At 40.8% G+C, this 576,716-nt stretch overlaps 2 protein-coding genes across 9 annotated transcripts; one reads left to right on the forward strand and one right to left on the reverse strand.

Annotated features, from left to right (window-relative positions):
* The first annotated feature begins 38,352 nt into the window (after window positions 1–38,352).
* VAV3 (vav guanine nucleotide exchange factor 3) lies at window positions 38,353–287,160 on the forward strand. Its single transcript, XM_074961222.1, has 27 exons — window positions 38,353–38,717; window positions 91,092–91,208; window positions 129,248–129,306; window positions 132,796–132,861; window positions 134,448–134,556; window positions 138,797–138,889; window positions 139,001–139,069; window positions 142,803–142,906; window positions 152,544–152,643; window positions 154,259–154,354; window positions 157,642–157,710; window positions 159,569–159,655; window positions 160,340–160,425; window positions 160,841–160,973; window positions 161,359–161,468; window positions 190,072–190,173; window positions 192,488–192,588; window positions 203,009–203,031; window positions 206,879–206,924; window positions 235,995–236,131; window positions 255,563–255,628; window positions 263,576–263,610; window positions 265,840–265,956; window positions 266,645–266,732; window positions 270,535–270,664; window positions 281,439–281,590; window positions 284,178–287,160. The coding sequence occupies exons 1-27, from the start codon at window positions 38,514–38,516 to the stop codon at window positions 284,217–284,219; spliced, it is 2,541 nt and encodes an 846-aa protein (XP_074817323.1). The 5' UTR covers window positions 38,353–38,513; the 3' UTR covers window positions 284,220–287,160.
* Window positions 287,161–335,955: 48,795 nt separating this feature from the next.
* Window positions 335,956–536,197, reverse strand: NTNG1 (netrin G1). Of its 8 annotated transcripts, XM_074961231.1 has the most exons (10): window positions 535,194–536,197; window positions 527,728–528,442; window positions 451,612–452,252; window positions 411,718–411,890; window positions 397,865–397,891; window positions 387,512–387,577; window positions 385,379–385,438; window positions 380,120–380,287; window positions 374,370–374,507; window positions 335,956–337,181 (listed from the first exon to the last, which is right to left on the reverse strand). In XM_074961231.1, exons 2-10 carry the CDS (start codon window positions 527,971–527,973, stop codon window positions 336,955–336,957), a joined length of 1,746 nt encoding a protein of 581 aa, XP_074817332.1. In that variant the 5' UTR covers window positions 527,974–528,442; window positions 535,194–536,197; the 3' UTR covers window positions 335,956–336,954. The 8 variants fall into 8 exon arrangements, with proteins under 8 accessions (XP_074817332.1, XP_074817324.1, XP_074817325.1 ...); XM_074961223.1 differs by lacking the exon at window positions 374,370–374,507; XM_074961224.1 differs by lacking the exon at window positions 380,120–380,287 and having other exon boundaries at window positions 535,194–536,196.
* Window positions 536,198–576,716: the final 40,519 nt, after the last annotated feature.

The following is a 576,716-nucleotide window of genomic DNA, read 5'->3' on the forward strand; positions in this document are numbered from 1 at the left end:
GCCTGCCGTGGTTGGCCTGTGGGGGAAACATGTTTCTTTCCTCTCCCCACTATCCATACCCTACAGAAAAGTTAATCAGCCTGAGGTATTTGGAATCTACATGCACTAAGGCGAGAAATTCTTACCTCTCCCATTCCTGACACAGAAGAGATTCACAGGGAACCCCTCTAAGGGGTTCCTCACAGAGACTCTATTCCTTTAAGAGTCAGTTATTTCCACAGAACTGGGCAATTCAAATTGAAAAGGGCAGGGGGCGGGGGTGGAAGGGGCTCCAAACTTGTCATTTGTTTAAAAACTAAAACCTCAAACAGGTTTTGAATTTGGTTAATTTTGAATTTTGCTTTGATATTTTAGGCCAATTCTCACTTAATCTGAACCAGTTTGCCCACCAGTTTGCTGGTGGCCAAAAAAAGAGCCAGAGAATACAGCATATTCCTTATGTGTAGTTTTCATTTAGAGATGCTTTGAGATCTCATTTAGAGATCTGAGTGTCTACTAAATAGGGTGTATGCCAACAATCCTGCACGAAAACATTGCTGATGACCTTATACCTATTAAATAATACAAATGCTCTTCCTGTTTGCCAAACAACATGACAATGGGGATCACTGCTGCGCACTGGGGAGGCATGAACTATAAATGGCTTTATCCTTTTTTAATTAGGCCATGTCTAATTAAAAAGGTGGAGTGCAATTACTAGCATTCATAAAATGTTTTCCAAGTCAGTATGACTCATGGGTGTGGATGGAGAAAAAGGGCACTTTAATCTACTACATGTATATATGCTTTTGCTGTGCATTTATTCTTTGTAATTTTGTAATTAAGGTTTGTTTGAATTATTTATTGTGTATATGCGTTTTTTTGTTGTTTACTGCCCAACACAGCAGCTAGGCTGGTGTCATTTTACAAATAGCGTCGGTTAATAATGTTTGGATGGTCAATATATGGGAAATCTGATTTTGGGGTCAAATTTAGATTCCCAAGAGGCAAATGAATTTGAGAGAGGGAGCAGGATTGAGAATGGACGGGGAATTTAACAGTTCAAAACGATAGGATAATTAAAGAACTGATGTCTGAATTATTAAAGTCAATAGGAGTTTTTCCATTCAGTTAAAGAGGAACAGCAACAGGCCCCAGAACCTCAAGGATCCCACTCAAATCAGCCCACCAATGACTGAGTCACTACTTTGGAGACATGTGCAAGCCCTTCTTCCAGAGATATTACTGCATATGAAACACGGATATGATGCTATTGTTGTCTGCCTTCTAGCCAGTGAGGTCGTATGTAGAATCATAGTAGGACTGGAAAGGTCCTCAACAGGGCTGGATTTCCAATTAGGCACAGTAGGCACATGCCTAGGGGTGCCAGTGTTCTAGGGGCACCTTAAAGTTAAAAGTGGATTAAAAGTTTCATTTTTTACAGAAAACACAAAGGTCAGCTGTTGGGGGGGGGGCGGAAGGAGTGGTGGGGGCACTGATGAGGCTGTGCCTAGGTGCACGTAAGGTGTAAATCCAGCCCTCGTCCTCCATACGTCTCTAGTCTAGTCTCCTGCACTGAGGCAGGACTAAATATTATCTAGACGAGGGGTGGGCAAACTTTTTGGCCTGAGGGCCACATCAGGGTTCTGAAACTGTATGGAGGGCCGGGTAGGGAAGGCTGTGCCTCCCCAAAGAGCCTGGCCCCTGCTCCCTCCCCCTCTCACTTCCCACCCCCCTCAGAACCACCCATCCATCCCCATGCTCCTTGTCCCCTAACCTCCCCCCACCAGGACCCCACCCTCTAACTGCCCCCCCTGGAACCCCATCCCCTATCTACTCCCCCCCACCCCCGCTCCCTGTCCCAAACCCTATCCACACCCCTGCCTCCTGACAGGCCTCCCAGGACTCCCACACCTATCCAACCCACCCTGTTCCCTGAACTTCTGTACTAAAGGGACCTCTGTACTAAGTGTTAAGCCTTTGGAGCATACAATCTAAATGAACAAAACTAAGTGTGGGGAAAGGAAATATTTTTATCCTCATTTTATAGATGAGGAACTGAGGCTCAGAGAAGTCAAGTGATTCACCCAGAGTCATAGAGGAAATCTGTGGCTGAGCTAGGAACTGACACCATGCTGTGGACTCTTCAGTTGAGTCTTCCCCACAATCCCACTCTCTCTAGCTCTCTTTTGGAAACGCTTATTCTGGATATTAATACATACACATCATCCTCATATAAAACACACAATGAAATGATGTGTCAAAGTAATTTAAAAAAACTTGCTGTGATGTGGAGAGTTGCTAAAAACTTGGAAAGCGAACTTTCGCCTGAGGTTTCACCCTTCCCAACCACCTCCCACCATGGGCTAAAGTACAAGGATCATGTGCATATTCCACACATGATCCTTACATCATGCAAGAATGTCCTTTACTAGGTGTACTCCTTGCATGTTAATTGCATTAAACTTGAGTGACACATCCATGCATCATCCATGTATGATCTTTGCACTATTTTTGTTGGCATAGGACCAAAATATAAGGAAAAAATAAATAAAGCTCCACTCTCCCCATCCTACATGTAATATAGTGTAGTGATTACTATGAACACAGCAACAGGGTACGTAACTGACTTTTGTCAATATTCCTTGTGCTCCTTTCATGTCTCTTTACCTACTTGGTAGGGAAAGCAGAAGCTGAGCATGGAGTGTGGCGGGCAGCTATCAGGGCTGAGCTTTGGAATCATATTTTCCTGCAGTGGAAAACAACACTAGGTAAAGATCTAGTAATTAGATGACGTTTGTGAATGCTTCATTGGCTGGCTTTGCCGTTTTCTTCTCTGAATGGCTAAGTGCCAGCTCTGAAATATTTCTGGGCCTTTGCCATGATGAAGCAGCTGATGAGCTGTCTGGGTTATGATTTCCTCCCATGTCCCAATTTCCTTTTGATTTAACTTTAGTTTTCAGGAACGTGCTCATTGTATCTATAGAACGTGAGAACAGAATCTTGTGTAAACTCTGAATTTGGCAGCCAGTGTTATCCAGTGGCAACAGAAGAAGATTGAGGCCTTGTTTACACAGGGACAGTCAGGGCTTGTCTACACTTGAAACACTACAGCAGCACAGCTGCATCTCTGCAGTTACACTGTTGTAGCGCTTCAGTGTCGACACTGCTATGCCAATGGGAGGGGTTCTCCTATCAGCATAGGTAATCTGTCTCCCTGAGAGGTGGTAGTTAGGTTGATGGAAGAATTCTTCTGTCAACCTAGTGATGTTTTTTCACGTTTATTCAGTGATTTAGGTCCACTTAAGTATGTTGCTCAGGGGTGTGGGTTTTTCACACCCCTGAGTAGTGTAGCTGGATCAAACTAATTTTCAAATGTAGACAAATCTCTGGAAAATTAATCCAAATGAACTATTAAAGTAGATTAGTTAAACCGCATTAGATCCCTGTCTGAACACTCTTATTCAGAATTAAAGTGGCCTTACTTCAGTTTAACTTCATTCACTTTGCAAGTGAAGGAAACTAAACTAAATTAAGGCTACTTAAATTCTGAAGGAAAGTGTTCACATAAGGATTTAATGCAGTTCAATCAATCCACTTAAAATTCACATCTTTAGTTAATCCAGATTAATTTTCCTGGATGACCCTGTGTAAACAAGCTTTAGGAGTCAGGATACCTAGGTTCCATTTCCAACTGCCCCTCACTCCTTATGTGATATTGCATTTATCATTTGTATCTCTCTGGGCTTCAGTTTCCCCATTTATAAAATGGAGATAGCAATACCCACCCTTCATCGTATAGCACTTCGATAGTCTTAGATAAAAATTAATATATTTGTGCAAATTGTTGTAATAGTGATGTCAAGTTTAAAATGGTAAAACCAGATGAATGCCAACATTCTACATTTTCAAATATATTGATTTCAATTACAACACAGAATACATGTACAGCATTCAGCTCTCAACATAGTTAATAGATCCTTAAGTACAGCAATGCAACATCTGCATGAGGCTCACTTTAGTTTACTGTACTTCTAATCTTGTTTTACCTCTTCTAAAATTCTATCAATTGGTGATACAGTAATACAAACATATGCTCTAAATTCATCCCAATATTTAGAAAACAAAGTATACAGTAAATCCCAGTTTTACTTAAATCACTTTAACCACGAGTCCCTGTTATTCAAAATAAGTTATTGTTTTTGTACAGTTCTCACTTTATATTATTTTTTATTACAAATATTTGCACTGTAAAAAAATAAAACAAATAGTATTTTTCAATTCACCTCATACAAGTACTGTAGTGCAATCTCTTTATCGTGAAAGTGCAATTTACAAATGTCAAATTATTATAATTATTTTTTTTTACATAACTTCACTCAAAAACAAAACAATGTAAAACTTTAGAGCCTACAAGTTGAAGTGTGAATGGGCACTTGAATGTTTGCTTTCCTAGCACATAAGTACCTTGCATCCCTGGCTACAACAGTGCCATGCAAACGCGGACTTGTGATTAAAGTGATTTAAGTAAAACTAACATATTTCTGAAGAAGTGAGGTTTTTAGCCACAAAAGCTTATGCTCAAATATATCTGTTAGTCTTTAAGGTGCCACAGGACTCCTTGTTGTTTTTGTGGATACAGACTAACATGGCTACCCCCTGATACTTAAGTAAAACTGAGATTTACTGTATATATTCTTTGTTTTCTAAATATTGGGATGAATTTAGAGCATATGTTTGTATTACTGTATCACCAATTGATAGAATTTTGGACGAGGTAAAACAGGATTAGAAGTACAGTAAACTAAAGTGAGCCTCATGCAGATGTTGCATTGCTGTACTTAAGGATCTATCAACTATGCTGAGAGCTGAATGCTGTACATGTTAAATTGTGCATAACCAAGCAAATGTTTAGAGCAAAAAATTATATTTCCACAAGTGGTCATACTACTGATAAGTTACAGTTGACTAGTTTTCTGTTTTGTTACCACTCTTCATGCAAGGGCAGAGCTCGCACTAACATTACATCTAGGTGGCAAAATTTTCCATGTGTGAAAAGTGCACATTTGACATTTGTAATGCAAAGAGATGACACATCTGTTACCACGCTGGAAAGAGTTTCTGTACTAGCATCGACAATGGAATTTAGACTTCAGAAATATAACAACATATAAATAGCATAAAACTTGCTATATTAAATTCTGAACATTAATATGTTAATTAAAAATAATTCATTTAAACTCTTGCTTCCCTCCATATACTGTCTGTGCTGAGTTGTTTGGGGATTTACATTGAGAAAGTGCACCAATTTCTTATTGATATTTTAAATATTAAGTCTATTATTTTTCTGGGAAATAAAAGGAACTTTTTATAAGGGCGGTCCAGTCACAGAAATGATGTGAGTCCATGTGACAAGTCAGTGTATGCAGCAGCTGGTTAGATGGGGAAAGAAACTGAAAACTTAATTGTAAGTTTTAAACATGTGAGTAGTTCCACTGAAGTCACTTGGTTCCAATGGGAATTTAGTCACGTTTAAAGCTAAGTGCATATGTAAGTGTTTGCGGCGTTTGTCAGCTTCTTGAAGCAAGCACCTGTCTTGTACTTGTTCTGTTAGCATCATGTACTCTTCAGGCATTGTGTAAATAATCGTAGAGTCCCCAGTCTTTAGGGGAATCAAGAGCTTCATGGCAATTATTTTTAAGCCAGCAGGAGTTTCAGTGTGGGAGAGAGAAAAGGTGATAACTATGGGGTCTGAGATTGTCAGCTGGAAAAAAAAACACCCAAACCCTAAAGGTATTAAACCTTTTGTGTTTGGCAAATACCAAACAACTCAGCATTCAGTGCAAGGATAGACTAATCTCCTTAAAGTTATTAATATTACTAGTTGTAATAGTATTAGTAATGTTTGATAGACTATGTCAGTGTGTATAATTCCTAATTAAAAGTCTGCTCTGAATAATTAAAAAGTCTGCTAGTAAACATAATCAACATAGGGCTACTTTACTATTTGCTCATGACTCCAAGATATTTTAAATGGATAATGTCTGTCTGTAAAAATGACTCATTACCTCTAAATCAGTTAGTGTCAGAGAAACATTGGAGTATCAAAAGCCTTTGGAAAACAACATGTTTTTATGCCCTCTGTATCACAATATACAGTGTCTTTAACAAACTAGCTGGTGAAGGGGTCACTGTAGCTTCTGAAGTCACATCATGCTCCTCTCTCCAGTTCGTTGCAAGCTATAAAGCTCTTTGGTTATTTCTATGTGGAAAATATATAAATGTATATCTATTTCCTTTGTAGTCATCTTTCTTCCTCCTGCACTTAAACATTTTCCGATGGTAATTTAGATGAAGTAAACACTGACGTCCCAGAGGCTGCACTTCCTCTATGTTCATCAGTCGATCTATTCAAATACCAAGCCATTCAAGCTATGTTAGGCAGATTCAAGGCAGATATACGCTATGTCTTTGTGACAGGGTGCTAAGCAGAAAACTGCTTAGCCAACCCTCTGTCACTCCAGCTCCAATTAAGGGAGGTGAATTGGAGCTGGGTAGATCACCTGGCCCTGACTGGGGAAGCTGGAACAGCTGCTGCCTCATCAGGCTGGGGCTGGATAAAAGCCGCAGGGGGAGGAGCTGGAAAGAGGGAAGCTACAGTAGGGAAAAGGCAGTGAGGGGAAGCAGAGAGCGATAGCTTGCCCCCTCTCTTCTGCTGGTGGACTGTAAGGAGGGGACTATGTGTATGGTGGAAAGGTGGTGGGAGCACAGCCTGTAAATAAAAGCACCGGGTGAGCACTGCACCAAGGTCTCTGTGGGACTTTCTCAGCCCAGCGGGGGCAGGAGCCAGGAGGGCCCTGCGGGAACGCCATTACACTCCTTAATGTTTTGACTGTGCTGTTCTCAAGGAGCCTGATTTTCTTCTCGTTTGCACTTTGTGTAGCTATCTGTGCCTGTAAAAAGGGAGTATAAAGTGCTATCATTTGGATGTGGTAGTGTTTGAGACCCACTGTGCACAACCCAAGGTGCCATGTACTGGGGATCAAGCTTGAGTCTATTTTATATATTTGTAAGGGACAGGAATTGAACTCTTTCAAGCAGTTACACTATCTCCATTTTGAAGTAATTTATAATAACTTGTAAGTTTCAGGATGGACAAAATCTCCACTAGTTTGTTCATATGGCACACTAAAAAATACTTACAGTGGTTGGTGAAAGATGAGTGACCTGTAACTGTTTTTAATATATCTCAGAAAAATCTTTGGCACTGCAACTGAAATGTTCACATACACCAGGGGTGGACAAACTTTTTGGCCCGAGGGCCACATCTGGGTATGGAAATTGTATGGCGGGCCATGAATGCTCATGAAATTGGGGGTTGGGATGCGGGAGGGACTGAGGGCTCTGGCTGGGGGTGCAGGCTGTGGGGTGGGGCCAGAAATGAGGAGTTCAGGGTGCAGGAGAGGGCTCTGGGATGGGGTAGGGAGTTGGAGTGCAGAGGGGGGTGAGGGCTCTGGCTGGGGGTACAGGCTCTGGGGTGGGGCTGGGGATGAGGGGTTGGGGGTGCAGGAGGGTTCTCCGGGCTGGGACCAAGGGGTGTGGAGGGTGGGAGGGGGATTGGGGTAGGGGGTTGGGGTGCAGGCTCCAGACGGTGCTCACCTCAAGCAGCTCCTGGAAGCAACGGCATGTCCCTGCTCCGGCTCCTATGCGGAGGCGCAGCCAGGCTGCTCTGCACACTGCCCCATCCGCAGGCGCTGCCCGCAGCTCCCATTGGCCATGGTTCCTGGCCAATGGGAGCTGCGGAGCCCCTTGGCCGACCCTATGCATAGGAGCCAGAGGGGGGATATGCTGCTGCTTCTGGGAGCTGCGTGGAGCGGGGCAAGCTCCCGGCTGGAGTCCTGGAGAAGGGCAAGCCCTGGACCCCGCTCCCTGGCAGGAGCTCGAAGGCTGGATTAAAATGTCTGAAGGGCCGGATGTAGTTTGCCCACCTCTGACATACACTGTAACCAAGCTGCTGTGCAGGAGCTGGTATCAGCTGAGTGTACAATCATTAGGCTCGGAAGGATTTGATTTTTATCCGTAAATGTCGATTTCACCATACACACACACACACAAGCTGATGAAAAAAATATTTCCATCGATGATAATCAAAATATATGGATAGGCAAAGTTTAAAAAAAAAATAAGTTAGAGTCCCACCTTAATGTGTATAAAATGTACTGTATATAATTATTGATACTTAAAGCATGTATTTACAACTATGCTAAAATAGTCAGCTCAGGCATTAACCAAGCTGGTACTGAAGATAATTATGTGGCATTCATAAAGCTTTAACTTTTTGAATCTGAATGTTTACAGTAATTAGAAATTTGTCTGACCCCTCCCTCCCACAATTTTCTGAAAATGTAAATGGATAAAAATCTAAAAAAACTACTTTAAATAAATAAAGAATTCTACCAAGTTTAATAAAAGAATTCTACCAAACTTAATAATCATTTACTTTCATTGTTCCTATTGTTGCTAGTAGAACTGAAGACCTCTTCAGGACAAAACAGAAATAGTGGAGTGTTTCACCCCAAAGTGACTCTAATTGTCAGGTATGCACAGTATCAGTAGCACAATGCAACACACTGTGTTGGCAACAGATGGAAGGAGCCCTGGGGTGGCTGTCACTCAGAGCCTGAATGGCCCATGCGTCAATGATGTAGTCAACTTGGCATATTGTAGGATAAAAAAAAATCCATATAATCCATGCACAGGGGGTGGGACATGGGGAGAGATGGGATGGGAAGAGGAAAAGCAGAACCTCTGTATGTATGATCCAATAACTATCTTGTTGGTGCAGGGTACAATGGCTCAGTATAGATGATTGGACACATTTTGCTGCTGTATTAAAAAGGTGTAGTGTGTGCTCCCAGCCTACCATAGAACAATACCGTTTTCAGCATATCAACCAGCTGACAGCTTGATTATACCCTACTGCTTCTAGTCCCTTATCCTTCCACTGGTCTTCCTTGCTTACCAGTCCTTGCAGCAGATCCCAGTTCTCTCTGGTAATGGGCTTCTCATAATGATCCAAACTTTGTGGATCTATGGACTTCTCTCCTGGCCTGGATCTATAGTTCTTTACTTAGGCCATTCCTGCTGTTCCATAGCTAGCAGGCTGTATCCTTTTGGGATTGGACTGTGCCAACAAAAGCAATAGGCAGATTCTTCCTAATCCTCTCTTGTGCTCTAGTATGAATCCAACTTTGCTGCAGTGGGGATGGTTGTGTTGTAGCAGAAATTAGCTTCCTGTGATCTCTCCTTCACTCCACTCATCCACACAGCACAAAGCATAATTCAACCCTTAGTTTTTTGCATATTCATGTTTCTTCAGTACTTCCTATAGATAAAAACACAACGTCATTTCGTGAAGCATCTTCCACACAAAATATGGGCCTGATCCTGCTAACCCAAACCTGACGTAATTGGAGCTATGAGTACACAGTGTGAAAACTTTGGGCCTCCATTTCAAATGGCTTAGGAAATTTAAGCAATATAATTACATTGTTAATTAATAAATAACAGCAGATGGAGATACTGAGGAAATATGAAGTCGGAAGAAAGACATATTGTAGGTTAGATTTGTAAAGTAGAGAGTCAATGAGACCTTCTCAAGGACTCTCAAAATCTTCCTGCATATAAAATAGTCTATTTGATGGCCTGGTCAATTCTTCTAATACAAGCAAATCACGGTCTTTTAAATGGTGCTTCAGTCGACCCTAGATCTCATGCCATATGCTCCTTGCTGACCTGCAGTATCTTGTACCAGTACATACTGCGTGGGGTTTAAATAGCATAAAAATTCCTTACTGCTGACTTCACTCCCATACTTTACAGGATTATTATGTTTTGATAATTCTATTGGCCATTTACCTGAATTCAACATACTCATATATGTAGAACTGTAGAAGTCTCTTCAGAGCTGTCCCATCCCCACCTTTCATACATATTCCAGATGTAATATTTTTATATTTATTTTGAGGGGTCTTTGGTCTGTCTTCACCACTTCATTATTAAATAGGCAGCTAGTCACTTTCAGTCACTGACTTTATTAGGACCCAGTCTTGCTCCCAATGAAGTCTGATGCAAAACTCTAATTTACTTAAGGGTTAGGCCCTTAAACAGCACATACTTTATAGTTGTTGCTTATTTAGTCTGCATCGTAAAGGCTTCTTGAACACTTAGGCTGAGATTTGCAAAGTCACCTAAGAAGTTTGGCCACCAGTTCCCACTGAAACAACTAGGAATGAGGCATCCAAATCCCGGGATGTCTTAAAAATCGCAGTCATAATTTTTCACTTGTCTGTGTTCAAATTCCACTTTCTTACTTGTTCTTTCTATTATTGGGTTTCATTAGAATGAAATGTTTGTTTGACTGAAGAGGGTGTGGGTGGGCACTTCCTCTTTACCTGGAAGTGGTCAACAGAGGAGAGTAAAAAAAGGTTTTAAAAGGCACATATTTTAAAAACAGTCCTATGTCTTATTTTGGCCTATCTGTCCTCCAGTTCCATAGAAGTGTGTATAACTGAGTAAAAAAGGGAGACTGGAAAGAACAGCAGCAATCAGCACCTAAGAGGGGAAAATGTTATTTAGGTTACCAGCTCAAGTCTACAGTGGTTGGTTTGTCCCTTCTTGGAAAAACAAAGCAAAACATAAAAGACCCAGCTGCAGATTCTAAAAGTAGTTCTTAGCACCTAAAGGCATTCACGCTTATAAATAATTTAATGCAAAATACTCAAGCAGTTATTTATTTGTTTTAAGGAGGAACCATTTTCTGAAAAAGCCTCAGCAGTTACTGGAGTTGAAAGGAGTTGAAGGTTCACATAACAAGGATTGACATAACTGTAGGTTCACACCCAAAATAAACAGAGGGCCAAATTCATCTCTGGAATAATTCCATTAATAATGACATATTCACTAGGGATAAATGTAGCCCAGAGTCTCTTACTCTCTATACATCTTCGTCATAAACAGCAACCCTCTTGATCCAATATCCAGATTGGTTTGTTTCTTCCTGGAACCAAGTACCCTGCCTTCCTCCGTTTACAGACCTGCTTCCCTGAAGAAGACCAGCTGCCAGTCTTCCTTCCAGGAATAGTAACTTCCTGTGGGTGGAGCAGGTATTATACTTTCCTTCCCTCCAGAAATAACTCTTTCCTGCCTTTGCTGAGGATGAGGTACATACTTCCTGTGACAGTATCCCCACACATAGAAAATGCTATCTTTAAATAACTTTAAACAAATGGATGTTTAATTAAAAAAAGAAGTAAGCACATTTTAAAGTAAAAGTAATAATCCCCCTCAAGCAGTTTATATCAAATGCTTTTGCTTCTCTCGTAGCTGAATGCACTCACACTGTAACAAATAGTCAGATATGGAGAGATTCAGTGATAAGTGTTTTGTGCTTGTGCTGCTCACAATTACCTGTGAACACCATTTGGGGCAGCTTTGGGATTGTTCTGGACAAAACATATTGTTCATCTGTAGAGTGCCAAGAAATTTCTTGCACCACAGGAAAGATGAGAGAATCTGGCAAACATGGAGGAACATGATCAAATCACTGACAAGTAAAGACAAGTGTGAATTAACCTGGAGTCTGCATTTTCTTCTGCAAACTCATTTATGTGATCCACAGCATTAAAACATGCTGTGACTATTTTTTATAGTACAGACAACCACAGTTTCTGCAGTGTGAGGGGCTCCATTGTGTCTTATTAGCATGAATAAGACAGGCATGAATGTGGGTGGTGTGGAGCAGTAACATGCCCGAGTAATAGGAAATAGTCTGTCTGTGGCATACCCTGGCAGGCATTGAGAGTGTGCTGCCGCCATCCACCTTTTTAAGAGTGGCCACCAAGACAGTTCTTTGAACATATACATGGAGTTACACGAGGGATGTACTTGGCCCACTGTGTCTAGTTAAATAATACATGGGTTGATCTTTCAAGGCATTCAACAAGTGCTGAGCACGCTCAACTGCCCATGAAGTTAATGGGCTCTCAGCACCTCCTAGCAGAAGATCAGTAGGTCCTGAACCCAGGCGTGCTGGCTTTCAGGCTGCTGCTGCATCCAGAACACCATTGTGGCTCTACTAGTGACTGGAGAATTGGGAGTCCTAAAGCTTTACACTCCACTAAAGCTACTGCCCCCAGAGACATGACTGGAAGATCTACAGAGTCTCTGATTGGGCCAGGTGTGCTATTTAAGCCAGAAAGAGACACAGGAAGTTGTCTATTCAGCAAGGTGGATTCTGGCTTGATGGTGCTAAGGACTGTGCCAGCTGCTGCCTGACTCCCAGCCTTGTCCACAGTTCCTGACTTTGATCCTGCCCTATTCCTGGCTTCTGCCCTCAGTCTTGTTCTGGTCCCTGAGCCCTGTCACTCTAGTTTCTGACAACTCTGGCTCAGACCCTAGATTATGGCTTTTTGGCCTCTGACTCAGCGCTGACCATTAGCTTTGACTCCTGTTTCCTGTCTGACCCCAGGTCTGACTTTCAGCAGTGACATCTGACTCTGGACCTGCCCATGGACCTCTGGTTCCTGAATATTGTACTGACCACCAGTCCAGACTGCCTAGGGTCACTGGCACCTATCTTCCACAGACCCTCACAGTCAGCTCTTTGCAGCATCAGGCACCCAGCAGTTAACAGGGAAGATTGTTAATGTGGTGTGGTTGAAATAATGGTCTCCAGGGCTTCCAAAGCCAGGAAAAGCATAGCCTGCATCACTTTTTTTTCCCCAGAATCTGGGAATGGGCAAGAGAGGATGGATCACTTGATGATTACCTGTTTGATCTGTTCATTCTCTGGGACAGCTGGCATTGGCCACTGTTGGAAGACAGGATAGTGGGCTAGATGGACCTTTGGTCTGACCCAGTATGGCCGTTCTTATGTTTTATTTTTTCAGGATGGCCATGTTTGAGCAGAACTGAAAATTATTATTACATATTTATGAAGCTTGATGAACATTCCTCTAAGGTGGAATAACTTCTCAAGTGATGACATCTAAAGTAAATGTCCAAGGAAACATGGAGGCTTTGTCTGAGCAGCAAAGATGTTTGCTACTCTAGCTCATTCTAGGACTGTGGTCTGCACAGCGCTTGCTGGTGATCCAGAGAGCGGGTTGGCCACATGGTGCTGCCTCTTAGCATTAATCCCAGAATCTGATGCTGCACTTGCTTTATGTCCAGCAGCAAAGTGGAAAGAAGTTAAGTGGAAAGACTTGACAATCCTCTCCACCTTCATATTGCCGGCAACACTGTCAATAATACACTCCATAAGAGTTTTACTGCCATCTCCCACAGATATCCAAAAGCAACATTTACCCCATCTTCATCAAACTTGTGCTCTAATGGAAAACCTTAAGTGACCTCAGCAGGGTTAAGGCAGAATAACTTCCCAAATGCATAGAATGTGTGATGGTCAGATATACTGACTCAGGACCTATGCTGAGATAAAGTTCTTAGATACCATTAATGACTTCTTCTTGGAGCAGCTAGTTCTGGAATCCACAGGGGAGAGGCAATTCCTGATTTAGTGCTAAATAGACCACAGGATCTGGTCCAAGAGGTGAATATGGTTGAATCGCCTGGTAATAACAACCATAATCTAATTAAATTTAATATCCTTGTGGGACAGGAGATACCAAAGAAGGCCACCACAGTAGCATTTAACTTCACAAAGGGGAGCTATACAAAAAAAATGAGGAAACTAGTTAAATGGAAATTAAAAGGTACAGTCACAAGAGTGAAATGCCTGCGAGCTGCATGGAAACTTTTTAAAACCACCATAATAGAGGCTCAAATTAAATGTATACCCAAATTAAAAAAACATAGTAAGAGGATCAAAAAAGTGCCACCATGGCTAAACAACAGAGTAAAAGAAGCAGTTAGAGGCAAAAAGGCATCCTTTAAAAACTGGAAGTCGTATCCTACTGAGGAAAATACAAAGGAACATAAACTGTGGCAAGTCAAGTGTAACAGTATATTTGTCAGGCCAAAAAGGAATTTGAAGAGCAACTAGCAAAAGACACACAAACTAGCAGCAAAAAATGTTTTAAGTATATCAGAAGCAGGAAGGCTGCCAAACAATCAGTGGGGGCCACTGGATGATAAAAGTGCTAAAGGAGCACTCAAGGAAGACAAGGCCATTGCGGAGAAGCTAAATGCATTATTTGCATCGGTCTTCACTGCAGAGAATGTGAGGGAGATTCCCATACATGAGGTATTTTTCAATGACAAATCTGAGGAACTGTCATGGATTGAGGTGTCACTAGAGGAGGGGTTTGGAAACAGTTGATAAACTGTACAGTAACAACTCACGAGGACCAGATGGTATTCACCCAAGAGTTCTGAAGGAACTCAAATAAAAAATTGCAAAACTACTAAGTGTAGTATGTAACCTATCACTTAAATCAACTTCAATACCTGGTGACTGGAGGATAGTTACTGTGACATCAAGCTTTTAAAAAAGGTTTCAGAGGTGATTCTGGCAAGTAGAGGCCAGTAAGCCGAACTTAAATACCGCACAAATTGGTTGAAACTATTCAAAAGAACAGAATTACCAGACACATAAATGAACATGATTTGTTGGGGAAGAGCCAACATGGCTTTTGTAAAGGGAAATCATGCCTAACTAATCTATTAGAATTCTTTGGGGGTGGGTCAACAAATGTGTGGACAAGGCTGATCCAATGTAGATAGTGTACTTGCACTTTCAGAAAGCCTTTGACAAGGTCCCTCATCAAAAGCTCTTAAGCAAAGTAAGCAGTCATGGGGATAAGGGAAGGTCCTCTCATGGATCAATAACTGGTTAAAAGACAGGAAACAAAGGGTAGGAATAAATGGTCAGTTTTCAGAATGGAGAGATGTAAATAGCGGTGTCCCCCCAGGGATCTATACTGGGACCAGTGTTGTTCAACTTATTCATAAATGATCTGGAAAAAGGGGTAAATAATGAGTTAGCAAAATTTACAGATGATACAAAATTATTCAAGATTGTAATCTGCTTTGGACTTAACTAAGGGATTTCACAAAACTGGGTGACTGGTCAACAAAATGGCAGGTGAAACTCAGTGTTGATAAATGCAAAGTAATGCACATTGGAAAACATAATTCCAACTATACATGCAGAATGATGGGGTCTAAATTAGTTGTTAGCACTCAAGAAAGAGATCTTGGAGTCATTGTGGAGTTCCCTGAAAACATTTGCTCAATGTACAGTTGCAGTCAAAAAAGCTAACGATGTTTGGAACCATTAGGAAAGGGATAGATAATAAGACAGAAAATATCATTATATCACTGTGTAAAACCATGGTACGCTCACCTGGAATACTGTGTGCAGTTCTGGTTGCTCCATTTCAAAAATGATATATTAGAATTGGAAAAGTACAGAGAAGGGTAACAAAAATGATTAGGGGTATGGAACAACTTTCATATGAGGAGAGATTAAAAAGACTGGGACTGCTCATTTTAGAAAAGAGATGACTAAGGGAGGATATGATAGAGATGTATAAAATCATGAATGGTGTGGAGAAAGTGAATAGGGAAGGAATAGTTACACCTTCAGATAACACAAGAACCAGGGGTCACCCAATGAAATTAATAGGCAGCAGGTTTAAAACAAACAAAAACAAACTTGTTGCTAGAGGATATTGTGCAGACCAAAAGTTCAGTGGGTTCAAAAAAGAATTAGACAAGTTGGAGAAGGATAGGTCCATCAATGGCTATTAGCCAAGATGATCAGGGATGTTCTGGGTGTCCTAAGCCTCTAACTAACAGAAGCGGATGACAAGGGAGTGGATGACGGGGAAGGACCATTGGTCTGACCTAGTATGGTCATTCTTATGTTCGTATCTCTTGATACAATTGACATAAATCCCTTGAGGCAGCTGCGAGGGTTCTGCTGCTGTAAGTACATATGGAAAAATCAATGCAGTCCAAATCTGTATTAACTTTTCTATGGCCTCCTCTAAGTACTGGGTAAACTCTCATGAGGGATTCTGGGCCTGGTTGAAAAGGATGTCAAGACTCCAAATATAATATTTTTAAATTCTCATGATTTTTAAGATGATCTTAGGGCTTTGGGGGCCTGACTCATGATTTAAAAAATTTTTTTTGGTGGGGTTGGCAATACTGAAAATGCTAAGGGCCAGCATGGTGTTCTAATGCAGGGGTTCTTGCAACAAATCTTGCTTGTGGCCACGCTGACACTTTTTTCTAAAATTATTTATTTTTGTTAAATTAATAAAGTACTATGCACATATATACATCCAAATCATTGTAATTTATTTATGTAAAAGTTTGGGTTTTTTTTTTTGCAGACTCAATAATAGAAATAATGCATAGTTATCTCTATTCTTTACTGGACCTAACAGACTAGAAACACAAATAAGGTGCTTTGAATGTTCTTGTCTTTTTTATTATTGTTTCTTTTGCTTTTTTGGTAAAAGTGGTTGTACAACAATTCTGACAATTAAAAACGCTTTGACATAATAGAGGTCCAAATAATTACATATCTGGGCGGCTTGGGTGTGGGGAGGGGAGCCCAGGGCTCCTCCAGGCAAATGGCAGGGCTCAGGGCCTCGGCTGGTCCTGAGCTCCTCTGGCTGAGGGGTGGGTGGGCGCTCCGGGCTTCAGCCAATCTGGGGCTCCTCTGGGCGCGCGCGTGCGTGCGTGTGTGTGTGTGTGTCACTCGGGGCTTCAGCCAGCCAGGGCTCCTCCAGCTGTGGTGGAGAGGGAGGGACACACACGCTTGGGGCTTCTCCGGGTGGGGGGCTTGTGGCTCCAGTTGCGGGGGGGGAGGGCAGAGGGGTCTCGGGGCTCCGGCTGCTGGGGGTGGGGGTGGGTGGAAGGGTGGAGTCAGGGGCTAGCCTCCCCAAAGGGGGGCTCCACCTGCTGCCCATGTGCCCACCGCTTGCCTCCTGCATCCGTCCTCGGTCCCCCATCCACCGCTCGCCTCCTCACCCCCCTGCCCACTGCGAGAACTGCTCACTGGTGGCTCACTGCTCACCTCCTTACTGCTCACCACCCGCTTGCAGCCGGACGTCCCCTGCCTGCCTCCTCACCCTCCTGCTGGCTTGCCTCCTTACTCACCGCCAGGCCCCCCGCCACTCGCCTTGCACCTTGCCTCCTCACCCCCTCCGTCGCATGCCCCCCCCCGTTCGCAGCTGGCCCCCCCCACCTGCCTCCTCACCCTGCTGCTGGCTCGCCACTCGTCTCCTTACTCCCCGCCAGGCCCCCCCACCACTCACCTTGCCGCTTGCCTCCTCCCGCTCCTGCCCCCCACTGCTCGCCTCCTCATCACCTTAATATTGGTGCATGTAACAAAATTCATATGGTGGGAGTGGGGCCGAGGGGTATGGAGTGTGGCAGGGGGCTCAGGGCTGGGGCAGCGGGCTGAGGTGCAAGGGTGTGAGAGCTCCGGCTGGGGGCGTGGGCTTTGAGGTGGGGCCAGGGATGAGGGGTTTGGGGCAGGGGCAGAGGATTGGGGTGCAGAGGTGTGAGGGCTCCAGATGGGGATTTGGAGTGTGGCAGGGGGCTCAGGGCTGGGGCAGCGGGCTGAGGTGCAGGGGTGTGAGGGCTCCAGATGGGGGTGTGGGCTCTGGGGTGGGGCCAGGGATGAGGGGTTTGGGGTGCAGGAGGGTTGTCCGGGGCTATGACGGGGAGAGAGGACTCCCCCCAGCTCTCTCTCCCCGCAGCAGTACCTGGGCTGGGGTGGAGAGGTGCCTCTCCCCGCTGCGGCAACTCCGGGGCTGGGGCTGCAGGATAGGTGCTCCTTTGCCCCAACAGGTTTGGGCTGGGAGAGGGGCGCCCAGGTCAGGCCTAGGCCCGCGCTGCCATGACTGTGGTTGGGTCTGGGCCAAAGCAATGTTGGGGCTGGTGGAGGGGCGTCCTGGCCATGGCAGGTTGGGGGCTGGGCTAGGTTGGGGCTGGGGGGAGAGGTGCCCCTCCCCCGGCCTGTCCCCGGGCGGGTTCCCTGAGCACCTGCATGGTGCTAAATAGGCTGCTGCGCAGCCCTGCAGCTTACAGGGAACTTGGAGGGGCTGTTGCTTTCCCCTCCCCTGCCCAGGAAACTGCCTTGGCCACAGGGAAACCCCCTGGTGGCCACATACAGCCATGGTGGCTGCATTTGAGAAACAGTGTTCTAGTGTCAACCAATGCCTGGTGGAGTTCAGGCCCAAATATGTATCCCTCATTCCTCGGGTTTGCAGAGGTTGAGTGCGCTATGGAGATAGCAGGCCAGTCCATATTGGGTAATATTATGTTTAAAAGTGTAGTCTAAGCAGAGCCATATTAGACCTTTGTACTGAACCACAATGATCCTTTCAATTTATGCTCTGTTTTCCTGTGTGTTCCAGTGTTCTGCTTACTCTTATCACTGCAGCCAGATATTGACCTGGTGGTTTAAAGTTTCTACCCACTGTCAGCCAAGCACATTATCCTGATAAGTGTGTTTCACTTGTGACCAATTAGGGTGCATCCCCTTGTTCTATTCTCCTGCCTGATTATCATTATTTTACATAACCTCTTTTTACCCCACAGCCTCGTTTGTCCAGCTTCTTTTAAGTCCAATGTTGTCCTCCCTCTATATAAAAGAGATGGAGAGTTATTGATCCATTGCAGTTACTACTATAAGGAAATGTAAATGTTAAGATAAAATAATCTCCTTAAAATATCAGCTGCTAACAGGACTTTTGTTTCTCAAGTTCAATATTATTTTAAATCTTTCTAAAATAATTCATCCGGATAACTAAATATGGGTTACATCTTAAAGCCCTTGCCAGGCAAACTCCCATATGAGTCAGTATAAAAATGGATAAGGATGTAGGCAAATAAGCAGGAAAAACACAAAGGGTGAAATCCTGGCCCCATTGAAGTCAATGGCAAAACTCCCATTAACTTTAATGGAGCCAGGATTTCACACATAAAGACCAAATGCTGCATTCCTAAATCAAGCTAACTTGAAGTGAGTTCAGTGGAACTTGATTAAGGACCATAGAATTTGTTTTGTGGGAAGGGCTGGAAAGGAAAGCAATAGTAATAAACTCTGTACAGCACTCAGTACATCACACACAACAGAAAACGTAACTAATGATAACAGGTGAGTTTTAGTAGATATGCACAGCAGCAATATTATTAAACACAGATTATTAGAACAGTTGTGCAGTTAGAATGGCTATCATGGGGGAGGGAGAGAGTAGGGTGTTTTCATTAATTATTCATTAGTTGGAAGATCTATATTCTGCCTCAGACTGACTGACATTTTCACCATCTGCTAGAAACCTCACTTTCATGTGAACAAATCGTAAAACACTTTCCCAGATGATAAAGGCTCATATTTTTGTAATGCTTTGCCCTTTCAGAGTAATTGCTATTCAGTTCTTCCGGGCTGTAAATAAGGTTGATTTGTTTTCTTTAAGGTTTCCAGTGTAAATATACAGGAAAGTGTTACAAAGACCAGATCACTGTAATTCCTACATATTTGGATGTGCTTGACTGGCATCCTGTTAGGGATACAGTACACTTGTTTTTCTAAATTGTAATAGGGGTCATTCTGAGGTCTTGATCCTGCACACGCTTATACATTTATTTAGAAGTATTCCTCTGAGTAAATCCCAAATGTGGGACTGGGACCCTCATTTTAAAAGGACACAGTGGTCAGATTCATTCCTAGTGTAACTCTAGTGAAATAAAGTCTTCACTGGGGATTAATTTGTCTCAAGAGTGTTTAATTATCTGTGAAAGACACTTATTAAATACAGGTGCACTGCTGCAAATGAGTATAATGCAATTACATGGTTGAGAAAATGGCCATGCACTTGCCCTTTCTTTGAGGGTGCCATTTAAATACATAAAAAATGCTGTGTTGGCCACTGGGGGAGTTGATGAGGACTGTGGGGAAATGCCATGGGCCAAGGCACACTGATAGGGATTGTGGGAAAACTTACACTGCCGCTGCCCTTGCTCAGCCTATTCTGAGAAGACTTCAGGTTCGAGGGCTGGGTCAGCACCTTTCAGAGGCATTGAAATTTCTACACATGCTTTAAAGAATAGTCCCTATATCACAATCAAATCACAACAGATGGACAAATTCTGCCAGCCTTTTTTACCCCTGCTATTTTTTGAATGTTGGCTGGTGAAAAATATGGCATCCAAAAGGGCAATAGGGCTTAGCAGTAGGCTAATCCTACATCACTCTGCATATCATTCCACAGCTTGCAGCAAAGACAGGGGAGGGAGACCATCTTCAAAGTGCAATCCTGTTCATGGAAAAGCACAATCTGGGGCTGACATCGGCCAGGCTCACTGCCTAAATTATCATGATGGCTGGCTCATATTCAAGAACTGCCTGAGGAACAGTTTGGAAGTACACATTACTCCGCTTTGCACAGAGGATTACATCCAGCTTTCAGGAAATCTAGCACTGAGTGTTGTGGTTGCCAGTAACATAATAGGCAAGATCCTGTAGTCTTTATTCTGTTAAAATTTTCACTGGCTGTAATGGGAATTTTCCTGAGAAAAGAGTGCAGGCTTGGTCCCACCATTTAACACTGTTTCTACTCTGAAGTGAAACTTGTTTACATAGGTCTGTATTTTTACAGTACATTTGGAATGTTGTAATTTTGGAGAAGATGTAACCAAACTGATCATGGAAACATAAACTCCCCTCTTGCTTTTTCACTGCACAGGAAAGATGAAAATTGAATAATAAATAATGTGCAGCTTGACTCTGTAAAAAGGGCATTATGGGAGTCCACTTTTAAATTTGTCTCTTTTTATGATTTCCAGGATGAACTAGCTGAATTTACAAGAAAGATAATGTTTGCATCTAATTTGAAAAGTGAGGCTGAGTTCTGAAATTCAGCCTGTGTTTTTTCTGGCTCATGTACCATTACCAACGATCAAGATTCTGCAGGCCACATTCTGCTATCCTTTACACCTATTGCAAATCCACTGGGCCTGGGTTTCCACTACTGCGAACCTACAAAAGGCATTTACATCAGTGCAAAGTGCAGGTAAAATGCTCCAAAATCACAATCATCTTGAATTTTAATGTTAATAAATAACCTTTTCCCTAGAGTTTTTCAGTGGTAATGACAGCAAGATCATCCATGCAATTTACAAGATCCATCCATGTCTTTTCCTTTCACCATTCACACACTCCAAAAATACCCTGCATCAGGTACTTTTTGGGAACATGATTAGTAATATAAACAATGCACACTAACATAAGAATTTATTTATCTAGCTCCTGCCTTTTCAAAATATTCCTTTTATAATTCACATTTCTGGGCAATATTCAGTATTTAGGATTAGAATAAATACAGAAATGGCTTTTGTGCTGGATTCTGTTTTTTCATAACAAGTTGGCAATTGGATGAACTTGTCAGGGTGAGTCAAATTGAGACAATACATTCAGTTTAATTCCCCTAGCCCACAGCAGAACCTCTAACCTAGGTCATACATTACATGAAGCTTTAAACATGCCCTGCTACTACAGCAAACTCCATCGACTCTGTGAGTGTTAACTTACATGCTTCAGCAATTTTATTGTCTTTCAAATGAAAAGCATCTTCAAATGAACCTCTAGGGAACTTTTTAGAGCAATATGGATCCTTGGCTTTACTAACTTCTCACAAAATCCTTTAATAGCAACGCACAACAGATGGACAGCTACCAACGTTCATAACTGTATTTGGCATTTTATGACCTATACAATAATGCCAAATGTAAATCTCAATATAATAATAAATATATTAAAGTGGCATGTTTCTGTCACTACTTTTAGTGCCATGAAAATAGCAGATCTCAGTTTTGGTATTTGAGTTTATATGGTAGTTCTGAACCCAACTATTTTTTTTACTTCCTGTTTTTTCAATTCCTGATTTTGCATGAATGGTGAAGCCAGTTTTACCACTATATCGACCATCTTCAGAGATGAAGGAAGAACTTTGGATACTGGCACATTAGGGTGGTCCTAGGGCTAGGAGATAAAAAATTATGCCTGTCTTTATCACTGATTTCCTGTATGATTGGAGGTAAGTCACTGATAGCCAACTTTTCAAAAGTGGCCTCCAATTTGGGGTGCCTCAATTTTTGGGTGCCCAACTTTAGAGCGCTAGAGTCTGGTTTTCACAGGTGATGAGCACCCACAGCTGCAGTTTACTTCAACTGGACTTGTGGGTGCTCAGCAACAAAATCAGACCTCAGGGTAGATCATGACCCTGCTGAAATGAATGGAAATTTTGCCATTGACTTCAGTGGAGCCAGGAGTTCACCCTGGAGTCTAAAATTGGGTGCCCAGAAATAAAGGCAACCAAAATTAAGAGACCAGTTTTGAAAATTTGTGTCTTAATCTTTCTGTGTCTCAGTTTCATTATCTGTAAAATAGGAATAATAATACATATGTCCCAGGGGTATTATTGTTAGTTATTACAATCTTGGCACACTGAGTGAAAACTAGTCCCCTCCTGCTAGCTAAAACCATGACAAACCATCTTTGTTAGAACACCCTCCCCCTCTCTCTGAGGGTGTTTTACTCTCCAAGGCAGCAGTTCCCAAACTTTTTACCTGCATGATCCCATTTTCAGACATACTGCTTCCCACAATCACAAATAGCATGGAGGACGCCACTTTGTAGAGAAAAATGGTGTTCTTTGCACAGAAGATTGCAACCCCATCCGCAGATGGTGCGATTCTACTTGGGGCACCGCTGCTCGGTGAGTACATTGCCATGCTTCCTTCAGTCCTTGCAGATGCTGCATGTGGTTATCTCACAAAAGTATCTTAAGACTCTTGAGATTGATAGCATTGATAGAGAAGGAAAAATCATGAAGCAGGTCCTCAAGGAAACCCTTTTGAAGCACTTGGAGGAGAGGAAGGTGGTCAGGAACAGCTAACATGGATTCACCAAGCGCAAGTCATGCCTGACCAACCTGATTGCTTTCTATGATGAGATAACTGGCTCTGTGGATATGGGAAAAGCAGTGGACGTGATATATCCTGACTTTAGCAAAGCTTTTGATAAGGTCTCCCACAGTATTCTTGCCAGCAAGTAAAAAAAGTATGGATTGGATGAATGGACTGTAAGGTGGGTAGAAAGCTGGCTAGATTGTCAGGCTCAACAGGTAGTGATCAATGGCTCAATGTCTAGTTGGCAGCCGGTATCAAGGGGTCGGTCCAGGGGCCAGTTTTGTTCAACGTCTTTATTAATGATCTGGAAGATGGGATAGATTGCACCCTCAGCAAGTTTGTGGATGACACTAAGATGGGGGGAGAGGTAGATATGCTGGAGGGTAGAGATAGGGTTCAGAGTGACCTAGACAAATTGGAGGATTGGGCCAAAAGAAATCTGATGAGGTCCTGCACTTAGGATGGAAGAATTCCATGTACTGCTATAGGCTTGGGACTAACTGGCTAAGTGGCAGTTCTGCAGAAAAGGACCTGGGGATTACAGTGGACGAGAAGCTGGATATGAGTCAACAGTGTGCCCTTGTTGCCAAGAAGGCTAACGGCATATTGGGCTGCATTAGCAGGAGCATTCCCAGCAGATTGAGGGAAGTGATTATTCCCCTCTATTTGGCACTGGTGAAGCCACATCTGGAGTACTGCATCCAATTTTGGGCTCCCCACTATGGAAAGGAGGTGGACAAATTGGAAAGAGTCCAGCGGAGGGCAACAAAAATGATCAGGGGGCTGGGGCACATGACTTATGAGGAGAGGCTGAGGGAACTGGGCTTGTTTAGTCTGCAGAAGAGAAGAGTGAGCAGGGATATGATAGCTGCTTTCAGCTACCTGAAGGGGGGTTCCAAAGAGGATGGAGCTCGGCTGTTCTCAGTGGTGGCAGATGACAGAACAAGAAGCAATGGTCTCAAGTTGCAGTGGGGGAGGTCTAGGTTGAATATTAGGAAACACTATTTCACTCTGAGGGTGGTGAAGCACTGGAATGCTACTTCCAACCCTACTCTTCTATGATTCTAAGGCGAGAACGTTAGGAAGAAACAGGGAGAAAAGTCAGTTGCCTAAAGGCAGGGGTGGGTTGGAATTTCCCCTCACCAACATCAAATCTTACAAATGCCTGCAGTTACGTATTATAATGTGCTATATTAGAGATGGGCCTGATCCATCTCCCACTGAAGTCAGTGAGAGTTGATTTGGACCTGATAGGCATAGGTGATGTCAGGACATTGTTTGCTGTTTCACATCACTTGGATTCTTAGCACGTAACTGTAAAAACAAAACATCCCTGATCCCTAATACAAAGCACCAGCCCATTTTGATGGTGTTCTGGTAAAGATGCAGGTTTTCTAAAATGCTAAATCTTGAAATATTCTCTTCTCCATTCTGCCCTCAGGTGTCCTTCCCAATTTGTAGTTGCCATGTCTGCATATTTACAGCAAAAATCAAGGTGAGCTTAATTATTGTAAATTATGATTCTTCCTTGTGTTAACCTCAACCAAACACCTCACCCCATATCACCATACATCCTCCTTTGGTTTGCCAGATCTTGGAATAGTTAAACTGCTGGAATACTACAAAGCTGATCTCTTTTTCTCGACAGCTAAGAATACAGGGTGAAATCCTGCCCACTGAAGTCCATGACAAAATTCCCACTGACTTCAATGGGATCAGGATGTCTTTCATGGTGAATGGAGAGTTCGTCTGATTGTTTTGTGTTTATTATATGGTGGACAATTATTTGAGTTTTGGATAGTCCATTTTATTTTACTGGTAACTGGTTTACTGACATATTTCAATGAAGTGTAGATAAACTACAGTATTTTCCCAGTTTGCTATTTTAAATGTCCCATATGGTGAAGCTTCCACCACTTTCTTTACAGAGAGTATTCCACAGCTTATTACATCTGATTGTCAAGAAGTAGTTCCATATATTTAGCCTATACTATGCTAAATTTCATTCCATTACTATTTGGGTCCGTTTGCATCATTTATCTGCCCTCCACAGCATCTGCAACTCCTCTGAATTTAGAATCACCTGGACATTTAATTAGCATGCTATCTTCCAGGTCATTATTGAAGAGAGGACCCAATATTGATCCGTATAACACACAACTGTACATGTCTTCCCAGCTTGATACGTTGCTGTTTATTCTTGTCCTTTTGTTTATAGACATTGTTAGCTTTCAGGCCATGTGATTGCGCTCCTCTCCAAGCCTACTTGAATTAATGTTTCATGTAAGTTTTCATGAGCTATACTTTCAAATGCTTTACTAAAATACAAATAGGTTACCCCCAGGCATTCCTTTTGTCAACGCTTATCGTAACCCTATATTTTAAAAAATGCTATCTAGTTTGTATGGCAAACCATATTCTCCATAATCTCGTTAACATTTATTAATAACTAAGGTTAAGATTCTATTATGGGTTATTTTTAGTCAAAGTCAGGGACATGTTGCGGGTAATAAACAAAAATTAATGGAACCCCACAACCTGTCCCTGACTTTGTCTAAAAATACCCTGGGGGGAACGACAAACAGAGTGCTGCTGGGTACTTGCAGCTCCTCCAGCTCCACTGCTGCTCCGGTGGCAGGGGCTGACCGCTGCTGCTCCAGCCACAGAGGCACTGACCCAATCCCGGCCACTGCTCTGGCGGCCCCAGGGCTGACCACTGGCCAGCTGTTCTAGCAGCCCAGAGGCTGCTCCTCCTCCTCTGGCGGCACCAGGGTTGACTGCTGGCCGCTGCTTCAGCCACGCTGCTGCTCCTGTAGCAGGGTCTGACCACTGCTGCTCCAGCCCCAGGGGTGCTGACCCAAACCCAGCTGCTGCTTCAGCACTGGGGCTGCTGCTCCAGCGGCCCCAGGTCTGACAGCTGCTCCAGCCTGCCCCAGAAGAAGTCACGGAGGTCCTGGAAAGTCACAGAATCTGTGACTTCTGTGACAGAATCATATTCTTATTAATAACAAATGTAAGGTATACATTCTAAGTGGATATTAAGGATCATCAAATCTAACTGAGAAACACTGGCCAACAACTTGGATATAGCCAGACCTATCTGAGAGGCACTAACCCTTGATCACATTCATTTTCAGTGGTAGAGAGAGGGCAGACTGGAAAATTCTAGTCAATGGTCTCTTAATCTCATTTATTTTCACTGGGATGTAAGCAGGCTGCTTAAGAAAAGTTGGACAGGGGCCACATGCCTACTATTCCCATTCAACTGAAAAGAGGTAGAGTCAATGAGAAAGTCTGGCCAGCAGCCACATTTTCCCAATGGACTTTCAAATGGGAGACAGATAAAAATGAATGATGATAGGCACTGAAAGCATACTCTCATTCACTTTCACACTCGGTGTAGATGAATTCCCTATCACTGTAATCAAGTGGACCTGAGACATGCTGAGCAGTAGCTCAGTAGCTGCTTCAGTCTAGGCACAGGCCTTTATTACCTATAAATAATGATGTCAGGCCTTCACCTCTAGCATGCAGCAGCTTCTCACCTATGTTAATCAAAAACACACTCAAGAAACTGCCAAACTCAGAAAGCAGACAAGCCTTTAAGCTTCAAAACAATTGACAAGTTTGTCAGCCAACAGGGCCTCTCTTCCGCTTCAGAATGATGGGAATTTACTGCTGCAGGGAAGGATTAAAATGATCTGTGTTTGTTTATTAATATAGCAACCAAAAGTGTGTCAGGTGTTTCCTATAGACATATAGGATGACAAGTCCCTGTCTGGAAAAATACATGGTGGATAGGCTGAGCTGCAAACACAAGGGTAGTGCTTGCTACTGTCCCAATCACTTCAGTAGGACTGCTTACTGTAGTAAGTGCTATGCTAGGTAGTACAGTCCTCATCCTACAAGAAGCTCTGTGTAGGTGGAGCACTATTGATTTCAGGGAGCTCTGGCTAAGTGCTGGGGCTCTTCTGTGCAGAGCTCATTGCGGAAGTAGTGCCTAGATAGATGACAACATAAAGACAGGAAAAGGAAGTGGGGAGAGGTGCTTTTTGGGAAAGGAACCATCATGTTGCTCTGTGTTTGTACAACACCTAAGACAGTAGGGTCCTGGTCCAGGATTGGGGCTCAGGTACTAGTGCAATACAAATAATTAATGCACCATGAGTCTTTTTAAAAAAATTGGAGTATAACTAAGGTGTTAATTTTAAATTTGATGAGAGGGAAACATCCAAGAAAATTTCCAAAATCACTTGTACAAAAACGTGGTTTAACAGAAAAGCCAACGAAAAAATAAAGGAACTCGGAGGTTGCCATCGTGGTAGAAAGTAGCACAGGGTAGAACTAACGAAATTTCACTGAAAACTCCAGTGAATAAGAGAAGCAGGAGACTATTTGAAGGCTATTTTCAGTGACATTTCAATGTGTAATTCTTTCTTAAATGTAACATTCTTCTTTCTTTTCTTTTGCAGCTGCTGTCCAGGTTTTTTAAAGCAAGACTGTAATGTAGGGGTATTAATGGTTTTGTTACAGGAATCTGAAGCTAAAAATACCATAGGTGAATAGGTTAATTAAGTGTTAATAAGAAATATGTGAAATATTCACACTGAACCTTAAAACCCATTCAAATTGAGCTTCCTGCTACAGTGAAGCTTTGAACCAAGGACTGAAAGACCCATCCCAGCTGTGGATGTACCCCAGAGACTTGATTTGAACCTGCAGGTTATTCCATCACTGCTACAAGCCTGAACCAAGAACTTTGCCATTACTGTATGTAATTGATTCCATTTAACCAATCCTAGCTCTCATCTATATCTTTTTTCTTTTATGAATAAACCTTTGGCAACAGCGTGATTTGTGGGTAAGATCTGATTTGTATATTGACCTGGGACTGGGGATTGAAAGAACCTTTTTTCTTTTACTGGAGTATTGGTTTTCATAACCATTTGTTCCCATAACGAGTGGCACTGGTGGTGATACTGGGCAATGGGAGTGTCTAAGGGAATTGCTTGTGTGACTTGTGGTTAGCCAGTGGGGTAAAACCAAAGTCCTCTCTGGCTGGCTGGTTTGGTTTGCCTTGGTGTGCATAGAAACCCCAGCCTTGGGCTGTAACTGCCCTGCTTTAAGCAATTTGTCCTGAACTGGCACTTTCAGTTGGGTCCCACCAGAACCAGCATCATTACAGTGGTGTGTTTCAGGTATGTGAACCTTAATCTGTGCTTGTGAAAGAGTGGAGGATGTGGACTGAGAAGATTTGAAAGTGGCCTGCCTTGCTCCTCAGATTATCTGAGACCTCCCTCCATAAAGACATCTTTGGTGAGAGAAGGGATTTCTGGGGCATGGGAGAGGGAGAGGATGGTGGATGTTCCATTGAAGGATAGAGTTAGCCAGACTCAATCTCCAAACAAGTCTTCAGCAATTGGCTCACTTGAGAACCAAATTACAGACTTCAGTTTTTGAGTCCTTTACTTAAAAATGTGTTGCTTAACAAGAAAAATAAAATATTTTGAACAGTTAGGACATAATGAAGATATTCTCACATAGCTCTTGATATAGAGCAGATTTGGGAATATTGGAAAATTTGAACACCTACAAATGAGCTGTTGTGGACAATTTGCAAAGTCAGGGAGAATTGGAAAAGTATTGGAAAATAGGAGAAAAGTAAATGTTGTGCAAATCTGCACAAAAGAAAAGAAGAGTGATCCTGACAGTCTCTGTAACCTTTATCTAGTAAAATAAAGGAACATATAATGAGGTGGGGAAAAAGCACCAACAGCCATTCTTATTTTCATTACATTGGTGTAAATCTGAGTAGTTCCACTGAAGTAAATGGATTTACACTGGTGTAACTGGAAACTCTAAATTTGTAAGACCAAATTTTGTTTCCATTTATACTCTGCAACCTCAACATTAGTGAGGTTGCAGGGCATAACTGAGACAAAATGAGGGGAATGGAACTATGAACAGCAAATAACATAGGCTTATAAAAAAAAATAAGGCCAATTAACAATGCCCAGTCTTGCCCAATTATGGTGTTTTTTGATAAATTACAAAGTGATACTTATCAGAGGGGTAGCTGTGTTACTCTGGATCTGTAAAAAGCGGCAAAGAGTCCTGTGGCACCTTATAGACTAACAGACGTATTGGAGCATAAGCTTTCGTGGCTGAATACCCACTTCGTCAGATGCATGATACTTAGCAGTCACAGCCCCACTTCTGCCCGTTGTCCCCGCCCTCCCCGTCCCCCGAGGGGATGTGCAGGGGTAACTGCCTCCAATTCCAGATCAGGCTGCTTGGACAGAGATTGGGGCATGGATCCTATTCCCCTAGGTGCCCATGTAGTTCCTTCTTCAAAGCTAATTTGCTCAGGATCTGTTTAGGTATGTGTATTTGTGTAAAATGTTATTTGAGAGGCAGGAAGTGATACAGTATAGGAATAAAGAAAACACATTTTGGACAACATGGGAGTCTTCATGGAGTAAAGTCAGAACCTTTAACCTTGTAAAACATTCTGAATTTGCAACAGGGATTTCTAAGATATTTGGGATTTAGGTATCATTTAAAGAAAATACTTGTTTACTAGTGCAAGGCTTGATTAAACAGCACTGGAATGTTCCTTCGCATAAAAGGATTTGATCCATTCCAGTAATTAGCTTGCAGCTTTTTTAGCTATGCCATTTAGAAATCAGAATATCAGATGACACACACTCATTCACATATATTGTTTGTAAATGCAACCCAACATTTATACTGCAATTATATGTGATGTCTCATTGATTCCGACTGGCTGCAGGTGACATGGGGATGTGTGACTCCTTTCATTTTTTTGGCATCACTGGTACAATTCTTGTCAATTCATTAACAGGAAATAGCTTGTGGGTATAGTTGGAAACTCATTCTCTTATACCATTTTATATTAACTTAACGATAGCAGATAAAAACATCTAAATATAAAACCATGTTTTTTCTGTATTCCTGATCAAACCATTTTCACCCATTCTGATCGGTGATGACATCCAAGTGATCAAAGTGCAGTTTGGTAATTTCATCTCCTTTCCATTTTAAATGGAGGAATTAAGTTTCCTATAATTTTACATAGTTGCAAGCATTCAGATTCTGTGCTAGCACATTATATTACTAGCTCATAGCTCTTCCAATTGTTCAGAAAATAAAATAATTCATACATTGCACTGAATAAATAACTTTACAGTACAGTTATTTACTCTCAGACCCATTGGCCCAATCCTGAAATGCTAACTAAGGGTCTGAGTCTATGCTGAGAAGTACTTAACTATGCAAATACCCCATTGTGTAATAAGGTACTACTCAATACAAGGATAGCAGAATTGGAACTGCAAGCAGGACTCCCACTGAAGTTACACCTTCCCCACCAATTATTATTTTGAAAAAACATAATAGCACAGTCACACTGTCACAAATCCTTAAAAAAGTATGTTCTGTATTTTTTCAAACAAAAATACTTACTGCTAATTGAAACTTACAAATTGTAAAATTGTATTTCTACTCTGACAAGCTGCTCTGTGAGAATGGCTTCATAAGATTCCACACTCACCAAATCCACATCAAATGTTACATTTACAAGTTGGAAATGTGTCTTTTCTTTCTGCTAGCTCCTGCTTACGCAACCAGGGATCTCAAAGTCAAGCTGGGTTCTTTCTGGGTCACGCATTATTAGACTTTAGTACCTTCTGTAGCACTGACACACTGGGAAGTCCAGTTCCCCTGAATATGGTTGCTCACTAGTTGTGGTACTTCTTCCCATGTGATACTAGCACTTTCAATATCCTCTGCCACTGTCTTCTTCCAGCTCTTCCTCACTTTCTTTTTCCTCCCAGGGGTACCCAATTCCATATGTGTACATGTCACAACCACATGAGCCTTCTTACTTTGATATTTTCTAACATGTCTTGCTTTCATCTCCCTTACTCTTGCATTTGTTATTTTGTTTTCCATGAAATGTGTAATATCTTCCTCAGCTGTCTGTAATGGCCAGCCTCCAGTTCCTTTTTGTTAGCCACTGTGATTGGCCATGTCTCTGCTCCGTACAGCAGTGTGCTCAGAACAATCGCATGGTATAATCTGACTTTTAGTTCAATGTGAAGAAGACCTGTTTGACCAGATGTTGTTCATCCTTCTAAAAGTAATGTTTTTCCTAATCTCATATGAGTATCTTTATCACAGCCACCTTCAACGGTCATCATGCTCCCCAGACACCAGAACTCTTCTGCCTTATTTCTTTTCTATCCACATACACTATTGCATCTGTTCCTACCTTCCCAGTCTTGGTTTTCTCTGCATTTACTTTCTATCAAATGTTTGCTGCTTCCTATTCTACCTCTGATTTAAGGGCAATCATTTAATTCCACATCATATATAGTAAAGCAATATCATCAGCAAAGTCAAGGTCATGTAACTCTTTTCCACTAACCTTTTGTTGCCTGCTTCATTACACAGCCTATTGCTAATGCATAGAGGATGGTGATAACACACAGTCTTGTCTTCCTCCAGTTGCAATACTGAACAACTCGCTCAGGGCTATATCCAGTCTTACCATGGATCTCCTTCCATCATATAAGCTCCTTATTATGTCTTAAAGTCAATAAAGTTGATTAAGATAAGTTTTTGCCAAGCAGTAGCTTTTCTAATGATCTATTGAAGAGTGAATATCTGTTCACAACATGATCTACTTGGATAGAACTCAGCCTGTTCTTCTCGTAATATTCCATACCACTGCCTTCTTCATTCTATTCAGTGTAAAGGTTGCCAATACTTTGCCTGGGAGTGACAGTGGTACAATCTCTCTACAGCTCATGCAGTAACATCACCTTTTCTTGGCAATTCCCTGATTATACCATTTTTCCAGCTTTGTGGCCTTGTTCTTTCATTCAGAGTTCGTTACACAGTTTTGTTAACTGCTGAATTAGAATTTCACTTCCCACCTTTAGTGCTTGAATTCTGTCAACCCCAGGAGCTTTCCTCTGTTTGAGGCTTTTGATGGCTGCTTTAGTTTCATCAGATGATATTGCTTTCTCTTCTCTTTCCTACTTAGCATTTGCATTTCTGGTCAGCTTAATAGGGAATGGAATTTTTTTTTCATTGTCTGGCTTGATCTTCATCTGTTTTCAACATCTATGCATGACAGTCCCTGATGGGCATCACCTATGATGGTCTGGTTCTTCTTGAGAGGACTTTCACTATTCAGTAGAGCTGCTTGAAGTCTCCCCTTTGTGCTGCTTCTTCTGCCTCTACAGACTTCTCCTGAACCCAGGCATTTCTATCTTCCCTGTATCTCTTCTTTATTTCTTTTGTCTTATTATCTGAATCTTACATCTGTCTCTTGCACTGTTCCTTTTTTGCCTTCAGAGCTTTCTGCTCATCAATCATAGCCCATGTTCCAGATGTAACCCATGGATCTTTCTTCTATCCTCTTTGGAGACCCACTATTTCCTTTGCTTTCTCAACTACCATCTTCTTCCAGTTTGATGATCTATCTTCTAGATGTTCATGAGCCTGGTCCCATAAAACAATGGAATGGTTGCTGAGTACAATCTGGAATCTGATATACGTTTCTTTGTTCTTGAACTTGTCTATAGCTATAACACTCTTTTTGTCTGTCTTCATGATCATTTTGAGTTTACATTGAAACTTGGCCACTAAAAGATAGTGATGTGAGCCAACATTGCTCCTCTTCTGACTCTGACATCACTGAAAGATGATGCTCATCTACACATCTACATCTCTCTGGTTGACAGTCAAATTGTCTGGTGATCTCCTTGTAAGCTTGTGAATCCTCTTGTGCTAAAAGAGACCGCCTCCTATATTTGAGATGTTTGCGCTACAGAAATTTAAAATCCATTCACCATCATCAGTTCAGATGCCATCCACTGCTGTTCCTATGATTCTTCCCAACCAATAGAGTTGTTGCTGGTTTCTGCATTGAAGTGACCTATCATCAACTTGATGTCATGGTTAGGCAGGTCATCCAATACTTGCTGCACCTGCACATAGAAAGTGTCCTTTTCACTGTTACCTGCTGCATTTGTTGGTGCATATACTTGGATTACTGTACACTAGACATATTTTGTTTGGGCCTGGCTACTATTATTCTGATGTTCACTGGCTTCCAAGACAGCAAGGTCTTTGCTATAATATTATCTAGCATAATTCCTACACCTCTTTCATGCATTCATCCTTGTAACTATAAGATTGTAGCACCATCTGACACCATCTTGCCACTCCCTGCTCATCTTGTCTCACTGACATCAAGTATGTTCAGATGGTATTTTTAAAAAATTTTTCTTGTAACCTGTGCCAGCTTTCCCCTATTATACAAAGTATGTGCATTCCATGTGCCTACTCTTGTTACAGATTTAATCATCAAGATTTGATATCTCGAAATCTCAGTCTCCTTTTTTCTTTCACTGAGATCTGTCATACTTGGGTTTTGAGCTCCATCTGTATCTACTGTCCTCGAGTTTTGGTTTAACTGAACTATTTCTGTTGCAATAAGATTGTACCTGAGTGGGTTGCAAATCCAGCTGCAGAATCCTCCTTTTATCCGGCCTTGGGAAATAGTGGTAGAGTTAATAAATCATTACCAGTAATAATGACTGAGAGTCAAATGCTGCTGTCAAGTGCACCTGAGCGCCCCACTCTCATCAAATATGTTCTTAATTACACCTGTGCAATCCCACTATCTTCAATGTGATTGCAAAGTTAGCGTTTGACCCTACTTGCTCTTGGGGCTTTGAGTCATTCAGGGACATTCACGTTTGTTTTTGGTAGGAGATACAGCCCCACTCAGTTATGCAAAATGGTGAGGTAGCTACAGGCCAGACCCCATCTGATAAACCTGCACTTATTCGTGTAACTCCTATGATGCCAGTGTAACTCCTTGCATAAGTAACCACCACTCCCAAAAGCACTGTATATTTATATAAATGTGAAAAGAATTTTATGATTAGCAAAATAAAGAAGTCTCTTGTTAAGTTACAGCTTTTAAAAACTGTATTGTCAGGAAAAAAACCTATTTTAACTGATCTATAAGTTATTAAAAAGGTTGGGTGAAGTATTCTGACCTCAAGAAGCAACCAGATTTTGCCAGAAAGGACATTTGAAAATTGCAGGTGGCAATGGGTTATCTCATATAATCCTGCTGGTGTTTATAACCAAATTAAGATGCTGGAAGAATTTCTGATCCCCTAGATATTGAAGGAAAAAGATAGAGTTTTTTTTTCATTTTATACTAGTGCTTCTTAAAAAGTTTTGTAGTTACAAAACAAGCATATCATTTTAATTAACAGAAACATACTGTTTGCGTCATCTAGATTGTTGCTTTTGTGAGGAAATAAAAGGTACCTTCTCAGAAATCCAGAGGAAATGATGGCTTTTAAGAAGTAGACCTAGAGGGTACTGTGAACTCTGATGGATATTAGTACTGTTTCCCATCAAAACTTAGTCATAATTCTTGTTTGTTTTATAGTTAAATAAGAATATTTTGGTTGACTGTAACAGTTTAATTTGAATGTTTTATATTCAGATTACCCGTATGTTGGTTGGGAGGTATTACATTAATGTTCATTTTTTCAACAGCATTTAAATTGATCTAATCTGGTTTAGTTGCTGTGTATGATTGACAGCTATGGATGGCCTTCCAGAATAAACTGGTAATTTATATTAAAGTTGAGGATAACATATTTTCTTAGTGTAGAGTAAGAATAATACGTGGCTATCAATTTATATCATTTCTGTTTCTTCTTTGAATTTTTATACTGCAGTCTCTAATCTTAAAAACCCTCAATTTTTTAAAATGAGCAATACTTAAAACTAAGCATATTCAAACACCCTATGTGGCTTTAGTAGTGAAAGTTACAATATGCTATGGGATTTATTAAAGCTTTCTATAGAATTTTTCACATGGCCAATGCATTTCATGAGTGACTCAGATATAAGAAACATATGGCCAAATTATGCCCGGAGTTACATCTGTGCAACTCCAATGACGCCAGTGGGGTTGAACAGGTGTAACGAAGGCTGAATTCAGCCTACAATGTTTAATGGTGACATGCAAAGGAAAAAATTGAGTTTGTATCCCTTTCAGATTCTTTTTGATGTATAAAAGGAGGCCTGAAATATTTCTCCCACTAGCGTCTCTCTTAATACTAAAGTATTTTTTCTGCTTGTATTTTTAAAATGGAAGTACCAGGATTAGCAACTTTGGTTCAGATCCTCAACGACATTAAGGTACCTAACTCTCATTGATTTCTGTGGACATAAGGAGTCTGTTTTTCATGATGGACTCATCAATTCAGAACCCTGAAAGGCCTTAATTAGAGGGGAGAGTGTTTGAATAATTAAAAATAATTAAAAAAGGAGAGCTTTCCCCCCCCAAAACAAAAGTTTTAAATATTTTGTATAAAAAAATTACTTCCCTTCTCAGTTTAATTAGATATTATTCCCTTTGTTTCTGTGTCCTTTTAATCTTACTAGTTCTTCAATCAGCAACAGAGACTTCCAGCGTAGAGAACACCTGAATTTCTAATGTCAGGGAAGCAGGGGGGAAAAAAGCAAGCCTCAATAAACAAACTTCTAGCATTCTTCATTCATTATATAGAAGCAAAAGGCAGAAACCTCACTTCATTTTCCTTGTAGGTCACCTTTAAGCTTTTGGGGCTAAATTCTGTTCTCAAACTACACTGGTTTCAATCGCATTACAGAAATGAAAACAATAGTTATTCTGACTTAACGCTGGCATAACTGACAGCAGAACTGAGTCCCGTCAGTGAGCTCATAGGTGCTGGAACTAGGAGTGCTGTGCTTAAGGTTGCCAACTTTCTAATCGCACAAAAACGAACACCCCTGCCCCCCCCTTCTCCGAGGCCCTGCTCACTCCAACCCCCCTCCCTTTGTCGCTCTCCCCCACCCTCACTCACTTTCACAGGGCTGGGGCAAGGAATTGGTGTGGGGGGGGGGGTATGGGCTTTGGGCTAGGGGTGTGGGCTCTGGGTGGAGCCAGAAATGAGGGGTTCAGGGTATGAGAGTGCGCTCCAAGCTGGGGCAGGGGTTGGGATGCAGGGGGGTGAGGACTCTGGGGTGGGGCCATGGATGAGGGGTTTGGGGTACAGGAGGGGGCTCTGGGCTGGGGGCAAGGGGTTTGGAGTGCAGGAGGCGGTGCTGGCTCCGGACTCTGAGGTGGGGCTGGAGATGAGGGCTGCGGGCTCCGGGCTGGGGGTTGGGGTGCAGGAGAGGGTTTAGGGTGCGGGGTCCCGGCAGCACTTACCATGGCTCCCAGGAAGTGGCCGCCAGGTCCCTGCAGCCCCTAGATGCATGGCTGGCCAGGAAGGCTCTGCACGCTGCCCTCGTGCCTGCAGGTGCCACCCCTACAACTCCCATTGATCATGGTTCCCGGCCAATGGAAGCTGCAGAGCCAGGCCTCTGGGTGGGGGCAGCACATGAAGCCTCCCTTGCTGCCCATGCTTCTTGGGCAGAGGTGGGCAAACTACAAGCCACATCCAGCCCGTGGGACTGTCCTGCCTGGCCCCTGAGCTCCTGGCCCGGGAGGCTCGCCCCCGACCCCTCCCCCGCTTTTTCCCCTCCTCCGCAGTGACGCTGCCGCGCGGGCAGCAGAGCTGCAAGCTCCTGACACTCTGAGCGGCTTGGTAAGGGAGCGGCGGTGGTGTGTGGGGCAGTGGGAGGATTGGGTAGGAGGTCCTGGGGCACAGACAAGCAGCAGGGGGCGATTGGATGGGGTGGAGGTTCTGGGGCCGTCTGGGGTCAGGGATCGGGGGGTTGGATAGGGCGTGGGAGTCCCGGGGGGGCCTGTCAGAGGGTGGGGGTGTGGATAGGTCAGGGGAGTCAGGGGACGGGGAGCAGGGGGGTTGGATAGGGGGTGGGATCCCAGGGGGGGCAGTTTGGGGCAGGCGGTCTCAGGAGGGGGCAGTCAGGGGACAAGGAGCAGGGGGAGTTGGATGACTCAGGGGTTCTGAGGGGTACAGTCAGGGGGCAGGAAGTGGAAGGGGGCAAATAGGGGGCGGGGGACAGGCTGTTTGGGGGGGCAGAGCCTTCCCTAGCTGGCCCTCCCTACAGTTTTGCACCCCAATGTGGCCCTTGGGCCAAAAAGTTTGCCCACCCCTGGTGTAGGGGCTGCAGGGCATCTACTTCCAGAAGTCACACAGAGATATGGCAGGCAGGGAGCCTGCCTTAGCCCTGGGCCCCTGCTGTGCCACTGACTGGACTATTAACAGCATGGTCGCATAGGCGCCGACTCCGTGGGTGCTCTGGGGCTGGAGCAGCCATGCGGAAAAATTAGTGGTTGCTCTGCACCCACCAGCAGCCAAGCTCCCCTCCCTGTCCCACCTCATCTAACCTCCTCCCCTGAGCATGCTGTGTCCCCGCTCCTCCGCCTACCTCCCAGTGCTTGCTGCTGCCAAACAGCTGTTTGGCTGCATAGCAAGCTCTGGGAGGGAGCAGGGAGGAGCAGGAATGTGGCCTGCTCAGGGGAGGAGGCGGGGGTGGGGATTTGGGGAAGGAGTCGGAATGAGAGGGAGTGGAGTTGGGTGGAGACTTTGGGTTGGAATGGGGGCAGGGCAGGGGCGGAGTCGGGGCTAGAGGCAGGGGTCGAGCACCCACCCGCGTGAGTGTAAGTCGGCGCCTATGCATGGTTGGCAGTACTGACCGGAGCCACGAGGGTCCCTTTTCCACTGGGCGTTCCGGTCGAAAACCGGATGCCTGGCAACCCTAGCTGTGCAGCAGCACTCTCTGGCTTGAAGTGATTTCCATCATATACAGGATTTACAGTTTGGTTCAGTGGCTCTCAGCACCCCCACTATTAAAATGGTTCCAGCACCCCTGTGAGAGAGAGAGACTGCTGATCTTAATCAGGACTGCAGGAGCAGGGCCCGATTCAGTACATTTCTGTGGAGTTAAAAGGTGCATGGTAATTGTGAGGACCAACCCTCCATTACTGGTGTACCGCCACACAGGGCCTGAGCCTACATTCCTGGTGCTGCCCCCCCTCAGCCAACGCTCAGGGAAGAAGGCTGCTGGGTCCCTGCTGTCCACTAGTTCAAGCTGCTCAATGTGCAGGCTTGTAGAAGTTACAGGAAAGTGGGTACATCAGCCCAACCTGATCATAACGAGCTCCCCGCTCTGAAACGGGGCTGGAGGAGCGTTTGTCCTTTTGCCTGGCAGGGGCGTCTAGCTGCAGGAGAAGGCCCTGCCTGGGAAGGAGAGGCCCCGGGGCCACCAGCCCTGCAGGCAGCGCCACAGCCCCGGCCCCTCCGCAGAGCGTGCACCACTGGCCCAGGGACAATGCGCGCGCACCTGTCCCGAGCCCATCCTCTAGTCTGCGCAGAGGGGGAGGGGAAGCTCGCACGCAGCCTCTCCAGCCGCCGCCGCCCGGCAGCTGCTGCCGCTCGCGCTCTGCAAAGGGCAGGGGCGCTCGGAAGAGCCGGGGCGGAGCACTGCGGCGGCGCGGAGCCCCGAGGGCTTCCCTGCCTCTCTGGGTTTGGGGACCGGGCGCTTGCAGCCCGCAGCATCCTCCCCGCCTGGTGCCCGGCATGGAGCCCTGGAAGCAGTGCGCCCAGTGGCTGATCCACTGCAAGGTGCTGCCGCACAACCACCGAGTGACCTGGCCCACGGCTCAGGTGTTCGACCTGGCGCAGACCCTCCGCGATGGGGTCCTGCTCTGCCAGCTGCTCAACAACCTGCGCAGCCACTCCATCAACCTGAAGGAAATCAACCTCAGGCCCCAGATGTCCCAGGTAAGGGCGCCTCGCTCCGCAAGGGCTGCTGCTGCCCCCGCCTCGCATCCCCCATTAATCAGCTGCTTAATTTCTTTGTGCAAATGCGGAGATGCGCTAAGTAGCCTGCTCGTGTTTTGCTTTCACTTACGCGGTAGCATTTAACTCTGCAAAGTATTGGCGGAGAGGATGCACGCGAGGTGAAAGATGCTGTAGGGAGTTAAACCCTATTGTATGGAGGGGCACGTGCCCACCCTCCGTGTCCCCTACCGTAGTCACTGCACGCTTTATGAGAAGTACTCAAGCTACTCTGTGTTTACAATCGTTATTGTGAAGTAAGGAGGTATTGAAATGCCTTCTGGTTTTTTTTTTTAAAGCAAAAAGTAACCCTCTTAAAACCATACAAGACACAACCCCTCCCCAACATATTTCGGTTTTGTTTTGTTGTCAAATTCTGTCCCGATGAATAGGTCAGCAATTTTAAAAAGAACGGTGTCATGTAGAATGAGGAATCTAGGAAGCTGAATTATCATTCTCTATAATTACAATAGCTGGGGGAAAAAGATCCCAAGAAGACTAACTTGACATAAATCTGCTTCAGCCCTCTGAAGGTTTCTGGGCATGTGGTCTAATCACATGCTGGTGTTGTTTGTGTTTCCCCAACCATTCAGGCAAAAGACAGGCAAAAAATATAACAAAACCTGTGTGTGAGATTGTTAGGTGTGTGATCTTCATGGAGATCAAAGCTAAAGCTCAGGGTCCCTCTCAGTCAATCCTGTGTGCTTAGGTCTTGGATTACATATTTATTGGGGATCTCAGAACAGAGGGGCTCCTTCTGGACCTCAGAAGCTGTGATACCCATGCACAAAGTTGTGATGCCCTAAGCACATGATTTCAGTTTTGACACTAAATTTCATGCTTTTTGTCAGATAAAATTGTACCTAATGTTACTTCTTTTCACCCCCCTGCCCACTGGTGTTTGTGAATTTCCTTTTCGTTTATTTTTGAGAGGCCCCCAGCCTATATGGCACATGATGCAGATGGGGAGCTCCTTTGAAGTCACTGGGGTTTTGCAAAGGTGTCTTTTCTCATGGAATAATTTACAAAGATCAGGGGTCCAGTCACTGATCCTGCAAAAAAGCACGTGCTTAAATTTAACCATGTGAGTAGTCACATTGAGTTAAATATGCAGAAGGTTAAATAGGTGGATAAGTTTTTGCAGGATCAAGGCCTTGTTTTGTATACCTTTTTGAGTTGTATAAATTATAGTGTTAATCCTTATTTATGGAGCGGTAATAACCATAGTTAAGCTACCTTCCCAATATAAGCCTGATTTTTAGTACACTTTGCTTTTCCCTCTAATCTTCCTGAATCTTTACATCCTGCACCTCAACTCTGGTAGATTTTATCTGAGAAATTGTTTTTTTAATTTTTAAAAAATTAAAAACTGAGCAGTTATAAAGTTTAGGTGTTCTGAACTGCAAACACCTGTCCTTCAGATTTGAAAAGTTTCCTAATGATTTTTTGTGTCTTGTCTCAAAAGAACTTAGAATCTCTGAAATTGGGCCTGAACCTGCAAATGAATCTGCTTGGGTGGACTCTGTGTTCCTGTGGAGACTCATGCAGAACTGGGGTTGCATTTTATTGGCTTTGCTGAAGACAAGTTCCTCTTAGTCTTATAGGGGGCGATAAAGAGCACTGTTAAAACTAATAATATGAAAAATGTATTTACTATAAACAATTTATAATTAACTGACTTTTTGTTTCTGGTTTTGCTGGATTGACCTGGACAAATGGGTACATGGGGAGCACGGATTAGAAGTGGGAGCATGGCCGGGGGGGGGGGGAATTGTGGTGAGTTAGAAGTCTGGGAAGAGATATAGAGAGCATGAAGAATAGACAGAGGATGATAGTAGGTCTGAGGACTGAGAGGTACCTGGTGAGGTAGCATGTTGCCATGCTTCCTGTTTTTTGAATGGAAGGGGTAGTGGTGAGAATGCAAGTGCATGGAGTGGTAGGCAGGAGAGAGTAGGGCTCCTCAAGGGCATGGAAGTTGCAAAGGACAGGGGAAGCACAGTGGGACGTGTGCAGGGGACTGGAGGAGGCATGAGAGGGTTAAAGGGACGGGGAGGGTGGGTGCGTGTAATTGTAACTTGTTGTTTTGGCCGTTACATATATTTTTGAAAATTTTAAGGTGGCAAGTTAAGGTTGGTTGATAAAGAGTGATGAAGGATTATATGTCTGTGGCGAATTGGTTGGGTCTCTTCACTGTTCATTTCCAGACATTCTTGTGTTTTTGTTTTTTTTAAAGAGAGGTCAGATTTTTCGTATGAATATATATGTTAGGCCATACTTGAATCACGAGATGATTGTCAAATAATTGCAGCTGAGTTGCGGACAAGACATGGAAAATTGTGGAAAAGTAATAATGGACCTTTATTAATTGTGTTAATTTGGAAAAGCCCGAGAAGACCTATTTGTTTAAGAAAAATTTGCTGGAATGATATAAACACTCAAGTATTATATTATGCCTGCTAATTTTTTTTGATAACCAGACATTTTGCTGCAACTATATTACAGTCAGTAATGTCCAGGACTCTGGCTGTCAGCTGCCTGGGCTGACAGTGGGAGCCCCGCCATGTGTGGGGCTGACAGCAGGACCCTGGGCTCCCACTATCAGCCCCAGAAGGCTGATGGCCAGAACTCCCGTTGTCAGCCCCACGCTCTCAGCACCGCCTGGCTGACAAAATTGCTGTGGAAGCTTAATATTGCGGGATCCGCAATTGCTGCAGTATTGTGAATTAATTAGGGACTTATATACATAATATATACACAAACAGACACTAGGAGTTAATTGGACTCCAGTGAAACATGGTTTCAATTTTCCACTCTTTTTAAACAAAGATTTTGTTGAGGATTATATGTAAATGGATATCTCTTCATTGCCCCAGAATGCCAGTCTTTAATATGGCGATGTAAAATGTTAACATTATATTAAAATATTATGAGAAGAGATTCTGAGTACAAGTGGCCTGCTTCTAATCCCACTTGATATGCACCAGTAACTTCACTGACGTATACGGAAGTTAAGTAGATGTCTGCTGAAGCAAGAATAGACTTTAACATTTGCTAACATTTTGCGACACTTTCAGAATACCAGGACCTAATAATTTGTAACATTTTACTTTTTTAATTGAAGCTATTTTAGACTAATAGGAAGGCAATATTAGTACCCAGGCTTAGGAACCTCCTCTTATTTCATGTGTTTTTAAAAATAGATGCTTGTACAATTAATGTAAATTGGACTATATTTGCTTGATATATTTAGTCCACAATCACTGGTTGGTGTCAGTTATATTCTTTCTTTTTATGACACCATTCTCATCTTGGCAAATGCATTTACTGCAAAATATTCTGTAAAAGCCAATAATGCATTATAAAAAAACATATCAAGAATAAATTGCAACCAGTCAAAATAAAAACTACACCAGCAGCATACTAGATGCAAATGTTATGACAGACATTCTAAAATACTTAAATCTTCAAAATCTGAGTAGTATACATGACACTGTATAGAAGAGGTGGTATTCTGTAACTTTTGTTAAATGACGTAGAGATCGTAGAGGACATGAATTTTAAGTGGAGCAAATTCAGATGAAATTATAGCACACATTTAGTAACTGCATAAGCTAAGTAGGCCTTGCTAGATTGGAACAGAGCACTAGTTCATCTACTCTGGCATTCAGCTTCTGGCAGTGACCGTCTTGGAGGGAAGAATTCTTCTTCCTCCAAATCCCGGTTCTCCAACTCATATATTTAGCCATTTATGCATCCCTGTATGTAGAATGAGTGTGGATGATTCCTTGCTGATCCTTGTAGGCAATCTGTTTTGTGTTCTAATGCATACGGTCTGTTGCTATTATTTCCACAGCTTGCAAAACTATAAATAATTTCAAGATCAACTGTTGGATATAGCTTCATATAATACTCACATTTGATTATGAATAAAAATATGTAAATATATTCTACTGGGTTAATGAACTAGAAAGGTTTCTTCATAATAACACAATATTTTCTTTCAGAGTGGTAGCCGTGTTAGTCTGAATCAGCAAAAAGAACGAGGAGTACTTGTGGCACCTTAGAGACTAACAAATTTATTTTGGGCATAAGCTTTCGTGGGCTAAAACCCACTTCATGGGATGCATGCAGTGAAAAATACAGTAGGAAGTAGGAAAAGTAGGAAAAATACAGTAGGAATATATACACAGAGAACATGAAAAAATGACTGTCTGGTTTGGCCAATGTACATGGCAGAGGGGCATTGCTGGCACATGATGGCACATATCACATTGGTAGATGTGCAGGTGAATGAGCCTCTGATGGTGTGGCTGATGTGATTAGGTCCTATGATAGTGTCCCTTGAATAGATATGTGGACAGAGTTGGCAATGGCTTTGTTGCAAGGATAGGTTCCTGGGTTGGTGTTTTTGTGGTGTGGTGTGTGGTTAAGAACATAAAGAATATAAGAATGGCCATACTGGGTCAGCCCAAAGGTCCATCCAGCCCAATATCCTGTCTACCGACGGTGGCCAATGCCAGGTGCCCCAGAGGGAGTGAACTGAACAAGTAATGATCCAGTGATCTCTCTCCTGCCATCCATCTCCACCCTCTGACAAACAGAGGCTAGGGACACCATTCCTTACCCATCCTGTCTAATAGCCATTAATGGACTTAACCTCCATGAATTTATCCAGTTCTCTTTTAAACCCTGTTATATTCCTAGCCTTCACAACCTCCTCAGGCAAGGAGTTCCACAGGTTGACTGTGTGCTGAGTGAAGAAGAACTTCCTTTTATTTGTTTTAAACCTGCTACCATTGCTGGTGAGTATTTGCTTCAGGTTGGGGGGCTGTCTATAAGCGAGGACTGGCCTGTCTCCCAAGATCTGTGAGACTGAGGGATTGTCCTTCAGGATAGGTTGTAGATTCTTGATGATGCGCGGTCTGGCAAGCTGCTTTGTGCAGATGGACACTTGCAACTGCTTCAAGCTTCACTGACTTGAACTTGACTCTTTCAGGTACAGGGGTTTGTTTATGTGGATCAAAACCTATAAGGGCCAAATTGTGATCTCAGTAAAGATCTTGCTAATTTATGTTAGGTGCTAAGTGCCTTTGCAAAGTGAAGAGAATCTTCTTCTCCCATTGATTTCCATGAGAGCAGTCAATTAGACCTTTGCAGGGGGCACTCTTCACATTAGAGAATCATCCCCGGAAAATTTCAGAAATTATTATAACCTTGGATACATTTAAAAATGTATTTAGGTCGGCAGTGCATAAATAGAAAATTAAGGGCTTAATCCTGTGAGTTGCCAAGCATTCTAAAAAGGTACTGAGCATCAACTTCCATTGTAGCTGAAGTGAACTGAAGGTGCTTGGGGAGATACTGAAAATCTTTCATGATTGGGCTGTACATTTGCAATGTTTTCAGAAATAGTTACACTTGTCAGTAGTCTAATAAATTCTCTGCATTATGTTATGTCTGCATCGTAGGATCTCACAGTGCTTTGTAAACACTAGTTTATTCTCCTATTCCTGTGATGTAGCAAGTAGTATGTTATTCCCACAGGCACAGAGAAGGAAAGTGCCAGTGGTAGACTTGGAATTAGAATTTGGGAGGTCCTGGCTCCCGGATGCATTCACAGTCCACTAGTGCTTTATTGCTTTGTAAGCCAAGATGCCTGTGGTAATATTTTGCCCGTATTGTTTGACCCTCATGTGGCTCTTTATGGTTATGCATGTGTCTTTTGTAGAGTCAAACTGGTATTTTCCTGTTCAGTTTTGTCAACTCTCATGGATTTGGTCCCTGCTACAAGCAGAGTTGTGATGACATGAAGAATTCTGGTTGTCACACAATTTTTGGGAAACGAAAGACATAGAGCAAGACACTGGCCACCTCGCACTGTTCCTCAGACCTTCTTGTCAACTGCTGGAAATGGTCCACCTTGATTATCACTACAAAAGGTCCCCCCCCCCCCCCCCCGCTCTCCTGCTGGTAATAGCTCACCTTAAGTGATCACTCTCGTTACAGTGTGTATGGTAACACCCATTGTTTCATGTTCTCTGTGTATATAAATCTCCCCACTGTATTTTCCACTGAATGCATCCGATGACGTGAGCTGTAGCTCACGAAAGCTTATGCTCAAATAAATTTGTTAGTCTCTTAGGTGCCACAAGTCCTCCTTTTCTTTTTGCGAATACAGACTAACACGGCTGCTACTCTGAAACCTGTCATAAAATGTCCTGTAGTCTAGTGAAAGGTGCATTAAACTGCAAGCCCAGACAGCACGAGTTCTACTCCCAGCTTTTCCTCTGACTGCTGTTGACATTTCTGTGTCCTTCACATCACTTGTTGTGAACCAAGGTTTCATGCCTTGGGGGGTAGCTATCATTAACCAGTTTCAGAGAGCAGATAAGTGATAGCTTGCATTGCAGGTAGAGCTGGGAATAGACCTCAGGCCTCTAATGTTACAGAGTCCGAGTCCCCCACTTTGCCACATAATGCTTTCAGAAGGAGCACAGCAAATTAGATCTTTCTGTATCCCACATTAATACAGTGTGGCTCTATGCCACCTTTTAGCTGCTAGACCACATAGAGATTTATTGCTCTGTTCCCATGGTAAGAGAACTAGTTCTTTAGATAAAATGGTAGAGACTCTGGTTTTTACATCCAGAGCTCTTGGGTTCAGTCCCCACAGATGACTCAAGTAGGAGTGTTGTTACGTTTGGCTATGATGTCTGTAACCACTAGACCATAATCCGCTGTCAGTGCTAGGAATAGGAACCAAGCATCCTGCTGCCCAAGCATTCCACTGTTGAGTCACAAACACATGTGTGGCCCGCTGGCAAGATGTGTGTGGTCTCTCCCTGTATGGGCTGGGCTACATAGAAGATAACAGCATGTTGTTCTCTCCCACCCACCCCCTTACTCAAGTTACTCCTATAACTAAAGTGGAAGTGGTTTGTGCTGTGGATCTGAAGGTTATGGATTCAAATCCTGCTGATGACATATGTGGAGGTAAAAAACCACACACACGTGTACAAGTCAGTGTAACTTGACCCTGCAAAGCATTGTATTTAGAAGCAAATTTGGTTATTGTGCAAATGTTTGTTTTAGTGTTGCATTTTTATTATTTGTATTTGGTTACAGGCAGTTGTCCCTTTTAAGAATAGTGTTTGGCTGACTGACAGCAATGTGCGGGAGATTTTGTGTGTGTCATGAGAGTGGAAGACCCAGTGTGTTCAAGCTCTAAGAAGGCCAGAACTTGATTTCGTAAACTTACCTTTCCAGAAAGTCAGCCTCATTTTTGAAGGACTAACGTTAGTGCTTGTGAGGGACTGCTAATGAGCTATACTGCCTTTTGCCTGTAGGTCACCAGTGTGAATTGTGCCCAGCTCAGCAGGGATTAAAAGTTGTTCCCATCAATGGATATTTAATAGCTCACGTGAGAGGAGTCTGACAGGTCCCCGTTCCAGTTCCCATGTCACAAATTCACTACTATGCTTTGCACTAGAGTAGAACCTCTTTGGGGCAGGGACTGTCCCTGCTATGTGTTTGCACAAAGATTGACAATGGGACCCGTGTCCGGTGAGGATCCTGTAGCACGGGCCAAAATCACATTACTTTGTAAGTTTGCAAGAACTGGCAACATCAGTGTCATGCGTGTATTGGGAGAGGGAGTTCAGAAGACGACAAAAAACACGTTTAAGCTTTAAAAAGATCCTTTTTTTTTTTTGCCCTTATGTGTTTTTGGATTTGACTTATGCGTTTTGAACTTTGATATTGGTAATAGTGCATACTTTGTCTGGTGTTGCACAGAACAAACAAAGCTGCCCCGTTACAAGCGTGGTCCTCACTGTAAAGCAGTGTTGAGCCTTCCTAGCAGCCAGAAAGGGGGATAAGAGAGGACTGTGTTAGTTTAATTACAGAGACCATTGTATGGTGCCTTAACATTTTGTTGGAAAAGTTTTTGTGAGATGTCGCATCAATACACGATGACCTTGAGTCATGAGGATTGCACAACACAAGGTAATGTTGGAGTGTTGCATTGTAACTGTGGTAATTCCATTTCATGACAAACTGCTTCCCCAGGGCGGGATTACACTGGTGTAAATAATAAAAATAGAAATGACCCATAACTGAAAGTTCTAATCATAATGTTTAATCTTAATTGTAACACATACTGGATAAATTGTCATTAGAAACAAATTAGCTGGGCTGACCTGCATTACACTGTCTTTTTTCAACTTCTATATCTGTGGTACTTCGTAAATTTCGTTTTGAAATAGTTTTTGCAATGAGTTCTGTTAACTTGTGAGAAATTGCTAAACAGGAAAGCAGGAAGTGATGTGCTGCCAGCACTGGAGTTCACTAAAGGGGATATTTATATAAATTATTTATTTAAAATAACCGTTTCCTGCAATCGTTCTTAAAATAATAAAATAAATCACGGTTTACTTTGTCTAAATTTTTACCCCTTATTTTGAAGGGAGTTTGTTTTTTTCAAATGATCACCTAAAAATATGGAAGTACGTTATTGCCATTCTGGCTCTGAGTTATCTTTAGGTATAGAAATTAAGATTTAATGAGAAACTACTTCATGCTTGGGTGGCAATATATCTGCCAAACTCCCTGTGCAAAGAGATGTGACTACATCCCTTAAATCTTAGGAGGGGACCAAAGGATCTGAATTTTGAAAAAATATAAAATAATTTATAGTAGTCCTTGGTAATGTCCCCAGGAGCCATGATTGTCTCATCATTTTTATTATAATCTCTTTTAAAATTTGATTTCTCAAGGATTTTGAGCTGTGACAGAGAGTCTTACAAGATTGGAACATGGCATACTAGTTATCAGCTCAGGAAAAGTATTTTCTTTTTTAACAGGAGAAATCCTATTTGATGAACTAATTGGGGATTTAGGAATTTATAAAATCAAAAAGTTCATAAAATTTAACATATCAGAATTACAATATTTATAGTGCATAAAATAATTTATTAATCATCCGGTGACAATGCACATAAGTAATGGTAACTAATGTATACAGTGATGTTTCTTTGTTTGATAGAATTGCTTCTCTTCCCTGCTGCCAAATGGATCAGTCTTTTCAAACCTTAACAGCTACTTGAATATTGGCTGAAGGATTGAAGTCACATTCAGTGGCAGAAAGATGACTTTGGCAGCCGAAAAATGATTTAGATAACTGGCTGTTCATAAGATAGATGCTCATAAAATCGGGGTTCTATTGCTTTTTGCACTTGGGTTATTGAGTTATGAGAATGCTAAAAGGGTTATGTTTAGGTGTTAAAGACGCTTTTTCTCTAACTATAAAAACATTTGGTTTAGCTAAAGTTGGGAAATGATTTAATCTTTGGTATGGGATGGGGGGAATAACATGAGGGAGAAACAACAACATGAATTAATTAATTAGTAATGTCTGTTGTTGAGCATAAGCAACAATATTTGAGAGATAAAGTGTTTGTAATTCAAATAGCAGGCAGTCTCATCAGACATGCCCAATTAAACAAGTGAATATTTTGATTTGTTTTAGCCCTGATCCTGCAAATATTTATGCACTTGTTTAACTTTATTTACATGCTTAGTCTCATTGAGGCCAAGTAAAATATGTGCATAAGTATTTGCAGAATTGGGGCCTTCATGAAATAAATAACGTAGATTAAAAAAAAAAAGAGATTTAGTTGTAAAGAAAATGTAGCTGTAACCTGATCAATTTTGCTCAAAAAAAAAAAAAAAATTACACAGGAAGAGTAATAACTTGGCTCTTGGTATGAAACTTTTTGACAAAGTTACCAACTGCACTTATTCTAAGAAAGGGAAGGAAATAAAAATGGTCATCAGATCAGTTTCCAGATATTCTTTACTTGATTCCCTTGGAGAGAAAAAGGAACATGCACTCGAAATATTTTTTAGGATTATATTTACATGTTAACCACTTAATTAGTACTTAATGTAGCAGCGGCATGTTGCAAAGCTCATCTCAGGTACTGCCCCATGCACCATATTTAAAATGCTGCATGTTCTATGGCCTATCAGCACTAAATATGCTGCCACTGGTCTCTCACAGAAGCTATAGTGGGTATCAGTGGCAAAGAGTTAAATTAAACATCCAGATAGGCTTGAGGAAACATTCAGTTGGGGTAGCCTATGATGTTTTCTGCTAGGTATGCAGGAGAAACTGAGTTATCCCCTATTCTTGAGCTGACGGGGTGGGAGTGCTGTGGTGGCGGCAGGCTGAGCAAATCCTTGTGAAAGGGAATGAGTGAAAAGAGATGGTGGACGACAGAGAAGAGAGGTAGCAAAAGTGGGAGGCAAGCAATCAGAAGAGAAGAATGTGAACTAGAGAGAGAATAGGCAGGAAAAGAAGGGAGACAGATTAGAAGGGGCATCAGAGAACAAGTGAGAGATTGGAAAGAAAAAAGGAAAATCATTTAAGATTCATGCTAAGAAAAATCCACAGAGCCAGGTCTTGGATGTCCTGTGTTACTCTTAATGCAGTAATGGTGGCACGCCACTGAATGCCGATTATAACCTGCTGACTGTATTCTAGGAGGTTAATTACCAGGCAGTAGTATTTGACAATCTACAGCTATATTGTCTGTGGATTTAAACATCAGGAGGATAAAGGATCTCGGGTTTCTGGCTCCAACCTTTTCCGTTGCCCGTTTTTTAATTTGACCTTCAGTAAAAGAGGAAATTACGGGAGTAAAGAAGCAAATGGGAAGGTAAAGACAGTAAGGTGACTGGTAGATGAGAAGGAAATATGTGGGTATTGGAAGGGGAAAGAAGGAGAAAAAGAGGGCTGTTTATGGAATATGGAACATTGTCAGGTGATGTCAGCACCAGGTTGACGGTAGGGTGAGAGTGAGTGGCAATGTTGGGAGATGATTAGGGGACCTGGTAATTATAAATTAAATTCCTGGCAACTGAAAGAGCTTCATAGCTGATAGTAGGCTTGACTGGCAAGGGAATGAGGAGGGGAGGAATTAGCTAGGGAGTGACAGATTTTGTGTGTGTGTGAGAGAGAAAGATAATGATGTTATCTGCCAGTATCATTTTTGTGTTGAAGTTTTTGTGGACCACCAAGGAATTCAGGGCAGCCAGGTATCTTATACTGTGGAAAAGGCCACCTAGAACACTTTCTGATCTGTTCTGCTGTGATGTGCCAGGAAATGGGGAGGCAGCTTGAGATTGGGGTGGGGGTGGTGGTGGTGGAGTGCTGCAGCCCTTTGAAAGAGAAGGGAAGTTTTTCTTTTGTTCCATGTTGTTTAGATGACTCTGAATACTGAGATAGTTATTTTATTAGACCACTAGCACTTGTCTCTTATTAAGATCTTTGGCTCACTGTGAGGATAAAAAATAGCAACCGGTCAATTCACTTTGAAGTCCTACCTTTATTTCCAGTGTTAAAATTGCATAACAGATTCTGTAAGGAATTACCTTAAACGTACACAACTTACTTGTGTCTGTTCTATGGAACCTAATTACAGTGCTTGTTTCTGTAGCACTCCTATTCACATTCATTTCAATTCATTACCAGACTTGGTGACCTAAAGAAAACATGACTTATATCTGCATACTTTGGTTTTTCTTTTGGTGGCAAATTGGCTCTATTTTCTACACATCCTGGTTGTGCTAGGTATCGTCTGCAGTTGACTGTTTTGCCCATTTTTTGCTTCAGTTTGATAGGACAAGTGCCAAAACTTAGAGTTGTGAAATACTATTTTGTTTACCTCCTGTGATTTCTTAGAAATATGTATAATAGTTTCTAAACTGTTAACTTAATAGCACGGATATGTCTTTTTATTTTAAGGAAAAAGATATTCTCTCCTATGTAACTGAACACTGTTGAGCCTGACTCAACTTGTAGTTTGGTGGGAATATATATTTTAGAAAAGCATTCAGTCAAATACCACATTTATTAAGAACAATAATAACAATCTTGGTAACCTTGCATAGTCAAAAGAATAGTCACAGAATAATTGATTGTTTGTTTGCATATTCAAAAGTTGGAGTCTTAGACCCCGATCCTGCAAAGGGGTCCATCTATGAGGAGTCCTACTGAAATACCCTGTGTGAGCATAAGGGTATGTGCTAGCATACAATTTGAAACAATACACAGGATATTAATACAAAGATTTTAAATTCTTAAGCCATAGATTTTTCTGCACCTGTGAATTGTTCTGCATTATGACTTAAACTTGGTTTCTTCCTCTTGTGATTTTATCTGCAAACATTACTTTTATTTGATCATAGCTTTTCTATTTCTCTCTGCAGCTAAATACTAATCTTGATTTCACATCTGGATATTTCAGTGCCTCTGTTCTTGTCATCAGATTGGTGTTTTTGCTATTACAGTTTATTAATGACAATGGAATTCACTGATGATCCTTATTTAAATATAGCATGCTGCTACCTATTGGTCCACAGTAGCACCACTGAGAATAGCATTCCAGTATTATCTTACTCTTATTATAATGTCCTAATGACAGCTTCCTCACACCCGGTGCTGTAGGAGAAAAAACTTGCATCCCTTTCTGATTCCTTGCCTTCTCTCCCATGATAATGATTATGATTTTTATTTATAAAATATATCCTAATACTTTAAGTAGTATTTGGGGACAGATTATTAGCTGATGTAAATTTGGGTTGCTCTGTTGAAGTTAGAGGAACCATAATGATTTACATAAACTGAAGTTCTGGACTAGCCTTTCTCTGAATTTCTTTTAAGTATGTGGTATATTTCTGTAGAGTTTTTGAAAGTGGCAGACTGATCAAATTGTCTAGACTGCTTAGGCAGATGTTTTGAAAGCTGCTTCATGCTACTCTCTGACATACCATAGCTCTGACTTGTGGTAACCATGCTTTGCAAGTCTTGAGTTGCTGAGCAGCAGCGGTTTTGCTAAATCATGCCAAATTATGTTAGGGTTTAGAGAATAAATTTTCACTTGATACTTGAAACAGGTTTGAACTTTGGTCTTCAAAGATGTGAAGTTAATGCAGTAACCTACACTTCAATCCTATATCCTGTCTGATTCAGTAATGACACATCTTTAAGTAAAAAGCTAAAATTCTTACCAAGCTTCCCTCTCTTAATAGTTAAAAAGTTAACACTCTTTTGGACTACAACTTGGTTTTGTGGGGTCCTGAGTAAAATAATGGCTGATGAGCTTTGGGCCAGTTCCTATCATCCACAGAGCACATTGGCAACTGGGCTGTGTCAGGTCAAGATTGCATGCCATTAAGAAGATACTAGAGCATTTTAGCAAGTGGGGGAAGCAGGTCAGTGCACATGTCCTTAATCATAGAATCACAGAATATCAGGATTGGAAGGGACCTCAGGAGGTCATCTAGTGCAACCCCCTGCTCAAAGCAGGACCAATCCCCAACTAAATCATCCCAGCCAGGGCTTTGTCAAGCCTGACCTTAAAAATATCTGAGGAAGGAGATTCCACCACCTCCCTGGGTAACGCATTCCAGTGTTTCACCACCCTCCTAGTGAAAAAGTTTTTCCTAATATCCAACCTAAACCTCCCCCACTGCAACTTGAGACCATTACTCCTTGTTCTGTCATCAGCTACCACTGAGAACAGTCTAGATCCATCCTCTTTGGAACCCCCTTTCAGGTAGTTGAAAGCAGCTATCAAATCCCCCCTCATTCTTCTCTTCTGCAGACTAAACAATCCCAGGTCCCTCAGCCTCTCCTCATAAGTCATGTGTTCCAGTCCCCTAATCATTTTTGTTGCCCTTCGCTGGACTCTTTCCAATTTTTCCACATCCTTCTTGTAGTGTGGGCCCCAAAACTGGACACAGTACTCCAGATGAGGCCTCACCAATGTCGAACAGAGGGGAACGATCACCTCCCTCGATCTGCTGGCAATGCCCCTATGTATACATCCCAAAATGCTATTGGCCTTCTTGGCAACAAGGGCACACTGTTGACTCATATCCAGCTTCTCGTCCACTGTAACCCGTAGGTCCTTTTCTGCAGAACTGCTGCCGAGCCATTTGTCCCTAGTCTGTAATGGTGCATGGGATTCTTCCTTCCTAAGTGCAGGACTCTGCACTTGTCCTTGTTGAACCTCATCAGATTTCTTTTGGCCCAATCGTCTAATTTGTCTGGGGCCCTCTGTGTCCTATCCCTTCCGTCCAGCGTATCTATCTCTCCTCCCAGTTTAGTGTTGTTTAATGTGGGAGGGGAAAGAGGTAAACAAGGATTTTATCAACTAACAGTGGGTGTTAGGCTTGTTGCAGTTAGGAGGGGTTTGGCCCCCTGAAATTCATTTCTCAGGAAGGTGTTTGTGTATTCAGGTTGTGGGAGGGCCATTAGGAAAGAGAAATTCTAACAAGTAGTGAGCCATGCCTAGGGCTTGTCCTCATTGCTGCTTCTAGAGAGCTATTTTGTTTGGAATTCCTACCACACCCCCTTCCAAGTTCCTGTTCCTTTGCAAAAGGTGAAAAATCTTCTGTCTTATCCATAGAACAGTAGTTCATGAGCAGCATGAGTTTATCCACATGCTGTTCCACCAGTGTGCCTCAGCCTGCCCTTGAGGGGCTACCTCCAGTAATCATGAGGTAGCTCAGGGTCTGTGTTTGTTCTGTCTTTGAGCTGGCATGGTGGATGCGATAAATCTGGTGGTTTTCTCTGATGTGGGCTCCTGTCCACTAAGAGCTTGCACTGATGCCACTGACGTACTTCACAGAAGACCAAACTGAACAGACGGTGATCTTTGTTAAGAAAGTTGATGTTTTAACCCCTCACTTCTGGCTTGTTCTCAGACAAAACATAAAAGCAGCGTTGCTGAGGAGACCGTTGGTTAGAGGATTGTGCCTTAGAGAATTTTAGTAACTAATGGTGCTGTGCAGTTACAGGCTCTATGAAGCATTAAGCAGATGAATTCAGTAATCCTGTTGGAGTATCCCTATATTTGAGGCAGGGTCCTACAGCTTTCCCTTTTTACAGAAGACTCTGGAAAATTGATTAGCTGCGATGAAAGCCTTTGCTGCCTGGAACAGTGTGATTTGCATCAAAATGTAGTCTTGGTGACGAGAGAGGATCACATATGTAAGGACAGATGAGTGGTGTTGGGAACAGAATGCCTGCTGTTAATACTGTGTGTGCAGCTCTTAAGGAGCAAACTGGAACACAATTCAAGTTTGTTGTCTGTTCTAAGCCAAAATTGTCCGGATTCATGGATCCCTTCGGAGTCTACTTCATTTATGTGATACACATCCTGCGCTCTAAGACTTTAAATGGTCTGTTGTCTTTGGGGGGGTTCTCGGTTGCAATAACCAAATGTTGTTTTATAGTTTTTATAGGAAATTTAGGTATATATATCATTTGCCCAGCTAACACAAGAAGAGTAGGAACGTGTCTGTGAAATTAAAACACAGTTCCTCATTATTTGGTTATCTCCTGATATAGGCAGGGGTGGTTTTGGCACACATTGCCAAGAATAAGTATAATGGGTGATTCTGCTTCCATCAGTAATACAGTAACAGCTGTGAATGTATGAGGCTCATGATTAACACTGTCGTGCTGTGGGCCAAGTCCGGCCTTATGGCTGAGTTGTGAGTTTTTCACTGATCCTGTGCTCCATGTAATCCTATAAACAATTTAGGGTCAGCATGTAAATTTTTTTTTTTTTTTAAAAGAGGATGGATCTGTCTTGATCCTAGAATGCTCCACGGGACAGATGGGACTGCAGTTTTGTGGAGTATTTCTCCAAATCTAAAAGGGTATTTTGAAAATGCATTGCACTGTGTAGTGTTCTGCATGTTGGACTATTCTATTTTATGATGTGTGTTTATATTTTAAAACTTCCTTTTATGTTTGGAGATGTGCAATAACCCTGATGGTCACAGCCCCGTTCTGCTCCCTTGAAGAACTATTATAACATTTAGAGTTGGTTGAAAATTTTTCGATGGAACAGTTTTTGGTTGGAAAATGCTGTTTTGTTGAAATGTTTCCTGGGAATTAGAGCTGTCGATTAATCGCAGTTAACTCACGCAATTAACTAAAAAAAAATTAATTGCGATTAATCGCTGTTTTAATCACACTGTTAAACAATAGAATACCAGTTGAAATTTACAAAATATTTTGAAAGTTTTTCTACATTTTCATATATATTGTATTCTGTGTTGTAATTGAAATTAAAGTGTATATTATTTTTTATTACAAATATTTTCACTATAAAAACGAGAATCAAAAGAGTTTTCCAATTCATCTCATACAAGTAATGTAGTGCAATCTCTTTATCATGAAAGTGCAATTTACAAATGTATATTTTTTTTGTTACATTACTGCACTCAAAAACAAGACAATGTAAAACTTCCGAGTCTACAATTCTGCTCAGTGCTACTTCTTGTTCAGCCAATCGCGAAGACAAACAAGTTTGGTTCAATTTCCAGGAGATAATGCTGCCCTCTTCTTATTTACAATGTTACCAGAAAGTGAGAACAGCCATTTGCACGGCATTTTTGTAGCTGGAATTGCAAGATATTTACATGCCAGATATGCTAAACATTCATATGTTCCTTCATGCTTTGGCCACTGTTCCAGAGGACATGCTTCCATTCTGATGATGCTCGTTAAAAAAATAATGCGTTAATTAAATTAGTGACACAATTCTCCCCCAAGGAGTTCAATGTTCCCTGCTCTGTTTTACATACATTCTGCCATATATTTCATGGTCTAGCAGTTTCAGATGATGACCCAGCATGTTGTTCATTTTAAGAACACTTTTACTGCAGATTTGACAAAACGCAAAGAAGGTACCAATTTGAGATTTCTAAAGATAGCTTCGGCACTCGACCCAAGGTTTAAGAATCTGAAGTGCCTTCCAAAATCTGAGAGGGATGAGGTGTGGAGCATGCTTTCAGAAGTGTTAAAAGAGCAACATTCCAATGTGGAAACTACAGAATCCGAATCACCAAAAAAGAAAATCAACCTTCTGCTGGTGGCATCTGACTCAGATAATGAAAATGAACATGCATTGGTCCTCACTGCTTTGGATTGTTATGGAGCAGAACCCGTCATCAACATGGACCCATGTCCCCTGGAATGGTGATTGAAGCATGAAGGGACATATGAATCTTTAGTGCATCTGGCACATAAATATCTTGCGATGCTGGCTACAACAGTGCCATGAGAATGCCTGTTCTCACTTTCAGGTGACATTGTGAACAAGAAGCAGGGAGTGGTATCTCCTGTGAATGTAAACAAACTTGTTTGTTTGAGTGACTGGCTGAACAAGAAGTAGGACTGAGTGGACTTTCAGGCTCTAAAATTTTACATTGTTTTATTTTTGAATGCAGTTTTTTTTGTAAGTTCTTACAAAATATAGTAAGTCTATATTTGTAAGTTCAACTTTCATGATAAAGAGATTGCACTACAGTACTTGTATTAAATTAATTGAAAAATACTATTTCTTGTTTTTTTACAGTGCAAATACTTGTAATAAAAATAAATATAAAGTGAGCACTGTACAGTATGTATTTTGTGTTGTAATTGAAATAAATGTAGAAGACATCCCAAAATATTTAAATAAATGGTATTTTATTATTGTTTAACAGTGCGATTAATCACATGAGTAATTGCGATTAATTTTTTTCATCATTTGACTATTGGGACTGCTTCTATTTCAATGACATCTTTGAGAGAAAATTTTGAATTGATTTGAAACTGAAATACAGGATTTGATTTTGACTTTCATGTTAAATTTTGGCTTCCATTATATTCATGTTTTGCGTTTATCAAAATGCAGAATTTTGATAAGTTAGTTTTGATGTTTCTGAACTGAAATTGTTTTGAATTTCTGTCATATGCAAAATTTTAAAATTTAGACTTTTTGCCCTAATTCAGGATGAAAACAAATTTCAAAATGTTATTTTCTTGCAGGATGAAATTCCATTTTCTGACCACTCTAGTAACATAGAAGCATGGCTGCTTCTTAACCTTTCCTCTTCCTGTTATTTTAAAATAGTTTACATTTTTTTGATAAGATCAGGTGATTTTATCTTATTAGATGTGTCTAGAAGCCCAGATGGGCTTTTCTGATAGCAGCATCTGTGGTCTGTGACTAATTGGAGGTGCTGCTCTGACAAGGTTTGGTTTTTTGGTTGATGTTTTCTTATCTCTACCTCTCCATTCTTGGTTTTGACTCATCTCTGTGTTAGCTGTATGTCCTGCTATCTGTCTCTTCCTCCTACTTTATTTTTACTGTCTCTAAACCCCTCTCTACCAGGTATTCACCCCCCTCCCCCGCTTCGATACACCTATTTCCTCTTTTCTACATTCCCTTTCTTCCCTGATGCTATTCCTTTGTTTTCAGCTATTTTCCCTTCCCTGTTGTCTCCCTCTTTACAGTTCCTGTTGGCCTCAATAGGGAATGTGTCTCTGCAAATCCTCTAAAAGCTGTTTTTCTGTATTGGTGAGAATGTTAGAAAGGAAGGACCTACTAGGTGATCTGTATATAGAAACACTGAACAATGAGATTTAAAGGGACAATGCAGAGCGTGAGCAGAACTTGTATGACAGCTTCTCTTCCTTTTTAGTGAGGTTCCTTTACATGCCCCATCAGCCATGAGTGGTGCTTATAGACATGAAAGTCCTGCACTCCTGTTGTGGGAGGTGAGATCAGACTTGGTATCTTCCATCAGACTATGGGGTAGAAACTCAGGGTTCCAAGGAATAGCTTGCTTTACTTGTGTTTAAGGTGCTCTTAAATAGCTATCAGGTCCCCCCCAGAAGTAGCCACATTTCAGTGAATGAAGTGATTCTTGTGTAAATAGTTTTGTGAAGCACTTTGAAATCCTTAAGAATGAAAAGAACTATCTAAATCTATGTTTATTATAATTAGTAGGATATGATGTAGAAGCATCACTGCTATGTGTTTGGCTCCTGTCTTCACAGAGAACCTTAAAAAAATCGCACTGTGTTGGGGACCCAAACAATAATACCACTGGGAAGGGGATGAAAGAGGTAGAGAGAACAGTAAATAATAGAACGTGCTTAGTTTGTGTGGAATTGTATTTGGTAGTTTCTGCTGGCTGTTGATCCACTTATCTATCACAGTTAGTTAGACTGGTAGCAGAAAGATACTTAGAAATAAAACTTTGCCCTGAAGTTTGGCTTCTCTCACCCTCATTTGAAAATGTATTTGGGGATAAGGAAAGGAAGAACAGAGTAGAATTTCCCTTCCTTCCCACATCGGAAAATGAAGTTAGCCCTGCCTGTGGTAAGATTACACACACAGTTTTCAGTCTGGATACAGACTAGAACCACAACAAAATAACTCCAGTGCCAGAAAACAGCCTTGGAACTGGCGCAGTGGTAGTATTTTCTAATGACAAATGTAAATCAAAGAGAGGAAAAAATCAGATAGCATTAGGAAAGCTAATAGAAATTCTCCTTTGTTTCAGAATCTTTAGAGACCATTTCTACCACCATTCAAGTAGCTATTGGCTACCTTCTGCCTAAAGGTATCAGCCTCCACGGCAGCAAGACAACAATATGCTGGACTTGAGAAATGAAAAATAAATCCACTGTTGCAATATAAAAAGGAACCTTCCCTGCCTTCTTTCACCCTTAAAAATGTTCTTCTTTTTCATTCTTGCTGGAGCCATAGCTTCCTGTGGCAGTGGAGAGTGGTACTGTGACTGTATGTGGGTGAAGTAGCGTTCCTGGGCCTTCAAAACCACAGTCATAAGAACACATACCATAAAATTCTAAAGTCTCAAAGTGAGAATATTAGGCATAGTGTCTCTAAATTTCTCTAAACTGTTACTGTTGCTAGAGCAGAACCTTGCTAATTCCCACTCAAAACTGGGACAGTGTCCTTTTTTTTTTAACCTCCTCAGTCCACATGCCTTATCTGGGTCAAAACTCACCCCCTTTCCAGAGTTTTGACTGTTTTAAGCAACAATAGGACAATGTAAAGACCAGTCCAAGTTTTCTCGCTAGGCTTGGCTGCACCTCTGGTTCCTCGTCAAGAGCTGGTCAGCCACCCATTAGTACCATGGAGACAAACTCTCTCAGTTTGCACAGCAGCTCTCTGAAGCCTGTTTCCTCCAGCTGGAGGGCTCTCTCTGTGGGTTTGCTATTGCTGGCAGGTGTTTCAAGGAGGGCTCAGAAGGCAACTTCAGCCCATGTGTTGAGGACAGACCATTTACAACTACTTGGTTTGCAAGTGGTTAAAGTTAAACAACAATTTACAGTGAATCCTGGAAGCTGTCTCCATATGTGGAAATCCCACTGATCAACTCCATTACCTCCTGACCTCACACATCACTTCTCTTATCCACTCCTTCAATTTCCTCCTTAAACTCTCACTCTACTTAGGCTTCTTCCTCTCACAGTGCAAAGATGTTGTGGTCTCTCATCCTTAAAAAGTTCACCCTTGACTCCTTCTACCTTATAACTACCACTTTCACCTCTAAACTCATTTAAAAGTATCCTCTACTACTATTGCCTTGAGTTCCAACCCTCCAAATCTATCCTGGATTCCCTCTAATCTGGCCTTCCCTCTTCTCCCCTCCCCTCAAGCTGCTGTCACCAAGATCTCTTCTGACTCCACTGTGGCTGGATCTCCGGGCCTCTCTTCCAACTCCACTGTTTTTGGCCTTTTGGCTGCTGACAAAAATAAGGCTAACACCTCATGATGTGCTAAGACCAGAGTGTGAGGGTTGTCTTTCAGCTTTAATCCTTTAATCCTTACATTAATATTTACAAAAGTTTTAGTCAGATCCTTAATATTAGCTGTCGTCATTTTAAATTAATTTAACGGGTGATGGAATGGATCACTTGTTGATTACCTGTTCATTCCCTCTGGGGTACCTGGCATTGGCCACTGTTGGAAGACAGGATACTGGGCTAGATGACCTTTGGTCTGACCCAGTATGGCCGTTCTTATGTAATTATTATTTATATATATATTTTACCCCAAGTAAATACAGGTCAAGAATGGCCATGCTATTTTTACTCAATTTTTATAGATTAATGCTGTGATACATATGCCCTGAGACTGCTGCACTCATTTTCCAACATATCATGTAGCCTTAGGCTAGCTTACTATTGCTTTCCTATTCTGTAGATATTCTATTTACAAATGGGCTAGGTTTTGGGTATGCCATTGTGAAAATGTTTTTGCTCACTGAGGTGTGCAATTGCACTGTGGAAGTATAACATTGTATAAGTATAACGTTGTATAAGGGGACATGCTGGATACATTGTATATGAGAGGGCATGCCAAAACATGTTACAAAATATCTGAGGGCGCACACGTAGGGACAGTTAGCTTTTGAATGGAGAAGCAATTAAGATAGAGACAGCACGTCTAAGAAGCAGGCATCAGAATGGAAGGTGTGAAGGGCAATTAGTTAAGTTAACTGGAAGCTGTTAAAGGAGATTGTTAAGGGTGGCAGGTAATTGAAGATACGTGACTGGTCTCAGGGATCTCGAAGGGTGGTGACTAAAATCTTTTTCTTCTTTTGTCTGTAACTTCTCTGTAACTTGTTCTCCAAAAAAACTGTATAAATTAAGAGACACAAGCCCCACTCGGGGGGCTCACTTCTAAATGTATTAGCAGAGCACCTTTGCTAATAAAACAGAGTGGTCTGATAAATTGTGAGTCTGAGTCAAACTTTGACAGCACCTTACTTCACACTTAAAATGTTCTTTGAAAATACTGATTTGAGTGAAAGTTCCTTAATATTACAAGACAAAACAGCCCTGGAAGTGCTGGGGAAGGATTAATACACCTGCAATGGCCAAATACTTGTTTTTCAAACTAAGAAAAAAAATATTTGGTTTATGTCTGACTATATGGTATTAACACTAAGACACCACAGTCTAATGTGCATTAGAATAACTTAAGGCCTTATTTGGAGAGAGGGTGAGACCCTTCAAGAATGAAAAGGAGTGGAGAGATTGTGGTTGGTACCTTCACCTTTCTCAGGCTGACTTCAGGAATGGCCATGGCCAATCATCCATCAAACTTCAAGTATTCAAGTTATCACTGGTTGATTAAAGGAAGAGACATCTGTTCCTTATGATAGCCAGGAAAGTGCATGTCTTTGCATTAGGAGATCAGTGGACTTCCTATGCAGGGTCAGTAATATTTCCTATCCTCTTCAGGTTGGGCAGAATCTCAGACTTGTTGTTCAGGGGTAGAATGAAATATTTATATTAGTGCTGCCTGCACCGCTGTCAAAGAATCAGAAATGTCCTCCAATTACGGGGCTTAATTGTCTTACGCAGAGGGAATTTCTTCTTGAATTGGGTTCTAGAGCTTCATTAGAAGCAGAATATCTAGAAGGGACTTTTCTGATGCCAAACCAGGATTCATTACAGTAGCAGAACTACTTGAGATAAAAGTATTAAGTTATTTGACTCATTACACATTAACTCAGTACTAGTGTTGTTGTAAACTCCTCAGGAGTGAGCACATGTTACCCCAACATAAATATGATTTGATTGTACTCTAGAGAGTTATAAGCTTTACAAATCTGGCAGGAGGTTAAAAATATTTCCAGCTGACCACACTTAGTGACTAATGGAAGGAAGTAAAGTCATCCATCATTACAGATACCATCCAGTGCTTATCCAAGCTGATGTTATCCGATAACATCCAAGTATTGTTTTTCTTAAAGTAAGTTATGTGTGGTTATACTGATGAGTGCTGGTTGCTGCAGTGAGAGGATGGTGGTGGTGGGGAAGCAGTGGGTAGTGATAGGGAGTACAAAAGGTGGAGATTGCCCATTCTGCTGTGCACTCTACTCCCCTGTCCCTGTGGAACTCCTTCCACAGGTACTCTGTAGGGATTGGCTTCTGCAAATCCTGATTTGCATAATTTATTGCTGGCAGTATGAATTTAACATACACAGGTTCCCCCCCACCTGAAGGAGTTGTTTCCTTCTCCAAGGGGAGGTTTGAGGGCACTGGCAGGTGGGGAGGCATTGGCAGCATGCATGGCTGCTGGAAGAGCTTGCCAAGGAAACATGTAAAGGTGTGTAGGGGTTCCCATGAAAAGATCAGCATAGATATTGGGCGATCAAGAGGTCACATTTACAGGATCCATCAGTTTAGTGTGTTGGGAAAGGATTAATACACCTGCAATGTGAGAGAGAGACACCCTTCTGTACCCTCTCTATCAGGGAATAATGAATCAGAAATGCTAATGTTAGAATTAGTGAATGTTAAGGGGATAGTATTAGTGAATTTCTTAAATTAATTAAGTAGCATATTAAAGCCACTAATAGAAAACTACTTGCTTCTAAAAACAAATTTTATGGCCTGACCAAACGTTTCCTGAACCACAACCATGTAGCTACAACACAGTTTGAAAAAAAATTAGGGCTGTCAGTTAATCGCAGTTAACTCATGCGATTAATTACAATTTTTTAACTGCGATTAAAAATATTAATCGCGATTAATCACACTGTTAAACAATAGAATACCAATTGAAATAGATTGAGTATTTTTGGATGTTTTTCTGCATTTTCAAATATATTGATTTCTATTACGACACAGAATACAAAGTATACAGTATTCACTTTATATTAGTTTTTATTACAAATATTTGCACTGTAAAAATGATAAAAGAAATGGTAGTTTTCAGTTCACCTCATACCAAGTACTGCAGTACAATCTCTACTGTGAAAGTGTAACTTACAAATGTAGATTTTTTTTGTTACATAACTGCACTCAAAAACAAAACAATGTAAAACTTTAGAGCCCACAAGCCCTCTCAGTCCTACTTCTTGTTCAGCCAATCACTAAGATAAACAAGTTTGTTTACATTTACAGGAGATACTGCTGTCTGTTTCTTATTTACAATTTCACCTGAAAGTGAGAACAGGCATTCACATGGCACTTTTGTAGCCAGCACTGCAAGGTATTTACATGCCAGATATGCTAAACATTCCTATGCCCCTTCATGCTTCTGCCACCATTCCGGAGGACATGCTTCCATGCTGAAGATGTTGGTTTTAAAATATAGTGAGTTAAATTTGTGACTGACCTCCTTGGGGGAGAATTGTATGTCTTCTGTTTTATACCTGCATTCTGCCATATATTTCATGTTATAGCACTCTTTGAGAATGACCCAGCACGTGTTGTTTGTTTTATGAACACTGTCACCGCAGATTTGACAAAATGCAAAGAAGGTACTAACATAGCTTCAGCACTCGCCCCAAGGTTTAAGAATCTGAAGTGCCTTCCAAAATCTGAGAGGGACAAGGTGTGGAGCATGTTTCAGAAGTCTTAAAAGAGCAACATTTCGATGCGGAAACTACAGAACCCAAACCACCAAAAAAAGAAAATCAACCTTCTACTGGTGGCATCTGACTCAGATGATGAAAATGAACATGTATCGGTCTGCTCTGCTTTGGATTGTTATCGAGCAGAACCTGTCATCAGCATGGATGCATGTCCTCTGGAATGGTGGTTGAAGCATGAAGGGACATACGAATCTTTAGTGCATCTGGCATGTAAATACCTTGCAATGCCGGCTACAACAGTGCCTGTTCTCACTTTCAGATGACATTGTGAACAAGAAGCGGGCAGCGTTATCTCCTTCCAATGTAAACAAACTTGTTTGTCTGAGCGTTTGACTGAAGTAGGACTGAGTGGACTTGTAGGCTCTAAAGTTTTACATTGTTTTATTTTTGAATGCAGGCTTTTTTTGTACGTAATTCTTTATTTGTAAGTTCAACTTTCAAGATAAAGAGATTGTACTACAGTACTTCTGTTAGGTGAATTGAAATATATTATTTTGTTTGTTTTTTACACTGCAAATATTTGTAATAAAAATAAATATAAAATAAGCACTGTACACTTTGTATTCTGTGTTGTACATTTTGAAATACATTGATTTCAATTACAAGACATACAAAATATTAAATAAATGGTATTTTATTATTGTTTAACAGTGTGATTAATCGCGATTAATTTTTTTAATCGCTTGACAGTCCTAAAAATATATATTCTAATCACTTTGCACTTTGCCTGTTGTAATCTCCTCTCTTCCCTTGATTCTAGCAACCTCGTCCCCCCTCAAATCCATTCAAAATCTTGCTGCGAAAATCATCTTCTTGTCTCGTTGCTCTGACTACAGCATCTCCCACTTTAAGTCCCTCTACTGGCTCCCTTTCTTCCAGTGCATTCTTCCTCTCATTTTTGTGTACAGAACCTCAATAATTTAGTCCTGTCTATCTGACCCGTTAACTTGTTGCAAGGTTGATTCATGCCTTTGTGCTGCCAATGATGCCAGTCTCAGTTATCCACTTCTCCAACAGGCATATTCATGCTTTTTTCCATGCTGCCCTTTATGAGTGGGGGAAAAGCTATGAGGCAAAATCTGCAAAGCCACAAGCTTGTCCTTCTTTACATCACTCCTCAAAACTCGACTCTTCCTTAATCTATACAGGAAACTAAAACCTGATAATGGATAGGCAGGGGAAAAGCTGTGATTGCTACTACTCACTGGTTAAGAGTTGCACACATCTTATTTTTGTTACCCTGTTTCCCCCACCCCAACTGGCTTACTTGTCTCATCCACCTGTTCTGTCTTGTCTTTTGTAGATTGCAAGCTTTTTGGGGAGGGACTATCAAGTACTATGTTTGTATAGCACCTAGTGTAATGTTAAATAATAATCAATGGATGCAGTGTTGTTATAGCTATGTTGGTCTCAGGATATTAGAGAGAAAAGGAGGGTGAAGTAATATCTGTTATGAATTTTATTATGAAGTTGGTCCAATAAAAGATATTACCACACCCCCTTTTTTCTCTAATAATAATCAGTGTCAGAATGGCAAAGGCGATTTAAGACATTTTTATAGCTTAGCTTCAAATTTAGCACACAATACATTTTACAAAGGTCCTAAGAGATCATTTGTATTAGAATTTTAATATTATGTAGCTTATAATTTTAATATACTGGGAGTTTTTCAATTATTCAAGTGATGTTGAAAGTTGATTAGTATGTTGATAGTATGATCAACTAAGTTTCATTTATGAAAGGGACACTGTTGACTTGAATTTTGGTTTTTGATAGAGCACCCTTGAAATTGTTTAGAAATTTTAAGTGTTACTAGTAACAATAGGAGATAACAAAATTTCAGATAGCTGGTAGGGCTCTGAAGCGATTAAAAAAAATTAATCGCAATTAATCACGCTGTTAATAATAGAATGCCATTTATTTAAATATTTTTCAATGTTTTCTACATTTTCAAATATAGTGATTTCAATTACAACACAGAATACAAAGTGTACAGTGCTCACTTTATATTTATTTTTTGTTGCAAATATTTGCACTGTAAAAACAAAAGAAATAGTATTTTTCAATTAATCTAATACAAGTACTGTAGTGCAATCTCTATAACATGAAAATTGAACTTACAAATAAAGAATTATGTACAAAAAACCCCCTGCATTCAAAAATAAAACAATGTAAAACTTTAGAGCCCACAAGTCCACTCAGTCCTACTTCTTGTTCAGCCAGTCACTCAGACAAACAAGTTTGCTTACATTTGCAGAAGATAATGGTGCCCGCTTCTTGTTTACAATGTCACCTGAAAGTGAGAACAGGTGTTTGCACGGCACTGTTGTAGCCAGCATCACAAGATATGTACGTGCCAGATGCGCTAAAGATTCATATATCCCTTCATGCTTCAACCGCCATTCCAGAGGACATGTGTCCACACTGATGACGGGTTCTGCTCGAAAACTGTCCAACTGTGCAGTCCAACACATGTTCATTGTCATCATCTGAGTCAGATGCCACCAGCAGAAGGTTAATTTTATTTTTTGGTGGTTTGGGTTCTGTGGTTTCCACATCAGAGTGTTGCTCTTTTAAGTCTTCTGAAAGCATGCTCCACACCTCATCCTTTCAGATTTTGAAAGGCACTTCAGATTCTTAAATCTTGGGTCGAGTGCTGTAGCTATCTTCAGAAATTTCACATTGGTATCTTCTTTGCATTGTGTCAAATTTGCAGTAAAAGTGTTCTTAAAACGAACAACATGCTGGGTCATCATTCAAGGCTGCTATAACAGGAAATATATGGCAGAATGTGGATAACACAGAGTAGGAGACATACAATTCTCCCCCAAGAGTTCAGTCACAAATTTAATTAATGCAGTATTTTTTTAACGAGCGCCATCAGCATGGAAGCATGTCCCCTGGAACAATGGCCGAAGCGTGAAGAGGCATGTGAATCTTTAGTGCATGTCGCATGTAAATATCTTGTGACACCAGCTACAACAGTGCCATGCAAAAGCCTGTTCTTGCTTTCGGTGCACTGTAATTAAGAAGTGGGCAGCATTATCTCCCAAAAATGGAACCAAATTTGTTTCTCTTAGTGATTGGCTGAACAAGAAGTGGGACTGAGTGGACTTGTAGACTGTAAAGTTTTACATTGTTTTGTTTTTGAGTGAAGTTACCTAACCAAAAAAAACTACATTTGTAAGTTGCACTTTCACGAGAAAGAGATTGCACTGCAGTACTTGTATGAGGTGAATTGAAAAATACTATTTCTTTTGTTTACAAATATTTGCACTGTAAAAATGATAATCAAAAGTAATACAAAGTGACACTATACACTTTGTATTCTGTGTTGTAACTGAAATCGATTATATTTGACAATGTAGAAAAACATCCACAAATATTTAATACATTTCAAATTGGTATTCTATTGTTTTAACAGTGTGATTAATTTTTTTTGAGTTACTCGCATGAGTTAACTGCGATTAATTGACAGCCCTAATAGCAGGGTAATTTTTTTCCCCATGTTAATAGTTTTCCTTTAAAAGTGGTTCTTTTATAGGCGATATAAGCAATATAAATTATAGGCACTATTTGTGCGGGTTTTGTGTGTGTGTATGTATGTGTGTATATATATACTATGTAAAAACCTGGCTTATTGTGCTTTGTCTTTGACTTGCAGGCAGGCTTGTGCTTTTACTTACTTCCACATTGGGCTGGTGCAATTTCCTTTATGTATGTTTTGCAGCCAAAAATATTAATAGATTACTAGTCATGCAGAAAAACTACTGAGCTGCTTATCTAGATCAAGCATGATCAGAGACTCTTTAGGAAATTTTACACTGATGGTCAATATATGAGACCAATTTTTAATATTTTTGTTTAAAAACTTGAATTTTATGTAACCACGGGAGTTTAAAGGTATATGTATGTAAAAACAATTTGAATGATATACCATACACTATTGCTTAAAACATGAAAAACCAGATTCTGCTTGCCTTACTCACACGAACAAGTTTAGTAGGATTACTTGTGTGAGTAAAGTAAGTAGGCTTTAGCCCTCATTTGATAGGATCAGAAGAGTATATTATAGTCGGGGATTTGCTGCATTGTATTCAATTGAGAATAGTAGCTACAGTAGGGGTGGCCAACCTGTGGCTCCAGAGCCGCATGTGGCTCTTCAGAAGTTAATATCTGGCTCCTTGCATAGGCACCAACTCTGGGGCTGGAGCTACAGGCGCCAACTTTTCAAAGTGCCGGGGGAGGGGAGTGGTGCTCACTGCTCAGCCCCTGACTCTGTCACAGGCCCTACTTCACCCCTTCCCCCAAGGCCCCTCTCTTTCCTGCCCCCTTCCCTGAGCCTGCCATGCCCTCGCTCCTCCCCCTCCCCCCAGAGCCGCCTGCATGCCTCAGGAGGCATGGGGAAGGACGGGGAGGTGCTGATCAGCAGGGCTGTTGGCAGGCGGGGGTGGGGGGGAGCTGATGGGAGGCTGCTGACGTATTACTGTGGCTCTTTGGCAATGTACATAGGTAAATTCTGGCTCCTTCTCAGGCGCAGGTTGGCCACCCATGAGCTACGGGATGGCAGTTGCCTGCTGCACTATGCATTGAAGGATTTCATTTTCACAGGATTTTGGAACAGTTTATCTAAAGCAAAATTGAAAAATAATTCTTCCTTCCATCTTTTGGGCCCCATATTGCACTCATATAAGCAGCCAATCCAAATTTAGCACTTAATATTGAAGGCTGTCTAGGCAAAAATCTCCCATTGACTTCACCTACAGAGGATTTGAAGGGCTGGATCTTTTAAATTGTAATGTTTTGTACTATAAATGTGTCATCATCATGGTAATTATACTGAAATGTTTTAAGTAATGCAATACATGTGAAAGTGTCTTAAGAGTTATCGACCGTTTTTCTTCCTGAGATTGGAATGGAGAATAAATGGACTATCACTGTGCGGTTGGTAAATGCTGATTTTTTTTTTTAATAACTGGGGCTTCTGTGCTATATTTTCACCTATGGGCCTCCAGAACATTGTTCAACAGGCTCTGAGTCCAGATAATTTGAAAACATTCAATAGAAGACTTTGTGTTCTCAGGTTTATTTAACATTCATTAATCATTTTAGATTTTCCAGTGTAGTCTGCTATACACCATGGGATTTTGGCTTTAAACATTTTTCTATTTCATAAATATCCTTCCTTCTGATAAGACACCTGCGCATCCTGAGTTTTTTTTTTTTTTTTTTAAAGTTAATGATAGTTACTGAATTGATAGCCCTTGAGAGGGAAGTCCTCTTTTCGTCCATGGGTCAGACAGTGGTATATTGCAGGCAGGACAAGCTAGAAGTGCTCCCTCTGTGCTAACATGGCTCAGCCTTGATCTGGAAAGGGCCACCTGTAGAGGTGACAATAATTTAGTCTCCGGGACCATTTAATCATTTGCCTCTGCAGAGTCTGCCACAGGTATCAGTTCATGCCAACTGAAATATGTGATTCTAGCACATCCCCACTTAGACCTCGTCTACACTTGTGTCAGCATATAGGGTACGTGTAGCTACATGCCGCATTGAAAAGCTTTGTCCACACTGCGGAATATAGCTGTACGCAGAACTGAAAGGGTCTGGCAGGGGAGAGGCAGTGGGGAAAGGCTCTGGTAGCTCCTTATTGCCGGAGCCCTTCCTCACTGCCGGACTCTTTCACTGCAGTGGGGATAGGCTCTAGTAGTGGGAAGGTACTGGAGCCTTTTCCCCACAGCCTCTCCTCTGCTGGAGCCTATCCCTATGGCAGGGAAAAGCTCTGGCAGTGGGGAGGCAGCGGGACACTACACTGCTAAAAATAGCAACATAGATTTGAGAGGCACTGCTTAGATATATAGAGAGCTGTGTAGGGTATATACCCTAGTGTCCCAGCATGTCTTTACTCTACTCGACCTAGCAGTGCTTCACCATCTAAATGGCTATTTGTATCTGTTGGTAGGGGGGCATGCAGTGTATGTTACTCTATATGATGCCATAAGTGTAGACATAGCTTAAGACCTGGATTGGCTTCACTGACATATTTCATGTTGACAAAGACAAAACTGTGAGAGAATAACAACTTTTGATCACTCCTGATCTGTGCCAGTACTACCTGGTGTATTACCCCTGGGGAATCCCTGGGAGAGTGTTTTGGTATACACCTGGCCAGCCCCTGCTGACAATCTGTTTTCCCCATATTGTCTCAGCAGGGTTGTAGAAGCAAAGTGGGAAGTGCTGAATTCCCCGTGTTTATCATCATTCTCAAGATGTGCAATCTACTGCTGTGTATAGGTTTAATAAAAAAGAAAAAAAAAAGGAAAATTTTAAAATACAATTTGATGACATAAACTGGAATTCAAACTAAGAACTTATAAATTCTTGTCTTACAAATTATATAGATACTCCATTCTGACTTAATTATTTAATTAGGGAGATTATATGTCACTGAAGAAATAGGCGGCTCTGAGAATTGCATAGTAATTCCTGCACTGGATGGGATTCAGCTGGGTACAGAATTACTGTACAAGTAGAATTGTAGCAGGTGCAAGGAGACATGGGTGTTTAAATGTTTATATATATAAAACTTTGCCCTCAGGGAATGTTTCCTGTTACCCTCAATAGTAAGAATTTGCTTTATGCCCCAAAGCTTGAGGGTTTATATCCTTTACAAAGCTCCTGTTTGTTTTTGAAAGTATTTGTTATTCTAACTCTGAATGTTCTTTTTATCCATGTAAATGTCTAATCTTTTTTTTTTTTTTTACTTCTTCCAAGAAGTTGGTGGTAGAAGTCTGCCACTAATGACAAACCAGACCTTAGAGTCATAATGCCATACAATGCCTTTTACTTTGTCATTTAAATATTGTGTAGACTTTTAGCTTATAATCAACAATATGGACATGCAGCCCTGAAAATGTACCCCTGTCTGTTAGTATCTGTGCACATTTTTTTGAAGGCTGCCATCCAGCTGTCAAATCTTCTGAAATGGGGTAGATTGCACAATTAGAATGAGTTTGTGAAACTCCTAATGGAAGTAGTAAATATGCAGTGAAGCCTGCACCAAAGACCTGTGACTAACCCCCTTCTTAAGTGACCACTTTCGTATGCCCCCAAGGTTATCAGGATAGTTTTGTTTGGCCCTTATTTAAAGGTTACCTCTAATAGACAGCTATCTTTGCTAGATCCTTGGGTAGTTGCTTAAGACAGGGTTCGCTGTCCTAATAATAACAAATGATGCACTTTTAGAGCTTTTCATCTTCAAAGCACTTAGGCCCCCTCCCCCTGCCCCCATGTTCATTAAACATCCCTGGGGAAATGGAGGCATAAAAAGATTGTGACATGTCCAAGGCCAGAAGAGAATGTGTCAGCTGGAACTGGCATTCAGGAGTTCCTTGTTCCTCCTCTGGTGCTTACATCAGGAGGCTACACCACCTGTATATGCAGTTACTGATATTGTAAAAAGAAAGTTAAGCTTAAAGAACAAACAAACTCGAAGCAGGTGTGAAGGAAGATAAAAATGTTTCCTTTTCCTCTCCCAGGGACTCAGGGAAGTGACACTTACTTCCAGCAGTCTGACTTTCCCATCCCTCCAACTAAAGTAATTAATCATCAGTGCTGAAGTCTATGGTAAACTTTGAAATTTCTCCATCCAGATGCCCAGTTCTTATGTGGTTCTGTAGTTTTATTTATATTATACACTCTTCAGTACATAATGTATGTGTTCAGGAGGGAGAACAAGAACAAAGGAATAAACCAAGTGGTGTGAGAGAGATGCTGAGAATTGCAGAGATTGTGTAGAACTACCCTTGTGGATATGACAGTTACTGGTATAAAACACTGATAATCCACGCCAACATGTAGAACTTCATAATATGTCAGAAAAGCGTTAGGGCTGTGCATTAGTGAAGAGGGAGATAGCATGAAAGGGAAGAGAGAGGAAGTATTAGTGATACTTGTAAGTAGATCAGGATGTTCACATTTATAGGTAGGAAAAGGAATAGTAAAATACAGAAAGAGAGAGCACACGCTACAGAAAAGGGCAGAACTAGTCTTTTGGAGAGAAGTAGTAGAGTGTTGGTGATTAAGAACAAAGGTGATAGTCAAAGGTGGAGGGTAGCCTGGAGACAGGCAAAGAGGTGTTGATAAGAATAGAAAGGAAGGCCTTGAAAATAGAGCATTTAAATTGTAATCCAAAATAGAGGGCAGGGAATGAGATAGATACAGAAATAGAAGCCTTAAGGTGGAATAATTGCAGAAGAAAAGAATTAGGGTGGAGTGGTGTCTATTATACAGATAGAAAAGGAGGACTTGTGGCACCTTAGAGACTAACCAATTTATTTGAGCATGAGCTTTCGTGAGCTACAGCTCACACAAGTCCTCCTTTTCTTTTTGCGAATACAGACTAACACGGCTGTTACTCTGAAACCTATACAGCTAGAGAGGGAAGAATACAAAAAATGAGATAGAATAGAATAGAGAAAATAAATATATGACAAAGGCATAACCAGTTACAGGGAGAACCTGGAGATGGACAGAATCTGTTGAGCACCTTTCTGTATTCTCAAACATTAGAGTGGTTCAGGGCATGTGGGTTTGTTGGACAATTTGCAACTTCAGGTTTTTTTCTCTGGTATTTGCATGGTTGCTTTTAAATAAGGCATCTAACCCTATGGAACACACTTAACATTGCAAGTGTTTTTAACTCTACTCTGAGACAATTCTGTACAATAGACCTTTTGATCTGTCATATGCAAAGTAGGAGTTTTAAAAATGGCCCAAATACATCTTTCCTCTGAAAGAGCTACTATAGGATATAGTATAAGTGATGGGCATTTTAGAAAACTGTAATAATTTACATGATAGAACATATTTTGTTTTTCTGGTTGTAAGTTGAAATGGTTTTTTTTGGTTTATTTACTTTTTATTTGAAACGTTTATATATCTGCAGTTAGTGAGGATGCTGAAACTCCTGTGGTGACACCATCTGCTCACTCAGAGAATGTGTACTGAGAAGCGAGGCATGTGGTGATTATACATTATAGCGATCTGCATGATGAGTTCTGCATTTAAATTATTTTTTGTGTGTTAAGAAATTGAGTTTTCTGTGGCTCAGGGCTTGTTTTCACTGCCGTGCTACATCAGCGCCATTGGTACCACTGCATCAATGCAATGTCGCACATCTGTTGAAGACACACTACGTCGACCTGAGAGCGCTCTCCCGTCAACGTAATTACTCCACCTTAACAAGAGGCGGAAGTTATGTTGGCGGGAGAGCACCTCCTGCCGACTTAGTGCAGACAAGCCGTCAGTTAGATTTTTAGTGCTGTTTTACTAGGGTTGTCTCATCTCACCGCATGAAATGATTCTAGCTTTTTATCACCTTGGACTTCTCACTTTCCTGATATGATCAGTAAAATCTTATGAGGCTTGTATTAATCCTAGCAGAAGGGTGCTCAGCGGTATTTTGCTTGAGGCTCCAGGAACAGACGTTCCACCATAATAGGAAATTAGTGGTCCTGCAATCTCATTTATAGAGTCAATGATTTCTGAAGATGTGGGTGGTGGGTATTTGGAATTGTCTTTTTTATCCTGGAGCTTGCTATTTTTGGTTTGTTACACAAATACAAACTGTTGCCATTTGTGAGACATAACTGGCGGATTTTAGTTTTATACGGTTTATTTTTATTTATTCTGTGTAATGTTCAGTGGGTGCATATTATACACATTTTGACTGGCTCAGGAGGAAATACTAGTACAATATTTCTAGGGTGGGTAATTACTAAGACAATGGTATATTGCACTAAGCCAAAGGTCTGTATGTGGTCACGATTAGGGATAGATGAGGTTGCTCTTTCTGAGAGATTCCAGAGGGTTATATTGAGGAATTGCTCACCTGTGGTGGTTCTACGGGGTTCCCTTCTGTGGCCCCCTCCTGTTCAATGTGTCTGTAGAGCTGTTAGGAGGATTGCTGAGTAAATGTGGGCTGTGTTGTCTGTGGTATCCTTATAAAGCCAAGCTTTCTATATCTTCCTCATCTAACTTAGTCAGTGCAGTTGAATGAGTTACCCAGTGCCTATTGGAGATTGAGGTTTGATTGAGTGTAATTTGGTTAAGGCTCATTCCAGACAAGAATGATGTACTGCTTGTAGGCTGTAGCATGTGCCAAGAGCATGTGGACAGATGCATTTCAGAAATTAAATCAAGTGAATACATGCACAATTTGCAAGAACTAATGGCATCTGGGACCAAGAACTTTTTTTCTATAGTCCCCTTAAAATATTTCTTCTTTGAGCTTTATAAACTTTTGGTATGTTTTTCTTAATAGTATCCCTGGGTTCCCTGCCCTTAGGAGAGTAGGGGAAGACTTCTGGGCTTTCCCTCCCCTAACCTAAAGCAGTGAGGCAGAGGAGCAGTCATAAGGGAATGGGGGCCAAAACCTAATTTCAAATTAGTTATACATATTGCCTTTTAATAACATTCTAGTATAGCATTGAAGGGGTCAGATAGCTCCTTGCTGCCTTTTTACCGCTTCAGTTTTTTGCTGTTGCAGTATTTGAGATTACTTTTCAATTTGTGCCGAGAACTGGTAAATACCTTTTTAGGTGTGTTTAATTCATACTCCTACTCTGAGAAGAGAGAGCTAACTTACAAGTTCCCCATGTTAGCCTTTGTCTGGATGATCTTTAGCATGCATTCACTGAGTATGAATGCTATCTGGTTTCTTAACAAATGGAAAAAGAAAGCTGAATGTATTTTTTGAATATGATGATTGGCACTATTGCATATAGCTTGGAAACATTAAGATGAAACTCAGTGTTTTGCTTTTATTTTAATTGTGCAGCATTGATGGTAATCACTCATACAGTGCTATTGAAATGGAGGCCATTAAAGTACCCAGATTTCACAATGTGATAAGAAAAGGGTAGGTCTGTCTAGACTCATAGACTTTAAGATCAGAAGGGACCATCATGGTCATCTACTCTGATCTCCTGCACACTGCAGGCCAAAGAACCTAACTCACCCAGTCCTGTAATAGACCCCTAACCTCTGGCTGAGTTACTGAAGTCCTCAAATCATGGTTTAAAGACTTCAAGTTACAGAGAATCCACCATTTACACTAGTTTATACCTGCAAGTGACCCGTGCCCCATGTTGCAGAGGAAGGCAAAAAACTCACAGGGTCTCTGCCAATCTGACCCCAGGGAAAATTCCTTCCTGGTCCCAGAGATGGTGACCAGTTAGGGATACAGGTATAGGTTTAAGCAATTAAGATAAAAGCAATTTTATTAGGGTTTCATCAGCTTCCTCTGATAGAAGAAACAAGTCAGTTGTACTTGTATTACCACATTCAGTTCCAGAAAGATTGGCAGCTGGTGCAAGGGCAGGGACAAGGATCAAGGGCTATGAAATAGTTGGCTAAACCCCAGAAAATGTTGTGAGACGTAGAAAATGTAGGTACTGTATACAGTGCATGTCCAGTGCCAGTGGGTTTTAACTTACAACTGTGCTGCAAGTCTTCTAATGGTATTTGTTTTTCAGACATGGGAATTCCCTTTGGGTTATAGTACAGATTAGGTTTTTATAAAATAACTATTGAAAATACCAAAAATCTTCACTTTTGTTAGTTTGTGGAAAGTTGTGTTGGGTCCTACAGATCTTCTGTGATTGCTGGGAGCTCATCCCATGAATACAGGTCTTGGGCAAAGACCAATTCTTGATATGATGCAAAAAAATAACATTTTACAACTTTGATTTAAGAAGCTACCTTCACTCCTAACCGTAATCATCTTTAACCCCCAGCCCCCAGTCAAAAATGAGATCCCTACCCCGCCTTCCCCATTGCCCCCAAAACCGGAAACCATCTACGTGAATGTAGATGTCTACAATATGCAGTTCAGGTACATAAAAACATAGAAGATATTTGGTTTAGCTTCATGTCTGATATCTACTGGTTTGTACCAATGAGCAGCCTGGATATTTAAAAGTGAAATATCAACAGGTAATGTTGCCTGTTATGTGGGGATTTAGAAAATGTTCCCAACATTTCAGTAAAACAACATGTGGGCCTTGTAAAACAAAATGGAGTTATGAATAAAATCCAACTAAATATCATATAAGCAGAAATCTAGCATGCCCAGGTGTGATGCCTACCCCATGCTGATGATGAAAGGGTTAATGTGGGTTGATGAGGGTGGGCCAGGTGTAACTAATGATCTGACCCAGCTGGGGACTGACTGAATGTTATTAACAGAAGAAGTTTAGCACAGAAGGAAGCTGCAGGGAGAAACTCTGCAGTCACTCTCCTGATAGTAGGGAATGAAGAGACCTGTAGGGAACAGAAGGGCTCTGGCAGGGTGAGGAGAAAGCCCAGGGAAATGCTTGGTAGGAAGAAGTCCAGAGAGGTGGCAGAAAGGAGTCTGGTGGAATGAACTTTGCCTGTGTGTTCTAGTGTCCCTGGAATGGAACCCAGTGAGAAGGGCAGGGCAGGCCTGGATTCCCCTACCAGCCATCAGGGAAGGTGATGTGAAGCCTCTGACGTAAGCTGATAAGGACTTCTGAGATCCCTGAGAAACAGGTGTATAGACCACTGGGCCCAGAATTGAGGGTGGGAGACCAGATGGAGGGATCAGATATTTGTTTTTGCTATACCTTCTGTTAATTTGGAAGGAGTGGGACTAAATGTGACTCGTTGGAGGGCTGAGTCACGAGATGAGGCAGACCACTGAAGGGCCGGAGCAGCTGTTGGCCAGGGGGGCACTAGATGAAGAGAGCATGCTACACCACGCCAAGCTGTGAGGGGGTGCTCCAGCAGTAAGTGCACTCTTGTACCCCAGGAAACAGTCACAACAACTGAAATAAATGTGGCAGTGCCCTTAAGTGGCATGTCTTACCAACAGACTTAGAGGTGTTTCATACTGTAGCTGTTGTCTTTTTTTACTTTCCTTTGGTCATCAGAGCATCTTGAATGCTAATTTATTAAAGATATTCCAGTCATTGACAGTCTGATTAAATCAGGTGAATTAAGGGGTACTTTGAAAGTAAGCAATATTCAGGCTAGTGCTAATGTCCATCATCTGAAATGAAACGTGAGTGATTAGAAACCCTGTATTGGAATCAATAAAAATATATCCTAGCAGAAAATCAATGCATATTATAGATATGCCTTTTAAAAAAGCATTCCGCACATCATAGCTGTAAATACACAAGATCAGTGGACAGTAATCAATAAGTTGGTTTAAAGTGCTGTTTCATAAATGCTTTTACCTGGAAGTATCTTAATGCCAAAGAAATGTGGCCTTTTTTTCCCCTCTTCCTGTTGAGTTTTTCTTCGTAATCTTCCTAACATTGAGTCAGTGGTTCAGGCCTCTCCTATTCCTGCTGCTACTTTCCATTGCATCTATTTTTAATTTCTTCTGTAGACCATTGTTCCTGACATGATTCTCATTGTCTATCTTCCCTTTCCTTTCCGATTCTTTCACTTCTGATTCTTCTTTGTTTTCCTTTTATCTTTCTCCTTCCTCCCCTGTCTTCCAGCTGCTTCCATTCTTTCCTTTTCTTGTTTTCTTCCTTCCCTTTGTCTTCCTCCCCCTTTCTTGGCTGTTTGTAAACCACTTTGGGATCCTCAGAGGAAAGGTGCTTTAGAAGTGCAAATACAGGATGAAGCTGTAGATAGATTATTAATTATCAGAAAAGGTAACTAAATACAGTATGTGAAACCTACTGGCTGTTGGGTCAGCTCCAGTGAGATATTGCAGTTTAATAATGCTCTTGTATAATGTGAGGTAGCACAGTTCAGTGATATTCTTCCAACATTTTAACAAAGGGCTCTCTCAAAAATTCTCCTTTGTCCTAGGATACACTCCAGAACCTCAGCGCCACCCAGTTCCCTTCATGCCCATTACTTCCTTAATACAACAAATTCTCATGAGGGAGACTATGGTCTGGACCTCCCTATCCACTTAGTGACTGCTCACCCTCCCCCAGGCTGCCTCTCCTGTTCCTCCAGTTGCAGTGAGTTCTCTGGAAAAGAAGGTTCCCTACTGCTTCAAGGGTGCCTATGACTCCATGACTGAAAGGATGAAGGGATGTGTGTGTGTGATGATGCTTTTCATCAAATGTTTCTGTGACTGATGATACACTGGTTCCTCTGGCCATGCTTGAGGCTAAAGCAGCGGTTCTCAAACTTCATTGCATCGTGACCCCCTTCTGACAACAAAAACTACTATACAACCTTGGGGGGGTGGGGCAGGGGAAACTGTAGTCAAGAGTCCACCTGAGTCCTGTCCTCCTGGGTGGTGTGGCCAAAACCAAAGCCTGAATCCCACCGTCCTGGGTGGAGGGCCAAACCCCAAACCCAAACTCCACTGCCCCGGGGGGGCAGGGTGAAGGGGGAGGGCCGGCAAAGTCGAAGCCCAAGGGCTTCAGCCCTGGGCAGGGGAGTCTGTAACCTGAGCCCCGACACCCAGGGCTGAAGCCCTGGGCCCCAGCAAGTCTAACTCTAGCCCTGGCGACCCCATTAAAATGGGGTCCCGACCCACAGTTTGAGAACCACTGGGCTATAGGAACAAAGATGACAGAGAGACTTTCAAATCCCCCTTTGCTTTTCCAGCATCCTGGCATCAGTGCAGTGAAGGAGAGAGCCTCCTGCAGAAGTGGAAAGGGAGTTGTTAGCTTTCTCTGACCCATGTTGCTCTGTGTTCTCCCATCAATGCTGTCAACAGCTCTGTACCCTACTAATGTGCCTCTTGTCTATCTGCAAGAAGTATGACAGATGATCAGTTCTCATCTTCTTGGTGCTGGAACAGAGCAGTGAGAACAACAAAGGCATTTAAACAAGAATCTCCCCGAAGCTCTGTTCATAGTGTCCCAGACACAATTGACTGTTAGCTTATTATGAATCATCTGGAGGTCTTTGCCTGGGGTGTTTAATTCCTACATACCCTGAGAGTGTGAGACTTCAGGAATATTTATTATTAGTAGTACTAGTAACAATATTTTCATGGATTTTAAAATAAAATAATGTTTTACAAACATCAGCTGTACATATGTGCTCACAACTGGTAAGTTGTTAATACAATACAGAACTCCCAAGTTATTACCTCTGCTGGACTTCCCAGCCTATAACATCCTCTCTGGATTTGCCTCTTGGATTGCATGTTCTGTGGGGCAGGGACTACTTGTTTTTGTGTGTTTTACGGCACTGGCACTTTATTATTAGTACTTTAGTAGTAGTACATTTTATTGTTTGAAAATGAAATGATTCACTTTCACATCATGAGTCTTCAGCTATGGAAGGTGTAAAAAAAATACTGTCTTCAACCATCTGATTAGCTGCTAATGATTCTAATCCTTCCAGCCCTCATTATGGGGGGAGGGATAGCTCAGTGGTTTGAGCATTGGCCTGCTAAACCCAGGGTTGTGAGTTCAATCCTTGAGGGGGCCATTTAGGGAGCTGGGGCAAAAATTGGGGACTGGTCCTGCTTTGAGCAGGGGGTTGGACTAGATGACCTCCTGAGGTCCCTTCCAACCTTGATATTCTATGATTAACCAACTGTGCATATATCTATAACAAGACCGATACGCCAACAGGGAAACATTCAAAACATCCCCCTGCGGGGGTGGGTGTGTTTAATTTTTTGTCCAGTAGAAACTGCAAGCTTAAGGATTCTGTGTGAGCTGTATAACTTGTCAATGAGGCTGAGGATGCTGCTTCCACAGCATTTCTAGCCCTAGCATCTCACAGAACAAGGAAGCAAATTTGGAATGCAGTGTTGGATCTGCAGGATGGTGCATGCAAAGTGCTTTTACTAGATTACCAAGCCAGCATGTTCCCAGGTCCTTTTAAGGGCATTAACAATAAATTATGTTTGAAGTTGGAAAACAAGTAATGATCATAGGTTAAGTTGCATTGTGGCGCCTTGTGATCCAGAAATAACATATTTGGAAATGGTCATACGTGCTCACTCCCCTCACCAAAAACGCACTCACACCCTCCTGAAAACTATTTGTTCTCTTTTAATTTCCCCCTGGCTCTCTCCTTGTCCCCGCCCCCCAATAAAAACCTAGATTTTGCGATCCTCATTTGGTGACAGAATTGCTAAAATCTCATTTTTGACACTTCAGTGTTGCAATTTTTCCTTTTGCTGGCTCAGGAAAAGGCATTAATAGATTCTGAATTAAGACTTCATCAGAAGTCCCTGTTTGGTTCATTTAGAATGCTTACAGCTATCTTTATTGAATGTAGTGACAATTACAGCTGTTGGCAGAGCAGAACTAATTTAATCTGTTTTGGCTGCTGAAATTTGTGAAGGAGCCAAGAATGATTTCTGGGAAAAATTGTTAACCCTGAACATACAATCCTGTAAGTTTCGGAGTGTGTTGTCATCCCCTTATTGCTAAATAGCAAATATCCTGATGCTAATGAATATGCAGATTTTTTAAAAAGAACATATCCAGTAGTGGGAGTGCAACATACTGTATTTTGGGAACTCTGGGTTTGAATGACGATTATGCGTGTTAGGGAACAAACCATTATAATTTTAGAGAAGATGAGCACTGCATGTGTGGGAAGCTACATCTAGGGGGGATTCTCTCTTTGAATCTTGTAAGGATCTGACTTTCTTCCTTTTTGGCAGGGGTGAGGGTGTGGGTGGAAAATGTTAACTCATGATAGACAGACCCAAGCATTCACTGATTGTTGTATAAGGTATGTGTAGATGGTACATACCCAGAGGTGAAAGTAAGCCGGTACCCCTGGTACGGCGTACCGGTACGCCCCAGTGCACCGTACCGGGACTGGCTTTCCCAGATGGCAATTTAAAGCCCTGGGGTAGCAGCGACGGGGCTGCGGTGGGGATTTAAAGGGCCCTGGAGCTCCAGCCGCCGCTACTGCCCCGGCCCTTTAAATCCCCTCCGGAGCCCCGCTGCCGCTACCCCAGGGCTCGGGCAGCAGGGCTCCAGAGGGGATTTAAAGGGCCGGGGCAGTAGCGGCGGCTGGAGCTCCGGGGCCCTTTAAATCCCTGACGGAGCCTGGCCGCCGCTACCCCAGGGCTCGGGCAGCAGGGCTCAGGTGGGGATTTAAAGGGCTTGGGGCTCCGGCAGCCGCTACCACAGCGGAGCCCCAGGCCCTTTAAAGCTCTGCCAGAGCCCAGCGCCCCAGGGTAGCGGTGGCAGCCGGGAGCCCCTCAGGGCTCCTCAGTGATTTAAAGGGCCCGGGGCTCCGCTGCTGTAGCAGCAGCTGGAGCCCTGGGCCCTTTAAATTGCCCCCGAGCCCCAGTGTTCCCAGCTGTCTCTGCAGCTGGTAGCTCGGGGGTGATTTAAAGGGCCCCGGGCTCCCAGTTGCCACTACCACAGCTGGAGCCCTGGCCCTTTAAATCAAGATTTAAAGGCCCCGGGGATTTAAGGCCCCTCCTCTTCTGGTTAAGGCCACGCCTCTTCCAGTTGAGGCCACCCCCCCTGCTCAGGACTCTGGCGTACCAGTAAGTCCTCTAACTTACTTTCACCCCTATACATATCTTTTATTTTTCCTTACAGAGTCACATTATAACTTTCCTAACCTTGTCATGGAACAGCTTCACTTAAAAAACTGGGACTTTCTTTGTGTGCAGGTCATCACAGAATATTCATTACATTTGTATAAGAGGTGACAGCTTTGTTGCCACAGAACGAAATGTGAGGCTTACAGGCCCTAGTCTAAGATTTAGATTTAGCAGGATTAAAAAAAGGATTAGACATTTATATACATAGCAACAATCTTCAGAGTTGGACTTGTTATAACAAATATTAAAAGAAACAAGCAAGAGGAGAGAGAGAAACCTTCAAGCCTCAGGGAATAAACCAGATTCTTAGGAGAAGACTTTCCCTCGAATCAGGGAAAAGAAAACCTGTTGCAGGGTTTCTTTCTCTGAAGCAGCACAGACTGGCCAGACATGATGACAGGATACAGAACTATATGTGGCACTGGCCTGATCCAGTATGGCAATTTCTGTGTTCCTGCTCTTCCCTAAGACATACAATTGCACACCTGCTCCTTTCCTTCTTCCTTCTTGGTCCCGCAGAGTGGGAGTAAAAATTATGTCTTTCTACCTAATCTCTTTGGGAGCACGCCGGAAATGGACTTTTCCTACTTAGGGAGGATCAAGCAGCTTGCCAAGTTCTGCAGCAAGAGTTGAGAACTTGGAAAGTAGAAAGACGTCTTATCCATGATCAGTTCCTCTCTAGTGTGCCTCTCTCCTCTTTTGGCTTAATTCTACTTTCCCAAGAATTATAAAAAGGTGCAGTTAGGAGAATCACTTTCTCCTCCAACTGCCACTTCACTGGTCTTGCTTATCTGAGTAGTGGTTCTCATCATATGTACATGACATCACTTTTTTAAAAACAAATTACCAGACTTTCTAAGACGCATTGACAACGGCCAGTTTTTTTTTTATCCAATCACTTTGTCATATGTACGGTTTGTTTGAATCTCTTGCCTTTGGTCTACAATTTTTCTCATCTAAAATGCTGATTCTTACATCAGAACCCACAGTTGTGTGGGTACACTTGTAGACTTTTTAAACCACAGCTAAAAAGCTTGTAGGCAAGGGTAAGTGTAGATATCTAGAAAGTCATTAAGGGATGGTATGCTGAACTCTTCGTTAGTTGATGAGGCCCCATTTCTTCAAAGAAAAAAAACCATGGATCTAGAGGGCACAGAGTTAAATAATGTAATTTCTTTATTTGTACTGCAGTAATCTCTCCTTATGGGTTCTGACATCCTCCCTTTTGGATACTAGTCCCTATGAATCACCTGCCTGAGTTCTAATGTTGTGATACATTTGGAATCTGTTAACTTCTTCATGTGATAGTTTGAAACCGACAAAATACTTTTTAAAGTGCAGTAAGTGATGGGGAAATATGAGAAAACAAATAAAAATCATCTCAGTGAGCTGCATGACATTAGGGAGATAATATATATTATGTTAGTTTTTTTTTTTTTTTTAGACTGCTCTAAATTCTGATACTGAAGGAGAACAAATTATAGTCAATTTCCTATCTTTTTTCAGTAGGGTGACACAGTAATCTAACAGTACAAGCATTGCTTCTTGCTTATATTTACTCTCATTTGCATCTGCTTCTTTAATCCTCTATTGAGGGCTAAGATCGCCCTCAAACAATCACAGACTTCATTGAGAGCTGTGTATCAATATTTAAGGGCAGAATCTGTTCTAAATGCTGAGTGAATATTCAGTGAACCAGAAGCAAATGTAAGGAAGTATAAGCAAGAAGCAAAGCTGTCTGACTGTCTCATCGTAATAAAAAGAGAGTAGGAAAAAACTTGCATTCCACTTTCCAACAACAAAATTTAGAAAATGAACTCTTAAAAGATCCATTTGGTACCTAATTCCTCACATCAGTCATTTCTGTGGACATTTAGTCTCCTCTTGCCATTGACTTCAATAGGTGTTGAACATGAATATCTAAGGCAGAGTTTGGCCCCTAAAATTGGTTATGCTGGTGTCTCATTCCTCTTTAAAATTTTTCTTCCAATATAAAATATTTCAGATACAGAATATTGTCTATAAACAATAGACGTGACTCTTACTAAAGTACTTTGATCTTCAGCATTAAAGGATATTTCCTGAGAAATATCATTTAACCTTATATAAATGGAGGAAATGGGAAGTTGTTCTTTCTTTTACATTTTCATTTATCATTTTATCAGAGATGTGGCACAGAGAAATCCTTTCTCCGTGCCGGCCGTCACAGATTCCTGCCTATGCTTTTTGTGCCCAATTAGCTGTTTCTGTTCTGTACTTACTGTAAAATAATTCTTTACATTTCCTTATCACTGGACATGAGCTTATGCCATGTTGAATAAGCCTTAAAGAAATGCTCTTTTTGTGGCAGGTAACAAACATTGTAGGTGGAAAAAGACATACTCTTCCTGTGGAGATGGACATCATAAGCCATACTGATCACTCTTCCAGTCTGTAGCATTTAGTTCTTTGATGCTGTGTTGCTCATCACTTAACAATTACACCAATTACATCTGCTTTCCTAGTGGAGAAGCAATTGTGCAAACTGATTTTTTTCTTTCAAATAGATAGCTTTTAAGACCTCTTAAAATCAAGTTTCTCACAGAGTAGACAGAGGCCTGTAACACCCTGGTGACCCTTTTCAGTAGGGGTTTACCACAGTGTCCTAGCCAGTAGTCCAATCTCCTTCCTTGACAGTACTGTACAGTGTGCTTTGTTTGTCTGCATATCAGTACTGGTGTACGTACGTAATTTGGGCATAGGTGCTGCGGTTGCTGCCACACCCCCCTGACTTGAAGTGGTTTCCATTATATATGGGGTTTACAGTTTGGTTCAATGGCTTTCAGCACCCCCACTGTAAAGATTGTTCCAGCGCCCCTGAATTTGGGAACCCCAGAGAGGAAAAGGTGCTCTAGAAATGTCAGATATGATTATATTAAAACCTACAGCTTTTAAGACTGAAAACAACTGAGAATTCAACACAATTAACTTATATGTAAAAACAAATATAATTTTTTCCCATTATACTTGCCTTTTGGTCATGAACTTATTCAATATGTATGGTAATAGAACTTGTATGGAATACTTCAGTTGACAAAGCTTCTATTACTATTAGACTGAGATCAGCTTTGACATCCTACTGAGCTCAAGTAATTTAGACTTGATAAGATAAATGTCATTGGAACTGTAAGAATTGTGTGAGACCTCTCCATTGCTAGGTCTTTAGGAGTCAGTACAATGTAAATGCAGTTGAATGAGATGCTTATATTATCAAGTTTTTGCAGACCGTTTGTATCTGCAATGCTATCAATGGAACAGTAAGTAATGTACTGGAACAGAATTTCATTGTGGGTAATTTGTTGATTAAAAATGTTTTGTTGAATAACCTTTCCTTCTGCTTCAAGATACTAGTCCACACAAAGGCCTGAATGGTCTGTAATACTTAGGGATCAATTATGCCTTGTAGGCACAGTCCGTTGCAAGGGCTGGTGTGAAGCCACACTGCTGCAGAGGAAACAATGGGAGGCATTCTGCCGGTTACTGTCCTCCATATAGCTGGTACATAGGGTGGGGTGGGGACAATGGCAGAGCCATGGTCCTGTCTTCTCCTAACCCTTTTAGGGCACTGAGTATCCCCCCAGGATTAGAGAGTACTGGTTGTGTGCCTCATGATGCTCTTTTGCCCTTCCCCCACTGAGCAACTGTCTAGTAGGCAAGTGGAATTGGCCTTTAACTTCTTAAAATTAGGCCATTTTAGTTGGCGTATGAGGCAGGGCTTAAATTCAGCTGGAGCTGTCCAGAGCAAAGGTCTGGTAAATATTTTAACCCCCTTGGAGTTTTTATAGCATGTGTGGGGGGCTCCGGGAAATACTCTATAAAAATTTAAGCAATGCAGTGTTGGAGACAAACCTGTATTTTTTTTACTAACGTTAAAAATAACACACTAGAGCATTCCAGTCTAATGGTAAAAACTTCACTCCACTCACCACTACATTGACCAGGAGGCTTAGTATAGTGATCTGGAACATGATGTCCAAACACTGTAGTGTATTTGTAAAGGGTAACAACTTTTATTAAGCGTTTTTAAATTATGTAACATTGTGAAAGAAGAGAAACCCAGCTTTGGGCTGGAATTCTGTATTTATTGTAGAGGAGACTTTCAGAGATACAAAGGGTGGTAGGTGCTGCACTGTCAGTGAAATTCTGTGAGAGTTAGGTACCTTTGTGACAGGTGTCCCCATAGTGTACCAAGGTATAATGTGTTTTTGGAAGAAATACAGTAACATCATAAGGCCCCTAATATCTAGAGGGCTAAACCTACTAGTCAGAGGTTGACACCCAGGATGAGGAGGCACCAGCAAGCAATGTCCAGTATTATCTACAGAAGCCTCTGGATTGTAGGTGTGTGACAGACTTCAAGTCCCAGTTAAGAGAAACCTAAGAAATACGAACAATTGATCCTTGCTGTAACTACCATGGTGATGGCCATCTTTGTTTATAATGTATTTTTCATAGAGAAAAATGTCCATTGAAAATTATTTATATATTTGTTTTGGAAAAGTTTATCTTAAATCTTTCTCTGAAGGAAATATCCTGTCTTGTGTGGATTTTCCAGAATGTGATCTTTACTGCAAATGCAGCATTTTAAGTTTTTGATTTGTAAAGGATTTTCCCACATAATTTTAAATAACTTTTACTGAAACAAAAGTGAAAATAATATGCATATCTTTTTGGTTTTAGTAACCTTCAAATTATATCCAGGAAGCTATTATGGTTAGTTTAACTGTTCAGCGATGATAAACCTTTTAATCCATTTGAGTGATAGAATTGATAGTTATCGAACCGTTAAGTCTAAAACCAAACTTGCTAAGTATGCTCTCAGCTAACAGGGTGATTTCATCATATTGTCAGGGGGCCTGTTATTTTAAAGAAATTATGTTGTGTGTAACTAATGATGTGGTCCCGGAGGCAGGCTCATGCAAAAGAGATAATAGAAGTGTTGTGTTGCCACACAATATCTACTGAATGTTAGATAATAGAGGTAAGAATTATGGCAAACTCAGGGCCCATTACTTACCCCTTACCAATCTACTTACATGTTCTTGTAATTTTCATGTATTTAAAAAATCGTTTTATCTTGTTAATCATTCATTTAGAATAGTCTTAGGAATTTTATTTAATTTCCACTAATATTGGTACTCATTTATCTTAACACAATTTCCTTCAAAATATAAAGCCAAGTGGATATGATTGTTTAATACTGTTTTATTTGCTTTTATGACTTATTATATATAATGCATAACATGCAGATATCACAGGGTATCTCCAGATTTGACATAACTGATGGTTCTTTATCATGGAATATAATTCTGAAGTCCTTTATTTTTAGTTTTAATAGGAATTGTTTTAGTTTAGTAGGAATATTTTCATGATGAGGAACCTTATTGAATGGTAGCAGGGGTCCTGATGTATATGTGATATATATGTAATGTATTGATGGATAAAATAGATATTTTATCTCCATGAACGAGCTCAGATGTATTTTCATAGAAATGCCTTTGAAAGTGGGACTACAGAAGACCAGTGACTTCACAACTAGTGTATGTAGAGGGGTTGTCTCAGTGTTTACCATCATGTTTCTTGCTCTGTACCCTATGGTGGGGCCAAGTCTTGCAGTCCTTACTCATGCAAAATTCCCAGTGAAGTAAAAAACTTGTTTTGCTTTCAAATATCTAATTTCCCTTTTTTGTTCCATTCCTTGTTTGTTCTAATATATTCTCCCACTGCAAGTACATTTATTGACACAAAAATTGACTGCTTAGTTTCATGGGGGACTCTGCTGCCCTTATTCAATTGATTTTTAAAGATGTCTTGTTTTATTGTAACACCAGTATTTTTGCTTTTGAGCTTCTGGTTTGAATGAGCAGGAACACCCAGGGAAAAATATGGCAAACAGTGCTAAATTTTGCATGTTTTCAAGGAAAAATTGTTAAACCCTCCATCATTTTCTCTAGCTTGGGTGGGGAGAAGATCTCTAGAAACCCTTTTATTTCTTGAGGGACCAGAAGAGGACTTAGGCCAAGACTCTGTTTCCCCTCCTCCAAGACTTCCTGTCTACCAGTGGGCCACACGCTTCCTGCTGACCTTGGGGGTATGATACAGCATGGCCAGAAGGCAGCAGGAGAGTGATTAGGAGAGATATGTAAGTCCCAGGATGAGGAGAAGCCTTATTCCCTGTGGAGGGAAGAAAGGTTTCTATAGATTAATTAAAAGCACCTGAAGCCAATTAGAGCACCTGAAGCTAGTCACCTGTTAAAACCCCCCTGCTTCAATCAGCCAGGGGAAGGAGTTGGAGCAGAGAGCAGTTTGAAGGAGTTGAAGTCGAGGAGAGTTTGGAGAAGTGCTGTGGCTGGCTAGAAGACCAAGACCCTAGGTAAAGAGACCCTCCGGCTTGTGCAGAGAGAGAGAGAGAGAGGGCAGGAAGCCCCACAAGCTGAAGAGCAGGAGAGGGAAGTAGCCCAGGGGAAGGAAGCACTAGTTCAAGTGGTTTACTATTATCCCTAGGGCCCCTGGGCTGGGACCTGGAGTAGAGGGCGGGCTCGGGTCCCTCCCTCTCCACTACCCTTCTCTGGGTTGCTAGTGGGACAGTAAATACCCTAGTTCGGGGGCAGGAAACTGCGCCCTGAACACCCCACCCCCCCCCCCGAAGAGGAAGTGCGGGACCCATCATAATCGTACTGGCAATTTGCCACAGGGGTTAGAGGATGTATCTTATTGACCTTTCTTAAACTCCATCCCCCTCAGTGTCAAGGTTGTGTGATGGCTGGTTCCCTCCTTCCATCTTAGATTCTTCTAGGGTGGCTATCTGGCTCATCTTCATAGGGGCTGGCAAGATAGACCCCTCCTCCCCACCCCTATCTACAGAAAGATCTTGTGACAAGGGATGTGGGAGGAAGTGGGTGGCATCAGTCTTGGCTGAAACTTGTTTCTTCTTTACTAAAATGTTCTCAAACCTTTTCGCAAATCTGGAGAAAGTTTTAGGCTCATTACAACTCCTGTTCCTTCAGGTAGGCCATTTGCTGCTGAGCTTCCAGTTCCTTAAAGGCGATTTATTTCACAAGGTTTTAATTTTTCTTTACACTGGCAGATTTTGTCTTTGATTAATGTACAAAGTGCTCCTCCCCGCTGATCTTTCCAGCATGGAGAGCATCAGACAGTGATTACAAGTGTGCTGTATATATTTCATTGTGAGGACACCATTAAATGCAATGTGGGCTCTGTAATATAAACTCTGTAGAACAAACCTGGTGGCTGTAACTTTTAAAAAGTAGCAAGCCCTTCCCCGCCCCCGATTAATTTCTGTGGGTTATTTTGTGACTCAATTTTTGGAAGTTACAGACTCCACCACACCACTTTCCTCCAGACACACTGTAGTGGTACGGTGGGGGCAGGAGTAAATGAGCTTGGCCTCCTCAGTGAGCAGGATAAAGTGGCATGTATTCCACTCCTCTTTTCAGTATTGGCTTGAAAACCATAAATAAGGTTCCTGAAACTAGGGAAGAAGTTTGTAATGCAGATCCAATGAAATGTCTTGTCTTCTTCTGTAAGTCTGACACACATTTGTGTCTGATTCAAAACTTCTTATTCTGTTCCTTATTCTATAAATTGTACATCTGACACAGAACTACTGGAAACCTTTAATTTATGGTTTGACTGCTGTGGTTTGGTTTATGGTGCACTATATTGAAATTTGTCAGCTATTGTCTTTATCTGACATTCCATGACTATCCCAGATATCTTCTAATACCTAAGGTTGCTAATGTTGAATGAGTGCTTTTACAACATGAGTACAGACTTGTTAGAATCTGTTTTTGTCCGCTCCCCTCCCCAGGCTATAAATGTTTCTCATAAACCATTGTTATGTGATAGCCCTTTGGTATTTCTTACCCAAACTTCCACACTTGTTGTTATTACAAAATGTTGAGGGACTATATACCTTGTACCCACACATATACATACGCTTCCCTCTAATTCATGGTGAGTTCTTGGTCTTCTTTGCAATGTGTGCAATTCAAACTGTGTGTGTGTATGTCTCTTGAGCTTCTTTCAGGTAGAGCAGGTAGGCAGTTCCTCCCTTGTCCTAAATCCTTTGCATCTCTTCAGCACCAACATTTTCAAACTCTCGCAACTAATGGTAATTTCCTGTCTCTTTTGCTGGCTCCCAGTGAGATAGTGAGTACACCATCTAGATCCAAATAGATTACCACAGATTGGAGACCTAGACCTTGTAGTGGACGCATCTTATCCCTCTTTGGTTCAGCTGCTGAGTTCTGTTAGGCTGTCTCCAAACTCTCACTGAGCTACAGTTGGCTTAGCCTTCAGATGGTGACTATGGTATGTCATGCCAGGTGGTCTACCCACAAGGAAAGTTTCCTGTATAGCTTCAAAAGAACTACTGAGCATGTTTAGTGCCACACCCCAGATGGTGGATGTTTTTGCTTCTCTGGTAGTGTCATTTCGCCCAACTCTGGCAAGTCTGTAGACACACAGTAAAACGAATAAAAGTAAACCAATAAACTATGTCTCCACCTCACTATTTCTTCCCTTATTTACACAAGTAAATGCTGAAATGCATGCATGCCGATAAACCATTTGGCTGTTTTTCTGCATATGAGAATGTTGGCATGAGTGCCACAATTTCTCTTTATGAAGAAATAAGTGTATCATTTTAGTTATATATAAACAAAAGTTATTTAAAACATGGGCTCAGTCCTGTAATCCTTACTCTCATGGATCAGGCATTGAGAGAATTGGGTTTTAATCCTGGTTTGCTGTGTGACTAAGAACATTTGAAAGAAAATTTCAAGCAGATTGCTGTGTTCATTGAAATAATACTGTTGCCTATAAACATTCAATTTTTTTTGTACTGTTATGTATTGGATTGTAAGATTTAATAAAAATAGACTTTGTAGAGTTTTATCGTCTCATAAAAAGAACCGGTACATCTTGCACTATTTTATTTTTAGATGTCTTTCTCAAGTTGCTTCAAAATTGACAATGGTTGTCACTTTCACTACTGTTTCAAAAGATAACATGTCTGGGCTATGGTGAAAACAAATTACAGTCCCTTATCTAGAAGAAAACAACTTCCAGTGCTGCTGTACACAGAAGTGGGGCTATGCAGCTACTGAGGCTTTTCCTACAAGTGGTTATTTCTCCCTCACTAGTGTAGGGTTTTTTTTAATTGCTTGTGACTGCTCTCCCTTCTCCAGTTAGGAGTCCTAGCCTATGGCTAAATCAATTGCTATTTGTGCTAAATGTGCATATGCCCTGAGTATTCTACAGAGGGAGTGTGGAAGGGGAAAATTATTCCCAAATTAATATCCAAGGAATAATTTAAAAGAGGAGGCCTGTCATCCTGAAAACAGAACTCCTGGGGTGACAGCTGTGTTTTGTTGCTAAACTGTGGACAATAATAGTTCATTGGACTACAAAATCCCCCAATTGCCTTTTCATTTTCTGTTTTGTGCATGTGTGTGTATTAGTGGGGGTTATTAATGAGAAGTGGTTATTGGGGTTGCTAAAAGGAAGTGTCCTCTCCCACACCTGGAAGTCTAGTCTGAAGCTGAGTTGAGGCTATGTGGAGTTGGGCCTGAAGAGGAGACAGTCCAGGATGTATATAGGGAGTAGTGGAGTCGGAAGCAGAATGCTCACTTGATAAAGCTTTCTCCAGTCCCAGGCATTAGTGCAATTCCTCAACAGAGTATGATTCAGAAGTGCAAATCATTGGTAGCCATAGCTGTGTTCAGGCAAATCGAATCTCCGATTCCATCCGAAAAGTCAGGATTGTTCTATCAAGCTAATTTGCCACTTGATAAATTGGGAACTAGTTCTTAATTGTGCAAAAATTACTATAAAATCATAATTGTATAATCCCCCAGTGTGTAATTATGGTCCATTTTGACAATATTGTTTGTGGTGTCTCAAATCTGTAAACACAGTGCATGTATTTACAGTAAATCTCTGCAGCTAGACTTCCAATTAATTCTTTTTAATGAAAATACTTGGTATATCTCAAATTGATTGCTTTTTCTAAGTTCAGTGCTGTGGTAATTTTTCTTTCAGCACCTAAAGAGTTTGGTCCACTCTTATACACTAATAGCTTACGAATTTTAATTTTTAAAACTGAAACCATTTTAAAGTTAACTTAAACCTGGTAACTTCTTAGCTTTTCTGTTTGCCAACATAAAATTAGCTTAAACAAATTATGCTGAACAAAATTCCTCTCTTTAGGCCTTGGATAACACTATTCCAGTCTAAAGAGAATTTTAATGGCTGAATTACAAACCATCTGAAAATTATGGTTTAATAGAGGTGCTAGCTAACCCTTAGAAATGGTAATATTGCAGTGGGTTTTGCTAAACATATATAATGGCAAAAATAATCATGAGCTTCCAAAATATACCACAAAGCATTTGGTAATTACACGCCTGTACACTAACAATATTATTTGTGTTTTTTTTCTCTAGTTTCTCTGCTTGAAGAATACAAGAACATTCCTTTCAGCATGTTGTGAGATATTTGGGATGAAGAAAAGTGAACTTTTTGAAGCATTTGATTTGTTTGATGTGCGAGATTTTGGAAAGGTAATTTAAAATTTCCTGTTTACTCATATCTTCTTTTCTGGCTGGATAAAGTGGTTATTGGGTAATGCTTGCCATTGGTTTTATATAGCAACTACCTTGATGCAAAAGAGAGGTTTGGTCTAGTTTTGTTCTTTTCACACTTGTGTTGCATTTTTCTTTTCTTTAAGTTATAGCTGACAGAGGCCACCTGCCTTTGTGTTTTAACCATTGTGTCCTTTAGATCTACTCAGGGCAGACAACCCAGTGGCTAGAATTGCAGTGGCCAATGTACACTAGCACTTCCCATCATTAGTGCTACTGGTGATGCCCTAGTGCTAGCACTGGAGGAAGACTTCAGGGGAAAAGTGTAGGAGAGGCCAAAGAGGTCAAACACCTAATGTTCTACTGATGGATTTACCTCTTGATTCCTCCCTTGGCTTGGCTTGCTCACAAGGGCTGTTCTGTTGGGAGCAAGTTACAGGCACAAAAGGAACAATGTTATGGGGCTGAGAAGGACCATACAGTGGATCGGTGTCATAAGGAAAAATGTGCACGGCTGGAGGAGCAGGGAGTAGCAGTGGTGGGTGATGAGAAGAGGAGGCTGGGCTGACTGTAAAGTCAAGTAAATCAAGCAGTCACTTGGCGCGCCATATCTTTTGCGGGGAGCCTCCTATACCATGCACGCTCTCAAGCCCTTGGAGTAACCCTATTTTCCTCTCCAGCAGTGGGACTTAGGAGGGGGGAAACAGTAACTCTCAGCCCTTCATCCCCATCCTCTTATGGCGAAGGGAGAGGAGTGGTAGGCAACTCAAGACTTGAATTCTGTGCGCCCCCCCGCCTTGTAGTTGCTTGAAGCAGCTGTGTTGCCTGTGGGCCTTCAAATTGTAAGGCTTGGCACTTAGAGGAGTAATGGGAAGAAGGAAAGGATGATAAGAGTGGCTAAGCATGGGGAAGGAGAGAAAAGTGAGGGTTTTGTATGAACAACAGGTGGTAACAGTAGTCAGATGAAGTGACAGTGGAAGTGGGATGTCCCTAACCCGCAGCATCACCATCTTTGCACCTATAATTTTTTTCATTGTCTAGGCTGGCAGAAATGGATGTAGGTTTAATACAGACACTCTATCTCTTTTCTCCAATATTTTCAAACCAGACTATCAGACAGCAGGAACATGCTGTGGCAGGCAAATATCCTGGTGTCTATGACTACGGTCTGTGGGAACAAATCTCTTACGTACAGTTAGTGTGTCATAATGGATATCCCAATTGCATGACAAGACAGGCAATCTCTGAAGTCTGGGGAAAGGATGTAATTGCCAACTGTGTCCATGAAGAGCAGGTTCATTTTAATAAGAAATACAGACATTAAGATTGTGTATGGTGAAATTGTTTGAGCAAATCCCTCTTTTGATGATCACATCTGTATGAACGCTAAATGCAGGTCATTGCCAATGTTCTAATAGGCAATTTAATGCCAAGACAGGTCAGTTTGGTTATAATTAGCACTCCCACAAGCTATTACGTTCTCTACCTGTGCCACTCACAAAGGTGCAATTTGTGTTCTGCCTTTTAAAAACCAAGTAAACACTTTTCGGTCTGGTCCTTACAACCGAATGCTCATTGTTCAGTATAAACGAGGAGCAATTTATCACCATATATGGGACCTGGCTTTTGGCAAGTATGGTTTGATTCATGTAGCCAAATGATCACGGCAAATAGTAATCTACCTAACATAGTTCCACTGTGTTGGCTTTTCATGTACCTCTGGATTTCTTATGTTTTCTCTACATTTTTCACCCTAAAGCAAACCTTACAAGAAGTCTTCTTTTTGCTTGCTTTCTAGATAATAGCACATTTACCTTGCTATTTGGGGATGGAAGGACTTCTGTGCACAGGCAAAGTAGATATGACCAAAGGGATATGTATTGAGTATAGGAGGAGGGTGGGGAAGAGAGAAAGGGAGGGTGAATGGGAGACAGAGAATAGAGGGTCAATGAAGTAAAAGAAGGGGCATGAGAGAGGGGGGGAAAAAGGGTTGGAACTGTGAAAAGGAAAGCTTGACTTGAGAAGGAAGAGGATAGATGAGGGAAGGTAATGGGTAAGAAGGATGTGAGGGATATGGGGTTATGAAGGAGTTAGGCTGATTGAGCAGAATGGAGGGAAGTGCTCCAAGTGTTGATAAAATAGTGGTGGGGTGCCACAAGCCATGGGCCCTTCTAGACTGGAACTGCTTGACAACTTTGGAATCTTTTTCTTTCAAACAGTTTTAAGATTTAACCCCCTCACCCTCCTTGTTTGTATAATAAGTGCCAAGCTCCAAAGTACCATTTTTACTGCTGTGAGACTGAGACACAATGATGATTAGTTACTGTGGGCTACTCTGAATTATAAAGAGCTATGTATGTAAACCTGTGATTAGTTTTTCTGTGTGCAAAAGCTGGCTTTCTCTAGTGTATTGTTTGTAACCTCCTACATACTTATCTGCTCTCTGCAGTTGCCAGCATGTATTCAGCACAGATTTCTACTTCTGAGTCAGTGGATCACTCCCCTAGTTTAACAGAAGAGCCTATAATTATCTAAAGACCATGCCATATTAAAAATATTCCAAATCAGAACAAATATCACAGACATAATTTCCCCTTTTTAACATCTGAAAATACAATATTTCCGTTACTTTTTATAGATTGTACTTTATAATAGACATGAGGCCTGATTCTTATTTACAGTAAGGCCCCTTTATGCTGCCTTAGTGTAAATAAGAATCAAGCCTATGGTGTTGCTCTCTGGTACTGGTGATTGAAGTGACTCACTGAGCATATCTAAATACTTTTGTTTGATCATTTGTGCAATATAAAGAGACTGGCAAACCAAGAAATTCCAACTGTCCTTTTATGCTACTGTACGTTTTTTTTGCCATGCTAGGCATAGTTAAGATATAGCATTGTACTTCTAGTCTTTTTCTTTTCAAACTTGTTATATTGCCTATTCAAAAATGCCAAAGATTTTTTTCTTGGTTCTGTGAACAGCAGAGGAATTAAAACAAAAAGTCTACTTAACAGCTACTGCTCTACCAGGTATCCAGTTGCTTGCTATAATGTTAGGGTCCTTATCTAGACGTTTGTGTCAAGCCTTTGCTACTTGTTTAAATAGGCTAAAAAGTGCTTTATGATAGAGTAGCATTACTTACTATTGGTTTCTAGTTAGTTGTTGAGAGAGATCCTGGTTTACATAGTTACTCTAATATGACCATAAAGGGCCTGATTTTTAAGACAGCCACTAGTCTTGAAGGAAAATTTTTGCAGATTCAGTTAGTTACTGGTGCAAAATTGTACCTGTGAAATAACATGCTGGATTGAGGCCTGTCTCAGAAATGTAGCCCACAATGTATCGATGGCTATTTGACACGTGGCTTTTTGGGTTTGTGCTTTGTAAAGTTGTATTCCAAAATAAACTTTTATCTTGTGTAAACTGAAGTAGAATAATGTAAGCTGGTATTTGCAGAGATACTATCTCTTTCATGAAAGATTTTAACTATTGCACTTTTCTTCTCCCGACACAAAATTAGCCTTAATAGTACATTATTTCTTTTATGTATACATTTGTAGTGAACAACATGTGCTAGGTGCTGTACAACATATAGGAAGGAAGGGACAATTCCTGTCTTTACAATATTTGACAATTTCATTGTCTGTGCTGCTCAGTGTCAGGGGCCTAACAATGTCTGAAAAGTCAGCAATTCCTGCTGTGCATGCATGCAAACATGCTTCCATAGTCTTGGTGAGACTACTGACAAAGGCACAAGGGGTTATTTAATGAGACTTGCCTCCCGTGAATAATAACAGCTGTTTGAGCAAAAGTGGTGCTGCTAAACCGAACAGCGAAGACAGCGCAATACTTGCAGTGGCTGTGTGTGTCAGGCATCTTTTCAGCTTCACCATTACTCTGTTTGCAGTTCATCTGTTTTCACTGCACGCAGGAATGAAAGCTTGTCACACGTGACTGGAGGTTGCTGTGTGCTCTCTCTAGTGGTAGATAAATTGACTTGTGTTTAACTAGGCTCTTTAAATGCTTGGGGACATAGTCAACTTTCTAGAGCAGATAGTGAATTTGAAACCATTAAAAAGGAGTGGAGCACTGGAAAAATATCACGTATAGTGTAGTCTCAGGGTTGTAAAATGTGTAGGAGAGTATAACATAGTGTGAGAGTTGAGCTAACAAGACTACAAAATAAGATGTATTGGTCTGGAAATGTCTCCATTTACTAGAAGCAGTGGTGATGAGAAGGAAGGTTTCCTCTGATTATTTTGATTTTTCTGTGGTCAAACAAATTTTCTTTAATTATTTCTCTATATGGAAAAAAAATGTTTGTATACATTCCCAACCCTACAGTCTTTACTCCCACAAAACCCTTTGTGAATTCAGCAGGAGTTAGGCACGTGCAAAGGGCGACAAGATGAGCACCACTGGATTTTCCTGTTAGTCATTAACTAAAAAAATGCCATTATGTTCTCTTCATTATAAGAACCATTTTCTGAATCCTTCTCCCTGCACATGTACATAGTTAATAGGAGTTTTGTGCACAGAGAGAAGGCTGGTAGTGTGGTGTGATCACTCTAGTTTCAAGAAGATTTCTAGTTTAAAGAGGACCTTTTGGACCACAGGCATTTTCCAGACTGCTGGCCAAATGAGGATTAGGTGGATGTGTATATATTTCCACAACTTCCAGGGTATTCTAATGCACTAAAATCTTAAAGTAGATTGAAGAAACTGTAGTGCAATGCTGACCAATGCTTAACGCTTTTAAGGGGCCAAATTCAGACGTGTAAGTGAGGGCAACTCCACAAGCCCACGTGTCTTGATTTTCATGAGCTCCTTTTATTTAAGGAACCACCTCTGAAACCACATACAATCACAGATGTGTTGAATTTTTGTAGCTTGTACTGCAATTATATTTTTATAATTGTTGAATTTTTAAACTTATTGTAATAGAAAATATGTAGTCAGTTTTATACTATAGGTTTCCATGTTACCCATTTAAGCAAACAAACAAATTAGGAAGAACATGTCAGATGCAAATGAATAACTGATTTTAAAGAAAAGAAAGGGATAAGAAGAGGAGAAACAAAAAGGAGACCTGGCGATTATCATTTGAAATATTCCAGAGTTGTGCAGTTATTTTATTAAGATCTTATTTTTTAAAATAAGCGATGGGATATGACTTGTATGTCTAGTATTGCCTTTTTGTCCTCCCATGGAAAAAATGGTTTTATAGTTTTGATCTTTTCCCTCTTGTATGTTTCAAATCTTTTCCTTTGTTTAGACAGTGGCAGTCACAGATGGTAGGTGCTAGCTGTAGCTGGATACTTCCTCCATGTTTTCTTCCCCGTGTAGCTATAAACTCCAGTAGCAGAAGTGCTATCAGGGGCAGACTGCATCCAATCCTTTAGTATGCCAGGCTGTAACTACAGTACTTTTAAAAACTATTTGGTGCTTTTTAACTATGGTGAACAGTTGTTACAAACTGTTAGGTATAACAGTAAAACTAACACAGGTAGGAGCAAGTGAACTGGTTTTTCCAGTTTGAACCCACTATGACATAATGGGATTGGAAATTAGACTTGAACCGTAATGTTATTGAATTTATGTTCTGCTTTGCAACGACTGTGTGTGTGTGTGAAAAAGAGAGAGCGCGAGAGAGAGAGTGTGTGAGTGGTGATGGGAATGGAGATTAAAGTTCCTAAGGAAAAAGTTAAGTGAGGATGAAGCAGAGAGTGAACAGAGTGAAAAACAAAGACCCAGGCTTTAATACTGGGATCAAGGTGAGGGGAGTAGGAAAGCGTTCTTCTATTCCGAATACATAGCACTGATTTCCCTTTATCGTTTTGTTAAACTGAGTCTGCCTTGGGGGGGGGGGGGGGAGGGTTTTAAATTGCAGGAAAAAAAGAAGGTTCTTGAACTAGTTCAACAAAATCAGAAAAAAAATAAGTTTAGACAGTTGCCAAGCCTCAAACTCCACGAGATTCATCCACTTCTAGTCACAACTGCCTATTCTTCTAGTAGATTTCAGTGCTGTGTTTAGTTTGCTGTTGTAGCATGAAAACCTCCACCCCCACACACGCTGATGCCAGGCAGTGTTTTCATTAAAAATTCCATCTCACTTTTCACCAACCCAGGACTGTTGGGTTCTTCCTCTCTATACCTGTGTGCCAGAATCAACAAATAATTTTGATACTTGTGCCTTCAATTCTGCCAGAATTACGTAGTCCTCTAGCATTCCCGGTCTTTGGTGTGTCTTGTGTCTCGGCAATTGCAGCTGTTATAGCTTCTCAAAGGTGATTTCAACCTGCTATAGGACTCATTTGATAAAGAATAGCTCTGTGATGGAAATGGGCATCTAAAGGCCTGCTGAAGTCAACAGGACTCCTATTGACTGGAGCTATCTTTACTCTGGTCTTAGGAAGTATAAGGAATAGAGTGCTGATCACAGATGTACTCCTTGCTTCAAGCTTAGCTCAGTTTTCTTACCTTGTTTAAATCATATCTGTAAAGTTAATACGTTTGAACTTATTTGATAACATGCTATTATACAAGATTTGTGAATGACATCAGAGAGCAAAAGGGCATTAGATTCACTAAGCAAAAGTGGTGTAAACAAGTATTTGATCATTCAAAATACTATATAAGAGCTAGGTTTTATTAAAAAGCATATAGTGCAGCTTCCAGCACGGCTACATCCTCCATCCCACTCAAAAGGCTCACTTGCACAAAGTACACAGCAAAGTGCTCTGAAAATACTGAATGTGTAAGCAAGAGTCTTGTACTAGATGGTCATTTTAGCTACTCTGTCACTGTTAAGGAAATCCTGACACTGATTCAGCGGAACATCATGAACCAGCTGAAGTATCACGTTCCAAGTGTGCTGGAATTCCACCAACTATGTGTTCAAAAGATTCCAGGAAGAGCAGACAGATGTGAAAAGAAAAGGAGTACTTGTGGCACCTTAGAGACTAACAAATTTATTTGAGCATAAGCTTTCGTGAGCTACATGCTCAAATAAATCTGTTAGTCTCTAAGGTGCCACAAGTACTCCTTTTCTTTTTGCGGATACAGACTAACACGGCTGCTACTCTGAAACCAGACAGATATGAGTATTCACATGCCAAAATCTACATGGCAGCTTGATGGTTCTAAAAACAATGAAGTTCACAGACAAGAACTAAATCTCAATACATAGAAATCAAGTGCAGTTCAACAGTACAATGATGTGATGTGACAGGTCCACCACTGTCTTGGTCTCAGGAGGCACATGTCAAATATTTGGACAGCATCACAAACTGTGCTGAAGGGTGCTTGAAAGATGTGGACACTTGTGTAGAAGCAGCTACTGTCATGTTTCAGGCCCTTCAGTGGCCTGTGTGAGGACACTGTGACATCAGGCTTGCTACAAAGCTCCAGATCTATAGAACCATGGTTATACCACTGTACTGAATGGAAGTGAAACGAGGGGGCTGAGGAAATCTGAAGAACACAGGACTGATGTTCTCAATTCTCATCATCTTGGTCAAGCGGCAGGAAAAGAACAAAAATGAGGACATTCTAAACCGAACCCAGCAACCACCTCCCTGAACACTTGTTCAGTTTAGGCAGCTTTGTTGGTACGGACGTATTAGAATGGAAGACAAATGAATTTTGAAGTGTGTGTGTACCCAGGAATGCTGCTACACAGCTGACGATCACGTGGGCACCAAAAGCTTTGTTAGCATGACAAGAGTGCCAATGATGAACACGAACTAAATATACAGCCAGAATATACAGCCAGACCACCGTAAGTACCTTGCCAGAGATCAAGCTGAGTAGTGCTCGATCTGCAAGGAAGTTACATCCCTTTAGGATTTGCTATGATGACAGTCTTATATGTAGCTCTATATTTTTATTTAATGGTTTATGTATAAATTGTGTGTGTGAGAGAGAGAGTAGGGTGGGGAATGTGGCAGTGCATCAGAGAGAATGGGGTGGAGCACAGAAGTTTGACAGAACTGTAAAAGAAGCTTGGTGGGATGTGGTCCTTCTGTGTAAACTTAAACACAATGAAAATACACTTCCCTGTTAGTAATGCCTTGTGAATGTTCAGATAATACAGTTAATAATACCTAATTATGCTAGTTGGTAAGTCCTGGTCTACACACTGATTTTGTATCAGTATGAAAAAAATCATCCCCCTCACTGAAATAGTTATTGATACAGTTATACCCAGTGGTGAGCTGGAGCCGGTTCGCACCGGTTTGCTAGAACCGGTTGTTAAATTTAGAAGCCCTTTTAGAACTGGTTGTTCCACAAGGGACAACCAGTTCTAAAAGGGCTTCTGAATTTAACCGGCCAAAAGTGGCACCGTAGGGGGAAAATTCGGTGGGTGCACAGCGCCCACTGGCAGCTCCCCAGCTCACCTCCGCTCCGCCTCCTCCCCTGAACACGCCGCTTGGCCCTGCTTCTCCGCCCCCTCCCCTGGCTTCCCGCGAATCAGCTGTTCGCGCTGGAAGCTGGGGCAGGCTGAGAAGCAGGCCGCAGCTTCCTGCTCAGGCCCAGGGAGGCGGAGGTGAGCTGGGGCAGGGGGGTGCGAGGAGGGCTGCCTGCGCCGCAGCAGGTAACCTGGGGGGGGGGGCGCAGGGGAACCGCTCCCCGCCCCAGCTCACCTCCGCCACCCTCGGCTTGAGTGGGAAGCCGCCACCTGCTTCTCAGCCCTCCCAGGCTTCCGACCTAACAGCTGATTCGCGGAAAGCCGGGGGAGGGGCGGAGAAGCAGAGCGGGGCAGCGCGTTCAGCGGAGGAGGCGGAGTGGAGGTGAGGTGATCTGGGGCCAGGTGCGGGGTGGGGAGCTGCTGGTGGGTGCTCTGCACCCACCAAATTTTCCCCGTGGGTGCTCCAGCCCCGGAGCCTAAGGCGCCACCTTTGATGTGATCAGTGGGAGAGTGGCCGCTCCCCCTGCTCCCCCCCCCCCCAGCTACGCTCCCCTCCCCTGCCCCTAGGAGCGAGAGGGACCTGCCGGATGCTTCCTGGGAGCTGCCCCAGGTAAGCACCTCTGGGACTCCCCTCGCTCCCCGGCAGGTGCCTCTGGCTCTTAGGGGTGGGCACCCACTACAGTGGCCCACGAGACCCTCCTGCCCAGTTCTGGGGGCAGTCAGGGGAGGGGGGGTGGATGGGGCAGGGGTCCGGGGGGGGGGTTGGATGGGGCAGGGGTTCTGGGGGGCAGGGGTGAGCAACGACCCCCTCGTGGGGTGAGGAGGGAACCCGTTGTTAAGATTTTGGCAGCTCATCACTGGTTATACCTGTAGAAGCCCTAGTGTGGGTGCCGCTATACAAGAAATAAAGGTACCTTATATGGGTATAACTTATTCCCCTTCCTCAGGGGTGAAAATAAAATTGAACTCTTACCATTATGGGGTTGGCTCTGCCTCCCGCCTGGAAGGGGCAGGGCCTCAGTAGCAGCAGCGGCGGCTGGAGCCCCGGGCCTTTTTAAATCACCGGGCCCAGGGAAGCGGCTCCTTTTGCCCTCCCTCCTGTTGGCAGCCGGGGGCGGGGGGAGTGGGGGCATGTAAAAGGGGCAACTACATTAACGTCATTGCCATGGCAATGACGTTAAAGTGCTGCAGTGGCAGCGCTTTAAGTAGGGTCCTTTAAAGTGCTGCCACGGCAAAGTCAGCTGTACGGGCCGATGCCGACCCGTAGCGCCTTACTTTCACCCCTGCCTTTCCTGTATGGGAATAGCTATACTAGTATAACGGCATCCACATTAGGTTTTTTGGGTTTTTTTTGCCACTTTTACTATGCTGGCGTAGTTAAAACTGCAAAACTTTTAGGAGTAGACAATGCCTATCTGACGTTGCTGAAGACATAATTCTACTGTTTAGAATTTTGCTCCTTTGGAGACTGATCCCACTAGGTGCTGAGTGTCCTAAATTCCCATTGAAGGTAATAGAAGTTCACTGAAGGCATTTCTTAGGCGATGCCCAGCACCTCACAGGTTTAGGTTGTTAAGAAGTGGAAGGAGAACGATGCACATAGGGCATTGACCTCTGAAGTTAAGGAAACACAGCTATGTGGAGTGCCCAGGACTGGAGTTGTGAGGCAGAAGAGAAGAGCAAAGGGAGTGGAGAAAACTGCATGAACCTGCATCTAGTCTTTCGCCACTCCAGTGCAATACACATTTGCAGCTGTGGGTAAAGACACGCCTGCCATTGTCCCCAGACAGCTTAGAATAAAACCAACATTTCAGGAAAGATGTGGACAAATTGGAGAAAGTCCAGAGAAGAACAAAAATGGTGAAAGATCTAGAAAACATGACCCATGATTGAAGATTGAAAACATTGGGTTTGTTTAGTCTGGAAAAGAGAAGACTGAGAGGGGACATAACAGTTTTCAAGTACATAAAAGGTTGTTACAAGGAGGAGGGAGAAAAATTGTTCTCCTTAACCTCTGAGGGTAGACAAGAAGCAATGGGCTTAAATTGCAGCAAGGGCTTTTTAGGTTGAACATTAGGAAAAACTTCCTAACTGTCAAGGTGGTTAAACACTGGAATAAATTGCTTAGGGAGGTTGTGGAATCTCCATCACTGGAGATTTTTAAGAGCAGGTTAGACAAACACCTGTCAGGGATGGTTTAGATAATATGTAGTCCTGCTGTGAGAGAGAGGGACTGGACTACATGACCTCTTGAGATCCCTTCCAGTCCTGCAATTGTATGATTCTATGATTTTAAAGGCTTCTCATGTATTTTAGGGCAGGTTTACACAAGAAGCACTACATTTGTGCAGCTGCACCACTGTAGAGTCTGGTGAAGATGTTGTGTGCTGACAGGAGAGCACGCTCCCATCACATAATTACTCCACCTCTGTGAGAGGCAGAAGCTATGTTGGTGGGAGAGCTGGTTGCTGTAATTTGTGTTGCTCAGGGGCGTGTCTTTTTCACACCTCGGAGCTACATAAGTTAGATCGACTTAAGTGGGAGCGTCGTCCTTCCCTCAATCTTTACATTTTCTGCCCTTTTCCCTCCCAATGTGTATAGCAGAGGTATTGTGTTTCTTACTGGGTTAAAAATTTCATCTGTGAATAAAAGTTGTCACTGGAGTTCAAAATACTAAAGGATATTCTTTGTATTATGTATTTGTAGAAGGAAGATGCAAACATAGAGTATTTGACTGTAGTATGAACTTGTTTCATGGGGCTGTCAGTCAAGATGCTGGTTGGTGGCTATCTTCGTGTAAGAGTAAAAGAGGAGACTCTATATATGAAATCCTAATGAAAGTTATGAGAGTTTGAGATTTGTGTAATATTTTTTTTTAAAAGCCAAAGTTATGGCATCTTAATGATGTTGTATTGTAGATATAACCCCTGCCCCCAATGACTTTTATTGAGTCTCAGATACTGAAATGCAGCACTTTTGGGAGCCATTAATTTAAAATGTTCAAGTATTACTTTTTATTATGGTGAAAGTGCTGAAATGTGGGGAAATAGTTTGGAGAGAGTGAATTTACAAAGATAATGGAGTCATTCAAAATATATATTCTGTATCTCCACTAAAAACAAGATCCCAGTTATTTTAGAAGTGGATCTAGAAAAGTGGCTTGGTGGTTTGCTTCAGAAATCAGTTTTTTACAGTTCATCTTTTTTTGGTCAAATGCCTAAATATTTAGGCTTCTCAAATGTAGTTATGGCTCAGAATTTTATTTTGATAGTTTATCAGTGAGATGTGCTGATTTGTCTTGCCACATCACAAAATCATTAGGCAATCTACAGGTGTTTGAGGTCTAATGAAGAGTTCTTATCCAGGCAGTGAAATGTTCTTGTCAGTATCGGAGCCCTTTAGGACTTCCATAATGTGGACTTTTGTTCAGTTAGGTTCTTCTCAGTAAACATGACCTGCTGTCTGTGGAGCCTGGATTAATGGAAAAATTGAGCTTCCAAGCTCTCGTTTCCTGCCCATGTGTCTCCGTTGCTATAGTGATCTTACCAAAATGTTACTCAGCTATGACTCAGGTATCCTACGGGATAGGGTAGCATTATGGAATTCTGTTTGGGGTGAGGGAAATATTGAAAAATAGGTCTTTGTTTTTGTCTTGAATAGATTTAAAATGGTTAAAGGGGATACTTGTTAAAGTCTGTCATAAAATGTTGTTAAAACAAACTTTATAAAACCTATTGAAATATTTAAAAAAATAAAAAGTAAATTTTGTTTTTCCTGTAGTATTGAAACCTAAGCACTGCAGCACTAAGATATTGAAAGTGAAACTGATTGTAAACAAACATGAAACAGAAAAGAGATAAATAAAAGGTATTTGTGGTTGACAAGCATGCTGGATTTTCAAAATTATTTCGTTTTTAACAATTTAAGGTTGAGTAGCTACTTCAAAGGGAAAATACCAAATTAATATCACATGTAAAGGATAGTCAAGAAATGTTTGTTTACAATATGTGACATGCGAGTAAATCTTTTTCTTTGTTTTAGCGACTTGTTATGAGGAATGGGAAGCCTCATTTTTATGTAATGGGGGAACACAAATATGTATGTAAACTTTTGTTTCATACTAATTCATATTACAGGTTTTGGATTTTTGTTGAACTAGTAACTGTTCAGAGACCTGTTTTTTCACATCAACCCAGCAAGTTAGGGATGCTGAGCCTAGGATGATGAGATTTCCAAGATGAAAAACGATGACAATTTCATGGCGGTGGAGCTGAGCAGGCAGAAGCAGGGACTGATAACAAACTTTTTTCCCCACCCAGTATTTTGGTTACAGTAACAGTTGATGTAAAAACAAACTAACCAGTTCCCCCTTTCCTCTGCCTTTGAATCTCCTTGCATCTGCTGCCCTGGCTCCCTAGCTCCTTCTCTTTCCTCCCATATGTTCTGAGGTTGCAATGAAACTGGCAGAAACTTCTGGTTTCACTAGAACCTAATAAGTAGGGCCCTACCAAATTCAAGGCCATGAAAAAACGCATCACGGACCGCGTGAAATCTGTATAGTATAGGGTAAAAGCACACAAAAGACCAGATTTCACGGGGGATACCAGTATTTCTCAAATTAGGAGTCCTGACCCAAAAGGAGGTTGTATGGGGGTGGCAAAATTTAGGGTTGCAGGATTGCCACCTTTACTTCTGTGCTACCTTCAAAGTTGGGGTGCTGGAGAGTGGTGGCTGTTAGCCGGATGCCCAGCTCTGAAGGTGGTGCCCCGCCAGCAGCAGCATGGAAGTAAGGGTGGCAGTATCATACCATGCCACCCTTCTGCGCTGCTGCCTTCAGAACCTGGTGCCCGGAGGCTGCTGACTGAGGGCCCAGCTCTGCAGGCAGCAGTGCAGAAGGATGGCAATACCAAACCATGCCACCTTTGCTTCTGCACTGCTGCTGGTAGAGGCTCTGCCTGCAGAATGGGGCTCCTGGCCAGCAGCCGCAGCTCTTCAGCTGCTCAGCTCTGAAGGCAGTGCCCTCTGCCAGCAGCAGCACAGAAGTAAGGGTAGCAGGACCACAATAACTTTGCAACCACCCCTCAACTCCTTTTTGGGTCAGGACCCCTACAATCACAACACCATGGAGTTTCAGATTTAAACAGCTGAAATCATGAAATTTACTATTTTTAAAATCCTATGACCAAAATGGACTGTGAATTTGGTAGGGCCCTACTAATAGGGTATCATGGGACTAGCTCAGTAAGGGGGGACCTCTCATCACCATAGTTGATCTAGTAACCTCACAAATACCTGTGACATTAGCCCATAAAGCAAAAGTTGCTGAGCTAGTGACCTCGTAGCAACCTGTGCCTTGATATCAGACCAGAAAGCTATATAGTTGAGAGGGTGGAAGCTATATAGTTCCAGAGAGTGGAAGTAGGTGAAGCTTGTTGCCTTCAGTTTGCCCCTATTTCAGTGGAGAAAGGGACACCTTTTTACTCTTCCCGATCCAGGGAAACAGAACAGCCTGGTCAGTTCCATCTCCACTCCTCTCCATATTGGATTGTGGTTGTGGGAGCAGTGTTGCCCCTCTATATAGCTCCATGCTCTTTGTGTGTGACTGGCCGTAGGGGGTACTGTCTCCCTTCTGATATGCTTGTTCTGTGTCATGTCCTATAGCACAAAGATGCTAGAATGTCACTTTGCTGCAAGATCTCATCATCCATGATGAGGTATAGCCACTAAAACTAGTGGCGCCCCCCCCGCCCCCCCCCCCAGTTGCTTGTGACCCAAGCAGAGCATACATTGTACAGTGAGGAAGATTACCATGCTTTAGGGCTCCATAACGTTCCTATACATAAGCAAGTGTATTATCCGCATTTCACAGAGGAACAAATGGGAAAACTGAGGCAGAGAGAAATTGTGACTTGCTCCCACAGAAGTTGGGAATTAAGAGCGCAGTTTTATGTAAATGCTGAAGCTTAATTTGTGATAGAGAAATGGTGAATTAATAAGCCAATTTTGAAAAAAAAACTTCTCTAAACAAGCCTTAGTGACATTAGGTGTAAGGTATTATGATACTCATTCCAAGAGTAAAAGCCAATAGAGTATTAAATTTGGTGCCCTCTTTAGAATGGGCACCAGTTTTGCTACAATGTGTTGGGTGTGCCAGGCAGAGTAGTTTAATCAGTGACGAGCTGCCAAAACCTTAACAACTGGTTCTGTCCTTACCCCACGAGGGGGTCGTTGCCCACCCCCGCCCTCTGGGACTCCTGCCCCATCCAACCCCCCCGCGTTCCTTGATGCCCACCCCTCCAGGACCTCTGTCCCATCCACTCCCCTCCCCTGACTGCCCCCAGAACCGGGCAGGAGGGTCTCGTGGGCCACCATAGTGGGTGCCCACCCCTAAGAGCCAGAGGTACTTGCCGGGGGGCGAGGTGGGGCTGTCCCAGAGGTGCTTACCTGGGGCAGCTCCCAGGAAGCATCCGGCAGGTCCCTCTCACTCCTAGGGGCAGGGGAGCGTAGCTGGGAGGGGGGGAGTGGCTGCTCCCCCACTGATCACATCAAAAGTAGTGCTTTAGGTGCCGACTCCCTAGGTGCTCCGGGGCTGGAGCACCCATGTGGAAAATTTGGTGGGTGCAGAGCACCCACCAGCAGCTCCCCACCCCGCGCCTGGCCCCAGATCACCTCACCTCACCTCACCTCCGGGGCTGGAGCACCGACGGGGGAAAATTTGGTGGGTCCAGAGCACCCACCGGCAGCTCCCCACGCCCGGCCCCAGATCGCCTCACCTCCGCTCCGCCTCCTCCGCTGAACGCGCTGCCCTGCTCTGCTTCTCTGCCCCCTCCCCCAGCTTCCTGCAAATCAGCTGTTCGGTGCGAAGCCTGGGACGGCTGAGAAGCAGGTGGCAGCTTCCTGCTCAGGCCGAGGGTAGCGGAGGTGAACTGGGGCGAGGAACGGTTCCCCAGCGCGGCGCCCCCCCCCCCCCCCCGGGTTACCTGCTGCTGCGTGGGCGGCCCTCCTCGTGCCCCCCTGCCCCAGCTCACCTCCGCCTCCCTGGGCCTGAGCGGGAAGCCGCGGCCTGTTTCTCAGCCTGCCCCAGCTTCCTGTGCGAACAGCTGATTCGCAGGAACCCTCGGGGGGCGGAGAAGCAGGGCCAAGCGGCGTGTTCAGGGGAGGAGGTGGAGGCGGAGCGGAGGTGAGCTGGGGCCAGGGGGTGGGGCGGGGAGTTGCCGGTGGGTGCTCTGCACCCACCAGATTTTCCCCTGCCCTGGAGCACCCATGGAGTCGGTGCCTAAGCTGCCACTTTTGGCCAGTTAAATTTAGAAGCCCTTTTAGAACCGGTTGTCTCTTGCAGAACAACCGGTTCTAAAAGGGCTTCTAAATTTAACAATTGGTTCTAGCGAACCGGCTCCAGTTTACGACTGAGTTTAATCCTAATACAGTATGCAATTGCACATGACCAGGCAGTCTTGAATGCAACACTTACTTACTGAAGTACTGTATAGGGAGTTGTTAGCTCTTGCTTAGCTGTGTCTCATCTGATGTGGAATGCCTTTCCTCTATGAGTAATCTACTTCATGAGTAACATATGCTCTGACAGACGTCACTCCATGAAGTGGCTGTCTCTTAAAAAGGGGAATAAAACATACAAAAACATTTCTCATTTTAACTAACACTGCCTAGACATAAATCAAAGATTAAGATTTTCTTTTTGCAAAAAGTAAAAGCTAAAAGCCAGGCAATATCTAGAGCTAGGCAACCTAGAGACCATTATTTAGGAGAACTGAGTCTAAGTATTTCCTACCAAAATGCTTTTTTCTGCCGCTGTTAAAGTGTAGAATTTAATTAATCTGACATGGGTGATCTGCAAAGCGTTTTAAAAATAAGTTGGCTTGTGCTCTTTTTGCTCTTTTTAATGTATTAAGGGGGCCAGGATGACTTTTTAAACTTAGAAATTTCAAGTCTTGTCTTCTCTGATTCTCTGAGGACGTCCTGGGGGCTAAATCTTGCATGTTGTGAACTTTCGCATCTTAATTGAAAGGGGTTGTGTGTGTTGAATCTCTAACGGACATCCAGGGCCAGATTCCTAGCTATGCCTGAGAAGTACAAAGTGCGTATTGAGAGAGGGGGTGCAAAGGCTGCTAAACTTACAGAGCATGCAGGACCAGGACTCGCTGCTTTGAGTTACAGCAATTCTCTCCTCCTTCCCACCTCACTGCTCTAACACCATTTGCTAATGGCACCAAGGGGCCAAAACCAGAGTTGGGTATTTGTACGTTGTAGGGGGTGTTGGCGCCGTTGGACCTTTGATCTGGCCATAGCTTTTTCCTTGCTACACTGGCAGCAGGAAGGAAGAACAGAAGATTCTTGTGGATGATTCTTCTTGCACTGGGGCTGGATAACCCCCCCCCCCCCAAAAAAAAAAAAAGAAAAGGCCAAAGCTCTGTTGCTATCTTAATAAGTTCTCAGACATTTGCCTTTATGAATTACACCTGTGCAGTGCACAGCTATAGTAAGGCATTTATCTATGCCATGCCAAGAGTCCTAGATTGTCATCAGAGATAACCAATCACCACCCTTACTCTGCAGCTAATTTGCATGCAACAATATCATTGGTTGTACGAGGGAGACTGCATAGATGGTGGAGTACTTGGCCTACTGCCACAGCTGTGGGACAGCGTGGGCTCAGTTACTAGTAAGCAGCATAAATTTTTTGCATAGAATGACAACAGCTGGGTAGTGAACTTGTTTAAATTTCAGCACAGTTGGAGAGGATTCAAACTTTAGGTTAATGTAATATTCAGTCTTTCCAAGAATGATAATTCTATCATGCCACATTAGTATTTTATTTTTGGAAACAAACTGCAAAAATATGATGAGAAAACTTAGACAAGTCTCAGGACACAAACACACAGTTTCCTTGAAATGTGTAGTATGCGATGCACTTAGAGCTGAATTTATTTCTTGGAGCACAATATTTTTACATTTCTAGAAAGTGTTTCTAGAAGCACATGGGATCTTTTTCAGGGAAAAAGGCAACACACCGCATTTACTGAGAATACAGCAGTTAGCATATGCTTTTCAGTCTCTCTCTCTCTCGCACACACCATGCACACAGTCCTGCCAGTCGATGTTTATAGTTACCAGTCCAGAGTCTGGATCAATCTAGTGGCCAGCCAGATTGGTCGCATAGGGGAGCCAGGCTATGTTGGTCGCAATCCGATGCTCCTGGAGTTGTGGCAAGATGAACCCAAAGTCCCATGGCAAAGCACCCTGTTATTATAGTCTTTTTTTCCTCTGTTGAAGTCTGTGGATTTTGCTGTGTCAGTTTGTGACCTGTTACTCCTTAGTTGGTGTTACCTTTTGATGTTAACATGCCAAAACACCTCCAAGAGGGTCCTCCTGTCCTGGTTTCAATTTAATCAATTGTCTTGTCTTTAGAGGTGCCAGCCTCCACCTCAGGGTTGTCAGTCTGCCGTTCCTCACTTATGGATGTGCGTTGATGTTTCTCTGGTATCCTTAAGTTTCTTCACTCCTCCTTCCTTGACCATCTGACTTTAACAGTGGCCTTCACACCTTATCTTTTCCTGATGCATACATTCCTCATTCGCACAAACAGTCTTTTACAGAGACCTTCAGACAGGATAACATTTTGGAAAGGATTATATGGTTACTAAAGGAATTACAAAAGAACCTTACACAACTTAGTTTGCAATGCATACAAGAAGCAAGACCTCATAGCAAATACTGTAATGAAATCTTATCCTAAAACAAAAGGGTGACCATAATCAGTCATAAGGATTGTTCTGGTCTGTCCCTGCCTTAACATCAGTACAAACACTGGCAGTCTGTCAAATGTGTTTCTACCAATGTCCCAGAGGGTCATTCCTTTGTGCTATTCAAAAAGGGTGGCTGGCAGGATGATCAAATCACACATTAATTCTTATAGTACAAATATAAAATCCTGCTCCTACAAAGGTGCTATGCATTACACATTTTAAAAAATAGGGTTAAATAAGGTTTTATTCATGGACATGGGTATACCTTAAGTTGAATATGCGTAGCAGAAAACATTTTCTACTGTACATCTACTTAAGTGACATTTGACAGAATTGTTTAGGAAAACAGTTGAGAGCTAATCCTCTTGCATATATAATGAATCCTCCAAAAGTCTACTTCATGGGTTATTTAAAACCTTAAAAGGTTTAAAGTGTTTCTAATATATAACTGACTTGAGCAAAAGTACATTAGCAGCGTTGTATGAGTGAATGATGTGTGCTACCTACAGTAGCAAACTGATGTTAGCAAAGACATTCTGTGCACGATGTTATCCAGCTTTCACCAAACTGTATAAATGAGTTTAGGGAATATTGGTTGACAGTGCTCATATGGGAGAGAGGAGTAAAAGTATAATGTAGGTCACAGTGAAACAAGGATGTAGAAAGTTTACTTCCAATATTTGCTTCAGAAAAATCCACTATTCCGTTTCTTGTGTTGGTAGTTTGTTCAGAATTTCAGAACAGGCCCAAAGCTTATGGACAAACATATTCATTATAGATAATGTTTACTAAGCAATTAGGGGAGGTTTATTTTCTAGCACTAGGTAAAACCAGGAGAACAGATTTTTAATTCTGCTACTTATTGGTTTGCGAGCAATGGGGCAGGCCCTTGGGGAAAGAGGATTGGCAGGGGCGGCCTCAGGGGTCCTGTTACCAGCAATTAGAAAGGTGACAACCCTATACTGAATTCTGCTGTCAGTTACACAGATTTGTGGCAAATTCTGTTGAAATGAATGGGAGTTGCATCCATATAATTGACGGCAGGAGAGGATCCTATGAATCTGATTCTGATCTAATTTAAAATGAGTTTATTCCATTGTAACTACATTGGTTTCAAAGAAGTTAGTCTTGATTCATAATTTTACATGAGATCAGAATCAGGCCCTAAATGCTTTAGATTTAAGTAAGGAATATGAAAGTACTAGACAGCTTTGTTCAATAATGATGAGAGACAACGTACAGGTTTCAGAGTAACAGCCATGTTAGTCTGTATTCGCAAAAAGAAAAGGAGTACTTGTGGCACCTTAGAGACTAACCAATTTACTTGAGCATAAGCTTTCGTGAGCTGCAGCTCACTTCATTGGATGCACAACGTACAGTAATTTTGCACCGTGAGAGTGAATAATGTGGAGAATCAGTTGCAGTACACACTTGAGAATTTGGGGTGTTGAGCTGGCATTCAGGCAATACAGCTTCTGGTGTTAAGGATTTACTGGCAGCTATTTTTTTAGTTGAAATTTGATCCTTCTTTACAAACAGAAAAAGCTTAATCAATACTAGTGAAGATGCAGTTAGGTTAGACATCCCAGTTTGTGTAGCTTCTGAGAAATTCTTTTGTATTTTTGATCGAGAGCTCATAGTTGCACCCAAGAAAATGTAAGGGGACTGTTGCTCACTTACTAACAGTCAGTGGGGGTCTTTTGGTTGGCTAGCTCCCAGTACTAAAAGGGGAAGGGTCTATGGGAAATAAGGACTCTGAGACTGATAGTTCCCAGGAACAATGGGGAGAGGCCAATGCGCCAGGTCAGCCTGAATGACAGGGCGGGCAGGCTAATCAGGGAGTCAGGAGGCCAGGGAGGTCCCGTCCTCTGTGTGAGCTGGAATTGCTTGGGTCAGACAGAGTGGGGCCGAGTTAAGGAGACAGCAGGGGCCCAAGCTGAGCTGGGGAGCAGAGCTGTGCCAGATACAGAGAGAGCAGACCCTGTCCTGGGAGCAGAGCTGCAGCCCCAAAGCTAGAGGCACAGCCCAGAGAGAGCAGACTTGCAGCTTTCTTCCCAAGGGCAGCAACCAGAGCCAGAGGGTCCAGAAAAGCAGCCCAGGAAGCAGGTCATTGCTGGGAGCAGAGTCACAGAAGCAGCCTGCAGAGCAGACCTGTCCTGGGAGCAGAGCTGTAGCAACCAGAGGCAGAGGGGCCAAAGAAGCAGCCCAGGGAGCTGGAGGCAGAGCAGCAGCAGCCGTGCTGAGACAGAGTGGTGGAGCTGGGGCTGGAGCAGTCCGGAGCTGGGTGTGGTGAGCAGCTGGAGAGAGTGAGGGGGACCCTGGGCAGTGGGCCCAGCACAGGGAGACGCCTCAGCCAAGAGGCTCTGCAGGCCAGGCTTGGATCGTAACCCTGACAGGGCGGGGGTGACACTGGGAAGAAGAGTCCTACCTCTCAGAGCCTGAGAGCATGTGGCCACCACCAGAGCAAGTGTCCAACCCACAGCATCCCTACAGCACAGCCAGGGCCTGAGAAGAAGGCCTGGGACTTACAAGGAACAGACTGTGAACTGCCCTGACATTCCAGAGACACTGTTTGTGATGTTCCCTGCCGCAGAGCGGGATGATGTGTTTCCTTTAACCTTTCCCATTTTTCCTTATTCTTTTTAAAATTAATTGTTGATTAAATAACTTGCATTTGCTTTAACTTGTATGTAATGGTCAGTGGGTCACAGAAGTGCCCAGTGCAGAGAGAGTACCCTGGAGTGGTCACACCCTAGCCCCTATCCTAGGTGACCACAGCAGGGTTGGGGGTTGAGCCCCCCCAGGAATCCCGGGCGCAGCCTTGTTGGGGTTACGAGGACTCTGCCAGACAGGAGCGTGGAAGGGGAGTCCTCAAGGGCAGGGAGGCCACTGGGTAAAGGAAGTGGGAGCGAGGACTCAGATCCTTTCGTTAGTCCACTTCACCGGGGTAGTGCAGAAGCCAGGAAAGTTCCCACAATAGTGGGACTATTCCCCCGCTTACATAATGTTAAAGCAAGATTTTTATTTGAAGAATAAGGTTGATATTTTCAGATCTATCTTCTCAAATGCAGATTTGCAGGCAGAAAATAAATATAGTAAAATCTGATTTCTTCTTGTTGGAATGCAGCTAAATTATCTTTGGTTTTCTTGGATGCTATTTTGTCTTCTGGGGATTATTATAAGATTTTCATTTTATTTTATTTTATTCAACCTGAATATTTTAAATTAATTGTAACCAAAGGTATGTTACAAAGAAGAGTTCAGTTACATACGTGTGTGATGGGTTTGACTCACCAATGCATAAGCTTGCAGGATATCTGCACCAGTGAGACAATTGCCCTGGGGAGGTGGCAGATGATAGTGTTGTCACTTTCCTGTTTTGGAAGGTTTGCTATGGGAGGGAGGGTTGAAGTTCTGGATGGGGATCCCATAAAAGCACTTAATCGGTGCGTCTATAGAGTGCGTGCTGTGGCAACCTTATGCTGCTGTGCCCTCCCGCTAGGCTAATATTCCATCCTTTGGGGGCTCCATAGCCTGGTTATGCCAACAGCTGCCAAGGAATTAATTTGGCCCAACATATGTCTATAACAGGGGTCTCAAACACGTGACCTGCGGGGTTATTTTCTGCGGCCCGCCAGCTCCCAGCGCAACCCCCTACCCCCCAGCATTTACCTAGAGTGGCTCCGGTCCGGCACGCACCGGGGGCAGGGCAGGCTCCCTGCCTGCCTGCCCTGCCCCCGTGCCACTCTGGGAAGTGGCCAGGACCTGGAGGAGGGGGGGCAAAGGGGTCTGTGTGTTGCCCTGTGTTAGTCTGTATTTGCAAAAAGAAAAGGAGTACTTGTGGCACCTTAGAGACTAACAAATTTATTTGAGCATAAGCTTTTGTGAGCTACAGCTCACTTCATCGGATGCATTCAGTGGAAAATACAGTGGGGAAATTTATATACATAGAGAACATGAAACAATGGGTGTTACCATACACACTGTAAGGAGAGTGATCAGGTAAGGTGAGCTATTACCAGCAGGAGAGCGGGGTGGGGGGGACCTTTTGTAGTGATAACCAAGGTAGGCCATTTCCAGCAGTTGACAAGAACGTCTGAGGAACGGGGTGGGAGGGGCGGGAATAAACATGGGGAAATAGTTTTACTTTGTGTAATGACCCATTCACTCCCAGTCTCTATTCAAGCCTAAGTTAATTGTATCCAGTTTGCACATTAATTCCATTCAGCAGTCTCTCCTTGGAGTCTGTTTTTGAAGTTTTTTTGCTGAAGAATTTCTGACAGTTTGTTGATGTTTGGCCTCAGTGACTGAGCAGTTGAAACCTTCAGGATTGCAGCAAGGTGTGCATCAGATAGTTGTTTGGTATTTTGACTTGTTTATATTCATTGTGGAGAAAAGTGATGCTGCCTCCATGGCTGACTCTGCCCAGCAACTAGTGATGCTGCCTCCATGGCTGACTCCACCTGGCGACTCGTGATGGAATCTCTGTCCCTCTCTCCCAGCCAGTCGGAGCTGTGGGGGGCGGCGGGCCACAGTGGGGAGGTTCTCAGGCCGCAGATGGCCCGTGGGATGGGACTTTGAGACCCCTGATGTAGAGGGCTCTCATGGGAGAGAGTTGCTGTGCTATGTTCATGTGGAGTACTGTAGCAAGTGCTTTCGGAGAGCTAAAGGCGCATTCTGGCCACCCATGGTAATTATTACTATATCCTTGCACAGCTCAATTTGTTGCAGTCATACAACTTGCAACTCCCCAAGGGCTCCGTTTGTCTTTGGACTTTACGGTTCAGTCTCAAGATATCAGTGACTGGTTTAATTCCGTTTACCCTAAACATACATACTTTCGACCTTTCACTCTTTTTGGTTCCATTATCAAGTGTCTTTCCCTAATTTCGCACCCTGACTACAAAAATTTCTTGATAATAAAGTGATAAATAAAATTTGCTGTGTAAGAGGTCTATTAAAATGCAGCAATGGTGTTTTCTGCTTCCTGAAAAAATTTAAGAGGTATTCAGCAAACGTTAGATAATTTAATCACAAGTTTGTAAGGGAGTTACATAGGACATAAGCATGGAAAAGAGCTGGAATACTAGACGCTTGATAGTAAAATGTCCCTTGGTTATGTGGATTGTATGGAGCAGTTGACATCTTTATTTCCTGTTTCTTTATGGAGATCTATGCTAATCCCACCTTCCACACATACGTAAGTATTAATGTAATTCAGGAATGGCAAAAGCCACAACCAGAGAACGTTCCGACATAAAAGTAACAGTTTTCGCATCTACTTCAAAGGGGTTAGATTAACTGCATATTCAATTTTGAAGCCTAGAGTTAACGCAGAAATTTAGGGCAAACACCTTTTTAGTGGACAACGCACCTCCTGCAAAAGGCTGGGCACAAAATTGAATGGGAGCTGAGGGTATCCAGCACTTTGCAGAAGGTCCTTCATTTGAGGTTAGCAGGTGTCTAGATCTTCTCATTGTTCTGGTCTTTGTGGGAACGCTTCATTTCTCCTGAGTCACAATATTCCACCTGTGCCTCGCACAGTTCCCTGAATCTAGGTAGTTAGTTTACCAGTGTTGACAGTACCAAATTAACAATATCCTAGTAATAAGAGTGAGTTCAAAAGGGTGGGAGTGGAATATAAACTGTTCTCTCCCTTTCTAGGTTGCAGCTTTGCTAGTGGTTCCCTAGTGGTTCTGAAGATTAACAACCTATTAGTCTGTATGAAATGAAAATGAAGGAAAGAGGAGAAATTAAGAAGATAGCAAGACACAGAAAGGAAAAGTATGAGGAGAAAAAGGAAGAATGGGAGCAGAGGGGGGAATCCATTATTATTTATTATTATTTATTAACAATAACTATTTGTATTATTGTAGTGCCTAGGAGCCCTAGTAATGGACCAGGAGCCCATTGTGCTAGGCACTGTACAAACACAATAAAAAGGCCTGTGCAGTGGGGATCTACAATAAATTGTGATGATAAAGGCATAGGAGATGTTTTGATCAGTTAAGACTCATGTAAGCTAGGAAATCATTGTTATTGATGATAGTTTTCCAAATGATTCCTTCTGAACTGGAACGGAAAATGATTCTGGTGGTTGTGAAAACCAGACAAATCCATTTCCGATACCATTTCAGAAAGACTTGCTGCCTTAACGTGTCTTAATTATGTGTTCTTAAATGATTTTGGCTACATTAGCACTTGAACTGTTTTCTGTGGTGGTTCAAGTGGAACAGTTGTTGAAAACTATTTTAAGCTATGTTTCAATTTCCTAATAGACAGAACTTCAATTAATATTGGGTGTTAGATGGCATATGAGGCTGCCTCACCACTTGAACATAATTAATATTGGACCTGATTCTGCAATCCTTATTCATGTTGAATATGATTTAGTCACGAGTCACCCCACTGAACTCAATGGAACTGTTCACAAAACCAAATTATGCTTATTGTAAGAGTTGTATTGGGCCTATTATATTTTTATTTTATATTTTGTTTCTACTCCTTCATGTCTCCACTCTTCAAACTGTGTAGCAAATACGTCAGGGGAATCTCTTGACTTGATCATTAATGGTTATTTTTGAATGAACTATGAATTTTTGGTTCATATATATTTCTAATTAGAAATGAGGAAAAAGCTAAATCCTGGTGTAAATCTATTTTGTAATGTTAAGTAATATGTTGAAAGCAAGGTTGGCATTTTCAAAAGTGCTATGAACTGTGTCCAATTTCATGAAGCCTGTCTTGCCTTTGTGCAAAAGAATCAATTTGACAGAATGACACAAACCATCTGATGGCTTTACATTGATTGGTGTGAGTTCATCACACATTGGGCAGACAAATCCTCAGGGCAAAATCCTCTTCTGTGTGAAGCGTCTCATGGCCTGAGGATCCCTGTGCACTAGCAACCCAGCGAATCTCATTTGGAATCCTTTTTCTTGCCTGCTTTTCTACTACTGTTAATAGGCTGTGGGAGGTTTTTGTAGATCCATGCTCAACCTGTTCATGGTGTTCATGTCAGTAGGCCCATGTGATATACATCACCAAGTGTATTGTTCTAATAGCCGTGCAGGAGGATGACTGAGGTAATTTTAATGGGCAAAGACCAAAAAATCATAGTGCACCATGCATACAAAATCTCAGCTCTTTGTATTATGTTTATTCAAGAAAGCACTGGGCTGAGGACTGAGCCTTGATCTCAATGTAAATCGGGAACAGATCTAGAACAGCATAGTTACGTAGTAATAATGTAGTACCCAGTGAAATACAAACTGAATCAAAAGAGTTCTGTTTCTGCCTTTTCAGTTTTCTTTCTCTTTTCCCCTTCATCCTCCTCATTTGCTTTTGTTTCTTTTTCTCTCCCTTTTATCTAGGGTTGCCAATTTTGGTTGGAGGTATTCCTGGAGATTTCATCACACGATATAATCTTTAATTAAAGATTAATCTTTAATTCCTGGAGACTCCCCGTCAATCCTGGTCAATCAATCTTCTTCTCTCCCTTGTTTCCTCTCTCTTCCTCCCTTGCACTTGGCTCCCTCCACTTCACCCCAGTAAGAAGGACCAGAATATTTCTTCCTGTGTCTAATAGGCTTTTATATAATTCAGCATTGGGGTGACTTAGTGCCTTAGTCAGGTTTTGGCATCAGTCCATTCCTGAAGTGAATATTGTTGGATGTGTGCAATACAAGAGATTTCTATTCTGATGGAAACAGAAGTGGGGGAAAAAAATCAATATTTGTTAAAATAAAAAGGGAAAATCTGTTAACTAAAGGATTTTTTGGTCAAGCTTGTAAAAGCATATTACAAACAGTGTAGAGTAAACACATACATACCAGTTGTTGACAGTGTCTTTGAAGTCTTGGCACAGGACCGTTTCAATGATATTATTTGGCATTCATTGATTCGTAGACCTGCTTTATTCTTTAACACATCTATTGTTTTTTATGTTTGAAATTAAATATGCAGCAATGAGTAGCATGAATCTGGGAAGTTTTAATTGCTTATAAAATGCTCCCCTCCCCCCCCCAAAACAGTTATGAATATAAAAATAATCTAATCTCCCCAAGCTGTTTCCACACTTCCTGACCACATGTTAAGAGTATAATTGAATGACTGACACACATTTAGGTATTGCTCCCTAGTTAAATAAGACCATTATCATCTTCATAAATAATTCTTATTAGCACAGTTTATAGAAATAGAAAATGTTCTCTTTTGCAAACTATGTTTAATACATTGTACCCCAAAGGGTTTCACATACAGTTGATATTTCGTTTGAGCGAATGATGTATTTAGCAGTTTGATAGCAGTATATTTTCCCAGTGCTACCTCGAAGATAAATGTTTGTGTAAATTGACTCCTGGGGAAAGATGATGTGGCCTGAAATCCATGCAGCGTGAAGTCCTCTGTTCATCCACAGACCATGTATAGGACAGAGAGCAGCAGTCCAATCTTTTCTACACCACCCTATCAATGAACCTCAACTCAAAGCCCTGGAGTCAAGTTTTCATGTCAATTCAGTGTTAGGCCTCTCTGCTGAGACAGCCAACAGCGAGGCCAATTAATACTGATTGTGGTGGATTTATTTCTTATTTGGACGCAGTGTACTGGACTGAGACCCAGCTGCATTTCACTGAACTACTAGTAATGACTTTCAATCACTGGTAACATGAGCCAGGGCCAGCAACCTTAGATGAAGATTCTGTGTCCAACCTCCTGAGACAGTCAATCCTCTCCCTCATGTCTTGCATTTCACAGAAACAGAAAATTATTGCACTTACCCATAAAATTTATATTATACTAAGAAATGGTCTTCTACAAAATGTCACTATGTATAACGTGTTTCAGAGTAGCAGCCGTGTTAGTCTGTATTTGCAAAAAGAAAGGGAGTACTAGTGGCACCTTAGAGACTAACCAATCTATTTGAGCATAAGCTTTCGTGAGCTACAGCTCACTTCATCGGATGCATCCGATGAAGTGAGTTGTAGCTCACAAAAGCTTATGCTCAAATAAATTGGTTAATGTATAACGTACGTGTGTGTGTGTGTGTGTGTGTGTGTAATTTTGATTTGCTTATATTGTATTTACCACAGTATGACTATTTAAATATACATTTACATTAGGCATTCAAAATATCCATTTACACTTGAAATGAAAACCCAACTGGAATAGTCTCCTATCTGAAGCACATTTTGTAAAGGATGGGGTAGCAATATTAGAATTCTATCTTACTTTACTTTTCCATGTTCAGAAATTGGCTTTGTAAGTTTGATCTGCCCTAACTCTCACCTGCTGTTGCAGTTCTTAAAATAACAGCAGACACACCAGTTGCCAGGAATTATCACCATGGACTATTTGCACACTGTTGCAATAAAAGACCCTTCTTGTTTGTCATCAAAACTAACATCCCACGTAAGTTTGTGTTTTATTTTTTTTTTTACTTCTGGGGGAATAAAGCCAGGAATTTTGTTGCCGCTGTGTAGAGTGGTGGAAGAATTGTGCTAGAATGGATGTGAAGAATGTTTCTGGAAAAAAAAAAAATCTAAAACCCACCAATGATGATAACCAAAATCCATAATCAAATAAATGGAGTGCGGGAGTGAGAGGGGGAGGAATTCAGAGAGGATGACATCTATGTATCAAGTCACAAGGTAGTGTGCTTGTGCTTGTGTTCTTCCGCTAATTTCACTACATGAGTCACACTAGAAAGAGCTAGAGATGTCACATGATCAATTTCTAGTATATTTTGTTTTAAAATATGATGTGCACAAATTCCAGTGTTTAAGTTCAAAATGGTATCAAAATGAGAGAAGGATTTTCTTTTGCGCCTGTATGGCTTTTGCTTGTATTAAAACACTTTCATGTTTCAATATTACTAGGAATGAGTTTGGTCCAGTGGTCTTACAGAACCAAATAGTGGTGTATAGAACAGATGTGAGTTAAAAACAGCAATAATTCAAAATCTACTACTCTGCATTTCCTGGTCTCTCCTGCTTTTTTGTTGTTGTTGTTGTTGTCGTCACTGGACTGTACACTCTTCTGGGAATTGTCTGTCTTTAATTTTCATGTCATATGCAGCATGTCTCCGTGTAAAACAAAATACTGATGCTGAAATACTGATCAGCACAGCCATTGTCTTTTGTATATAAGAAATTACTCTTTATTTGTCTATCTTCAGCTTCCAGCCATATGCTCATGGACAGTACAGCGCTCTGTTTTTATTACAACAGTGCTTAAAGTAAGATTGCCATTTTTTAAACAATATCTAAACAACCTTAGGGCATTGTAAAGATTCAGAAGATCTGCATAAGTGTTAAAACCACAAAAGCAGACAGGAAACTGCTGTAAAAACTCCCCTTCCCCAATGCTTTCTTTTTTTAAACGTCTCAACCTTTTGAACAGAAAAAGAACTCTAGAGATCAGCAAGGGTATACTGCTTCATGCAGTTTGGATTATCTGAGTCTCATACAAGTATCTAGGGAAGTTTTTGTACTTTAAAACTTGCAATTTTAATCTTGTCACTTGAAAATGGAAATAGATGTTAAGCACAACTTTGTTAATGAGTAAAAAAATATATATTTCACAACTGGATACTGATTTATTAATGGTTTACTCATAGTGTGTTTAATTTAGTCCTGTTCTGTTAAAATTGTAGCAGAATACTGTGTTGTGCATTTTTCAGCTTTTTCGTAATTCTACTGGTGAGTGTAGCCTTCCCAAGATAGCTTGAATCCAGGTAGTGCAGGTAACAATAACAGTAAAGACACTGCAGTGCAAGGCTTCAGCATGGATGGTATAAGCCCAAAATGCACCCTGGGTATGTATGTGGCTCACTAGTTCATTCTGCATTTCATACTGTGTTGTCTTCACTACCAGCTTGGGGTGGGCTTATGCTGTGTAGACATATCCCTAGAGTGGATGTTAAGTTCCAGGGTGAAAAGTTTAAGTTTGGAGAAAAATGCTGCTTCTCTATGCAAGATGTCATTGAAGAGATTGTTGGAGAAAACAGATGCCAGACGAGACTTCTACAAGTCAATGCATATGTTGTCCAGGCTGAATAAGAGATGTCATAAATCATAGAGTCCTTTTTATTTTCTTTTACATCCTTTCCGGCCCAATGTTAGAATACAGGGTGAAAACCAGTCTCTTCCATTCCTCTCTGTCATTTGCTGTATGGTGTTTGTTGGGATTGACTATTCAGCTATCTCTGTTAGGGCGGTTCTTAAGGCTGCTCTTGGCCTCCCTCATTTCCTCATACTAGTTGGTTTCCACTTGACAGCTTCGTCTGATTGTGGTGGAAACGAGCTGCTGGTCAGTGATTTCTCGGATCTCTTCATTGTTAATGAAGTCTTTCTAACCAATACCCAGAATCTTTTGTAGGCCTTTATTTTCAAGGGTGTCTAGTTTTTTGTTTTGATGTTTTAGTCGCTGTCCAGCTCTCGCAGTCATATGTTGGCACTGAGATTGTGTTTGAATTGAAAATTTTCACTTTTTTGTTTTGGGGTTGTGTGTCTTTGATTTCCCTACATTGCTGAGTTTAGTAAACGCTGAGGGTGCCTTTCCTATTCTTGATGTCACTTTCTTTTTGAGATCTCTGTTAGGTTAATATGGTGCTGCCCAGGTAGATGAACTGTTCTACGTTGAGATTTTTGCCTTCTAACGTGATGTTACTGCTTGACATCTGGGTTTCAGAGATGTTTGTTTTAGCATAACTAATTTTGAGCCCTACTTAGCCTGCTATTTTTGCCAGGTTGTCTGTCTTTGTTTGTAACTTTTCGGGGGTGTTGCTCAATAGTGCAGTATCATCAATAAAGTCTACATCTTCTAAGCATTTGCCATCTACTCATGCTGTCTCTGGTGTTTGTGCTGCTAATACACTTCTTTGTTATCCAGCCTATGGCAGAGCTAAATAGTGGAGATAAAATGCAGCCCTAATTCATTCCAGTGTTCGCATTGAATCACTCTATTGTCTGATTGTCCACACTTTTATATAGCACTTTCCATATCTGTACGTGGCTGTGGTTATGTTGATAACTTTATCTGGGATCTGTAGGACTGAAGAATATTTCAGAACGTACATCTATGGAGGCTGTCAAATGCCTTTTGAAAATCAGTTAAATTGATGAAAAGGGGAGCGTGCCATTCTATACATTTTTCTATGGTGGAATCCTTCTATCATAATGTAATCCATTATCAGGCGGGGAAAAAAAAAGGTGATCTCACTGATTGTAATGAACTGGAGGGGAGTACCCTTTGTAGGGAAAGCCTTCTGAGGGGAAAGTGGTGATACTACACAGGATGAAAGAGGCAGTGGAAGAAGCTTAGAGAAGAACAGGTTGGATTCAGGTCCAAGAGATCCTGTGTAGATCAGATATACACATTAAGGACCATGTTAGAAGAATGAAGAACTTTCCCTGTATTAATTCTGAAATATTGCTTAGTTTGAGCAATCCTCTATCTCAATGGATGTGTCAGTTCCTCTGAAGGATCCTTGCAGATAAAAGCTGGAGTCAGATTTTTTGAAAGAACCACAAGCATCTTGTTCAGTCATAGCTCTGCCATCGCCATTTGTGTCAAGGCATTAGACGTCTGGCTTGTATCTAATATCATGGGCAGGTCTTTCTCAGTCACAGAAGCCAGGACTCAGTGTTCAGTCAATGATTTTTTCTGCCATGCCCCTGTGGGCTGGCCACCCTATTTTCTTTCCTTACCAGAAGTCTTATGCATAGAGAAGTTGGCTGCCCATTGTTCTCCAGGTACGTCTCAGGCAGAAGACAGTAAAGCGAGGGAGAATGGATATAGTTGAGTGGAGATCTGAGGCTGGATGTGAAGGAGCAGAGGCTTCAAAACCATACTAAATGAGGCAGAGCTATATGTCCCTGATGAAATGGCTAGCAACCCACTACAAATTGGTGGTCATTTATGGAGAAAGTGTACGAATTTAAGACTAAAATCCTCCTCTATTTTGTTGCTATCAGAGCTCAACACCTGGTGCTCATGTATTGTTTTTATTTGAATGAGTTAAAACATACCATGAATCTGTAAACAGTTTTAATTACAACTTTTTTCTTTAATAGTTTGTTCAAAAGTGATTGGAATTTCTTTAAAGGAAGCAGTTAATAAAGAAGGGAATGTGCATAATCCACTTACGTTCCATTAGTCTTTTTAACTAAAGAGTAAATAGGAACAAAACAAAACTAGAGAAATCAAAAAGAGATTGTAAGGTGCGGGGCAAATGAAGTGATATGAAGGAAGTACAGACAGTATTCGAAACTGTTTTATGTTTGAAACAATGCTAAAAAAATGTTCATGTACCACATGAGGCAATATTTCTAGTAGTTAAGAGCTGGAGCCTGAGAATCAGGACTGCTGGAGTCTATTCCTAAATTTGCCAGTAACTTATTGTCTGGGGTTCCTGATTTAATCTCTGTACATCTCCGTATACCCATGTAGAATTCAAGTGCCATTAATCATGTTATTTGACACTATTAGTTTTGCATGGTTGGTCTTCCACAGTTTGCATTTATTTATGTATTTAAGAGCTGCCCTTGCACCAAAGTGAGGATCTGGTATCATGCTTGCTATTTTTTTCTTTTTAAAAAGATTTTTACTCAGATCCACATCTTCTGTGTTTGTTTTTCAAAGAGCCCTTGTCCCTTTCCTCTTCCCTAAAGAGTTGTGGTTGGATTGAAAGTAGGTTGAATTGGCACAGTATGCGAAGTCTTACGTTATCAGGGAAGACAGATGGAGAGAAGTTTTCTGCATATGTTAACAGCCGCCTTTGCTGAAATAATGTGCTCTTCACATCAGCAGCTGGGTAATCATTATGGAGTTATTTGGCTACATGTCATTTTTCACATCTGTCAGCTGAATTAGAGATTCAAATGTAAAAGTAACACTTCCTGGAGAGAACTATGGGTCCAAAAGTCAACAAATGGAGTACAATAAGACATGCATATATTTTTTCCCCTTCTGTGTCAGATAAAATGTTGACCCAGTATTGTTCATGATTTGTAAAAGGAAAATCCAGCCTTCTTCCTCAGAGCAGCAGTCATAAAGTTGAAAAGATAACAATTGTTTCTCAGCATGAATCAACTGAGAATGTATACGTAGCGCAATTTGGCATTATCTTTTAAAGCTGCATGCTCCTTAGATGTGCAAAATGGGAACATTTCTCTTACTTGTTTCCCCAACACCTTACATGAGTGAACACGACAGAATGGAGATGTGAGATTGAGTGGCAGCTTTGGCTGTGAGATTGAGTGGTCGCTTGCATGTTATCTTCATAAAGTGCATAGGAGGTCCTCAGACACTAGGGGGGATGAGAGTTGGGTAAGTAGCTCGATCTATAGCATGTAAACATCTTTGTTTCCTCACAGACGTTTTATTTTAGTTATTCCAGTGTATCAGGCTTCTGACTAAAGCTCTAAACATAAAAGTATACATCCAAATAATCTCCTCTCATCAAACACTTATTTTGCTCAAACCACTGAACATCCCTAAGAACCTCCCTCCCACCATATAAAAGCAACAAACTCTACCTTTAGCCCACTTGCTCCCTTTCAAACTCCCCCGCCCCCAGGAAAAGCCTAGGAAAACAGAATGTAATGTGTGCCCTAAAAATTAACACATCTGGGCTGAAGGAGAAGAAAAATTTCCAGAGTTGAAGGCTGTTCAGTGAAACCATTTTGCTGGTTTAAACCAGAAAGCTGTTTTCTGAAGTACTTCATCTGATTGCAATTACATGAAGAGAAAGGTGGTCGTTTTGGTAATCAGGACCTAAATCATTTAGAACCACGGTTATGTTTTTTACCTATAAAGTGTTGATTGTAGAGAAAGCAGAAGTATAATACGTTCCTTATCTAAAACATTGATTGCATATTAAACAGGTGGGTTTGCTACCTGAAGTTTGAATGGTCTTAGTGCATAGTCCCATGAGGAATCCATGCATGAGGTGACTAAGGCATGGGTAATTGTTGTGAGGTTTGTAAGTAAAGAACGCTACACCCTTGCCAAGCACTGACGGGGAAAATTTGCTCCTGGCTGGGTAACAGAGAACAGGTATGCTTGCTCAGTTGAAGGAGCACATAGCATCTGTGCCATTTTTTTCTGGTGCAGGCATCATTCATTACCTTGGTTTTAGTTGTCTGACGGCCAACCTGATGACTCTCACCCATGCGCTGATCTTGGCCTGACACTGGATAAGTCGTTCAACTGCATTGATTGGATCTGATGGAACTGAGATGTAGATCTGTGTTTTAACTACATAGTGGAGTCATTGCTATACCCTGTGACATCTTCAAATACAGGATAAATGGTGTGGGCAGGGTGACAGACTAGAGGTCTGTGTGAGAGTGTTACCCAGGGCAGACAGTTACCTAGTACTAACCTCTGGAAACGAAACAAAACAAAACAAAAACCCATCCAAAAACACAGGGCACTACAAGAGGAAGTATCAAAATGAGATGAATGTATCAGAGGCTGGCATCACTGTTCCAATCACAGACAGGAATTGAGGCAGTGGATGGGGTGTGTTGCACACCTACTGCCTGTCTGAAGATTGTGGCAAGTAGGAGTGTCTTTCCAGTGCCCTTGGAGTTCACTGCACAAATCCCGAGTTATTCAAGTTTTATGTGTGATGGAAGCGGTGAAATTACTTATAAAATAGGGGAACATGCATATTTACCTTTTTATCTTCTCCTGAATCCAATGGCTAAAGAGGTTTTTCTCAAAAATTTAAAAAATTAAAAGCCAAACAAACCTAACCCAAAAATTTGGGCAAAGACTATGATGTTTCAGAAAGAGTAAAAATATGTTTGTAATGGAAATGTTTTGCAATGTTAACCATAGCAGTTGCTACTGAAATGGCCTGTCTGTCTGTCTATCCTCCCTCCCTCCCTCTGCTGATTAAATTAATTTTAGGGAAAGAATTAAGGGTCAGGGCTTCAAAAAGTTCAGCATGTAATCTGGCCATAAATTACATAATGGTTGTTGTAGGGTGCTGGGCGTTTGTGAAAATCTCATGCTTATTTAAGTGCCTAAATAGGAGCCACGCTACTTTGATAATCTGACCCAGACTGTTCGTTCCAACTTGTTACAGAATAACTGTACTTTTAGTCAAAGCTATTAAGCTGTCAATGCATTAGACAATTTGCAGTTTATGAAATTACCACAAACATTTAATTTATTATATAGCTAAAATACAGTATTTATTACAAACATGGGTCCAATCCTGAAAACAACCCTGAGTCCGTAGTGCTTATTATCATGTCTAGTTATATTGACCTCTGTGGGCCTAATCAGCATAGTAAACACAGATCTGTAGTGTTTGCTGGATTGGGCCCAAAGATTAGTCAACAAAAGCATTTAATTGCTGAGATGCTGTAAATAGTAAATGAACACAGATTAATTGTTATATACTCTTCATGTGTGGCCAGGTGCTTCAGTGTATTTAAACTGTTGCCTGTTTAAAGGATGAATGTAGATTCAGTATTACATTGCAATATGATTTATCTTTATAGTTGTCTTCTCAAATATCAATGGGAAAGGCTTTTAAGAAGACACTCTAATTCCGTATTTGAAGTGCAGGACTTGTAGGTTGACTATGTTGTTAAAAATACACCACCATCAACACAAGAACACCCACATTTGCTGTATCATAGCACAGTTAAACTAGGAGAAATCTCCATGGCTGGAGAGAGATGAAAAAAGAGTCACCCTACAGTACTGTTGCTATAACTACACATAGGAATAGCCAATGTGACTTACTGAGGAATATTGCTGCAGGAAGTTACAAAATAAACATTTCAACAGAGGATACAGATGTGCATACACAAACGGCTAACAAATGAATGGCTTCTTAACCCTTAATGCACAACTGTTTAGCACGTGTATCCAAGTTGTTGCAGTTTTTGGTGTGAATCAGGTGAAGCAATAATAAATACTAACTCCCAAAAAACCTATTGTTAGAGAACTTCATGAAGTAAAAGTTAATGCTTCGTTCAAACCCATTCACTCGGCCAACTATGCTTGAAATATATGAATCAGGAAGACATTGCCCACGGGGGAGCAGTCCAGGATATACTTCCTTTTGGAGTGTCCTGTGTTTGAATTTCATGCCCTATTTTGCATAAACTCATGCACTGAAAAACAGTCTTGGGTGTTATGCTCTAGAAATGAGAGTTTGGCTTTGATGTGACAATGTGCTTCTGAAGAGGTACATAACCTCATTCTCAAACATTCAGAGTTGCTGTAAAGGAAATGTAGAAATAGCATACCAGCAGAACTTCCTCTTCATTTGTTTGACTGTCTCTCTCCCTGAAGGCTCCCATGTTCTGCTAGAAAAGTGTCAGAGGGGGGTTTTTCTCTTGTGTAGTGAGCTGTAGTAAACTGAGCCTAATTAAATCTTTTCACCCAATAACCTCATACACAAATATTGAAGTGTTTAAAAAAATCAGATCTAGATTGTGCATTTGTGAATCAACCCTGAATAAGGGGCAGTTTGTAGCTGCACTGTCCCCAGAGGGGTCCCATGAGTCATTGTGCTTCCCCAGTTACACTGGATGAATAATTTGTTACAGCCTTTTTAAGGTATAACTTACTTCTTCCCCGCACCTCCCGCAGTCAACCAGCGCAGAGTTATGACTCTGCTTTCTCCTGGCCTACTCTCCATGCACCTGTCTCTGAGGGGAGCAAAGTCCCATGCACTCCTGTTGTTGATTAGTGTTGTGGTAGTGCTGGTAGCCCCAGTCCTAGATCAGAGCCCCGTTGTGTTGAGCATTGTGCCCACACAGAACAAAAAGATGGTCCCTGCCCTGAAGAGCTTACCGTCTAAGTTAGCACCTAAAGCTAAAATCCAGCTAAATCCAGTTGTGCAATGTAGCCTATTGTGAGTATGATTTGCTGGGAGGAAGTATTACAATCCCCTTCTGGAGAAGAAGGCTGGGAATCCAAAAAGATTCCTTCATTCCAATAAAAACAGAATATTCAGTTCCTCTGAAAAATAAGAATGAAGGACGGAGATAACATGAAAAGTGTGAAATACAATGTAATGGGCATTAAAGAGAGGGCACATTATAATCCATGAATACAGAGCCTCTTCTAAGATGTATTGCAGCTTCCCGCACAACACATTGAATAACCTACTGTCATATGAAATATTGTAAAATCAGAAAATGGTGTGTGTGTATAGCAAGTACTTCTAACGAGCTAGTTGGAGACGTTCTGATGAAAAAATTCTCACTGGAATTTGCAGATTTGTCTAAAGTGAAATCTTTCACAGAGGTGGTATGATTTCAGCAAAGCTCTGATAGGAGCTACATCCCAGGCAAGTGCCCTGAGCTATAGAGTTAAGTGTTTTGTCTCTCTCTCGCTGCCTCATGTTGGAGCTCTTCTACTTCGTTGGGTCTGAGAGAGAGAGAGACTGACTCTTTAGCCTGATTTTCACAGCTCTACCTGCTTCGGAGCAGGAATTGGAACCTGGGTCTCCCACATCTCGGGTGAGTGCCCTAACCACTGACAGTTGGCTATTCTCGAGTGGGTGTCTCCCTTTGACCTGAGAAACCTTCTTGACTGAAGCTTAATTGAAGCCAATGTTTCCATGAAAAGCTTTGGCGTCAATGAATCATCATTTTCTGATGAAAGAAGTTTTGTTGAACATTTCCCAACGAGCCATTCTCACTAGCTATGGAGTTTTTTTATCTGCAGTGTGTGCAGTGGGTTGATAACTACTGTGTGTTTTTAGCGCATTGTTTTCCTCTCTAAATATCGCATTGTTGTTCTGTTCAGGGTGATAAGGTCTTAATTTGCAGTTTTATCAGCAGGCTGCTATACTAATTATTTGTGGAGGATTATTTCCAACCAACGCCACATTTATAGAATGTGGCATTCCTAGAAATATGTTAAATATATTTCCTCTGATATGCAAGGCTTAGCTTAATATGGACTAGACAATCAGCCAAATTCAGTCCTGGTGTAACTGGGTGCTGCTCTTATGGCTTCAGTGGAGTTGCAGGCATTTACATTGGGTCTCATTTGATGCAATTTTTCTGGACAACAATAATTGCTAGCCTTACAGTCAACAGTCAGTGCTCAAAGTGGGACAACTTATGAGTGACACAGAACAAATCTTAACTGGTGGGCAGACCACAAGGTGGCCTTGTATTGCAGATGACTGCAGAATAATTCCACACATACTATCAAATTAACTCTCCCTCTTTCCCCTGTATTCTTCTCTTTCTTGATGTATGTATTCTTGAGCACCCTCCTTAAAATGAAACTCTAAGAATTTTTTCATTTTCTAGAGATGAGCTGGGACTTGCTTCCTGTAGGCTGCCAACTTCTTCAGCAGAAACACGTTAAGAATGATTTGTCTTATGGGTCCCTCTTCTGGTCAGTTGGTGGAATAGCTGGAATGGATATTCTTTTCTTTCTTGGTAGCTAAAAAACACCCTTCTCATGGCGGTTTCCAGGATAACATCCAGTAAACATTTCATTCATGTCTAAATGCACATTGAACCTGCTTGTTGTGGATTTAAAAATATTATTTTATTTACACTCTGAAATCTATTTAAATTGTTTAAACTTAACTCTTTATCAAGAGCCCATCTCTCCCCTCTCCCTCAATCCCCCAAAAGCGCTAAAGACCTAATCTTGGGAGCTGCTGTGACCTTGGGAGTTGAGGGCAATGCAGCACTTTGCAGGGCCAGATCCGGAGTGCCTACTATTTGTAGTGTATGATGCAAATTAAGCAGGATCTCATTACAGAATTGAAAAATAGAGTACAAAGTATGATATAGTTTCTGTTCCACAACTAAACAAATATTTTCTGTTCCCTTTTTCTGTAGGTCATAGAAACACTATCAAAACTTTCTCGCACTTCTATTGCGTTAGCAACAGGAATAAGGTATGACATTAGTGCTAGTAAACTTCCATTTTATCATTTATAAAACAAGTAAGATGATATACAATTAAAAGAAATATGATCTCAGCTGCATTTTTTTAGCCTTATTTTTTCTGCACTTCTAATTGTATATAGAGGTCCGTTCTTGTCTAGAGTAGCGCTACCAGTAGTTCTGACTTTAAAACTCTAGGAAATCCATATCACACAGCCCACAAAGCAGAACTCCTTCATGCTGAATCTCCAGCGTGCTAATTCACGCTAGTGTGCAGTGAGATTTTACATTTTCCAGAACTGAGAGCTGAAGGTGCCTCCTTCCCTTCCCCTGTCACCACTGGAAATTTGCTTTCACCTCTTCTGTGGGGTTGTCTGCATTCTCTATATTTAGAAGTAAACAGCTATGCTAAGGAACAGCCATTTGTGCTGTTGTTGTATCTGAAGACCAATGCCTATTTTTGGGTAAAACACCTGCTTTTGAGAGTTTATAATTTGTCTGTTCAAATTCATTTTGGAATGGAAATAGCAGTGAAAGCCTCACTCTCAGCTTTGTTTTTAAACCATATTTGAAATATATATTTGGCTCTTTATAAATAGTTGTAGATAAAACACAATAAGTTATTAAAATTTATTTCTTTTGCATGTAAACAACTTAAAATTTGAAATTGATCGAATGGGTTGTCTATAATAGTCCAATTGTTCTTAATATTTTGACAAAAGTATATATTTTTTTAAACAATCTAACTTGTAACAAATAACTTTTTCTAAGAAATTGTATTGGGTTTCTATTGATAACCTGCTGTATGTGTGTCTTCAGTTATACAGCATAAAGGAATTGTTGTGTATGTTTTAAGTATGTTATAATGAGACCGCCTCACAAGGTATTTACATATGTTGTGAACTAATTCTCCTGCGTAGGGCTCAAAAACAGCACTCACCAGTGGCTCCTGAGAGGCTTTCTCTTACAGTGTTTGTGTCCTACCTCATTAGTTTAAGAAATATTAAAGCTCTCTTTCAAATAATAATAAACATATTTACAAGAATTATGGCTGTGAAGATAACCTTCCAAATGTCAGCTTGAATGTAAACCAAATTCAGATGTTTTCCTGAGACAGTAGGCAGGTCTCAGTGCCTCTGGTGCAGCTGACAGATTTCTCAAGCAGCAGTAGAGCAAAATTTTCAAGGTTCTGCTCAATTTTCATTGCTGCTCTTTGGAACCCTATGGGCAGTAGTTAAAATATCAAGAACATCAATTTCATGCTACTGCTTGGGAAAGCTGTAAATGGCAACAAAGGCAAGTCTAGAGTTTTTAATGGCTGGGGAGGATCAGAAAAAGGTGAGCCTGGGGAAGAGACCTTCCCCCCTCCACCCTCGCAATAGTTGGGGAGTAATGAATGGGGAAAAGAGACAGAAATCTCTATATCCTGTCCAGCATCTTAGGGCGGTGAGAAAGAGGGTATGGAGTTTTATGTTCATTTGATACCTGTGAGTCAGAACTTGATACAAAGGATGGAGCCCTCAAACACATGACATTCTGGTAGGAATCCTTCTTCCTAGCATTAGGCACAACACGGCTCTGATTCTCACCAGCTCATTCCCATCTCAGTGCCACTTTCCGGTGGGGCCCTCACCTCACATCCTTTTTTTTCATACTCTAACTATAAACTTTCTAACTGCAGGATAGTTAAGCTCTGGAATAGGCTTCTAAGGGAGGCTGTGGATTCCCCATCTTTGTATGTTTTTAAGAACAAATGGGACAAACACTTGGTCCTGCCTCAGTGCAGGGGGCTGGGCTTGATGACCTCTCAAGGTCCCTTCTGTGATTCTGTGTCTGGTTAGTAGGCCGGCAAATAGGTGACTGGTGAATTTTCAACATTTATCTGCTCCTGGTATTCAACACACTGGGACAGTTTGCCTTCTCCCAATGTGCATTCCCCTACCCACCTCACCTGTAAGACTGAAAGAGTGTAGAGAAAGAGAAGGGAAAGCAAGAAATACAGGGGATCCTCTAAGGCAAAAGAAATTCCCTCCATTAACTCAGACATTATTGGGCACCTCATTGATTATGACTTGGGTTCCCTCGTTGGACAAGTAACCAAGGCTCTCTGAACCTTAAACTCTCTGTGGAGCCCACTAGGGCATTTTCTTTCTCTCCTTTTGGTACATTCGATGAGGAGCCCTAGGCCTTCCACATAGTGCTGAGGCAGAAGATGAACTGGTGAATGGCCAAAATGACAGAAACACAGTTTACAGTGGGGAAATAATTATATAGCAAGGGTCAAAAACTGCCTTATAATGCACAGAGATGGCTCCCACAGATGTCAGTGATATGAACCTCCTGTGTGCATTTCATTAAAACCATTTAAAACCATTAGCCCAGTGCCTATTATTTCAGCCCTGTAGCAACAGTGCAGGAAACAGACAGGTGAGAGCCACTGCTGCTGTCCTGCCTCATTCTCTGCAAAGGCAGCAGGAGCAGAAGTGTTGTGCAGATTCCTCTTAACACTCTGTGTAAGTGTTTGAGGTGGAGGCAGGGGGATCTCACTGGCCCATGCACTGCAGAACACTCTCCAACCAGAGGATTTTTTTCTCCCTTTTTCTTCAGCGCTTCACTTTTATTTCTTCAAACCAAAATTGTTGAACTTGTGTTATACAATCAACCATGTCCTTTCCATGGGGTCTTCTACAAAGGCCTATCTACGCCCTGTCGGATTGCACTTCACAGGCCATCTGCTTAGAGTCTGGGTGGGCCTCCTGACTCCCTTCTCCATCTTAGCCTGCTCCCTACAGATTTATGCTCTGCAGGCTGTCTTCCTCAGAGTCATACGTATCAAACTGGGTTCTTTCCCTTGATTCAGGGACTCCTGCAGTTCTCAGCTGAACCACTTGCTGGCTTTTACAAGGACCAGGTGATCTTCCAAGTTATCACCTGAACCCTGACCTTACAGCCTCAGCTGGAAGGCAGCTGATTAATCACAGGTGAGGCTGGGCCCAACTCCCCTAAAGGGCCAGCCACCCTGTGTCTGAGCGTAAGATACTCCCACTTTGACAAACTAGGAGCCATAATTATACCTTCTCTCACCTTCCCGCGCAGACCACACTTTGACTTGGTCACTTTCAAGCTTTTCAGATTGAATTCTTGATCATCACATTCACCCACCCAAAATATCAGAAGTGAAGGCTTTAAAACATAAATGAAGAAAAAATCCTTTGAAAATCACGGAATTTCAACTTAATTGTAAATACATAGTAGTTAACACTTGCTTTTAAAATCTCTGATTTATATTCATGATTACATGCAACAGTTCCATCGTGCATGTGTGGCAATTTTTTTTTAAATTGTTCACTCATATAAACCCCAATATCAAAGAGAGAGACACACACAAATAGATTGACAGACATATTAATATAAATTGAAATTTTGGCAGCATACCACCCAAACTGAACACCCACTCTGGTACAGTCTTTGATTAATACTGTTGTCTTTTGTCTCTCTAGGCCATTCCCTACAGAAGAAAGTGTTGATGATGAAGATATCTACAAAGGCCTTCCTGATTTACTAGAGTATGTCGTAAATCTTTTAAGCAGAATGAAAGCTTTTAATTTTCTGTTATGTAGCTATTATTTAAATGACGTGATGAAATAGTGTTCTAAAATAAGTTATTTTATCTGATTGACCAAGGATTGGTTAGAAAGGAAGAATTAATTGTCCAGAAAAAAGCACCTTAGCTTAATGATTGATTTTCATACACATGAAAATAAGATGATATTTCATGATGGGGTCTGGTGATGAATTGAAGTATCAGTGCGCTCTCTAGAATTATTTGTTTGTATCATCAGAATGCTTACGTAAAATGACAGACTCAAGGAATGCTTTTCCCTGATTCTGCAGACAATTATGTGTATATGTATTTTTATTCATGTAAGTAGTCCCACATAATCCAGTGGAACTCGTCACGTGAGTTAATTTCCACATGTAGTTAAGGGTTGCAGGATGCTTGCTGTTCTGGGCAGAATACATTGCTGTACAAGGGAAAGTCAAAAGAAAAAGGGTTCATATTTTAGCCATCCTCCTTCTGTTTGAGTAGCAGAGCAGGCTATAACAGACCTTGACATTCTCTCACTTTACAATGACTAAAGTCTTGTGAAAAATCCTAATGTTTCAGTTGTGACACTTATAAATTTAGCAGTTCAAATCCCCGCATCTAACAGTTTACAATACAGAAAATCATACAGCTCTGCCAAAATTTTTATTTATAGCAATATTATTAAACACAAAATCCTAACACAAAGGGATAGAAATGTGATTTTAACAAGAACAAGAAGTTTGGTATTACATACAAAAGTTACCATTTAAGATTTATAGTCTTTTTGCAATATGTGCATCAGCATTAAAAACATGGTTCCTACATATGCTTCTAAAATAGAAATCTGTTACAATATTAGGTGCAATAGCCTCTATTTTGATGCACTGTTATAGGATTCACATGTAAAAATTTACAATGGATTTATTTCGGATTGGTTATTATGCCAGGTAGCATGTACCATACACTGGAATGTAATAGTTAGATGCTCTCTAAAATATAGATAGGAAACAACTGGAAGAAGTATGTATTTCTTAAGAAATATAAATAGTTCAAGAGAGCTGGGGTTTCCCCCTAACCAGGGAAGTTTATTTTACAAGAATAATTCCACCTTAATGATCTCTCTCTGGGTCCAAATGGTGTCGGAGGAACTCACAGTCCCATTTAGTACATGGGGAGTCACTCGTTTTAGGATAGATTTTAATTTGCCCGGATGCTGAGGCCCATCTGTAACTTAGGTAGCAAGAACTCAGTGCCCCATTTTCTCCTTAGAAACCTTATTTCAATTCCTGTCATGGTTCGAAACTTAATTCTGTTTCTTCAAACTTGTGTTAATTTTATAAAGTCAGATGTTAAATGTGTTGAGGTAAAAAAAAACAAAAAACCGTATTGATTGTATAGTCCCTTTGTGGTTTAGTTCAGTTAGAGAGTTCTTTTTCATTCATCTGTTTTAGATTTACTGTAAAAACCCAGACACTTGGTAAATTCTGTTTCCTAGTGTTGACTCTGTAATCCCTGTTCAATACACTGACCCTTTATGTTGTTACTTTTCCTTTTTTCTTTTAGTGAAAGTGGCGGCGATGAGGATGAAGAGTTATATGATTGTGTCTATGGAGAAGATGAAGGTGGGGAAGTATATGAAGACTTAATGAAAGATGAAGCAGCACATCAACCTGTATGATTTCTATTTTTTGAGTGACTACAGACATATTCATAAAGAAATAGTGGTAGTGTGAAAGTTAAATTTTACTAACATTCATTAAATAACTGTTAGCTCTTTTCACTAACACTGTACGTATTTTTTTAAATTTAGATATTTCAGATCTGCTGTGTTGTTATGGTTGAGTTCACATTTGTGTACAGTGACCATGTAACATATGCAGTGGATCATAACATTATCATCCTGCTGTGAAATCCAACATTCTCTTACGGAGAAAGGGTCAAAGATTTACTCTGGTAATTCTTTCTGTGAAAGAAATACCAACATTATTTCAACAGTAAAAAGAGAACATGAAAATAAATCATTATTTAGTTAAGATCCAGTTAGGTATGGATATTAAGGTTTATTAGCTACTTGAGTTAAGACCATTTGAAAAAATAAATGCTACTGTTTACTCAAAAGTATGCTACTTAAAAAAAAAAAAAAAGTGTTCCCCATATTATTTTGGCCACTATGCAACATTAGTCATGAACTAGTTAAATAGAGAGAGCTAGCATGTATATTGTACGTGTGTCAGTTTTACAAAAGTGCCATGAAATTTACATGCCCATGCACAAAATTTACTCACTAGCCATTTTTAATGGACTGGTAATTGGAAGCGAGGTGATGTCAAAACCCGTTCTAATAACTTATTGTCCATCTCTTTACAAGCATTCATTTGGCTTACCTGCAAATCTTTAGTGTGCTATTGTGATGATGCACACTTTTTCAAGGAAGTTGCCTGTTTTAAGGTGGGAGCTCACCATCTACATTTCCAGATTGAATTCCAGTGATATAGTGACATGTAGAAGTGAGAAAATGAAAAGGTCTGAAGGTTGTTTTCCTGTGTTCTCCTGCTATAAAAGCAGCAAGTTGTAGGTATCTCGTGCAGTTCATACAATGTGTTTTTGTTGTGATCCTGAGAATTTACCATTATGTCGTGAGAAGACTATTTCCTTGGAAAGATTTTTGACTTGTGTCAATATGATTCATGTAAGTCTAGACTCTGCCAATTACTATGCATCTTAATGACAGTTTAGGAGCATCATCACTTTTTCCAAGACATTTTTATACTAAGGACATTTTACTTTCAGCAACCTGCATCACAGTACCTTAAAGTAAAATAAGTGATGTGTAAAATATTGTGAAACTTGGGAGTTTCAGTTTGTAGTGGTTTATGTTTTGTTTGGATTTGATAAATTTTTGAGTTTTGGGGTAACCTTTACCAAAACTCAGTTAAAAGTACAAATTTTGCATGATTTCTATATATAACCATAAATCAGATCAAGTTCACTTGCAACTGGGCCCAGTTGTTTGCTTAAAATGGGTGTGAACTATAGTGGATCTTTCGATAATCCTAGTCTGAGTGTTCTGTTTGCAATGAAACTCAAAACCATGTGAAATTCAGGTATCATTATGGATATTTCTCCCAGTGCTAGCAGTTGACGAACCTTGACATATTTTCCACTTTGCAAACTCTGTTTCTTTCTTGCCTGTTACAAATGAAATACTGTAAGGTATGTAGCTTCAATGGACATAACAGGGTGAGTTTAGGAGGGAATGGCAGCCGTACTCTGAATTTGCTTGTGGGAAGAAAAAATAATACTAAAGATCTAAAAATGTTTAATATTAATTTCCTAATTAAAAAGAACAGTAGATTAAAACATGGTTCATTATGTCCACATATTTTTATACCTGATATGGTAAGAATGGATGTATTATGTTTGTTTCATTGGCATTGTATATCTTTGTTGGATTTGATGGCTGTCTTTAGTATACAATAATTTACTATTAGATTTGCAAATGTGATGCACAGTAATATTGCACATTGCCACAATTCTTTCATTTGAGTCCTTTGAATGAAATGCACTAGCATAGGGGGCTTAGAGGTGACTTGCAATTGCAAATCAATTTTAGAAGAATGAAAATGCTTTAGAAATCTGTGTTTGGTGTTTTACGCAGCTAGAGAAGAATACGTGTATCAGTTTAAAACTACACCTTTCTTTGTTGTTTGATGTGGCTGCCTCACAACGTAAACTAAGGTACCGAAGTTTCCTGTGCCAGCAGACTGCTGCCACAGAACAATTTTCGTAGTGTACTGAGCAGACTTTTTTTTTTTTTTTCACTCTTTTCAGCCCCTTTGACCATTGTCATTACTTCCTGTATTCAAATTCCAAGATGATGTAGCATCTGCTATAGATGGCAGATTGATGTGTTAAATAATAACACTCACAAAAAGGGCCCGCTTATGCAACCCTAATTTGTGTTGTGTGAGCACTAACGGACAAGATCAGTCCTGTTGACTTGGGCTCTTCTTGGGGGCTGCTCTCATGAATTAGTGCTCAGCAACATAAGTAAGGGTTGCACAGTTGGGCCCAAGCTATACAAACCACTTTTGGAAATGTAATACACGCACATTTTATTTACAAAATGGCTCACAAAGGGAGATTAAAAATAGACTCCAATCAAAATAATAATTTGAAACCCAAAAACTTGTTTAAAAGGAACAGACATGGGTAAAGTGTGACACTCCCTCCAATACAAATCTTTGATAGCCAGGAAATACCACATTTTGGGACAGCTCTTAATCATAACTTAATGTCCACACACCAGGTTTCCACTGACTGTGACATACTCTGCATCCTCAGAGAGAACTTCATTCTGCCTCAAACTGATAAGGAAATGCACTGCACACAGCATCTTCCCCACACTATCTAAATCTTCCTCACTAGGCTGAAAGAAATAGGTTTGACGGAGGGATCTGCAGGAAGAGAATGACGTGGTTTAGCGTGTGGAAGGGAGGAGGCAGATGTAGGGAACTACTTGAAAGAAGGTGTGGAGTGATAGGCAGGGGGAAAAAGACAAAGATGACATGAAGGGGTTGGGGAATAGTAGTGTGACTTTTTGTGTCTGAGTGAGTGACATTGCTCTTTAGTAACTAGACTATGGAGTGGATGTAGACTTTCTACTATGATCAACAGCTTCTGGAGTCTTCCTTTAGCTCAAGGGTTAGAGGCCAGGGTGTTTTTTGGAACTAAAGTCTCAGGGTTCTGGTTCTGACGTCCTCTGTGTGAAACAAATGTATCTAGTAATTGTCTTTATCTGCTGCACATGGATTCGTTACAGTAGGCAGTGAGCTGAGATACAGACAGGGCTACAGTCATGAAGATCCTTGGAAATGTGAATGAGGAGCTTGGATAGAATTTGGAAGGAAACAGGGAACAGGTGGAAAGAATTTAGGGGAGACAAGTTGTTTTATTATTTGCTGAGGTTTTTTTGGGTGTGGAGAATCCAATTGTGACAATGACATGAACGATAAATGTCCATGCAGGAGTAATCCAGGAATTGTGTCCAATCCCCAAGCTAGCCAACACCTGCCCAAATGTTTCTTTAAGAATCTTTTTATACACATTCTTTCATATTTGTCTGTATCCTGGAAAAAGAACTCTGATACCTTGGAATTCTGAACTCCAGTGCAGGAATTTTGTGCTCAGCTTTAATAAGCCCGATGTGGCAGTGGGCCCATGATGTTCAAATCTAACATCAGCTTCTGCTCTGTGATATGCCCCAACATGCACTATATTGCTGATCTCACATCTGCAGGAAACTGAAGCAGGCCTGTTAGGGTGAGGCAATCCCAGAGTCCTGTAAAGAACAAACAAACATACAAAGATTGCAGGATAGAGCCCTAAGATCCAGCTACTGTCCTTGACTCGGAACAGAATAGGACTATGGACCTAAATGCAAGTTCCTTTCAGGGAAAAGGTAAAAGGAAAAATTATAAACACAAAGAGTTAGATGCGAGCCCATTACTCACAGCATGAGAGTCTCATTGATTTTAACTATGATGAGTAGCTGCTCACTGTTGTAAATAAAGGCCCAAATTAAATAAATATGGATCTATATTTCATCTTAATCTCATTATATTATTTTAAAAATTATATAAGAAGGATTAAGTTATTGTTTATCTTAAAATATAACATACTGAATGACAAATTTTATCAAAATTCAACCCTACTAAAATTCTAGAAGTTGCCAGCTATTTGCGCTTTTAAAAACTATTCCCTCGGTAGCTGTTCCAATCTTTTGAAGCTGCAATACTAAGAATTTTCCAACAAGCAATGTGTCTTAATAGCTAAGCAGTAAACAAATAAAAGAGTTTGTTGTACAAAAGGTGTCCACAAATTAATTAAACTTAACTTGCTTCTAATTGCAGAAATGTACTGAAAATGACATAAGAAGCTGTTGCCTTACTGAAATAAAACAGACTGAAGAGAAATACACTGAGACCTTGGAGTCAATAGAGAAAGTAAGCCACTGAACTTTATGCTTGTAGAATAATTATTTATATAGTAATAATGTAATTGTATAATGGAATAGAGAATATATTAATCCAGTCAATGTTCACTTTTCTTAACAGTTTTTCATGGTGCCATTGAAAAGGTTTCTGTCAGCATCAGAGTTTGACATAGTGTTCATCAACATTCCTGTAAGTAATTGTACACTTAAAGAAAAAGGCAGAGAATTTGTGTCTGGTTATCATTTTGTGCGGTCACGTGCTATTGAACAAAGTGATGACTTGAAATGTGATGTGCAAATTGCCCTCAAAGCTTTTTTGAATATTCAGTAGGTTACTGTACATCTTAGTGAAAATGATTTTAGACCGTATTTTTTTATAGTTACTATGAGGAAAAAAATGTTGCATACAGCCACAGCAGTTTGTCAGCAATAGTATGGACCAGATATTCTGCTGGTATACATTGGAGTGTAATTTCTTGATTTATACCAGCTGAGGATTTGACACTATAACACAGTAACTCTTAAAAGATCTGTTATATGCAAGTATTTTATTGATTTAATTTAAGTTAGACATTAACCATGTATGAGTTTCCTCACATCCTTCTATGCGTAATAGAGAAACATGGATCATATTTTGTGTAGATAAGATGGAAAACATCTCTTCAGAAATTTACAAAGCACGTGACCATCATCAGCCTATTACACTTGAGTGTTGCATCAGTGTAGAGAATGTTTACACAGTATTTTGAGTTATAGGAATGCTTCTGAAAAGACTTTATAACAAGCTTGCAGATTTTTATTGGTATCTGCCCTCGATGTGTTGTCACTGAAGACATTTAAAAATCAATATAGCTTACAGCCTTATACTCAGAATTTGACAGTGAAAGTTGTAAAGAAAAAAAAATTCTGTAGTCTCTAAGAAACTTCCTATTGAGTTGATATGGGTTGAGGTTACCTGTGTGACCAGCCACAGAAATGTGGACATCTACAAGCAGATTGCATGAGGGATGCAGACAAAGGGGTACGACAGGAACCAGCAGCAATGCTGCATGAAATTTAAGGAATTTTGCCAGGGTGGCCACAAAGCCAGGGAGGCCAACAGTAGATGTGATGCTGTGCCACAGACCTGCCGCTTCTACCAGGAACTGCATGTCATAGATTTTCTGTGCTGTATTCCCCCCAGTCAGTCAAGTTCAGTTTTTGGAGAATGAAATTATCTGTCTTAGTTCACAACAAATATTGCAGAATGCATAGAGATACTCAAAGCAAACTGTAATTGTAAATGCACATCTAACATCACAATGTTCATAATTTCAGGAAAATACCTAGACGTGTTTATAAATGTACAGCAAGTGCTACACAATTCTTAGCAGTACTAAAGCTCCAGGCCTAGAGAACACTGCTGTGGCTGACTGTTAAAATGCTCTTTCAAAACCTCCCTCACTCATATAGCTCTGTGTTGGGCTTTTGTAATAATCCTTGTAGACACAAGGTTCAAAGTCAGCAGGCAGATGCTCCACTTCTGCCCTCTACCCTGGTGGCAGCTTTGCCTCACAAATATTATGCAGGACACAGCAAGCAGCTATAACCATTGGGATATTTTTCTTACTGAGATCCAGTCTAATGAGTAAAACACTGCCAGTGCCCCTTCAATCTAGCAAAAGCACGTTCAACTGTCATTTTGCATCTGCTGAGCCAATAGTTAATCTTTCCTGGTGGTATTGAGGTGGACAGTGTGTGACTTCATGAACCAGAGGTGCAAAGAGTTGGCTGAGTCCCCCAGAACCATTTTCAGCATTTCAGTTTCGGCAATGGTAATGTGCCAGCAGGGAAAGAATGTCCCTACATGCAGCTCTCTGAACAGTCCTGTGTTCTTAAAGATGCGAGCATCGTGCACCTTCCTTGGCCAGCCCACATTGATATGGGTGAAGTGCCACTGGTGATCCACCAATGCTTGCATAACCAGAGAAAAATAGCGCTTTCTGTTGATGTATTCTGTAGCAAGGTGAGCTCATGCCAAAATAGGGATAAGCATGCAGTCTCTTGCCCCAAAGCAGTTCGGGAACCCCACTGCTGAAAATTCATCCAGTATTTCCTACAGGTAGCTGAGAGTCACAGTCCTGCATAGCAGATGATTAATGGTCCTACAGACTTGTATGACAGCCCCTCACTGTGGATGTGTGTTACCTAGGGAGGTGGTTGAATCTCCTTCCTTGGAAGTTTTTAAGGTCAGGCTTGACAAAGCCTTGGCTGGGATGATTTGATTGGGGATTGGTCCTGCTCTGAGCAGGGGGTTGGACTAGATGACCTCCTGAGGTCCCTTCCAGCCCTGATATTCTATGATTCTATGATTCTCCAATTCCAAAATGATTTCTTCACTGACTGATAGCAGTCCGGCATTACAAGCTTCCAGATTGTGATCACAACTCAATTCTCCACTGAGGGGCGAGCTCAGCACACAGATCCAGTGATGTGGACTTTTGCATCCACTGTTCCTCATCCTAAACCTGCTTTATGATGTGATCCCACCAGTCAGTGCTTGTTTCTTGGGCCCAGAGGTGGCACTTTACCATCTGCAGCTGTTCCATGAATACCACCAACAACCTTGAATTGTTTTTCATTATTCCCCTCAGTGAACTGCCCTTGAAGAAATCGTCATGTCGCCCCATTGTTGTGGTACTTCCTGCAGGTCTGCAAAGACAGGAGAATTATGCATCCTGTATTTGCAGTGTTCATGAGAATAGTGCAGAGCCCTGCGGGCTATGTCAGAGAGGGCAGACATTGAAAAGTACTGCACAGGTTTGGGGGATTTTTTTAAAAGGCACAAAAATTTTGGGGTATTGCTGAATGGAGAGAGTTGCATCATGAGAACTTGACTTCCCCAGGGATCTCTGGAGCTAGAGGTCATTTCCTTCCCACAACATATTGGGAATGTTTCCCAAAAGGCATTGTGCCGGACGGTGGCACGCTGGGATACCTACCTGTGGTGCACCTCACTTTACATCGACACAAGCACTCCTAGTGAGTACGTACAGCACTTATGTGAGCAGCCAAGTATGCACGTGAGTGATGTACTAATTTCAGGTTTCAGAGTAGCAGCTGTGTAAGTCTGGATCTGCAAAAAGAAAAGGAGTACTTGTGGCACCTTAGAGACTAACAAATTTGGAAGCATAAGCTACAGCTCACTTCATGCCTCCAGCTTTCATCCAGACCACACCACACGATCCACTGTCTACAGCCAAGCTCTACGATACAACCACATTTGCTCCAACCCCTCAGACAGACAAACACCTACAAGATCTCTATCAAGTGTTCTTATAGCTACAATACCCACCTGCTGAAGTGAAGAAATAGATTGACAGAGCCAGAAGAGTACCCAGAAGTTACCTACCTGGTCTTGAATTGAGAATCTTAAAATTTCTGCTGCAATATAGCTTGGCTCAAATATTTCTGCAGCATCCTTGTCTTTTTCCTGTGCCATTAGTGGACCGTTGTATCAAGAAACTTATTGTAATTGCAGTTAACTTAGCACCAGGATGCCACTAATTGACCCATGTAACGTACAAAACTGGTTTTTCACAGCTCAGGGAAACGAATCATTACTTTTGTCTTGTCACTAAAACATTGACTTGACTTGCTTAATTTTAAAATTATCATTATAAAATGAAGCTGAACTAACAGGGCACATTTCAAGTTGGAATAAATTAGCCTTTAATAGGTCTCTGAGTTTAGTTTCCCTTGTCACATTGTATGGAGGATCCGGCATTTCAAAGCAAACATTGAAAGTAGCAGCTACTCATAAGTGATCTGTGTCTTAGTTTGTTGGAATTAACAGATATGCATGGAGACACTAATCTTCATTCTGGAAGCTTTAGGGGTTCTATTTGCATTTTAATTTTTTTTCTTCCATTACTGTTTTTAAGGAATTGGTGAAAACCCACAGAAGTCTAATGCAGGACATTTATGACTCCATTGTAAACAAAAATGACCAGAACCTGTATCAAATTTTTATTAACTACAAGGAAAGGTAATATTTATTCAACAACTTTTATATACTTTAGTGATAACCTATACTCAGTCCATTGAAGTATTTCTCAATGATTAAGTACTCGATAAGCATTTATATAATTGAACTGAATATCTATGGGTAACAGCATCAGTATATATAATGGGCTTTGAATGTGGAAAGTACCAAGGAAGTGCTATTATTATTTTATAGAATGGATTGTTCATTTTTCCCCAACTGTTTTTTGTCATTGCTTTTTCATTTAAAAATAGCATCCATATTTTATATGAAATCATATAATTTATTTTGCACAGCTTCTGGCATGAAAACTATCTTCGAATGCTTTATAGAGATAAACAATACAGGTACAGAGATAAAATAATCAGAGATGGGGAAGCAAATAAAATAAGGCAGAAAGATATAGACGAGGCATTCCAGATGGCAGAAAGGAGGACAGAAAGAAGGGTGAAACAGGCTGAGGAGAAGAGAGGAGAGTCTGAGGGGTTCCATGGAAGGTGTACATGAAGTCACTTCTGAACTGGAAATTGAAGTAATTGGGGAGCCAACTGAGTTGTTTGAGAAGAGATTAATGCAGTCACACTATGCTTGTGAGAAGGCAGGTATAAGCAAACAGAAAATGTCTGAAACTGGAAAGCTGGATTTTAGGGAGATGATGGGAAAGAAAGTTGCCATAGTCACATTGAAGTGATATATGAAGGTTTCAGATGAAGCCATATATGAAGATTTCAGCAGAGGAGCAGCTTATGGCAGTGGTATGTGTGCTTGGGTAGATGCTGACAGACTGAGGGAAAGGGTGATTATTGGAAGGTGTGACAAAGTTCCTCCTCTACCTTGGTGGGTCTTGCGCTTATTGGCAGATTTGCTCGCCTTAGAGCTTCACGGCAGGCCTCAGCTTGGCCGTTTTCGTGAACCCACAGTCCAGGTCAACTCCTCCTGTGTCTGACCAGGAGTTGGGAGGTTTGGGGGGAACCCAGGCCTGCCCTCTACTCCGGGTTCCAGCCCAGGGGCCTGTGGAATGCAGCTGTCTAGAGTGCCTCCTGGAACAGCTGTGCGACAGCTACAACTCCCTGGGCTACTTCCCCATGGCCTCCTTCCCCTCCTTTATCCTCACCATAGGACCTTCCTCCTAGTGTCTGATAATGCTTGTACTCCTCAGTCCTCCAACAGTCCATGTTCTCACTCTCAGCTCCTAGTGCCTCTTGCTCCCAGCTCCTTACACACACACCACAAAGTGAAGTGAGCTCCTTTTTAAACTCCTTTTTAAATTAGCCTGCCTTAATTGATTCTAGCAGCTTCTTGATTGGCTGCAGGTGTTCTAATCAGCCTGTCTGTCTTAATTGCCTCCAGAAGGTTCCTGATTGTTCTGGAACCTTCTCTGTTACCTTACCCAGGGAAAAGGGACCTCCTTTGCTTGCTGCTCATCTATCTGCTTTCTATTCTCTCCTAAAGCCCCCTGGCCTGGGTTTTTCTTACTTTTTGACCCTGCTTCAGCCCCCCCCCCCCCCCGACCGGGCCAGACGCTTTTTCTTCGTTTTGTTTTTTTTTTTGCTGTTTTTTTGCTGCCGTTCGAGTGTTGGTCGGCTGCCAGCTAGCTGCCAACCCCCCCATGCCTGCCCTTGGACGCTGCTACTGCTCCAGCTGAAACCCCCGGAGGAGGCGGGGAGGATGGCCGATCCGCTCCCCGGAGGAGGGGAGTGGAAGCCCCCAGACCCAACCGTTTTGCTGTTTGTTTATGGTCCCGTACCGAGCCAAGAAGAATCTTCTTACCTCTGCGACATTCTGGGCCTGCTGAAAGCCCCGCTGTCCAAAGCTACAAAACCCAGAAGAGAAGGCAGCCGACAGAAAAACCACCCAGGGAAGCTACGAACCATCGTGGAGGGGGCCATAAAAGACTGAGTAACTTTTGAACTGTACTCTCGTGTGGGGGGAGTTTGACTGTGTCTTAACTGCGTTTGTAGGGAAATGGGGGTGTGGCACGGAGCTGCCCCCCCAATCCATCGGTGCCCCCCCAACACTACTACAACCGTCACGGCCCCCCCGCCGTCTGTCCCTGCTGGCAACTTGCCATCTGCCTCTGGATTCAGCTGCTTTCCCTGATTCCACTGTCCGGACCGGAAACGACAGCGGACCAAACGAGATGCTTTGGACAAACGTGCGTGGGTCCACGTCCCCGTCCCCCCACCCCCACCCCCGGACCGTTCACCCCACAGTTTGCCCCTATTACCTGACCCCAACTCCTGTTTCCTCCCCCGTCCAGTCCGACCCATTTGGCCCCCCCACCCGCCGCCTGCAGCCCAGCAGGGAGAAGTGGTTAATCTGCTTCCCCCTCCCCCCTCCTCCTTCTGGTGTCTCCCCGTCTCTCCCTGCTCACGATGGCGGGGAATGAGAGGGGTGAGGCCCCTCTAACAACCTCAGCTGCCCCTCACCCACCTACCCCCCTGCCCAAGCCCTCCCCCCCCCCCTCCACTGCTGCCAAAACACCTGCCACCGCCCCCACTGGGGCATCAGCAGCAGGAGGCACCGGGGCGACTGCTGCTGCTATGCCCACAGCCCCACCAGATTCTAGGAGAGCCCCCCCAGTTGTCCAGAAAGGCCAGGGTGTGAAGAAGAGAAAGGGCCCCACTACAACCACCAGGCCCTCCATGGCAGGGGCTGCCCCCACTGCTGTGTCCTCGTCATCGACCATGGTGTCCCTCTGTTCCCTCCACCAGCTCTGCGAGCATCCCTCCCCCGGCCCCCAGGGCGTATGCCCGGGCGGTAGCAGCCCCCCCTGCTTGCCATCTCGTCATCTTGCCCACCCACCACCTCCGCTACCATCAATAGCGGCCGGGGCCCCTTTCCCACCATGACCAGGAAGCACGGCGTTCGTTGCCTCCTGGTGCCCGCCTCGCCCCACGTGGAGACATATGTGCAGGCGTTGGCGAGGGTGGCAGGACCCACGGCTATTGTGGTGGCCTCCAAAATGTACGGGAAGGTCGTCTTTTTCTTAGCATCGGAGGCTGCTGCCCAGGAGGTGATGGAGAAGGGCCTGGCGGTGGGGGGTGTGTTTGTTCCCCTGGAACCGCTAGAGGACCTGGGTGTCGACCTAGTCCTGACCTCCGTCCCTCCTTTTCTACCCAATGCCGCCCTGTTACCCCCTCTCTCCACCATGGGGAAACCCATCTCTGTCATCAGCCCTCTCCCGTTGGGCTGCAAGGACCCCACCCTCTGTCACGTCCTTTCGTTCCGCCGGCAAGTACAGCTTCTACCGCCACCAGCAGCGCGTGACGGAGAGGCGCTTGAGGGGTCCTTCCTGATCCCCTACCAGGGAGCCCGCTATTGGGTCTGCTATTCCACAGGAGAGGCCCGGTGATACCTCTGCTGATCAGCAGGGCATGTCCGAAGAGACTGCCCCTTGGCCCGGCGGGGAGGAGCACCCGAGACCCCCGAGACCCGGCAGGACATCGGCTCCGTTGTTGCCGACGCCCCTGGCTGCCCGGGACCTGAAACCACCTCTCCTCCTGCTCGATCCACCGCTGCTCCCGCCCGGGCCCAAGAGACACCTCCCCTACAACGCCCAGACGAGCGAGGGAGCCCCTCCCTTGCTGTTAACAATCCAGCAGAGCCTATGGAGGAGGGTGCAGCAAAGATATTACCGGGCATAGGAGAGGGTCTGCCCCAAGGAGACTTTCCCCCCATGTTGCCTCACCGTTACCCCCCCCCCCCCCGAGCCCCTGAACCATCGCCTCTGCCCCCCGACATGACCCCTGCTAACTAGCCCTCAGATGATGCTATGGAGGACTGGACCCTAGTTCAGGGAAAGCGAGGCAAGTGGAAGGCTCGAGCTCCGCTGCACCCATCCGATGCGGAGGCCCCCCGGAAGGCCAGGAAGGGAGGCACTGACACTGAGCCTTCCGCTATGCCCACGGGTGAGATCCATCTGCCAGTGTCGGGAGGGGAAGACAAAATAGCACTGGAAGGTAGGATCTCCCCTCCACGGGAGACCCTCCCCTCCGAGACCCCTGAGGAAGCCCCTTCTGCCCGAATATCACCCGAACCCCCCGCGAACCCCGAAGCGACCGTCGTAGCAGGCGCCAGAGGGGAGACCCCCGGGGTGCCAGAAGACGACCTCTCCTCCATGTATGAGGAGATCGAGGCCCTAGGTTTGACCCCGGTCACCCAGGGAGAGGATGACCTACTGCTGGCTGGCTTCGATCTGGGCAACCTCACCCCAGTCCTCCTTTCCCCATGCTCCCTCCCCCTAACCGCCTTCCCAGGCGGGCACCCTACAGAGGGTAGTCCACCACCTGATGCAGTGGCTGCCAAATCCACCACAGAACCTGTGCCTAGCATGACTGGGAGCCCCCTCCCCACCTCCTTAACCCTCGAATCTGTTCGGGAGGCGCCACCTCTTAGCTGCTTGCCTCCCGAAGACCAGAGCCTCGCCTCTGCCCCTGCCCCCACCCCGTCCCTGCCCAATCCACCTCCTCCTGCAATGCTATTGCCGCCCCTGGGGTTATTTCTTTCCCTTTTTTTGCGGATCCCCCCCAAGGATTGCATTTTCCTGCCGCGACCTGTTAGGAGCTGCAGTTTTCCCTCCGCCGTCCCCTTCTACCCCAAGGCTTGAGATGGACCTAATAACTTTAGCCTGTCAGAATCCCCGTCGGTGGTCCGCACCCTGCCTGCCCGCCTCAGCGGACCACGAGGCTGCACCAAGAGCCCCACCAGGGGATAACCGGGAAATCGCAACCCCACCCCCCCATGAGCTGCGAAAAGCGTTGCGGGAGTTTTTAGAAGACATCCGTGGCTCCCGCAACAGGGTACAGCTTGGTCTCCAGCGATGGGGGGACTTTGATCAAATCCTCCAGGCCACAAGGGCCCTTATAAAGGAGGGTAGAGGGAAAGGAAGGCACGGTGCCATGGCCTACAGGCGGGCCCGCAGCTTCCGTGATGATTTACTCACTGATGGGATGGGTCACGGATTGTTGTGCGACCCGCCGGGGGCCGTGAACACCCCCGCCAACAAGGGACCCCCAGCCCTCCGCATGACGCCTCTCATTATTGCAACTTTGAACACCAGGGGCTGTAGGATGGCTCTCCGCAGGTCCCAGGTGCTCTCTTACCTTCGGGAAGGGGGGTACTCTGTGGTTTTCCTGCAGGAGACCCATACGGATCCGACCGCCGAGGACAGCTGGCGGCTGGAATGGGGGGATGGGGGTCTACTTTAGCCACTTCACGATTCGACAAGCTGGAGTGGCGACCCTCTTCTCCCCCAACCTACGGCCCGAGATGCTAGGGGTCACTGAGGCCGTGCCGGGCCACCTGCTGCATCTCTGAGTCCATATGGAGGGGCTCGTGGTCAACCTCGTTAACATCTATGCCCCGACAACGAGCCCGAAGCAGCCGCAATTCTATCAGCGGGTGTCCACCAATAAATCTCCGGGCATGGACGGGCTGACCGTGGAGCTCTACCGCGCATTCTGGGACATCCTTGGCCCAGACCTAGCCACTGTCTGGGCTGAGTCTTTGCAGGGCGGGGTCCTCCCTCTTTCGTGCAGGCGAGCGGTGCTCGTCTTGTTGCCGAAGAAAGGGGACCTCTGCGATTTACGAAACTGGTGTCCCGTCTCGCTCCTTAGCACGGACTACAAAACTGTAGCGAAAGCAATCTCGCTGCAGCTAGGGTCCGTGATGGCGGACGTGATCCACCCAGACCAGACCTACACTGTCCTGGGCCGCAGCATTTTTGATAACCTATTTCTAGTCTGAGACCTTTTGGAACTCAGGCATAGAGACGGTCTGTCGTTCACCCTCCTGTCTCTTGATCAGGAGAAGGCGTTTGATAGAGTGGACCATGGGTACCTCCTGGGCACTCCGCAGGCGTTTTGGATTCGGACCTCAGTTTGTGAGTTTTCTCCAGGTGCTGTACGCTTCCGCGGAGTGCCTGGTTAGGCTCAACTGGACCCTGACCGAACCGGTCAACTTCGGTTGAGGAGTACGGCAGGGGTGCCCCTTCTCAGGCCAGCTGTACGCTCTGGCGATCGAGCCCTTCCTCTGTCTCCTCTGAGGGAGGTTGACAGGGTTGGTGCTGCGGGAGCCAGAGCTGCGGCTGGTCCTGTCGGCGTACGCCGATGACGTGCTCCTCGTGGTCCAGGACCCGGGCGACTTGGCTCGGGTGGAGGCTTGCCAGGCCATCTATTCGGCAGCCTCCTCCGCCCGAGTCAACTGGGTCAAGAGCTCTGGCTTGGCCGTGGGGGACTGGCGGCAGGTGAGCTCCCTCCCACCCGCGCTTCAGACCATCCGGTGGAGCGCGGGTCCACTGCTCTACCTAGGCGTTTACCTTTCTGCCACGCACCCTTCTCCGCCGGAGAACTGGCAAAATTTAGAAGGCGGGGTGATAGAGCGGGTCCGGAAATGGACAAGGCTGCTCCGATGTCTCTCCCTCCGAGGGAGAGCACTGGTGCTTAACCAACTAGTCCTGTCCACGCTCTGGTACCGGCTCAACACCCTGGTCCCAGCCCCGGGTTTCCTGACCAACCTCCGGACAGCGATTCTAGAGTTCTTTTCGTCAGGAATGCACTGGGCCCCTGTTGGGGTTCTCCATCTACCCCTGAAGGAAGGAGGGCAGGGCCTGAAGTGTCTGCACACTCAGTCTGTCTCTTCCGCTTCCAGGCCCTGCAGAGGCTCCTTTATAATGCAGGTAGTTCGACGTGGAGCATACTGGCGCACGCCTTCCTGCGCTGCTTCCAAGGGCTCCGATACGACTGGCAGCTCTTTTATCTTTGTCTGAGAGGTTTTCTGGAAGACCTCTCCGGGCTGCCAGTCTTCTACCAGGACCTCCTCCGGACCTGGAAACTGTTTTCAACAACCAGGTCCGTGGCGGCCACCGTGGGAGCAGATCTCCTCGCGGAGCCCCTGCTACACAACCCCCAGCTCCGTGTGCAGGTGGCGGAGTCCCGCTCGGTGCGCCAGAGTTTGGTCCTGGCGGAAGTCACGAGAGTCAGAGACGACCTGGACTACGACCGGGGAGACTGGCTGGATCCCCTGACGCTCGCTCGGCGCATGGGGCTCTCCAGACCTCGTACCCCCCGGCGCGTACTTCAGGAGGTGAAGGCCGCCTTGATGCCCGCTGCTCGGGCTTATCTCAATCGAGCCTTGCGCGAGGGTGCACCCCGCCCACCCTCTACCCCAGGCCCGCCGGACCTTTCAATTGGGTCCCTTCCCCATAGATCCTAACAAACCCCTCACCCTTTCACTGCGAGCCGGCTGCATGAACTGCAGCCGGTCAGCTTCCAAATCGCGCCACGGAAACATCTATATACACTCACGCTTCACACCCTTCACTCCCACACCCTGGTGTCCCGCCCCGATAGAAAGTGGCGGGACCTCTTGCCACCTTTGGAGGGTGAGCAACCCCGATGGGCCAGCCTGTATTCCACCTTGGTCCCGAGGCCCGTTGGGGACATTAGTTGGTGGCTCCTTTATGGAGCTGTGAGCATGGGCGTGTTTTTGACACGGTTCACCCCCATCCCGGATACTTGCCCTTTTTGCAACGTGAGGGAAACCCTGGCGCATGTATATTTAGAGTGTGCCAGGCTGCAGCCCCTTTTCCGGCTCCTCACGAATATTTTATTATGCTTTTGGCTTCACTTTTCCCCTCACCTTTTTATCCAATGAAGTGAGCTGTAGCTCACGAAAGCTTATGCTCAAATTAATTGGTTAGTCTCTAAGGTGCCACAAGTACTCCTTTTCTTTTTGCAGATCCAGACTAACACGGCTGTTACTCTGAAACACTCCCCATCCGTGGCCCCACAAAATCGCAGGATCTCCTGGTTAACCTCCTCCTAGCACCTAGCTAAAACAGCCATCTATAAAACCAGAAAGGGGAGGTTGGCCAAGGAAGCGTCCTGCGACTGTAGGGCCGTTTTCCGATCCTCAGTACATTCACGTATCCGGGTGGAGTTCTTCTGGGCGGCGTCCACCGACTCCCTTGATGCCTTCGAGGAGCGGTGGGCGCTGTCCGAGGTTCTCTGCTCGGTGACCCCGTCCGGTTCCCTCCGTCTGACCCTTTGATTGAGGGGAAGAGCGAGAGACCCCAACCCCAGCCGTTGCCGCTGTGGATACCATCATCACTGTCACCTAGGAGGGGCCCTATCACACATGGGTGTAAGTCCCCCCCCTACCCCCAAACCACCCACTCCGTAGCCGTGCCCATCTTGTCGAGCACTCTCAGGAGAGGAATAATCGGTGACACTGGGCGTGGCACTAGGTAACTCGAGGGGGTGGACGACCATGAGTGTCGAGGAAGCCCCCCCCGCTCTAGGCCACCAGGTAACTCAGGAGGGTGGAAGACCACGAGTGTCGAGGAAGCCCCCCAGCTCTGGGCCCAGGTTAGCCTGAACACTTCTCCCTCCTGAAGGCTGCTGTGTTATACCTTGTGTTTGCTTTTGTTTTGTTGCATAGTTTTGCTTTATCCTTTTTGGTGATTCTTTGTAAGTGTTACACAAATAAAATTCTTTTCTGCTTCAAAAAAAAAAATTACTCTCCTGTAGCCATCCGGCCCGACCCTGTCACAAAGGATACAGGCAGTGAAGGCAAATGGCAGGTCTGAGTGTAGAGGGGAGCTACAGGAGCAGGAGTTGTGTCTCAGGATGCTCCTTTTCTCCAAAAGAAGCAATGTAACTTAAGGAAGCTGAGAGGAAACTACAAGTTTATTTTGTCAAGGGAGGACAGATACTGTGTCTAGCTCTATTTGTACTGCAGTATAGGTTTAAAATAATAATTAAAGGTGAAAGATGTGAAGTTAGTATAATCACTTTTGAAGTGGAAGCTAAGGCTAAACAGAAGATGATCAAGAAGGAGAAAAAGATTAAAAATAGAAGGCAAGAACTGAGGCTTATAGATCCCCAAAGATGGAGCTTGCAGATTAAAAAGGAGTCACCTCTAAAAATTTAGAACAGTTTGAAAAGAGTGGAATGAATTGTTACTGAAGGGAACAGGAAGTTCCCGGTACAAACCTGGATTCTTTCCAGTAGCTTTACAAAAAATCAGCCAGTGGGTACCATGCTGGTCTCTGACTGCTGTTAAGAATTTCTTGCGTTTACATATGTTAGCTATTATCTTGACCCAAAGCCTCATGGAATGTAAACTCAATAGATACTGTCAAATCAGTTTGCAAAACCTACTGTTGCTGTAAAAAGAGTGGATGTAATTAATCCTGGGCTAATCCTATGTAACAGATTTCAAAGGATGCAATGAATAAATTCTATCTCTTTACACTGTAAATACTAATGACTCTGGTGCTGTTAAGCAGCAGTTACATTGTCTTGCAGCCTGAAACAAGTGCTTTATTGTGTCAGTGTATGCATGTCAGTGTTAAAGTGAATTGAAATGATTTTACAGCATTTTGATTATGATCTTTAGTATTTTTCAAACATGCACCTGATTATATTCTTGGGGAAGCTTTGTAATACACATTTAGGGCCAAGTTATTATGCCTTGGTATGTAGGTACCGCTCCCAGTTGAAGGGAAGATTGTGACCCATATATTTGTTTGTGAAATGTGAACAAAGGACTGTTTCTTTAAGAAAACAAAACAAAAACAAACAAAAAAACAAACCCCACACCATCCCGCTTGTTTTTTTCTCTTGCTTTGTTTTAGAATGGTTATTTACGGGCAGTACTGCAGTCAAGTGGAGACAGCCATATCCTGCTTAGACAACATCTCTAAGACAAAAGAAGATGTTAAATTGAAGCTAGAGGTACTGATATTTATTTTTTATATACAAATATATATCCACCATCCCCCCCAAAAAAGAAAACTGTCCATTCTGACATGTGGGTCTATGAGTTTCGTTTCTTTTTCCTTTTTACCTGGACTAACTGATCAAATTAACTTGTCAGGTAGAGACAGAAGAGGTCGAGTCCTGGTCCCACTGAAGTCAGAAGAAGTCTTGCTATTGACTTCAGTGGGGTCAGGATTTTACCCAAGAAGTGGTTTTGTCAATAAAACACTTTTTTCTCATAGTGTTTTAGGTGAGAGTGAAGGTAGCTGAGAGTAAAATATGGTTATAATTAGAATAACATTTAAAGACTAAACTCTGCCTATAGGCACATCTCTGCACAAGGGATTGTGTGTAAGATGCACCACCCGAGATGTTCAGACAACCTTGGAAGCACACAAAGAACACAAGTACTTGTGGCGCCTTAGAGACAGCCATAAAAATGTAAGCATACTGTGGGGCCATGCGGGTACCCATAGTAGTGCCACTGACTTGAAGGTATACATTGTCCCCAAATGTGAAATAGTTGTGGATGAGGACAAAGTCACAAAAGGTCAGCCACCAGGTTTGCCGTGACTTTATCGGGGATACTGTTCCTGACGGGTTGTAGTCCATCTTTGTGTGGAATGTTGGTGTAGAGGGCTTCTACATCCATAGTGGCCAGGAGGGTGTTTTCTGGAAGATCACCGATGGATTGTAGTTTCCTCAGGAAGTCAGTGGTGTCTCGAAGATAGCTGGGAGTGCTGGTAGCATAGGGCCTGAGGAGAGAGTCCACACAGCCACACAATCCTGCTGTCAGGGTACCAATGCCTGAGATGATGGGGCGTCCAGGATTCCCAGTTTATGGATCTTGGGAAGCAGATAGAATACCACTGGTCAGGGTTCTAGGCATGTGTCTGCACAGATCTGTTCCTGTGCTTTTTCAGGGGAAGCACAGTTCCTCTTTGGTCTGGAGGATAATCAGCTACAGCCCTTTATAGGACACAGCATACTGCCCATCAGCTTTGCTGGGGAAGTGAATGTGCAGGGTGGGAGTTTGATGATCCCACCTGTGATAAACAGGATTTCTAATTTTTTGGTTTACTAGTCACCTTCAGTCCACACAGTTGTCATGCCTGTTGTGCTATTTATGCCTACATCTAATAAGACAAAGAGTCTGCTGTTTACCTGCAGTGTTGCACTTGAACTACCTGCTGGGCACTAGCCAGAGTGATTCCAACTGCTATCTCTGTTTCTCTTATAGACACTCACAGCTTCAAATCAACAAAACTCTGTGTGGTTTCTTATCTCTAATTAGTGTTTATACCACAGTCATCACTCTGCTGTCTGAACACCTGAAGAATAGGATCTGAATCTGGATCCAGATCTTGAATACCCCCAAATTCAGTGGTGTTCTGAGCCAGGGTTTTGGTTCAGCTTATCACTACGGAGATGATTTTTTCCTCATTATGGTGGTATTTATCCAGTATCCTAATATCTGGGTGATCTGGCAAACTTATATGTCTACTTAAAAAAAAATTAGGAGTGTACTTTGTATTTTTTTTTATTTTTCAGGAATCCCAGCTCAATCTTGTATTTTATTTTTAAAAACTAGGAATGTTCCAAGAGGGCCAATAATGGGAAATTTACTTTGCGGGATCTTCTAGTGGTTCCTATGCAGCGAGTTCTGAAATATCATCTGCTGCTGCAGGTACTTTTTTTTGAAGTTTAAAGTGATTAAGCGCAAAGCTGTGATGGTTTATCATCAGAGGATTGTTATAATGAGGGTTCAGTACCTTTATTAAAGGACAGTGATTAACATTTTTATAGAGTTGAATTGTGAATTATCTGTGTGGAATCCAGTACAGTTCAGCCTTCTCTGTGGTGAGCATTCCACACAGCTGAAGCATATCTGAGAATAACAATCACTTCCCAGGTATTTGAGCCTCTTCATTTAATGACTTCTTTAAAAGTTAGTGGTGGCAAACTATGAGAATAGTGGTTTTGTAATGTAGACCACTACCCCCAAAGACTAAGCTGAACGAGATGATACCATTCTTTAAGATACTTCCCTGCTATACTAAATTCTAATAAAACCATATTTATTTTGAAATGCTTCTTGTTATAACCCACAAAGCTCTTGGCTTCCACCGTTAGTCCTATAATGAGGGTGGAGAGTCTTATAAATTTAATTTGATAGCTGTTCCAGGAGACTCATTAGTTCAGCAGCAAAGAAATATATTACTGTATTAGATTGTCAACCCTGCTGATGTTTGTAAAATGTCATTTTAAAAAGAGCTACTATCTTTATGTGAAGCATAATTTTGACTCTGCGGTGCTTTGTGTAATTCAAACTTATTACTTTTCTTGAAATATATCTATATAAATGCAAGTCATCAATATTCTGATCAACAGAAAATCATGAAAAAAACCAAACCAAAACTGATGACAGAACCACTTTCTTAAAACATTTGAGACGTGAACTAAGGCAATATAATCAAATTGTATATTATGAAAAAATGATATGAAAGATTATGTCACTCATAGTGTTTTAAAGTGTGAGGCATCATAAAACTACAATCAGGTATGTAACAGGGTGTCCAAATATATTAGTCTTTTCAGAAGCAAAATATCCACAAAAATTGCTAGAAAAACTGCACTTTTAAGTAGTAGCATCTATTCCCACCATTTTCCAGTATTTTAGCAAGATATTATTTTTGGTTACAACATATAGTCCTCTTCTTAAAATGCATTCAATTTCTCTCTGGATTTTCTTTTTTGCTTTTAACTAACCCATTAATTTTTCTAGATTCTAGATGGGCTATGTATCTTTTAAAATATAGCAAATAGCTTAACATTCTTGAAATATTTTCATATACTGTCAAGATATGTCATCCACATTCATGTCTATAAAATATTATATAAATGCAGCTAATCTTGTACTGGAGTAGTGACTATCTCATTGTGGTTAGTCACATATTTTAGTTAAAGATTTTGTCAGCATATATTCCTACTTCATCTTTGCAAACAAACTCTTATTTTGGGGTTTTGACTATTCATGTTGTTGCTAGTAACATGAAAATTATCTAATATTGTTTGCCTGGGCTTTCAGCACAGACTACTTCTCAGGGAATTCTGCACCAAAAAAATTAAAATTCTGTGCCAATTTTTAAAAAAAGTATGCGCATAATATTTTAAAATTCTGCAAAATTCAGCAAATTTTATTTGTCAATAAATAAATGTGGCTCCAGCATGGCAGTGGGGAGCACAGGCCACTGGCTGCACTGAGGTGAGAGATCACCCTGAAGCCCCCACCTCCCCCAGTCCAGGGCCTTGGTAGTGAAGCTGCACTTGATCCTGACACAGTGCAAAGGCTGGACCTGCCTCAGAAACACCCTGGGACCCTTCCCCTCTGTGCCAGGTGCACCAGGTGTGGGTGGACTGGTTCAGCCCAGCAGGATCCAAGTGTGAAGGGGCTTAGTGTGGGGGGAACCAGGTGTGGGGTGAGAGGTTTCTGTGCAGGGCAATCTAGGTACGGGCAGCTCAGTGGGAGATCTGGATGCACAGAGACTTGCTGGGGAGTTCTGGGTGCAGAGGCAATGGGATTCTGCAGTGGATCCAGGTGAAGATGGTTGGGACTCAGCAAGGAGGCTCTGGGTGTGGGAGATGGGGCTTTGTGGGGGGGTCTGGGTGTGGGAGCTCAGTGTGGGGGTCCTGGTGCTGGGGAAGTAGGGCTTGATGGGGTGAGGGTCCAGGTGCAGCTGGTTAGGGATCAGTGGGGTGGGGGTCTGAGTGTGGGGGGCTCATTGGAGGAGTGCAGGTGTACGGGGTAGGGCTTGTCAGGGTGAGGGTTTAATGGTCCTGCTTAATGGGGGAGCCCCCGCTGCTGCCGATGCGATGCTGCATGCTGGGCTCCTGCTTCCCCCTACGATTCCCCTATCCCCTTTTCTTCTCCACCCCTCTCCCCTCACTCCCACATTCCCCTCCCCCTGCCCTATTCCACCCCGCTCCCTTTCCCACCGCTTCTTCCCCCAGATCCCCTCTTCCCTCATTTCCCCATCTCCCCCTTTTCCAGCCCCACCACTGGCACTCACTGTTGCACAGAAAACAGAGAGGCTGCCAGCACGCAGAAGGGGAGAACGACTGGCACTAGGACCCAGGGGGCAGTGTTCAGTTGTAGAGTCAGCAGAGCCCAGACATAGCTTCCTTCAGCTGGGCAGCTCTGCGCTTGCAGAGATGGGGGGATAGGGAGCAGTGGCAAGTTACCCTGTGTGCCTCCCCAGGCCTCACCTCTGTTTGTGGGGAGCAATCCCCCACCAAAACCTGTGTCCATGGTCATACCCTCCGCCCCGCAATGTGGCTTCCCTTTGCTTCTCTGCTATTTTTTGCATGGAAGCACAGGAATTCTGCGGGAGGGCTGTTTTCTGTGGGTGTGCAGTCACACATAATCCCCCCAGAAGTAACAGACATGTACAGTAAGGATCTGACTGGTAAATTTTAATTGTTACCAGAATAGAATTAGCTTTTATTGACTGTTCATTGTCAAATATTATTAGTATTGAGAAATAACAGTGCTCACACTTAACGCTTAACTATTTGTGGTAATCCCTAGTTGTGCACCATGAGATGTATCATAGAATATCAGGGTTGGAAGAGACCTCAGGAGGTCATCTAGTCCAACCCCCTGCTCAAAGCAGGACCAATCCCCAATTTTTGCCCCAGATCCCAAATGGCCCCCTCAAGGATTGAACTCACAACCCTGGGTTTAGCAGGCCAATGCTCAAACCACTGAGCTATCCCTCCCCCGCAATGTATAGGGAATCATAGAGGAAAAAAATAAATTCGAGGGCTGTTATCTATTTAAGGCAAAATTGGCCAGTTTTTAAGAGTGACCAGTGCACAGTAGTCATTTTATTTCAGTGATAAATGTGTAAACTGATTGGCAGCTGGCTGAGTGAAAAGTTGTTATAAGAAATATCCCTGCATTTTGCCAAATAGGAACTGGTGAAGCACACCACTGACCCAACTGAGAAGGAAAATCTGAAGTTGGCACTCGATGCAATGAAGGTGAGTGTGCCATGGCAGGGAGATGTTTACATCTTCACTGCCAGTTAAAATGGTTGGGGCCTTTTTCAGAACACACGGGCATGCAGAAGTGAAGTTTACAGTATATTTGCTGCTGAAGGAGGTCCTGCAATTCACAATAGATCTAGCAAATATTTGTTAACTAGCCACAAACTCTCGTGGAAGGAGGCTAGATCAAGGATATTGCTACAGGCTTTTTTAGTAACTTAGCCAATAGGTTTTATATGGTATGGAATAGAGATGACTGGCTTCTATTTATCTGTAATATCCTAATTTTTACATTCTGTCCCGTAGTTCTCAGCCTCCTAACCATTTGGAAAAAAATTTGCCTTTCTCAGTTTTACTAGTCCTTTACAAAATGGGTAAAACTTCCATTACTGCAGATCACCTCAAATTTTGGTTAACAGTTTCCCAATAAGGTAAACACAGTTCTCTTTCCTCACAACTTGTGTCCTAGTAATGTCTTTGTTGCCTTAGGCTAGAAGGCATTAATATCTCTCCTAGTGACCATTACTCCACATGCTACTGCAAATGGCACAAGCAAGTGCTTTTTAAAATAGCAGTATCTCATTACATGTTTGGTGCTGTATCCCTCGGCAGTCTGCAATTCCCTCTGCAACTAGCAGTACTCTCTTAGTTTCCTTTTTTCCTGATGCTGTGCACGGAGTTCAGTTATTGTTTTCGTTATATTTTCCCACTCTATCCTTTTCCTGGTTAATATGTTAGAAAATTGTTCCATTTAGCACATATTTCCTAAAAAATGTTTGCTCCTAGATATTACAGATTATATACCACTGAGGACATACAAATGAGGATAAACACCTTATTTGAATAGAGAAAGATAAGTGGCAAATTTACCAGCACATTCAATGCACAAATATAGAAGATATACTGGTCCACGGCTTAAGATCATACCTAAACTTTTTCCAGATCCCAACACTATATGTGGAAAAGATTCATTTTCTAGAGTCAGTCATGCCCATTATTGTGCATGGGACTTAAGAATTACGCTGGCTGTTGGCATGCTATTATATACCTTCTATTTTGCTATTCAGACGTTACTGCCCTCTCACTGTATGCCTGGGTCTTGAAGTTGTAGATATTTGGGCATCCTACTAAACCTATCCAGGATTACTGCATATAGGAGCAATTAGAGCCTCGACTTGGTTACATCTTTTACGCAGGCCTTGTTGTCTCAGATCTCTGAAATCATGTGCAAATATCAAGACTGAAGGAGGTATCCCATTCCCTGACTGAAAGAAGCACTCCACCAGGCTGGAGCAAACCACCTTTAACTTAAACGCTGGTTCCTGTAGGTGGAGATGACATTCCTTATTTCACTATTAATTTTTTTTTAGCCCAGCTGATACCAGTGCTTCTTTGTGCCTGGCTGATTTGGGGTAGGTCGCTCTCAGTCTCTCCTATTGGAGCTCTTCCACTTTGGATAAATAATTCAATATTTACTGGAGCAAAGCCATGAACCTGAGTCTCCCATAACCTAGGTGGTTTCCCAAACCATTGGGCTGTTGGCCATTCTGGGAGTCTTTTTTTTCTTTTGCCATCTAGATTTCCTCTACGCAGAATGTGAATATTTTTTGAATTCTCAAAATTTTGACAGGATGAGAATATCATTTTCTGCCGAGCTTTAATAGAGACAGTTTTTTAAAAGCTTGCATACTTAGTTATGTATATCAGCAACTTCTGAACACTTAAAATAACTTTTAAAAGGTCTTATTGTGCAGATTAGGCAAAATAAGGAAGATAAATACAGTTGCTTAAAATAATGTATTGGAATTTTTCTGACTGAAATATTCCCCCCTCCTTTTTTTTTATGCTTTAGGACTTGGCTCAATATGTAAATGAAGTGAAGAGAGATAATGAATCCCTCCGTGAAATTAAACAGTTTCAGTTATCAATAGAGAATTTGGTATGTGATAGGCTATATTTACACCCTTGTTTATTCCAGCTTTTCACCATTGTTCTACTTTACTGATATCTACTGCTCCCTATCATCTTATATAATGCTAGAAGCCTGGGTAAAATTCAGGTATGTGTACGTGGTGTTCTTTTGGCTGGCCTGGAATGATATCTGTATACAGTGACTTCCTCTCCATTTCCTTAGACCAGTGGTTCCCAAACTTGTTCCGCCGCTTGTGCAGGGAAAGCCCTTGGCGGGCCGCGCTGGTTTGTTTACCTACTGCGTCCGCAGGTTCATCCGATCGCGGCTCCCAGTGGCCGCAGTTCGCTGCTCCAGGCCAATGGGAGCTGCTGGAAGCAGTGGCCAGTATGTCCCTTGACCCACGCCGCTTCCAGCAGCTCCCTTTCCCTGCACAAGCAGCGGAACAAGTTTGGGAACCACTGCCTTAGATGCATGCAGCTAAATCAGTTTTGTTGCACGATGCCCCAGGTCCCTTGGTGGGTGGAATAAAAGGAGTTTATTTATGCCTTATCATCCTTAGTAGGACCAAAAGGTGCCAAGTTCTTTTTGACTCTTGGAGAATCTGGCTTTGTAGTATAATGACCAACTGACACTTGAATGTCAGATAGTATCTTAACTCTTCTGCTGGCATATATGTTAAATAATGAATTTATTTCCTTTTTTTGTTTTTAGAACCATTCTCTCTTAATGTATGGAAGACCACAAGGTGATGGTGAAATAAGGATAACTACATTAGACAAACGTGCAAGGCAAGACAGGTGAGAATATAGATACAGTACTTGGGTTGCGAAAGTCAGAATTGGTATTAGATAAATGCTTGTAAAATACAGCATGGCATCTGCCTGTGAAATTTGGTGTCAGCTCAGGAATTCTTGTGCATACATCCTCCTTTCATTGTACACACATAGCTCCTATTAATATTAATGTCAAGGAAGTAAATTTTCAAAGTGGTTCAAGAGAAGTTAGTCATTACATTAATATCTAAATCCCTATGCACCTCTTGCAAAAGTACTTTAAGTGGTTCATGTTTTGTTACCCAATAGTTTAATTGCTAAGTTTCAAAATCATAAGTGCTCCGTGCAACGTTTTTATATGATAGTGTATTATTTTAAAAGGATTAGTGAATTGGCATACAGACAAGTTTTTAACCCTTTATATATTATGTTTTCATAGGCATATCTTCTTATTTGATTTAGCTGTAATTGTGTGCAAACGGCGAGGTGATAATTATGAAATGAAGGAAATAATAGATCTTCAAAAGTACAAAATCACAAATAATCCCACCACTGATAAAGAAACTAAAAAGGTAAATGTTTATACTACTACTACATACAAAATATATGCCACTATTAAATATTTGAAATCCATAGACCTTGAGTATATGAAATATTCTGCAACCACACTTCAGCAATTTGTGTATTTTTTTAAATGTCAAAGCCATATAGTATCAAAAACACACTGGACATTGTGGTTTAAAGTAGATGACTATTAAAGGGCTTCAACTATGTTAATTTCTGATGTAATGAAGAGATATGAATGAGCCATTATTAAACTGAACAGAGATGCAAAATGGTATGACCTCCATTTTTCCGGACTCAGGGTTGGTGTTATACGATGAATATAAAAATATTGACTTCTTTCTGTCTGAATATTAAATTGTTAATTAGTGAATTGCCATACCTTTCACACAGTGGTCTTATGGCTTCTACCTCATCCACATACAAGGACAAAATGGTTTGGAATTTTATTGCAAAACTAAAGATTTGAAGAAAAAGTGGCTTGAGCAGTTTGAAATGGCACTGTAAGTATATATTTTTCTGTTATGTAAACATTTCCTTAAACAATGCTTTAATATGCATTTTAAATTGTAACAATAATTCTGCACACACCAGGATACTCTTTTATCTGCATTTTTGAAAACAGAACTCATAGCTGACATCTACAGTGTAAGAGTATTCCTCTGAAACACTTCTAGGAAAAGATAGAGGGCACTCTAAGCTATGTGTTGCTTTCCAGCATAGCTGGTAAGATTGTTTTACTAATACAGTCTGAAACACCTAGGGAAAATATTAATTGTTTTAGCAATAAATATTTAACATAATGGTGACTGATTTTTCCATCTTTATTTCTTGGTACATTGAAATACATTTTAAGAGATATGGGGATGTTGGCTTTTTTCCTAGTGGCTTTAAACTAATTTATTATGTAGCATTTAGATCAGGTTGCTTGGTTTATTAAGTTTGATTTCCATTGCTTGATATCGTGTGTGTGTGTGTGTGTGTTTTTCTAATGTAAAAAAATAGCATGAATGTGTTAGACTTCTCAAAAAGTAATATGTCAGAATATAGCACTGCAGATTACATTATAGTTATGTGCTTTCAGCTTTATTTTTATTTCCGATTCTGTTGGAAAAACAAACATGGGTATTGATACTGAAAGTATTCTGATTAAATTTAAAACACAGGAACAAATAAATCAGGTGGAAAAGAGACAGTCACTGCGTTGTTATTATTTTTTTAAAAGAGGAGGGTGCAGAGGGATATTCTCATCTAAGAGTGGTGAAATTAACAAAGACAGGTTATCACTTATATGAATTTTTGGTTGAATGAAATGGATGTCGTTAGCTGCACTCCATTGAAACACACTTACAACCTTAATTCCTGTTAATTACATTTTTTGTTTAATTTTTTCCCTTTTTTCTTTTAATGAGAGCCAAGAGTTTAAATTGGGGTCGCATAGAAGGTATGCAGGAAGAGAGCCTTACTCTGCCATATGTTCTGAGTCCCACCAAATATGGTTTCCCTTCCTGCTGACATTATCAAATCCGTAGGAGTGTATCTGCTAGTGGGAGTTGTTCCTGGGTGTGATAGGTGGGGAGTGGAGAGGCTTTTAATCGGCCAACTACATTGAAAACTAAGCTCTGGGGCCATGTCTCTCTGGTTCCCTGCATATACCTCCTATGCTGTCATTGTTGATACTTTTATTGTTATCTAAATATAAAGAAATATCCCTATTAAAAGCCCCCAACATCCTAATTAATTAGACTTATAATTGAAAATAATGCCCACCCTGCCATAATTATACAAATAATGGTTAGCTCAGCCAGCTAATAAATCAAAGCACTAAAACAGCCTCCCCCACACACACCCATCCTGAGGAACATACCTATAGCCTTGTCCCAGAACTTTTTCTGGTTCCCTGCATGCCTTTTTCATGTCCCCTCTCCCTGTTCCCTTTCTCTGTGCTATTGGGATTCCCTGCACCCTTTTCATCCTATTCCTACCAGTGTCCTCCCCCAAAACCATATGTCACTCCTTTTGCCTGCCACAGAGGCACCCTGCTGTGGGTACCCGCATGGCCCCACAGTATGCCAACATTTTTATGGCTGATTTAGGGGATGAGACCCGAGGAAGCGTTGTTCTAACGCCCCCTACTCTACTTGTGCTACATTGATGACATCTTCATCATCTGGACCCATGGAAAGGAGGCCCTTGAGGAATTCCACCAGGATTTCAACAATTTCCACTCCACCATCAATCTCAGTCCACACAAGAGATCCACTTCCTAGACACTACAGTGCAAATAAGCGATGGTCATATAAACACCACCCTATACCGGAAACCCACTGACTGCTATACTTACCCACATGCCTCCAGCTTTCATCCAGACCACATCACATGATGCATTGTCTACAGCCAAGCTCTAAGATACAACCGCATTTGTTCCAATCCCTCAGACAGAGACAAACACCTATAGGATCTCTATCAAGCGTTCTTAAAACTACAATACCCACCTGCTGAAGTGAAGAAACAGATTGACAGAGCCAGAAGGGTACCCAGAAGTCATCTACTACAGGACAGGCCCAACTAAGAAAGTAACAGAACGCCACTAGCCATCAACTACAGCCCCCAACTAAAACCACTCCAGCGCATCTTCAAGGATCTACAAACTATCCTGAAGGACGATTCCTCACTCTCACAGACCTTGGGAGACAGGCCAGTCCTTGCTTACAGACAGCCCCCCAACCTGAAGCAAATACTCACCAGCAACCACACACCACACAACAAAAACACTAACACAGGAACCAAACCCTACAACAAACCATGGTGCCAACTCTGTCCGCATATCTATTCAAGGGACACCATCATAGGACCTAACCACATCAGCCACACCATCAGGGGCTCGTTCATCTGCACATCTACCAGTGTGATATATGCCATCATGTGCCAGAAATGCCCCTCTGCCATGTACATTGGCCAGAATGGACAGTCTCTACACAAAAGAATAAATGGACACAAATCTAACATCAAGAATTTATAACATTCAAAAACCAGTAGGAGAACACTTCAGTCTCCCTGGACACTCAATAACAGACTTAAAAGTGGCAATTCTTCAACGAAAAAACTTCAAAAACAGACTCCAGCGAGAAACTGCAGAACTGGAATTAATTTGAAAACTGGACATCATCAAATTAGGCCTGAATAAAGACTGGGAATGGATGGGTCACTACAAAAACTAATTTTTCCCCCTGCTGATACTCGCACCCTCTTGTCAACTGTTTGAAATGGACCAGCTTGGTTACATTGAACTCATTAGCACTACAAAAGTGATTTTTTCCTCCCTTCTTGTCAACTGTTGAGATTAGCCCACTTCCACCTTAATTGAATTGGCTCGTTAGCACTGACCCCCCACTTGGTAAGGCAACTCCAGTCTTTTCATATGCTGTGTATTTATACCTCTCTACTGTATTTTCCACTCCATGCATCTGATGAAGTGGGTTTTAGCCCACTTAAGCTTATGCCCAAATAAATTTTGTTAGTCTGTAAGGTGCCACAAGGACTCCCCGTTGTTTTTCCTGCTGATACTAGGAAACATGGTTCCATGCCGCATTTTCCTGTGACCCTCCCTCCCATCCCATCCCCAGACCTTCATCCTCAATCTGTGTTTTTTATGCTCCCTTTCCCTCCCTTACCTCTTCCCAAATTTCTTTGCAGCCATGTTAAACCTGATCTCCAGCACCCTCATATTGTGATTCAACTAAAGATAACAATGACTGCACTTTAAATGCCAGTGTATTTGATGCTGTCCATGGACTTCTTTAATTTTGGCCAGTGTTCGCATGAAAGTTTTGGTGTTTTCATATCTTCAAATTATCCTGTTTCTCTGTGTGTGTGTGTGTGTGTGATTGCATTAGCTCATCATACACACTTACCATACTTATAAAAATGGTAGGTGTCAGCTAAGGCACAGCGCTACTCATAATAGTGCTTTGGGAAAGGTAATTTATTGTTCCTGATTATCATAAATGATCAGAACACAGGGCTTGGAAGTTCAATAAGTTAATACAATAACCTTTCACCTGGGTTCCCTTCTGGCCTAGGTCACCAGTGAAAATGAGATTTGGTGGTCTCAGCCTTGTCCCTTATGGATATTTGTCCACCTCATAAACCCACAACACAATTTAACATGATTGGCAGTCGTAATCTAGAGCAACACAGGGCTGGAATAGTAGGGTTACTGCAGGTCAGGGCTGAGTTGTATTAGCAGAACTGAATTGTAACCTTGCATAGTGACATTCTTTGCTCTAGCCAGTATTATTGCTTCCTTATTTGTATAACCACTAAAACTCAGTAGATTTAAAAGAACTTGCAGCATTTAATCAATTTTGAAATCTCATACCTTTTTATTTTTTCATTATTTGTGGGTTTTGGCTTTATAGAATATCTCCCAAAAGTGGCACTCCCTTGATTTCCCGCTCCCATGAGTTACCTCAGCATGTAGTGTGCTAATGAGATTATAAATGCTGAAGCATGGAGTCTGCCTTTGGGAATAAACCAGGGGTTCTCAAACTGGGGATTGTGATCCCTCAAGGGGTCATGAGGTTATTACATGGGGGGGTCGCAAGTTGTCAGCCTCCACCCCAAGCCTCACTTCACCTCCAGCATTTATAATGGTGTTAAATATATAAAAACGCATTTTTAATTTATAAGGGGGTCGCACTCTGAGGCTTTCTGTGTGAAAGGGTCACAAGTACAAAAGTTTGAGAACCCCTGAAATAAACTAACCCCATTGTTTTTCCATACTGTATGGTGAGTCTGTTTTTTCAGTTGTATTTCCTACTCTATAAGGTGTCTATTAAAGTATAATTCTGTTCTGAAAAATTACTGTAGTAAAATGACAGTTTCTTCAGCACATTCAGAATTGTAATTGCTGACTTAACAGGCAAAACATAACTAAGTATTTAGCACTTTTGTTAGGACTGCAAAATCAACACAGCTGAAAAGGAATGAGCTGGATTCTTTCCTGTGCATCAGAAATAGGATTTTACTATGTTTCACTCAGTTATATCTATGCAAACCCACTGCTGTCTGAGAAGCTTCCTGAATGAAGCTAGGGCTGCCCAGGTGTTAGTAAAGAACCTAATTTGTGAGCAAATTCAGATCTCATTTACATCAGTTTAAATTAAGAATAGGGCCCAGTCTACGCTAGAAAAGTTTTACTGATATAACTGTCCATTCAGGGTGTGGTTTAAAAAAAAAAAACTAAAATATTTATTTTTAGCGTAGAGGCAGAGGTACTAACACAAAGGTCCCTTATATTGGTATACCTTATTTTGCTTCCCAAGTCAGAATAACCTATATTGGAATAAGCACATTCATAAACTTTCTATTGACAAGCCCTAAGTATACTGAAGTGTCAGTAGAATTAATCCTGATCTATACTGGTGTAACTGAGATCAGAATTTGGCCCTTGATGTGCAGAGCCTGACATTACTCATGAAATATGTAATGGAAAGAACCCAACTTGTCTCTCAGAAACCTAGGCTGAGTTTGCAAGACTGGAAGAAAATGAGCAGATGATCTGGAAAACATTGAGGAAAAAATAAACATGGAACCCCGCATTGTCACTTTTCAGATTAGAACAGCTCTTTACGTAGAAAATTGGGAATACTTTTTATCCCCATGAGGATAGTCCAAACTCTAGGCCTGATCTACGGTAATATGACAGGTCATCTTGTGGTGGGGGAAGCTTGAGAGCAATGGGTACTGCTACAAGAAGATAGAAAATACATGAAGATATTTTTAACTATTTCCATTTATGTGGCAGTTCTCCTGTCACTGTGTCTGTATTTGCTGTTAATCTGAGACTATTATTTTGTTTAGAAAAATGGCTAAAATCTATGCACCTCAACTTTTATTACCACTAAGAATTTCCTAAGGATTTTTCATAAGAGAGCTAGTACATATGCTGTACATCCTCAGTGACATGATAAACTGCAACACCTCAGCACTAAATTTGATGCTGTTGACCTATTCACACTAATCTCCAAAATTGAGGCTGACTCAGTTGGCCTTGAATCTAATGTATTGTGTACAACCTTTCAAAATTGTCAGTTAGTTCAGGGTGCTGGATCTTCTTGGCAGCATTAGAAGGAAGTGGGCGACTGGGGCAGCACACTAAAAATCACAATTGGCCTCCTAAAGCTGGAACTTTTGTTAGACTAACATGCATGATGAGTTTGTGAGAGTGTTCCACGTGTATAAATGTAACTGGCAAAGAATAGTCCAATGTTGTCAAGGTTCCTTCCCCACTCTGAACTCTAAGGTACAGATCTGAGGACCTGCATGAAAGACCCCCTAAGCTTATTCTTACCAGCTTAGGTTAAAAACTTCCTCAAGGTACAAACTTTGCCTTGTCCTTGAACCCTATGCTGCCACCACCAAGCGTGTTAAAGAACAGGGAAAGAGCCCACTTGGAGATGTCTTCCCCACAAAATATCCCCCCAAGCCCTACGCCCCCTTTCCTGGGGAAGGCTTGATTAAAAATCCTCACCAGTTTGTCCAGGTGAACACAGACCCAAACCCTTGGATCTTAAGAACAATGAAAAAGCAATCAGGTTCTTAAAAGAAGAATTTGAATTAAAGAAAAAGTAAAAGAATCACCTCTGTAAAAATCAGGATGGTAAATACAGGGTAATCAGATTCAAAACATAGAGAATCCCTCTAGGCAAAACCTGAAGTTACAAAAAGACACAAAAACAGGAATATACATTCCATTCAGCACAGCTATTTTATCAGCCATTAAACAAAAGAAATCTAACACATTTCTAGCTAGATTACTTCCGATGAAGTGAGCTGTAGCTCATGAAAGCTTATGTCAAATAAATTTGTTAGTCTCTAAGGTGCCACAAGTACTCCTTTTCTTTTAACTTTTTACAGGAGTTCTGAGCTGCATTCCTGATCTGTTCCTGGCAAAAGCATCACACAGACAGACAGACCCTCCCCCCCCCTCCCAGCTTTGAAAGTATCTTGTCTCCTCGTTGGTCATTTTGGTCAGGTGCCAGTGAGGTTATCTTAGGTTCTTAACCCTTTACAGGTGAAAGGGTTTTGCCTCTGGCCAGGAGGAATTTTACAGCACTGTGGACAGAAAGGTGGTTACCCTTGCCTTTATATTTATGACAGATGTGCTTTTAACAGTAGCTTGTCCATTTTGAGGGGATATGGGTTCTCTCTATATATCTGCTTAACTCTCATTGATATTAATGGGAATTGTGCATGCATAAGGGGAGAACAAAACCATATGTTGTGTGATGAGTTCTCCCCCGGGGTGCCGCCTGGAATTGAGGTACCACTGAGCCCTCTGACCCACGAGCTTGGGCTCCCTCTCTCACTGTGCTGCTGTGACAAGCTGCAGACATGCTCTCGGCCTTACACTTCCTCCAACATTACCACAGGTAAGGACACACCCAGCTGCAGTTACATGCAGGCTCTTTGACTAGCCGCTGCATGAACCAACAATAGAAAGGCTAAAGCCCAGGTAAGTGTCAGCTCCCCAGGCACCTCCCCCCGCCCCGGAGCATAAACCCAAAATTATGCCATCTTGTGGTGCACAGGGAACAGTACAGCGTAAACTCAAAAAGTCTTCCCTCCACCCCGCCCCATGTGCAGAGGAATGTGCAACAGCCTCTCTGAGCTAAGATTCCCACACACTTCACTCCAAACTCACTGGTTTAGATTAAAACATAAAATAAATGTATTCACTACAAAAGATAGATTTTAAGTGATTATAACAGATAGCAGATTACCTAGCAAATAAAGAAAAATGCAAACTAAGCTTAATATACTACATAGATTGGATATGAATTAGCAGATTCTCACCCTAACTGATGGTACAGGCAGATTTGTAGATTCTTAAGGCACAAGCTGCATTATCTTTACAGCTTGGGTTTCTCAGGTCTTCATACATAGGTCTTCATGAAAAAATCCCTTTAGCCTGTATCCAGCACTTCCCAGAGTTCAGTCTTTTTTCCTCAGGTGTTTCCAGGCGTTGTCATGTGTGGGGAGTGAAAAAAAACAGATCATGTCAGTTCCTGCCTTATATAGTTTTAGAATATGGTGGGACCCCTTTGTTTCAAAACTTGGTTCCCAGACCAGTTTGTAGAAAAATACTGATGTCCCAAGATGGAGTCCAGAGTCATGTGGTCTGGTCCCATGCCCTTGCAGTGTTATAGCAGCCATTGTTTACAGGGTGACCAAAATGCCCACAGGAAGGTTAAACTATTCCATAGTCCATTGTCTTTGCTGATGGGCTATCAGCCCCGTCTGGCTTCTTCATTGTTGTACCTGAAAGGCTGGCTGTGGGTGTTTTCCAGAGTAAGCCCATTTGAAATACAGATCCCTAATCAATATTCATAACTTCAGATACAAAAATGATACAGACATACAAATAGGATAATCATATTCAGAAAATTATAATTTTCCCAGTGACACCTCACATAACTTATCTTGTACAAAATTATCATAATTATGCCATAATCATATTTTAATATTACTATGACGAGTATGGGGTGCAGTGTCAATGTTGTTTCAACAAAGTTGTGTTCCTTAAAAGCAGTTGTAATAAATCTGGTCAGTTGGTGTTTTGTTTTTGAAGCTGTATTAGTAATTTTGGTTTAGATTATAGCTATGTAGTTTAATGTATACTGTTGTTTTTAAAAGAAAAAGTGCTATGAAAAGTGTTTAGTATACAGGAAGTGGTAGGCTATATGCAATATTCAGCATGCCTAATAATGTAGATGTTAATGGAAAGGCATTACATATCTGAGAAACTGCTGATACTGTGTTCAGCCAAATTATTACACTCCTCCACCTTAAGTTAATGACCTACAATGTAAGTATAGTAAAAGTAATAATCGTGAGCTTTGACCTAAGAGATCAAGTCCACTGTTTCTTGTTATGCTTATAAAGCTATTTTAAAAAAACTAATTGTAGAAGTGTGAAGGCATTATTTTTCTAGAACACACCGATTTCCCATCTAGTTCATTATCCTTCCTCCAATAGTGACTAGTGCTAGTTGATTCAGTGGAAATGTTAAATTCCCCATGATGCACATAATAATTATGCAAAAGAATACAACATTCAGAGTTAAGATTCCTTCTTGTTATCAATCAGTATGAAGTTTGTGCTACAAAGCAGGAGAGTTGATGGCTCTTTCAGCTTTATTCTAGCTAATTCTACTGCAGATGCCTTTCTTATTCTTACAAGCTAATTTCTTCACAAAATCCTGTGGCAATGAATTCCAAACGTTAACTGTGCTTCACTTAAAATGTTTTCCCCTTTTTATCAGACTTAAAAGTGCTTTTCTTTATAATTTTATCAAGTTATCCTCTTGTATTCATAGGCTGAATCATGTAGGGTGGGAAGGGGCCTCGAGAGGTCATCTAGTCCATCTCCTACACTGAGGTGAGATTAAATAAACCTAACCCATCCCTGACAGGTGTTTGTCTAACCTGTCCTCCAAGGGCTGGTATTCTGCAACCTCTGTTGGTAGTCTATTCCAATTATAGCCCAGACCCCGTTAATTGACTGGACTGGACTCACCTGATATGATCCAGGGGTGATGGGCCTACTCCACCCACAGGGATCAGCTACACAGTGATAGCAAGGCAGGGATGTGCAATATTGATTTATATTGGCATTACATTTTCTGTGCTATTCAGTGTTCCCTTCTTAATGCAAAACATATTTTCATTCTTTGCTCCCACTGTGCACTAAGCAGATGTCTTTATTGAAGTGTTCACAGTGACATCTAGATATTTTCCTTGAAAGACTACAGCTGCATACTAGATTTACACATTGAGTTAGTAACTCAGAACCCATCAGTGTAACTACAACATGCAAAATCTTGCACTCTCGTCTGTGCTGAATTTCATCTGTCATCATGATGTCTAGTTTGCTAATTTCATTAGGTCTTTTTGTAGTTTCTCATTGCCTTTCTCGCTACCTAATCTACTGTAAATTTTGCCATCAGCAAACTTCAGCTTCACTATTCAAACCTTCTTTCAAGTCATTAAGAAATATGCTGTATAAAACAGTGCTGCCCAGGTTCCAAGATGTATAGAGCCAAAGAATATTGCAGTACTTCATGTAACATTGTTATCTTTAACATTCTCCAAATCCATGGAATCCTATATGCTAAGATCATCAAATGCTCTTTGTGGTGAGGAACTTTAGGTGTTGAATTATAAGTGCTGTATTGAACATTTGTAGTGATTAGGGTATATGATGGGCCAGTCTTCCCCATGTGTAGCATTAATATGAGTCCAAAATAAATGTATGTTTATGTTTTTATTCAGGACCCACTTAGTATATTAACAGTTTCACAAGGCTATGGAATCTTGTTCCAAATAAGCCTAAAACTGGATGTTAAACTGTTTCTTTGTCCTAGGAAGAATCAAATATTTCACTGAGCTATCTTAAATCTCTCATTTTGGGCTGCATTCTTAAATATTTGAAAGCTCTGTCTCTCATGAAAGAGAGTTGCTGAATGTTGTGCTTTTAATTTTAACAGTGCTGTATCCAGTTTTTGGGGTGTTAATAGGTTCTTTAGTAGTTTGTGCTGCAGTAGAGGTATGATCTAGTTTGCTGGTTTTGAAAACTCATTCTTTAATTTGGACACCAGCTGTTGTTCTCTAACACAAGAAAGCCAGAACAGTCCATCTGAATAGAAGAAAACAATCCGGAGATTCATTGACACACAAACATGATAAATATGTGCATCACATCTTGCATAAGCACACACCTACATTTTAAACTAAGAAAGCTCCATAATGCATGGATATAGTCCATTGGTTACGTAGAGTGGTTTTTTTTATGGTTAGTTTTTTAAACTAGTTCTAGAGACAGGGTAAATGAAAATGGTTCTCTTATCTATTATTATATCTCCATTTCCCAAATTTGCTTTATGCTCTGTGACTAATGACTTATTGGTCAAAGCCAACTCGGATAGATCTGCTCCCTCAGATACTGCATTAATAATGCATATGCATTAAAACTCCTTCTGAGAGACTATTTGAGCTGTGACATATTGAACACTGACATACTAAATTAAAGCTGTTGCTATCAATGCGTTTTAAAAGCTTTAAGTACACACTGCATTTTCCAAACAGTCTGGAGAAGTATTTCACTTTTAACAATCTGGATCTAAGTTCACTTAGTTTACCAAAGCAAAACACACACATGCCTGTCTGGATTTCCTTGATATCCTGCCTGTTTCCTGAAGTGGTATGAAAAGGAAGAAGGAATTGTGTTATTTACCTCTGTAGGTAGGAATGTTATTAATCTGGGTCATGCATTACAGCTAATGTACCACAAATGGTACTTTATTTGAAAAAACAGGACTCAATGGGGGTAGAGGAGGGGCCACAGAAAGACAGTCTTCCCAGTGGCAGAATAGAGGGATTAAAGTGGCCCAAGCTGCAGCTACCTGCTATGGAAAAAGGGAGGAGCTCATGTTGGCTTCACTGCCTGCTATCCAGTCCTGAACAGTACTTCCCTCCTGTGCCCCATAGCACCATCTGCTTGCCTGGTATTTCCAGGTTTGTCAGTTTTGTGGATTCATGGCCTCCTGGAATTTTTGGGGCAAGGTAATAGGTGTTGTAAATGGACATAGTGCGCCTTCCTTCCCCACACCCTAAGTTTTCTTAAGGATGATGATTCTTGGAAGGATCTGCATTCTCTTGTCTTCAGGAAGTTCCTGGTGTACCTAGTGTTTCTGCTGGTCCCACACCAATAATGTAAAAAGGGGTAGGGTTATTTCTTCAAAATGAAAAATTCAGGAGATGGCCCTAAATTACCTGAACTCAAGCTACATGTAAGTTTTACTCACTAAAACTGTGGGGAAGAAAGAGGTGTTTTAAGTTGTTGAGTTGCATGTAATTTTATCCCCAAAATTACTGAAAATGTAGTCTAGAGCTGTGGTTCTCAACTGGGGGTCAGTGGCCTCCGGGGGACCCTGAGAAGATTTCAGGGAGTCTGCCAAAATAAACCAGACAGAATAGAAAAAATAAAAACTGTTTCACCTTGCACTATTTGGACACTTTTTTTTTTTTAAGAACCAGAGAGCATGTTAATTTTCCTGCATGATATGCTGAAACCTATTGGCTTCAGCAGGGCTGGTGTAGTTATGGGGTAGCAAGCAGGACAATTGCCTGCTGCCCTATGCCACAGGGGGATCCGGGTGGCAGGGCTTGGGCTTTGGCTTTGGCTTTGGCTTCAGTCCTGGGCGGCGGGGCTCAGACATATTAATATTTGACCATAATATTTAGTTCTTTTATATTGTACCTATATTATCCTTTTCTTTTTTATATTATATAGGTGTGTGGGTTTAACTGTATAACTATCAATTTAATACAGCTTTTAATCTACTAGATATGCAGGAAAACAATTGTGGTACAGGTGGGCCGTGGATAGCATGTGGGGGTGGTGGGGGGGAGGTGGGTGGGGGGAGGGGAGATTTAGAAGGAAAAAGGTTGAGAACCCCTGGTCTAGAGAAACAAGAAATGGGAGGCCAGATCTTAATAATTGTCTCTCTTGAAGCAATCTGGGAATTTGACTCTCACTATTTTAGTCACATGGGGTTCTTTCCATGCCTAAGTGGACACCAGGGTTAAAGACCAGCAAATTAATCACAATTACTATTTGATTATTAAAGAAAGGGGTAGGGGAGTAAAAATAAGTACAATTAAAAACAGATGCAAATAATAAACAATGGTTACTTCAATTACAATCTATTCTGTCTGTCTGTGGAGAGCTTTCAGCAGGAATCCTACCTTTGTGAGTGTGTCTCTGCTGGTGGGGATGCTCTTCTCTAGGTAAACTAAAATGAAAGTATGTTATTCCCAGAATCCATAGTGAGTCTTGTCTCAGTGTAACATAGATAGCTAAGATAGTTTATAGATGGGCAGTGGAATTTTGTTTAAGGGTTGGTGGATCCTGTTTGGTTTAATATGGATTACTTAAACAGTTAATAAGTGGGCAGTGGTTAGTAATCTTAACTAAGTCCTATGAAAGCAAATAAAGTTTTACCTCAGTTATTTAAAAGAAGCCCTTCAAGGAGAAGTCTTGAGCAAATTAATTAATATTAAGAATCTTACACTATTTCTTTGTGTTTAACAAGATTAAATGTTGTCTCCTCTTCAGCAGTAATCTAAACCATCTGGAGAATCTGTAAATATCTTAAATTGCAATAGTATTTCAATATTCCAGTACAATGATAAAAAGAAAAAATTAAATCTATTCTGTTGGCAAACACCGTCTAACCAGTGATGAAGTCTCAGTGATGATATAATGTTGTAGAAACCACGCTGGGCTGGAAGGTTGCTTCTTTTAATGCTGTATTGTAGCTTCTTTTATTCTTCTGAGGTGTCTTGTTGCTGATGCTGTTTGCTTGCTTGCTTGCTTGTAGAAATGTCTGCTTGAACAGGCAGAGCTGTGTTGAGTGAGCTATGTGCTGATGGCTCCATTCAGAGAGATTTATGCCCTTCTCTCTCTGTAGTCTTACTAAAGGTGGAAGGTGCGCTTCTTTCAGCAGCTTGGTTAGATTCAGATATCAGCCACTGTCACCTGTGATTGCCTCAACACTTTATGGACTGGTCTTGGTAGGATCTTCAGTGCATGAATATGCAGCAGGGTTTTAATGGCTTTTGTCTTTGTGGAGGGAAATTCTCAGAACATCTTTATTGTTAGTTTTAACTTTTTCCTTAATCTAGACAATTTTCTAAGAGATCTTTTTACTTAGGTGCCAAAGTATGATTGAGGTACCTAACATAAGGCAGTCATTTCTGAAAATCTTGGCTCTTGGGAAACACCTAGTGCAGATCTAGATAAATTGCCTTGTTTCTTGCAGTGATACCTAGTATTAAGATAATAAGTAAGATCAAACGGAATGGAAAGTTTTGTTGTCTTTGGATATCAGGTTGTATGATCTTTATATGCTACTAAAATTTATAGATATAATAATATCCAACTTCAAATATCAAACACACGTTTGAGCTTGAGCAGCTTATGCTCAGTGTGCCAACTCAGTATTCATCATTCACACCAATAACATTCACAGTGCTTTAAATTTTCATAAGCAAAACACTAACTGCAGAACAATAACAGAGCTCTTAATTGAGAAGGTCTGACACAAGGTTGAGGGGTAGAGGAGAGTTCAAGGCAATGAGTTCTTCTTAACTCTCTGTAGCATTTCTTCTTCAATACATGAAACAGTTTTAATTCACCACAGACTACTTACTTGATACTTCATATAAATACTTATTTGATCTGCCACTAGGGCTCACTGATTGGCATGTATTAAATATGATTCTCCTCAGTCAAGATTTAATCAAGTGAAGTGGCATAACAGTTTAAAACAACATGTAATATTTTTTGACAATGATTTTATTGATATGCAAATATCTATTAACTTCTTGAAATCCAATCCCAAGTTTCAGAGTATTTTCTGCTGAAACAATTAGCTGGATTTACTGGAGGAGCTGATGTGGAATATGTGTTTTTCAAAACAAAAACAAACAAAGCTAAATCATACCCTCCTTTGTAAATCTGACTAGGAAAAAAAGTCGACACAACCTCAGAAAATCCCACCACACCATCTCCTTCTAGGAGAGAGCTTTGCAGGCAAGTATGGGGGGCAGGAGCCTAGCCCTCCAATTACACAGATGCCACCAAAGATCTATTGGGAACCCAATCCCCAGCCGTAGGTCATCCATATATGAGGGCTTGCTGCAGCTTCTGTGGTCTTTCTATCCATACAGTAGCATGGTTCCCTGAGTCTCCCATGAGTGCAGGCTACCCATTGAGGTAGACAACTTTGAGTGGTCCCAACTGCATGTTATCCATATAGAAAGGAAGGGGCTTGGATGATGTCTCTGAGGTTCATCATCTTTCTCCCATGTGGGTAGTGGCTAGATTAGGCCAGTGTTTACACTGCTTTCATTCTCTCGGTACCACTTAGCAGAAGGGATGACTTGCTCCACAATTTCTAGGTCAGTGGTTGTTTTTGTTGATATCCTATTTCCATTTGTGGCTACTTAGAATGCATGCTGGGTCATTCTGGGTTGCCTCTGCATTTATTTAATTTTAATTGTGAAGTATTTGTGTTTAGTTTTGTCACCTAGATTTATTGTGATCTCTGCAGTACGACGTGATTGCTCCCTTCATGGGAATCTGATACACAGAAATGTCCAAAGGACATACCCTCTTTCTCCATTTTGTTCTGCAATAAATTTTTCCTTGTGTTATGAAGAAAATAAATTAGATTGAAGTTATTTGGAATCTTGGAGGGAAAAGTTGAGTTGTTAATGAAGTGCCCCAGAAAAGCAATTTTTCAAGATTAATTGAAATGTTTGTATTGGTTTTAAGCAAAACCTCCACAGTGGCCTTGACTGAGAGAGGTGAGAATCTGTACAGGTTTTAATTGCAGAAAAATAGCTAATATTGAAAAACTGCCAGAGAAGCAATTAAAAGAAATGGCCCTTAAATATGTGTGAGAGGTAGAGAAGCAGTCAGTGAGTAGCAGTTCTTTGAACTAAAATACTAACTGGTACCATTAATGGTAATGGTAAATAAGTTTTTAAACCCCAAGTAAAATAAGAGATAATACTTTCTTCATGCCCATTCAGTACCTGGTCTTGCTCCTTTGCCCTCCTGCAGAGGTATGAATTGTGATGTGGACATTTATCCACCACAGACTGGACTGAGGACCACAATTAATTTCTCATAAACTGTGAGAGTTGTTGGATGAGAGTAACTTTTGGTCGTTAATAACCTGTCAGACCTATAACAAGAGTTCAAAGGCTTCTTTCCTCCAGTGCTTTCTATTCTAAGACATTCACTTCTTTCTTTCACTATTATATCATGTTATTGTCACTTCTGTCATTCCCTTTTTGAAATTTTGTTTCATACATCTGTAAGAATTTAGCAAGATTAATTAGGGACAGATGTCGTTGCTTTACATACTTCTTACCATATTTCTTTTTATGGCAGATATGTAGGCAGCTGATATTCTTTGTTTGTAATGAGGGCTTTAGTGTCTAGTCCTTAAAGAAGCAAGTTTTCTTTATAACTTTGTTTGCATTATTTTTTGTAAATAATTATTTTAATAGCCTCATCCAGAAAAATCTCACACATGTAGCAAACAAAATATCTTTAAGTCTGTAATGCTAATATTGAAATCTGTAGACTGAAATTCCTTCTCAGCAGTCTCTACTAGAAATATAACATGATTGGAGACGTTTTCAGTATTTCAGAACTTTTGCAATAGGGATATGAGCATTTATATTTTTAGATACATGACCTTTTGAAGCAATGAAGACAGAGATTTTGATGCCCTTATTTTCACATTGTGGGGGAAGCCAGAATACTATATGCTTCAGACTTTTCCTTATCTAGCGTGTTGGGTCATGCTATCAATAAGAATTACATATTTAGGGTAGTGCATCCTGGAGATATATAAGATGGAGTGTTAAGGCTGCAAGTTTAGTAGTATTCTTGGTGCAATTTATTTATAAGATTTAGTGCAGAGGAAGTTTAAATTGATGGTAAGGAAAAGCATGTTTGTGCCTAACATACTAGAGAAATTATTCAATAACAATTCATCTGTTTAGTGTGACCTCGCATTGTGAAAGGTACTTGATATTTTTTTCTTGTTGAAAATAAACATAAACCTAAAATTGACAATAAAAACTTAAATTGCCACTACGGAAGCCAAATGCTACTGTACTCCATCACTATTAGAACACTGTTCTCATCTTATGTTCATGGTATCTCAGATTATGGCCTTATTTAAGCCATGAAATGTCATAACATGGCTGATATGATATAGCTCTTGCACCACCTTCATTGTGGCATACATTTTGGAAAAGTTGTTGGACCTGAAATTTTCAAACTTGGGTTCCTAAAGCTAGGTACCTAAATACGTGGCTGGATTTTTCTGGGCTCCTGAACATCAACAGCTCATATTGACTTGAGTATCAATGTTTTCATTTAGGCATGCATTTTTAAAGAAATTGCTTGGAGTGTCAGAGTACATACTCCCAGGTTATTAGAATATTCTCAGTGTTTGACCCACTCTCCCACTTTGCCATGCCATTGGGAAAAGAATACATCATACTCACATTTGCATTTGTATTTCAAGCAGCTATATTTTATATATACATACATATCTATAATCCTGAGGTCTTTGTTGCATGAAAAACTGAAACAAAGGATTATGAACTGGAATAGCTGAAAAGAACAAACACATTATATTAGGCATTGAATGTTAAGTGTTAGCGTGTTTTCCTGTCTCACTCAGTTTTCTTTCATAACCATGTTTATCAATCAATTTGGTGTAATTTCTCTTTCAGCGATGGCTGGATATTTTGAAGTGGGTATTGAGGTTGATGATTTATTCCATACTGTGTAGGCATGTGAAAAATTAGAGTGTGTCCCTCTGACAGAGTAGTGCTGAGCTGCTTAAATAACCTATGGCATTACCTCCAGTCTCTCTCACCCTTAATCTAGGGCAAAGTGATGGCCGGGAGAAACTCAGGTTGCAGAAGCTTGAGGGGGCTGATGCTATGTAACACTTTCTAACATGGTTTGGAAAGTGACTGAGTTTTATGTGGGTGGTTAAGGACAGTATGGGCTATTCGTTTGATTTCTCTCCTGACAGGTAAGGCTCAAGGAGCACAGGTAGTACTCAGTATCTGGAATTACAATTATTCTAGAGTGGCAGTATTTCACAATACGATGTTGGCAAAAAGACTTAACACATGAAAGCTCTGGTGGTATGAGGGTTTTGTCATGTGCGATATCTGAGAAGCTGATAGTACAGAACTCTGAGAAATGGATTTGTTCAGAGACTAAGGCTTTGGAGGAGATAATGGAGATTCTGATCCTAGAATAGTTATTTGTATGGTTGATGGAGAGGAGATTATCTGAACGACAAGGGAGGATAACAAGACAAGTATGTGACGGTCCCCTGGGTTGATCAGGTAGCAGTGAATTAGTCCCAGTGAGACTAATGTTCAGTAAGTCACTAGGAAAGAAAAGGCTTTACCAAGAAGGCTGAGGGGCAGCCCAAGGCCATTAAAGCAAAGACTGGTGGAAGAGTAAAGTTGGGAAGCAGAATGCAGCGATGTGCTGAAGAGAGCTCTCGGGCACTCATAGTTGTCCTTTGGAAGGTTTCTGCTGCTGATTGAAATGAGAATTGGGATGATTTCTCTGTTTATGGTTTCGTCCCCTTTCTGTATGTTGCTAATTCATCCCAGCAGGAGAAGACATCCCTGGGACTCTTAGAAGACTAAAAACGAGTAATATTTTTCCTTTAGAGTGCACCAAATTGCCAGTTACATTTTTAAATATATTCTGAAGGTGGATTATCTTCAAACCAATCTACAAGGGTGTGTGTGTGAGAGAGAGAGGGGGAGAGAGAGTATCACTCTGTTGTATACTATATACTCGGTACATTCTTCAGGAACAAAATATTCCGAGAGGCTGCAGTTTAATATGTTTATCAGTTGATATTGCTTCTTTCTTTTGTTGTGGCTATTAGAGGGCATGCTTGTCTAAATGAGTACATTAGAAACATGGCTCATTACTTCTCTTTGTCAGAACATGCACTATTACTACATAGAGCTCACAGAGTAAGGGAGAAATGTGAGAGCCCCTTTTAAAAACACTGACCTCATGTCACTGGTAAAATGTTGTGTAATCATATGACATACTATATAGGACGTAGAGCAGGGGGACTTACTGTTGGACACCTCACAGTGGAGATGCTCTAACACCCTATTAAACAGTTTCATACTAAGTCTTCCTGAAGTCAGGGGAGATGGCCTACCTTAGCATAACATTGAGGTTATCCTGGAGGAACTTTCCACCTGTGTTAGTCTGGACTCTCCCCTAATAGAGGGAATTGTAAAGGAATTGACTAGTTACTTTGCTGTTGGTGGAGGGGGCATATGTAATAAATCCCAGATTCTATCTCCCACTCCTCCTCCACCCCCTTCATAGAGCTATGCATACAAATAATTGTTTTCACCATTAGTCTGAATTTTTGAGGGGTATTCTTTCATGTGCTATGATTCCTGCTCTTCTGTTTTTATCAATACATCATCCTTCTAAGAAACTGAGTTTGACATTCACACTTGCCCATGTTCTGGGATATCATTGCTACTACCACACACCATAGCCATCAGCTTATTCTAGACTGGGAAGTAGAAGGGAAAAAGAAAAATCCTTTCAAACACCAAAAAGCTACAGCATCAACATTGATGTCTGTTCTCAAACCATTAAAGTAGTTCCTGAGCGCTGCCCGTTGATAGAGATTTTTACTTGGTGAAAAATACTTGTAAAGCATACATTATGTTATGACCACTGCTTCTCTGTATAATAAGTAAAAAATAAGAATTTCCCAATCTATGTCACTGAAATTCCAAATCCACTACACTCAACACTTTGTATTTTTATCAACCATCTTATTGAAGATGTATCAGAAGAATTAGAGATGGTTCTACTCTGTCCTAGAGCATTGGGATATTTGGGCCAATCTCAGCTAAAAATATACTCCATAACAAATACAACTCAAACTAAGGTTCTCAACCTTGGCACATTCATTTGTAGTCTGAGCAGAATTTGTGCTTACTGCTCACGTCTCAAACCACAGAGAAAATCTGTTTAGAAAGAAGGATATCTGGGCTGAAGAAAGGGCTCAAATCCTGAGCTAAAAAGGATACCTGAGGTAAAATAGGCTCAATCCTAGAAACACAATGATGAACAACTTTACTCGTGAATAGTCCCATTATATAAGTACATGTTTGCAGGCTTGGGCCAAAGTGTGTAGTAGGCATATAGCCTCGACAGTTTCACAGCACCAGAATGCACAATACTAATTATTTGCTTTAAAGGTGAAAGCTCCTCTAAGGGTTTTGCCCCCCCTTCCTGCTGCTTAGGGTTGATGGAGACTCCTTGGAAACGGAAGGATATGGAAATTTGGATTTATGATGCCAAAAGGTTAAGATCCTTACATAGGCGGTGAGTTATATGGGCCCATGGTGCCCATGCTCCATCAATATTTAGGAAAGTGGCCCCAGCTCCACCAATGTTTGGGCTTTCCGTGCTTTGGGGGGCCCCACGCTTCAGGGGCAACGTGGGGTCCATGGCAGCCTGAGTGGATAGCAGGGGGCCTGGCAGCAGTGAGCAACCTGGCCCCAGCCTGCCCCGCTCTGCCCTGCTGGCTCCCAGCATCGCTCGGGGGAGGGGGCAGAAGCCAGAAAGAAGTGGGGCGGCGGCTTGGGGGAAGGGGTGGAATGTGGGCGGAGAAGGGGCGGGCTGGGGCTGGATCGCTTGCTGCTGCCAGTGCCAGGCCCCCTGCTAATCCCCCAGGTCGCCCTGGACCATGCGTCCCCTGAAGTGCGGCGCCCCGCAAAGTGCAGGGCCCGGGGCGGTTGACCCGGTCTGTCCTATGGACGGGACGGCTCTGCTTGGACCGTTCTGGGCACCACCAATAATTATACAAACCTGGCACCCATGGGTCCTTATTGTTATAGCAGGGAATAGAAAGAAGTACAGTTTTAAGAATAGTCGGCAAAAATGAAAGAGGAAAAAAAATGTTGCAGAATTAGAATACTTAGGGTCTATACTATGTATCATGATCACTAGCTAACCTCTAAACTAGTGGTGGGCCACCTGCGGCCCAGGGGCCGCATGCAGCCCGTCAGGGTAATCCACTGGCAGGCCACTAGACAGTTTGTTTACATTTGCATGGCCACCCACACCTCCCAGTGGCAGCGAACAGTGAACTGTGGCCACTGGGAGCTGTGGGCAGCTGTGCAAATGTAAACAAATTGTCTGGCGGCCCGCCAGCGGATTACCTTCATGGGCTGCGTGTGGCCCGTGTCCTGCAGGTTGCCCACAGGTGCTTTAAGCTATTATAGTATGTGTCAAATGCCAAATGTCTGAAAAACTACACAATACATATTTTGAAAATCATTAGCAAAGAGCTACATTGAAGTCAAGAAACAGAATTCAACAAATTTCAGTTTAGAAAAGGAGAGTTTTGGAAATTTGTGACTTGACATATGCTGTTGTAGTACCTCATATCACATTATCTCAGTCTCATCTGATGTGGCATGTGACTACATAATTCACTGTAATATAATGATATGTGGAAAAGAGTTTTCAAACCCACAGCTAGTGATGAACTGTATTTTGTTTAGATAAGGATGTTTTGGGGTTTTTTCCTTGTTAAATCAGAAAACACAATGGATAATATATATATCAGGTTTTTATAACTTTTATTTAGCCACAGTTTTTGCCTGATTTGTTACTGTATCTTTAGTGAGCTTTTCATACTGTGATCACTTTACCTCCTTATGTCATCAGGGTATGAATGACGTTATTTTTACCATTACATTGTTAATTGTCTAATATTGCATCTGATAAAGCATCAGTAACTAAACTAGAAATTTTGTTACATGATAATTTCCTTTCTGGAAATGACCTCTTGTCCAATCTGAGACAGTTGGGCTGTGTCTTTCTTCCTACAAATATTGGAGGCAGTATTTGACCATGACGCTTCAGGGCATGGCCATACCCCTTCTGCCATCACACCAGATAAGTCCTTCCAATGCTGTATGGAAATAGTAAATTTTTGTAGTGGATAATTTAACTGTATATAAATCTTGAAGAGACTATCAATCCTGTAGCTGCTTGGGGTGAAATCCTGGCCCCTTTGAAACTTAAATGGGGTCATGATTTCACCATTTGAGAACTTATTTCAGGTGGGTAAACTGGAGGAAATGTCAGTCCCAGGAAGGAAATTACCAAATAACAAATTCCAGCTCTAGAACCTGTCCCATTCCTACTGAGACACAAATAGGGTGCCGTGAACAGTAAGGAAAAATTTAGTAGTGAGGGAGAGATAAAACGGAAGAAAAATTATCCCGCTTTTCAAAAATATATTGGTATTCATCTATTTTGGAACTACTGCTTGGAAGTATCTTCCTTCATGGGATGTTTCTGCAGAGGAGTGAAGGTCAAGCCTGGAGAAAGTATTAATGGATGACCAGGTTCCAGCTTTACAGTATTCCTCTCTTTTCATTTATGCCTTTTTCCACACAGGAGGCCTCTGTGCAATGTGCTGAGTGGCCTATGATCCCTTCTAGAATCACTTAATCTGTGGCTGGATATACTTCAGTGACACGTGATACATCATGGCCAGAGGGCAGCAGGAGGGTGATAGAGGGGAGATATGTAAGCCCCAGGATGATGAGAGCCTTATTCCCTGTAGAGGGAAGAGAGGTTGCTATGGATTAATTAGAGAACCTGAAGCCAATTAGACCACCTGAAGCCAGTCAACTGATAAAAACCCCCCTGCTTCAATCAGACAGTTGGAGGAGTTGAAGCAGAGTGGTTTGGTTTTGGAGCAGAGAGCAGTTTGAAGGAGTACAGTTTGGAGGGAAGCAGAGGAGAGTTTGGAGAAGTGCTGTGGTGGACCAGAAGACCAGGACCCTAGGTAAAGGGAAACCTGGCTTGTGCAGAGCAGAGGGACTCCACAGACACAAGGGGTTGGGAGAAACCTAGCCCAAGCAGAGAGAGGGCAGGAAGCCCCACAAGCTGAAGGGACGGAGAGGGAAGTAGCCCAGGGGAAGGAATTGCTAGTTCAAGTGGTTTGCCGCTATCCCTAGGACCCCTGGGCTGGGACCCGAAGTAGAGGACGGGCCTGGGTCCCTCCCTCTCCACTACCCTTCTCTGGGATACTAGTGGGACAGTTAATACCCCAGATCAGGGGCAAGAAACGGCACCCTGAACCCCCCCACAAGAAGAGAGAGTGCGGGACCCATCATAGTAGTGCCCACAATTTGCCGCATACAGCACTTTGTCTTTCAAGAACCAAGATTTCAGAGACTCCTCTTGCCAAAGTTGTTGCAACCCAGAGATAAACTTTTATGTAAAGGAAATACTGTGAGAGCTTGTATTGCTGTGGGCAGATCTGATGTAGAGAAGATGGGCCTAATTCTTGATTTAGACAGAAGTGTTGATCTAAAGAACCTCTAATCTAGACCATTATGTGAGTTAAAAACAAACCTTGAAGAACTCACTTTCATGAAGTTGTTTAAAGCTGAGACGTGATATGCAATGGAAGGAGCATCTTCGCAAGCAGGCTGGCTAACCTAGTGAGGAGGGCTTTAAACTAGGTTCACTGGGGGAAGGAGACCAAAGCCCTGAGGTAAGTGGGGACGTGGGATACCAGGAGGAAGCACGAGCAGGAGAGCTCGAGAGGGGAGGGCTCCTGCCTCATATTGAGAAAGAGGGACGATCAGTGAGTTATCTCAAGTGCCCATACACAAATGCAAGAAGCCTGGGAAACGAGCAGGGAGAACTGGAAGTCCTGACACAGTCAAGGAATTATGTTGTGCTTGGAATAACAGAGACTTGGTGGGATAACTCACATGACTGGAGTACTGTCATGGATGGATATAAACTGTTCAGGAAGGACAGGCAGGGCAGAAAAGGTGGGGGAGTTGCATTGTATGTAAGGGAGCAGTATGACTGCTTAGAGCTCAGGTATGAAACTGCAGAAAAACCTGAGAGTCTCTGGATTAAGTTTAGAAGTGTGAGCAACAAGGGTGATGTCGTGGTGGGAGTCTGCTATAGACCACCGGACCAGGGGGATGAGGTGGACGAGGCTTTCTTCCGGCAACTCACGGAAGTTACTAGATCGCAGGCCCCGGTTCTCATGGGAGACTTCAATCACCCTGATATCTGCTGGGAGAGCAATACAGCAGTGCACAGACAATCCAGGAAGTTTTTGGAAAGTGTAGGGGACAATTTCCTGGTGCAAGTGCTGGAGGAACCAACTAGGGGCAGAGCTCTTCTTGACCTGCTGCTCACAAACCAGGAAGAATTACTAGGGGAAGCAAAAGTGGATGGGAACCTGGGAGGCAGTGACCATGAGATGGTTGAGTTCAGGATCCTGACACAAGGAAGAAAGGAGAGCAGCAGAATACAGACCCTGGACTTCAGAAAAGCAGACTTTGACTCCCTCAGGGAACTGATGGGCAGGATCCCCTGGGAGAATAACATGAGGGGGAAAGGAGTCCAGGAGAGCTGGCTGTATTTTAAAGAATCCTTATTGAGGTTACAGGGACAAACCATCCCAATGTGTAGAAAGAATAGTAAATATGGCAGGCAACCAGCTTGGCTTAACAGTGAAATCCTTGCTGATCTTAAACACAAAAAAGAAGCTTACAAGAAGTGGAAGACTGGACAAATGACCAGGGAAGAGTATAAAAATATTGCTCGGGCTTGCAGGAGTGAAATCAGGAAGGCCAAATCACACTTGGAATTGCAGCTAGCAAGAGATGTTAAGAGTAACAAGAAGGGTTTCTTCAGGTATGTTATCAACAAGAAGAAAGTCAAGGAAAGTGTGGGCCCCTTACTGAATGAGGGAGGCAACCTAGTGACAGAGGATGTGGAAAAAGCTAATATACTCAATGCTTTTTTTGCCTCTGTCTTCACAGACAAGATAAGCTCCCAGACTACTGCACTGGGCAGCACAGCATGGAGAGGAGGTGACCAGCCCTCTGTAGAGAAAGAAGTGGTTCGGGACTATTTAGAAAAGCTGGACGAGCACAAGTCCATGGGGCCGGATGTGCTGCATCCAAGAGTGCTAAAGGAGTTGGCGGATGTGATTGCAGAGCCATTGGCCATTATCTTTGAAAACTCATGGCGATCGGGGCAGGTCCCGGATGACTGGAAAAAGGCTAATGTAGTGCCCATCTTTAAAAAAGGGAAGAAGAAGGATCCTGGGAACTACAGGCCAGTCAGCCTCACCTCAGTCCCTGGAAAAATCATGGAGCAGGTCCTCAAGGAATCAATTCTGAAGCACTTGTAGGAGGGGAAAGTGATCAGGAACAGTCAGCATGGATTCACCAAGGGCAAGTCATGCCTGACTAATCTAGTTGCCTTCTATGATGAGATAACTGGCTCTGTGGATGGGGGGAGAGCAGTGGATGTGTTATTCCTTGACTTTAGCAAAGCTTTTGACACAGTGTCCCACAGTATAGTTGCCAGCAAGTTAAAGAAGTATGGGCTGGATGAATGGACTGTAAGGTGGATAGAAAGCTGGCTAGATCATCAGGCTCAACGGGTAATGATCAATGGCTCAATGTCTAGTTGGCAGCCAGTATCAAGTGGAGTGCCCCAGGGGTTGGTCCTGGGGCCCGATTTGTTCAATATCTTCATTAATGACCTGGAGGATGGCGTGGACTGCACCCTCAGCAAGTTTGCAGATGACATTAAACTGGGAGGAGCGGTAGATATGCTGGAGGGTAGGGATAGGATACAGAGGGTCTTAGACAAATTAGAGGATTGTGCCAAAAGAAATCTGATGAGGTTCAACAAGGATAAGTGCAGAGTCCTGCATTTAGGACAGAAGAATCCCATGCACCGCTACAGACTAGGGACAGAATGGCTAGGTAACAGTTCTGCAGAAAAGGACCTAGGGGTTACAGTGGACGAGAAGCTGGATATGAGTCAACAGTGTGCCCTTGTTGCCAAGAAGGCCAATGGCATTTTGGGATGTATAAGTAGGGGCATTGCCAGCAGATCGAGGGACATGATCGTTCCCCTCTATTCGACATTGGTGAGGCCTCATCTTGAGTACTGTGTCCAGTTTTGGGGCCCACACTACAAGAAGGATGTGGAAAAATTGGAAAGAGTCCATCGGAGGGCAACAAAAATTATTAGGGGACTGGAACACATGACTTATGAGGAGAGGCTGAGGGAACTGGGATTGCTTAGTTTGCGGAAAAGAAGAATGAGGGGGGATTTGATAGCTGCTTTCAACTACCTGAAAGAGGGTTCCAAAGAGGATGGATCTAGACTGTTCTCAGTGGTAGCAGATGACAGAACGAGGAGTAATGGTTTCAAGTTGCGGTAGGGGAGGTTTAGGTTGGATATTAGGAAAAACTTTTTCACTAGGAGGGTGGTGAAGCACTGGAATGCGTTACCTAGGGAGGTGGTGGAATCTCCTTCCTTTGAAGTTTTTAAGGTCAGGCTTGACAAAGCCCTGGCTGGGATGATTTAGTTGAGGATTGGTCCTGCTTTGAGCAGGGGGTTGGATTAGATGACCTCCTGAGGTCCCTTCCAACCCTGATATTCTGTGATTCTATGATTTCTATGGCCCAAGTCTAGTCCATCCTGTAAGAAATTCAAACAAAATACTTGGTTTTCTGGGGCTGATCTTTCTTCCTTGGTACAAGTATTTGGGTTTTAAACTTGAGCTTCTGGTGTATGAAGCTAATATGCTAATAATACATTTAATTTGTAAAATTCTTGACTTTTACACATTAGATTTTTGCATTTTCTACTAACATGATAGTAGAGGCAACATTTTTTGTCTTGCTGAGGACTGTAAAATAGGTAAAAAGAACGAGGAGTACGTGTGGCACCTTAGAGACTAACAAATTTACTTGAGCATAAGCTTTCATGGGCTATATCCCACTTCATCAAATGCGTGCAGTGGAAAATACAGTAGGAAGATATATATATATATAGATATATAGATATATATACAGAGAACATGAAAAAATGGGGGTTGCCATACCAACTCTAAAGAGACTGATTGATTAAGGTGGGCTATTATCAGCAGTAGAAAAAAAACTTTTGTAGTGATAATCAGGATGACCCATTTCAAACAGTTGACAAGAAGGTGTGAGGAACAGTAGGGGAAAAATTAGCATGGGGAAATAGTTTTTAGTTTGTGTAATGACGCATCCACTCCCAGTCTTTATTCAAGCCTAATTTAATGGTGTCCAGTTTGCAAATTAATTCCAGTTCTGCAGTTTCTCGTACGTCAAGAATTATAACATTCAAAAACCAGTCGGAGAACACTTCAACCTCTCTGGACACTCAGTTACAGACCTAAAAGTTGCAATTATTCACCAAAAATCTTCAAAAACAGACTCCAAAGAGAAACTGCAGAACTGGAGTAGCGTAACTTAGGTCGACTTACCCCGGTAGTGTAGACAAGGCCTGAGCGTGTGAGGCTGATACTCTTGAAATACCTTCACAAACTGTATCCTTCTCTGAATCGACATGTTAAAGAAAGAAGTAGCTTTTGTTAGGCGCTTAGTGTGTACTGTAAGTTATTCTTGAGAGTTTTTAATTCTTACATTATTATTTGCATGGCGTAAAAGGCCCCTGTCAGAACTGTGCCTCATTGTGTTAGACCTTATACATACGCACGTTAAGACACAGTCCTTTCCCATGAAGAGTTTACAATCTAAAAACACATTGCTCCACGGTGATTTTGATAGGATAATGATAATCTCCAAAATGAAATAATATAATATCTATATCTTCCTCCTTTAGGAGGATAGTATACATGACAATTGCATCACTGGATCTTGTACACATAGACAACAAGAGATATTAGTCGGATGGTGGAAAACAATGCTAAAAGTAAGGTCATTAACAAGCACAAAAGCAGAGAAGTCTCATTTGCCTTTAAAATTCAGTGTCATTTTCAGCACACTCATATTCAGGAGATGCATTAAAAGACTGACCTTTCTGACACCACTGTATCAATACTTACTACTCAAGAGCTGCTTTGAATATTTTTCATAGGTGTTCACTCAGTAGTAAAGATACTGATGTTTTGATCTTTGCCTGTGTTACACATCACTGCAGTTCATCGCTATCAAATATCTTATTCTGGGAATTGCTTATAATATAGAAAAAGTGAAATTTCATCTTATCAGTATCTCCAGCTTTACCAGCCAGTTGTATGTCTCTGATAACACCTTGGGTACTACTTCCTTAGGTGTTTCAAATTCTTAAATTTTCTCCCCTTCCTTTACTCGATTTCCCACCCCCCCCTTCTAATTCTTGTGTTAGTTTAGCAAACAAAGCACCAGAGGCATACATAATCCTAAAGACCTCAGTGTGATAAGTAATTTGTTTTGTTAATAAAACATTTTAGTAAGGGTTAATTTTATTTTCCCTTATCCACTGGTACAGATTTACACAAAGTTATCTAGAAACAAAGTATGTTCTTAGCATATCAATGATCTTGTTCTTTTAGCATTGTAGTAATCTAAATGTAATTTTTTTAAATGGTTGTGAGCTTTATATAGAACATAAAAATGAACAAGAATACTAATGCGCAGCAACAAAAACAAAACAAAAACTACAAAACCCTGTAGTGGAGAACAATACACAGTCCAAACAAACTCCTTGAAATGGAAAGAGTTACAGAAGAAGAAAAACTGAATGAAATGCTAAATAGTGTTTTTACAAAACCTCAACAAGGTAACAATGCAACAAAATGATTAATGGAATTTCCCTAAGCTAGTATGCTTAAAGAGAAACAATGGGGAAGATGAACTAGTATATCATCATAACAAATAGTCCACATGTGTTATAGATGTATTAGTTCTGTAGGTACATGTTTCCCACAAGCAAGCTGATATTTTAGTAGCATAACTAGAAGTCTGCCATTTTATTGGCTAAATTAATGTACAGAGACATCTGTAGGCGTTAGGAAACTCATTCAAGGAACACTAGCTAAAAGAACAGTAAATATTCTATAATTACTTTTGAAATGGCTTTAGTTACCTAATTTGTTGCTGGATAACTGTGACTCAACTCTGTCCAGCATATGCTGCTCGCATTTTCAAATGCGATGGTTCTCAGTCTGTGCTATATGGTCTTTGCTGATGATCCACAGAACGAAACATTTTGAGACTCAAGCAGTGAAGAATTGGAAGGAGAGGCAGGTCCGTGAGATGATTCTTGTCATATGAAGTGGTCCTCAGAATAGAAAGGAATAACTTCCCTGATGTGTGCAGCTATTTTCCCAGTTACTATGGTCTCTAAGAAATGGCTTATACTGTACATCTTTTGGGAACAGGCGTGGATAATAAAATATTTTGTTTCATGGTGTGTGGCACAGACTGTCTCTCTTAGAGAAATATCAATGCAAAAATAAGGCTCACAGATTTGGTGCACCATATTCCCAAATTTTTTTAATTAAAAGTGTATTATCAAATAATGTAATTTACTTTTCTCTAGATCCAACATAAGACCGGACAATGCAAATACAAATTTTCATGAGTTCAAAATGCACACCTTCACTCGTGTCACATCCTGCAAAGTCTGTCAAATGCTTCTGAGGTAAGTCTTATAGTGTAAAGTATTGACTTTAATTTAATTCAAGTACCTTGCTGGGAAAAAAGAGTATGGAAATGATATGCAGGGTGAGAGAACTGTTCAAGATAGACTATCTGTAAAACAAACCTAACCTATGTGTTTTTGTTTTGGTGCTGAAAATTTTTACCAGACCTCAAAATGAGAGCAGAAAGCCTATTTAAAATCTCATGCCCGCAACGTTGTGACTCATCACTACCAAGCGTCCTAGCACCACTCTCTCTCCTTCTATTTCCTGCTTCCAGCTGTTCAGTTTTATATAGGTTGTAAATAGGGCTGTCAAATGATTAAAAAATTAATCACAATATATTGCAAGATTAAAAAAAATAGTCACAATTAATCACAGCTTTAATCGCACTGTTCAACAATAATAGAATGCCATGTCTTTCAGTATTTTTTGGATGTTTTCTACACTTTCAAATATATTTTAATTACAACACAGAATACAAAGTTTACAGTGCTCACTTTATATTCTTATTTTTTATTACAAATATAGACACTGTAAAAAGATAATAGAAATAAAACAATATAAAATGAGATTTTACATGCTGATGACTGGTTCTGCTCGATAACGATCCAAAGCAGTGGGACGGACACACATTCATTTTCATCAACTGAGTTAGATGCCACCAACAGAAGGTTGATTTTCTCTTTTGGTGGTTTGGGTTCTGTAGTTTATGCATCAGAGTGTTGCTCTTTTACGACTTGTGACAGCATGTTCCACACCTTGTCCATCTCAGATTTTGGAAGGCACTTCAGATTCTTAAACCTTAGGTTGAGTGCTTTAGCTGTTAGCTATCTTTAGAAATTTCATATTGGTACCTTCTTTCTGTTTTGTTAAATCTGCAGTGAAAGTGTTCTTAAATTGAACAACATATCGTGGGTCATCATCCAACACTGCTATAACACAAAATATATGGCAGAATGCAGGTAAAACACAGAGCAGGAGACAAACAATTCTCCCCCCAAGGACTTCAGTCACAAATTGATTTAATACATTATTTTTTTAACGAGCATCATCAGCATGGAAGTATGTCCTCCTGGAATGATGGTCGAAACATGTACCAATGAACTCCTTACTTCCCTAGTGGGTCAGACTTGGAATAAAAGCCATGGGTAGGCTTGAATCTAAACCCCACTTGAAATTCAAAGGGGTTCAAAGTTGAGCTTATAATTTATGAGAGCTAGGGTATGTAAAAGTCTGGTCGAAAAGGGGACCTGGCTGTGTCCGTCAAGTGTACTGATTGGACACCAAAAGTCCAGTTACTGTGGGGTGGGGGGAAGCACCGGGTTTTTCCTCCTGCCTGCATACAACCTCCTTGTCAGGTTGCAGCAGCTCCCATCCCAGCCCTGGAGCAGAGTGAGCCCCGGGGGGGGGGGGGGGGGAAGGAATTAATGATGGGGGCAGGGCCTTGGGGAAAGAGGTGAGGCAGGGACCGTGCCTCGGGGGTCTGGTTACCAGCAATTAGAAAGGTGGCAACTCTCTCTGTACTGCAGTTAAAAACCCATGGTTGGCCCTGTGCCAGGTGACATGGGCTTGTGGGGCTTGGGCTAAGGGTCTGTTTAATTGTGGTGTAAACGTTTAGGCTCGGGCTGGAGCCTAGGCTCTATGACCCTGCAAGGTGGGAGGCTTCCAGAGCAATTAAACACCCTCTTTGCCCAATCCCTCTGAGCCCAAGTCAGCTGGCACAGGCCAGCTGCAGGTGCCTAAAATCAGTGTAGTCATACCATTCCTCCAGGGGAGAGTGCATGGCTCTGTGACGTGTGCTCAGTAGCTCTTAAAATTAATCAGCGTATTTCCTTATACTTTTTAATGGAAGCAGTTTGTAGTCAATAATATAGGGAATAAAATCTTCTCTCCTGAAAAAAAAAAATCCTCCAAAATGAATCCTGTCCTATTATGCATGTTCATTATACATTCCTATTGAAATCAAATGGAGTGTGGCTCAATGATAGTATAGGGACACTGTGGTATTTATACTTGGTGTACATGCCAAACCCCATTTTGTGTCCAATTGAAATGAAGTATGTTATTCTACCAGTAATCCAGGAGAACTATCTGGCTCTAAATGGCTTGAAGTTATGAAAAGGAGACTGGAGTTGCATGTTACCCATGATCTGTTGCCACTCTTCCTCAAGCTTTTAGGTACAATCATTTTACAGCACAGCAAATGACTTCTAATGCCATCTACAGTATTTTTAAAATTTTTCTTTATGCTAATTATTTCATATATGCAGATTTTTATCACTTAATATATCACTATCTAATTTTACTTTACAGAGGAACATTTTATCAAGGCTATTTATGTTCTAAGTGTGGCGCTGGAGCGCACAAAGAATGTTTAGGGAGATTAGACAATTGTGGCAGAGCTAATTCAGGTGGTAAGTCATTTTTATTGTTGGAATACTGTTTTTAATTAGAACATAAAACTTGCTAGATATAATTAAGGTTTAATTTACCTCTAATTTGTGTTTATTGTAACATGCATGCTTTTGAAACTACCATTTATAAGCACAATTAGAATTGCGTTTAAAATTCATAGTGACGTTTATTCTTGCTAAACTGAAATGTAAGAGAGGAAGGGAATGAGAACTGCTGTAGGACATAGCAGATTCCTTAGCCTGTGTTCCTGTACAGCAACAGATTGTTCTGGTTTTAATCATGAACTGCTCATAAGTAACATCTGTTATAAAGAAAACCATCATTTGACACGCCCCTCCCCCAAGTGTCTCCATCTCAGTCTTCCTCTTTTGCTCTCAGCATCTTGAGCTATTTGTTTGTGCTGCCTCATCTTCCTCTCCCTGTTAATTCTCTCTTCGATCTCTTTGGTTTCCATGGTTCCCACACACTCCACTCAAAATGTTCTCACAAATGTAATTGATGGCTTACTACTGTCCACATCTAAGAACCTCACTTCTGTTCTCATCCCACCTGGTGACTCCTTCCCCATTGGTTTTCTCCCCACTCTAGGCTTTTCTGAATCTCTTTCTACCTCTCTAATCATTCTTTCAGTGTATCTGTCTGAGGCTCTCCCTTCTTCCTCTCTCTGTTCAGATCCTGCAGAGCTTTGTCCTCCCCTTTCCACTTTCATCTTATCCCTGGTACCTCATCCACTCTTGTGACTTAAGCTACTGCCTCTCTCCTACAACTCCCAAGCTCTCCCTTCCTTTGACCTCTTGTCTCTCTCTTTAGTATTGCATCTCTGTCTGTCTGTCTGATATCTCCTCCTGGATGGCCTACTGCTAACTAAAACAATCAAACGTAACTAATAACTGAAATAAACAATGTATATAATCAGTTTGCCATAAGAGATCTATACTCCCTAGGAACAGCTTCCTCTATTTCCACTTTCTTCCCCACTCCCACCTTCACCTGTTATCATTTTGCTCATATTTTTATCTTAATTAGATTACAAGCACCTTAAGGGGAGGGACGTCATGTTTCAATTTGTTTGGAAAGTATTATATATATACATGGTGCAATCTAAAGCAACAATAATAGTCATAAATGTTTAGTTAACTCAGGTTCTCAGATTTCTCCTCAATTCTCCTGAATATACACTGAAGTAATGCTGTTCAGTTGCTGGAGGCAAAATAGTCACACACATGCTACTTCATGAATTAATGAACTGAATAAATTTTCATTTTACAACACCCAAAGATACAGTATGTTCTTTTGGATTTTATTTAAAATGTTTTACCCTGAGTTTTTAAAAATAGAAGTACCATATGACTCTGGCATGAATCAGTAGTTGCTCAACACACTTCAGTGCAATTGGATGATGTAATTATTGCATATTACTTTATTTATTTTGGTTTATTCTGATTGTTTAATTTTTTTCTGTGCATGTACACTTTTCTTTTTCACCATTTGTCCTTTCCTTGCCTATATGAAGGCTCCCATGTTTCTGTACTTGCTGTAGAATCTACAAACTTGTTAAAACAAAAGTGTCCCGTCCCCCCCACTAATCAGAAAATTTGTTTTAAAACTGATCACTAAGGAGCAGGCTGTGACTTCTTTTCAGTCTTTTATTTCTGCTATATCCTTTTTGGGATGGGGTGACACGAATTCAAAACAATAGTCCAGGTGAGCATGTGTCATTAATTTATGTACTGGCATTCTAATATTTCAGTATTTTCTCTCTCCTTTTTAATATAGTTTAACATTTTGTTTTCCTTTTAGACCACTGAGCAGATGTTTTCACTGAGCTGTCTGAAATGATGCCTAGAACTTTACCTCAGTGGTTTAGGGCCTTTTGTAGTGCATTCTAAGCCTGTTACTGAAAATTCAAAACACAGACTTCTAGAGACAGATGAAACCTTAAGAATGACAAATTTAATAAGTGTCAGATTTAGGTGATACACTGATAAGGGAGATGTGACTAAATCTAAAAATAAATTACTACTTTGTCAAGCAATGACTTATAGACAGACATATGCCAGTTCTTTAGATGTCTTGTTTCAAAGGAGGCCAATTCAATAGATTATAGAAGTTGCAATGATAAAAGTTCTCTGGTAATCAGTTAAATTGCTGAATGGTATAAAATGTCCAAATTCAGCCCTGGCTTTTCTTATTTTTGTTCTTGCCCCTACTTCACTGAGCATCTCTTGTAGAAGTCCTGTGGCTGTGTTCACTTCCTCCGCTATCAGCTTATCCTTTCTTCCTTCAGTGCTGCTTTGTTCATGCCCAAGCAATCCTTCATTTCTTCTGTCATTCACTTCCAATCCCCACCAGCTCTTCTCTACTCTTAAAACTCTGATCAAATCCTCATCCCTGCCTCCCCTTTCGGCTCATATTCTGACAGACTCCTTCAGTGGGGTTGAACAGTTGTAACAAAGCACAGATTTTAACAAATATGTATATATTTTCATTACAGGAGAATTTTATAAGGGCATACTGGTTCCCAATTGAATGGCTTTTGTGAAGATGCACCCAACTTTGTCCAAATCAAAAACTTAGGTTTCTCAAAATATATTATCCACACTGCTTGTGCTCACTAGCCTGAACTCTCCACCACTATATCACAGGCTGGTATTTCTTCCCCCTCTACCTTCTTCCCCTCCTTTACTGTCCTTCTTTTCACCAGCATCTAAAGTTAAGCTCTCCAAACATCTTTCCACTTCCAGTCCCTGAGCCTGTCCCTGTCACGCATGCAGTGCTGCTCAGAACAGGGGATAGAAGGGCCATTTCACCTTGATTTCCTGCCTGGTAATGTGGGCTCTTCCTATCACCTGAGGAAGGTGATGCTATATGGATGGAGTGAAGAGCGGGATCTAGGGCAGCAGCACTCCTTGGGGCCAGGGAGCAGGAGAGCAGGGAGGGATTCTCCCTGTGCTTTTTGAAGAGATGGGGAAAAGCTGTGCCACCTCATGTTCCCCCTTTCATTGTGCACACGTAATAGGAGTCAGCTCTGTGGGCCTTACAGTTTCTTGATCCCAGTGTTCTTCTCAGGACTACCCTAGAATGCCAATAACTGAGTTGGATTCCATTTTAATAATCTAAATCAGGGGAAATACCAATCTACTTTATTACATTATCATACTTCAACCAGACCACCCCTTTTGCTATATCATTCCCATTAAAATAGGATTGAGTGTCTCAGACAATTGTTTCCTGGTTGCATAGACAATATAATCTTTCAATGAGATAAATCCCTGAGCATAGGCAAAAGTATTAGAAATATTTAATAAATAAAGTAAAATCCATGACAACCTCTTGTTTATAGCTGTCTCCAGGTTCTCCAGAGAATGGATGTTAGAATCATCTTATATTCAGACATAGATAAATAGGAAAAATCTTAACTGGCATTTTTACACTGTGCTGTAGCTAGGCAGATCTGAGTACCCCAAATTTGCTACTCGAACAACTGGAACATTTCACACGGTCATCTTTCAGCAAGCAAATGGTGTCAGGAGAATTCCTCTTCCACGTGAGCTCTGCTTAAAACCCAGTTTTAACGTATGTTACTTGATAAAAGTCTATTGTCATTTGCTCCCCACCAGACCAAACAAAACCACAAAACAAGATAGCCTCTGCTTGATTCCTTTTTCATTTAAATTCCACTATTTCAGATAGTTCTGCCTGAGAAAGAGCCAAATGGACTGAGATGAAAAGGATATATAGCTTTCATATGCATGGATAGTATGTGATTACTTGTTTAAAAAATGTTACAGAAGTGTATGAACTGTAAATGAAAGAAGCTACGTTTTTATTATAACATATTTGTTGAAAAGTACACGTGCTCCTTGTGTAGATTTTTGTATGTTGCAGCACATAATTTTTACCTAATATGAGACTATTCATAATCAAGATGTGTTTTTGATGTGATATAAAACCAACAGCTTTCCCTATTTACCTTTCCCTGGCTTGTTCAGTAGCTACAGATTTGCTGGCTGTCCTCCAAAGCCACCATAGCATTGACCAACAAATGTTCAAGTCCCAGAATGCTCATTGGAGAGTTGCTGTTTCTTATTTAACTTAAATAATATTGTTCAGCCTTTGTTGAACTAATCATCCTTACTGAGCTTGAATAACAATCACTGTGGGATCAGGGTGCTTTGGGGCAAAGTCCTGTCCTGGGCAACTGCTTGTGATACTCTCATAACACCTCACTATATACAATGTAAGGTCATAGAGTCCATATGCCCTCACTGTGAGCCTTAAGGAACAGATAGCCTCATTTTCAAGTGGTCTACTTTACATTTTCTACATTTAATAAATAAAAGTTAAAATATTTTTAAAAGACAGGTATTCCCCTATTGTATCCCCATATTTCACTGTTCATTTAGTTAGCACGTAAGCCCCAGTTGCTCTGCTATATAACTGAAGATTAAGCTATTCCCACTAGACTCTTAGACGTTAAGAGGGACCATTGTGATCATCTAGTCTGACCTCCTGCACATCGCAGGCCACAGAATCTCACCCACCCACTCCTGTAATAGATCCGTAATCTCGGGCAGAGTTACTGAAATCCTCAAATCATGATTTAAGGACTCCAAGTTACAGAGAATCCACCATTTACTCTAATTTAAACCAACAAGTGTCCCATTTCCCATGTTGCAGAGGAAAGTGGAAACCTCCCAAGGTCTCCGCCAAGCTGACCTGAGGGGAATTACTTCTCAACCCCAAATATGGCAGCCAGTCAGCCGTTGAGCATGTTGGCGAAAACCATCAGCCAAACACCCAGGAAAGAGTTCACGGTAATAACTCAGAGCCCTCCTCATCTAGTGTCCCATCTCTGGCAATTGGAGATATTTGCTACTAGCAGTCACAAATGGGCTACATACCATTCTAGACAATCTCATCATACCATTCCCTCCATAAAATGATCAAGCTCAGTCTTTGAAACAAATGAAGTTTTTTGCCCCTACTACTTCCCTTGGCAGGCTATTCCAGAACTTCACTACACTGATGGTTGGAAACCTTCATCTAATTTCAAGCCTAAACTTGTTGATGGCCAGTTTATATCCATGTATTCTTGTGCCAACATTGGCGCTTAACCTAAATAACTCCTCTCCCTCCTTGGCGTTTATCCTTCTAATGTATTAGAGAGAGCAGTCGTATCTCCAGTTTTCATTTGTTTAGGGTAAACAAATCCAAGCTTCTTAAGTCTCCTCTTCTAGGATAGGTTCTCTAATTTCCTAGTAGTCCTTCTCTGCACCTGTTCAGTTGGAATTAATCTTTCTTAAACACAGGAGACCAGAATTTCACACAGTATTCCAGATGAGATCTCACCAGTGCTTTGTATGATGGTAATAACACTTTTCCTATCTCTATTGGAAACACTTGGCTTGATGCATCCTAGGATTGCATTAGCCTTTTTCATGGCCACATCACATTGGCAGCTCCTAGTCATCCTGTGATCAACCAATACACCCAAGCCTTTCTCCTTCTCTGTCACTTCCAACTGATTATGTCCCCAACTTATAGCAAAACTTCTTATTTGCACTATGAAATTTCATCCCATTTCTATTGTCCAGTTTTTCAGAATCTTGTATGAAATTCCAGTCCACCTTCATATTGGTAATACCTCCCAACTTTGTATCATCAGCAAGTTTTATTAGTACACTCTCACTTTTTGTGCTAGGATCATAAATGAAAATGTTAATTAATTAAGACTGGTCCCAAGACCAATACCTGAAGTAGTCTACTAGTAACCTCCCTCCAGCCTGATAGTTCACATTTCGGTATGACCGGTTGTAGTCTCCTCTTTAACCAGTTCCTTACCAACCTTTCAATTCTCACATTAACCCTCGTCTTCTCCAATTTAACTAACTTGTTTATCTGTTCAGTCGCGCACTTGTCTGGACTAGATGCTGTTCCTGTTACTGTTGTTGTAATCGGGAGAATGTGGCCAAATGGTCTCATGACTTCAGTCTATAAACAAAACCTAAAAATTGTGCTGAACTGATCCATTAAAAGCAGTTTGCTGTCAAAACTGAAATCCCTCAGGATCTCAAAAACAACAACAATAAAAAAACCCCATACCCCAGGGCAGTAGATCTCAGAGCCCAGGTCGACTGGCTTGGGCTCACGTAATGGGGCTAAAAATAACAGTGTAGATGTTCCTGCTTGGGCTCAAGCCTGGGCTCTGAAACCCAGCCAGGGGGAGGTTCTGAGAGGGCTCTCAGCCTGAGCGGGAATGTTTATACTGCTATTTTTAGCTTTGTAGCACATGTTCCATGTGGCTTTTTTTTTGCAGTGTGGACATACCCTCAATGGCTACACTGTCTTGTTTGTAACCAGTCCATATTTAAATTAAAATTTTCTTTTGTAAAAATTCTGCTGGTGGACATTGTGACCCTATTTTATATAGCAGCAGTGTAGGAATTAGTTTGTCTTGCTTTGATGCCAGTTTGGATGCTTTACAAAAATAGTGATATATAGAGATTATGAAAATGCAGTGCTAAAAAGATGAGTCTTCAAAGATGTTTTAGAAGTTGAATAATAAGTCAGAGAATCAAATTTGTTAGGAAGAATAAAATCCAAATCTCTCTCAAATCAAATGGTACAGTCCTTACTCGAGAAATTCTCCAAAGGCCTTCTGAACAAGAGTGGAGGTTATGGGTCCCATAATATGGACTGATACTTTTTCCTGGTATGAAGAATCATGCTTGTTAGGAGTTCTGCTACTGTGTAGGTTGCAAAATATTTTAAAGTTAGCCTGCTGCTTCACTGAAGGCAGGTATAGTTTTCTCAGCACTAGACTAATACGTCTAGTGATCATTGTTCCTTTGTGGAGTCTAGAGGCACAATTTTGTGCAAACTGTGAGTGCATAAGGAAAGTAGAGAAAGATCCACAAATTATGAACTGCAATTATCCAGGAGAAATGTGATAAAAAGAATGTGGAAGCGTGTCAAGATCTTGGTCAAAAGATATCGGTTATAGCCTGGACATTTTCCCTGAAACTGTAATATGGGTTCATAGTCTGATTACTGTGAACTTCCAAAATAAAGCTGAAAGACAACCATGAGTTTAAGATAACAAACTATGGAAATACTAAGAATAGAAATGAAAATGTTAGAGGCAGAAAAAAGAGAGCTTCTGCCTAATAGGTACGGCATTTTAGGACACAAGTATGAATAATTCTGTGCAGATGAAGCAAGGAATCTGCTCTTGAACTCCTAATCAGAAACTCCTGGGGAAGTGATTCAGATAAGGATCTGATGCAAAGTTTCATGGATATATGGAGACTGAAATTGAATAGATGTAAGCATTAGATTAAAGTAGTAATGATTTCACTTTGTTGGAGACTATACATTTTGCTTTAGCAGTTTTCTTCTCACCATAATGCAGTGGTTCTCAAACTTTTGTACTGGTGACCCCTTTCATATAAGCACGCCTTATAAATTAAAAACACTTTTTATATATTTAACACCATTATAAATGCTGGAGGCAAAGCGGGGTTTGGGGTGGAGGCTGACAGCTCGCAACCCCCCATGTAAAAACCTTATGACCCCCTAAGGGGTCCCGACCCCCAGTTTGAGAACCCCTGCCATAATGAATGAAATTTGTGTATATATGCTGAAGATAAACAAGGCTTTTTTGGCAATATTGATATCAGATGGTTAGTTTCACTGTGGTCTTTAGGCATGCTGAAGGGGCTTCCTGAGTAAATGTCACTTTGGCAAAGTTTTAAGGTCTAATTCAGACATGGAGTAAATAGATGAAATACTGTCAGCTTCAGTGGAGTTGCATTTGCTTATGCCAAGTTTGAATTTGGCCTTCAGTCTTTAACAACAGAATCTCTGCTGGCTTGGGGTAATGGAGTAGTATAGTATTTACTTTGAACACTAAATATCATTAATGTGAACTATTACCATAAATACTTCTCTCAGTAAAACTCATATGTAGCTATCAGGGATATTTATAGCCTTTCTATGTTACTGATTTTTTGCATCTCTCTGAGCCCCAAATATTAGAAGTTAATCATTCAGCTTCTCTTTCTACATCAAATCACAACATTGGGATACTGAACTCACTTTATCCTAGTGAACTTTGAAACTCACTCCAAGATTAGTGTTTATGATATTCATAAAAAAGCAGCAATAAGCCACGTCAGCTATTAAGACAAGGTGCTTTCTTCACTCAAAAGCCCGAGTCTCCTCCGATAAACTCTCCCACACCAGGACAGAAAGGCACCCAGTGCACTCTAATATTTGAGACATATGGGGACTGAAGATAAAACACTAACAGAACTTATGATTGGGAATGAACTTTTATAATTATTCCATTTTCATGGTACTCATACGGTACTTAGTTCAGTTTTGAAATAATTTATAATGCCAAGGTAGTGATGCTATATAGGAGTAAAGGCCAAAAAGGTAATTTCATTCTTACCTTCATGCCCTTACCTTAGGTTGTCATTTTCAAAGGAGTCCAAGAGAGTTAAGTGCCTAAATCCTATTGAATTTCAAGACAGATTTGAACACTTAACTGCCTTGGGCTCCTTTGAAAATCTCAGCCTTAATAATCTCCTCAGAACTATTCCTTTGCTTCCCCCTCTCCCCCTGCTCTTTTAGTACACAAAGGTGAATGAATATTTTTGGTAAAGCTGAAAAAAAAAACTTTATAACCCTTTTTAAAAAAAAAATTCCCTGAGTGTGCCAAAATTTTCCCCTGCCATTCCATCCATGAGGGGAAAATTATACTGCTCATACTTGCTAGCATTCTGTCCTTCCAGTCTCCTGCTGAGATTTCTTGGTTCATATTCTTATTGTCAACAAGTCTGTTTATATTTAAATAAAATGTTAATAACCAAGAGGTTTGTTCCGTATAGTAAGAACCATTTTGGATGCATTTTTTAGCTTTAGCAAATCAAAATGTTTGGTTTTAGAGCTTCATATTTGGCTCATTCAGTATATTGTCCTTGGTAAGAAATGCATGTTTTGCCCTAACTGAGGGACAACTAGAATGTCTTTTTGTTCCCCTTCTGTTTCCCAAAGTCCAGTGTCTTTGCCTCAAAAGCCAGAAGGCTTCGTGGGGTTGTTGACTCTGTTCCCCCTCTGTTGCTAGTTAGTTTGATTGTTTTGTTTACCCTATATGTAAATGTACTTTCATAATCCTCTGCCTGTAATCAAGCCAGCCGGACAGATAAATCCACATTTGTCTGTCTAGGGCAGGCTCGGTTTATGCACTGTTTCTAAAATACATTTTAAGAACACATTGCCAGGACACATACATAATTCTTTATACACAACCCATACATACATCATGCAGTAATATCTGCGACCAACATATCACCAGTTTTTTATGACATCTTACTCAGTACACTTTTATAGTACAATAATATTGTATACAATCAGTTGATTCAATTGCTTATTCTTTGAGGCTCTGGACCCTGGATATCTGGACCCTGATTTTCACACCCAAGTTTGAAAAAATTTGGAAATTTTCTGTGGTTGTAAACTACACTCTGGACATGTGCAGTACATAATTTTCCTTTCCAGATATCAGGAGTGGGCCCGGAGAATGCCACATAGAAATAAACACAGCTGTGTGATAAGGCAGTAAAATAAAATCCAGGTGCAGTGATGTGTTTATTAGAAAGTATGTTGATCAGATCACACACTCCAAAATCCACCCCGTTCCCCAGACTCTTGCTGGGTTCATAGAAATATGTGGTGCTCTGTATGCACACAGCTTTAATACACTGATGCAGCCATTCTGATAACCCACAAGAGTACCTTTCTTTATCCTTTTCTCATGCTGCTTTTCTTTTTTCACTAAAAGAAAACAAGGAAACTCATTGCAAAAAAACCTACAGTATGTTAGTGCAGTGCTACTTGAGAATTTAAGTACATGAATCTCAGGAAACATCAAAGCTAAGGTTCCCACCACAACCAGTAGGCAAAACATTGAACTGATTATACAGCAATATAGAATATTATATAGATGCAAAGGGATTAGAGGAAGGTTAAATTACAGTTGCAATAGGAATCTTAACTATAGAATTTCCCAAAGTGTATGCGGTTACATAGTGTTTTGAAACTCAGTATAACCATTTCTAAAGATTTAAATTATTTGATTGTTTGGCGTACAACTGTTAGAAAGTTCAGCAGAACTCAGAAACAGGCCATTTATAGCGTTGGTTCAGTGTTACCTGACAAGAGCCAATCAGGTCTAAGAACAGAGTTTGCAAAACAATAATTAGCTCAGCTCCAGGGCTGTCGGACCATGTTACAGGTATCAGTTAGCAAAACAAAGCAGGAGTGTGTTCTCAGGCAGCGCAGTACAGAGATTACTATATAAAAGAACAAATTGACAGGCACTGATAATGCCCATTTTTACTTTTGTTTCAGAACATGGGATCCTGAAACATGAGGTAAGGATTTATTTTCAATTTTTATGCGATATTTATTTTGTTGATGGCTTACAAATTGTTCATTTACTTCGTACGGCTGTGCCAGTGCTACAGATAATGTATTTTTTCTGCAGCTAACTTACATTTATTTAGAGTTATGCAGACTCTAGCAGTAGAAGTGACTTCATGTACATACACTAACAATTAGCTATATCTGTATTAAATTGCAGGGGATTAACTTAATTTTCATTGAGATTTTTCAGTGTTTAGGATACTGGGAAGAATGTAGGTTTTCTTAAATTATAGGGGGAAAGTAAAACAATGTTAATTTAACTCAGAATATCAGTGATCAGAGGTCTCCAACTGTTCTAGGCCAAATTTGGCAACAGAGATAAAACTATCCTCAGGTAAATTTCAGCAAATTCTGCAATAATACTATATTACTACGGACTAATAAATCTGCAATTCTTCAGCCTCAGTAAGCTGCAAAATTTGCAGTGGAATGCTGACTTTTTACATAACCGTATTCTTTCTTAGTGTCACTCGGCAAGCATGGAATTTGTTTAATTCTGACAGGACAGCAAAATGAACTACTAATGTCCAGAGAAGTTAGTCGGTACGCGTGATATGTCATGACAAAGCTCTAAGAATACTGCAAGTAACAGTGAGGTATCTCACTGCATATTGCTGATGTCTTTCCATTATGATACAGAAAGAAGTAAAAGTCCTACTTCCCACTAACTTTGTCAAAATACAGACTATATTTTAAACCCAGGACACTATGTTGCGTTTCCAGCATCCATTTTAGATCAGTGGATGTAAATTCATTCTGTAAACTGGCATTATGGTTATGAGCACCATATACATTTGTAGGATGATAATTTTACCTATTCAGGTTTGTGATTGTCTCTACTTGCAAGCTGTCCTGCCATGACTCAGGTTGGCAATGCAAATCAAAAGAAAAGTATTACTGTTATAATAATATAATGGCAGATTAATGCTGACTGCTAATAAATGTTACTTAACTAAGACTGTATTCTCAGCCTGCTCCTAGGATAGTGTACATTTTTAGCTAGCTTCTGCTGTCTAATTGCTATTTGGAAGTTCTTATGTTAATAGACCTGTTTAAATTTCCTTAAAACCTATTGGAGGAATTAATAGAACCCCACTGACAACTGGTTTTGTTTTACACCACTTACCCGAACAGAAGTGTTATATACAGGCCTGTCATCTTTAGTAATGTTAATGTTTGATCTAGTGGCTAAATGAATTGTAAAAGGAAATCTAGGACTGAAAATATAAGCCCTCTATACTGGGCAGATAACAGGTTTTTTTACCCCCTTGACTTGTGGAGAATTTAATGGAGGATATACATTTCTGTCACTTATAGCTTAGAAAACCTAGTGCTTTGGATAATTAAAGTGTAATGTTATGGGCCCTGGATGGTTGTGGTGACTGTTAAATAGATATGGAATCTCACCTGTGTGACCCCCATTAAATGTTGAGATCTGGCACAGGTCATTATGGACCATGAACTATAACCTTTTGATAACTGTTCAGTGGCCTATGTGTGGTGAGATGTTGAGTTCAGTTCAGCTCAGCCCCTATTGGGCAGATGTCCATATCATAAAATAATTCTTATAGTTGACATTAGTTTGCCCTATTTTGATAGGTTTATGGGAGTGGGCAGGATTTAATGGGTATAGAACTATTCGGTTTTCCTTGAGGGGATCACACATTATAAGGATAAAAAAAACATTGACAGAACTCTGAGGGGAAGAGGGAGGAGTGGTTGGCATGTGTTTAGACATGTTTTATGATTATGTAGAAGACCTCAGTTGCCAGTGCTATAAACTCACTTTAAAATGTCTGTTGCATGTGCTCATTTTAATAGACTCCTCACCACCAGCAGTTTGCTACCTTACCTTCTGCCATGTGCTGTTTGTTTGTTTTATATTTTTAATCTCTCTCTAAACTGTGAAACATGAACATTCTTAAATACCAAAACTACAGCTTGGTTTGTTTGCTTAAAAGTCTGTTGATCATTACACATGGCATACAGTATTGAAGAAGCTATAAACAGATTGCTTATGGTATGTTATGGACAAGGTTGCCAGAAGTGAGTAAAACTACCAATGAGGAACATATGTGACTGGATGAGATAATATTTATCCTAATTCTATTTTATTCCTCCTCTTTCCATGCCTTTTCCTCCAACTTGATTCTTGAGATTTTTGTAAGAAAAAATTCCTTCTCCCGATGAGGTTTCTGTACCTTGATTTTATGTAGAATGTAAAATTGGAGCCTTATTCTCATTTGTGCCATGGCCCCTTTACATGGTTCTGGTAGTATGAAGCGGTCTTAAATGTATTTAATATGTCTTTAAGGTTCCTTTATGCTGCCAGAGTGGTGTAAAGGGGACATAGTGTAAACGAAGATCAGGTTTTTAAGAAAAAATGGATTTATGTTGCAGAAAATGTGAAGATCTGCTGATGATAACAACATAAGATGAAGCATTCAGTACATTTTCACACACTCCCAACATTTACTTCCTTGGGTATTTTGTATGCCCTCTTCTTTCCTTTAGTGTATGTAATTTTATTGTACATTGATAAGTTATCACATTTTTTTTTCCAGTTAAGCCATGGAAACAGTTTGCAACCAACCACAATAACTTCCCCCCAGCTTTCCCCTCACCCCAAGCTTATGGCTCCTCTCCTCTCTGTGTCAGTGTGAATAAACAATACAGTCTCAATTTTTAAAAAACCTGATTGCACCCTTTGTTTTTGCTCTGCTTGGCTTGAGTAAAACATTGTAATTTGCATGAGCCCTCATGCAAGCTACTAATTAAAACAAGTAGCAGGAGGAGATGACTAACATACAAATATACCTTATTATGCACTGGAGTTCCTCAGGGCCTATTTAAATGCAGAGATCTGTGCAACTGGTACAAATCAGCACTTGCCAAATAATAAACCATCATGTTTGTATAGTGTACCTGGGATTTCATATGGCTCCAGTTTGCCTAAACTAAACTTAAACAAATAGAGTAAAAGTTTATTACGTCATGTTTTAAAAAAAAAATTAAATGCTCATTTGAGAGATGGGACAGGCATTGTTAACTATAAGGAGCTTTAGTACAAAGCAAGAACAGTGTAAAGGTCCCATCCTATTGGAACTGCAGCTTCATTCACATTCATTCTTGCTGCTGTTCTAGTTCCGGACCTTCCCCGAGTCAGACAATGCCAAACTGTGTTGTGTATTTTTCCACTATAAAATAGGCTGAGTTATTACAATCATTTTCACATGTGATCTCAGTGGAGTTTGAACCCAGATGTCAAGAGGTGACAGACTAACACATGAACCTTTTGTGTCACTTGCACCCCAACAATAAAATATTAACGCATGATATTTCTGCATTAACCCCATTGTAGGATGGAAGAGAACTTTTTAAAAATTGGCTTTGCCTAGTAGACTACAAACACTAGTTTAGTTGAGAGTTACAAACACCTTGGGAATGGAAGTTGTTCGTAACTCTGAACAAAATATTATGGTGGTTCTTTCAGAAGTTTACAACTGAACATTTACTTAATGCAACTTTGAAACTGTACTATGCAGAAGAAAAATGTGCTTTCCCTTTATTTTTTTTAGTAGTTACATTTAACACAGTACTGTATTGAATCCCCCCCCCACTTTTTTTTTTTTTTTTTGCCGCTGCTGCTGCCTGTTTGTGTATTTCTGGTTCCAAATGAGGTGTGAGGTTGACTGATCAGTTTGTAACTCTGATGTTTTTAACTCTGAGGTTCTACTATACTTAGAAATGAAAACCGGTTTATACATGTTTTTGACTTGTATTTTTGCTATGCAGAAACGAACTAATGGAATTCGAAGAAACTCCAGGCACATGGACTCAGGTTTGTTTTATACCTTTTATTAATTACCCTTTTGAATTAAAAAGGCAAAAGAAAGCTTCAAGCTATAACATCATGGTGTATCATGATCAGCATTACACTGCACGCTGTGTTGAGAACACATTGAACATTTTTCTGTTGGGAACCTAAAGTCTTGCACGTCTAAATCAATGGCTTGGCTGTGTTTTCAAAGATATAGTCATATGACTGACTGAACTCCAGGCTTTTTTACATGCATGTTTATAAGTAGTGCTTGTTTAGCTTTGTTTGCACATTGAAAAGCTTCTGGGCTTTTGGTTAGCAGTTTCTCCACTCTTGTGTACTTTGCTGTTGAAAACAGGCAGCTACTGTATAAACCTTAGTTTCTGATCCTACAAAGTTCTCGGTGCTTTCAACCTGTCTTGGGATTTATCCGTGCTTTGCTGGACTGGACTTTAGCTGCTCTCCAAAAAAGGCATAAATAGTCTGTAATTTTACATACACCTTCGTAAAGGCTGTATTTTTCACTAGAATTTGTTTGATGTTGTTATAGAATCACGAACACTGGCTCTTAAGAAAATTAAGGGTTTAATTACAAACTATGTACTAACTGCGTGAGCATCTCCTCTGGAGACCAATTATTTTTCTGAATAGACTATTCAATAGTTCTTCTGTTTAACACTGAATTTTTTTACAGTAATTATGCTTTTGTCGTTTGTATGTTTCTTTTCACAGTTTAATTACTGGAGATTTGTTATGCGTATGGTAATAGTTATTCTGAATAAAACTAAGTTATTGTTAAATGTTTCTCAATGTAGATACCTGAGTACAGTTTGAGTAGAACACTAAATGGGCTAGCAGCCTTGCACCATCTCAAAACCTGGTAAAAGCTGTGTGTTTGCTGAGGAGTAAGTGTGGTGGTTAGGCTGCCATCGTTCCCAGTGTTCAGCTGCACAGGTTCTAAATGTTGTAACTACTTGAAACAATCCACACCCTTCTTACTCATGTCAGATTATGAGATGTTTTAGAAGGTTTACAGTTGCTTTGTTGCCTCTAGCCAAAACTTGCTTCACTCTGCACTTAGGTCAGTCTGTATGCCTTTCTACTCGAGGAAACTGAAGCCATTTAAAAATAAGTTTAACTTTTAATATGTACTGCTATCAGAAGGGGCAGCATGAAGAGTAACAAGCCATTGGCCTAGTGGGGCTATTGTCTATTTACTCATTCAGTTATACAAACTGATGTATTAGGCATATTGTCCATGTGTGTGTGAGCTCTCATTTAGGCTCGAATTTTTAAACTTTGCTGTCTACTGTTAGGCTCTCAAGTCCCTGCGTAGGCACTTAAATATAAGTAACTTGAGTATTTTCAGCTCCCACTGAAGTCCAGTAATTATTGAGGTCCCTTATTCAGGAAGGTGGCTTAAGCCGGTGTTTAAATGCCACTGAAGTCAGTGGGACTTAAGCACATGCTTAAGTGCTTTCCTGAATCGTAAGTTATTAAGGCCGAGATTCTCTGAATACCTTATTCTGCAGGTAGTTCTGTTGAAGTCCAGTCAATGTTAGTATTGATGGCAGACTCTGGTCCTCAATTGTTTTTTGGAAGCCAGTGGAAGTTCAGGACCTCTGAAAATCATTCTACTATTTTTAGGTACCTAAATTTATGTCTCCTGGTTGAAAATATTGGTGTCAAATCTTCATACTTCTGCAAAATTGATTCTGCTATTACATATATTTGAAATAAGAGCTAACAAAACATAGCTGAAAACTACATATTGATCACATTCTTCTGTATAAGCAATGTGGCAATTTTCAAATTAAGTCATAATAGCAAGGCAATCCCTATCTTATTTGTATCCTTCTAAATGTACTGTTGACTGGTGGTGTTTCCATCAGATAACAGCTTCTCTCTCTCAAGGCAATGTGCAATCAAGAGAACAACACTTGTAAGAGACAGATCAATTATTTGAGACATACATTACTACAGTGGTGCTAGTATCTTTTCAAGAACACAGGATCATAAATCTCTGAAAATCCTAGCACTACTGTGATATTTCTGTTGAAAGTGATAGTCAAGGTTAAAGTTACCAATTAAACTTTAATACACAGGCTTTAAAAATTGCCTAGTCTAGTACGTGTTCGAGAGGTCTGATGTGTTTTGCTCCCCACAGTGTTGTGATACTGAAACATGGGCCATATTTTTAACAAAGATGATATTTGCTGTTTTTCAGTAGCATGTCCTTGCAATGTCCAAATATTAGTTGATATCAGCAATAGGTACTCTATGTAATCATCGCTCTTTTTAGGCAAATCCTCTGCCGTAGCCTGCTTCTGTTCTGTGTTTGGCTATTTTAAAAATAACAGATGTCTATGGTAGGTCCCAACCTAATAAAAACTGAGTTGTCTTTGGAGTGTAAGGACCAAATTCTGTTCCGGGTTACACTATGCAATCCCCGGTGACAGGGATTTAAATCAATTAAAAGGTTGGAGGGGAGACTCTGGGCAGTATATGGCCCCCAGGAAGTAGCAACAAGTGTGAAGGCATTGGAATTTTCACCTGGCTTAAAGTAATTCTGCTTCTTTTTCTGGCAAAGCTCTTACTTTGGTGAAGATCCCTATCCCCAGCTGTCCTACCCTATAAACAATAAATGGATAGTGTCTGTTTTTCTCTTCAGAGATTATGTGGTTGCATTTGGCAGATTTCTTTTAGAGTTAAAGATATTCACTTGTCACTCTTTCTGCTGCATAAGAGGAAAGGATAAGAGACAGGGGGCCAGAGGGGCAACAGATAAGAAAGAGGAGAAGCTGGTAGTGGCTAGAAGAGCCAGCAGAAAGGGAGTGTACCTAGACCTGTGCAAAAGAAAAGCAAACTGAAAAGCAAAAACATATGGTCTACTATTTGATTCTTTCCCCATGCTCTGTGGCTTCCCCATCTGGGTCCAGTTGAGGATGGCCTTCACAGTGGTCTATGCACTGGTTTTTATGGGTGCCAGGCTTGGGACAACCATTCTCTCCATTACACTGCAGTTAACAAAATGGGTGTGCTTGTGTGTATGTGTTGCTGTCATATTTATGCATATCTATAAAGCAAGCAAGAATTTGGGTCCAGTGTTTGAATTTTCTTTATAATACAAAAGATTAAATGAAAGTTTGTAGGAAAGGGGATTTAAGATGTGATTTAGGTTTGAAGGAAACTTTGCCTGGAATGGGAAATCTGAAATAACTCTAATTTTTTGCATTCTGAAGAGGGATCCTGCAAACCCTTATGCACATGTTTTACTTTAAGCATGTGCATTAGCTGACTTAATGGACAGTAGGACTATTGACATGCTTCAAGTTGAGCATGTGGATGAGGATTTGTATGGCTCAGGGCTTGTTTTGATAAAAACATGCACTGTGCTGAACATCTATAATGTGTTTTTGTTAATAAGGAAAAATTGTCATAAATAGCTTGCCCTCCCAATATTTGTAAAAACACAGTTATTCTCTTTGATATAGCACTGGTATATTGCAAGTTTGTTGGCTGTCCCTTTTTATTTCCTGGTATAAATAGAGCTAAAAGGTAATGGATTCACTGTTGAGTGTTTTTAAACTAGGTTCACCCTAAACCTTTATGCTAATAAAAATATTGGGACTTTAATTTCAAAACCTGTAAAAAACATATTTCATGTCAGTAGGATAAACTTGGCAAAAATGGGAACACTAGAAGCCTGTACTTCAGATTTGTTTCAGAGAAACTTGAAATCTGATCTGTGAAAGAATGCTATGGGAAACATGTTCTGACTTTTAAAATAGCTGATTTTCTTGTAAGCATGGATTAAATCTTGGAAAACAACCTTAGTTTTGGATTGGGGGCAAAATGAAGATACGTATCTCACGTTAATGGCAAGAAAACCTAAAGAATTCACTGTAACATTTCATCTGATTTCCAAATATTTTACAAAATTGTGTATGTGTGTATGTATCTGGTCAATGTCTGGTCTATACATGCTTTGCAAAATTAGTCTTTAATACTGATTATACACCATTAATAAAGGAAAGGAACTGAAGGAAAGTGTGAGGTTATTGCTTGAAGAACATACATTTTGGACTGTGCAATGGGAAATAAAGTAGCAAAGATATGGTTTTTTAAATAATAAGATATAGCGGGAGGTTGGTTAGGGCATGCTTCATGGTATTTATGCACATTAGACTGTGAAATCTCATAACCCAGGTCTGGTATTGTAATTCCCTATGTTAGTTAAATATAAGCATTGAAAAGAAATATTCATCTATTTTTATATATTATAGTGAATGTATATTTTTCATATTAGAAAAGTAGGAAATATTGCAATATATTTTGAATGATGTTTTCCTTTCCCAAGTATATGTCATAAGCATACTACAGTGTTTGGTACCATGTTTCAACATAATGGGACATATTTTGCCCTGTGATATATATGTCTGACTTTGATTCATTTCATTGGGGGCCTCACCCAGCATGGTATATCTAAGAGTAAAATCTGTCTTATTCAAATGTTTAGATGTCCTGACTTAACTGTAACCTCTTGCTAAGCATTGACACAATTGTTACATGCATTGAATTGCAGCTACAGCTGCATTCTATTTAACTATCACTTTTCATTACAAATACTAAATTTCTGCATATCTGATACTCTCGTCTGCGGGACCTATCTAGGCAAAAATGTGCAAGCCCTTGAAGGCTCTGGATGATTGCTGAATACAGACTTTTGCCATTTACCCACAAACACAACACATCCCATTACAAGAAATTAGCTTATTTCAAACAGAATATCATTTGCAATCAAGAGGTCTCATAGGACAGTGGTTCTGAACCAGGGGTATGCAGAGGTCTTCCAGGGGGGTACATCAACTCATCTAGATATTTGCCTAGTTTTACAACACACTACCAAAAAACCCACTTGCGAAGTCAGTACAAACTAAAATTCCATACAGACTGAGTTGTTTATACTGGTCTATATACTATACACTGAAATGTAAGTACAATATTTATATTCCAATTGATTTGTTTTATAATTATATGGTAAAAATGAGAAAGCAATTTTTCAGAATAGTGTGCTGTGACATTTTTGTATTTTTAGGTCCAATTTTGTAAGCAAGTAGTTTTTAAGTGAGGTGAAACTTGGGGGTACATAAAACAAATCAGACTCCTGAAAGGGGTACAGTAGTCTGGAAAGGTTGAGAGCCACTGTCACAGGACACCAAGCACAGGATCTTAGCAAACAGCATCCAATAGCAAATAGCCATAACTGAAGACAAACACCCACTTCAGTCTGTGGTGGCAAGAAGATTATGATCCAGCCTGTCAGACTCAGATTTATCCATAGTGATCTACACATTTATGACCTCTGGGTTTGATTGTTGCAACTCATTACAGATAGAAATGAAGCCATATACCCTGGAAAAGCTTTAACTGGTACAAAACCTGTCTGGTTATTAACCTGGGTCATTGTGAACATGTTACCATCATGCTCCCCACAGAATATAGAATCCAGTTCAAGGTCTCCGTACTGATATTCAAAGCCCTGCAAAGCCACAATGGGGACTAAAACCATCTATCTTACTCCCCTATGCACTCGGCACTCCCCATGCCCAGAACAAATGGGTGGGGAAGGGCAGGGATCTGGTGGAACTTTAGCTTGCTCCATCTTCCCAACACTGGCCAGGTTAGCTGTTGTGGTAGGGTTGTGATTTGCTGCTGCAATAAACCAGCAATAAATTACAAGTCTCTCTTCCCCTAAGCAAAGGGAAAGCAGCAAGGAAATTGTATGTTAGAGGGTGGCTATATATTATGCCTCAGACGGCCTTGGGTGTGCCCCCCAAAAACTGAAGTAGTCACACAAGACGCAGATAGGTGCTTGTTTTATCTTGTTTTATTATTTAAACCTCAAGAAAGCCTAAGGGCCAGATTCCAATCTCTGTTGCGCTGATATAACTATACAGTAACATAACTAAAGCCTTCTATATGCCATTATACCAGTGATCAGAGACTGGCCATAAGAGTAATAGCTGGGCTTAGCATCCTTACTGAAGACTGATGGATTCTTCACCACGATGAATTTCTGTGGATCGCAGTGTGAGAATAATTGCTGTAGAAATCTGAGGCATTTTTTTTAATGTTTTAAATTGTCTCAACAAATTAGATTGGGTCATGAATATGGATACTACTTTTTAAATGTATAGACCTTTTAATAATGAATTTTATGTTCTTAATGTTGTTGAAATGCTGTATTAGATAATTTGGACTTTCAAAGCACCATACCAGAAGTATAATATTAAAAGACTATGCTACTAATTAGACGTGCTGCTAAAACAAATTGCTGAATGAGACTAGTAGTTCAAACATACTGTGTAGGTCTGATAATAAACAAAACCTTACTGCCAAAATATTACCAATCCAAACAGGGGAGACTAGAATAACAGGCATCTTAAAAACAACCATTTTACTTTATTTATAGCATGGTAAACACAGAATAAAGTTAGGGTTACATGTTGCGGCAAAATGTACCACAAGGGTGTGTTCTGTAAAATGCTCTAACTGCCCCGTGTAGACCCTGCTGTCAAAAACAGTGATACTCAGACTGAGGCTTGCGAGCCGCAGTGGCCCTACAATGTGTCTCCTGCAGCTCTTTGCAGTAACCAATCAGGATGCTTTTACTATGTTATTAACCAGTTGAAGTTGATAAAATAATACTTGGTTAGGCATTTTGCTGTGAGAATATATATTTACTGTTTAAATAAGAATATATTGTACCATAGTAAAAGAAACAATGAATTCATACTACTGTGCCTGTTTTGGGTAATGTTGATCGCTAATTTGGCTCCTGAACCACTGAGGTCTTAGTATCACTGTTCTAAAAGCTACCTAGTTCCCTTTAATGTAGTCCCAAACTCGGACTACGTTAATGCAAATGAGGTACCTTTTAGAGCTGAGCAGTTAGACTGCCACATGTTAGAGCACACCTTTAGTGCACTGTGCCAGCACTGTGAAGACAAGACCTTAGAAAGTGCTGAAAGTATTCTCAAGGCCATTGTAGAGACTTGAAGGTATTCTTAAACTTCTACTATTTTTGGAAGAGTAGGCTGCCTAATAATTAGCAGCTATGATAAAAACAGAACACATACATTTGCATATTTTACAAATATTATTTGTAGATATTATTTGTAGATATTTGGAGATTTTTTCACACTACGTAGCTTTAGACTTGCTAAGTCTTCACTAAAATGTTTCATTGTAATAGATTAAACTATTAAAACTGAAAAGGGCTTTGATGACACGCATTTAAGAAATTTGTTTAACTTTTATGCTTTATCCTATATACAACATTATTCAACTTCACTGTAATATTTCTATTGACAAATCTAACAATACATTTTGTATGCATGGGTAGAACATCACAAGTAGGTTGCAATTATACATAAGGAAATACTGAATGCTTTTGTATTCCATAGGTAATATGGAACATAATTATATTGTTGGTTTAATTTTCTAGGCAGTGATTTTCCTGAAAAGCTGTCTGGAAGTAACACAGGAAAAAGTTTGCAGAATATCTAATTTTATTGAGGGGGAAAAAATCAATCCCAGTGTTAGTCAATTGTTGTTCCTTATTTTGCTCTAGGGCATTAAACTCTCTGCTCTGGTGCTCCTAGATCTGGCCATTCAGGTGTAACTTTACCAGAACATAGTAAGGTCAGCTGTCTTCTGACACATTTGTGTGTAATGTGGGTGGGGTAAAATGGCTCTACAACTGTTTTAGTGAATTGTTACAGCCCCATTTCATTGAATGCTGTAGCATAAATAGATTCCCCAAAACGATTCTGTAAGAGTGGTGTCTCTCACACACTGCAAACAAAGGAGGAGTTAGGATGTGTACCACCCCTAAGCATGCTGAACTCATCTGGTAAAAAAGTATATGCTGTCCTACCCAATTAAATATTGAGCTAGATGGCTGTTAACCTATATTGTGGTTTCTCACCTCAGGGTTTAATACCACTGCTACTTTTGCTGTAGCACTAATGCTAAGTGTAGATATTTCCTCTTCCCAGAATAATGTATCATGATGGCACAAGAACCAACTTGCCGAATGCCAAGATATTTTCCAGTAACTCATATCCAAAGGCAAAAACAAGTTTTTTCTCCATGTGAAGTGTTTCAGTCTGGGTTTCTTGTCCTTTATTTGGGTTAATGTGTTTTTAATAAAAATTGTTTTGAAATTCGTGGTAGGGTGGGATGTCATTTACCTGAGCACAGTGGATACATTTTATTTCATATATTTGCATAGCTCCCATTTACATTTATGTATCTGTCATAGGCATTTTCAATGTGCCTGTTGCTTTAGTATCTAAGCAGCGATCTAGCATTAAGAGCAGAACATAGCGGCTAGGGTTCATCCTTTTCTTTTAATTAAACGTCAGAAGACCCAGATGCCAAAAGATGAAACATATTTATTTAGTCAAACTCTTTCATTTTTCTCTGGTTAGATTGCAAGATTAGGCTGCAGGTGGGTAATTAATTTTCTCTAACTTTTTAGATGTACTCCTTGGAGCTGTTACTTTGCTTTGGTTGACTAACAGATTTTAGTTTCCTCCCACTGAATACGGTGTTTACTCCATGTTCAGCATTTTTAATGTACGCCAAGGTCAAAGTTTTGCTAAACCCTTCTTTTAGGTCCATAAGCACACTATATTAACATAGATTATTCAGTGCAAAATGTGATATCTGAAAGGGAGTTGGCACACAGAAGGGAGTGGGGGGAAGAGATTAAAGTGTAACAGGCACAAATGGACATACAAGTCTAATCTATGAAAACCATAGGATACTGCTTTTCAAAGAACAATACACACACATAAAAATGCAAGTGTACAAATTAAAGATGTCCCAGAGTTGCTTTTATTCAGTATTAGAGAGACAAGGTGGGTGAGGTAATATCTTTTACTGGATCGACTTCTGTTGGTGAAAGAGACAAGCTTTCCAGCTTACACAGAGCTCTTCTTCACCGTTGAGAAATGTACTGGGAGTGTTACAGCTAAATACAAGCAAAAGTCATTAACACATATTTCAAGGGACCAATCAAGGTGAAGTTGCCTATTAACACCTCTCCAGTCACTGGAGTCAGGGGAGCTTGGGAGGGTTTTTAAGTGGGTTATAGATGGTTGTAATAAGCATAAATCCAGTGTCTCTATTCAGTCCTTGATTTTTAGTAGCTAGCCATGTCATGAATTTAAGATATGAATTTAATTAGTGTTGTCAGCTGGCAAGTAGAAGAGAATGGCATGTCAGCAAAACTGTTATTTACAGGGACTTGTAAATCTCCCATTAATTTGCAAGGGCAGAATTGCCCTTACCTGTATATTTCCATGTTTGTTTTTAATTGTCAAAGTTCTATCATTCTCAGAAAGCAAAACAGAGATAATAAGGGAATGAATTATAATAATCATAAAAAGTCACTGAATTTTAATATTACTCAAAAGGGTATGGATTTTTTGTGATTCATTCATTTAATTTGATCACTACTGAGAGTAATGCTTACACAAAGAATTTAGGAAACGTAAAAATTTCTAAGGGCTAAATGTTCCCCTTCTGTGTGAGAAGAAATACTGCTAAAACTCATTGAGGAGAATTTTGCAGAATTGCTGCTGCACCCTGCCCTCATCAGGGGAAGGTTTTGTGGCCATGTCTCAGGGAAAGGAAATGGCCTTCAAACCTGGGAACCTGCTGAGAAATTGAGATGATTCTCAATAGAGAGCTTGATCTATACATCTTTTTGGGCTTCCTGCTACCCATGCTTGTTGCACTAATACTCCTGCACTGAGTCTACCTTTGAAGCTACTAGGTTTTGAAGGAAGCATGCCATACAAGATAGTTACCCCCTATGTCAAGCATGGCAAAGATCCCACAAATCCATGGATTCCTAGCTGACTGGTGTTTGCCCAAAAAGGCTTTTGTAGGTAATAGGGGGCATGTTGTAGAAACACCAGTTGCCTTTCTGGTAAATTTGGAGTTTTTCTGTCTTTACAACATCATTTTGTTTCTAGAGAAGTTACCAGTTCTGCCAGTATTCCTTATTTTAGTTATAGGGAATTGCTCTAAAACTGGAAATAACTTGGTAAGGCACCTAATATACCTACCTCTCAGAGTGGGGAGACTGATTTGTTAAAATGAATAGTGTAGTGTAACTGATAATTGTTATGTAGTGTTTTTACTTTTCACATTCTTAATCAAATTTACTTATTTTAAAAAATATTTGGGATTCATTACCTTTATATTAGGACACATTACATTTACATGGCTATTCCTTCTGGTAGATGAACCCATAATGCTGTTAAGTGAGGCCTAATTTCCGTTGCATGATAGAAATATGGTAGACTGTGTAACAGCATTATTGGTAACTAATTTCCCCTTCCAAGGCACATTATCTGTTACCAAAAGAAAGAAACTAATTTCTGTACAGGTGCTAAATATGTAAACTGAAAACAACTATCAGAGGGTATTAACTTTGTGGTCTGTGTAAAAGGAACTTGGTGCTTTCAGTTCAGATCATGGTGGATAAATATCCATGTCACAAGAAGTACCATCATAATAGTCAAGGCCTGAAAAATGTACCTGATGCTTATTAGCTCGTGTCTTTCTCTTCCTTCCTTGGACCTCCTTTCCTTTCCTTTCCTTTCCTGGCTGCACTCCATATTTTCTGTCCTGTTTTGCTATAGTATATTAGGATGCATCATTTTCTGGCTTAGTTTCTGTCTCTCTCCCTTCACTCCCTTATGTCCATTCCATTCCATTCCTTTCCTTACGTTCTTTTATTCCTCCCCTATCTTTTTGTTTCTCCTTTTTTCTTTCTTTTCTCCCCCATAATTTGTGTAAAACTGATTCTTTCTTAGTACCATACGTCTCAATTTCTATATAGACCCATCATACACACTCTCAAACACCTCCACTTATGTACTACTTAGTTGGAAAGTGTACAAGATACCCCTAACAGCTAGAAGACTGTTAGCCAGAGGTTGATATGGAAAGTAGTGGGTGCTCTAATGTTCAGGGGCAATGCCCAGGTTAGAAATCTGTAATCTTCTGACATCCACTCTTCTGGCTGCTGGGATTCCTACTAGGATGCTATCAATGGGCCTTTTTAAGGGGATCCATCTTTCAGACTAGCTATTGAGTAGTAGCTGTCTCAGTATTGCCAAGCACAAGCATTCAAAAGTTACAAGTCAGCCCTCTTCCCTCCCCCACCCCCAAAATGCTATTGAAATAAAAATGAGATTTTAAAAATTATGCATTTGGTTTTTTTATTTGCCTTTTGGTTTTTGAGCTTTTGGGGTTCACATATTCAAGCTTGTCTCTTTAACTGTAAGGGCTAGTTCCTTAGTACTTAGAATTATTTCTCCCTCTTTTTTTCTTAAAGCTGGAGCTTTAAGAAAAACACTAAATACAGACTTTCATAATAAAAGCATGAGAGCTGGCAATACTGCAGGGTTGGATAAGTGTGAAGACCTGTGAGGAGCCTCATGGCTGTTGCAAAGGATGTCCATATTTCACCTGCTCTCTTCAGATACGTTTCTGAAATCGTGGGAGTGCATTCACTTCTCCACTCCTTTCCCGGCCTCAGGTTTTGATGACTTCTCCCCGGTGAATAGCCTCAATGTCTACCCCTACTGCTGCTCCAGAGCTTTCCCAAGCAGGAGTAGAGCGAAATCGACCTGTTTCTTCTTTCAGTAGAGTCACTGATTTGAATGTACGTGAGGATGGATTAATGAACCCTTTTATCCCTTCAGGATGGTACCTTCAGGTTAATGCTGGGGCACATTTGCAGGGAGGTGTGGGGAAACTAGTACAGCTGTAGCCAGACTTTGCTCTCCAGCTCTGTCATAAGTGTTTAACTTTTTCTTAATCTTTAACACACAGCGCTGAATTAAATAGTAACTTCATTATCATTGAGAACACCGCCCTGTTTTCACTAATCTTTTGGGTTATTCTTTAACCAGCCCATGTGGGGGAGGGAAGCATTTGGAATTGCCATTCTGTTAGTTCAGGTGGTAAACCTGAAAGTCTAAAGCTGTTTTTGAATTGCTTCCCCAGTTGAATTTGATGGCAGCAAATTGTATGAAGTATGATATATCAACAAAGCCTTCATAGGTAGATGACAGCATTCCTTCCAGAATGACATGTGACCTCGGCCAGTGACGGTTTGCTTGAAAATTTACTGATCATTACAGTATGATTTATGATTACAGCACAGCAATTGCCTTGGATTCACACCATACGGTCTCCGTTCCACAGCTTTAACGCTTGTCCACTGTAGGACTCTGGGCTTTTGCTTTAGCAGAACATTGAGTTAAATGAAGAGAAGGTAGAAAGACTGAAAAGGAAAAAGATCCCATAATCTAAAGATTTAAATCCAGCACTGATTCTGTGCACCTATGTTGCATATGCTACTGTCTACTTCCAGTGGTGTTGATTTTAATACATAAAGCCCTACATGGTCTAGATCAAGAAAAGTAAGAGACATCCAATGATCAGCTGAGGTATTCTTGCTGATAAATTCCTTGATTTGAACTCAGGGCCACTTGAGGGGAGGAGTGTTCTTGATGGAAAGACCTCTGGAGATAACTGCCCTTGTTGGACTGCTGGAGTCAGTATGTTGTCCTTCAAGGCATGGTTAATGTTCCCTCTGATTTACCTAATGTTTGCTTGAAAGAGGGTAAACTGTAGTTTCTATTTTATTCTCCATAGGGTTTGAGTGGTTGATGGTGACTTTATCTTGTAAATTTCCATCTGTACAGTTCAAGGGTATGCCTTTATACTGCTTATTGTTGATTTGTTATGTATTTTTATCTTAATTTTCTGTTCTTCGAATGGCTCTGCATATACCCATTTATGAGTACTGGACCACATTGTGACGCTTTATGGTAGAACTTCTAGCAGTGTCCCTTCAGCATCATGATACACTGAAGGCGAGGGTATGAAGCGGGCAGAGCTCCCTCACCACCTCAGTTTCTTCCATGGTTGGATGGATGTGACTGCTCTTTGGAGTTGGAGTTTCTTTCTGCTTGGAAATAGTTAGTGTTAGCCCATTTATTATAGTTAGTGAATTAATAGTTAACAGTTCCAGATTACGGTGGAACTGAAGAAACAGAGGAAGCCAGGATTCAAGAAATGCACTTCCTGTCTGGCTGTCTTCCTGGCATCTGATGACTTAGTGTGGTGCCTCAAGTGCCTGGGAGAAGGACAGTTGCTTTCTGGGTGTTCAATCTGCCAGACCTTTACTCCCAGACCCTGTAAGGACAGGGAGACTTGTTTGCAGATTTTTCTGCTAAAGGAAGCCTTTGAGACTAGACCCTCTGGACCGATCAGTCCTCAGATCCTAGGTCTAAGACGTCAGTCTCTGCCCCAGTGACTACCAGAGCCAACGAACTGCAGGGTCCCCAGAAGTCGTAATCCCTGTCAAGGTTGGATTCCGTTCCCACAGCTCCCTCAGTCAAGCCCCTGAGGTTACAGATGCCTGAACTGAGGGCCATCTGCTTTGGTTCTGGAAGAGAAGTCAAGGGACAGTTTCGCTACCCTTACCAGTGCCCCCAGTAATCCAACTCTGTCAGAACCCCTGCTGCTGCAGGACCAGGGCTGGTCCCGACTTCCACTTGCAGATTGAGGAAGATGGAATTGATCACTGTGTCAGAATCTGCGCTTTAGTTGGGGATTGGTCCTGCTTTGAGCAGGGGGTTGGACTAGATGACCTCCTGAGGTCCCTTCCAACCCTGATATTCTATGATTCTAGCACCTTCGATTCTGCCTGTTGAGCTGCCAAAGAAGAAGAAGGTATAGAGAAAAAACGGCCACTCTTAGCAATGCCAGTTCCTGTGCATCAGAGCTGTTGCATCTGCATTATTTGGAGAGGACTGCTGTGGTTCTGAAGTGGAGATCTGTTCCACTCATCTATAGTAGCAAGGGAGATGGATTCGTGTTTAATGTTGGATCTGAGGTTGTCCATGTTGTCAGATCCTTTGTTGATTACTGGATCGGTTCCAATTACATCCACAGTTGCAGAGAGCTCTGAAACCGTAATAGCCCAGGTTCACCTTTCAGCTCTGATTGAGTTGTCAGTTCTCAATGGGAAGCATAGGGTTTCCAAAAGAAGGCATGTTTCCCCAGTTTCAAGATCTTCTTCCTCGTTCCCCGTTAGGAAGAAGAGACTAGAAGACGCTGCTGGACTTACTCCGGAGTATCCTGTTTCCTCCTTCTAGGACCCCTACAGAGTCTCCAAGATCTGGTTCTTCCTGCAAGGATGTTCCACAGTTCCACAGTTAGGTGGATTGTATAGAGTCCTCTTTAAATCTTCCGGCAGTGCCTGTAGAAGAGTCTTCTCACCCAGTATTTGATATCCTTGGTGCTGCTTCGAGAAGTAGAATATCCCTATCCAAAGTTTATGGGTTTGGTGTATCCATCATGATGTTTATCTTGTGGCCCCTATATCTAGTAGGGGAAAACGAGGAAGTCATGGATCATCTGAGCCAAGAGAGCTCCCAAATGCATGCATGATCCGTAAAAGATCAGTTGGTTCAAACTATCTCTAGCTAGGATTGACCATATGTAGACTTGTTCACAACAAGGTTCAGCAAAAAGTGTCACTTTTCTATTGCAGAGTAAGCAGGGACAGTCAATTCCTTTCAGTTGCCTCCTTTCTGTACTGAGGGAAAAGCTTGATGTATGCTTTCCCTCCTTTTCCCTTGATCCAGAAGGTAGTGAGAAAGATATGTCATGATAGGGCAAGAATGATTCTCATTTCCCTGGCTTGGCTACATCAACCGTTGTTTACTGATCTCCTTCAAATGTCTGGTGGAGTCTTTGTGTCCTTTTTGGTCCCCAGATCTACCCCATCAGAAGGTCAGGATCATTCATCAGGACCCACAGTCTCATCATCTGATGTTATGGGCAATTGGACTTTGACTCTGTCTGCTCTTGAGCAGTCTAGCAAACAGTTCACTAGAAGCGGATACAGTTTAAAGTAGACCATATTTCAGACTTGGATGAAGGGAAGATCTGATTTCCCAGTGTTTGCTTCCATTCCTTGTGTTCTAGAATATCTAATGTACATTACTTTGTTGGTGTATTGTGTGCAATATTCAGTTACAGTTGCTGCCATGTACATAAGGCAAAATCCATCTAGATCAGAATGGGTCCCATTGTGTGTAAGATAACAGCTATCAGGTATGTGGTGAAGGGCATGTATATCAAAGTCAGGGTGGAGGCCACAGTAAAAGGTTGTTGAAGAGGCAGATGATAATATAATTCATAAATGAAGCGTTCAGAAACATTACTGAAAAGTCCAGTGTACAAATAAAACCAGTTCTGTCATTTAGAATGTCTTAGATTTTATAAATATTTGCTCGAATCCTGTCCACTTTGTCAGGGTTCTCCCACCTTTTTTCCGTCCTATGTTACGGCTATAACCCTTTCTCAATGGAGCTTGCTGGACACACAGAATATATTACTTATGAGACTGTGTTTACATCAACTGCCCATTAAATCTTTTATTGGAAAGGTAGATGCTATTGTTAAGCACTGAGTGCAAAAGAGAAGAACTTAAACTCCTTCCACTACTTAGCTTTGTAATTTGTTCTCTATAAACCATCAGTGGATATATCTTCTGTAATATATATGTGTGTGTGCATTTGTGTAAATGTTATAAATTGTAATTAAAAGCAAAACTAGTCAGAGAGCCCAAATACCATAAAACTGCATTTTTAAAGATTTCATTGTGCACAGTTAGTTAGCCCACCCCTCCATGAGTACTATTTAAATATATGCGCAGTGCTGTCCACATTATGATTAACCACCTGTTTTGCTGAACTGACATATTGGAAAGCACGGCCTTCTCCCATTGTCATGCTTTTAATATATTTTGAGTCACACTGCACATGAGCCCTGCCTGTCATATTCTTGTTGTTACACATTTTGGAAGCCACTCCTTATTATCATTATGCTTGTCTCAAAGCAAATAATCAACTTCCATCCAAAAGCATCCATTGCCTGAGTGTACCAGGACATTACGCTCAACAATGTATACAAGTTTAGGCTATATACAAGACCTGCAGCCTTGTACAGCTCATGGTATTCAATGTCTTGTTTTCCACAGTGAAGTCTTCCATTCATGTTCTCAAGATCCTGTCTGCCAAAGCGAAGCTTCTTTCCCCTTTCATTATATACCATACTTTTCTTTAAAATGTACGTGTAAGTGAACAGCCCACAGAATATACTACCCAAAATATAGGCAGGTGCTCTGGAATATCTGCTTAGTAACTCATCCACGCTTCATTCCCACTTCTGTTGCCAAGTCTTGCGTTACTGATCATCCACAACTCTGTCTGCTCTTGCCCTCATGACTCATCCTTTAATTGTTTGAATTTTGTCTGTCCAGTTTAAGCTGTGAGCTCCTCAGGGCAGGTACCTGCTTAAACAAAAGCGTTTGTAAAGTTCTGCACCCCATGCCAGTATATTAGAAGGAATAACAGTCAATATAACACCTTCTGTTCGGCATCTAATAAATGCCATTTTGTGCTTTTATATGCTATAGCATCTCAATAAACCATATTTGTTAGTTCACATACCAAATAAGTCTCCTTGTTTCTTAGCAAAGATTTAATAGCAGAAGTTTTTAGTGAAGGCTTATATTTCTAATACATCATTATTTGTAAAACTATACTATAGTACATTTACCAGTACAATATAAATAATTTAAGTTTCTTTGCAGTTGTCAAAGTAAATAAACAAAGTGCATGTTTTGTGGTATTGTTCTCTTTTTCATTTGTGTGTTCTTGTTAACTCCCAACAGTTAGTAATTTCCACTGTTAGTTTAAAGTACTGAGATTCTTCAACATTTAGACATGACCCTGAAAACCCTTACTTAAGACTCATTCAAGTCACTTGAAGTAAGAAATAGTTGTTTGAATGCGCGTTTGAAATGAAATATGTACAATGAAATTATTCTTAATGCCTATTGAAAGAGGAAATTCCATGAAAGCGAAGTCCTAGCCAATCAGAGAAGAAAATCTATGTACTGTCTAATGTCTCCACCTTTCATACCATGCTCATCATTGTAATATTTGAATGCCTAGGAGCATTATCATTACCACAGCACGAAGGCGTGCATGTTACCTAGTTTTTCTCCTCTTTCTCTTGAAGCCAACCAGTATTGTATTAGGATTAACTGGGAAGTCAAAATATAGAAGAGGAATATTAAGATTCCAAGTACACAAATGTTGAGTATAGACTGTCCACCTAAGTTGCAATTTTGCATGGGTTTTCTATTGCTTTAACTTCTCTTTCTTCCTCTACACTCCACATTTATCCATATGAGCCATCTGTGTCATCAGTGATTAGGCTGTCCAACCTAGATTCTCAAAAGTAAGTGCGCTAATGTTAGATTCCTATTGGCCAGATCTACAGAAGTTTTCAGCAAATGCAATAGGGGTTGCTTCATTTCCCCCCACCCTCTTAAAAATAAATAAATAAAAAACTCCAAAAAATCTTTACCTGTGCTGAGACTTTTTTAATCTAGGAAATTTCACCTTGGAAGGGACTTATCTTGATGTTTTATAAATCCTAAAGTAATGTGTTGATGCAAACTAAAAGCTAAAATCAATGCTTGAAATCCCCAGAGTTTCTATGTGTATTCTAACTTTGGCTAAAAAATAGGGTGTATTCTTATGACAAGATATGCTCATCAGGATAAGGGTATGCACTGTACTCAGTTCTGTAAACCGAAGATACAATCTCTGCAAACTTGTTTGTACATGCAAGATAGCAAAAGGGCTTCTTGAGGTTGTAAAGTTTTCCATTTCTGATAAAGACATGAATGCTAATCAACCTGTGTTAGTAGAGAATTTTTCCCCTCACAGCTTGAGCTTTAGTTGCTTGCTGATGTATTTTTTCAGAAGTTGCTACCCAAAGTATAGCTGATGCAGTAAATGGTAACAAGTAGAAAATCAGTCATTACGAAAGTCCCAAGTTCCACAATTAGGGAGGATAAACTAGGAAGAGATTGACGGGGGACCTAGAGTGCTGCTTCAGGGAGGAATTTAAAGCACTACTGTACTAGGAAGTGTTGAAGGAGAACTGGAGTGAGTAAATTAAAGTTGAATCAGAATGTCACTGGGAATAGATTTAGGATTGCAAAGAATTTGAATTTCCGTAGTAGATTTATCTGTCCTGGGGGATGGAACTTTAAAAGCTTTTATCTGTGTGGAAGTGGAGGGAAGAGAAATGTAAATATTTTTCAATTAGGTTTTGGAGCTATGTTGTAAATTTGTCAGCTGAGGTGGGGGAATGGGATGGTGCAGCTCCCCCGCCCCCATATCCCACTAGAGTATTCTGTGCTCAGTCAAGAGAGCAATGCGGTGGTACAAGGAGAACCTTGCCAGGGAATCTTCTGTCTAAATGCCTCCATGAGTGGAACTTTAAACAGTTAATGGAGGAGAGCAGGAGCTGAATGTTAAATATGCAAGAAGCCAGATTTAGCAAATTTGTAGATTGAAAGGAACCATAATGAATGTAGGGCCAAGTGAAGAAGAACATGTAGTAAATGATACAGTGGAAGGATAATTAATCAGAAGCAGAACAAAAAGAGGTAGATTCAAAACTGATTCTTTAGGAATTGTCAGTATTTCTGTTGAAAAGGCATCTTGCCTGGACATAGTGTGAGGTTATGAAAAGTGTCTTACACATTTTTAAACTCTTCAAGATATGCAGAAACAGTGACATTTGGAATCGAGAGAACCAAACATCCATTTAATGCATTGTCTTTCTGATGCAGGAACAACCATGTCATCAGTAGTTTTATCCAACTTTAATTATATTCCTTAAATCCCCATTCTGTTCTGAAAAGTACCCTTAAAAGATGGTGTTAGGATGTTCCATCTGTATTGGCTCAGCATCATTAATCAGTACAGTGTAAACAGAAGTAACATGTAGTAAGAACATATTTTTGTCACAGAAGTCAGCAGCCATGACTCTGAAGAGTCATCATCAGATCTGTGGAGTACAATAAGTACTGTTTTTGCATAGTCACCTTTCAGAATAGAATTGGCCATTAAATATCCTTTTCAAATTGGATTACTGCACTTTAATAATAGTGACTGGGTAGTTGGCCTTAGAGAGATTATTGACTTTTTTTGTTTTTTTAAGTGTCTCAGAGCCATCAAATTGAGAACATAGCTGTTTGCTGTATTCCCATGCTTCTCTTGTTACCCTCATCATCCCATCTGCTTTCCCTCCATTGTTGTTGTTATGCTCACTTGTTGCTTTTTAAAAATCTTAAATTAGATTGAGAGCCCTATAGGGCAGGGGCCATGATTTTGTGTGTGCTTGTACAGTCCCCACCACAACTGGGTCTTTGGGAGCTCCTATAATTCAAGTGGTGGTGCTGATTTGAAAATCAAAAGCTTAAACTCACAGATTTAGCTAAATTCTGGCGCTTGGTTCCCAGTATATCATTATGTTGGATCTTCTACATGATGAGTAAAAGAAAAGGAGTACTTGTGGCACCTTAGAGACTAACAAATTTATTTGAGCATAAGCTTTCGTGAGCTACAGCTCACTTCATCGGTTGCATTTTACATGATGAGTGATATTCTGAGTCACATTTCTGACACTTAACCTGAATAGTTACATACTTACAAAATATTGGAATGGGCTTCTCTCCCTAATTAGTTGGTTTGTAGGTGGATGTGGTTTGAGAGAGTTACCCACCTGGGGGACTAGGATTGAAACAAAGTGGTCTGGTGGGAGGCAAAGCAGCCTGTCTTCAGCTCCAGGGGAGGCAGGTGCTGCTGAGCTAGGGCTCTGGCTGAGTTATTTATTTTATTTTTTTTAAAGAATGTGGTCTTACCTCATTCTTTCAGATACACTTGATGGTATAATATTAAGCACTTGATCCAAAGTGCATTGAAGTCTACAGAATTCATTCTATTTCTTAAATGGCCTTTGGATCAAACCCCAAATATTTGGATGATTCCAGAAAATTCATGAAACAGTCTCCAACCATAAAGAAGGGATCATGAGACAATCACTGTCAACCCAATCCTCTTTCTGATCCTCAAGATTCAAATTAACTTGCACTGAATTTTTTCAGTGCAAACAGAGCTCACTCAATGAGCCCTGAAAGTAAAACACCAGTGTAACCATAAATTCACCAGTATGCCCCATTCTCCTATATTTTTGTTCCATCATTCTCTATGATTAAATGATCTGTGACTAAAGCCTAAACCAAACTTTTGATTATTCAGGAATAACAGATGCTGAGGTCTGCTCTGACAGGGTTATCACTGGCATGAATGACTCCTGTTGTACGCAAGAATAATATTTACATATCTTATTCCTCCTCGGGAATCTTTGTATCAGACTCTGATGGCCTTCAGTGCTGTTCATAGATACAGAGATGCTTTAATGCATATATGTAGCTTATTCCTAATGTAATGGATATTCTCTGTTAATACTCATTTTAAAACTAAAACTGTAAGGAATACAGTTCCTTGTCCTGTAATTACCAGAGAACATATTCAAATGTGTAATACAAGTTTAAATAAAGGTAAAGTCTGCACTGTAGCCAGATTGGTACTTTATAAAACATGGCTACGACAGACCTGCGTTTGTCCCTTGATTTCTCATGAACTGTGATTCAGCTCAGTCTTTTGTGTGATCCGGTCTTGGCTGCTAAGGTGCGTTCACCTGGAGGTTCTCAGGGTTTAGTCTGGCAGCCAGAGGGGACATGATTTCAGCCATTTGATGGGTTATGAAGGCCGATATTGCAGCTGTTTCTTTTTAAAGATCAGACGTTGGCACACTGATTTTGTTTGTTCATATTGGGAAGTTTACTGGTGTAGACTTGTAAGCACTAAGGTAAAATCTTGGCCCTACTGAGGTGAATGGCAAAACTCCAATTGATTTCAGTAGGCCATGATTTCAGCCTGTTGCTTTTCTTTTGTTGCAGTAGTTCTATGTGCATTTAAATACATTCACAAGCACCTATCTTTGCACCAGATATATACCTCCCAAACTGTTTTCTGTGAATCTGTCAGATCTCTTTGGTACTGCAGCTGTAATACTTCACAGTGGTAATGTCTCTAGAACTATATTTTACATAATCAATTTTAGTTGTTAGTCTCTGTTTCTACTGAAGATGCTTTGTACTTTCGTAGTCCTCTCAGAATATGTTGCTGAAAATAATGGGGGTTACCAACATTTAATTTGAGTATATAGAAATTTGCCTCTGTACTACCGTGAAACTCAACTGAATTGTTTATACCTGCTAATCTACACTTTTTTAAAATTAGTGATAGGGTTGTATAGATAACTTTAGAAAATAAAATTCAGTTGTTGGTGGAAACAGCCTCCCTTCCAGATGTTCTGTATGTCTCCTTGTGTCATTGGCATTCAAATGCCATTTACTTGGCACTCTCCCTGAGATTCCTAAGGAGAAATATAGATTCCCCGTTGTGGGGCGATTGTTGAGAATTTTTGAATGTTCTATAATCAAATGTCACTGAGAACAAGCTGCTTTTAAAAACATTTGCTTTGGTGGTAGAATTTATAGATGTTTAAAACACATACTTTTTTCTTGCATTATAATATATTCTGCCACAGTATAATTCTAAATCACAAATTTCCCACCCATACACATTATTTACTCTTGTTGATTAGCTATTTTTTTTAAATGAAAAGCTTCTTGAAGTTTGTGTTTAAAAACAAAAAATTGCTCTTGTACTTTCCAGATAAACCTATCCTTTCTAATAATGTATTTTTAATCAAGTTTAAGAAGTTATTAAATAGTTTAGGACTCCTTTGGAAGGATACCAATTTTTAGATTTCCATTAGTGATATTAAAAATATTGCAATCCATGTTCAGTTGTTTATGAATGTGGAGCTTTGGGTCCTGTCAACTCAATGCTATAATGTGAAGCTTGTCTCAACCCCTTGTTTGTTATCTCAAAACCCACAAGTGTTCTTGTGATAGCTGTCATCTTGGCTGATACACCAAGACCTCCAGAGCCTAATGTCCAAGCAGCTACTACAGCTTGAGCTAAAAAGCCCAGGCTTTCTAGCAAGGCATATACCTGACTCTCATTTTCTGTGGGCACAGAAAGGGATCTGTATCACACCACTGGGTTATATTTTCCTTTTGGACTTTCCTTAGCAGGGTTTGATATATACTTTCTTCTCTGTATGAACTCTTGTTTGTGAAGTTTTTACTCCTGTAGTGTGTCCTTTGAAAGAATGCTGATTTTTAATTATTTCAAAGACAATGGGGGAGGAGGGGAGAGAAAGGACAGAATGGGGAAACAGCTAGATTCCAGATATGAAATACAGCTGTAAACACCATTTCAGTATTAGCCAGCTAGAAGTGCTTCTAAGTTACTATACCAAATCAGCATTATTTGACACACAGAAAGCTAAGCACAGTTTTCTGCACACTCCATTCATTTGCCACCATTCATAGATTCATAGATATTTAGGTCAGAAGGGACCATTATGATCATCTAGTCTGACCTCCTGCACAACGCAGGCCACAGAATTTCACCCACCACTCCTGCAAAAAACCTCACACCTATATCTGTGCTATTGAAGTCCTCAAATCGTAGTTTAAAGATAATCCTCCAGCAAGTGACCCGTGCCCCATGCTACAGAGGAAGGCGAAAAACCTCCAGGACCTCTTCCAATCTGCCCTGGAGGAAAATTCCTTCCCGACCCCAAATATGGCGATCAGCTAAACCCTGAGCATATGGGCAAGATTCATCAGCCAGATACTACAGAAAGTTCTTTCCTGGGTAACTTTGGATCCCACCCCCTCTAATATCCCATCACAGGCCATTGGGCCTATTTACCATGAATATTTAATTACCAAAACCATGTTATCCCATCATACCACCTCCTCCATAAACTTATTGAGTTTAATCTTAAAGCCAGATAGATCTTTTGCCCCCACTGCTTCCCTTGGAAGGCTATTCCAAAACTTCCCTCCTCTGATGGTTAGAAACCTTTGTCTAATTTCTAGTCTAAATTTCCTGGTGGCCAGTTTATATCCATTTGTTCTTGTGGCCACATTGGTACTGAGCTTAAATAATTCCTCTCCCTCTCCAGTATTTATCTCTGATATATTTATAGAGAGCAATCATATCTCCCCTCAACCTTCTTTTAGTTAGGCTAAACAAGCCAAGCTCCTTGAGTCTCCTTTCATAAGACAAGTTTTCCATTCCTTGGATCATCCTAGTAGCCCTTCTCTGTACCTGTTCCAGTTTGAATTCATCCTTCTTAAACATGGGAGACCAGAACTGCACACAGTATTCCAGGTGAGGTCTCACCAGTGCTTTGTATAACGGTACTAAAACCTCCTTATCCCTACTGGAAATACCTCTCCTGATGCATCCCAAGACCGCATTAGCTTTTTTCACGGCCATATCACATTGGCAGCTCATAGTCATCCTATGATCAACCAATACTCCAAGGTCCTTTTCCTCCTCCGTTACTTCTAATTGATGTGTCCCTAGCTTATAACTAAAATTCTTGTTGTTAATCCCTAAATGCGTGACCTTACACTTCTCACTATTAAATTTCATCCTATTACTATTACTCCAGTTTACAAGGTCATCCAGATCCTCCTGTAGGATATCCCTGTCCTTCTCTAAATTGGCAGTACCTCCCAGCTTTGTATCATCCGCAAACTTTATTAGCACACTCCCACTTTTTGTGCCAAGGTCAGTAATAAAAAGATTAAATAAGATTGGTCCCAAAACCGATCCCTGAGGAACTCCACTGGTAACCTCCCTCCAGCCTGACAGTTCACCTTTCAGTAGGACCTGTTGTAGTCTCCCCTTTAACCAATTCCTTATCCACCTTTCAATTTTCCTATTGATCCCCATCTTATCCAATTTAACTAATAATTCCCCATGTGGCACGGTATCAAATGCCTTACTAAAATCTAGGTAAATTAGATCCACTGCGTTTCCTTTGTCTAAAAAAATCTGTTACTTTCTCAAAGAAGGAAATCAGGTTGGTTTGGCATGATCTACCTTTTGTAAAACCATGTTGTATTTTGTCCCATTTACCATTGACTTCAATGTCCTTAACTACTTTCTCCTTCCTTAACTACCTTCTCTCATTCATTGCTATATGCTTCCATGCACCCCAATCATTCTCTCCATGCCTAATTGAGATACAGCTGAGGTTCTGTGGTATGAGCTTTTATAGAAGGAAGAAAGCATATGCACATTTTGGAGTAATTTCCATGATTCGTGTTAGTCTTCATTCTCTGGAAAAGTATAATCTTTTTTCTATATATTAAAATTATGGTGCAGATATAGCTCCTTCCACTGAAACTTTTCAGATCATGAATGATGCATACATCCTACAGATTCACTGCTTTTACATGTGTAATCAATACAAGTTATCTGTGCCATGTCTGGATTTGCTGGGATAACCAGAGAACATAATCTCTGTGACTCAGACAGTCCCATTATTGGAGGAGGGTTAACACAGGAGAGACTTTGACCTGCTTTTGAAGTTCTTTATTAGCTTGTTATGGTAGGTCTGCCTCTTGAATATGAAAATCAGTTTATAGACCTTGTGAACGCATCTCTTTGTGGAGTAGATATTTTTACATTCTCCATCCTGTTGTGATTCCGGGTATGCAATGTGCCAGGTAAAATAACTTTTAATAGTTGGTCATTGTATTTTCAGTTTGCCGAATTGTAAATTTATGTCTCCTCTGTGCCTGTCTTGTGTTAAATACATTACATGTTCAAAAATTACAGCAACAGGTAAAAGCACATTAGTTTATACTGAACCTTCAATTTCAGCCTACTGTAAGGAAAATGTTTCTTTTTTAATTTATATTTTGTTTTAAAATGCCAATAATCATAGACCTGAAAATTTTCTTTTAAATCCTTCTACTTTAGCTGCAAAGCAAATTTCAGAAGTTAAATTAACATGAGGTGTTTAAGTAACAACAAAAAATATTCATTATTTATATAAGCAAATATGACAGGTAGGCTCGTGGTAGTCAGGTGATATGCTGAGTTCCCATAGCTGCCACTGAAGTTTTCAAGTGGGCAATGAGAGTGCTCAGTGCCTGTGTCACTTGGGATGATTAATCCATGGTCCAGCGCGTTAGCCAGTTCTTTTAGGAAACTTCAGTTTTGGCACCAAAAATTTATGAGACTGAAAATATCACACACAGTTTTGTTTCAATAATAATTAAATGAAATCACATGACTCAAGAATAAGAACCTGAGACAAAGCCCATGAAAGCCAATCGTATTCTTTCTGGTGACTGCAATGGGTTTTAGATCAGCCTCTTGGAGGCCAAGTGCTGCAGTCTCATGTTAACAACTCCCTTTTGCCATTGTAATTACTGTAGCATTTGGTCTTAACAGAATTAAGCATGTTTAAACTTTATGCAAGGCACACAGGCATGATATATTTTAATGTTGATAATATTGTGATATCTTTTGATGATGTTAATCCTGTGCTATCTTTTTTACAATTCTGCTGTTTGAGACAGCATGGAATTTCTTTAACACTGTTGGCCTGCTGAGCATTCCACAACTCCCACTTCCGTAAATAAAAGTTAAAAATCAGGCTGCACCTGTTAATTCTGCGTGCCATATTTGTTCTGACCATTCTAATGGTTGAAATTCTTATTTTTAATAAAGTAGGATTCCCAGTGAAACACATAGTCAAGTGCTCCTTAATGCCTTTCTAATGAGATTGTCACAAGGAGGTAGTGAAGTGCTGTATACGCAGCCTGTAAACATTTGATTGAAAAAAAGCTAAAATCACTTGATTTGACATTTTGTAAAACATAATTTTTAATGTAAGTTTCTTAGGCTTGAAATTAGGTCTCAAAAGTGAGAGGCCAGGACATGCTGACAGCTCATTGACCAAGTATGCAGTGCTATCTTCTAAGATATTGCCACAGGGAAACTTTATTGTATTAGGACAAAGTTATCAGCCTTGTGAATAGGTACTAATCTATACTGCTGCAAACATTCTCTCACTCATATGCAACACCATACACAGAAGGCAAAAATGGTTGATGCTGAATCAGTTGTGTAGTGCATTGATCAGTATGTATTTTGCAGAGTGGCAACCTGATTAAACTGTTAAATGAAGCAAGAATTGGTATTTCATCTAGCTGGGATGAAGGCAGTACATTTTTTTTAAATTTAGGTGTCTAATTTTAGATGTATTAGATAATATAATCAATTTGATGGAATAGTTATTCTTTTACTTCAGTCCAAGTTACATCATATAGAGTTGGTATTATTTTGCCTAATATTTTGCCTAATATTTTGTTGGCTTGAAATTTAGTCTTACTCATTGAAAATACTGTTAGATTATTTACTGCTCCATAAAGTACATGTTCAATATATATACAGTAAAACCTTAGAGTTACGAACACCAGAGTTATGAACTGACCGGTCAACCACACATATCTTTTGAAACCGGAAGTACGCAATCAGAAAGCAGCAGAGACCAAAAAAAAAAAGGGGGGGGGGCAGAAAATACGGTACAGTACTGTGTTAAATGTAAACTACTAAAAGATTAAAGAGAAGGTTTAAAAATATTTGACAAGGTAAGGAAATTGTTTCTGTGCTTGTTTCATTTAAATAAAGATGGTTAAAAGCAGCATTTTTCTTTTGCACAGTAAAGTTTCAAAGCTGTATTAAGTCAGTGTTCAGCTGTAAACTTTTGAAAGAACAACCATAACGTTTTGTTCAGAGTTATGAACATTTCAGAGTTACGAACAACCTCCATTCCTGAGGTGTTAGTAACTCTGAGGTTCTACTATATAATATAATTCATGTGTATGTGTATTTATCTGTGTATAGAAATATAATGACGAACTTTCTAAACAAAAAAATGGAAAGCCAAATTCTAGGCCTGTCTCAAAAGCGGGTTTATCTCATATTTCTCAGCAGCAAAACAGTTGATATCTATCAGTCCAGACAAGTGAACTGTGTTCTTCCACATTTGCTTAGTTCTTAAAAGCATTTGACCTAAAATGGTTCATATGATTACAGCAGCATGGATATATCCAATTAATTATAGGAACCTGTAAATCCCATGTGTAGTGATAAACAACCAAATTAGATTAAAGTATGTATCAAAGACAGATGGAAGAACTGATCTTGTCTCATGCTTGACTTATGTATGTCTTTTTTGTCTGTATACCACATGACATTGTGATTAAAAAAACTAGAATGATATAAAATGAACATAGCACACGTTACATGGATTAATTGATGGGTCTCAAGATATAATTGTAAATGGGGAATAATCATCGAGTGGGTGTGTTTCTAGGGGGGTCCTGCAGGGATCTGTTCTTGGCCCTACCATTCAACATTTTTATCAATGGCATGGAAGAAAACATAAAATCATCATTGTGAACTTTGGGAAAAGGTAAATAATGAGGAGGACAGGTCATTAATACAGAGCAATGTGGACCGCTTGGTAAACTGTGTGCAAACAAATAATATATGTTAGGGGTAGTCCATAGGCGGACTGTGGGCCAAATCTGGACAGCCGGATGCTTTTAAATGGACCCTGACAACTTTTTATTTACTTATTATCGTTATTGAGGTTTTCTTAATTATTTTCTCTAGAGTCTGGACCTTTTCTATACCTTGAGCAAGAAATTTGGACCTTGACAAAAAATAAACTACTCCTGATATATGTTTTAATACAGCTAAATGTAAATTATACATCTAGGAACAAAGACTGTAGGCCATATTTATACAGTGAGAGACTCTACCCTAGGAAGCAGTGATTCTGAAAATGATTTGGGGGTGATGGTGGATAATCAGCTAACCGTGACCTCTCAGTGCAGCACTGTTACTAAAAGAGCTAATTTGATCCTTTGGTGCATAAACAGGGGGACTCTCCAGTTGGAGAAGTGTGTTTATATTATCCCTGTTTTGGCACTACTGCAATGACTGCTGGAATACTGTGTCCAGTTTTGGTGTCCACACTTCAAGAAGGATGTTGGAAAAATTGGAGACTGCTCAGAGAAGAGTGATGAGAAAGATTAAAGGATTGGAAAATCTCCCTTATAGTGATAGATCCAAGGAGCTCAATCTGTGTAGCTTAACAATGAGAAGGTTAAGGGCTGAATTGGTTACAGTCTATAAGTACTACATTGTAAAGAAATATTTAATAATGAGCTCTTCAATCTAACAGAGAAAGGTGTAACACGATCCGATGCCTGAAAGTTGAAGCTAGACAAATTTAAGTGGCTTATGTCTCAGGAGATGGCATTCTCACCTTTGAAAAAGATCCCAATTCAGATGCAGCCAATATTGGTGCAATAAGGCCAGAATGCTACCATGAGTTCTGCTTTTTAAAATGAAGTATTGAACTGTATATCCAATAACACTTAAGAAAAATGAGGTTTTTTAAAAAAAACAAAACAGATTGCATCAGAAGCATGGAACGTTTGTCACTCTGATTTTCATAGACATGTTCCTTTTAATGGCACCATTTTTGGAACATTGATTCAAGCCTGGAGAGTTTCTCCATTTCAATGTCTTAAATATTACTTCATCACATCCATCACATTTTTGTTTTGGATTACAAAGATAACCTTAAGATACGAACCTTATAAAAGGCCAGTGTTATATATACACAGAAAAGGATGAGTTTCCTTAGTGATGAAATCAACTAATGCCCCAAGAGGAAAGTAGGAGGAGGGAGGGATGGAGTTGATGGGGAAAAATGATTCTTTTCCATTAAACTGTATGTGTTGTGCTTTTTCTGAAGTAAGCAGTAGCCTAAAGAGAAATATTTTTCTTGAACTAAAAAAATATAGTGAGGAGCTGAGAGAAATTTCTCATTTCATTACTTGTTCAAATATAGTAGCTGGTGAATGTGCTTTTACTTCCTTCCCCGACTGCTCCTAGTTAAGTTCCTAACATTGATATGTTATCTTTATTATTATTTATTATATTTATTTTATTATTTTATGCACATTGGAATGTCTTAGATTGCCATGTCATTGACCAAAAACCTGTATTCAATTTTTGGCAGGATTACCAAAAATGCAAGTCGTTAGAAACTACAATGGGGTACCACAGCCAACTCCACATGATGGCCCACCGTTACACATCCAGACTGGGGACACTATTGAACTCATCAAAGGAGATGCACATAGCAGGTTTTGGCAGGTATGGGACTAGCAATGGCTACAATTCCATTGCTTGAGAGAGAAAACTGTTATTGGCTAATTTTTATGTTCATCATCCTGTTTTTATGTTCATCAACAACAACAACAACAACAACAAAATCTTTAGTTTTTGTGCATTTTACCCAAAATACATGTCTAATGTAAGAATTTCACCTTTTGGATGCCAGCAGTGCTTACACACTGCTTTTTATATCTAAGGGATTGATCTTACAACTCTATGCATTTAAGTGAGTAAGTTTGCAAGATGGGGCCCTTGGTGTGACCCATTTACTTAAATGATTTAAGATGAAGAAAGTGCATGGCACATAAGCAGCAAGAGTACCCTGTGTGCTTTGAATTCCCAAGTCCTCTCAGACAATAGAACTAAGGAGCATGTTAACCAGATAAAATATTTGACTTGGATGAGAAGAACGGATAAAATAGTTATCGGAGATTGAGACAGAATTGTTTTAATTTGTTCGGGGGCAGCCTAAGTCAAATAATGACTGTTTTGTGTTTATAGGAAAACTATAATATATTGATTGGATAAAAGAATTGCTTCCATGGCAACTCAATATCACATGATTCTAGTTGCTAATTCTGTTACAGAGATTGTTTTCTTTATTGAACATTCATACCAAATAGAGATTCAAACTGTGGCAGCTTTCACATTTTGCTCTAAAGACAGGCATAAGAATTTTAATTTTTTCTCATTATATTTTCTTGTTTGTTTTTAATTTGTCACAATGGAGGGAGGTGTGTGTGTGTGTGTGTGTGTGTGTGTGTGTGCGCGCACAAAATGGAGAATTTGCAAATTAATAACATTTGGGGAAAGCTGATGGTAAAGAAAAAGGTAATATGCAAGGGCATCTGAAAGGTGTCTGGTATAGCTGTTCCTGTGTTTTGTTATTGAGACTTTTCTTTGAGAATGCAATAACCTAATTAATAATATGTTGAGAATACTGTGCCATCCCCATTAGCATCTTTGGGTGATTTTTTTCTCGGTTATGTTGTCACAGACGTACTCTGATGTCTTGGTCACTTTGTAATGCATATTAAGAAGTCACCGCAAAACATAAGGTTTTCGTAAAATCTTGACGTTTACTCAGGGGACATTTTGGAATAGTTTATTTCTGACCTGAAAGACCACTGTGGATACGATAGACTCATAAACTGACCAGAAGCTCAGATGTTAGTAATAAATAAATGTTTGTATGCACAGTTATGTGCAATTTTTCTGTTCTTTACAGAAAAAAACCTAGAAAAAAACAAAAACTCTGGTTTCCTCTTCTCTAATAACTTAAACCCAACTAAATACATTTTGATAAATGTTAAGAAAATCTTCCCAAGTGAAATATTTGTATGCTTGGTCTCAGTCCTTCGCAAACTTTTATCATCATGTTCTGTAGCTCAATCAAGACTGTATACATCCTGGGTTCCTTCTCTTTACTCCCTCTCACAAGCAGGATAAACATGAATTGTCCTAGAGGATGGCAAAATTCTGGATTGTTTATAGGTCATCGTTTGGCCTGTCTCAGTGGGTAAGAAGGAGGGACCCAGCACCTGTACTCTCTCAACTGAACCATCGAAAGCAAATTCCCATGTAACCAGGGAATACAAATTGCCTTACTATGAAACCTTGAAAATGAGGGATGTGGGCGTGAGGGGGGGTTGATGCCACAGTGGTTAGTCCACTACCTCCAGCTGAAGATCTCGGTTCAGTCACAAATGAAAATGAGTGAGGTGGTCTCATGATAGTATCCAGACACACCAGTTAGCATGACTGGCTTTCTTTGCTCAAGGTCTAGGAGTGGAATAGCCACAGTGCTTACCTGTGTGTGGCTTGCACTGGTACTACTGATGCTTCGCTTTTACACATAGTAAAGTTACTCACAAAGTTAATTAAATAAGAAAGGGAGGGGAAAAGAGAGAAAATTTGGTGTTTTAAATGGAAATTTCAGACTCTTATCTGGAACACTGCCTGTTTGTGCAACTGTAATAGTGCAAAGTCTGATTTTTATTATTGATGTGTTTTTTTTCTCTTCTTTTGAGTTTGTTCAGAGCAAAGTACTTATTTAACCTGAGGGTAAGCTTTCAGGGATTACAGGATGTGTATATATATATATAAGGTGTGATGTAATGCTGGTTTTACAGGTTTCCATTGCAATTATACACTGTCCTCGGGGCAATCATGTTTTCCATGTATGCCAAAAGCATACAATGTACACTGTACTAGTTTCTTCCACTGTGAAAAACAACACTTCTTTGATACAGACTTAAACCTGTAGCAATTCATTGCTATAACCGAAGCTAATGCCACTATTGTTGATGGTCCCTCTACATTTTCAATGTAACTGTGCTGTGAACATTTGTTCTTGGATGAAAAATTAAATCTTTACCTTTTGGGGGGAAATTTTCTATGTTTCAATAGTAGATAGAACTCACTGGAGACTAAAGTACTGCAAGAAGAATGGAGAATAGATAGAGACTTGCTGGCTTGAAATCTATAGTAACAAAACAGTCTACGTCAAATCTATAGTAACAAAATATCAAGCATAACAACATTGTTCGCCTGGAAAAAATCTTCCAGTATTGGGGAATTATATATGAAAATACATATACTATACTTAACAGGGGGAAATCTGCATGTGGGGGTCTCCGGGGACTAGTTACCTGTTTACTATGATTGGCTATTCAGTAAGTTTCCCCATAAATGACCTGCATTTGGAAGAAAGTAACTGGGGATCCTATGCACGGTCTCATTAAATGTTTCTATTTTGTCTTGAAATTGAATTGAAATAAATTTTGTAGAGAACCTGAGCCCAAAGTAGGTCTGCAAACTGCTTTTGTCCTAGTATGAGTTTGGTTGCAATCTGTTTGATATATATTCCTAGGGCTGATTCAAGATATATCTGAGGACATCTGTTGTGGTGTCAATGAGGGGATGTGTCAGTGATTTTTCCCAAGCTCTGGCCCCATTTGTTGCCAGAAGTTATGAGACTCTGTAAATTCCTGTAAGTTATAGTAATAGTGCAGTCCTCTTTGGTGCTTGCTGAAGAGTGGATGGGTAAACACTTTAAGGTGCAACTTTGCAGGATGTTCATAAGTGTGGAACAAATCATGTTAGTCTTTTTTGAAAATGCATTAGGTTGGCAGAGCTGTTAGGCTGAGATTTTCAAATCTATCTAGGCGATCTGGACAGCTAAATCCCATTAAAATTATCCAAATCCTGTAGGCGGTTATGAAAATCTCAGTCTTAATGTTTAAAAAGAAGCTTAATTTTCATTCAGTTGAAATCTGTACTCTATGAAATTTATTATCCTTTTTGTATGTTGCTTATACATCACATATTGCATGTTACATGTTCTACACCATGTTACCTCTGAAGGCCATTTGGAAACATCAGCACAGAATGTGGGCATGACCTCATAGGTGGGATGGATGTATACTGCATGAACAATGTATAGTACATGAATATATACCATCTGTCCTGTACTCTGCACTAGCTCTTAGTACACCTCTAGATGAAATTCCAGGTACTAATCAGTGTTATCTGCATATCTCTGAATGGAACTGGATCAGATTGTCTCAGTATTTATTTGTTACCATATGCTCCTTTGTTGCATTCAAGATGAACATTTTTGCTCTTTGTGCAAAATCAAACTCCAGGGAGTGGAAGGAGCCTTGGTTCCTCCTCCTATTGGAGTGCCATTTAGGTGACTTTTAGGATATGGTGCAGACGTGTTCAGTTTGGGTCTTTCCTTAATTTGGTCCCATCACCAGAGGGGGGGAAAGGGGAGAGAGAGAGATAGGATGTGATTTTTGCTGAATGTGAACAGCATTTGTTCCTTTTAATTTTGGTAACGTGTCTACTTATAACTGTGCCAGGCATGATACAAATAAACTAGATCTGAACATAGTCCAAAATTTTATGAACAATTTTTTTGTAAAAACAAAACCTGCCCTTTTCACAAAAAATGAATTTTTTATATTTTCATTTTTTTACTAACCTGAAAAAAATAAAAAGTAACTTTTTCTTTCAGCTCATCATTTTTCCATTTCTTACTCACTCACCCCCCGCCCCCAACCTTTTCAGTGGGAAAATGAGAAGGGGGGGCAAGAGGGAATGAGAAATTAGATAAATAATGACTACAGTTTTCAGTTTCATTTAAATGTGAAAAAAACAAAAAAGGGGAAAATGAAGAGAAAAAAGCTGTGGTGGGAATGTAGAAAAGCAGAAGGTGAAGGAAACCCGTACACTAAATAGGCCTTTTCAATAAAAATGTTGAAAATTATTCCTCTTCTAAATTTGCAGAATTGAAAATTGCTTGGAAATGTTCAGATTACAAGAAATGTTTTCCATTTTTTGACCAGCTTTAGTTATAAAACCTGGTTTCTTTTCACTGTTGTTGCCTAAATCTGTGGCGAGATTAGCAATTTCTCAATCAAAGGATTGAGATAAAAATAAGATGGAAATTGGATACTATACAACCTAGAGTTAACTTTTCAGCTAAAAGAAAAGGAGGACTTGTGGCACCTTAGAGACTAACCAATTTATTTGAGCATGAGCTTTCGTGAGCTACAGCTCACTTCATCGGATGCATACTGTGGAAATTGCAGAAGACATTATATACACAGACACCATGAAACAATACCTCCTCCCACCCCACTCTCCTGCTGGTAATAGCTTATCTAAAGTGATCATCAAGTTGGGCCATTTCCAGCACAAATCCAGGTTTTCTCACCCTCCGCCCCCCCACAGACAAACTCACTCTCTTGCTGGTAATAGCCCATCAAAAGTGACCACTGTCTTCACAATGTGTATGATAATCAAGGTGGGCCATTTCCTGCAGAAATCCAGGTTCTCTCACCCCCTCACCCCCCTCCAAAAACCACACACACAAACTCTGAAACCTGTCATTATGCAAGGCACTGCATTTAGCCGTATGGAGTGGAAATCTATCAACTACATGAAGAAACTTGCACAGATACAGACAGACATTATCTTCCTTTCCAAATGCAAACAGATGGACATCGTACCAAAAGGACTGAAGGTAAAAAATCCATTACAATCTACATACCACACAGACTATGCTGACAGCTTGTGCCACATGCTGTCAAAGAAACTGCGGAATCACCTGATCAACATCCTCTACAGCAAACAGGGAAAGATTAAGAATGAGTTCTGAAAACTGGATACTCTCATAAAAAACCAACCTTCCACACAAACTTCCTCGTGGCTGGATTTTACTAAAACTAGACAAGCCATTTACAACACACACTTTGCTTCTCTACAAAAGAAAAAGGACACTAAACTTTCTAAACTACTACATGCTACAAGGGGCCACAGCAATGGTTCCCTCAACCCACCCAGCAATATTGTTAACCTATCCAACTATACTCTCAGCCCAGCAGAAGCAGCTGTCCTATCTCGGGGCCTCTCCTTCTGCCCCTCCACCCCCACGAACATGATACAGTTCTGTGGTGACCTAGAATCCTATTTTCGACGTCTCCGACTCAAGGAATATTTCCAAAATACCTCTGAACAACATACTAATCCACAGAGGCCTCCCGACCAACATTACAAAAAGAAGGATTCTAGGTGGACTCCTCCTGAAGGTCGAAACAGCAGACTGGACTTCTACATAGAGTGCTTCCGCCGACGTGCACGGGCTGAAATTGTGGAAAAGCAGCATCACTTGCCCCATAACCTCAGCCGTGCGGAACACAATGCCATCCACAGCCTCAGAAACAACTCTGACATCATAATCAAAAAGGCTGACAAAGGAGGTGCTGTTGTCATCATGAATAGGTCGGAATATGAACAAGAGGCTGCTCGGCAGCTCTCCAACACCACTTTCTACAAGCCATTACCCTCTGATCCCACTGAGAGTTACCAAAAGAAACTACAGCATTTGCTCAAGAAACTCCCTGAAAAAGCACAAGATCAAATCCGCACAGACACACCCCTGGAACCCCGACCTGGGATATTCTATCTACTACCCAAGATCCATAAACCTGGAAATCCTGGGCGCCCCATCATCTCAGGCATTGGCACCCTGACAGCAGGATTGTCTGGCTATGTAGACTCCCTCCTCAGGCCCTACGCTACCAGCACTCCCAGCTACCTTCGAGATACCACTGACTTCCTGAGGAAACTACAATCCATCGGTGATCTTCCTGATAACACCATCCTGGCCACTATGGATGTAGAAGCCCTCTACACCAACATTCCACACAAAGATGGACTACAAGCCGTCAAGAACACTATCCCTGAAAATGTCACGGCTAACCTGGTGGCTGAACTTTGTGACTTTGTCCTTACCCATAACTATTTTACATTTGGGGACAATGTATACCTTCAGATCAGCGGCACTGCTATGGGTACCCGCATGGCCCCACAGTATGCCAACATTTTTATGGCTGATTTAGAACAACGCTTCCTCAGCTCTCGTCCCCTAACGCCCCTACTCTACTTGCGCTATATTGATGACATCTTCATCATCTGGACCATGGAAAAGAAGCCCTTGAGGAATTCCACCATGATTTCAACAATTTCCATCCCACCATCAACCTCAGCCTGGTCCAGTCCACACAAGAGATCCACTTCCTGGACACTACAGTGCTAATAAACGATGGTCACATAAACACCACCCTATACCGGAAACCTACTGACCGCTATTCCTACCTACATGCCTCCAGCTTTCACCCTGACCACACCACACGATCCATTGTCTACAGCCAAGCTCTGCGATACAACCACATTTGCTCCAACCCCTCAGACAGAGACAAACACCTACAAGATCTCTATCAAGCATTCTTACAACTACAATACCCACCTGCGGAAGTGAAGAAACAGATTGATAGAGCCAGAAGAGTTCCCAGAAGTCACCTACTACAGGACAGGCCTAACAAAGAAAATAACAGAACGCCACTAGCCGTCACCTTCAGCCCCCAACTAAAACCCCTCCAACGCATTATTAAGGATCTACAACCTATCCTGAAGGATGACCCAACACTCTCACAAATCTTGGGAGAAAGGCCAGTCCTTGCCTACAGACAGCCCCCCAACCTGAAGCGAATACTCACCAACAACCACATACCACACAACAGAACCACTAACCCAGGAACCTATCCTTGCAACAAAGCCCGTTGCCAACTGTGCCCACATATCTATTCAGGGGACACCATCACAGGGCCTAATAACATCAGCCACGCTATCAGAGGCTCGTTCACCTGCACATCCACCAATGTGATATATGCCATCATGTGCCAGCAATGCCCCTCTGCCATGTACATTGGTCAAACTGGACAGTCTCTACGTAAAAGAATAAATGGACACAAATCAGATGTCAAGAATTATAACATTCATAAACCAGTCGGAGAACACTTCAATCTCTCTGGTCACGCAATCAGAGACATGAAGGTCGCTATCTTACAACAAAAAAACTTCAAATCCAGAGTCCAGCGAGAAACTGCTGAATTGGAATTCATTTGCAAATTGGATACTATTAATTTAGGCTTAAATAGAGACTGGGAGTGGCTAAGTCATTATGCAAGGTAGCCTATTTCCCCTTGTTTTTTCCTCCCCCCCCCCCCCCCAGACGTTCTGGTTAAACTTGGATTTATGCTGGAAGTGGCCCACCTTGATTGTCATGCACAGTGTGGGGAGAGTGGTCAGTTTGGATGAGCTATTGCCAGCAGGAGAGTGAGTTTGTGTGTGTGTGTGTGTGGTGGTGGTGGTGGGGGGGGTGTGAGAGAACCTAGATTTGTGCTGGAAATGGCCCACCTTGATTATCATGCACATTGTAGGGGGAGTGGTCACTTCGGATGAGCTATTACCAGCAGGAGAGTGAGTTTGTGTGTGTATGGGGGTGGGGGAGTGAGAAAACCTGGATTTGTGCTGGAAATGGCCCACTTTGATTTTCATGCAGGTTGTAAGGAGAGTGGTCACTTTGGATAGGCTATTACCAGCAGGAGAGTGAGTTTGTATGTGTGGTTTTTGGAGGGGGGTGAGGGGGTGAGAGAACCTGGATTTCTGCAGGAAATGGCCCACCTTGATTATCATACACATTGTGAAGACAGTGGTCACTTTTGATGGGCTATTACCAGCAAGAGAGTGAGTTTGTCTGTGGGGGGGCGGAGGGTGAGAAAACCTGGATTTGTGCTGGAAATGGCCCAACTTGATGATCACTTTAGATAAGCTATTACCAGCAGGAGAGTGGGGTGGGAGGAGGTATTGTTTCATGGTGTCTGTGTATATAATGTCTTCTGCAATTTCCACAGTATGCATCCGATGAAGTGAGCTGTAGCTCACGAAAGCTCATGCTCAAATAAATTGGTTAGTCTCTAAGGTGCCACAAGTCCTCCTTTTTTTTTTTTTGCGAATACAGACTAACACGGCTGTTACTCTGAAACTTTTCAGCTGTGCACAGTCCTAGCTCTGCATGAGTCCATTGAAGTTAATGGGAGTTGCATATCTAAACCTCAGGTAGCACTCTGGAAATTTAGGGTTACTGTGCAAAATGGTTCCAGGAAACCTCCCCATTAAAACAGATTCAAGAATAATGAATCATCCTCTAGTCTCACTGACAAGTGTCATTTAAAGTAGCAGTTTGAAGGAGTTCATTGCTACTTTATATGCTGCAAGCACTCTGTAATATAATTTCTTTAGCAAGTCAGCCCAGACATTTACTAGTGCATTTGGGATGGCCTTTAAGGCTTTTGTTAGAAGGAAATTGACTACTTACTCATCACGTGAGAAACAGTTAACAAGGAAGAGACGTGCAGTTGAAAGAAATCATTAGCAAATTTGAGGTGCAGTGGTGCGACAAATCCACTGGTAGTTGCGATGGGTAGTGCATATGCGCTCAGTACAGAAATCCGCAGTCATATACCTGACAGCATGCATCACAGGTTTTTATACAAGGGGCCTTGAGGGATTTAGCAGGCTATCTAAAAGTAAACAATCATCTTGTATTTTAAACATAATTAGGAATGAACATAAAATTATTCATATCAATCCTATAATTAGCAAAGAATTTTAAAAACAAAAAGCTCCTTTCAGCCTACTGTAAATTTTGTACGCTACATTTTTGAGGATTTTAAAACTCCCACAATTATATGAAACAGGCAAAGCTTTTTATTTACAAGTGCAGATATTCCTAGAGGCAGTGCAGTGCTATGATCACGTTAATTTCCCGACATGTAAGACAGCTACCTTGTGTTGGCTAACTTTGTTGATAGCTGATTTGAAAAAGTAATCAGAGTGATAGCCTCCTCACATGCATGGATGACCTAGTGGGAAGATGACTGCTTCTCCACAGCCCATGAAATACCATGCAGCTGCACTAAGGTGGCCACTGGTGCATCCCCGGAATACAGGAGATCCCTGCTCCCACCTGCATGGGCCTGCCCCTGCCTGTGCCACTCGTCACGGGATGCTGCTCCCATGTCAGCTGGTGTCCTCCTGCATTCACATAGATTTCTATAGTTCACTAAGCCATTGATCATCTCCCCCAGGCCAGGAAAATGATCGCTCTGTGTTGCTGGAGAGAGAACTGCCATGCTGCAGTGCTCTATACTGCAAAGGGAACATGGAGTACTTCTCTAGGCAACCTAGGGTTGCCAGGCGTCCGATTTTCGACCGGAACGCCCAGTCGAAAAGGGATCCTGGCTCCAGTCAGTGCCGCTGACCGGGCCGTTAAAAGTCCAGTTGGCAGTGCAGCGGGGCTAAGGCAGGCTTCCTGTCTGCCCTGGCTCTGCAAGGCTCCTGGAAGTGGCCGGCATTTCCCTCCAGCTCGTAGGTGGAGGTGTAGCCCCGCGGGGGTTCTGCCCACTGCACCCGCCTCGAGCGCTGGCTCTACGGCCAGAAGACGGTGCCTGCGGACAAGGGCAGCATGTAGAGCTGGTTGGCACGCCTCCTCCTAGGAGCCGGAGGGAAATACCTGCTGCTTCCGAGAGCCACCTGAGGTAAGCGCCACCCGGAGCCCGCACCCGGAACCCTCTCCTGCACCACAAACCCCTGCCCCAGCCCTGAGCCCCCTTCTGCACCCAAACTCTCTCCCAGAGCCCGCACCCGCCCCCCACTCCAAACAGCTCAGTCCCAGCCCAGAGCCTACATCCCCAGCCCCACCCCAGATCCCACACCCCCAGCTGGAGCCCTTATCCTCCCTCACCCCCCAGTTCCCTGCCCAAGCCCAGAGGCCCCCCCCCCCACTCTGAAACACTCATTCCTGGCCCCAGCCCAGAGCTCGTACTCCCAGCCAGAGACCTCACCCCCTCCCGTACCCCAGCCCAGTGAAAATAAGCAAGTGAGTGAGGGTGGGGAAGAGCAAGCATTGGAAGGAGGGGGGATGAAGTAAGTGTGGGGTCGGGGCCTCAGAGAAGGGTCAGGGTAGGGTGGGGCGGAGTAGAGGGCTGGGCAAGGGTGTTCAGTTTTCTGCATTCAGAAAGTTGGCAACCTTAGGGCACCGCCTTCACTCATCTCACTTACAGCAAAGCTACCATTGTGCCTTCTGAATTTTGAGCCAGATGTCAATTAGCCAGTGATGCAGAATTTTCCCCAAAGTGTTTAAATGAGTTTTAGAAGTACTATAGGAAATAGCAATATTAGAGCTTTGTACTTATCTAACATCTTCCAAGGAAGGATTTGATAGAGCTTAGCAAATGCTAATGACTCTCTTTGAGTTAAATATGTGTAATCTCCATTTTACAGATAAGGAAACTGAGGCACAGAGAAGTTAAATATTGTCTTCAGAGTCATGAAACAGTTCAGAACTTTTGACTTCCAATGTTATGCTTTCACCATTAGGCAGTGCCACCAGTACCTGAAGTCACATCATGTGCCCCCTTGTTAGAAGTATGGTGTTTGGCATTAAAGATTCAGTATTTACTAACAGCTGCCACATAGGATTATGTTTTGAGAAGTGGATGGCTCTTACTAGTGACCTCACAGGGCTGCTCTGGCACTTGTGGATGCATCCCACAGCAATTTGAATTTGGTGGGAAGACTTCTTGTATACTAATTCACATGCAAGGATGTCCACTGACAATGTGATCTCTTGTTACATTTCATAGGAATGTATGAGTGTCATAGGTGTGCACAGCACATTTCATTCGGGTGTGCATCCAGGGAATTTTTTTTTTTAAAAGCGAACATTTATTGAATACTCAATCATAAAGGACATTATTTTTATTCATCAAACAAATTAAAGAAACTAAAACTTAACTAAACTTATTTTTTTAAAATTAACAACTAAACTTTACTTAAAAAATACAAACTTAAAAAATGACACAAAATACCAATTTTTTCCTGTAGTGATAACCAGGCGTATACAAAGATACAGTCAATTTTTATGATCTTTAACCAGTTAATGCGCTAACCCAAATTGACCAAAGCAGATTAAGGTTTCTTCATCTTTCTGTACTAGAGAATGAGACGTCACTCACCAGGTGTTAGGGACTTAAATTCCTCAATCACATCATTGTAATTAACTGATGAAGCAAATTCTTGTTCAATGTACAAAATCATGAATAAGTCGAGGTGCTGTTGGGACATTGTACTTCTTAGTTTATTTTTTACATGTGCTAGTTTTGAAAAGACTCTTTCACATGAACAGCTTGTAACAGATAAGACTGCAAAGCATTGCATAGATTTATAAAAGGCCTGGAACATGGAAGACTGATCCAATTCCTTTAGCCAATCAAGCCACTCTCTGGTGGTGTTCGTAGTGCTACCTTTCGGAACAGATCCATCATAACCCCGAAGCAATCCGAGTTCAACTTCCAGCTCATCCAAGGACACTTTAAATTTGTTGGCAATGATTCTCATATCGTCCCTGCCAATGTCTAAGCTCAGCAGTTTTCCCATTGCAGTCAGAATTTTACAAGTCTCCTGTTCGAATTGCTGGTCAATGCCTGTAATCATTGAGTCTAGGAGTAGGTAAAATGAAGTTATTCTCTCCTGCGTCTCTTTTGTATCAAAGCAATGCTGGGACTCAAACGCGTCATCAAAACGAGTGAACGTTTTTCTCTTCTTAACTGCGGGAATCGATATATCATTCTCTACACACATTTTCACACTGTCATTGAAAATAGACTGAAAATATTCTGGGCCACTTCTCATCGCAGCCAAAGAGTTACACAAGCTTTTCACCCCTGTCATTGCAGTAAGTAAGTTGAGAGCTGGAGTTTGAAGAGCCTTACTCACTTTTACCACCATCTGGAGAATAGGGTGCATCATGTGAAGGACAAAGATGAACCTGAATGAATTTAGTTCATGGATAAGTCCCCTGGCTTTTATTTTAGCATCAGCAAGGCGAGTTGTTTCGATAATCTCTTGTAAAGCTTGTAAAATGATGGAGTAGTTTTGTTTTACAGCAGCCACTGCTTCTGCTCTGTATGCCCATTTTGTGTTTGATAGTGACTTCAAAGTCTTCAACTGGGATCCTACTACTTGTGAAATCTTTTCCATTACTGCATGTCACACAGGACTCCCCTCCATAAAGGCATAAAGAGTCTGAATAACACCAAAAAAATCAGACAGTTTCTGTCTATTTGGAATAGGTGACAATTGCTGTGATCATTACCTGGGTGTGATAAATTGCATAGCAATCTTCCCAGGAAGATAATGTTCCTGTTGAATATGCTTAGGGCACTTCAACTCAAGAAAACTTCCAATTTTTCAAGAATACTCATTAATTCGGCTCCTTTTTACATCCAGCTCCACCCTTGTTTTCAATTTATGAATGATGGTTTATGATGGTGCATTAATTTCAATGGGAGTTAGGCACCCAGGCACTTTCAAAAATCCCACTAGGCACCTATCTGCATCTTAAATTGCCTAAATACCTTTAACAATCTGGACTTCAGTGCCTAAATATGCATTTAAGAGCCTAACTTTAGGCACCCATGTTTGAGAATGCTGGGCCTAGTCCAGTTCTGAAAAGGGCTGCCAGATCTGGTCACAGATGTGCAGTTTATGGATCTCAAAAGGCATTTTTTTCTAGCTTCCCTACCTCCAGAAGGCAATCAATCCATTGGTAGATGATGGATGTGACCTTCTAGATGCCAAAGTATGGTGCTTTAATGAACAGTTTACACTTGGTTATGAAGAATTGCCCAAGAAAGTGAGTGGAAATGTGAGGGGTTATGTAAGAGTTGAAATCCAAGGCGATTCTTTCACTTATCCCCAAAATATGTAGTTATAGCTGTACACACCAAGTGCATGTGTGTTTAGGGATTTGTGACTCTTGGACCACTTCCAGTATGTGGCTCAGGAGACACATACTTATGAAAGTTAGGTAAAGCCCAATATAAAAAGCGATCTTGATTCGTTGCTAACTTGTGGTGATACATGATGGGGAGGGTAGGTGGTAATGATAATTGCAGTTGGGTTGTATAGGAGTCCCACCAGCTGATGCTGTGCTGAGTCAATACAGTTTTTCAGTTGCCCTACCAATACCTGTTCCCTCGCCAGCATTTTCCCACATTTGGCCTTGCTTCAGTATAACTCCATCCAAGCAGACTTTCCAGAAGACTGTGAACCCAGGGCTCAGTTTAGGTGGATTATCTTAAATTGAATTCAGCTGGTGAATTGACCTGTCCTGAGTGTTATTAAAAATTCATTGCCAGTGTGCATGAGATGTGGTCCCATTTGAATGTTTGTTCTAAACCATCTTTGGTCTATTAAAAGCTTATAGATGTTAGGGGCACATGAGGGATCTTGCCCGTTTAATATAAATCCGGTCAGGATATTTTGAAAAGAAGCTTTGGTTTTGGATTACTGCATCAATGCGGCTTTTAAACTGACTGACTGTATTTATCCATCTGATCATCCGGCAAATTGAAATCATGCTGACTTCAGAAATGGTTTATTTTCCCAAACAAATGTGCATGCTCTTCCATCAAGACATTGTGAGGGTTGTGATGGATTTGAGAGGAAATGTCAATTATCTTTAGTGAGGATTTCCTGCATAAATCTACCAGATCTCTATCAGGAAGACACTCTGTGAAGCTATGGCAAGGGTGACAGCTTCAGGCCCTTCTCCCATTGACCATAGGGCACATCAGGACCTCCTCAGGTGGATTGCCCACCACATGGGGTTGCAAGTGGAGGAGGTGGTCAAGGCCGAGGACCCCACGGTGAATATTCTCACTCCCAAAGATCCATCACGAGTAGCTCTGCCTTTGATCAAAACTGTTCAAAACGACATAAAGACCCTGTGGCAGACCCCAGCCTCGATTCTGCCAATTGCCAGGGGTGTGGAGTGCAAATACTTTGTCCCTTCCAAGGGCAATGAATACTTATGCTCACACCTGAAGCCATGCTCTCTGGTCATGTCGGCAGCTAATGAGAGAGAGCATCAGGGTCAGCGAAGACCAGCCCCCAAATCTAAGGAGGCAAAAAGGATGGACCTATTTGCTAGAAAGGTCTATACCACTGGGGTCGTCCAGCTGAGGCTAGCTAACCAGCAAGCTATCCTCAGTAGGTATAACTTCAATTCATGGTCCTCCACGTTGAAGTTCAAAGAGCTGATTCCTGCGGACTCTAGGCTGAATACTCTGTCATTATAGCAGAAGGGAAGGCAGTTGTGTGGACCTCTCTGCAGGCGTCCCTAGACTTGGCGGATTCGGCTGCCCATACCCTCTCCTCAGGCATACCCATGAGGAGAACATCATGGCTTCAAGCATCCAGGCTATCCCTGGAAGTGCAGTAAACTCTTCCCTTTGAGGGCGAGGGGCTCTTTTCAGAGCAGACAGACTCCAAACTGCACAGCTTGAAAGACTCCAGGGCGACCATGAAGTCATTGGAAATGCATACGCCGGCAACCCTATGCAAGCACTTTAAGCTCCAACCACAACAACAACACTCATATCCTGCTCGGCCGAGGCAGGATTTTTATAGATGAAGGGGCAGGAACGGAAGGTGGAAATCTTCCAACCCCTCTTTGGGGCAAGGTCATGGCCAATCTAAGCCTTCATCAGGCTCTAAACAGGTCTTTTAAAGATGCACCCAAGGACAGCGTTCCCACTACACCACCGGATCCTTACCCATGTTTTCTGAATGGTCTATCCCACTTCTACCATGCTTGGTCCCAAATAACATTGGACTGCTGGGTTCTTCGCATGGTAGAAGTGGAATATTCTCTCCAATTTCTGTTTCTCCCCACCTTCCTCCCCTCCTTCCTTGTCCCTCTTCAGGGACCCTTCTCACAAGCAACTCGTTATCCAAGAATGCAGGAGGTTCCTCAGGAGCTAAGGGGCAAGGGTTTCTACTCCCATTATTTCCTAATCCCCAAGGCAAAGGGGGGGGTCTCAGACCCATTTTAGACCTGTGAGGACTCAACCAGTGCATGGTCTCCCTGAGCACTATTATCCCTTCCCTGGATCCGGGAGACTGGTATGCTGCCCTCAACATGAAAGACGTGTACTTTCACATAGCCATTCAACCTGTGCACAGGTGTTTTCTCCAGTTTGTGCTCAACCACAAACACTGTCAGTTCAAAGTCCTCCCATTCGGTCTGTCGACAGCCCCCTGAGTATTCTTCAAGTGCATGTCGGTTGTAGCAGCCTTCCTCCAGAGGAAACAGGTGCAGGTATACCCATACCTAGATGACTGGCTGCTCAGGGAGCAGGTATAGTCTCATGTACAATTGGTCAGGTCCACTTTCCAGAGATTGGGACTCCTCCTCAACGTGAGCAAGTCAACCTTATCACCGACCCAAAGAATAGAATTCATCGGAGCGGTGCTGGACTCGGTACAGGCAAGGGCATTCCTGCCAGAAATCTGTTTCCAGGCCATGACAGACACTATTCAAAGCCTCAGGTGGTACCTGACCACTACTGCAAGGGGATGCCTGTGTCTCCTGGGGCATGTGGTGGCCTGCACGTACATAGTCAGGCATGCCAGAATGAGGCTCAGACCCCTTCAAGCGTGGTTCACCCAGATATACCAACCAGGTTGTGACAGGCTAGACTCAGTAGTGATGGTGCCAGATCACATACTCAAGTCCCTACAGTACAAACCTCAAATGGTATGCGAAGGTGTCTCCTTCAACAGCACACCACCCTCCTTGTCCCTAGTAACGGACGCATCAGGTCTGGGTTTGGGGGGCACACCTGAAAGATCTCCAAACACAGGGCCTTTGGTCGTGGGATGACCTCTCCCTTCATATCAATATCAGGGAGCTCAGAGCAGTCGGACTGGCATGCCAAACTTTCCAGTCCCGGCTACAAGGCCAAAGCATGGCAGTGATGACAGACAACCCACTGCTATATTCTATGTCAACAAACAGGGTAGAGCCCGTTCTTCCACCCATGTCAAGAAGCCCTCAAACTATGGGAGTTCTGCATAGCCCACTCCATTCACCTGGAGGCATCCTGTCTCCCAGGAGCGAAGAACGAGCTAGCAGATCACCTCAGCAGATCATTCTGCAACCATGAATGGTCTGTCCATCCAGATGTTCTCCATCCCATCGTCCAACAGTGGGATTTCCCCAGGTCAACCTATTCACCACCCGGAGCAACAAGAAGTGCCCAATGTTCTGCTCCTTCCAGAAACGCAGCCCGGGTTCAATCACGGATGCGTTTCTGCTACCTTGGGGAGACCGCCTCATGTGTGCCTTCCCATTGGTTCCACTTGTACACAAGGTGCTGCTCAAGATCCACAGGGACAAAACGGAGGTAATTCTGCTGGCCCCCACATGGCCCTGCCAACATTGGTACACCACGCTTCTGGAGCTGTCAGTGAACACTCCAGCCGTGCCACCACTCTGCCCCGATCTGATCACTGACTACCACGGTCACCTCCATCACCCAGTCCTCCAGTCCCTCCACCTCACGGCCTGCAAGCTTTGTGGTTAAACCCCATGGAGTGCCAATGTTCGGAGCTGGTAAGGGAAGTTCTACTTGGCACCAGGAAACCTTCCACGAGGGCTTCTTATCTAGCCAAGAGGAAGAGATTCACTTGCTGGTGTGCCCAGCAACACACACTTCCACTCCAGGTGTCTATACCACTCATCTTGGAGTACCTTCTGCATCTCAAAGAGCAGGGCCTAGCTGCAGCATCCATCAAGATACACCTTTCTGCTATCTCAGTCTTCCACCCGGGAATGTCTGGATGCTCCGTATTAGCTAACCCGATGGTAGGACGTTTCCTCAAGGACTTGGAACGCCTATATCCACAGATTAGGGGACTGGTTCTTGCATGGAACCTTAATCTGGTCCTCACCAGGCTCATGGGGCCCCCCTTTTGAACTGCTGGCGACTTGCTCCCTGCTCTGTTTGTCGTGGAAGGTGTCCTTCCTGGTAGCCATCACATCAGCCAGGCGGGTGTATGAATTAAAGGCTCTGACCTCCAGCCCACCCAACACGGTCTTTCACAAGGACAAGGTGCAGCTCAGGCCTCACCCAGCCTTCCTCTACAAAGTAGTGTCACAATTCCACACTGGTCAAGAGATTTTTCTACCCGTCTTCTATCCTAAGCCTCACACCAGTAGCCAAGAGCAGAGGCTGCACTCACTGGATGTTCAGAGAGCGCTAACATTCTACATTGAGCGCATGAAACCGTTGAGGAAGTCGAACCAACTGTTTGTGGCGGTAGCATATCAGATAAAAGGACTCCCAGTCTCATCTCGGAGAATATCTTCCTGGATTACATCCTGCATCCGCACATGTTACAAGTTAGCCAAGGTCCCAGTCCCAACTCTTATGACCTTCCAGAAGAGCAGAAGCCCCGTCAGCTGCGTTCCTGGCCCAAGTCCTGATACAAGAGATCTGCAGGGCAGCAACTTAGTCATCGGTGCGTATGTTTACCTCTGACTATGCTATCACCCAACATGCCAGAGATGATGCAGCATTAAGCAGGGTGATGCTCCAATCAACAATTCCTTAACTCCGACCCCACCTCCGGGATAGAGCTTGGGAGTCACCTGATTGGAATCCACGTGAACAAGCACTCGAAGAAGAAAAGATGGTTACTCACCTTCTTGTAACCAGAAAAGGAGTACTTATGGCACTTTAGAGACTAACAAATTTATTTGAGCATAAGCTTTCGTGAGCTACAGCTCACTTCATCGGATGCATAACTTGTAACTGTTGTTCTTCGAGATGTGTTGTTCGCATCCATTCCAATATCCACCCTCCTTCCCCTCTGTCGGAGTAGCCAGCAAGAAGAAACTGAAGGGGAGTCGGGTTGGCAGGGTCATATATTGAGCCCCATGAAGGCGCCACTCCAGGGGTCTCCACAGCCAACCCAACGGGAGCTGCTAGGGGAAAACTTTCCGATGACCGTGCACGCGGCGTGCACACACCTGATTGGAATGGACGTGAACAACACATCTCAAAGAACAACAATTACAAGAAGGTGAGTAATTGTCTTTTTGCAGTACATAGCACTTACATACTGCAGTGCTTTGTCATTCAAGGGTCACAAAGTGCTAGGTGGGTCAGTATTGTTATCCCCATTCAGTGGTGGGGGAACTGTCACACAGCAGAGATGATATGACTTATCCAAGGTCACATTTTTTTCGCTGCAGTGTTTACTCAAGTGTTGCCCCACACAACTCTTCACTCGAGTGTGGTGGTACTTTTAAATGAAGTTGGCTGAGGGTACAGGCTGCTTCTTGAATTAACACAACTCATCAACTGCTAAGGACTTGTCTGCATGGGAAGTTAGTGCCCAGCAAGCTACAATGTGAATTTAGAGCACTAGCAACTCTGCATTTATCTGCCTGTGGACAATCTTACCATGCATCAGAAGTGCCTCTGTGTGCTTTAGGTTAATATGCTTTAAAGTGTGCTAAGCTAACCATCTTAGCTTGCTGCTCACTAACTTCCCTTGTAGAAAGAAACGGAGTACTTGTGGCACCTTAGAGACTAACCAATTTATTTGAGCATAAGCTTTCGTGAGCTACAGCTGTAGCTCACGAAAGCTTATGCTCAAATAAATTGGTTAGTCTCTAAGGTGCCACAAGTACTCCATTTCTTTTTGCGAATACAGACTAACACTGCTGCTACTCTGAAACCTTCCCTTGTAGACAGGCCCTAATACAATCACACTGTGCAGCTCAAGAGTTACTTCGCAGCATGGTTGCTCACACTTCAGAGTAGTTAACTCGAATGTAGGTAACTCGAGTTAGCTCTGCAATGAAGATTTAACCACGAGTCAGTGGCAGAATTGGGAATAAAACCCAGATCTCCTGAGTCCAATCCTCTCATCTATCTACCAGACCACTCAGATTTAACCATTTGTAATTATTACTTAGTTACAGAAGACAAGAAATTATTACTTTACAAAATTTGAGTAAGACTGGCATTGAATTTTAGAACTTTTACTGTGTGTTTATTTAAATGAATCCCTGTGCATACAGGATTGCTTCCAATCTACACAGTCATTTGCTCATAATGGGAACTTTTTGTCTATTTCTAGGGTAGAAATCTAATCACAGGGGAGCTTGGCTACTTTCCAAGTGATGTCGTAAAGCCTTGCCCATGCGTAAGTACAAATGTTTAATTGTGTTTGTCAGTATAATAGTTTCCTGAGGAACATTCATAGGAAAAGTTGCCTGGTTCGTACCAGGGTTTCATTAATCCTGCCTTGTGGGAAACATTATTTTAGTTTCCTTGTGTTTGTATGCTACATTCAATGTTTAAAAATATAACATTCTAATGCGTTTGGTTATTGGATTTAAACTATAAATGTTAAGGAAACATGCTCAAGAGACAGATTTTAACTTTTGGGAGTTTAATAAATTAAATTGTCTAAAGAGTTTTCAGATAAATACAATCAGACTCCAGAACAAATATATTGTGCAGTAAAGCTGTTGGTTTTTTTACAATGAGATGAAAATGCTGTGGTTTTAATCTGTTTCCCAGTCACTCTGGGTTACAGAGAGAGATTACACCATAAATAGTGAGTTTTAAAAAAACCCTGTAAAAGTAAAAATAGAATAAAGAACAAACAAATGAATAAATAAACCCTCCAACCGGATCTTTCAACATACTTCTGCGTCCCTATATGCTTTGACCTGCCTGTGTTTTGTGTTAAGAGGACAAATACTCTCAAAATACTAAGAACTACAACAGGATAATAAGAAAAATTAATTTACAGTACGTACTCATAATTTTGTATGAGCATGTTAATATATTGTGCACTCCTTCATTGTGTCTTTCCATAATACTTTGGATCATGTTACTCCAGATTTAATATAGCATTGAAATCATTGAAATCAGTGGAGTTACATTGGTATTAAACCAAAATAATACAATGGTTAACAAGTCTTCCTTGTTTTGCTGTAAACGTGCTTTAACTTGGTTCACAACTAAATTCAACTCTATTAATAAATCTACTTTGATTACAACATTCAAGATGTCATCATGATGGTATTGTTATTAGGTAGTCACCTTTTAATGGATACAACTGTTTTGACACATTATGATAGGCCTTTAAGGTTTAGATCAAACCTTAGCTCCAAAATAAATCTCTACATTAGTAATACATCATAATATTGTTTAACAGCAGATCAACATATCTTTTACCATTTATAGTTAGGGCTGTTGATTAATCGCAGTTCACTCCCGCAATTAACTAAAAAAAAAAAACTGTGATTAAAAAAATTAATCGTGATTAATCACGCTGTTAAACAATACAATATCAATTGATTAAATATTTTTGGATGTTTTTCTACATTTTCACATATATTGATTTGTATTACAGCACAGAATGCAAAGTGCACAGTGCTCACTTTATATTATTATTTTTTATTACAAATATTTGCACTGTAAAAATGATAAAGAAACCGTATTTTTCAATTCACCTCATACAAGTACTGTAGTGCAATCTATTTATTGTAAAGGTGTAACTTACACATGTAGATTTTTTTTTTGTTATATAACTGCACTCAAAAACAAAACAATGTAAAACTTTAGAGCCTACAAGTCCACTCAGTCCTCCTGTTCAGCCAATTGCTAAGATAAACAAGTTTGTTTACATTTACGGGAGATACTGCTAACTGCTTCTTATTTACAATGTCACCTGAAAGTGAGAAGCGTCATTCACATGGCACTTTTGTAGCGGGTGTTGCAAGGTATTTACATGCCAGATATGCTAAACATTCATATGCCCCTTCATCCTTCGGCCACCATTCCAGAGGACATGCTTTCATGCTGCTGATGCTTGTTAAAAAAATAATGCATTAATTAAATTTGTGACTGAACACCTTGGGGGAGAATTGTATATCTCCTGTTCTGTTTTACCTGAATTCTGCCATATATTTAATGTTATAGCAGTCTCAGATGATGACCCAGCACATGTTCATTTTAAAAACATTTTCACAGCAGATTTGACAAAATGCACAGAAGGTACCAATGTGGGATTTCTAAGGATAGATACAGCACTCATCCCAGAGTTTAAGACTCTGAAGTGCCTTCCAAAATCTGAGAGGGAGAAGGTGTGGAGCATGCTTTCAGATGTCTTAAAAGAGCAACACTCTGATGCGGAAACGAGAGAACCCGAACCACCAAAAAAGGAAATGAACCTTCTGCTGATGGCATCTGACTCAGATGATGAAAATGAACATGCGTCGGTCCACACTGCTTTGGATTGTTATTGAGCAGAACCCATGTCAGGGTTCCTTCCCCACTCAGAACTCTGGGGTACAGATGTGGGGAGCCGCATGCAAGACCCCCTAAGCTTATTTTTACTAGCTTAGGTTAAAAACTTTCCCAAGGCACAAATTCCACCTTGTCCTTGAACAGTATGCTGCTGCCACCAAGTGATTTAGACAAAGAATCAGGGAAAGGACCGCTTGGAGTTCCTGTTCTCCCAGAATATCCCCCAAAGCCCTTACACCCCCTTTCCTGGGGAGGCTTGAGATTAATATCCTAACCAATTGGTTACAAAGTGAACACAGACCCAAATCTCTGGATCTTTGGACGCTGAAAAAAAAATCAATCAGTTCTTAAAAGAAGAATTTTATTTAAAAAAGAAAAGAAAAGGTAAAAATCCCCTGTGTAAAATCAGGTTGGAAGATAACTTTATAGGGTAACAAAAGATGCACAAAACACAGAGGAACCCCCTCTAGCCTTAGTTTCAAAGTTACAACAAAATAGGGATAAACCTCCCTCCAGCAAAGGGAAAATTCACAAGTTGAGAAAACAAAGATAAACTAATACGCCTTGTCTGGCTGTACTTACAATTTCTGTAATATGAGAGACTGGTTCAGAATGGTTCGGAGGACATGGATTAGTGTCCGGTCCCTCTTAGTCCCAAGAGCGAACGAACACAGAAACAAAGAACCCAAAACAAAGCCTCTCCCTCACCCCAGATTTGAAAGTATGTTTTGTCCCCATTGGTTCCTTTGGTCAAGTTATTTGAGCTTCTTAACCCCTTACAGGTAAGGAGGAATTTTAGGATACACTTATGGTTATGACTACCCGTCATCAGCATGCATGTCCCCTGGTATGGTGGTTGAAGCATGAAGAGGCATATGAATCTTTAGCACATCTGGCATGTAAAATATCTTGCGACGCCGGCTACAACAGTGCCATGCGAACGCCTGTTCTCACTTTCAGGTGACATTGTAGACAAGACATGGGCAGCAGCCTCGCCTGCAAATTGTAACCAAACTTGTTTGTCTGAGCAATTGGCTGAAGTAGCACTGTGTGGACTTGAGGTTCTAAAGTTTTACATTGTTTTATTTTTGAATGCAGTTATTTTTTGTACATAATTCTACATTTGTAAGTTCAACTTCCATTATAAAGAGATTGCGCTGCAGTACTTGTATTAGGTGAATTGAAATATATTATTTCTTTTGTTTTTTACAGTGCAAATATTTGTAATAAAAAATAAAACGAGCACTGTACACTTTGTATTCTGTGTTGTAATTGAAATCAATATATTTGAAAATGTAGAAAACACCCAAAAATATTTAAATAAATAGTATTCCATGATTGTTTAACAGTGCGATGAATCGCGCGATTCATTTTTTAAAATTTTTTTAAATTTTTTGACAGCCCTAATTATCATCTCACAATCCTATTCACAGAGATACTTATCACTCCGTTGTTACTTTAAATTTAAGGCTATGTCTACACTATGCAGCTCTTAGCGACACAGCTGTGCTGCTAAAAGGCGCGCAGTGTAGCCAGTAAAAGAAAAGGAGGACTTGTGGCACCTTAGAGACTAACAAGTGCCACAAGTCCTCCTTTTCTTTTTGCGGATACAGACTAACACGGTTGCTACTCTGAAAAGTGTAGCCACTGTTTATTAGGTTTTGTCGTTCAGATGCCAGTGTAGACATAGCCTTAGTTCTGTTAAACAGAATGACAAAGCAGATGCCTGTTAAAGAGAATATACTGCTCATAAAAATGTCATGTAATAAAGCTTAACGTTTTTGTAACCCTATTACCATATTTTATTAAGCATAAAGGTTGTGGCGGTTTAGTGTCACACAGTCACGCTGGATGTTGTTGGGCACAGTCAGCACATGCCTTTAGCAAGTGTCAATCACTGAAGCTGCCCTGTGGATTTGGAAACACCACTCTAGGGCAGTACAAGATAAATACAGGGGTCTACTGTAAATACTGTAAAAAGAAAAGGAGTACTTGTGGCACCTTAGAGACCATATTTATTTATCGGGAAAAATCAGCTCATTTTGAAAGAGTACTACTGTAGTTTAAAGTGGGAAACTCACATAGTTAAGGAAAAACTCTTCTGTTAAAGCTACCAAGGCAACATGAAGATTACTTAGTGTCTAGTGACATAGCTTTCTGCTAAATTTAGAAATATACTATTAAGCGGAGGATTGAATGAAAATAGCATGATTTTACAGTATGAATAAATATTATTCATGACATCTTAGCAACCAGAGGCATAAACTGACGAAAAAGATGAATTGATTCTCCACCACTGCTAAACTGGAAGGGCAAAATATAAACATCTTATTCTGACAAATGATGCAGTTTAAAGATACCGAAACATCTATCAGATTTTTAACGTATTATAACTTGTACTATTATTATTAAGTGTAACCGTCCTTACAACTGGCCAATATGAAAATGCCCAGAAACAGCATAAAATACATATACCAAAAGGCTTTAGGAATGAATATTGCATGAAAAACTGCTGAGTTCGAGAATATGAAATTCCAGTCCCTTCTAAGCTATAACTATAAATGCTTTATTCTTCTTGTAATATGCAGTATTTGTCTGCAGACATTTTTATATCATAAAAACAACAAGGAGTCTGGTGGCATCTTGAAGACTAACAGATTTATTTGGGCATAAGCTTTCGTGGGTAAAATACCACTTCTTCAGATGCATGGAGTGAAAATTACAGACGTCTTTTGTTCAGTTTTCTCATTGCGGTTGCTTGGATTTGGATGTATAATACAGTGCAAGCCAACAGCTTCTAGTACAAAGTTTGATCGTTTTCTTTTTTCTCTGCAATGGGCAATCTTTATTTTACAACTATACACACTCAGGGCTGAAAAGGATTAATGATTGCTGATGTTCTAGCTGTCTGCAACCAAAATGACCTGCTCTGATAGATGAGCCAAACCAATTTAGAATTTCAGATTCCATCTGTCAAGGTTCCTCCCCCACTCTGAACTCTAGGGTACAGATGTGGGGACCTGCATGAAAAACCTCCTAAGCTTATCTTTACCAGCTTAGGTCAAAACTTCCCCAAGGTACAAAATATTCCACCCTTTTGTCCTTGGATTGGCCGCTACCACCACCAAACAAATACTGGTTACTGGGGAAGAGCTGTTTGGACACGTCTTTCCCCCCAAAATACTTCCCAAAAACCTTGCACCCTACTTCCTGGACAAGGTTTGGTAAAAAGCCTCACCAATTTGCCTAGGTGACTACAGACCCAGACCCTTGGATCTTAAGAACAATGAACAATCCTCCCAACACTTGCACCCTCCCTTTCCTGGGAAATGTTGGATAAAAAGCCTCACCAATTTGCATAGGTGACCACAGACCCAAACCCCTGGATCTGAGAACAATGAAAAAGCATTCAGTTTTCTTACAAGAAGACTTTTAATAAAAATAGAATTAGAAATAAGAAATCCCCCCTGTAAAATCAGGATGGTAATACCTTACAGGGTAATTAGATTCAAAACATAGAGAACCCCTCTAGGCAAAAACCTTAAGTTACAAAAAAGATACACAGACAGAAATAGTTATTCTATTCAGCACAATTCTTTTCTCAGCCATTTAAAGAAATCATAATCTAACACAGACCTAGCTAGATTACTTACTAAAAGTTCTAAGGCTTCATTCCTGGTCTATCCCCGGCAAAGACAAAATGTAGACAGACACACAAACCCTTTGTTTCTCTCCCTCCTACCAGCTTTTGAAAGTATCTTGTCTCCTCATTGGTCATTTTGGTCAGGTGCCAGCGAGGTTACCTTTAGCTTCTTAACCCTTTACAGGTGAGAGGAGATTTCCTCTGGCCAGGAGGGATTTTAAAGGGGTTTACCCTTCCCTTTCTGTTTATGATACCATCCAATATAGGACTGTATGCCAATATACAGGGAGGGTAGTGGTCTTCCTAATTGCCACTACTGTCCTGCCACTGGTATACTCACATCAAGTAATCTGAACTACTTTCCAAACTTTATTCTAACAATACAAAACATTCAAAATGTAAAATTCTGTAGGCTAACATAATTACAGAAGTATCTTACATATAAAGACTGGCTTTATATACAGTGGGTTTTTATCCTTACATTTTTTGAGTGGAGCAGCTTCACTAATGATAGGAAAGTAGGAGTGCTAGCTGTCAGCATTTTTAACGTTTAGACCGTCTCTCAGCCAGGTGGGAATGATGCCTGAGCTCTATCAACAAGCCGTTGGTAGCAACGGCCTAGCTGGTTTCGTTCTGATATAATGCTGCTTTATTTTCCTAATGCTTGTCAGATGTTCGTGTAGGGATATGAGAAAATGTGTCACCAACTAAATCCCAGCCCAGGTCTGTTGTATCTAAGCTTTGATGCTACAGTGTTACAAATGGACAGTATACTTTTTGAATTTGTTTAGGCTGTCGTGGCTTTGGAATCCATTATAGATTCACAGCCACTCTCCTCCTTGTTCTCTTACAACATATACTGACATTTGGCTAGCAATAATTCCATTCCTGATCTCTTTGCATTTTACAGAAGCCTTCCATTGTTCTGGTTAACTCTTTCCCTCTCTCCCCCAATCTCTCTGTCTAGTCTGATTGCTTCCTGATTGGGAGATTTATTATCATGCAAATAAATAGGTCACACTATTCTTAGAGCAGAACTCTTTAACATATTGACAACAAATTCACACTAGTGGCTCCTTTGTGCTTTGGGGAAAATACACTTTTTGGTGATAATGTAATAGAGATTGTCAGCATTAAAATCATAGATTCAGATGCATTCAAATAAGAGTACTAGGCTGGTTATCCAAAATACCTTTTACAAAAACACTTAGGAGGAAAAATTGCAATCACACAATATGCAAAGGGCAGTAAGCCGGGCTCTGTGAACTCTGCAAAGGTCAGCTCAGAACCTGAACATTACAATTTGGATCACAAGGGTTGGAAGCAAATCAATACTATGCAGGTTGGTAAGTTCAAGCTAGCCAAACTTGTGCCCTCCAAGAAGGTCTCAGGGATTTTAGTAACTGTTGGTGGGGAGCATGGAAGTCAGCTGTGGAAATATTCATTCAATTCCCATATTATATATGCATATATATACTATCCTTTTTTGTATGTTTAGTTTTAGTTTATTTTAAACTATTTGAAAATTAAATAAAGCAGTTGTCCTTTCAAAATGTGTTCCTATTTAAATCCAAGTATAAGAGTAAAACTTGTTTCATGCAAATGTATTAATAAATTCATACAGTACCTCAGAAATGTATGGATTATTCAGTTAACCATCTCAAGAGATTATATAACATGCCACCTAAGCTTTTACTTCAACTAAGAATAGTGCCTTTTCAAGGCAATCTAATTCAAAAAGCACTTAGTGAATTTAGTGTGCATCATTGTACATTCAGTTGCACACTTTAATGATGCATTGCAACAATATACCCTATTAGATGAACATTTTATGGATGAAATGAGAGTGGAGGTACTGCCAAAATCCATTTCAGATAGATTAAAATATATATGGGATTTGTAGCACTTATCTGTCCAAAATTAAAAAAAAACTCTCCCAACAACAATAATAAAATACATAAGCTTAATATTCTGTCCTGTTTTCAGACCTATACAGGGTATTCACGCTTTATTAATTTATTCTGAATAAAGTAGACTAATAGATGAAGAAATGTGATCAATATGATTCTTATCTCCCCAGTGCGATGTAGGGTATTTGGTCATTAGATCAGTGCTACCTAATTTGCGAGTCAATTCGAAAAATATTCTTTAAATAATTATATTCTATGATGTCTTTTTACACCCTAGGTGCCTAAACCAGTAGACTACTCTTGCCAACCATGGTGAGTCCTGGACTAGTCCTATAAAAATCATGTTGAAATAGACAGGCATAGAGAGAGAACTGTGTTTATCACAATCTAATTTAAATTGCTTTAACCTTTCTTGGCTTCTGAAGAAGGTATTGTGTAGCAGTTTTGGAAAACAAAACTGAATATGCACTGCCTAAAAGCATTTTTCATATAATAATGTGCTTAATGATTTTGACATTTTGTTTACAAGTCTATATATATACACAGTCTGTATCCCAGAGGTCTCTAAAGTGGTATAACAAAAAGTCAGTACAACATGAATCATGCAAGAAGATCCTACATTTTAAGTGGCTAAACAAAATGAAGAAAGTGACATTTTGTTTTGTGAATAATTCTGCTGAAATTTTGTTTGACAGAAAAGCAATCTATTAAGTGATGTAAATGGATAATGTATCGACTCCACAACCACTGTCAAAGTGAATCATAGCGTAGTGTGAACCCTCTGCTCTGGAGTGAGTTTGACTTAAAAAGATTATAAATGCACAGTGACTGATTCTGTTTTCACACTGGTTTTACAAATTTATTCCTGATTTCTACTGGTTTGCAGTAAGTGAGATCAGAATCAGATCCACTGACCCAAACAAACACTTAGCTTTCATAGCCAGTGAATAAAATCCCAAAGGGGAAAAGTTGCTGTTTTTAATTTGATTCAAGCTTCAATTTTGCTCCTTATAGTTTTGACAGAAGAGAGGACAAAAATAGCATTGTGTTCACAATACTAAAGTTGAGATTCTTTGTGCCTTTTCAGGATAAAACTTAATTTTCTAAGCATTTGTAACTTGAACGTGGGAAATTGCCTTAGGCTGAAACTTGCCTTAAAAAGTCTCAGCGTGGGAGCTCATATTTTGTGATAATTCGAAGAAAATCCTCTCTGATACTTTCTTTAAAAACTAAAAGCTGCCCCAAAGTAGAAGTTTGAAGTTTTTTGTGATATTTAAAGTTTTGTTTAATGATAGATTAAGTAGTATAACTATATACACAACTGGATTAAGAAACTTACTGTATTACAGTTATATGAATGGATTTATAGCTAACGTAAAATGTATCCATTTTAAAAAATTGTGCACAGTACTGGTTCCTAATATTGACTGAAATTATTCTGGTTTTAAAAAGTAAAAATAAGCAATTATTTCATTTTAATAAATGCACATTTTTTTCCACAGTTAAAAACTTAGGCCCCAATTCTGCAAGCAGATCTCTGCAGGCAGACCCTTCTGGAATCTTTTGTCTCAGTCGTTTCAGACCTGGCCATAGTTTAGAGCTGAAGTAGATTTTGAATCTAATCTGTTAGGGTTTAGTCTGCACATTTAAATTTTAACCTTTAGAGTAAAATGAATAAATATGAATCAAATGAAATTATTTTTGTTTGTTTAAAAACAGAATTAGTGCATCAGCTGGCTGATTCTCCAGTCTGTTATACCAACTTCACCTGAAGTCAGTGAAGTTTCACTAGTACGAGACTGGTATAATATAGTGTTGTATCAGGCCCAAGCTTTTAAGTTTGTGATACAAAATATTTCAAATAAGTAAATTCCACCACCTGGTCCAGGCCACCCTTTAATTACATTTTCAGTATAGGCCCCAGTTCAGCAAAGTACTTCAGTATGTGCTTAAGTGCTTTCGAAGTCAGTGGGATGTTTAAGGTTTTGTCTACAGTACACTACCACTTTTGACAGTAAAACACACCCCTGACCGACATTGCTGGTGCCAAAATTGCTGGTGCCAACATAGCTAATGCCGCTCATTGGGGGTGGTTTAATTATGCCAGCAGGAGAGCTCTCTCCTGCTGGCAAAGAGCGGCTACATGGGAGACCTTAAAGTGGCACACCTGCAGGGGTACAGCTGTGCTGCTATAAGGTCCATAGTGTAGACCTAGCCTAAAAGTTAACACATGCATAAGTGCTTTCCTAAACAGGGATGAACTTAATCTTGTGCTTCAGTGCTTTTCTGAATAGAAGCCATAGTCCTTTGTGCCCAAAAGTGGGAGAGTGTACTGCACATTTTACCATTAATTGTAAATTTCTGTGCTTTTCATTATTTTCCAGCACAACCTTGAAATCCGGTTCATTTACTAGGAGCTTTTGATGTATCTTTCATTCACCATCTCATGTAAAATATTGGAACATTAAACTGCATGTTGGAAAGACCTACTGCACAGTTTCAAAGATGAGCATGGCTAGTATTTATTTGCTTTCCTTATAGGTTTGCAGGAGCAATGGAGAGGCTGCAAGCTGAAAGTGAACTTATTAACAGGGTAAATAGAACTTACCTGGTGCGACACAGGACCAAAGAGTCAGGAGAATACGCAATTAGCATTAAGTAAGTGGGACAAGCACTTTAACAGAAATAGATTTCCTGTTTTCTTTATTGCATAGGCAGATGTTTGTAATCAATAAATACAGAAAATCATGAATCTCATTGCATCTTAAATAATCATATAATATCCTGTCACTTAGTACATAAAAATATCAGTTGCTAGAAAAGTATTTCAGGCATATAGGACAAAAAGTGTAAATCCGCATAGCTCCACTGAAGTTAATGGAAAGATACCAGTTTACAGTGGCCTGTCGGATACTAACGGGCAATTGTTTACTTCTGATTCAGCTCCTGTTGATGTTAAGGGGAGTCTGTTCAAGTCTTTAGCTTCTCGACATTGCAGTAAAGAGTGAGTTAGCAAATACATTTCAGTAGAATGTGTTCTATCAGCATAAATTACTAAAGAGAGTCTTGTTTGTTTCCACATTGATCCTCAATATGAACTTGAAAGCAAGCAATAGATGGGATCCCCTAATTAGAAGTAACTTTTTTTTCTGAATACAGGCTACATCTTCATTCATCCACTAATAAATATATTTGGTTAATTAAATGTCAACTGTGTATTGGCCTGGATATACATTTTGTCTTAAGAATTTATTCATGTAGTGTTTTGGGGGTATACCCTCAGGTAATTATTGATTGCCACTGTTTAAAAACACATTTATATTCATAAGTTATTAATTGCCCACAGGTATAATAACGAAGTGAAACACATCAAGATTTTAACAAGAGATGGCTTTTTTCACATTGCAGAAAATAAGAAATTTAAAAGTTTAATGGTAAGTATTGATTAGGTTTTTTCAGTGTGCAATTCCCATGTAACTATTGCTGTTAAAGTAAATGCTGGTTTTCTAGATCTGCAGAAATGTGGTATGCAGAAGTACTTTCAGGTTAGAATCATGTCCATTATTGCTTTATATATTTGTGATGTTCAGTCGTAGATGTCAATGAAGATGGTGTTGGTGTATTCTTAAAAATATTTATATGTAAAATTAGAGCCAGCTTGGGGCCCCTGCAGTGACGTGCTTGAGAGAGGAAGAAACCTGTACCTGGTCAGCAACTAGTGAAGTCTCTGCATTCTCCTGAGAGCAGAGATTACTCCCTGGTAGTATTCCTCTTCATGCTAACCACCCCAAAAAGGATAGGGCATAGGCTGGACAATGACCCCCGCACATCTAAGAAGCCTTAGCTGTCAGGGGACATTGTCCAGCCTGTTTCCTGGGCTGCGCTAACAGGGACTATGCTACCCTGGTAGAGAAATTTTGTTTTTCTGTCACCCATCCGTGAAGGCTAGTGCCTGTTAAGCACAGTCTGGTGCTCAGGTTGTCTCTACCCAAAGAGGTTTTTCTTATTGTTGCTACCACTGGTTCTACTCTTGCCATGTAAGTAATAGTGTTGATAAGGCTCTAGGTCAGGGGTCGGCAACCTTTGAGAAGTGGTGTGCCAAGTCTTCATTTATTTACTGTAATTTAATTTAAGGTTTCGCGTGCCAGTAATACATTTTACATTTACAGGGGCTGGCAGACGGAACCCCAGACCGGCAGCCGCTGAGCCGCTCAGCCTGCTGCTGGTCTGGGGTTCCATCCGCCGGCTCCTGCCAGCCGCGGTCCCAGCTGCCAGCCCTGCCCAGCCCGCTGCCGGCCTGGGGTTCCGTCGATCCAAGCCGGCAGCGGGCTGAGTGGGGCTGGCGGCTGGGACTCTGGCTGGCAAGGGGCCGGCGGCCGGAACCCCAGACCGGCAGCGGGCTGGGGTTCCATCTGCCGGCTCCTGCCAGCCCGGGTCCCAGCTGCCAGCCGCGCTCAGCCTACTGCCGGCCTGGGGTTCCTTTCATCCAGGCAGGCAGTGGGCTGAGCAGGGCCGGCGGCTGGGACCCCAGCTGGCAGCAGAGTGCCACTAAAAATCAGCTCGTGTGCCACCTTTGGCACGCGTGCCGCAGGTTGCCGACCCCTGCTCTAAGTGGTTTCTGGCATTGTCAGTTTTGTATTGGCTAACCCTGTTGGGACGAGCTCTGTCTAACCCTGTTCATAATGTCTGGTGTATATAGAATAAATGCTGTGTCTTATCTATCATGGCACTCTCAACACTGTATAAACAGTGTTGTGTGTCTCTATAGCAGGGATGGCCAAACTTACTGACCCCTCCACCCCCTCTGCTAAGAAGTTCAAGAGCCAAGGCACATCTGCCGGGGCTTGGGGCTTCGGCCCAGCAGGAGGCACCTGCCAGGGCTCGGGGCTTCAGCCCCACTCTGGCTGAAGTGCCAAAACCCAGCAGGTATGCCCCACAGTGCTGAAACCCCAAGGCCCCTCTCCCCATTGGGTAGAAGCCCCTACCCCACCACCCCATTGCAAGGCAGAGGTCCCAAGCTCTTCCCTTCCCCCTCCAACCAAGTCTGACAGGTGGAGAATGGAGGAGGTTGTGCACTTTAACTGTAAAAGAGCCGCATGCAGCTCGTGAGCCACAGTTTGGTCACCCCTTGTCTGTAGCAAAGGGGGCATATCCAGAGAATGGACATACTGGAGTGCTGACATACTAAAGAAATTCTTAGCTGGAGTGATGGCCAGCTGTGTTAATGTAAGATAACAGAAGCCCAAATATTTCTTTTTGTTCCTAGCTTTTCTGTTTACGTGTAGTGCCTGGAGGTCTGTGATTGTGAATTACTAAAAGCAGGTGTGGATTTTACTTTTGGTTTAGACTCTACCTTTGAGCTAGCTACTGAGACATACAACACTGTACAACATGGGACTGAAGAGCTCCAAAATTCAGTTCAGAAGTTTACCATTAAGACTGTTTTCATGAACTTACATTTAGTGCACTAGATCTTGGTTGAATAATTTTAAGGGTCATTTTGTTCATTGGAATTAATTTATAGCATGGACCACTTTAGATTTTTGTAGGAGAGCATAGGCTGGTTTAATAGGGGGCTTGTTTGTAAATCAGAATGAAATTATTGCTTTTTCCTTATTTGGACTGAAGCTTGGCCTGGTTGATTTAGTTTTTGGAAACTTAAACATGGCAGAACAAAATGGGATTATTGAATGAATTGGTGATGGGAGTTAAATGTTTACAATAAATGAATTACTGTATTTGATTTTGAAAAACGAAATGCCATGCTTGAAGGAACAGAATAATTAACTAAAGTGTGTTTGCTTTGATTTTCCTACTCAACATTTACCCTCATTCCTTACTCTGTAGAGAAACTCTGTGCTGAACTTATTCACATAAATCTGTCGACCCAATCCATAGACTGATCTAAGGACTTGTCTACGCAGTAATGTGCACCGCAGGGGTATGATTTCTAAATCACACTAACATGTCACTCATTTATTGGTCTCCATAGACCCTGCTGGTGTGCATTAAATGTTCCCTAGTGCACTTTCACAAACATACATTAAAGTGCAGTAGGGAACATCTTATGCATACCAATAGGGTCTACATGGACTACTTAATGCACAGTATGTTAGTGCGCATTGTCCCACCACGTAGACAAGCCTTAAGAGTTGCACACTCGAGTTGAATACTGCATAGAAATATCATGAATTCTTAATGTTTGGAGGTGTTCCTTTATATTTACAATGAGAACTGAAGGCACTGGCCTCCATGTATTGTACCTCCTTTGCTTTCATATTCTATTTTGGCAAATCATTTATGAAATATATGGAAAATTCTCAGATTGGATCCATGGAGAATGTGAAAAGCTGTGTACTCTTGAGTTTATTCCTGATGCCATCTGATACAATGCACGTTATCTTATGAAATCACCTTGAAACCTTTACATGGTCCATATACCTGAGAAGAAATCACCTGTTGATTATAAGGCTCGCACTGTTATCTGGTGTCTGTGTTTTCAGAAAAAGATTTGTGGGTGATCATTATTTATCACTGTAGTAAAAAGCTGAAAAAGTAAAGATAGGTACAGTGAGTAGTTAGCAAGCAGCTGACCTCCCCTTCTACCTTTGTTCCATAGGGCAAATATTAATTAATCAACCTAATTGAAAGGAGCAAATACTCCTTTCAAATAGAGAAGTAAGATTTTTTTGTCCTATAAAGCGTTACTAACTCAAGTACAACTTACTAAATAGAAGGTAGTGATACAGATAAGGTGCTGAGCTCATCTATGCAGGGAGTAGGTATTTTAGGTAACATGGCTTTATGTATATTTACTGGGCAGTTATCCATTATAAATAGAGCTGGGTGAAAGTTTTTCAGCAACTAATAAACTCACCAAAACTGCATTTTTCAGGGCACCGAAACTGTTCATGAATCTAGGTAAAATTCAGCAAAAAGTTTCACCTGCAAAAAAGATTTTTAAAATGTCAAAACAACATTTTGAAAACAAAATGCCAGTTTGACCTAAGTGAAATATTTTTGGTTTTCCATTTCTTGGATGAAACCAAATACATTTATTTTCAGGGTGTTTTTTGTTTTGTTTTTGTGTTTGGCCCTGAACTGAAAAATCAATTATTTGCTCAGGTCTAATGATAAGATCACCTATCTAAGCAAACTATCATTAACTATATATCTTACTGTTGAAAAGGATGCAAATTAAATTTCCAATAACTTTTTATTCTCTCTTCCTCAAAGGAACTTGTAGAGTACTACAAGCACCACTCTCTCAAAGAAGGTTTCCGAAGTTTGGATACTACTCTTCAGGTTCCATACAAGGCATCTGAAAATTCAGATGGACAAAGGAGTAATAAAGCAAGCAGTAACTGTGAGTATTATCATTTTACATATTATTTGCTGTCATTTTAATACTAAAAGCGTAATGATATTTAAAACATCTTCATTTTGCATTTTTGACATGTAACCAATTAATATGGTAACGCGTTCAACTAGGATTTTTCTACAGCTAAGCATAATCAGATCTGCCAACAGGTTTATGAACATGTCTAGTGAGACTTCCTTGTTGCCAAACTTAAAATCAGGTTGGTGTTCAAAAATCTATTAGAAATGCAAGTGAGAGATTTAATCTGGAGTCTGCCTAGTTTTTGCAGGTGTTTACGTAGGCGGCACTGTTTTCAGTTACATGCATAAATAAGTAACCATTTCTAATGTTGGATTGAGATTTAAATAGATCAGTCATCTAATATAACTGCATTTTTGTAAATTAGGGTTTCAGCAAAGAGACACACAGTTTTTCAAGTAATATGTCATTTGTTGAATCATCTCATTTGTTTTTTTACACCTCTCTTTTAAGGCTATAATTTGCAAGCCTGTAAAACACTTCTAAAAGAATTTTCAAAATACATACCATATAAATACCTGTTAAAAGACTATATGTATTTTTGGAGTAAATAGCTACAATATGTGTAATATTGTTCTTACGAACATGTAACGTTCCATTTTAAGGGAAAGTCTATAAACGTGTTGTTGTCTTTTTAGAAGTTCAGTGCTATTTAAAACAACTGTTATGTGGTCTGTTGAAAATATTTAATTTTTTCCCTGCAAGAATATTAGACTTCACAGCGTTTCAGGCAATGGCCTTATCTTTGCACTGCACCAGATAAGAAGAAGAAAATAAAAATTAATGATGACTTCAACAATATGAAGACTGCTGTGAATGAAGATACAGTCAAGCCCAGTGTCTTGTGGAAATAATTTTGACTATTTCATCATTTTCACTTACTAGTTTTCTTCTTGGATTTTCACTTGTTTATCTATACTCCATGGACATGCATATATAATTTCCAAGAGAATTTCTTATTTTTATTTGGTAAAACAGGAACATTAGGTGAATTTTAGAACACATTATTTTCAGATTATTTTTCATCCATTTTCCTTGTTTTTTCTTTGTGTTTCTTTCTATCATCCTGTTTCCTCTTTTCTTTCTTCTCTTGTTTTTTCATTGTTTCCCCTGGGTGTATACAATGCAATTAAACACCCATGGTTGGCCTGGGTCAGCTGACTTGGGCTCAGGCTATGGGGCTGTAAAATTTCAGTGTAGACGTTCAGGCTTGGGCTGCAACCTGAGTTCTGGGACCCTCCCAATTTCCCAAGCCCAAACATCTACAGTGCAATTTTATAGCCCCGTGAGCCTGAGTCAGCTGATATGGGCCAGCCACTGGTGTTTAAATGTAGTGTAGACAAACCCTATGAGTTTTTTGAGTTTTCTCCCTCCTGTTGTATCCCATGTTTTCTCGGGACTTCACGTCTATTCCTAGTTATTTGAAAAGAGATGAACAGAGAATGATCTTTTTCCCCCATTATCCTATCTCCCTTCCTTTCATCATCCCTCTCAATCTCTGTCCTCTTTTCTCCTCACCCCTACCTGGCATGGAGTGCCAGGGCATTGACTGGCATGAGAAGTGTACCCTGCCTGCCTTACCTTTGTGTTTATTTTAGTTATTCTCCGAGAGGAGCAGAAAGAAAGCACTGCCTCTTCTTACTTAGACCAGCTGATAGGAGGAAGGCACGGAAGCAGGCATCTGTATCACATGGAAGAGTATTAACGTACAGGAGAAATAGCACAACTGTTGCAAATTCCTGCAGGATACAAGATTTTATATAGTGCATATTCCACTTCCTTCACTCCACTCCAGAAATAAAAATCTCCATTACAGGAGTTCAAAAGTGATTATATGGAAGAACAAAAGAAATGAATGTGGGGCATTTTCCACTTAGGTGGTTTGGCAGGCTTGGCTTTCTGCTATGTTGAAATTCGAACATTTTCCCACTATATTTGCTGGTGGAAACTGGAAAATTTCCCCCTGAGGCCAAATTGATGAAAACTCTCTCAATTTTCAGATTCCCCATGTAAAACCTAATATTTTGCCACAACTCTGAGAACAAAATGCAGATTGTTTGATCCTGGATGACACTTTGGTTAATGGATTTGAAGGTTTTTATAAATCTGAATGAGCTTTTCCTTCTGGACACTCCAGACTTTAGTACTGGACTCAAATCGTGAGTCTGGTGTTCTCTTCAGGCTCAGCAGAATTTAGGTATTGTCTCTGACTTTGGGCCTCTAGGCACACACACCAGGTACAGACACCACGTCTGATACCCATCTTGGCAGGCCCTGAAAATAGCTCCAGCTGTCCCAAGCCTCGCCAGTGGCTGTTGCATGCTCTGAGTTCCACTGAAGCTGATTTACTGTTTCCCTTTTTGGGGACTTTGTGACAGTGTAAGCAAGTAACACATAGACTCTGCAAAGGAATTTCTAAATGAACATACCTTATTCTTAGACAGCACAACTGGTACAGTTGATGGAAAAACAACAAAACCTGCACACAAAACCCCATCTTACTTTCCTCACCACTCCCACAGTCCTTTGGGATTTGGTCAGTGACTTTTCAGGGGTCCAGTATTTTCCTCACCCTGTTCTCCCCTGCACAGCCTTGTCTGTCGCTCTCTCCCTTTCTACTGAATCGAGCCCTTTTTATGAAGTTGCAGTCCCCTTTATTAGGTGATCACTAGGAGCTGCTTCAAGTCCCTTTCTCGGGTGATCCGCTGCTTGATTACAAGGCCACCAGAGGAAAAGAGTTTCTCTGCTCCTCTCAGATATTGTTGGCAGATCATCTGCAACTGATGCTTTTTAGTTTTACAGCTGCCCTGTTAGTTTTCACCAAGTTGGCATTAGAATATCCTCATAGTTAGGGTATCTGAACCCTGCAATGTTTGATCTGCAAAGCAGTTAGAGAATTTTTATCTTGGAATTTTGTTAGCAAGGGTTACAACTTGGAAGCAAACCAGCCGCTGCAGATTTGTTGGACATTTGAGTTGAATTCACTTCATTCCCCAAGGGGAATCTTCACTCAGCCAGTTCCTCTCTGACCACCTCCTGTTCTGCTTTGAAGGCATCTCGTATAAGAAGGGATAGCTGTTGAGAGGGACCCTGAATGACAAACCGAAGGGAAGGAGGTTTGCCAGTTTTCCAGCTGGGTGCATTAACTGAGCCCATGGTCACCAGATTTTCACAAGTACAGGCTGCGGCAATTAAATATGTCAAGCTTCCAACTTCAATCTGAGATTGAGTGGAGGTTTGAGATGGACATTTTTCACTGCTCTGCTTATATGAATACCTGTTTGGATTTTTTTTTTTTTTTTGGTAATAAATACATCTTCCCTAATGATGCAATTCTCATTTTTTTTTGTCCTTTCATACCTTCATAGTATTTGGTATACATTGGGAAAAACTTCACAACATAAGCAGAGAGAAGTATTTCTGTCTTGGAGCATTTTTTAGAAATTTAGGAAGCTCTACTGCGGACATTGCAAAAGTCCATCAAGTACTAATGCCAAGTGTTTTGAGCTAATATGAAATCCAAAGGCAGCTTCAAATCACCTAATTGTCTAGGATGATAGGAAAAATGGTTTTAATGGTTTTATTTATTTCCCCTTTGAATATTAAATGGCTGTTAGGTTTTCCTGTAATTTTTTTATATGACTTGCAATACAATTTCCATATTATTTCTTAGAATGTCAGGCAAAGGGTGATTTGAAAGCTGGCCTGCTTGTGTCACAGTTCTCTCAATACTTACTTGTTAGACCTGAATTATCATTTTGTACCTAAAATTAAGTTGACTTTTCGCTTACTTCAGAAAATTGTCCAGTTGTTCTTTTTAATCTCCCAGCATCCCAGGACTTGTGTCCTCTTTTTAGATGTTCATTGCACACTTTCAGTAGGCATGAGGATACCTCATCAGCTATCAAATATGTCAAGACATCTAGATGTAATTTACTTTTTTCTTAAGAGGAATGTAAACAAAGATGGGTTTTGGTGCCACAGCATGTTCTTTGGTCCCAATTTTCATTTCAGACTGCTTCTGCATGCATAATGATTGCACCCACAAAAATGGGCACATACTCTTTTGCGGGTAGAAAACATACTATCACCCAAAGGAGAGCAATTGGGTGACCAGCAACCTGATTACTATAAATATATTGGAGATTTAATTAGTGTGTTTTTAACCCTTCGTTTACCTGAGGATACATTACATTTATCCATCAAAGAGGGGGCTAGCATACTGGCTGCACAAGTTTAAGTACCTGAGCCAAATTCCGCATTTTGTGTGTGCTCAGAACTTCCATTGAACTGAATGTGTGTAGTATATATGGATCCAAAACATCATTTAGTCCTTAGAGGATATGAAACGTGCACGTAATTCCCGTTGATGTTAACAGTTATCAGAGTAGAATGCTGTGATCCCTACATGCATGGTGTGAGGTCCAGTTTAACAAGGTACAGTCACTCCTCGCTTAACATTGTAGTTATGTTCCTGAAAAATGCGACTTTAAGCGAAATGTTGTTAAGCGAATCCAATTTCCCCATAAGAATTAATGTAAATTGGAGGGTTAGGTTCCAGAGAAATTTTTTTCACCAGATAAAAGACTAATATATATATAAAAAATATACACACATACACACAGTATAAGTTTTAAACAAACAAGTTAATACTTACACATCAATGATGATTGTGAAGCTTGGTTGAGGGGGTGGAGTTAGAGGGTGGAAGAGAGTGGGATATTTCCCAGGGAATGCCTTACTGCTAAATGATGAACTAGCACTCGGCTGAGCCCTCAAGGGTTAACACGTTGTTAATGTAGCCTCACACTCTACAAGGCAGCACAAATGGAAGGAGGGGAGACAGCATGGCAGAGAGACACACACCCTGTGTGTGAGAGAGAGAGAGATGCGCATTGACACTTTAATTACGGTGACCCCACTCTAAGTACATTTCCTTTTTAAGTAGATCAGCAAGTTGAGACAGCCGCTGCTGCCAGCAAGCTCCTCCGTCCTGAGCCTTGTCGTGTCCCCCCCCCCCCCCCCGCTCTATTGAGATGGGGTAAGCGGGGGACAGGAGCAGGGGGAAGGGGACACCCTGACATTAGCCCCCTTCTTTTCCTTTCCCCCTCTCCTCCCCCCCCCCCCCCCGCACAGCAAGCAGGAGGCTCCCAGGAAGCAGCTCCAAGGCAGAGGGCAGGAGCAGCACATGGCAGTGGGGGGAGGGACAGCTGAACTGCCTGCAATTGATGGGCAGCTGCCACACAGTGAGCTGCATGGAGCTGATAAGGGGGCTGCTGGTCCACCCTGGTTCCAAGCCCCCACCAGCTAGCTGCACGGGCTGCTCTTCCTGCAAGCAGTGGACAGAGCAGGCGGCTGCCAAACAATGTTATAAGGGAGCATTGCGCAACTTTAAAGGAGCGTGTTCTCTAATTGATTAGCAGCGTAACAACGTTAACTGGGATGACTTTAAGTGAGGAGTTACTGTACTTAAGAACAGGCCTAAGTTAAGCATGGGACTAGTCCTGTGGATACCAATGGCACTACTTATGTACTTGAACTTAGACACATGTTTAAGAATTTGGTTGAGTCAGGGCCAAAAGGATTTTAAAATGTATTAAGAAAAGAAACAGCTTTATTTGTAAGAAAAAACAATTTAAAATTCTTTTCTGCCAAACCCAAAATGGATTTTTTTTAAATTTTTTGTTTTTGAAAAATGTAATTTGAGAAAAATTAAATCATAGATCTACATTTTCCACTTCTCACAGTCAATTTCCTTCCAGACTTCCTCAGTGAGGAACCGTAGTTTCCTTATTACCAATGACTTACATAATAGAAATACTAATATTTAAATATTTTGCTGATATTTCAACATTCTTTTGCTTCTCTCTTTTTCTCTTTCTTTCTCTAAGCCCCCTCTTTGTTCTGTGGGTTTTCTTTTGTAACTCCTCCAGACTACAGCTTTGTTCCCCCTTCCTCCACTCCTTTCTGGTCAGGTACTGCTTACCGCTTTTATATTTCTTCTAAATTTGCTTCTGTTTGCAAATTCTTTCTATGTGCAGCCAACTAGGGAAGGGACGAATCTACTTTTTCATTTCTTGACTAAACGCAGAATAGCAGCTAATGCTATATACTGAAGACTGACTCCAAATCTCAGTAACTGGTTAACATGATAAGCTATAAAGACAAGGTAATCAGAGGGTAGAAAATTTTTATTCTTGCAGTCCAATAAAATCAAACTCTTGCAAAATCAACTTTTAAAAGTATACATTCCTATAAGCAGAATTTGAATAGCCGCAGCAGATCTCAAATGGCCACTAGTTCACCATTCAATAGTAGAATCCTATAGCAAGTATTATATTTTTAATTGATGTATTCATACAAATATGCATACCTGAAAATTGCACTGTTCATGAATGAATCAAGTATTCGTCCCATCTCTATAGCAAACCATATTGTGGCAGCATCGTAAAATGCCGTTGCTAGAGAGTTCTGTTGTAGCAAATGTTAGATTTTGCACTACCATTGTTTCAGTTAATTTCACTCATCTGCTTTTCAAATGTAATCACGTTTTCTTTATTCTCTTTTAACCTTCTCTTGCTTTGAAAATATAAAAAGATTTTGAAGTAACAGACTGTATAAAAAGATTGAAATGTACAGCCATGCTAATTTCAATTCCAATCACATTATGGCAAACTTGCACTCCATTAATAAACACCAGTAAGTAAGGATGCTGTTGTGACTTTTAAGCCACAGTTATGGTGGGGCTGCACCACTTTGGCAGTAGCCCCAGTAATTTTGCCTGTGGCAGGCAAAAAGTCTCTGAGAACCCTGAAGGCGCATACACAACAACTGCTACACCCTCTAAAAGAGTGCAGCATTTGTTCTCCTTATGCTGGTTCACTTCCACTTATAGAGGGTGGATTGTCTGGCCTAGCTAGCACAAGGTTTTGGAATTGAGGTTGGCCCCTGGCACCCTCTTCTACCCTTGTGCATAGCACTAGTCCCAACAGAGCCCTTTATGTTGGTAATTAGTAAGAATTAACTGCACTCTGTCTCCTCCACAAAAAGAAATCCTGACGATATCTGATGTAAAGCATGTCTTTGTAACAATTACACAACAGTAAAGGGGAGTCAGGTAGTGATAGGTAATTTAATCATGTCTGCTTGGATGGCATTTCATATTCTGGCAGATACTGTGTGTGACTTTTTGCGTTCTTTATAAAATCATCTCTTTTTAAGACACCAAAAGAGTCTTCATTAAATTCACAACTAAATGATAATATAAATGGAAAATATGATCACTAAATATTATAGGTGGGGTTTCCAAAAGCACCTTCAATGTTGGCTTATCTCTGCTCCCACTGGAAGTCAGTGGTAAAATTTTCATTGATGCCAGTGGGAGAAGAATTAAGCCAGCAATTTGTGAGCACTTTTTTGAAATTCCTCTCCATGCTTGCAAACTGGCAAGAACTGATGTACAGTTTTGTAAAATTAAGCAAACGCACATTGCTTCAAGACACACAGAACCCACTAGCCAAAAATGACTCTTGTGGGGATAAAGCCACAAGTTAAGAGAAATACATAGTGTGAGATCAAACTGGTTACAGGTTACATTAATGAGAAATTGACCCGAATAGAAGCAAGGCAGAAATCTGACACAGACCAAAGTGTCCTAGTTCTCTGGGACTACAAGCATTAGTGAGTCCTCTCAGGGGATGTCTATAGTGCAACTAAATACCCGTGGCTGACTTGTGTCAGCTGACTAGAGCTTGCGAGGCTGTAAAATTGTACTGTAGACATTCAAGCTCAGGCTGGAGTGCAGGCTCTGGGAGCCTCCTAACTTGCAGGGTCCTAGAGCTCGGGCTCCAGCCTGAGCCCAACGTCTACACTGCAACTAAACAGCTCCTTAGCCCGAACCCAGCGAGTCTGAGTCAGCTGGTATGGGACAGCTGCAAGTTTTTAATTGCACTGTAGACATAGCCTCCTCCTTCTTTAAAATCTCCCCTGCTGCTTGTTTCAATTCTTTCTTTTCTTGTTTCTCTGATCCTCTCTCCCCTATCTCCAGATTCTTTCCTTCTCCTCTTACTTCTTTCTCACTTTCCCCGTGCTCCTCACTTTGAAAGGGGTTTGAAATATTCCCCTCCTTTCCTCCGATTCTGCCCCCTTTCCCTCCCATTTCCCCCAGTATTTTACTGCCCATTATTCCCTGCATTTCTCCTCTCCTTAGTTCTTTTCCTCGCTCAGTTCCCCTTGTTTTCTTCTTTCTTACCTACTTCCTTTTGTTCCTCCCCCACATCTCCCCCTATGTACCTTGTTCCCTTGACCTCTTATCCTCTTTCTAGAGTCCAGAGTGGCTCTCTGCTTCCCCTTCCCCTCCCCACAACCATTTACTGGTCCTTATAACCTCCAAATCAATTATCCCCTTCCCCCAATAGTTACTGCTATTGTCACCCACCAAGATACTGACCCCCAAATCAATAAGTGCTGCTAGTGCCCTCTTCCCCCCCAAAATGTCAATTACTGCCTCTGCTGCACCCCTTCTCCTGCAAAATCAGTTCCCAACCCCTTCTCCCCAAAATCAGTTCCTGCCCCATCACCACTGATTCTTGCTGCCCAGTACGGTATTTGGCATTGTATTGATGTAAATTGGCAAATAGTCATGGTATTTGACTTGCTAGAGTGTAAGTAGTGTATTTTTTATGATAATATACTGTGCATGATTGTCTATATTCTTCAGCATCTTCATATTGTGCACATGAACAATATATAAATCTGCTGATTCTCTTCTATAGAACGTATTTATATCCTATAGGCATATGCTAAATACTAACGCTGAGTGTAAAGTTGTAGTGCACTATGGTGATGTGGAAAAATATGGTCATAATTCATTTTCAGACATACGATTTAACTTTAGGTATTTCAGTTTTAATCATTGATGCGTGCCCAGTTTTAATTATTTGAATGCACGGTATCTATTATGCAAAAGCTGCTGTTCATATGAGGTCACAATAAATATCAAATAAAAGTATATGCAGCAAGGCTATCACTTAAGTGGTTGATTTTGTCCTGGCTGTTTAGATTTTCTAGTTTATATGCCATGTTTCGTATTTCCCTGATTTTAAATCAAAGAAGGCAGCTTGCTCTGATTCTTTACTGTTAAATTTCGATTACATTTTCAAAACTAGAATGTTAGTAGCAATTCCTAAAACTCTTTGGGAAACTCTAGTAACAGTGTGCTTGCTCTCTTGTTCTCTGAATTATGACAAAGAGAATGGTTTTGATGATTCCTCCAACTCACTGTTGTTGGCCATGCTCCAAATACACCCAGGATTTTTTCAATAGGGATTTTAGTGTGTCCATCTCCCTAGCTCCCTATGTAAGGTGCTAGTCAGAACTAATGGTAGTCCATTTCTGTCTACAGCAGCTGTTTACTCATGGAACCAGTTGCAAAGGGAGATTGCCTCTATTGAAAAACACTGTTTGGATGCCTTTTTGCATACCGTAGGCTTCCACCTTTGCCAGTTGCTGGTCTAACCTCTGAAGCTAATGTATTAGCTAGTGTATATTTTTTCTATTATACCCAATTATAGGTCTCACCCTGCAAGGTGCTGAGAACTTTTACCTCCCAATGAGAAATGACAGTCCACAGCAGCTTACATGATTGGATTCTATAAGACTTCATAAAAAGATTATTAGTTTGCTACAATTAAAGCCATTTTTGAATTGTACATATTAGAGACATGCAGCTTTTGCACTTGTATCATTCAGAAATGTTTGAAGTCATTTTTATATCTGTTTAAAAGATTTAGGCCCCAGTTCAGCAAGGTATTTTAAGTCGGTGCATCACTGTAAACCTTTAAGAGTTGATTTTGTTGGGACCTCTCACATGCTTAGATTTATGCTAATACTTAAGTTCTTTGCTGGATCAGGGCATTTTCGCTTTGTGGTGAAATTTTGTGAGCCAGGTTAAACTGATCATTTTTGATGTTTGATTTTCAGTGTACTCCCCAGAAAAATGGTGGTTTACATGATCCAGTGGCCATACAACAGATAACCCAAACTGTAGAAATGTGTTTCTTTTTTGCTGTTAGTTGGAAGGAGTTGGTCTACAGCAGCGGTTCTCAAACTGTGGATCAGGACTCCAAAGTGGGTCACGACCCCATTTTAGTGGAGTCACCAGGGCTGGCTTAGACTTGCCCAAACTGTAGAAATGCATTTCCTTTTTGCTGTTAGTTGGAAGGAGTTAGTCTACAGACTTATATGGATAGTATTTAACGTGGATTGCTTCTCTGAAGGAATAGCACCATAATCTATGTATTTTGCCTCATTAGGGGGTTTAAAGTTAAATCAACAATAAATGCTAATAATCTGTTTGGAAACAAACTAGTGACCTGAAAAATATGTTGATGTAAGTACTTTGCAGCAAGTTTTATTATAAACTACAAAAGTGTAATAAATTTTACAGTATTTTTGAATCCTTGAGAAAAATTTTGCCTTAGTGGCATTTACATTCAAGCTCATGTAATGTTTTTTCTATTTCCCTCCCTCCTCCGCACATAAAATCCTCCAACCTTGTGTTGAATTAACCTTTAAAGAAGGCTTCTTGATCTCTTTGGGTGGTTACTTTCACATTTACATAAAATTGTTGCCAATTTATTTTGTAATGGAATCATTGCTATACATTTTACAGTATTGACTTAATTGATTAGTCTGTGACTAACAGATCATAACAACATTGATTTCTTGTGTTCAATTTCAGTGCTAAGTCCAAAAGCAATAGGCATAGCCATTGCCCGGTATGACTTCTGTGCAAGAGACATGAGAGAACTGTCCTTACTGAAAGGTGATGTGGTGAAAATTTACACAAAGATGAGTGCCAATGGCTGGTGGAGAGGTGAAGTAAATGGAAGGGTAGGTTTTTCTTTTATTTGGTATCATTTTGTACTTATCTCGCTGATAAGGCTTTTAAATGGAGTCTTCAGACATCATAAACCTGTTTCACATATTTTCTCTCACAGCATATCTGACACATCATCAGCTCTGTTTCAGGTGATCCAGACAGTATGCTTGATCAACTTTCCCAGAGTCTAAATGAACTAGGGTCATGGATGAGCACTAACTGGCTGATGTCCAGCGGGGATAAGACTGTTTGGTGGGGGAAATAGCAGAGGTTATAACCCTTAGCAGCAAAACATCAGGGTCTTGTTGGATCCCTGGTTGCTTCTTGGTGTCCAGCTAGCAGCAAAGGCCAGGAGTGCATTTTATGATCTTTCCTTTTGGATGTGCATTTCATTACTGCCTTCTATACCTTTGTCAGCATAAGACTGGATTGCTGCAACAGGATTTATATGAGGCTACACCTGAAGAGCACTCAGAAACTTCAGCTAGTACAAAATGTGGCAAGAGGCTTATGTAGCAGTGATTGTTACAGGGAGCATGTTACATCTGTGCTCGGAGATTTGTGCAGGTTGCTGGTAGTTCCCAGGTACAATTCAAAGTGCTAGTTTTGTCATAGAAGCCCTAAATGGTTTCCATTGCTACGTTAAGTGCTACCACTCTGCTCATGTAATACCTCTGCAGTGGAGATAAATTGAGGCACTGAAAGTTCTGGTTTAAATGGGAAGAGATTAGTGGCAGCGCCAGGGCCTGCTGTAAAGGGCCTGTTTCTCCAGCTTTGGGTAAGGGAGGGTGGATGTGGGTTGGGATGGTGGGTGTGAGTGAAAGTCCTGTGCAATAGGATGGGGAGAAGTCTGGATTTTGTGTTTTACATTATTTGAAGGGGTTTTTATTTTGTACATGTGCCTAGAGCATGAGAGAGTCACATTTTAAAAAAGAAATAATCATATAGACTGGAAGCAATATAGAAACCTAAACTATTTTTGATGGCCCTGTGTGAAATAAATTGATGCTCTCGTTCCAGTGTTAATGGACAGACAGGCGCATACTAAAGAAAAACATTAGGAATGGGCATTCTGTTTGACAGTCTCAGCAAGATGGGCTTTGGGACTTAAGTTCTCTTCTTTCTCTAGAGATAGTTCATCCAGAACAGGGTACATTGGCAGGGCAGCATGAAGTGTTGCACTCTGTTATAGATATAGGACTTCACTCTCCAAAGTTAATATGAGGCTACACCTGAAGAGCACTCAGAAACTTCAGCTAGTACAAAATGTGGCAAGAGGCTTATGTAGCAGTGATTGTTACAGGGAGCATGTTACATCTGTGCTCGGAGATTTGTGCAGGTTGCTGGTAGGTCCCAGGTACAATTCAAAGTGCTAGTTTTGTCATAGAAGCCCTAAATGGTTTCCATTGCTACGTTAAGTGCTACCACTCTGCTCATGTAATACCTCTGCAGTGGAGATAAATTGAGGCACTGAAAGTTCTGGTTTAAATGGGAAGAGATTAGTGGCAGCGCCAGGGCCTGCTGTAAAGGGCCTGTTTCTCCAGCTTTGGGTAAGGGAGGGTGGATGTGGGTTGGGATGGTGGGTGTGAGTGAAAGTCCTGTGCAATAGGATGGGGAGAAGTCTGGATTTTGTGTTTTACATTATTTGAAGGGGTTTTTATTTTGTACATGTGCCTAGAGCATGAGAGAGTCACATTTTAAAAAAGAAATAATCATATAGACTGGAAGCAATATAGAAACCTAAACTATTTTTGATGGCCCTGTGTGAAATAAATTGATGCTCTCGTTCCAGTGTTAATGGACAGACAGGCGCATACTAAAGAAAAACATTAGGAATGGGCATTCTGTTTGACAGTCTCAGCAAGATGGGCTTTGGGACTTAAGTTCTCTTCTTTCTCTAGAGATAGTTCATCCAGAACAGGGTACATTGGCAGGGCAGCATGAAGTGTTGCACTCTGTTATAGATATAGGACTTCACTCTCCAAAGTTAATGGTGTGGTTTCTTTCAAGAGCAATACAATAACTTGTAACAATGCAGTATAAATGAAAAATTTCGGGCTCTGCCCTGCAATTCTTTCTCATTTAAAACGACTCCTGACTACATTGAGACTTGAGTGCATGTAAGCACAACAAAATCAGTTCCTATTTAATTTATGTGAATAATGGTAATGGGGACTTGCGAGCCTGATGGTAGCTTTGAAGAATACTTAGATGTCCGTCACCTCCAAAATGGGGAAATAGCAGCTGCCTGGCTCTAGTAAAACTCCTTGTTTCTGCTCTTACTCTTCTTCTTCCATGTTTTAGTGCTTTGGGGCACAGTCACAGCTAGTGGTTTAGTTCTGATCTTCCAAAAAAAGGTTTTAAAGTCCAGTGCTGCAATCTCCAAATCATGGGGTCAATAATTTGCATCACTTGGTTGAGAGGCGTTACTCTAACTAAGTGCTGTGGTGGCACAATCAAGTTTATCTTTATAATTTTGTGTCCCCTTGTTTACTAAACAGAACCATTACAGTTTTTGCCTAGGCAGGCCTGTAAAAGAATTGTCCTGTGTCATTAGCATCTTATGTATTATTTTTATTCTGCTTTTGCCTTCTTTAGGTGGGCTGGTTTCCATCAACCTATGTTGAAGAAGATGAATGAATTGAACACTTACTTTGCACTGTTGACCAGAAATTTCAGGGACTGTGGAATACAACAATCTGCAAAGCATTATTAGTCTTGTTAAGTATTTCAAAAGCAGCGTTTTCTGTCTGTCCAAACCCTCCAGTCTTATTGCTGGAATTTCTACAGAAGTTTGTGCTGACAGATTAATGGTTTGCCCAGAGCTATGCAAGAAACAACCTGCCAGTTTGCCATCATCAGGGACCAGTATAAAGCCCAACCCTCAGCTTTCCAGAAGATCCTTGCAAAACAGATTTCTTTATGCTGCTTTTCATTTCACCCTGTGGTACACAGCGAATGCTACTACCTATTGGTAAATGTTTAATAAATCTTTTTTTCTAGTAGCTAACATCTGTGATGTAGAAGGAGGCGATGAAGGCTTATTAATCCTTATCACTGCATACAGAAAAAGGAAAGTTCAGTCATGCCAGTCAATATTAGCTGTCTTGAAACATCAAGCAATGTTATTTATCACATAACAAACAGTTGTGCACTCATCAAACCATTCTGAGAAAAATAGAAATGTAGTAAATATTTATAGCCTTCTCTTCCAAGGTACATGTGTGGGATGATTACAACTGACTTGAAGTCCTGCCTAAATTTTCAAACAACTTGTTTGACAGCAGTTTTAAAAAGGGTAGTGTTACTTCGTGTGGTTCTGCTAGAAAAAACGACTACAAATGGGATTGTGGTGTTCTCTTTTTGTTTTGTTATGCGCTTCAAAGTGAATTTTACTCAGTTTACAAATAAGCAGCTAACTATGTAAACACACCCAGGAATCTTAAAGACAAAATGTGTTCTTTATAGCTCATGTATCATCAGTAGTTTAAACATTTTGTAGGTCATATTCTGCCTATAATATGGCAGATTTGGCTTTGCAGTAGGAATTTAGTTAACAGTTCCTTTCCTGAGTGAGCACAAAAAGGAATCCCACTCTCTGTCCCATAAGTGTATTGACTCTGCAGGGCTGAAAGAATTAAATAGTAATAAAAATGTATTTTTGGAGCAAAGCAAGGAGATTTCACCCTAAATACACACAGGAACAGATCTGCTGGGAAAGAAGGTATCATTTTTAAGGGTAGTACTGCACTTTGTATCTTAAACTACTGGCACTTTTGTATTTTGCCTTTAGAAGCTTTCTACATCAGGTCTCCATGAAGGGCTTTTTCTCTTTCCCACGCTAGCAAATGGGAGCACGTATCATCCAGTGTATACCTTCTTGGTCATCGGGGCATGGTAAACGAACATCTTACAGATTTTTTTTTTTTCCTGTTGCCTGCCTTTCTGTTTTTCTGGAATCTAACCCTGATTGTTACTTCTCTCCCAGAGTGGCAGTGAAATTATGGCAATGCAGTGGTGTGGACTGTTCCTTCCACAATGTAATGCATAAGTGTCGATTATCCTAAGAAAAAGAGCCCCCAAGTTTGCATGAAAGCCTGTAACCTTGGTGTCAGGTATGAGCAAGATCCAGAATTTTAATAAAGTTTGAAAGTTCTGGTTCATAGAAGAAAAAGTTGAAACAAGTGTTAGTGGTGATGTTGTACAGGTGTGAATATACAATTGTTAATATTTAGCTAATCTCTTACCTGTAAAATTTGGGCTAAACAAAATGTTCCTACATACATAAAATTCTGAACTGTATTTTTCCTGTGTGTGACACTCTCCTCCTTCCAGTACAAAACACACAGGAGGATCCATTCCACAATGTGCACACAGACCAGCAATACAGCCCCTTTGCAACTGCTATCCATCCTATAGACTGAATGATATCCAATGATCCTCCACAGAATGAGCACATACCCCAACTCCCTCCCTTGGGCTGCTCTCCCCCGCCCCCGTGATCCCCACTTTTATGCTGGCCTATTTGTGGCCAGCACAGACATCCCATTCACATTGTGGGGGGTTGCAGAGACACACACATACCTGTGCAGCCATTCCTCACACACACACACTGCATCCTGCAGGCAGCCCCTTTGCAGGGCCAAGTGGTGCAGCGAGCCTCTCGGAAATTCTCTGCATATGGGTGAATTTTAAGCTTAGGGTTAGGGATGAATCTCTGCCAAAGTAGCATAGTTTCAGGGAGTTTACCTCAAAATTATGTAACTGTGATTGAGTTGAATACATTTATTTGATGGAACTGATTTAGAGCATTTGTAAATGATTCCTAAAAGATATTTTATAAAGTGATCTGTACAGCAGTTTAGACCTTGGTATGTTGTCTGGTTATATTTTGCCATGCAATAGTATTATGTGTTGTGGGCCTGATCCTGTTGTCCTTAAATGGACCACACTGGTTCTTTGGCAGCTTTGCCTGCTTTAGGGGTAAAGGAATAGGCTCTAGCTCTGTGAAATGTTTTGTGCTTAGCTATTAGCATATAGTTCTTGTATGAGGAGAAGCAGTTTAATTCAATACAAATTAAGAAACACATCTGTTATGTTCAGTAACCTAGGGTTTTTTAAACATTATTTTGATAAGTCACCTTGTTACCCTAAATTGGTTGTGTGCTTTTTAGCAACTCAGGGGTCCAGCAATTTACCTTGGAGAAGAATTAAAGTAATATCTTAACACTTTTTCATAGTATTCATACTGTACATCTTGGTTGTCTCTGTTTAATGCCCTGTACTGAATGAGTTAAACGCTGCATCTTAAACTATATTTCTAATACCAAAGACTTATGTAACAATTCCAGAGCCACTGCTTCTCAATGTGCTTTCTTTTGCCTGTATGGAGACCTTGCTGTCATGCAGTGACTTAGTACAGTACTTTAATTTGTAATATTTTGTACATATGTGAATATAATAAACTGGTTAATTTCTTGTTTAAATTCATGTGTCAGAATTCATACTTGGTAGTGTAAAGGCATGGTCTGGCTCCTGTGTGGCTTTTTAAATAATTTGCTGTTACTAGCAGGAATTGTTAATGGTCTGTTTATCAAACCCATACTTGTATAAACCTTGTTTATATGTAAGATTGTGTTGTCATTGTATATAGGTCAGTATATCCTTCCTTCCTTTGAGGATTTCTTCTTAGACTAATGTCCCTTGTGCTATATCCGGAATAGCTTTGTATATGTATGGATGGATACTCAGAATCAGCTATATATATTGTTGTTAATTGTTTATTTGTATGTTTTCCTCTATCAAAACCTGCACTTATAATTTCTTGCCTGACATATCCTTTTAAGAGAGATTCCTCTTGTCCATCTTGTTGTATAGATGTGCCCATCCCCATCTCTTCGTTCTGCATTCCCTCAGTGCTTAGGCACACATGCACACATTCATTCAAGTTGACTTGAGATCAAGTCTGAAAATATGCTGTGTGCATAATTTCTTGGGCTGCTAAATTATCTTTTTATAATGTACCCTGTTCACATAAAGTTTTGAAAATATAGCCCTTTATTTACAAACAGAATAATTTCTGTGCCGATTTATTAATTTAGCCAGTTCAGTGGTAACACAATTCAAACATGGCTTTACCGTGTCACTGCTGCTTTTCAGTAACAAAGCGTTTCTTTGTGGAGCCACTTTTATGATAATCATTAAACTTAATGAGGCATTTACACATCTCTACACATGGAAGGCATAATTTTCCTGTCATACCTAACTTGAAAGACACAGAATGCATTTCAATTAAATTCTGTTCTTAACATCTCTTTCTCTCTCTCTCTCACACACACAGACAAATATGTATATAAATGCACGTCCCTTTCACTTATATGAGAGAGAAGAAAGTTATGCCCTCTGTTGAGTGAGAAATTAAGAGAAACTGTTGTAATTGATCTGTAGGGGCTGTTCATGGTGGGGTTCTGAATGCCACAGTTTGCTTTGTAGGAATTAAAACTGAACCAGCCACTGAAGGTTGATTTGGAGGTTTGAGTTCGACCAATTCCTTCCTCAACATGGAAAATCACCCCCACTAAGACCACTCCTTCCTATACCCCAAAGCAAGCTCTAATTCTCCTCCAAAGGTAAGGTGAGGTGGGGTTCCCAGGGCTTGTTCAGGATATGGGGGTGGGAGAGAGGCATGCCACCTGGAGGGGAGGTTGCTGGCTTAACATTGTGGGCTTTTTTTTGTGCAAACATTCTCTGCCTATGTTTGTGGAACACATGCAACCTCAGACCCAGGCTTGGTTTAAATTCAGTGCAAATGTTTTGCATGTCTCTGGTTTCCACTGATATTGTCACCAATGGATTTTGCAGTCAAGTTGCAATTGCAGTTTTAATCACTGCACTAACCCAGGGCTCTTTCACACTTAGTTTCATGTGTTACATGAATACTGCAGTACATTCATGGTTGTGGCTTTGCTGCACACTATGCCTACTCAGAGATTCACATTGATGTTGAAAAGGGAAGAAAGGAGAGCAGCAGAATCCGGACCCTGGACTTCAGAAAAGCAGACTTTGACTCCCTCAGGGAACTGATGGGCAGGATCCCCTGGGAGAATAACATGAGGGGGAAAGGAGCCAGGAGAGCTGGCTGTATTTTAAAGAATCCTTATTGAGGTTACAGGGACAAACCATCCCGATGTGTAGAAAGAATAGTAAATATGGCAGGCGACCAGCTTGGCTTAACAGTGAAATCCTTGCTGATCTTAAACACAAAAAAGAAGCTTACAAGAAGTGGAAGGCTGGACAAATGACCAGGGAAGAGTATAAAAATATTGCTCGGGGATGCAGGAGTGAAATCAGGAAGGCCAAATCACACCTGGAGTTGCAGCTAGCAAGAGATGTTAAGAGTAACAAGAAGGGTTTCTTCAGGTATGTTATCAACAAGAAGAAAGTCAAGGAAAGTGTGGGCCCCTTACTGAATGAGGGAGGCAACCTCGTGACAGAGGATGTGGAAAAAGCTAATGTACTCAATGCTTTTTTTGCCTCTGTCTTCACGAACAAGGTCAGCTCCCAGACTACTGCACTGGGCAGCACAGCATGGGGAGGAGGTGACCAGCCCTCTGTGGAGAAAGAAGTGGTTCGGGACTATTTAGAAAAGCTGGATGAGCACAAGTCCATGGGGCCGGATGCGCTGTATCCGAGAGTGCTAAAGGAGCTGGCGGATGTGATTGCAGAGCCATTGGCCATTATCTTTGAAAACTCATGGTGATCCGGGGAAGTCCCGGATGACTGGAAAAAGGCTAATGTAGTGCCCATCTTTAAAAAAGGGAAGGAGGAGGATCCTGGGAACTACAGGCCAGTCAGCCTCACCTCAGTCCCTGGAAAAATCATGGAGCAGGTCCTCAAGGAATCAATTCTGAAGCACTTAGAGGAGAGAAGTGATCAGGAACAGTCAGCATGGATTCACCAAGGGCAAGTCATGCCTGACTAATCTAATTGCCTTCTATGACAAGATAACTGCTCTGTGGATGATGGGAAAGCGGTGGACGTGTTGTTCCTTGACTATAGCAAAGCTTTTGACACGGTCTCCCACAGTATTCTTGCCAGCAAGTTAAAGAAGTATGGGCTGGATGAATGGACTATAAGGTGGATAGAAAGCTAACTAGATTGTCGGGCTCAACAGGTAGTGATCAATGGCTCCAGGTCTAGTTGGCAGCCGGTATCAAGTGGAGTGCCCGAAGGGTTGGTCCTCGGGCCGGTTTTGTTCAATATCTTCATAAATGATCTGGTGTGGATTGCACCCTCAGCAAGTTTTCAGATGACACTAAACTGTGAGGAGAGGTAGATACGCTGGAGGGTAGGGATAGGATACAGAGGGACCTAGACAAATTAGAGGATTGGGCCCAAAGAAATCTGATGAGGTTCAACAAGGACAAGTGCAGAGTCCTGCACTTAGGACGGAAGAACGCCATGCACCGCTAGGGACTAGACTAGGGACCAACTGGCTCGGCAGCAGTTCTGCAGAAAAGAACCTAGGGGTTACAGTGGACAAGAAGCTGGATATGAGTCAACAGTGTGCCCTTGTTGCCAAGAAGGCCAATAGCATTTTGGGCTGTATAAGTAGGGGCATTGCCAGCAGATCGAGGGACGTGATCGTTCCCCTCTATTCGACATTGGTGAGGCCTCATCTGGAGTACTGTGTCCAGTTTTGGGCCCCACACTACAAGAACGATCTGGAAAAATTGGAAAATGTCCAGCGGAGGGCAACAAAAATGATTAGGGGTCTGGAACACATGATTTATGAGGAGAGGCTGAGGGAACTGGGATTGTTTAGTCTGCGGAAGAGAAGAATGAGGGGGGATCTGATAGCTGTTTTCAACTACCTGAAAGGGGGTTCCAAAGAAGATGGATCTAGACTGTTCTCAGTGGTAGCTGATGACAGAACAAGGAGTAATGGTCTCAAGTTGCAGTGGGGGAGGTTTAGGTTGGATATTAGGAAAAACTTTTTCACTAGGAGGGTGGTGAAACACTGGAATGCGTTACCTAGGGAGGTGGTGGAATCTCCTTCCTTAGATATTTTTAAGGTCAGGCTTGACAAAGCCCTGGTTGGGATGATTTAGTTGGAGATTGGTCCTGCTTTGAGCAGGGGGTTGGACTAGATGACCTCCTGAGGTCCCTTCCAACCCTGATATTCTATGATTCTATAGAATTCAAATTCTCCTGCCCTGAAAGCACTGGCTCCTCCCACTTGAGCTAAAGATGAGTCACAGCAGGCTAGGGCTTTTGACACACAGCTAAGTAGTTCTAATTCTATCTTTTAGAAGGCAGTGATCCGTATCATATGTGTACATGCACACATATTTGTTTTTAGCTAGTTTATTCTGATCCTGTTGAAGGATACTTACTAATAGAAAACAGTATTTTTGGTGATCATTGGAAAGATGCTATCTGCACATCGTGTGCAAATAACTTTAGCATGAGGGGTGGATTAGATGACTTCTTGAGGTACCTCTAACCCTACATTTCTGTGATTCTTTGATTGTATCCCAACAGTGTTTTAAAAAACAATGGTAGTGCAAACTGGGTAAGCAAATGCACCAGTGCTTCATCTGCGTACAGCATCAAAACTTAGAATCTGTTTTATTATAAGAACAAATGTTAATGTGTCCTCTAGTACTCCTTGAAAAGGGCCACAGAATTTTTAACATTTATCTGAATTTCCACTAGTGATCGGTGGCTGGTGGGTCACTTTAAAATCACAGCCAAAAGCTTTATGAAGCTAATGATAAATAATATATATTTTTCACAATATGTTGAAATTTGTAATTCAACAACAGAATATACAAAGAATTAAGCATCAAAATTCCAAATGCAGAAGACTGATTCATTGCATATCTCATCAACTTTCTTTTCAAGAGCTAAGAGCGATTTGTTTTTATAGCAAATTAGATTTGGGTTTTTAATTTAGTATTATAATTCCTGATCCACTGTACAGTATGCCACCCATTCATTATAAGGATCTCTGCTGCTTACTCTGAATATAATATTAGATTTTATTTAGTAAAAGAACCCTCCTGAAATGTTTGAGACATCTGTTTCCTTTGCTTGCTTTGACTACAGTTTTAATCTTGTGCTTTTGGAAGCTAGATATGTAGTTACTTTAAAATGTTGCAGTTTAACCTTCAGTAAACTCGTATTTAGAACAAATGACAGGTTAGGAGGTGGCTATTTGCTAAAAGGGTTGTTTGCTTCTTTCAGAAATTAGGTTTTGCTAAAATTGCTATGGCAAAATGTAGCTCTAGAGAGGACTGAAATTGTCTGAAAAGAAAAAGGGGACCAGGAAACAAGAAGACCAAAATTGATAGCAGGCCATGTGTGCTGTAATCCTACAGTCTTACGTGTAAAGTTTCACGTTAATACCATTTCTTACCCTGGATAACCTTTTTTAAACTATTGCCCAATATATCAGATGCCTAGTGCTAGCTTTGGCTTTGAACCAGATATCCTGGAATGCTTCAGCACTCTGATACCTTCACTAATGCAGATACTATAATTGACTGGCTTTGGGGAATACTGGGCCTAATCCTAGATGCTTTTGTTTGCTTGTAATCTTTAAGCTGAACCCCCAAGGAACCTATTTTGGGTGCTTAATTTTTGGAATTGCTCTTTTAAAATCTAGCAAAAGCCTAAGTTCCAGATGTATTTTCTATCTTTCTTGTTTTCAATAAAATTTACCTTTTTTAAGGACGGGATTGGATTTTTCGTGTCCTAAGGGTATGTCTACACTACGAAATTAGGTCGAATTTATAGAAGTCGGTTTTTTAGAAATCTGTTTTATATATTCGAGTGTGTGTGTCCCCACAGAAAATGCTCTAAGTGCATTAACTTGGCGGAGTGTTTCCACAGTACCGAGGCAAGTGTCGACTTCCGGAGTGTTGCACTGTGGGTAGCTATCCCACAGTTCCCGCAGTCTCCGCTGCCCATTGGAATTCTGGGTTGAGATCCCAATGTCTGATGGGGCTAAAACATTGTCGCGGGTGGTTCTGGGTACATGTCGTCAGGCCCCCGTTCCCTCCCTCCCTCCGTGAAAGAAAGGGCAGACAATCGTTTTGCGCCTTTTTTCCTGGGTTACCCATGCAGACGCCATACCACGGCAAGCATGGAGCCCGCTCAGCTCACCGTCACCGTATGTCTCCTGGGTGTTGGCAGACGTGGTACTGCATTGCTACACAGCAGCAGCAACCCATTGCCTTATGGCAGCAGACGGTGCAGTAGGACTGGTAGCTGTCATTGTCATGTCCGAGGTACTCCTAGTCGCCTCTGTGAGGTCAATCAGGAGCGTCTGGGCAGACATGGGCGCAGGGACTAAATTTGGAGTGACTTGATCAGGTCATTCTGTTTAGTCCTGCAGTCAGTCCTATTGAACCATCTTATGGTGAGCAGGCAGGCGATACGGATTGCTAGCAGTCCTCTTGTACCATCTTCTGCCGGGCAGGCAAGAGATGAGGATGGCTAGCAGTCCTATTGTACCATCTTCTGCTGAGCAGCCATGAGATGTGGATGGCATGCAGTCCTTCTGCACCATCTGCTGCCAGCCAAAGATGTAAAAGATAGATGGAGTGTATCAAAACAAGAAATAGACCAGATTTGTTTTGTACTCATTTGCAAACCCCCCCACCCCCGCCCTCCGTCTAGGGGACTCATTCCTCTAGGTCACATTGCAGTCACTCACAGAGAAGGTGCAGTGAGGTAAATCTAGCCATGTATCAATCAGAGGCCAGACCAACCTGCTTGTTCCAATAAGAACAATAACTTAGGTGCACCATTTCTTATTGGAACCCTCCGTGAAGTCCTGCCTGAAATACTCCTTGATGTAAAGCCACCCCCTTTGTTGATTTTAACTCCCTGTAAGCCAACCCTGTAAGCCGTGTCGTCAGTCGCCCCTCCCTGCGTCAGAGCAACGGCAGACAATCGTGCATCTGAGCTGAGAATGCTGTCCAGAGCAGTCACAATGGAGCACTCTGAGATAGCTCCCGGAGGCCAATACCATTGAATTGTGTCCACAGTACCCCAAATTCGACCCGGCAGGCCAATTTAAGCGCTAATCCACTTGTCAGGGGTGGAGTAAGAGCCCTTTAAGTCGAAATAAAGGGCTTCATCATGTGGATGGGTGCAGGTTTACATCGATTTAACCCTGCTAAATTCGACCTAAAGTCCTAGTGTAGACCAGGGCTAAGAGATTTTTGCGTATGTTGTTTAATTAGCTGGGGGCAACAGCTAATTTCTTTTGTTTTCTTTCTCAGCTCTTCCCTGAAGGAGGGGGGTAGGGCTTCAGGATACCCCACAGGAAGGAATTCCCAAGTGCACCTTCCTGGGTTTCAAAAAAGGGGTTTTGCATTTGGGTGATGGCAGCGTTTACCAAGCCAAGGTCAGAGAGACGCTGTAACCTTTGGAGTTTAATACAAGCCTGGAGTGGCAAGTATTAATTTTTAAAATCCTTGCAGGCCCCATCTTCTGCACTCGAAGTGCCAGAGTGGGGAATCAGCCTTGACAATATTCTTGAACATTTTACTGCGATTGGCCTGTAGCCCGTCATTATTATTGTATTGCGCTAGTGTCTAGAGCCCTAGCCCCATTGTGCCAGGTCCTGTATAAAAACAACTCTTTCCTCCTCCTACCTGCTTTCACAGACTTTTTCTGTCTTCCACCTTCTACCTCCCTGGCTATATGTGTGAATCTTCCCCTTTTGCCTCTCTAGCCCATTTCCCCTTTCCTCCATTAGTCGTATGTAACATTTATATTGCAGAGACCCCAGTCATGAGCTGGGTACCACACAAACAGTTGGAGCTTATCTAAATGGAGAGTTAGTGCACAGCAAGCTAGGCTGTCAATCTATAACACACTAGCCTGCCACGCACTGACTGGCTCTGGCGACCCTGCCTACTGCGCACTAAGTTCTCTCGTGCATTTTGATCTACTCCTGTCAAGGAGCAGAAGGGAACTTTTAGTGCATCGTAGCTGGTCTACATGGCCAGTAAATGCATGGCAGGCTACTCACAAAAGGCTTATCTATTCAAAGAGTTAGTGTGCAGCAAGATGGCATGTAAATCTTACAAGGCAGCCTTATAGATTTACACTCCAGCTTGCTGCACACTAACTCTTTGTATAGATAAGCCCTTTATAAAAGAGAGTTCTTGCCAACGGAGCTTACATCCTGCTTCCCTGTTTCTCTCTCCTTTCTTTCTCCTACCTCCCTTGCTCTGTTCCTCCCCATTACTTAAGATAAACTGTAGGGCCAGAGGGAAAGATTTCTCCTAAGAAGGAAATGTTGAACTATTGTTAAATGTAAGAGAAGGATAAATACATTTTTAAGTGAATCTTTAGCTCTCCGAGAGCCTGGCATGAGATCTACAGTATCTGGTATTGCAGGTCAAGCAGTGACCATCAACTCTAACAAGGGTAACACATAAGGCTAGATCGTGTGTCAAGGGCACCCAGCTCACAGTAACAAGCAGAATGTAACTGAGCTATCCCAGGAGCAGTGCAGAGAAGAAACTGTGACCCAGGAAGCCATGATCCTTTCCCACCATCACTTTGCTCTAGGCAGGTAGTAATGTGCCACTCATCTATCTAATGGGAACTGGGGGTGGAAGGCCAGAGACGACGCTCTACCTATTCCTTAGCCGCCTTCTTCAGGAGGTGGGAGTGTAAGTGGGTGTGCATCTCCTTTTGTCTCCTAAGTTCCAGGTAGTAAGCACAAGAGAGTTAAGGGTTTTTTACTCCCCTGTGCAGGCATGCAGTCTGTTTCAGAATTTCACTCATGGATTTCTGAATGCCTTACATAATTGCTTTCCGTAATTAAGCTGTAGCTTCACTAGACCAGGAAAGGCTCTCAAGTTAAAGGATTAAACTTTTTGAAATTGTATGGTTTTTGTAGTGTTCCATTCACTGACTATCTCTTGGGTTCAATTCAAGTTAGATAAAACTGAAGTGTTCTGTGTGAGGGAATGCTAAGTGTACTGTATTCAGGAGAGGAGTGGTAATACCTCTCAGGGTGAAGGTAATAAAACCCAGCTGAGTAGGCCCAACTCCGAAATTGTATTGGCTCAGCCAGGTTGGCTCTGGAAAAAGGGCACATAGATTGTAAGAGGCAATTGCACTTCAATCCTTTACTAGTAACGTTCATACTTATTGTTGGGGAGAACCTTTGTTATAACCCAGCACACCAAGTAGACGTCCAAGGACAATTCTAGGAAGATGATGGAATTTTCATCTTTGTTGTTTGCAATGTAACACAACTTTAAGTATTACTAAAATTAAATTAAATCTGAAGTATAGTGAGACTAGGTGAAGAAAGGAATGATAAGATAAAAAGAGAATCACTGACAAATGTTACCCATATGAACCTATTGGGTCAGATTCTAATCTCACACTGGTGTTAATCTGGAGTAAATCCATGTACTCACGAGTTTATCCATGGCATATCTGAGATCAGAATCTGGCCTATATTGAGTATCATCATAAAATACTTTACCATAAATATTTAAACAAGTAAAAAGCTATGGTTAATTCTGTATGAGATATGAAAGTAGATCTTCCTATTATCTGACTATCCCTAGAATTATTAACTTAAATTAATATTCAAGCTTGTGGGATCGTCTTTTTTGCATTCTGAATGTGTATACATAACTACAATGGTTTATCTAGCAGACACAGATGAATTTTTTCTTGATTTTGGACTTGTCATGAATATATTGTAGTTATCAGTGAAATGAATCAATAAGTACAGAAAACAGCTGTACTACAAATAACATGCATCCAGTCAGTCTGACACTAATAAAACTAGATATTTTCTCTTTCTGCCTCTTCATCAGGGTTACACTGTGAACATCAAGAAGGTTTATTTGAATGTCACTAGAAGAACAGTTTTAATTACCAGTAGAATTCATCAAAACATTTAGTGGAGAAGTGACATTAAGTAATAATTAATAGACTGTGTGATGTGGCTGCTGCGTAAAATGACAATGATTAACCTGTGACATAACAGAATGTGACTGTTTCCCATTCAAGCACCAGTTATTCTACAATATAGCTATGTCTAGGCTGCCCTGTGCCACTAGACCTCTGCCTATCTCTCTACAAAAGGAAATTGGGTTCAAAAACCAGAATTTGTTATCTTGACTGGCAATCTGGAATTTTGGGTCAATTACTTGTCACCTTAAACTGTGATGCATGGGCTTATTTGTAATTGCTGTGCTTATTACTACTCTGGTTGCTTATTGCAGAGTAGGTGCTGATGCTAGTATATATATATTTTTCTCCCCATTGGGTAACTGTTTCTTGCTGTGTATATGCTTGAGAACATAGCTTGGCCGAAGTCTTAGATCTCTGATTGCCCAGATAAAATCATTGTGCAGAAGAAGAATAAACTCTGGATTGATCTGAAGTGAACTGATCTCCAGTGCACAGGTAGGTGAGTATTAGCAGCCTTATTTTACAAATAGGGAAATTGAGGTAGAGGTTAAATGCCCAAACCAACAGCTTGCTGAGTGCCTCCAACTCCCACTGACTTCAATGGGAGCTGAGGGTGCTCCCCACTTTCCAGGACTGAGCTCTAATTGACTTGTCTACAATATTTTCTGCTAAGATCCTGTCCAAATGACAAGTGAATTGTTCAATATATTGGCTGTTATGTAGATTGACCCCAGTTGCTTTGACGAGTGTTTTCTTTCCTGGTCATAGTCAAGCACATTGTAGAAGGGCAGACTACTTTCTCTATGCGAAACTGCTTGTGATCAGAGAGTGCTGTAGATGGCTGGTTAGTAAGTGTTGACATAAGTCTGAGGGAGAGAGCTGTAGTTCCTTGGGGCATCAATGATTGTATAGTCTCAAAATACTATAGCTTCCATTTTTTGTATCATGTACTTTATGGTATGCTGGTTAAAACTATATTACAGCATGACAGGGTGTGCCTGGCCTTGGCAGCTCCCTACTGGAGGCCACATGGTTATACTACACCTCTCCCCTAGAAAGGAGCAGTGAAGGTGGGTCTTCCCAGCCTGTCATGGGCCTTAGCAGGTCACTTCCAGGCTGGAAACCAGAAGTGTACTCTCTGGCCAAAGGAGCTCAACAACCAGTCAGAGGATATCGCTGGTTGAATTTACATAATTGGGATTGCTGAAAGAGAAGAGCCTGAGGACATTGGCCCTAAGATAGGGCTGGAGCTAAAAGGGCCGGCAGAAAGAGGCTGAGGGAAAGTGCAGTGAAGGACTGAGGTAAGCAGTATGTGGCTACTCTGTATAGGGTCCCTGGGTTGGAACTTGGAGTAGTGGACAGGCCCAGGTTCTCCTACCAGCAACAAGTAAATGGGGCATGAACTCCACGAAGGAGAAAGGATTGAGCTGGGAGCCCCCAAAAAGGACTGTATTTAAAGGGACTCAGAGCCAGGTTTGAAGGCCCTAGTAAGGGCAAATAGATAGTTTAGTTATTTGGACTTGTCACTCAGTCCCACTAAGACCCATTAAGGTCATCTGGCAGCCTGCAGGGGGTGCCAGGGATGAGAAAAGGACTGTAGTAACACACTCAGCCACTAGGAGGCCCTCAAGAGTGAATGCTCCTATCACATAGGGGCCGTCCAAAGCCATAGCATTCTAATAAGATTATAGAAGTCCTGTTCTTCTGCTTACATTTCTCACAAATAATTTCATGTTTGATTTCTATATTTTACTTAGCTGGATAAGTGTTACATTTTAACATTTTGGTGTTGAAATCAAAATTATTCTTTGTCAGAACCCAGCCATTCTTCTTGTCAAAAAGACATATGATGCATTAGCTTAAGGGCGATTGCTAATAACTACGTAAGTGACATTTGGCTACATAGAATGGGCAAGGCTACATATATCTTTGTCAAGCTATCAAGATTTGCATACACTGCAGTTCGTGCTGTTTAAGAGAGCTGCTGAACTAATGCAAAACCAAAACAAAACAAATTCAGGTTTGGCCTTTCCACCATTTCATTGCAATTAACATCTGCTCTTTCCCAGATTCACAGGAGATACCTGGTTTTGTGTTTGTGTTTATAATTGTAACCAAAATGAGCTTGCTGCAGTTGGGGTGAAGAAAGCCATTTGATTGCCATGTATTCTAAGTAGGCATTGGTGATGAGGAAGGTTTCCGTTTGTTTGGGGGGTTTTCTCATTGAGAGAAGTGGAGCAAAGTGGGTTTTTTTTGTGGGGGGGGGGGATTTGCATTGGATTGGGTAGTATAAGATTTCCTATATGCTACATTTTACTGCATCCTCCTAGTGTGTTTGATGTAATACTCACTTCCACTTATCACCTCTCAAAGACATAAAATAACAAAGATGGTTTATGGCTGTTCAACACCACAAGACATCTTGTGTCTTGTTTCATCACTAGTGGATGAAAGGCCACATTTCTAAAGGTATTTAGATGCTCCTAAAAAAATCCCACTTGGTGCCTATCTGCATTTTTAGATGTCTAAATACCTTTAAAATTCTGACCCTAGGAGTATAAGCAAAACAGGACAAATCCTTCTCTCATTCACAGTGACTCCAGTGGGAGCTTGTAGCGGTGTAACAGAAGAATTTGGCCCCAAAACTGTATGATGTAAGCAGAGCAAAAACATGGTAAAATATTTTTTCCCATGAATACAAACAGTTTCACAGCATAGTTAAAGGTTAAAAACCTAGACCCAGATCCTCATAGAGTGTAAATTGGCATAGCTCCATTTATTTACACCAGGTTAGAATCTAGCTCAGTACACTTAGGGTGAAATTCTGGCCGCACTGAAGTCAGTTGCAAAACTCCAGTTGCCTTTAGTAAGACCAGAATTTTGTACTTAATAGGCATGCACATTTGGAGTTTAATTTACATTTAATTATTGAAAGTGAATGAATGTTATCCTGTCACTTACCTGTTATCTTTTGCACCGTTTGCCCTCTTTCGCTTCATTGAACCTAGACAAAGAAAACAACAGGTCAGTTTTCTTATTCTTTCTGGTCTGTTTCACTGTCGCTCTGGCTCTCATGCACCTGTACAGTGCTACATTGCTTGGGCTGCAAACACCCCAGGAGAATGTTTAACCTCTAAAATTTAATGACATAAACACGCCCATGAAAGCATTTCTGTTAAATGGCACCACTGTTGTACCAGATTGCTTGGGCAGATCCTGAGAACAACTTCCCCTTCCTCAGGAGAGTCTCACGTAGTGCTCACCAACTAATAGCACCGCCCTCCTTGTAAACAAAGCCACCATTCACCAGATGGAGTGCCTCTCTCGAGTGATGGGATTGACTTGGTGGTGGCTGAACAATGATAAGAAGCAGTAGTAAACAGAAGCAGCCTCCCATGTCACTCCTTTCCAGCCTCAGGTGTGCACGTAAGCATCCTAGCACTGAGTCTCCCTGCATGCTATGCACAGCAACAGCTCCACCTGTGTCACCAGTGCGGTGGCGCTGGAACAGTTTTTAGAATGGAGGTGCTGAGCTGTGTCCCCCTTACCCCGTCCGTGTCCCAGAGCTGGGGCCAGGGCGTCAAGACTGGTGCCACAGATGGGGGAGTGTGGAGCCCCGGGGCATGGGGCCAGCGACCAGGACCCCAGGCATGGGGTCAGCAGCTGGGACCTGGGGCCGGAGGCAGAGCTCCTGAGTGTGGGAGTGGTAGCCTAGACCCTGGGTGGGGGGCTAGCGGCCAGGACCCCACGCAAAACCTGGGGGTGCTGCAGCACCCCCCGCACCCTTAGTTCCTGCGCCTATTCACCAGTGGGGTTCCCTCGCTGGCCACTGGCAGTATGCTCAGATGCAAACCATGCTCTCCCTGCTCCCTTTACCCCACTTGTGCTGCTCTTCTCTATCCTCCCCGCCCCTTAGTATGGCAAGTTAGCCATGATACTGGGACTAGGTAGGCCAGCCTCTCTCTCACACAACCCCCTCAGCCCTTACCACAGTACTAGTGGCACTGTCCAGTAAGACCGACTACCTTTCTCTAGGCTAGGGGGCTTCCCTTCAGCTATTCTCCCTGGTGACCCACTCCACCAGCTGCCAAACCCACATTGTTTCTGTAATTTTGTTGCTCTATCACCTTACCCATCCCACCAAAACCACTCTACTATTGTTATTGCTGGTTGGTGATGGGAATCATGCCCCTCGTTTGTCTGTCAAACCTTATGTAATAATATAGCTAAGGTGGCCCCTGGGCATTTAAACTTTGCCCTTCACTGTGGTTACTACTGACTAGCAGCCTAGGCCATCTCTCCTGCTTGTGTTTGATGGGGTTTTTTGTTTGTTTGTTTGTTTTTTGGCAGACCCCCTGAGAGGGCAGCAAGAGCTCTGGCTGAGTATTGCTGTCTGTAACAGGGTGGTCTGCCCCTTTAAGGGCCAGAGGGCTGAGGCAGCCAGCCAGCCCTGTTTACTAATCAGATGTAGCTGAGAAGAAAACAGGTGTTCCTTATAATGAGCTGCAGGAGGGGTCTCAGTAAATTGGGGGGGAGGGTGTGGCCTGCTAGAGTGCCCTGGTGACGGAAGCAGTGGAAACCTGCTGGGGAAAAGAGCTCTGGGAGCAGCAAAGCTCAGGAGCAGAGTATTGGGGAAGAATCCAGGAGGGAGTAGGAGGATAAGCCCAGGGGAGTGGACACTGGTTGCATGGGACTTTAATATTACCCCAGGACAGGTGGGAACTGTTTGTCTGACTCCTTTGTTTGGGGCCTTAAGTACTACTAAGGGTCACTGGGGGAAACCCAGGGGCCCTCCACTCTGAAGGATGAGTGGGCTAGAAGAAGAGCTTGGATTGGCAAAAAATGACAGAACCAAGTAAGAACTTTTGAGTTATGATATTGGACTTTATTTTAGGTTATTTTGACGCCTCTGTGTTAACAAATAAGCCTGCAAGAAAGGGTAGTTTTAGCCTATAGAGTATTGGTCTGACAGAGGGGTTCTCAACCTTTCTTTCTGAGCCTCCTCCTACAATATGCTATAAAAACTCTGTGGCCCAGCAGTGCCACAACAACTGTTTTTCTGTAGATCCAATAGAATAAAAACCAGGGCCTGTGTTAGGGGGTAGCAAGCAGGGCAATTGCCCCGGGCCCCATGCGACATGGGGTCCTACAAAGCAAAGTTGCTCAGGCTTTGGCTTCAGCCCCAGGCAGTGGGGCTCAGGCTTCAGCCTTCTGTCCTGGGCCCTAGCAAGTCTGACACTGGCCCTGCTCTCTGGTTTATTTTGGCAGACTCCCTGAAAACTGTTCTGGGGCTCCCAGGCCCCTGGTTGAGAACCATTGGTCTGAGGGACTTTTGACAAAGGGGAGCTGAGGCTGGGGACCTGTGGGGCATGTTCCTGTGATGGAGGGGGCATCTCAGGTAACACTGTCCAATCTGAGTTCTTTCCAGCTCTACCTGTTATGCTTCTATACACAAAAACACACTAGCCTATAAATAGTTTTGTTTTTGGATAAAGGAAAACAAGAAAGAACTAAAGTAAATTCTTCATGAAAAAGACATGTAATAGGTTGCAACAACTCTGAGAATTAAATGGCTGTTGTTTCTACACAAATGCATAGCTCCTACAAATATAGAGGTGCATAACAGTTACATATCCCTTCTTCCCAGAACTACAAGGAGAGATCAGGGGGCCATCGGTAGGGACAAATCTTCCCTTCAGCCACTCTTGGGCCTTGTAGTCTCTGTCATCAGCAGCTGGCCACTGAACACTTAAATCCAAGCAAAACATACATTTAAAAAATGCTTTTAGTACAAATACAAAGTCATGATAACACTTTTATGAAGACTTTTTATCTTAATTTTAAAATGATGAACTAGAGCTAACTTGGAGAATTAAATTAGTTGGCATTGTCCCTTTAAAGGCCAAGGGCCTGATTCTCAGTTGGTGTACACACTGGTGTAGTTTCACAGAAGTCAAAAACGGAGATTTTCCAGTTTATGCTAGCTCAGGCTCAGGCCCCAAGTATTGTGTCTAGTCAGTAATATTTCTGGTTATTCAGGATACTAATGAGATGCAGCTTTGTAGTTGCCATTTCTTGAACTTTATGTTCATTACTACTGTAACACTAATAAACCCACCTGTGGTTCTAATTGGAATGTTGCAGTTATTTTAAAAAAATCTTTTCCATGTGGGCCTAATTTAAAAAAAAAATGAAAAGGGGAGCTGGCCAGTTGATGAGTTGCAAAGCCTTATGGTGACAGCTGGAATGCCAAGGTAATGCAAGTAAACCTCAAATCATGGGCTGGGGCTTGGTGGAAGAACAGGTGCATTAGCTAAATGATGCCCTTGCTTTCCAGCAATCTTATCCTGCTCTCTCTAAAGACAGCGTTTTGCTGTTAACTTCAATGGGAACAGGAGCAGGCCCCGGGGAGAAGCGTAGTTGGATCTGTCATGTAGCAATCTCTAGCTAGCAGATCCATTAACCAGCTTTGGTGTTGACTTCAGAAGTAACAGCTGCTCACTCTCTTGGCTGGAAAAAAAGACTTGGGGAGATCTGAATAAATGTGGGAACATCTGGTATGGAAAGAAATCAAACCGCATAAATTATTTTTAGTGTGTTATTGCTTAATTGTTCTTTGCTATGCCAAAAAGGAGAGGTCACAGTCAGTATCAAACCTCTTCAGGCAGAGCTCCAAATCTTCCCAGTCTGAGCCCCTCTCTGCCCTGCACCCCCCACAAGATTAAATGTATTTTTCTTTAAATTGAATCAATAGCCCTGTCTTTGGGAAAAGCAACACAAGCTACTCATCACTGGGTTCCCCCTACCCCCAACTGTTCCTACGTTTGTAGTCAAGAAAACTATTTTTTATTAGCCATTTATCATCCTGTCTGAGAGGGATTTTTTTTTTAACTGCACTGCACTAAAGCACTGCATGGTCTATTCCTGTTGCAGAGAGCAGTTCAGTCCCTATGGCAAAAATCAAGGCAATATTAAAAGCCACAACTTCAGAGGGAAACTTTCAGATGCCTTGGCCATTTACATCTCACATTAGATAAATAATAGTTCTGAATGTATGTGATCAATTTTTAGGATTTCCAAATATTACTTGAAATATTTGAGAGACAAGGAGAATGGGATAATATCAGAGACAAGCTTTCTCACCAATAAAAGATCCAATCCCTCATCCATCTTCTCTCTCTTATAACCTTGGACTGACGTAGCTACAACAACACTGCATACCAAAATAGTTTAGTTAACCGGGACTCTAGATTATTTGTAACTGCATTCTGTCTTTAAAATTATGTATCAATTTGTCCCATTAACACGTAACATGAGACCCACTCCACATCTAATTAGATGAAATAATTGCACCTTGCATTGCTCCAGAGCTGTTTTGTTTTTGTGTAAATTATAATGCAGTAATTAGCATGCTTCTGTGCATCAATGTACAGATGTTTGGTTTGCAGAATGTTATGTTTTGTGGCCACAAGATGTCAGGCTAATCTGAGTGTGGGAGAGTGTTTTACCTATAGAATTTAGGAATGTTTATTAAATTGTGAGAATTGAATAACTAGACCTGGGATTTTCAAATAAACCAAAGGAGTTAGGTTCCCAACTCCCATGAAGTTCAATAGGATTTGGGCACCTAACTCAGTTAAGATGCTTTGAAAATCCTACTTCTTATGGCCGTTGAAACTATTATGCAGAAAAACCCTGTGTAGCAGGGTTAAAAGTAAAGTATAAAGCTAAGTTACATGTACTAGCCATAGGCAGAGACAGGCTGGGATTTTCAAATGGTCACATTGGGGGCAGAATTAGACCAGAAGTGAGTGATTTTTTGCAAATCTCACCCATACATGCTAGATGTTGCCCAGAAGATATTTTAAACTGTAAACAACACTATTACACATACCTGTTCACAACTTTACTGAAGTCATTCTACATTGCTCTGATTATATGTTACCTTCATCAACCAGAAATGCTGTTTTACGTTATACTTATGTTAGGGTGACCAGACATCCAATATTAGGGGATTTGTCTTGTATAGACAACTATACCCCCCACCCCCGCCGGAAAAAAAGAAATGCCCTAATTTTTCACACTTGCTGATCTGGTTACCCTAACTTCTGAGAGCTGCTCCAGAGTTCTGTAAGCAGGAAGATTTATTAACATATCAGCTACCTTAGCTGATCTAAGAAGCCGTGATGTGCTGCTAAATTTTAACAAGGGGCTCCTCCGAAATTTTTCCACATCACTCAGTGATACTTGTGACATTTTCAGGGTAAAACACACTCATCAATTCCATGTTCTTCTCTTATCCAGATTCACTGATCCTTCCACCTACTCCTGTCCCAGCATCTGTTGATTCGCCATGCATTTCCCTCCTGAGCAGGCATGTAGATGGGTGAGTTGTCCTGTGCCTTCTGGCTGCAGTGGTTGGAAGCAAGTTGTCCTGCAGACTCCTGTTGTTGGGCGATTAGACAGGTGTGGAGTCAGCCCGTTCTAGTGGCTGAGTGGCTAAGCTATATAGCACAAGCTGTGCTCCTCTGTCTGAGTTACAGAGGTAGGGTGCGGAGTACTGTCCAGTATTCCTTAGTACAGCATCACTTTTGTGTTTACTACACCTGAGTCCTGTCTCTATTTCATTGCAAGAGAGACTGCAGATAAAAGGCTGATTCTGTTAACAAAGGGCTCTTGGAAGACCTCCTGGTGCTCCATGGTAAGGAGCAGTTGTTGGGGTGAAAAAGTTCTTTAGACAAGAAAAGTGCACAAAAGAGAAGGTTGGTTAGGTTAAAAAGCGATGTGCTAGCAAAAATACCTTGCAAATGAGTGGACGGAGAGAGATTCAGTTATTCTCTGTGTTTGTGTAATACATATAAATACTACTTCATGGAGGTGTGAATTTTTGTAAGTCACTTCAAGATCTTCAGATGGCAGACATAGCAGTCCAATGTGTTGGTGGGTGTATAAACATGCACACATAATATATATTATTTATGAAGGTCTTTACTCTGTCCTCATTTTATTCTTCTTAAAAGGCCATTTCTGCCCTGCTGTCAATAGTGAATCTAATTAACTGGTATTAAAATATTGTTGTTCACTATGCCTCTTACCATAACTTTTGTCCACTTGCCTCTTTGTCCTGAGTCTGTGTGCTGAAACCACTCCTTCCTATATGTTTAGAAAATTCCTAGCACATTGCGAGCACTTTCATACACGCCATAATAACTAATAATTATTAAGCACAAATGTTGAGCTCAGAGCTGTATGAGATGGACTGAAGAGATTCCCTACCCACAGGAGATTATAGTTTCAGACAAAGATCTGACAAACACACAGTGGGAGACCCATAGGAAGGTAACACATTAAGTTGTTTTTTTTTATATGTTCACACTAGCATAGACCCTGAATAGGAGTGGATTGGTAATGGGATCCAGAGCATTTGATAGGTCACCAAATCAAATCCAGTGCAAGGTAGTAGTGACTGAAACTTGGTGCTGTCTGGTGGCATGCATGAAATTAATTTAGTGCTCAGAGTCCATTTCCCAGTGGCAAGTGTTCATGTCAAAAAGCACCAACATTTGGTACTAATTGACTTGGTGACAGTCTGTTTGGGGTGTTTGTCTCCTAGATCCTGACATTTCTATAATCTTCCTGTATGTCTCTTTCCTCTAGTTCTGTGAGAGTACAGCCAGTCCATTCTGGGTAGCCATAAACTGGCCAGGCAGTCACCACCACCTTGTAATGCTGTGCCTGTTGTTACCTCATCATGGATCTGCTGTGAGCCAGACTTCCTGTTGACGTGGAAATTGGCTCCCATGTTTGTAGTGTCAGCAGAGATATTAAGAACTTGAATGGAAATGCAGAGAGAACTATCAGTTCTGTACAGTGGCTTTCCTTTCACCGCTCTGGGCTTAAACACCTTGGTAAAGCAGTGGTGGTGCTCGGGGTAGGGAGGAGTTTGCTTTGCTAAAACATGAGTTACTCATTCTAGGGACATATAGGAAAAGTTCATCTCCAAGGCTGTTTATGGGACCTTCCACAAGCAATATATCACTTAGAAAAGGTAAAACAGGAAATAAATTCCAGCCTCCGACTGGGTGACATGGTACGCGATCATGTGAATCCAGAGTTTGATTTATTCTCAATTTGTGTACATCTTAACCATGAAGAGCTGCAAAGTGTATAGGCTGCAGAAGGACTTAAGTGCTTTAGTATGTAAAACACTTACTAAAAAAAAGACTGTTTGGTGATCTTTTAGTTCCTTGGCAAGTGTGGCTTTCACAGAGGAAAGAAAACTGGCCATCTATACAGTGCAGTGCACATATGAGCCTGTGTTTGGATTCAGTCTCTACATTTGGTTAGATGTTTTCCTTTAGAGACAGATATCTACTTCACAGTATGCTACTGGGACTTAGGGAGTCCAGATATGTCCATTCGACTCCTAGGCATCCAGTCATTGATGGATGTTGCTGAGACTGAGACCAGGCAGAAAGAACGATGTTAATAGTACTGTCCCCACTGTAAAACAGTCCCTGATTGGATGAAGGGAATGACCATGAGGTGGAGTTCATGAACACCAGGCAGATCAGGTGAGATGAAATGAGTGAGGCTTTCCAGCAGAAACCATTCAAATGAAATTGAAAACCATGACAAATTTAAAGAAAAATCTCTCCCCCCCCCCCCACCTTCACACAAATGCAGTCTTAAGTATGTGGCTAAGTTAAACAAATTGGACTTCAGTGTCTCATACTTTCAGCTATACATTTGATTCATATTATGAAATAAATGTTTAGTTCATTTAGCTGTTGAGACATGACGAATTGGGCCTGAAAAGGAGAAAGTTGACTAATGCGTTAGCTAAAAAGCCTGAAATGACATTGTTTTTCCTGTTGTTCTGAACACTTACTACTTCTCTGGCTGCCCCTGCTCCCTGTCCCCACTGAAGTCCAAAGATACACCATGAAGCCTTTTACTAAGTTTTATATATTTCTGTAAGAAGACTGAATTAGGTTTAAAAGCATGTGCTGGCACATGCAGGAAAGCAAATGCGTTTCCCTCTTGGCTGTTTAGTTGTCTGTAACAATAATGTCATAAATAATGTTTCTGTACAGAAAAGAAGGGGATGTTTATCAGATAAAATACATGCCAGTTAGGATAACTGAACAAAATGTTAACACAGATTAAACAGAAAAACATGCTGCTGGCAAACAAACAGTAGGTGAAAACAGCTTCAGCTAGGGAGTTCCTTTTGTCAGCTACATAGAAATGGTGCCTGCCGCATAGGTGTGATTTTAAAATGAAGATGTTTGTCACCAATAGTGCTGTGGCTGTGAAAACATTCAGATGAAGACAATTTCCATGTTGGAGTAGGATAATGCACAATAAATGGACCTGTACAAATGTTGTGAATAAAATAGCATAAGTGGGATAATGATTCTGTGGTGGCGGTTTTATCTATTCTTGAAGTTGTTGTTCAAGTTAATTTAAGGCCTGATTCAAAACCCGTTGTAGTCAATGGAAGGCTTTCTATTGGGTTCAATGGACTTTGGATCAGATCATTGGCGAATGCAGATTAGCCAACCTTTGGAGAATGAAGGGTCTGTTTTTCCACAGAATTGAAACAGCAGGGACAGTGGGATTAAATTTCCCAACATTGATGGAGCAATGTGCTTCATCTGTGCTTAGGAGGGACGAGTGCTAAGGAAGGAGAGATCAGCATGTGCGTGCGCTCTTTCGCGCTCTCTCCATTTCTGATGTGGACATGTCCCTCCATAACTGGACTGAGATTGGTGGCTGTTTTGAGGCTTACCTGCAATGAGTTGGCAGTCAGGAATTTCTGTCATCATAGATCTGGGCTATGTCATGTCCTTTTGAAATATTTCTTAATATAATGGTGAACAGGATGGGCACTTGAAGATGTGTAGCTTTACAACTGATGTTTCATCAGGACAGGAATTACTGCTTCTTAAACTGTTAACATCCCACTTGCAACAATAAATGAAGTTTTTTAATAGATTTAGAAAGAAAACAAAACCTAATTCAAACAAAAATTGACTTCAGTGGGATATGAGCATGTGCTTAAGTGCCCTTCCTGAATAGGGGTACCTGTAGCTTTCGTATCTCCTTTCACCTGCTTACCGAGAGATGCTTTTGCTAGAGAGCTGAAGATGGAAAACTATGGGAGTTTTCAAAATGCTCATTCTATTATTCTTACTATTGATTATTGCTTAATGGTTTCACATCAGGATACCACAGAATACAGAGAATACTTGGAGCATGTTTAATAATGATGATTTAAAATTGCTTGGAGTGGTGCATGTATTAGGATAAAGAATGAAATGGAAGGGGAAAAAATAGGAATAAAATTTTAGGAAGTAGAATGAGAAAATGCGGAGGCACTACTAAATGCTTACTGACCGGCTAAATAGCTACAGAAAAGTTAATAGTCTGGTAAGAAGTATGCACTAGAGATAAGTAAGTCTGAAGAATGCAGTTATATTCAACCATTTTTGCTGGCTTTTGGATAATCTGCACCATACTGGGACATATTGATTTATGAACTAATTAGCTGTATACAACAAAAATATTTATAGAAAATGTTTCTCTCAACCAGCCCCCAAACCACCCAAACAAGGAAAATGGTCTTTGTGTGTTAGAAAATTAAATTCAATATATATTTATGAGGCCATTCAAAATGTAGAGTCCTTCACTACCAAGTTTCCAGTAAGCAGAAATATCCATGCATCAAAACCTAATTGTGTCAGAAACCAAGGCATTTGGGAATAAATTTAATTCTACAGCTGCAAAAGACATTGTATATTAATTTAGAGGCTTCTTATAGAAATGATTATATGAGCACTAATAAATCCAACAAAAAAAATCAAAGTGGCAAATAATATATAGCCATTTTCTTTCTTTTGCAAAAATTTGGCTCATTTACTATTATTTTTCTAAAGTACAAAAACAATCTGCATTACTTTGGCTCTTTCCCCATTTCTGAGTGGATGCTGTAACTGTGGATTACCCCCAGCCTTAGATTCAGGAGTAGGATGGGAAGCAGCAAAAGAAGAATAGAATCACTTGTATGATGTACTCAGAGCTTCTTGTGATATGTATCATGAGACTCCAAGCATTACAGGCAAAGATGACGTTATGGAAAGTGTAATGTAAAATGGATTTGGAGTAAGCTTATTTGAAGAAGTTTTTGGTTGGAAAATGCTTGTAGATGTTTGATTTTGGACTTACAAGAATTTGGTGAAGCAGGAAGCCCAGTAGTTAGGGGAAGGGATTGGGTGTCAAGACTCGTATGTTCTACTGCTGATTCCCTCCCTGACTCACTAAGTGGGTAAGTCACTTAACCTCTCATTGCTTCACTTTCCCCATCTGTAAACTGACGACAATCAGTAATGTTTGTGAGGTGTTCAGACGACGATTAACCCTGTGGAAAATTATTCACCAGTAAATTTTCCTGGTTTAGTCACCACTTTATCATACCCTACCCAACAATTGCAGAGAGTGTTATGGCTCTGCCTACCAGAAGCAGGGAGGCAAAGAAGATCTCTGTCAAGGCGAGTACATAAACACAGATCCACCCACTTCTTTTCCAGTTGAAGACTTCTAGAGCAAAATAATAAAATAAGGAGGGCATAGAAAATATTCAGAGGGAGGCAAGAGGGATATAGGATGGGATTAGAGAGGACAAGAACAAATATAATTACCCATGCATATTTTCTGTTGTACATCCCTCTTCTCCCATCCTACTAAGCAACAGCAATCAGAGACAGCAGATGTTTCAAGAAATGAAACAAAGGAGTCAAGCTAACCATTCAGCGGTGCTTGGTGCAGCTACTGGCCAATAAATGGCAGCAGACAAAGACCGGTCTAATTGGTATTGCCAAATGTGAGGGTGCAAATAACTGACCAGGTAGCTATCTCACAAGTTCTGCACTATGAATCCACGTGGAAATCTCTGCCTTGAAATCTTTCCTGCAGTTTAGAGCATTGAGCCAATCTGTGAAGAGCCCTGGCTCAAACAACTGAAACAGGCTAGAGGTGCTGGGTCAGTCACATCACAGAGTCTGTCTTCACATCTGACCAGCAAACTACAGGTGCTGAGCAGGGTCAAGGTCAGGGTAACATGTTGGCAGCACAGTTCCTACTCCTTTGCTAAAAGAGTGTGAGTTTCCCTCCTCTCCTTTCCCTAGGCTTGAAGGTCTCTCCTATCCCAGAGCTCATCCTGCTTTTACCTCTTTTCACTGGCTTCCATTGACTTCAATAGGGCCAGGATGTCACCCTGGGCGTGGCTTACAAACACATGAACTGACAGTAGTTACTGGTATTTGTGAATATAAATGTTATGCTGTGCAGCCCTATGTATATTTCCGGCTGCTGCTGCTCTGATCTTGTATTTTTATGCCTGTTTTAATGTTTTTATGCTTTCTTCCTTGCTTATTTTAAAAGCTGCTCATGAAATAAACCTGGATCTATACCAGCCTAATGTAATCCTGACTCATCTAATTAGAACAATCGTTTAGGATGATCTTTCTATTTCTACTCAGTTGTCAGTTAAGAAGGTATTTTTGTTTTTCTGCAGAATCTCAAAGAACTTGCCCACCCCAATTTTGTTTTGAGTTTAAAAACAAAACAAAAAACACACCTTCAAATTGTTAACTGGTTCATATTTGCTAAACTGTAGTTATGAAGAAGACAACCACAGAACCAGGTGTCAGGAGATCTAAATTCTATAAATAGTTCTGCCTCGGACTTTGGGTAACTTAGCCTCTCTGTACCACAGTTTTTGCAAACTATAAAATGGGGATTAATAATCGTTACCTTTATATAGTGCCACACATTGGTGTTGGGCAATTTTAGTCGTCAATGTTTGAAGATTTTGAGAGGTTCCAAGTACTTTCTAGCCCCCGATGAACAAACCTCAAATTAGGACATTTTATGTTTACTTTTTTGCTTCTGTATCTTATTTTACTTTCTTGTTATGAACACTATCTCTTGGGATAAGAGCTTGCTGATTGCAACTGTATTTTTAATTTATCCTTGGATGGAAGATGCTATAGATGTGCAAAACATTTTTTTTAGCTCTTTTTGGATCCTTAGAAATGTAGTGCTAAATCAAGTCTATATGTTTCTGTGAAATGTACAGACAAACTCCAGTTTTTGACATGTGCACATAAATCTCTTAAAACTCAAATTATGTAATGGGAACATTAGGTGCCATGCAGTGGTTTATCTGAAATTCCAGAGCGCACTCATTCTGTTTCATACATCTCACTTTTCATTAAAAAATTGAGCACTAATGCATGGATCTCTCATTATACCATAGCCGCTTCAGTATTTTACCATGCTAGAATTTGGTGCCCATCAAGGAAAGCTTGTCAGCCATGTGAGAGGAGGTAACTTTAAAACAATTACAGAATGGTAAAAAAGTGCAGGGGAATATTTATATTTCTCTCTTCAGAACACCAAGTTTCCAAAACTAAGTGCATGAACGAAACCTGTCTGTAGACCAATTTGTTCTATTGTAGATCTAGCTATGGCTCATGACACTTGCATTACCTAATATAATTCCCATTAAAACAATTTAATTCAAATTATCCTAGAAAATATCTAACAGGTAAGAGATAGAGGGATATTTACCTATTAGTGATACGATGAACTACTTTACCTACAGTCACTTGACAATCCATGAAAGTCAAATAAAGGAGATTCGTGAATGATCCCAATGGAGGAATGATATTCATAAAAATGGTTCCTAGCTGCTCTTCTAGACACCGTTAATGTAGTGCAGAGGGATACATCTGGAGGACAATAATGCTAATAATGGAAACATTATTGCAAATCTTTTAAGGGAGAAAATGGACATTTAGTAAATAATCCTAATTTCTCCCATTTCAAATTCTGCACAAGAATATGAACATACTTTTTTGGATTTTGTTGGGAACTGCCTGGTTGGGGAGTTCTTTTCTTTCCTTTACTCCTTGTCTAGAGAGCAGGATTCACCCCACTTCTGATACCATGTAGTGTGGGGATGCAAACGCAGAGAGCCATGCTTTAAGCAGTAATTATAGGAACTTCCTGGTTATGGAGTTCTCTATTTGTTAAACTCCCTGCTGCAACACATCCTGGTCTTCTCTGGTAACTGTGGAGGATCAGAATCTCTTTATTCACTCCACACACATGATACTAGAATACATTCAGGGTGAGATCCCTGCCCCCCTGAAGTCAGTGGAAAAACTGCCATTGACTTTAATGAACAAGGATTTCACTGTCAGTTTCCAAGCATCCCACAACAGCTACAGAGTCAAATGAGGCTTTGCCATCATTGTGGGTATCCCTGAACAGCAGTTAGAGAATCATAGAGTATCAGGGTTGGAAGGGACCTCAGGAGGTCATCTAGTCCAACCCCCTGCTCAAAGCAGGACCAATCCACAACTAAATCATCCCAGCCAGGGCTTTGTCAAGCCTGACCTTAAAAATAGCTAAGGAAGGAGATTCCACCACCTCCCTAGGTAACGCGTTCCAGTGTTTCACCGCCCTCCTAGTGAAAAAGTTTTTCCTAATATCCAACCTAAACCTCCCCACTGCAACTTGAGACCATTACTCCTTGTTCTGTCATCAGCTACCACTGAGAACAGTCTAGATCCATCTTCTTTGGAACCCCCTTTCAGGTAGTTGAAAACAGCTATCAAATCCCCCCTCATTCTTCTCTTCTGCAGACTAAACAATCCCAGTTCCCTCAGCCTCTCCTCATAAGTCATGTGTTCCAGTCCCCTAATCATTTTTGTTGCCCTCCGCTGGACGTTTTCCAATTTTTCCAGATCCTTCTTGTAGTGTGGGGCCCAAAACTGGACACAGTACTCCAGATGAGGCCTCACCAATGTCAAATAGAGGGGAACGATCACGTCCCTCGATCTGCTGGCAATGCCCCTACGTATACGTCCCAAAATGCTATTGGCCTTCTTGGCAACAAGGGCACACTGTTGACTCATATCCAGCTTCTCGTCCACTGTAACCCCTAGGTCCTTTTCTGCAGAACTGCTGCTGAGCCATTCGGTCCCTAGTCTGTAGCGGTGCATGAGGTTCTTCCGTCCTAAGTGCAGGACTCTGCACTTGTCCTTGTTGAACCTCATCAGATTTCTTTGGGCCCAATCCTCTAATTTGTCTAGGTCCCTCTGTATCCTATCCCTACCCTCCAGCGTATCTACCTCTCCTCCCAGTTTAGTGTCATCTGAAAACTTGCTGAGGGTGCAGTCCATGCCATCCTCCAGATCATTTATGAAGATATTGAACAAAACCGGCCCGAGGACCAACCCTTCGGGCACTCCACTTGATACCGGCTGCCAACTAGACCTGGAGCCATTGATCACTACCCGTTGAGCCCAACAATCTAGCCAACTTTCTATCCACCTTATAGTCCATTCATCCAGCCCATACTTCTTTAACTTGCTGGCAAGAATACTATGGGAGACCGTGTCAAAAGCTTTGCTAAAGTCAAGGAACAATACGTCCACCGCTTTCCCGTCATCCACAGAGCCAGTTATCTCGTCATAGAAGGCAATTAGATTAGTCAGGCACGACTTGCCCTTGGTGAATCCATGCTGACTGTTCCTGATCACTTTCCTCTCCTCTAAGTGCTTGAATATAGGCTGTGATGCTGAAACCTTAAAAATTGCTGCAAAAATTCTTTGTCACTAATAACGACATGTTTCCGTTACAATTTATACTATATTGGTTATAGCTATGATATGATATGAAACCCTAACCATGCCTAACATGCACCGTCATTCACACCCACATCTTTCACACAAGCCAGCATGAGGTTCCAAGAGAAATATGCCGCCTTTACTAAGACAACAGCAGGACATAAAAATGAATGTGTCCGTAAGATTTCCTCTGCCCCACCCTACAAAGAGGCTGTGTGGATTTACAGATCTGGGTTATACCCTGGGCTGTCACACTCTAGCACTCCTTATTTCACACAATGGCTCACAACAGGAGTCCAACCAAGATCAGACTCCTGAGACAGGCTTTTCCTTTTTAAGGAGCAATGCAGACAGTGAGTATCTGCAGTGATGCAAGGCAGCCTTTTCAAAACAAGGTCGCTTTTCTTATTGACCTGGAATACAGCATTGGAGAGTCCTTAGGTTAGAATGGGAAAGGTAAACTTAAGACAGAGTCTATATTGGTGGAGGCCCTGGCACAAGATCTGTGGTGTTCTCAGATCCCAGTTGGCTTTCCTAATCCCTCTGTCCTTGCTCTGTCTGCACCACCAATCTTAACACTCAGTCACATGATGCCTTTTTTCTCCAGCTAGTGCTCTGCTTCCCTGCAGAGAGGTCAGGGGGGAAGTAACTTGTTCTGGGAGTGAATGTGTGCTTATTGAGGCTTCCATTGACTCTGTAATATCTTCCATTCAAATGTGTTGATTCCAGCCCAGACAGACCTAGTAGGTATATGTCTCAAATGCTAGCCCTGACCTCTAAATCTCCCAGGGAGAAAATTAATTATCCCCCCCAGTGGGTATTAATGCAAAGTGAATAGATAGTTCATAAAAATACTACAGAAAATCCCCACATTTGTCACATCCGTATTGATCAATTTTCATCCCACTGGTGGTGATAACAGAAGTCACAGGAGTACAGTGATCAATTTTCCTCGATTAACTATTGACATTCATTATGCTTAAGATATATGCATGTATTTGAAATGTTAACAGCATAGAGAATTATAGAGCAGAGTTAGGAATCATATTTATAAATTTCAGCATAAGCTTTAATGGATTTCCTGAGCACAATAAGATAGTGTGTTTGATGCTAGGAATATATCATGAGTTTATGACTGTGACAGTATATTTAGACCTCTCCAGTTAAAATGAATTTAGTTGCTTATTTACCATTTGCTAGTACAATTGAGCTTAAGAATAGTGATTCTATTAAATTCTCCCTAGAATCTGCAAAGAAGGACTCAAATAGTCAGTTAAAACTAGATTTACAAAGTCAAGAAAATGTAACCCAAAAGTTGGTGCAAATCATAAAGCCCCCAAAGCAAAGTTTGCAGGACGATAGTAATAAGATCAGAGAACTGGAATGAGTTCACAAGAAATGGGAATCAGACACAGAAATTGTTAAAACAACTCTTGGACTTCAGGGAGGAGGAATTTAGAAGGTCAAATGTAGAAATGCAAATTGAAATCCAGGCTTCTGAAGCTGATCTTACTGAGAAGGAAACTGAAGGCCAATAAAAGAAAATAAACCCCCAGAATAATAATCAGCTTCCATCTACAGGTTAAAGATCAAAAACTGGCCCAGGTCCAATCAGGAGTCCAACATTTAAAGGCTTTAATTGAATCCAAAGGGAAAGAATTCAAGCAGCCGGAAGCACAGATAAGAAAACTAGACTATTGTAGGGAACTCCAAGACTCAGATATTGGAAAGAAAAAAGGAGAGGGGAAAAAAAAAGGGCTCCTCTTCTGTGAAGTGTGTGCTAGGAAAAAGGAACCATCAATACAGAATGGTCTAAAGGGTCCAAGGAATTACCAGTTTCAGTGCTTGTGGTGCTAGGTTTATCATGTAGTGAAGAGACATCATGTTATCTTGTCTTCCTCATGTCATGTCCAATCACACAATAGGGACAAGGGAATAAATGTATCTGAAAAGAGTACATGTCCCCAAGCATGTCCACAGCCAGTCCAAATACATACATGTTCATGTGCATATGTGATAAATGAAGGGGGATTGGGGTGGTAGCTCCCTTTTATGGACACCCAGCCAGCCAGTAGCTATAAAATCCCTCTTAGTAGCTGTTCTCTAATTGCTCTACCTATAAAGGGTTTAAAAAGTCACTGCGATGCCTAGGTAAAAGGAAGTGAGTGGGCACCTAGCCAAAAGAGCCAGTGGGAAGCCTAGAACTTTTTAAAATTGAAACAAGACTCCCCTTTTGTCTGTCTGTCTGTTCTCCAGGGAGAGGCAGACAGGGCTGCAACTATGCAACTGAATCCAAGTAAGAAGCTTGGATTCAGGTATGAAAAATCATCGGTATCATACCTAAAAACTCCTCATTTGAAACCCTAGATATGTAAGTAGATCAGGGAATGTCTAGGAAGACGCGATTTGGTTTATCTATTTTTATTTCTTTATGGCTTGTGGACTCTGTGCTAGCCCCAGGTGCTTTTGTTTTGCTTGTGACCTTTAAACTGGACCTCAAGAAACTATTCTTGATGCTTAACCATTGTAGTTGCTCTTTTTAAATCTAGCAATAGCCTAAGTTCCCAGAAGTATTTTCTTCCTTTTGTATTTTTAATAAAATTTACCTTTTCTTAAGAACAGAATTGAATGTTGGGTCCAAGAGGTTTGTGCACATGTTGTTTAATTAGCTGGTGGCAACAGCTGATTTCCTTTTTTTTTCTTTCTCAGCTCTTCCCTGGGTGTGCGGGGGGGGGGGGAGGGGAGAGGGGAGAAGAGGACTTGAGGGTACCCCAAAGGAGGGAATTCCCAAGTGCGCCTTCCTGGGTTCTCAAAGGAGTTTTGCTCTTGGGTGGTGGCAGCATCTACCAATACAAGGTCAGAGAGAAGCTGTAACCTTGGGAGTTTAATACAAGCCTGGAGTGGCAAGTATTTTTAGAGTCCTTGCGGGCCCCACCTCTGCACTCGAAGCACCAGAGTGGGGAAACAGCCTTGACGGCATATATTCATGCAGCATTTGTAGCTATTTAGGGACAGCCCTTGTGTTTCCAACAATTCTCACTATGGGGTGTGAGGAGACTGACTGAACAGTTTCCCCCAGAATCAGGCTAGGGAAATAAAAACTGGGGCAGGGTCTCCCTTTTTCCCTGCCTGGAGGGAGAGCCTAGAAGCAGCAGGCTCTCTTTTTCCCTCTGTCCCCTTGGAGGGGAGGGAGAATTTGAACGGAAAGAGCTCTTGCAGTATAAAAATCTAGAGGACGATACAGCCAAAGGCAGAATTTTTTCTTTCTTTTTCCAGTGTCAGCATTCTCCTCCCTCCCGCCCCCAACACACACAATTCATAGCTCACTAATTAAAGAATACTAAAAGTGACATTCAAGGAAAATTCTGGGACTTGGGTAACAAAATGAATGTTATTTTTTACTTCCAAGTCTCTCTAAGTTTCTTCAGCAGGTCTGGTGAATCTTTAGTATTAGCATAATTAGGTATCGCAAAATAATGGCCTATTTCGCCAGCAATTATTGAAAGCTAATAAAATTATCTCCTAATCTTAAATGTTGCCCCTCGTTCAATTTACCATTCTATTACAACTGGTTTTTAGGTGATGGGAAAAAGCAAAGAGGGAATTAATGTATTAATTATATACTGGACTATTTATGTCTAAATCATGCCCAAAGAAATGGAGGAAGTCTTCCTTCTTTTCCCACTGAGGTACCTACTTTTTAAAATGTAGCCCAGAGTCATTTTTATGCCATGTTAGAATGGAAACAATTATATTAAATTATTTAAAAGAGGGTCTTCACTAATAGTAAAGCAGCTACAATTCTTTCAAATAGTAGTCTGGTATATGCATCCCACAATACAGAAACACTTCATCTATGGAGTTAATCTTGCATTCCTTTCATGCCCAAAACTCCTAGTTGCCTTCAGTGAGTTTTAAATGCATTGGGTATGCAGGATCAGGCTGTGGGTGTGCAAAGTGCTTAAGCACATGCTTAAATTTAAGCATGTGAATAGTCCCATTGATTTGCTGAATTGGGGCTTTAATATGCAATCCAAATTCTCTTTCATGTTTATATGATTTATTAGTATTTATTAGAAACTCACCTTGTAGTAGTGCCTGGAGACCTCCAGGGGGCCCTGTACAGACATACAGTAAATGACATTTCCTGCCCCTCATAACATCCTATTGTATGTTAATGTGACTTTTATCCTGTGCATACACCTCCCTATAATTAGGAATGATATAGCATTTTTGTAACTAATAGGGTTGTGTGGCTCTTGGGTTAAGACTCCTCAGAGTATGACAGCCAGACTCATTGTGGCTTTTGTTGCACTTTATAAATTATACTAGGACTTTATTCTGATTTGGGTACCAAAATAATGCAAGTTGCAGATATATCTTTTGGCACACAAAAGTCAATGTTTTCAAAGCTGGGTGCCTAAAGAAAGGTACCTAAATCCATATTTAGTAGAGCTGGTAGAAAAATTTTTGGACCCATGTGGGAAATTCAGATATTTCAAAATTTTTCTTCCTGAATCAGGACAAAACAAAATATTGAAAATTTATCAAGGAATGGAGAGTCCTGAAAAATTTTGATTGAAAGGTTTTGTTTTGGCTTGTTTCAACATTAATCTGTGTCCCCTGAGCTGTCATGGTGACTCGTGTTCCCATTCTCCAGTATAGGCTGAGTTCTTTGGCCAGATTTCCCATAATGTGGGAAGATTTCCCATAATGTGCTGTGGTCATGTGACTCCCAATATGCATTACTGCATTCACCCAGAGGGGAGACTGCAGTGTACCATGGGAGGTGTAGTCTAATCAGGAAGCCTTGCCCATAGGGGAGAATGGGGGGCATGAGTTACCTGAACAGCAGCTCCCATGAGGCACCATGGCAGCTCAGGTGGACTCAGATTAATGTCAGGTTTCAGAGTAACAGCCGTGTTAGTCTGTATTCTCAAAAAGAAAAGGAGTACTTGTGGCACCTTAGAGACTAACCAATTTATTTGAGCATAAGCTTTCGTGAGCTACAGCTCACTTCATCGGATGCATACTGTGGAAAATACAGAAGACGTTTATATACATACAAACCATGAAAAAATGGGTGTTTACCACTACAAAAGGTTTTCTCTCCCGGTACCCCACTCTCCTGCTGGTAATAGCTTATCTAAAGTGATCACTCTCCTTACAATGTGTATGATGATCAAGGTGGGCCATTTCCAGCACAAATCCAGGTTTTCTTCCCCCCCCCCCATCCTTGCAACAAAGCCCGTTGCCAACGGTGCCCACATATCTATTCAGGGGACACCATCACAGGGCCTAATAACATCAGCCACACTATCAGAGGCTCGTTCACCTGCACATCTACCAATGTGATATATGCCATCATGTGCCAGCAATGCCCCTCTGCCATGTACATTGTTCAAACTGGACAGTCTCTACGTAAAAGAATAAATGGACACAAATCGGATGTCAAGAATTATAACATTCATAAACCAGTCGGAGAACACTTCAATCTCTCTGGTCATGCGATTACAGACATGAAAGTTGCGATATTACAACAGAAAAACTTCAAAACCAGACTCCAGCGAGAGACTGTTGAACTGGAATTCATTTGCAAATTGGATACAATTAACTTAGGCTTGACTAGAGACTGGGAGTGGCTAAGTCATTATGCAAGGTAACCTATTTCCCCTTGTTTTTTCCTCCCCCCCTCCCCGTTCCTCAGACGTTCTTGTTAAACCCTGGATTTGTGCTGGAAATGGCCCACCTTGATTATCATACACATTGTAAGGAGAGTGATCACTTTAGATAAGCTATTACCAGCAGGAGAGTGGGGTACGGGGAGAGAAAACCTTCTGTAGTGGTAAACACCCATTTTTTCATAGTTTGTATGTATATAAACATCTTCTGTATTTTTCACAGTATGCATCCGATGAAGTGAGTTGTAGCTCACGAAAGCTCATGCTCAAATAAATTGGTTAGTCTCTAAGGTGCCACAAGTACTCCTCTTCTTTTTCAGATTAATGTCAAACTCAGATGTTCTGATGTGAGTTAACCTGACCCAAAGCAGACTATTTCATTTCAATTTTCCCAACAGGACATCAAAAAAATTCTGAAAAATCAAAATTTTTCTTTGGAAATTTTTGATTTTGTGGAAACTGCTTTTTCTGTCAAACATTTTGTCAGAAAATTTCTGCCCAACTCTAATATATAGGCATCTAAATCAATGACCTGATTTTCAGAAGTGTTGAGTATCCACAAGCTGTCTTTGAAGCCACTGGGAGTTGTCGGTGCTGGGCATTTCAGAAAATCCGCCTACTTTTTATTTAGGTGCCTCAGTAGGGATTTAGGTATTTGTCTTTCGGCATCCAGGTTTGGAAGGTTTTGGTCTTAGTATGAGTATATTTTTTCCAATGTAGTACATCTCTGTAAGGGGATTCCAATATCCCCTTTTTCCATATTATGCCTCTACCAAATATGGATTATACAATCTACAGATGAAAAATATATTAGCTCATCTAGCTCACTTCTCTGTTAATGAAGGATTCTTTATACCTACAGGCCAGATTCTGATACTTTTATTCATAGTGAATAGCAGTTTGGTTTCAGTGGGATTTCTTTTTGAGTAAGGTGCTACAGGAGTACTTGAATTTGTCTGTAAATATTCCACCCACCCCATTGCCCTTATAGGCATCTTTACTTGCAAATATTTTTCCTGATCTGATTGTTCAGGGTTGTATAATCCAGAATGAATTTCCTAATCATTTCTTTACTAGACATCATAAAGGTCTGTGCAGGGCGTGAGAATTACATTAAATGAGAAATTTCAGAGTAACAGCCGTGTTAGTCTGTATTCGTAAAAAGAAAAAAGAAAAGGAGTACTTGTGGCACCTTAGAGACTAACCAGTTTATTTGAGCATGAGCTTTCGTGAGCTACAGCTCACTTCATCGGATGCATAGCATATTGTGGAAACTGCAATGCATCCGATGAAGTGAGTTGTAGCTCACGAAAGCTCATGCTCAAATAAACTGGTTAGTCTCTAAGGTGCCACAAGTACTCCTTTTCTTTTTTCTTTTTATTAAATGAGAAATAAAAATATATTTGAGTGAAACTGTAGAGTCTAAACTGATCATTCAACAAATATATGAAAAGAACCTACAATTCAGAATCATTGCCTCCATTCCATAGTTACTGCTCACTTTAATTACAAATGGCATGTTTCCACTGCTGATAACATACTTTATCAATATATTGCAAACATTTGCTGATGGAGCATTTTGGAACAATGTAGTAAATATTTTAGTTAATCTAATCCGCCTAGCACTTTTGTTCTGACCAAGACACACAATTAAGCACTCACTTCACGTCCAACTCTGTGCCTTCTTCCATATGGCCTTCCATGACGTGGAGCACAATGCATGTTTTTGAGTCCTTTCTTCAAATGCATTTCTTCCTTGAGGGGCCTGTATCCTAGTTTTTTCAAAGCATGTATTAGGTAAGCAGAAAACAAATGCAGAGGCACCTACAAGGCACAATGCTAACTGTTAGGAAGCTTATTCCTTCACCCACTTACTTCCCTGGTCCTTCTCGCATGAACAGAGAGCAACAATACCCGAAGTCCAAAGGTGCAAACAATTCGATGTTTATTGGGGTGAACTTCCAGCAAGCATGATTCCAGTTTTCTTCCTTAGTGTCCCCCTTCCCAGCTCTGACACCACAGCGCCTTACACCTGTGTCCCTGTTCCCATTCCTGCCCTTAGCCAAACATGATTCCAATTTCCCCACCCCCATTCCCTGTTCCCATTTCCCCCACCCACCCACTCAGTCACTTCCTTCCTGATTGACTGCAGACTAGTAAAACTTGAGTTCTGCTTAGCTATACCTTAACCAATCATTTTACTGAAATTTAACTAACCAATCCTAACATAGTGTAACACGATTATGTAACCAATTATATCCCACCACCTTAATTAGTTTACACCCAGCAAAATTAATTATACAGCAGACAGGAACAATCCCAGAACCAGACAGAGATTAGACAGACAAACAATAGCAAAGTGGGAACTATAATGACAAAACAATACAGAAGTGAGGATTTCACATCCCAGCTATTGATAAGTGAGTTCTTACCAGACAGGATGCTATCAAACTAAGTTTCCTTTTACATCTTCTACGCACTTCCCTTTCTCTGGAGGCGATAGGCATTATCAGGACAGGACTGTATTCCTAACAGCCCAATAGCACCTTATTTCAGTGTGACTAGTTTGGAATGTGAGGATGTGACCGGTTGCTTCCCAGCTTATGGCTGCCTCTGTTGCTTAGCCAAAGGCCTTAACCTAAGAACAGGGAGGGCCTCAGACTGTCACAGTAAGAGAAGGCCCTTACACCGGCAGACAGTGATTTTGATTCTTTCTTTTATACCTCTAGAACTAGCTAAGTGATAAGAATACACCTAAATTCTTAGAGTATAGGCCTTTACAGACAGGCCTGAATATCTATATCCTAACACTAACCCTTGCTTGTTTCTATTTATTGCATCATATCAGTCTTCTATATTGTTCCTTTAGATTGTAAAGCTTTTGAATCAGTGACCTTGTCAGATTTATCTTAAGAGCCTAATGCACATTTGGTTCTATATACATAATAAACAGCAATCCCAATAATAGTGAAGTGATAGGTTTAACACAAGTTGGGTTTTTGTCTCTAGCACACCATAACACAAGCAGTGGGCCTTCCATTTCATTCAGGGAGATGCCACTGCTACAAAATGCTGCGGTACTTGCTCATGTTTTGCACAGTAATTTCCATTCTTTTGTGCTTTCTAGTACGTAGCATTGTGAAAGAGAGAGAGAAACTGATTTATATTTCTAATAGGGCTGTCAAGCGATTTAAAAAATTGCATGATTAAAAAAAATAGAATACCATTTACTTAAATATTTTTGGATGTTTTCTACATTTTCAAATATATTGATTTCAATTACAACACAGAATACAAAGTGCACAGTGCTTACTTTATATTTTTTATTACAAATGTTAGCACTGTAAAAAACAAAAGAAATAGTATTTTCAATTCACCTGGTACGAGTATTGTAGTGCAATCTCTTTATCATGAAAGTTGAACTTACAAATATAGAATTATGTACAAAAAACCCCTGCATTCAAAAACAAAACAATGTAAAACTTTAGAGCCTACAAGTCCAAACAGTCCTACTTCTTGTTCAGCCAATCACTAGGACAAACAAGTTTGTTTACATTTGCAGAAGATAATGCTCCTGCTTCTTGTTCACAATGTCATCTGAAAGTGAGAACAGGCATTCATATGGCACTGTTGTAGCCGGCATCGCAAGATATTTACGTGGCAGATGCACTAAAAATTCATATGCCCCTTCATGCTTCAACCACAATTCCAAAGGATATGCGTCCATGCTGATGATGGGTTCTGCTTGATAACGATCCAAAGCAGTGCGGACTGATGCATGTTCATTTTCATCATCCGATGCCACCAGCAGAAGGTTGGTTTTCTTTTTTGTTGGTTTGGGTTCTGTAGTTTTTGCATCGGAGTGTTGCTCTTTTAAGACTTCTGAAAGCATGCTCCACACCTCATCACTTTCAGATTTTGGAAGGCACTTCGATTCTTAAATTTTGGGTTGAGTACTGTAGCTATCTTTAGAAATATCACTTTGTGTCATCTTTGCATTTTGTCAAATTTGCAGTGAAAGTGTCCTTAAAACTAACATGTGCTGGGTCATTATCTGAGACTGCTATAACATGAAATATATGGCAGAATGGAGGTAAAACAGAGTGGGAGACATACAATTCTCCCCCAAGGAGTTCAGTCACAAATTTAATGCATTAGTTTTTTAATGAGAGTCATCAGCATGGAAGCATGTCCTCTGGAACAATGGTAAAGCATGAAGAAGCATATGAATCTTTAGCGCATCTGGCACGTAAATATCTTGCGACACCAGCTTAAAACAGTGCCATGCGAAAGTCTGTTCTCATTTTCAGGTGACGTAATTAAGAAGTGGGCAGCATTCTCTCCCGTAAATGTAAACAAACTTGTTTCTCTTAGCAATTGGCTGCACAAGAAGTAGGACTGAGTGGACTTGCAGGTTCTAAAGTTTTACATTGTTTTGTTTTTGTAAGTTATAAGTCTACATTTGTAAATTGCACTTTCATGATAAAAGAGATTGCACTACAGTACTTGTAGGAGGAGAATTGAAAAATACTATTTTATCACTTTTACAGTGCAAATATTTGTAATAAAAATAATATAAAGTGAGCACTGTACACTTTGTATTCTGTTGTAATTGAAATCAATATATTTGAAAATGTAGAAAAGCATCCAAAAATATTTAATAAACTGCAAATGGTATTCTATTGTTTAACAGTGCTATTAATCGTCATTAATGTTTTTTATCGCAATTAATTTTTTTAGTTAATCAAGTGAGTTAACTGTGATTGACAGCCCTAATTTCTAATCTATATTTAGAATCTAGATAATAAGACAGATTTTAATCACTAGACTGTGTTGTGATGCCTTTTGTCATTCATAAATAATTGCACTCATAATTGTGCACCTAAAATAAACTGCTTACCAAATATTAGTAGTTAGATCTCTGACTACCTGTTTGCAAGAGAAAACACAAAGCCTGGGCTGAAAGTCTAGTCTCAATTATTTCCTGAAAAATATGACTCAGATTATCTCTCACAGGTGAATAAACTCTAGGCACTGATGAGTCTTGTTAATTCAGTGTTTAATAAACCTACAATCCCAAAGAGGCTATAACAAATCCGTGTGGCTTATTCCTGGGGGAATTCTGTGCAGAATTCATGTCCCCCACAGCTTTCTTTGCTTCCCTGCAGAAAAATGACTTTCTGACAGGGAAGCGAAGGGAATCTGTAAGAGCAGTCATGCACCACTCCCTAGCAGTGCAGGTACATCGTTTCAGGCACCTGGAGTAGCCAGCGGAGAGGTAAATCACTGCAGAGCTGGGGACACCTCAGTTGGGATCAGCTGTAAGTCTTGTCTGGGCTAGAGGCAGGAGAGGACGGGACTTCCTCTTCCCTTGCAAGGAGTGACTGGGGCTTTGTCAGACCCACCCCCAGAAACCTCCCCCAGCTCCACGAAGTCAGCATCTTCCCCTGCTTCCTTCCCCCATCGCTCTTCAGCTGTTGGGGGAGGGGTCACTGTACAGGGAGCTGCTCACCAATCCCCATGCATCCGGACCTCCCATACTCCAACACCCCTGCTGAGCCTTGCCCAGTACATCCACAACTCCCCTAGCCCTCCATAGGTGAACCGCACTCCCTCCCCCCCGAGCTTCAACCCCTGTAGCTAGAACCCCCCTGCACCCAGACTCCTTGCTTCCAGACCACCACCCCTTCATGCTGACCACTTCCCCTTGAGCTCCCTGCACTCAACCCCCCCCCCCCGATGCCCCACTCCCTACACCACCCTCAGTCCCCACATCCAGACCCCCAGGCTAGCTGTACCCAGACCTCCACCATGTGAAACCCTACTTCTCCAGCACCCAGACCCCCTGCACCCCCACCCCTCCCCTAAGCCCCAACTGCCTTCACCTGGAAGCCCCCCCCCCCGAGTCCAATTTCCCCTGAACCTGGAACCCCACAACAAGCCTCTGTGCATCCAGATCCCCCCCACACCTAAACTCCCCACTGAGCTGCCTGCACCCAGATAGTCCCACACAGAATCCTCTCACCCCTTACCTGGATCCCCACACTGAGCCCCTCCACACTTGGATCCTGTCTGGTTGAGCCTGCCTGCCCCACATGTGGTGCAGAGGGGCAGGGCCCCAGTGTGTTTCTTACACAGCGCAAGGCCTGGACCTGCCCCAGAATGCAGAGGCTCCAGCATGGCAGTGGGGAGCACTGGCTGTACAAAGGTGGGAGATCACCCTGCAGCGCTCCCATCCCCACCCCACCCCCAGGACACAGACTCAGTGGTGAAGCCTAAGCGACCAGAGGAGCGACTAACAAGGGAGTTTTGCAAAGGAGTTTACAGGGGGTGTCTGGGGGAGAGGAGGGGGATGACTACATACACTTAACATTCTTTAAACTTAAGCTAAAAAAATCCCCTGATTAAAAACAAAACAACAAAGGAACCAGCTGCAGAAGTAAAAAGAGAATGCAGGCAGAAGTCCAGCAACAGAGTGGGGGCTACCCAGTTTATTGCACCCAATGCAGCATGTATGATTACCTGCCCTATGGGCAGGTGGCATAAGTGTGCATTTGGTGGAAGGAGCTCCTGGCCCTCAGAGACTGTGTACAGGCTTTGGAGACCAGGGCGCAGAGCTGCGGGGGCTAAGGGAGACAGAGAGGAACATAGATGAGACATTCCAGGACACAGTAGAATGGTCCCACCCCTGGTCTGACAACCTCTGTGTGTGGTTGAGGAGGATGAAAGCCTCGGGGAAGGAGAACATCTAACTGGAGCCAGAGGAAAATGATCCCATAGTTGGGGCCCTCCTTCCAGATGGTGATGTGGTATCCTCTCGCACGGAGGATACCTCTCTGGTGGAGGGAACTCCAGATATTATTAAGACACAGGTATTAGTTATGGGGGATTTGATCATTAGAAACATAGATAGCTGGGTTTGTGATGACCAGGAGAACCACATGATCGCCTGCCTGCCTGGTGTGAAGGTTGAAGATCTCTTGAGACATCTAGATAGACTTATGCGTAGTGCTGGGAAGGAGCTAGTGGTCGTGGTACACGTAGGTACCAATGAGATAGGGAAGGATAGGCGAGAGGTCCTGGAGGCCAAATTTAGGCTGCTAGACAAGAGATTGAAGTCCAAAACGTCCATGGTAGCATTCTCTGAAATGCTTCCAGTTCCATGCGCAGGGCCAGTTATACAGGCAGTACTATAGGGTTTCAATGCGTGGATGAGACGATGGTATAGGGAGGAGAGGGTTAGATTTATTAGGAACTGGAGAAACTTTTGGGAAAGGGGGAGCCTATACAGGAAGGATGGGTTCCATGTAAACCACAAGGGAACCAGATTGCTGGCGCTTAAAATTAAAAAGGTTGTAGAGCAGTTTTTAAACTAAGGGCTGGGGGAAAGCCAACAGGTGCAGAGGAGCACGTGGTTCAGATGGAGACACCCCTTGGGGGAGGACCTATTAATGCAGATTCCCTATGTCCTAATAAGGAGGAGATGATGGAAGATGATAAAATACAGGTAGGATTTGATGAGAAACAGTCAAAAGAAAAAAGTCCCATTCAAGTACATCATGTAATGGCAGACAGCTAAAAAGTGACAAGTTTTTAAAGTGCTTATATACCAGTGATAGAAGTCTAAATAATAAGATGGGTGAACTAGAGTGCCTTGTATTAAATGAGGATATTGATACAATAGGCATCACAAAAATGTGGTGGAATGAGGATAATCAATGGGACACAGTCATACCAGTGTACAGAATATATTGAAAGGACAAAACGGGTCATGCTGGTGGGGGAGTGGCACTATATGTGAAAGAAAGAGTAGAATCAAATGAAGTAAAAATCTTAAATGAACCAAACTGTACCATGGAATCTTTATGGCTAGTAATTCCATGTTTGAATAATAAGAATACAGCAGTGGGGATATACTACTGACCACCCGACCAGGATGGTGATAGTGACTGTGAAATGCTCAGGGAGATTAAAATAATGGGGGATTTCAACTATCCCCATATTGACTGAGTACATATCTCTGCATCCCTTCCTGAGGAGATAAGTTTCGTGACCTCTTAAATGACTGCTGCTTGGAGCAGCTCATCCTGGAACCCACAAGAGGCGAGGCAATTCTTGACTTAGTTATAAATGGAGCACGTCCAAGAGGTGAATATAGCTGGACCCCTTGGTAATAGTGACCATAATATTAAATTTAACATCCCTGTGGCAGGGAAAACACCACAGCAGCCCAACACTGTATCATTTAATTTCAGAAAGGGGAACTACATGAAAATGAGGAGGTTAGTTAAACAGAAATTAAAAGGTACAGCACCAAAAGTAAAATCCCTCCAAGCTGCATGGAAACTTTATAAAGACATAATAATAAAGGCTCAACTTAAATGTATACCCCAAATTAAAAAACGTAGTAAGAGAATCAAAAAAGAGCCACCATGGCTAAACAAGCAGTAAAAGAAGCAGTGAGAGGCAAAAAGGCATCCTTTAAAATGTGGAAATTAAATCCTAATGAGGAAAATAGAAAGGAGCATAAACTCTGGCAAATGCAGTGTAAAAATATAATTAGGACGGCCAAAAAAGAATTTGAAGAACAGCTAGCCAAAGACTCAAAAAGTAATAGCAAACCCCTTTTAAAATTACATCATAAGCAGGAAGCCTGCTAAACAACCAGTGGGGCCACTGCACAATCAAGATGATAAAGGAGCACTCAAGGACAATAAGGCCATTGCAGAGAAACTAAATGAATTCTTTGCATCAGTCTTCACAGCTGAGAGTATGAGGGAGATTCCCAAACCTGAGCCATTCTTTTTAGGTGACAAATCTGTGGAACTGTCCCAGATTGAGGTGTCATTAGAGGAGGTTTTGGAACAAATTGACAAACTAAACAGTAATAAGTCACCAGGACCAGATGGTATTCACCCAAGAGTTCTGAAGGAACTCAATTGTGAAATTGCAGGACTACTAACTGCAGTCTGTAACCTATCATTTAAATCAGCTTCTGTACCAAATGACTGGAGGATAGCTAATGTGACGCCAATTTTTAAAAAGGGCTCCAGGGATTATCCTGGGATTAACTACAGCCGGTAAACCTGATTTCAGTACCGGGCAAACTGGTTGAAACTATTGTAAAGAACAAAATTGTCATACACATAGATGAACATAATTTGTTGGGGAAGAGTCAAGCATGGTTTTTGTAAAGGAAAATCATGCCTCACTGATATACTAGAATTCTTTGAGGGGGTCAGTAAGCATGTGGATATAGTGTACTTAAGATTTTCAGAAAGTCTTTGACAAGGTCCCTCACCAAAGGCTCTTAAGCACAGTAAGCAGTCATGTGATAAGAGGGAAGGTTCTCTCATGGATTGGTAACTGGTTGGTTAAAAGATAGGAAACAAAGAGTAGGAATAAACGGTCAGTTTTCAGAATGGAGAGAGGTAAATAATGGTGTCCCCCAGGGGTTTGTATTGTGCCCAGTCCTATTCAACATATTCGTAAATGATCTGGAGAAAGGGGTAAACAGTGAGGTGGCAAAATTTGCAGATGATACAAAACTACTCAAGATAGCTAAGTCCCAGGCAGATGGCAAAGAGCTACAAAACCCATAACAAGGTTGAGATAACTGGTGTGTGAAGGCTTTAGTTTGCGTAGGTCAAACTGACCTTTTTTTGCTTTTTACAGCACGGAGATATGTTAGACATACATATCTTTCTTGATGCACCTTTAGGTAAATGGTAGTTTTGAGCTGAAACTGTTGTCAGCCTCTCAGATGTATAAGTTGTTCATTATTTTTATTATTATTTCCTGCCTGTCTCTGAGTCTGAGATCAGAACTGAGCCCATAGTTAGTAGAAGGGAAACCTGGAAATTGTTCAGAAATAACTAAGTTTGGATTGTTTTGCCAAATAACATACCTGTGCATTAATTTTGGATTTAGAGTCACATTACCTCAAACTGTAATCATACAAGCTAAGCAAGGCCAAGCCTGGTCAGCACTTGGATGGGAAAACTTCAGGGAATGCCTATCAGATTCAGAAAATTATAGTGCCTGCTGCTGAATTACCATTATTCTCTCTGATCTAGTGTACAACCATGGCCTCAGTATGGTGGTATTCTAAGTTCTTTCTAAGCTGTGTGGTCGCGCAGCAGCCTATTAAGCACCGTGCAGGTGCTCAGGGCTGCGGTGGGGGGGAGATGAATTCTCCCCCAGCCCTGGACCTGCTGTGGCACCCCTCCCCAGGCACTGACCCAGCCTGGCCCAGTGGTCACAGCACTGGCTCCTCTCCGGACCCTTCCCCATGCGCTTCTTAGCCAGCTGGCTGAGGCCTCCTCTCTTTGCCTCCGTGACCGTCAGGCAGCAGCCGCTGGCCAGTTGCGCACAGGGCAGAGGGAGGGGGCAGAAAGGAGCCCACATCTGCTGTTGCTACTCTGGGCTGCCAGTGAGGGACGGTCTGCCGCTTTGAGCTCCCCCGGGGTCCGGAGCCTGAAGGGGTGGACCATCACTGGCGGCCTGGACTGCAGACGGACTTGCTGCGGCCTGGGGAGAGGCACCCCTCCCCTGGCCCCAGCCCAGTCCCCCCAGACCTGACGTGGACAGGGGAGAGGCACCCGAGCCCAGCCCCTCTGGACCTGCCAAGGACGGGGAAGAGGTGCCCCAACCCAGCCCCCCCCGGACCAGACGCAGCCCAAGGAGAGGCGCCTATCTGGTGGCCACAGCCCCGGGGCTGCTGCGGCAGGGAGAGGTACCTCTCCCCCCACCAGACCAGGGGAAATCTTGGATCCGACTTCCGGGAAGAAGGCCGGAGAGAAGCTGACAGAGGCAGCAACCACATTCTGTCCAGCCCTAATGCTTCACTGCCACAGATGGTCCAGGTGACTGCAGACCAGGATGAAATGTGAAAGGTGCTGCTGCAGCGGGAGAGAGCTGGGGGGAGTCCTCTCTTCCCACCATAGCCCCTGGGCAGCCTGCACCCTAAATCCCGCACTCCCAGCCAGAGCCCTCACCCCCTCCTGCAACCCAACCCTCTGCCCCAGCTCTGAGCCCCTTCTCACACTCCTAACGCCCCAGCGCCACCCCCGCCTCATGAACTTTGTTATGTGCACCAATATGGAGGTGATATGTCACACATCACCTCCATATTGGTGCACAAAACACAAATTTTTCTGCACCCGTGTGGGAAAAAGTAGAGGGAAAACTGGTGGTGGTATTATTACAATTTAGGTAGCACTAAAGAGGTTTCATTTTTAGTAAAAAGAAGGGGTGCAAGGTTCCTGTGCCAGGAAACTGGAAGGTGTGCTTTTTCAGATAAGATATAAAACAGCGGTCATGACAGTTCTGGACAACTGCGCCTGTATTTCCCCTCTGTGGTCCCTTAGGGCACCAACTCTCGGCTTGTGGCTCCTCAGCCATCACCTGTCTTGGATTGAGACCTGTGTGTCTCTCCCTCCCGACCAGCGTTTTTCCAGGCTGCTCAGTTCCCTGCTTACACTGTGACATTCCCAGCAAGCCAGATTGCCTAAACAGGACAGCATCTGTGCTTTGCTTTCTCTTCCAGGGCTTATGAACAATATAATTGCCAGCAGTTCTAAGTTACCACATAGCCCTTTATAAGCAAGCACATTTATTTTTAAGGTGAAAGCAGTCAAGAAGTTTGCCAATGTATATATTAGGTGTAGTATACACCATGTTAATAGGTGTTATGTGCATGATATTAATAAGTGTTGTGAAGTTAATCTAACTGAATGTATTATTCTCTTCTCACCATTCTGTTCACTCATGTCAAGTATCCCACAACACTCTGCAAAACTGAAGTCAGCTTTGGAATTAGAAAATAAGAAACTTGTAAAAGCAAAGATGCATGAATACTTTGTACCAAGTATAGTTAAGGAGTACTTTTATGGCTCATCAACGCTTTGACTGTAGTATTCAAAATAAGAGCTGGAAATTTTAGGGAGGTACCTTCGCAGACCAGTACCTGGAATGCTTGTTTCCAAAATAAAGATAAGAAAGGTACAGAACAAGAAGTTAAGGAATTAGTGCAAACTGGTGGGTTGGATTTTAGTGACATATAAGAGTGTTGTAACTTGTAAAATCATGCTATAAATACTACTAGCTGAAACTCATTTCTTTGAAGCACACCTATGTAAGGTGAACACACAGTGAGAACTTGCTTCCCAGAGGGAGGGTATGTATGCCTCCTTTTTTTATTGTATTGCTTTGTCTTTAGGCAATAAATGTGGCTAAATTCAGTTATTTGGTTTCTTGAACATTTGTAAGAACAAGCCGTGAGTGTAATCAAACAATTGACTACAGCTTTTAGACAATACCGAGAGAACATATTAAAAAATAAAAGTTCCTATATGCATGCTAAAAGCTTATCAGAGGTAACCTTCAGTGTTATGGGACTCAATAGATCAAAGTCCTTCCAACCCTTCCCAGGAAGAATTGGGGCCTCCTTTGGACAGAAGGTCCTGTCTGTTTCCTGGATGAGAAAGAAGGCCCTGAGTCAGAATAGACTCAGATTCTTTATTCAAAAGTCCTTTTTGTCTGTTGGTCTCTGGAGAATCCAGTTTGAAATCGTATATGTGAGTCTGTCCAGATGGTGGTACTTCTCTGGAGGTGTACCTGAGTACATTTGCCTAATCAGCCCCTACTGTTCTTAGTTCCTGGAGGAGCTGTGGTCAACCTCTCACATGGAATTATGTAGAATCCCTGGCACACAATGATACATAAACTTCATACAATAGGTTTTCCCAGATATATTGCAGGAGATTGCCACATCTTCCCCTTAAAGAACTGGATGACCGACATCCTAGGGAAACCCATTGACTTATTTTCTGGACAGGTTTATTTCTGTGGATGGTGTTTCTGCCATTACCTTTCATAATTTCACATTTCATCCTGGTCTGCAGGCACCTGGACCATCTGTGGCAGTGATGCATTAGGGCTGGACAGAATGTGGTTGCTGCCTCTGTCAGCTTCTCTCCAGCCTTCTTCCCGGGAGTCGGATCCAAGATTTCCCCTGGTGGGCTGGATGTGTCCTGCAAACCATCATCTCCCGCCCCCCGGTCATCAGCATGCTGCAAGTTCACGAGCTGTACTGTTGTCTGATCCTTACTGCTGAGCTGCCTTTCTTTGCACAGCTCAAGCATCTTCAACTGTTCATAATTCATTCTCCCTGTCTCCCTCTTTTCTCTCTTTCTTTCCCTAAAAGACTGAGACTTTTCTCTGTGCTTTTCCCTTCCATGGTACTTGCTTTCACTGCTGTTGGGACTTATGGTAATTCACCCAGTCATAGATCCCACACATGCTGAAACCCTCTATGTCACAGTTCAGGGCAGTGGCACCTATATTCTCCCCTTTATGGTTCCTCGAGGGTGCCAACTCTAGGCTCCTTAGCCATCACCTCTTTTGGGTAGAGACCTGCATCCAGGGTTTTTCCAGGCTGCATAGTTCCCTGTGATATTCCCACCAACCGAGACTGGCTAAACAGTCCAACATTTGTGCTTTGCTTTCTCTGCGAAGTCTTACAATAATGTAATTGCTCAAGTTATGAGTTACCACACAGCCCTTTATAAGCAAGCACATTTATTCTGATGGTGAAAGCATTACAGAGAAAACATAGAAAATAATTAAAGTTCTTATACACATGCTAAAAGCTTATTTGATGTCACCCATTAGTCTTATGTGGCCTTAGTGATTGGGGTCTCCTTTGGTCCAATTGCTAGATCAGAAAGAAGGCCTGAGTCAGTGTAAACTCAGAGTCTTTACCCAAAAGTCCTTTCTTTGTTTGTTGGTTTCTGGAGGATCCACTCTGAACTAGTATAGGTGAGCCTCGCCAGGTGGCAGTAATTCTCTGGCGATGTTACAACCTGAGTGAATTTGCACAATCATCCTTTCCCCTCTCCCTCCCCCCACACTGTTGTTAGTTTATGGAGGAGCTGTGGTCCCCCTACCCCATGGAATTATGCAGAATCCCTCGCCCACAATGATATTTCTTAATAGAGCAAGATCTCCCAAAGATATTGCAGGAAGTTGCCATCTGTGTCACAGTGACTACTTGTGGTCATTGAAAGATCCCATAGCAATTTCAACAAGATGAGTCTGTTGTTCTGACCAATTTTCAATATGGGAAATACACTCTGGCTCCCTAAATTCCTCATTGACTTCAATGGAAACTGAGTTACACCAATACAGAGCAGTGTGGAAATCTCATTGTGTGTATGTGCATGATATAATTATTAATATACTCTGAATATTATAGCAGAACTCACGTTCAAAAATCTTCAGGTACTGCAGTTCCTTTACAGTGTGTACAATGGCAAAAATAATGAGGTTTGATGAAAATGGTGATTGAAAAGAAAATTCACTTTCTATTGGATATGTACCTAAAATTGGCGTTTTATTAAAAGCAGGCTGACCTATGTGGTGAAATGCAGAAAATGCTTTATAAATATATGGAAAGCTGTGTATTCCACATAGTTTTAGATGATCGTACCTACATGAAATTGAAATGCAGATGAGCTGATTAAGATCTGATATTCATTATACTTTAGTATTGTCTGGCAGAGTTCTGTATAATCAGACATGCACAACATGCTTCCTGAGCACTTTCACAAAGCCTTGACTGTATAATGACAGTTAAAGTGCATCTTTTCCAATAATTACATGGTCTGCATTCGGTCTGGGCTAATAAACTTCAGGACAACTTACATTCCACATTTTAATATTAGAAATCCATTTAATTATAAGTAATCTTCAGATCTGTATGTCACCTATATTTGCATTTATATTCCTCAGTGTCTCTGCAATATAATTTTCTGTTTATTGTCTTGAGTATGCACCTAATATAAATCTACAATTTCACGTAGGCCGTGCTGGCACACAGCCAAGCCTTTAATTTATCTCACCCTTGTTTTGTAAACTAAAAGAGACTGCTGGTGTGATTAGCAAACATTCCATAAGCAGGGCTGAGGTGGTAGCTTGAACAAATGACAATACAGGTAAACAGGTAGTAATCTCCAGATGGGTTTTTCTAGAAACAAAAACTGTTAAGATATGCTGTTCCCTCATGTAATATTCCTACGAGGTATCTGCCAGCAGTGGGCTTTTTCCCCCCTGGAGGTGGAGAGGCTATCAAAGAAGGTAATTCCCAAATTCACAGTCTATTCACCACAGGGGAGTAAGTAGCCAAGTAGAATCTATTGCCCTTAGGATTTTTGCCTGTGCTGATTAATTGTTTTCCATTCTAGACTATCATATTGGTAAAATATTTACATTATGTATGATGAAAATCTGCTAGGAAATGAATCCACACAGTGTTGCTGTCTTTTGATTTTCCTTGTCTCTGAAACATTGCCATGGTTTTGGTTTACTCTTACTTTTCTCTCTATCCCTTTCTGTCACACTCTGTAATTGGGCTAATAAAAGGTAGAAACAAGGATTTATTATACCTTGAGCAATACTTAAAACAAACTTTTATTTGCTGGAACAGCGCTTTTTATCTATTTGCTGCTGTATATTTTGACACTCCCTCTAAATACTAAATCTGACTTTATTAAAAGTTGAATCACTGCACTTCTTTTTTCTGTGTGTACGGGGTTGTCATTGCTTTTTTTGAGGCAGACTAATATTTCTATATAAATAAACATTTCATTTTAATGAAGCTTTAGGAGACGCATTTAAGCAGGGGATATATCGACTTCATTACTGTCAATCCACAAAAGTTGCATGATTTAAAGAAAATATTCTGTAATACTTTTGTAAATTAGCCTTGGAATAATTCTGGCAATGACTAGAGTGAATACAGATTTAGGGTTTTTATAACCTTTTCCTCTAACAAAAGGTATCTTTTTATTCAGAGTGGTTTGATACATGTTAGAAAACATGTTAGTTAGTCAGACTTCATTGTGAACTAAATTCTGACGTTGAATTTGTATTTCATCCATATAGCAGACCGTAAAATGATCAAGGAAATAATTTTTAAAAATTGTCTTAAGAAATTGCAATACAAATTCCTGAAATTGTTTATGCAGGAATTTTTATTTATTTTTTTTATCTTCCAGTGTTAAAGCAACAAGAAAACATTTAGAATGTCCTTTGGTGGAATCTTATTACACTTGTTATATATGTAAACTGATATTCTTTGATGCCAGCACGTTGCCCATACAGAGAAATCTCTGCACAATTAAATGAAAGGAGAAAAGAAAAAAAAAAAGAAAGATTAAATAAAAAGTAGTAATTTTCTTATCCGATTACAATTAAATACATTAATAAATTGTCTGGTAACACAAATTGTCAATAATACAAAAAATCTACATTGTACATTATTTCAAGAAAAATAACTTCATTTGAATACAAAAGGATAAATACACTTTTTGTTCTATAGCCACTCTTGTACAGTAGATGAACACAGCATCTTACTGATGCAGTGCTGCTAAAATATACAAGGATATGACTGTCTTTGAGTTTTATTGAGGGGGGCTGTTACACATGTGCATCACTAACATCAGACAAAGAAACCTTTCAACCAACAAGGGTTACAGAGCAATGTTCACTAAAGCACAGGTTGGAAGGGATTTAGGGACTGAAGCAGGCCAATATGGCAGCTTTAACAGATTTCCTTATACCCACAATGCACTGACAGCAAAGAATGCCTCTATTTGGTTGGTCCACACACTGGGCAGAGGTACAGTAGCGCACCATATCAAAGTGGCAAATGTTTTTTATTTTCCATTTTGGGGACTTGTCAAAGCCTTTTCAATCCTTTGTACTCTTCGCAGCTGGCGTTGTTTATAGTAATAGACTTGGCAGCTGCCAACTTGTCTTGAGTCAGAAATTAACAGTCTTTTGACTCAGAGTGCAGTCCACAATTGATTAATATGGCTTAGTTCAGTTGGGCCTTCTTAGTTTATACGTGGTTTTATTCTTTTTCTTTTTAAAATTTTAGTAGCAAATGCTTGGGTTTTGTTTTGCTTTTTTGTGGCACATTCCTTCTGAAGCAGTCTGAACGCGATGCCATCAACCAGACGGAGCCTAGAATATGAAAAGCCCAGTTACTCCTAGTAGAGCAGTCAGCGGTAATAGAGGGCCATGTGATACTGCCACATTGCCGGAGTTTTGGCTGCAGCCTCCTGGATCCCTTTCACACTTCAGCTTCTCACACAAAATGCCAGTGTAGGCTGGAGGGCACTGGCATCGCATGTTTTTGAGGCATGTTCCTCCATTCTGGCATTGCAGTAGTTCTTTGTCACATACATTTGCTGCAGGACAAGGGGAAAAATAGAAGAGCAGAATAAGCTTAAGTTCATTCGTTACAGAAAGCTTTGAACTTAATTTTTTTTCTCGCCTTAGAGATGTAAATAGATATGTGATTCCAGTTTCCAAACAATTGCAGTTTACTATTTTTTCTCATTTAGCTATTTTCCCATAATTTTTTTTGCTGTAATCTGAGAGAATATTATCTTCCATTTCAGACAACTGAATACGAAGTTACTTAGTACCAGCTGTTTGTCAGTGCCTTTATTATTATTTATTGAACTGGAATGCTTGGTGAAGTGCCATATTTGAAAGGCCAATGTGTATGTTAACATCCCAGAGCTCTTGAAAAACATTAATGGCAATTAAAAATGCAACACGATGAGGTGAAATGAATAGAACTGTATGAGAAACAGAACTGCCCCTGATACTGAGTGACTTTTATGTATTAATGTTCTGGAAGCTCAACAAAAAGCAGTAGGGGATATGGCATGGGAAAGTCAGCATGCTCTATGGGTGTTAAATGATGTTAGTTTAAATTCACACACCATGTCAATGTGAGAAGAGAGAGAAAGGGCACCATTTTCATTACAGACCTACATATTTCTTCTTAATTGTGTATGGTGCTTAGGTACCAGGGTGATAGACACTTTAGAAATACCTAAGATATCTACTGAAGATAGCGAGGAAGGGTCACTAGGCTTTTTCTTTCCATTAATTAAATAAAACTGGATTGAAACATTCCCCTATAAGGGTGCGTACAGGCATACCGTGCTATTGTCTCACTGTAAATTCTAGATTATATTATAGAGTAGAATATGCTATAGATTATATTCCCATTTTAATAGAATATTTTCAGATTCAAAAGCCAGAAAGGACCATTGTGATCACTGAGTCTGACCTCCTATATAATACAGACCATAGAGCTTCCTCCAAATAATTCCTAGAGCAGATATTGGTTTATTTTAGTTTTTCTTTAAAGAGGACAAAGGGACTGATCCTGCACTTCTAATTTGGGCAGAATTCCCATGCAATCATTAGGAATTTGCCCTGAGTAAAGGAAAGCATGATTGGATCTAGTGTAAGGCCTCCAGGATTTGGAACAATGTTATATATTGCTTAAGCATGTAACATCCAGGGAACACACTAAAGGAGGCAAGGTAGAAAAACAAATTATTCTCAGTCTTTCCGCTGTGAGATATGCTAATTGTTCTTTACATTCATAGATTTATAAATGCTTCACTTTTTTAAATGTAAAAATACCATGATAGCTGAAATCCAACAGGTGGCCCAGATTCTCAAATGTTATTTGGTAAAGCTCTCTGTCATAGGTTTACCAAGGCTATGTGGTGATTTACATCAGCTTTACATAGGTCTGGCCCAAAGCGTTTCTAAAAATGACTTTGATTTGTCAAAAAACAAGTTATTTTTTATCTACTCCCCTCTTAACACCATCCCCTTGAACCAAAACAACAACAAAAAAGTCCAACCATCCCAAACACCAAGAGTTGTTTTCATCCTTAAATGTCCTTTCTCACATATAATCACTTTCTAATTCGGTGCATACAAAGGAGTCAAATGCTGATGTTGGTGCGCTTCCTCTCCAGCATGTAATAATATGAAAATAACCAAAAGGCAACATCTACCCAAGTGTTTCTCACTTGACACCTTTCTCAATTATTCTTTCTTTTCAACCAATTGATATAACATTGAAAAGCATCTGCAATTTCTGTTCAGTAAGTATCTCAACTGATTATGAAAGTTCAACTAATGCAGATTATTCAGGATATCATGAAGAGGAAGATCGTATGTCTGCATTTCAGTGTTCTTTAGTATAGTACATTGGGCTATTTTTACATGATGAATATAAACTAAAAGGAATAATAAACAACAAAATAAATACTGCATACAATGGTACCAAATCCAGAATGGTAAACTAAATTTTTCAACATTCAAAGTAAAATTGAATATTTGGTTATGTCTATTATAATGAAAACCAAAAATGTTTATATATAATCATACAATTTATGTAGTGTTAACAATCATAGCAATAGCAAAGGTCAAATAAAAAGTACTGTCTTATTTAAAGATAAAGCTGCTGGCCTTTGCTTATTCTAATGTAACAAGCCTCTAACATTTCCTTTGATTGGGCAACAGTGGTGGGGAAATATCTATTCCATCAATATTAATCATTGTTGGCCTTAGAATAATTGAGTAGAAATCAATAGTTAATTAAATATCCTTTTTACATAGAAGATGAGATCTTTTTTCTTAATGTTTGGTTTTGAATCCAAATTAGATATATACCAACACCTTTGCCTTTTCCAAGTAGCCAATTAAACAAGTTTATTTGCCTACATTTTCTGTTAAAAAAAAATTTTTTTTGACAGACACTCTGATTTTTTGCCCCTAGTTTTCTGGGTGTGAATTATTGTGGTAGCATTCCACAGTACATTCACTGCTAACTCTATCTGATCTACAGACACAATGAAGCACTTAGAAATCTAACTCCTATAAAATATCCCCACAATAATTTGCACTTACAAAATTGCGGATGCAACATCACATAGGATGCTTTTCAAAATTAGGCCCAATATCTCTCATTATATCTAATGTTGCCTTAAGTCATCAAACGGAGTGCTGCATAAAAAGTTTCAATGTCAATGCTTTTTTGTGTACTCACAAAGACCACATAAAAAGGTTAATGAAGGTAGACAAAGGCATAGGCTAATGACCTGAGCAAAGTACTAGGAGTTAGTAATTCTGAGTTTCTAATTCTTGTAATGTCAGTGACTTCTCTTATGAACTTGGCAAGTCATTTCATTTTTCTTAATTTTCTCATCTGTAATACATAGATAATAATTAGGGTTGCTTTGGAGGATGGGGGCAAACAGTTGTGAAAGTTTTCATGCTGGTTTCTGTTAATTTTATATTGTTTTAATTTTCCAGTCAGCTCTAATACCCTAACTTACATCACAGCGGTGTTGGAAGGAAAGATGCATTGTTTGCAAATGGCTTTGAAAATGACAAGCCGCATCTACATTCAAATGACTGTTATTTATGTTGCTACTATTTTATTGACTTAGGACCTGCATTAACTTCTGATAATGTTTCCAGCACATAAGTTGCACAAAGCTATGGATCTGTACTTGAATTGTGACCAAAGTTACTCATTTAACTAAGCCTAGTCAGCATGATGCAAAAACCAAGAGAAGGGCAGATACGTTAGTTATAGTTAGGAAAAAAATTAAGAGATTTTCCAGTCTACTATATTTTAAATGTTAAATGCAATATTTTGCCAGGAGAGTTTACCCTGACACTTGTATTATTATGTACTTGCTCTCTATCAAACAAACCCAATGATAAACAATAATAAAAATTTAACATCCCCCTCCCAACATTGTGAAATGAACAAGGCTCTATTTGTTCTTGTTTCTATTAAAGAAATGTCAAGGTGGAAACAATTGTATGTATTAGGCTAGGAATAAGATCCACAAAGTACCCATCCAGCTACTTTAAATTGGTGGTGGTTATTTTCAGAGTTTGTGGTACCATCTTTTGCTTCTATTTATTGACATCATTCAGATAAGCCACGCCTTAGTAAGAGGTCTGCAGTCACTCCTATGGTGAGAAAAGGACTATATGGAATGTCTTGAATATAACTACGTATGGCTTTCAGAGTGCAGAGTCAAAGCTTTGCCTGAGCAATGGATTTTACATTTTATTTTTTCTTCCAAGTATCAAAACAAATGTACCTCAGTAATAACCTGGCAGATATCTGCTGGGCTGCCGATTCTGTCAAACTGTGGTGGATTTTTTGCTAATGCTCACACATAGGACAAAGATGATCCCACCAAGCTTATATCCTTACCCAGAACTGTAAATCAGGGAACAAATTCACTGCTGGAGTAATCAGACACAACTCCATTGACCTTAAAAGATTAGCTATTTGCTTTTAGTGTTGCCGGCATGGTGCAGTGTGTAAAAAAAACATTAAAATGACTCCTTTTAGGCAGCTTCGATACAGTAGAAACTCAGAGTTACGGACACCTGGGGAATGGAGGTTGTTCGTAACTCTGAAATGTTTGGACCTCTGAGCATGCTTTATGGGACTGGGCGGACTACTCAGAGCAGGGTTCACAGCTCTGCATTGGCTGCCTGGCGAGTGGAGGTGGGGACAGGCAGCTCGTTCTAGCCCCCTGGCTGCAAGGATGGTGAGTGAGGCACCCTGGGGGCACTGCAGTGTCAGTGGCTGCGTGGTGCAGGCTGTGGCCCTTTAAAACTGAGCTGCTTCTCCAGAGCGCAGTGTGCAGGCAGGAGCACAGGCTCCAGCAGGTTGGGCTCCAGCAGCTTACACTCCAGGCCAGGTTTCAGCAGCAGCTCAGGAAATTTATTTCCCAGCTTGTCCCCCTCGCAGCTGGGGGGAGGGAGAGGGGAAAACAGCATTCACTACCTCCTACCTGTGACTGCCCCCTGCTGTGGCGAGTAGAGGTGGGTGTGGGAACAGGCAGTCCAGTTGTGCCTATCTTTAAGATGCAGTACAGGCACAGTACAGTACAGTGTTTGGGTTTTTTTTGTCTCCGCTGCTGTCTGGTCACTTTCTTCCAGTTCCCCATGGTGTCCGGTTGACAGTCAGTCTGTATCTCTGGTGTTCATATCTCTGAGGTTCTACTGTATACACTAAGCATTCACAGATGACTTTTCAAAATGTGATTTATGCTTGACATCTAAAGCTCAAATCTTGATGATCCTGAAACATCTCAATATAACTTCTAAAACTTGCAAATGTTGTTTGGTTTCTAAAGAACTCAGTGAGCCAAGAGATTTTCATGTGGAACTCATGATTAATCACATACAGAAAACAACCTCTAAAAGGCAAAAAGGTTTGTTTTTTCTCTGTCTCCCTACATCTCCCTCCTCCCTCCCCCCCAAAAAGCAAGCTTGTTTCCCACCACAGAGCAAATGCTCTCAAGATGTAAGAGAAGAAAAAGGACTTTTTTCTCTGCAGGACTATTTATGGGATCATATACTGCTAGTATATCCATCCTAAGGCACAAGTGTCTAGTCTAATATGTAACAAGGAATGAGATGGGCTGAGCAGCATGGATTCTACGGGGAGGGGTACTGGATATGTGGTGTGCTTTTGCTCATCTTACATGGGATTTTTTGCCCAGTGAATCCACACAATACAGAAGTACACTATCCCATCCTGAATTGGGGAGGAAGGGAAGTTTTGTGGTTAAAACCCTGGGATGACCCTTTGGAGATATGGGTATAATTTCTGACTCTACTTCAGATGCCCTGTATGATCTTGGACAAGTCACTCAATATCTATGCATATTAGTTCCTCATCTATACAATGGGGATAATACTCTTTTTTTTTCTTTTTCTTTTTTTTGGTCTGCTTTGTCTATTTACATGGTAAATTCTTCAGGTCAGGGATTCTTACCTTATGTGTATATATAGCACCTAGCAAAATGAGGCACCAATTGAGATTGTACTACCACTACTGTAATACAAATAAATAATAACCCTTCACATTGGCGCTGTGAAGATCTATGCAGGAGATCTCTGCAGCATTCAGGGGTATTGATTATTCCCTCTCAGCAGGGTCTCCATGGTTTCTGCCTTCTGAGGAAATGACCTGCATATTTAAAGCTGCTTTTGATGACTCAGAAATTAGTATTTTGCTGTGGTGTTGTAGCCGTGTTGGTCCCAAGATATTAGAGAGACAAAGTGGGTGAGATGTGAAGAAAAGCTCTGTGGAGCTCAAAAAGCTTTTCTCTTTCACCAACAGCAATTGGCCCAATACATTCACCCATCTGGTCTCAGCGATTAGTATGTAGACTACAGTCTTCTGATTATGCTATTCTCAGATCACTGCACTAGATGGATGAAGGCCACCTGCAAAATTGGACAAAGTTTTCAAGATTTGCCTACCTAGGGAAAAGACACTGCAGTTAACTCAGTGAATTATTCTCTGAGTTAAAACTAGGCAACTTTTCCAAAGTGATCATTAATAAAATATTGAAAACTTTTGTAGGTTATGACCTCCATAAATACTGAAAAGATGCTTTGCTGCAAGTTGCAAAATGTTCACAAGAAATCATTTGTTTTGTAATTCCGGTGTAATTAAAATTGCATTTTTTTTTTTAAAGCCAGCCCTGTTCTTCCAACCAGGTCAGGCAGTTCAAATGGCAGATGGTACAATAATGTTTCATACAATTTAGTTGGACACCTAATCAAACATATTGATTTTGCATTATTGTTAATTATCAGGAGAGGATAATTGACAAGTTTTATTGAATTCATACTGTATTCTTAAATATTCACGTATGAATAATGCATGGAGGAATTTCTCAGTTTGTTTAAAGCTTAACTTTCAGGCATTTGCAATTTTAAAAAAACAAATAGATTTGATCAGGACTGCTGTTAGTTATGAAGCAACTATATAGATGATGTGACTACAACTTAGAGGAAAATTATATACAAAATTATTGTTTCTTTCAAATGGGGACCGCAGGATCCAATTATGAGCTCTTTGTACCCTTACATTCTGTTTGAAGGTCAGTTCAGGGAAGTAAATGGGTTCCCCTCCTTTTTCTGGGACACTTTCTTCTACTTTTGCTATATACAGCTTACTTAAAATAGCATCGTAATGCCAAAAAGGATAGGCGGGTGGGTCAGAAACGTAGATATGAGAGAGAACTGTCAGTTTTTCAGAAGGAAAATGAAAGTGATAACAAGGTTTGAGTCCGGAAAAGGGGGAGTTGCCTCTCCTCATCCAAAATTAGGACAATCTTCACATTTTTTGTGTGTGTGCACTAGAAACATTAAAAGGACCATTAAATGACAAAGTGAAAAGGTTATTGAAAGCAAACTTTTGATAACATAGAGCTAGTTATATGTCTCATTTTTTTCTTTTTCTCTTCCCTTTGTTCCTTCTATATCCTGATTCATCTTTAGGTCTCTGCAGTTTTTCCTTATTTTTTTAGATTTTTTCATCTTTTTGAAATTTTTCAGTTCACATTTTCTCTTCAGTCCCCTCTCTTTCTTACAAGATATTTTTCTTTTCTGAGCTGTCTCTTGCGTATTTGTATTTTTTTCAGTATCTTCTCTCACTCTGTCCCCTCTCTATTACAGCATTCCTTCCACAATCCCTTCCTACTTCTACCTCCCTAAATTATTTCTCCACGTTCAGGTTAGTCCTCTCTTTTCCATGCTCCCCTGACAGTTTTCTTGGGAGCTGGAGTACAGGTATTGTTAATCCTTTAAATCAGCGTTTCCCAAACTTGGGATGCCGCTTGTTCAGGGAAAGCCCCTGGTGGGCCGGGCCGGTTTGTTTACCTGCCACGTCCGGAGGTTCGGCTGATCGCAGCTCCCACTGGCTGCGGTTCTCTGTGCCCGGCCAGTGAGGACTGCGGGAAGCGGCAGCTGATACGTCCCTCGGCCCACGCCGCTTCCCACAGCCCCCATTGGCCTGGAGCAGCGAACCGTGGCCAGTAGGAGCCATGATCGGCCGAACTTGCAGACGCAGCAGGTAAACAAACCGGCCCGGCCCACCGGGGGCTTTCCCTGAACAAGCGGTGTCCCAAGTTTGGGAAACACTGCTCTAAATGCATGTGATGAGTGAGTTGTAGAGGGTAAAAGCATGGCAGAGTAAATATATGAGTATCACCTTCCAAGAGTGGATGGATTGACAGCCCTGACTACACTGTAGGACATATCTTAGTCAGTTTTAATGGTTTTTACTTCAATAGGCTATGGATCAGGCCCTATGTATGGTGAGTTAGCTACACCATTCCCCAACAGTCCAAGGGTGAAATCCTGGATCCACTGGAAGGTTGCAACTGACTTCAGTTGGCCTAGGATTTCATGCCTGGTGCATACTTTGACAGCATGCATGTCCACTGGGCTGGGAAATATGAGTCCCACTTGCAAGGTTGTTCACATTTGTTCCATGTTCATTGGTTGAGAATGATATTTAACATCATCTTTGCAGAAATTTAAATAGTTTAGTTTAAGATATGTTTTCAGTATGCTGATACATCCAGACTGATTGTTCTGTTAAACCATACCAAGTAGAAGAGGAAGTGGAACCCAGATTTAAGTAAAGGTGTTCACAGACAGCTTCAGAATGTGTGTGTGTGTGTGTGTGTGTGTTTGTCCACATATAGAAAGAGCGATTGGCTCTTGTGTGGAACTGCAAATAGCACATTTACATGCAGTGAAAAAATTAGGGACATTTATTTCCCTTTGGCATAACAATGTCACTGTATCAAAGCTCAATATAAGAGGTTTAACTTTACTGCCAAATGCAGATCAGTGAGAAATCTAGAGTTACTGTAAAGACTCTGTTACAAGATTCTTCTATAAAAATGTGTTCACTTAAGTCAATAAATTAGTGGTTTGGGAACATGGAGAAAGGAGAAATCCACCAAAAAGAAACTCTGTGTCTCTATATTATAAACACTCTCTCTCTCTCTCTCATCTTCCAAGTGAGCCTCTGCAGGCATGGGGCAGAAGCAGAATTTTGAATGATACTAGTTTAAGAGGGCCATGAGAAATACCTATGCAGATTTAACTAAAAGGTTTTAATTTTTTCCCAGCAAATCACATATTAAGACCTACAGTTAAAAACTTACCAAATTATTGTATATAACTTAGTGTGATTACCTTGGTATCTGTAATATTTCCTAGGTGTTCTGTATAACAAGTATAGACCCAGTCCTACAATGTGTTGTGTGTGGTTTGACCCCTCTGCCTATGCAGAGTGCCACTGATTTAAACAAGACTCTGCCTGAATGGAGTCAATTGCAGGATTCAGGCCATAGGAAAGTACAGGGAATCCTTTGAAAACCCGGGCCATCATAACTAGGATAAACTTGCCTAGTTTTTGAGAGTGACCATTGTTGTGTTTATCACTTCCGAAGTTACCATGATAGTCCTTCGTCACGACTCCGCAATTAATGTTGCTTTAGCTACAGCTAATTTGATAAACTTGGATTTTGAGGGTTTAACATCTGACCTATCTGAAATTATTTAAGGCAGAAAACTGATTTAGGGTTCTTGACTTTAAGGATTTTTACAAAATAGGAAAAAACCAAAGATGTAACTTGGATCTAGTTTTGGATTAAGTGGTTTTTTATGTTTTAATTTTTCTGATGCCATATATATATATTGAGCATAGTAATTGTAAATGTTGATTAGGCTTTCTTAGGGGGTTTAAGCAGAGATAAAATACGAAAAATAGCTACTGCTCTTGCACAACAGTAACTATTCATAATTATATATATTTTTAGTGACACTAATTCACCGTTTGCTGCAGTGTCCATAATATCACTAAAAGTCCCTTATGACCATGTCAAATCAAGTCAAGGTAGGTGATTTGATAACATGAAAACAAAACCATTTCTGTGCAAATCTATCGAGGCAACATTCCAAAGTCAAGACAGAAATAATCAGTGTTCATAAGTGGAAGCCTATGGAGACAATCGTACAACATCAAGATAATGGCCATAAGATGACAAACTGTAGAAGATGGTCTCTGGTGCAAATATGAAACAATATTCTGACTAATTACATTGCATTAGAAACAAATCTAAGAAAATGAATTCTAAGTAGATGAGAGTGGCATGTGAAAACTGATAGCACCTGTCTTAGATATTCCTGCTGGACGCTCCATTGAGTTGAAGCTGTCTTATTTACCGATTTAAGAACATTGCCAGGGTACATGAAAGTGTGGCCTGCAGCGTAGGCTGTTTTTATTGTTTGTTTATTGCTGTTCTATTGTAGCTCCACTGATCTCTGGCAATCGGTTTATAGATTATTCCCTAGCACAACTTTTGATGTCACTGGACCCTATTCACTCCCTAGTCACACCAGCTTTGACCAGGCTTCAGGCAAACTCTTGGCTGCAAGTTAGACAGAAGAAGGGAGGCAGCATTACAGAGAGGAGGGGACTGGAGCCAGCCAGCACAGTTTCAAAAACAGGCACGTACAGCTAGCATTCATAGCTTCTTAGCCTAGCCAGTGGAGCACCTGTACACCCACAGCTACTTTTCAAAGTTACCCTTTCTCCCCTGGTCCCAGGATGATGGTGCACTGGGGTGATTACCTACCTGCCCCTCAGCACAGGTGTAAATTGCACTCCCTGGCATCCATGTGGGTAAATTTGACCCATTATGTCCCATTCCTGTAAGAACAAAATCCTTTGGAGAGAAAAGGTGGATTTTTTTTTCCAATTGTGGTGTAGGGTCAGCAAAGATGATGGCTTAATTCTTTTCCATGAGTACTGTCTGTGTCTCCATTTTCTCTAAAACCCCTGGTTGGACAATTAGGAAAGATCCATACAATCTATCAAAACTACAGTGCAAGGATTTTCAGGACTTCCTCTTCACTGAGTGGAACAGTTAACTGAAATTCTGGAATCTACAGTTCCACATGACAGAGATGTTGTAACAGGCCTGGTAGGAAATAACAAGAGATTGCTTTCTAAAATGGATGACATTGAAAATAAATCCAAGATTACTCATCCAAGAATTACTGTTGTTCAGGGGAGGACAGAGCCCTCCTATCTCTTTTGGTTTAAGGAAATGGGTAACGGAGCTGTATGATTCTCTGAGTTGGCTCTGATCAAGTATTTTCAGCTAGAAGGTTCCCAAGGGGAGGAAAAACCCTCAACTGCATCCATGCTATTTATTGTTTTGATTATATGTGGATCCCTGTCATTTTGTAATAAAGTTCTTAAAGCTGCTATAATAACCTGTGTATTACTCTTTCAGAGCTCTAAAACAGACACATTTACCTGCCTCATTGAAAGGAATAAATATTTTGCTTTGGTCAATACGTTATTTTGAAAAATAAGAATCAAAGCCATAGTTGTATCTGTCTGGATTTATGTGGAGGTCGATGACCATTCCTACAGCTGTAAGTCTGTGGAAGAGGTAGATAGCTTTGCTTCAACAAAAATCCAATTATGCATTTGGATTCACCATTCAATGAGTCCAATATGAGTGCAACACAGGTGGAAGAACCACAAACAGCCAATGTGGCCCATAGTGTAATTTAAAGCATCTTCAGGACTGCTCTAAACAATGCTGCAGCTCAAACGGGACAAATGGATAACCAGGACATACCAGAGTGCAGTATTGTGGTCATGCCCCTTCTTTCTCCTATCTCACCCATGATGATGAAGACTGGGAAAGGAGTGGGTGTGCCAGCTTTAAGCCACTCAGAGATTCCCTCTAAACTGGGAATCCCATATGGCTGTTTATCTGGAGCACAAAAGGGCTGTAGCAGTTCTTAGGTATAAGTCTGTGAAGTCTGAGTGACACCAGCTATTGTTTTGACCCTATCATGAAAACGAAGTTGTTTCAATCTTTGTTTTGCCCCATGCATGCAATTAATATATTTTGAATGTGCAAAGCTTGTTAATTTTTGTTAGATGTTATATCTTCTATGTACTTTTTATTCTCTTTGGTCTGTCACAAGTCTCCAGTCTCCAAACAGTCTCTGGAAAATAAGTTTAGTTTGTATTACAAATTCTTCAGATTCTGTTTCTTCATTATTAGTTGCTAACACTTCCAAAAATACTACTTTACTGGGGGTTTAGGTCATTGATAGACACATGGAAGGGCTCATTTGGGCTCTGATTTAGCAAAGTACTGAAGCCCGTGCCTAACTTCAAGCACATGAATAGTTCCTCTGGGAATCAGTGGGGCTCCTTATATGCTTAAAGTTAGGTATGTGCTTAAATACCTTACTGAAATGGTCACGCTTGTACTGCTCCTGGTTACTTATGATACATATATGTATGAAGAATAGTATTACTTAGCTTTAATAGCCATGGCTTATAGTGTCTTTCTGTACCACCTTTTGTAAGAAGGAATCTCTTATTTCCCCGAAGATTACAAGGTGTAAATAGTTTATATCAGTTTATAAATGTTTAATATCACCTTTCTGGTTTTTTGAGTGGAATTTTCAAAAGCACCGAGTGACTTAGGGCATAAGTCTTACTGAAAGTCAGTGAAACTTGTGCTTATGAGTCAATTAAGTGCTCTTGAAAAACCCACCCTTAAATAATATCTAAATACAGCAGTGCTTAATTTGTGCAAGGGCTGAGCCTCAGCACCTCTAGGTTTGGCAGTTTATAGCCCTGGCACCTCTGGGCTTGTCACATAAGTTATGAACATAAGGAAGTTGCTTAAGCCCCGGCAACACTTTATTACAAATAAAGCATGGGAATACAGTTAAAAGATATTCAGCTCCTAGAAACACTGTAATGTTGCTAGGCCAGGATTCTGTGGTGTTTTCCTCTTTTTAACGGCAACTTAGCAATTACAGTTGTATGTGGTAGCAGTGTCATTATTTCCATCTTCTTGGAGGAGAAAGATTTGTATTATGTAGAAAGCATGAAAGTTAGAGGGTAAGAAGAGCCTCCCCTAAAGCAGAGTTTCTCAACCCGTGGTTGGGACTCAAAATTGAGTCAGCAAAATGTTTCAAAGGGTTGCGTGGCAGCTCCTGTTGCACACGGCTGCCTGGGCTCACCTCCTTGGTCCAGGGGTCCCAGCACCACTGAGATTAGGCCCAGCCATCATGATGATGGGAGTTCATTAGGCCAAATCTGAGTGAGTGGCATTGCAACCCCATGAGCCAGATCATGACTCCACTCACACAAATTTGGTCCAGTCATGGGGTGGGGCAAATCTGAGTGGTGCTGCAGTCCTGGAGGTTGCAACACCCAGAGCCGAGAGCCAAGCCCAGCCAGCCCCACAGCACAGGAGCTGCTACTGTGGGGTAAGTGCTGGGCAGGACCCAACCCCCCTGGGTGGCAGGCCTCAACCAAAACCACCCAATGGCCTCCATCCTTAGACTATTTACTGGGTCATGACAGGCCATACCCATTTACAAATGGGTCCTGAGCCCAAAAAGGTTGAGAATCACTGCCCTAAAGGATCTGTTGTTTCCTTCCTTGACAAAGAATGAAACAATTAACTCTGCAGTTTTTAGTCATGCTGCCATTGGTAAAATCAGAAGGAACTATCAGCAGTGGCAGCTAGTATGTAGGGCAACTGAACACAGACATAGAAGATGAAACAAACACCAAAAGGCCTAGCTGCACAGGTGCAGTACACTCGTGTGGATATGGGCCGAGCACTAGCAGCATGGCTGGGTCGCATTCTCAGTTTCTTACATACAGCTATATCTTTGACAGGTGAGGATGGAGGAGGGCATGAGACAGGAGACTGACTGAAGAGTAGGGAAAGGTGAGACTCTCTTCCACTGCCACGAGCACTCTTAAAACAGACATAGTTGTGGTTTGGGCAAGGGAGTAAAAAGACTGAAAGGTTGAATTGACTTTAAGACTATAGTCTCAAGACCTGGGTTCTTCACCTTGCTTTGCTACTGACTTTGGGAAAGTAATTTAACTTTTTTCTCTCTACCTCACCTTCCTCACTGCGTTTGTGTCAGTGCCAGGATTAGAATGTTCTTCAGAATCTCCTTGATGTCATTCCTGAGCTTAGCCTGCTAGACTACCCATGCTATTGAACTGCCTTGTGGCTGGAGGCATAGGTGCTGACTTCCTCTCTACCTGGGGGTGTGCTCGACCCTCCCCCTCTGCCCCAGGACTGCTACCACTCCACCCCTTCCTCCAAGCCCCCACCCTGCCCTGCCTCTTCCTGCCCCTGCTCTGCCCCGCTCCCACTTCACCCCTTCCCCCAAGGCCACACCCACACCTTGCCTCTTCCCGTACCTGCCCTACCTCTTCCCACCCCCTCCCCCAAGCACGTCCTATCCCTGCTTCTCCCCCTCCCTCCCAGCGGCTCCTGCATGCTGTGCAGGAGGCACTGGGAGGGAAGGGGAGGAGTTGACCAGCAGGGCCGCCAGTGAGCAGGAGGATCTGGGGGGTAGGGGAGAGCTCTTCTCTGTGTATGCCTAAGGACGGCCCTGGTCCAGAATGCATTTGCCAATAAAAAGTTACGAAATGTCAGTTTGAAGGTAGAATCTGGGCCCTGCTTTTGCATGCCTTGGCATTCTTCTAGTTTACTTTAAAACATTCATGGGCCTCAACCTACAGTGCTTTGTAGATAAAACTTCAACTAAGGGCATGTCTAAATTGCCATTTATGTCGGCAAAACTAATGTTGCTCACAGGGGTGAAAAAAGCACCCCCCTGAGCAACATACGTTTCACCAGCGTGAGTGGTAGTGTACTCAGTGCTATGTTGGCGGGAGAGCTTCTCCCGCTGACATAATTACTACCGCTCGTTAGGAGTGATTTAATTATGTTGACGGGAGAGCTCTCTCCGATCAGCATAGAGTGGCTACATGGGAGATTTTATAGCGGTTCAGTTGCATCGGTACAGCTGTGCTACTATAAGGTCTCTAGTATAGACTAGAGATAACTTCAATGAGATTTGTGCAGAGAGAAGTGTAGGATCAGGTCCACCTCTTAATGCTATTTAACAGCAGTGGGCTTTTTCTGCCCCCTTCTGGTTTGAGACACACGTATTCAGGTAGTTTTAAACATGCTTATTATGTATTTAATAAACATGAAGAATGTCTATCAAACTAATACACATTTTAAACCTGTATTGTTGCCTGAGAGGCTAGAATAGTTCTGGCTTAACTATGTATGCATTTTTTGTTAAGAAAAAGACACATTTTAATAAGTGCTTAGAATGCCTCCAAAGGAAAAAGTCAGGTCTGTTACATAAATTTTTGTTGAGGACACATGCTGTGCATAGCAAAAATGCTTATGAAATTTCTTTGAAAATAATGATTGCACATTTCACTAGCCAGTTTTTAAAGCCAAAATCCCTTGGATTTATATTTTTATTCTGGGATTTTTCATGCCCATCTAAAATTTTAATCATTGGCATTCTTTAGTTATACTTGAGCAAAAAATCATCTGTTGTTGGCAAACCTTCACTTTTTAATGTTTCTTTAGCTTAAAAGCAACTGAACTAATTGTTTTGAAAATTAGTAGCAAAAAAATTCTGAGCTGGAAATGAGTCTTTATGGTCAAATTATAAATCACATATAATAAGGGTGTATAATGGAAACATCCATTGATCTTTAGCTACAGGCTCGTGAACAGCTAAGCTGTTATAATGGGAAAGGGCCGTATAACCTAATGAAAGGAAACAGGTTTTCAATTATTTTAAACATTTATCACTATATTTTACAGGGGTGAATCATAATCTACTACATTATAATGACCAGATACATGGCTAATGACATGTTTTGGTTGATTGCCTGTCTGTGTCAGAAGTGTGAAGATAATGTTCTAGTACAGAAGACCAAAATCCCATTGCCAGATCATTAATAGTTACACGTTTTACATTAGTAATTACATTGTATTTGTTCCCTGTAAAACAGGAATATGCTGAAATGGAAGGAAGAGCAATCTCTTGGTTAGAGCAAAGATACCAGGACTCAGACATTCTATTCGTGGTTCTATCACTGATTCATGGTGTGATCTTGGATAAGACTGCTTCCGTTTAACCACTGGTAGAACAGGGATGATAATACTTCTCCAGCAGGTCTGAAAATCCTTTTCAAAGGTGGATACGAATTATTATCCTCACTTAACCAGTGGGGAAGCTGAGACAGAGGAAAGTTACATTACTTTCCTAACGTCAGTAGGAAAACAAGGTAAAGAACCCAGTCTTGAGACTTGCAGTCTGTTGTCTTCTTCACTGGATCACACTGCCTAACAGACAGGCATGTTGGAAGGGTTAATTAATCTTTGCAAAGTAATTTTGAGATTCTCAGATGACAAATGCCACATAAGTGTAAAGTACAATGTGAAAAGAGGAGTATCCAAATCTTGCCCATTTAAAGCATTTGCAAATGGTTACAGGTTTTTGACTAAAGAGTTAACTACAGGATCTAGCATGCAATGTTTTTGCTTGACATGGGCAATCAGAGCTTCAACCTCTCCATATTTAACATAACAAGGACACTATAAAACTTCCACTGTCTGTTTTTGACCTTGGGCTGCATTTTAGCCTTCTCTGTGTTAAAATATTACCTAACCTTTCTTTTTGTAATATTACAGTGAAACAGAGCATTAAGAATGAGAATTAATTATACTGTAGTCTCTCCCTCAAAATAAAGGAAACCACTTTCTTTGCTAAATCTATTGGGCAAGCTCATGAGCTGGTACATGAGTGATGTACACTGATCTAAATTAGTTGAGGATCTAGCCCATTAAATTTACCTATAAACAGATTTTTAAGGAAAAGGAAAGTTGAAGGGTGGTTTTTAGTTTAATTGTACCACTTCTGCTGTGAACAACTTTTTCTGGATGCTGACACAATATACTGTAAATGGAGTCTAATTTGGGTGGATGTATTATTCCATACTGTCTTTTACCAGAATAGTGACAGGATATCTTAACCATCTGTAGTTTAACATTCAGTGAAAAAAATGAGAAATAATAAAGTAATGCATCAAATAATTAAAGCTATTAGCCACTTTGGGATAACTTTTATCAGCAGCATTTGTTGTTACATGCAAGATTGCTCTAGGGAGCTTTGTGTGCTTAGCCTCACTAGGAGAAGTCACTAGAGGCAAAAGATATGTTGGATGCATTCCAACATGATCCTCTATGGTCATACTAACCTCTCTTTTCCAGTTGGTGTGAAGATGTCCCAAATGAGATCATGGTAGTCAATGTCTTAGCCCAATATTTTCTACTTTCTCATAATCTGAGTATTATTCAGCATAAATATGTAAAAGAAGTCTATATCAAAGCACAGACCTTGTATAACAACTTTATTAACTTATATCTAGTCTACTTTATCCCTTTCTTCAAAAATACTATTTATTTGTATTTTCAAAGCAATTTACAGATGGGATCACAGTTAAATTTATAAGGTTGCTGCATACATACAAAAAGGTAGATATATAAGCGAAGCGTATTTTGATACAATATCGTTATGTAGGATGCTATACACAAGCTGCTAATACAGCAGAAGGGCTATGTTGACCTGGTTCTTGTCAGTTTCACTAGTGCTCTTAGTTTACAGATTTGCTGACAGAACACTGACAGCTCAGTTTTTGCTGTGCTGCAATTTGGGAAAGCTTTGAGGAGCTCCATTTAAAATATTACCAATTATTGGTGCTTTTGATAGATTTCAAAGCCAGAAAGGACTACTGTGATCTGCCCTCTTGTAAAAGAACAGACCATAGAACTTCCCCAAAATAATTCCTAGAGCATATCTTTTAGAAAATCATCTAGTCTTGATTTTAAAATGGTCAGTTATGGAAAATCCACCATGACCCTTGGTAAATTGTTCCAATGGTTAATTATCCTCACTGTTAGAAATGTACATTTTATTTTCATTTTTTTTCCTAGCCTGGCAGTTCCTAATTTTAGACGATTGTCATTGGGTGTCAAAGAGTTGGAGAACAGTGAGACAATTATATCATCCCCATTAATCTAGTTAACAGACAAAAATAAGAATATTTTCAACTGCTATTAGATACATGTTGAAGGAAAAAAGATGGATGATTTAATGTTTAAAACACTGCACCAATACCCTAGATGTTATGATGAAAATGACTAATTGTTGTATTGGAAATGTCTCCCACTCCCACCTTCTAAATGTGTGATATTGAGGATTTTTTCTTATACCTCCAACTAAAGAGCTTTAAATGAGAACTAAAATACTCATAATATTTTCTCCCTAAACTACTCGTAATACCATAGATACAACATTAATGCCTTGTCTTCTTTCCATATTGTGGCAAAGTATTAGGTTAATAGCTTCCTAACATTTCAGGAGGGATACACGTAGTAACACTACAAACTCCTATGTCTACTTTATCTTAACTTAGGTAAGGAAGATTCACATCTGAGCATTGCTACAAGAATGTTGTACTTGTCCCAAAAATACTCTCTCTGAAAAATAAATAAAAATAAATGGATACATCTTTTTAGCTTCCTCTCTCTCTCTCACATACAAAAGTTGGAAGTAAAATTGTTAATATTTGGATCATGCTTCCTCCTCAGCCAGCCAGCCAGCCTATCCACTCCACCCAGTGATATTCCTTTTCCACTCGTACAGCCAGCCTCCCTGTTTACCCTCTCTCAAGGAAGTAGCACCACCACCTGCTCCAGTGTGTGACCTCCCTCCAGTGAGTTCAATAGCAATGCCCATGCTGAGCCTCAAAGTCTGTTCCTTATCAAAATCATACCCCAAGATCCAATGTGGGAATGTGTTAGATTTGACTGGGATGGTGGCTTTCTGAAGAACATACAGCCTAGCAGCAGCCTGTTGGAGAGAGAGAGAGAGGAAGGGGGGATAGATCTGAAATTGGAATGAAGGAATTTAGACCGGAGCCGGAGGGGCAGGGGGAAAATGGGGAGGTATCACATATCTTGGCTGGCACATTGGGATAACATACATACCGTTCAGTGGTAAAGTTTCGTATCTACAACACAATCATGATCCTCCAGTGCTGTAGAGTTGACAATGGGTCCTTACACTACTGAGTCTCCATGGGTGTCTCTATGCTGGAGCTGAAAGGTGTGATTCCCAGCACAGGTAGACAGACTCGCACTAGCTCTGCTCAAGCCAGTGTGCTAAAAATAGCAGTGTGTGAGTAGGGGCAGCAGTTCAGTGTGAACTTGCACTCTGAGGGGCTTGGGCAGGCTTGGATTTATGTGGCCAGATTGAGCCACCACCAGCTGCAACATTCACACTGTTTTCTAGCACGCTATCTTGAGCAGAGCTAGTGTGAGTTTGTCTACCCAGGCTGGGAATTGCACCTCCCAGCTGCATTGTAGGCATACCCCATGCTGCCAGACAGGGGAACAGGGGGCATGGAGAGAATGAGGTGCCCTAACTTATCCTTAGCTGTGTTTTCACCCCAGTGCAGTCTTGCATGAGTAAGAGTGACCCTAAGGCTGTTCTGATCCAGTACATGGTAACCAGTCTGCACACAATATGTGGCCCTATTTCTGTGATATTTCTGCAAATATCGGGCCATATTTTCCAAACTTTGCACATACACAAATTCTGCTGCACACATGCTGCCCTTGTTTTCCATATGCATATAGGGATGCAGAAAGAGGTTGTGCACCCAATGGGAGTTTGTGCACGTGTAACTTGGGCAGATGCATTTTGAAATATCTGAGCCATTATGTACAGCAACTGTATGTGGTGCAGCATTACAATCTATTGGTAAAGAAGCTCTCAGGGATGGAATGTGTTTCTGTGAACTGAAGCCTGATGGCACAGAACTGCAGTGTGTTGCATAGCACTGATGCAGTGGGACTGATTTTTAGTGCTTTAAGAATTTCCTTGCACTAGTGACTCCGGCTGACATTCTATTGTGAGCACAATCCTATTCTCCTTGAAATCAGTAGGAGGTTAGCCAGTGGAAGCAGTTTGAGACCCTGTGATATGAACCTGTCCTCACTGTAGTATTCAATGTCTATTGCCTCATTATCCAAATTCAGTGTTAGTTCTTGAAAGAAAGAGCTACATGTGATGAAGCTCTTTTCATCCCTCGGAAATAAAACTAAACTTTTCAAAGTAAGAGTCTCATTTCAAGGATCTTTTGGGTTAAAAGGGAAATTCATATTCTTCTTAAAATATGTATAATATTCAGAGAACACTATGAGGCAGCGTCTTGTTAACAGTACACCCTGCTGTGGACACTTTTTTGTTTTCTTTTAATGAGGATGCTGTTTATATTTGTTGTTGCCTGTCAATGCAAATGAAACTGAAAATGGTAAGCATATGTCAGGGAGTCTGGTAGCTCTTTAGATTATAGGTCTAGTGCTTCCCTTAGGGCTGCTCAGCACTGCTTTCCAAAGCTGCCCTAAAGCCAGCATAACTAGTCAGTGAAGGATCCACCCATAAAGGGAGGTGTGGTTGGGAGAGTCTCCCTTATAGCCTGGCAATTCCCTACTGCTAGAATGACTCTGTGGGTCCATTAAAGAAGTCTTAAAGTTGCTCTAATTTAAGCAGGGACCAGACCAAGAACAGGATGGCCAACTAATGGAAAGTAAATGTGGCTTAAAACCACCTTTGTGTCCCCTGTACTGAAGTTCAGCTTAGCTGCAGCTTCAGGGTATATGTTCAGTAGCTTTGAAACACCAGCTCAACGTTTGCAGTTTACATCCAAGCACCCCAGAACAGATCAATATTTTAGTTTATTCACTCATAAATGAGTATTAAGATGTGGCTTTCACACTTCTGTTCTTTGGCGACCAGGAAAATCTGTTGGGTTTTATATTTGTCTGAAAAGTGGGAAAGAACTGGTATTGTCAAAATGACCCAATGGATGATCATTAAAATAATAGAAATATAAATCTAAACACTTTTTCCAGGTTCAGTGGGTAGGCATTTGTGTGAATGTTAACATGCTGCTCTGAAATACCATCTGCAGTTTGGTCCACCAAGAGAGCACAGATAATCATTGGAAAGAAAGAATAGCATATATAAACATGTACCTGTCCAATGTGTAATCAAACAGCAAGAAATGGCTTTGGACACAATGTTTTAAACACTGCAGACCCTTTACTGGGCTCCAGACACTTAAAATGCTGCATTGACACAGCCTCTGTAGCACTTTAGTGAAGATGATCCGATGCCGAGGGGAGAGCTTCTCCTACCATTGTAGTTAATCCACCTCTGTGAGAGGTGGTAGATATGTTGATGGGAGAAACTTTCCCACCGAAGTAGCACTGTCTACACTGGGGTGTAACTATATTGCTCAGGGGTGTGGATTTTTCACATCCCTGAGTGATGTAGTTATACCAAAATAAGTCAGTAGTGTAGACGTGTCCTTAGTGATCTTCAGAAAGTAGCAATTTCCAGTAACTGATAGATTGATTGATATGAACCTATCTCCTTCCCTTTCTCTGTAGAGATCCTGTAACTTCTGGCACTATCTCATCTTCCCCTTCTCACTCATGATCATAGGTTAAGGTTTTATTTTTGATTTAGTTATTTTCTTTATAAGAGAAGATAATGGTAATGAACGTGGATCTGGCTTCCAGTGAAGTCTCTTCTAGTTATTCTGCCACTAACTTTGGTCCAATGTAAGAAAACAGTAACTGGTAATCAACAGATGTGTATCTTGAAATCATATTGATGAAAGAAAATGAAAAGAGGTAATACTATTAATATCTTGCAGAACATTTTAACACCTGTATGTGCTGTATGGATGCCTGCAAATCTTTATTCATGTGAGTAGTCCTTACTTAGATGAGGAATTCCACTGAAATCATGGGAGGAATGATAGTCATCCTGTGATCAACCAATAAAAGACTATGAGCTGTTAATGTGATGCGGCTATGAAAAAGGCTAATGCAGTCTTAGGATGCACCAGACGAGGTATTTCCAGAAGAGATAGGGAAGTGTTAGTACCATTATACAAGGTACTGGTGCGACCTCATATGGAATACTGTGTGCAGTTCTGGTCTCCCATGATTAAGAAAGATGAATTCAAACTAGAACAGGTGCAAAGAAGGGCTATGATGATGATCAGAGGAATGGAAAACCTACCTTATGAGAGGAGACTCAAAGAGCTTGGCTTGTTTAGCCTAACCAAAAGAAGGCTGAGGGGAGATATGATTGCTCTCTATAAATACATCAGAAGGATAAATACCAGGGAGAGAGGAAAGTCCCTTCTGACCTTAAAATCTATAAATCTATGAGACTTTTGGTGAAGACGCTGGACTGGCACTCAAGAGATATGCCTTTGGTTCCCAGCTCTGTGGTTGAATTTCTGTGTGACTTTGCCAAGTCACTTGGGCCTTGATCCCGAAAACATTCACATGCTTAACTTTCAGCAAAGCTTGAAGATAATGAGACTACTAATGTGCCTAATTCAGCACAGTGTTGTGACGATGCATTAATTAAAGGTGCTACAGGTATTGGGGGCCAAATGAGTTTGAAGATAGACAGACTTCTTGTATGAGTAAAAGTTTTCAGAATCAGGTCTTTAAAGTAGTTTGGGTTAGATAGATAGGGATTCTGGGGAAATATATTGAGGTGGGAATCAGATAAGGATATGTGAAAGTTAAACTCTTGTATTCCATAAAAGAAGAAAATAATGACAGGCCTTCATTTATTTTCAGGAGATCATTTATATATAAGGTAGTTAATCTACCGACACCAAGCAATAAATCCTTTAGCTCAGATTTAATAAAATAGGTATTCAGTTTGAGAAGATTTTTGGTATTCATAACAAATATTGTACATGGGTGAAAAAGTTAGAAGTCTCTCAGAAAATGCCCAAAATGGAAGTAATATGGTTCATCAACTGTTCAGGTACTGCAGTATTGGGACCAGTATAAATCTATAGAGAATTGGCCTGGGGAAGGAATTACTGGATACTTAAGGCCAACATCCTTTTAGTATGTTCAATTCCAGGTCAGTAGTCAATGCACCGGAAATTAGTTATGCCTCCTGAAGTTAAAAGAACTTAAACAGCCAATTGCAAACCATTCAATTTTCAGGTGAACTAGTTCAGATAATGTCTTTTGGAGGCTGCAGGAATGTAAAAAGTATAATGTTAATAAGCAGTGTAAAAACACTGGCTTCAGCAAGAATTGAAGGGAGCTCAGTTCATCTTAGGAAGCCCTCAGCACCTTCTATGCTCAAACACTTACGTGTAAGAGAAATATCATATATGAGAATACAGACCTTGTACAAACTTTAATTATTTCTATTTTAAATGGATTATTTTGATAAGCTTTAAAGTAACTTGCTGCTCTACAGTGGGAATTCCAGACACAAGCTGTGTAACGTTTGACACAGTTTTACAAGATGATAATTGCCAAATTGTCTTGTTTGCAAGAGAAGATGGTGATATCTGTCATGAGATGTCCATATTAATTTTTAGTATTGCTGATGGATGCATGTTGAGTGGTTGGTGTTTCTCTGAGGGTCTTCTGCAACTCATTATTTTTATAGGATATTTAGGGCTCTTTCCCCTACAAGTTTCCCCCTGGGGGCAGATGTTAGTGTCACCCTAAAAGGAGTGGGGGCTATGGCAACTACCTCAAAACCAGGCTTGTGCCTTTTTTTATGTTGGGGGTCACAAGCCCACAGTGCATATGGTGTGTAACAATGAGTATTTTTTAAAAATGCTTCCTTAAGTGGGACTTGAGGGAGACCGATGCTTCTGATTCCTGAGGCCAGCCTCATGAGGGGAAAGGGAAGGCAACAATGAACAAGTTATGCCAGTCTCTGACAAGTCTCCCACCATCTGAAAGGCCCCACTAACATGAAGCACTGTTAGAGCACCACCACCATATGGTTTCTTGATCGTCACTCCAGATCCAGCTCCTACACCATGTGAATCAATAGCTGAAGAGAGAACCCTTATTATCTTAAGTATATTATTTATCCTTTTTGCTATTTTTGTCCTTCATTTTATTAATGGAGACACATCCCAACCTTTTATTAATTTAGGACTTGGAAAGGTGGTTGTCTGCATGCATATGTGTGTGAGCACTAGTAAAGTCCACACAGGAAAGGCACCATTAAGAAAGTTTCCCAGGTATAAACAGACCTCATAAAAATACTTGCTACGAGTGTTCTTCAGTCTGTGCAAGCATCCAAAAAAAAACCTTTTAAATTGTCAGTTGTAAACTGTTAAATAAGATTTGTTAAACTTCTGTTCATCAAAGGGTCCTATTAAGGCTTCCATTGTCAGTATTGGAGGGAATGAAAAGGGTTAGCTATCACATTGCAGTAAAATCCACTTAAGCTTTCACTGGCTGTGAGGTTGTGACTTAAGACATTCAATTACAATTTGGTTTTAATATTAAACATAAAACCAGTTAAATTTTGATAGTAGTGCCATGGGGAAAGTTCTCTAATTTGGTTTTGGGACTTATAAGGATTGATTATCTGCTGTATTAATTTGATGATTTGACTAAATTGATGATTTAATTCTAATCCAATCTTACTCTAATCCAATCTAATCCGATTTTCCCTTAATTGTGACTTGATGACTGTATTGATTAATTCTAAGTTTAGGAGTGTTAACAGTTTACTTATAGTGATATTTTAAATTTTATTTATTAACATTCATAAAATGTCATATTTCCCCTTTAAGAAATATGTCCCAGAAGCTTTCAGAATCAGCTGGGGGTCAGCCTGTCCATCTAGGAACCTAATCAGCTCCCTTTAAATTAACCTTTGGTTCTCACATAAGTGTTATCATGAACAGGAAAATCTGATGGAAATATTTGTGCATGTTAATGTGTACCTGTATCAGTATTGCATCAATAACATGGATGGCAAGGACATGTGAAGTACCTTTTGATTAACTCACGTCAATAATCTTTTTTTGTCTCTAATTAAACATGATGATTGCTTTATTTCAAGCTAAATTGTCCCCTTTAGACCCATGTGATCAAAACCTCAGTACTGGTTGAATGGATCTTTTCTTTTTGTTCTCATGAAATGGTAGCAAGCAAATTACACAAAGGTTAAGGCCACTGAGTAGGTTTAAAAGAGAAGCATGACAGCTTTTCGCAATAAGAGTAATCCTGCTCATCACAGTTGAAATGATCAATTAATAATTCATAACAATTAACTGAGTTATATGCTTCCTCTTCAATATGTTTCCAAACATGAATAAATTAAATGGTAATTGCTTTATGTTCTATTTCATGTGCCTAATAAAAGTTTATCTTTTGGAGCTTAATTTGTATCTCCTTTTGATCTACTCCTGAATGCAATATACTATATTAAAATATTTATTATTAATCTATCAAATATTAACCGTTTTAAAATTATACCGACTAAAGAAAACAAATAGGATACTTTAACTTTTTTATGAATTTCTTAATATTTAGATGTACAGAAAACTTCCATAATACACTGCCAACAAAAACTGATGAACCAAAAAATTGTATGCACACTCTTTAAAGAGTGCTGCTTTGAAATGCATTGCTATTATATCCCTCAGCATTATTTATTTTGGCTCTTTACAGATACAGTAGAAACTCAGTTACGAACACTCTGGGAATGGAGGTTGTTCGTAACTCTGAAATGTTCATAATTCTGAACAAAACGTTATGGTTGTTCTTTCAAAAGTTTACAACTGAACACGGACTTAATACAGCTTTTACTATGCAGAACAAAAATGCTGCTTTCCCTTTATTTTTTAGTAGTTTATGTTTAACATAATACTGTACTGTATTTGCCTTTTTTTTTTGTCTGCTGCTGCGGCTGCCTAATTGTGTACTTCCAGTTCCAAATGAGGAGTGTGGGTGACTGCTCAGTTTGTAACTCTGGTGTTTGTAACTCTGAAGTTCTACTGCAATACTTGGTATGTATTCGATAAAAGGCTAATAACTTCCCATCTGTACAATATATTTCCTGCAGCACTGCCTATTTTTATTAAATTAGTATTTTATCTTTTTTCAGTGGTTAGGTCTTTGTGAGCCTCCCTATTTTTCGCATTTTGCTTCTCTACCACTTAAAATAGATTGAGTTAGTTTGCTCAAAATTCCAATAGCTAGCTTGACAGCTGACAATATTGATAACCATATGGTGGAATCTGGAAAAAATAGTTGCTATCCTAAAAAGGCTGAAAGGCCTGAAAGTGGACACCTTTGTGAAGGCAATTGCAGTAGAAAAAAACATAATACCTTGATGGTAGGGGAGCTCCTTTCCTTTCTTAAATGGCCAGATTGGTGCTGTGGTTTTATAAATGCTGTTCATGTATAATATGCTCTGATTTTGGGGGAAAACACACCAGGTGATCACACTAGCCCTTTTAAAAGGAGAGGTTTCAGAGTAACAGCTGTGTTAGTCTGTATTCGCAAAAAGAAAAGGAGTACTTGTGGCACCTTAGAGACTAACCAATTTATTTGAGCATAAGCTTTCGTGAGCTACAGCTCACTTCATCGGATGCATACTGTGGAAAGTATAGAGATCTTTTTATACACACAAAGCATGAAAAAATGGGGTGGTGGGAGAGAAAACCTTTTGTAGTGGTAAACACCCATTTTTTCATGCTTTGTGTGTATAAAAAGATCTTCTATACTTTCCACAGTATGCATCCGATGAAGTGAGCTGTAGCTCACGAAAGCTTATGCTCAAATAAATTGGTTAGTCTCTAAGGTGCCACAAGTACTCCCTTTTTTTTAAAAGGAGAGTTATTGCCCACTAGAACCCAGTGGCCTAGTAGTGTGATGCTAACTCTTTACTCTATTCCCTCTCCAGTTGTTTGTGGGCTGTCATCTTCCTGGGACTTTCTTTGAAATGCCCGTAGATGTCACTAGCTGTTGACCATTGCGTTTACAACCAATGTCTTGGTCATGCGCTGTTATGGAAACCTTTCCTCCATGGAGAGGCGCAGACACAATTCCCCCCAGTGCCCATCAATGCCACTTTCTCTGTAGGTCAGAGAAGATTGCTAACAAACTCACTGTAGAGTGGAAAATGCTGTTTCGGCATCACTCCTTAGCCTATGCCAGCACTACTAATGCTATCAATATCTATCCATTGATTTCATTACATTCTATGCTGCAATCTCAACATTTGGAGCATCCTCTCACCTTCTTCATGCTAAGCACACTCCCTTTCCCTCGTCAAATCAAATCCCACACTAAAACCCACTTTTGTCATGAAACCATGCTTTGACCTGAGTGTTTTTGTCTCTTATACTTTGTTGCAACTGTATGGTTATCCCACATATCATATTTGCCTGAACCAATGTACTCATCAAGGTATGGATCTTGTCTTTTCTGTCCTTAAAGATCCACAATGATAGGAGGCTATATGGAACGATGAGGCATATTTTCTGCTGGTAAATTGATATACCTCCACTGAAGTCAGTAGAACTACATTGATTTATACCAGATGAGAATCTGACCCAATAACTCTGGGGGGATTTATAATTTTGTTTGTTCTTGGATTGCACATCCTTACATGTTTCAATAACAGTATTCCTATTGCCCTCTATAGGACATCAGTGTGATTCTGGATTGATTTCAGTCAAGTTACTCTGAATTTACACTGGTGCAATTTGGTCTGGCATATTCAAAGCACTACCTAATTAACCACCACAACAGCCTTGTGAGGTAGGTTAGTAAATATTATCTCCATCAGAATAGATGGAGAAACTGAAGTAGGGAGGGTGGGTAAGTGACTTGCCCAAGGTACACAGCAAGACCATGCCAGAACTGCATTAGAAATCAAGGCTTCCTGATTCTGAATTCTGTGTTGCTTCCTCTTGAGTATACTTCCTCATATGTATAAGATTCATGTGTATGTATTTAGGGTGATGTACAATGTGCATCTTCCTACACAGATATATCTATCTATCTATGTTAAGTATCCCTGCAGGCAAGATTTCTACAGGACAACTGCATTTATTTATTTTAACTATTTAGAAAGAACAGAAGGCTGTAATATGTCTTTTAAGACTGACACTTTTGGAATTTCTCAGTAGCAAAAGATTTTTTGTTGAATTGCAAATGTTAACTTCCTACAAGCAATGTTTATATAATTCATTGGCTCATGATTTCATGTTTGATTTTCTCTGGAAATTCATCCTGCATGATGATTTTCATAAAATGCTTTAGCTGCTAACATTTGTAACTCATGGGAAAATTCAGACAATAAAAGAAGCTTATTTACATTTAAATAATCAGGTAATATATAGAAGGCATACTGACAGAATAACCTAGCATTCTATGGAATGATATAAGTTCAATCCACAAAACAGATGCAAGCAGTTTGAAAAGTTCAGAGATGAAAATTTAATTATAATCCTCTGCCTGCTTTAATGAAAATTATTAAAGAATGGAAAAGGGGGAAAAATCAAAGAATATATGAAATGGCTACTTACTGTAATTGTGGTTCTTCAAGGTGTGATGCAGATATGTATTCCAGTTAGGTATGTGTGTGTCCCGCACACCAGAGCCCGAGACTTTTGCCTAGCAGTATCCGTAGATGGGTAGCATTCACATCTTGTGTGTATCGCCTCTTCCTTGACTATATGAGGCAGCACTGCCTTCCTCCCCCCCCCAACCACCCCCTCAGTTCCTTCACATTGAACATCCAGGGGAAGACTCCGATGCAGAGGGGTGGAGGGCAGGTCATGCATCACATTTCAAAGAACCACAGTTACAGTGAGTAACTGTTTCTTCTTCTTCAAGTAGATGCAGATGTGTATTCCAGGTAGGTGACTCACTAGCAGTACCCTCTGTTGGAGTGGGACTCGGAGTCTATGTGAGTAGGGATCGCAGGACCACTTCTCTAACATTAGTGTCTGTTCTGGAAGAAGCAATGATTGCGTAAACCTATCTATGGACAACCATGTGGTAGCCCTGCAAATGTCCAATATGGAAATGTCATTGAGGAATGTTACCAATGTAGCCTGTGCTCTCATTGAAATGAGCTAGTATCTTCTGAGGAGGCATAGCTGACACTATCTCATACACCGTCTTGATTTAAGACGTTATTCATCTAGAGATAGTCTGCGCAGAAACTGTTTGTCCTTTCATGTAGTCCGCATGTGATTCGTGCTTTGCCTTGCCTGTTTGCAACTGTTCAGTCCTGTTCAGATAAAAGGCTAGGAAGCATCGAACGTTGCTTCTTTGGAGAGGAATGCAGCTTAGGGAAATACACCGCTTGGCTCAAATGAAACTGAGAGACCATCTTGGATAAGAACTTGGGCTGTTACTGGAATGTTACCTTGTCTTTGGAGAGCGTGTAAGGAGGGCCTTCCTTCAAGCGCCTGCAACTCACCCACCCTCCTAGCAGAGGCAATGCCTATGAAGATTGTAGTTTTTTGAGACAGGAGGGCCAGTGGACAGGATACAAGGGGCTCGAATGGAGGCCCCATTAGAGCTGCGAAAACCGTGTTCAGGTCTCACAAAAGGACTGGCTCTTGGACCAGAGGATGCAAGCAAAGAAGTCCTTTCAGAAATCTTGTCACTGTGGCATTGAAAAAAACTGATTTCTTTGGATAGGGGGATGAAATGCTGATACTGCTGCCAACCCCGATTTCTGAAGGTATAGCAGGTACTCCAAGATGTCCTGGATTGAAGTTCCAGCCAGATAGGCCCCGTGGGCCAAGGACCACACTGAGAACCTCTTCCACTTAGTCAAGTAGGCCATCCTATTGGAAGCCTTCCTACTGTTAAGTAGGAACAGTTGGTCTGCCTCCAAGCAATGCCCTTCTTCATTCAGCCATGCAGCACCCACTCCATAAAGTGCAGGGAGCTGATCACCAGATTCAGGGTGTGGCTGTAATCCTGTGTGAGGAGGTCAGGAAGAAGAGGAAGCAGTATGGAAGGATGAATTGACAGGGCAAGGAGGCCCCAGAACCAGCTATCATGCCACATCGGGGCGATCCACCTTGAACTTGGTGATGACCTGGAGAGTGATTGGGATAGGAGGGGAGGTGTACAGCAGTGTCGACTGCCAGCTGCAGTGGAAAGCCTTTGGAGATGGAGCCCAGACTGAGCATCCCCATTAAAGCAGAATAGGCAACACTTCTTGTTTTCCCTGGTCGCAAATACCCCAGTTGTGGGAATGTCCCATGCTGCAAAAACAATCCTCCTTCAGGAGCCATTCTGAGGGCGATCTGTGGCCTCAGTACCAAGGCAGGCCACGTGGCCTGTTCAAGCAGATGCTGCTTGAGGCGAAGGTCCCGCGCCCCCTGAGACCTCTTTTTGAATGATAGACAGATCAAACAACACTCTTTAAGGTAGGCTTTACCAAGGCAGAGCAAGCATCTTGTGTAGGAGTTGGGAATTGCCACTCCACAGGAAGGGCAATGCTTGGACCCTGGTGAGGGCATCACTCCTGCTAACACTACTCTCTCTCTCTCTCTCTCTCTTTTTAAACTAACACTAATTACTATTAACTATGTACAATGAACTAGGCTAAGAAGGATGAATGAGAGGTTGTGAGAGAACAACCACACTGAGCTCTGATTCCAGCTGATGGGTGCTGAGAAGGAACTGAGAGGGGTCAGGGCAGCCCTGCCTCATATAGTCAGGGGAAGGGCTATAGACACAAGGCACCCCTCTACAGGTACTGCTAGGCAAAATCTCCGGATCCAGAGGCACACACACTAACCCGGAATACACGTCTGTATTCTACTCGAATACATCTACTCGAAGAAGAATTAGAGTTTAACATTAGATATCTGACTGAAAACCCACACTTCTGAAAGGAATGTTATGCTTGCTAATTGTTTAAGATTTGTACTGTTAAATCAACAGATGATAAAACAGAGCTGATCCAATACTTCACAACAGTAATGTGTTCAACAAACATAGGTTCTCAGTCTGTAATCAGATCTACAGAGGGGGACCTCTACACCTCCCCAAAACTCCACTTGGGCTCAGTGATGAGTCAAGGATCTGCTTGCCAGGATCTCATTGCAGTAGCTGCTTTACCTGCTTACAGAATATCTGCGAGCAGATTGCTGGGTTTTTTTTAAACTGTATCCATTGTTTGATTTTTATCTGACTTTTTCAAACTCTTTTTTTGTAACTCCACGAGTTGATCAAACTGTGTTAATAAGTTGTCCCTGGTGGAAAGAATCACTACCAAAGTATTCTTTCTGTTACCTGATTGCAAACATTTCCAGCATAACTCCTTGCATTAGGGAAATTAAAAACTGGTTTCTGTAAATATTCCTGCATATATCAAGTCTCTTGAAATGTTATGGTAATGGAACACAAAAGAGGTGAGAATATGGCAAAAGAAATATATGTAGAAATTTAATGTGGAAAATACTCTTTATTAGTCACTCAGCTTTAATTTTAAAACTGACATTGCCTTTGTCTAGATGTAGATGGGTCCCCACTCTGATTCAGGCTCCTCTTATCACATGTCATTAAGAACCCACTCTGGACTGGTCCCTAATGTGCAAAGATGTGGTTGGTCTTCTTGCTTTTTATTTATTTATGTATTCATTTATTTATTTAATTCCTAAAATTGCAAAATAAAAAAAAGGATCTCTGATAATCTGGGTCACTTTCTCAAACTCTAAACAAGCTTAAGGGCTAGATTGTTTTTCATCCATTTCCTAGACTTTGGGGGAGAAGAGTGAGAGAAAGAGGGGAGGTTGTGCGTTTGTGTGTGTGTGCGCATGCCTGAGATAGAAATGGGTGATTGGCACACAGCGGTCACATCAGCTGCACCCTGTTTATTCAGTACAGTAAGCATTCTCCCTGCACCAGCACACCTCAGTTAGATGTTATGTCTGTGTGGTGGAAGCCCTGAACTCTGAGGTTACTGCTGCTAATGTTAGTACTTATGATCTGGAAGGCAAGGACCAAGATTTTACCTGGCCCCTGTATTAACAGGGATGCAAGGGGTGAGCTACATGTCTTTCTGCCTTCTTCTGACTTGTGTCCATGCAGTACTAAGAACAATTTGGGCCTTAATATATAAAAAATATTGCAGCACCTTGGTCCATAAAACAGAATAGGTCTTTGTATATAATATTTTAAAGTAGTGGATTAACAACTCTGGAACATTATCCACTTGGAATGTATAATAATGTTTTTTAATACTTAAAATCTATCTGTGTAATTGAAATCTATACTATGAACTGACATGACATAGAATATGGATTTGTGTGATAGCAGGTCAAATTTCTGGTTCCAGTGGGTCAAAACTACACACTGGGAAAGCTCCCTAAACATAAATATGCCTAATTTTGTAAATAAGCCATATTTTTTAAAAAAAGGAAAAAGTCCCATTATATATTTCTGTAGCATCATGGCTCGGAGAAAGCTGTTACAGGGAATTAGATAAACACCACCTTTGGTGTGCTCAGGCAAATAATCCCTCCAGACTCTTGATAATGCAGTGCAGTGATTTTGGTTTTCATGTAATTTTCTAGAAGAAAATAGTAAACAAAATCTTCCAGACAGAAATTAATTGGAAAAAAATGGGCCAATTGCAAAAGCAACTAGATCATGGACTCCTCTGCTGCACATTGAAATATCAGACAGCGGATTTTAATCCAGCCTATAACCCTGACAACTGCACTCAGAAACAAGTTTTTTCTGATTTTTGAATAGATGAGCAGTGCTATTTGTTTCCTTTGTGTCAAGTAAAGAAACTTATTAAATATCCCTTGCTGTGTTTTAACTTTCTGAATATATCAGTCTTCTAGTGTTTTAACTAGATATCCTACAAAATATTTGCAAGAACTTTGATTCAATAAAATGTAGTTTAACTACATATTACACACAAAAACCACTATGAAGAAGTCTATTCTGACCAAGGCCATGAGACAGTGAACAAAGCATGAATTGACAGCAGTGTTCACAGTACATATAAATGTGTAACTAGTAGATAAGGGAACAGTAGAGTAGTGATTAATGTGTAACGGATGGCAGATGTGTGGCACGTGATCAGTTCATGATTTGTATGGAGTATGGTGCCCAGAAATTAATGAACCAATCACAGAGTGCATGACATGATGTAAAGTAAAATGGGCATACGGCATTCTCTTTTGGGAATGTGTATATAATTAGATTAATGATTATGTACTTTGGATTTGTGGCAACCCCTGTGCTAGTAGAGTCTGATCAACTAAGTGTAGTTTTACTATATGACAGTAAAGAAACCTAAATGACTGGTTCAGAGTCGAGCTGAGTTGCTGGAGGTTAAGGTATTGGCAGAAATGCCAACACTATGTTAAAAGAAAATTGAGGTTGCAAACTCAGGCACTCAGAGGGTAGGAAATGCCAGAATTAAGGTTGCCTGTTTAATCCTAATGCTGCCTCTTGGGCATGTGCATTATGATACTTCTTTAATTACATGATCACATAATGTTTTTTTCCACAGGACGGGCAGTGCTCATTTAGTGCTCAAGTACACTTGAAATGCTACAGCAGCAGTTGCATTGCTATAGCACTTCACTGTAGACACTACCTTTACCGAAGGGAGGGGCTCTGTAGTTAATCCAGCTGCCCAAGAGGCAGTAGTACTGTCTATATCGAGGGTTAGGTCAGAATACCTACGTCTCTCAGAGGTGTAAAAAGAAAAGGAGTACTTGTGGCACCTTAGAGACTAACCAATTTATTTGAGCATGAGCTTTCGTGAGCTACAGCTCACTTCATCGGATGCATACTGTGGAAACTGCAGAAGACATTATATACACGGAGACCATGAAACAATACCTCCTCCCACCCCACTCTCCTGCTGGTAATAGCTTATCTAAAGTGATCACTCTCCTTACAATGTGTATGATAATCAAGTCGGGCCATTTCCAGCACAAATCCAGGTTTTCTCACCCTCCGCCCCCCCCCAAACTCACTCTCCTGCTGGTAATAGCCCATCCAAAGTGACCACTCTCTTTACAATGTGTATGATAATCAAGGTGGGCCATTTCCAGCACAAATCCAGGTTTTCTCAAACCCCCCCCCCCAAAACACACACACACAAACTCACTCTCCTGCTGGTAATAGCCCATCCAAAGTGACCACTCTCCCTACAATGTGCATGATAATCAAGGTGGGCCATTTCCAGCACAGATCCAGGTTTTCTCAAACCCCCCGCCCCCAAACACACACACTATTACCAGCAGGAGAGTGGGGTGGGAGGAGGTATTGTTTCATGGTCTCTGTGTATATAATGTCTTCTGCAGTTTCCACAGTATGCATCCGATGAAGTGAGCTGTAGCTCACGAAAGCTTATGCTCAAATAAATTGGTTAGTCTCTAAGGTGCCACAAGTACTCCTTTTCTTTTTGCGAATACAGACTAACACGGCTGTTACTCTGAAATCGCTCAGAGGTGTGGATTTTTCACATCCCTGAGAGAGACAGCTATGCCAATGTAAGTTTTCTGTGTAGAACAGGTTTCAGACTAGCAGCTGTGTTAGTCTGTATCTGCAAAAAGAAAAGGCGTACTTGTGGCACCTTAGAGACTAACAAATTTATTTGAGCATAAGCTTTCGTGAGCTACAGCTCACTTCATCGGATGCATGATGAAGTGAGCTGTAGCTCATGAAAGCTTATGCTCAAATAAATTTGTTAGTCTCTAAGGTGCCACAAGTACGCCTTTTCTTTTAGTGTAGAACATCAGTTCAATAGTTTTGTTTTCTCCTTATTGTTCAGCATTTGGCCTCATGCTTTATTTGCTGCATTAACTATTCCAATCCTGTTCTGAACACAGAACATAATAAAGGCCTTACTGGGTGAAACCAATGGTCCATCTAGCCCAGTATCCTGTCTTCCAATAGTGGCCAATGCCAGGTGCTTCAAAGGGAATGAACAGAATGGGGCAATTATCAAGTGATCCATCCACTCCCAGCATCCGGCAGTCAGAGGCTCAGGGACACCCAGAGCATGGGGTTGCATCCCTGACCATCTTAGCAAATAGCCATTGATGCGCCTGTCCACAATGACCTTATCTAATTTTTTTTTTGAACCCAGTAATAGTTTTGGCCTTCACAGCATCCCCTACAAATGAGTTCCACAGGTTGACTTGTGTGAAGAAGTACTTCCTTTTGTTTATTGTAGACCAATTTCATTGGGTGACCCCTGATTTCTTGTGTTATTTAAAGCAGTAAATAACACTTCCCTATTTACTTTCTCCACACCATTCATGATTTTATCGACCTCTGTCCTGTCCTCTCTTCCATGCTGAACAGTCCCAGTCTTTTGAAGTCTCTCTTCAAAGCTTCACAAATATTATTGAATTTATTTTCATGGCAGCCCTGTGAGATAACGGAATTGTATTATCCCTGTTTTACAGATGTGAAACAGAGTCACAGAAAGACTAAGGTCAGAAGTATCCGCTAATTTTGGGTGCCCAATTTGAGATGCCTAGAACCTTCTTTTTCATTATATAGCTCTTTATGTGTTCAAAGCACAACTCCCCACTGACTTCAGCTGTAGCTGTGAGTGCTCACACTTCTGCAAATCAGGCCCCCGGGTCTCAGGACAAGCACTCAGGAAATAAGGTATACACAATTACGGACCATCTGAGAAAAGTTTGATATGAATGACTTGACTAAAATCACATAAGCACTCTGGCAGAGGCAGGGAGATAATTCATTTCACCAGGGCAGCTGTCAACTGCTTTAATCATGAGATCATTCTTTCTCTTATTGTAGTCCCCCCGGCTCATTCACTATACACCTTCTAATGTCTGCAACAAATTAAGCATGGGTTGAACAGCCTCCTTTCCTTCCCTCCTGTATCATTTCTGGAGCAAGTCCATCCTCTGCACTGAGTAAGGCAGGGATCCTGTGGAAAAATAGTATGTGATCATATAATTAAAGTCTGTATGATAATGTGTATGCAGAATTAAGTTTTTGAGGGGGGCAAATTAAGTTTTTGAGTGCTTGACTGTGCAGCCTCAGTTTTCCTTTAATGTAGTTTATTGGGCCTAATTTCCTAGGTTTTCAAAAAAAGCAAACTGAGAAAACAGAAATTCCATCATGTGGCACAATATTGACACTCAGATGATTCATCAAGCAGGTTTGTACCTTTCGATTCACTGCGCAGACCTCTGGCACTTGAGCTAAAGGAGTAATTGAAAGCAGTAGGAGGTTGTCATAATCTGTGTGAACCAGCACTAGAGGGATGAGGCAATTGAGCTCTTACATAGTTCATAGCCTGATAGTTAGGGAACTGGGTGAGGATGCAGGAGACGCAGGTTCAAGTCCCTACTCTGATTGATTCACTGCAGGTATTTTTTCCCTCACGGACCACTCTGAATCAGGCAGAGCAGGGACTTGAACCAGAGCATGGGGACACACACTGCTTCCCAAATCAAAAACCTCAGGTTTCAGTCTCAAAATGGACAATTCAACACAATTCTGATTTCCTTAAAAGCATTTGAAAAATTTTGTTTTAGTTCCAGTGAGGAAGGAAACCAAATTTCAAAACTTTGAAAGTTTCTGTCAAATATGTTTGCATAAACCAGTTATTGAATAATAAACATGTTAAAATCAAATCTGTGTGTGTATAATTCACAAATGTAGAAACAGGACAAATTCATTGAATAAAATGTTTACTGTGAATAGGTCATTCATCTCTAGAGACTGCCTGTGGCAAACCTTCAGTAGCTGAAACGTTCTATTTCAGGAATTGTAGTCTTCCTACCTGCAATTCCTGATAGTTTTTCAAGTTCCTCGCTTTGGAACTGTTGTCTGCTTATTTGAAGGCCAAGGTCTCTCTCCCTCTGCTCAGCGCTTCCCTCCCCCGGTAGTTGTATTTTAGGAGGCAGTGAAGTAATCTTAGGATATATCATTTGTATTTGGTTTTAGAGTATTTTAGAATCTGTAGCTAAAACACTATGCCAGTAATTCTTCTTCTTTTCATCTTTCACGAGTTTCTAGATCTTACTAACCAGGAGCAAGTGTTTCTTGCAGAAACTGTCTCTTGTATGTGTGTGTGATTAGGACACAAGTGCTGAGAATCAGGGAGAGAAGGTGAAAGAAACAAATAAAAGGATGTTCAAGGGTTTGTAGAATTAAATCCTCAAAAGTAGTAGTTATAGAGATTAGAATATTAAGGATCTGATACAAAGAATCCAGCAGCAGCACGCTAGCCCAATATGTAATGGTGTGGCATTTGCCTGTGTTATCTAGAAAAGAAACTTGGTGTACAGCTAAATATTGATCATCATCTGCTACTAAAAGTTAATATTAAATGCTGTTTTTGTCCCATTTTAAATGAAATTAAAATCTTTAGATTTATTAACTCTGGTTTAGACTGTATTTTTCGTTTACTAAGTAATGAGTTAGTACGCTGTTCTATATATATTATATGGATGTAATTTAATTTATGAACTCACATTTTTAAGTTACTCAAAAAGGTTGAAGTTCAGTCATAGAAATATGTTAATACACTTAGATATCACCTTTTGTCTTTCAGTCAGAATTTTTAAGTTTGGAAAGTTGCACTTGTGGTTTAGCTCACACAAATTAATTGATAGCGGTCAAGACACACAGATCTGCATATTTCAGTACAAGCTCCTCCAGGCATTAGCAGAGAAAAGGGGAGAGGGCACTAAAAGCATAATGAAATAAATGGACTGCACAGTCAATTTACTGCCCTCATTTGGGAGTATCCATAAAGGTTCAGGGAGTGAGGCATTTTTAAAGCTTGTAAAAGTTTTGCTCTTTTTCAACTCTAAGTAACTGCACATGCTGGGATACAGAAGCACAGGCAGCAAAGGTGCAGGAAAAGGGCAGCTCTCAGTTACTTACGTTGACAGCCTAGGCTGTGCCAGATATATCCCAGCAGACACTTATCACATTTACGCCCTGATGTTCCCTCCTTACACTCACAGAATCCTGTGTCATTACAGCGGTCACGGACAGAGCCAAAAGGGTTACAATTACAGTCTGCAGAAACAAGACAACACACATACGCTGGCCATAATTCAAACAATAGCAATAAAGGAAGCAATTCTAGTGTTTAAAAGTAAAGGAAGACTGTCTATTAGTGACATTTGGAGGAGAGAGAATAATTACCACAGGTCCACTTTTCATTTGTTTGGTCGCTTTAAGAGCAGACCTCTGTCTGATTATGTGAGGGGAAAAAATAAACAGAAAAGATGTAGAGTAAAAAGATAACTGATCGTAATGGAGATTCCATTTTAGTAAGGAGGTTTTGGATAGTTGAATGAACATAAGGAAAGATTTGTATAACAAGGATAAATCAATATGCCATCAAGATGAAATCTGTTTTAAATTATTAAAATAGGTGTAGCTGTATCACTCAATACTTTGAGTTCTGCTGAACATTTTTAAAGTGCTACATAATGCACTTTACTTATTTCCAAGATAGTCTTCCCTTTATATTTAGGAGTACTATGTTAATTATGTAGGTACTTGCCATTGTAGAGATGAGAATTTACAATGCACCTTTCACATATTCCAAAACAACCTTGAGGTGGGGAGCAAAATACTCCAAGACTTGATCAGTACTGACTTTAAGCTGTCCTTTTCATTCCACCTCTTTTCTTCCACTCCCATGGGGAGGTGGATGTGAGGATGGAAGATCCCGATGCACTCCAGCACCCAAGTGCCTGACCCTGACCAAAGACTATAGTAAATGGTGGTGGTTTGGGTTGACCCCTTTATCTTCCACAACCTTTAGTCTAGGGAAGTATGTCTTCTTCTCTTGAACCACAAATCTCTCTCTTTAACACCATCACAAATTCAGTGCTCAGCTCTGGGCTCCAGGGCAGGTGAGATCCCTTCAAAGAAGGAAGATCGTTGACAGCAGTGTTGAGTTTTCTGGTACTGCTATGGATCAGCTGTCTATTTTCTCTAAGCCTAAGGGCCAAATTCTGATCCTGTTTGCACTAACATAAATCTACAGTAACCTCACTGTTGTAACTGAGGCCACACCCTACCTCTAAAAATAATTTTGTCCACACACCTGATTTGTGCTGCTATCAAAGTCAAGAGATAGAAATCCATTGGCAACCTTGCTGGTTGCATTGTTTATTTTTTTTCTTTTAATCAAGCTACCTTGTTGTTACTGTTTGCTAGGATTACATTAAATTGCAGCACTATTACAAATGACAGAAGAGGAAAAAGCAACAGAATATTTCAAAATCCAATGGAATTTTTTTTATGGGGAAATTAATACTACCAGAAACAAATTTGTCACCTGTTGCCTTACTGCTTATTAACTTTAAATGAGAGAGGACGTTTCAAACATTTGGCATGCTGGAGAAGAATAGTTACCTCTGCAAACACAGTTCCACAATAATAATCCAGTCAATTAGCTAACAACATTAATTAATGAAGTTGAATGCTGACATATAAAAAAAAACCAACAGAAAAACAGCCCATTGTGAAACATTGAGCACAGTTATTCCTCAGTGGGGGGACCATATAAAAAACTGGAACTTCTTATGTTAATCAGACATTTGAAACCTTTATGTAAATAGGCATACAGTTGAGGTACTAAATGCAGTCAGTCAAATTTATTTAAAGAAGTGTAAGTCAAAAGCTAACAGCACTGTATATTATAAGGAAATGGCCTGATTCTCCTCTCATTAAACTGAAAGTAACTCCTGAACACAGCGGAATTACACTGATGTAAAAGTGGGAGAAGAGTCAAGCATGTAATATATGATCTGTATATAATATATTGTCCCACAAAATAGAAAGCCTGATCTAAAGGTCAATGAAAAACTCTCACTGTATTGAATCATATCAATAAGTAAAGAGTATCAGGCTTATATTTTGCGACTAAAGGGGACAATATATACTGGATTAAAAAAACTGTTATGACACACATCTTTATAAACGTGCTGTTCTGACAAGCCTCTTTAAAAAAGTGGTAAAATAAGTTAAAGAGGTATTACCAAAAAAAAAAAAAATTAAAGTGCAGCTCAACAAATTATTATCCCAATCTTGCAAAAACACTTAGGCATGTGCTTAGGCATGGAGGTTGTAAGATTACGCCCATGTGTAATGTTAAGCATGTGCCTAATGTCTGCAGGATTAGCACCTATTTGAGAAAGTTTAAAAAATCATCATGTCAGTATTTCTTTCTGAGGGAAAATAAATGGCTATACTTGGTGTCTCATCTGTAACTACAATGTATTCATATGGTTATGTATGCTCCATGGTAGTATGCATGGAACTGCATGTTTTATGTAGCTCTCAGATTCTTGCTTAAAAAGATTCATTCACATGACACTAAATGTGTTACCTTCATGTAATTATGGTATCACACCATAGAGTAATTGCATAATAATTCAAAGACCTGGTACTTGTATTTGAATTTTATATAGAAAAGCCAAGTGCTTCATCAGTAATTACAAAACAACTAATCACCATGTACATGCAATAGCCAATGGTCTCTGCAAAATAAGGCATTATCTGGATTTTGGGACCTTGTACAAATTATATTTAAATGTAATTCTTCAAATACTGTTACTGTTCCTTCAGTGTAAGAGCTTGTTCAATCAGATGTAAGCCCACTGTATGACATGTTCTTATTTGCGTTCATAGCTAAAAGCATTTTCAGTATCTCAGTTATTTGTATCGCTGTCATTTCTAAAAGCACCACATCGTATGTTTCCTCCATTTGGTCTAATCTTGACTATTGTATATTATGTAGCTGTCATTTTTTTTAATCCATACACTTACCATGTATATTTTTTACTTGGTTTGAATAGTGTCAATTGGTTTGAATAGTGTCATATTTTCCTTGATAAAGCTAGCTTAGCCAAACATTTTTAATTTTTCCTAAACACACTGTCTGGAAATGGGGAAAACAACTGCACTGGAAAAATAAGATATTCATATGTAAATATCAATGCAAATCTCCTTATTAGCTTGTCCACTGATCTACTAAATGTGTAATTAAAACCCACAACACTGATTGGCTGTCAGGCTCTGGGTAATCAAATGAGCATTTCCAATAGAGTGAGACACATTGCAGGCTTGAGTCTCAGAAGCGTTGAGTATCTTTAACGCTCACTGAAATCGAGGCGAGTTGAGAGAGCACAGCGGCTTGCAGGATCAAGTCACTAGAGTCCCAACACAGGAAAGCGCTCAAGCACATGCTTGCGTCCACCCCTTTTTAGGAAAGTATTTCAGTGTGCGCCTAAGGGCTTATCTTCATGTACAGTACTAGAGCAGCACAGGTGCAGCTTTAGTAAGATGCTCCTACACTGGTGGGAGAGCTTCTCCTGTTGGTGTAGTTAGCTACCCGCTTTAGCGGAGGTAGATTATGTCGGAGGGAAAAGCTCTCCCGTTGACATAGTGCTGTCTACCTTTGGCGGGGAGTGAGTATTCCACACCTCTGAGTGACGTAGCTATACTGCTATAGGTCTGTAGTGTAGACCTGGCCTTAGTCCCACTGACTTTAAGGAAGTTTTCTGGAGTCAGGACATCAATCAGCATATGTAGATTTTGTATGCAGTATGATCAACTGCAAACCTGAGGAACTGTTCTATATTTGACTTATATTTTTGATTTAAAATGACATTGTCTGATAGGTACTATTTTGACCTTTCTGCAGTCATCCCACATGGTACAATGCCTATAGGAGTCCCTGAGAATTTTATTTACATTAGGGTGTGAAGGTCTGGAAATGGTCTGTATATTTTTATTTTCTGAAGAATCTTCCTGATTAAACTTTTAAAAATTTTATTTCTGCTGAGTCAGGAATGCTGAAATCTGCTCAGTTGTTCACTTTGTGAACTAATTCTAAATGTACTGCTTGCAAATTATTTTAAAAAAGTCATTATTTTTGGCTCCTGCTTTATTAACCCCTCCTTGTTGCCCATACTGCAATAACTATTGATCCCCGTCTCCCAGCATTTCAATGTATATTCAATGAAAATCTAGTGAATATGAAAAAAAGGAAAAGTTATTAGATATCTTTCCAGATCTCATAGCTTCTTTAGCCAGTTTAAAGTACATAGCCCTGTTGTCATAAAGACAATGTCCCTTGTCCACAGCAAACAATTACTAGGAAGGGATAGTTCTGTTCAACAGTACTATATATGGCCTATGTTTATTTTATTTAACAGGATAATGTGAGTGCCTGACTTTCTAGTTGTCATACTGAAGTTCATATTAGCTCAGCTTAATTAATGTCAAAGGGAATAATGCACATCATTTCACATGGTATCAACCAATGTTAAAAACGACACATGAAATACAGTGTGCATGTGTCTTATTTTTCATTAAATAAAAAATATATCGCTAAGTTGCAGATTGGAACAAATGATAATCTAAATTAGGTTTTGGCTGAATCTTTCCAACGAATATAAAAAAAAAGTCACATTAAATGTGACTTACTGTGAAAATTTGTCCACAGTCTGTTTTTGAATTGCACAAAAATATTACCTTTTCAATCCTATATTAACTCTTTGGTTACTCTCTGATTAATGACAGAAAGCACCCTGCTTTGTAGATGTGGTGAATGGATACAGCTGAAATCCATGACTGACTCATAGTTACAAGCAATATTGTAAAACACACTCTAGCTCTGTTTATAATTGGAACAAGCTTTTAAGGCCATTTGTTAACTAATAGCCATGGAATGAACCTGTACTTTCAACATACTATATGTTAATTTTTCATCCAGATAGTCCAACCTCTTTCTCACTAAACAGTATTTGAGATAATGTAAGGATGCTGTGTATTGCTCCAGTGTCACAAATGTCTTATATTCTCTTCTGTATGTCATTTTTATTACTGGTATTCCATTCTGGCATTCTCCTGGTTTTAGCTGTTTGGAAGTTTTCATGGGATTATAGTGTATATATGTTTGAAGCATCATAGACCCTGAGGAGTTTGCTTCAAAACTGGTATCAGATATGGCTCATAGAATTTTTTTTGTGAGTTTTGGTGTCTGACTTATTTTGTTGGATATAACTGATTTGAAAAAAAAATGCTCTCAGCTACAAGGGCATACATTAAAAGTGAAAGGAGTCAACTCTGAATTTATACCCTTTTATCCGAGAAGACAACTGGGCACAGTATGTTTGTTTTTGAAATCTGGATGCATAAAAATGTTGTTACAAATATAGGCACTGGTCTTGCCATTGGATTAACTCTTATGGGTCTCCCTGCAGGTGCAAGGGTCTGCACGCATTAGGCCAACTCCAAGATCTGAGCTTATAACTTAAGGCTCAGTCCTTATGTTTTGCAACTCCCATGTGATTTCTTCTGAGTGGAAGCACTGCACAATCAGTTTATCCCAGAGCTCCTGTGAAGAGCTTCCAAAAATCTTTAGCAATGATTTTGCTGCTTTATACTGTTCTTAAAGACATTCAAAATACAGCCCCGAGGCCACAATTAAAACTGGGACAAATGCATTGAATGTCTACACAGGAGATGCTCTTATCCATTGAAAAAGCTCATTCTGGTTCAGCTGGAAAATATATAGCGGTGGTGTAAATTGCTAGCCAACTCACTAGTAGCTCCCAATAGCTGAAAAGGCAAAGAACAAAAGCCAGAATTATAATGAAACTGACCTATGCATACATTTTCATCCTCCAGCTCTGCAGAAGCATTTCTGAAGTAGCCCAGCCTGCATAACTCACAGTGCTGCCCTCTAGTGTTGTGTTTACAGCTCACGCAAATGACTGTATTTATCAGCTCGATGTAACTGCACCGGTTGGAGTGGCCGAAGCATTCACAGTCTTGCAAGGAAGAACAGAAATGTATACAAAATGTATACAGTAGCAGAGTAATAGCACATTACATGCTTGGTTAAAATGAACTATGCATAGAAGATGAATGGTAGCACATACATGTTAGTCAGTGTAACACATGGACAACAACAGATGTCTGATTGGCATGAACATGACATCTGTTTCAGGCAGGTTAAAATGATCAGACATTCATGACTCTGAAGATTGCTTCTCCTCAGTAGATCTGATGGAAATGAAGCATTTGCAGTTGTAAACCTTTCAAGGGTTTTGTAGGCTCAGTTTACAAATGCATATCTTTTGCACATTTGAGATGGAAATAATCAAAACACGTGCAAAACTTTCTTACACGTAAAAAAATTACGAAATGTTAAATACGTAGGACAAAATTGTCAAACTTGGGTGCTCAAAGTCAGGCATTTAAATCCACAGTTAAGCACCAAAATAAACCAGTGTGATTCTTAGAGATGCTGAATAAGCATAACTTGTGCTTAAGTAAATAGAAGTTGTGGATGTTGAATATCTATGAAAATCAGGCTTTTTCACTGAGGTGCATAATGGTCCCAAATTGGATAATTTTGGCCAGCATTCCTAAAACAATTAACTTGTAAGAACAGAAAGGAACAGAGATGAGTGCCATTTAAATGCCAGTTAAACTGCCATCCTGAGTCAATACCCAACCTGTCTTTATACCGATGACAACACTTTTAGCATTTGATAAATATCATGGAAAATTCTTCGGTTTGTGTAGAATAGGAAGAATGCTTACCATAGCCATCTAAAGTGTAGTGCCCACTTTAGCAACTATAATTGTATCGAAAAAATATAACAGGCATTGGAATTCTGTCTTCATTTATAAAACCAATTTCTGGCTGGGGCACAAAAAAGTCATCCTAAACTTTTATTAGCAATTTTTGTTATTGTTGTAAGTAAGCATGACACATAAGGCTAAGATGTCTGTTCAGCTTGTCCTTAGCTTTTGTAATGACCTGATAGCAACACAAGATTTCGAAGCAGTCCTGACCCTTCTCTCTGGTGTAACAGGTTTCAGAGTAACAGCCGTGTTAGTCTGTATTCGCAAAAAGAAAAGGAGTACTTGTGGCACCTTAGAGACTAACCAATTTATGTGAGCATGAGCTTTCGTGAGCTACAGCTCACGCATCCGATGAAGTGAGCTGTAGCTCACGAAAGCTTATGCTCAAATAAATTGGTTAGTCTCTAAGGTGCCACAAGTACTCCTTTTCTTTCTGGTGTAACAGAGACTCTGTGGTCTGCTATCGTGGCATAATTAGTTTCTGGGATGAGGACACCAAACATACTGAGCCTAAAATCAAGCCAGCTGGCCAATCAATGAAGTCATATTGTAGGTGGATTCGGAAGAAATAATTTACCTTGCTTTGCCAACTTCCAACCAGCAGTTGTATAATATCAGATCATTAGGTAATAAAAGTGTGTTCATTATAAAGGGGAGGTAGGGAATCTGACTGTATGATTGCTAACATCTATTAGTGAGCAGAGAGGAAGCTAAAGAATGTGCTATGAATGACTGCAAAACTCACCCACATGGCCCTGTGATCATAGAATATCAGGGTTGGAAGGGACCTCAGGACGTCATCTAGTCCAACCCCCTGCTCAAAGCAGGACCAATCCCCAACTAAATCATCCCAGCCAGGGCTTTGTCAAGCCTGACCTTAAAAACCTCTAAGGAAGGAGATTCCACCCCCTCCTTAGGTAACCCATTCCAGTGCTTCACCACCCTCCTAGTGAAAAAGTTTTTCCTAACATCCAACCTAAACCTTCCCCACTGCAACTCGAGACCATTACTCCTTGTTCTGTCATCTGGTACCACTGAGAACAGTCTGTAACCTTTCAATACAATAATATCATAACCCCTTACAAAGCCAAGAAAAACAAAGCTGCATAAAAATTCATTAAATTGTTGTTACAGAACGTTGTCCAAAATATAGTTTGGACTAAAGAAGCACATCCTGTAGTTATGGCTGACTCAGTTCTCTCTCCCGCTCTCACACACACTCTCAGACAGACAGACGTATCATAGTAGGTGATTCCATGCACTTGTTCTTGTTTCATCAGTACTAAAGAAAAAAATGAAACTGTGTCTTGTACTTAACTGCACTAATATGGACACTGATACTTTTATTACATGAGAGAAATAGCTTTGTGAGTTAAGGGGTCTCCTGTCAACCCAGCTACCACCTCTCGGGGAGGTGGAATACCTACATCAATGGAAGAAGTTCTCCCGATGGTGTAGATAGCATCTTCACTAAGTGTTCCAGTGCTGTATATGTAGCCAAGCCCTGATAGTTTACTACATTAAGGTTAGGTGAAGATTTGGGAACCTTGGCCATTAGACTGATAGTGTTACTTGATATAAATTAACCCCAGAGACAATCTAGTGTCTGATTAAGGTGGAAAGTGAAAGAAACAACCCCTGCCTCTTTATCATTAAATAAGATAATTGCTAATACAATAATGAGCGTGCTGCCTCGGCCTGTAGCGATTGGGCTTGATTTTTATTTACACTAATTCCCTTTCACACTGCTCTGGTGCCCTAAAATGGGCTTACATTGTGAAAATGGTGTAAAGGGGTCTTCATGTAAATGAGAATCAGGTAATTTCTCCACTGGTAACATTAGGCCAGTTATCACAGCCCAGTGGAACATAATACCTAGAATTGCATGCTACATCATACAAGCTGGGACGATAAAACAAGGTTGGCAGAATTCAATTTTTGTTTTTGATATTTTTGGTGGATAATATCAATGTTTATTTTAAAGCATTGTTCATGTTTTTATCAATTTAAATGTTCACAGTTGGAAATTATGGGGATGAGTGTCAGACAATGGGACGGTCAGACAATATCTGTTTAATGGTAGTAGACACTGAGATTCCAAAAGTTAAAACTTTATATGCATTAAAACACAAATTGTCAAAATCATGTCAAAATATACACAGTAAATATCGTTATATCAAACTTTAATAAGTTCTTAAGCAGCATTTTTCTTACTTTGCTTATCTGTATATTTCCATTTTTGTTGATGGATTTTTTTGTCTGTGTGTGTACAATGACACTGAAGTTTATTGACATGTGCCAATAAAAATTTAATCTGTCCAAGTCTAAAGATAATGCATATCGCCACTGTTGCGGCTTTCTCACCTTTCTGGCATAGGAACAAGTGAGTCACACTAACCCTTACACAGAAAGACCAGAGTATGACATTATCACCCTCTGATCAGTATAGGTTGAAATACAACTTTAGTTTCTTAGACACACAGCTCTGTCTGGCAGCCAAGGCAGAATTCCATCATAGGCAAAGCCATTCAATCACTGATATAGAGGGGGAAAAGGTGGTAAAAGCTAGGGTGCTAAAGCACTAACGAAAAAAATATGAGAAGTGCTTAAAATGTTGACATATGCTGCTTTCAGTTTTGAGCACCACATGTCAGAAAAGACAGACAAATTAGAGAGAGTTTAAAGCTGAGTAACAATAAATGGTAAATGGTTTGGAAAATAAAATCTCAGAGGAAAGGTTAAGATAGGTGGGTATATTTAATGCAAAGAAAAGGAGTGCAGAGATCATCAAGACCAGATTTGATAATCATCTCTCTCTGGATGAATCAGGAATTATCAAATCCCTTATCAAGATGCAAAGGGATGAACGAGATGACACATTAGAGATGCTTTTCTATAAAAACAATCCCATCAATATTGTAAAATCAAGATACAATTGCACTTTAAAGGAGATGCATAAAATAATATCAACCATCAATCATTTTATTCTTCTCCACTTCCAGTTTTAATATCTCTCATTCCTTTATGAGGAAATGCAGCTATGCATTTACATGTGTGAAATGATACAGACCTGTACTATGGAGGCTAGCTCCAGCTCAGGCTTGAACCATTCCCACTGAAACTGTCACATGAACAGTTGTAGAGGTATATGCAAGAGAATCATAATTTCTAAAAAAAGACATTCCTTAGGTGATGCGTGAGACACCTGTTGTTTCCATATTTTAATTAGCAGAATACAAGACTCTTTCAAGAAGAGAGAATTTTTTTGAAAAGTCTCATTTTTTCATTGCCTGACAAATCTCTCTCCCTCTTCCTCTACTACACACTAGCAAAAGACAAACAAATTAGCTTTTCATTATAACTTTAGAAATAAGCTGCTTCAGTTTCATAACAAACAGTATGGCTCATTATCAGTTTCATTAACTGGGTCAAACTTAATTCAGATTTTTGTTAAATAAACCTATGCCTTAGTAACTCATGTTTCATGAATAATGAGGTGTTGATAAGGATAAATGAGAAAAAACAAAACACCTTTTATACATATACCAGACAGATCAAATGATGAGGAAAAACAACGGGGGAAAAAGTTCTCAGATGGATTTCAGACTGTGAATGACAGATATTTAGCTGTAACAGCTTGACTTTAACTCATCAAGACAATACTGCTATCCTTTCAAAATCCCAATAAAATTTCACTATGTTTATATTAAAATCATATCTGTTGATATGTAATGCAATGCATGCCTATAAATGAAGTTTGTACTATATTAACACACAATGGAGATGTATGGTATACTACCAGTGCAATAAGACACTTTTCTGAAAATCGTATCATTACACCAGATGGCATTTATGTTTTATTCTAGAGAATATGAACAAGAGATGGTTTACATATTGCCTACCCTCAACTAATCCATTTACATTTCCTCATTTACAGTCTATGTAAATTAGTGACAAAGATATGGCTAACATGTTAGTTTTCTAAACAATAACCTGGACTGCCATATTCTAACTCACATTTAATACTTTCAAAAAACAAATGCTCCACTATTTTATATCCAAGCAGAGATTGCCTATGAAGCATATTTATTCTGTTCTTCACTATGGCTTATGTTGTTTGTGATACTTAATGCTTCAATTGCTGTCAATAAACATGCTTCACCAATAAACTGATAGGTACACTTCACAGATATTCCAGATTCATACAGTGCAATATTCTCACAACACAAAACACTAGGAAATCACTGTATGAATCCAAGAATTCCTACCTCTCTTGTGGTTTGCAACTTGAACAGAAGAAACAGTTGACAAAGATAATTTGGGAGCAACTGGATAGGTTTAAAAACATGAACAATAAATTAGAAAGGTATCATATAGGAACAAATAAAAAAGCTTAAAAATGAATTACTTTAGTCACTACATTTTTAATTAGCTTTAAAAAAATTCAACATAAGTGAGTATTTTTTAACTATTGTTTGCTGTTCTGAAAAGGAAGGTTGATATTGAGGTGAAAATGGGTGAAACACTATCAATGATTAAGGTATTGGAAATGATAATAATTTGAAGGGTTTTAAAAACAGGAAGGAGAGACAGTTTTAATATCTGCATTTTTATTTGGCTTTGGCTCAGATGTTATACATGACCTAGGGAGTTTCTTCCCAAGTCCATAATTACTGACTATACAATGCACCTCATGGTCTGTATAGTTTTTATTAAATTTATGTACAGATGTTGTTCTAATTGTGCTATAAAGAAAAGCATAATAAATAATGTGCAGGTATGGGCATCATTCTGTAATCAGGATGTACATATATTATCCTTCAAATACTGGACTCAAGGATCTTAATTCTGATAAATGTTAAACTCTTAACAATATGTTCCAAACAAGTAATCTAACCACAAAATATTTGAAGTTTTTTGTGCTTTGTGTTCTCTCCTAACATGTAAAAGCTAAATAAAATTTTCGTGTGTGTGGGAACAATGCATAATCTTGTACTGCTCAAGATGCATTGTGAAGTGATGTTAATCACTTGCAGTATAATTTGTTAAACTATGAAATGCTTTAGAAATGCTAAGTGTCATTTTGTTGAGGATGTTTTGATTGATAATTCATATGAATAACAAACTGAACTTTGCTGCTAATCCTTAAAGAAAGCAGAAGAGCAGAGATAAATTTGTTTTTCTTCTTTAAGGAACACATGCAGAAACTTGGAAAATATAACATGGAGTACCTGATTAAGATAATTCTATTTGTTAGTAACCTATGTGTATCTAGGGCAGCCTCAGTTTCATCACCATGATCAAGGACTAATACTGCAGTCCGTACAATATAACTCCCCAAGAAATTGCTCATGTATTTTGTTTAGCTTAACAGCTATTTCCTGGATCTTCCTCTTGCTCATTTCCTCCTCCTCCATCTGTATTCATTAGAGTTTAAAAAGAACATCCTGTGCATAACCATGGCAAGCTGCAGGCCAGAGTTCTGCAATTCTGGGGGAAGGGTGCAAGGGAGATTGGGGAGAGCAAGGGGATTTCATGTTAAATAATGAACGGGTTTACATCTGATTGTCAAATTTGTAGCATGCAAGCTAGTATGAACACAAATTCAAATGGAAAAGCATTTTACTTTATATTTTATTACTCTTAAAATCACTCTATCCCTTTCTGCAGTAATCATCATGCCACAGTCTGTCACTGTAATTTTTTGTGTGTCATTGGAATTCAGATGCAGAAGTATTGCACTAGGGATTTCAGAGAGATTGCTGTCAATGCTAGAGGAGATGTAACTTTTAGACCACAAAGAAAAATACTTAGAAACATCTCTTCTGTGACCTGACCTGCTAAAAAAAAAAAATGGAGGAAAACCCAAATTCTGAAAATACTGTATATAAGATTGTTAAAATAAATTCCAGGAGACTATGGTCCAACTGTCTTTGACTATGCAGCTGAGCTCTGAATACAAACGGGAATAACATTCATTTCACTTAAGAAAACAAAGTGAAAGAGAGACATTAAGAAATGGGTTTGATGTAGACAATGGAAATCTCTGGCACTCAAAAGTCTTGAAACTGTCTCATAAAGCAAACTGCGATGTCTATACAATTCCAGGCTTCTCCAGAGACTCACTTTAAATTTAATCTATGAAATTGCTTACAACTTTGGTGCCTGCTTTTCCATACTTTTTGCAGTAGTGTTTCTAGTCCAGAATCTGTATATTAGAAGAAGCCTTTTTCATGTAAAATTTTGTTTATGCTAATTCTCATTAGATTGGTTTTGACAATACCATTACTTAGCACCAACAGAAAAAGGAGCTGGATTATTATTATTTTTTGCAAACATGTGGGATTTTATTAAAGCAATTTAAGTAACTTTCGACTAGTAGGAATTTTACAGAATCCTACCTTGATTTGGTTTAGAAACCTCAAGGGAAGAAATATTCGGCCATATCCTATCAAACTTTGGTGGATCTGCATGCATCAGGAAAAATCAGGATTTGTTATTTACATACGTGATATTGTTCTAAACAGAGAAGTGTATGGACAAAGACATAAACCACAAACATCTGCTACTGGACTTGTCTATGATGCATTTGAACAATACGTGACTCCCACATTGAACAAGAACAAGCAATTGATGATTCCCAAAACACTGAGTGGACATTAAATACTGTATATAGCAATTTATCTTTCAGGATTTTAGATATTAACTTCAGTGTTAAGAATATATACTGGAAAGATATATATATTTTAACACTAATCACAAACCAGGAACCTTTCTGTTCATGCTATTATTTTAAACCTAGCGTCCAGAGATAAAATGACAATATCATACAAATACAGTAATTTCTTACTATAACATCTCATTTTAAGGACTTTAAATCTAACAAATACTTACATAAAGAGAAGCTTCTACTATCAGCAAGTTATATTTACTAGGGGAATGGGTTATTTTGTTCTCACTTTTGTGTATTGTATCTCTTTCCCATTGCCCCATCAATATCTTATATAGCTTGATTTCTTTTAAATAAATAAGGAAATTAAATTTTTCTTAAAAACGTTAGATAAAGGAAAAGATTTCTGAATTAGTTGGGTAGATTTCCAAACCACAGATTTCCCAGTAAAAGGTGAATCCCCCTTTTCTTCGTCAGATGCACCAGTTTACACATATTGGAAGTGCATGGCAGCAGCCAATGGGAAAGGGAGCACACATGAGTGAAAGGTATCAAAAACCTGTATTTGTAGAGGTAGAAAGATCACCGTAGCACTTGATGAAAGAGTGGCTAGAATTGTTTGCACCTGTGAGATAGCTTCCCCTTTTCTAGAGTACCGACGTTTATGGCTTTTATAAAGGATCACCAAAAGCAAGTCGACAATTTACTTTATTTGGTCTTGTGTTTGAATAATTGAGGATTGATCTCACGTGTTAAGGGACTGTGAAAATAGCCTCTGTATGTAATAAAAATAAAAAACAAATAAAAAAAAGAGTGAGGTCTGGATAAAGAGAATAGGAATCTCCCAGCTGTCTTACCTGTTGCCTTGATAGGACCTTATCCTTTTACTCTCCTAGCCACTGTGTAATAATACATCAAAAATCTTTGAGACAGACTAAAGTTACATTCCAGATAGGAAGTGCTACTGGCAGAATGGATCTCTTCTTGGCACTTGCCCTCCAAAAATACAGAATAGTAAGGTGGCCATCAGCTGAAATGGCCTAGGCATTACCAGTAATAATATCATACTATGTCAAAGCTCAAAGGAAATCTGCACAACACTTTCAAAAGATGAACTTAGGAGCTTAAATTCATAACTTTGCTAGATACTAAAAATCATGGACTGAATAGACACACTGGATTTATGGGTTACTACAACTATCCCACTACAACTCTATCCTGCTAATGACCCCCCTTCCAGCTGCTTTCCCCCCTTCCCTTCCTCCCTGTGACTGGAGGAGTGTTAAAGGGCTACTTTATCTTAAATGGCCTCTTAAAATATATGTTAAGTATGCTAAACAATCTGTTCCACCTTGTTTTTAGCTGTGACATGAGTACCTTTCCCAGACCTGAAGAAGAGCTCTGCGTAAGCTCAAAAGCCTCTCTCCCCAGCAGAAGTTGGTCTAATGAAAGCTATTACTTCACCCACCTTGTTTCCCTAAAGATCTGTAATACATTTAAGACCAGCCCTACGGAGTATCTGTCACTGACTAAAATATACTGGGGGAGGGATAGCTCAGTGGTTTGAGCATTGGCCTGCTAAACCCGGGGTTGTGAGTTCAGTCCTTGAGGGGGCCATTTGGGATCTGGGGCAAAACTTGGAGATTGGCCCTGCTTTGGGGGTTGGACTAGATGACCTCCTGAGGTCCCTTCCAACCCTGATATTTTATGATATGCCTAATCAGAGCAATTCTTACTTGGAGACACACATTTTCAGTCTCTTGTCTGAATGAGACTACTAATCACGTAACTAGAGATATCAACCAATTTACAGTTCTCTCAGCAATATTGTTGATAGCAGTACGGGATGTTCACGCTCAAGTGCTGTAGATTATGAAAGCTTGTTTCAAGAAAACATATTTAAGCTACGGACCCTATATAGAGGATGAACCAGGTTAGAAAATACAACTCTAATGACCTTCCAAATTTATTTACAGTAAGATGAGTTTGCCAAGGGTACACCCAAGAAAGTGATACATATGTATTTGTATTATAACTGATTGAAGTAATTTGGAATGTTTTTGTGCCTGGAGGTTACTCAGTGTTCAGGCAGATACATGATGTATACAAGTAAATATAAACTTTCTGGACCTTGGTAATGTAGCTAATGCACTGACTGGTTTAGTTTTCCTACTTAGAAATTTTTCCTTCTCTTCTAGGAAAGTCTTCTTTGACTACTCTATGATGACTAGAAGGTTTATTTTGTTACCTCCCTGTCTACTGGTGGAACTTGTCATCACCAAGATTTTCAATTTCAAGAAGAGTCTTTGTTCTTATCTTTGAAACCCAAGGTTTTATTTTCTGGATAATATTTTTATTGCTCTATCAAAACTTCCATGGGAGACTTGCCTCACAAAGAATATAGACTGTCCTCATTATCTGGTATAGACCCTTAACATCCACAGGTTAAAGATTTGTTTTGATTGGGCTTGAGCGTGTTAGGGCCTTATTCCAGGATGTGAAAGTTATATTATTTTATGTATGTTTAAAAATGTAGATGTTAATTCTAGAAATTAAGCTTTTAAGCCTACAGGATCCTTCTATAATGTATTTTATTGTGTCTGTGGCTTTATGTAGTAGGAGCACATTCCTGTAATTGCATATTTTCCTGTGTAGTTAGGTTCTCTCTTACCTCAATTGTAGAAGAATTTTTGAGTCATCAAAGGAGCCCATTGCATGCATACTGTAAAAGCCAGATACTGGAACAGATTAGTCAGCCTCGGAACAGCCACCAGTCAGACTCCTTTAATAGGTTATTTAATAGCCAATCATTCATTTACAGCAATTTGTGAAAATCTTTTTTTTTTCCTGAGTTACTAATAGGCAGGCCTTGTCTACATTGGGCAATTGACCGGAAGAGAGATATTCCAGTATAGCTCTCCATGTGGGCACTTTAAATCTGGAATAAAAATCACATTGCTACAAAAGAATTACTTTGTGGTTGAATAATTTATCCAGAATACCGTGACTTTTATTTCAGAATAGTGTGTCCACATAGGGGCTATTTCAGAATAGTTCACTCTACAATAGCTATCCCTCAGTCAATTTTCCTGCATAGACAAGACCTAACAGTAATAGTTCTGAGAACACAGGAGGAGCAAAGTTTAGCTTAAAAGGAAAGCTATGGAATTGTGATCTCTAAAAGTACATTTTGAATATATCTTTTAAAAAATGTAGGTACTTTAGGCACATTTAAGTGTAGAGGGATGTGAGACATGTAGCTTAGCAGACAATCTATTTTAAACATTACTTGAAAAAAAATTCTGTACTGCTGGTTAATCCATCCTGCAACATTTTGCTCAGGTAGTAAGGACAAAATTATTGTATGATGCTTAACAAGTGTATAATCACTTACTCATAGACTTAAAGGACAATAGAAATTTTCCCTATTGCTTTTCTTTTCACAGGATTCTTTTATAACAATGTTAGAACAATCTGTAGTGCTAAAGGAACGGAGGCAATATGTATCAAATGACCACTGGAAATCAAAATTTGGACCAACTGGCACAGTATGGTCTTAATTTGGGAGGTTTATGTGAAATGAGTTGGTAGTTTCAGCCCAATTCCAACTGGATGGATTGGAACACAAAAACCACTGCCACAGTCAGCAGAAATTAAGCATCACCCTTATTGGCTGTTTCAAGTGGCCAAACACTGAGTTGACATGGTAATTAAACTGTGCTCTCAATGCAACGTGCTATCCTTCCAGAGCAACGTTGAGGAACGTTGTTAATGGAGTGTGTGGAAGAGGATATTACTGCTCCATGTGCTATGCATGTTCTTTGCCTAGTCAGAGTATTTGTCTCCTAAGCTAACAGTATTACACAAAGATTGCATTTGCTTACAATTATTAATAAAATAATTAATAAAAAGTAGTACTGAGTTTAGTTCACTCTGAAGATTGACAGGGGCCACTTGAATGACCAAGTGATCATTTGACTGGTACATAATAGCAGTGACACAACTGTCCGAGAAATTGAGAATGTTGTGATTGGGGAAAATTTGTTTAAAAGTCTTCAGCTTTTAAACCATTTTTATTTAAAAAGTAAGAAAAGCATGAAGGCTAAAAAAATCACAATCCAATTTCATTTAAATCATTCCAAGTTGAAGTAAAGCACCTGATCATTTAGGCTTGGCCCTGCCACTGTCTTCTTAGACTGTAAGTTCAGTTAAAGGCATGTCTCTTATAGTGCGTATGTAGAGTGCCTCGCACAAAGGGGCCCTGTTCTCATTTGGAGCCTCTGAGTGCTACTGTAATACAAATAATTAATAAATGAAAGTATATGCCACTCCTATTTAAATCAGTGGAAGATTTGTATATGAATTCCTGGCATAAATGGGTATAATTAGATCAGGTGATATTTTATCACCACTCTTGGGGAGTAAACTATGACAAGGACAGTATTTCCCCCTCATTGTATTTCTTATTTCAAATCAGTGTGATGCCTACCTCACGCAATAAGCTTACCTTAGGGATGAAATCAACTTTTTCTCACAGGTTAATAGAATACTATAGAATAAAACTGAGCAAAAAAGAAATGTTTCAAAATTTAGTCTAAATCTCCCTCGTTTTAGAAATTCAAAAATTTAAAATTAAAAAAAATGTTAACCAGTGCTAGCTAGACTATTTTTTTGGGCAATGTAAGACATTTCATACTTCTTCCTTAGACGGATGAAAATACTGCATTAAAGTAGAGATGGAGTTGTTTTATTTGGTATGGAAGCTCCTCAGCCATAACAGCTTTTACAACTGTTGGAAGAATTTGAATTGAATTAGTGGCTTGGGTGTCCAGCTATTCTCTCACAGAAAGAGAGCACTCTTCTGCAGAAGTGGTTTCAATGGGCCCCGATGATCCTGTGGTGGAAAGTTTTCATAAATCAGAAAAAATTCACTGTTTCTAACAAGCAGGCTATCTGGGTCTCTTCAAACTCAACAGGCTTGATGACATTTTCTAGTTACCTAAAGGAAAGTAGTAATAAGAATACATAGTAGATCTAAATAGTTCATGGAGGAGGAGAGCTCTGGATCTTTTCCTATGGAGTAGAGTTATTTTGGTCTACTACGGAACTGGTGAAATTGGCTGTTAGTGTTGAAGACCTGGTATATCAGACTGTGGTGCAGAAGATCTCTCTCTCTCTCTCTCTCTAATCAGGATCTGATTTAAAAGTCAGAGAGCTGATTTGGAGAGTTCAGTCTTCTATACTCTGTGGAATTCACTGAATATTGTTAGGAAGGAGGAGGGCAGAGGTGGACATGGGGAAAGAGAAGTGGAGAAAAATTTCATATTTTTTAGTCATTTTAACTATACATTTTTCTGTGGCTTTGTAGTAAGAACAGCCAGCACTGCACAGCTGTCGTGGCACAGATTAAATGCTTGCTGACTTTCTCATACTTTCTCCAGTGTCTCATCATTTGATTGCTTTTTCCTCATTAACAATTAAACTGAAGACAGCAGTGCAATTCCTCCATATAGTGTAGTCAGTTAAGGTAACTGTGACAAGGTAACTTTGAAATTAGCTGGAAGTGATAAAGATTGCACCTTCAAAAATGGCGAATATGAAAAATATTGAAGTGCCATTGGCTGTGTCTACTGGTGGCTAAAGCCAGGCTGTTCAGTTGTGTTATGTTGGTGGATCTGGTGAAAATACTTTTTTTTTTTTTTTTGCCCCCAATGTAAACTTTTGTAGTTTACCTTTCACAGTGTTGTGGCATATACATTCTCCTAAGCTACTGTCACCCGACATGGGAATTTTCTCTTCCAGGGTGAAGTGGTAGTTAAGTTCCTTTGCTCATTCAGTTTCAGGAAGTGCTGTAAATTGTACAAATTGTACAAATGTGAAATAGATTTGTGATGAGACTTACTGAAGAAATAGTATAAAAGATTCCCAAATTCTTATCACATGGGACATTAAGGTTTTCTTCCAGATCCGGAGTTCAAATTAATGTATTATGCTCTACTTGCACAATGAATTTTTTATATTATAGAAAACCTAATTAGTTAAAGAGCAATTCAAATTAAACTTTTATTTTTGGGATTTAGAAGTATTAAGGCAGAGGGAGTGTGGGGACAAATACTGTAGCTTCCTTGATGTTATGACTATGATGATTAATAACAATGCTTGGCTAAGAAGATGATTACCCTTGTTATTTTATTCACAATTCACACTTGTATCAAACAAAACCCAAATCAGAATATGTTGTTGCTGTGTCAAAACCAACATCTATATAATATCAAGCCAGTTTCAAATGTCTTCAAGGAGAAAAAACATCTGAGAGGTCTCTTGACAGGGTGATGGATTTCTGGGGGAAACTTTTTCTTTATGTACTAATATATCAACTCAAATAATAATAGGGAAAAATTAATAAACAAGGGCCAAAGTCTGCACTTCATTATGCATGTTGAATCTCCTGCTTAAGTTAATGGGAATTGCATTCAGGACCAGAACTTGGCTCTACAGAAAGGGCTCAATCCTGCAACCACTAAAGTTAATGACAAAAACTCCTACTGACTTCAGTGGTACATGATATCAGGACTATAATATTTACAGTGATGAAAATAATGGGAGAACTGGAACTCAGGTGTTTGTTAGCAAAAACCTTGGGTAACGTGCAAATTCGTATAAGCATATCTGAGACCACTAAAAAAAGCGTTCATCCTGACACTTGCCAAACCTGAAAAATACCCAGCTGATATTTTAAGATTATGAAAGCAATGCATGAAAGTCATGCTGTACAATATTTTGACTTTTGTGTCTTGAATTGGTTATCCTTCCAAGAGAGATTTCTGTTTATTTGAAATTGGCAATTAGAAAAACAAAAAACAAAACATAAAAGACCATTTGATTATCTTGATTGCATCTTGCATTTCAATATATGGTCTGTCGCTAAACTCTGACTCATCTGCCACTAGCAGGCTTCAGAGGTGATAATCACCCACACAAAGCTATTTGCATATCATGTCAATCCTATCCATGTCTAATTATATTCTTTATAACAAACTGTTTAGCATAATTAGTGAAATTATGCTCCACAGGAATAAGGATAGAAGTTATTTGATAGAAGATTAAAGTTTTTTAAAGTCAGGCATACAGGTACAAGCTAATCACTTTGCTATTTGGTCACAATAAAATACATTTTGATATATTTGCCTACATACAATTATTATTTAAAGTAAGTCTGAGTAACTTTTTGTATAATTTTACAAATTGGATGAAGGCATCACTGATCATAAAAGCTTACATAATTATGAAATGGTTTTGGGATTCATAAATTGCTAACAATCTCACCAATATTTTTCCAGCCATGCCTGAAAAATGCTGTAAAGACCAGCACTGGAATCAGGTATGCTGGAAATGATCAAAGAACCTATTACTCAATTGATAAGACAACAGCAGGTACAAATGACCTTAATGGGAAAGCTCTGGTTTAATTTTTTTTGTTGTAGATGATCAGAAAGGATGTTTACTTAATGACCACTCTTTCTTTGTGTTTAAACTTTAATGATGTGCTGCTTTAATATGAGATGCTTTGAGATCAAAGAGAATGCAGTATTATACATATATGTACACATAGATAAATATATACATCGTTGATTTTTCTTTGGGCATGCTTTGATCATAAAAGTCTTATGGGTGATACATGAACATCTGTTGCAGTGACATTTTCTTTGTATGTTGGCAGTTTTGTGTTCATTTTTTCTGTATTAAACTGTGAAAAGCTTGAAGCATACAAAAGCCAATACACCAGTTTATTGTTTCATAGAGGCAAAAAAACGGTGTCATCTGAGAATAATTTCCTGTCCCCAGCCGAGGACAGAAATCTACTATTATGAACACATATATTGTATTAGCATAGACCAAAAAAAAAAGAAGAAATCATGCAGAATCCATTAAAGCAGCCTCAAGTAATTAATCATGTGTGTTTTTTAAGTATTGATTGTAATTCTGTTAAAACATAGTTACATAGTGGAGTAGGACCAAGAAGTCAAGGGACTCTCCATTGTTTAATGACAATTCTGTTATTTCTATCCTATAGGAAAGGCCGTTAGAAAATTGTGCCATGAACAGCCACTTTTTTCCCCGAGCTACTCAATACCCCTGTGGGGGAGGAGGAATCTAGTGGGTAGGAGCCAAACACTGTAGTCATCTCTTTGTGTACTCATAAATTGGTGCTCATGCTTCATGCATTCCACATGGGCAGGGAAATTTGTTGAACCCTGCCTCATCTATTCAAAGGACATCCATACCGGATATATTTAAGATGATGCATAGACTTGCAGTAACTACTATATTTCCTAAGGGATGTTAAACAGAATCTTGTTCATTTTAATAAGTAAATGACACTAATCACCTCACTGTAAAAGTTTATAGAATTCAAAGAGGTCAACAATGCATCCTTTCAGGTCACCATTGATTAAAAAATATTTGAGTTTCCCTATTAAGTATTCAAAGGCCAACATCTGCTGATGCTCAGAGATGGTGAATGTGGTGAAGAAGGCTGTATGGAGTGTAAAGTGAAAATCACAACAACGTAGTCCATGCAACACAGTATTGACAAACAGTAGCACAACTGAGCTCCAAAAAGCTATTTTGCCATTTATCCATTTCTGTTACTTATGATCGTAGGATTCCAGGGAATAATAGTTTAATAATCTCTTTTTACTGCCTTTTATTTAGTTCCCCTTTTGAATACAAAATACATGTGCAAATGCAATTGTCAAGATTGTGAAAGTACATCATTGTGCATTTGCAGTGAGGCAAATGTCAAGGGAGACACTAAAGCAGAAAAATTAGACTCTCAAAACTGAAGACTTTCATTGGCAAGTTGTTGTCTTTCATGCTGTTTTGCTATTTAAGGTTGCAAACTGGATGCCATAGGATTAAGCTGGCATCTAAATGGACATGAAACACTACTCCCATTTACAAAGAGGCTAGTTTTGATGGCATTTAACATGCTGTCTAGTGCTTAACAAATCAGTGCCTAAGCCTGTTCATGCGCTTAAGTAAACTGAACTGATTTATTGAAAGACCTGACCACGCATTTATAAGAAGCAAGGCAGCTGCTTTATCCAAATGATCAGAATATTGCTTTTCAGCCAGATATCAGGTATTGCAAAAAAAAAAAAAATCTTTTGACACTGCTTAAATTGTGATAAACCTGCATAGTACAAAATCTGTGCCTAACGCCTATGCAAAGCAGAGGCTGTGCAGGACCATTCTTTCACACAGCTACTTGAATGATACCTTTTCTGCTTCAGTGCTTTATTTCTAATTAGCTGTCATTCCATGACTGTACCCGCTTACACGTAGGATGGTTTGACTCAAATACCATCTTCTTATTTTTTTGCATTGTTTTTATTTATAATAGCTGATTTTTAAAAAAGGCAATTTCATATGTTGTTAGTTGTTTTAAATGTTTTAATTTTATACAATAAAATGAATCTCAACATAGAACCTGTTTATTCTGTTCAAGGCCTGAGCTAGAGTCCGCTGATGTCAATTAAAAGGTATTCTCTAGTTTAGCTCTATGGCCTGATCACCATTGTCCGTCTGGCTTTGGAATCTATGAATCAATGGAAAGACTCTGATTGATACAATACATTCACTAGATTAAAAACAAAAAGAAATGCATTTTAGTGCATTCTTCCATTTCCCCTTATATTTATCTATTCATATATACAGCTTTAAGAGCTCTACTCTTCTTAGGTATTAATAAAGTTTGGTGTTTTGGAAAATGTACTTGAAAATATTTTTCTACCCAATGCCATCCTGATGTTCCAATTTGTAATGCTAACTCTTTTATTTGCTGATCAAGAAGCTGTGTTTTCAGACAGATGTACTTTCATGAGCTACATATCATATTCTCTTTGATCACGTAATGCAGTTACATGTAAATGCAGCATGGCAAAGTCAATAATATAGTCCCCTTACCGTAAAGCACATTTCAGTGAAACATTATCTACAACAGAAATGGATGTTGGGAAAATAGAGCTAAGAAGCTGAATAACATAGCAAAGCTATTCTAGATTTGCTTTTTATTACTTACTACCAATACTGGAAATACTGGGAATACCTGTAGAAAAAGAGAGTAAAAAGGGCATAGTTAGTAGTTTACTGTAAGTGTCTAAAAGGCTGTAGCATTGCATCAAATATTTGGAACTTATTTTCTCATACTCTCATAAACTTCAGAATACTGTATCAATTAGCAGCTAGAACCAAGCACTTGCACATACATCATCCAAGCCTTCTATTTTTAATTGTAGAGGCTTTGGATTCTTTAATATGAGATTGCAGGGAATTTTTGGAAGGTATTTGTTGTGTTCAAAAATGACATTTGGAGTATTTCTGAGACATGCAGCATTTTTCTGCTCTCATAACTTCATGCAGTTGTTCAGAACAGTTCTGTATTCATACTAAACAGTTATTAGGTTTCTGGTCTGGACAATAAATACAGGCCATGATGTATCAGGTATATCTAGGAAACTATTTTAATTACAGACGCTCCCCGGGTTACGCAAGACCCCTACGTACGCAAATTCGCACTTATGGAAAAAGTTCCATAAGCCAGAAATAGGATTTTCGAGTTGCGGAAATTTTTGCATAATGTACAGGTATATGTTTCTGACTTACACAAAATTCGAGTTACGCAAGGCTTTCTGGAACGGAATGATTGCGTAAGTCGAGGGGTGTCTCTACAGGGATAGATCCATTATTAGCTGCTTCAGTCGGCTGCTGAAAATCATTTGGTTTTTTATTAGATTAACTTTATCTAGCTATCATTTTTTGTTCCTCTTTTACCTGTCAGTTGTCTGGATTAAGCTATGTAATAGAAATTTAATTGAGCAAAATAATACAACGCATTAGGTCACTCATATTGATCATGCCCCTCATTGATTTTTCTTCTCTCACTTCAATTCTCAAGTTGAATTAATGTGGGAGAACCACTTTAGAGTGTGACTGGACTTGGTAGAAAATGTGGACGTGCAATATTCCTTGCAATATAGTTCTCCTTAGCTAAAGTGAAACATGCCTATGAGACTATTTACAGGCCCCCAAGTTAAAGCCACAAACTGCAGATCAGTATTTAAATCCATGCTACTCGCATCATCTCAGTTAAATAGTTTGCCTTTTATACGTTTTATTGACTTTTGATGGCATATTATAGTGTAGAAATCTATTTCTCCATTAGCATCTACTATCCTTTTAAATTTCTTCCTGAAATTCTTAATGCAGAGAAACTGGGATGGATTCTGCGACGTTTACTCAAGGGAATGACTTGTAGGAGTATGCATTACTCAGTGTAGACTAGGGCTGCAGAATCAGGCTTATTTTATTATAATTATTTTCATTATCATATATTAGGTAGTAACCTACTGTGCATTATGGCTATATCCTAGGCTCTATCAGATCGTTTACACCAGTAGAGCCTTGGGCTTCTCAAGTCTGCTGAGGATTCTGCCAAGGTGGAACCATCACTGGGGGTGTAGAATACACAACCGAATACAGGCAGTCCTTGGATTTACGACACAATTGGTTCCTGAAAATTGCGTAGTAAGTCGAAATGTTGTAAATCAGAACTGCAATACACTCTGTTGCAGGACCGAGCATCGTTACGTCGAAACCAAAGGTCGTAAGTCGAATCAGGGTGTCAATTTAGAAACGTGGTAAGTGCTGTTTGTCTTTAGATGAACGTCATAAAGTCGAGGCCTGCCTGTACAGTCCTCACTGCAATCTGGTTTAGGAGCATGGCTGGGAGGAAAAGGAGTACATATTGAGGCAGCTCTAAATTATTTCATGGTTGGGGCCATGTAGCACTACTAGCTCCAGGGTCAGGGAATCATAAATGGCTCCTTTGTGACTCCCCACCTCAATTACAGATAGTACTTTTTGGGTACTTGTGAGAATTGTGTCCCAAAAGTTTTATATTCCGTTTGGAAACCCTATGTGCTCAGTCCTGCAAGGTGCAGAGTATCACCTTACAGAAGACTCTCAGCAATTTTCAGGACTGGGCTCCATATGCAAACACTATTTATAAAACAATGTATTTGACTCCTGCTGAGAATAAACTGATGTTTAAATGGAAACTCCATCAATGTTTCAAAATTTCAGAATCATGTAATTAGTATCACAGACTACAACACTGATATTTTTAAATAGAGAACATTAAAATTGTATTTATAGAAATAAAAAACCTCTCATTCCACTGCTGCCATATTTTCTTGGAAACAGAGTAACAATGATAGAATCTCTTCCCCATTGTTTTAAATAGAAAAGGAACTCAACTTGGAATACTATTTTTAGATGAGCTTTAGTAACATATATTACCATTTATATGTGGCAGTTTAGTCATGTTTTGAATATGTTTTATTTTCTTTATACACAGATGGGACTTGTACAGATAAAAAGGCAGGTAATGTTCTCACAGCTCCCCTGTGAAATGGTATTAAATATTCCCTTTTATGTGTACGTACACACACACACACACACACACACACAAATATAAACACATACCCCCCACACCTTCTCTTCCTCTCCAAGGCAAGTTGCAAGGTAGGGAGAGGTTTTCTTATTAATTTGTACTCCTCTTCCTTTACTGTATCTCAAAAGTCTCAATGAAAAATAATGATGAACATTTCCTTAGCAATGAGGAGTAATGAAAACAAGGTAACTGCCTGCCTGAAGGACTTTGTATTAATATTGTTAGCTTGTTTTCACATTCCCTATTTGAGAAGCTTCTTTTGCTATTTCCATACAGATTTCTCAAAAAGGAAAGAGAAGCTCTGAGTGGCAGTGAACTTCTCTCTGTCTCCTAAAATATTTTTGGCCCTGGAAAAAGACAGAAAAATAAATTTCGCACATAATAGGGAAATGCTTTATAACAATGGTTCTCAAAGTGTGAGATTATGGGGTTTTAATGGGGTCATCTGGGCCAGAGCTAGACTGGCAGGGAGCCTGGGCAGAAAGCCCCACCCTGAGTCCTGCAATCATGGGGCTCAGACTGAAGCCACAGGGGGGCCATTTAGGGAGGGTGGTGGGGCACCTGCCCACCCTGAGTTTCATACCACAAATTTCAGCTCTGCACATGGCAGGGCTTGGGCTGTCAGCCCTGTGCTGATAGTGGAAGCCTTGTGGTGCATAGGGCTGACAGCCAGAGCCCAAGCTCATCCACAGCAGGACTTCCAGCCTGAGCAACTTAGCTTTGCGCACCCTGTGGCATGGGGCCACAGGCAGTTGCCCTGGTTCCCACCTCTTAACCCCAGCTCTGTACATCACTTCCTCTACTCAGCACCTAGAAAGGAATCAGTGCGTCTTGTAGATAAAGCCAGTTTGAAAAGTTGCGGTAGAAATAATTTTAGCAAGGGACTGTTTTCTGAAAAAAGGTGGAGGAAAGGGGGGTAGTGAATGGGAGTTGATTGCACTTGCAGCAAAAGAAGAGCTCACAACGAGGATCTAAGCAGCAGTAAAAAACCAAGAAACTGAATATACAATCTGAAATATCTGGAATAGGGATTTACTGGGCTGGTTTTGAGGGGGATCCATGGCCACAGTGTGTGGCAAAATTCTGGCAAAGGAGAGCTTAAAACCGTCTAAAATGTGGCACCCACTTGGAGACATGGTGCAGTTCTATTCAAACAAAACCACTTGATTTTTTTTTTCCAGCAAAAGCTGAGAGAGCTACAGGGCCAGAAGAGAGTACTCAGATTGGCAGCTACAACAAATGAGAGCGCCCTTGAGGCATCTTCTGCTGTGTCATACTGGATATGTAAAACTGGGAACCACACTCTACTGGAGAAACTTCTTTTCTGCCATGTGCCAAGGAATGATTTGATTATATAGGGGCAAAGTGCAGTGACTCAACTTGATTCAATTCCCCTGTCTAATGACATTATTGCCAGGTGTATTCACAGTATGGTAAATGATGTGACTGAACAAGTGATCGCCAAAATCAAGCAAAGTTCTTTTTTCCCCCATTCAACTTGGCGAAACAACAGATGTGCCGGGGACTGTTCAGATGCTGACATATGTAAAATTTGAGAACGATGAAAAACACCAAGAGGAATTTCTGTTCTGCCAGCCATTACTACAGCATGCTACATGGGAACAGCTTTTTGCACTTTTCAGTGCTTTTGTCTCTGATTCTGACTTGGAATGGCAGTGCTGTGTAGGAATTTGCAGTGACAGCATTTGTGCAATAACTGGAAAAAACAGTGGGCCAGTCACCTGAGTGCAGGCTGTTGCACCGCAAGCAGTTTGGATGCACTGTTTTATACACAGGCAAGCCCTAGTTGCAACAACAACAAAAAGCCACCCATCCTAAAACAAGTTCATGATGAAGCTGTTCACACAGTCAAGAGCAGCTCAACAAGTGTACATCTGTTTGTGTGGTGAGATGGGAGCTGAGCACCATCAGTTACTTCATCACACAAAAGTTTGGTGGCTGTCTCAGGGAAAGGTTCTCAATTATTTGTTTGAGCTCAGATGAAGATTCCCTGCTGGCCGAAAAGTTTGCAGGTACCAAGTGGCTTGCTTTGCTAGCTTACCTGGAAGACATTTTTGAATGCCTAAATGAGTTAAATACCTCACTTCTCTCACTGACAAAACTGAAAGCTGAATCAAGAAACTTTCCTTATGGTATGTGCATGTGGACACTGGCAGTTTTGAAGGGGTTTTATACTGGATGACTTTTTGGATGAAAATGCCTTGCCAAAGCATGACTTGCAACCCATAATGCAGCCACCTGGAAAGCCTTAAACTGCAGTTTAGGGAGTACTTCCCTGAAAATGATCAGAAAACAGAGGTGTGGATTAGAAATCGCTTTAATGCAGAAGTGCTGTTATGTCACTTATAGTCAAAGAAACATTAATGGACCTTTCCTGTCATGAGACATTGATGCTGAGATTTTCTGAACAACCTCTTGCTAACTTCTGGATTTCTGTGTGAGAAGAATATCCAGAGCTGTCATCTACAGCACTGAAAGTGCTCAGGCCATTTTTGTCCACCTACCTGTGTGTAGCTGGCTTTTCAGCACTGACCTTACTGAAAAACAAATACAGGGCCCGTCTCACTGTTGAAGATGACCTCCGTCTTTATCTCAGCCACACAGAGCTCCGCTTCGAGGATTTGTGTTAATCAATACAGTAACTCCTAACTTAGGGCTTGGTTACACTTGCGAGTTAGAGAGCATTAAAGCAGTCCTGGGTGCCCTAGCTCACTACCTGTCCACACTGGCAAGGCACTTAGAGTACTCTGACTCCATGGCTAGAGCGCTCCTGGTACTCCACCTCGGTGAGAAGATTAACGCTTGCTGCGTCTTGGCTGAAATGCCCGGGCGTCAGTGTGAACGAGATGTTGCATTACTGCGCTCTGATCAGCCTCCGGAAACGTCCCATAATCCCCTTAAGTCAAGTGGCCAACCTTGTCATTGTTTTTGAATCGCTGCAGGAATGCAGATATGCCCTTTGTAAGCGCCATTTCTGACAGCCAGCTGCTTATCTGCTCTGAGACAAAGCAACCATTAGTGTGGAATGCTGTGTATGAGAGAGGGAAGCGGGGGAGAGGGGGTCTGCTCCTGTCTGAATTTACAAGACAGCATGCTGACATGCTCTCAGGACCCCCAAAACCCACTCTCTCTTCCCCCACATACACACAACACACTCCCTGTCACACTCCATCCCCCGCCCCCATTTGAAAAGCACGTTGCAGTCACTTGCATGCTGGGATAGTTGCCCATAATACACCGCTCCCAATGCCGCTGCACATGTGGCCACGCCAGTGCACTTGAAGCTGTCAGTGTGGACAGACTGCAGCACTTTCCCTACTGTGCTCTCCGAAGGCTGGTTTAACTCAAAGCGCTCTACATCTGGAAGTGTAGCCATGCCCTTAAAGTCATCCAGGTTAATGTTGATTCGTTGTTACACTGCTGATCAATTAGGGAACATGCTTGTTTAAAGTTACGCAATGCTCCCTGATAACGTCCTTTGGCAGCCGACTGCTTTGTCCATTGCTTGCAGGAAGAGCAGCCCGTTGCAGCGAGCTGGTGGGGGGCTTGGAACCAGGATGGACCGGCAGCCCCCGCATCAGCTCCCCGCTCCCCTAAGTTCCCTGTGCAGCAGGCTATCAGTTGCCTGCTGGGGGACTGGAGGGGGGAAGAAAGGGGCTAATGTCAGGGTGTCCCCCTCCCCCTTGCTCCTGCACCCCGCTTACCCCATCCCCATAGAGCAAGAAGACACAGGACAGGGCTCAGGACGGAGGGAGCTTCCTGGCAGCAGCTGTGGTCTCAGCTTGCTGATTTAAATACACTGCCTTGTTAAGTTAGAGTGGGTCAGCATACTAAAAGAGGAAATGCGCAACACACACACATACGGTGTGTGTCTCTGTCTGCCATGCTGTCTCCCCTCCCTCCATTCCTGCTGCCTTGTAGAGTGTGAGGCTACATTAACAACAAGTTAACCCTTGAGGGCTCAGCCAATTGCTAGTTCATCAGTTAGCAGTAAGGCATTCACTGGGAAATATCCCACCTCTGACTTAATCACCTCAACCAAGCTTCACAATCATCATTGCTGTGTACAGTATTAAATTGTTTATAAATGCACACAATATAAGTTTTATATATATAAAATATAGTCTTTTGTCTGGCAAAAAAAAAAATTCCCTGGAACCTAAGCCCCCGATTTACATTAATTCTTATGGGGAAATTGGATTCGTTTAACATCGTTTCGCTTAAAGTCACATTTTTCAGGAACATAACTCCAACGTTAAGTGAGGAGCTACTGTACAAGCATACCCCTCCCATAAGGTACATATTTATTTTTTACGGCTGGATATAAAGATTGTCTTGTGAATTTAAACTTTTTTCTAGATATGGTCTTTAATGCATTTTTTTATTTAAAATATTAACTGTTCCAGAGTAACACAGCGCACTGGGGTCCTGCAGTAATTTTTGTTTTCAGAAGAGGGTCGTGGTGCAGTGAAGGTTGAGAACCCCTGCTTTATAGTAACATCAATTGTCTGGAGTTCTGGACGCACATATTAAACTTGATTCTCTGGTTGAGCTGTGCTTGGTGCAAGCACTTAAGGTGATGAGCAAAAGGAAAGTTTAAGGTACTTTTCTTTTTCGCTGATCCTGGGGTCATGTGGGAGTTTGCACCGTATGGCTGCTCTACTATGCACCTGACTGTCTGTGGCACTAATGGACCGTTCTGGCATTCAAGAATAGCTGGAGTGGAGAGACAACCACATTCCCATGGCAAGGCTTTTGGGGAGAGTCTGGCCTAAGGCTTCTATGTCACTGAGGGAATTTTCAGTTGGTCTGACTCACTGGGATTCTGGCCCCTTTACACCAGTGGAATGGTGCAAATAGGCTGCAGAGTGATGGAGAATCAGACCCATTATCTATCTTGATATAGAACTCCCACTCCTCATCTAAATATAAAAAGTAAACAATACCAAGTTAATTTATAACAAAACTGCATTTTCCTACACACCACTTTAAAACACATTTAAATACAACTAAATACAGTGTTCATATCTGAATGCTTTCCCCTCTGAAATCAATGAGAGCGAGATTCTCTGTCAGTTAATCTGATCACAGGGAAATTAGCAACCTCCATAAGTAAAGCTCAGAACCATGTACTTCCACAGATAGCTCTCTAGTAATAGCTATATTTTTAGATTTGACTTGTGTTATAAGCAAATTCACTGTAAATATATATACATATAGCCACAATATTTGATAGAAAATATCTGGAGTTGTCCTTTTAAAGGCTTATAACTTGGATTTCTCCAATTATCACTCATCTGATTTTTATGAAATAATCTCAAATTTTTCTCTATTACCTATTGAAGAAAAATTATACTTAACCTTTCTTAACTACACAGTAAAGAAAATGACATTATTTAATAAAATCAGATCCTCACAGAGAAAATGAGTTTTAGAATTCTTTTGTAGGTTTATATAAAGTATATAACAGCCAATAAACAATTGACTTCAAAGATGGATTGATAGTAATTGCTGATTATTAACTATATCAGAATCTTTCTTGAAAAGGATGCTTTCCTTTAATTGGAGCATTCCACACTGCATGTTTTAACACCTGGAGATGAACTAAATTTAGATCCTGGACCAAGGAGTCAGTTCAGAGATGTTAAATTCCACATCTGATGCTTTGCTAGAATATCTGTACTGCAGCATGACCTGGCAGTGAGTCTTTTTTCCTTTTTCAAGTGCCTGCTGAGGTATGATTACAGCATCATAACTTCAGCATCAATTTTAGAAACTACAAATTTCCTAGTGATTGAAAATCCTGAGATGCTGTAAGAAACTAGCCTCTTCTAATCCTCCAAGGGGACTGATTAGTTATGATCATGTGTTTTCAAATGGCTGTTGACCCAGAGGACTACACACAGCAAATTTCTCAGGAAACCTGGCTTATCCATTTCCCTGTAACAGCCCTAGAACTCCTGCTTCTGTAAAAACTGCATTTGTTTGCTTTAGAAAGTCACAATTTTTTAATTCACTGCAAGAGAATGGTGTATGTGAGGATTATCACTTATTCTGTGTCTATGCTCCTCCAAGCAATATCACTAGAAATGTGGCTCTCTTTCATTTGAACAGGCATGAGAAAATAGTTGATCAATGTTTTAAAACATAGGCCCTTTTCCCTTGGTAGTTCAGTCTCTCAGGCCCAGTCTTTTAGTCTCTATATGTAGGAAGCTCCTACTGAGGTTAATGGGAGTTTTGGGTGTGTAGAGGCATGCCTGGGCATACTTTATTTCTAAGAAAGCACAATGCATTAAGAACTTTTGGGAGCCAAAAGGAAAACACAACCCATCCTGGGACTCTTAATAATTTGTGCAACAGTCACCTTGCTTTCTTGTGCTAGAATTTAGTGACTGTGCCAAAGTAGTTTCATTGCTGCAGTTTATTTTAAACAGATTTGTTTCAAGTCAGTCAGTGAAACTGAAGTATTCCATCTCCCAACAGTAGGTGTCACTATAACTATCAAAAACAACTGCAAAGGGTTAGTGGACAGGGAATAGTGCATTAGAATAATTTTGCAAGTCACACTTTTTAAAAATATAGCAAATGTTACTTACAGTGTATCATTTTTCAAGTGTGAATCTGGAACCTTTTATTAACCACTAAAGTTGATGTCTAATATGAGGGAAGGCAGTTAATCAGCTGCAGGTTATCCTGACATTTCTCTTTCCCTGAATGCCCAAGCTCAAATACACTGCTATTTATTTTCTTTTCCTTTCATCAGGTCTCCCAGCTTCAGTCTGTGGCTTACTACCTGCTCTAAGTCCTCATGAGCTAGCCAAGTTCAGTAAGTTGTACATAGTGAGAACAACAGGAAGCACTGCTATTTTGTAACATTTTACCCCACTTACCTCATCTTTCCTGCCTATCATGGATCTATCATCATTGTACAACACTGCCCTTCACGCAGGAGTGGTCCCATACTTCATATCAGTATCATACCACAAAGGCTTCTTCCAACCTACAGATCGAAGTAGCATCTCTTTAGAAAGCTACTTCCAGTCACTTGAGCCAACCTCAGATACTAACTTCAGTGAAGCTAATTTAGCTTTGACAAGGAATAGGGATAGGATCTCTCTCTAATTGCGGGCATGCATGAGCAAGATGGGTAGCTATTTAGGGACATGACTAGGAATCCTGCTAATATACAAACTCTTGGCCCCCTTCACTCATATCACTCCTTTAAAATGGCACTATATCATCACATTTTAATAAGAACGGGTGCCAAACAGATGAGTTTGGATGAGAAATCAGCATAATATCTCAAGTGTCATATCTCCTGCCAAAACCCCTCTGTGTGACAGCTGTGCCACATTACAAGTAAAAAGAGTTATGAGGCAGAGTAGGATTAAGGAAGTATTGCTGAGATCCAGGTCCTATTGTCAGAGAGAGTCCCAATACAGATATAATTTAGCAAGCTGCTTATGGCTGGCTGGATGGCTGTTGCCTGGGAAGGAACCTAGGTCCATGTTGTCCTGATCAATCCCTCATTTCATGTCATGCTATGACCTGGGAGAAGGACTGGCAGAAGTTGGGAGATGTGTCCGGACTGTTTGGTGCAGTTTATTCGCTGATGGGATAAATTTTGGTGAATGGGAGCCCAAAATAGTCTTAGATACCACTATTCAACTGAGCAAAGTAGGTAACACCTGAATGTGAAAGAAAACCTAAATAACTGGAGAAAGAAAAGACCAATGGCTGTCAGACATTTGTGGCTGATGACTAGAAAAGCTATTCTATAGCAGGCATGTGGGAAATCCAGTAAGATCACTTGGAGTGTCAAAACCTGTTACATAACAAAACTGCCTATGGCATGTGACAGCATCAGGAGACACATTTAATCACAAAAGAGTCAACAAGATGGAACTCGAAATGTTAAGCAGCAGTCAAATACAGAGTTATCCGTCATTCCAGTAAGTGATGGACTATCCCAGGGGTCTCAAACACGCGGCCCGTGAGTTATTTTCTGCAGCCCGCCAGCTCCCCGTGCCCCTCCGCCCCCAGCATTTACCTAGAGCAGCTCCGGCCAGCCCAGTGCGCACCGGGGGCAAGGGCAGGCTCCCTGCCCGCCTGCCTGCACTGCCCCCGTGCTGCTCCGGGAAGCGGCTGGGACTTGGTGGGGGGGGGCACAAGGGACTGTGTGTAGCCCTGGCCGCTCCTCCAGGTCCCCCAGTGCGCACCAGGCTGGAGCCTGCCCCCCGAGCCCCTCCTGTACCCCAACCCCCTGCCGCACCCCACACCCCTCCTGCACCCTGACCCCCTGCCCTGAGCCCCCTGCTGCATCCCTCCTGCACCCCGACCCCCTGCCCTGAGCCCCTGCCGCACCCTGCACCCCTCCTGCACCCCCTGGGGACAGGGAGGGGGTGGAGTTGGGGTGGGGATTTCAGGAAAGGGGTTGGAATGGTGGCAGGGAAGAGGTGGGGCAGGGGCAGGGCCTCATGGAAGGGGTGGACTGGGGGCAGGGCCGGGGCAGCGGTGGGGAGGGGGGGTCAGTGATACGGCCCTTGGGCCAATGTACTAGTCCTCATGGGGCCCCTGTGGTCATTTGAGTTTGAGACCCCTGGACTATCCAATGCCCTTTCACAAGGAACAAAAGCAAAGAGGGGAAATATTTTGCTCAATCATGAAAAAAACCCAATTGATGATAATAAGAACATAGGAAACAGGATTATCCCAAAGTTCTGACTATGGCTGGTGTAGACTGATCAATTAAGTTTCATGAACAAAAGCTGGCTGTGATGGTTTCAGCAGTAGAGCTAAGTGAAAGACAGAAGTTTTGTTTCATGATGGATTTAGAGATTTTCAACTTTGCATTTGTTCCAAATTGGAGCAAAGATTTATTTAAAAAAAATTAAATTCTCTTCAAAGGAAAATTCCATTTTTTTCATTTCTAGCCCTTCAAAACATTTCATTTTAATTTTGTATTATATACTAATGATTCAAAATAAAAAAAATCAAAACAAAAGATGCAAATGTTTTGTTCTGAAAATATCAGCACAGGATTTTTTGATACCGTTGGAACTTTTCTGTTGGAATTTTTGGGACTTTTTTTCCAAATACAATTCTGGTGAAATTGACCCAATTTCAAGAAACATTTTGATGTAACCACCCATTCTGATGGAATATGATTCCATCAAAGTTTCTCCAACCAGTGCTAGTCAGCAGTCGATACCAAGTGCCAATGCCATTGTTTTGCTGGCACTTGATGTACGATTACTTAAATGGTACAGGAAATATGGAGGTAGAGGGAACATTGATTTCACACTCTGATGTATTTTACCCCTAGACCTCAAGCACAGCAAGTTTTGTATGGAGTTGGGATGCTGAATGAAGCCAATAGAGAGTTTGTGATCAGAAACTGTGGCTCTCAAAATTTTTGCCGGACATAGTTAGACCATCACTTTTTCTACAACATGGAAAAAAGAGAATACTCTTACAAAGTACCCCTCCCCTTTTCTTTTTGAAGGTTCATTTTTTCTACCTGGTAAGAATTTTTTCATAATTTCACGCCCCCAAACTTCATGGTTTACTTGGTCTATTACTCTCAGGACTTGATATGGTTCTGCTTCCTGTGATACCCATTTTTGAGTTTTTATTCCTCCCTACTGCTGCTTTGAAGTGTTAGATAACATTCGAAGCATTGCACGTTGCTGCTGGTTTTTAAACTTTTCATTCAACTGCAGTACATAACCCTGTTTCTTCTAAATAATTTTTCAGTGAATGGTTATATTCGAAAACCAGCTTTTTGCTTTTAATCAGGGCGAAATGCCAGCCTTTTTTCTAAAGCAGCTAGTAAGTGCGGTCCAAAAGGTTGGATGATTTTGTTTCAGTTTATTTCTTTTCCTCATAGGGATTTAGGTGCATAACTTGAATTAGAGGAATCTGAATTATTGTCTATTTCCAGCATGCATAAATAGGAGAATAGATACCTGTATTTTTGTTTTCATGCCCCTTTTCTCAGGATTGCACCCTTGGGGCCATATCCTGTCTACAATCTGTGCACGTGGCTCTCAGTAACATCAAGCAAATAGGAGTAGATGGCCTATAAAGTTGTATCGTAATGGTGGTTAAGCATCTTACACGGGCAATTATGCCAGTGTTGAGCTAGGAGTTAGCTAGAAATATACAGACACAACTGCTCATGTTCTGCCTTCACTGTCTATATCCTGGCAATCCCACACAAATCAAAGTGGTTGTATGCCTATCAAGGAATCTGGATTTCAAGCAGAGAACATAGCTCAAAATCTGAAATTTTCCTACACAGTGCTTAAAACCTATTATTACACCCACCAAGTTCACAAAGACTTGGTCTGAAGTTTAACCTTAAAAAAAGGCTGACCTCACTAGCCAGGGTGTATTTGTATGGGTCTGTAGGCAATGGGAATACCCAGCCCTCCCCCCACCTCACTGCTGGGTGCAGGAAGTGGGTCCAATGTCTATAACCCAAACTGGCTGCCATAGGCCAAGAGCACAATGATGCACCATGAGTGGGTACGCTTCCATCACGTCTCACACGATGTATAGTTCCCCTTATCTCATCTCTCCTACCTCCTACGTGAAGGAGGAGAACAGTTTGCGGCTTTGGCTTCCAGCCCGAATCCCTGGGCAGGGATTCGTGTAAAGCGTTATTGCCCTCATGCCTTCCAGGTTTGTAGTACTGGGGACATTGGTTTCCAGCTGAAATCTGCACTGATACAGTCCTGCTGGGTAGTTTGGGGAGTGATTCCTCATTGGTTAAGGGTTTTCAATAAAGTTGTGATCTTCAAGTTGCACGACACTATGGCATACTTCTCTTATTGTATCCGTGTCTACATCAAAATTCTTGAAGAAATTGCTTTATGAAAACATCCGCCCTATTCACAACACAACAACAATCCAAAATCCCCAACCCTGTCATTTCAATTATTTTCTACATATTTGGGGAAAAATTCTCTCCAGTTTGCACTGTGGATCTCCTACCCTTCACATGATCTCTAATGGAAATCCCATGCATGGAAATAGAGTGGAGAACATGCAACAAAGATGGGGCCACAGTTCGGGCGCCAGTTCCCCCCCTTTTTAGGGTGCTTCCACCACACTTGATAGCACTTAATTTTATTGTAGGGGGCCAAGTTCTGCCCTGGAATGTAAACACACCATTCTCATGCTGAGTTATTTATGTGCATATGGGGGCAGAGTTTAACCCATACTTGCAATTAAATGTTTTTATCTTTCCATCAAATTATAGACATAGATTTGTTTCACATTTGGGTCCCAAATGAATGACAAACTTTGGCTAGCACTATTTTTCCCCCTCAAATATATGGACCAGAATTATAATTATAATGATGTATAGAGCCTTGTTGTACAAAACTACTCACAGATATTTGCTGTGCCCTTAGGAATAGGCAGATATGAGCCAGGACTCCAAGGTCGACCCTGATAATTCTTCTTGCATTTCCCGCAGTCTGGGCCTGTAGTATTGTGCTCACATTCACAAAACAATTTTTTGTTTTCTTCTTTACAGCCAGTGGCATGAAGGTTACACTTGCACCTATCAGAGAAAAGGTAGGGTGTTATGTCAGACTACTGAGATCCTACTAAAATACTCCTTATGGCAGGGATGGCCAACCTGAGCCTGAGAAGGAGCCAGTATTTATCAATGTACATTGCCAAAGAGCCACAGTAATACGTCAGCAGCCCACCATCAGCTCCGCCCCCACTCCCAGCGCCTCCCACCCACCAGCAGCCCTGCAGATCAGCATCTCCCCCCTCCCTCCCGATCAACTGTTTCGTGACATGCAGGAGGCTCTGTGGGGGAGCGAGGAGGAGCGAGGGCACGGCAGGCTGAGGGGAGGGGGCTAGAAGGGGTGGAGTGGGGGCAGGGCCTGTGGCAGAGCTAGGGGTTGAGCAGTGAGCACCCCCCGCACATTGGAAAGTTGGCGCCTGTAGCTCCAGTCCCGGAGTCTATGCCTGTACAAGGAGCCGCATATTCACTTCTGAAGAGCCGCATGTGCCTCCGGAGCCACAGGTTGGCCACCCCTGCCTTATGGCAACCAATATATTTCTCTCTAACTTTGCGGTGTTATTGTTTTAACATGTCTCCAAAGAAATCTATCCAGCTTAAATTGGTTTCATGCATAAATGCCACATTGTGGTATCCTGCTGTTCGGCAGCATTTTGACAATAACAGCTTCACCTGAACTCCAAGGAGCTGATCTCCTCTTATTTACACCAGTTTTACACTGGTGTAGTTCCACTGAAATCAATGGAGTTACTTCTAATTTTCACTGATCTGTCACCCTGCAAAGAGTTCAGTGGGACTAGTCACAGGGATAAAATTAGTCATGTGCTTCCTTCTTGGCAGGGTCTGGCCCAAAGTGAGATCAGCATCACATCCCAAGCTCAGGTTTCCCGTTAAATGTACTCGACGACACCCCACTCTTTCTTAACAAGGAACAGTTATACAGTAAATGCACACACTTTTTAGGTGTATTTTATTATACATACAACCAATAAAATAGTGCTTTAAAGATACCAGAGATGCCAGAAAAAATGTTCTCAGAAAGCTAGTGTGAATTCCTTGCCTAGGTTCCGAAACACAGATTCAGAGGATGATAAATTAGTAATTAGAAGGTCTCCAGGAAATAAGCCCAATTACTCTGAAAGAAAACGTTTACACAAAACAAGAAGTACTGCATTACGTACATTTGGAAAACTTTTGCTAAGGTCCTGCTTTTTTGGCTGTGGATAAGATATAGATATATAGTAGGTACCAACGGATATGCAATATCCACAAAAATATGTTACCCACATCACATTTGAATGTAAAATTGCAGAAGCCAACTTATTTGCTGAAGAGGCAGGTTATTACTTTGTATTGTACCAAGCACTGCCCAATTGCTCTGAAAGGACAATTAATCTGACACCTTAATTTGACAAAATTATAGCACCTGAAGGGAAGAAAAAATAATTTGGTAAAAGTGTTTTTTTTTCAAAATAGGAAACAAAATAACCGCAATTCTTATCAAAACCATTACATGAATCAGAATTTGAATGTACATTGTTTTTAAAATAGTTGGGGTATTTTCAGGAATGGAAAAAGCTAGGTTCAGAGACACTAAGGCATCGTTATTTCTTTCCAGTAGTTGTCAGAAATGGGTAAAATATCCTTGTTATTGGCCCTGGAAAGGAAACTAGTATTTAGCAACTCTGGTTCTTTGTTTTCCTAATGATTATAAATCCAGTGATTTAAAAGGTTCTCATGTGGGCATTTGTTACCTGTTCCATACAGTGCCCAGTAATTAGAGCAAAGCAGCACATGGAATAGCCAAGATTTTTAGCAAGTGCAAATGAACAGCTGCCAAGCTAACTTCCATTTAAAAGGAATATGACCTGAAGCAAGTGGCCATACACACACATATCCCCAGGGTAAAACAAACTTGCAGTTGCCTTAAGTGGCAGCTGGAGAAAAGCCACTAGAATTTGCAATACAGAAGATGCTGTATGCATTCTACTCACTGTTAGAAAGGAGACATGAATTGCTTGTTATTTAAACAATGCTCACTCTAGCTGGAAATATAATCAACACCTTTTAAATTAAAATTTGCAAAAAAATCTTTTTTAAACATGACTGAAAAAAAAAAAAGAGAGAGACTCTGTTAAGCAAACAGAATTTAATTAGGTATGAGCTGTGTCCTGCATATACATACTGCAGTGAATTACTTGTAGTGCTAATTTGCTTAAAGGACCTTTTTTCATACAACATTAGCACCTTTCTTTGATGGTGTGCTCTATATATGTACTACATCCAAAATTGCTATGTTAAAGGAATGTTTAGGTTACAAAGTCAAGCATTCAAGAGATAGGAAATGCTGTGTAGCCTTAATTTAGCCCTTTGCATATAAGCATTACGATGGAGTCTTTAATGACATACTATTACTCCACAAAATTCCTGCCTCTTTCAGTGAATGAGCAGTTATTAAATATTTTTTATTCATCTCATTCAGTGTATGGCCCCAGGGCTTATTTAATGCACACCATCCAGCCCCTGTAGTGAATACAAAATTATGCATTTCCTCATGGACAGTTCTGTGGTGCTCTTTCCATAGTATCTGAGTGCTTCACAGACACTAATGAATTTACCTTCATGACATTTCTCTGAGATAAAGAAGTATTATTATCATCCCCATTTCACAGATGGGGAACTGAAGCACAGAAATATTAAGGCCAAAATTGTCAAAAGTGTCCACTAATTGCTGGGTAGCCAATCTGAGCCTACCTATGAACTGATTTTTTAGAGTACTTAGCATTTTTATAGCACTTACATGTTCATGGCACAGCTCCAACTGACTTTAGTTACAGTTGTGAGTGCTCAGCACTTCTGCAAATCTGGCCTTAGGTATCTCACACTGGGTACCCAGGCAATAAGGAACACACAAGTATGGGGCAACTTTGAACATTTTAATTTAAGTGACTAGCCCAGCACACACAGGAACTCTGGCAGAGGCAAGGATAGTGTGGCATTCAACTGCCCTAACCATAAGACCATCTTTTCTCTTCCTGCAATTCCCTACCGCAGTGTTTCCCAAACTTGGGACGCCGCTTGTTCAGGGCAAGCCCCTAGCGGGCCGGGCTGGTTTGTTTACCTGCCGCGTCTGCAGTGGGAGCCGCGATCGGCCGAACCTGCGGACGCGGCAGGTAAACAAACTGGCCCTGCCCGCCAGGGGCTTTCCCTGAACAAGCGGCGTCCCAAGTTTGGGAAACACTGCCCTACCTCTTTCACTGCACATCTTACAACTCCAGCCCACCACCTCCTTTTCTGACAAGCCTCCAGCTCTTACCAACTCCCTCATGCACAGTGTTGGACAACCTTAACTATACGTGATATTACAATCTCTGCCATATATAGGTGCCAGATACAAAACTGCTGTAAATTGTCAATGGAACTATGCAGATTTACACCAGCTGAGAATCTGTCCAGTGCATGTGTTTGAAACCCTGGTGGTATAATCACCCACAAAATAACAATATAATAATGTAGCACCTACATATGAAAGAAAATCTCAGACAAGCACCAAATGATTAGAGGAAAAGGAAAAGAGAAGAGTAAAAAATAGGAAGAGAGAGTAAAATTCTAGGATCAGTAATTCTAACTGGATTACAGAAGCAGCAACAAATTTGAATGTTGAATGACTGGAAATTAAAATTGTCTCAAGAGCGCTGAGGGGGCTGAGTGAATATATGGGGGCAGAGCGGAGACAGACATAAAGACCTGTGATTCAGATAACATTGATAATTAAACATAAAGCGTAGGCAATGCTGAGGAATCCTGAAAACCACAGTTATTCAGACATAACTGTCTACAGTTCCCTTGAAGAAGACTGCAGGGAACAAGAAGTGGCTAATGTGACTTCATGAAGGATTACTTAAAGATCAGAAATAAAAACAACAACAACTGGTATTATCAAAGCAAGAGTCAAAAAGATGAATACTTAGAAACAGTTAAGGCTTGCAGGAAAAGGAGAAAGGCTGCAAAAAAAAAAAAAGAATTAAAAAAAAAAGAGAGAGATGAGTTAGTGCTCAGAGGATAGCCCAAGTGAAACACAGGAACAACTATCACATGAAAAAGATCACCACCTCATCTAGAGAATAAAGGAATCATGACTGCAATAAGCAGCAATATGTTTATAAAGGATAAATCATGTCAGAAAAAACTGACTGCTTTTTCCTGACCATAAATATGAAGGGGATGCAGCAAGCATAGCATATTTGGATTGTAGAAAATACTTTCTGGTACACTTTCACGTGATTGGAAAACTAGCTGAAAAACTACCAGAAACAAAAGATAAAGGGCTTGTCTACCCAGCCCCACATTGTGAACTACTGGGGTGTGAACTGCGGCTGCACTAAACTTTTGCGCTATAACTGCCCTGTGTAGACTCTGCTAGCAAGAACTACAAGATATTTTGTTTGCATTAATGTAGTCCTGTTTGAAACTGGACTACGTTATCACAGATTAGGTATCTTTGAGTTTGTGCTAACAGGATCTACACAGGACTTTACAACACAACGCTTTTGTGCTGCACTGCAGGTCACAGCCCTGTAATCCATGCTGTTGGGCCACACAGACAAACCCAAAGACTAATGGCATTGTATTGCTCTGCGGAAGGATCTTTAATGAAGTACTATTGCAGGGATAATGTCAGTGTTGAGTCTGATCTTCTGGAACACCATTGTTAATAATCTAGAAATGGGACAAAACTGTGTGCTAATGAAATCTGAAGAGGATACTAATTTGGGAGTAGTGAATATCAATGAAATCATACAACCTGGCCCAGAGAGGAGAACCACTGGCAGAAAAATAATAAATTGTGAGTCAGATAATCTGAAAAACATAAATTCTGATTTATGCCAGTGTCACTCCATTGATTTCAGTGGAGTTACTCTTGGTTAACAACTAATGTGAGAAACAGGCCCTTACTCAATGAGAGGGTGAAACCTAGATAGCAATAATACTAAGAGACCAAAATGTAATAGTGGACAGCACATTAGACATGAGTTTTCAATATATTATGCTTACCAAAAAAAAAAAAAAGGCCAGTAAAGTTGTGTGCTGTACACAGAGAAACATCACATTCTGGAGAAGTGGTGTATATTCTCTTTCTATATTGCTCTAGTGAGACTGCACTTGGAATCTTGCAGTTAGTTCTGGGCATTTCATAATGCATGCATTGATAAACTACCGGGAATTCACAGAAGAGCAATAGGAAAGACTAGAGTGCTGGAAGGAGAGAAGGGAGGGTGAAAGTGTTTCTCAGACCTATTCTTCATGATTATTTGTACAGATATAGTTGACAGAATGTGTAAAGACATGTAATAGAAACTGGAAAGTCTTTTCCCATCCTGTTTACAAAGCAAGTGTTAGATGATTATAATAAAATTTTACGTCTAGAGTTTTTTTAAGTCCAAAGAAATCCAAAGTGCTTCACAAACTTTTGTATATTCACATAACTTTTTATATACAGAAATCCAGCTATCTCTGGCACACCATGCAATAATGTGTTTGGGTGTGTTGGGGAGAGGGGCAGAGCGAACAAACAGAGGAGCTATCAGAATGTAGGTAAAATGCTGCAAATGGAAGAGGATATATCCAGTAACCTTGTCAGTACACTGTACACCATGTAAGAATAAAGCAGATGTTAAAGGCAAAACATAAATCTCATACTGCATATATTTAAAATAAGAGGTTATGGCACGGTTTAATGCTTTCCCACATCTTCATAACCCTTCAAATAAGCTATTGACCGCTCCACCAGCAATTAGAAGAAAAAGGGGGAGAGAGAAGCCCCACACTGGCTGTCTGCCCAAAGGGAGTGGTTTCATCTGTCTGTTACATCTGATGACAAAGCAGTTTTCCATGCTCTCTTTTTATCGGTCATTATGGCAGCCACCTTGTCAGAGCTGAGCCTGTGAAAGTGAATACCAACTCTCCACAATGTTTGTCTATATTTGGAAACTTACATCCGGATGTTTCTACAGCTCAGCTGATTTTCATCTTTCCAATCCAACCTGTGAGAATGTTTACTGCCTAAATGTCGTTTTAGGGCATACACAAGAATACAATTCTTTTCAATGTGCAGATTTAATTCTGAATAGCCAGAGATTGATATCACTGTCCAACACTATAAACTCCACTCTAATTGTGTAGGAGAACAAATTTGTTTTTCTGACCACTCATCTTTGACAGACTCATTATTTTGTCATAAAGCAATTTCAAACAAATGATATTTTTGGCAGTTATATAAGGTATAGGAAGCATTCTGGTGCATTCAAGGAATAGCGCTGCTTTAGTGGGAGAACGAAGCCTTGGCATCCTGAATTTCTCACAAATTCTATTTACATATAGACAACTGACATTAAAATGCTGTAAATATCACTGAGGTAATTGCTAACAGCATGCTGATTCACTTGCATGTAAGTGCCAACCAGCAGACTGGAGGTCACATGAGGGGATCATTCATGTCAACAAAAGAGAGAGAGGCTCTTTGATACATTTTTAATGACAAGCCATATGTTCCTCACTTAAACACATTTTTGGATCCTTCTATGTCATTGCCAAAGTTTAACAAATCAACTTAAAAACAACTTGCTGTGCAAAATGAAGCATGCATAAAATGGATCTGCATCAGCCAGTTCTTCACCCCATGTATTCTGTCAACCAGCCTTGAACTTGAACAGGATTCTGTATAGAGCCGTTCTAATGCTACAACTCCAACCATGACAGAGACACTCCTTAACCCAGTTTCCACACAATTCCTTTATGTAGTATAGACAGGATATAAACAATATCCTACTATGCTAAAGCTTTGAAGGCATTGTCTACATTAGGGAATTTTTACCAAAATGACTGGTTAGCAGCAGTGTGAGTCGTCATGTAGGCAACTCTCCAGCTCCAGCAGTCATTTACAGCACCTTGTTGGTTACACTTGCTCTGAAAAGGGTGAACCGACACCATGCTGAAGATGGCTGCCAGAGTCTGAGAGCCATTTATATGAATGCTGCCAAGGCTGCAAACAATGGGGCAATTTCAACAGTGTTAGCAACACTGGGCTTTTTGTTTCTGTACAACAGTCTCTAATGTAGATGAGACTGGAAATTCACATTGTAATGACGTAACAAGTTTCCCCCTGTCATGGATGAAGATGGAGTGTAGATGGGCTATCATTTTAGAGGAACACTGTCAATATTTTTTTTTTAAAAAAGCTCAAAGTAGTTTCAGATAAACACCTGCCCCTGAACTCTCTGCTATTTTACAATTACAGTTTTTTAAAAATTTTGTTTTATATTTTCTTCTCCTCCGTTGTGTTGTGTGGAAAACTCAGGCTAACAACAATGGAAAGGAATGGTTACTTACCTTACAGTAATTGGAGTTCTTTGAGACTTGTGGTCCTTATCTGCATTCCATTGTAGGTATGCATATGTTCCATGCACCTGAGACTGTAAGATTCTTGCTAGCAGCATTTGTTGATCTGTGCCTGCGCCTCTCTCCTACTAGCTAGGTCATAAGGGACAACATGGACCAATCACCTCTCCAGTGTCATTCTACTGCGAATTAACCTAGGATGAAACTCTGCAGCAGAGGAGTTAGAGGGCGGGTAGCAGAATACAGATAGGCACTACATGTCCTGAAGAACTCTAATTACTGTAAGGTTAGTAACCCCCATTTCTTCTTTGAGTGATGGCCCTTATGAGTCTCACTGTGGGTGACTCACAAGCAGTATTTATTGAGGAAGAGGGTGCAGAGACCCCTGCTGTACCACTGAATGGAGGACTGCTCTGCCAAAGGCTGCAGCAGCTGTAGAAGCTCGCACCAGGGCATAATGTCTCATGAAAGTGTGAACAGAGCCCTGTGTTAAAGAGTTTCCAGGAGAGGGACTTCTTAAAGAGAGGCTACTGATGCAGAGTGGGATCTAGATGAATGGGCCCTCAGCCCTTCTGGGGGAGGGGTTGCTGTTAACTCGTAAAAGAGCAGGATGCAACCTGAAATCCATTTAAACAGTCTTTGGGATGAGATTGCTTCATCCCTGCTCTGCGAAGGATATATATAATCTAGGTGATTTCCTAAAAGATGTAGTCTCTGTAAGTAGAATGCCAATTCTTGAACGACATCCGGAGAATGAAGCTTCTTATTCTCAGTATAGGCCTGTAGTTTTGGGAAGATGACAGACAAGTGAATAGTCTGATTTACATGGAGTCCCAAGATCACACTGCGGGGTGAATTTTGGGTGTAATCTCAGGGAGACTTTGTCTCTATGGAAGACCATGTAAGGTGGACCAGCTATAAGAACTCCCAGCCCACCTACTCTTCTGGCTAACGTGCTGGTCACCAGAAAGGGAATTTTCATCAATAGGTTGGCTAAAGAATGTATGGCTAAGGTCGCAAGCAGAGTCTTCATTAACGCTGATAGGACTAGACTGTGGTCCGAAGTCAGGGTAAGTTTCAGTACTGGGGAAAGGGTTCTAATGATACTCTTTAGAAAATGGACTGTCACAGGATGGGTGAAGATAGAATGGTTGTCAACTGGAGGGTGACTGGCACCGATAGCTATTAAATGCACCCATATGGAACTAAGTTAAACCTGAAATCTTTAAGGAGAGGAGATATTTCAAGATGACAGGAATGTTGGAATCCTCTGGTATTATCCAACAATGTTGACATCAGATAGAAAAATTTTTCTACTTTACTGCAGTACTTTCTTGTGGATGCTTTCTTACTGTTATTAAGGATGAATTGAACTGCTCCTGAGCATGTCCTTCATAGATTCATCACCCTTTCAAATACCAGGCTGTTAGGTAGAGGGATGCCAGATTGGGATGCCTGATTTTTCCTTTGTCCTGGGTCAGTAGGTCCAAGAAGAGTTGCATACAGATGCTTGGATGGATGTATCCAAAGATTGACCGCTTCTATACAAAAAGGGGTGGATCTTGCTCCCCTTTGTTTTTTGATGTAGGACACCATTGTCTGACTTGACTTGGACCTGCAGGATTCGAATGAATGGTGGGAATCATTTGCTGGCCTTATGGACTGCTTGCAGTTCCAGGAATTTTAGGTAGATCCAAGACTCTTGAGAAGTCCATGTCTGCTTTGCTACATGCTCATCTTGATGGGTGCTCCACCTTAGCAAGGAAGTGTCAGTTATCAGTCTCTTCTTGGGTAGTGAAGGAACAAAGGGGACCCCCAACTTGCACCTCTTTTCCCTGTTCTCCCACCGTTAGAGGAAACCTTGCACTCTGTGAGGGAGCAAGACTAGTTTATCTGCACTCTGTCTGCTAGGCATATATACTCTCCATAGCTAAGCCTATAGACAATAAAGGCAAAGTATTGCAAAGAGTGTCACATAGGTACAGGAAGCCGTGTGACCCAAAAAGATCAGACATGAGTGGACTGAGATCTGTGGGCTTACCCAGCTCTGAGTAGCGAGCTCCTTCATGGATTGGAACCTGTCCTAAGGAAGGTATGCCTTGGCCTTGATAGTGTCCAGGGTTCCCCGATACACTGTACAGGCAGAGTCCCAATGAGCACAGAAGATTGAGCAGTGACAGAGTTGATGTCTACACCTCCTGATGAGATTTTCCAGTCAGTAACCAGTCATGATGGAAGGGGAAAACTGATGTGTCCTGGCAGTGGAAGTGGGCTGCCATAGTTGGTAACACTTTTATGAAAAACCTTGGTGCTGCTGTATCCATAGTGGTCCTGACTGTCAGTGAATCTCAGGAATCTTCTGTGTGATGAATGCCCATGTGGAGTAGGCATTCTTCAGATTGATAGCTGTGAACTAATCACTCTTGTTCAATGAGGGAATTATTGAGGTCAGGGTGACCTCTTGAATTTTAATCATCAGATAAAACATTCAGTGGCCTGAGATGTAAAATAGGTCTTCATCCTCCATTCTTTTGGGGGATGAGAAAGTATTTCAAGTAAAATTCTTTCCCCCTGTGTTGAGGAATATCGGTTCTATCACTCCCATATGGAACAGGGAGACTACTTCTTGATGGAACCTCCTCTCATCAGAGAGATCTTTCAAGAGAAAGAGGGGTTGGGAGGGGAAAGAGAGAGAAATTCTGTGGCGTAGCCAATATAAGTGATCTCCACAACCTCTTTGTTGATATGAGATGCCAAGTTTGGGATAAATGAGCTAGGCAGCCACCAAATTAGGTACTGGGTTTCTGAACAGAGGGATGTGGTAGGGGGATATATTTGCAGCTCTTGAAGGTCCCATCAACAGTGTTTTCTAATGGAAATCTGGGATTGGAAGGAGGGCGAAGGGAGACGTCCTGCTTGTCATGCTGCACCCTGTGTAGTTTCCTGGGTGGCTCATAACCCTTTTGATGATAAAAAGTTTGAAGGGCTGGTTGCCGCTTGTTGGGTTGAGATCTGTTGTATTTCCTCAGTGGCACTGGAGTGTAGATATCCATTGAGCATAGGGTTGCCCTTGAGTTCTTTAGCGAATATAATGACTCATCTGACTTTTCACTGAACAACCTGTTTCCCTCAAAGGGCAGATCCTTCACCGTGGATTAGACTTCTTTGGGAACTCCGGAGGATTGAAACCACGATACCTGATGCATGACTATAGATGTCACCATCAAGCAGGAGGCTGTATCTACTGCACGTACTGAGGCCTGGATGGACGATCTAGCAAGCAATTTACCCTCCTCGATGAGTACTTTGAAATGCAGGCTATCCTCCTGTGAGTTCTGCCAATTTAGTATAATTAATAAAAGCATTCTTCGACATTACTGCCTGATAGTTTGCTATGCAGAACTGTAAGCTGGTTGAAATAAAAATCTTTATCCAGAAGAGATCTAAGCATTTAGCTTCCTTATTGTAAGAGGGTGGATATAGGCTGATATTGTCTGCCTCTTTCAATGACTGAATTACTAATGAATCTGGAGCAGCGTGTGTAAATAAAAATTTTACTCCTTTCGCTGGTACAAAGTATTTATCCATTCTTTTCAGAGTGGGGGTGCACATGGCTGGGGTGTGCCAGACCTTCTTGGCCAGTTCTAAGATGGCCTCATTAATAGAAAATGCCACTTGGCTGGGTCTGGCACTTTAGAGAATGTACAGGAGTTTGAGGAGTGTCCTGCACTTCCTCCAGAGGGATTTGGAGGATCTGTGATCCTCCTTAGCAGGTCCTGAAATTGCCTATAGTCATCAAGTGGTAAAGATGGTCTCACAACTCCTTAACATGGTGTGAAGGTATCGTCAATGAAGGAGGTGTGTGCTTCCATTTTTTTCTCACTAGTACTGGGATGGTCCTGCTCCTGTGGTTAATGATGGTTTCAGGGTGCTTTTACTTGTTGGACCTGGGAAGTCGGCACCATGTTCTTCTGAGCTCCTGATACTCCCATAACTTGAGTGTGCAGTCTCACTCAACTTGGAAGTTATCGCAGAAGAAGTCCTCTTCTTGGAGGAGGACATGGAAGGGGATTTCTCTTGCTTCTTGTGAGAGTGTTTCCTACTTTCCTCATGTCCCTGTTTGGAGAGCTCCTTAGCTCTGCTCTTATCAGCCCCAGAACTGGAGATCACTGTGCTCAAAGTTTTTGAGCACCTCTGCCTGTTGTATGGGGGAGTTGGGGCGCTCATGGGGCATGGTCAGATTGGGGCCTCATTGGTTGATTTATCAAGTGTCTCTGAAGTTTAGACTGATTGGCTTGACAGGATCAGCTTGGGAAGGATTGGCAAATAGTGCACTTCGAGGGGACATGAGCTACTCCAAAGTAGTAGAGGCACTTGAGGTGGTCATCATAGAATCATAGAATATCAGGGTTGGAAGGGACCCCAGAAGGTCATCTAGTCCAACCCCCTGCTCGAAGCAGGACCAATTCCCAGTTAAATCATCCCAGCCAGGGCTTTGTCAAGCCTGACCTTAAAAACCTCTAAGGAAGGAGATTCTACCACCTCCCTAGGTAACGCATTCCAGTGTTTCACCACCCTCTTAGTGAAAAAGTTTTTCCTAATATCCAATCTAAACCTCCCCCATTGCAACTTGAGACCATTACTCCTCGTTCTGTCATCTGCTACCATTGAGAACAGTCTAGAGCCATCCTCTTTGGAACCCCCTTTCAGGTAGTTGAAAGCAGCTATCAAATCCCCCCTCATTCTTCTCTTCTGCAGACTAAACAATCCCAGCTCCCTCAGCCTCTCCTCATAAGTCATGTGCTCTAGACCCCTAATCATTTTTGTTGCCCTTCGCTGGACTCTCTCCAATTTATCCACATCCTTCTTGTAGTGTGGGGCCCAAAACTGGACACAGTACTCCAGATGAGGCCTCACCAGTGTCGAATAGACGGGAACGATCACGTCCCTCGATCTGCTCGCTATGCCCCTACTTATACATCCCAAAATGCCATTGGCCTTCTTGGCAACAAGGGCACACTGTTGACTCATATCCAGCTTCTCGTCCACTGTCACCCCTAGGTCCTTTTCTGCAGAACTGCTGCCTAGCCATTCGGTCCCTAGTCTGTAGCGGTGCATTGGATTCTTCCATCCTAAGTGCAGGACCCTGCACTTATCCTTATTGAACCTCATCAGATTTCTTTTGGCCCAATCCTCCAATTTGTCTAGGTCCTTCTGTATCCTATCCCTCCCCTCCAGCGTATCTACCACTCCTCCCAGTTTAGTATCATCTGCAAATTTGCTGAGAGTGCAATCCACACTGATCAGGAAAGCCTGAGGGCTGAAAACGTAGTTCTTGAATCCCGGGGTCTTGGGCATGCTAGTCACCCCGTACAGGTTGGAGGGGTTTACATAGTGGCAGACCCACCCAAGGCCCTAATTACTAAAACCTCACGTACCTAATTATTTAATAACTATCTAAAATTACCTAAAAGTTATTTACAAATATTTACAGATAGATGCAGAAGCAGCTAGCAAATGCTGCGGTCACTGAAGAGGTTTGGTCTCAGACCACAGGCAGTAGAAAGGAACTGAAAAGGTGGTTGGTCTGCATTGCTCCTTATGCCCTCTATTCGGTGCACAGACATGGATGAAAGGATGCTGCTAGTGAGAATCTTTTGGTGTAAGATGCATGGAGAGCCTGCACACCTAGAATGGAATACACATAGGGACATCACTTTAAAAAATTGACTATAGAGGGAAATAGTAAAACTGGCTATATATAAACACTGTCCAGTGCACAAGATACACAACCCAAACAACCCCAGAAAATTATTCTTCCACTTATTCCTTCCCAGCAAGTAAAACATTTTCAGACAGTGGTTCATGTATACACAGAAACTCCACAAGCCTACTGAATAATATTATGCATTAAACCATAAGATTTCCCATGTCATGTAAAAAACAGCTCATCCTACTCACTGTCTACATCGCTTTGCTATTAAAAGTAGATTTTGTAGGGATGAAAGTATAGAGCATATTACTGTTGTGATGGGGGCAGCATGTCGCACCCTCATATTTTCCATGACTACTGGCTGCTCTGAGACATTCTTGCTTGTAAACACCATTGTGTAGTTTATTTACAGTGTTTTAATCCCTCTACTAATATATAGCAGTGCCTCCACACTTTTACACTGTATCTCAATGTTCTAACCCCTTCTCGAAAAGGGGAGGGGAAGTAAGGTACCTCTACTCAGAGGACTCTCTATGTCAGGCTCTCCTAGCCTTTTGTCTCTCTATTTCTCTCCTTCTCTTCCCCCCAAGCCCACCTTTCTGTGCCCTTTTATAAAGCTTCCCTGTTAATGGGCTAATTGGCTCATTGACTCACTAGCCTCAATCTGTCCTGGTACACCTCTGTCCACTTAGGCCTTTTCCAGAGGAACCTAATTAGTACTAATAGTGACCAGAGTGCCGGCTCAAGTGCTCGCCCTCAGCACTGTGTAACAACTGTGAAGAAATAAAATCATCTTTGACCAATTTACACATAACTTTTGGAGAGAAACTGGGTAAGACAATGGGAACACAGAGATAAAAGAGGCAACAAGATAATTCCTGCAATCTACACTGCCGCTGCTCACTTCAGGACCAGTCAATCTGAGGACGTTCTGAGCTCAAAGGCTCAAAACAACTAAGGACAATTGGCAATCAGCAAATGACCCTGGTGGTCGTCTGCTATAAGGACAAGTCTTGTGAACTACTGTACTCCAAATCATTTGAGTTAAAAAGCCAATTTGGGCTATTCACTATTTTCAGAACCAAAGGAATGTCTCAGGGGCAAATTCAGACCTGGTGTAAGAGGTGCAACTTCTATTAAGTCAATGGTGTTACATCCTTCTGCAGCAGTTCTGAACTTGACCTTTGTGGTCATATAACCCATTGTTTAAAAATAGCCATATTTAAAGATCTGTAATAAATGCAGACTATTTTTATAAATAGATTTGGAAAAGTGGGTCCTTATATATATATATATATATACACACACACACATATATATATATATAAGCTCTTCCATGTCCCCTTGCCTGAATGCACTTAAGGTATTAGAATCTCTCCCCTTAAAAGTGAAGTTCTTGGTAGAAAGGGTCTGCATCTACAACTAAAGAAAAAATTGTTTCACTAATAATAAATATAACTTTATATATAGAGATATATTATTCTTTCATTTGCAAAGCAAGGACTAATGTTGGATCAGCTTTTTAAGCTTCTTAAATCTGTAAGTAGCTTTGTGGCTGGAAAAGAAGTTTAACCTGTGCTCAATAATCCTACTGCACCTTAGTACAGTACCTTAGAATCCAGTGATTTACAGAAGCCTCTTCAATCTTATTCTTTACTGCTTAGTTTTCACTACTAAATTTGGGTGGAAATTGAATTAAATTCCCACAGGCAGTATGGAAAATTGGGGAAAATAGCTTTTTCCTGATTTCCCCTCGGTGGAGTTTAATATATCTAGCAGGGAACGTATAACCCAGGCAAAGGGAGCGTACTTCCCTTTCTTGGTGGCCTACTTTTAACTAGTTTGGAGAGCTTGAAATTTTACAAATAAAATCCCAAAGGGCAAGCACGATCCACTTTACTTCATGAGTAAAACTACTCCTGGGCCTCCTATAGCTAAAAAGGTGATTCTGAAATAAAACTTAATGGAGACTGAGCTGCTGCACCTGATTCAGATCCAACCAGCACAATAACATGGCTGTACAATGCTGAATTTAAATACAAATAATATCTCTCTGTGGTGCTGGCCACATTGTGAACACTTACAGGAGTTCTGCTTACAGAAACAGAGTTACTTTCCTGAGTTCAGTGCTTACCAATGTGAATAAGGGCTCAGTCACAGCTCAGGGCAACTGCACCTGTTTCCCCTTTGCAGTTCAGCAAAGGCATCCACTCTGAGGCCTCCAGCTCTCTAGCTGTCACCTTTCTTGGATGGAGACTCGTGCCTCTCTCTCCCTCCTGAGCGGGATATTTCCAGGCTGAACAGTTCCCTGCCTTCACTGTGTTATTTCCAGCACAAGGCAGTCTGCCTAAGCAAACCTGCTTCACCTCTTTCCTCAGAGACAGTACAGAGTGTAATTGCTACAGTTATAAGTCACCACACAGTTCTTTTTAAGAAAGCCTATTTTAACCCTATGATAAAAGCACTACAAAGAAAACATATTAAAAACAATAAAAGAACCTAAATGCATTCTCAGGATCACCCCCAACCCATTCTACATGGTCTCTGGCAAGTGTCAGTCCGCCCAACCTTTCCCTAATGACTGGAGCACTTTAGGACCGGAGGTCTTGTCCGTTTGCGGGATTAGAATGAAGGTTCTGAGTCAGTTTAAGATCAGGCCATTTATTCAAAAGTCCTTTCTTTGTCTGTGGTCCCTGGTGAATCCAGATTGGATCTTTAAACTGTCCTCATATAACAGGTGCTCAATAGATAAAAGGTCCCCCGTCAGTGCAAAGCTTCCAAGGCTGAGTCCCTAGTTGGGGGTTTGCCATTCCCTCCTCCCCTATACATCCTACAAATTCCACTTTACACATATTGTCCCAAAAGATTAATCGTATCTGCTGTGTTATTCAACTTAGTCTTTTGCAGTTCAGATTATCTCCCAGAGAGTGTATTAATCCTTGTCCCCAGTAAAGAAGTTCCATACAATCCTACAACAGTACACAAACACTTGCATTTTCAATACAATGGACCCAAAAGGTATTAAAAGTAATGCAATAAGGTTTAATTTAATTCCATAAGGTTTGCCCAGGATATTGAGGATAGTGTCATATCTGTCACAGGCTGAACAATCGTGCCCCCTATATCTGCATGTATATAGCGATGTCTCGTGTGTGTAGGCTATTTTACCCTTCTGAGATCAAATGATACCTACTAATCCTTCTTTGACACTGCTCCATATTACAGATTGCAGTATTCCTCATGCAAGTGACTAGTAGAGAGAGTGCCTCCTTTCCTGTCTTCCTTCAAGTGGATAGAAATAATATTCTGTTTTAAAATGCCAGCCAATGATTCCTCTTCTATATACTGTAACAGTGAGAGTCAATTTATCTCAGATCAAGCAATAAAAGTGTTTACTGGAAGATACAGGAGAGAGAGAAAGGGGGGGGGGGGAGAACCAATAGATTCTGAACTGTTGTTCTACCCTGAAAAGTTATTCTGTAAAAAGGGCATGGTGGGTTCACCACTGTTCTTTCTCAGTGGTCCCAAATCAAATTAGCTCAGTGAACAAGTAAAATAAAAGCTTCTTCTATCAGCCAACCCTGTAAACTTAGAATCTTAAAGTCAAACTAGGATATTTCTAGTTTGCACCTCAAGTAACTATAGAGATGGGTAGCACTGGAACTCTGAATCATCCAACCAGATGCAAAACCTTAAAGAAGAAATCTCTGCTTTTGGGGTTCAAAAGCAGAAGTTAGGGTGCTGCTCCTCACCCCTTCACTACATCTGGCAGTGGTTTCTGGAATGTGGGCCCACCAGTCTCCAAACCACCCTCTCTCCAGCTTCATAGTCTCTTTATAGGGGGCTGCCAGAACAGATCCTACTCCACCTAATACAACCGAGTCTTCTGTGGGCATGGCAGCTGGCCTGACCAAACAGACAAAAAGGACCATAAGGAATAGCACAATCCATTTCTACAGTTCCCAGCTGAATCAGCTGATGCCCGCTCATTCCCCTTAAAGACCCATGTATGTTATGCCCATCATTCTCCCCTGTTGTGAATTTTTTTGCACTTTTGGGTTTTAGCTAGGACCAGAATTGAAAGTGCCAAAATGCCAAAGGCCATTCTCATAATATTACTGGCTCAACTGAAACTGGGAACTACCTAGAACTTGAAAGAAAACTTGTTACAGCAGACCCAAGAAGTTCAGATAAGCTTTGGCTAAGGAGGCATCCTGAACTTACACGTCCAGCCTTTGAAGTACACAGTTCACTAAACAAAATGATGACATCTGGTAGTCACCCTGAAATCAGATGATGAGGGCCAGATCCTGTGCTGTAAATTGGCATAGTTCCATTGACTTTTCCAGCTGAGACTCCTTGTTGCTCCAAACTTTAACCCCAGGGAATTACAATAACCTAGGCTGGAGGTGCCATATTTGTGGACCTGTGTGGTCATATTTCCTTCTGAGAATAAGCAAATCTCTTAATAAACTGCGAATGGATAAAAACATTTCTTGCCACTGTAGCTAACTAGTCATTCAAGGTTAATGATTAACTGGGCAAATCAGATTTTATATCATTGACCAAACATAGGATATATGCCCTCAGTATAAGGGCAGTAGATAGATATATATGCCTTCAGTAGGTCAGTTTCTCAGCTACAGTAACTCCTCACTTAACGTTGTAGTTATGTTCCTGAAAAATGCTACTTTAAGCGAAATGATGTTAAACGAATCCAATTTCCCAATAAGAATTGATGTAAATAGCGGGGTTTAGGTTCCAGGGAAATTTTTTTCGCCAGACAAAAGACATCATATATATACACACAGTATAAGTTTTAAACAGACAGTTTAATACTGTACACAACAATGACGATTGTGAAGCTTGGTTGAGGTGGTGAAGTCAGAGGGTGGAAGAGGGTGGGATATTTCCCACTGAATGCCTTACTGCAAAATGATGAACTAGCACTGGGCTGAGTCCTCAAGGGTTAACACATTGTTGTTAATATAGCCTCACACTCTACAAGGCAGCAGGAATGGAGGGAGGGGAGACAGCATGGCAGAGAGGGACAGAGACACACACCCTGTGTGAGAAAGAGGGATGTGCATTGCCCCTTTAAGTACGCTGACACCACTCTAAGTACACTGCCTTTTTAAGTAGATCAGAAAGTTGAGACAGCAGCTGCTGCCGGCAAGCTCCCTCCGTCCTGAGACCTGTCGTGTCCTCCACCTGCTCTGTGGATATGAGGTACAGGAGCGGGGGGAGGGGACACCCTACACCCTGACATTAGCACCCCTCTTCCCCTGCTCCTGCCCGAACAGCAAGCAGGAGGCTTCTGGGAGCAGCTCCAAGGCAGAGGGCAGGAGCAGCACATCGCAGTGTGGGGGAGGGACCGCTGAACTACCCTGCAGTTGATAGCCTGCTGGGCAGCTGCTGCACAGGGAACTTAGGGGAGTGGGGAGCTGAGGGGAGGCTGCCGGTCCACCCTGGTTCCAATCCCCACCAGGTAGCTCCAACAGACTGCTCTTTCTGCAAGCAGTGGACAAAGCAGGCAACTGCCAAGCAACATTATAGGGGAGCATTACACAACTTTAAACGAGCATGTTCTCTAATTGATCAGCAATGTAACAATGAAACAACGTTAACGGGACAACTTTAAGTGAGGAGTTACTGTAGTTCCTCAAAACATTTCTCCCTTCTCACTAGAACCACTTTCATCCTATCCAACTCAGTATAATTTACTGGTCCTCATCCACAGCAATGGCTGCATCTATTGCAAAGGAAATATAAAGGCTGATGTCATCAACATATTGCTAACAGCACAGCTTCTGGTGTCTAACTGTTCTCGGAGGTTTCATATAGGTATCAAAGAGGAAGGGGACAGAAAAGAACCTTGTCAAACTTTACAAGTAAGGACTCTTGGAGAGTACCCATTACCGTTCTGTGGGTCCTGTTTGAGAGGAATGACTATTGGAACCGTAATGTTGTGCTGTCTACACAGCTATATCATGTAAACAGGTCGGTAGAACCCTGAAATCAACTGTTTGATACTACAGAAAGGTCAAAGTTGCATGGGAATTGAGATTTACTCTCTATCCATTATCATGAGGTTCTCCATTTGTGATACTAGGGTTGTTTGTTGTTGTTTTGCCATAATCCAGTGAAACTTCTGATTGCAAAAGGTGGTGGCAATTGTCAGAGCTCACTAAAGCAATCTAGGCAAATCGCCTAATCTGTCTGTGCCTCAGTTTGCCCATGTATAGAATAGGGATAATATGGAGGTCACCATTAAAAAGTTAGTGTTTGCCAATAGTTATCATGTATTTAGGTCCTATTTTAAGCATAAGGCATAACTGTAGTATCTCAGATACCATTGTGTTCTAACGGTTATGGACTACATACCAATGAAGTATGTATTGCAATCTGGCCAAACTGTTTGCAAATGTGACTTGAGATCCTCTTATGAAAGGTGTTGTATTAAGTTGCATTAGAGATTTATTAAACTGTGACCCTTAAATCACAGCTTTACAAAATCCTTAAGTGTCACTGTTTTTGCTTTGGAAAGGAAGGACCAAAAGTGAACATTAGATTTTAATTTTCTGGATTAAGATCAGTGTGCATTACCACTTTAATTTTATTTAGTGACACATTTTTTTATTTAATTAACACCAGTCTTACATCTGCTCAGCAGCAATCTCAAGAAAGTTGCTCTAAGACGCAAGTAATTACACTGAACTTCCTATCTTTATTTTTAAGTTGTATTCCCCAGCATCAACTGCCAGCTGGAATCCTGCACCCTTTCCCTCACTATACAACTAAAAAGGAACAATTTGTTTTGTGGGAGGTCTAAAATTGTGGAGATTATATTCCATCTGAGTGGACATTCAAAAATGTCACTTAACTCTCTGCCAGGGGAAAATTTTGTTCTTACATGCAGAGAGACCCAAGTGAGTTGTTACATATCTGTGTCAACCACAATTATTGGACAGATCTGACTGAAGTGGCAATAGCTTTATCTGTCTTCTGTTTAGAGAAGAGCCATGCAGTAGCAACCACTGTGTCACAATAGGGAATACAGTACATTTGTGAACAGAAATGAAAATCATTGTCATGTGAACTGTATTCCTGCTACAAGAGAAACAAGCAAGGTTAATTTCATACTGGTTTATATAATTTCCTGAAGGATACAAAAGGAAAAAGCTGTGTTGGAGAATATCAGTGGTGTGTTCCCACACTAGGGAAACTAGCTTAGTGAAGCAGTACGTCTGTTGCTGTTTTCAATAGATTTTAAAGCATTTCTGTGTAAGAACCCCCCTAAGGACTGATATTAAAGATTAGATTGCGTCTTAATAGCGACTGCTGCAGTAAGGGTGTGTAGAGAGGCACTTTGCTAGCTACAATGACTGACTATCAGCCTCCAAAGGAGAAACAACACCTTTGGTGCTCTGAAGGAACCCTTCCGGGAGTGGCACAGAATGTCCCACCTTCACGTCACTGCCCCCCTTGGGTGTCTAGCACTAATGCTACCATTTGTGTTCTTCCCTTTTCACCCTTATTTTTACTTTATACCCTAACAAGGAGACTTCAACCTTCCATTTAACCAATTACACAGCAGCTAGGAAGTGACTTGTTTCTAAAAAGATAATGAGTCATGGGTACGAGAAAAGAAAATGCAAAACAGAACTATTTACTCAAGTTGACTAATCCTGTCAGAGAAAGAAAAATTCAAATGCTGAGCAGTTTATTCACAGTGGATCTTAGGAAAATATCTGGCAGGCCAAACTGAGCAGGCCTCATATCTTAACAGGTGGATAAAAATATGGGAAATGCCAGGAAAATGCAGGCAGAGCTGGTGTTGGGGGACAGCACGAAAGCTGCAAGCAGTTGGTCAGAAACGTCCCTGCCTTCCTTTCCTGGAAGGTAGCCAGAAAAAAGAGAAAAGAAAAACGGAATATATCCGATTTTTTTCCTCATCCTACATATGCTTTCCAGCTTCTGCTCCAGGTGTACCAACAATACACACAGCCAGCAACAAAATACCACTCAAGTACCAAGGCTGAGTCCTGGCACCAATTAATGCTCTGCAGTAAATATAGTCATACATGAGCTGTATCCAGGCAATGTTCCTGAAAAGCCTAGGATTGGAACTCTCCCAGAAAGAAAATGGACTTTTTTATTTCTTTTGGGAAAATTTAAATGGTAAAATCACAGTCTAATTTTCAATGAATACCAGCGTGAAAGGCCTAGATGCTGACAAAATACTCGGGCAGAGTGTGGCGTGGTGGAGGCTTTGAGCGTTTTAATTCAGACAAGACAGCTAATGACACACGTGCCTCCTAAGTGACTTGGACTGTTGATTTTTTTTCATTTGTGTATTTAACTAGTTTTATATGAATTGTACTCAAATAAATGTATAATCTCCTTATTAGTTCTAACTGTAACAGCCATCTTGTAATGTCACAGTCCCCTCTTCCAGTCCTGCTGGTTATTTGTTTGTACTACTATCAATACGCAAGAAATGATGGTACAATCATAATGAAGGGAGAGGCTGAAGGTATTTTGATTGTAAGCCTCTTCGGGTAGAGACCATTTGTTTCACCTGTGTTTGTACAGCACATATCATAATGCAGTCCTGGTTTATGACTAGGGTTCCTATTTGCTACTGCAATATAAGTAATAATTATTAATAGTAATAGTAAACGTCCTGTTCCTGCTCCCCACAATGTTTTGCTATCCCAGTAATCACTATTTGTATTACAGTAGCACCAAAAGGCCCTGAGATCAGGGACATCTTTGCTTCTCTCCCCATGCCATAATGCCACAGTTGCAGTTAGCACGGGCATCCGAGCTGGATCCCCCTCATTACAAAAATGAGGGGGTGGCTGACAGGGCATTCTCTGAGGGCTCCAAGACTTGCTCCACCTCCTGGGCCCCAGTCTGAAATAGCCCAAATTTGGTGACTTTCTGGGCAAGTTACAAAAGACACCTGTTTGACTAGGTTGTCAGACAGGGCTGAGGATTTGCTTCCCATAACACTGCAAGGATGGAAGAGTGTCACTGTAGGCACCTGAGTTCCTGTTGAAATTATTACTTTAGTGCTGCTCGGATTTTACTATTAATGGTGTCATAAGGTGCCCACAGTCTTGGACTGGCATCCTTGATATCATTTTTAATCTTAAAATAAATACGGTAAATACATAAATAAAAATTCTGCTAAACATGGTATACATACACAGTAAGGGACAGTCCTCTCATCAATGTTACACAATTTAGATGACTGATGAAATACCCTTCAAATTAGCATCAATTCAAATAGTCAATGGGAAGATGCTCAAGAACAAAAGGGCACAACAGAGCCCTATATAGGTGTTGCCAGCATGAGAACTTAGATAAATTTCAAAAGTGGGTTCTCATTTGTAGTGCCTATCTTGAGTTACCTTGGGCCTGGTTTTCAGAAATGCTGAGAACCTTTAACTCTATTTAAAATTAATGGGAGCTCTCGGTGCTCTTTCCTCTGATAATCCAGGCACTTTTGAATATTTGAGCCTTACCTTCTTTATTTTTAAACCAAAACAAATATATAAATAAACAAACAAAAACATAAAAAGAAATTTAAATAACATTTCTGACTGCCTATCATGCTAAACTAGCCACCTTCAGTTTTTAATTTGTAAACTCCAAAGCGCTTAAGCTTCTTTTTACAGTATAATTCCTTCTGAAATAACTGTGATAAGAATTATTTGCTACTGAAAAATTAAGAATTAGACAAAACCAAAATGGCTTTACTTGGTGTACTATGCACAGTACAGTAAAATAAACCTAGCATCACAGAATCATAGACGTTAGATACAGAAAAGACTTATCAGGTTGTTTTGTTTCCTAGCCCCACTACTGCAGAAATACAGCACATTCAAGTAATTTGTTTGGTCTACTTTTAAAGCATATAGGAAGTGAGGGTTCCACTATGTCTTTTTCTGTAATTTGGGGAACCAATCCTTCTTTCATTCACTCTTTTTCCATGACCAGTTTTGTCCCCATAGCTGAAAGCCCATTTTGTTTCTTTTTCCAAAAATACATGTGATTATTGCTTAATTTTAAACATAATTTATTGCTCCCTACAGTAAGGTATGGAAGCCTTGAACCTGCAAACACTTAAGCCCAAATGCAATCTTTCTCATCAGAGTAATCCTGTTGAAGTCAGTGGAGTAAAGTTACAAATATTGAGTGTTAGCAGGATTGGTGCCTAAATTATTATGGATCAGATTTAATGGCATTACACTATGGATAAATCTGGCTTTGTACATGATAGCTAAGAGATGGTCTGTAGTCTCTGTATTTGAGGAAGGATGGTCTTGTGGCTACAGAATTCCTGCTTCTGCCACAGACTTCCTGTGCGATATCATACGAGTGTCTCTGTGCCTCAGCGCCCTCTCTGCAAAATGGGGATGATAATATTCCCTTGCTATTATTCCTTTAGCTCAAGTGATAGAGGCCTATAATTTGGAGCTGAAGGTTCAGAGTTCTGTTCTGATGGGAGACAGGAGGATCATAATGATCCCTTTTGGTCTTAAAATCCAGAAACACATCTAGTATTTATTATTTTGTTACAGTGATGTACAGTCACAACTAGAGCTGAACTGCACTGCCCACTAAGGTGTTATAAGCATGTTCTTGTCTCTGAAAACAGACATGCTGGGAGGTTGAATCTGGTCCAGTTGCTTTAATATTCCACTACTAGAAGAATCAAACAACTTCATTTATATTTAAAAAGTTTCAAATCAATATCTCCCTTCATTTTGTATTGCCCTACCAGCATAACTATAGCTAGCTGAAAATTTTAGGAATAGATTGCCTGTTATGAATAATTTATTCCAGTCATAGGGGAAAACAAATTGTAAAATACTGCTGACAAAAACAATGTATGTATGTTTATTTTAAGGAATAAACCTTTCTATCTCCATCTTGTCTAACTTAGCTTTTAAAATCCTTTAGCCTCTTCTCCTTTTTTAAATGTCATTCAGGCTTCCCTCAATCATACTCTCCAATAAAAAATGTAAAGGCCGTGTCTGTTCTCAAAGAACATTTGAGCTAACCTGAAGGGGAAAAAAGCTGAAAACTCCAACCACTCAAAATATTATACATGGTATAAACATAAAATGAACCCTGTAACTGTTTTACCCCCACTGTTCCTGAACTCACTGCCCTGAGGCCATGCACATTTAGAGAGGAAATACATGCTTCCCTATGCCATATGTAGCGTAGTTGTAGCTGTCGGTTCGAGGATATTAGAGGGACAAAGTGGACGCGGTAATCACTTCTATTAGACCAACTTCTTTTGGTCACAGAGACAAGAAGAAGAGCTCTGTGTGGCTCAAAAGCTTGTCTCTCTCACTCACAGAAGTTAGTCCAATAAAAGATATTACCTCACCCACCTTGTGTCCCTATGTCATGGCATTCTTTCAGCCAGGGATGAAATTTAAGGAGACTGCAGCCCAAAGCAGGCACTCCCTGCTGAGCTCTGCAGCCAGAGAAAAGAAGAGAGGATGTGTTGTCCTGAAGACTGTCACAGATCTGCCTCATAATGGAGAGCAAACGGGGGGTGATTGGGGAGGCCTCCAGCAAATTTTCCATAGTCAGCAGGCAAGCATCTCTGACAGGATTTAGGAGCTCCATGTGGCAGCCATGTTCTCCAAGTACTATAGACTTCATCTATAGCAGACTGGCCCGATTTACCCACACCTATAGCAAGCCAGAGTGTTCCCTACTGGAAAGCTCCATAGGTGAGGTATATGCTTTCTGGACTTCCTAAACCCCAATGGAGCTGCTCTTTCTACACCTCTTAAGGGGGTAGAGCACCTCAAGAGCAGAAAAGGACAGCTTTTAGTGGATTTCATGATTACAAAGATTTAGCATTATATGAAGCAAATTGACCAAAAGAAAGTTTGGGATGATTTGTGTGGCCACATAATCACATCACACATGGGGAACAAGCCGCTACGGTTTGGCCAACCAGTTAGCAGAAGACTCTTACTGTGTCTCTTCATCTTTCTCTGCATACTCATGGCTTTTATTCTATCTTTGCCATATAACCTCAAAGCCTCAGGTCAATTTTACCCCTTATTACATGGTTGTCTCTGTGTTTTCACCTGCCCAACTACAGTAGAACCTCAGAGTTACGAATACCTCGGGAATGGAGGTTGTCTGTAACTCTGAAATGTTCGTAACTCTGAACAAAACATTATGGTTGTTCTTTCAAAAGTCTACAACTGAAAATTGATTTAATACAGCTTTGAAACTTTACTATGGAGAAGAAAAATGCTGCTTTCCCCTTGGTTTTTTAGTAGTTTACATTTAACACTGTACTTTATTTGCTTTTTTTTTTTTTGGTCTCCGCTGCTGCCTTATTGCATACTTCTGGTTCCAAACGAGGTGTGGGGTTGACTGGTCAGTTCATAATTCTGGTGTTTGTAACTCTGAGGTTCTACTGTGTCTCTAAAGATAAAGAGCTTGTTTTAAAAGAAGTATTCTTTTAAAGAAGCAGATGCACAGATTCCCTTGGAAACAAATGTACTCTGGGTAGAGAACTGTGATAACACTCTTGACAAAACAGTCATCATGCTTCTCACTTTCACACTGTCACCTCCTCAAGTGGCTTCTTGGGCCGACAAGTGCCCTTGGCTGCTGTCTCCAAGTCTCTGAGCTTCAAGCCTCACCTATTTCTCTTAGGGCCTCTTGATGTGTTAGAAGTATATCTGTTGTATCTCTGAAATGCATTTTCTTTTAAATATATAAAGAAAATACATATTTTTACGTGTTATGCCCCAGGCTACTGGAAAGCTCCTTAATGCAAAGCACTGGGATTTAACTAGTGATCATGTTTACACTACATGCATATTCATTCACACAGCACTGAAAAAATAATGAATTGGTGTCAGTGTACACCCTGGAATGACTAATGGGGAACAGTCTCTTCTTTGGATGTTCTAAGGACCTGGTCAGGAATCTGGAAGGGATGTCCCCAAAACATTGGTATAACAAAGCACAAGCATAGACAAGCATACAACAAACAAAAACATCTCTAAGTACTTCATGACCAATATACAATCTGTAACCACAGCAAGGCTCCAGATGCTGTTCCAGATCTTCTCCCAGCCCACTAGCAGCACCTCAGTTTTACCCAGATTATGCTTCAGCCAACTCCCAGCCAAGTCCAAACATGGGGAAAGCAAACACACTGCACCAGGTACCAAACTAGGTTTAGAGCCTGGAACACCTGATCTACTTTTTGGGGTCAAGGAGTTAATGGAAAACCTATGGACACTTTAGTGGTAATTCAGGGTAGTTAGAAAAACCATCTCTACTATACAAATCCTAGAGATTTTTATGCAGCAATAACAAAAAAACAAAACAAAACAAAAAAAAAAACAACAACCCAACCAAACAAAAAAACAAAACAAAACAAAAAATAAAGCAAAACAACAATGTAGTCCACAGCGGCTTAAGTATAAGGTATTCTCTAATAGTAACCGCTGAAGTCAATGGATAATACCCATTCCATCTCCAAAACTACTGGATCCCAGGTCTGTAAAAATTGAAAGAACAGGAGGAGAACTGAAACACCCAGGCAAATATTTTAGGAGACCAAATCTGGAGCGTGAAATGTTTATAAATTTAGAGAACTAGGACATCCAATGTGGTTTACATAGGGGGATTAATTGAAAAACGAATCTCTGAGAAAGACTTTCCTACTTGAGTATAAATGCTGTAGGCAGTTCATTTACTAACTGAGGTGAAGTTAACCCTGTGCAAACAAACCTTCAAAATCTGCAGTGTTCTCTTTCAGGGAAGGGGAGTACACTGCCATAACAAACATCTTCCAATTGGTTATATGAGGATTTCTTCACTTTATGGCTCCATGTCCCCTCACAGGGTTATTAAATAGCCTTAGGTGCCTCCATCCAGACAAAACACTTTTAGAATAGAAAGTAATTTTTTTTTGCCTTTCTCCATCCCATGCAGCTGTTTCTCTTTTACTATGGTCCTCTAGTCCAGTGGTTCTCAAACTTTTTTACTGGTGACCCCTTTCACATAGCAAGACTCTGAGTGTGACCCCCGTTAAAATTAAAAACACTTTTTAATATATTTAACACCATTATAAATGCTGGAGGCAAAACAGGGTTTGGGGTGGAGACTGACAGCTCGTGATCCCCCATATAATAACCTTGCAACCCCCTGAGGGGATCCCGACCCCCAGTTTGAGAACCCCTGCTCTAGTCACCATTCACCACTACAGCAAACAGGCAAATACAAAAAAGGGGAGAAAAATAACACAGCTTTGACTATCACAGTGTGGGGTGGGTTCATATACAGGACAAGACTTTTCACTTGTAGAATGTTGGAAGTTAAATGACATTCTTATACTGTCCCGTGTCTACCTATTCATTTTAACAAATAGTTCCAGGAAGAGAGCCCTGGTCCCAGCTCAGACCAGCAGCTCTCTTCCTGTGATACAAAGGGGAAAGAGTTGTCCTCACAGGGAAACTGGCCATTCCAGTTGCATAGGGGCATCGCAAGATGTTTTAAAGTTCTCATAGCCAGCTTTATGCTGTCTAGCTCCAGTCTCCTCCAATTAGAAGGGGTGTTTCAGGGTCATGCTACGGTCTGGAGGGGGGGGGGGGCGTTTAGGCATCGTAGATGCTAAGTTAGAGAGATGGACTGGCCCACAGTTTCATAAACACAGTGAGAGAATCTAGAGCCCGTAACAGCACGACAACGCTATAGAAACAAAGCCACGGCAGATAGAAGTTAAAAACGTAACCCCCAAAAACAACAGTTGGAAAGCATCTGGTTGCCCACACTACCAGGGTGCATTACCACAGTGAGCACCAGCAGACTCCCTAAAGAATCCTTTTCAGAGGCAAGGACTTTAATGCACTCTGCTGTACAAAAGACTCAACACATGTTGATGGATTCCAACTCTCTGCAATTCCTGTTTGTTTGGTTTCCAGTTCTCTCTGCCTTCTCTGGATTGGCCTAAGCAAAAGCACTAAAGCAGTCACACCAGATCAAGGAGGTTCAAATTAATATGCCTGTATTAACTTCAGTAAACACGCTCCTGAAAGCCTACAGATTCCTAATGCACAAGATAGTTAGAAGGGGAAATAAATAAAATCAGCATTATCAAAAATAAGAGTCAGAAATAATAAATATTCCTGTTGCTGATCTATCCCTGGTAACTTGCATTAAATATATATATACAGTGTTCTGGAAACTGAAGCAGTGCTACAGTTCAATAAAACTAATGCAATTAAAAGGGTAGAAAGCCTGTTTTTTCCCTTGCTTGCAGTTTAAAATGAGAACTTCCTAAGACTCATGACCATTGTTGGAATCCAATTCAGTACCCCAGCTTATCAAATTCCTGACTGTGGCATTATGCCTTTAAGGTATTGAAGTGCTACTTATTGCACGAACTCTGTCTCTGAATGTTTCTGTGTAACTTTAAAGTGCAGCCACCCCATTTTGAAACCGACAAGTGTTCATTTTGAGTCAAAATGGAGTTGCTAGATGTGAGCAGCCTTCAGACAGCTTTTCTTTTCATGTGAGCCAACAAAGGAAAATGTGTTTAGTACAAAAATCTCTCCTATTAACAAATATAGTTATTTAAAAAAAGCTTGTATTGCTTTGCAGGACTTCACACCTACACAAAGCTCCAGGTTCCCGGGGATCCTGAGGAGCAAGCTTTGTATTGTGTAATTCATCCAGGGACAGAGAATCTGCTGGACTAATGAGCTCTCCTGCAGCCTCTTCTTCTGCAGGTGATTCCCTAGAAGTGCAATCTTAACTCAAATACTGTAACACATACACAGCCTTCCAAACAGAAACCAACAACAACCAGGGTCAAGAAGGGCACAGTCGCGCTAGTATCTGAGTTCAGTGAAATCATGTGCCTTCTGATTTTATTCTGTCAATGTGAATTGAATTAATTTCTGAGCTTCTTTTATGGTCAAGGCCACATTTTGAGTTCAGTATTAATCATTTGAACAGACCCATTCCTCCGATAAGGTATTAATGCAATGGATCACTAATGTGGCAGCTTGCACTTAAGCATCATGATAGTGACCCTGACCAGGAAATGATTGGAAAGGCAAGAATAAAGGAGCTGTTCCTTTAGCTTGAAGGTGCAACATTAGCCTAGGCAGGTAGAGTCCCTCACTTTTGTCCCACTACTAATTTCCCCATGCATTACCTTGTCACTTGTGTCCCCAGAGGTGTTCATTAGGAAGGCAAGTGACAGCCTCCAATAATATATGTCTATCTTAAAATAATCAATCCCCTCTTGCAGTGGTGCTGTTTAATACTAATACTGTATGGTAGATTATTAGATGGAAGGTGCACTTAGATGGTGTCTAGTGCAATACATTATCAGTCAGCAATATACTGATGATCTGTCACTTACAAAATAATGTAATCCATAGAAAAGGGCCAAGCAGAAGGTGTAGGGGAGCAAGAGGGTTCAATTATATTTGTGGAAGAAACAATGTCCTGAGGAGAGTGCATTATGTAGTGGCTGTTCAAAAGCGCTCAGTGCAACTTGAGGGAAAAATCAGGCTCTGAGAGATGGTGGCTCAGATGGCTGTAACAAAGGATCTGGCCTTGAAGTCAAGTTCAAGCTGAAGTACAAAATTATCTTTTACAATACATAGTTTGCTTGTGAAAATGAAAAGGGTAAGAGATGTATTAGTAATGTTGGCATTACTACAGGCAACCGCTTTTAGATATTTGATATTTTGGGGACATGAGTTTTGCATCATTATTAGAATTAAGGCTTACTATATTATTCTGCAAACTTTCCAGCACTGAGCAGATGGTTACCCTATTACCAACCATTTGCATTTAACATATTGTAATGATTTATGTACCACATGTCACTGAGCAAAGAAAAAACAGTCAGTGGCAACTAATTAGTTGAGTGTGAAGACACATATCTCAATGTACATATCCTTGTTGTAACCAAATTTTAATTTTTTGATAGTTTACAGGTTTAATGTGCAGTGTAACAGAAATACTGACAGCAATTAAACCTGAACCATGACATCCCTCTGTCACTATGATAGTGCTACTATAATTACATCTGCACCAGCGTTCCCATTAAAACCCTGTATTTTGGGGGATGGGTGGGGAGAGAAGGTTATAACAATTCTTTGCACTTTTATATAGGACCTTTCTTCAGAGGATCTCAAAGTACTTTGTACTTTGTAAGTACTCTGATATCTCAGAGCCTAGCTCAAGTTTATGAGCTGGGAGGCTGCTTGAGAGTAGGGTGGGGCTGGGAATATTACTTGGTAGCAGAGAGGGACTATGGCCCAGGATACCTCTTGGAAGATTGAAATGAGTCTAGGGATGTGGACGGGAGGAGGTGGACACTTTGAGAGGGGAACCAAGGTCTTATTAGAAGTTTGCAGGGAAGGAACAGTCAGCTGTGGGCAACTGAATCAGCATCAGTCAGGATAGAGTCAGATACAGAAGCAAACTTTGTAAGGTTGCCCATTATTATTTCAAACATATCGTAACTATATACCATATGCGTTGCATTATCTACAGTAAGCCCCACTACAGCAACTCTTGATTATCAGCCTCATGTTTGAATGTTCTTGGTTTTAGGTTTATGTTGCAATGGTAAGGACTGTCACAAAAATGTCTGCAAATAAGTCAATGAAATACATCTGTAATGCAATTCCTATGTGATTTTCTGTGTGCCAATATTTTTAGATCCAAATAATGCCACTGGGAGTTTTACTTTTCTACAATATACCAATCTTGCTTGCTAAAATACCAGGGGAAGAAATCTGGCTGAAGGGTAGCCCCTCTTCTCCCTTTCTCCTAGCATGTCTCTACTTGCAAAAAACAGACTCTAACCTAAATTCATAGCACTGAGAGATGTCCAACAGAGGGCTCATAAATCCCTGGACTGCACTCAGAAGGAGTGAAGGCTAGGAAGAGCTACCATGGGCCACAGATGTGATGACTTTGGTGAGTGAGGCAAATAGAATTTGGCCATTTTTGATTAACTTTACTGCCTTCTGAAGTGCATGACTCTAATTCGCTCCTATACAATTATACCCTCAGCTAGTGTAAGTCAGCACAGCTCCACTTAAGTCAATGGAATGATGCCAATTTACAAGTATCAGGGGGTAGCCGTGTTAGTCTGTATCCACAAAAACAACAAGGAGTCCGGTAGCACCTTAAAGACTAACAGATTTATCTGAGCATAAGCTTTCGTGGGTAAAAACCTCACTCATTTACAGAAGCAGCTTTGCCTCTCCTGGAATTGACACCTCCTCATCTATTGTTGGGAGTGGACTACATCCACCCTGATCAAATTGGCCCTGTCAACACTGGTTCTCCACTTGTGAGGTAACTCCCTTCTCTTCATGTGTCAGTATATTTATGTCTGCATCTGTAACTTTCACTCCATGCATATGAAGAAGTGAGGTTTTTACCCACGAAAGCTTATGGTCAAATAAATCTGTTAGTCTTTAAGGTGCCACCGGACTCCTTGCCAATTTACAGTATCTTAGGATCTGGGCTATTATTTGGGGATCATAAAGTATAGGAAGGTTAGAAGCTTTGTTTTTGTTTATTTGAAATAGAAACAGCATTAGATTGTTCCATCTGGATTTTTTTTTATAACGTTTTGACTAAAAATATTCCTGCGTAATTCTGATCCGTTTTGTGGCAGTGCATCAACTTCAGTCAGTAACTCTGATTTACATGGAGATTAACTGAGATCATTCTCTCTTATTTCAATACTTAATTTCATATAATTTGTAGGAAATGATGCACAACTTTTACCACAGCACAGTAACAGATGTACAAAAGTGGCATCAGGAAATGAAGAAAAGTTAATTTTTCCAGAATATTAACAACTGGAGTAACTTTTTCTTTTAACTATTTGAACAATGTAGGTACACTTAAAGATGAACTCAGATAAATTAGACTTTTTTCATTAGACTGATTTTTTTTAAAGTCCCTTCAATATTTCCACAAATCACAGTGGCAGAATGATACCTCATTTGTTACAACTAACAAAGAGATTAACAAAGAGAGATAATAATCATCTGTGTCAAGAAAAACAAGTGAACATTCTGGGCTCAACCACTGATGCACTTCTTGCACTGATCAGTATCAGGAAAAATCAACCCCTGCACATGTGTAATTCTTTCCCTAATGAAGTACACAAAAATAACTGCATATCAGTGGTGACTGGGATCACAGATTAGCAGCTGGGAAGAGAACCAGAGTGCTAATTATCAGACAGCCCCTCCCTCCAGGGGTGATGGTATAATGACAACACACATACTCAAATACTGTGTGTGATATTCATTGTGGGTCTCTTTGACAGATTCTCATATAATCTGTCACTGTGCTCCATGTATGAACAAAGGGTAGGCATAAGGGAACAAGGTTGACTGTGGCCCATCTAACTTACACTCTGTTTTTCATGGCCTCCTATGGGCCATGGGCAGCAGGGAATAGCTGGAGCACTGTACCCCAACAATGCACACCCTTTACAAGCCAACTATGACAGGGCCTGGGAGCAGAGCAGTTATAGGGCTGTTCTGGCAGCTTTACACCAGTGCAGGGCATGTTTCCAGGGACCATTCCTGTCTCATTTAAGATCCTGCTGTGCCACTAGCATGGTCTAAAGGAGCCTTAGTGGAACAGAGAATCAGTCTCTTTATTTCTGGATCAGTGTGTTAAGTTTAGAATTGGTTACCATGACATTTAAAGTGCTGAAAAAAGACAGTAGTTTGAGTATGAAAAACACTAAGCTTTGCTTCAGTACAGAAGGTATCATTGCTGTTGCTACCTGTAAAATAGTTCAGAGATTTTAAACTTTTAACACAGGAATGAACTATTCTGCTGTAGCTATAACCTCAACTTTGAAGAACACTTAGTGCCTTGAACCTTTCAGATACATGGGCGAATAGATTTGTAAGGTTATTTAAGTGTTTATGTTTGCCTAAAGTCTTTGAAATACAAAGCTTGAAGAAAAGAAAGTTCCTGCCTGAAATGATTTGTGTTGGAATCCCTGAAGTTATTCACAAAGGCTCTTTGAATGTTTTGGACCATGAATTCGACTCCAAAGTAACACAGTAGGGATATTTCTATTTCATTTCATTAGGATTTTCCCCTATGTCTCTTTAACGTTGAATGACAAAATGAATTATACGACAAAAGTGACTGGTTCTACTCCTCACAAAAACATCGATCTTATAGGACGCTGAGAGCCCTCAAGAGGGAGCTGAGGGAGGTCAGTAGTTTTTATGGAAACTCTTGACTCCTCACAAATCGGGCCAAAGGAGATGATCAAAGGTGGTTAATGGAGATTGAAGTTTTAAATACACCTGCACTTAAATCATGCACTAGGAATTAAGGTCCCAATTGTACCCTCAGTTTCATAGGTTCCCTTTGTAGTCATTGGAACATTGGGTCCTGTCTGATTAACTAATAGTACTTAAATACCAACATGGAAGTTGAGAACAAAAACTATTTGAGAACATGAGGGTAGTACACAATAAATTGATGTACCTTTGGAAAGACTGTTTATCTGGGTGAATGAATATTGAAATCATTTCATTACTTCAATTCATGATGTTTTGCTTAAAAAACCTCTAAGTGTTTACAGAAAAGGAAGGTTCCTTTTCTTTAATACATTTTACAGTAGATATACAAAAATCATTGTCTATTGGCACTTGGGAGTTAAGGATAAACCGACAAGTACATAAGTATATAAGCTGTTTTTTCCTGTCCTCTAATGAAGTTAATAATTTAATTGCAGGAATTATTTGATATATGCACTCCAATCACTGGTGAAAACCTCAAAGGAAAACAAGTTGCCCATACAAGTATTCTCTTTGTAAATCAAGAAATCCTCAAGTACAGTAAATATATACAGTACTCCAAAAAAGAATGGCATTCAATTGTCCACTTAAAAGCTTGCTGTTAGCATATCTTTATTTTGAGGGTTTGAGGCTTGAATTGAAGCTTAATGAGAAAATTTCCTGTTAATTAAAGCACATCTAAAATTTAAAAGTTCTGTGGGGCCCAAAGTCTGCTTCTGGGTAAAATACAGAGTAATGCCATTAAAGTAAACAGTGTTATCCAGATTTACAATAACCTAACTGAGAGCAGGATTTAATCCACTTGGGGACAAATTCTGAAGCGTAGGGCACGTATGCATAAACCAGAAAATACAAGCATTATAACCTCAGCCATTTCTTTGTGAACATCCACTGCAAATTGTACATCAGGTCCCAGACCATGGATAGCAGAATCTGCTCTTTTCAAGTGGCTGTTTAGGCCCTGTCATCCACTTCCAAAACAATGAGGTCTTATAAAAAATGGACACTTTAGAACCATAGCAGATTTTGGGGCATACTGACTGAAGAAACAGTATAGAACAGGAACTATGCTTTCCCCAAGTGTAATTTATTCAGACTCTTGCGTGGATTACATTTAGCACAGACAATGTGAGGGAGAGAAATTGTTAAAACTGAGGAAAATTTTCACTTATGTCATGTAAGGTAGAAGTTGCTATTACTGCTGAAACTGGAGCTGAGACAGAGTCAGATAACCTCAAGCTTCAAATACAGAAGCCTCAAGCAGAGGAAGAGTTTAAAAATAGATTCCAAAGGGCAAAATACATATTATATAGAGTCTGGATATTTTAGCTTTTACAGGAAAGTATTGGCTCTTAGATTGAAAAACTAACCACCAATGAGCAACAGTGTCCTTCACCTTAACCTGCCAATCATTTTTCAAACCATGGGGGCAATAATTTTCCACTATTATTAACCTGAACTACAGTTAACATACAGCATATAATATACAAACCATTGAAAGTATAACGGTAAAACTGAACAGTTATTTATTTTTTACCCTATTTAAGAATTAACATGGTTAACCTTCTGGATCCTGATCCAAAGCCCCTTTCAGTCAATAGGAGCCTTTCCCTGGGCTTCAAAGACTTCGTATTAGACTCTTAATGAACATTTCCTACAGAAAGCACAAGTTACTGTTACTCACAAGTGACTGTCAGGACATAACTTTTCAATTAATCAAAGATATTCAGAGCTATAAAATCCTCCTCTTCAAGCAGCGTAATAAGAAAAAAATTAGAGTTTAGTCTCATGGACCAGCCTTTGATTCTTTCTGCTCAAAAAGAGATGAACAGAGCAAATGTCTACCATCACTTACTTTCCCATCCTGACAGGCTTTATTTATTCATTAGTCGACCTTTCTAGCCATTAGGACCATCCTGCTTCAGCAGTTAATTAACACAAGTGCCATAATTTAATACAGTTAATGCTACTTGATGCCCTTTAATGTACCTTCCATTAGTGATATTATTGTAGTATTACCCTGTAAATTAAAATGAGATCAAGACTATGAGAGGCTTTCTTTAATTAAGGTACTGGCACACTACACTCGTCCATTATTCACCAGAGAAAATCACCCTGATTTAGTGAAGCAGACCATCCATAAGTCAGAATTAGTTCATGAGGATTATTAGGTTTCTTGAATAATGTGCATGCAATGGGGTTGCTGAAATTGCTAACAGCCATGTTTCCTCTTTTTTCATTATCTTAACAAACACACAATGAAAGCTGAATAAACAAGTGGTAATAGAAAAACTAAAGGGTTTATCATCTCTAATACAATAAACATCAAGCTCATTTCACAACAAAATGCAACGGAATGAGAAAACAAATTATATATTAAATGGGCACATTTCCTAGCTTGAATATATTGTGAGGTATTAAAAAGCTGCATATTTAATACAGCAGCTTTCAGACAAATACTTTTCACAGACATTGATCCGTAAAATTCAACAGGAAACAACTTACATAGAAAATCAGCTTCCTTTAAAAATATGCTGTTAAGATGACTGGTTATTTTAACCATCCTCAACCTAGAGATGAATGTTACAGCATAAGCTACAGCATTAAAAAGAGTCTATTAGCATCACTCATTCACAGCATGTCAAGTTACTCAGTAACCTCTCTTTGCATGTTATCCTCATGGAATAGCCCAGACGAGCTGTTCAATATCCAGAAAAAATTCTAAGCCCAGAATATCAAACATCATGGCTAAACTTTAAGGTCAATTGACTTCTTGGGTTCAGCTACTATTGGTGGACAATCCACCTGGATTGGATACATAGTGGAGTAACGCTTGGGGTCCCCAGTTGCCCAATAAGGCCAGCGGTCAGGTAAGAGACAAGGCAACTGGGAGTACTGCTGATTCACAGAATCTTCAGGGCAGCCTCTGTCAGTGGTCTCCCGCAGAGCACCGGTGATGTTTAAAGCTGTCTTTCACTGATGGAGGATGGCAGTGATACTACAGTAGGGTTGCCAACCCTCCAAAATACTTCTAGAGCAGTCGTGGGCAACCTGGGGCCTGTCAGGGTAATCTGTTGGTGGGCCATTAGACAGTTTGTTTACACTGACCATCTGCAGGCACGGCCACCTGACTGCAGCTCCCTGTGGCTGTGGTTCGCTGTTCTCGGCCAATGGGAGCTGTGGGAAGCGGCAGCCAGTACGTCCCTGCAGCCTGCGCTGCTTCCCGCAGCGCAGGCTGCAGATGGTCTATGTAAACAAACTGTCTTGCGGGGTGCATGCGGCCTGCAGGTTGCCCACTACTGTCCTGGAGTCTCCAGGAATTAAAGATTAATCTTTAATTAAAGATTATGTCATGATGAAACCTCCAGGAATACATCCAAGCAAAGTTGGCAACCCTACACTACAGTCTGCTCTTCCTTGGAGTGGTCAAAGGTTCACAGGGTACTGAGAGCACCCTGACATGTGCATGGGGATGGATCAAGCCCTAATTTTTTTATTTATTAATTTATTTATGAACATACTTTGGGGAAAAAATAGCCCAGCAAGAGGTGTTTTTTTCATCATCAGCAGAATGATAAAGGCACTCACATGAATTTAATCTACTAGGATAGGATTACATAGCAGATAACCCCTGGTAGCTGGTGTCTGATTATTGTAGTTTAGCCAACAAGCATCACCATCAGATAAGTTCTCTGTACAGTCACACTTAATTTTTATAGACAATTTGCTATGGGATTACTGTTTCCTTTAGCTGAGTTTTGGAAGGTGTCTGTTTGTGATTCCCTTAAAACACTCTCTTTCTCCTTCAGATTATTTATGCGATGTGACACTGATAGTCTAATTAGAGACAGACTGCTTGCCAAAGTTCAGGGGTTTTCCGATGTGGACCTGCACCTTCTCGAAGTATGGTGTTTTTTGAACCCTGGGTTTTGTTCTGGTCCATCTCTACATCTAGTCTACTTGAGAGTGAGGAAATGACAGAAGAAAGGATACAGGAGAACTGAACTATATGCTGTAATTCTGATAAATTGATTACTATAGTGGTTATCCAAACCACTATTATAAGCTTTCCATGTTCCACTAAGCGTATTACATGAACAATATTAGTCTATGAGCAATATTACATATATGTAAAATTCTTAATGCAAAAGCAATGATCCAATGTTTTTGTATTTTTAATTAATCATCCTGTATCTATGTATGTGTATTTCGCATGGGGCACAAATAATTGTACTGTAGCAAATGAACTGTGCAATGAAACTCATTTAGATTTGCATTGTTCATGCTCATTAAAAATATATTTTCATTGAGAAAATGCACTGATAAATCCAGAGCAATGTAAACAGCACTGATTTTCTGCCTTATATATTTAACTGACTATTAAAAATATAAGCAAAAATTGATACTAATTTGTATTCATTTAATTCTGCCAGGAATTTTTTGCAACATATAAAATTGATTTCCTTGCATGTATGAAAATGCTTAGAGACATACAATGTCTTCCATATAAAAGAGACTAAAAATACCCACTTAAGTAATCCACTAAACAGCAGTAACAAGCACACAGTCAATAGCATGGTATATAATCTCCTTGTCTACTGCATTAATGTCAATTATCTTTTGCTTACTACAGAATGTACATGCTATTCTTTATCCTTCCAGTAAGTTAAGTGGATTTTTGTTTGTATGCAATCAAATATTATTGATATTGCATCAGTCCTCAATAAAATTTGAAAATAAAGTTGTTTAAAAAAGATGTTTGGGACTCTTTAGTTTAAAGAGGATATGGATAAGAGGTACAAGGTGCATGAAAGAGGTAAGTAAAATAATAAAATATATGGAAGAGGTCCTATTTACCTCATCTGATAATACAAGTTCAAAGGGACATCTAACATATTTAAAGATAACACACAAAATTGCTAAAAGGAAATACTCTTTTTACACAACGGGAAATAAATCTGTGAAACTCGCTACCACAAAATATAATAAGGTCAAGAACTTAGTGGGATTCAGAAAAAAGTTTAGACAGTCATGGGGGAAAAAAAGGTATCTCCAACAACTACTGTCCTGTAGCAATGATTAACGTTTTCAAAGGATATCAGTCCTCATGCTTCAGGTAATAAACAATCACTAGCTTCCTGGCATTAGGAAGACACTTTCTGTGTAGGCACGTTTTGCACAAATGTCTATTATGAGACATTTATACCTGGTACTAGCCATTGCTAGACACAGGATGGCCACCTGTCTAATGCAGCAGTTCTCAAACTTCATTGCACCGTGACCCCCTTCTGACAACAAAAATTACTATATGACCCCGGGGGGGAAGGGAAAAGGGGGGGGAGAAGATGACCAAAGCCCAAGCTCTGCTACCCCAGGTGCGTGGGGGAGGAGCCAAAGCTGAAGCCCAAGAGTTTCTGCCCTGGGCGGGGGGAATATAACCTTAGCCCTGTGCTGTGGGATTCAGGCTTTGGCTTCAGCGCCAGGCAGTGGGGCTTGGGCTTGGGCTCTGGACCCCAGCAAATCTAACATGAGCCTTGGCGACCCCATTAAAATGGGGTCGTGACCCACTTTGGGGTCCTGACCCACAGTTTGAGAACCCCTGGTCTAAAACAATGTGGCAATGTCTATGTTCCTATCCAAATTAGCCTTGTGTTATTCAAACCATTGGTTTATTTTTTACACTTAATCTTCACTCCATTCTAGAACAGTCTAAAGCATCTGTAAGGGACACTAGCCTGATTAGTCTTCATTCTGTCAAACAGAACTATACCCTGCAGAAAGGGTGAAATTCACTCCACTGCAGAGGTCTCATCCAAGGCCCTTCAGACCAATTACACCTTACAGTAAGGGCCTGTATTAAAGCCCAGTGAATTCAATGGCTTTAGGCCATAAAGGCGTAAAGGTAGCCTGGCCTGGAGAGCCCTGTGGAGTGTCCCTTCAGCTGGCATGAATTTCACCCTCAGACATAAAAGCTTGGACATCCCAGACCTAGTGTAAGAAGCTGTTAAAAGTATTCCACTCTTAAGATGTACAGAGAGTTGTCAAGTTTAGTGACAGTAGGACTTTGATGACTTAGTACTGCTGACTCAAAAAAGCATCTAATACTTTAAGAAACTGTTTTTTATTGAGCTACATTTCCGGGAAAACATTTCAGTAGAAATTGCTGACATTTTGAGGGGGGATAGAAAATTGTGGGCATCCTTTAAGGACAGACATATTTACTCATTCTTAAAGGCTCATATTCTCTTACCTTCCATATACCCTTATGTCTGAGATTGCATAAAAGTAGCGTGCCAAGTGCTGCTCATCTACATATATTTCCCCAGTTGCTGGTCTGAGCAATCTTATCCTCAGGTCTGTGATGGTAAAGAAATCTCTCAGCTTCTTGGTTGTGTCAAGCTGGCCATACAGGGAAGCCATATTATGAAGCCGAGGTCCAGCAAAAAATGCAAATCGATCTTTGATCTCGAAGTGGATGATTTTACTATTTGTCATGTACCCAGTGGAGTATTCTTCTGTGCAAATGATTTCTAGGACTGTGTGCTGTGATAAATCCTTCACTGATTTTGGATCCATATGGAAAGCGTCTAAGCAGTCTGTGGCATAATACTGGTATGGTTGCCATGTTCGCCCATAGTCAAGTGATTTCTCCAGGATCATTTGGTCTGGACGGCCAGATTCAAAGGTGATAACTATGTTATCTGTTAGTTCAATGGTTTTGTTCCAGGAGAGGGTAATGTTAACTTGGAGAGGTTTTGGATAATCTTTCCACGTTGTAGACTGCCAAAATGTGGAGGGATGTCTTCCTTCAAGATCAAACATCAGTTCAGGTGGATGTGCCAGTTCATTGGTACTTGCATCACATTCATTATTGCACATGTAGGGATTCCCCTATGAAAGAAGAACAAAACTGTTTTACAAGCAGTATTATATGAATGACTACAGTACATAAAGACATTCTTTGCTTGACAAATTAGAATTGCCTTTGTATTGTTTCTATTGTCTAAGAAAGAAAATAAATGTTTGTAGAAAATATCTTTGTTTATCTTAACTAGATTTCTCCTCATTGCTTTATTTATTAAATTACACATGTGTTGGGCCAGTAATCTAGTCACAAAAGCACAAGAACAATGAGCAAATGTCTAAAGGCCCAATAACTCTGATTCTTCAAAGATGTAGCAGCGAAGCAAGGAGAATTTCTTTTTAACACAAGTACATTCCTCAAGAGCACAGTTCATAAAAAAGTCACTTTTAGGAGAAGTGCTTTAGAATCAGCAATACGTTCTCTATGTGTGCAATATGAAACCATACCCACTACAGCTTTCATGCTTTCTTTTCCCTGGCCTCAAATTTATCATACTTAACTGTGTTCCTGTTTAGTAATGTCTTCCCTTAAAATGTTTACACTGTTCACTACAAATCATTAGAAACACAGTGCACTCTGGGGTTTGGTCCAGACACCTACCACCCTATTAGCTATAGGCTAGTGAAGTACTTCAGGAAAGACTTTTTACCAGACATGGGCTCCAATTTATCAGGATAAAATAATCCACCACTTGATTAGATAGGAGAGTCAGGAGGTCCAACTGGAAGGCTGCTTAGGTGGCTGGAGGTTTGAACTGTGTGTCGAGTTTGAAAAAAAACAACACCACATAAACTTACCAATAATGTGTAACTTTTACTACTACTTGTCCTCTATAACAAGGTGAAAGTGAATTATTCTGCTCTGTGCCTTTTGATGCATTAACTTGCACACTACAATTGTCTTCCTCCTCACAAAAGCTACTTCATCTGGAGGCTGGGGATAACTTGATAAACCATTGCAAGCTATTGGCTACTTTAAGCTGTACTGGATCATGTCTACCTAATCTAGAAGCTTTCATCAGTACATTAATATTTGGCTACTTAATAATTTCTTATTTGTTTCAGAAAACAATTACTGCTCCGTATTTTTTAGAGTTAAATTGCAGCGGCTGGAGGTCTATATTGTCCCATCTGTGCATAAGGGTTCCTCTTCCTCACATTAACAGGAGTTCGACTCACATATTGATGGGAGAATAGACCCTTATGTAATTAATTTTCCTTTTTTCCCTTATCGTTGCAATTATGTTTCTTTCCATCTCAAGACCTTAGGGATCTGAAGCTTTGCAATCACACCCACTGAATGAGCTGGGTCTCAAATAATTGAGTTTCCACCTTGGTCACTGCCACAGTCCCTGACATACTCAAGTTAAATGCAAGAAAAGGGTCTTAAGCACTTACTCTGACCTCCCTAGAGGCAACTTTCTCCTACCTACTCAGAGAAATACTCTCACTCTTTCCCATTAATGTAGCTGAATACCATAACCGACAATAATTCATAGAGACTCAAATATAATGCAAGAGAAGAAAATGGGTTATTTGAAAAACAGAACACTGCTTATTAGATTGACAGACTCTAAACACGCAGCTGTAATTGAGAAGATCCTTGTTACAGTTTTCCTGCTTTCAAGCTCAGGATCACTATTTCTATGCATCATAGAATCATAGGGTTAGAAATAAAGCAAAGAGGGAAAAATAACAATACTTTCTAAGCAGGATGGATAAACCACTAAGTTTTTTATTAATTAAACTCAGTTTAAAAACATACCCAGAGACACAAATGCAAAGATCTGCAACCTTGCTTGGGCTTTTTTCAGGGAGCCTATAAATACTGTGGAATCTGTCAGGAGTTATACATTTTAAATATATGTAAATGTGCACTTTACAGAAAGAGGTCAGCATTATCACTGGAAATTTACTCGAACAATATGGTCACTTCAGAGTCTGTCCACATTAAGCTATCAGTATAGCCATGAACATGCATGCTACAATCTCCTTTCTGGCAAAAGCTACTTAATCTAGAGTTCAGGAATATCAAAACAGAGAAAATCAAAGCTACTGGATAGCAAGTTACAGACATTCATATTAAGCAGAACAGAAAAATGGCTTTGGTCTTCTACAGCACAGCCGGCAAGCACACATGTGGGTCTGTTGTCATTTTTATGTTAAAAGCTATCCACTGGTCCCAGGATATCAGCAGAGACAATGTTTCATGAACCAGAACGGATAAAGGAAGGCTATTTACCTTACAGTAACTGGAGCAGACAGTAACTGTACAATGAAATTAATTAGATGATTGGGTGGGCAAAGATTGAACTTAGCTTGTTGTTTTCAGATCGATCTTTGGGCAGGTGAAGAGGCTTCACAAAACTACGATTGCTAATGATGTATGTAGCAGATGTAGTCAGTGAATGCACCCTCCTTCCAGCGACAGGGCTTGCCTTAGGGACAATCAAAACAGGTAACTTCAAGGTAGTCAGACAAACTTTACTGGAACAAACTCTCCCATCTCTACATTTTAGAGGTCAGCATAGTCTAATCCCCCAAAAGATTAAAGGCTGATCTCGTTTGTTGGCAAATACGGTAATGTGCTGCTGAGGCCAGGTCTATGCTACAGACTTCTGCCGGCACAGCGATATCTGTGAAGAGGTGTGGTTCCCTAATGAACACAGCTGTGTTGGCAGAAGCCCATAGTATAGATGCAGTAATATCAGCAAAACTGTACCTTACTATACTGGTACAAAGCGCAGCTGCTGGTATTGCTGCATCCGTAATAGGAACACTTTGCCGGTACAGTACATTGATATTCCCATACAAGTAAAGTGCTGCTAGGTAGACGTAGTCTGACTGCTGCCAAGCTACCCTAATCCTGTTTGTGAGATCTCTGATTGTTGAATTATTGCTCTCTCCAGGCTTCCATGCACAATGCAAATTAAATATTCCATAATTAATGGAACTCTATATGTCACCAGTGCTGCTATTCTTCACAAGAGAGATGGCTGCATTTTAATTCCTATCTGTTTATATTGTGCTTTGGGATGGAAGATGTTGTATAAATTCAAGTTATTACTGACCTTCTAAAAATCCACTAGATATTAAATATTGAATCTTTTCGGTTTATACCAAACAGATATTGATTCTGTGAAGAGTGCAAATGAGAACTCAATTCACTGGGGATGAAATTCATCCTGAGCTGAGGGTCAGCACAAATCCTATGGACCACTTCATATTCATTAAAACCTATTTTCAGGCAAGCCTGGTCCAATGGACGGGGTAGATTTTACCCTCTCTGAATTTTTTCACTGAAAACAAAGAGTAATTGTTACCACTGTCAGTACTGCCAACTCCAAGTGTTCAAAAATCATGGCCTGAAGAAAACATAAGATTGACTTAAAATATCCATCCATCCATCCTTTGGATTCTTTTTATTTGCCTTTTGATTTTTGAGTCTTTAGGGTGCACTTGGCTCACATTTTCAAGTTTTTCTCAACAACTATCAGGGATAGGAGTTTATTCTTTTTTAAATGAAGGCTGAGAGCCTCATATTTTCACAAGACTCCAGGAGTTGGGACTTGGAGGAAACACTAAATACCATAGGACTTGGAATAAAATCATGAAGCTAGCAACAATGAAATATCTAAATCAGCAATTCTCAAACTTCATTGCACCGCGATCCCCTTCTGACAACAAAAATTACTACATAATTGCAGCTATTTAAGAACATAAGAATGACCATACTGGGTCAGACCAAAGGTCCATCTAGTCCAATATCCTGTCTTCTGACAATGACCAACACCAGGTGCCCCAGAGGGAATGAACAGAACAGGTAATCATCAAGTGATCCATCCCCTGTCACCCATTCCCAGCTTCTGGTAAACAGAGGATAGGGACACCATCACTGCCCATCCTGGCAAATAGCCATTGACTATACTGGGGCTAGATGGACCTTTGCTCTGATACAGTATGGCTGTTCTTATGCTCTTACATAGCTGCAATCATGAAATTTACGATGTTTAAAATACTATGACTGTGAAATTGACCAAAATGGACCCTGAATTTGGTAGGGCCCTAGTTATATTAATATCCATTTTAAGGCCCCTTTACACAGCCAGAGCAGTGGTTTAAAGGGGCACTAGTGTAAATGAGAATCAGACTAAGTCTGGTTAGCTACAGTTTCATGAAATATGAATATCCATTTTTCCTCACCTCTGTACAGGCAATGGGGAACTTGCCTCTGTTTGTGATTAGTCTTCCTGTCCCTATGTTTTTAAGATAATGTTAAAATTCATGGTGTCTGATTAGATTACAATGAAACAGATCTTTTTCTAATTTACTCTCAGTGCTGTTATAATCTTGGCCTTCACAACATCCTCTGGCAAGGAATTCCACAGGTTGACTATGCATTGTGTGAAGAAATACTTCCTTTTGTTTGTTTTAAACCTGCTGCCTATTAATTTCATTTGGTGACCCCTAGTTCTTGTGGTATGAGGAGTAAATAAGACTTCCTTATTTACTTTCTCCACGCCAATCATGATTTTATAGACCTCTATAATATCCTTCCTTAGTTGTTTCTTTTCCAAGCTGAAAAGTCCCAGTTTTATTAATCTCTCCTCAGATTGCAGCCATTCCATATCCCTAATAATTTTTGTTGCCCTTTTCTGAACCTTTTCCAATTCCAATATATCTTTTTTGTGTTGCAGCGACCACATCTGCACACAGTATTCAAAATGTGGGCGTACCATGGATCTATATAGAGGAAACATGATATTTTCTGTCCTATTATCTATCCCTTTCTTAATGATTCAAAACATTCTGTTAACTTTTTTGACTGCTGCTGCACATTGAGTGGATGTTTTTAGAGAACTATCCACAATGACTCCAAGATCTCTTTCTTGAGTGGTAACAGCTAATTTAGACCCCATCATTTTATATGTATAGTTGGAATTATGTTTTCCAGTGTGCATTACTTTGCATTTATCAACACTGAATTTCATCTGCCATTTTGTATCCCCGTCACCCAGTTTTGTGAGATCCTTTTGTAGCTCTTCACAGTCTGCCTGGGACTTAACTATCTTGAGTAGTTTTGTATCATCTACAAATTTTGCCACCTTACTGTTTACCCCTTTCTCCAGATCATTTATGAATATGTTAAATAGGACTGGTCCCAGTACAGACCCCTAGGGGACAGCACTATTTACCTCTCTCCATTCTGAAAACTGACTGTTTATTCCTACCCTTTGTTTCCTATCTTTTAGCCAGTTACCAAACCATGAAAGAACCTTCCCTCTTATCTCATTATCATTACAGCTTACTTTGCTTAAGAGCCTTTGGTGAGGGACCTTGTCAAAGACTTTCTGAAAATCTAAGTACACTATATCCATTGGATTCCCCTCGTTCACATGCTTGTTGACCCCCTGAAAGAATTCTAGTAGATTAGTGAGGTAATGATTTCCCTTTACAAAAAACATGTTGACTCTTCCCCAACAAATTATATTCATCTATGTCTGTGATAATTTTGTTCTTTACTATAGTTTCAACCAGTTTGCCCGGTACTGAAATCAGGTTTACTGGCTGTAATTGCTGGGATAACCCCTGGAGCCCTTTTTAAAAATTGGAGTCACATTAGCTATCCTCCAGTCATTTGGTACAGAAGCTGATTTAAATGATAGGTTACAGACTGCAGTTAGTAGTCCTGCAATTTCACATTTGAATTCCTTCAGAACTCTTGGGTGAATATCATCTGGTCCTGGTGACTTATTACTGTTTAGTTTATCAATTTGTTCCAAAACCTCCTCTAATGACACCTCAATCTGGGACAGTTCCTCAGATTTGTCACCTAAAAAGAATGGCTCAGGTTTGGGAATCTCCCTCACATCCTCAGCTGTGAAGACCAATGCAAAGAATTCATTTAGTTTCTCTGCAATGGCCTTATTGTCCTTGTGTTCTCCTTTATCATCTTGATTGTCCAGCGGCCCCACTGGTTGTTTAGCAGGCTTCCTACTTATGATGTAATTTTAAAAGGGTTTTGCTATTACTTTTTGAGTCTTTGGCTAGCTGTTCTTCAAATTCTTTTTTGGCCTTCCTAATTATATTTTTACACTTCATATGCCAGAGTTTATGCTCCTTTCTATTTTCCTCACTAGGATTTAACTTCCACTTTTTAAAGGATGCGTTTTTGTCTCTCACTGCTTCTTTTACTTTGTTGTTTAGCCATGGTGGCACTTTTTTGGTTCTCTTACTAAGTTTTTTAATTTGGGGTATACATTTAAGTTGAGCATCTATTATGGTGTCTTTATAAAGTTTCCATGCAGTTTGCAGGGATTTCACTTTTGTCACTGTACCTTTTAATTTCTGTTTAATTAACTTCCTCATTTTTGTGTAATTCCCCTTTCTGAAATTAAACGCTACAGTCAGGGCTGTCCTTACGCATATGGAAACTACACAGCTGCATAGGGCATCAGGAAATGTGGGGCACCAAATTGCCCCGAATTTCCTGGTGCCCTACGCAGCTGCGTGCTGCTCCAGCAGCCAGCCCGATCCCCTGGCTGGCTGACCTGGCCAAGAAAGATGCCCGCACCCCACCTCTTCCCCATGGCCCCCGCCCCTGCTCCACCCCAGCCCCGCCCCCACTCCACCCCTTCCCCTGAGCAACGTCCTAGGGGACTGCAGCAGAGGTCGGGTGTACCCTGCACTCACTGGGTGGCAGGAAGTGGAGCGACTTGGCCCCAGCCTGCTGTGCTCCGCTGGCGCCCAGCTGTGCCGCCGGTGAGTGCTGGGGGGCAGTTCCCCCTACCCCCCAAGTCTGGGAGCCAGGGGAGGGGATGGAATGGGCTGGAGCCTAGTCACTGCACTAGGGCGGTTGGCCTGCCCTGCACTCACCTGGTTGGCCTAGGTTGGCCTGCCCTGCACTCACCAGGCGGCAGGAAGTGGAGTGACCTGGCCCCAACCCGCTCCACTCTGCCGGCTCAAGCTCCGGGGTCGTTCCCCCTGCCCCCAACCTCTCCCCTCGCAGAGGCCTGGGGCCACCGCCCCCCCTGCAGGGAAGGGGGGCTGCATAGGGCACCAAAATATCTAGGGACGGCCCTGGCTACAGTATTGGGCTGCTGTGGTGTTTTCCTCACCGCCAGGATGTTGAATTTAATTATATTATGGTGACTATTACCAAGCGGTCCAATTCACCTCTTGGACCAGATCGTGTGCTCCACTTAGGACTAAATCAAGAACTGGCTCTCCTCTTTTGGGTTCTGGGACTAGCTGCTCCAAGAAGCAATCATTTAAGGTGTCAAGAAACTTCATCTCTGGATCCTGTCCTGAGATGGCATGTACCCAGTCAATATGGGGATAGTTGAAATCCCCCATTATGATTTTTTTTTTTAATTTTTATAGCCTCACTAATCTCCCTGAGCATTTCACAGTCACTATCACCATCCTGGTCATCCCTACTGCTATATTCTTATTACTAGAGCATGGAATTACTATCCATAGAGATTCTATGGAACAGTTTGGTTATGCTTTCTTTCACACATAGTGTCACTCCTCCACCAGCACAACCTGTTCTGTCCTTCTGATATATTTTGTACCCTAATATTACGGTGTCCCATTGACTATCCTCATTCCACCAAGTTTCTGTGATGCCTATTGTATCAATATCCTCATTTAATATTGAACAAGGCACTCTAGTTCACCCATTTTATTATTTAGACTTTTAGCATTTGTATATAAGCACTTCAAAAACTTGTCACTTTTTAGATGTCTGCCATTACATGATGTAATTGAATGGGACTCTCTTTCATCTGACTGTTTCTCATCAGATCCTATCTGTATTTTATCATCTTCCATCCCCTCCTCCTTACTAGAACATACAGAGTCTCCTTTAATAGATCCTTCCCTAAGGGATATCTCTGTCTGAACCATGTACTTCTGTGCACCTGTCAGCTTTCCCCTGCCCTTAGTTTAAAAACTGCTTTATGACCTCTTTAATTTTAAATGCCAGCAATCTGGTTCCATTTTGGTTTAGGAGGAGCCCATCCTCTCTATATAGGCTCCCCCTTTCCCAAAAGTTTCTCCAGTTCCTAATTAATCTAAACCCCTCCTCCCTACACCATCGTCTCACCCACACATTGAGACCTTGCAGTTCTGCCTGTCTAACTGGCCCTGTGCATGGAACTGGAAGCATTTCAGAGAATGCTACCCATGGAGATCCTGGACTTCAATCTCTTATCTAGCAGCCTAAATTTGGCCTCCAGGACCTCTCTCCTATCCTTCCCTATGTCATTGGTACCTACATGTACCACGACCACCGGCTCCTCCCCTACACTACACATAAGTCTATCTAGATGTCTCAAGAGATCTTCAACCTTCGCACCAGGCAGGCAGGTCACCATGCAGTTATCCTGGTCATCACAAACCCAGCTATCTATGTTTCTAATGATCGAATCCCCCATAACTATTACCTGTGTCTTCCTAATATCTGGAGTTCCCTCCCCTGGTGAGGTATCCTCAGTACGAGAGGATACCACAACATCATCTGGAAGGAGAGTCCCAAATATGGGATCGTTTTCCTCTGCTCCAGTTGGATGTTCTCCTTCCCTGAGATTTTCATCCTCCTCAACAGCACAGAGGCTGTCAGACTCGGGGTGGGACCATTCTACTCCCTCACTTTAAGTCCCCTTTACACTGCCAGAATGGAATAAAGGGGTCCTAGCGTAAATGAGAATCAGGTCCTTAGAATAAGTTAGTATGAAAACAATCACCATTAAAAAGATGAATTACAAAGTTTAATAGCTTCATCTAGGTGATAATCCTCCTTAACAGCACTAACAATAAAACGGATACATCAAAGAGGAACTTTCTCTTATTTGTCAAAACTAAGAAAATTCTTTGTTACCAACATCTAACAGACTACAGCATTGAGTAATTATTTTGTGACCAACAGGCAGCATTAAGTAAATTTTAGTGTAAGTGCTCCATGCAACAGCTCTTCAGCTGGACAAGGTGGAAAATACTCACAACTTTTTAAAACAATATTTAAACCATTAGAATTTTCTAAATAATTGAACAGCTAATGCCTCTAAATACTTCCTGGCAATAAAGATAGAAGGATGATGAAGGTTTTCCCTACATTATCACCTTCTAAAGGAAGTGTCTTATTTTACAGTACCTCTCTGAGGTTGTTATTAATTAGCACCTGAAAGCCAGTCGCACTATGCTATATTTTGCCTCCTGACACTTTGGGACATCAGGATGTTAGCAAAACATTCTGACACACTGGAAAAGTTTTAAAAGAGCACTGGACTTGTTCTATACTGCAGCAGCAGCATTCTATGGGGCTTGTCTCTCTTACAAAATATGATCATGTTCAGACATGCCTGAGAAGAGCTGGGTTAGCTGACACAATGCTGTCCAGGTCTTACTGGTCCCAGCAGGGTTTCATCATGATTAGCTGAGTACAGTTTGTTCTGGTCTACACTGATTGGTTAGTCTTGGTCTGTATTGTGTCAGAGAACTTGAATCTTCACAATGGTGTTTGAACACAATAACATTTTGTGAAGTAGACAAGGCTGAAAAAAAAACCCTCAGGTTGCTCTGCTTGGCTGCACAGACTGTCGTTCACAGAAAGGAGCATTGAGAGCTGAACTACAGCTGACATTTTATTCTTCTCCTTGTTAGAAAACTTCCACGGCTTGCCATTGGTAACACTTGAGAACGTGGCAACAAATGGGATAATGACCTTTAAATAAATATTCACGTTAAAGGCAAAGATCTACAGCAATTCAGTAGTTGAGCTATAATGGAGGTACTGGTGAAAAGGGGTTTTGCAGTTGCTTCTCAAGGGTTAAAATCCGATTGCTCCTTCTCAGTTGAGGGGCCTCCCTCCTCTCATCACAAAGATTCTTCTGTGGCATATACACAGGCTTAGGACTTGATTGAAGCTGTTGCTTGTTTCAATCTGCTCCCTGTACACACTAACACCTTGTGGACTTTTTTACTCAGGAACAAAGATGGGGAGCTTAACCTTTCTGCTGCGTGAATATTGGAAGCTGTATCACAGATTACATGCTGTAATAGACACCTGGCTAAATCCCTACAGAGGATTATGGCTTGGATTTTCAAACTGGTGAAGGCCGCAGAGGTCAAGCAGGCCGACATTTTAGGAAAGAGCAAAATAAATTCTCAAGAAGCCAGTCACAGAAGCTGATTTTTATACTGCTGTCTCCAAGTAGTTAGCTCAGATATACTAGACAAGGAATAAATATAGACTGAATCAAGCAAGACTTAAAGTCAGGTCCTGTAGTAAAATACTGCATTAAAATAAATAGTAGGGAAATAATAGGACAGTCATTATTTATTACTTTCCCAAAAGGTCATCACAAGAGAAAGACATTAAGTACCATGCTGTACCTTGTGGATGATTAATTACTTAATTATTAGCAACAATTGCACTTATGCAGCACTTTACATCTTCAAAGTGACTATAAACATAGATAATATTTTTAGTTTTATAGAGCTAGATTATGATACCTTCACTCAGGCTGCATAGTACATTACTCCATGAACAGTCCAATTGAAATCAGTGGGACTGTTAACAGAATGAGGTAGTACTCAATGTGAGTAAGGGGATCAGAATCTGTCCCATCATGGTATACATTTTCAAAGCACCTTGCAAACATTAGCTAATTGATAGTACACTAGTGAATGTGTATCATGAGCTTTCACGAGGAAAAGTGCTATTTAAGTGCTAAGAATTATTGTTGATATTATGAGAACAAGGATGATTATAGATAAGAACACTTCAGCATCAATAACCTTTTAAACACTGCACTGGCAGCCAGCATTTTAAGTTAAAGTGATTTAAGTATTAGAATCTCAATGGAGGATTGATGCTGTTTCACAGAGCTCCCAAGTGAGAAGTATTTGGAGGGTCAGACAAGCACTTTGAACTTTGAGCCACAAGCTGAGCCACATGAATTCTTCAAAACCAGGGGAAAAGAAAGTTTCTACATCAATAGCTTCTATGGAGATTTTAAAAGATTAAACTAGGGAAGACTGGTTTGCTAAATATTAATAGTAATACTTATCACCTCCATGCACTTTTTATCTTCAAACTGTATTACAAACTAAGGCTCTAATCTTACAGTAGACTCCATGTGGTAGACCCAGCAGACCAGATATTAAACATATTTAGGTGCCTAAAGATCTGGCCCTTGGGCCCTACATCCTGCAATACTTAATTAATTAATGCTCAGAACACCCCTGACCTCTGTGAGGTAAATGTTATTGTGTGACACAGGCAAATATGTCTGATGCCAAATTTACATAGGAAGGAGAAAGAAGTAAAGAGATTAAAGTCAGTGGAAACTAAGGAGCGCGCATCACCTTGCAGGTTGACGTCTGCATCTTTCCAGATTAGATCCTAATGATTTGCCCAATACCATTCAGTTTGAAGCATTCCTGGCTCCACTGGCTACGAGACCATGCCTCTCTTGAATATTATGGGCCACAAATATAGCAGCAACCTTTAACGTTTGTGTTTCCATTTAAGAAGATTAAATATATTTCCCTCTCATTGTGCCTATGTTAATGTTAATTGAGTGAGTATCTTGCTCACTCTGAGTCTGTTTAGGCTTCTGAAAACTTCTAGTTCACACCAGGCATACTCAGAGATTTAATACAGATTAGCAGTGTCACTAATACAAGGTGTCATTAATATACATCATCACACTAGCATAGCCACTTGATGCCTGTCTGTACATTCTCTCTTTTTTGCTACTTTAATTGCACTTCTATCTTTATAAAACCCATGGATAATAGATTTTGACACACTTTTCAAGTCACTTGATTAGACAAAGAGACTATTTCACGCCCAAGTCTCTAGCTGCTTTCTCAGACACAGCCTACTCATTCCAAGTGGATTGTACTATGTGTGGCAGTGCTAACTTTTACTTGGCAACCTTGCTGATGCTATTGCAGCCATGATTTGCCACTTGGAGATTTTGAAATTACGGGTGCCTTTTAGCAAATCTACTGGCACTAATACAGATTCTGCTATGCCCTTTTCTGTTCCTTGAAGAATGAAATACTTGCCTTTTCCTTTTGTATCAGCAAGTATCTGAGATAATTATTAACAACTTTTATATTGGGGTAATGCCTAGAGGCCAGTAAGACTGGGATCCTATTGGTAGGTGCTGGCCAAACATATGTCTGAACTGTATCAAGGAAATCATCTATGATTTCTCTGGTTCCTCTGTCTAGTGTTTGTTTGAGTAACCAAAGTAACAGAATCATAGAAATGTAGGGCTAAAGGGGAACATGAGCAGTCATAAAGTCCAGACTCCTGCACTATGTCAGGACCAAGTAAACCTAGACCATTCCTGACAAGTGTTCGTCCAAGCTGTTTTTAAAAACCTCCAATGATGGGGATTCCATCAGCTCCCTTGGCAGCCTATTCCAGACTTAATTACCCTTATAGCCAGAAAGCTTTTCCTAATATGTAGCCTAAATCTCCCTTGATGCAGATTAAGCCCATATCTTCTTGGCCTACCTTCATTGGACACAGAGAACAATTGATCACAGTCCTCTTTATAGCATCCCTTAACATATTTGAAGACTGTTATCAGGTACCCTCTCAGTCTTCTTTTTTTCAAGACTAAATATGCCCAATTTTTTTAACCTTTCCTCATTTTTGTTGCTCTCCTCTGGACTCTCTCCAATTTATCCTCATCTTTCCTAAAGTGTAGTGCCCCAAAATGGACACTACTCCAGCTAAAGCCTCACCAGTGCCAATCATAGCAGGACAATTACCTCCCATATCTTACATAAGATCAGGCTGTTACAGTATAATACATCAATGATATTAGCTTTTTCTTCACTGCATCAGATTGTTGATTCATATTCAATCAGTGATCCACTATACCCACTCCCCAGATTCTTTTCAGTGGGACTACCTAGCCAGATATTCCCCATTTTATAGCTGTGTATTTGACTTTTCCTTCCTGAGTGAAGTACCTTGCATTTGTCTTTATTAAATTTCATCTTGTTGAAGACAGATGAATTCTCCCATTTGTCAAGGTTGTTTTGAATGCTAATCCTGTCCTCCCAAGAGCTTGCAACGCTTCCCAGCCTGATGTCATCTGCAAATTTTATAAACATATTCTCCACACCATTATCTATAGTCATTAATGAAAACCTTGAATAGTACCGGTCCCAGGACTGACTCCTGTGGGACCTGAGCCTGACTGATAACTGATAACTACTCTTTGAGTACAGTCTTTCAACCAGTTGTACACACACCTTATAGTAATTTCATCTTGGCTTTTGAGAATGTAATGTGCGACTGTCAAAATCCTTACTAAAATCAAGATATCTCACACCTACTGCTTCCTCCCTATCCACTAGGTCAGTAACCCTGTCAAAGAAGGAAAATTATCTTGGTCTGGCAGATTTTCTTCTTGACAAATCCATGCTGGCTATTCCTTATAGTCCTATTATCCCCCTGGGGCTTACAAATTGTTTAATAATTTATTCCAGTATCTTTCCAGGTATCTAAGTTAGGCTGACTGGTCTATAATTTCCCGGATCCTCTGTTCCCCTTTTTAAAGATAGGTATTATGTTTGCCCTTCTCCATTCTTCTGAGATCTCACCTGTCCTCCAGCAGTTCTCAAAGATAATTGCTAATAGTTCCAAGATTGCTTCAGCTAGTTTCTTAAGTACCCTAGAAAGAATTTCATCAGGCCCTGCTGATTTAAATACATCTAAATATTCTCTAACCTGTTCCTTCCTTATTTTGGCTTGCATTCCTTCTCCCTTGTTGTAGATATTGTGTTGACCATTCTAGAAAAGGCTGAAGTACAATATGTATTAAACACTTCAGCTTTCTTCATGTCACCTGTTATTAGCTCTCACTCCGAGTCCACTCTAAGTAGAGGACCTACACTTTCCTTCATCTTTCTCTTGATGTATTAAAAGAACCTCTTCTTATTGCCTTTTATGTCCCTTGCTCGGTGTAACTCATTTTGTGCCTTAGCCTTTCTGCTTTTGTACTCCTACTTAGCAATTTGTCCATGCTTCCAATTTTTGTAGGATTTCATTTTGATTTTCAGGTCATTAAAGATGGAGCCTATTGGCATCTTACTATTCTTCTTATCTTCCCTTTGCATCGGGATAGTTTGCAGTTCCTTTAATACTATCTCCTTGAGAAACTGCCAGCTGTCCTGAACTTCTTTTTCCCTTAGATTTTTTTCCCATGGGACTGTACCTATCAGTTCTCCGAGTTTGTTTAAAGTCTGCTTTTTTAAAGTCCATTGTCCTATTTTGTTGCTCTCTCTCCTTCCTTTCCTTAGAATCATGAAATCTATCTTTTCATGTTCACTTTCACCCAAATTGCCTTCCACCTTCAGATTTGCTGCCAATTTCTCCCCATGGGGCAGAATCAAATCTAAAATGGCTATCCCCCCAATTACTTCTTCCACTTTTTGGATCAAAATATTGTTCCCAATACATTCTAAGAACCTACTGGAAATTTTGTGTTTTGCCGTATTATTTTTCCAACAGATGTCTGGATAGTTAAAGTACCCACTACTACCAGATCTTGTTTTTGGAATATTTCTATTATTTATTTTAGAAATGCCTCATCCACCTCCTCTTCCTGATTTGGTAGTCTATAGTAGATCCCTCCCAACATATCACCCCTATTTTTACCCCTTTTATCTTTACCCAGAGACTGTCAACTAATTTGCCTCCCACCTCCGTCTGAACTTCAGAACATATGCATATATTCTTGATGTATAACGTAACACCTCACTTTTAACCCTGCCTACCCTTCCTGAACAAGTTATAGCCCTCTATACCAATATTCTAGTCATGAGACTTATCCCACCAGCTCTCTGTGATGCCAATTAAGTCACAATTTATCTTATGTACTAATACTTTCAGTTCTTCCTGTTTATTCCACATACTCCTTGCATTCGTGTATAGACATCTAAGATGTTGAGCAGATTATCCCTGTTTTTGCTCATATGAGACACATTATCGTTCGTCTGTACATTAGCATCTGTGATGGGGAAGCCAATCCTTCTACTGGTGCATTTATTAAACCAAACAGCAGTGGATATTGATCTCTACTGTTATGCACTTTTCTTTAAAATATATGTCTGAATAGCTCTCTCAGCCATTCTGTGGGAATTTTGGCAAGGAGGAGATGAGGGAGGTCTTGGTGAATTCTTGAAATTCTCTGTGTATTTGATTCAGATTACTTGATAAACAATAGAGGTCTGAGGATGAGAAAAAAGCTAGGGGAATCTTTTGGGGAATGAATAGGAGATGGAAGTAACAGAAATGGAAGTGTTAATAACTAGATTTAGGAGACAGCAGAGGGGTTCAGAATAGTAATGTACCTCATAGCATAGTCAATGAAGAAAAAAAGTAGGAAGAGAACATAAACAGAGAGTGGAGAATGAATGAGCCAGTTTGCAGCAATCATTCTAGATAAAGGGATGGCCTTAGTGTAGATTATTCAGTTCTGTTCTATTCTATTTTGTATAGATTCTTACCAATGACTGAACAACTCAAAGTGGTGCATTTAGTAATTTGACTAATATCTGTCATATGGTTCATTCTGTTGCTTATCCTCTCCTCAGGGAAAAAATGTATGGGGAATGGAGTGTTTTGGCTTAGTAGAGTTTTTTATTATTATTTTAATGTACGTGCTGCTATACGTTATTGTAGAAAGAGAAGATGGGTTGAATAAATGCCCCTTGTTTTCTGAGCAGAGCATGCTGAGGTTTGTGATGGTCCTTAGTTCCTGGAAGAGTTCATTCCACAATCTTGGACCAGCTCCTGAGGAAGTTGTCTTCCAAATAGACGAGATCTACTCTTATGATACAAAGTTCCATTGTGCCATAGGAGCAGAGTTGATCATGCCTGTCAGAGGTTTACACCATCATTTAGATGTCCTGGGTCCAGATAGAGTGACCAGATGTCCTAATTTTATAGGGACAGTCCTGATTTTTGGGTCTTTTTTTTTTATATAGGCTCCCATTACCCCCCTCCCCCGTCCCGATTTTTCACACTTGTTGTCTGGTCACCCTAGGTCCAGGCCATTGAGCACCCTGAAAATAAGGACCGAGATCTTGAAGTTCACTCAGTATTCTATGGTAAGCCTGTGCAGTGAGCAGAGGACAGGATTGATGTGGCCAGAGTAACCTGTATTGCTGAAGAGATACAAAGTAGAGACATATATATATGTAGCAACTAGGATGGCATGCTATGGTTAACAGCCAAACTCTTATGAAAGTGGCCAGGGCCTATATTTTACCTCTGATCTGAAGGATGATTACAGTAAAGTGAGGGCACTTTAAACATTTGTTTCCATTTGAAAGGTATAATGTGCCCACCACAACCTTTATTGTGCTGCTAGCTGGAAGAAAAGAGTCATTGCCCCTTAAAGGGCTCCCTCACAGTAGTTGAGGACAAAGGGAGAAAGTTTACCAGGATCAAGGGGAAGCAATTGGAGCAGGTCACAGCCAAGGTCACTGCATTGCCCTTCCTGCTGATTGGAAGAGTGTGTATGGGGGAGGTATTTATAGCCCATGCAGCCATGAAGTACAAGCAGTAGCATGGATTGCAGGCTTCCAGCATTAGCAGCATCTACATGTATAAGCAGCCTGCCAGCAATGCCAGATGCTTGCTTTTTGTAACCGAGTGGTGAGATCAGAAAGGGGGGAAAGCAACCCCCCCTCTCCCAGCAGGTGGAGCCTGATCGAGAGACAGGAGAGAGTGGCTCCCTCTCCCAGCACGAGGCCTGAGCAAGAAGGAGAAGTCGTCCCCCTACAAGCATGTGGGGTTGACTGGGGGCCACTGTGGGCAGCACGGGGAATGAAGGGGAGATGAACCCATCTGGAGACAAGAGACCATAAGACTTTCCATATGTGAGTAGCAGAGGTTGTCAGGGGACAAACACTCCCTATGCAGCACAATGAGCATTAAAGATTGGGGAGGTAGGACAAGAATTAATTGACGTTGTGTGTGCTGTTACAACAAAAGCTGTTTCAGCAGCAGTTCAGAAGTTACAGGGTGCTACAGGACAAGCAGAGCAAGACCCCAGGAATGAGGGACCTCTAGGTTTCAGGAGGCAGAGTATGAGACTGGCAAGAGACCGAATCGCTGCTGGTGGGGGCGAGTTGGAATGACACAAACAAACACTCGCACTAAAGACAAGCCTGTGTTAACAGACTGAAATAATATGAAGTAGAAAAAAATGGTTTTTCAAAAGATACCCATTTAACCTTTATGCCGCTGGCTTCTGTGCCGCTTTGGAACGTGGTAATGTTCCTCTGAAGTGCTAATGTCCCATTAAATATCACCATTTAAAAACTAATTTACAGTACCTGGCACAGGTGTCAGCACTGGATTTGCATTGTTTTTGGCTCACAGTTCAGGTATGTGACAGTGCAGCAGCTAATACCCTGTGCAATTAGTATTTTTATAATGTAATTATTTTACACATTTAATGAAGCCTAAAATATTTATACAGAACAGTAATACAGAGTTTACCACACTCCTATTAAGTTAAGATTAATTGTATGTATATTGCAAATAGATTCTGAGAGCACATATTGAAAGTGGCTACACATACAAAATACGTGTCTAACCTTTTTTCCTGCAATATGAACATCTGCACATAAAAATGGTTAACTGTGTGCTAAAGTGCCATTTATTGTGTAAAAGACTGTTCTAGGGGGCACAAATGCATTATATAATGGACTCACAGACATCATTGGAAGAGTGTTTTTGTAAGGACTGAGTGAAATCTGCAGGATTTGAGTTCCTAGGTTAGAAAACCTTTGTATTTTCAAAGATAGAAATAATGATTGTGACCATAAACCATGGATCTGTGCTCCCAAAACAATCATTTTCACTGCAAACGTCCCTTGGGTGCATCACTGGGATTTTGACCTTACTGAGGACTGTAGGATTTGACCTGACAACATTGGGATCTATTCTTCCTTACATATGCAAACATAACTCCTACAAGCACCAGCAGAATTTATATATGCACTGCTAGGGGAAGAAACCCAGTAATATCCATGCAAACTGAATTCAGGTGTAAAGAATCCTAATTTTCTTCTCTGTATATTCTAATTTTCTCCCTCTGTATTGTGTGTTTAACTTTTTTCTTTTTGCTACCTATGAAAATTTTTCTCTCTTAAAATGAAAGAAATCTGGAGATGCAGAATGCACTGCAGCTTGAAAGTACATCTCTTTTGCTGGCAGTTACATTATGTTATTTTACATAAATGTAATTCTGGGTTTTACATTTTGCTCAGTGAAATATCTGTGAATTATCATGACAAAAATTATGATGTGTCACAATGCATCATACCAACCTAAACTGCACTAAATGTTTATCTTGAACCCTTTGCATGCAATGAAACCAAACAATACCAACATTGATAAAACCCCCAGCCTTTTCAAAGACACATACTTTGTTTAAATATTCACCCTCAGGAAGCAGACATTACAATTTATTTTTCACTTTTTACTTCCACCAATTCATAAAATCCTATTTGCTTGCTTAAATGTGTGGCTACAAGTATTCATACATCTACTCTGCATAATCCGTGGGATATTGGATATAAATTACAGAAAGACAATGAACAGAAAGGCATGCAATCCTCCATGGTATTCATTAATGGCTGCTTGTGACAAGCCAGTGTCAGCCTTAATTTACCAATTTTTCTTGGGATGGTTCCTACTTTCTCAGTGGGAGGTTTTTAAGACTGCTGGGGAGGACTCATGAGTGGTGGCAACAGTGAGATGACTTATTTGTCAAATCTGATGCAAAACTGACAGAGAGACTTAAAAAAATCTTAGAAGTGGCCCTCTATTCTTACTTTAATTATTTATATTAAAAGAAAAGTGTCACCTCAAAATAAATGACCCAATCTAATACCCTCAGCAGACTGTACTCAATAGAGGACATTCAGTTCATAAGAGCACTACTGAATTAATAATGAACGAACATTTTACTAAACTGCACAAAGACATTCCTGAATACTCAAGATAAAAAATAAACAGTTCCCCAAATCATAAAGTTCCTTTGGGATTACTGAAAGTGGATTACTCACAAACATATACTGGGCCAAATTGGGCCACCCTTCCTCACACTGAATAGTACCTTATTACACACATAGTCCTATTGATTTCAAGAGGACTCCTGCTTGTGTAGTATGGGTGAATAAGAGTGGCAACGTTGGGTCATTATAAATCAGTGGAAACCCTTTCCAGTCCATTTATTTTAGAAAGAATATTAAAACATTCACTTATATAACTTTTAATCTGTAGCTCTCAAAATGTTTTACAAGGAGGTAAATATCATTGCCCTAGATGTAGGGATAGGGAAACTGAGGCATGGAATGGTGATGTAGTTTGCACAGAGATAATCAGTGGCTGAGCCATGAATGGAATCCAGATCTCCAGACTCCGATTCCAAGGGCTGTTTCTTTTAGGAGCAAAAACTGGTATTTATTCTTTGTTGTTAATTCTATTGCTGATTCCACTGGGAAGAGAAACTGCAGAGCCAGCCAAGAAATGAAAGATGCTAAAAAGACCAAAGAAGTTCTTTTCTTGTTGGGGATCTCTCAGCTGTGCTGCTGGAGCTGTCTGCATCTGTAGGCACTATTCATTCTATTCTGGTGTATTATTGATTCTATGTCTGTGGATTATATATAAAATCATATTTCTACAGCATCCATTATTTTATCTCAGATTCTTAATGTTAGTATTGTTCTTGACAATTTCTGACCTGCTCCTATGCTACCAATGTGTCTACTGACATTTTTAATAAACTTTAGAGCCAGTGGATTAAGCACTGAATGTAAGCCCCACAATTAGAATTGCTGATGTTATGCAGAAACAGTTTTTTAATATAAAAAACTGTCTTCTTATTGCCCCAGAATTCAGCACTTGTTTCTGTTGTATTAGATCATTTTTGTTGCAAAATTTCCATACTCAGAGGATTCTTGTGTGTATATGAACCATTTAAAGGGAGAAGAAAAGGTAACATAAATAAAAGTGACAACTGTAAATGAAATCCAATTTCCTTTTCACTTCTCTTAAAAGGTGAGGTAGATTATTTTGCCTCCATTTGTGTTTGTCTTGAGGATAAAATAAATATTGTTTTAATGAATCACAATGAACATGTATAAAATCTGGGATTTCCATAATTTTTTTTGTAAAAATTGTATCCCATCACACAGACAAATGATCTCTTATTAGCATGCACAAAGAATAGTTCGCCATCTCTATATGTTTGGATTATAGAATACACAGTTTTCAAAAGGAACAAAGGCACTCATCAAATCCACATTAGATTACTGCAGAAATGTGACTAATTTTAGTGAAAGAAAAGCAATTCAATATCCTTGGAGCAAGGATGACCAAACTTTGTGGCACCCAGGAACACACTAGTAACTTTCCAAGAGCCTTTGAGGCGCATATAATTACGTGTACATTCACATAGAAATGTAATAAAAATAATAATTGCACACCCTTGAAAAATTACTATAATATTATATAGTAAGGACCTAAAACAAAACAGCTTGCACTAGTGATATGGTTGTATTTTGGAATATTGGTATACATTTTATATTCCTGGGGGTTTTTTTGTTTATATTATCAATATCAAGCCTATGAATAATTGACTAACATTTAAAACACATGCAATCGTGAAAATTCCCATGGGCCTGATGGTGCTCAGCTGCTACCTGGGAAACAGAATGAGAAAAAACCTCCCTTCTTATGCTTCCATTCAGAAACCAGGCATATTTGCAGTCCAGGTGTTTCTAAGTCCCTACTTGTACTCTAGGGCACTAGCCACCCTGGAGGGATAAGGTAGGAGTAGCAGGAGGAGGTGTGACTGTGACCAGAAAAACGGCACTACATGCCATCAGTTCCATGCTGCCTCCAATGATGGTTATGCCCCTTAGTCACCATCTCATAGGCCATGTCTACATTACTGGTTAAATAGGCACCACTGTGATCGATGCAGCAGTGTCAATTTGGCGGGTCTGGTGAAGACACACTACGTCGATGGCAGAGGGTTCTCCCGTCAACATCTGTACTCCACCTCCCCAAGAGGCAGAAGCTATGTCAATGGGACAATGTCCCCTTCTGGCTGGATAAGGCAGCTTTCTGATGGCAGAATGGTACAAAAATTGCTGTAACACACTGGAAGTTCTAGGTCAATGTCTTTCTACCACTACTCAGTGATTTAAACCAATATACTGTTATATAACATTTATCTCTGTTAAGTGTTTTAGTTTGTATGAAAGGCGCTACACCAAATACATTTGTATTGCACTGTATTTATTAGATTGAAAGTTGGCTGTCTGGAAAAGGGGTTGTTTTATTTATAAGGGTGCAAAAATAAAAGCAGTAGGGAAAGACAAGCAAGCCTGTCTTCGGACCCATAAATTAGGCCTATACTATACTGTAAACCAAAACCTTGTGTGTCTTTCTTGGAAGATATGCCGCATTAAAGGTTTATCAGTTATCTTTATACAGAGATACTTGTATTTAACCTCTAAGAACTAATATATTGCAACCCTAATAAAGCTATTTTAAAGGTAAGAAGATGTGTAAATTTACTTTATGTTTATAACAATGCAAAATCTTTACATAGCATACAAAATAATCCTATTGAATGTGGCCATCTGTGATCTGTTAAGGCAGCAAACTTCAAAAGATTTATGGTCTTAATTGCTGCTCATTTTTGATAGGGCATCTACTATAATGCCTCACAGAAATCAATGTAAAAATATAACGTTAAATCTAGTTGATGGCTGAAATCAGCACAAAACCTCAAGTCATCTCAAACAGATTTAAAATTCCTTCTGTGAATTTTATTCCATGTCATCTGAAAATATGATATTTCAATAAATAATAATAAGTAATAAATACTCATTCTGTGGGAACATTGTGAACTGTAAAGGCTTGATAAACCATTAAAAATTTACAACAAAAGATAAAAAGTCTTTAATTATCTGCCACTGTTATAACTGATATCAACTTATTAAGGTGATTTTAAATAACACAGCGATGTAACTTTACAATCAAAGCTGAAAAAATCTTGTCTGTTATAGAAACTATTTAAAAAAATCTGTTATTTCAGTCCTACGTCCTTCTCAAAAACAAACTTGTGTGTCTCCATCAACATATATCTATTCTTATTTATATTTATCTATATACTGTAGAGATATAGATGTTGAGGTTAACATTGTAACTAGCTTTCTATCATTAAACCAATTCTTCCACTCTCAACTTTCTACCTGAACTTTCTCATGCAGGTTCTCTCGAGACCACACCCCTCTCACCTCAAATATTGAGATTAATCAGTCAGGGTATTTTGGAGACAAACATTTGAAAGCCAGGAAATTCAGAATAAAGGTTCTGCAAAGAAGCTTCATCTCTGCTCTTGTATTAATTCCCATCTTCTTCCTTATCCACTAGAAATCCCAGAAAGACTGCTACCATTTAACAATATGATAAATATTTGAATATCTATTTATCATATTGTTAAATGGTAGCATGCTAGAAAATACTTTTATTATGGCTTTATGTTCTTGTTATTTTAGTAATCTGAAGGTTCTTACAATGAGTGAAATCCTGAAGTCCATATTGAGATTTAATTCATTGCTTATTCAAGCAAAAATCCATTGATATCAATGGTATGGTTTCTCTACTACTGGACAGTCAGATACCTTATTCTAAGGTCTTACCCAACTTCTACTGAAGTCAGTGGGAGGCTTTTCATTGACTTAAATGGGAGCTGAATTGGGCCCCAGTGCTGCAAGGTGCATACATAATGGTAGGATTTTTGGTAGATGGGAAATCTTTTGGATAACGGAGGCAACTAGTGCTAGGAGGGAGGATACAGTGCTTGTGTTAAGTAGGAGTGGGGAGGAGACCAGAGATATTGATATTTCTACTGAATATCAATCCTTTAATGGTACATAACCCTAAAGGTTAAAAAAATGATATACTGATAAAAGGTGATGTGTCCCTTAATTCATTGTAAATGAAGACATCTATGCCACTGCCTTTTATTGATTGGAATTTACTTGACTTTACATAAAATTAAGTAGTCATTATTCTATTTGCATTTTTTAAAAATCCACAAATGATGGATGAAATTTAAAATAATTCAGCAAAATGTGTTTGTTTAAAATATGAACAGATAAAATGTTCTGCAAATATAACTAGTATTCTGTTAGTCTGCTGGATGCAAATGTTAGTAAAATAGATGGCTCAGATTCATCATTAGCATATTTTGGATATGAAACTTTTTGACCTTGTGAAATAGTGAAAAATAATCATCCAACATAAAAAAAGTGTCCTTGTAAAAAATTTATAATAAGCTAATAATAGCTTCAAATGCTTCCTTATATCTGTTTTGGAGCTTAGCACTTTTTAAAATAGTAGTGTGGACCCAGTACAGGAGAAAATGTAAAAGGGGGAGAGGAATGCGCACTGTTTTTTTAAAACTGTAGCAGAAGGCCTGACAAGGAAGGGGGCTGGGGAAGATTACAGACAGCAGCTCTGCAATGAAGCAGCAAGGCCGAATAGCTTTAGGGATAATACTGTTTTCCTTATACTGATAAAGTTCCTTGTTCAGTTTTAAATGAAAGTGACGCTTTACTATTGTCACATGACAGAATATAGTAGAAATTATATGTAGAAATGGGTATGAACCAAAACACCAGATATTACCATCTCCAAACTGTGGGGAAGTTCAGATCTGAATCCAAATCTGGACTGAAAGTTTACAGTTGGCTCCTGTCTCTATAATAGCTGAATGAAACCTCTGGATCTGAACATCCCCAAGTGTTGGGGAAGATTAGATCTAAATCTGGACTGTTTTTCCTGCATTCATTTTTAGTTAAATACTATTGGATACATTGGTGTAAATCTGACAATTTTTTTACTTCACTGAACGAGTTCCACATTAGAGCTGGTAAAAATAGTTAAAAATTCCCAGGAATGTTCATAATTGAAGATTTTGGGAGGGAGCGTTTCCTTGGAAAATAAGATTTCCAATGAAAAAATTAGTCAAAAATTCAGAAAATTTCAACAATCTCTACTTCACACTGACACAGATGCAAACAAGAACACAATTTGGTATACAGTCTACACTGTCCGTTTGCACTCAGAACTTCTACTGATACCAGTGAACTATCAACATTTTTACTAACATCATTTGGATTTCTGTTTGTGGAAAGACTATAGAATAGGTTCCTAAAAGTGTAAAACCTCATTGAAATTAATGGAGCTACTCCTGTGAGCAACCAGTGTGAACAGGTGGTGACAGTATTCACAAATCCAGTACGCGCTCAGTTGTCTGAGCTTAGTATTCACATTTGCTCATTGCAATGCTGGTTTTAGCCAGCACAAACTGTGCTCATGGATATTTACAGTTGCACTCCTTGTGCCCTTTTTTGAAGGTTTAGCCTGAAAGAAAGTTATTGGGAAAGAGCAGAATTAGGTTCTGAAACATAATAGTGATAATTGTAACCTTTGGCTAAGACTAAAATAGAGAGGTGATAATGGTATGAAGCTGAAAAGGGAAGATGTGAAGAATTGAGGGGCTGAAAAAAGGGCAAAAAAGGACAGAAGTTTTTCAAAAAAGGGAAGATGACAATGGCAATTCTTCTTGTCTTTGTTTTTTTCCTTCATCCTATAAACTTACAAGCCAATGCTCTCAATATTATGGTTTTATCTACTGCTAAGCTATTGTTATCCGTTTTGACCTGAACCAAGTATTCTATGTCCTGTCTGATGTTTCCGTGAGGAGGAGAAATTGATGATGGAGTCAGGTATTTCTTTGTTGCAATCTGGTTTACTTACAAAGAATGCGTGCAAAGTCTGTTCCCCAGAACACAGCATTAATTAAACAACAGCAGGCAGCTTCTTTGCTCACAGTTCAAAGCCTCTTTCCAGCTAGTACTCTGCTCAAAAAGCTCTCTTTTCACTTATCTCAAGGTCACATTTCCACTAGCTGTCTGATTGGCTTTTTCTCTCTGCTTGTTGTCTGGCTGTTTCTGCTCTCAGACACAAATATGTCCATCAAACAATATCCAAAAAACCTCTTCCTTCTGCACAGCTCAGTTTCTGACCTGTTTAGCATGTGACTTGTCTTTTGGATGGTGGTTCCTAATGTTTTAGCTATCTTACTCCAAAAAGAAGCTTAACTATTTGTTACATTCATCCTGAATGAGGGGCAGCTGTTAGGCCCACCAGCTTCAGTGAGGTTTTACCCAACCTCCACCACAACACTATGATGCAAAAGAGCTGCCAGTCAAGTCCAGAAAAAACACCAGCCTTCCCACTTCTACTTCAAACAAGAAATTTCTAGTGTAAAAAAAAAAAACAGGATTAAGAAAATAAAGGGCTCACAACCTAAAAAAAAATACCTTAGAGGAGTGGTTGGATGAACTAGGATGGGAAAAGAAGACTACACGAGAGAATTACCATTAAGTTATTTCCCCCATCTCCCCTTCACCGATATCTTCTCTTTTCCTCATCCTGTAAGACATTATGCTAAGTGGATGTAGCAAGCACTAAAGAAGAGGATTTCTCACACAGTTGCCAGGAGCACAGCCCTTATCCAAAGGCTCTTTCTTCCACTCATCCCCCCACCCTCAAAAGACTAGATACGCCTTTATATAGTGTGTATGTCTGAAGCATCTATGGGAAAGGATCCTAAGGGACCCTGAGCACACATTATTTTCTGAAGTCTTGCATTGTAGATTAAGATCCCCACAGTAAGCCCAAAACTAATAGCATGGAAAAAGAAGAGCGAGAGATACAGTAAACATGGTTAAGAAGATTTATGTGTTTCCACCGAAACAAGAACCAGTGGCCTGGCAGTTACAGTCACTGACACAATGTTTTTCCAGTCTGAGACAACTCCAGGGTACAGCAGGGCTGTTCTTAAGGAGTCTGACAAACCGGCAAAACTGAGCTCCTGTTATATAAAATTTTCAGCACAGAAAAAGGCATCAACAGTTAATCCCAATTCATTCAGATGGACAAGTGTCAGTGAGGAAACACTAGGCATCTACAACTTTCAGAACAGCGGGGCTGTCACTCCATGAGATTGATTTGCAGTATGCAGGGATTTAATATCTATGGTCAAAACAAGTCAATGTTATCTATCTATTTTAGACAGCTATAGCATGCCCATCACCACAGCATCTGGACATCTCCATTCTGGTGACATCTGTCAAATAAGGCTGCTATCTTTAATTTATGAAGGAATAAAATGTAACAATCCAGCTCAACAAGCTGTTAATAAGAACAGTGGCATAATATATTAGGGCCTGATTCTGTAAACCCTTTGTGACTGGGACTTCTACTCACTCCACTGGTACGGGTCTGTAGGATCAAGGCCTACGACAGGGTCTCTGATGTGCTGAATGCTTGCTAAGAGCTTTCAATTGGATAAATTTTTAAAAATAACTTTGTATTTTATTCTTTCAAATACAAGAGATTTGATCAAACTCCAGTTACACTGGAAACAAAGAAAGGTGAATGAAAAGTAGGAAAGGGAATAAACAAACATACATAAATACAAAATGAAAGTTCACAGTTATCCCTGGTTTCTTACAAGTTAGTCTTATCTCCTGAAATGACAATAGACAGTCCTTGAAAAAAGCTTGTTCCCAAGGACATTTAGATCATGTACGGGGCTCCTTTTCTGTATTTATTTATTTATTGTTTCCTTTTCTCCTTCCTGCCTTCCATTGAGCTCTTCTTATTTCCACTGTGGTAAGTGCTTTCATGATCAAATATCTGTTATATGAAAAAACAAAAAAAAATATGTCAAGGAGATGGGGTTGCTATGGGTTCTATCCCCTTAAGCCACAGATTTCAGAGTCTCCACAGGTGATAAAGGGCATCCATGCAGAGCGCTTGCTACCCAGGTTCACCATATCCTAGGGCTTCCCCTACTCTGGGTTTACTGGAATCCCCTTGAAGTTATCACAACTTCTGAATGCCTCTTGCTGCCTGCAAAAGCTTTGTTACATGGGAACCCCTTGCTTATTCTATAGGGGGTTCAATCCTCATAGAAGAATTCCAGGAAAACTGAGAGTTAAATTTCACTGAGTTTGCCCTCAATAGCAACCATCAAAAGGTGAGACTAAAGGGTCAGAGGTTTGGGTTTTGGTCTGTGCAAAGGACATGGCAGTGGTTCTTATATGAACCAAACCACTTTGCCCATCCTCAGTTGACACAATGTTGACCCTACCCATTCACTGTTTGTATTTTAGTGGCATGGTTTTTAATTTCTCTTCTTTCCCAATAATTGCTCTAGGTGCTGCAGAGTCTAAAGGGTACATTATCATCTCGAAGCTTGGGCACGGTTAAAAATGTGTGCTTCATGAGGCCCATTTTACTGTTTGATATTAATGCAGTTGTATGTTAAGAAATGAACACCCGCATCTCCCTTTTCCCTCCCTGCCACCAGTATGTTTGGAAATGATGAAATCTAAATGATGTTTTCCCCGCAGAAACCACAAGGTAAATGTAACAAGTAATCAATCTACTGAACAGCAATCAGGCAACCACTTAACGAACATACTACATAAACAAAATAATTAATCTAAGCGCTGACCTGAATAGCAATTAATATAATCAGCTTCAACTGGCATGCTTACTGTACATTACTTTGTTTCTGAATTGTCATAGTTAGGATGTCATATGCAGCATAAATATGTTGGCCCGTTCTGAAGAATACTAATTTTAGGAGGAAAAGGTGACACAAATGTTTATGCAGAGCAGGTTATTTGTTCCTTTGTGTTCAGACTAAAGCAAAACACAACGTCAATGTCAAAGCAGAACAAAAAGGACAAGTACTCTGAAACTAGAGTTCTAACCACAAAACATCAGACAAACCACTGTGGTCTGTGAACACAAAATGGGAGATTACTGGTGGGGAAAGCTTTTGCTTAGCCATAGTCTCAACACCAGCAGATGCACATTTTTTCCCCTTTTTTAATTAAAGGGACCCTGTCATTTTAAGAATCCTAGATCAGCTCTTCAGCTGACATAAATCAGCCTAGCTCTGTTCATTTCAATGGAGTTATACCAGCTGAGGATCAGCTGCATAGTTTTTGAAAAAGAGACTGCAAATGTCCTGTTTTGAATGATTTAGTAATACCTTGGATTTTTAAAAGTGAGCAATTTCAAAAGTCTTGCTTACTTTTCATTACGATTGGACAATAAAAGCAGTTTCATTTTTTTGTTTTCCTGCATTAGCAGGGCACAGTAGTGTTTGTATGTTTTCCTGAAACGTAGAGGGTTCCTTAATTACGAACAAAAATACAGTCTCCATGAGTATTAAAAATAGGAACAACCACCCATGGAAACATGTTGTTTCTATTGATCTTAACTTTTGTAAAACCTTTGTTTTCAGAAAATCTAAATACTGGCATGAAATCAACCCGACAGCGACCTTTAAAAACAAAACAAAACAAACAACATGTTGCCTCCTTCCATGAGTTTAGGCAACTCTCACTGCCTTCCAATGTTGGATGCATTCTAGAATGGGATTTACTTCACTGTGCTTGTTTCTTTAACTTGCCTCTATATTTGAAGGTGAAAAAAAAAGAATCCCTTGCCTTTTCCTTCCCGAAAGCTGGTAATAGTTGGCAGTGGGCAGACACTACCGAGGAGAATCTGGATAAATGTTCTTCATGATAGTCTTCTCAACTTACAATGAAAATTCGTGTCATGTGGTCCATTAAAACCATGGTTTAAATCCAAGTTCACCTAGAGCATATTATACCAGTTTGATACTGTACATGATGGGCCAGGCCTGCCCTAAGGGCCAAGAAATCTGATGGGTACACCTTGAGGAGTCACATTTCAAGGGAAAATCAATTATTAACAACAACCCCAATCACTTACAAAGAAAAGAAAAGGCAGAAATTGTATGGTGACTAGAGAAGAGAACATCTGGAGACTGGAAGAGGAACAGAGAAGGACATTTGTAGCTCAAAAAATCTCTGTAACAGCCCTCCAGCACATACAAAATAATAAAGCCCACACATCACCTTAGGTATTTTTCATTACGACAATTATTTTTTCTTCTATCTCAGAGCCTCTCTCTGTTCTTTCTACACTCATAGCTTCTCTTTCCTCACTCTCAAATCCCACTCTTCTCCACAGTTTCAGAGCGCTCCCACTTCCTTCTCTTTCATTCAGCCTCAAAAAAATTTCGGTTTTCCTCTTCTCCACATGGCATGACAGACTAATTTCCTTCCCTCCTACTTCTCAGCTATAGCAAGAGTCCCTCCCACGCTCCCTTTGTGTTAGTCTCATCCACCTGTTAAATTATGTTGTGACCAAGCTCGTAAACTCTTTGGGGCAAGGACTATCATTGTAATAATGTGTTTACACACACACTTAGCACAGTGGGACCTGGATCCTCAACTGGGGCCCTTAGTTTTTTTTACTTTTATTATTACTGCAATAATAAAATATTAATTAATAATAATAATGGTAACAACAAGTGTAAATCTGGAGTAACTTTACTTAGTCAGTGGAGTTCTAGATTTATATTATGAGAGGAAATGAGAACAGAATGTGAACCTGAATAACTAGAAAATAATAGTTACTGATCCAAAAGGTAGTTTCATGTCATAAAGGATAAAATTAAGAATTATAACAGTTCCTTAATTCATTTCTCCTGTTCCAAGGAACATCTATATTTCAAACATAGTTACAATTGTGAGGAATTGATGAAGAATGTGTTGTAAAGATTTCAGGTATCAATTAACAACATGTATGAACAAAAGTTGAAATTATAATTTACGTTATAGTAAGATTGTTTAGATTTTATAAGCACATGCTTATAAAAGTATCTGGAGAGGCTGCATAAGCCTGCCTGATGTCTACAGCTCTGGAAATGGAATAGGTGGAAGCTCCTTCATCTCTGGCCCAGAAGATGTTAGGTTTGCACGCAGTAAAAACACTGCTATGGAGAATGGCACTACAGATCAGGGAGGAGGTGCTGAAATGAGGTACTTTCCTTCTGCTGAGATGTGAAAGCGAGGTTTCATGTCCAACTCTACTGACAGCTCAGGAAAAAAAACCTCCTATGACAATATGGAAGAGTATGTAACAACCCTTGTATCCTGCCCAACATCCCTCCCCCTCATCGAAACAGGCTCTAGAGGGTGGAGTTGTGCATGAGCTATTCAGGAGTGACTGCTTCATTTGCTTACACTTTATGGGCCAAATTAAAGCTAACCTAATGGGGATGGAGAGCAGGAGGCACAGGGAGTTTATATGCCAATGCCCCATAATTTGGCTGTGTCAAAGTTCCTTCCCCACTCTGAACTCTGGGTACAGATATGGGGACATGCATGAAAGACCCCCTAAGCTTATTCTTACCAGCTTAGGTTAAAAACTTCCCCAAGGTACAAACTTTGCCTTGTCCTTGAACAGTATGCTGCCACCACCAAGCGTTTTAAACAAAGAACAGGGGAAGAGCTCACTTGGAGACGTCTTCCCCCAAAATATCCCCCCCCCCCAAGCCCTACACCCCCTTTCCTGGGGAAGGCTTGAGAGAATCCTCACCAATTTGTACAGGTGAACACAGACCCAAACCCTTGGATCTTAAGAACAATGAAAAATCAATCAGGTTCTTAAAAGAAGAATTTTAATTAAAGAAAAAGGTAAAAGTATCACCTCTGTAAAATCAGGATGGTAAATACCTTACAGGTTAATCAGATTCAAAACACAGAGAATCCCTCTTGGCAGAGCCTTAAATTACAAAAAGACACAAAAACAGATATACACATTCCATCCAGCATAGCTTATTTTACCAGCCATTAAACAAAAGGAAATCTAATGCATTTCTAGCTAGATTACTTACTAACTTAACAGGAGTTGTAAGTCTGCATTCCTGATCTGTTCGCAGCAAAAGCATCACATAGACAGACAAACCCTTTGTTACCCCCCCGCCTCCAGATTTGAAAGTATCTTGTCCCCTCATTGGTCATTTGGGGTCAGGTGCCAGCGAGGTTATCTTAGCTTCTTAACCCTTTACAGGTGAAAGGGTTTTGCCTCTGGCCAGGAGGGATTTTATAGCACTGTATACAGAAAGGTGGTTACCCTTCCCTTTATTTTTATTACACGCCCCCCCAAATCACAGATAGGGTGAAACGCTGGCTGTGATTTCTTCCTGGAGCTCTAGGAGAAAACAGAGTTAATAAGACACATGCACCTCTAAATATACTACCAACTGTATAAAGACTAACAATATTTTCCACATCTCAAGGATGATTTTAACCAGTTGATTCTGGGAAACTTTCATGGGAGCCTGCATCAGCCACTTTGTTAGAAGCTCCTGAAATGTGTTGTGTTGTATGTCAAAATCAAAATCTTGGAGAGCTAAACTCCACCGAATAAGTTTTTTGTTATTTCCCATGGCGGTATGAAGCCACTGTAGCGCAGCATGGTTGGTTTGCAGGTGGAAAAGCCATCCCCAAACGTATGGGCGTAGCTTTTCCAGAGAGTAGACAATGGCATAACATTCCTTTTCACTGATTGACCAGTGGCTTTCCTTCTCAGACAGCTTCTTGCTCAGAAATACGACAGGATGGAACTCTTGATTCGGTCCTTCCTGCATTAAGACTGCTCCCACACCACGCTCGGACGCATCTGTGGTTACTAGGAACGGTTTGTCAAAGTCTGGGGCCCTTAGTACAGGGTCAGACATGAGTGTCGCTTTAAGCTGGTTAAAGGCCTTCTGACACTCTTCAATCCACTGAACTGCATTTGGCTTTTTCTTTTTGGTTAGGTCTGTCAGTGGGGCGGCAATTTGGCTGTATTGCGGTACAAATCGCCTGTAATAACCAGCCAAGCCTAAGAAGGATTGGACCTGTTTCTTTGACTTTGGGACAGGCTACTTTTGGATAGCATCCACTTTGGCCTGTAGGGGGTTGATAGTTGCTTGACCCACCTGGTGTCCAAGGTAAGTCACTCTGTTTAGGCCTATTTGACACTTCTTAGCCTTAACAGTTAGTCCTGCCTCCCTTATGTGCTCAAAGACTTTTTGTAGATGTTCCAGGTGTTCTGCCCAGGAATCCAAAAATATGGCCACATCGTCAAGCTAGGCGACTGCATATTCTCCTAATCCCATTAGGAGACCATCTACAAGTTTTTGGAAGGTGGCAGGTGCATTCCGCAGCCCGAAAGGGAGCAGGTTAAATTCATGCAGCCCGACATGCGTGATGAAGGCTGACCTTTCCTTGGTGGATTCATCTAGCGGTACCTGCCAGTACCCCTTGGTTAAGTCCAAGGTAGAGATGAACTGGGCCCATCCCAGTTTCTCCAATAGTTCATCTGTACATGGCATTGGATAGTTGTCTGGGCGAGTTACAGCATTTAGCTTACGGTAGTCCACGCAAAAACGTATCTCCCCATCTGGTTTGGGAACTAGAACCACTGGAGATGCCCATGCACTTCCAGAGGGGCGGATTACCCCCATCTGTAACATATCCTGGATCTCCCGTTCTATAGCAGTTTTAGCTTGAGGAGACACCCGGTAAGGTTGGGCTCTAACTGGATGAGCATTACCTGTGTCAATGGAGTGGTATGCCCGTTCAGTCAGTCCTGGGGTGGCTGAGAACGTCGGTGCGTAGCTAGTGCACAGCTCCTTAATCTGCTGTCACTGCATACGCCCAAGGGTTATGGAGAGGGTCACCTCTTCCACACCACCAGCACTTTTCCTTTCGTAGTAGACACCTTAAGGCCACTCAGCGTCATCTCCTCCCTGGGTTGTAAACTGACAAACCTTTAATTCTCTGGTATAATAGGGCTTTAGAGAATTAATATGGTACACCTTAGGCTTTCAGTTTGAGGTGGGGAATACTATGAGATAATTAACAGCTCCCAAGCGCTCTTGGACCATGAATGGCCCTTCCCACGACTCTTCCATTTTATGAGCCTGGAGTGCCTTTAAGACCATGACCTGGTCCCCTACTTTGAAGGAACACTCTCTGGCATGTTTATCATACCAGGCTTTTTGCTCTTTTTGAGCATCCTTTAGGTTTTCTTTAGCAAGGGCTAAAGAGGTTTGGAGGGTTTTCTGTAGGTTGGTTACGAAGTCCAGAATGTTAGTTCCCGGAGAAGGTGTAAACCCCTCCCATTGCTGCTTCACCAACTGTAATGGCCCCTTAACCTCGCAGCCATATACAAGTTCAAATGGTGAAAACCCTAAACTGGGATGGGGTACAGCTCTGTAGGCAAAGAGCAACTGCTGCAACACTAGGTCCCAATCATTGGAGTGCTCATTTACGAATTTACTTATCATGGCCCCCAAAGTTCCATTAAATTTCTCCACCAGGCCATTTGTTTGATGATGGTAAGGAGTGGCAACCAAGTGATTCACCCCATGAGCTTCCCAAAGCCTTTCCATAGTTCCTGCCAGGAAATTAGTTCCTGCATCTGTAAGGAAGTCGGAGGGCCGACCTACCCTGGCAAAAATGTCTGTTAGTGCCTGGCACACACTTTTAGCCCTAGTGTTGCTTAGAGCTATTGCTTCTGGCCATCGGGTGGCAAAATCCATGAATGTATGTACTGTTTTCCTCTGGGTGTCTTTTTCGGAAAAGGCCCCAGAATATCCACAGCTACTCACTGAAATGGAACCTCAATGATGGGGTGTGGCTGGAGAGGGGCTTTGACCTGGTCTTGGGGTTTTCCCACTCTTTGGCACACCTCACAGGACCGGACATAGGTAGAAACATCCTTGCCCATTCCCTCCCAGGGAAGCAACGTTCCCAAATGGTCTTTGGTTCTGTTCACCCCAGCATGGCCACTAGGGTGATCGTGGGCTAAGCTTAAGAGTTTTACCCGGTACTTAGTTGGAACTATCAACTGTCTCTGAGGATGCCAGTCTTCCTGGTGTCCACCAGAAAGAGTTTCCTTGTATAAAAGTCCTCTTTCTACAACAAACCTGGATCGATTAGAAGAGCTGAAAGGCGGTGCATTGTTCCGTGCCACCGTCCAAGCTCTCTGGAGGTTTTCATCTGCTTCCTGTTCAGTCTGGAACTGTTCCCTTGATGCTGGAGACATCAGTTCCTCATTGGATTGTGGACCTGGGCTTGGTCCCTCTGGAAGCAATGCAGGTGATGGGGCTGTTTCTGTGGACTGTGAACTGCTCTCCGCTGGTGCACTATGTTGGGGTTCAGGCTCCAGCTGAGTCTCTTGTGTAGGGTTATCTGCTGCTGCCAGTGCAGGTTTGGTGGGGCCCTTTGATGTTGGGGTTGCAAGCACTGGATTCAGTGCTGGCAATGGTTCTGGGACTGGATCCACTATTGCTGTTGCAGACATTGGCATGGGGTCCGGTTCCATCACCTCTGACCGGGTCCTGGTAGAAGTTTCCAGAACAAAGCTAGGTATGACAGCTTGCTTAGCCTGGCTGCGGGTGACCATTCCCACCCCCTTGGCTAGCTTCACATGATTGGCCAAGTCCTCCCCCAACAGCATAGGGATGGGATAATCATCATAGACTGCAAAAGTCCACGTTCCTGACCAGCCATTATACTGGACCAGCAACTTGGCTGTAGGCAAGTCAAAAGAGTTTGATTTGAAGGGTTGAATCGTAACTTGGACCTCTGGGTCGATTAAATTGGGGTCCACTAAGGAAGCATGGATAGCCGACACTTGTGCTCCCGTGTCCCTCCACGCAGTGACCTTCTTCCCACCCACACTCACAGTTTCCCCCCGTTCTGAGGGTATCTGGGAGGCATCTGGGCCTCAGGACCTCTGGTGTGATTCTGGTGCAATGATCTGTAGTCTGTTGGGGTTCTTGAGGCAGTTGACCTTTACATGCCCCAGCTCATTACATTTAAAACATTGCCCAGCTGATGGGTCACTGGGGCGAGGTGGGTTGCTGGAGAATGGTGAGGTAGGACGATAAGGTGTCTGGAGTGTTCCCTGGGGTGTAATTGGGGCCTTCAGTAGTAGGGTGGGGTCTGAGAGTGTCCCTTCTGGTATCCGCTCCAACTGCGACCAGGGTTGTTTCTCTCTCCTCCCTCCACCCGTTTTGTTCCGGTTTGCCCCGCCTCTCTGGCGGTCTGGGACTGCTCATATTGATCAGCACAAGAAGTAAGATTTCCTGCTGAGTCCATTTTCTTATCCCATAAACACTGTTTTATATCATCCTTGGACATATTCAGGAATTGCTCCTGTATCATCAAATCCCACATTCCTCCAAAGTTAGTTACAGCCTGTCCGTTGAGCCATTTATCAAACAGATCTGTCATCTGGTTTACATAAACCACATGACTTGGTCCAGGCCCTCTCTTAAGGGTTCGAAATGTTACTTTGTAAGTTTCAGGTGTAACTTGAAATTGCTTTAAAACCAAATCCTTGAATTTATTATAGTCAGAAGCCTCATCAAAAGGCATCTTATTGAATACGTCCAGAGTTCTTCCAGTCAATTTTGCGACCAATGTGGTCATCTTGTGAGCTTCAGGAATTTTTTGGAGAGTGCACAGTCTCTCAAAGGTGAGAAAATATTCAGCAAAATCACTGGATTCATCAAACTGTGGACATAGTCGCTCCCATTTGTGGATTGTTGGGGAAGGATTGTTAGGATTATCCAGTAGATTCTGCTCAGCCCTTGCCTTCTCCATCTCCAGTTCATGCTTCCTCTCTTTTTCCCTCTCCTCCATTTCTTTTTCCTTTGCCTCCATAGCTCTCCAGTGGGCAGCCTCCATTTCTTTTTCTTTGGCCACTTGTGCCTCAGTCTCCATCTGTCGGAGTTCTACCAGTCTTTCCTGTTCCTTTTGTCTTTCCTCAGCCTCAAATATGGCTAATTCCAGTTTCTGTTGGGTATTGCTTCCTGTCATTCTAACCTCTCTGTTTTTAACCTAGCTATACCCAAGAGTTAGAAAGGGGGAAAAAAAACCTGGCTTGTAAAATTTTGTTGTACTGTAACCGGATACCTATTTTCTCTGATAGCTGTTCTCAGCCTACAGAAAAATCCTTTTGTTATGCCTGCTGCTCTGTCCCCCAGGCAGAGAGACAGAATCTGCAGCTGCAATCACCTTTTACAAAACCTTTTAAAATCCTGCTGTGCTTCTGGTTCAAAATGATCCCACCCTCTGCCACCATGTCAAGGTTCCTTCCCCCCTCTAAACTCTGGGTACAGATGTGGGGACCTGCATGAAAGACCCCCTAAGCTTATTCTTACCAGCTTAGGTTAAAAACTTCCCCAAGGTACAAACTTTGCCTTGTCCTTGAACAGTATGCTGCCACCACCAAGCGTTTTAAACAAAGAACAGGGGAAGAGCCCACTTGGAGATGTCTTCCCCCAAAATATCCCCCTCCCCCAAGCCCTATACCCCCTTTCCTGGGGAAGGCTTGATAAGAATTCTCACCAATTTGTACAGGTGAACACAGATCCAAACCCTTGGATCTTAAGAACAATGAAAAATCAATCAGGTTCTTAAAAGAAGAATTTTAATTAAAGAAAAGGTAAAAGAATCAACTCTGTAAAATCAGGATGGTAAATACCTTACAGGGTAATCAGATTCAAAACACAGAGAATCCCTCTTGGTAGAGCCTTAAGTTACAAAAAGACACAAAAACAGGAATATACATTCCATCCAGCACAGCTTATTTTACCAGCCATTAAACAAAAGGAAATCTAATGCATTTCTAGCTAGATTACTTACTAACTTAACAGGAGTTGTAAGTCTGCATTCCTGATCTGTTTGCAGCAAAAGCATCACACAGACAAACAAACCCTTTGTTACCCCCCCGCCTCCAGATTTGAAAGTATCTTGTCCCCTCATCGGTCATTTTGGGTCAGGTGCCAGCGAGGTTATCTTAGCTTCTTAACCCTTTACAGGTGAAAAGGTTTTGCCTCTGGCCAGGAGGGATTTTATAGCACTGTATACAGAAAGGTGGTTACCCTTCCCTTTATTTTTATGACAGGCTGAGAGTCCAGGGTAGCACTGGATGAGCTGGGACTGTGCCACGTGTTTCAGTGGCCCCACTGGGGTTGTATTTGGGCAGAGCCATGGCTCCTGAGATGAGGGAAGTACTAGCAGACCTCATAGACTTTAAGGTCAGAAGAGACCATCGTGATTATCTAGTCTGACCTCCTTCACATCGCAGGCCACAGAACCTCACCCACTCACTCCTGTAATAGACCCCTAACCTCCGGCTGCGTTACTGAAGTCCTCATATCATGGTTTAAAGACTTCAACTACAGAGAATTCACCATTTGTACTAGTTTAAACCTTCAAGTGACCTAGGCCCATGCTGGAAAGGAAGGAGGAAAAAAACCCCAGAGTCTCGGCCAACCTGACCCAGGGTAAATTCCTTCCTGTCACCAAATATGGGGATCAGTTAGACCCTGAGCATGTGGGCAAGACCCACCAGGCAGATACCTGGGAAATAATTCTTTGTAGTAACTCTGAGCCCTCCTCATCTAATGTCCTGTCTCCAGCAGCTGGGGATTTCTGCTACTGGCAGTTGCTGATAGGCCACATGCCATTGTAGGCAGTCATATTATACCATCCCCTCTGTAAACTTAACTGACTTCAAGATTGAGTTTGATAAGTTTTTTGATCCCACTGTACTCCTTGGAAGGCTGTTCCAGAACTTCACTCCTCTGCTGGTTAGAAACCTCTGTCTAATTTCAAGCCTAAGCTTATTGATGGCCAGTTTATAGCCATCTGTTCTTGTGTACACACCTCTGCTTAACTTAAATAACTCCTTTCCCTCCAGGGTATTTATCCCTCTGATGTATTTATAGAGAGCAATCATATCTCCCCTCAGCTTTGTTTTGGTTAGGCTAAACAAGCTAAGCTCTTTGATTAGAGGAATAGAAAACCTAGCTTATGAGAAGAGACTCATTCTTGTTGCCTTTCTCTGCACCCGTTCCAGTTTGAATTCATCTTTCTTAAACATGGGAGACCAGAATTACACACAGTATTCCAGGTGAGGTCTCACCTGTGCCTTGTAGAATACCTTGCCTGATGCATCCTAGGACTGCTTTAGCCTTTTTCATGGCTGCATCACACTGACGGCTCATAGTCATGTTGTGACCCAGGCCTTTCTCTTCCTCTGTCGCTTACAACTGATAAATCCCCAGTTTATAGCAAAAAAATCTTGTTGGTAGTTGCTAAATGCATGACCTTGAACTTTTCATTCCATTTCTATTACTCCAGTGTACAAGGTATCCAGATCTTCTTGTATGATATTCTGGTCCTCCTCCACATTGGCTATACCCCCCCTCCCACTTTGTGTCATTTGCAAATGTTATTAGCACACACTCACTTTTTGTGCCAAGGTCAATAATAAAAATGTTAAATAAGATCGGTTCGAAAACCGATCCCTGACAAACTCCACTAGTAACCTCCTTTCAGCCTGACAGTATAACCTTCTGTAGTCGACCCTTTAACCAGTTCGTTATCCACTTTTTAATTCTCATATTAATCCCAACCTTCTCCAATGTAACTAATAATTTACCATGTGGAACTGTATCAAATGTCTTACTCAAATCTGGGCAGATTAGATCTACTGCATTTCCTTTGTCTAAAAATCAGTTATCTTCTCAAAGAAGATCAGGTTGGTCTGGCACAATCTACCTTTGTAAAACCATCTTGTATTTTATGCCCATTACCATTCACCTATATGTCCTTAACTATTTTCTCTTTCCAAACTCTGTAATGTAGACCAGACCAAAGTCCCATAGGAACGTAGGCACTTTCGAGGCACCGTTATTAGGATGGTGCAGCTCCTCCAAGAGGCCAGCCAGCCTATGTTTGCCAGATTCCAACTTTTGAAAATCTGTTACAGTGAGTAAATATATTTTAATAAACTGAAGAAAAATCTTTTTCAATTAAAATAATTTTTTAATTTCAAGATTTCTGTGTAATTCTGTAAATCCAACATTGTTGCATTGATTTGTTTTACAAGGATATCAACATTTTACTACTGCTTTAGAATTAGAAAATGAAACTAACTTGAAATTATTTCAAATTGAGCAGTCTATTTTTATTACCCAATTGAATGAAAAGGAAAACAAACATAAATCATAGTCAATTAAAATTTTTTTCATTAATCTGTGATGACACATGTAAAGAATTTTAAAAATATATTAATATGACATTGACAGTATCCCTTTAATTTTAAAGTAAAAAAATCACTTATTTTCCCCCAACAAAGATGGGCTGTATATTTGCTTGAATGAAGAAAATATGCTTTTTGTGTGAATTGAAATGGTAAAATATGTATGCTCAATTAATCTAGACAAAGTATTGTATATGGTTTGCTTCAGGTTGGTTCTTGATGCATTAGATGCAGGTGCATATTACAGGCGCAGCTGATAATTAAAACCCTCAAATGTGCAGCAATCTATTTAAATCTAACAAATTGTTCACAAAATGTGCAGTATCTGAAATGAAGATTTACAAAGCTTGTAAATTAAAGAAATTCCTTGTGGCCAATAGTTGATTATTAAAAATACCAGGAGGTGGTGGGTATTTCCTTGTATATGTAATGGCAGTTAATGTAGTCAATATGCAATAAATCTTTTATTTACTATTTGTGTTGATAAAGCTTTATCAATATCGGAGGAGTGATGGGAAAAAGAAGGTAGGACTTTATTAGCAAAACTGCTTTGATACCAAGTACTTTTTCTTTGGCACAGTATGCATAATTTTTGCCAGAATCCAAAATGAAAACTTTAAAATCTCAGTACTGCATACTAGCTCTTTAGGAACCATCAAACAAAGTATCCTGTACTAACTGTTTTAGATGCTGGTACAGGCTTAACCTTTCCTGCAACAGCTGTGGAAATATTTTTTTGATTCGGGGGGGGGGGGGGGGGGGGAGCCACAGATTTCTTCCTCAAAACGTTCCAAAAAAACAATAGGACCTTTTGCGGGATGGCACAGAAAATTAGAGAGAGAGAGAGAATGGATCCTTCAAAACAGTGAATTGGAGGAGAAAACTGAAACAGAATTTTTAAGTGAAAATCCTCTTACATAATCACACTGGTAAAGTCTGCACTTGTACTAGGAGACTAACGGGGTGTCTTTCTGTGGTAAGAAAGCAACATCAGTTTGTATTGTAGTCTCTGATGTGGATAAAAGATTCAAGACATTTTGAGCTATGCCAGCTTATACCAGCTGAGGATCTGGTCCTTTACATGAAGAAATTCAAGACCATTGAAAAAATGTAAGCAAAGAAATAAATCAAGCAGCCACCACTCCCTTGTTTTGCCAAATGAAAGAGAAAATGATGGAACTACTATATTAAAAATTAATGGGGGTAAAATGAATGCACCACGTTTAAAACATTTTTCTTGTTTACTAATTGCTCAGTGTTAGCACTTTAACAACACAGAGGTACAGAATGCAAGTTCACTCTTTGCCTGTCTGCTCATCTACTGAAGTCTCTGTCTCCAAATATGCAAACTATACTCAGTTCAGGAACGTATATGCTTCCTCTAGTGGATTGGTATATCCAGTAGATCTTTATTGCAGTGAAATATAATATGTAATAGCTCCCTCCAGGATGGTTCCCTTTGAATTAAAAATGGAGTTTTCTAAGCTGTCTAATGTGAGAATTTGGGGATTGATTCTGAGGCGCTGGGATTCATAGGACACTACCTCTCAGGATCAGACCATTATTGCACACAGGATGGAATTCATCCTTGATATGAAAAGGAGTATTTGTGGCACCTTAGAGACTAACAAATTTATTTGAGCATAAGCTTTCGTGAGCTACAGCTCACTTCATCAGATGCATCAACTTATGCTCAAACAAATTTGTTAGTCTCTAAGGTGCCACAAGTCCTCCTTTTCTTTTTGCGGATACAGACTAACACAGTGGCTACTCTGATCCCTGATATTAGAGTCACTACTATATTGCTTTCACATTTTATATGTCAAGTTAGCAATTCTGACAGTCATTAATGGATGCAAAGAAATGCTTGAGAATAGGCCATGTCCACACAGCTACTTGACAGTGCTGCAACTTTCTCATTCAGAGGTGTGAAAAAAGCGGCAGTGCTTTAATGTTGCTAGTGAAGACAGACAAGTGAAACCAACACAGAGACAGAGTATCTGCCTAACTCTGCAGAGTACATGAAACAACAACTCTGTCCCATGCATCTCAGTGCGGCGTTAGCTCCAAAACTCATTGCTCTGCACCCTCCTCACACCAACACCATTCCAGCAAAGTAGAAAAGTGCACAGGGACCAGCCCACACATCTAATAAAGCAATATAAGTGCCAACCCCTCCCCTCCTGGGGTGGGAGAAGGAGTCCCTGCTACTATACCTGTCATGCCACTATCTCTAGCTCCTTGGGCTGGAAGCCATCCTCCAAATGGTGGGGCAGAGCCACAGTGCAGGGGTGGAGTTACAGGGAGCCTTTTGTGCTATGCCTTGGGTACTGGGGACTGAATGTAACTGGGAATTCTCAAATTTTCAGCATCACACTAGGGGGAAATCCTGAGCTCACTGAAGTCAATGGGAGTTTTGCTATCAACTTCATTGGAGGCAGAATTTCATCATAAATTCTTTTTCCCAAATGGATGAGGCTTCCAGTCATGTAACTATTATTATTAATTATTGGTATAGCTGCCCCAACTGAGAGTGGGGCCCCACTGTACAACTCCACTCAGTCAAAATGATATTCTAAAAAGGGCCGGCATTGCAAAAACAGCTGTAAAGCAACAGTGAGAAATCCATCTACATGCATGGATAAGTGGAAAGGGGGAAAATACTGTGTAATTTTTCTAAAGCACCAGAACTAGAGATCGCAAGATAGCAGGAGTAAGGGGAAAATGGAATTTCCAACAATCCCCATGATGCTGTGATCAAGCTTTAGAAATTTAAATCAGAAGCCCTCTGGCAGCCCTCTAGGTAATCAAAATCTTGCTATGCCTGTATATAATGCATTGATGTATAATAACCTCTCACTGTAAGGGGTTATTTTCCCTCACATAATGTTTCTACTCATTTTAAATCCCAGATGCATTTAACCCTTCAGCGTGAAAAAGTGTCCCCTCTCACATATGCATCTGAAAATGCACTAAAACAAAACAAAATATTGCTGATCTGCTATTTTAATTTTGAAATGCATCTATTTTAAATTTTCTATCTGAGACGTTGCAGTGTGAACATCACTCTAATACACAGCAAAAACTTAATGTATAAACTTAGTGTCTAAACTGAAAGTCAAGGAAAATGAAGGAGTAAATGTGTGTAGAGAGGAAAGTGTAATTTATTTCCCACTACTGAAAACTTCAGTATATTTTATATACACAGTAGAAAACATTTCAATCAAGTAAAATTTGCTCTGGAAAAAGGTTAAGAGGGTTTTCAGTCCTTCTAAACCAAACCGATTAGATGTGGCTATATTATAGTCCTAACAAATCTAGTTTAATTAAGGAACTACACAATCAATTAGGTGAAGAATGAATCCAGCGTGACAAGCCTTTCTTACCGCAAGATCAAAGAATGCACTCTGCCAAATATTTATTAGAATGCCACACTGCGGCGGGGGCGGGGGGGGGGGGAGGAGGGGGGAAGAACCCTCACTACAACCTTCTAACATGTTTAGCAGACCTGGACTCACTGGGGAGCCACAAATCATTTATGCTTTTTAAAATTGTTTCCAGTTAAAAAGAAATCATACTACAGCATTCCTTTTAGAAAAATCTCAGAACTAGTGTTTCAAATGCTGACATCACTTATTGTGGTTTTGTAGTATAGCTAACACCTATGATTTATGTTTTACAACAGAATTATTAGAATGATACAATTTACCAAAAACTATGCACATTTTGCAGAATTTTATTAGCTCTTAAAGGGAGAGTGTTAACGTAAAAAAATACAGGATCACATTTCTGTCAGAGTTTGTTTGTTTTTATACCTACCACTGTTAGAAGCAACAGCAAAAATTACTATCAGTATAAATGAAAGAGATTAGAGATTTCCCCCCCAAGTTTGTTATGTAGTGCATTTGATAATACTTTGGATATAGTAGGTCTCATTGTTTCCAAACTACAGTCAGGCAGTTTTCCCTTGTTGTTAGTGTGGGTCCTTCACACATCAACAGGGAAGAGAAACAAATGTAAGCCCTGGCTGGGATGATTTAATTGGGGATTGGTCCTGCTTTGAGCAGGGGGTTGGACTAGATGACCTCCTGAGGTCCCTTCCAACCCTGATATTCTATGATTCTATGATAATAAAATAGGGAAATGTGATTGTAAACTCACAAAAACTGTCAGGACAACAACAAGTGTAACAAACTAATTTTTAATTTTAATTTCAAGTTGATTTAAACCAAAAAAAGGCTAACGTTTACTTTAAGAAAACAATTTCTGTAAGATTAAAGGAGTAGCTTTACATTTTATTTAGACTTTTTAGAAATGGAATTATTCATAATAGAGAGACGTGGCATGTGTAGAATGCCCTATTATTTGCTAGGAGTAAATAGTGGTAAATGCAACAACAGCACCACTATCCCAGCCCTACCATTTATATCCTAGACTTTGCTGTTCTGCCAGTTCTTCTGTCCAAAAACACATTAGCAATTCATCAAAAGAGCAAATGTCATTATACACAGGAAGCCAGGGGAATTATTTTGCATTTGATTTCCAGTTCCGATAGCATTATTATTGATTTAAATATTCCCAGAATGACATAGGCTAGACACAACAGATCATTGTATTTTTGAACTGTCAGTCACAGTAATCCTTGGTTGCCCAAATGCTGATGCCTTTAGAAAACTTGAAAATATAAAACTCTGAGGTCAGGCTCCCAGCCCAGTGACTATCAAACTTCAACAAATGCTCCCAAATGAAAATCATGATTTCTGAAATATGTAAAAAGGCAATGATAAAATAACTTTATCAACAATGCTGTACAGCAGAAAAACTTTACTGCAAAATGCCATTGTGGATAAAACTAGTGAGATGAGGAAAGAAAGTGTTTGTGTTGCACAATCCAATTTGAAAAATGCACAATTTAAGATTAGCATAGTGAACTGTACTTACATGCACATATGCATCCTAAGATCATCACGGGGATCGAACCCAGGATTTTCAGCACCAGAAGCACAACCCCTGCCACTTAAGGTAAATAAGTAATTCCATTAGCTGAGAGACAGTAGCACAGAGCCAGGCAATAGGAAGATAATCATATGCCTAGGCCAGTGTATTACCGTATCAAGTCTTTTTTGTCGTTCTCCTTAAAATGCAACTTTCAGGTTCACTTTTGTTTTACATATGTTGTGCAAGGCACAACAAGCCACGATTATGCAAACTGTGTTGGCATTGAGATGGGTCCACAGGCATCGGCAATGTGCTTTCAGCTGCCCAAAAGCTCACTCAACCACCATTCTGCAACTACTTAGCCTGGAGAACTCCATTTTTCTTGAGTTGGTAATGTCAGGATAAGACTTCATGAGCAAGTTAAGAATGGCTATGTGGGGTCTCACAAAATAACTGTGGGGACAGAAACCTATACAGAATCATGTTGTTTTTGGAGAATCAAGTCCCTTCTTCCCCCCTGTGGTACAATCTTGACTGGGACTTCCCAATCCTGTACTGGTTTGCAACTGACTGACAGCTGTCAGGTATTGCCAGCTTCCAAAGGGCAATAGCCACCAGCTTCTGCACTGGTATGGGTTTCCAAAAATGAGTGGTGAGGCACTGGAAAGGTTGGTGCAAGCTGCTCACACAACTACATGAAGGTGTGCTTCCTCAGTCTGAAGTTCTGCAGCCATTGGTTATCATCCCAGGTTTCCAAGATGATGTGGTCCCACCACACCATGCTGCTTTTCCAGAACCAGAAGCAGCAGTCCATCCATGGGTATATCATTGCAATCCTGGCACTGAAGACATCTGTTCCATGAAACCCCACTGGATTTTCATTCACTCTCTTGGCCAGCTGTCGTCAGCATCTCAAATATTTCTGGACCAATTCCCTCTTGTATCTGGGAATGCACTGCATGAATGTTTGTCCCACGAGCAGCAGAATCACAGCTTCTTGGACTTGTTCCACATCGTCCACACATTTTGGGAGAAGGGAGTGGGAGCTGCCATTGCCAAATGTGTGAAGGCAATGTACAGTTCCAGAAGCGTGCAGCAAGGTGATTCCCAGAATGTCTCCTGTGATGCACAGTACCGCGATACTGTCCCTGAAATGGTAGTGCTAACATCACATAATGAAAAGGGGCAGTGTGGAGGTGGGTATATCCCACAGTGCAAATGGTCTCATGACCTGCAACAGAATGTGCAGGCTTACTTATGCACATAAAAAAGATTGAAGAAAAATTACATTTCCTATTATATTAATAGGGCTGGTCGAAAATTTTCTATCAAAGCAGATTTAATTGAAAATTGGGTTTTTGACAAAACTAAAATTTGAGAAAAAATGTCCACTTTCTGAAGGCAATATTGATTATTTATTGAAAAAACAAGCACCCCAAACCTGAAAAATTCCATTCTGGTATGCTGTCAGGGTACATCACAAGAATTGTACTTTGGTTGCCTCATGCCCACATTCTCCTTATGGATAGGGCTCTGTGGACAGACTACAACTCCCATGATACACCAGAGTTAGGGACTCCCATGATGCATTGCCTCCCCTCATCAAGAGGGAAGATCATAGTGCACAATGAGAACTGTGTTCTGAACAGGAAGCCTGGGCTATAGAGAAGAATGGGAACATGAGGAACCTAAACTACATAAGGCACTGCAGTTGCATTTCCAAAGCAAAATATTTTTGTTTACAGTCAAAATATTTCAGTTTTTGATTTTTCACCAAAAAGTTGCAATTTTCCCAGGAAATTTTTATTCCCTACCATCTCTAATTACTAATTATCTTGCAAGTTCTTAGTTTATACAGAGAAACGGATAGGCTATTCTACAATAGCTACTTTGGAATAGCTCACCATGTACACATTTTCTTCTAGAATAAAAATGATTTTCTTCTAGAATAATTAGCCTGCTTGGAGGAACACTAATTCTACCGGAACAACGTGACTTTTATGCTGGAATAGAATATCCACGTGGGAAGCTATTCCAGAACAGCAGAATACTTTACTCTTCAATTTTTATTTCAGGCAATTTCCTCATGTAGACAAGCCCTTATTCCTTAGTAAACTTGATCCCTAACAAGGGTGCCCCTTGTACTTGAAGCTTGCCTACAGAAAGGGGTTCTATGTGTGAGTTTAAAAAACAGTGAGAGATTGTACTTGTCAGTGAGTGTTCTAAAAGAACTTGACTACCACACTGGATGTTTTCCAGGATGCAACAAGCATATTTCTCTTCCAATAAGGGATTAATATATATCAATTGTTAAAACTGGTTTTCTCAGAAAAACTCCTTCCTTGATGGACTTTGAAAGTGTCCACACTATTTATTATGTATTACCAAATACTCTTACTTAAACTCCCAAAACTTTAGATACTATTAAACTGTTTTGGGAATACTTTCCAGCGTAAACTCAAGTGCACAGACATTAATAAAACCCCCACATAGAACAATATCAGATACAATGAAAACCTTTGCTTAATGTGCAGCAGAGGTCAAAAGGGCAAACACAATGTTAGGATGCCAGAGAGATGGGATAGAATAATACTAATTCTAAATGGAACTACGCACTTAACAATTTTGTTTCAGACATGAATTTTCTAAATTTATTTTTTGCATGATCAGATGATGTCTATGTAGCTGAATACCATTAGAGTGCTGCACTTTGTATAGTGAATAAAATATAAGACAGAAATTTTACATTTACTCATATTGATTTAGACCAGGAAGCATGCAATCAATAGTGATTACAAAATCAAAGTATCCAGGGGAGAAAGAAAATTAAACTTGATTAATTACTTCTAACTATACAAATATATTGGATCTGATTCTCCATTGCTTCGCACCATGAGTTGTCATATACTCCTATGCAACCTGAGTGCAAAAGGAGTATAAACTCTCCCAGATCAGAACAGCACCATTGACACCCACTTTGCATAGGTGTAAATTACTATATAAGGTGAAATGCAGTTGAGAATCCAGCCCATTATTTTTACGATAAACTGCAAAAAGGGAAAATAAATTCCATACAAAAGAGGTGCCTAAATTGGGGCACCTAAAGCTAGGGTGATTAGACGTCCCGATATTAAGGGCTTTGTCTTATGTAGGCAACTATACCCCCACCATCCCCAAAAAGCGTCCTGATTTTTCATACTTGCTGTCTGGTCACCCTACCTAAAGCCATGTGTAGGCACCTAACTAAAAATGGCCTGATCTTTAGAAGTCCTAAACAACCTCATGTCCCATAACTTCAGGGTTGAGGGTGTTCAGCACCTCTGAAAATCAGGATTTACTGTAAGAGAAGATTAAGGGCTTAATGTGGGTTCACCACAAGTCCTGTGTTAGGGGCAGTGTGTCATTGCTCTGCCCCAGGAACAGAATAGGAAGCAGGCTGTTACTCAAGAGTCACAAAGCTGCCTTACCATCCCCTCCTGCCCCATTCTCCTCCCCCCCCCCCATACAGACTTAACCTGTGTTAGCTGCACACCTGGTACAATATACATCTCGTGGTCTGCAGGTATGTATGTGGGGAAAACTGAGCCCATGCTCCTGCCAGGCTGGGGATGTGGGAATAACGTTCTCATGGAAGCTACGCTCTCCACCACTCTGTACAGCCTCCTATGGTATGGGGAGCAGGCACCGGGAAGTTTAGGGACAAACCCCAGGGTGGACAAACAGAATGTGCCACAAGCCGACCCTCACAACATTCAACAGCCAGAAAATATCACTATTAAGGTTGTACATATAACTTGAACTCTCCCCCATGATGCAAATGTGTGACAATCTGACCCAAAATGTCCCCTGGTAAATGAGAGATTATTCTGACTAAATAGGAAATCATAAATACTAATATAAAAACAATATAGAAAAACCTGTAAACAGAGCAATATGTAAAATTCTGCTGATCCACTGCTCTCATTGCAGGGGAGGGAACTGCATATGCAGAAGCTCTACGGTGCCTTGAATAAAAGCTCAATCTATTTAAACCACATATGATTAAACTGAAATGGTGTTATCCACTTTTTAGCCTGCATTATGGAGAGATCTTGGCATATGAAGCCTGGGTTTGGAAATGTGCCGCCTGCATGTCACTACCTCTTTGCAGCAATGCTCTGATTTCGATTAACACACTGCGGTGAAAGTGGAAGGCTGATCTAAAGAATAATAGGCATTATTCCATCATCTGACAATAGCTAGATGATTAAATCTGTTACACAGATTGAAGAAGGAAGGGCAATACCTCATTAGAAAACACAGAACTGTCTACTTAATTACTTGAAAAATGTCTCAGCCAGTACATTTATGACACCTGGAGGGGATAAACATGTCGACAGTTTTAATTAATTTTATTTCTTTCATTGCACCTGTATGGCCTGAAGAAACAGAATCCTAATGAAAGTACAATCAAGCACTTCTATAGGACTCATATTCATTTTGGCAATAACCAGAAAATGAAGCATTTCCATGAGTTTAATTAGAGAAAAAGGGTGTATTTGGAAAAATATAATTACAATTATAGGTCTGTAACTCAAGCCATGATGCAAACTCCCTCATCTCAAGTCTTACAACACTGCCTTTTCATAGTGTTAGTTTTCAATTTAAAAAGATAACAAAACAGTTTTGTTTCCCAGGCACACCAAGTAGATTTGTAGTAAAAATCACTTTCTTGTAATTTTCAAAACTAACAGCATAAACTAATATCTTAACCTTTTAGTCCCAGGACTCATCTAGAATTGAAGACTCAGCTCCTTCACATTATCACATTGAAAATAAACCTGCCTAAAATTTGATTGCAAAAACAGGTCTCTCAACTGTGCTATTAAGACACTGCCCAAAGTAAAGGGTGATACAGAGCCGTCCCATCCCAGAGAAGCTCCTGGAAGAAATGTGCCTTAAAAGAGTAATTCCTGGAGCACCTGGGTGGGTAGGCATGCTGCACTGTCAATTACAATTGTGCAGCATGCTCCCCATATCACCTCAGGCCAGCTCTGCTGGGCATTGAAGGAGGAGGGAGAGACCATAGTCCTCTTTCATCCTGGCCTCTTCTAGGGTAATTTGTGTCCAAGGGAGTGTTATCAGAGAGTAGATTCTGCACTGCCTAAGTGCAGGGCCTGAACTTGTGCCTAGTTTCTGTGATCATGTGGAAAGTGGAAAAAGGTTCCATGCATCCTCCACTCCCATTTCTATGTGGACCCATGCAAGAGTCAGGCACAATCTGGCCCAAAGCAAGTAAAAATGAAGACCTCGATAGTTAATCCTGGTAAATCTGAATCTTCCACAGAGCAATCTAACATGCTACTGTAATATCAGGGGACCATTTACTTACTGAACATTGCATTTGACCTTTCTACAATTTATGCACTTCCTGTCCTAAACTACTGTGCAATGTTGCTGTACACTTTTAAACAGCTGTCCTATTTTACCCCAGCACTGGCTGCATTTCAGTAGTGCCTGGTGAAGTGACTATTATATTACAGAATAGACACAAAACTGAGAGTATTCAGAGTTTAGATGAGGAGGTTACTCACCCTGTGCAGTAACTGACGTTCAAGATGAGTGTCCCTGTGGGTGCTCCACTTCAGGTCAAGGTGCATCCCAGCGCCTTCGATTGGAGATTTCTACAGCAAGACCCCTACGGGCTGTGCACGCGCTGTGCCTGCCTCTCGAGCGGTCAGTGTTCTAATAGTCCGCACACAGCCCGGGCTCCTCAGTTCCTTCTCTACAACGGAGTGTGTTACAAATTCCGAAGTAGAGGGGAGGAGGGCGGGTAGTGGAGCACCCACAGGGACACTCATCTCGAAGAATGTCAGTTACTGCACAGAGTGAGTAACCTCCTCTTCGAGAGAGATGTCCCTGTGGGTGCTCCACTTCAGGTGACTGAAAAGCAGTATCCCTTAGGATGGTTGGGACTTTGGATTAGACAAGAAGGCTGTTGACAAGACAGCTCTATCCAATCTGGTATCAGACGCTGCAGTGTGGATGAGAGCATAGTGATTGGTGAAGGTAAGGTTCAATGTCCAAGTAGCAGCCTTGCATATATCAGACAGTGGGACATTGCAGAGAAAGGCCATAGAGGTGGAGACAGCTCTGGTAGAGAGTGTTCTAATTGACATAGGAGATTGTATTTGCCTGAGTTGGTAACAAAGACGTATGCAGTCAGCAATCCATTTGGAAAGTCTCTGTGTAGAGATAATATTTCCTTGTGAGCGCTGAGTAGCACAGAGAAAAAGTCTGGGGGTTTTCCTAAACTGTTTTGTTCTATCCAGGTAAAAGGATAATGCTCTGCGAACATCAAGTGCGTGCATTATCGTTTCAAAGGCGTTAGCATGAGGTTTTGGGAAAAATGTTGGAAGGTGTATAGGTTCATTGAGGTGAAAGGAAGAGTGTACCTTAGGGAAGAACCTTGGATGCATGAGTAGTGTGACCTTATCGCGGAAGAACATGGTATACGGAGGGTCCGCCATAAGTGCCCCCATTTCTCCCACTTGTCTGGCAGACGTGATTTCTATGAGGAAGGCAGTCTTCATGGATAGGTGGAGAAGGGAGCGGGTAGCCATCGGTTCAAAGGGTGTATCCATCAGGGCTTTGAGGACTAACAGGCAATTTCACATCTGGGTATAACATCTGGATGCCCTTCAGGAACCTTTTGGTGATTGGATGGGCAAAAACCGTTATGTTGTCAACCTTATGGTGGAAGGCGGTGATTGCCGTGAGGTGGACTTTGAGTGAGCTTGTAGAGAGGCCAGATGTTTTAAAGGTGTAATAGGTAATCCAGTATCAGTGGGAGTGAAGCAGAAACTGGAGAGGTCTGTTTGGCAGCGCACCAAGATGTGAACCGTTTCCATTTATGCAGGTAGGTAGTGCGCGTGTTGTATATTCTGCTGGGTAGCAAGACAGTACGTACTTGGTTCGAACATGTTAACTCCGCATTAGAGAGCCATTGATCAGCCAGGCCCTCAGGTGGAGACGTCGTATGTCGGGTGAAATAGTTGTCCCCAGCATTGTGATAGCAGGTTGCTGAGTGGTGGAAGGGGAACGGGTGGCTTGACCGACATGCGCATGAGAAAGGGGTACCACGGTTGTCTGGCCCATGCTGGGGCTATGAGAATGATGTTGGCTCTGTCTGTTCGTATCTTCTGAATTACTCTGTGCAATAGAGGCAGTGGTGGGAACGCATACGTGAGAGTCCCGGTCCAAGGGAGCATAAAGGCATCCCCCCTGTGCGTGTTTCCCCAGGCCTTCTCTGGAGCTGAATGTCGGCTATTTTTTGTTTGTTGCTGTGGTGAATAGATCCAGTTGGGAATAACCTCAGGTCTGGAAAATGTTGGAAAGGATGGTGTCGTTGAGTTCCCACTCGTGCCGTAAGGGGAGCGATTGGTTGAGCTCATCTGTGGTGGTATTCTGAGAACCTGGCAGGTATGAGGCGGAGATACGGATATTGTGTTGAAGGCACCAGTTCCAAACTTTTACCACCTCTGTGCAAAGGGAGTGTGATCAGGCTCCCCCGCCTGTTGACATAAAACATGCACGCGATATTGTCGGTCATGATTCGAATTTGGCGATTTTGATGATGGGAAGGAAATGGAGACAGGCATTGTGTACGGCCCGGAGCTCTATCAAATTTATGTGAAGCCTGGTTTCTGAAGTGGTCCAGAGACCCTGAGTGGTGAGGGATGCATCTGCGGTGATGGTAATTGAAGGGGGATCGTATCGGAAGGGAATCCCAGTGCAGAGGTTGATGGGAGAGGTCCACCAGAGGAGTGAGTCCTTGACTTTCTGGGGCATAGTTAGTAACCTATTTAGCTTGTGCTTGTTTGGTTTGTATACCGTGGCTAGCCAGCCCTGGAGGCATTGCATGTGCAGGTGAGCATTTGCGACCACAAATGTGGAAGCGACCATATGTCCTAAGAGCTGTAGGGAGTCTCAGACTGTAGTCTGTGGGCTGGCACGTATCTGGGTAATAAGGATGCCCATTGTGTGGAATCTGTCCTGGGGGAGAGATGCAAGACTGGTGGTGGAATCGAGGTGGGTGATGATAAAGTCGATTTCTTGGGTATGTTGTAAGGTAGATTTGTTTTTGTTTATTTGCAGGCCCAAGGTGCGGAAGCAGTGAAGCGTTGCAAGAGTTGCATGGTTCGCGTCTAACTGCATGGGAGACTTGAGGAGACAATCGTCCAGGTAAGGAAATATGAGGATTCCTTTTTTCTGAGATGGGCTATTACAACTGCTAGCACCTTGGAGAAGACACGTGATGCAGTGGAAAGGCCAAAAGGGAGGACCCTGTACTGGTAGTGTTGAACTCCCATAGTAAACCTGAGGAAACGTCGATGTGCAGAATGGATAGAGACATGGAAATATGCATCTTGGAGGTCAAGGGTTGAAAACCAATCTCCTTGCTCCAGCGTCGGAATTATCGTTGGGAGAGTAACCATCCGGAATTTCTGTTTCTTGACAAACTTGTTCAAACGTCGAAGATCAAGGATAGCGCGCCAACGGCCACTTTTCTTTTCTGTCAAGTAGCAGTGGGAGTAAAACCCTTTCCCTCTGTGTTGAGGGGGTACCTCCTCTACTGCTCCAAGATGTATGAGATGTTGTACCTCCTGACAGAGCAATTGTTCATGAGGGGGTACCCCTCTGTGTGTAGTGATGGATGGCCAATTGGCCAGGAACGGAAGCAAAGGGTGTCCAAAAAAATGGTTGGTTGGAGTTGGCACTAGAGAGGGTGCGATGTTTTCTATACCCCTCGACCAAGACTTCAAAATTTGTTTACTTGGGTTAGGAGGGTGCGTCACCATTGTATGTGGAGGGCGACGTCGTTGGTTTCTGGGCCTGTGTCGTTGTTGCGTATCATATTGCTTGAAAGGTGGATGTTGTACAAAGGCATGGTAATGTGGTCGTTGGTATGGCTGATATCTATATTGTCTCTTCTTTGAGGCAGGTGTTTGGATGCCTAAGGATCAGAGAGTGACACGGGAGTCCTTCATAGAGTGAAGGACCTCATTGGTTGTAGCAGCGAAGAGCTTGTCTCCATCGAAAGGGAGATCTTCAACCATATTCTGTATCTCCTTCAGAAAGGAGGAAGAAGCAAGCCATGAGGACCGCCATAATAGCTCGTAAATCAATCCTTTTAACTTTAGCATTGCCTGATTTTGGGTTGACTTAAAAATCTTAATATTCTTTTAACTTTGATTCCTTACAAGGCAATTAAATAAAGGTACTCTTTGAGAATAGCTGAAGGGGTTGTGAGCTAGAAGCATCACATAATGAGTCAGGGGCTTCTATGCAACAGTTGCTTCAGAATTTAAAAAATATTCCTTAATTTTTTTTAACATATATTTAGTTTTGTAAAGGAATTGGAAGTGAACAATGAGTCAGTAGGGGAGCTGAATTACAGTCTGCCACCTTACTTTTATATTAATTTTCCTTCATGGAGACCCTAATCACAGCATTCATTAGCATTTTGCATATTGTAGGCCTGCTTCTGAACTCTTTAATAAGGCAAAGATGCCAGTGATTTCAATAGTAGTTTGCATGAGAGAGGATGTAGGAATTGGCCTTTCAGTCACAATATGCTGCATACTGAGAATACTGTGAATTTGCAAGATATGTCTATTTACATCAGACAAATATGATGTGAATGGAATTATGACAATGTAAATCACATTATAAAAAGTACCATGAAAGTGATGGAGTTTTATATCACACATACAATCCATTACATGAATTATAAGGGTAATAAAAGTCATTAGGAAACATAGAAATTGTGTGCACACTGTAGCTGCTCTTCAAAAGTAGCAGCTTTATGCTTTTTTAAAAACATGAGGGGCTTTGGCTCATGGTAAGGACTTACAGTGTGATCAGCTGCTACTTTTAGATCCACATTCCCTGCCTTTGTCCTTTGGCTTTATTTATGCATTTATCAGTTACAGCAATATCGATTGGCCCAAAAAGGTGTGCATATCCAAATGATCATGTCTTCCACATATACAGGGGTTTTGTCATCACAAGTAGTTTAGTTTGACCCAAAACTCAAACCCAAACCCCACTCGTGGAATGTCCAACCACTTCACCTGCACTTCCACCTACAATTCTGGTCTCAGAGGTTGTACCTTTTCCTCAGGGCTTCCTATAGTCCACATCCCCTTCTGAGGGGCTTCATACCACCTTACCAGTGGCTGGTAGAGGAACCCAGGCCCACCCCCTACACTGGGTTCCAGTCCAAGGACTCTAGGACAGGCAGTCAAGGTGCACGTCATTTGATTCCTTGCTGCCACGTTCCTGAACTTCTTCCTGCCAAGATTTTCTCCGGGCTTTCTCCTTGCCCTGCTGGAGCCTTCCTAATCCTAACAGGTCCCTTTGCCCTACTATAGGGAGAGTGACTGCAGAGTTCCTCCCTCTCTCCTTGGAGATCCCTTCTGCTCCAAGCTTCCTCTGTTAACACCACCACCCAGCCCCTCCCCAGCTGGGTTTCATCATTAATTATGCATGGCTCACCATCCAGGTGCAACCAGATGGGCTAACTGAGCTCTCTGACTCATGTTAACTCCTCTGCTAATCCGGCAGGGGTATACACCCCATCACAGTATCCTTTAAAATACAGTCATTAACTGCATGATCACATACAACTCTCTCTGCCTCATTCAGCGTCCAGGTTGGATAAGACTGGCAAGGGTGTGAAACTGCCCCTGGCGTAACTTGAAGCAACCCTGTGGGATTCCCACATTGAGTACGATCTGGCAGGATGCCATGTGCTCTGCCCCACATCTTCCCACTCTGGCATGCTTCCTAGGTGGAAAGAAACCAGGCGAACAGATGGTAGAGAAGTGGCTTTGCTAGCTCTATGCCACCTGAGGAATCCCCCTGTGACAGGAAGAAATCTTTGCTGCCTTTTTAAGGCTGCTTTCCAGCTACTTCATGCTGCTAAGACAGCACAGAGCAGCTAGATTAGGGACTATGGACTGAACCCAGTGACTTCAACGGACTTACTCCCAGTTTACACAGGTGTAGCTGAGAGCACAGATAAACCATCAGTGGACAGGTTTGTAGCGAATGATGCAGGGCTATTCAGTAAATGAAGTAAAGGTCAAGAAATGGGCTTTCGATGAGGCAGAGATCCAACGTTCATTGAAAAACAAAGATAAAAATAAATATTGAACAGCTGCTTTGTTCACTCTGCACTGGCCAAATGGTGATAGGACATTTTGTTTTTGATAAATATTGTTTGGAATAATTCATTGTGGAAAAGCCTTTGGAGAATATGTTGACTTCAAAATATGCTTCAGAAAATTATTCTTAGTTAGAAATAGTCTTTACAGAGTCCCATCAGTTAAAAAAACTGCTTGGAACCCCATTCTACATTTTGAAACCCGAACTAGGAACCTCAATAAATTGTTAGCTATGGATATGGAGCTAGCTATTGGCTGAATACGACTATGTGCTTCACAAGTGTAGCTCTGCAAGCACTATCTGGCAGCCTGATCAGGGGGATCCGTGTTCGAGAAAAGGTATATTCTAATTGTGGAAGAAATGTTATTGCTTGTATAGCACGTAGGTCACCAGAACTTCAGTTTAAGCACTTTTTTCCTTGTGAAGGGCAGCATCTAGCCCTAAGAACCTGACAGGTTTAATTATTTAAAACTTAGACTTTTCTAAGGAAAAAAACCATGACAAAAATAAGAATCTTGAACTGATAAAACCCTATATTTTCGATGACCTGGCTTAAGCTGCTATTATTTACAAAAAATACAATCCAATCTCCTCCACGTTTTGTTTGCCAACCTTCAGCCTGATACAAACTAGGACAGCCTCAAACACAGAGTTTATAATGGAAATGTCAGAAGACCCTTAAATATAGCACTGGTGCCAGACTCTGCTATAAAGAAGAGAAGTATCTACTTTGCATTACAGTATTAATCACAGAATCCAGACAGTACAAACAGCAGTTAGGGAAGAACATTCTAAGAATGTTAACACAAGTGAATAATAAATGATTTAGATCACTTCTTGGCCAAAGCTGGTATTCTGTGTTACCAGAGGCAGTATAAAAAAGCCCATACACAGGTATTGAGATTTTCAAACAAACTAGGAGATTTCACAACACACTCTCATTGCAATTAATGGTATTCCCTCACCCTTTCCCCTGGTTGGCTTCAGCAAGCTCAGCCATGTGCTCTATGGACCTGATCTTGCAACAATGACATCAATGAGAACTTTGCCATTGTCTTAACTGGGCACAGAATCAAGCCTATTTGCTACCTCATAGCATACTGCCCTAGCCTAGAATTCAGATGTCTTGCTAAACCATCCTTTTTCTTTCTCAGGCCCAATACAACCGTGACTGCATCAGAAGACCCACTCATACGGTTGCCAACTTTCTAATCGCACAAAACTGAACACCCCCTGCCCCCTTCCTGAGGCCCACCCCCACTCACTCCATCCCTCCACACCCCCATTGCTCACTCTTCCCCACCCTCACTCACTTTCACCAGGCTGGGGCAGGAGGTTGGGGGTGTGTGTGGGGGGGAGGGGGGTTGAGGGCTCTGGCTCCAGCTGGGGGTGCAGGGTCTGGAATGAGCGGTTTGGGGTGCAGGAGGGGGCTCTGGGCTGGGGCAGGGAGTTGAGGTGCAGGGAGGTGAGGCCTCCAGCTGGGGGTGGGGGCTCGAGGGGTTTGGGGTAAAGGAGGGGGCTCATGGCTGGGGGAGAGGGTTGGAGTGTGGGAGGGGGTTTGGGGTGCAGGGTCCTGGCAGCGCTTACTGTGGCTCCCAGGATGTGGCTGCCAGGTCCCTGAGGCCCCTAGTTGCATGGGCGGCCAGGGAGGATCTGCACATTTCCCTCATGCCCGGAGGCGCTGCCCCCACAGCTCCCACTGTTCACAGTTCCTGACCAATGGGAACTGCGGAACCGGCGCTGGGGATGGGGACAGCGCACGGAGCCTTCCTGGCCACCCATGCACCTAGGGGCCGCAGGGACCTGGCCACCGCTTCTGGGACCTGCAGGGAACCTGCCTTCACCCTGGGCCTTTGCTGCGCCACTGACCGGACTTTTAACAGCCTAGTCAGCAGTGCCGACCAGAGCTGCCAGGGTCCCTTTTCGACCGGGCATTCCAGTCGAAAACCAGACACCTGGCAATCCTACCCACTCGCAACAAAAACATTGTTCAATTAGGTCTATATAATGCAACTGTTTGCCAACTGTATTTGTATGTCCACACCTACCACAAGACCTAACCCTGTTTGTATCTGTACATTCTGGACAAATCTGGAGAGCTATCCCATAGTGCCCAGTATACTTGGCACACCCAGAGGACATGAACATGGAATTAAGGGCACACAGTAGTACACAGAGGGATTTCCTATAGAGAAGAGAATTGGGAGAAAGACAGACTGGCCAGCCTGGATAGATAGGCACAGTTAGGAGTTCCTTTTACACAGCAAAACAACAGAGTTTTGCCCTAGTTACAGAAAGAGAGTCATGTGCCAGCTTTGGTCATTTACAAGAACTGATGCGGTTACTAACCATGTATTAACTATGCTGTGTGTGGATATAAACTATGTTTAGATTCAGCCAAGTTAGTAACTAGAGGCAAATTCAATTAAAAGATACAATGTAGACAAGACTTTAAAGTAAACCTGTCTCATTTTGGGATTGTATCACTGAAATGTATTTGCACCGTGCTTTCTACCACACTGTCCCTTATGCTTGAAATTCCCTCCTTGAACTAATGTACAAAGGTACTACCCTCTCCTCATTCAAATTCTTCCTCCAGATTCACTTCTGAAGTGACACCTCCAAGAAATCAACCATCTGATGACCGAGAGGTTGAGTGACAGTCATGAATACATATTATTTACTTTTAAAATCTTGTAAATAATGTGGAACTATCATACTGTGCACATAAATAGTCTATGTAACTGCAAGATCTTATGAGTCTTGCTCTCATCCTGCTGCCCCTTCCCTCCTTTTGCTTGTTACATTCATGCTGCAGCTTGTTTCAAATTAGACTGTAAACTCTTTGAGGCAAGGATAGTGTCGTCCTGTGTTTTTGTACAGAGCCTAACACAATGGAGTCCCAAACCCAACCGAGGTCTTCAGTGGTAATACTGAAACTACTACGACCAATAAATAATTCATTTTAGCCATGTGAGCCACTATCTGAGGAGGTGAATGTAGGTTATTCAAGGTATGTCTACACCAACGGTTCTTAAACTGTGGGTTGGGACCCCAAAGTGGGTCACAACATCATTTTAATGGGGTCACCAGGGCTGGAGTTAGACTTGTTGGGGTCTGGGGCTGAAGCCTGATCCCACTACCTGGGGCTGAAACCCAAGCCAAGGACTTCAGCCCTGGGTGGCAGGACTCAGGTTATAGCCCCCCACCGCCTGGGGCTGAAGTCCTTGGGCTTTGCTTACCTCCCTGGCCCTGGCAGGCTCCTGGGGTCCTGTAGTAATTTTTGTTGTCAGAAGGGGATCATGGTGCAGTGAAGTTTAAGAATTCCTGGTCTACACTATAATTGGGAGGTGTGATTGCAGCATGTGTAGGCATACCTGGGCAAGCTTTGGTTTAGCTAGCTCGTTAAAATAGCAGAGACATCATTCCAGCAGCATGGGTGGCAGCACAGGGTAGCCACCTGAGTACAGCCACACATGGGACCTTGGGTACATACTCGGATGGCTAGTCTGTGCCACTGCCTGTGTGGTTGTAGCAGCTTCACTGCTATTTTTGGCACACTAGCTTGATTAAAGCCAGCTTGGGTAGGCCTACACATGACTCAATCATTAGCTCCTGATGGAGGTATAAAAAGGAATGGCATGGGATATTAATAGCCTTTCCTCGTTAATTGTATTTTGTGTACTTTCTTAAAGAACATATACCAAATAAGTAAACCTGCTTCGGTTCACTAGAGACATATCACTCACAAAAGATCATTTTCTGTGTTTAATACCTTAGGATGACAGAGCTCATATAATGCTGCCATTAATGAAAACGCACAACATACTGCAGACAGAACAGTGAAACCTGTTAGCTCCTCCTTTTTGAAAACCAGCTGTCTGAATGGAACATTGAGAGAGAAAGCTAAGTATAAGGCAAATTAGTTAGCAAGATTTAGAAGGAGAGAAGAAAGCACTATGAAAGTTATCTGGGCTACTGTGTTTCTTAACAGCTGTGTTATTTAATAGAATGAATAACATTCTTAACATGCTCCTGCTTCAGATTACTGAATGGCGAAAAAACCTGCAGAGACTATCAAATTATACACAACCATTACAGCTGTACAGGTCTCTGCATCTGAACTTTATAACCTCATATAAATAGAAACCAGATAATAATTGCACTCTAATTACAAGTATTGACTACATATGTAATTATGCTTCAAATAAATAAACTTTTAAAATTGCAATAAGCAATTTAATACCTTTCATTGAAGAGCAGAGATCTATATTTTACTATTGAAGGACCAATGGCACATCATTTTTGGAGGCATTTAAGGTAAGTGTAAGACAAAATATAGAGCAGCAAACAATGGAGACTTTTATTCCCATATGAATGCTGTTAATATAATAAAAAATTAGCAATCTTGAGAATTCTCCTACATCCTCTGCCTGGAAATTGAAACAACCAAAATGAGATGCAAATCAGTGCCTTTATCTAATGAATAATGCAAACGAAGGCTCTTTTTAAGGTGAGTCAGTCTGCAGGAATCCTGCCTTACCTCACATTTCTTGTGGATTTAAGCACCATGTGTCACAAGAAATTAGAGAAAGGAATTGCCAAGTAATGACAAAGCCTTGGAGCCTCAAGTCAGTACAGACAGCAAGGTACATTAAGATGCATGGTACAACGAGGGAGAGACCTGACATCTCATTAAAATGAAAATGTTGCTATTTTTTCTTCACCTAGTTAATGGAGTTGTATGACACTGTAATCTGCGATTATTTGTGCAGCTATTACTTAGAAGCATCCTCCACAACACGTCCAAGATGGGAACTCAAAAACTTTATAAAACCTTTTCTCCTCCTCCCACCCCCTCAAACAACCCACTAGTGCTATTTTACCTCTCTGATTCAAGTCAACTGCATCAGCATTTTTTCAGCAGCGCCATACAGCACATTTCATGTATCCATTTGTCACAAATTTTGCCATAACTTTGTTTTAGCATCAAATATTAACTTCCAAAAATAAACTCGTGTCAACAACCCTACAGGCATACAGTCCTTAAAAAACTCATGCACTCTTTATACAATCATAAGTTATTTTCCCTGAATGAAGTATTCAGCACAAACTTCATTACTCTCATCAGAAAGCAGTCCTGGACCTGCACACACAATTTCTTACATGGAGTAATCACATCTTTCATGGTACACATTATTTTGCTCGCCAGCTTTTTGTCTTTGAATCAGATGCCAACATTGGGAATCTGCAAATCTTACTTTAGTCAGAGAGTGTCCTCTAAGATGGCACAAACTGAAGATTCTACCAAAGTACGATAAAGGTGGATTTGACATAATGGAGTCATTCACTTCCAAAATAATTACCCAGCCATCTAGCACAGGGTGGAAAAAGTGCAGCCCAAATGTGGAATGTACGTGTAAAGGGGCTAAGCCGGGGCTCGACCCTCTCCACGGTGGCAGGGAACCACACTGGCTCGCTACACACAGTTAGCTTTGGGGAATTTGTCCGGCCACCAGTCTCTCCCTCGGCAGCCCTTGCGGTAACTGGACTGAGCACCGTAGGTCCGGGCCCTGAGTCAGGATGGGGCACCAAATAGTCAGTAGCTCAGATCCTCAGGCGGGGCTGAGCAAATTGCCCGATGTTAGCAGGCCAGGCCCTGGGTCAAGGCATGGCACCCAAGAGTCAGTAGCTCAGGCCCTCAGGCAGGGGCTGAGCAAATAGTCCAGTGTTAACAGCCTCAGGCTCTGGGTCAGGGCGGGGGAACAAACAGTCAATAGCTCAGGGGCTGAGCAACACAACATGAGTGAATTAGCCCAGGCCTCCAAGGACCTGGAAGAGGGGGAGACTGCCACCCATGAGTTGGGTGGCAGAGGGGACGCAGGCCCTCCCACTCCACTGCGTCCCAGCCTGGGGCCCTAGCAGTGACAAATGACCCGCTGCTCGGTCAGTGGGGATCCTGACCGCAACACACTGACATGGGTTCTGGTAGAGTTACAGCCAGACTAGGGTCAACTGTCCCTGGGCTACTTCCTAACTCCCCTCCTTCTGGTACCTGGGTCCAGGCAGTGTTCTCCGGGGGGTCCAGCACCATGGGTTCCTCGGGGCAGTGGGCAGCGGCCGGCCTGGTAACTCCCCTGGATAGCTGGCGCAGGGCAGGTCTGGCAACTCCCCTGGATAGCTGGCGCAGGGCAGGTCCGGCCAGTCTTGGTGTGGACCTGGGGCCGTGGGGTTTTCCCAGTCGCAGGCTAGGCTGGCTACGTCTGGCCTCCCCGGCGGCTGGTCCGCTAGTGAGCTCTGAGGGCCAGCCTTTACACTTCCAGGTTGTGCCTTTCCACTTCTGGGTTGCCTCCTGACCCTCTGAGGGGCGGGCTCAGAGCTTCCTGGCTCAGCCCACTCTGGTGGATGGAGGGCCTCTCTGAGGCAGCGGGGAGCCACACTGCCTTGCTATAGTACGCCTTGGAGTTCTACAGTGCAGCTGCTCCCTGTCCTCATCTTAAAGAGAGGAATGGGATATGCAGAGTCTACAGGGTCCTGCATGCCATAGTCCATATTAATTTGAACAGCTTTCTGCTTGTGTAGAGATGGAACATTGCATGCACGGACTCTTTGTGTCTGCACTGATATATTAAATATGAGGTTGGTTGCAATTTGTCCCATTTTATTTAACATGCAGCTCTTGGCAAATTGCCAATGTGGTTTTTGGTGTCAAACTGTGAATGCGTCTGACCTACCATCACTAGGCTGATGTTGTGTGGACTTTCAATAATATCACAGGCAGAAGACACAGGAAATGCTTTTCTTTCAGTATTGCTGATTGCCAGCATTCCAATGGCTGCAAAAACACACAGAAAAAAAATCCATCTGCTCATTTGAAAAGATAATAATACCACTAAGTCCAGAATCACAAGGCCAAGAACACAGAGTTAACTAAACCACTGACCTCTGGAGTGCCAGAGTTGATGAGGTTTATCACTTACATGACATGACCTTGGTGCCATGTTACTTTTGTTCTGCTCACAAGTTTGCAAACTAATTGGAGACAAATCAGTATTTTGGCTTCAGTAAACCATAAAAAGGTTAATCTATATAAGGAACAAAAAAAATGAGATTAGAAAGATTTTAAACACGAGTCCTTTATGGGTCTGAGAAAAAGAAACCCCTTTATTACAAGCTGGCAAAGACATCATTGCTGAAACAGTGTCTTAAAGCTTATTTTCTATTAATAGTTGCACTTCAGTTCATCTTTTGGATTTGTGCTAGAAAGGATGCAAAAACATTTGAAGTATTATTACTAAATTATTATGATTTTTAAAATTATTTTCTTTTAGTGTTCCCTTTGTTATAAAAACAAAGCCATTTTTATTGTACACCACTGCTGAAAATTTCACATAGTTTAAAATAAAAAGGTCAAATCTGAGCTGACTTACACCCGTTTCAATCCCACTGAAGTCAGAAGGGGATGCATGAAGTCAGATAATTTGGCCCAGTAACTTAAAAACATTAGCGAAAATGTGACTAGTAATCAATATGGCATTGTCACTCTCTTAAATTACGTTCACACTCAGACTTGCCTCACAGGTTCTGCTCCTGCCAGCAGTAATCATGCCAGGAATGTATACAGAGCTTAGGTTTCCAAAAACTAGGACAGTCACAACTAACAGGCTATGTGGGAAGAAAGCTTTTGCTAAACCAGACTAAGCAGTTGATTTGAAGTGGGGAGACAATTAAAGCATGGCATTTCTGAAAGAGTAATAAAAATGTCACTACAAGTGATTGATTTGTTACAAGTCCTTGGGTTCCTACTGGCACTCCAACGAGATTTGGTGCTAAATCAGTTCTAAAGGATTATTAGTATCATATGTTATTTTCACAAACTCAAAGAATTCAGCATCATTTCTGCAAGTTATAACTGCAAGTTAAAATTAGATTTCCTTACAATTTCAGTTGTCATGTTATATCACATTCATACACACACACAAACACGCTTACAGATACACAAAATTTACAAATATACTGCAGTCTGACTCAAACCGAGAAGAGTAAATTTTAAAATGATTTCTTAAAAATAATTTTAAAAAACCCTATTCTGACAAAGGGCTCTGTTCTATGGCGGCAGCTGCCCATGGGAATTCCAGAGCCAGGAGACACTGTAGGAAAGGACTCTAATTTTTTGTTCACCTACAGTCCCTGCACATTATTTGTAAAGTGGTTTCTGATATTCTGGGTTGTGTTATGTGTCTTTATTTACAGCACTACTTTTCTGTGAAAAGCATTCTGAACCAAGGGGAAGAAGACTCTATAAAGGAATAAATAATAGCAACAACAGTATAAGACCACCGTTTGGAGACCTCTGAAATACAATATTTAGGCATCGGCGAATATTATAAGTCAAGAAGGTATTTCAGGCTTAACTATGAATTTCTTTGCTATTAAGTATTTATGAGCTGGATTGTGTCCTCCAACTGAGTTTCCATGAGACAGAACTGGCAGAATTTATGAGGTATCCTGCACATAAGACAAGTGGGGGGATTTGACTTCCCATGGAGATGAGAGAGCATGCCTATAAACTCTTTGAGATCTGTAGTGAAAAGTGTAGCTCTCAATCCCACTGTTCTGAAGGCTATAACGTACACACTGATGGCACCCACCCTCCAGCAGTAGAGCTTGCTTAGGAGCTGTGTTCCCATTGGATCCCCTACCTGTACTTGCGCCCTGCATCCCTGCAGTGGAAATAGAATGCGGGGAACAGGCTATGGCAGAAGGATCAACATTAATCTGTGCACTGCTATCATGAGGTTTGGGCATGCAGGCTAACTTATCACCAAGCTCCCCTGTATCGGTGCTTTACCACTCCTTACAGGAGATGGAGACCAAAAACCTCTAAGGCTATCTGCCTATGAAGAGAGCTATCTAGTACTCAACTCCCAAAGCAAAAAATTGGCAACTAAACTTTCTCAGCAATTTACTGTAGACCTGAACATCTTCACAGCAAAGTAGTCTGCAGATTTATAAGATGCTGCTAAACATCTAGGTTGTTATTTTATCTTTTTCTAAAAATACGTTTTAGTGCTTATGAAAGGTTTCATACGTATGGCATTGATAACCTAAGCCCAAAGTTGATCCAAAGTAAAATTAGCAATACCAACAGTTTTCCCAACGCTGCCCATGCAGTATTTCAATTCTAACCTGTGGGGGAAACCCCTATGGGGTGAAGACTCCCTCACATGTATTCAGTCTTTGGGGCTTCTGCTAAGATGGCCAGCAAGGGCACCAATTAGTGACAACTGTGATGGTGGTTTATATGATATGGTCACTAGGACCTGGTCTAAAAACATCAAACCTGATTTCAAGTAGGCTACCAAATTTTTGTTACTACTCTTTTGGGCAGAACCCAAACTAGTAATCTACTTGATGAGATCCTTTAAATCAGTAGTTCTCAACCAGGGGTCTGAGGCCCCATAGGGGGCCTCCAAGTAGGGCCAGCATTGGACTTGTTGGGGCCCAGAGCAGAAAGCTGAAGTCCCACCACATGGGGCTGAAGCCCAGGTCCTGAGCCCCGCCACCTGGAGCTGAAGCCTGAACAATGTAGCTTCATGGGAGCCCTGTGGCATGAATCCCCAGGCAATTGCCCTACTTGCTACCCACTAACACTGACTATGGCTTTTATATGCAGAAAACCAGTTATTGTGGCACAGATGGGCCGTGAAGTTTTTATAGCACGTTGGGGGGACCTCAGAAAGAAAAAGGTTGAGAACCTCTGCTTTAAATGAGGTTTCAGAAGGAAGTGCCCTAGGGGAAGAACAAGATTCTGAAAAATTGTATTAGCATACTCTGCCTACGTTGTATTACTCTGAAAGTGGGATTGAGAAAAAGGAACAAAAATGTCAGAGTTTTCTGTTGGACTCAGTGCTGCCTTGCTGTTCACTGATGTATGTCTGATACTATGCAGTAATTTTATCATCCCAAATTCACCTTTTAGCACTACTTGGCACTTGCCAAGATAAAACCACGAGTATGATATTTGCTCCAAATTCTTCGTCAGATCAGTGTTGATTAGAAGAGTCAAATATTGCCGATTTAAAACCCTAAACTTTGTGGGCCTTTCCATGTACTTTTGGTGCACAGCATGTTTACTTCCTCTGAGTGTGTGTACAGGGAAGGTGGCTGCTTCACAGATGGCATTCTGAGAGAGATATCATAATACAAGTCACATTTCAGTGCACACTTCTATCATATTGCCACTGAAGTGTTTGACCTTAAGATTTAAGTATCTGCCCCTCGTCGACAACCTGGGTCTGCAGGGACATAGACTTCTGAGGGTGTAGATGGAAGCCTTTCCATCTGGTGGACGATTATGTTGTCCAATAGAGAGAGGGAAAAGGATAAGGAGGGAGAAATCCTTTAGTTGTGGCTTCTTCTCAAACTAATGTGTAGTAGAAAAAAATCTCAGATCTAGAATCCACAATGTACAGTCAGTGGGGTACAGATATCATCACTGCATTCTTTGAAGCATCTCCAGCTTTCTGTCTTTTGTGTTCTCTGAAAGGACAGTTTTCTTCAATCTTCATCACTTTGAAGAACATACTATTTTAGTGAGGCCAAAGGAAGAACTCGTGAAGGGCTGGTACCCAGGGAAGAATGCAGAGACAGATTGTATCGGGCTTGAATCTCAACAGAAGCAGCAGATGTACAGGGACAGACCCTCTGCTGATGTAAGTTAGCACAGCTCCATTCAAGTCAATGGAGCTATGCCAATTTACACCAGCTGAGAATCTGGCCCACAGTGTCTGAGAACACTACACAGAGAACCAACCAAACGGTAGCATATTTGCGAGAGCTAGCTGGCTATGTTCCTATGCTGCAGCTCAGCAAAACTGGTACCAGTTCAGACAGCAAAGGTCTGAGTCCTTTGCTGGCACCAAAACCAAAGCATATGGGAATGATCTCACTCCAAACTTACAAGTTTTCATGCTCTGCCTTTTGCCAAAGGGGGACTTTGTTCAGTTCCCTGAAACAGTGCAAGAGAGAAAAGGAAATGTGTGGATGGTTACAAAATTTGGATATGAAAAATACTGAGCATTTTCACACATCAGTAACTTGGCCATTATTCTAATGTTAAAAAGGACACTGTTTACATTATTAATAGTCAACAAAATTATGCTAAAAATGCAACTGTTTTTTAATTTTAAAAAAGTAGTCTGATTTACTCCTGTTTGGAGACCTATTTCTAAACCCATGAAAATTGGGGCTGATAAAGCATGAGCTCAGAGACACTTAACTATTAAACAGTGCCACAATTAATGATGGCATAATTAGAGAGAAAAATTGGGAGAGTATTCATTAATAGGTTTTTCTGTTCTTGTTAGTTATTTATAAACAAGCTGTGGAACTCATAAAAGTAAAGCAATATATTTTAATATCCAGACTGTGATGTGTGTGACATATTTGTTTGCAGTGTTGTTGTAGCGGTGTTGATCCCGGGATAAGAGAGAGACACGGTGGGTGAGGTGATATATTTTACTGGACCAATGGTGGAAGAGACCAGCTTTTGAACTTCACAGAGCTCTTCTTCAGGTCTGGGCCTGACCCACCTTGTCTTTCTCAGCTGTGTGACATGGCACTTTCCAGATAAAAATTGTTAAAATATGCTATCTGAGCATTCTTACTTGCCCTAGAAGTGCAGTAAATGTATCAAAGAACAAAATGTATCCCAGTAATAAAATCTTGTCCAGCCACTGGAGACTTTGACCCTTGCTTTCAAGGGTTCTGCAGGTGAGGAAATCCGAAAACAAACATTTATACAACAAACAAACAGGTTTAATATACTGGAAAAAATGCTTTTTTAGTGAAAGTACTCATGACACAGAATGTAAATATACAGAAAGCTTATTCCTAATTGTGCTTTTACCTAAAATAGATTAGAAGTCATTGATTGAGATTTCCAAAGCGATCTAGGAGATTTAGACACATATCTTCATTACACAACTGACATATGCCAGTAGATTTTTGGATCAGGCCATCAATGGGAGTCTTTCCATTTACTTCAGTCAATGTTGGTTCAGGTCCTTAAATGGTGCAAATTAATTTTAATGAAGGATATGTTTCCAAGGAGGAGATTTTCCTTGGAAACAGCTATTTGTGGCTTTGAAAATCTTCCTCTAGAATTATGCAGTCATAGAGTTTAAAGACGGAGGGAACCTCCAGTTTCCACTCTGACCTGCTCATCATAGGCCACTAAACACCCAATTACCCCTGCATTGACTCAGGTAACATGAATTAAACTAGAGTATTACAGCCTCAGGAGACTAAGCTAGTGTGTGCCAGAGTCCTCTATAGACCACATACAAAATCCCAACCACTTACTTTTAAAGGTAAAGTATAGATCATGCTTTACCCTTAAACATCTTTTCCCATTGGAAAAAATGAGACCGACCATTTTTACAAAAATCAAAATCAATGCGTCACCAATAAAGTTCTAAGCTTCTAAATCATCTTCCCCAAAACCCAAGCTTTTGTCCCAGCTTCAAATGACAAGTATTCCTATGTACTTCCAGACCTTATTCTTGCTGATGGTAGTGAATATGGATATCAACAAAAGCACAACATTTTCATCCTGGTTTCTTGAAAATATAAAATTTGAGATGTCCAAACTGAAGAATGAATGGGTGTGGGCACAAAGTTTGTACATAGCCCCTATTATTTTCAAGAGCTACTTTTATTTCATCATCATCTAAATGAGGAAAAAATTGGCCTTTCTAGTGAATAATGAGCTTCCCAGATTTTTAGACCGGGAAAGTGGAGTGTACTGTTTAAATTTAGTTTAATGGCACTGGAAATTTGAACATATTCCTGCATATGAGGCACCTTGTTAGAGTTTCTCCAGGATATTTCTTCAGGCTATCCCTACAGTATTGTTTCTCCTTGCTAGATCCATCTGGGCAACGAAGCCGAGGGACCTACCAGACTTTGGAGGGCTCAGATAAAAATAGAGGTGGAAAATGGAACATATAGTAAGAACTGTTTAGTAGTTACAAGAATCACATTCTGTACTTTTTGGTTATACACAGGGTGCTTTTTAAAAGATGTCTTAAAAAAAAAGTTGTTTGCTATTTAGTTGGGTTTTTTTGCAATCATTTGCAAATGTCATCCATAATCGGCTCAGTTTTTAGTTTTCACTGGAGGAGATTGCCTTATGAGCAGGTATAGATGGCAAAAATCAAATTGATGAGTTACAGTGATGACTCTTGACAGTTTTACAGATAAAAATGTAACAAGCACTGGAAAGACACTGTATTTACACATAAGAAAATGCTCTTCTTATCATAACACTGTCCCCTTTTAAAGGCCTTACAACTACTTGGCAGTAAAAATTCTCTCTGGTCTGGAACTTGACAAAATGTCTCAACTAGGGAACTGTTTTTTACTTGGAGTAAACAATTAAAATTCATTTCAGCTCGTTTCTCTTTTTATTTATAAATTCCATGTAGAAAAAACTGTCTAAAGAATTAAATTATGAGAAACAGAAACATTCTATGGAAAACAGAACATGGAAAACACCACAGCACTGATCTTCCAAACACTTACACATGGGTAGACCTGCTGAATTCAGTGGAACTACTTGCATGCATAAGAATTTGCATGGTGAAAATGCAAGGCCTTTCCAATATCCATGCAATAGAGTGTTCACTGTGAAAAAACTGGACTGGACGAGGGAGATAAGCAATATAAAAATAAAACAAAAATCATGAAATCATTGGCTTCACAGGTCAAAAATATTATTAAAATACACTCATAGACTACTATCCATAACCACACTCACACCTACATATCCAAATGGTGTCACTGCATGTGACTGTTGTGGATATATTAAACTGCAGAGGAAAAATTTATACAAAATCAAACTGTGCATAAATATAGATCTGTGGACATTGCCTCTTCAGGTAAATTAGCTCAGAGGATTGTGTTGCACTTCTCAGTCTATTGAGACTAAATTTTTAAGTACAAAGGCCCCTTTGCCTCATCAGTCAAAGAACATAGCAGCATCGAGGGCTATTAATTTTTCAGGGTAGAATATTATGGCCTCTGCACTGATAGAGGAAATGTCTGGATTAATAATTTCAATATGTGGAGACTGCTTTTGGCTACTTGCAAGACATCTGCAAATACACACACTTATTTTCACATACAGGACATTTCAGTCTCCATAAAACAGTTTCTACCTTGAATCACAATAGAAACAATAAAGGTGTAGTGGCACTAACTCGGAGGAAAATTTAACAGCACCTACAGTCTCACTATTTCCTAGTCCCCTTAAGCAAGACCATATAATGAATTTTTTTCTCCATATGGAGTAAGGGATAACTCACTTAAATGGTTTCAAACACAACATTTAAACTACCAGCAGGGGATGCTAGTGCTTCCATGCATTTCATCCTCTCTGCTCTGTTCCATGAAGCAAAGGGAATGAGATGGCTCTTAGGCTCTGATCCTAGAAATACTTACGCACATGTATAACTTCTCACATGAATAGCCCCATTTAACGCTATGGGACTATTCATGTGAATAAAGATATGTACATGGTTACATGTTTTCAGGAGTGAATGCATGGAACCTTGATCTATGCATTGGACTGGTCACTTTATGACTAAAAAGAAAAAAAAAATCAAAAACCAAAGTGTTAATAAATGTTAATATTTGGAAACTGTCTTATGTCATCTTAAAAGTGAACCCATATGAACATCCTACTATGGTTCAGTGTAACAGTAACAGTTCTTTTGACTTTGTACAGGACTTGAAGAACTCACAGATGCCGGATGAGTTCAGTAGGTATTGTAATCCAGGAATGGGCTTTTATAGCACAAGCTCTTCTAGGCTGGCAATGGAATAATGTCAGAAAGCAAGTATTGTATTGGGATGCAGTTCGGGTTCACCCACTCCTTGGAAAAATAAAGTCTACAGTTTGCTGTGTTCTAGGGCACCTGCACACAGTAGAGGTTCCTAATGATACATCATCATGACACAATGTCGTCATATAGTGATGTTACGCCATAGTAACAGCCTCAGACAGTGAGTGTTTGTTGGGACACTACTATATAGATTATACTTACTCTATTACAGCAAATCCTGTTCTGAGGGGCTCCCTAAAGCTTGGAATCCATGAGCCATTGCCTCGTGATCAACTGTACCTTAGCAGTAGCTGTGCAGGTTGCAGTACATTACTAGTAATGGGTTTATTTATATAAATTTTTTTTAATAAGTGACATTAAGATTTCAGGGTACATTCCTGACACAGTTATATTGACAGTGAGCTACTATAATTCAACTGTGAATGCCACTGAATCTGGTTAAGAATTTTTTTAAAATTACTATTTTACTGGGAATACATGTTATTTATTTTAAAACTGATGTTGTGTTTGCACATCCATACGCACCATGATACCTAATGCCCCAGAAGGTAAGAGAGTGCATTCAGAGCTGCACCAGCAACATGTGGGACCATGCGTACTGGGATATCCTGTGTGCAGAAAACTGGGAAGAATGAAAACCAGCCAACATATTGGGTGTGGAGGGGAGAGTCGAGGGGGGGGAGGTCCTGTCCACACAGCAAAGAGAATAATAGTATGCTGGTTACAGGAAGACAACTCTGTGCCACATGACAAGGTTGAAATGCTGTTAGCAGCCACACCTAATAACTGAGTTCTAAACACATTGTGTGTGGATGCAAACTATGGGTATGTCTACTCTGCATTTGGATGTGTGACTGCAGCATGTGTAGACATATGCAAGACAGATTTAATGTAGCTAGTGTGAGTACCAACCGCAGTGAAGCTGTGGCAGCATGTGTTGTACAAGCCCATCCAGGACCCCAGGTACTTATTTGGGCAGCTAGCCTATGGTAGGGAGACTAGAGGTCCCGATTTTCTAGGGACAGTCCCGATTTTGGTGGCTTTTTCTTACATAGGCACCTATTACCTCCCACCCCCGTCCTGATTTTTCACACTTGCTATCTGGTCACCCTAACCCACGCTGAAGACTGTGCTGCCACAGTTTCCCGGCTCTTGGTACTCATGCTAACTTGATTAAAGCTAGCTCAGCTATGTCTATAGGGGCTACACTCAAACATCTGACTGCAGTGTAGACATACCCTATGTTTGGAACCAACCATGCTCATAAGCAGTTACAAAGATGATTGAAAGCTTGTTTGTGGACAGAGCCAAACTCTAGTTATAGAAACTAGCTCCCTATAGGTATTTAAGACAATCTGAGGAAGAATTATGTTGCTCGTCCAAAGAAAATCTACATGTCTACCGCTCTCTCTCCAGTAAACTTGTTACATTACACAGTTGTTTCCAGGTGGTAAGAGCACAAACTTAATTTTCTGCTAATTTTTTCTTATTACTTCTGAATGTCTACATGGGGACACTACAATTCCTTGTCTTGCTCAGATCTACAGTTATTGTGGTAACCATCTACTGACACTGAAGGGAGTTGTTAGCTACATTCTAATATTCAAAGTTAATTTGACATACTGAAGAAAAACAAAAAAAACATAGGCATAAACAAACAACATTAAAACACGCTGTCCAGTACATGTTTATGCACTTGGCACATTGTTGCAGTGGCTGCATTGCAAACATTGCAGGAGAGTGCAAACACTGCAAGGGTAGGTTTGATTCAGAAAACTCTGTTTCCACTGAAAGAGAGTTTAACAAATTGAAAATTCCATTGCCACATTTCTGCTTAGCTTAGGTTTTCTAAAAACTTGTTTCTAAAAACTTGTTTTTACAAAATGTAAATTTGGAACTAAATTCAAATAGACAGATTCTTGTCAATAATCCACAATTGAGCCTTGAAATGGGTTAATAAATGAAATAACCTAAATCTGATTTCCCCATAACCCGAATCTTAGATTTTGATTTATGACGGTATTTTTTTCTACTGCCTTTAGATTGCACAGGAAACAAGCATCCTGCAGGTTCCACCAAGCCATCTTTTGTTTCTACTGTCATTACATACATTTACTTTTTTTTCTTTTATAAGACTAAAGTGGCACTTCCATATTGGGAGCTGAGAGAGAAGCACACCACCACCTGGAGTTCCTTTGCATGTGAAGGAGTGCCACTGCTGTGTCATCCCTGATGAGGCTGCAATGTGTAGTCCCTGTACTGGCTGGCCAACTCAGGACCTGGCTGTTGGACAAGTGTAAGGTCACGTTGTTCTCACCCACTCCAAAATGGCTAGCCACTCTACTCGGACACAGTCCTCATGCTCAAGTGAATGCAAGAAGAGATATTGTGATTGGTCTCCACATGGGGGTGAAAGATGGGACAGGGGTTGGCAAAGGCTCCCTACAATTGCATGGTGCACATAGTGTATTTCCTGATCTTATTATACTATATAATAAAATATTTCTTAAAATAATAGGAAATTCCAAGGCAAAAAACTTTGTTATCTGAACTTAAAGTACCCTTACAAACACTGCTAACTTTAATTACTGTAAATTAAACCTAAGCATTAAAAAGGTATGAAAAATAGATGGATTAATTCAGGTAATGTAGGTAAAGACTGCAATATCTTTCACATTTATATAGTCTCTTCAAATGTACGTGTATGAAGATTCACATTAAGCAATCCACTACAGCTTCAACTTTAGCCAAATAAACCAATACAATCTCATGCTTATTAACATAATAGCACTGATGTAACAGAGTAGAATTTGTACCTTAATATTTACAATCAGTAAAAAGAAAAAAGAAAAAAGCCTTTTTACAATAACACATCTGCTAGGAATTCTGCTAGGTAGAATTATACTTAATAATGCTTCTATACCACTGCATTAAATTGTTATACTAGTTATGCTACATACATAAGAGTGTTTCCCAAAGAAAATCCATTTTCATTGCACATTTTGATTTATAAGTTACTTAGAAGAATGATATCCCTTCTTTTAATTATTTCAGTAAACATAATAATGGCATTGCTAACTACAACACAGAGCACTTTATTTTCCCAATTTTTTAGTAATATGAGCCTACTTGTAATTAAAGGCATGCTGCATTAATGATGCTGAAAGTCTCAGAGGGAAACATTTAATGTCCACCTCATAATATTATGCCAGAATTACATGCACAGAAGACTTTTTAATAATCTTTGTTTCTTAATTTAGTTTTGATTGACTATGAAATCCAGAGGAGTACTCTAGGGCTCGAATTTCTACTGTCATCAGCACTTCTGCTCCATAAATTGTACAAACACAGATGACTTCTTCCGTCTGTAGGCTTCTTTTCAAAGCTTCTGTTTAACCTATCCAGAAAATTAGCTGCAGGCTGCAGATAATTGCAGATAATTTTACCATTTTTAAGCCACTGGGGTGTTGAATTGGGCTGTGACAGCCAAATTTGTCTAAACACAAAGAGCAAATCATATTTTTATGTTGTCATTTCAGCTTTATACGCATGTTCATAACAATCTCAGTTCTGTATGCAAACTACAGCAGCAGCCACTACGGGTTTCCTAGGTAAGTATCTGAGAGGGGTTTCTTTTCGAACCAGGGATTAGTAATGGAATTAAAAGTTATATTAATAAGGGTTAGATTCGAGCAAATCAATCACCTCTCAGGAAGGGGTGGTATGTAGCTGTGCTGCTCAAGCTGATAGCTGAGTAGGAAGAGAGAAGGAAATATTACACTGGCAAATTATGTTTATTAAAATTAAAATGGTGTCTGTTTGAAGCAGTGTTAGTGGGGATAGATTAGTGGGCAGAGTGCAAGTGGTGCAATCAAAAGGTACAAAACCAATGTAATTGCTTCATGTATGATATCAGCACAGCGTATGTGGTGAGTGCATGTGTCCATGCATACAACATCCTAAATGTGTGTGTGATTGGACCTGAACACTTTCAAGAGTACTGGGGGTTGAAACTGATGCCATAAGCCATTCAAAAGTTAATTTTCCCAGAATAGACCTGTTTGTCACAGAGTAATAGTGATCTCCATACAGATAATATACAGGCAAACAAATATATTTAGTAGGTTATATCAATTTACAGTAAACTTATTTATAAGAACTCCTTAATTTCCCAGAGCTAAATTATTAGCTAGAATTATACAAATTTCTATTGCTTTACTGATATCATCATAATAAAATGAACCATGAATAACATCATATATATGATTTATACTTCAAAACTACATTTTCCTATCAAGGAATAATAGTTTTCAACAGAAATTAACATTCTACTGAAAGAAAATTTATTTTATATATAAATGCAAGAAAAAAGAAGTCCTCTACAAGCTGAAAATTTCTTCCAACATTAAGAATCTCCTAGGATCTGACCTGGCAAACCTTTATGCATACAGCTTTACTCAGGTGTAATGTTTTGACACATACATAGTGCCTAGTTCTTCACAGCTGGCACAACTATTTACTAAGTGCAACATTTTCACAATTGGCCTCTAATTTTAGGAAGACCAGATGCAGAAAGCCTGACTTAAGACCCTTGGGCATGATTTTTAGAAGTGCTGGGCACCCGCAAATCTAATTAAAGTCACAGGAAAATGCAGATTCTCAACACCTCTGAAAAATCAGACCCTAGCTAACGGTGTTTCTTTTAATGCTGCCCATAAATACAGCTGTGAACATTTATGGCTCATGATAACGAAGCATTAAGTAGCAATGCTTAGAGCTGTGCATACTTCCCTGAAAACACTGCCAATGAACCTTCCCCCACCTTAAACCTGCAATTGTTTAAGTATTCTAATTGTAGACTTCTACTGGGCAAGGATGCCTAATTACACCACATTATGATGGTTTCATGATGTGAACACACTAAAATCAAGCCACCAAACTCTTTTTCACAAATAACCCATGCAAACACAGCCAGTTGAAAGGTTAGTGCACTAGAAGCTTGATACTGCTTTCATTTAAGTCCACTGTAAGCACTGCCATTGATTTCAAGTGAAAAAGCATTGGGTTCTAACTAAATGAACCACTTATCCTACAGCTTAATGTGTTTTAATGAAGATTGCCTATTTCTTCTTGCTTTGTTTCTCAGAAGCCTTTCACATTTACGAACTCATAATATTATGTGGCTTTGCCTGGATCTTCACTGAATTGGGGATTTCCACTTTGCATCTGCCTATTACAGAAACACATCCTGAAACTATATAGGAAAGGAGCATTGAAAAGTTTGCCTTACCATTGCACAGAACGTCTCGGGAGGATCTCCACATGTTATATCAGGGGGATCCAGGGTCACTTTCACATATTTGATCATGTCTCTGGCTTCTGGCTGACAGGCCATGTAATCCCAAATTTTGCCTTCTTCAGTGTAAATCTGAGTCTTACACACGTCATAATGTCCCCACACTGAAGGATAATGCTGCATCACTGAAGATACAGTAACCCAAAGGGCATGAAGTGACAGGAATCTTGACAAATACATCTCTAAATCCTTTGAAATTGCCTTGATAATTATAACCAGTATTGATTTAAGGACAGTCTATAGATTATAAATATATGTACATGTATATTTATGTATGTATCTTATAAAAGAGGTTCCACAACTGAACGTGAAACGTTAGAATATGGTACTTGCTTTACTAAGTTGAAGACTTTGGTAGAAGCCTAACATATTCAAAACAACAGCTTTTCACTGAAATCTGAAGCTTGTCCTTGGTCTTATAATGTGTCTATCAGGACTTTTTGTAAAAGATGTCTGAGAGCAGATAATAATTTAGCAAAGTTGTAGGTCTTCACTTGTACTGTCGATAACCCCGAGTGATCCTCCGTGTTCAAAGCTCACAAGAGATACCCAGACGCACTGATAAATCAGCATCTGAAGCAAAAGGATGAGTGTCTACAGCCTGATGTCTGTTTCCCATCAATCATTCTTTTCTTCTGGCACCAACACCCTTTTAGAAACAATAAGAGTAAGAGTTATTGTCCAAGAATCAATGCATTATAAAATATATGATATGTTGACATTTTGGAGGTCTGATGCAATATAAAGCAAATTGATGTAATATAGATAACCTTTACAGTGGGTGCTTTGCTAGAATGAACAAACTACCAAAATCATTCACAGTGAAAAGTATTTCAACTTGAAGGATTTAACTCTTCTCTAACAAAGACAGATTTATAACATTTCAGGTGAGCTACAGGTTTTTGCTTTAAAAATGACATTTCCATCTTGGCAAAACCTGAAAGGCAAACAACAGAACTTAAACATTTCTCATATTTTATAACCAATGAGGTGGGGGAAACCTAAACCGCCAAGGAGATCAGCAGAGCGGATCTTTTATTACAGTGACAAAGATGACAACTACCGTTGTGTGCTTTTTGTCTCTTGGAACGAGGACCTCAGAGAGCTCAAAATGCCCCATATGCTTCTATGCTTTTGTTAGCTTAATAAGAGAGTTATTAGGAGCACACATCTGTCTGTTTGGATTTTCTCATTAGTACTGGAAAAGCTTTGCTCCTTTTTTTAAAATTGCAGTTAATGATAAAGATAACAACTGGCTCACCTGTAGCTTATTATATTAACAATTTCCCTTTCAACATTGGTCCCATGTTTTCTTAATTATTTTAACATATCTACCTCTTGTTTATTTCTGTAACAGAAATACCCTCCAAACAGTTCTGTATGTTGTTGTAAGATGTAAAATACCAGGACATAAAATCATAAACCCTAAAAACAACATGATACAAATTCAAAAGTCATTTATATAGGTCAATGTAGTTTTCTCTAATTTTGCAGTCAATCCTGTTCCAATTGAAGATATTGGAAGTTTGGCCACTGACTTCAATGGGAATAGGATTAGCCCCTTTGTGAAAAGAAGGATGCATTCAACAACTACTGGACTTTTCAACTCTTTAGCTGACTCTTACAATCTAAACAACCTCTTAAATTTCATGTTTACAGACAACTATAAATCATAATGTTGCATAACTTAATTAATGTCTGTAGTCTAATATTCTAGTTAGTATGATGAATCTTCCTATGCCATAAAAATATGAAAGGTTCCATCACATACACCTTGTTTTAGAATACACATTTTCAAGAAAGAGCAAAAGTTGTCTTCAAAGCAATTTCACAAACGGGTTCACTATATTTAAATACTGCACCATCTTAAACTGAAATAAGCCACACACACTATGAAATGCCAACAGATGGCTGAAGTGTGTTTCCATAGCAAAGTAATTTACAATAATTGCCTTATGGACGCAAGTGCAATTTTTCATTATATTCATTTCATAAAATGTTATCATAGAGCAGTGATTTGTGATGTATTCTATTGGAAAGTGTGTTGAATATCTGAATTTTTATGTAACAATAATTAGCTATTTGCCTAAATACATGTAAACTTCAAGTCTGAATTTGCTACAAAACCAGAAACTTCAGATACTTTACAAAAATTAAATACATTTTAAATCAGATCATTAACCATTACCACGGCTTTTTTTAACAACCGTCCATTATTCCTGTTTTCATTGGCAATTCTTAACTTGTTATTTTGGAATTAATTACAGAAAAAAAAAACAGCTCAAATACAAAGGTCAACATCTATAAGTAAGGAATTGACCTGAAAAAAACATTCTTTGTTTCTAAATAAAAACTTACAAAGTGTCTTAAATGATCATGACAAATCAGTGCATATTCAGTACTGAAGGATGAGAAAAACTATTTTGAGCTTGGGCAAAGCTGGTATAACTAGTGAGTGAATGTTATGTTACTGTATAGAAATAACAATTTACTGTGTTTAAACAGCCTTACAATTTAGCCTTTTTCATTTAGTCAGAACTATACTCTTTTTTTAATGCTTTCTTTGTTAGTTTTTCTTTTCCTCTATAACCTGCTGTCTCTGTCAATCTACAGATAAGTGGGACTAGATAGGGCTGTAAACAGATGTATTAACTGGAATTGAGAATATAGCTATTGTGAATGAAGGTGAAGCTAGCCGTTATCTCAACACCCACTGTGCTACAATGCTCACCATATAACCAATTCTCATTAAAGAAAGTCAGCCTCATAATGATGGTCATTACACAGAATTACAGACTATAACATTGATCAAATTTAGCGCACTGACAAGGAAAAAGTGCAGAGGAGTGCAACATATGTTAGAATTGGGAAGATATAGGACTGAGTGACGGACATTCCTGACAAGAAGCGGCCAATTACAGCTTAAATTTCTGGCACATAACCAGTTGTGATTAATAGTCTTCCATTATATTACAGATATATTATTAATGTATTAAAAATGTCAGGCTTTGGCAAGAACTAATATGGCATGGTTCACTTACTCTGCAGTATCTTCTTTTAATGAGCTCCCATTGACATAGAGAAAGATATTGACCAAAGCACATTAAATATCATATGCTATGGGTCACTGAGGCTTTTATAATAGAGCTACATGGTTTGTCTTTATTATATTTATGCCTGCAGTGTCGTTCATTATGTGCATTCTAGTTCCTGGTTGTCTATTCCCAAACATATCTAATTTTTAAAAAAATTACCTCGCAAAAATTATTTTAAAATTACATTTCCAAACTTTAAAACAATACCAACTGTAGCTCTAAACCACACGGCAAACTGTGGGTAATATAAACCAAATTTGTTTTCATGAATACACTTACATTTGGCCCTATGGAGTAAAATGCACCAAACATAATAACTGACGCATTTCTTGTGCCCAAATCCTCTGTACCATGTAGTCCTCTCTTCAGCAACTGACCACGCATTCTGCTGTGTTAAACTGAAACAATCCATAAGGTCTGACATACAGAGACTGACATCTTCACTGCCTGAAGGAAACGCAACTACAAACTACTGGAAAAATTGATTATGCTAGCTGTATTCAGTAAAATGGTGGCACATGGTATACTGGAGCTAATCTTTCTTGGCAATAACTGTATTAATTGTAGAACATTTAGGCCCTTGAATTTTCACATGTGCCTTAACTCCTGCCATCTGAAAAACAGCAGGCATTCCCTGGGCAACTGTGGAGCAACAATGCTTAAGTCCCTAATGTCTCTGCTTTCTTCCAAACCATTCCTCTGTATGTAAAGAAGTGGATATATACCACATATAATAAATTCATGTATACCTCTGTATCATCAATTCTACATGAAGAGCATTAGTTGACCAAGACTAAAATTGTCTGTAAAAGTGGCCTTACTCACATGAATTTGTTTCCAGGTGGCTACACTTGAATCAGTCCAGCCTCACACAGCATTTTAATTATGTAGTCTGCTCAGTTACCCTCCCCACTCCGCTCCCCACCCCAACTCCAGCCAAAAAGTATATTCCAGAAGTAATTAATTACGGTAAAAGAAGCTGTCAATTCTTATTAGGATATGGTAGTAAACACAGATCCTTGTAACTGTTTTGGTCACTGAATATTTCCCTCCTCCCACACACACTATGATAATTTTCTCATTATAAAAATTGTCACTAGCAGCTTAGCATTCACTGTGTTACAGAAGTCTCTTGGTGAGAACTTGCTGTACTTACATTATAGATTTTTTCCAAAAACTCAGTTATGCAGTGGATTTCATAAAATGGCAACTAGTGATCATTTCTTGTACAGACCATGAATTTGATAAACATACACATTTTTGCAGCACATGAATTAGAAAGAAAGGTGAATAATCAGTTATCTGATAACATATTCCAGTATCTGCTGGTGTAAGAAATAACATTTAGATGTATAAAAAAAACCTCAGTCAATGGCAGATGTGTATAATAGTAGGAATATATAAAATATTTTAAAGTGAAATCTATTGTAATTTTGCATCTACAATCAGAGTACATTAATATTTCCTAAAAAATACAAGTAAAGGTGATTTTTGGCTGCTTTGGTTATAATTTCTAAATTACTTTTTTCAAGATGAATAAAATATGGTGTATACCACAAGATACAACTGGTAACTGATATATATTTTCACTGTTACCACTTATGAAACTTGGCATACAGTGATATACTGACATACTGTGATATATTAAATCTGAGCATTTCATAAATGCAGTTATTCATCCATGCAAATTAAATATGTTCATGTGTTTAATTATATTACATCCTATCTTTGATTAAATGTAGTACCTTCTGAAAAATTCGTAGGATATTTCAAATTCAGTACTAATACTAGAAGAACTTCACATTCTTTTTCTATTAAATAGTTAAATAAATTTGACGAAAATGGAAAGATTTTCTTCTCTCTTTTAGGAGAAAGGAGTAATAAGACTTCTGAGATCTATTAACAGAAGACAACAGAATATGAAGTTCTACAAATAAAACTAGGGATTCTGAAATACCCTACAAAATTTTAGGTTGCCCGAAATCTTTCTTTGTCCTGTAAAATAGCACATGAACATTACCACTTACACTGTATCACCAACATTCAGCATGGAATGAAAATACTTCAAAAACTTTCATTTAAAAGGCTTCATTTTTAACTGCTGTAAGTTTTTAATATAAAACCTTTGTAATTTTTTAACCATCTCTTATTGGTTAAGTCAACTTTGAAGCACAAATTGCATTGTTTTGCAATTGTTATGCACTTAAGATGATCAAAATGGTTTACAGAAATAAGATTCCTAACAGAAAAAGTAACAGGCTCTTGTCAAAAACTACTCACAGATCATCTATTGTGTAGTGATAGTAAAGTCTTCAGATTGTGGCGTGAACTCAATATAACTTTCTGAAGCTGCTAAAATTATATTAAGGACTTAACATTGGAAAAAAACAAACAAAACTAAAAGGACCCGGATTTTGTTTTGTGCTGTTGCCAAATTCTGTACCTCTAATCAGAAAGTTGGTTCCACTCCTTAGCAATGCCACCGTGGTGCATGGCAGATGACAAGGAACAGGAAAGATCAGGCTACTGCCATTAATTGGTGAAAAATGTCAGGGAAACATCCTTTAAAGCACCAACAGTCATCTTTGATTTTTTTCCATTTAGACTAAAAAAATGTGAAGTCTTACCTAGGCCACAGCGTCTAAACGTTGGGCTGCATCATGCTTGAGGCAAAACTGTAAATTGCTCCCTCTTTAAAAGCATCTGTACCAATTATTTAATTCACTTCCTCTTTTCACATCTTTGCAAAAATTAGGCTGAATCTTAGTGCACAAAATATTGAAAAGCCTAATGCACAGCAATATAAATGTGTTCATTAAAGCCAACAAACATACAAACTTTAGGAGAGAATACAGGACCATTCATTTTATTGGTCTCAGCTATTCAGCATGTAGTAAATCATTTGGTTTTTGTCTGAATGATTTTTCATTTATTTTTTGAATGATTATGTAAACTGCTTGTAATTTCTGATACGAAGCAGGGAATTATTCCTAGTTGAATAAGTGAACTGTCAGTTCCATGGGGATTGGGGTTATTCTACAAACCATCAATTCCATCCTTTTTTATTGGATTTCTGATAATATTTTTCTGCAGAAAAATCTTTATTCATAGACTGCAAACTGTTTGAAGCAAATGACCCCCTTTTGGCAGAATCCTTCTGAATTCACTTCAAAAACTCTTTCATTCCTTCCATTGCCAGTTTGTTGGCTCTTATTTAATACTCTTTTCATTTTAAAAAATAGGAAGTAGTTATAACCAATCATTTCCACAGTTCTGTAAAATCCTGATGTGATTCAGGGTTTTGGTTTTTCTTTTTTTTGCTTCCCTGTTTGAAGTTAATGCCCTTTATCTTTTTTTTTTAAGTGCACAGCTGATTTCCATGCCGGGAAACTGATGAGAACAGATTGCAGTTTTGTAAGTGAACCAAAATGTAATTCGATGTTTGAGGTAGGAGGGTAGCCCATTTGGAAAACAATCCACAGAGGAGTTTCAATGGCGTGACAATGTATCAGAAATAGATTAATCGACTTGTAGGTTGGGGGAAGGGGCGGGACCAATACCTGTGTCTATAGGTGCCCATTCAGGATGCAAAAACAAACAGAGCAATCGCCTGCTCTTTTAACAAAAATGCCTTTGAAATACGCGCTAGTAATTTTCCTCCCTGTGTAAAGCACAGGGGCAATGTGCTTGGAAACCCGGCACAGAAATTTGCTCCCCAGCGAGGAGCTCACAGCAACAGCAGAGGGCGCAGTTTCTATTTGTATAGAAATTCCACCCCCCACCCTCCTGCTAAATCTCTTAATTGGCTACGTGGGGTCCAATAAAATGGCAATAGCTCCACCTGATCCATGTAGATCTGTACCGACGGGGAGACCCATAGCGGTATTCAAACTAAACCCCCAGAGAGGCAGAATTACCACTGCATGCAATTCTCCCTACATACCCATCTCCCATCCGCTAAGAGCAAACCCAGGGACACATACCACTCCACCATCCCCCGGCCGATACCAGCCCTCTGCCCAGCTCACCGCGCGGGGGGCGGGATTCCCACAGCCCAGCTTCCAAGCCCCAGCGTGTGCAGCCACCGCGCCAGCACCCAGGGGCTGCGGGCAGCCAAGTTTTTCAAAGCCAAGTCCAGCTTGCCCAGCCCCAACTCTTCCCCCCAGCCAGCCACGCCAAACGCTCCCGAGGGGCTGGGCAGAGTTCCTCTCCCGCCCGCAGCCATGGCTCCTGCCCGCCGGTTTCACCGGGCTGGCAGGCAGCAGCGGCTCGCTAGCGAGGCAGGGAAGAAGGAGCCGTACTCACCATGTGGAGCAATCCCTCTCGTTAGAGCGGGGAGGAGAGAGGAGACCGCGCTGCCTGGGACCTTCCCAGCCTCATCCCCCTCCGGCAGCGGGAGCATGGGAGCCAGGGGCGCACGGGTGGGAGGCTGCTCCGCCCGCTGTGCCCCGTCCCCCGGTCGTGGGGAGCCTGGCAGGCGTGTGCCGCACGCCCAACAAAAGTTCCTGGTGACGCCGAAGAGTTCAAGGGCTGGAGAAGAGCAGCCCCCGCCAGCCGGCAGGTCGGAGCCCCCTTCTCCGCCCCTGCCCCGGGACCTGTAGACTGCCCTGGAGCTGCCCCGCGGAGCTGGCTCCGGGGCGAAGGGGGAGGAACTCCTCCGGCTCCACTGCAAAGCTCGGCGACCAGCAGATCAGAGAAGGGGAGCCAGGACCGACGCTCCCCCTGGAACAAGTCAGCAGCAGCCGCTCAGGGTTGCCTGCCAGCCCCGCTGCACCGCCGGGTCTCCCGTCTGCCCGAGCCACTTCTTTGCCTTAAACTTTTACTGGGGCTCCGGGAAGGTGCAGGACGTTCCCTGGCTCTCCGCGACAAGACGCGCTGCGAAGGCTGCGCTCCTGGCTGGCCCCAGCTTTCGTTTTATTTTAGATGAAGCCGTGGAAGGTACTTGGAGGGGACATAAATCACGACAATTAGCACTGGCGCCGAGAAGATCCTCTCCTACCAGTTTCGCCGAAGCTTCCTCCGCGCATTCCTCTGCTCAAGTCAGAAGTATCACTGCATACAGCGTTGATGGCAGGGAGATGAGACACATGGAAAGTCCATCCGATGAAATATACATGCCAGCGATTCTTCTGGATTGGAAATCTCCCGTGGGTCCCCCCCTCAGCGCTCGTGCTGACCCTGCACTGCAAAAGGAGCTCTCAAACTTAAGGGCAGGACACTATTAAGGGGAATGAAACCTCAGAGAGGTGGCAGGGACGTTTCACTTAAAAGCAATCTTCTCCTGCAACTGCCAGCAAGTAGAGGGATTGCAAACCTTATACCACCTCCAGACCTGAGCGCGCCGAGCGGTCCTAAAGCCGTTTAGATCTCCATCTCTCTCTCCCGCATCTCCACACTTGCCACTTGCACAAGTCCCTTATTAACTCATGACACCGATTATCTCTCCTGCTGCATTCCCCCCTTGCACCTCCCTTTTTGTTCCTTAGAAAAAGCCTTTAAGATCTTGGGCTTAAACGACACCAGAGCCTCAGCCTTCAATTAGAAACGGACTGAAGGGTCAGGGTACAAGTTGGATCTTGCCAATTTTTGGCCCAGCCTTCCAAATTCCACCCCTTAAATGAAGAACAAGCCTAGCTGTTCCAATTGCAACAAATACCCCAGACCCTGAGACATCCCACCTCAGTTGCATTGCCAAACTCTGGATCCATCAGGTGGGTCCTGCTGGATCCTGGCAGTTTATAACCCCATCTACCCAAGTTTCATGCCTGAACAAAAAACATGTTTAGCTGTTATTAGTGCATCTTAAAAACACAGACCCTGAAGCTCACCAGTACAACAGTACCACAAAACTCAGGTTCAGCATCTGGATCCTGGCAAAATTTGGTCATAAAACAAGACATTGAAGGACCACAAAACATCCTGGTACAAGAAAGGCAGAAAAACTATGATTTGGCACCCATCACCTTTTACTGGGTCTGCGTACTCTCCAGTTTTACCACCTACATTTAGGTCATTTGCAGCTTCTCCTAATCTATCAACATAATCCAGCTCCCAACCCACACCCATCCCTACATCTGGCAACTGAATCTGGCTGATTCCAAGAGCCAGACTGGAGGTCTGTTACATATGGAACTCTCAAGAATTGGACCTTTTCTGGCATAACAGGAGCAGCTAAACATTCTCTATTTGGGCAAGGACCCAGCAGGGCTTCAAGACTTTTTGTGAAGGAGTCAGGAAGAGCCCTACTGCAGCTAGAATGGTTGCATTTTTCCTTATTTAAAGCATCAGCTGAAGGCAAACCTGAGGCTGCATAAAGTATAGTTCTTTGTTAAAATCGCATGCAAGTTGTGATTGCGATAGGACAGCAGGTGAAATCCAGAGATTTGGACTCATTTTCCCTTTGAGTTTTTATATTTGTTAGAACTAGAAGCTCAAACTAAATGTGACTGAAGACCCACAATCAAAAAGAAAATGTTTGCATAAACAACAGTGAAACAAAACTGCTGAGTTTCACACAGCTCCATTGTGAATAGTGCCTAACACAATGACCATATCTACTGAGACTGTGGAACTCATTGCCACAAGACATCAACACCAGAGTTTAGCAGGATTCAAAAGAAGATGAGACGTTTATATATGGATAGCAAGAAAATACCCGGAGTTCTAACAAAAAATATGGGGGGAAAACCTAACCCCCCTAAAAGCTTTGGGCGTATATAAATGTGCAAACTTTAGGGCTTAAACCAACTTCTAATTATAGGGGGATAGGATGAAACTTCCCTGCAGATTAGGTTATCTCATAATTGCCCACAGTAGGGTTTCTTACATCTTGCTCTGAAGCCTTTGGTACTGGCTACTGTCAGACAGGATACAGTAGAACCTCAGAGTTATAAACACCAGGGTTACAAACTGACCAGTCAATCACACACCACGTTTGGAACTGGAAGTACACAATCAGACTGCAGCAGAGACAACAATAAAAACAAAAAAGCAAATACACTACTATTAACAAACTACTAAAAATAAAGGGAAAGCAGAATTTTCCTTCTGCAGAGTCAAGTTTCAAAGCTGTATTAAACCAATGTTCAGTTGTAAACTTTTGAAAGAATAACCATAATGTTCTGTTCAGAATTACGAACATTCCAAAGCTACAGCCTCCATTCCCGAGGTGTTCATCACTCTTAGGTTTTACTGTACTGAACTAATTAGACCACTGGCCTGACCTAGTATGGCACTTTTAGTAGGGTATTTATCCACGGCAATGACCTAACTGCAACAACACAAACCTTGAGTACAGAAGCACTATCCCAGTTTGCAAACCTTTCAGGGAAACTAGGCTGAGTTTGGAATTTGTAACAAAACCCTAATCAAGTTTTGCATGATTTCAGGCTGTGTTGTGGCCATTGCACACATCTCTAAATGTCATCCATTATGAATCTCCCATTACCTGAGCTATCCTGTGTCTTTGTCACAAAGGAAACTGTAAAGGCATTGTATTTGTGGTATTCCCTGTGTCCAGTTACCTACAACTCTCCCAGTGGGATGGAGCCAAGAGAGTTACTGTGCCTGAAAGTATTTAGGGACACTGGGAATTTTGTTGTCTGAAAGATAGCATTTAAATCTATCAGTATTTGAAGCCCAAAGCTCCATGAAAGAATTAGACATGGTGTGCCAGTCCTCCTTCACACTGGAGGAGGGATGATGCCCGACTGGCCCACTGCATGATGGCAACTGTTGCATACATTTTGGGCTTGATCTGCCCCTCCCCCACACTGTGCAACCTCAACATCCACAGAAATCAATGAGAACTGAGAGCACTCAGCACTTTATAGGAGGTGTGAGCAGCTTAGAGGGGCAAGCCCTTTGTTGGAAGAATGGCTCAGGTCCTAGGGTCCTTTATGCAGTGCAACTTTCTACTCCACACCCTGCTTTGCACACGCAATTCCACTGCATTGAGCACACGCTGCTAACTCTCCAACTGGCAGCTGAAATAGACTTTTTTGAATAAAGTAGCAGACAGACTGTGTGCGAGAGAGCAGGAGGATGGTTGCTAACCTTTCCCCCCCCCCCCCCACTCCACAACCACCCAGCTATAGTTGAGGCAAAGGGTACAAATCTCCAAACAGAAGCAGATTTCCCCAAGGGCAGAGCTGGCCTGTCTGCTTTCTCATTGCTTTGCCCACAGTAGTTTAACCTCCAATACAGTCAATCAATCAGTGATGATTTGAATGTTGATCTGGACTTGCACCTTTACTACCTCCAGCTGCTTCATTTTTAGCTCCCAGTGGAAGAGGAATGTTTGAAAAATTGCACTGGAGATACGTGAGCAAAATCAAGAGGTTACTGCATTCAGTAGGAAAGGCACAAACCCCTAAAACTGTTCAGTGAAACAGCAGAACAGACAACACTCAAAAAGACATTTACCACTGCCACCACAGGGGCAGGGGACGGAAAGATATACCTCACCTCTGCCTGTGGAAACCTCCATCACACGGGTATGCTTTATAAAAAGTTTGCTCTGAGAAAGGATAGATGACAGAATGACAAATGCTGGAGGCCACAAGTGCCTTCTGTGGAATAGGGCTCCCATCTTTGCTACCATTGCCAGAGCTGACCAATGTTAACAATGCTGGGAAATTTTACTGGAAAAGGCACAGAGTGATATTGAAAGCCTTCTAGCCAATGTGTAGCTTAATCTATCTGACCAGCTGGGAGTATGGTATTGCACTGATGCACAATACATAAAGAACTACGCGAATCTGACATTTTACTCCTTCCTGTATTTTCATGCAGTTTGATAATGACTATTTCCCCTTAGGGGGAAGGAGATCTTTCCCAATCTTGTTTCAGGGATGAGAGTTTCTGTGTGCAGGACATCTTGGGGTGAGATCTCTACATTGGGTACGTACAAACCCCAAGAAAGGCTGTCTAATAAACCTTATTTTTCATTCCAGTCCCATTGTTTCTCATTGGGACAGCATGGAACATTATTATTGATTTCTAGGGTTTGGATAGAAAATGAACCATTTCAGACCTATTGGAAGGAATGATTTTTATTCTTATGCAGTTCACTGGAGAATAAGGTCCAAGGAATTCCATAAATTAAACTTTTAGAGAAATGGAGAAATCAAGCTCAGTGTACAAAGGGTTAATATTAAGTATCAAATTTTTGATCCAAAAAGACATATAAAGATTTGGTTTCTACTCCCAGAATATTAATGAAAAAGTGTCTTATTCTAATAATAAACACTGGAACCCTGCAGTGTCCAGTTACAAACACATGACACTATGTACAAAGACTTGACAATTTTTCAGATTTTGCTTTAGCAGTTTGTTTTCCAGTGAATGTTAACATTTTCTGTATGTATTGCAACAATTAATAAAATGCCACATGCCTATAACTGCAAAATCAAATCCCAAATATACATACATGTGTCTTCTAAAGTGGCATTCCTGTACTATACTTGACCTAAGCAAAGTGGTAGCGTGTATGCTATTTTCTATCTGGGGTGGTTTGGTGTCTCATCTCACCACAGATAGAAAACAGAATACATGCGACCACTTTGTTTAACTCATGTGTAGTATAGGAATGCCACTTTCAATGGGGAGCATGGATCAGCGTTCACATCATACTCCCCATCAGTACCCGACCAAAGCCAGGGAAGCTAATGATCCAACCAGCAGACCAGATTCTGTGATGAACCCTGGTGCCACCTGACGCAAGTTGCGCATATATTAAGAAGAAGGTGTCTCAACAAATATTCCATTAATCTGTTTTTCTTTTAAAAGAGAGAATTCACCCTTCAATTCATCTTTAAAAAAAACTCCAAAACAGTCAACCATCATTTAAAAAAAAAAAAAGATCATGCTTGGAACCCAATCTTTGTAACTAAAAACAGGATATAAATCGAGGGATTGTAGCCCATACTGTGCACCTGCATAGAGGAGTAAAGAGATATAAGACAATCCTTTGTCTACTGGGCCACGTATCTGCTAGGTGGGGAAGAAACAGCCTCCACAGAGCCTCACCTCACTTCCTGGACAGGTTGGTGGGAAGTGGACAAGTAGTGGCTCCGTCCTTCCCATGCGCAGGCCCAACTGTACCAGGGATGAATGGTATTATGCTATGTGCAGGGCTTATCCTTCCCTTCTCTGGAATTAGGGGCAATCAGGAAGCAGACAGACAATCTGCTTTCCAGTCTGCTGCTAGGTAAATGCAATTCTGTGCTGCCTCATATACGGAGGTTGTGCCAAACCACAGTCTACCTTATTATTTTGAAAGAGAAAAAAGTTCTTAGTTGATGAAACTTCGATCTTTCACCCAGGTGGCTTTCTTCTGAGTCTACATTTCTAATACTATTTATTGCTCTATTTTAGTAATTATTTATATAATTATATACACTACACACATTATTTTTAACCCTAATATGAAAGGCAACACAAGAATAAAGGAAAATAACCCTGCTAAAGATATCCAATGATTTAACTCCATTTCAACATGCTTGTGCCTGATGGGACAGAAACACTCTATGGCCTCGTCTACACTAAAAATATTTTACTGGTCTAGTTCTTTGGGTATACCTATACCAGCAGAGCCCACCAATGTAGATGCAGCTTATGCTGACAGAAGGCATTTTTCTGCTGGCACAGTAGCACCACTTCCCCAAACTACATTGGCGATACTGATAGAAGCACTCATCTTGGCCTAATTTTCTTTTTACTTTTAGCAAAAATGGCTCAGCCATTTCTTAGAACAAGGTTAGGGGAAAATACATTGTTTTCCCATGTTAAAAAATTCTTAAAACTGTACAGTCGAGAAACTAGCACTTCCATGCTTTGGAGCATCCTTTGACATTTGGCGGGTGTTTGCCCTAGCATCTGGGATGTACCTTTTCCTTATCAGCCGTGGCTGGACCATGGTTTAACTTCAGTTTCTGAAACAGAGCGGACTGCAGTTTTTTTCTGTCTACATCTGCAGCTAAACTATGCTCAGCCCCAGTTCAGCTGCACAAATCACTGAAATCTGTTGTTGCCAATGGATCATCTTTCTAGCGTAGACCAAGCCTATGACTACTGAAAAACTAGTGAAATAGTGACATTACAAGAGACATGAAACCTGAACTGCTGAAAGAGAAAGGGATTTTTAACTGTTAAAAAAAAAATCAAGCAAAAACCAGTTTTAATTACTATCTATTTAACAGAAATGAATGTTTTGGATAAAGGATGTCTTTGTTAAAGATTCCACTTCCTTATCCCTTTCAATTAAGATATAAGTGCTAAGAAATGCTCGAGAACCCCATACAGTTCCCCAACAAAACTAGGAAAGGCTTGACATTCCTAAGGTAAAACCCCACTAAAAACAAAACCTTTCCTGGCCTTCTTTATGCATCCTAAAAGCGCACCGGCCCAATTTTCCATGCTATATTTAAGCGATGCACGTGGACCAAAACCTGTTAATTGAGAGAAAACATGGTTTGACAGCAAGGATGGTCTTGTGGTTAAGGCACTGGACTGATCATCAAGAGATCTTGATTCACCCATTGCTTACAGTCACAGGCATGCTGTCTGACCTTGGCCAAGTCACATGAGGGAAGATTGTGAAAGACCTTAAGTGCCTCTTTTGAAAATCTCCTCATTAGTCTCCTTGTGCCCCAATTCACCAGTTGCAAAATAGAGGGGACAATATTTCTGTTCTCTAATCTTGTGTGTCTTGTCTATTTAGCCACTAATTTTGCACTGAGCTTCATTCTATCAGACCTCTGTACCTGTGTGGCACCTCACTGAAGTTAATGGGGCTCCAAGAGCAGTGCAGTACAGATTTGGGACCTCACATTGTCATAGAGATTATCCACATTTTTCACACAAAAAGTTGTTGTTGTTGTTTTTTAAAATGGCCTTTTTAAAAAACAAATTTTTTGTGAATAATTGTCATCTTTAGTGAAATTCTGTTTTTGTGATATTTTCCATGGACTTTCCTATTCAACATTTTATCAACATAACCAAAATCTTTTTTTAACATTATTTAAATTTTTCATTTACTGAAAAAATAATTTTCAGAAAAAATGTGTTTTTCTAATCAAGTTTTCAATAATGATTTTGATAAAAATTCAACAACATATTGATAAATATTTTGACTAAAAGTATTGTGATTTTTTTCCCAAAAACCAGAAAATGGATCAGTTTTGAACCCTGCAAAAGAAAGTTTCAATCTTTTGAAATATTTTGTGAAATTATTTTTCAACCAGCTCTAACTGCAAGTTCGTTAGGGTGCAGATTGTCTCTTATTATGTGTTTGTACACTGCCTAGTACAATGAGATTCTGATCTAAATTGGAGCATCTAAGTGCTACTGTAATATACATAATAAGTAACAGTAATTGAACAGATCCCTCTGTCACCTGGTGTCTTTTGAGTGTAAATGGCATCCACAGCATCTTTCCTTATTCTAATTAGCACTTTTCAGTTAAAATGTCCTAAACTTACTTTATCATACTGATAGCTAGCTAAAAACCAAGAATTTAACTGCCAAGTCAAACTCAGTAAAATTGGAATATAATAAGATTTGCATTTCCCATTTCTTTTTAAGAATTCTTTAAAAACATTTATGTTATGTATGGAAAGAATTAAAAGCAGAAGTGGACCTAGTAATGTTGGGTATTTACACATGCACAGGACATGGACATAACTTGATAGTAACAGATCTTTATTTGAATCAGATCATACTTTTAACATAAAATTTAAAAAAATGTTTTTCGTTGTTCTATTTGTGATAAATTGTTTTTCTTTCATTAAAAAAACTCAGTGTCACCAGTGGGTTATAACACCATGGTAGGGTGGGATAAGAACATCAGAAGAATCAGTGGAAGCCACTATTTGAAATAGTTTTACTCAATAAATAAATAAATTTAGTAGTAGAGAGGCTGGATTAAGAAGAGAGGTTTTGTTAATTTCTGAGAGGGGTTATGGAATTGCTTTAGACAGAAATACATAATACTCATTTAGCTTTTGTAGGTCTGCATAATATTTTGTCAATTAACCATTATTTTTGATTTGTGATATACCATTACAAACCAGTAAAGGGCAGCACTAACCAACTGTTTTAAGTCACTAAAAAAAAAAAAATGATTGTTTTCAAGTTTTAAATAATGTATACATCTATAGTTTGACTGGATTTACAATTAATTTAGTGTCTTGCCATCTTAGTGCTGAATATCGATTTTAAGAGTCTTCTATAATCCTTAAACAGAAAAACTAAGGCTACAAATGAGCAGTTTAGTTATAATTAACTTTTGTTAAGGGCATTTCAGTTAGTGAGGAGTTGAAGCTCTCTTATTAAGACAGAGTGGTCACTTTAATTGCTTTATTAGATTATGCCATAAAATCTACATACTAAACCGTACAATGGTTTAGATAGGACAAAAAGAAAAGGAGTACTTGTGGTACCTTAGAGACTAACAAATTTATTTGAGCATAAGCTTTCGTGAGCAACAGCTCATGCTCAAATAAATTTATTAGTCTCTAAGGTGCTACAAGTACTCTTTTTCTTTTTGCGAATACAGACTAACACGGCTGCTACTCTGAAACCCGTCATTAGATAGGACAGTAACTCATAATCTGAAACATCTGAAGACTAAATGTGTTTGAAATGTTGCTGGTAATCTTTATTTGCAAATAAACTGGTAAATTAGATTAGTGTAATTGTCTTTGAGTCTAACTTGAAATAGCTTTTTTTTTTTTTTTTTTTTTTAGAAATAACATGACTTGTACGAACTAGACGTTGCATATACTGTAGAATACACACGTGCACTCTCGAACATGAATTACATTGTAAAGAATTTTCATTAGTCCTTCCATATTTTATTCAAGTTTGTAAATGATGTAAAGAATTGGCGTGAACTTTTTTAAAATGCTGTTTTCTTTACCCCGGTGTCTGAGAGGGAATAATGAATTAAATATACAGAATTGTGATAAGAAATATCTTTTGGAAGACAAAAAGTGGCTCTTCTTCCATGTAAATTTAATAAATTCTTTTAACACAGGCATATAAGAAAAGAGGCCCTTGGTTCTAACACAAGGAGGGCTGTTTTGTTTTGTTTGTAATTTTAGGTTCTTCATAATTAGCTGTATCTATTTAATTGTAAAAATAATAAATATGTACCATTCTAAAAATCAAAAACGTATCATTTGAAAGATTTGTCATGAGTGTAAAATGTTGAGATATAGAAGTCCTATTAGAGCCTTAAGTGCATATATGGGATAGTCCCCATATAAAAGACACATCAGGTATTAGATTGATACTGTATTACACTTGGCAGGAAAAAAAGCCAAGAAGAAGTGATCAAGTCTATGGCTGCTATCTACTTTCAAACTGCTTTCAGTAATATTACATTGTAGCACAGTTTCTTTTACAACCAACAATATTTTATTCTATCACTGGAAAAAAATGTTATTAGAGCTGAAGAACAAAAAGTTATTGTGGTTCTGTTCATGTATACTAAACACTCACACGCTTTCATTCTTACTTTCTCTTTTCATGTTGTCCTTTGTAGCTTTAGGAAACCCAACCATTCTGATGTAGAACCACATAGTCAGCATTGTCCCCAAATATGGAGAGTAAAAGATACAGCACCTCAGAACCCCACAGCCAGTTCTGACTCAAATAATTTCTACTAAGCCTTTGGATGGCACGCCACAGATTAGCATTTTAGACACATGATAAAAATTAGTGTAAAGCCCAACCACAAGTCAAGCCATTGCCTATTAATCCAAAACGTTCTACTTTAACCTCAGAAGTTCTGTCATATAACAGACTTATGAGTAATTATTATTATTATGTCTGTTGTGAACACAAGAAATACAGCATTCACTGCATACCCACTCTCCCACTGAAGTCAGTAGGAACTTTTGATACTTGGTGAATAAAAGCTTATTTTTTCTTACCTTTTATGTCTAAAACATTTAAATTAAAAGCGAGTTCACATCATGCAGTAAATTTGAACTTACAACTTTTTGCAGCAATATTTCTCAACTGATTTGCCCAATTTAGTATTTTCAGTGGTATTTCTGTAGTAGTTTTTTTCTGATTCTTTATTGGCATTTCCTTCTAGGAAGACCTAAAACCAGATTATAGCTCCTGAATCTGCAGCTAAGGTGACCCTCCACAAACAGATCTGCCACTGGCCAGGTAGGTGAAGGGCACCTGCATTTCCAGGAAGAAACTGTGGATCCAGGGAGCACAGGTCAGAGGGAAATGCATTAACCCATCCGAGTCCCTGGAAAATCCATATTAAAGTTATATAGCCTTAACATGAGGCTGTAGGGGCAGCTGCCAGTGGAGTATGCCTGGCAGTATGGGTCTAATGGAATTGCATTCCTCAGTCTTGGAGTATGAGCAGAGTCCCAAAAAGTGGCTCAGGCACATGAACTCTACACCATGGGGGGTCGGGGGACGGAAGATCCACAAGGTCTGTAGGCAGGCCCCTCCTCGCCTTAATTTATATGGAAAGCCAACCCCCCACCTCAGAAGAAGATTATGGGACAAGCTGAGAGGAATGGTGCTGATTTGGGTTTTCCCATGAGAATGGTTGATCTGGCCCTTTATTATTTTCTTTCCTCCTCCCCCCCCCCTTTTTTTTTTTTAAAAATACACACAGGGCCATGCATTTACTAGCCAAAAACATCAGGATTTCTAGCTTGCTTTAGTTTGTAAATCCAATATAACAGACTGCTGGGAATAAAAGTTATTAAAAAAGAAGCTAAAATGATGTTGTAATAAAAATATTTAATGAGTTGTGTATAATCTGTCAATAGTGGAGCGATGAATGGACACCTGGAATGACACTAACAGAGGTTAGATTTTCTCAGGCAGAAATGGCAAGGAAGTGCAACCAGCAGACTGCCTCATTACAGTATTCACTCATTTGAATGATACTAGAAATTTTCAGGTCACAGTATAAAACAAATTCTTTCTTAAGTGGCTCATGTGAAACTTTTCTCTCAAGTCCACAGGCATCTTCTCTATACAGAATACCAGCAAAATCTACAACAGAAATCTGCCATGCAGTATGGAGGAGAGGAGAAGTTTGCTTTAAAGGGTGAAATGTATCCCTCTCCATATAAAGCCATATTAAAAAGGGAAATATAGTGAGGATTAACATGGGGAAGCATCAACTCCCAAAAAGCATGGATAAACTATGGGATTTCACTCCAGCCTCATGTTGGGTTCTGTTCCAGCCTAGGATTTTCCCCAACATAATCCCTCCACAGGAATCCCTGACCACTGTCTTAGTGCAAGAGTGATCACCCCCATAAGAGGGTACAGATGGCTTGGAAGGACCTGCATGTTGCTTCTTTGCCAGTCCCTCTCACCTAATGCGAGAGTACTACATAGTTTTAATGGTGTGAAGGGCCTTCAGTGACCGTGTCAATTCCATGCTAGTGCCACAGTCAGTTACAAAGAGAGCAAAGTGCTCAGTTTCAAATGTGAACCATGGTAAACGTTCTTCTTGCAACAAATTATTTTAATTTAATCATGTGTTCAAACTTCATTTACATTCTAAACTACAGTCCAGTTCTTAACACATATTAGATCATGAAACTCATCCTTGGAGGAAGTAAAGGGGTAGTAGTTCTTTGGAAGGTTTAAAAGAAGTTCCTATAGAATTTCCCCAAGACTTGTGATATTAAATTAAAATGGTAACATTTTCTGACCCACTGATGGACAGATTATGGTCTGTGAAGGGAGTATTTGCAGATTCCCAAGCCAGAGAGACCATGTCAAAAATTCTAGAACGAGTAAACCAACAGAGACAATAAATGGAACTGAACTGAAGGTCCAGACTGGTATTTAAGTTTCATATTTATACTCTCACAGGAAAGATATTAGCCTGAAGTTTGATCAGTAATATGCAGAGATCTATTATTGTTATGTTATATCATTATTATTTATTTCCATTACATTAACAGTGTGGTACACTACCTGAATACATAGCTGAAAAGGCAATCTGAATTCCCATTACCTAAATTGTTCAAATCTCCTAGGGAACTTTCTGTTTTCTAAGGGCTTGGTTTCACTTCCACTGACCATGAGTGATGGATTGGGTCCCAAGAGACTAGAATTTAAAATTGCTATCTTCTTTGCCAGGACTGTGACAGACTTAGAAACAACAAAGAGTCCTGAGAGCTCCGTTTTCTAGATATGCAACTCTCAAGTGCTTTCAAGAGTAGTTTCTGTGGTTGAGGAATTACTTTGCCAAGCCTGAGTTCTTTGCTTTCCTGCCACAATGTCACCACAAGGGTTAAACTTGAAGCTCAGATTGCCCACAGCTCTGAGGAAGTGTGTGTAAGCAACCAGGGGGCTGGGGAGGCCTCAGACACCAATTTCAGGGCCTAAGATGGCTTGGTGGCAGCACCCCACCTTCCAAAGAGGAATGTCAGACAGGAAGCCTGAGCCCTAGAGTGTGCCATGTAAACCCAGAACTAGAAATGTGACTCAATTCCATCTAGGCATAATTGGTATGGAAGCATATGGGGTCAGTGACTGGGTCCACCTGTAGCAGACCACTGATTGTACAGGGGGGTATTGGGCCAGGTTATAACAAAGGCATCATTAACTGTAGAGGTTTATGGGTTAGCCATAATCAATAAAAGAGAAAAGTGAAAGGACCCGTAGAAGAGAAATCACTAATCAGAATTTAATTTTGCTTAGAATCGTGCATTATACATAAATATTTAAAGAGAAAGGTTTTGAAACAGGATTTTTGGAAAATAAGAGAAAGAACTAAATGCCAAGGGCAGGGCTACATCCAGCATTCATTGAAGTTAATGCCAAAACTACCAATAATTTCAATACATGCAGACCCCGTATTTGTCTCTTTTGAGACCCAACTTCCACATTTCAGTGGATCTACTGTCACATTTTATTTAATATTTGAAGCTTTGTTTTCAGATCTGGGGCCAGATCTTCACCTAGTATAAACTGGACAATGGTATTTACATTAATACCATTTACACCAAGTGAGAATATGGCCTTTAGTTTCCACATCTCCTTTGTCACAAAAATGGTCAATTCATACCAGATTCAACACATGAGTGTTCTCAGTAATTTTTTAATGTTGATCATGTGTATCTTTCTGGTTGTCCAGTCCATAATGACCGTCTTAGTCATCCCCCCCCCTCAAAAATAACAACAGTGATTAAATTATGTGAGGAACAAACAGTTGCTAGCTGAAACTGCAGAGCCCAAAGAGCTTAGCCAACATATGTGGGAACATTAACTAAAATATTGTTCCCCATTTTTCATAGTCTGTATCTTATTATTCAAACCACAAATTGCATCCAGAACAGTAATACCATGTGGTTGACTTATATATATTACAACATTCTATGCATTATTTATACAGCACCATAAATATACTTTTTTATTAAACATTTGTATCTATTTAGCACCATGGATGCGAATGGTGCTTTACATATCCAGTAGATACACAATTCCTGACCTGTTTAGAATCTAAAGGGATCACATCAAGACAAGACACTATGGGAAACAACAGGTAATTGTGGTGGGGGGTGGGGGGGGAGGAGAAAATAGAGTGCAGGAGAAGAGACTACCCAGAATAAGCTTAAGGGATTGTTTGGGTGGCATAGTATATATTGTAGCCATGATCCTGAAAGCACTTATGCTTGTGGGTAACTTATTACAGTAAATTAATGTTAGTGGTTTTTATAATCATATTTAAATGGAATTGAACGTACAAGATACTTAAAATCAGACCTTTGGCAATGGGAATTGCAGCTTTTTGAGTCAAGTCATATCACAAATCAACGTCTAAGGTTCCTTTTGCTTTTGAGAAACTTGACCCACATACTCTGAAATGGCTGCCTCTCCCTCTCCCATTTTGTATAAGAAATTCCCCTTGAAGCTTTGGGATCTGAAATAGTTAAAAGAAAACTGGCCCCATTTTGCTCAGCCCAGCAGTCTGAGAGTTCAAAAGATAAGCATTTCTCAGCATGAATAACCTGAAATATGTTTTAAAATAAAGTCATTAAAAACATTGTTTCCCAATACATTTCACAGCTTATTCGTGCTGAGCGGTGCAGAAATTGTGAGAAAATGCAAGTAAGTGTCATTTCATCACTGGACCATCTTTGAAATTGTGATTAGAGTCTGGTAATGAATAATAAACAATCTGTAGCTGAAACTGTATGATCTAAGCATATATATGACCAGAAAGTGTGATCTCATATGGTAATTATGACAGTTAATATCCAAAACAATAGTGCCGGAATGAATACCTGCACAGTATAAGCCATTTCTATTGTGCATTCTCATGCACACAAGGTCTTGAACTTAATATTATAGGGAGATCAAGATACCTCTAACTGATGAAAATAATAAGTAAGATCTTTGGGGCAAGGACTGTCTGTGTTGTGTGTTTATACAGAGCCTAGCAACTGGGCCCTCATTGTGCTATAACAATACAAACAGTCATAATTTATGCAGTACTGGAATCCATTTATTGATTTATGGATCCCAAATCTTAAATCATAATCCATCTGATATCCCCATCTGTAGGATTTTGCAGGCCAGATTCTCCTCTCCCACCTGCAGTGGGGAGCGCGAGAAAGATCCTCACAGTGGATCGGAAAGAACTTTCCCTCATATTTGTGAATTAGTCAACAGAGGTATAAAACCACATGCAGCAGGATAGCTCTTTAGTATTTCCATGACAGAAGGGACTTGGCCCAGCACACGGGGAACCCTCAGGTGGTAAAGCACCACGATAGCAATCCCAATGCCATCATCCTCACCTCCAATATTCTGGAAGAGGGGGTATGGTCAGGAAAAGGGCAGCATACATGGGTGACCGTGTATCCTGGTGATCCCTGGCCAGCAGAATGGCTTTTGTGGCAGTTACTTTAATTTTCACTGAGTACTGAGCTAACACTCAGATGGCTTCAGGATGTTGGAGGTGCGCATTTGTGACTCTAAGCCATTGCTGTGCCAAGTAAACCTCAGACATCTCTCCAGAGCCGAACCTCTACGTCCTATTATCCCCTAACCTGAGCCAGCTAATCACCATTATTTATTAATTAATTTTCTGAAATCACTCTGATTATTAAATCACTACTGCATGTTAGCACCCATTATTTTTTATAAACCCATTGCAGGCTCCCATGCATGATAAATAAATTGCATTAACTCCAGCTCATATGAAATATTTATAAATATTATGGAAAGGGCTCACTTTCTGAGCATAGTTATTAGAAATTTTAGATTATGGAGGATTGCAAATGGTCAATTATATAAAATTATGAGAATACAGACAAAACTAAAGCTCATGTTTTCACTTGGAGACATACACACACAACTTAGATTCCAACTGGGTTCAAGAAGAGTGACATATTTTATGTTTCTTAATTATCTTTATTTCCCAATTGTATTGTTGTTATAAAGGCTCAATTACTATATACCAATGAGAGAATAATAAGATGTAGAGATACTCCTTTTTCAGATGAAAGTTTCACACTCTTTCTTACATAGTCAGAATATAAACTCATAAAGGACAGATGATTTCAGGATTTACTTTGTTCTACTCAGAGCCACTTAAGAGTCTGGGCAAAATACATTTACTAAATACAAAAACAAGACAGGGCCAAAATGCATCCCTTTTATCTTAGTTCTCAATCCAGGTTCTTATATTGTGCCCATCACCACCATATCTGAGCACTTTGGAGGCACTAGGGTGACACCATGGATGGATTTGGTCGAATATGATTAAACATTTCTAATTGGGGAGATTTTCAAAGGCAAAAAGGAATGTTAGGTACCCAACTCCCATTGAATGTGATTAACAAACACCAAAAGAAGCCAGTGATACTGAGGAGACTACTGCTTCATTGTTAGCTCATTGTGTTATAGAGTGAAGGGAGACATAACAGAATGACACAAAAGACAGAGGGGGGTATTTCAAAAGTGCTCATCCCCTGGCCGAAGCTTGCCCTCATTGAAATCAATGAAAAGTTTTACTATTGACGTCAATGGGAGCAGAACTGGGCCAATGCTGGGTGTTTTTAAAATCCCACCACTCAGATGTACAAGCTCATTGGTGTTGCCATCAGTGAATAAAAACTCCACACCTGGTCACAGTTTAAAGTCCTTCTCCAAAGCTCATTCAAATTGAGGAGAATCTCTTCATCAACTTCAATGAGTTTTGAACCAGCCCCTCTCTGAATGGCTGCAACTTCATTATTTTTTTTTTTTATATTTTAAATGCCTGTTCCAGTTACCATTCTACTGTGATTACTTTCTTGAACAATGGCCATAACATTGCAAGCCTTGGGCAGGAATGGAATTTGCCTCCCATCTTCTCCATCCCTCCACCCCCGTATGGCCAGAGTTGCCCCCTCAAAATGCAGAAGTCAAATTTATGCCTATGCTTATGTATTGAGAGGAGACTATAACTTAAACAACAAAAAGTTTGGACCAAGTCAGCATAGCTCCATCAATTTACAACAGCTGAGGATCTGATCCTTTTATATTCAAAAGGCAAACACATGGGAGTACTTTGTAAACACTAGTGACACCACATTTTGTTCTTAAATGTTGTCCCTAGGTTGATGTAAAGCACCAAGGGTCTGAATCCTCTTTTTGGTGTGGCTTCAGCTTAAAAAAACCCCAGAACTTATGTAGGTAATACAGATTTTGACTGCAAGCATTTGAGGCAGCATTTAGCCTTTTCATGTGTAGCGCATGACTGTAATTTTTCATGTATTTTAATTTTATAGTCAGTGATTCTGCAATACAGCAAGTAAGGGCCCAATCCAATGCCCATTGCAGTCAACAGCAATCTTTCCACTGAGTCTTTCACTTGACTTAAATAGACACCATATGTGATTATAGCATTGCATTTTCCCCCTACAGATTGCCATATAAATCCAAACATTACAAAAAGCTTTTTATTTTTAATGCGACCGATTCTTTTCAGCTTCAACGCAACTTCTTCAGAATCTAAAACTTCTAAGGACAAATCCTACCCTTTTTCATCCCCAATTGCGCGAACAGACCTAAATGCAATGGAACCAACGCAGTTTCGCTGTGACATGGGTGCAACGTTCAGAGAGGCTATTCAGGAGACTCCACCCTTTTCATGCTACTGAACACAGATCTGCAGGTGGTCCCTGCTCTCCGTGTGTGTTTGGGAAATGGGGTGAGAGATGAGAAGGGCAATTGTTTAAAATGCTGTAAAGCTACTATAGCCAGCAGTGCAGTACATTTGCTTGAATTGTTTCATTCTCTCTTTCTCTAGTTTTTTGTTAAAATGTAGCTCTCATTTTCCAGAGGTTATCTGTGAAAATTGCTACAGACTTTACAAATTTAGGATCCATACTTTTCTTTGACTGTATATGCACCATAATTTACACATTTTTTTTCTCTCTTCCCCCACCCCACATAGAATGCCTGTTGTAAAAGTGGACTGGCCATTTTTAGAAATTCATGCCTGGATAAGGCCTGTCAATAACTATTTGTCAATGTATCTTACTGCCAGTTGTTTTTAGCATTTGTAGTTCCTGTAAATATGTTGTGATAATGTTGGTTTAAAATAGCTATGGTTCCAATCAGTTCACATTAGGACTAAACTAGCAGACAGCTCATACTAAGAAGGAAATGCTTATACTAAAACTCAGAAACACCATATGCACCAATTCTGGAAATGGACAATCTTGATAAGAGGTTCACCTTTCTGTTCTGTAGGGAAGCTTTTTTAAGAAAGCATAATATGCACAAAATAAGCCTGTTTAAGCAAAACCCCTTTAATTCAAAACTTTCTCCTATTCAAATCTAGGTTATACCCCCAGTTAGAAAATGTATATATTAGTTAAATGTTTGTACAGCACCTTGAAACGGTAAAGTGCCAAGTAATATTACATCTCTCAATCATATATCCTGTTATCCAAATAGGTTTGTTGTCCCCAAAATATTTTGGATAAATGCAGTTGTACTGTATATCCCCTACTGAGAACAGAGGGGACCAAGCCTTATACAAATGCAGACTTCCCCTGACAGTATACAATTCAGAAAAATGACAGCACAAAATAATACTTTACAGTATAAAACAATTTTCTAAATATTTGGAAACATGAAAACAATATTTCAGTAAACATTAAGAGGATTTTCATTTCTACCATTCTAATCACATTGCTATGTTGATTACAGAGGCATCTGGAAATGTTATAACTGCAGCGCATTAATTTTACTATAGTTCAAGGCCTGATGGTATCAGAATACTACATTTTGTGACGAACCTGTCAGGATGAGCAAGATTCTTTTCCTGTAATATTAATACTCTGTACTGATATGGTGTGTTTCAACCCAAGTGCTTCACAAACTATTTCCACACAATACTTCCACTCTGGAGGTGGCAGTAGGAACAGTGAACACCACATTTTGTGACACTAGAGAAGAAAGAATTTTGGCCAAGGACAACATGGTAAATCCATATTCTTAAGAGAAATGCTAGGAAACCTCTAATGTCCATGTAGAGCAGACAGCACTTTGATTTTTGAGAAATCATTCCCAAACTGCCTCCCACATGGTAAACTACGTGGTACTTGAGTTATTTACCTTGGAAGATGAAGGGCAGAACCAAACCTGTTAGAATTTGAACCTAGAATAATGCCAAGGAAGTCTTGATAACCAAGCCTAAGGGATGCAATAAAATATGCTATGTGAGTAGTCCTAGAACCTCCCTAATTTTATGTGTGTGATTTTCCTCTATGTACAACATACACATCTGAGAATTGGCAATGGTTTCGACTTATTTAGCAACAGTGTAACACTAAGTGCTCATATTTGCTATCAGATTTGCTGCTTTCAAGATCAGCCATTTTCCACTTAGCTCTTGCATTGTTTGCTTTTCTGCCTGAGGTATATAATTTTACATATACCACATGCAGTTTCATCTCTCATCTGGATTACATTCCCAGTGCTGATCTAATGTTTCATGGTGATTCCCCATGTTCCCAGCCTGGCTCTTAAGATAATTACCAAACACTGAGATGTTTGTGGTGTGTAATTTTCTTCCTGAGAATTATCAGGACTCCTAAAAACTGAGAAGAGAGACTACTGTGTTTGAGGCAACAGCACAAAGGAGGGAAGGAAGCAGGTGTCTGGAGTGCTTCCTGACCCTGGGGACTAACTATGAAAGATGTTGTCATCACTAGTATCTGAAGAATCTGTTTTGCTTGATGGGTTAGTGATGGAATGACAACATGGATCATTTCCTTTCTTCTTCAATAAATGTTGAGACTTCCCCCCCCCACAGGATACTGTGCCAAATTCTGCTCTGATTTACATCTACACAATCCCAAGGAGGTCTGTAGGATTGCACCATTGTAACTGTGAGCAGAATTTGATCCACTACGTTTTCTCTTGCTAAATAAAATGTATAATTGTACGAAAATAGTTGTTGATCCAATATTTCATCACATCACGATCTGGTGTGGCTTTTTTTTTTTAAAAAGAAGCGCTACAGTACATATTGTATTGGTAACACACTTATCAACCAGCACAACGGTTTCCAGAGCAATTGCTTTTATTGAAATCTACAGTAAATAGTAGACTAAAATCCTCATTAAATGTTGTTATATAGCTACCCATAGCACAGACGGGAGAGCAGCCAATTCTACACCAGCTTTAATTTCCAATTCTAGTTTTCCAGTGGATGTACAGATTTTCTGGCCTTGGGAACAGAAATACAAAGTAGGAGTTTTCACACAGGGAAAATGCTTTCAGCAACACTCCTTTCTGGTAGGAGTTTGGCCTGTGTATGAAGTGTTAAATAGGGCACTTAATAAATACTAGAACTGCTACTTTGTTCACCTTAAGGTGAAATTCACCCCCTGGCAGAGGCCATGCATAAGACTCAAGTTATTGATGAGGAGGTGGGTTCCATTCCATTCTATTCTGTCTATATTCTTATGTCCCCACCTACCTGTGAACAGGCTGGCAGGAAGGGAGTATTGAGGATGGGCACTGGGAAGGGATGCTGGATCCATGCATATGTGGATTCAGTGGTCGGGAGCCACCAAACTGAGTGCAGTGGCCACTGGTATAGTGCACAGGCTGTAGTGATCAAGTACCATAGGAGGTACTACACTGCAGCTCTGAAGCCTGATCCTGAGTTGCTGGGGCTTTGATTTCTAGATTTCCTAACTTCTGCATAGCCCTGCAATGTCATTTTGATTTGGATGTGTGTACAGGAAAGAAGAATAAAAATGGGTGGTAAGGGTTATGGAGATAAAGTAAATTCTGTATTTATATTTTGCATCATGGAGATCATCTCTAACACATTAAGAACAAATTATTTCATATTATTTTGTGTTAAAATCTAGATAGGACAATTTATTTACAATAGTTTAAACTTTTGACAAATTTAGTCATTGGAGCATCTCAACAAAATATTTTTAAAGGGGAACTCTGTACTTAAAATGGAGTCATTTTAAAAAAATAACTTAAAACACTTTCAAATACTATTCATCCTCTTAAGTCCCCCTCAGAATTTCTGGGGGTGTTCCAACCACATTTTTAAATGTTTTTCTTTCAACAAAGTTATATGAAAGCTAGCTCGTATGCCCTCCAACAAGAGATACTGATCATAGTGGAACCAATTATATACAAAGTGCTGTCAAATGCACAAAGTAAACTGATAATGAAGGGGAAAATATACATTTATACTAATCTTAGATGAATGGCTGACCAAAACAAACCCTGACATACTGTATATTTTGAACCATAAGCTTACAGGGATCTATTAAATGAGGAGATTTAAAAGGGTACCGCCAGTGCAAGCTCAACATATAGTTATTCAGGGAAAGAATTTTTACAAAACTTAATATTCAGACAGAGGGGTTTCACGAATTTTTTAACAATATTTTTTTAAATATTCAATTCCTCTGCCATATTTGGAGCCCAAATATTGCAGCACAGCACTAGTACATAAAAACCAGGATCTGAAATGGACTATAAATAAAAATAAAACCAAGTTGTCTATTTTCATTGTCCAAGCTGAAGGCCTCTCCTACAAGCTAATGAGCAGAGCCATGTCCTTACATCTGTGAAGAATCACACTAAAGTCAATGGGACTTCAGGCAGGTGCAGGGGTCCACCTACTTAGATCAGATTGCAGCCTTCTGTCCCTACTCATGGGTACTCAGCATCTTCCATTGCTTTAAAGTGAGCAAAGGGCTCTCCAAGAAGACATGAGCAGCAAACAAAAGTGCTAATGGGTAATGAGTAAAATAGATTTGTAAAATGTTCTTTCAGTGTTAGGAAACTAAGTTGTTGTTTGTAACACAGCTAAAGAAATTTGTTCTCTCTCCTGCTGACGTGATTTTTAACCTGACACTGTGATAGATTCACCAATGGGGGCTGCTATAGGGGCACAGAATCAGAGGGGCTCAGATCAGCCCTGGCCATGCTGATAAATTGGAGAGGGTTCAGAGAAGAGCCAGGAGAATGATTCAAGAATTAGAAACCCTGCCTTACAGCATTAGACTAAAGAAGCTCAATCAAGTTAGCTTAACTGGAGAAGGTTAAGGGGCGACTTGATTACGTTCTGTGAGTACCTAAATGGGAATGGTGGGAGGGCAGACTTGCTCCTACCTACTTTCTAACCCCTTAGACCTTTGGGTAAAACAGCTTGTGTGGTTTATTTACAGTGTTCTTTTCCACCACCTGTACAGACTATGCTGCCTCATACCAAGAGTAACATGGTGCTCTCAGCTCCTGAGGCAAGGAAGGGAGAGAGATCTCATGGCTCTGATGCTACAAATAAACCAGCCATCCTGCGCCCTCCCATTCCTCTCTCTCACCACAACTCTCATCTTCTCCTTTTTCACTTCCTTTCTATGCCTTTTGTACCCTCTGGGCTAATGAGTTAATTTTTTTTTAACTCTCTCCAGCCCATCCCAATCTATCAAGTGGGCAGAATTCCCATAGTCAGGTATGCTCCAGGGCAACTAATTGGAGTTCCAGTGATCAGAGTGTCGGCTCAGCTGCTGTTGTCCAGCCCTCTGTCACAGGAACAAATATGTGATAATGGGCTCGTCGATCTAGCAGAGAAATGTATAATACAATCCGATGGCTGGAAGCTAAAGAGAGACAAATTCAGACTGGAAATAAGGTGTAAATTTTTCACAGTGAGAGTAATTAACAAGGGGAACAACTTAGCAAGGGTCAGGATGGATTCTTCAATACTGGCAATTTTAAAATCATGATTGGATGTTTTTCTAAAAGATCTGCTCTAGGAACAACCTATGGCTTGGATTATGCAAGAGGTCAGACTAGATCACAATGGTCCCTCTGGCCTTGGAATCTATGAATCTCACCCCTGGGGTTTGGCCCATTCCTGCCAGGTCTCTTGCTCCATCTTTGCCTCTCTCTAGTACGCCCCCTTAATTGAAGGCTTCTCTGGAGATCTTTCAAGTGTTCCATGCCTGCTATAATCTGATGGGCACACTGGGGTTATTCTGGTTCTGTCTCCGGGGGGGTGGGGGGGGTGGAAATCTGCACTAGAGACTTGGCAGGCTTATTCTCCATGCCTGATAGCCACCATTTTCAATTTGAAGGTAGGATGCATAGTAGTTATCAGTGCATATGCTCCACATGATCCAAGTCTGGATGCTGAAAAAGATGCTTTTTATGCATGTTAGAGGAAGAGCAGATTTTATTATTGTTTGCTCTATCACAGACATTGCTGAAGAATAATTGGGGGTGAGGAGAATGAAAAAGCAACATTGGATTACAGATACTACCATCAAATTGTGGGAGAGAAAAAATGACTGTGCAGAATGGATGCATAGGAAGGTCAGAGTTGAGAGTGAAGAGGGAAGGAAATGGGCTATAGAACAAAAGAAATGTCTTGAACGAGCAGTCAGGAAGGCCTGTCACAATGATCATAATCAACGGTGGAAGAGTATGGCATAGTGCATTGAGGAAGCCTCTGAACGACATGACCAGAAATGTATATTTGAGACTTTGAAGATACTAACTGGATATCCATTCTCATGGCTTTCACCAGTTAAGGACTAAAATGGAAAATACTTGCAGGATATTGATACACAATTTATGTGTTGGCATGAGCATTTTTGTGAATGAACAAATTGATTCCCACCAAACTATAAGCAAAATACAACTTAAATAAAAAATGAACCCCATGAAAAACAAGCTGGTGACATTAGAGGAAGTGATGCTTGCAGTCACACACAGTTATGAAATATTAAAGCACCTGGTCTTGACAGTATTTCATCAGAACTTCTAAAGAGTGGAGATCTGGAGTTAGTTCACTGGCTTCATAGAGTTGTCTTCAAAGTTTGGGAAACTGTTCAACTGCCAGAAGATTGGAAAAGGAGCTGCATCATCTTCCCTCTCCCCGCCCCCACCCCCCAAAAGGAGAGAAATCAGGTTGCTTAAATTACAGGAGAACAAACACCCAGGGAAGGTGTTTACAATTATACTACTGAACGGACTGAAAAGCTCTCTCTACCCAAAAAAGGAGAAAAAAAACCAGTGTTTCTGTACAGGTGATAGCTGTACAGTGTCCACTGTATCTTAAAATATACAGTAAATTGTTCATTATTATAATGGCAATTTTACATGGACTAGCAAGAGCACTGAAGTGTACAGTGTGAGAGGCACAGTATAAAATATGTATAGATAAGTTTCATATTTTCTTTTTTAAATGATGTGTGTATGGTGGGATTAAACAGACAGAACTAGAGCACTGTGACTAGTGGTTAGAGCACTGGACTAGGAATCAGGAGATCTGTATTCTATTCCCAGTCTGCTACTAATCTGCTGGGTGACCTTTAGCAAGTCACTTCACTTCTCTGTTTCTCAGTTTCCCCATCTGTAAAACGAGGATAATGATACTAACCTCCTTTGCAATGCACTTTGAGAGCTGTGAATGATAAGACCCAATGATAACATAATGATACTTATTATTAGGGATGACAAGAGATTAAAAAAATTAATCGCGATTAATCTCGCTGTTAAACAATAGAATACCATTTATTTAAATATTTTTGGATGTTTTTTACATTTTCAAATATATTGATTTCAATTACAACACAGAATACAAAGTGTACAGTGCTTACTTTATATTATTATTTCTATTACAAATATTTGCACTGTAGAAAACAAAAGAAGTATTAGGTGAATTGAAAAATACTATAAGTATTGTAGTGCAATCTCTTTATCATGAAAGTTGAACTTACAAATGTAGAATTATGTACAAAAAATCCCTTCATTCAAAAATAAAACAATGTAAAACTTTAGAGCCTACAAGTCCAATCAGTCCTACTTCTTCTTCAGCCAATTGCTCAGACAAAGAAGTTTGGTTACAGTTGCAGAAGATAATGCTGACTGCTTCTTGTTTACAATGTCACTTGAAAGTGAGAACAGGAGTTTGCATGGCACTGTTGTAGCTGGTGTTGCAAGATATTTGCATGCCAGATGCGCTAAAGATTCATGTGTCTCTTGAGGCTTCCACCACCATTCCAGAGGACATGCGTCCATGCTGATGACGGGTTCTGCTCGATAATGATCCAAAGCAGTGCAGACCAACGCATGTTCATTTTCATCATCTGAGTCAGATGCCACCAGCAGAAGGTTGATTTTCTTTTTCTGGTGGTTTAGGTTCTGTAGTTTCTGCATCAGAGTGTTGCTCTTTTAAGACTTCTGAAAGTATGCTCCATACCTCATCCCTCTCAGATTTTGGAAGACACTTCAGATTCTTAAATTTTGGGTCGAGTGCTATAGCTATCTTTAGAAATTTCACATTGGTATCTTCTTTGCATTTTGTCAGATTTGCAGTGGAAGTATTCTTAAAACGAACATGTGCTGAGTCATCATCCAAGACTGCTATAACATGAAATATATGGCAGAATGTGGGTAAAACAGCAGGAGACAGACAATTCTCCCCCAAGAAGTTCAGTCATAAATTTAATTAACGCATTATTTTTAACAAGTATCCTCATCATGGAAGCATGTCCTCTGGAAGGATGGCGGAAGCATGAAGAGGCATATGAATCTTTTGAGCATCTGGCATGTAAATATCTTGCAACACCAGCTACAACAGTGCCATGCAAATTCCTGTTCTCACTTTCAGGTGACATTATAATTAAGAAGTGGGCAGCATTATCTCCCGTAAATGTAAACAAACTTATTTCTCTTAGCAATTGGTTGAACAAGAAGTAGGACTGAGTGGACTTGTGGGCTCTAAAGTTTTACACTGTTTTGTTTTTGAGTGAAGTTATATAACAAAAAAAAAATCTACATTTGTAAGTTGCACTTTCACAAAGAGATTGCATTGCGATACTTGTATGAGGTGAATTGAAAAAAACTTTCTTTTTTTTAATCATTTTTACAGTGCAAATATTTGTAATAAAAAATAAAACAAAATGAGCACTGTACACTTTGTATTCTGTGGGCTGGGGCTTGCCTGGCTCCATTCCGTGGCTCTGTGCAGCTCCTGGAAGCAGCAGCATGTCCCCTCTCTGGCTCCTACACGTAGAAGCAGCCGGGGGCTCCGCACGCTGCCCCCACCCCAGTGCTGCTCCCGCAGTTCCCATTGGCAAAAACCTGCTTCTGGGAGCTGCTTCAGATAAGCGCCGCCTGGAGCCTGCATCTCTGACCCCCTCCTGCACTCCAACCCCCTGCCCTAGCCCTGATCCACCTCCTGCCCTCTCAGCTCCTTGGTCCCAGCCCAGAACACCCTCCTGCACCCCAACCCCTTATCCTCATCCCCACCCCAGAGCCCACACCCCTCCGCCGCAGCCCAACCCCATGCCCCAGTCCGGAGCCCCCTCCACACCATGAACTCCTAATTTCTGGCCACACCCCAGAGCCCTCACCCCCTCCAGCACCCCAACTCCCAATTTCATGAGCATTCATGTCCCGCCATACAATTTCCACATCCAGATGTGGCCCTTGGGCCAAAAAGTTTGCCCACCCCTGCTTTAAAGTATGCTATACATAAAGAAATAGGTTGTGACATTCATGCAAAGGACATAAGAATGATAAATTATAATAGTTAATACTTCAATATTTATATCTGCCTACGTAACATGGTTTTAGTACTTTTTCATGCAACTTTTAAGAAACTGCTAATGCATAATTTTAAACTTAGACCCTTTTGATGTGATGACAGGGCTCAAAACTGGGGTTGGTGTCATAAGCTAAAATGATATGAATATTCAGCATATGCAAGTATTATTAATGACTCCTTGTGAGCCAGTAACTCCTCTGGATATTAACTGCAGTTCTTTGTGCAAGAGGATTGCATATATAGGCCCCATAAGATGTAGTTGGCATTTGCATGCTGCAAGTAGAAGGCATATCTTGGTGGCAGGGAGCGCTTTTTGAACAAAAATGCTTTTTTTTTTTTAAATTACCAAACATTTTTTAGGGTACATCATGCATCTGAAAAGGCCCAGAAACACACTGAGTTAACTGTTTTACTCCGTCATCCTTTATTTTTATAGGGACTGATCCTGAGTTCTTAATGCACTTGAAATTCTTGCTGAAGTCAAAAAGCTGTCAAGGAGTATTAGGTAAGTGATACTCTATCCAGTGGACCACTCTTCCTGAATTCTGTGTATTTACCAGGTTGCATTGCCCCTTATAGCCTGGGAAGTGAAGCAGTAAACTATGAACCCAAACTTGCAAAACAATAATTTGAGCACGTTATAGTGCAAGGATTCCTTGTGCATCTGAAACTCCCACTGACACCCTGACAGCTTTTTGACCTCAGTTTGAATGCCTAGGATGCATTCCTCGAATCAACCACTTTGTGACTGCGTCAATCACATGAACATCTCAGTGTGTCTGTTTCCCCTTCTGCACAGTGAGGACAATAATGCTTACCAAGCTTTGCAAAGTGCTTTGAGTTTTACTAATGAAAAGCTCTATATAAGTGCTAAATACTATTATTAATATATAACGAAAGTGAGATTTTTTTCTTCCTTTTGTTGCTTTTTCTCCCCTCAAACCAGGATCTTCACATTATTTTAATATTTTATTGTCCTTACTTAAGAAACAGATATAAGTATCTTCACCCATTTAAGGAACATAGTTATACAGACTTCAGAGGAACAGATGTGAACAACAAATCAATGCTTACGTGATTTGATATTTAAACTCCCTCTGCTTACTCTGTATTCTGAGTTAACAGGTGGAGATTTAATACTTTCTTACTGACAGAATCACCTTTTATTCTGCTCCTAAAAGGACAGATTGATCTATTTTTTAAGTTAATAAATATGCCATTGTCCCTGTCTGCTAGGATACTTTGGGAATATCTTAAAACCTTTCTGTGTTGTATTATTTACTATGCAGCTATGCAAAAGAGAAATTCAGCCAATGCAATTAATAACTTTAATATGCAAATTGAAATTGGCTGGTGTTAGACAGCTGACCCATCCCTCAAATTTGACTGAAATATACAAATGTAATACAACGTGCAAAAAGCTTCTGAACAGACTGAATTTGTATATTTGTTTAGGAAAGAAATGGAGGTGAATGGATGGAGTGGTTAGCTGGTCATGCACCTACAATGCCAGCTCTTTTCAAAGAATGGAAGGGAAATTAACTTAGACGTCCTTTTGATTAACCAGCTTTTTAAAGACTAACATAAGCTCTTTAGTCTTTGGAAGAAAATGCTTCCAAGGAGGATAGAGAGCTCTTTTTAATAGAAGTAATCTTCTAATAAATTACTCCTGACCAAGGGGACACCTGGAAGGGCAAGGTAATCCCAGAGTAAAGTTGATTTAACTTCCCCATTATCCTCAGCAAGGCTCTGGGTTTGGAGCTTTGAGTCAGTTTCATGTGATGTTTTTAAAAGGTTTCAAGATGGCTTAACTCTCGTCATGTTAAATATGTTTTGGGAAGTGCCGAGGCTTTCTATCCCTAGTGAATAGGCACTAACAGAACGTTCATGTACACCAGATAGCTGGTGACATTTGCTTTTTGACAAGTTTATGACAAGACACAGAGACACACACAAAAATCAATCCCCTCCTGCCCCCCGGGAACAACTTTACTGCATTGCCAATGAGCAAAACCAAATGGGTTCCCCCTCTCCCCGGCCCTGTCCAGTGACATGTGTAGTAAGTATGTGATCTCAGTTAATTTCCTAAATGGGCATGATTCCTCATCAAATCACAGTTGGCAGCCTTTTCTCTCCCTTTGCTGACAGCCTGAGGGAAACAAACAAGGACAATAAGCAATCAAAAGGAAATATCCTCTCACTGCATCCTCAGGTCTGGGTTGAAGTACACTGACAGGGTCAAGCAGGAAAGCTTGCATTGCTGCTGCCCCTACTCTTTCATTCTGTGGATATAAAGAGTTTCAGTCTTCAAGGCTCTCAAACCAGCACCAACTGCACTCAGATGCAGAAATAAAACCTTAAAAAGCATTTTTTAACCAGGAGACCCTGATTCGCATCACAAAGTTGGGGGGCAGAGGGAGAAAATATCCATTCAGCTTGTTATATTTCGTGGCCTTGTGAATTTCACACACATCGTCAGTGGCACTGACTGTAACAATGTGATAATCTTTGGTAGGGAAGGAAGACAGGCTGAGTGCCACTACACTTAATTCAGAATAAGCAAAATTCATGTCTCTTTTCTTGTGTTCCTGACTACACTTCACTTGCATTAATAAGAGTGACAGGTGAGAATTAGTTCAGCTATCACTGGATAAATTTCACATTTGTCAGTGACTGGGAAGGGCATAACTTTTCAACTCTGTTTCCCCAACCTCTCCATGTGGCAATTTTGTTACAGGTCAGAAAAACTGTTGAAACCCGATGCAACAGTGGTCTTTGGCCTCTGCAGGATGCTGCTACTATATCTGCCTTCCTGATTTTCTTCCACAGTTATGTTTCCATCTGTAGTCTGTCTCCTCAGCCTCGGCAAGTGGACCCTTCTTTTACATCAATATGTGGTCATGTTGTGAGATAATGAAAATTAAGAAGCTGAACACCTGGATTTCATCCTTCCCAGAGTACTATGGCTCACCCTTATTAGCTGTTGTTTTGTGTGCTAATAATGTTTCTGGCCTTCACCCCAATTCTTTGATTTATTTTTCCTGATGTGCTACATTACATAATGAATGATAATACATGCTTGTTAGGTTCCCACAGTCCCTTCACCAATCTTCTTTTTCTTATTAAGAAAAACTTCATTTATTTTAATATGTTTTATATACAATCTGTTTTGATTGAAATTTCTTCCCTGTGGTAGACAGAAATAAGTTTTCATTTGTTAGGTATCAGTCATGCAAGTCTTCTTAGTCTAAATCTTTCTATAGTTGTGGTCCCAGTTTGCATTTCATTTAATACCCCGACGGTACTGTTATACTAAGATATTTTCCTCCTAAACCCAGGTTTATCTTTTTAGATTTCCCCTTTGCAACTTAAATTCCATAGAATGTCTTGCACTAGATACCTGGGTTTAATAGTGTTATTAGTAGAATGGAACAATCTTATTTTGTAAACTTTGGGTTCCTGCCATGATAAGAGAAAGAGGAAATGGAAAAATATTTCCCCTCATCTGATAGGTCACTATAGAACTAATTTCCTTGATAAACTTTGGAATTGATAAACTATTTGAGAATGATCTATTTATAGTATTTCTGTAGCATCCATAAGCAAAGCTGTTTGGTCACAATGAGAGTCGCTGTCAGTTACTCAAGAGAACATCTCTTCATGTAGCCAACATCCATTTTTAGCTCTGGAGGGAAGGATTTAAAGGATTCATAAGGGCAATGCCTATTGTGGAAGGTTTGAGTAGTGCATGCAACAAATAGTGGCTAGTTATATCTTGAATTGTGACTAGGCTTCATGGGTACAGAGTTAAATTTCTGTGAACAGACCCCTAGCAATGTCTCAGGTGTGATTAATTAATACAAAATATTAGGAGCCTGATTTTCAGAGATGCTGAGCACCCACAGCTTCATATTTACTGCATCTGTAGATTTGGGTGCTCAGCACTTATGCACATTTTGTAATGAGTGGCCCTAAGAACCAGGCAAGCCAATGTCTTTTTCCTTTGATTTTATAATCCACCTTGGGTTGATAATAAAGATCAGCATGTCAAACGGTGTTCAAGCTATAACATCAAAACAGTAAGAAAGGCAGGAATCACTGTGCTCCTAAGAGCTGTAAATATCTTCCAAAATTGAATATCAATTTTAAAAAAAATAAAGCCTGCTATAAAAAGGAAACTCTTGGAAGATACATTTTATGGTAAGATTTATTTTATGAATTTCTACTGACTACAGTAGTTTCAACGCTTGCCAGTCTGAAAAATATTATTTTTTCAGCTGCAAGTGTTTTAATGACCCTCATTCTTCCTCTGTCTTGCTTCCAATTCTGCAAAGCATGGTCATTGCTGGCTTCTGTGCCGGAATGACCTACGGCACTAACAAATACTGAGTCAGCAACATGGGCTTAACTCCCTAGTGTAACATTGCTACTAATTCCCATCTGGCAGAAGGTACCTGACTGGTACAAGGTTGAGCATGTTCTTTGTCCTTCTAAAAACTACTGGATCCTGGTGGTATCAGGAGCTAGAACTTACACTCTTATGCAGCATACTGTACTTGCATTACCTTCAGCTGCTGAAATTCTGCAACTGATTTGTTTAGGAAGTCATTTGTTCCCACTTAGGCCACTGTCCTCATGACATTTCATGCCAAACACCATCCTAGGGATTTTACTGGTCTTGCTCCTCGCTTCTTTAATACAGACTGCAACTTAGTTTAAATCATTTGCACTCATTATCTCTAGGTTTTTTTATAATAAGAGGAAAAAAGGAAAGGGTGTTTCTCTTCGCAAAAACTGGCAACCTATGAGTAAATCCACTCAATGCCTCTATGAGGAACACACTTCAATTCTGATACTAAGTTTTATCGTGTGTTTTGGGATATGTAGAAAGTCATCTTCCACATGGTTTATTTACTTTGTTTCAGAAAGTCAACTCAGCTGACCAAATGTTTTAAGGGGGGCCATTTCCTCAAGGGACACTGAAAAACTGTCTATATTTTTAAATAGAGTTTAGGATAGCACACCATTTAAGTGGTACATCCCCAAATTAAAAACAAAACATCCATTTAAAATGAATGCTTCCCTATTGCTCTATATAAGGGTCTTTTTGGCAGGGGAAAGAGAGTGGGCCTGAAAATACCATCATCAAAACTCCTGCAAGGGACTTACTGGAGGGTATTGGAGAGCAAGGAAGTAGCCATATTTCCCTAACTGCCCTTGTTCCCTGGCCCCATACACTGATCTAGGGAGTAAAGAAGGGTCTGCCCCGAGCTGCACCCCTACCAGTCTCCCTTTGCTCCTTGGACTTCTTCAGGGATTCAGGAGGGAACAAAGAAAGAATGTCTCCCAGGTTTTAGCTCCTCAGCCCTTCATATTGGGGTTCATTCAGAAAAGGGCTCATCCACCCCTCAAGGATCTTATTGCTTCCTTGGGACAATGCAGATATCTGGAAATTAAAGAGGAGGCCACCTGTCTACATGCCAACAGACAGGCTCTCTTCCATTGTTCCTTGGTCCTAATCAGGGGGCTAGGGAAGGAAGAGTGAGTCTCTACCAGCCCCTCCACAGGTTGCAGTAACTCACAGGCCTTGTGAAAGAATTCAAGGAATGAAGGGATTCTTTCCCAGCCTCTAAATAAGGCCTCTCATTGCTCCCAAACTATACACATGGGTCCTCGCTAGTTGCAAACTCAAAAAATGCAGCCTCTTTGTAGCTAAGCTACTGGCAGATAAACACCCTCTTATAAGGCCAGTAGAAGAACAGCATGTTCTCCCCAGAGCAGTGCAAGAGAGTGATGTTTTTTTAGTGGATGAGACAGTTAAAGCAAGTGACCATCAACAAAATATTGAGTAGAACGGATGGAAAATTTCAGCTTTTCGTCAAAAAAACACTGCAAGACAAAAAAATGTAAGTTAGAAATGCTGTCACGGTGCTTCATGGGAGTTGTAGTTCTGATGCCTAGTGCCCCCATTCTCCACTGTGGACCAGGCTTCCCCAGCCAAATTACATGTCCATGAGGCACCATGGCTAGAGACTCCAAAGATGCATCACTGTGGCTCAGCAAGAGAAGAGACTGTGGGGCATCATGGGAGACATAGTCTGGCCAAAGAACCCAACCCAAAGGAGAGAATGGAGGCACCAGAACAACAACTTTTATGAGACAGCACTGTGGCTTTTCCGAGTTGAAATTCTTTGGTTTTCAATTTTTCACTGAAGATTCCATGGAAGATTTCAACTAAAACTATTGTCCCACGCCCATTTTCATCTAATTTTCCAAGCAACCCCTCCCATTTTGGAAAGATATCCCTACATGGAATGATACTGAAACATATCATTTAATAATCAGTTCATAAGCACCTAGAGGATAATAGAGTGATAAGTGATAGCCAACATGGATTCATCAAGAACAATTTTTCACGTCAAACCAATTTCATTTCCTTCTTTGACAGGGTTACTGGCCTAACGGATGGGGGAAACAGTAGAGGTGCTATATCTTGATTTTAGTAAAGCTCCTGATACAGTCCCACATGACTTTCTCATAAGCAAACTAAGGAAATGTGGTCTAGATGAAATAACTATAAGGTTGGTGTACAACTGGTTTAAAAACAGTACTTAAAGAGTAGCTATTCATAGGTTGCTGTCAAACTGAGAGGATATACCTAGGGGTCTGTCCTGGATTCAATATTCAATATTTTCAGCAGTGACTTGGATAGTGGAGTGTATGCTCATAAAATTAGTGATGACACCAACCTGGGAGGGGTTGCAAGCATTTTGGAGGACACAATTAGAACTCAAAAGGGCCTTGATGAATTGGAGAATTTGTCTGAAGTCAGTAAGATGAAATTCAGTGAAGAAAAGTGCAAAGTATACACTTAAAAAGGAAAAATAAAATGCACAAATATGAAATGGGGAACAACTGGCTAGGCCGTAATACTGCTGAAAAGGATCGGGGGGGGAGGGGGGGGGTCATATTGGACCACAAATTGAATATGAACCAACAATGTGATGCAGCTGCGAAAAAGGCTAATATTCTGGGGTGTATTAATAGGAGTGTTGTATGTAAGACATGGAGGTAATTATCTTGCTCTACTCAGTACTGGTGAGTCTCAGATGTTTCTGGGATCCACTCTTCAAGAAAGACGTACAAATTAGAGAGAGTCTGGAGGAGAGCAACAACAACAGGTTTAGAAAACCTGACCTATGAGGAAAGATTAATAAACTGGGCAAATTTAGTCTTGAACAAAGATGACTGAGAGGGGGACCTGATAACAGTCTTCAAATGCATTACATTACCGGCTGTTATGAAGAGGACAATGATCAATTGCAGTTGCTTCCTCTTCCCAGGTTTTCCCTTAGACTGACATACTGCTATTCATTTTTCGTAACAACTGGATTTTGCTTGTGGGAGCAGTAGCAATTCCATTCCCAATGCCCTCATTTCTCTGCTGCTCTTCCCTTCAAGCAGCAGCATATCTGCTTTCAACAGAGGAGAGGTGCCCTCTCATATGTCTGCAAGAACATAATCTTCCGTGGATTAGGATGACCAGATATCCCAATTTTACAGGAACAATCCCATTATTCAGGGCTTTGTCTTACATAGGCACCTATTAACCCCACTCCCAGTCCTGATTTTTCACACTTGCTATCTGGTCACCCGACTGTGGATGCAAGTAAACTAATTTTGAGTGATTTTAAAAATAGCCATGGCTTTTGGCTTAGCTACTTGGACAGCTTTCTGATGCTGATACAAGACTTGGGCCTGCTTCACCTTCCATGTCAACAAGGGACATTAAAGTCAATTGCCTGGGACGGAAATGACAGGAACCAGAGCTGTCTGTGCCACTGTAATAGAATCATAGAATATTAGGGTTGGAAGAGACCTCAGGAGGTCATCTAGTCCAATCCCCTGCTCAAAGCAGGACCAACACCAACTAAATCATCCCAGCCAAGGCTTTGTCAAGCCGGACCTTAAAAACCTCTAAGGATAGAGATTCCACCACCTCCCTAGGTAACCCATTCCAGTGGTTCACCACCCTCCTAGTGAAATAGTGTTTCCTAATATTCAACCTCACTGCAACTTGAGAACATTGCTTCTTGTTCTGTCATCTGCCACCACTGAGAACAGCCTAGCTCCATCCGCTTTGGAACCCCCCTCAGGTAATATAAAGCTGCTATCAAATCCCTGCTCACTTTTCTCTTCTGCAGACTAAATAACCCCAGTTCCCTCAGCCTCTCCTTGTAAGTCATGTGCCCCAGCCCCCTAATCATTTTTGTTGCCCTCTGCTGGACTCTCTCCAATTTGTCCACTTCTCTTCTGTAGTGTGGGGGCCAAAACTGGATGCAATACTCCAGGTGTGGCCTCACCAGGTCCAAATAGAGGGGAATAATCACTTCCATCAATCTGCCGCAATGCTCCTACTAATACAGTCCAATATGCCATTGGCCTTCTTGGCAACAAGGGCACACTGCTGACTCATATCCAGCTTTTCATCCACTGTAATCCCCAGGTCCTTCTCTGCAGAACTGCTGCTTAGCCCGTCGGTCCCCAGCCTGTAGCGGCGCATGGGAATCTTCTTTCCTAAATGCACAACTTGTCCTTGTTGAATCTCATCAGATTTTTTTTGGCCCAATCCTCCAATTTGTCTAGGTCATGCTGAACCCTATCCCTACCCTCCATTGTATCTACCTCTCCCCCCAGTTTAGTGTCATCTGCAAACTTGCTGAGGGTGCAATTAATCCATCATCCAGATCATTAATAAAGATGTTGAACAAAACCAGCCCCAGAACCAAGCCCTGGGGCACTCTCCTTGATAGCAGCTGCCAACTACACATCGAGCCGTTGATCACTATCCATTGAGCCCAACAATCTAGCCAGCTTTCTATCCACTTTATAGTCCATTCATCCAATCCATACTTTTTTACTTGCTGGCAAGAATACTGTAAGAGACCATATCAAAAGCTTTGCTAAAGTCAGATATATCACATCCACTGCTTTCCCCATATCCACAGAGCCAGTTATCTCATCATAGAAGGCAATCAGGTTGGTCAGGCATGACTTGCCCTTGGTGAATCCATGTTGACTGTTCCTGATCACCTTCCTCTCCTCCAAGTGCTTCAAAATGGATTCCTTGAGGACCTGCTCCATGATTTTGCCAGGCACTGAAGTGAGGCTGACTGGTCAGTAGTTCCCTGGGTTCTCTTTTTTCCCTTTTTTAAATATGGGCACTCTATTTGCCTTTTTCCAATTGTCCGGGACCTCCCCCGATTGCTACAAATTTTCAAAGATAATGGCCAATGGCTCTGCAATCCCATCAGCCAACTCCCTCAGCACCCTTGGATGCATTTGATCTGGACCCATGGACTTGTGCATGTCCAGCTTTTCTAAATAGTCCTTAACCTGGTCTTTCACCACTAAGGTCTGCTCACCTCATGCTGTGTTGCCCAGTGCAGCAGTCTGGGAGCTGCCCTTGTCCGTGAGGACCGAGGCAGAAAAAAAAAAAAGCATAGAGTACTTCAGCTTTTTCCACATCATCTGTCACTATGTTGCCTCCTCCATTCAGTAAGGGTCCCCCACTTACCCTGACCTTCTTCTTGTTGCTAACATACCTGTAGAAACCCTTCTTTTTACCCTTCACATCCCTCGCTAGCTGCAACTCCAATTGTGCCTAATAAAGGTGTGTCACAACGGAGTGTGGTTAAGAGTGCTGTTACTTGGCACCTGATGTGTCAAGGCTGCAAAAGATTAATATCCCCTCATGAGAAAGGTCAGTATCCACAGTCTCCAGTGGTTACTATTACAACCAACACTCTCGCTCACATTCCCGTTCATTCTCTTCACACTTAGTCCCACTTTCATGACCCGCTTTCCCTGTAAGTCAACATGATCTAGGTTATTTTAGCCCCTACACCATTTTAATTAAGTCTTGTATATAATGCCTGAGGTGATAGTGGATTCTTGATGCTTTAACAAACAAATGTGGCACAACCACTGACTCTAAAACCTCCTTGCCCACCAGACGCTTCTCTTTTGTCCCCACCATGTTTTTATATATACACATGTACACAAACACACACACTTTACTTCTTTCCAAAGAGAACACGATAATTCAGGAAGCACAAAACTGGCAGGTAGTACAATGATTAAGATTAAAAAGCTTAATTGTCTTCTAGATGGAGGAAGGAATCAATGGTAGAGAAGCCAGTAATAGATGTTCAACTCAGCCAGTCACATTTTGCCTTGCATTTCATGATACAGGGTAAAGTATTTTTAGATTTAGCATTCCTGCATAGAATAATATTTAGATATTTTATTTTGCTTTTCTATAGGACCTTTCACCTGAGCGTCTTACAAACATTTATTTTGCCTCACAAACCCCTGTATTATTCTATTTTACAAATGGGTAAACTGAGGCACAAAGAGCTCGTGTGACTTGCACATGATCATCTTGAGAAATGATAGCAGATCTGGAAATAGAGCCCAGAAGCCCTAACTCTCAGTCTCTTGCTCTAGCCACTGCACATTATTTCCTCTTGTCGCAGTTGATTTAAATCACAAAGAGTCAGAAACTCAAATTCAGGCAACTATTTTTAACACAGTCCCCTGTTCCTCAGCACAGGAGTATCCATTTATTCAATATCCAACCTGATAAATAACAAAAACCACTAAATAAATAAGTAAACAGTGGTCTGAAAAGGAAAAGAAGGGGATGCTCTTTGAGGATATATTACAGACAGGTCAGCTTTTCTTATCTTTTTTTTCTTGCTTGTTGTTTACATTATAAACACCAATAATTTTTGGTCCTGAAATTCAGGGCCTTCCAGAAGGAGTCTGACAATGTCTGGAGAACTAGGATGGTGACATCACAATAATTGGAAACTACAGATTTGCCTGCACAAAAAAGTTGCCTTGGTTAACTGAAGGTGTGAATTTAAACAGATGCAGTTAAACCAGTGCCAAAGGCTGTGCGAACACACTTACTTTGGTTTAAAAGTGGCACATTTTGTTTAGCTCAAATCAATTAGGAATAGGTTTAAGATAAACTGAAATACAGGTAATTGTGCAGCCTATTGCATAAGTTTACTATATTCAATTAAAAACCAAGTTAAATCAGTGCAATTTTCTCACATACACAACCCATCGTTTATACATTATTATAATATGGTTAATGAAGACTGTTTAATAATAATGGCCTGCTATATTTTTTTAAAAGAATTAGCTATTTCCGATTTATAGAAAAATATTTTTCACTGGAAAATTTAGCAAAACTGGATTATAATAAATGGTTCCAAATTCAGCTCCCTCTTTATATCTGAACTGTAACATCGAGGGAAAAGACCATATTATATATTTTACCTTTTTAGTCTCTGTCATAAAAATAAAGGGAAGGGTAAACCCCTTTAAAATCCCTCCTGGCCAGAGGAAAAATCCTCTCACCTGTAAAGGGTTAAGAAGCTAAAGGTAACCTCGCTGGCACCTGACCAAAATGACCAATGAGGAGACAAGATACTTTCAAAAGCTGGGAGGAGGGAGAGAAACAAAGGGTCTGTGTCGGTTGGTATGCTGCTTTTGCCGAGGATAGAACAGGAATGGAGTCTTAGAACTTTTAGTAAGTAATCTAGCTAGGTATGTGTTAGATTATGATTTCTTTAAATGGCTGAGAAAAGAACTGTGCTGAATAGAATGACTATTTCTGTCTGTGTGTCTTTTTTGTAACTTAAGGTTTTGCCTAGAGGGATTCTCTATGTTTTGAATCTAATTACCCTGTAAGGTACCTACCATCCTGATTTTACAGGGGTGATTCCTTTACTTCTATTTACTTCTATTTCTATTAAAAGTCTTCTTGTAAGAAAAACTGAATGATTTTTCATTGTTCTCAGATCCAAGGGTTTGTGTCTGTGGCCACCTATGCAAATTGGTGAGGATTTTTACCAAACCTTTCCCAGGAAGTGGGGTGCAAGGGTTGGGAGGATTTTGGGGGGAAAGACGTGTCCAAACTACGTTTCCCAGTAAACCCAGTTAGAGTTTGGTGGTGGCAGTGGATATTCCAAGGACAAAGGATAAAATTAATTTGTACCTTGGGGAAGTTTTAACCTAAGCTGGTAAACGTAAGTTTAGGAGGTTTTCATGCAGGTCCCCACATCTGTACCCTAGAGTTCAGAGTGGGGGAGGAACCTTGACAGTCTCCTTATCATAACTTACTAATATTTAAATAATTAAATAAATTGCCTTTGAGAAAAGTATTCATATTTCAATAAAAGTATTATTTGTAGTACTTATCTCATAGGGTCTCTCCTCATTTTATGTTCCTAGGTAGGAGTAACTCAATGCTACTTATTTGTTCTCTAGGAAAAGTTTTGCTGGATAATTCACCAGAGAGCTGAACATTTTAACAGTAATGCTACTGAGAAGCTGGTGTTACGCTTATGGGGAAGGAATCCATTGTAATGGGAGTTGCCATTACCTCACTCTTTTTAGGATTCCCATTTGAATTATATTTGATCACCTGAATAGGCAAGGGACATTGTACACCACAAGGCAGAATACATACACTCAGTTTAATTGCTGCCTGGAAGTCCTAGAAAATATAGGTAAAGCTAAATTGCTCTATTAACATACCATGTTAAGCTTACAGAGAGACTTAGTTAGAAGTATTCTCCAACCCCAGCACGCATTTACCTGGACTACTTGCACAAACAAGAATAAAATATACTCACAATATTAGTGTTCATGGTACGATATCTAGTCATATAAATAGAACACCTTTCATTCTAAAGGCAGGAATAATCACTTACTTCTGGAATGAAACAGGATAGCTCCTTTAGCAGCACACAGTAAGAGTGCACAGCAATTTAGGATAGTGAGCAAAAAATAATACTGCATCTGACTGAAGATTCAGAAAGAATTTAATTTATCCAAATTGACTATTTCCCAGATACCATTGTGTTTAATACCCCACCCACACACATGCAGAAAATGCCATGGGCTCTTTAATGACCACTACATCCAGGACCTTTGTTTCTTTATCCTCTTTTCTTTCTTCCTTCTTTTATTTTCTTTTTTAAATTAATTATTAATTATTAATTATTATTATTATTAAAGAGGCACTTCTAGCAACACAGTATCCCTCAGCACCAGGCAGCGCCTTCTATTTAGTATTGCTTCTAAAGGAGCATTACTTGCTAGTGCATCTTTGCTTTTTTCCTTGAGGGTTGGGGGCTGTCTCCCACCTCAGGACTGGCCCAGACTGACAGTTTTACTTGTGATATTTGACATCACCACCAACCAAACCTTGATCACAAAAGATCAGATAAGATCATTTAACACACATTAGTATAGTGTTCATCATTGCCCCTCTGTAATGGTCAGGCCATGTAGGAAGGTAAGAATCTACAACAGCCACTGACTACAGGCTAACGCTCTGAGCACTAAAGATTCCTGGTTCAAACCCCCTGGTGAACCAGCCAGCAGGGAGGTCTGTCACTCATTAGAATTGGAGCCCAGAGCCCACAGTGTAACTGCTGACCCAGAGACTATACCTGGCTTTGACTCCAAACTCAGAGCCCAGCTCCCTTGCATCTAGGGTGCACAGAGTCCACCTATATGCCCACTCCACAGTTGCCCGTGCAGCAGTTACTGCTGAGCTTGAGGGCTCCTGCAATCTTTACACCTGTGGGTGAATTTTCTCATGTCTGATTTCTTATAAAAATTAAACATGAACTCTCCATGGGGTGAAAATATACTTAAAAGCAGCCCCTTGAAGGGTTAATCCACACTCCCCCCCCCTCCTTCTCTGCCTTTCTGAGCCTCAAAGGGGAAAACCTTTACAGTGATCCTTTATTGCCAAGTTCCTACCCCTTCCCAGCCTTCGTGATGCTCTAGCTATATACACAATGAAATAGTAATGCTGTGGCCTCATTCCAAGGTTACCTTATGGTTTCAGCTCCCGTTCTTGGAACAAGCTGAATTTCCTGGTTGCTCAGTGGCACAGTTTTCAGGAGATGTTTATGCTCTCCCCCGTCTGTCTTGTGAGTCTGTGAACCACAGTGAGCACGGGAGTGCTAAGGGAATTGCTTGCCAGGTTTTGAATTGCTGGCAAAGCTTGCTATACCTCTTTTTCAAATGTGCATTGAATCTGACAGGGTAGGTAGCCAGATGCAACTGGGCATAGTTCCCCTTCCCTCACAGGGATTTTAGAATGCCATTAGCTCCCTCACCTTATTTACCTCCCATATCTGTACAAAAATTAGATATACTGTGTAAACCTGTGCTTTTAAGTGCGATGAATAAAAATAATTGTGTAAGCCTAAAGCAGTATAAGGAATTCTATGGATAATTAAAAAAAAAAGTCCATGTGCTCACATTTAAGACCCTCCAGGTAAAACACAGGTGAATATATAAGCAGGAAAATGCAAGGAATGAAGAACTGATCAAGAGTGCGAGCGTGCACTGACATCTGCAATTTACAGAAAAATTAGTTTGAGCTGTTGGAAAAATGGAATTTTTCTTTCATGGGAAATGACGACATTTTGAAATTCCCTTCCATTCTGAAACAAAATGAAAAGTCAAAATATCAACCATTATTAGAAAATAAAAAATTCCAAAAAGTTTTGAATCAAAATGTAAAAACAAATTTTGATATTTTCAATCACAATGAAACAATTTAGCAAAATAAAATAAAATCTTCATTTTGAATTGACATCAAAACAAAATTTTCAGTTCAAATT

Source organism: Natator depressus, chromosome 8 (genome assembly GCF_965152275.1).
Source record: "Natator depressus isolate rNatDep1 chromosome 8, rNatDep2.hap1, whole genome shotgun sequence".
NCBI lineage: Eukaryota > Metazoa > Chordata > Testudines > Cheloniidae > Natator > Natator depressus.

Excerpts from the sequence above, each read along its gene's own strand:
- VAV3 (XM_074961222.1), top strand. The coding sequence starts at position 38,514 with ATGGAGCCCTGGAAGCAGTGCGCCCAGTGGCTGATCCACTGCAAGGTG. Across the intron at positions 38,718-91,091 it reads TCAGGCCCCAGATGTCCCAG|TTTCTCTGCTTGAAGAATAC; the intron begins GTAAGGGCGCCT and ends TTTTTTCTCTAG. Across the intron at positions 139,070-142,802 it reads TAGTGTTCATCAACATTCCT|GAATTGGTGAAAACCCACAG; the intron begins GTAAGTAATTGT and ends ACTGTTTTTAAG.
- NTNG1 (XM_074961231.1), bottom strand. The coding sequence starts at position 527,973 with ATGTATTTGTCAAGATTCCTGTCACTTCATGCCCTTTGGGTTACTGTA. Across the intron at positions 452,253-527,727 it reads CCGAGACGTTCTGTGCAATG|GGGAATCCCTACATGTGCAA; the intron begins GTAAGGCAAACT and ends CTTCTTTCATAG. Across the intron at positions 387,578-397,864 it reads CAGTATTTCCAGTATTGGTA|ATCCACCAAAGTTTGATAGG; the intron begins GTAAGTAATAAA and ends TGATGCATGCAG.